The sequence below is a fragment of the Lemur catta genome, chromosome 15 (assembly GCF_020740605.2).
Source record: "Lemur catta isolate mLemCat1 chromosome 15, mLemCat1.pri, whole genome shotgun sequence".
Lineage (NCBI taxonomy): Eukaryota > Metazoa > Chordata > Mammalia > Primates > Lemuridae > Lemur > Lemur catta.
The window spans coordinates 43,419,286-43,954,708 of NC_059142.1; the positions used below are offsets into that span (position 1 = coordinate 43,419,286).

Sequence of the window (535,423 nt, forward strand, 5' to 3'; positions counted from 1 at the left end):
AGCAGAAGTGTCGGAGTCTTTTTGTTATTAGGGGAGGACATAACCCAGTCTGGAGGGGTCAGGTGAGGTTTTCCTTAGGAAATGACTCTAGGTTTGAAAAGGAGTGAGCTAGGCAGAGAGGACAGCATCAGGGCATGAGGGGGCAAGTGCAGATGAGGAATGGGGCTGGGGAGCAGAGATGAGGAGGGAACAGCACCGGAAGGGTTGGAAGGGAGGCCAGCTCCTGCAGTTGCCTTGAAGGTCATGGTTCCAAGAGCCACGGAAAGCTTCCAATCTGGGGAGCAAATGATTAGATCTGTGTTTTTAAAAAGCTGTTCCAGTTGTAGGATGGAGAATGGATGGTGGGGGTGGAGTAAAAAATGGAAGTGGGAAGACCTTTGGGAATATATTATAGTCATCCAGATGCGATGAGATGGTGACCAGACTTGGGTAGCAACAGTGGAGGGAAAGAGAAGTGGGGGGAGGAGGGGAACGGGGAGGGAGTGGGGATCATAGCTACTTCACGGAGCCTCTGGAAGTGCTAGGCACTCTTCTACGCATTTACACATCTTAACTCATTCAATCTTCACGACAATGCTATGGGGCAGGCACTGGATCTCTATTTTGCAGGTGAGAAACTGAGGCACAAAGGTATTAAGTAACTTGCCTAAAGTTACAGAGCAAGTAAGTGAAAGAGTTGAGATTTGAACCCAGGGGGTCTCACGCTGGTGCCCACACTCTTAACCATGATGGATTCAAGGGAGAAAACCATTAGGACGTGGTGATCACCCAGATGGGGCGAGAGAGGAAGTCTGGAGGAAGCTGCCCAGGTTTCTGGCTTGAGCAACTAGCTGGTTGGTGCCAACATTCCCTTCAGAAGACACAGGAGGAAGAGCAGGTTTGAGGAAAGAGCACGGAGTTCGAAGTGTCTGGAGTATAGCAAATGGAGATGGCAAGGAAGCATCAGGCGCAGGGCTCTGGAGCGGATTAGAGAGGTAGCAATTTGAGCACTGGTGGGATTCTGGTGACAACTGAAGTTGAAGGAAGAATGGGTATTGAAAACAGAAAGAGGACATGGCACAAAACCGTGAGGAACGCTAAAATTTAAGGAACAGGTAACTGAAGAGAAACCCTGCAAAGAAGCCAGAGAGGCAGGAGGACAGCCAGGTGGGCACCATTGCAGAGATGCCGAGAAGAGAGCGTTTCAAGAAGGAGGTTATTAATTACCGTGGTGAGAGCATTCAGGAGGGTGACAGGGCTGAAGATGGATTGCAGTAGGTTGCGTAAATGGGAGGCAAAGGACTAGAGGTGACACTTTCAAGAAGTTTGGCTCTAACTGCTGTGGCCTAAATTTATGACCGAAATATTTAAGCTCACAAAGTTATAAAATGGCACTGTTAATAATGAGACTGACTGCTAGACCTCATCCACAGGGCCATCAAAGTCCCCACACGATTCCTGCCTATTGCCTAGTGAAGCTGTTTCATTTACTTCTACACATACATTCTGATAACTGCTGTGTGACAAAGGCTGCTCTAGGCTTTGGGGAAACAGGTTAGGACAGGTGATGTCCCTATCTTCAGGTGTATACATTGTGTGGCTTTCCCTCCCTCCTCCAGTTTATTCAGTTGTGTAGATATTGGCAGAGTCAGGGTGTCCCTGACTCATGGTGACCTAGTGTCTGGTCTGGTAGTTATGAAATCTCACAAGGTTTATCATGTAGCCGTGAGCATTGGAAAAACTTGTGCTAGTGTCTCGGGGGTTATTTTCTCTCAAGTATAGAAAGTTGGTCTTTGAGAGTCAGAAGCTGAAATTACAACCCAATATGTAGTTCCACAGTCTACACATAAGCCCTAAATTTTGTCTCTGAGCATATTAGTCATTTATGGGACTATATTTTAAAGGATCACTTTTAGCTTTTCATAGGAATTTGTACCTGCCTAGAATAAAGTTACATTCCCCCCTTTTCAGAAAACGATGGTGGTAAAACAGGCAGGAAGATGAGTCCCTGCTGCTACTGTTGGAAAGAGAAGCCTGTCTGAATATTAATCAGGCAGAGAACATAAGGATTTATAATGAAAATATGTTAATGGTCACGAATGGGGCACATCCCAGAGTCCATTTGGATGATGCATTTGGGTTGCAAAGTTAACATAGAAAAACCAGCTAATCTATCATGGCTTTAGTGCAGTGTTACTTTAAGTAGGCTTCTAAGTCAAGAGGCATGAAATCACTTTGTCTAAATAGGTAGGAAGTAACACTATTTGAATTACTTGCTAGGTTACCTCTGACTTCACAATCGTCTACCAAATAAAGGACTTTAAAATTGCCTCAAAAAGTCTCTTTTCCCTCCCATAAACTCTTCATGATGTTGTATTTTACAATGTTTAGAAGCATCATGGTGCCACATGTAATGTCTTATTTAAATACATCAATACTTTGTGAGACTAAACAAATCCAATGAGCACCAAGGAAACAGGGTATAAGAGGTAGACCAAGAAGGTGGTAGATTACCTCAGTTTAGGCAGACATTCTCTGTGTTCACTTGAACTTCATACTGCACTGCAAGTTTGAAAAACTGACCAGGGTAAACAAGAAACAGAAATAACTGTATGGAAATAAATCCACATGAGATAATGCTTAATTCATGGATCTCGGCTTTGTGGGCCTACTCCACCTGATGGCCATTTGAAGCCAAGAACTTTTCCTCAGCAAATACAGACAGGTGGGGTGGGCGGAGGCTGTGATAATAAAATGTGGGCAAGGCGCATGTTTCTAAAATAGCACTCTGTATTCCACTGCTCACCTTTGAACTGCTTCTCAATTTAAAAATCCACTCAGAGTCATGCACACTTCTGTTCTAAGTCTCTGGCGATAAGGTATTTTGTCACATTTGTGCTTTAGAAATCAACATGAGAAGCCACATCAAGTAGGGAGAGGGGAAGGAGAAGGGAGTAGAAGCCACGTGGGGAAGGAAGAACAGAGTCCTGCTTTGCTGAAGGCAAAAGCAAATGATTCTTCTGGGCCTCAAAATTCTACGTATCTGTGAAATTTCAATGAGGAATATTCTAAGAACTTTGTGACATACACACATCTCTCTAGTGTCAATTTCCAGTGAATTCAAACCAAACCAACTTTTCTTGACTAAGGGCAACAGTATCTGATTGCAGACTATATTTTTCAGTTCTCTAAAAACTCACATATATGTCTTATATACATATATATGCTGTCCTTTTGTTCTATAGCCACCCTTGTCAAAAGAACTGATCTGAGGGGAGCTCTTTTTAATAACAAGCTAGCCATTTTACTATTTTCTTACTATGTTCTTATATTAGAAATACATCAAGAAAATGAATGTTTTATTGGTTCAAAAACAAAGGAAAATGTAAATTTAACCCTTTCTTTAGGCTGAGGATTTCTTTGACATGAAGTCTAAATGGCTGTGTTAATACCTGACAATCAGATTTACAAATCCCCCTTTTCCACAATTGGGTGTTTGGAAGGATTTCAGGAGACCTTATTCAACCTTTTCCTCAATTAATTAATTTGTAATGACGAAGATTAAAGGATTTGTTTAAATCTTAGCTTTTAAAAAAATCTTAGAGTTTTAAAATCTTAGCTTATAAAAATGTCTTTAAGTATAAGCAACAAATGATTTGGGCCAATTTCCCTAACACTCCCTGAATACTGTGACTGCAGAGAAACAGAAGGAATCAGTTGGGGAAGATGGGACGATCTTTCAACTCTTCCAGCAAAATTGGCTTAGCAAATTGAGGCAGGAGGCGGTGGGGAATGGGCTTGATTTTGGCGGCAACTCTTCATTTTATTGTGAAATTACCAGAGATAAGTGGTCACACGTTGACCATCTAGCTCAGAAGAGAGGAGAGAGACTGCATGTGTAACTGGGAAACTCTGGAGATGAAATGTCACAGGTGTGACAAGCAATTCGGTGCTATCGTTAATAACAATATCAACAATTTCACACTAAGAAGCCCAAGGGGCCGGTCTGGGTACACCTCTCCTGGACCTGCAGACCAGTGGAGGCTTCGGGGAAGTTAGGTGCAGGGCAGGTGCCCGTGTGCAAGTGATCACCGTCTCCCAACCCTGTCCCTTTGAGCCAGAAAAAAATTGGGACTGGGGTCAGCCGGAGGGAGAAGCGGCCAGGCCACCAGGCTTCACTCTCATTTCCCTCCAGAATCTTCCAAGTCGGAAGGAAAGCGTGTACCCCTTCCCCCACCCCCTCGGAGGACCGGGACCGAGACCCAGGCGAGGCGGCCGGTTACCTGGCGGGTCTGCCTTTCCTCCCCTGCCAGGGGCTAAAGGGGCCGAGGGACGGGGCGGGCGGGCCGGTCCAGGGCGCAGGAGCCGCCCATCAATAGCACGGGGGCCGTCCCTGAGCTCCTCTTCCTCCTCCTCGCACTTCTTCCCTCCCTCTACCGGCCCCTTTTCCTCCTCCTTCCCCGAGGCAGCTTTCCGCGGCCACGGCCCGCCTTTCTAGGGGCGGAGGCGGTGGGGGCGCCTGCCTGGCGTCCTCTCGTTTCCTTGGCAACAGGGCTCCTCCCCCCCTGGCGCGCGGCGTGGGGGCGGCCCGGGCGGGGCGGAGTCGGGACGTGGGCGCCCGCCGGTTGCCGTGGGAACGAGGCCGGATGCAGTCGGGAAGGCAGCGCGGTGATGGCTGCGGGCAGAGGAGGGATGCTCAGGGGGAGGCGGGTGGGCTTTGTCTTGACGTCGAAGCCCAGACCCAGATACCGAGGCCTTCACTCCTTCCCCGAATGGGCGCTGTGCTTTATAAAGAATGAGATTAGGAAACGAGAGAGGAAATATTTTTAATTGGATAAAATGATATTAAAAGCAGCACACGGAAAGAGGGAAGGATACTGTAGTCCTGGAGTTCGAGCTCTGCAGGAGATATCCGAAATGCTCCGGTCCAACAAGTGAAGGAAAAAATAAGTGATTAAGGGAGGCACCTGTAAGTGGCAGAACAGAGACCAGAACCCAGGCTTCTTAGTTTTCGGCCCTCTTCACTGCCTTTCCAAGGAAAGAGGTGCTTAGGGGCTTAGACCAGCGCTCTCGGCTTTGGAAGGAAGGTACCAGAACCCCTGCTGGCCTCACCTTCTCTCTCCCAGGTTTATTTCTTTCCGTGGTTCTTATAGGCATAATTAGGCACTCAGCTTGCCAACTGATGTCAAGTTAGGGCTTCTTTGATTGGATGGAGAATATGGTAAAAGGAGAACAGAAAGTCTTGGACCTTTCATACTGAGGAAAGAATCCTCTGGTGTGTGTGGTTCGGGTGTCTTCTCAGCAATGCCGGCCACCGTCTAGTTGGTGGCATGTCCTCTGCAGTATCACATCCTTCATTCTACAGAAGTCTCATCAACATCACCCTAGTTTTGGGCTCCGTGACCTCCATGAACCTCTTGGAGCTCCCTGACCTTTTGGGCAGCTCTATGATCTAGTTTGGGGCGCTCCATGGATTATTGTAAGGGCCTTCTAGCCACACCCTGAGCCCCTGTCCTCCACACCCTATCCCCACCATTTCCCGTCTTCTATAAGCAGCACGGGTCTAATGTCATTGGTCCCCTGCTTAAGAAGCTCTCAAAGATTCTTCTCTGCCTGTGGAATGAAGTCCAAACTCTTGACTGAGACTTTCCCTTTGTCCTCCTCCAGGACTTGCTTTCTTGCTTTTTCTCCTTCAGCACTTTTCCACTCATACTTCAGCCAGATGGGACTATGTGTTATACACTGAATATTTTTCCTTGCCTTCACACCAACTTCTAAGACATACCCCAAGCTGGGCAGAGTCTAGACAAAACATACTTAGGTTAAGTGTTTCTTTGGGGCACTTTCTCATCTGATCTTCATTGGTCCTCCATCAGTCCCTAGGACTTTTCCATCCCCAGTATCCCAACCCGCATTCTGATCTCATTCTCAGCTGACTACCAAATATTCCTTATTAAAGCATTAACCGATAATTGAAGCATTAACTGATAAGGATTTAACTAACCTGAGAACTCTCACCATGGTTTTTGCCTTTCAAAAGGAAATGCTTAAAGATGCAAAATCTTTAAGACACGCTGGGTTGACACTATATATAGTAGTGAATTGATAGGTAGAGAGCATGTTCCGTTGGAGCTAGGACTGACCTCAAAGTAATTATAATGATTCATGATAATTATTTATCATTATCAGTTAACACAGGAGGAAGTTGAAGTCCAGTTTCTCACCTGGTTGAAGAGAAGTGACATGACTAAGAACACACGGTAAGTTCCAGAACCAGGGCTTAAAAGTAGGGCTTTCCATCCCCTATTCCTTGATGTTGCCCACTAGTCAGAAAAGCATTTTGGTACATATTGGACCCAGACTTTTCTTCTTCCACTTTAAGATCTATATAAAATAATACTATGTATCTCAAAAGATTGTTGTGAGGATTAAATGAGAAAGGACAAACAAAGCATTTAACATCATGCATGGCACATAGTAAGCACTCAATAATTAGTAGCTTTGCTTTCTAAGGCATGTTTCACCATTTTATTTAATGCATGTAAGTGTTAACCATACATAATTTAAGATTTTTAAATAACAAGGCTTGGAGAAGTCACTTCATATCTCAGTTTTGAACTCTTCTACCTTTCAAGTATTTTTGAAAATTAAGTTCTATAAAAAGAATCATGGTGCCCTTTTGAAAGAGGGTGATGATGCCAAAGGTCAGCCCATGAAAAGCCACAAAGTAACTCCAACTTTAGTGTTTAATGAGTAAACTTAAGCTAGGCATGTAAATTATAAATAAGATGAGTTCTGGCATTGAAAAGCAAAGTGCTTAAGAAGGGAAATATTAAAGTGGAAAAGAAAAAGAATTCCTAGTTGGGGACAGGATCCTACTCTTCATTACTTTCTGCACAATGTCCCTGGTAGAGATGAATAAGTGAAGAAAAAAATTAAGACGTAAATAGATAGTGGATTCTAATGATTGAGATATTTCATGTTTGCAAAGAAGCATTGTCCTAGGCTGTTCCTCCTGTTATAAGAAAATTCCTTGACTGGATGATTTATAAACAACATAAATTTATTGCTTACAGTTCTGGAAGCTAAGAAGTCCAATATCAAGACATTGGTAGATCTGGTGTCTGCTCTGCTTCATATATAACAACTTCTTGTTGCATCCTCATATGGTGGAGGGAGCAAACAAGCTCCCCCAAGTCTTTTTCATAAGGGCACTAATCCCATTCGTGAGGGTGAAGCCCTCATGACCTAATCACTTCCCAAAGGCCCCACCTCTTAATACCCTGCAATGGGGATCAGGTTGCAGCCTGTATTTTGGAGGGACACAAACATTCAGGTTGTAGCAAGCATCAGGAAGTTCTTTAACTCAATCTAAGAGTTCTTCAAAGAGCAACTTCAAGTAGACTGTGTATTAAGTTTTAGAAAGAACATTTTTGAAGGAAATATTTAATCCAGTGCAAAGAGTAAACTGTCCAGAGGGGTAGCCATACACTCTAAGTCTCCCAAGGTTTCTGAGACTGGGATGTCCAACAGTCTCATGGAGACCTGGCCCAGCTATTCAATTGAGCTGGAGCAACCCACCCTCTGTCTACCTAGTATTTCCTCTCCCTAAGGGAGAGTCTAACTAGGTCTCTTTGTCACTATCTAATCGGGAGCTCTCCTACTGGGCATAGAGCTTCATGCTGAGTGACCTCAGAAGCAGATGGTCTCCCTCACATACGATTTAAACATGGTCATTTTGCCTTGGGCTTTGCCATGACTAATGGGTTCCTGTTCTCATCAGTTGAGGCCAATGTGGTGGTGTTGCCTTCATGCAGTGCACGTGCCGTGAACCATGGCAGTTTGCAAACAGAATCTCTAAGAGCAGCTTCCCTGAGAAGGGGACTGTGGGCATGTCAGTCCTTTAGAGCTCCATAGGTTATTCTCCATAGGTGGTGTAGGGCATTCACCTGATTCATTTTAAAAACCAGCTAATGACTTATTGAGTATTCAGGCAGCTGTTGTAACATTGTGCATTTATCCTATGGCTATATTTGGCCAGAATGTGTGTATGCAATGTGACAATCTCTTAATGTCACCCATTAAAAGTGGTCCTATATTGATGTCATTAAGATGGTTAGAGAGCTTGGTAGGCTGTTTTCAAGGTAAGCCTTCTGGACTATATACATGTATACAGTTGACCCTTGAACAACATGTTTTGAACTACAGGAGTCCACCTATACTCAGATTTTCTTCTGCCTCTGCCATCCCTGAGACAGCAAGACCAACCTCACCTCTTCCTTCTCCTCCTCAGCCTACTACTCAACATGAAGATAACAAGGATAAAGACCTTTATAATGATCCTTATGATTTTCTTAATAACATTTTCTCTAGCTTACAAATGAATGTTCTTGAGGACTTTGTTGAAAATCAGTTGGCTATAAATAAGTGGATTTATTTCTGAGTTCTCTATTCTGTTTGATTGATCTATGTGTCAATTTTTATGTTACTACCATGCTGTTTTGGTTACTATAGCTTTGTAGTAGATTTTGAAGTCAGGTAGTGTGATGCCTCCAATTTTGTTCTTTTTGCTCCGGATTGCTTTGGCTATTCAGGGTCTTCTGTGGTCCCACATTAATTTTAGGATTATTTTTTCAATTTCTGTGAAGTATATTATTGTTGTTTTGATAGAGATTGCACTGAATCTATAGATCGCTTTTTTTTTTTTTTTTTTTGAGACAGAGTCTCACTTTGTTGCCCGGGCTAGAGTGAGTGCCGTGGCATCAGCCTAGCTCACAGCAACCTCAAACTCCTGGGCTTAAGCGATCCTACTGCCTCAGCCTCCCGAGTAGCTGGGACTACAGGCATGAGCCACCATGCCCGGCTAATTTTTTTTGTATATATATTTTTAGTTGGCCAGATAATTTCTTTCTATTTTTAGTAGAGACGGGGTCTCACTCTTGCTCAGGCTGGTCTCGAACTCCTGACCTCGAGCGATCCACCCGCCTCGGCCTCCCAGAGCTAGGATTACAGGCGTGAGCCACCGCGCCCGGCCTATAGATCGCTTTTGGTAGTATGGTCATTTTCACAGTATTAATTCTTCCAGTCCTTGAACATGGGATGCCCAAAGAAAACAAATGGAAGAATTAATACACACACACAAAATATGTATATATTTTGATGAAGGTCATTGAAGACCCAGGATTTTGTTCTTGGTTTTGTAGTATCAGAAAATCCATTTTATTTAATTCAGAAGTGATCTTTTTAGGAATTGATTCCTAATTATCCCACTCAGAGGAGACAAATTTGTCCTCTACCTGGCTAAGTTATCATTTTATCTCAGAGAATAAAGCTGGCAGGCTGACCCTGGTTATGTGCACAAGGTACTTCCTCCCAGTGGAAAGGTATCCCCAGGAGATGAAATTAAAGATCAGAAGGTTTGGTGAATATTAAATTACATGTAAGGGATGTTATTATTACCTAAGGGATATAGCTAGCAGATCGAGGAGGCCTTAAGGAATAACCTTCCTTGCCTTCAGGGACACTTCAGTCTGAATAACTGACTTGGATTATTTACCTCAAAGCTTTTGAAGACTTTTACCACATCTTTGTTTCAGTTAACTGCCTTTTTGCTCAACTTCAAGGGACCATTTCTCTTCCATTTATGTCATTAACATCATAGTTTGGAGTTGAGAAGACCTGGATTAAAATCCCAACGGTGCCCCTTGCTATATCATAGTGATCAACTGATGTCACTCTTTGAACCTCAAGATCCTCATAGTTAAAATGAGAATGATCAGAGCCTGCTCAATGGGTTGATATGAGGAGTAATGAGATCGTGACTATAAAGTTTCTGGCATTGTTCCTGACACATAGTAGCTGCTCAACAAATAGTGGCTACCACTATTATTTACATTATATACATAGATGTAATTCTCCTTGCTGAGATTTGAGAACACCCCAAAGTATATCACCAATAAATTTATTAAACATCTCTAAAAGCTTGTTACTTCTTTAAGATGTTAATCTTATGTTATTAATATCATTGTGGGTAATTTTATATTGATTATTTTTTATTCTGAATTTCAGAAAGTGACATTTTATGACCTCATCTCTAATTGTGAGGGTGTATCCAGTTTGGGGCTTGCAGCCATCCATAAACTATATGAAATTTAGTAATGTCTGTTGGGCTTTCATAGGTCAGATATTTGAGATCCAATTCTTCCGTGGAATAAAGTTGATGCTATCAGAGGTTGGCAAACTCTCTACAATTAATAAGAAAAAGCATGTCCCTTGGGAGATCCCTTAGAATTTTCCTCACTTGGAATTGGAGTTGGTCTATTGTGCTGTTTTACAAAGAGGGGGGCAAATTGATTAAAGTTTTTGGATCCTACAGTGCTGAAATATTTCTCAAAAGTTCAGATGGGCTTTGATTTCTTTATCCATTTTGGAAGCTTCAGACTTTTCAAAAACCCTTCATTATGGCAATTGATACAAGATTGGACGTGATTATTGGAACTTTGAGAACATAAAACATATTGCTTTTTGAATTTCTGAAAAAATGATTGCCAAAAGAATCTGACTTCTGTCCAGAAGGAATATCTGATTTGTTTGGACTTTGGATAAACTCAAGCCATACATGTTTGGCCAAGAGTTTAATTTGTGGATTGATCCTCAAGCCCTGAGCAAGACTCAGGTTTCAGAAAGCTATGACAGCCTCAAGAATCCCATGTGAGCATTAAATATGTTTCTGGCCAGTAAATACTCAGGCCAAACAAAAAAAAGTCTTTGTCATCAAGAGGGCAGGGGAACATGAACACTGACCAGTGCACAAGCATGAATAGATGCTACTCCGTGACATTTCGTTTAGATAAAAGCGCAGAACAAGTAAGGGAGAGACGAGAGCAACAGCCAGAAGCAGCAGGCTTGATAGAGGAGCAGGGGCTGCCTCCTCGCTAACCACCCATTTCCTGATCGTTGCATTCACAGGGGTGCAGTGGGGACCCCTCTGATGACCACACCACCGCCACCTGGAGTATTTCTAACACCTGCCCCCTTTCCTCCTCAGAGCTCTCCCTTTTCTCGTTCTCTTTCTGTTTTTCCTAATGACACACAGAAGAAGCATCAGATTAGTTGCTAACTCTAATTTCTTTCTTTAACCCTTTGTGGCTTCTCATGGCCTCTGCCTCACCCATGGGTGGCTGCTTACCTCCCCTCTACCTGGGCTCAGGGAATCCGCAGGTAGCAGGGAAGTCTCCAAGGCCTGGTTGGGAACTAGGCTTGGAGTCACCAGGAGGAGGAGACACACAGCAAAGACATTGCTGGAGCCTGCTGCCAGTGTTCAAAGCTGTGCGTAACAAATCAGTGAATCTGGAATGTTCCTTCCATTCATTTAATCAAAAAATTGAATGGCCAGTAGGTGTCAAGGACAATTTACAGGCAGACAAACCAATAGATACACACTGTCAAATGATAACTAGTGCCAGGACACCAATACGGTGCAGTGCCAGAGAATGTTGCGGGGGGGGGGGGGCAGTGGAGAGGGTGGGCACCTATTTAGACAGGGTGGTCAAAGATGGCCTTTCTGGGCGAGACCTAAAGGGTGAACAGAAGCCCTTTCAGTGGTGGAGAAAATGGGATTGGGAAGGTCTTAAGGTGAGGGAAGGCCCAGGGGATTCAAGGAAACAAAGGAAACCAATGTGGCTGGAAGACTGTTGGAAGTGAAGCCTGGTGAGGTGGTGAGAGTTGGGGTGGGATTTTATTCTAAGTACAGCAGAAAGCCATGGAATGGTTTTAAATTGTATGTGTGTTCCTATGTGTGCATGTGTGTGTACACATGCATCAATGTGTGCATGTATGTGTGTGCGTGTGCATCTGACACATTGTGGAGAGCTGTGAGGAGGTTTCACACCAGAATTGGTAGTTATGACCTCATGATCCCTGTTCCAGCCTTTCAGGAAACTTCAAAACGTCATTCAAGCATGTGCTTGTCCATCGCAACGAGACAAGACGAGCAAAGATGAATTATCAAAGGTATTTTTCCTAGTTCCAGGACATGGACATGACCAGATGTTCCATACTAGGTAGTGTATCCTGACTTTTAACCTCGTCTCTCACTCCAATGCGGTTCCTCATAATGTCCCTTATTGATGGGGGTGTTTATCGCATTCTGAGTCTTGTTCCCCCCCCTTTTCTTCCTTTTTTGCTCTCCACCTGCCTCTCCTCTCCTCTTCCCTCCTCCCTCCATCCCCCTTTCCCCCCTCTTCTCTCTCTGTCTTTCTCATTAAGAGTCAAAGTTACTTGCCAAACCACAGCGCTGAGATTTCTATTTTCCCAAACAGATTTCTTGGCTGGTTTTATAGACTTTTGTAATTGGTTCTCTCTTCTTCTTCCATGTAATCTCTTCTCGTTTCCACTCACCTCTCCTAGACACTGTCCTCCCCCCTCTCCCCTCCCTCAACAAGCCCAACCCCTAGGTTACAAAGTTTAAAAAATGTCAGCAGGAAAAGGTCCTCTTCCTCTAGCCCCGGACAAAGAAGACGTCAAGGAGTTAACCTTGAATGACATCAGTCTGCAGCCATCAGTACAGTGAAGGCGGTTCTCGAAAACCAGACAGAACAGAAGGTATCACTGTGCAACATCCCTGTGTGGCTCGCGGCGCCCTCTGAGTCAGGATAATGAGAGAACATTCTTAAAACATGACTTAACCACGCTCAGTCCTCAAACAAATTCCTGGATGTATGTGGAGTACGCTCTCCCAGCAAGCCCGAGCACAGACGCGCGGGGCGGGCTTGTTAGCACTCTTCTCAGAGCTACCTTTACAAAGCCACCTTCTCAGCCAGTTAGTTGGTATTAAAATACATATTTTAAAAAACAGCCAGTCAGTCTGTCTGGCAGACACACTGCGGGGCCTCTCATATGTATTTTCATAGTTTTAGATTGTGGTAACTGGGTCTCTGCCTTCGAGTATGTGGGGGCCCTTTGACTTCACACTGTAGCAGGAAGAAGTTATGGAAAATTCTTGTCAGATATAGAAAAAAAGAAACAAGATATTGTTCATTTCCGGAATAAAACAGAGGTTGGGACTCGCAGCACGACTGCAGCTTGTCTTTTATTTCACCTACACCTGGAGCAGTGTCTGTGTGTGTGTCTAACATAGGCAGCTTATCTGAGTGATTTTAAGAAATTAATCTAATTGAAAAATGATTAAATTACCACGGGGGAGGGGGATGCATTTGGTTGGTATCACATGGGGTCAGAGGCCACTGCTAATGCAATATTTCATCAATTGACTCATTGCTATTCTTTCATTGATGTGATTTAGTTTCTCAAATGGCTCTTATCGTGGCAGGCTTGCGTTGGATACATTGCACAGAGACCTTGTAATCATTACAATGTGTTTACTTAAAAATTTTAAAAGCAATTAAGCAATTTTAGATTTGTGTGTGTGTGTGTGTGTGTGTGTGTGTGTGTGTACACATCCACAGAGAGATTCTGTAAATGTCTGGACAAGGGCTCTGAGTGAACAGTAGGACAAGTGTTGAATTTATACACTGTAGTGCCCTTCATGCATTTCAAAGAGCTTCATGCAGACTAATGTTAAGCTTTTTTCATGCCCATTGAATATACCATTATCTCCCTTTAATACACTGAAGACACAAGAGGACAAAGAGTCTCCCTGTGTTCCTTATCCAAGGCCACACAACTGTTGCTGGAACCTTGAGCTTTCTGAGTGCCAGGCACTTACTTGCAGGGTATCCCGAATGCCGGGCAATGGTGGTGGGTCCGTTTGCTAAACACTGTGATAACACTATGATTGGGGGAAGAGTTTTGATATATCTTGTTTTTTTTTTTTCCCTAAGTGCAAAACAAGTCACAGTAATGATCTTTGTCCTAGAAACCCACTGAGGTTGGGGTAAAACAGTAACAGAGGCGCATGGGAAAGGTCCAACAACCCTGAGGCCGTATATAAATAGGTCCGCATGCACGCAGGTGGTAAGAGCTGCGTGCCCTGACCTGTCCCACGCTTCTTCCCCTTCGTCTTTGTTTCAGACTGTTGTGTCCAGAGATTAGAAATGCTGGCATAGTTTGATGCAGAGGTTTGCAACCTCCTTCACCCAAGTGCCATGGGCAGGATGATAGACTCTTTTGGTACTCGAATGAGACGGGAAGGCAAATTCATGCATTCATTCATCAAACGCTTATCAAGTGCTTAAGTGCCAAGTTCTGTGCGAGGTTCTGTGGACTCACAGGGGAATACGACACAGTCTTTGTGCTTGTAGGGAAGGAAGGAAATTAAACGAGACCATGGAGTAAGTTCTACAATAGAGGTAGGCGTAGGCCTGGGGGAGGGCGAGGGGGAGAGGAAGAAGAGTGGAAGGAAGGTTCTCACGGTGAGGATGGTGAAGGCCTCCAAGAATTGCTGGTGGCCCCACTCAGCAGTGCTCGCGGGTGTGTCTGTTCCCTTCTGATGGAAGCATTCCTCAGCAACACTGAAAGCTGGCTAGACCGGGAGCCGGATGACGTCTGCTGTCTGCTCTGCCAGCCTTCCCGTCTGCGCCCTCTCCCTCCTGGGCAGGAGGGAGATTCCTAACAGTCTTTGCAAAATCTGCTTAGGGCAGCCACACATGGTATTTATTGAATCGAATTGACCTGAAAAGTATTCACAGTAAGTTATAAATGACTAGTTTGGGGTACACCTGGGTGCACATGCCTCAAAGTCTTAAGCTAAAAAGAGCTTCAGGGGAAGAGCTTCTGCAGCATGCTGGAGGGCTCCTGCACCCCGAATGCACGTTTTCTGAATAGTTGCCTACTCTTTCTGCACTTAAAGCTGGCCCTGCTTCCAACATGCAGTCTTACATGTTTTTCCTTCCCTGCCCTCTATTGTAGTTACGTGATAAGGCAAGGGTGGGAGCCTGATAACGCTTAATCTCAGACCTTTTGGCTGGAAATCCCACAAGACTGCAGGAACGACTGCTGTGATTGGAGAGACCAGTGATGAAAAACAAAGTCGCAGTGATTGGGACGTTTAGATGTCATCCCCTCTAAATGCACTGGTTAATTTAGTTCATTGCTTACAGTTTGTGTGTTTCTCGCTTGAGGTTAGAATCAATGCGTGACTGGGGAAAAAGGTGGGAACAGATAGATATATTGAAATGCTGTTTCTAATGTTAGGTAGAAAGAATGGGGAAATGACCACTAACCTCCACATTATTCCCCTGTGTGCCATTCCACTAGGATTCTCCCAAGGGTCATATTCAGGTGTACAAAAATGTCCCATCTGCATAAGGTACTGCTTTTGTATTCCCACCCAGCCAAGGTTGTATAATTTCAGTAAATCCTCCATGTAGTAAAGATGAGTAATTGAATGTTTTTCAGACTCCCAACTTAGTTCATTATGAGAAGCTGTCTTTTCTTAAAAAAAAGCGTTATAAGCCAGGCATGATGGCTTGCGCCTGTGGTCCCTACTCAGAAGACTGAGGTGAGAGGATCAATTGAGCTCAGGAATTCAAGGCTGCAGTGAGCTATGATTGCACCACGGCCCTCTAGCCTGGGTGACTGATTGTGACTCTGTCTCTAAAAAAGAATTTTAAAAAAAGAACATTGTAAACTTCAATTGAAGTTTCAGAAAGTGGACATCTCTTAGCACTGTCCAATAGAAATATAATGTGAGCCACATACATAAGTTTAAATTTCTTAGGAATCATATTTAGAAAAATAAAAAGAAACAGGTGAAATTCATTTTAATAATATATTTAATTAAACCCACTATATTAAAACATGGTTGTTTCAACATTTAATCAATATAAAACTTACTAGTGACATATTTTACTTTTTTTGTACTAAATATGCAAAGTCCAATGTATATTTTTCACTTCCAGCACATCTCAGTTGGGACTAGTCACATCTCTGGTGTTCCATAGCCACATGTGGCTGGTGGCTGCCTTATTACACTGGAAGCTCTCAATACCTTTTAAATGGCAACAATTTAGATGCCTTCTCCTTATAAAATTATTTACAATGTGGGAATCAGAGCGCCTTGGACAAATGATGCCTAGATATAATTGAAGGGTGTTGGAATTTGGGCTTTTAACCTATGCCTCTCATAGTGACTTACTTTGAAAATGAAAAACTATGACCACACTTCCATTTTTTTCCCCAGTGTGAAATGAATGTTCTTTGCTGGCAATCTGACATACAGGAGAAATTAACAGGCCAAATGGCTATTCTCCTGGCATCTGCTCCCAAGCCACTGAGACCACAGATGCCTCTCCATCTGAGTCAGTCTTATCATCATGGCCATGGAATAGATACCAGTTCTGCTACACACGGCTGTGTACGGAAAAATGTTTTCAGGCGCTGCAAAATGAAATGGAAGTTTACATTGTGCCACCGGGGCAACCTCTTCACCAATGAAATGATACAGCAAATAAAAATCAGAGGTTACTTTTACCCACGTTCTTTATCTTAAGAAGAAAACACCCTTAGTAACATTGAGAGTCCTTGATTTGAACTAATCTAAGGTATTAATAATAACAAGGGAACACTTTTTAGTTAACAATTTAAGAGTTAATGCTAAATTACCCTTTAATCTGAAGTATTTGTAAAGCAAATATAAATGTAAGTTATTTGCAAAGCATATTAGAGATTAATAGTAAATATGTGTGTCATTCGCATCTTAGTTATTCTCTCTACACATCACCTTGAATTTTGCCGCAGTTCTGTTTTTAAATCTAAAAAACCTAAAATTAGAATGTGTGCTTGTAAGAATCTGTTTCAGGTATATTTCGGTGAGAAGTTCCATGATCCCCAAATAACCAGAGGTAGGTAACAGTTTCTGACAAAAGCTGGAGGGGACAGGATTAAATAAGAATTAGAGTGATTATATTTTCTTTATCTAAAACTTCAAGTCTCTGGAAAGCTGCTGGGTTGCTATTTTGAGCCGTGCTGCCCACATATCTTAACAACAGAATTTTTGCATAATTTTGCTCTTCCTCTTTTTGTCACTGTTTGGGTGTATTTATTATTTCATATGTGATGATGCAAAGCTCACTGCAAGGTCCATTTATATCCTTGTTATCTGTATTGGGATCTAGCTGCTTTTCTCTTCCTGTTTCTAGAACCCTCACTGTAATATTCAGATTTGCTGGCAATGGGCCCTTTCCAGCACATATACATTCCACTCCCTCTGTGACTCTATTTATGGTAGCCTATGTGATTTACTCAAGTCTAATAAAGACCTTGTAAAAGGATGGATCGTGGATTTATCCATGCATGGAATTTTAGCACTTTCAGAGGGAGGTTTATCTTATGGGTTTTTCCCCCCAATTTAATTAAAACAACAAAAAAGGCATTAGTCCAAATGAGTGACAGTTGGCAGATCTGCGTTATTCAACTGGAGGGACTCCAGAGTTTGTGATGCTTGGAGATGGACAAGTAATTACCTCCTGTCTGTGACTATTTTCTACCAGGCTAAGCCCAATGTTTATTGTAAACTATCTGCCATTAAAAGCTGTAATAGCAAGCCTTATGTTCCCACACCATAAATTTGACTTGTACTGTTTTTTTATTTACCTTCGTGTTTTATTATATTCTTTGAAATGTTTCATTTTCAGGGAAGATAATGGAAGAATGAAAACTGAACAAATTCCAGATTCATGCTTGAAAAAAAGATATGCTTAGCATACATATTTTTCGCATACGCCCGGACCACTGATGGCCACTTTCTGGATATTGGCAGCTTCCGTGTTACTACTATTAGATGCAGTTGCTATTACTATATCACTTGTTAAATGGTCCAGAAAATAGCCTAAGAATTAAAGTTTAGCCAGACCATGTAGGCTGAGGGCAATGGTCCTCAAACTTTTTGGTCTCAGGACCCCTTTATTTTGAAGACCTCAAAGAGCTTTTTTTGGTGTGCATTGTATGAATATTTATGGTAATTAGAACTGAAACATTTTAAAAATGTTTCTTTATTCATTTAAAAATAATAATAAATCAGGACATGGTAACACAAATAACTTTTTTTTTTTTTTTTTTTTTGAGACAGAATCTCACTCTGTTGCCCAGGCTAGAGTGCTGTGGCATCAGCCTAGGTCACAGCAACCTCAAACACCTGGGCTCAAGCAATCCTCCTGCCTCAGCCTCCTGAGTAGCTGGGACTACAGGCATGCACCACCATGCCTGACTAATTTTTTCTATATATATTTTTAGTTGTCCAGACAATTTCTTTCTATTTTTTTAGTAGAGACCGGGTCTCACTTTTCCTCAGGCTGGTCTTGAACTCCTGAGCTCAAACAATTCATCCGCCTCGGCCTCCCAGAGTGCTAGGATTACAGGCGTGAGCCACCGTGCCTGGCCCCACAAATAACATTTTTAAAGAAACAAATAACTGTATTTTCTATGACAAAAAAAGTTTCGTGAGAAGAGAGCAATTGTGGATTTTGTTTGACTTAATAGAGGATAGCTGGATCCTCATATCTGCTTCTTCATTCAGTCTGTTGTAATATGTTGCTTTGGCTGAAGCATATGAAGAAAATCTGCCCTTACACATATACGTACTTGGAAAAGAGAGTATTTTAGTAGCCTTTTCAAATAATTCTGGATATTCTTCTTTGATCCCAAACCAAAACTTCACAAGTGGTAGTTTCTTAAAGGTTAGTTGCAATGTAGAATCTAAAACCCCATCAGTGCACATTTAAAAAAAAAACTAATAGATTTTTATAGAGCAGTTTTAGATTTACAAAAAATTAAGCAGTCAGTACAGAGACTTCCCATATACAGCCTTTCCACCCTATTCTGCTATTATTAATATCTTAAATTAGTATGGTACCTTTGTTACAAGTGATTAACCAATTTTGATACTGTACATTATTATTAACTAAAGCCTATTGTTTACATTAGGGTAAATTATTTGTGAAGTACAGTTGCATGGGTTTGGACAAATGTATAATAACATGTATTGCAGTATCATATAGAATAGCTTTGCTGTTCTAAAAAATACTCTGTGCTTCACCTATTCATCCCTTCTCTACTTCCCCTGAACCTTTGGTAACCACTGATCTTTTTACTATCTCTATATTGCCTTTTCTAGACTGTTGTATAATTGGAATCGTAATATACAGACTTTTCAGACTGGCTTCTTTCATGAAGCAATATGCATTTAATGTTCCCTTAAGTTTTTTTGTGGCTTGAAAGCTCATTTTTTAAAATCACTGAATGTATTCCATTAAGTGGATGTACTACAGTTTGTTTATTCATTCACCTTTTGAAGGACATCTTGGTTGTTTCCAGTTTGGGGCAATTATGAATAAAGTTGCTATAAATATTTGTGTGCAGATTTTTGTATGAACATAAGTTTTTAACGCTTTTGGATAAATACCTAGGAGCATGATTGCTAGATCACATGATAAGAGTATGTTCAGTTTTGTAAGAAACTGCCAGACTGTTTTCCTAAGTGGCTGTACCATTTTGCATTCCCACTAGCAATGATTGAGAATTTGTATTGCTCCATATCCTCGCCAGCATTTGTTATTACTAGTTTTTGGAGTTTAACCATTCTAATATAAGTATAGTGGTATCTTATTGTTTTAATTTGCAATTCTTCAACAACATATGATATTGAGCATCTTTTCATATGCTTATTTGTCATCTGTGTATCTTCTTTGGTGAAGGATCTATTCAGATCTTTTGTCCATTTTTAAATTGGGTTGTTTGTTATTGCTGAGTTTTAAGAGTTCTTTGTATGATTTGGGTACCAGTCCTTTATCATAAATGTGTTTTGCAAACATCTTCTCCCAGTCTGTGGCTTGTCTTTCCATGCTCTTAAATCAATAGACCTTTCATGCTATTACAGTTTGGTACCACTGTCCTGATTCATGCTAGGGCATCAGCAGTTTTACCCACCATTGTTTGTGTAAGATCAGTACAAATTTTAACATGGAGAAAAAGCAAATAACATCTTAGCATTATGTGAAAATAATTTTAATTTTGCAGACAGATGCCCAAGGCCTATGGACCATACTTTGAGAACTGCTAGCCTAGAGCAAGCAAGGACAGCCCATACAACTCTGTAGTTCAAGCCTTGGTAAGACCAAATAAAATTTAAAATTTGGCCTGGTGCAGTGGCTCAGGTCTGTAATCCTAGCACTTTGGGAAGCCAAGGTAGGAGGATCCCTTGAGGCCAGGAGTTTAAGACCAGCCTAAGCAACACAGTGAGACCCTGTCTCTTAAAAAAAAATTAGCTGGACACGGTGGCATGCACCTCTAGTCCCAGCTGTTTGGGGGGCTGAGGCAGGAGGAGGCTGAATCAGGTGGATCCCAGGAGTTTGAGATTGCAGTGAGATAAGATGATGTTACTGCACCTTAGCCTGGGCAACAGAGTGAGATTCTGTCTCAGAAGAAAAAATTAGAAATTTGAGTTTTCCAGATGTGAAATGTCAATTTAATTTTCTGCCAAAAGAGTTTAGAAGGCACATAAGAAATATTATACACTGAAGTTAGTGTTCTAATGCATTGAGCAGAGTTAATTTTGTTTAGATTATTTTCCCCCAGTGATTCTTGGCAGAATACAATTTTTATTTTTCAAGAAGTACATTGCATGTTTGTGTTTGTGTGTGTGTATGTGTGTGTGTAAATATATCAACTAAAGTTTATGAGTCAATGAATGTCTGTTAATGGCCAAAAATTTGTAGATAATGCCCAGCAATGGGCTTGTGATATATTTGTACATATAAACAAATATATAGAGCCCCCAACTTTTCTCTTTATTTTCCTATAAAAAAGAAACTCTTTTCTTCTGGCAGATGTACTTTTCCCTATTCCTTCTACTAAGTATGACTATAAATACTGGATATTATATATAAATCAAACAAAAGAAGACTATGAAAGGTGGAAAAAAGAAGGCAGAATGTCTAGGGACCTCATTGAGGGACAACTGAAGAACAACACTGCAGCGAGTCTTTGTTTTTCTTTTTGACTCATATACCCTAGACTTGTAGTTGAAAAATCCAGCAAACTGGAAATGCCAATAGGAGTAGTCAAAAAAGGCCCAACAAAAGCCTGCTGTCTCTAGCCAAAGAACCAGGAAAGGGGAAGCCTAGCAAAATGGAAAAATTTTAGACAATGCTATGGACTAAATTGTATCTCCCTGAAACACATATGTTGAAGCCTCAGCCCCCAGTGTGATAGAATTTGGAGATGGGACCTTTGGGAGGTAATTAGGGTTAGATGAGCTTATGAGGGTGGGGCCCTCATAATGAAATTAGTGGCTTTATAAGAAAGGGTGAGAGATCACACTCTCTCTGCCATGTAAGGACATGGTAAGAAGGTGGCCATCTGCAAGTTTTATTCCAGGGATACAGATTCTAAAATCAATCAATAACGTCCACCATATTAACAGACTAAAGAAGAAAAATCACATAATGATATCAATAGATTCAGAAAAAGCATTTGACAAAATTCAACACCCATTCATGATAAAAACTCCCAAAAAAAACAGGATTAGAGGTAGACCACCCTACTTGATAAAGACCATCTATGAATGACTCTAGTTAACATTATACTTAATTGTGAAACACTAAAGCTTTCCCCCAAAGCTGGGAACAAGGGAAGGATGTCTGCTTTCACCACTGTTACTGAATATAGTGCTGGGAAGTAGGTGTGGTTATAAAAGGGTAACATGCGGGATCCTGTATCCTCAGATCAAATGTTCTCTATCCTCAGAGATCCAGATTTCAGCTGGTCTACAGCAAGGACTCCCCTGGCTACAGGGAGGATCACTCAAAAAGGCATGGTTTCAATGCCATGGATGGTGAGGGCCGGCACAGAGGCTCCATCTGAGTCTCCCGTAGCTCCCACATCCAGCCTGGTATGCAATTACGGCTACATTAACAACAACAACAACAACAACAACAACAACAAATCTTATCTTTTAGAGATACATACTGCAGTATTTATAGACAAGACAGCTTATGAGAAGTGTTGAATTCCATGCTAAAGGGTTTGATTTATATTTTGAAGGCAAAGGGATCTATCGTAAGATTTTAAGTACATGTGGTTAGAAGATCAGATTTGTAATTTTTTTTTTTTAAAGAGTCAGGGGTCTTGCTTTGTTGCTCAGGCTGGTCTCAAACTCCTGGGCTCAAGCGATCCTCCTGCCTTGGCCTCCCAAAGTGCCAGGATTATAGGCATGAGCCACCACACCCAGCCCCCAGATTTGTAACTTTGAAAGATCACTGGGATTTATCCCAATAATGTCCACGATAGCAAATAAGGTCCTGAATCACAAGTTGTACTCTGTGGTCACATCTCTTTAACCTGAACTGCTTCCTTGGTGTTTCCTTTGTCCTTCATGAACTTGACATTTTTAAGAGTCTGGCTGGTTATTTTGAAGAATGTCTCTCAATTTGTGTTTGTCTAATGTTTCTTCATAATTAGATTCAGTTTATGCATTTTGACAGAAATGTTCCAGAAGTAATGCTGTGTCCTCCTCAGTGCATCATATCAGGTGACGTGAGTAGGGTCCATTATTGTGGTAGTCATTTACACCACTTGGTTAAGGTGGTGGCTGTCAAATATCTTTATTGCACAGTTGTTATTTTTCTCTTTGTAACTTATAAATTCATTATCTTTCGTGTGGGAGATATTTTGAGGCAATGGCAAATAGCCTATTACTCCTCATTTTTACCTTCTACTTTTAGTAAAACTTAATGATTCTTGCCTGAATTATTTAATACTATGATGGTTGCCAAGTGGCAATTTTCAACTTCTATCATTCCTTCTGGATTTATCAGTTGGCTTTCTTCAGTACGGCAGAACTTTCCCTTCTCCCTCACTTATTTATTTACATATGCACACACACACACACACACACACACATACACTCTCATGTTTTCTTATTTTATTCAATGAATCTCTTGACTTTTAATCATTCTGCATCATATTATCATGTTTTTAGGTGTTTCTCTTACAAAGAGCATATAGCTAGATTTTTTTTCCAGACTGACTTTCTAATTTTGAATCAGTAAGCTTTATTCATTTATATGAGTTGTGAAAATAATATACATGGATTTTTTCTACAAAAATGAAGTAGATTTACATGTACTGATATAGAAAAATGTCTAAAATGTAGTCTTAAGGGGAAAAAATTGTAGAAAAGTGTATATAACATGAGCCCATCTGTGGGGGGAAAAGGCTATATGCACATTTATTTCCATAGCCATAAAAATTTCTGGAAGGTTACACAAGAGGTGCGTTAGCATTGGTTACCTGTAAAAAGCTGAATTGGGAGTGGGAGTCTCCTTATAGCTTTATGTATTACCTGAACTTTAGCATCTATGAACAGGTATTACTTAGATAATTAACAAGGCCAATGGCTGCCCCCTAGAAGCTCTAGCCTATGACAGAGACAGACAGACACGTACACTGCATATTGTACCTGAGGCTGTTGGAGGAAAGTGCAGGCTGGATGCTACGAGAGCAGGAAAGATGAGGGGTCTGGGGAAGTCCCCTAGAGAAGATGACATCTGAGTGCAGTTCTGAAGTGAGGCATCTCGTCTTCCTGGAAAGAATGTTGGCAAGCCTGGATTGGAGCCTCTAGCTACTCACTAACTGTGTGAACTTGGGCAAACTTACGACCTTCTGCAAGTCCCACAGGATTACTGGGAGGATTAGAAATGCTGATGTATGTGTAGAACGTGAAAGCAGTGCTGGTGGAAACATTCAATATGTTTTGAAGGATGAGGAGGTGGTAACGAGGGAAGTAGGGTGGCTAAGAGAGGACAGCCATCATTCAGAGGAATGACACATGGTTTGCTGGGCCCAGCTTTGCATGTTGGCCTAGGGCAAGTGGAGAGAGACACAGGTCAGCTTATGAAGAGCATTGAATTCCATGCTCAGAGGTTTGGTTGTATTCTGAAGGCAAAGGGCATCTGCTGAAGGATTTCAAGTAGAATCATTTACAAGGTCAGATCTGTAATTTGGAAAAGTCGTTGGCAGCAAATTGAGGGCAGAGTGGAGAATTAAGGGTGAAATTAGGAAGGCCAATTAGAAACTTGTTGCAGAAACCTAGAAGGCAGGTGAAGAAGACCTGAACCAAAGCACTTAGCTGTAAAGGAAGTGGAATCATGGAAACCTTAACACCTGTTGGGTGTGGCCGTCAAGAAGAAAGAAGGAAAAAGCTCAGAGATCTTTGTCGTAAGCAGCCGTGTGTGTGGTGGTGGGTGCAGGTACACAGGTGGAGGACTAGAATGGAAGGAAAAGAAGAGCCCAGCTTTAGGCGTGTTGAGTTTAAGGTGTCTTTGGGACCTGTGACTGGTGAGTTAGTAAGCTGTTAGATCTGGGAGGCTGGAATTCACAAGGAAAAGTCCATGCTGGAAGGCAATCCTATTTTGTTGGTGCATGAGAGGACAGATGGCCAGAAAGGCAATGACTATTTTGGGTCATGGCCAAGCGTGACAGAGTTATAAGACTTGGTAGATGACTTGGTCTTAAGGTTCTAAACAGAAGGCTTATGACAAGTGTCAGTGTCAACAACAATTGGGACCTAAAGGGGTGTCAGAAGCCTCAGCAAGCCTTTGCTCAGGGTTAGGAACAGAAAAATTTCCAAATGATTTTGGATGTCTCCAGCAAAAGCCTCATTGTTTGTGCTTTCAAGGGGAATTATTAATATGGCAACTGCTGAAACCATGTGGCAAGTGGTAGACTTCATCTATGACTGACAATGACGTTGTTTGTTCTGATTACAGAGCTCACAATATGGATTGGAGAGTAGTCCATAGATGCTATTAATCATATTAATGCAAATCCTGAGTGAAATATTTGAAAGCCCATGGTCAAAACTTTGGATATAGTTCATTATAGCTCACAGCAGCATCCTTACAAGGAGAATGAGGTAAAATGATCAGAGCAGCATTAAAGAAAAATTAGGAATACAGACTTTTGCCTTCCCAACAGGCACCCTATGTCACTGACAAGATAAACTGAGGTAGTTGCTGTGGTCTGATGGATGCCTTCGCATGGCTTCCAACCTGGGCCCATAGCTGGGGCCTTTGTTGTCCCTGGGCTTCCTCAGACTGCAAAGTAGTAGATGCAGGTGTATGCATGCATTTTCTGGGAAAAAAAGGCCCCCAAATCACTACTTCAGCCACTGATCTTTTTCTTGTTCTCTTTCTTCTTTCTTTTTCCCTTTCCCTGTTTCACAATTTTCCTTCTTTCTCATTTATGCCTGTGCTCAGCAAGCCGTGGAAGGAATTTCCCTCCCTACTCTCTGTGCCTGTTCATTCCGCCTATGGCTAAAATGATTGGGACTCTTGGTTTAGAACAGTGATTTCTAGCCTTTTTTGAAAAAAGTAAATAAATATAACAGAACTTCCTCCAACCTTTTTGTTTTATGAAACAAAATTTTACATGGAGACTAGCATAGGAAATCGATTTTAAAAAAATTAAAGAAAGAGCAGCTAGGTATGGATCCAGGTGGGGGAGTCTGGGCCCCACCTACCAGGCCATTCTACGGACCCTGAGGTCCCCCCAGAGTTCTGTGGAATCCCAGGTTTGAAAAGCACCGATCTACAGGGAGGTGTTGGGGCAGAGATCCAGAGAGCAACTTACGAGGATCTGCCAGGGAGTAGCATTACCCAGGGTGCTGAGGAGCACAAGGTCTTCTCGGGACAAAGAAAGGGACAGCCAGACAGTATATCATCTAAATTTTAAAGATTTTAAAGTAGTAATTGTGGCTACTCTTATCAAAAGTAGAAGTGCCAGACACTTGGCATCGTGCAAACATGCTGCCTGGCCCCTTCCTTCCCTGACCAGGGAGAGGCTGGATCCCCTGTCCAGCTCCTAACAGTCAGGTTCTTTGGGGTAGCCAGGATATTTCTATTCCTCTGGGGTTTGGTGTCCAGATTGCAGGCCTAGTTCCTGCTCTTCTCCATTTAGTTTTTGGATGGATTCTCTTACACAGCTTGGCCTAGATTTTCCAACCTTCTGGACTAACTCTTCTAAAGCTACTCTCGTTTGATGTCTCTCTCCCCTGCAAGAGTGCTGCTCCCTCCTCCAGCCAGGGCTTTCATCACCTGTCTGGGCTTGGATTGGACTTGTTCCACCTAGTTCCCTGCCACCTGGCTGCAGTCCCTGGGCGGGATGTCCTTATTCCCTGGCAGGAGCATCGACTCCATAGTCACTCACAGAGGCCGTGCCTTTATTCCAGCGATGATGTCATTGCCCAATAATTGTTTGTAACTCTTAGAGCCTGTATCACATTATTTTTAGTATCTTCAGTAACTATATTTCAGGGTTGACTTTTTTTCAAACAGCAAGACATTATTCAGGGGCAGGCTGTGTGGTGAAGGCTGTGATCAAACATACCATTATTTGTGTCACTAAAGTAATAAAACTGAATTTCTTTTGTATTATAATTTGTCAACTGGCCGCCAAAAGAAATTCCAGCAGACTTTAAGCGTGAGGGCAGGGGCTGTGTTTGTTCTGCACATCACTTTACGCTCAGCACCAAAAAGAGAGCTTGGAAAACTATAGGTACTTAACCAATATTTGCTGAGTGAATGAGTCAGAGGACTTCCAAGAATGCCTGGAGCGGAAGTGGTGTCGCTGGACAAGCAGGTGACCTCTCAAGGTGACATCCACCATCTCAAGTTTCCCCAGCCCACTAGCTCAGCACAGATAGCTTGATATTCTTGTTCGTCTTGCCATATTCCTTTTACTCACATGGAAATATACTGCCAACAAGTTGCAAGCCCAGGGAGTTCATAACAGTTCGATCAGGAATGCAAACCTCGGATCATCTGCATGGCGGGGCCATGTATGCAGATGTCGTACTGCAGGGAACCTCTGCCCAGGCTGACGGTCATTCCAAGCATCTGAGTCTTTCCAGTATAAGTCATTATTACCAAAAATTAAAAAAAAAATGTTTTCAAGTACAGTTCAGTGCTTTAGATAGTTGTGTTTTTCTCTTCATGTGGTAGAATCACATCATCACATCTGGACGTTAGTTAGATATAGTTCATCTAAAAATAGCATTTATCCAATTTACTGTCACTTGAGGGAAACTTGTTTTTTTTTGAGGCAGACTCTGCTTATAATTCTCTGTAGTCTTTCATGGCTCACTGCTATTTTATATAAAAAAAAAATAAAGGCATCAGGTTGTGTGTACGTGCGAGCGTGTGTATGGAAGTGCAACAAAATAGTTATTTTTATAGACTGAAAAAATAAGATATTGCCTTATCTTTCCCCTTTTATTCATTTAGTTTTTAAAATCGTGACTGATTTTGCGGGTTATGTTGTTAAACCCTGAGCTCAGCATCAGTGTGAACTCCATCAAACTCTCCTCAGTAATCACTTCAGGGCCATAAAACGTGAATTCGGGGACTTTTTTTTTTTTTTGTCTGTCTTCTTTTGGACTGGATCATTTTTGCTGTTACTGACTGTGTCCTCGAAACTTTTAGGGTTTAGAAAGAAAGGAGAAGAGAAATAAAAAGGAATCAAGAACAAGAGATGAAGGAAAAAAGAGTAGAGGGTTCGAGCAGCGGGCTCGTGGAACCCTTTGGAGCAGCTGATACGCATTTAGAGGCAGAAACTGGAATTAAATCCCACTAAAGAAAAATCATCATGCTGCCTCTGCTACCTAAGGCACTGACATAAATTTAAGTAAATCAGAATTGGCTCTGGAAGGGACTGAATATAAATAAGGAAGCATTTAATAGTCAATCCCAAGTGCATGTTTATCAAGGTCCTCAGTAATTCTGGAGATATTTATCCTCGGGGACAGGACACTGACCTTCCTTGCCTTGTGGCACTTGGTCTGTCTCCCTAAAGAGAACTCTGTCTTCTGAGCTGTGGCTTTTGCCCTTGTTCTCTGAGGGCACAGCCTCCTCCACACTCCCCCACGTGATGGGAATGATTTCTGTTTCGTACCTTCCGAGCAGAATCAGTGGGTTCGACCTATCATTATTATAATGTACTGCCATCACATGGCAAAGTGGCTTCCCTTGCCCTCAGTGCAGCCTGTGCTTGGAGTCCCTTTCCATGCTTTGGGGGGATTCACCTGACTCCATGCACATCCTCTACCCTCCTCTTTTGTGACCTCCCACAAGGGTGTATAATATGGCAGAAAGGTGTTAGGGCTGTAACTTGGCTATTGCATGGAGCAACAATGGCTGAGTTGTCCAGTGATTCAATCAGAACCTTGGTATCATCAGTCCTAGGCTTTAAACAAACATGCTAATACCTGATCTGCCCATTGGGATGAGCTTAAACACACCCACTCAGAAAATTCTCTTCAAATCCATTAACACAGGGGCCTTTCAATTCCTAAGCATATCCACCCCATAAAAACTTTTGCAATATCAACCCTGAGATTGGACCTATTGAACCATTTCCATTTTGTGAACTATTTTTATAGACTTTTTTCCTGATACATCTTGGAATACATGAAACAACAGACCATGTTTTAAGAGGAGACTCTCATTTGACTTATTTGTAGCCTTCATTTCTCAACTATAAAAATTTGACAGATATGTTGAGTATCATGGGTGGAATAAAATTAATTTTTACCACCCACAATAGTTCATTAGTGAAATAAGGAAAGTATTTAGTGGATGTGTGCGTGGTGTGCCTAAAATTATTTCACCATAACAAAAGGTCTTGAAAGACGAAGAAAAAGTATGATGACAATTAAATTGCCTATCTGAACAGTATTACTGTACAGCAGGAAAACAGAATCTTAAGATAGCTCATTGTAGAGCTGAAAAAGAGAGGCAGAAATACATAAAGGAAGCACAAAGGTGTCGCATATGGAATGAAAATCTTTTTTAAAATACCAACACAGTACTTGTTCTTTGCTTGTACCGAGTCCCAGATTTTCACGATCTTTCATGCTTCCATTTCGTTTTTGTGGGGGTGTGACTTGCTTCAGTTAGAATCCTAAGCAAGTTCTATTTCTCTGCTTTAAAAGGCAAAACTTCATTCTTCCCAAATGTACAGTAAAGCTTTGTGTGCTTCACGTTTTGAAACCTACTAATTAAGAATTTGACGCTCCCTATGGAAAAAGCCCAATAGGACAGAGAGACAGCAGGAAGGGATATTTAACAAATACTCTCCCAGTCGCTTTCACAGGGCCTTTCCTCTGTGACATCAGAGGTAAAAGGGATCGTGGTGGCCATCTAGTCCAACACCCTGTTTCCCAGATGAAGATGAAGCACAGGGAGGGTAAGTGATGTGTCTGAGGGCATACAACCGGTTAGTGGCCAAACAAGGAGAGAATCCTGTCCGGTCTCGCTTATTCACTTAATAAAACCTTGCCAGGGAGGGCTTCGGCACGGATCCATTTTAAAGCTATCAGTCTTTATTAATGCACTCAATTGAAAGCAATAAAATCCCTTTGTAATAGCCTCTAAGTCAGACTTATCACACATAATGTTTCAATCCTCCTTCCTTTGCCCTTCATCCCAAGCCCGGGTTAGTGCTGTTCGAAGGTGTCCTGCAGACCCTGATGCAAAGCGGGTCCCTGCAGGCTTTGATTTGTTAGGTCAAAGAATGGGTGGGTCCAGCGCGTGACCCTCCTCGGGGTGAGGAAGTTCTGGAATCCTCTTAGTCCCATGAGGCTTGTCTGTCTAAATCTTACCTCCTGCCTCTCTTGACTTTGAGAGGAAAAAAAATCAAGGAATAAAACTCAAATTTCTTTTTCACTATCTGGTAACATGGTGCCAAAATCATTGTTTTTACTTTTCTAGTTTTCCAGCTGTTTGTGTTTTTATTGTCTGAACTTTAAAAAACAATGTTTTAACTCAGCAGTCCCCAATCCTTTTGGCACCAGGAACTGGTTTCATGAAAGATAATTTTTCATGAAAAATTGACCGGTTGGTGGTGAGGAATGGTTTGGGGATGATTCCAGCACATTACATTTATTGTGCAATTCATTTCTATTATTATTACATTGTAATATATAATGAAATAATTATGCAACTCACCGTAACACAGAATCTAATGCCGCCGCTGATCTGACAAGAGGCAGAGCTCAGGCGGTGATGCGGGTGATGGGGAGCGGCTGTAAATACAGATGAAGCTTCACTCGCTTGCCTGCTACTCACCTCCTGCGGTGCAGCCCGGTTCCTAACAGGCCATGGACTGGTACCAGTCAGCAGCCTGGGCGTTGGGGATCACCGTTTTAAATGATAAATAGTTGTCTTCTGGAAGGTCAAGAGAAAGGTTGGTGTGAGATCAAGAATTCGAATTCATCCTAATAATTCTATGCCCAACTCTGTGTTGCACAATTGGTGTATGGAGAGGGAGATAGAAAAAGAAAACAAAAACCCCAGACATGAGGGTTCCCATACCCAAAGAGTTTTTAGTCTGGGGGAAACAAAACAAACACAACAGAAACAACTGGAAATTACAGGTGGGTTACTGTTAATAAAATACCCATTACTGCTGGCCCTGGGTAATTTTATAAAGTAGGTAGCATTTAGTCTCTTCCTTCTGCCTGTCTGTGACATTCCCTTGTTCCCTCATCAAGCAACTCGCCTAGATGTAGAGAAGGGTTAACAGGGCTGGAACTAGGGTGAGGCCACTTGCCTTGGGCACACAGTTTAAGGGGCACCAAAAATTCAGTATTTGGGGATCTAAAATGTTCAGAAAAAAATAATACAGCAATAAAAAAATAATATAAATTAAAAAATAATATAGTATAACAATTATTTACATAGCATTCACATTGAATTAGGTGTTATAAGTAATCTAGGGATGATTTAAAGTATACGAGAGGATATACGTAGGTTACATGCAAATGCTCCGCCATGTTATGTAAGGGACTTGAGTATCTTCGGATTTTGATGTCCAAGGGGAGGTCTTGGAACCAATCCCCCAAGGATACCAAGGGACGAGGGATGACTGTATAGACAGGTAGAGGGAGTTGCACTTCAGGCAGAGGAAGCAGCATGAATAAATTGATGGAGGCCTAATAATGCATTTCCTCTTTGAAAATCATCAAGTAGTTTTTGGTACTGCCAGAGTGTAAGGGAGTTTCTTATATAGGATGTTTATGGTTGCAAGTAACAGAAAATTTGACTCAGAATTGTTTGGTATAAAGGGTTAGCAAACTTTTTCAGTATAGTGCCAGCTAGTAAATATTTTACACTTTGCGGCCACATAGTGGCCAGAGATAGAGTGATTTCCTCAGTAATTTAGTGTCAACCTTGTTGTCTTCTATCTTTCCACACTATCTTTCACAGTTAACTTATATCCTACGGTTTATTCCCTCTTGTGTTTACAAGATAGCAGCCAGCATATCCAGGGGCTCCGTGGGTCTTTTTCCATGTCTAGAGATTAACTAAGATTAACATTTGAATGCCATATTTAAAAAATCTGAATTAATATAAAAATCCATAATGAACAAAATGTCATATTTTAAATAAAGATAGGATCAGTATTATTAATTTTTACTTTTGCCTCAAGCTCCAGTATGGCTTGGCTTGGCCCTGAGAGTTCATAGCCAGAAATCCAGTGGAATAAGTTGTGGGGTGTGTGTGTGTGTGTGTGTGTGTGTGTGTGTGTGTGTGTGTGTGTGTATGGGTGGGTAGGTGTGTAAGAGGAGACAGAAAGAAAGAGAGAGATGAGTCACAAAGCTAAAAGAAACCTTAATCCCAAAAGGTTAGTTCAATCAATGTTACAGGTGAGGAAAGAAGAAATTAAATGCTTTGCCCTGAGCGGATCCCAGAGATCCTTAGGGAGACAAAAGCTTGGGTCTCTCGACCACCAGTCCTGTGGGCACTTACACAGTAGTGGCTTCCAAGACAAGAGAAACTCACATCCTCTAAAAGGAGGCACAATGAGTCAAAAGCTCAATGGATTGGTCCAAATCAGGGGGTATTATTGGACCACACCACATAGAGATAGAGCTTTTAAAATAGTTAAAGGTCCCAGAGCACAGGCATAACTTGGATACTGCACCAAATTAAGGATTCCACAAAAGAAAGTATGGCCTGGAGATGCGGCCACCACCTCTTTTTGGATGCCGGTGCTTCCAGGAGATTGAAGGCTGAGGAGGGGTCTGTGGTATCAGGCCCAGTTACCACCCCTAATGCCCTCGCTAGGACGAGCCTGGCTCTGGACATTGGGGCAATTCACTCTTGCTCAGTCCCTGCTGTCTTTCCTCGGTTTGGCTTTTTCTCCGACTGGAGTGGTCTGCCCTGAGGTTTGGATCTGAGTTTCGTTCTGATTCAGTCAGAGGGAGTCCTTTCACTGACCCAGGCCAGGTCCCCCTGAGTTTGACAATAGGGTTTGGGGGCAAAGCACCAGCTGGGAATCAGTGTCCCTTTGCCTCACTTCATCCTCAGTGAGTATAGAGTCCCCCACTGACCTTGTGGGAAAAGGTAGATAATAGAGGAAAGGTTTGGTTGTTCCAGGTCCCTGGCCCAATTCTGGACCAGTCATATATTTTATTATCTACAAATAACTATCAACGTCCCATTTTGACAAGAATACAGTCCAGGCATGTAGTGACAATGAAAGTCCCTGTTCCTCCTCGCTCTTTCCCCATCCAAGTCTAGGGAATCAAAGACCATCCTGTGTACACACAGTATTCTGAAAACGGCACAAGTTCTGAATAAGGCAAAGCAGCTATGTCCTCTGGTTTTCCAGATCCAGCCATTTCTTTGTCCTCTTATGGATTTTTGCTAAGCTCTGGGTCCCATGGATGCTGAGTAGCTGGTCTAAGAGGTCAAGGGTCAGTTCTAGTTAGGATGATCAACTCATCCCAGTTTGCTGGGGACTTTCCTGTTTTAGCACGGAGAGTTCCAAGTCCCAGGAGACCCTTCAGCCTACCTCTAGTGACCAGGATCTGTGCTGGGACCTCAGGGCATCTCTAGAGTCATTATGGAGGTGGGGCACATGACCTTTTCACAAGAAGAGGATGGAACCCCAGTGTGTGGAGTAAAGGAGTAGATGAACTCGTTTTTCAAGTTGGGGGACAGGGACTCCAGTAAAACCTGTCCTTCTGCCTCTGATAAGAATCAGATGCTTTTGGCCAGGGCCTGTAGTGTGCAAGCAGTAAGAGTAAGAGTTTACTACTACCCCGACAGCACCTGGGCTGCAGGCCAGAGGTGCTGATGAGGACCCCTGGGTTAGGCAAGCATTGACACTGGCAACTGGCAGATTAGAAAATGCTGGGCATTTGACCCCTACCACATCGGAATCAGGGCCGAGGGAATGGAGGCAGGAGCTGCCGTACCCAAATCTACCTCCAGGGACAGGGTTTCCAGGATGACATACCCTCCTGTCGGGCCAACCGTGGAGTGTCTTCACAGCTACCAGACTCAGCCTTTTTCCCAGGACAGGGCTGATGGAGAAAGTGCTAGAGACATGTGATCCTGTCAACACCCGCATGGTGTGTAGCAGTCTCCCACCTGGATTTTGAGAGGCAGCTGTGGACAGGAAGAGAAGAGAGGGAATGAGGGTTGGTAAGGCCATCAGAGTTAACTTTTCCCCTCTGGTACACACACACACACACACACACACACACACACACACACACGCACATTCCAGCCTGATCAAAGCATGGAGAACTCTTAAGGGAGGAGACAGAAATGTGAACTCCTGAATGAAGCCACACATGAGGGCACAGTGGGTAAGCGTCTGAGCAGGAAAAGGGACCCAGGTACCCAGCAACTCAGGCAAATGCTCACAGTTCATGATCTCCCTGAGCAATTCCCACTGGGCAGTGGACTCAGGGTGTTGTAAAGGTACCACTTAGCCTCTAGTAATAACTTCCGTCATACTGGAATGAGCAAAGATGAAAGAAGTTCCAAAGAGATCATGCTTATAAAAGGATCTGACGAGACTGTAAGGTTATGGAATGGGTAGGATGAAAGAACTGTAGGATTTAGATAGAAAGAGATTAGGGGGAGGTAGAAAAAGGCTCCAATCAGAGAGCTGGGAGAGGTTCAAAGAACAGCTTACATTGACATAGATAATAGTGTTTACTGCCTTATAGTTACTGATGTCAATATCTACTCATGTCCAACTTCCCTTCCACCCACCCCCTCCACTTTCAAATCACAAGCTACAGAAGGACAGGGATGTGTCTTATACAACTCCATATCCATGTAAGTGCTTAGCACAGTGCCTTTCACATCTTGGGTATTGAGGAAATGTTTCTGACAAAAATTGAAGTGAATTTAAGAACCAATTTATTGACCTTTAGGGCCTATATCTTAGGACAAAGAATGGCTACCATGTATGTAAAAATAAACCTGATGAGGCCCACTGAAGTCCCCATCAAAGTGCCCAAAACACCATTATGCATTATTTCTATCATACATATAAGCCATGTTATTAAATCTTTAAAACTTAGGTATAAAAACTATCCAGACTTTTTCATCAAGATCTTCATTGAGATCATGCACATCCTTTCAATTAATACAACTTTATTTCTTTAAAAATAGTCCACAACTCTATATAAATCAGAATGACCCATTCAGGAAAATTAGAAGGGCCTGGTATTTGCAACCTCTGCGTATTACACAGGCTGGTTCCACAACAGGGACAGCCAATCCTGGCTGTCCAAGTCACTCTGGCACCAGTGACTTGCTGGCTGCTGGCTGGAGCCATTGTTGATGGCTGATTGTCGGTCACTCCACAACCTGTGCCTCTCTTCGTTTCTCTTTGGTGCCTATTATCTTACTTCTTTCCCCACCTTCTATACCTTTTCTCTGTTTTCCTTTTTGTCTTCTTATATTAAAGAGACTAATCACTGCCCACACTCCCACTCCCTTCTAGGTGTTTCTGTCCCTGCAGCTCTGCCTCCCCTTTCTCTAGCACATCATTCCCCTGCAGCAACAGCTGGTGGTTCCCACTCTTCCTGAGGCCTGATCGCTCAGCTTTGCCTCGGAGTCCATGGAGGTTCTTACAACCATCCCTCTCTTACTAGAGCTTGTCTAGGCAGACTTCTATTCTTGCAACCAAAGGTGTCCCCAGCCCCTCCTCCTTGTCTCTGTTGTAGGTGGGGCATCCAGTGGCACCCAGAGGAAGAGCTCAGCGGGGACATCAAAGGGCTAACACCCAGCCTGCATGCTTTGATGCACCAGAATATTTGGAAATGGACTGTCGCTGAATTTTCCACTTTTTAGGGGAATGTTTCAGTATCTTTTGGACAAGGCTCTTGGGCTACATTTGAGCACCTTGTTAAGTCCATTAAATGAATTTTGTGGTGCAAAATAAGGAGGCTTCACATTGATGTTGCCTCTAAGCCCCTACCTAGACGGCAGGCTTAGCTGGATATAGGTGATCAGGGATTTCTTTCTTTCTTACCTTTTTTTTTTTTTTTTAAAAGAATGACAAACGTTTAAAATTGGGAAATAAAGTGGACTTTATCTCCCTAAAAGGAATGGCTATAGAACAGCAAAACCTTTTCTATCTCCAGAAGGGAATTGGGGCAAGAGAATAGAAGCTTTAAGGGGAACTATTGGCATTACCAAAGGCTTTTCAAAATAGACTTGAAATGAATAGTTGTGTGCTGGTTTTATTACTGCTTTGCGAGTTTACATTTGTTTTTGTATAGTATTTGTCTCCCCTCTATGAGATGGTTGCTAGGGCATGAGAGCAAATAACCTTTATTGTGTTGAATTTGGGACTGAACACAATTATCTTATAATTTGGGTTCGTAGTGTCATTTTTGACAGTTATATTAATACTATGAGCCTTTGGGGGAAAATTGAGCCCACATGCTGTACGCTGCTTCCTCATCAGTTGACCTTCAAGTTGTGGTGTCCCTGCTCCCCTCCCCCATTCCTCTGCACCTGGGCAGCCTTGGGACTGCTCCAGATGCTTCTGGAGGCAAACCAGGTGATCCAGTGTGGGCGCCACCAAGCTACGGCATCATCTGCCCTGGGAAGATCCTTGTCCCCACTTGGTGTGTTATTTCCAGGTGACTACCTTGTCATGCATCTCAAGGGATGCTACAATTGCTTATCTCTACAGGTGTGTTGTGTTGCTCACAACAGAGGTCAGTCACAAATTAATAGAATTTTTGTGAATCAAGTCACCATTCCAAGTAAGCTTCGTGACCGTTTCAGAGATGTTTTATCTTCATTTCTGACTGGTATTTAGTTAGCAGCATTTTTTTTACCTAATCTATCCTATAGCATTTTTGTAAAGGAAGGTAATGAGCTATAAATAAACCCTTAAATGCACCATGGGAACAGAATGCACTGCTGACAGAAATCCTTCTTTTAAATAACAATCATTTTCTCTGTTCCTTCCTATTGCCCTAGTAGAAGTTTGGGTTTCCCTGAAACAGACCTGGAGATAAGGGTTTAAGTGAAAATAGTTTATTGGGAGGTAATGTCAGGAAACACCAGTAGGGCTGTGGGGAAGTGATGTAGGGAAGGGAAGGAATTCAATAAAAGGTATGACTGTGGGCAACTGGGGCTGAATCCTGCTGGGGTCTCTGGAGGACAGCGTGGAAGACACACCTCAGAGTCACGCCCCCTGAGGGCGAGGGAGCTGGGGTGCTTACACACCAACTCCCTCGGACATTGGTCTAGGGCTGCTTCAGGGGTGGGGGCGGGTGTTAATTTCCCAGAACTTCTGCCTCTACATGAGCAGGAGCTACCGCAGCCCAAGAAAACTCTCCGGCAAAGAGATGTAAATGCTGGTAGTTGGCAGCCGAGCCAGTGAGTGTGTGCTGAAACGTAAGGACTGAGAGGCTGTGGGCAGGACATCTGCTACACTCAGCTTCTTGGAACACGCGTGAGGAAGTAGACTCCCCGTTGCTCCTGGGAGGCACCGACAGCTTTTATTGGGAAGTGTCTTCTAGATGCATTTTCTGCAAACCGAAAAGATTTTTACAGGCTTATGATTAGGAAAGTGAAGTATTTTCCCTTAAAATATTTTTTGTATGTAGAAATACTAGGAAATGGAGCCAGTGGCCACAACAAATAGATGACCATCGAGCCTTTTTCAATATGCTCCTGTAGGTCATTTTCCGTGGACGGAGGACGTGGAAGCAAACGTGTACAGCCTTTAGTCTCGAGATGGTCTTTAATCTGCCAGCAGTGGGTTTCCATGTTTAGCACAGGCTTGTCCCTTAGATGCTTTCTGAAAGTGTCTACGTATCCCTGGGCACACTGTGGACCATGAGTGTGGCAGGGAGACCATCTGTAACTTGCCCAAGTAGCCAGGGCCAAACAGAAGTATGTGACATTGCCATTTTTGATGGAAAATTCTTCACTTCCCGAATGATAAGTCTCTAAAAACTTTTTTTGGCTTGCAGGAAATGCACATAGAAGACACTTCCCAATAAAAGCTGTCGGTGCCTCTTGGGAGCAACGGGGAGTCTACTTCCTCACGCGTGTTCCAAGAAGCTGAGTGTAGCAGATGTCCTGCCCACAGCCTCTCAGTCCTTACGTTTCAGCACACACTCACTGGCTCGGCTGCCAACTACCAGCACTTACATCTCTTTGCCGGAGAGTTTTCTTGGGTTTCGGTAGCCCCTGTCCATGTATTATAGGAGACGGAAATGCTGTGAAATTAACAGCCACCCCAACCCCAAAAGCAGCCCCCGGCCAATGGCTGAGGGAGTTGGTATATAAATACTCCAGCTCCCTCGCCCTCAGGTGGTACAACTCCGAGATGTGTCTTTTATCCTAGGTATCAGCTCCAAACATGGGGACAACTAAAAAGTGCAATTGAATCCAGGCATCTTAATTCCATTGACCTCTCTTGGAAGTCCTGGATCTTCTTGTCCCCACTGAGTCCTGCTGCTCTCTGTCCCTAATGGCACTCTGGCAGCTAAACAAGCCATGCCCTAGTTGGTCTCCTAGTGTTTTGAGGGTTGATAAACCTCTCTAGGTTCCTAACATTGCATCAGGGAGGGATCTTAGCGACAAAGAAAATTAAGCTCATGGAGTCTCAAAAGAGTTGAGCTGAACTTCCCTTGAGATGCGTATGGATAAATCGGCATCTTGGCAAAACAGTCCAGAAGGGTTCTGTGTCAGGTCTGCTTAAGTGGCAGCCTGTATCCATATCAGATCCATTGACCATTTCTACTTTCACTCCTAGTTCTTGTCCTCAATATATAATCTGTGACATTTCAGAGCTAGAAAAACTTTAAAGATCATCAAGCCAATCTGTTTCACTGATAAGGACACTGCATTCTAGTGTGGTTAAGTAATTTGCCCAGTGTTGCACAGCTAGTGAAGAGCTGGCCTAGGAGAGAGCACCGGTCTTTTCCCACTACCTACACTGCAGCAGAATTGCCCACTGGATTCAGTAAAGGCAGACGTTTGGCTCCACAAAGTTTTTTGAATACCTGCTTAAGGCACAGTGGGGGGTTTGAAGAACAAGACACAGTGCCCTTGTGGCTCTTTGCAATGCAGGTATGGAGATATAACCACATGGTATAGCAGAAGGGCTTCATTTTAATATGTGGACCCATGTGATAAACCGAGGCACTCACTCTGAACCTCATGTTCTGATGAGCCTACAGCCGATGGCAAGGAAACCACCCTTCTGTGCTGGGACTTGGGGGGCCCATGGGGTGGCAGAAGAGACAGGAGCTGACATCCATGTACAGTCAGGATAAGGGAATAAAACCACCACCCTGCAGCCCACTTCTACCTTGGCCGCAACGACTTTGAGGGTTAGGGCTGGTTTGCTGGAAACAAGATGCCCAGCCCAGCTTCCAGGCACCTGCAGCCACTTTCTGGCTGTACCGCCTTGGGCAGGTACACAGTCCTTTTAAAATTCAATTTCTTCATCTCTGAAATACTATAAATAACAGCATCTACAGTGTTGGCTGGCGACGAAGACTAAATGAGGTAACACGTGAAATTCTTAGCATGCAATAAATCCTTCTTCTTCCTGTCATTGTTATTTTCCCCAGTTGCTACCTTCAGCCCCCGCCTGAAAATAGCTCCCATTTCTCCATGTCTTCCGTAGCGTTTCCCTATCACCACTCTTCCCCGCAACTCGCCTCCTACTAAGGGTTTTCTCCCTCTGTTCTCTCGCGCAGTGAGCCCCGTGCCCCCTGCTTCCGGCCCTCTTCCCCCTCCATTCCCACGCCCCCTCTTCCCACTCCTCTTTTGCTGCTCTTTATTCCTTCTTAGGCTTCCTGTCCACTCCCCATCCCCCTTCCTATTTTCTCTATTTTCTTACCAGATATGCCCTTCATCCCAACGACCAGTTCCCTCTTCCCACCATTTCCCTGTCCCCGCTTGACCAGGTTCTCTTTCTTCTCTGCTACTGTTCACTTCTCCTCACACTTATCTTTCCTCCTCGCCTCTCCCTGTGGCTTTCCCTAGCTGCCCCTTCCAGGCCCCATACTCTGCCCTCTCCCGTCTTCCCTGCCCACCCCTACTCTCTCCCTGCGTGGGCTTTCTCTGGGAAGCGTGCTTGGCTATTGTGGTAGGCAGCCTCCGAGGTGGCCACCAAGGGTCCCACCTCCTGGCATTCAGGCCCTCATGGAATCCACTCCCCTTCAGTGTGGGCTGCACCTGGTGACTTGATTGTATCAAATAAAAGATAACAAAAATGATGGGGTTCCACTTGTGAGCTTAGATTGAAAAAGACTATGGCTTCTGTCTTAGGCGCTTTTTGGTGATGACAGAAGCCAGTTATGAGAGAAGCCAGCTGCCACGCTGTAAACTGCCCAACTGACAGAACAACAGAGCAAGGAACAGAAGTTTCCAGGTCACAGCCAGGGAGGACCCAGAGGCTCACCCACGGGCACCCACGGGCACAAGCCTGGCAGCAGACCCTCCCCCAGCAGAGCCTTGAGATGCTGCAGCCTTCTGAGACATCGCAAGTCAGCACCCAGCTAAGATGCTCCTGACCGACAGAAACTCTAAGATAATAAATGTTTGTTGTTTTAAGCTGCTAAGTTTGGGGGCAACGTGTTATGCAACAATATTAGAAATGCAGAGTTGTCCTTTACAGGCTGCCATTCGGAACTGTTTATCTTCTGTGGCCTCAAGCAAATCACTGCTGCTCTTTGGGCCTCAGTCTCCTCATGACACTTGAGGGTCAGCGTCTACTGTCCCAAGTGTCCTGTCCACGAGGATATCTTTGGTGATGTTACAACAAGGTGTGTCTGTTCTGCTGTTTCCCGGAGGAAGCCCCGTGAAACCTGCACCTCTTTGTATTTTGAGCTCCACATCTTTGTCTTTGCCTCACATTTTTCACTCCTATTATCTGAAGTCTGTTTCTAATTTCTGACAGAATTGCAGTGGCCTATTGTGTGCCTTGCTCTGCACGACATGCCAATTTCATTTTGGAGTCACGGCTATTGTCTTTTTCTCCGTTAATCTCTTGCTTTGCAAAATTCCAATAGAACGTGTGAACACAGAGAGTTGCCCTTGCGCCTGATCTTGGCTCTGGGTGGCCCCCGAACAGGGATGGATGACAGACAGATAGACAGCCTGTCTGCCACCGAAGCATCTTTTCTTGCTTAAAAATTTGCTTTCCAGATTGCAGACTCCTTTCCAGCTCCAGCTAAGACTGGAACATATTAAATAAAAGCAGAGCTGAAATTGGATGGAATGTCTCAGCCACTTAGACTCAGACCTTTCGTTCAGGGGCAGCCCTTGGGGAAGGGGCCGGGACATGCCCGCATGGATAACACAGGGGAAGAAGCCTTCCATACCTTTCTCATACCATTCAAGCCTTAAGTGGAGGCAACATATTTTTCTTAAGCAGGGCCTGTAACCCAGGATCCATCACTTATGTATGGTGTCCATGGCAACCGGGCAATGGTATGGGATCCCTTCTCACTGGGGAATTCCATTTATGGCTCATTTCCGAAACCAGCATGGCCAGTACAAGAGTCTGCAGTTTCCCAGTTGCTTAGCAACCAGCTCCTATGCTCTAGTCACTAGGAAAAGCAGACAGTTTTTTTTTTTTTTTTAAAAAAGCATTTGTCGTCAGAATCATATGTTACATTCTCTCTACTTTGTCTCTTCAGAATAAAATAATTAGTGTGTGATAAGGATGCGGGAAAGGGCAACTGCTCCCCGTTGTTAATGCCTCCACTGCTCCTGGCGGGCTGTTGCAGGCAGGGAGAGGAAGGAAAATGTTAGCATGCTTTCTGCTGGTAATTAAGCAGCTCGAGCCATCTGCACGTTGAAAGCTCTACATTTCTAACATCTCGTGGGGGCATCAAGTAAGTACGGGGCCAGCAATCTGTGTGCTCCGTGGTCTCCCCCAAACCAGAAGGTCCAGACTCCACCCACAGGTGTCACCTGACTACCTCTCCTGCCTTGCATTCCTGGGTGGGGGCAGTTGGCTTGTTGAGTTTAAGGCAAGGAGACCACGTTGCCCCCCTTGAGTTACAGCAGTGGTTTTCAACCAGAGGTGGTTTTGCCCCCTAGCCCTCACCAGGCCACATTTGGCAAGGTCAGCAGACATTTTCGTTGTCACAACTGGTGGGGTTGAGGGATGTTACTGATGTCTAGTGGGTAGAGACCAGGGATGTTGCTTAACACCCTACAATGCAAAGGGCAGCCCCCAACAACAAAGAAGTATCCTGCCCACAATGTCCGTAGGCCAAGGTTGAGAAGTCTTGAGTTACAGGAATCAGAGGATCTATCTGTCTTGTTAAAAAGCTAGCACTAGAGCTGACTATGAAAAAAATCTTGACAAGGTGAAGGGCAGGACAAATCAAAATCCATTCAACAGATATAATTCCAACCTAAATTTCTATATAGCAAGGAAATCCTCAGCCTCTACCAGCTATCGATTTAGCAAAAGTGTTGGGCAGAGAGCCCTCTGGAGTTTGTGACAATGGACGTAACCTACAATGTCACCTTCCTATAAGGAAGGAGAGCAGAGTTGGAATGGTCTTCTCTCCTTCCAGGGAGATGGCTTTGGCCTTACGTTTTGGGTCTATTGCTATGTACTATGGGTTCTTAGAGGTATTTTACATAATCTCTGAGACTCAGTCTTCTTAACTCTAAAATGGGAATTTAAATAGGTGCTATGAGACTTACAATACACGACAGAACACGTGAAATGGCTGACCCCTATTAGGCCCTCGATACTATTTTCTCTCACTTCCCTTCTTGTCTCAGCACCAGGAACCCTGTTGCCCCTTCTCTCCTGCTGGGTACTTCGGATTTTTGAGGAATATGAACAAATGCCCTGGTCCTCCAATGACTAAGGTCAGTTTATTCAGCAACGAGCAAAGGATAAAAGTACCATTTTGGGAATTTTGGCTGGTGGTGTTAAACTAAATTTAGGCATGAGAGACAGAAGAACAGAAGAAATGGGCAGTACAGCATTGATCAAGAGTATGCACAGGCTTCGAGTCCCAGCTCCCCCACTTATTTGCTGCATGTGACCTTGAGCTAGTTACTTATCTAAGCTCTGCTTTCTTGTCTATGAAATGGGATAATTATTATATCTTGTACTATTGTAAGGATCAAAGATAATGTATATAAAAGTGCCTAGCCAGGTCACTAATATAAGGTGGGCCCCTGATAATTGACAACACACACACACACTCATATAGGTGATCTTCCCTTATTTTTTAAAGTAAGATTGTCTTGTGTGGCCCAACCCTGAATCTTCTCCACTGAAAGAGTGAAGAACTGCGTGCTGGGAAGAACTGCTGTCCCTGTCATCTCACCTACAACAATCAGATTTCCCTCAGTATAAGACAGTGCCAGCCATCACAATGTTATGTAAGTCATTTTTGAAGCTATTTCTATTTTTAGCCTATGCTACCTCTTGGGGGGTAATGACTTCCATACATTTAGTAACCATTTTTTACTTGTTTGAAATCTTGAGAAAATCTCAGGATACCTCTTAGTTCTAATAAGCTGGGGTTTGGTCTCTGCTCAGACTGTCTGTACCTTTCATAATTTCCTAAACGGTAGCATACATGCCCTGTCAACCTCCAGCCTCCATCCGGGCCTCATACAGGAGCCCCTCCAGCCCCTTGATCTCTTGAAATGCCTTGTGAATATCATTCATTCTTTCCTGAAATGTATCAACCAGGACTGCACATTCCAGACTGTTTGAAACAAAAGTAAGGTAATGTCTTCTTTGCCTGTCACCCTTATTCTTCCTAACAGTTTCCAAAAATTGGTTAGCCATTTGGGGCCAGAGTCTTTGCTGCACACTCTGCAATGAATCCCAAGTCCCTTTCCTGGGTCACAACAGTTGGTCCATAGTGGCAGCACCTCATCCTATAGTTGGCATGTTTTCTCCCTGTCACTCTTATTTCCCATCAGAGTTTATCTGCCACAGTTTTGCCCACGCACCCAGCCTCATTTAATCTCACCATAGTCAGCTTCTTGTTGAACAACTTAACAGCCCTCTAAAGCTTGGAGATTCACTCCTAGACTGTCGTGTGATCCCATCCAATTTTGCCCAATTGACTAAAGCTCCTTGGAAATGCAGCTCAAAACATGTTTTCACTGAGACTTTTCCCTTCCACAGAGGATAATTAAATGATGTTAAATATAGAAGCTACTTGCTCATCCATTCCAAGCAGATTTATGGAATCTCACCTGGAAGCCACCCCAACCGGGAAAGGTGACAGAAGGCTGTTTATCAGGCGTGTATGAGCCCAGCTCCTCAGAAAATCGTACACAAGTGCCTTTGTCTCTGAACAGGTGGCAGGAGCTGAGCCACAGTCACACCAGAGTCGTGAGTGGCTTGAGACGGGACATTGTGAGGTTTACCAGGAGGACCAGAAGCACCCAAAGCATGTGGAGGTCAGAGCAGTGGCAAAGGAGCCCAGGCAGGGGGCATCGGGCAGCACGTCTGGGACCCAGGATGACAGATGGGAGATTGAAAAGGGCACCATTAGAGACCTGAAAGGAAGGCAAGGTTTTATCAGGGTGGGAACCAGCTCTGGAATGAAAGCAGGACCACTGGGCCTGGCTAAAGAGGGGATGAAAGGTCTGCAGCTGCAGGCCGATCCTTATTATGATAAAATGGGGGGACAATGGGGAAGGGTTGGGGGAAAGGGACAGGGAAATCTTGTTTGATGCTTTCTTTAGGGCAAATAATTAATTTTCTCCCTATCCCTGCAACAATAGTACAGGTTTCTAGATCAGTCCTTGGGTCAATTAGCGGCTAATGCTGAATGTGTACCCGTGGGTATCATGCCACTAGATGGCCACTACGTCCATAAAGCCCCTGTGTGATGCTCATCTCACGAGGCACTCCAAGAAAAACATTGCTGTGATCACCAAGTCTGGGATGTTTGCAAACGAGGGTCCTTCTTGGGGATGCACAGTGTGCGTTAGCTCTGAATATGTGCAGTGTACATTTTGAACGCTCTGAAAACTTCTATGGTATAGAAAGCTGTTTGTTTTTAATTTAATGTTTCTCAAACGTAATTGACAACAGGGTCCAACAGGATCCTTTTGTTATGTAACAACTATGAACATCCTGTGGACATACCTTGAGAAACATTGTTCTAGAACTTTCGTAATCTGGTGTTCCCAGGCCCTTCATAACCTGGGCCTGCCCTTGTTTCCCAGCCTTTCCTTCCTTTATTTTCCAACATTCCAGCCACATTAAACTCTTCCCTTATACATGCTCCTGTTTCACATTTCCTTCTTGCTACAGCAGGTATGATTCATCATTTGCCCAAAAATGGGGAAAAAAAGCTGAGCCCTCCTCACCCCGCTCACTGCCACCCCCATTCCTATCTGTCCTTTGAGACCCACACAAAAGGAACACTGGATTCACTCTGCCCCATTTCTGCACCTGCCTTCCTGTGACTATAAATAATCCCTCTTCTCCTCTGATCCCTTCTGTCCCACTCCCTATTAGTCTTAGGGCACTTCACATTTTTTACTTGGTATAAGGCCATTTGTGCCTTTCTTGGTAGGACAGAATCCACATCTGACTCATTTTCCTACCCACGCCCCACAGAACATAGCACATTTGCGGGACTGACAGAGGAAGCAGAAAGTATGATGCTCCGACCTCCGAGGTGGAGGTCAGATCTCCTCTCAACTCTCAGGCCAGGGAAGGCAAATGTCTGGCTCACAGGCTGCCAACCCCAAGTCTCACTGGTGGCAAACAGACCCACCGGGGAAGGCCCCAGAATGCTTCTCAACACAGCGCTCCCAACCGTCCTAATCAATGGGTTAGGGTTGGCATGAGAGAGGGAATCTATTTGTTATCTCTAATTTGGACTTTTCCACAAAGTGCAAGTTAGGAGAATTTAGCAAGCTGAACATGGGAGCCGTTACTACTACAGACCAATGACTGTCCATACAGAAAAGAGCAATTAGCAAAACTATTCATTATACTTTCATGTTCATGTCTAGTCTCAAGGCTAATTATTTGTATAATTAAGATGTTACCAAATGCAAATAATTGATGAGCCTGATTTCTTGGAATGAAATATGAGACTTGTGAAATGTAAATAGCTGTGAATTACTAACAGCTTTTTCTTACTTAGGCTTTCTAACAGGGCAGAGCCTGTACATTAAAGAAACAATGTAAGTAGAAGCCCATTTATATTAAAAGACCGACAAAACAAAACCACCTGATGTATGCATTTAAATGCATAGAAAAAGTACAGGTTTTAATATTCACTCCCCCACTTTCTAGCTGGGTGCTCTTGAGCATGTTATTTAATCTCAATTTACTCGTGTTACTTATAGATGTCAATTTACGCATTCATAAAATGGATGTAATAGCAACCCCTAGTTCAGAGGGTTGTTGTGACAATTAAACGAGTTAAAATGTGTAAAGAGTACACAATAAATGTGAGTAGTTTTTTCATTATTGTTCTCATGATTCCATTTATATGCACATATTATACTTTTATACTGATTGCTTGGATTTTTTTATACTAAATATGTGAGAACATTAGAGGGAAAGGGAACGTAGACAGATGTCTCTGCTATCACACCATCTATGTGTTCCTGAAAAGTTTCCATGGTCTACCAATGGCCACAGGCCCCCCAAAAATGGGGTTGGTGGGGAAAAACGTAGGTTTGGTACAGACTACTAAAAACCTATGCAACTTTGTAATCAGAGCACTCACAAAAACAATGTCAAAACTAATAAAATATTAGCCCCACTAAACCTCAACTCCCATAAGCATCTGCATGCCGTGTCCCAGCCTTGAACCCTGGCTAGGGCTCCTGCTGCTGCTTTCGAGACAGAGGTCCTGGAGGGCATTCACCTCTAATAAGGACAAGTTGCATCAAAATTAAATGTTCATTTTAAAGAGCAGCATTCTTCATAAATCCATCCTTCCAATACAAAGGAAAATGTTTTCACAGGTTCTTCAACAGCACCCTCAGAAAGCTCGACAAAAGAACAACATAGTGGTTCTCAAAGTTGCTAGATCAGTCAGTTAAAGAAGGCAGCTCTGTCTAGTCTCAGCCTTTTCCTTAAGGCCTTTGTAGAGTGCTAAGGTTTCCTCTTATTAAAGAGGTAGTTATTGCGAGCTAGCTTGCCCCTGGTTGTTTCAGAACATTAACGTGCTGGAAAAAAATATTGCATAGGAACCAACATAACTTCTATGTTATCCCAGTCCCCCCATTTACCTGTGGCATGTGAGGTCGATAACATTTAAGAAACATATGTTGTAGCAAAACAGTTTGTATTGAATACCTCCTATCTGCCAGTTGCTGTGGCAGGAACTAAATATAAACTGCGTGCTTTACTCTGCATTGCAACCTAACATGGTAGGTGTCCTTACCTCTGAGGCTCAGTCAGGAAATAACTTGCCTGAGATCACAATTTTTTAAATGGCAAAATCAAGATTCGTATCTGAAGATCAGTTAACTCCCAAACTCATGCTCTGCTATCCCTCTAAGAATGGATGGAGACAGGAAAGAAGATAGATGTCCCTGGCTGTGGTAAGGAGTGAAAGCCTAATTCCTAACCACAAATCACTGACATTTAATTTCATGTCATCCTCCCAACAACACTGCTGCAGAGCTATTATTACCACCAATTTTCAGATGAGGAAACTGAAGCTCAGAGGAATTACAATTGGCTGGTGGTGGAGCCAGGATTCAAACCCAGGCCTGCCTTGTTCTTAAACAAGGGTATTTCTCCATACAGCCTATTTGTGTGCATTTGTCTTCATATTTAAGGACACCATTCCCTTAACATCTTGGGGAGTCTGCCTACTAGTTTTCAAAAAAGCTGAGTGAGCCAACATGCCCATTCTCCCATGTGGTGAATTTCACTGCATGCACACATATACACATGCACATACATGGGCAAACACGTATGCCTGAGCAAACACATATGTCTGTGCACGCGCACACACACACACACAAACACACAATGCTACTGGGAATCCTCACAGGTGCAGTTTATTGAGCACATCTCTCAGCACAGCCATAAAGCAAAAGCCTCTCCTTTACTTCAGTGTTTTTGTATTTTTTTCCATTTGCTATTTAAATTTGCCTTTTAAAGATCTCAGAAGAGAATTTGTAACTCAAAAATATAACCTACTTAGAGCTCAAGAAAAGGAATTTTTTAGGTAGAATTTCATTTATTGATTTTGTTAATGTCAGTTCTTCGTGTCTGTCATAAAAATTAACCAAAATGAAGATATTAGTTTATTTTTAAAGAAGTGACAATGTATCTGGTCATTACCAAATTTTATTTATAAAATTTCTTTGACATGATAATGCTGTTCTTCCTAAGGAAATGTGGTATCTATCTAATGATTGGTTCATGTTCACCAATACTGTACTTTCTGGACCAGAAAAACTGTTCTTGTTTATACTTTTTCCCATACTGATGGACCCATTAATTTTAAAACCATTGTGGTTAAGATTTCCTAATGAGGAAGGTGGTAAAAAAAATTGAAAACAACAACAACAAAATACATGTTGAGAATGGAGAGTCCAGAGTAGACCACTATCTTATGGTCAATTAATTTTTGACAAATAACGCCGAAAAAATTCAATGAGCAAAGGAAAGGTTTCAACAAGTTGTGCTAGAACAACTGGATATCCATATGGAAACAAATAAACCCCTACATCATACACGGAAATTAATTTGAGATGGATCAGAGATCTAAAGGAAAAAGCTAAACATGCAAAGATTCTAGAAGGAAGCATAGGAGAATAACTTCAAGACCTGAAAGTAGGCAAAAATTTCTTCGGCAGAACACAAAAGGAAATGTATGTGAAAGAAAAAAAATTGACAAATTGGATTTCACCAAAATTAAAAACATTGATCATCAAAAGGCATCATTGACCAAATTATTAGGTAAGTTATAGACTGAAAGAAATATTTACAAAACATATATCTGATAAAAGACTTGTATCCAGAATAAAGAACTCTTATAACTCATTAATCACAAGATGAGCAACCCAATTTAAAAAATAGGCTAAAGATTTGCAGAGACATGCATCAGGAAAATGCAAATCAAAACCACAGTAAGATGCCACTCCATACACACTGGGATGGTGATGGTTATAATAAAAAAGACTGATAATAACAAGTGTTGGTGATGATGTGGAGAAATTGGAACCCTCATACACTGCTAGTGGGAATGTAAAATGGTGCAGCCACTTTGGAAAACAATCTTGAAGTTCCTCAAACAATTTAACATAGAGTTACCATATGATCTAGCAATTCCATCCTAGATATACACTCAAGAGAAATGATAACATGTCTACACAAAAATGTGTACATGAACATTCGGAGCAGCATTATTCATGTAACCAAAAAGTAGAACCCAAAATTTCCATCAACAGATGAATGGATAAATAACAAGTGGTACATCCATACAATAGAATAGTATTTGGCAATAAAAAGAAATGAAGTACTGATACATACTACAAAGTGAATGAACCTTGGAAACATTATGCTGAGTGAAAGAAGCCAGTCACCACATAGGACCACATAATATATGATTTTATTTTTTGAAATGTCCAGAATAGGCAAGTCTGTAGAGACAGAAAGTAGATTAGTGGCTGCTCAGAGGTGGGGGAAATGAAGAGATTGGGGGATGATGGCTAAGCGGTACAGTTTCTTTTCTTTTTTGGGGTGATGAAAATCTTCCAAAGTTGACTGTGATGATGGATGCATAACTCTGTGAATATACTAAAAGCCATTGAATTGAGGATTTCAAATGGGTGAATTATACAGTACATGATTTATATCTCAATAAAGCTGTTTTTTAAAAAAAGATTTGAACAGACACTTCCCAAAAGAAGCTATCCAGATGGCCAATAAACATATTTTAAAAAAGTGTTCAACATCATCAGTTATCAGGGAAATACAAATTAAAACCACAGTGAGATATTTCTACACACCTACTAGGATGGTTAAAATTAGGAAGACTGACAACAAAATTTTGGCAAGGATATAGAGTGAAAGAGTTAAAAACATATCATTCTGACTGTTAACTATTTAAGTGCCTTTAGGCACTTGAAAAACTGTATGTGTAAGAAGATCGATTTGACTTTCATGCTGTTTCTTAGAAGCAGAAGATGAAATTCCTGTGTGAAAGACACCTCCCTTATGCTGGAAGGAAAGCCAACATCCTTATCTTCAAGGACAAGAAGTTGAGACCATGAGAATTCTGTACAGACCTTGTTGAAATAACTCTTATCTTTTAACGATTCTTCACAACGATTCTTTGTCCAATCCAGCATGTAAGTAACCAACTCTAACTACTTCTTGGCATCCTCATTTCTTTGTGAGGCCTCCAGTGCCATGCAAAACTTGCATTATACCTTTCTCCTCTTAATCTATCTTAAGTCAGTTTAATTCTCAGACCCAGCTAGGACCCTAAGAGAATGGAGGTAGAGTTTTTCCACCTCTACAGAAGCAACTGGAACTCTCATACATTATTGATAGAAGTATGAAATGGTACAACCACATTGGAAAGCAGTCATAGTTTTTCATAAATTTGAACTTACACCTACCCTATGGCCTTAGTTTTCAATTCCACTCCTGGGTATTTTCCCAAGAGAGGTGAAGGTATATGTTCACAGAAAGTCTTGCACAAGAATATTCATAGCAGCTTTATCCATAATAGCCAAAAGCTGGAACCTTAATGTCTTAGTCCATTTTGTGCTTCTATAACAGAATACCTCACACTGGGTAATTCATAATGAAAAGAAGTCTATTTGGCTCACATTTCTGGAGGCTGGGAAGTCCAAGAGAATGGTGCCAGCATCTGGCAGGGCCATCATGCTGCATCATCCCGCAGCAGAGGGCAGAAAGACAAGACTGCATGAGACAGTGTGTGAGCAGGAGAAGGCTTAACTCATGTTTACAACAACCCACTCTCGTGAAAATGAACCCACTCCTAAGATAATGACATTGCTCCATCCATGAGGGCAGAGCCCTTATGGCCTAATCACCTCTTAACAGTCCCACTTCTTTTTTGTTTGTTTGATTATTTTAGAGACAGGGTCTCACTCTGTCACCCAGGCTGGAGTGCGGTGGGTGATCATAGCTCACTGTAATTCCCAACTTCTGGGCTGAAGCATTCTCCCACCTTGGCCTCCTGAGTCCTCCCAAACACTTTGGGAGGCCGAGTTGGGAGGACTGCTTGAGACCAGGAGTTTGAAGCCAGCCTGAGCAACATAGGGAGATTCCTGTCTCTACAAAAAGAGTTTAAAAATTAGCCGGTGTGGTGGTGCATGTCATGGAAGAGAAAGCATTTCCTTATAGTAGCAAGTCAACTGATGAATGTGGAAGGAATGATGGAGTTAGGTGATCACTGATGCATGCTAAAACTAGTGGGTAAATTTTTGATGGGGGAACAGCACATTTACATAGTCTCAAAGCATATCCTAATAAATTACTTATTCATTACAAAGGGGAAAATAGTAACTTCACAGTGGAGAAACTGGGCAGACACCATGGGTGTGATTACTGGATGAAGTCATTGTCAAATAGCTTTCTAGAATAGTTCTAACACTTTGCTATTCCATATAGAAGCATACCAGTATGCATATATTGCCTGGTAAACTCTTAACCAAACTTAAACTATCAAATTTAAGTTAAAAACATGTTTTTAACTTAATTATCATTAATGAAGTTTATATTTTAAAATGTGATTATTAACATTTATATTATTCTTTTATGACTTGTCTGTTCATGTCCTTTAACCACATTTTTATTGAGACATTAATGATTTTGTCATTGATTTGTAAGAATGCTTTAAATATTAAGGTTGTTAACCTTTTCTCTGTAATTGTCACACTTTTTTTTGTAGTCTATTATTACCTTTTAAATGTTGTTTGTCATCTTTTTGAAATATAGAAGTTTACATTTTGATGTAGCTAAATATATCTTTTCTGTTGCATGCTTTTAAACTACTTTAAAACCTTCTGGAATATATGTGGTACAAATTCTGATGGGAAACGCTAATTTAATTTTTTCCCAAAATAGTTAATCATTTCCCTCAGTATGAAATTATTAAACATTCTATACTTTAATTAATTTTGGATATACTTTTAATCATACGTTAAATTTTTATATATTGTGGGGAAGAGGTTCTTACCATTTTCTTTTTTTATCTCCACAGAATACGAAGTCAAAAGGTGCAATGATTTGCAGCTGGAGGGTTTGATCGCAAAGGGAAGCATGGCAGCATTGCCAGGGGGTGGCAGGCATTGTTTGAAAAAGCTCCTCTTTTTGAAAATCACTACATTAGGAGCCACATAGTCTGTTTCATTATTCTAGTTAAAATTCTCATGTTTTGTTTGTTGTAGCTTTAGAGTATGCTTTAATTTCTGGTAGAGTTAGACTCCCTCATTTATATTCTTTTTAAAAAAATAATTATTGGTTATTTTTGCTTGTTTATTCTTTTGTATGAATTTTAAAATGTCTCCTCACTAGGGTAGTAATTCAAATTATATTAAATAGGTATGTTAATTTGTAAGGCATTGGCATTCCCTCCATATTTAGATTCACCATGTTTTTATGTCTCAATAAAATTGTGTGCTTTTCTTCACAGATGTTATGACTTAAAACTACTAAGTTTATTTTTGTCAAAATCCAACTTTCCCTTACTCCCCCTTGACTCACTCTCCCTTCTAGCCAGGTTCATTTACTTTCAGTAAATTAATGTGAGGCAGCAGGGTATACTCAGTGGTTCTCAACTCATAGCATGCATCATAATCACCTGAGGAGCTTGTTAAAACACAGAATTTTCTGATTCAGTAGTTCTGGGATTGGGCCCAAGAACCTTCATTCCTAACAAGTCCCCAGGCGGGAGGATTGCTCGATAGCAAGGAGTTCGAGACCAGCCTCTGCAAAAGCAAGAACCGCCCTCCCCCACCCCATCTCTACTAAAAATAGAAAGAAATTAGCTGGACAACTTAAAATAGAAAAAAATTGGCTGGGCATGGTGCTCTTCTGTAGTCCCAGCTACTCGGGAGGCTGAGGCAGGAGGATCATTTGAGCTCAGGAGTTTGAGGTTGCTGTGAGCTAGGCTGACGCCATGGCACTCTAGTCCAGGGCTTGAGCAATCCTCCCACCTCTGCCTCCCAGAGCGCTAGGATTACAGGTGTGAGTCACCACACCCAGCCTCACGTTTGTATTTCACAGAACCCATTGTGGGAAGTGCTAGTCTCAGATTTTTATCCTGGAGACTTAGAAAATGGTGATAAAATTAACAGAGATGAGATAGTTATGAAGCAAAATAGATTTTGAAGGAAAGATGATGGAAATAAATTTGAGAAATGCATTAAAAATATAATCTTCCTCTTAATACTCTCCAAATAACTTTCTGTGGGGAAGAGTGGTGGTTTTCAATGGCATTGCTCTCAGAAATTCGGGATATACTCCCAAATTCCTTAATTCCTCTGAATCAATTAGGCAGTCAAGATCCATAAATTTATCTCAATCTTTCTTGAACCTGTTTATATTGTCTAGTATTACCTAATATTATAGTGAAATAGAAAACAAAAATTTGTTTAGGAGAATTAAGGCCTATAATTATGTTTTGCTGAAGTCCTAAAGTCCAAAGGCTGGGCACAGGCTATACAAAGAGGTAAGTAATACCAGATACTATACAGAATCCATGCAACTAAAAGGCTCAAATAACCACCATTTTTTTCTACCCTCTCATTTTATTAGAAAAGTGATTAATTAAATAATTTGATATTAGACTATGACATAGGCTCAATATAGATTCAGCCTAACCTAAAAACCTGGCTTACTTTTAACTACAATGAATGTAAAAGTCATAAAACTAAGCCAAGATAGTTGCCATTTAGAAAAATAAAACGAGGTAAAGTGCCTTTTGGATTGCAACAGATTAAATCATTTTTATTATGATTTTACTGTCAAGTAAATTTTATTGTATTCTATTTCTCTGAAAATTGGCAAAACCATGTGCCGTAATGGCATAGAGAAGAAGGATTTCAAGCTTAGGAGCCAGACATCCTGGGGTTTAATAATTCCTCAGTATTGTGACAATTAAATTAGATAACAGTTATGAAATATATGCTGTATATAGAGTACCTAACATAATGTCTGACACTCAGTAAATGTAGATCCACTTCTTCTATGTGGTTTTCTGGTATTGCAAAAAGGAAATTCTTTGACAGCAAACATGGACAGGAACATTTTATTTATTTATTTTAACTTTGGGCAGACAAAGGCATGAAAGAAATGTGCCCCTCTGTTGACTGATTGACAGCCCAGATCCCAAACTGACCCAGAATTTCCAAAAGGTGAACCTAACCTTATAACATTTTTAATCCAATTTTCTATGTACTTCATGAGAATTGCTTTCCCATTGCTTATACCTTTATTGTCAAACTGTCAAAATAGCAACTTCCTACTTAAGTTGTATTTATGCAAGCATATAAAGTGCTTTTTATTAAATTTACTTTTGGTTGAATTAGATGGAATCTTTTAGAGGAAATAAATCATTCTTATAACAGTGAGGAAGTTGACCTTACGGGCACCTTCCTGAGAGTGATGTTTCATTAGTGCTGGATCAGCTTTTGGAAACCGCAAGACAATCTGAGGCCCGGAGACTAAGGGCAGTATCTCTCACTTACGTACTCCATCAGGGTCCTAACTGACTTCCACAGCGGGCTCACTTTTGTCTTCATTCTTTGCTCCTGCTATATAGGCCAGTGCATTTGAGATAAACCAATACAAAGGCAGGAGCCAAGAGCTGCCTCCAATCTGAGTATCCCACATAGGTCAAACCTTTAAAGATGGAAATGATAATGAAGCCATCTACTCTGTCAAAGAGGTCATTTGGCACTCATCTCACAAATGGGGCAGAATAAAAGAGGGGAGGAGTGTCGAGAGATGGGGGAGGGGGAACTGATATGCAGAAATTACCAAGCAGAAGGTTGGGCCCTTGCTTTCTCAGTCCACAAATCCCGGCTCTGATTAGATTTGGGGCCACAAACTTTCCAATGATCGCTGGAGAAGAAATCGCCTGCCGGCCGGCTGTATCCTACTCATTAGATTTGCTACTAATGGAGAAGGCATAGGCTTTACCCAAGACCTCATTTTTTTTTACTGCAGTTACTCACATGTGCCAGCACCAGAGGAAATTGATGGTAACCAATTGTCTATGTGCTTTTGTTAGCGCCTCTTTTCTGCTGTGCTGGGCTACACAATTACCAGAGCCCTTGAGAATGCTTATTGTCAATAGGAGTAATTTCACATCCCATCCATTTAGTGAAAAGATGTGAAAATTGATCTTGGTTCTGCTGTGAGACTGGAAACAGAGCACGGGCTACAAATGCCTTGGAAATAAATATGTGCCCATCGTTGTTTTCATTAGGTATTGTGTAGTCCCGCCTCCAGGGAAATAAGCTCAAGTCCAGCTGTCTTTCAGTGGAAGTTCAGATGTGTTCCCAATCTGGTGAAGTAGGCTGTCAGTTCCATTTATTGTTAAATTTTTATAGTGGTTGTCAAGTAAGGCAGCGGTCCCCAACCTTTTTGGCACCAGGGACCGGTTTCATGGAAGACAATTTTTCCACAGGCTGGAGGGGCAGAGAGGAAGGTTTTGGGATGATTGAAGTGCATTACATTTACTGTGCAGTCAAACCTCTCTGCTAATGATAATCCGTATTTGCAGCCGCTCCCCAGAGCTAGCATTACCACCTCAGCTCCACCTCAGAGCATCAGGCATTAGATTCTCATAAGGAGTGTGCAACCTAGACCCCTCGCGTGCACAGTTTCAGTAGGGTTCATGCTCCTATGAGAATCTAATGCCGCTGCTGATCTGACAGGAGGCGGAGCTCAGGCTGTGATGCCGATGATGGTGAGCGGCTGTAAATACAGATGAAGCTTCACTTGCTCTCCCACAGCTCACCTCCTGCTGTGCACCCCGTTCCTACCAGGCCACGACCAGGTACTGGTCTGTGTACCAGGGGCTTAGGGACCGTAGAAGTAAGGGTTTGGCAGCCCTGAAGAGCACACTTCTCTGCTTTATCCACAGACAGGGGACAATGTAATTTGACACTGACTGCCAAGAAAGAACTCATCCTTCCAATTCAGCTTATTGTCTGGGCTCTTTTTTTATGGTTTCAAAAGTCTCTTCAAAAGGGCAGCAAAATTAGCCTTAAATAGTACTTCTTGGATTGCTTTCAACAATGGCGATAAGGCCAAAGCTTCTCGTCTTGACAGAAGTGGTTTCATTACCACTTGTTTCTATTTTGCCAAAATAAGCAAGGAACTTAAAAATGTGTTTTCATTATGGCTAAAAACCATGTTTTAGTTGATATCTCTTGCAAGGAAAGAATAATCTGCAAACTCCCTTATTATGTCTCTCTCTAGCTTTTTGCTCCTAAGGCAAAAAGTAGGTTTTTTGTTGTTGTTGTTTGTTTTTCTTAAAGAGGACTTCTGTTTCACTTAGCACAATTAACATATCAATGAGAATTTGTGTTTCCATAAATTCTGTCTTTCACTCCAAGGAATCAGACTTATTATAAAATGACCTTCATTTACAAAGAGCTGTAATCAAGACAAAAATCTTTATCCTAAAAATTAACTTTGGAAACAGAAGGCTAAATAAAAGCAAAATGCATAAAACTATATTTTCTAAGTGTTCTTCCCTTGCAGGTGACATTAGCTCAACTTTGATCCACAGGCATGACATCATCTTTAAGGTGCACCCAGTCCCAAACATACTGCATTCTTTTGACCAAAACGGTGGTTTTGTGCAGACTTACAGATACAGGCTAAATAGCTTCAAAGTTGGCCTGAGTTTTCACAGACAAACAGGTCAGAGCATATTTGAGTTATGCAACTCCTGCAGACGGCCCAGCCCCTTCCCCTGTGGCCAGCTGGAGAGTTTACATTTGTCAATTACTTCCTTCAGGGCCTGGCTCAGGTCTCATTTCGTCCAAGAGCCTCTCTTGCACTAACTCACCTCACTCAGTCCTTCTACTCCATCTGCTTATTACTCATCTCATACTCTTTGTTCTGCGCTGCCATGTGCTCAGTTATATTTTACCTCGACATTGTTCTCTAAATTTTTACTTTATCCTTCAGCTAAATTGAAATTGCCTGAAAAGTAGGGCCTGCCTGCTACTTCTTTTGTATATTTCTGTAGCACTTAAGTATAGCGCTCCTCGTACAATGGTTTCTTAGTAAGAGGAATGTTCTGTGGTTGTTGCGTTGGGGTTGGGATCTTGCCTTTGCCTTCTGTTCCTGAAAACCAAACTCACTGCTTCAGCATCACGGGGTTTTCCCTGTCTGCTCTGGCAATGGCATGCTACCCTGGCATATTCCTCTCTGTTTTGACCCCAGAAATCTGTCCCAAGTTTCTCTCCTCAGTGGCTAACATCTCATGGATTTTATTTTTCAAAGGTTAAACTGTCCACAATCACGAAGGCAGGGGTGGGGAGGCAGGGAAGAGTGACATCTGTGCACAAATTCATGTCTAGTGGGCAGCAGAGGAACCAAGAAGGTATAGGAGCAGAGCTTTAGGTGCTAGAGAGAATAGTGAGGGGAGTAGATCGTTGGGGAGGCTCCGGTAGGGGAGGAGCCAGGGAAATTTAGAGCCAAAGTGTTCAGAATCAATGCTGATTTGAAAAATAGTTATAGGTGCAATTAAAGTATCTCCGAAATAAAGATGTAAGGCCATGATTCTAAACCCAGCCTCTCACATTCCCAGAGGATACATGCTGGGGAAATAGGAAGCCATAGAATAAATAAGACACTTTTTCTGGAATGTCTACTTAACTGAACAATTTATAAGCAAATGAACTAGCTTAGGCAATATCCCATCCCTTTTTTGGAGGCATTCACTTGACTGGAAAGCCCATGAAGCTTTGGGTATGGCTGGAGACAGGTGCTCCAATGACGTTGTCAGAGCTGCAGGTCTTTCCCATCTTTCTGCTCGGCTTGGCCTCATTCTGTGTGTGAGCTTTCTCCAACTTCCAGTTAAACTGGCTGCTGGCAACACCAGACCCTTATTCTCCTTGCTTAGCAATCCAAAGAAGAAAAATAACTTCTTTCTCCTCCTATTCATCCACCAATTTTAAAGAGACTTCAGTTAGCCCTGCTTATGTGCCAGTGGGGTACCATGAGTGGCCCAGCCTGTGTCTGCAGCCAAGCCTTGTGACCAGGGATCCAAAGCCATTGTGAATGACAACCCCACGGCAATGATGTGGTTTCCTCCAAGGAGAGGATACCAGTAGACAAAAACACCATGTTCATGACACTCAATGCTAAGTAATCTAAATCATTTTTATATTCAAATAAACGCACTTTGGGTTACCAACAGGGTAGGGGTATGTGGTCTGCCTTCTGCTGCTGATACCATTATCACACTTTGATGAAAAACTGTGAGGAGTGCTGATCAGTACACACAGCTTGTTAAACCCACACCTACTGTGTGGAGTCAGGTGTGGTTATACTTATCACACTGGATAGTTGTGCCTTTCAGAGGGAAGGCTGACACTGTTTGTGGATGTTGTAAATTTTCAGAGCCTGGGTTTCCAATTTCGTGGAGAGCATCATTGGCTTTACAGACCAGATGGACCTGAATTGTCAGGCCCGCAAGAGCCGTCATGGGTGTTGTCACTCATTTTCACTCTGGTGGGGTAGACACCCCAAAAAGTGATATAAGGATATGAGAAAGGATGGGAGAACCTACAGGGAAAGGTGCAGAGGTATAAAAGGAAATTGGCATGGAGGAGGAGCATAGTGCTCCGGTGAGCACTCACAGATCCTACAATCTGACCTGCACACGCCTGACTGCCTGGTTTCCAACCAGCCAGGATTTCACGGTCCCCAGGTTGAGGCAACACCAGAACAAGGGTGTCGCAGGTGCTGTCTGTTCTCTGCCCTGCATCTCTCTGCTGTACCATTCTGGTGCAGAACTATCTGGCTTTCAGTCACTGGCAGCTGCGTTTCCTTGCCTGAGGGTGCTCTCTGGCCACTGCTGTGTGGCAGGCTGGAAGTCCCCCCGCCACACACACACATCTCAGAGCAACCCTTAGCCAATCCCTGGCAGGAGTGAGAAATACCTCAGCTCCCCAGCCCCGGATGAGCTTACTCTGATGTGTGTTGCATACCGGCTCTCAGACCTACCATGTGGGATTAAGCTCCAGTTGCCCACAGTAGTAGCCAGCTTGGTAACATCCTTTTGCTATCTATTTTCCCTTCCTTATATTACTGCCATACTTACACTACTTAAACTTCTTGCACTTGAACCCTTATCCCAGAGTTAACATCTGCAAGAGCTCAAACCAAGATGGGAGCTTTCAGATAAAGTCTCAGAATCTTTCCTTAGAACAGGGAAGGCTTTCCATGGTTTTGGACAGGAATAATGGACCTGTGATGCAAATATCCACTAATGTTTCTATAGATTGATGTGCTCATTAACCCTTATTAAAGTCATTCCAAGGCTATTGAATGACCTGGGAAGCCCACATGATCCCCTAACACTGCTACTGGTTAAGTATTATTGTATAACAATAGTAATCCACCATAACATTATATCCCTTATTATTACAGTCCATGCATCTAGGGATTGGTTGGGGTTTGACTGATCTAGGCTGGGCTCACTCATGCATCTGTAGTCAGCTGAGACGTTCTTCTAGACTGAGTGTAGCCAGGCAGCTCTGTTGTGTGTGTTTCTCCTCCCCTCCTGGGACCTGTAAGCCATCCAGGGCACATTCTTCTCTTTGCAGTGGCAGAGCGGGAAGAGTACATGTCCAGTTGAGCACATGTTTTTTAAGCCTTGATTTACATTGCATGTGGGAATGTTCCTTTGGCCCAAGTAAATTGGATGGCCAAACTCAAAGTCAAAGGTAGGAAAAAACACTTTTCCCCTTTTGGAGATGATCTGCAAAGTCACATGACAAGAGGCATGGAAAGGGGGAAGGATGAAAAATTGAGGCCAAATCTACCCAACACCTATATGTTTGCTCTCCTAAGTCTAACTTTCTACTCCTTTGTCCCTGAGAGAATTCTGCAGAAAACACTTGGCCGTCCTCAAATTTTATAACTAGATTCTCAAGTAAATTAAGTTCTGGCTTGCCTCTTTTTCTTTTATTATTTTGTTCTCTTATGCAATAAACAACCTGTTTTTATAATTTAAGATAAATCCAATAAAAGTGGCCATCTGAGCTTGTCTTAGCCCTGAACTAATGAATTTGAAGTGAAATGTATGTTTCTGTAGCTGAAGCATTACCGCAATAGCCAAACAGCAATCAGGAACTGCTTCCAGACAACACACATGTTTCCAGAAGTGTTTAATTTAAGGATTCCTTACTTCTTAAACTTGACACTGACCATCCTCAGGACTTCCCCAGACATGCTGAAACAGCAGCGTAATGGAAATACCTATCATCAGTCTTCTTGATAATCCTTTTTGTATTCTCCTTCCATCAGAAAAGAAAAAAAAAAAGATTTATGACTCATTGTTTTTCAAGGATGCTGCTTCCTTTGCAGTTTTTCAGGTTGTTTTTGGATAAGATTTTCTCCTTGTTTATACGCTGCCCACTGAAGTGCTTTTTATAGCCCAGGTTTGTATGTTTACAGACCCATCAGTCAAGTTCATGATATTATTTTCTGTCCTATAGTTGTCTTTGGTGCTTTGAAACTGACTTGATACACAAAAAAGATACACAAAAAATAAAGAAAACATACCTAGATTCAGTCTCGCCATTAAAAACAATCATATTGTTTGACCCGTCCCTCTGATGATAACCTTTTACGGTAGCTCTGTTTTCTTAGATCTGTCTTTTGGGACTACCTTAGGGCCATTTCTGAAATGGTATGTTTCTGGAGTTCTCTAGGGAATTGTCCTAGGTTCTGTGGAGCCTGAGTTTCCATTATCTGTGGGAGCACAGGAAGGAATTTTACAGTAATTCTGCTACAGTGAAACATTTGCCTTGAGGCCGGAATCAAAAATAGCAGCTGGAAGGACATTTGGAAAGGGGGGTTTGTGGGAGCGCAAGAGAGGTGGAGACAGAGCTGTTCACATTTGGATAAAAACACCAGCTACAAGGCAAAACGGAGACGGGGCTGGCATCTTCTACCCTTGAAACTATCCCAAATTCAATTCTCCTCGGGCTTGGCTCTCAGAGCCAGTGATTTCAGTGCCGCGAGTGGCGGCCAGGGTCAGCGCCTGCTCTCGGTAACGAACAGCGAGCGCCACGACTCCTGGCCGCCGACCAACAACAGCACCGCTGTTTCCCCGCTGCTCCTCCCACAGTAAGTCAGCATCTGAAATGTAGACCGCTTCCCTGGAGCCACTGGTCACGGAACAACTCATTTTAGCCCTCTGAAGACCTGGGGAAGAGATGCTCCACCTTTCCTAATCAGTGTCATTGCAATAAAGGACACACATTATACAAGATTTGGGCAAGCGCCTAAGAGAAATAAACAAAGGAATGTCAACTAGAAATAGAAACATCTACAAAACCATGATACAAGAGATGGTAGTAGCTAGTCTCCAAAGATAGGCCCCTGGAGAACCCTGCCTCCTAGTATTAATATTTATGCTCTTGTGAGATGTCCTCCCTTTGAATCTGGGCTGCCTTGTGCGTACTTGTGATTAATAGAATCGGGCTCAAATGACACTGTGTGATTTCTGAGGCTGGGTCCTAAGAAGTCTTGCAGCCTCTGCCTGGATCTCCTAGGTACAACTTCTTGCTCTTGGAACAGTCCCAATAGAACCCAATGATGAGGCTGTGAACAGCCCAAGGCACATGGAGAGTCCATGTGTGGGTGCACTAGGGGACAGCTCAGCCGTGCTCCCCCCTGACAGCCAGCATCAACTGTCACTTCAGATGCCTCCAGCCCCAGCAGCCATTGGTCCACAACCACATGAGATAGTCCAAGAAAACTGCCCAGCTGAGAACATTAAACACACAGAACCATGAGAAATAATAATAAATTGTTATTTTAAGCTACTAGGTAACTGGAACAGAAATTATATATTTATACCCAAAGATATATATACTTATGAATGGATCCCTCAACTGATGGATCAGCTGAATGACTTTTTAGTCACTTACTCATTTATTCAACAAACAGCCATTGAACTTACATGTGCCAGGCATAGTGCTGGTTTCTGGGAATACAGTGGTAAATAATTTAATTGCAGTCCTGACTCTAAGGAACTTACAGTCTAGTGGGGGAGATGACAATAATCAAGCAAACACATAAATCATTATAAAATTATAAATTATGTCATTTTATGATAAAAAGGAAAAGAACATGGTGCTATGCCAGAATAAGAGGGAAATCCAACCTAGCCTGGGTAATCAGTAAAGATCCCTCTGAGGAGGTGATTTTTAAGTGGATATCTGAAATGTGAGGAGCCAGCCATGCTAGGGGTGAAGGGCACAAAGAACTTTTTAGAATAAGGAAATTATAAAGCCCCTAAAGTGAGGAGCTCGGGATATTGAAAGGGCTGAGAGAAAGCCACCATGGTTGGGCTAGAGGGACCTAGGGGAGAAGGGCTGGAGAGGAAGAACTGGACCAGAGCAGTCAGGCTTGTGGGCCCTGGTAAGGGGTTTGGATTTTCTCCTAAATGCAATGGGAAACCATTAAAGGCATTTAAACAGAGGAGTGACATGATCCAATTTACATTTTAAAAAGGTCACTCGGGCAGCCTGGTGGATAACAGATTGGAAGGGGCGAGAGGCGATCAGGGAGGCATCCATCCACGCAGGGTGCTGGAAGGTTCCAACTCTGCAGGTAGAGCCCTGAGAGGCACCACCCGGCACCTGCTTCCTGCTGTGTCAGGGGCCCGTTGCTCCTCAGAGACCCCAGCAGCATTTGTTCTAAGGCAGGTCCTCTACAGACTGCACTTCTGCTTGATGGCAAATGCTGTAGGCCCACAAATTCACATCCAGAGAATTTCTCCATTGTTTCTGCGATGCACACGCTATCCTAGTTTTGGCGTGATAGGTGAGCCGTGCGTACAGCTAAGCCACCCCAGTGAGGCGGGTGTCAAGGGGTGCTCACGAGCCTGCTGCCCTCAGTGGCTCACTCCACTGCACCCTCGTCTTACACCAGATGCCGCTCCAGGGGTGGCTGCGGGTGAGGGGCTGTAGGAACACCGCACCCCCATCCCCACCCTGAGCCAGCAGCAAATCCTGTGTACTGGGACACGTGATGTCTGAAGTGCCAGTCCATCTGGTTGACCAGATTTGCCGCCTTGATGAAGCTGTCTTTCCTGACCAAGTTGGCTACTGTTACCAGCAGATCCTGGGTCCTTGCACTGTTGTTAAATTAGTTGTGAATAAAACGGAAGCAGAGTATCTAAGGCCCGCAATCCCCATAGGCTAGAGAAAATCTGTCAATAGCAATTATTCCCCAGGATTGTCATTACAAAGGTATTTAGCTCTGCATGTTCAGCTGCCCTCTGACTTTCACAGGATTTATAGATTGTACCTTCATAGAAACTGCCAGGCACATTTCTGACAAAAATATCTGCATGTACACAGCCAAGTGTGTGTGGCAAGCACTGAACTGAGCATGCTGGGGAGGAGACCCCATCACCCTTCCCTCCCTCACCTGAAAGCTGTTTCCTGCAGGCCTCCCACCTCCCCCAGCACCATCCAGCCACCACCCGCCATGAATCTGGGAGGCAGCCTTGACCTCTGTCTTCCTCTTCCTCCGCACTGCCTCTCACTTTATCTCCCCAAACCATTCACTTTTTTCCCTCTTCCCACTGCTCCCTTAGTCCAGGATGCCCCCAGCAGCACCCTCCCAGGTCTCTGCATCCAGACTCCTCAGGGCCACTCTCCCCAGACTCATCACTCCCCGCGTCCACCTCCTCAGCCGTGTTTATTGACTGTCAGCCCCTCAAGGGCGCTTCCGCCCAACTCTGGGCCTTCCCGTACACCAAGGAGTCCGCAAACCACGATCCATGATCCGTGGGCCTACTGTCTGTTTTGTAAACTGTTTTACTAGAACATCCATCCCCATTCATTTATGGATTGTCTATAGCAGCGTTTGCGCTATAACACAAAAGTAGTTGAGAAGTTAAGGCAGAGACTGTATGGCCTACAAAGCCTCAACTATTTACTACCTATCCCTTTATAGAAAAACCTGGCCAACCTTGCCATACACTGCTCCTTCTACCTCAAACTTTCCTCTTCTTACATCTTTTCTCCATGTCCACCCCTTCCTTCTCTTCACCTGGCAAACTCCTACTTACCCTTCAGCTCTTAGTCTAGAAATCACTTCCTCCAGAAAGCCCTCCCTGACCACCCCCCTGTATATTTCCCATAGCACTCTATTTTTATATCACAGCAATAATTACAATGGCCTATTTACTTCTCTGTGTCCCCACCAGACACTAAGGTCCTTTGAGGCCAAAGACTGGGCCTATCTTGTAGGCCTGCTTCTTCATTTAGTGAGTCCTGGAGCAAGTATCATTAGTCTCATCTGCCATTTGGCTACATATTTAAACATTATAAATCAAGCTAACAAATGGTTAAATAAAATACCTTTATACTCTTACCCTGACAAGTATTCCTTTGTGTATGTTAAAAAATACATGTAAACTTATGATTTGTATGTGATTAGAAGTTGGTAAAATATTAAACAATTTATTATTGTGACTGTCTGGGTGTTCTAATATTTTATATTTATTTATTTATTTTATAAAATTTATTTTTCTTCTCTTCATTTTTCTAGAATCACTAATTGTATTATTGTAACCTAGATTTTCACATAATGTGTGTTCAATTGCTGGTAATAATCTAAAGAATTAAAGATAAAATTAAGTGCATTAAAAGTATAAGTACTCAAACAAAATTTGAGTATATTTTCAAAGAAGCAAGTTAAAAATAAGAAAGCAGAACATATTATTTTATATATGTTATTTTTCTCCTGAATTATTGAAAACTATATTAACATGAAAAGGCAAAATAAAAAGTGTAATTAATAATGTCAAAATTTTAAATTAAAATGATTCAAAGCTAAATTTTTAATTTTGTGAAAACTTAATGATATCTCATTAAATATATACACAAATAAAAGGATTCCAATTCTAGTGTATAACATCTGTTAGTTGACAATGTAAAGAATTGGTATCACTTCATATGCTATAAGTAGACCTATCTATGCACAAATACAACATGAATTGTTTAACACAGTTACTATCATGCTGTTTCATAAGTACCATCAGAACTACAAATTGGAAGAATACTAAGAGAAGTGAGAAAATGGACCCCCCCCCCCTTCCCAATGGGGAATCGTACTTCGTTTTGCAACAATCTATTGCATTCATGACAAGAGGAGGGACTGGACAACTAATTTGTCTTTTGTCTTACCTAAGCCCTTCTGCTGCTCAAATCCTCCCCACATGCCAAAGAAGTGTCTTCCTCCAACATCAGCAGTGGCACAACCCAGAGACCTTTGTCATATTCTGACACGGCCATCTTTAGTTTTGAGAACATACTGCAAGGGATGTGGGGAAGCATTTTCTTGGGGCTGAATGGAGGTAGCCACAGTTACACTGTGCTGATGCTGAGCAACAGGCCCAAGTGACAGGGACACCATGTATTCTTTAATACATTCATTATTGTGTGTATTTGTTATTCGCACCATCCACTAGAGTGAGGGGCCCACACTAGGAACCCCTTTTGCTTGGGTGTAAGGGCATTACTGCCCTCTTGCCTACTGTGTACCCCTACTTCTGACCATAGAGTCTGGTACATAGTAGGCACTCAGTAAATACTGACAGGCACATTGTGAAGAATTTTTATTCTTTTGCACCAGTGAGATGCTGATATGTAAATGCCTGCTCTCTGGCCTAACCACCATTAGAGTATAGCCATCTGGTAGAGCAGGGGTCAGCAAACTCTTTCCGTAAAGGGCTAGATAGCAGGAAGTAGTTTAAGTTTGGTGTTTATGCTGCAAATACTCAACTCTGCTACTGTAGTGCAAAAGCAGCCATAGACAATACGTTAACAAACAAGTATAACTGTGTTCCAATAAAACTTTATTTAAAAAACAGGTAGCAGGACAGATTTGGCCCATGGACCATAGTTTGCCAACCCCTGTACTAACCCATAGGAGGACAAGGGACAATGCTGATGAAGAAGAGGAGGCAGAGTTGAGAAATATTTAGGAGGTGGGATTCTTAGGAATTGATGCCTGCTAAGGGCATGGCTACCCTACTCTGATCTCTTCATTTATTCCAGCGTAACTAGTGAAAGTCTGAGCTCAAACTGCCAAGAGTTGCCAAAGGCATCCATGAGGCTTGCTCCCCTTCATCTGGGCAGCTACTCCTACTTCTTGGTTTCCCTGGTTTGTCACCCCAACTGTATTTGTCTTACTATATATATGTGTGTCTTCAATTTTCTGTCTATCTCAGTGCTTCTCCAACCTGGCTGTGCATTAGAATCACCCAGGGAGTTTACAAAAATATTCCTGTCTGAACCCCTGCGTTAGTCTGCTAGGGCTGCTATAACAAAATATTAATACCACGGACCGGGTGGCTTAAACAACAGAGATTTATTTTCCTACTCTTCTAGAGGTTAGAAGTCCAAGCTCAAGGTGCTGTCAAGATTGGTTTCTTGAGCAGTCTATCTCCTTGGTTTGCAAATGGCCCCTTTATCTCTGTGTCTTCATAAGGCCTTTTCTCTGCATGTGGAGAAAGAGAGAGGGAGAGAGCGGGAGGGAGACAGAGAGAGAGAGAGAGAACGTGCGCAAACGTGAGCGCTCTGGTGTCACCTTCCTCTTTTGATAAAAATACCAGCCCTATTGGATTAGGATCCTACTCTTATGACCTCACTTAACCATAATTATCCCCTTACGGGCCCTATCTCCAAAGACAGCCACATTGGAAGTTAGGGTTTCAACATATGAATTTTGGGGAAACACAATTCAGTCCAAAGCACCAGGTTTGGGGATTGACTGGTTTTGGTTTCAGGTGAGGTCTAGGTACTGATTTTTTTTTTTTTAAGCTCCCCAAGAAAATTCAGATGCTCAGCATATTTCAGAAGCACTGGTAGCCAGTTACATTTGATATCCTGGCTCTGGTCTCAATATCCCAGCTCTGTTGCCCTTCCAGGACCCAATTTCAGCTAATAGCTCACCATTTCCATGCTTGGTCAATCTCTCTTTGACCAGCCCTCACTTCAAGGGAAGAACTGAACAATATGTGGAAAGGAAGAACAGCAGGAGGAAGGAGATTTCCAGGTTTCTCCTTGCTGATGGGAGGGCCATTCATTCCATAAGAAGGAGGAGCAGGTCTGCAGGTGAAGGTGATGCATGTGGCTGTGCTGTGCTGACTTTGAGATGCCTGTGAGACTGTCACATGTTGTTATCAGTAAGTCTGGAATTCAGATGAGAGGTCTTGGCTAGAAATAAAGATTTTAGTCTTTATCAGCACACTGTTGGGAGTTAAATGCATGGAAGTGAATGACTGGAAAAAGAGAGTGAGAAATGGAAACCTGGAGAATTCTATCACTGAAGAGAGGGGTGGAGCAAGAGTTTCCAACGAGTAAGACTAGAAGGCGGGATTTCAGTGAGTTGGAAACTTGAGGAGGGGGTACAAAGGAGGAAGAGGTCAATTATAAAATGTAACCAAGAAGCTAAACTTTAAAACTCTGAAGCATCTCCTGGATTTGACAATTAGAGGGAACTGGCAAAGTTGGTGACAGGGCCTGTGCTGGGTCACCTCGATCTGTCCTCTCTCTGAGCCTGGGCAGGCTGACCTGTATGGGCAGCGTCAGCACATTTCCTGGCCCTCTGGATTCTGGCTGTGCTTGGCCAATGGGGAATATCGGCAGGGAATGAGTGGGCAGGAGGAGAGAGGGGCTGAGCTGTCTATTCTCCCCCCTTCCTTGAGAGGAGGGTTCCCGTCCACTGCTTGCACTCCTGCAGGGTGGCCCTCTTCACACAGCATCTCCCAGGCTCCTGCAAAGCCTCTTTGCCCTTTTCCTGTAGGCCTGGGGTAGTGACAGCTTCCTGCTGTTACCAGCCCCTGCAGTGTCACACTGTTCTCCCAACTTCCCTGTGTCCTCTCAGCATCTCTGTAAATAGTCCTTATATTAAACTCTCCTCAAATGACCCACTTTGAGTGTGCTCTTGGTTTCCTGCTGGGATCCTGACTGAGGCAGGGCTCACTCCAGGCTGCAGTGGGCTGGGAAATGAGTGGCAGAGTAGGGAGTGTACAATATTATTTTGAAGAGTAACATAGAGATGTACAGATAATAATAGAAAACGATTCCAGATTTCCAATGGAAGCTTGTGGACTAAGTCCTGTTGTCTGTCATGGTGTGGTCAGGAAAACACATACCCCTCTAGGTATCTCAAACAGAAAGGGGTTTATTCGAGGAAATAGAGGCTTAAACAACTCTGAGAAAGCTGCAGGAGTGAAGGTGGTCAGCATACCTCTTTCAGGAAATCTAGAAGTGCAGGAATCACAAGGAAGTCATTGACATTGATCTGAGCTGCCTGTAGAACCAATGAGGGGATTCTCAGGAGAACACCCAAAAGATTTAGGCAAAATTCCACCTCAGCCATCTGCCACTGCCTCCAGAAAACAATGGTTTCTCCTCTTCCCCTACCAAATTTCATGCAAGTGTCTCTCATTGGTGGAGCGTAAGCTGAATACTGTTGGCAAGATCAGGAAAATGTAGTTTCCAAGTATATTCTCCTGTGGAAAAAGACAAGAGCCCAGAAAGGCAGACAAGGTACTGAGTATCCACAAGTGGCAACTGGCAGGGTTCCCAACAACAATCTCTCTCCTGCCACTTACATAGACAATTTTATTACTCAACATCGTAATATTACATTCTGTCCCTATTAGGGTTATACACCATAAGAATTGGTGGGATAACTATATTTTATGTTATAGGTTTCAAAAAGATCAACAACATTAAGTACAAACTGCCTATGTATGTGGAAGATTTTGGGAAGAGTAACAAAAAAGGAAAAATATCCAGTTCCTGTTCTTAAGAAAGCAAATGTCACTCATTCAAAAAACTTTGAGAATCTACTATGTGCTCACATTGGAAATCCAGGAAAGCAGAATTTTTTGTGGACTCATACCTATACAGCCAAGGGATTAAAAACCTGCATGGGAATAATAAATACCAAATTCAGGATAGAGATTACCAACAGGGAAGGAGGGGATCTAGGCAGCTATAATTGTGTAAGTAATATTTTAAAGTGGGTGGAGTATACACACGTATACTTTCTTTTTATTTCTATTTTTGTTATGGCTGAAACATCTCATAATAAGCTTTTCTTTTTAAAAAAGAACTAGGCTAGATCTCTGTCTTTAGGGAGTTTATATTAATATTTTCATATGAGAACTCCCATCCCCCAAGACATACACACACAGGTGAAATGGACTAAGATATGGTGCTGAGGTGCTATCTTAGGGAGAGCTTCCTGGGAACCAGTCTTTGTGAAGTTAATCAATTAGATCAAGAAGAAAGATTATACAGGAACTCTGCTACAAAAGGCAAATTTAATATTGGTATAGACTTTTATCATAATCAAGGTGTTTGCTATGGTTCAGGTGTTGGGAACTTAATCCTCAATGCAACAGTGTTGGGTGGTAGGTCCTAATGGAAAGTGTTTAGGTCATGAAGCCTCCGCTCTCATGAATGAATTAATGTCATTATCTCAGGAGTGGATTTGTTATAAAAGTGAGTTTGGTGCTTGCTCTCTCTCTTTCGCATGCTCCTGCCCTTCTGCCTTCTGCCATAGGATGACTCAACAAGAAGGCCCTCACCAGATGCAGCTGCTTGATCTTGGACCTCCCAACCTCCAGAATCATGAGCCAAATAAATTTCTCTTCTTTATAAATTACCCACTCTCTGGCATTGTGTTATAGCAGCACAAAATTGAGTAAGACAGTGATCATGCTTGATATCTTTCTTGCTTTGTCAGGGAAGACAGAATAAAGATAATGCCCCACCTCATACTGACTTTCAATGATTCTACCTCCAACAGACTCTAGACTGAAGATGCAAATATGAAGGGATAGGAGGCAAGGTGGTGAGCAGCATGAGGTGGACGACAGGTGGGTTTTGAGGCTGGCTTTGGTGGGCAGGAAGTGGGAAATGAGATGTAGGGTTTAGAAAAGCAAAAAGAAAGGAAAAGAAAAGGGGGAAAAGAAAACAAGCATTCAAAATTTGCTTCAGACTAAGACTATATACAAAATGTCATGGAAAGTTCAAAACCAACAGAACATGTTCCCTGACTTCAAGGAACTTAGAGAAGCATTTGCCCAAAGGTGCAGAATGCTTAGAATGATACTCAATATGCCACGTGCTTTACAAGGGTGGTCATACTTAATTTATACACTAACCCCATGAGCTCAGCACTCCTAAGCCCAGATTTCAGGCAAGGAAACTGAGCACAAAGCGGTTTTGTAAGTCACTTGTCTGCAGCAGGGGGCAGAACCATTCTTAACTGTTGCCCTCCTCAGTGTCCCATTGAGACTTCAGTCGATGATAGAACTGATGATGTCTCCTGGAAAAATTTGTCTCTAGAAGGTGGGGGCATTACTTGTTCATTCCTCATTAACCCCCCCCCCCCCCGCCCCAGGTGCCATAGGTATATTTTCTGACTCTACTATTTTTTAAATCACATTTTCTTCCTCTCCTGTCCTCTCTAATCCCTTTCTCCATGCCCATCTTTTCTTTCTCCTCTCACAAAGCCTGCAATAAAATGTATTCAAATAGTAAGCTATGCTTTTAGTTTTCCAAATTGTCTTCTCTCTTTGCATCTATGTTTGGAGGAAATAGAATATATAACTCCTAAAGACCCTTCTCAGACTGTAATTTCCCCCTCAATTCTGTATCATTCCCATCAGCTCAGAAACATACTTTAGTACTCCCATCTTTAGAAAAAAATAGTAACTATTTTTTTAAAAACCTTCCTTGATCCCACATGCTCCTGCAACCCTATTTCTCTATTCTGCATTTACAGCAAGTCATCTTATAAAAAGTTGTCTTCATTTCTCACCTCCCATTCTCTCTTCAACCCACATCAACTGGCTCCTGTCCCACTCTGTGCTGATATCTCCCAAATTTATATTTCCAGTCCCAGCCTTCCTTCTTAACCAGCTGCCTCCTTCACATCTAATTTGGATGTTTTACATGCATTTGCAAGCTAACATGCCCGGGGCAAATCTTTATTTTCCCAGCCTGACCTACTCCTCTCCCAACTTTCCTGACCTGGCAAATAGCTTCATCAGGAGCCTAAGCCAAGGGTCTGGAGACCGTCCATTCCCTTGGCCCCCAATGTTGAATCTGCCAAGTGCTATCCTCCCTACCTCCAGAATATCCCAAATCTGTCTGCTTCTCTCCATCTCTATCCTCATCCAAGCCACCATCACTCTTACTGGAATTACAGTTACAGCCACTTTATATAATCCATTATCCACACAGTAGCCAGAGTAATATTTTAAAATGCAAATTAGATAAAATTACTCTTCTATGTAAAACCTTCCATGTCTTTCCTTTGGATTTAGCATAAAATCTGGCCTTCAAGGCTCTACATGATCAGGTTTCTGGCCCTCTCTCTGACCAGAGGACGCTCTCCCCTGCTCACCAAGCTGCAGTTGCACTTCTGATCTTTCTGTGCCTTGAGCATGTTAAACTTTGAAGCTTCTGGTCTGACTGTTCACTCCCTCTGCTTGGTTTACAAATTCCCTTGGTCCTCCACAGCTGGCTTTTCCCCAGTATTTGGATCTCGAATGTCACCTTCCTGGCCTTTCCTCACCATCCAGTTTAACTTATCTACTCGCTATCACCCTTCCTGTTTTATTTTCATATAAAAACTTATTACTATCTGATGTCCCATTGTCCTGTGTGAGTCTATCCACTCTAGAATGCAAGTTCCGTGAGAACTAGAACCTTACCTTTCTTGTGTTTTACCATACGCTCAGTAGCTTGAATGGTGCCTAGCACATAGCAGGCACTCAATAAATATTTGCTTAATCATTGAAAAATAAGCTCCTTGAAATCTGGGACCATTATGACTCATAAACTATTATACAACTTTTCCCAACTACCTAATCACATTACCATGTTATGAGCTCTCAAGATACGATTCATGGTGATGAAAACATATACAACAAATTTACCTTAAAAATTCTGGGGAGACAAAGGGAAAGAGAAGAACGTAATGTATGCTTTCATTTTAACAAAAGTTTATTGTGATAAATCTAACAGTTATATGAACTGCAATCCCCCCAATATGGGAATCTTTTCTGGGTTTGGGGTCCAAACCTTTGAACTAACTAATAGTGGTCGACAAGTCCCAGAGGCAAAGCATTCCCCAACCCTCTTAGGCTATCATCCTGGTCTTCCATTCCCCTTTTACCTTGTGGACTAGAGGACCAATGAGTATTTGTTTTGAGAATTCTTCTCTTCCATCAAGAAACAATGTCAATAATCCATGCCCTGAAGAATTTTCCAGGGTTTCAGGATGTATATTATGAAACACTTTTAAGAAGTGGGTTATGGGTACTTTTCTATCCACTCTGTCTAACTCTAATAGATTGTGTAATGCCTCATGAAGGTCCTGGACGCTCACCACCCACATCTCCAGTCTAAAACTAGGTTATGAGTAAAATGAAAACTCTGCAAAAAAAAAAAAATTCTTCAACTTCTCATAAAGTCCTCAGCTCAATTCATTTCTCACAGGCATGGAAATCTAGATTGTGCAAAGAGGTCAAGAACCTAAATAATTATTCAGCTAGCATTTTGAAATTGTGGAAATTCTCATTTCCACACGAAAGCCAAGAGAATGCAGCCATGGTGTGACATCAGCAGGCAAAAGACTGAAAAGATATTTTCCTTAATTACCTGAGAGCTCCTGCCCTGTTTTAACTTGAGTGGAGCAAGCCTGCCACACACACCAGGTTCAGGGAACGTTAGGGTGGAGGAGGGGTGGGATGGAGTGGAGAGGCTTTATCTGGTCTGAACCGTGCATAGCTTGGGCAAGTGCCCAAGTGAAAACAATTGAATACCAAATCATTTTCCCACAAGGCTGGCAGAGTTCTCCATAGACTGTTAAGCTCCAACTACTTTGTAAACTCTATGAAGACATCTTTAAGGCCCTACTATTTTTCCCCTCTCTGGGGAAATGTCTTCACTCCAAGAGGTTATCCTGGGAAGATATCATTATCTTCAAACCCCAACAACAAAGCCCTAGGTTCCTCATCCTGAAATTCTTGAACCCTGTGCTCCACCCTAATTCAGTTTAGGAAACTGATAAGCAGCTGTAAAAATAAAGTGTAAAACATTCTCTCCCATTCAAATTGGTGGCACAGTTTGCACTTTTAAAAAATGGGGCCAGGAGGTTGTTCTTTTCCATTTTTTAAAAAGGTTACAGACCAAAACACCACTAAGCAACCATACATATTGCAAAGTGAATTTGTGTACCCATTAGCTTGTACATAGCTCGTATGTTTGTATGTACGTATTTATTTAAAACTTTATCAATATTTTAACACATTCACAAAAGTAGAGAAACTACTACAATGAACCCCATATGTACTCAACACCCAGCTTCAATGATTATCAACATAAATTCATTCCATTTTAGTGTTCCTACAATAAAACCCAAAATCTAGCTGTGAGACTATGCCCATGTATAACATTTAATTTGTTATAATACATAATAATTTCTTTGGAGTTTTTGGTCAAAAAGAGTAAAACTTCACAAATTCTGACTAATTGGCTACAACCCTATCCAAACTACTGGAAAAGCTGCATTATACAACTTTTTAAAAGGCAGTTTTATCATTTGCAAGATAAAGAGTATCATAAAAGCATTGCCAAGGAGAGGTCCTGTCAGATTTGCCTTAATAAACACATACACAAATGGTAACTGTAAAATTAATTATCTTTGCACTCAAATAGGTGCTTCCAGAGTAATTAAAGATGTATTAATCAGCTTGGGCTGCCATAACAAAATACCATAGACTGCATGGCTTAAACAACAGTAATTTATTTTCTCACAGTTGTGGAAGCTGGAAGTCTGAGATCAGGGTGCCCGCATAGTCAGATTCTGGTGAGGGCTTTGTCCCTGGTTTGCAGACAGCCACCTTCTCTCTATGTCCTCACGTGGCAAAGAGAGACCAAGTCCTCTGATGTCTCTTAAACAGACACTAATGCCATCACGAGGGCCATTACACAGAGGGTTAAAGCTACAACATGTGAATTTCGGGGGGATACAATGCAGTTCATAGCAAAAGACAAATTTTTTCCTTCATGTTTAAAAATCCTTATTTTTTCATAAAATGTAATTATGTAGACATTATTTACTTGCCTGGCAAACCATTTTTCTTCATGATGTAAATACAAACTTGAGACAAGTTCGTAACAAACATTACAAATTCCATATTAGATAAATGTTTTGAATAGGTCTCACAGCATATGAAATAACTAGTCAGTACCTGCCACTGTTTCTCTTCTCTTTGGGGATAGATTTTCCCTGAAATAAACTGATAATGGGTTTGAAGTGTGCAGGTCCACTTATACATGGATTTTCTTCCGTCTCTGCCACCCCTGAGACAGCAAGACCACCCCATCCTCTCCCTCCTCCTCCTCAGCCTACTCAATGTGAAGACAAAAAGGATAAAGACCTTTATGGTGATCCACTTCCACTCAATAAATAGTAAATATATTTTCTCTTCCTTGTGATTTTCTTAATAACATTTTTTCTCTAGCTTACTTTATTATAAGAATACAGTATATAATTAATGTAACATAAAATATGTGTTAATCAACTATTTATGTTAGTGATAAGGCTTCCTATCAACAGTAGGCTATTTGTAGTTTAGTTTGGGATGAGTCAAAAGCTACATGTGAATGTTCAACTGCAGGGGGTTGGCACCTTTAACCCCACATTGTTCAAGGGTCAACTGTAATAATGGGTAGGTAGGCTTTCTGCGTCTGCCCGTGGGCCTAAAGTTGCAACAGGTTGAGAGGGGATACCTGCTTTCACTACAAACAGTATAGTTTGGAATTTATACATAATTATCATATCTTATTTAATAATGCCCAATACTAAGACTAAGATCTTCTAAAAGTAACCTGGGATGAAACCTTGCTTGTGTTTTTCTAAAGATCAGTAATTTGTGCTCGCTTCAGCAGAACATATTCTAAAATTGGAACAACATGGAGAAGATTAGCATGGTGCCTGCACAAAGATGACATGCAAATTTGTGAAGCATTCCATATTTTTAAAAAAAAATCAGTATTTTTTTGTTGAGAGAAATTAGGATGCTTACCAAGAGACCTGGAAAAAAATCAGGCTCTCAAAACTCTGCTTGAATTTTCAAGGGAGTAATTCATTATTCCACTCCTGGCCTAAGTCGTGGTTCCTGTGGATGGCCAGCTGTTGGTGGCTGAACTCTCCCACAAAGGTGACCCCACTGGAGAAGTGAAGTCATCATTGCAGAGCACTGTTGAGAATCACCTTGGGATACCAAGAGGCATCAGTGCTCTTTTTAAGGACTCTCTAGAGATGAAAGTGCTTTAGGACACAGGGCCAAACCTTGTGAACTAAGAACAAAAAGAAAGGTACTTTGTGAGGGGTACTTGAGTTGCCAGCACCTTGAGATGTAACCTAAGAATGATCTGTAACTGACCATATGAAATCTTGTCTTGACATTTTCCTGGAAGTTGGAAGCAGATATTGAAAATAAGAATGCTTAGGTTGAGGAGTAGCACAAATTAACTGGAATATAGCCCATTATTATACATGTCCGTATTACACTTACTATACTGTATTATTGCATGAGAGCTAAGATTATGGGATTAGGAATTCAGGGAGTTCTGAGTCCAAATTCTGACTCCAACGTTGGTAGCTGTTTGACCTTAGGCTAATTTCTAAACCTCCCCATCTTTTAAAAATCTGTAAAATGCAGATAATATAACCTACCTTCATTAAGTGGTTATAGGAATAAATAAGACTATATATATAAATAGCTTGACATTGTGTTTGGTATAGAGTAAGAGCCAAATAAATGGTACTATTATTAGCTTAGCATAATTGAACTTCAGCAATTATAATTAACTACACTTACAAAATCTGAGTAAAAGATTGCTTTACTTACTTATCTCAACAACCAGAAACACCTTCTCCAGGGGAGGGAGATATTTTTTAGAACTTTTCTCAGTGTTAGTTTGCATATCTTTGGGGTATTTTAAAAGGTGCTAAGCAATTTTTCTTAGAACTTTATAGTATCCTTCTGGTTCATGGGATTTTTGTAGCTTATTTGCCACTTACATAAGAAGCTCTGTCTTCTTTAAGTCTCACTTTGCAGGAAATAGTGGGAATATTTACCAAGTACTTTTCAGAAGTAAGATGAGTGGTAAGAAATTCAGGCATGGTTCTGGGGATACATACACAATGCAACAACATAAATAAGGGGTCTCAGTGTAATATACAATACCACTAAAAATACTAATTTACTTCCCCAGTGGCATATATTAATAGAAGTTTCCTGAATGGGCTCCTCTAACTATTGCAATCACAGTGATAAGACCAGCTTGAACTGTCAGTAGCTGTGGGGTGTGCCAAATGAGACAGCCCAGCCTAGATTGGCCTCTATTTCTCATTTATGGTGAAGAAAGCAGTGTTTGCTTTAGCGAGTGTAAAATTCACCTGCAGATTTCAAGGGGAAAACTAGAGGCCAAAGATTAAGTGAGAAGATAATAAATCTTTCAGTAAAACAATCAACAGAGCAAATAGACAACCTACAGAATGGGAGAAAATATTCACAAGTTACACATTCAATAAAGGGCTAATAACCAGAATTTAGAAAGAACTCAAGCAAATCAGCAAGAAAAAAACAAACAACTCTATTAACAAATGGGCAAAAGACATGAACAGAAGCTTCTCAAAAGAAGAAATGCGAAAAAATGCTCAACATCACTAATCATCAGGGAAATGCAAATTAAAACCACAATGAGATATCACTTTACCCCAGTTAAAATGGCATTTATCAAAAAGTCCAAAAACAATAGATGCTGGCGTAGATGCAGAGAGAAAGGAACACTTATGTACTGTTGGTGGGACTGCAAATTAGCGCAACCTTTATGGAAAACAGTATGCAGATTCTTCAAAGAACCGAAAGTAGACCTACCATTCAATCCAGCAATCCCACTATTGGGTATTTACTCAAAGAAAAAAAAGACTTTTCCTCAAAAAGACACTTGTACTTGAATGTTTATTGTAGCACAATTCACAATTGCAAAGATGTGGAATCAACCCAAGGGCCCATCAATTCATGAGTGGGTTAATAAAATGTGGTATATGTACACCATGGAATACTACTCAGCCATAAAAAAGATGAATTAATAACTTTTGCAACAATTTGGATGGAACTGTAGACCCTTCTCCTAAGTGAAGTGTCTCAAGAATGGAAAACACCACATGTACTCACTATTAAATTAGAACTAACAATGAGCACACGTGTGCACAGAGGGAAGTAAAACTCAGTGGAAATCAACCATGGAGGAGGGGGGAGGAGGGGAGGAGCAAAAGCCTACCTAACAGGTACTATGAACACTATTTGGGTGATGGACACACCTTTAGCAGGGACTCAAGCATTACAAAAGTGATCTATGTAATCTAAAACATTTGTACCCCCTTAATATTTTGAAATTAAGAAAAAAACATTGTGAAGTGGTGATAACAAAAATGACACTTTTGAGTCCTATTTCCCACCAGTGAGATGCTTGGGAATAGTGGGTCAGATTAAGACAGAGGAAAAATGTGCCAGAAAACAAAAGTGTAAGTCTTGCTTCGTGGTCTCCTTGCTTACTGCAAAAATTCTCTGAGTATTAAGAGCTATGAAGGGGTGTTAGAAAATTCTGTATTTATGAATAGTGTAAATCAAATTTTACTAATTGAATTCTAAAACAGAGGGGTGATTAGAAAATTATGGAGTAAACTGCTTTGTCAGGGTGAAGCCTTGTGCCAGCTGCAGCAGTTGGTGTCATAATATGTCCCTGGATAGAATTATGGTGTACTGGTGCCAGCAGTGTCCCAGTTAATCAGATTTAGTAGGATACTGGACAACCATGCAAGCTTCCTGGTCCTGTGACGGTGTGTTACAGGAGATGTGTTGAGGCTTCTTCATCCTAAAGGTTTTCATATAGTGTTTCTCAATCCTGAGGACTAGAATAACCCCTTCTAAAGGTAAATAAAAATCCTCCACTGATGCTTACATTTACTTACATTATTTAAATTATTTTTAGTGTAATGTTCTCTTAAAGTACACAAAAATAAAACCAAGTACCAACTCCTAATATTTATAGTTCTTATAAACCAAAGGCTTTTATTTTTTTTCAGATTAAATTTAAACAGAATTATGGAGCCAGTGATGTTTAAATTGACAATACTAATTTAATGAGATGGATGATGTTATTTTACTGAACTGAATAACTGATTACAATGTATAAAGATGATATGGGTTGTCTCAGGGCAAATATTTTTGATTTTGGTATATTTATAAAACTACCTCTCTCAACCTTTTTAAATTAATACCATTGTATTAATGAAGGTAATCTAATAGTTCAAATAAAGAACTATAGATTAGCATCATTCACATAATATGGCCAACTCTTCTTTTCTCATCTGCCAGGGATCATTGGGGAATGCTATGCCATGCCAATTTGATCACAAACGCAATGCAAACATGAGCAAAATCATGAAGCAGCACTCATTTATAAAGTTATCACCTTGTTCTTTATGAAAATGTTCTATGGTAGCCCTTAGCCACACAGAGCTATTGAGCACTTAAAGCAGACTGGTGCAACTGGGGACAGAATTTTTAATAAATTTTGATTTAAATAGCCAACTGTGGCTAGTGGCCACTGTGTTGGATAGGGCAGAATCCTAGTTCATACATTTATTATTATTTTTATATTATCATGGAAATAAAATCACTAGCTGTGTGAGTAGGGCAATGTATTTAACCTCCATGCCTTTATCTGTAAAGTCGGGATAATGAGATATAACGTATTTAAATCACTTAGCATAGTGCTCAGACAGGAACAATACTCAATCTCTAGGCTTGCCTATGGGTGATGGGCCAGAGGGAGGGTTTGCCCCCTTTCAAAATTTCTGTCACTGTTCCCTCAGGACACCCCTAGGTGTGATTATTCTTTGCAATACACAATTGACATTTTCTCTATCTTATGTGAAGTGTTACTAAAGGCATCATTAGGCAATGTTGCTATTTTTGTTAATCTATAACAGGCAAACTAAGTAAAAACAGTGTGTTTACCATGCAAATGTAGCTGCGATTAGTCACCCACCACCACCCAGCCTCTGCCTTCCAATTAGACTGCCTACCCCATCCCCCACAGCGAGCTGCCAATGATCTCAAAGAACTGTCCTAGGTGCATCAAACAGCCAAGGTGTTTAGGACCTCATTTTAATTTCTCTGGAAAATGGGAAGCCCAAACCCCTTTCGGGTTGTAGAGGACTGTTATGAAATAGGCTATGTCATGCTAATTACTGCCTCTGCTTCTGCTCCTGTGGGGGAAGCTCTTCCATCCCCCAGGCCCAATTGACAACCCCATTTCCTGCCCAGCAAACACTCTGCATGATTTGCCAGAATCTGCTCAAGCTTCACCTCATCTATAGAACATTTCCTGACCCTCCCAGATAAAACGTATCTCCTATGTGCTTGCCCTCACCCTGTACCTTACACGGACTTCCATCCCAGCAACCATAATTTTCACATTTGTTTTTACCTTATTTTATGGATTGAATTGTGTCCCGTCTACCTGCAAAGATATGGTGAAGTCCTACCTCCCAGCACCTCAGAATGTGCCTTTATTTAGAAATAGAGTCTTTGCAGAGGTAATTATATAGTTAAGATGAGGTCATACTGCAGTACGGTAGGCCTTTAATCCAATATGACTGGTGTCCTTCTAAGAAGAGAAGAGGCAGGGACACAGACATACAAGAGGAGAATGCCCTGTGACAATGGAGGCAGAAATTGAAGAGCTGCAGCTGTAAGCCAAAGAATGCCAAGAATTGCAGAGAAAACAGCAGAAGCTAAGAAGAGGCAAGGAAGGATTCTCACCTACATCTTTCGGAGGGAGCATGGCCCTGCCGACACCTTGATTTCAGAATTCTAGTGTTCAGAACTTTGAGACAGTAAGTTCTTTAAGCCACTCAGTTTGTGGAACTTTGTTAAGGCAGCCCTGGGACACTAATACGCCTGACTAGACCATAAGCTCCTTGAGGACAAAGACCTTGTTTGATTTATTTTTTTGGTAGTTGTTGCAGTGTCTGAACCAATAAGAGGGGTAAAAAACCTTGTTGGGTGGATAAATAAATGAATATAGTACCTATCCCTTTGCCTTAATCTTGTCTCAAATTGGAACTGCAGAAAAATCACTTTAACTATATTTAAGGCTGCTGCATATGGCCACACAGGTTAGGTGCATGATTCCAGAGTGGTGTAATGTGGTGACCTTCAATTATTTATCACTGGATAATTTCATCTCCATAAAGAAAGTCAATAGAACAGTGAAACTCCACGCCATCTGTTAGAAAAATCACTATCATTGTGAAATTCAGCTCTTACTCTGCCAAATAGCAGAAGCTATAAATAATTATCCTCTAGATCAGGGATGGGTAAACTACAGACCTCTAGCCAAGTCCAGCCTGCTGCCTGTTTTTGTACTAATCAATAAAGTTTTACTAAAACACAACCATGCTCATTCATTTACATATTGTCAATGGCTGCTTTAGTGCTACAGTGAGTGTTGAGTGGTTGTGGTTGATAGTGGTTGTGATGCAGCCCATAAAGCCCACAATACTTATTAATACTCTCTAGCCCCTTACAGAAAAAGTTTGCTGAGCCCTGCTCCAGATGATATAAATCGGTAGATGTTGCCAGAATGTTTCATATTAAGTGATAAAAATCCCACCTTGAAACTGAAACCACTCATTTTATCACACTTCGGAAGATTCTACACTACTAGTGCTAATGTAGGCATGCCAGAAAGAAAATTATATGTAGAAAATAATTTATTTCTTCCTCAAAATAAGAGCCGGGGTTAAAAAAAAGAGTGTGTGAGTTTATTTATGTGTGTATGTGAATAGGGAGATGTAGGTGGAGTAAACTCCAAGCAAACATAGCATATGCAATTTACACAGTTAGGTGCTCTATACAGGGAATTTTTGAACTGTGTCCAGCTACTCAAATTGGAGAGAAGTGAGAAATCAAGAAATGGATAGAGACCTATTATGAAGTCCAGGAGGAGACATGTGATTCAAATGTTTATGAGAAAAGTGCTGCCTGAAGTTTTATTCCTTCTGGAAGGCATTGTGGAAAGTCTTAGGCCTTTCTGGAGAGGTCCCTTACGCATGAAGTACACACCTGCCATTTAATCCCATCACCCAGGCCTCAACTGATTGGGCCAAGACTGGACACCTGATCCAAAGGTCAAGGGCCTATGGAATGGCCTGGTACAGGGCTCTGCCCAGTAGGGATGGATACTGGCCATACCAACCACATGCTCTGTCTCAGGAAGTTTAAACTGGAGACACATGGGGACAGTCAGCAAATCTATGTATCAAGATTAGCCAAAGCAGAAACAGCGTGGCATCGTAGTGTCACCACAATCCAGGACAATTGTTATCTAAGAGATAAGTAGAAAACCTGGTCACAAAAGTAACACTGTGTCCTGCATGATGTTGCTATTTCCAGAGGTCTGATTGTGCCATGGGGGCTGTGTCATTAACCAGGGAGCAGTTCGTTCCATTTTTATGTTACTGTTCAAGGATGGATTTAATTCATGGTCAGCTCAGTTTCCCTATTTCATCACTTCAACCACGCTCTTCCCATCCTCTGTTCCCATATACTTCTTTGTCCCTCATCTACAGCTGCCTTGCAAACTCTTGCAACCAACCCAGCCATGCACTTCTCTCTGTTCCTATGTGGGGGCAGTTTAGAGCTGTGGAAAAATATATTATCCAGCCACTGTGTTGGTGGCATTATAAATGCATGGTTTCCAACGTTGGCAGGACCTACTTGTCTATTTGGAAGTTCCTTATGTGTCCATATGTGACTCCCTCTCCTGTTCCTCACAGCTGATACTGTAAAGCTTCGACATTTCCCAGGCTTCCATTTCCATGGGTTACCTCGAATCCTACCTCAGAGAAAACAGAAGTATCAGGACTCAGTGTCCAGACTCCCCGCATGAACTTATATAAACCTACACTCTTTCCTTCCTGCTTTCATGTTCCTAAGGAAGGGTAAAACTTCTGGTCACAACCAATCCCTCTACCAGTGCTCCAAATTCCAAGATCTTCTATTCTTGATTCCAATCTTGTCCCTGTGCAATATTCCCTCTCATTCCCAGATCTGCCATTTCTCCCATGTCCATGGTTTCTTTCCTAAAGCATACCTATAAATTCATATCTCCTCTGTCTAAAAACCCTTTTTTGACCCTTCTTAATCAACTGGCTGTCATCTGATTGAACCCATTCATTTTAAGGCTGCTCACCTTAAAAGGTATAGGCAAGTCTGGTCAACATGGAGAACTGAGGTGATTTGATTCTATATGATCAAGTCTGAGCATATAGAAATGCTACTTAAAATATAATAAACTTTTAAATTTTAAAGAAATAACTGAGTTCAAATTGAGTAAGATGTGTCTCCAGGTCCTAGAAATGAAAGAAATTCTGAAAATCAGAATGCGAGGGAACAAAAAGTGAATGGCTGCTGGGATGTTGGAGCCTGGAATAGGCCTTCATGGATGGGAGCTGGTGTTCCCATGGCAGTGTGAGGAGCACAGTGCAGGTTTAGGATCTGTGTTGAGGGGAGTGGGCCTCAGCAACCTACATCCAGCCTTGAATCTCAAAGGTCTGCACCATTTGTGAAATGGGAGCTACAAAATTCCTCCAACCAGCCCCTGGAAGTGTTAGCAAAGCTGGTTATCTGCCCAAGGCAATGTGTGGAAAAAGATTTAGCAATGAGAAAGTAGAACCAAAGGCCACCCTAACCACAAATGGAGTATCAGGCCTGAACTCATACCTCCCACGTGGTTCCATGATCCTAGCTGAGGCATTAACATGAGAATTTGTCCAGATCCAGTGACACTCATGGAACTTATGCAGAAGCAAATGCAAAACTGACCCGTAGGGACATTCCTGTAACCCAGGACATGTGGGACTATCCTCAATGAAGATGAGTTCATAATAGAAACTTATAAACTAGGCAAGAAAACAAATCATCTCAAGAGCACATACAATTCATGAGGATTTGTACTCCTTGAACCAGAAATAGTAGCCCAATTTGAAAGAAACTTCAAAATGTTTAGAAATATAAAGGAAATAAAGAATATTTCCTTGTTAAAAAGGAAAGATGGAGAAAAATAGAAGCCATTAGGCAACAAAGGGCCAGTATAAAAGAAGAGCAAGGGAGTTTAAAATAAATTTTAGAAATGAAAAATGTAGTTTTTGAAGATTAAAACTCAGTGGTTGGGTTTAATAGTAGTCTAGACATAGCTGAAGAGAGAATTCACGAATTATCTAAGAAATGCAGCTCAGAAAGAGATAAAGGGATAATGTAAAAAAGGAGTTGAGAGGCATGGAGGATAGAATGAAAGAGTCCAAGATGCATCTAACAGAGTACCAGAAGGAGAGTGTGATAGTCATTATTGGCGACTTCCGAATATTTTCTGCTCTCCTCCTATACACATAGATATTTATACTTCCCCACCACTTGGAAGTTAGGTGTGGCCATGTGACTTACTTTAGCCAATGTGAGTGGAAGTGATATGCATAATTCATCACACTCTTTTTCTTTTTAACTTCTACACATTCCAGGTTGTGGTTTTTCTATTGACTGGATCTCAGAGTAAGCACAACACAGAGCAGAGACCACCAGTCAACCCTTAATGGAAATATATAACAGCATGTGTGAGGAATAAACCTTGTTGTTTTAAACTATAGTGATATTGGGATTATTTGTCCTATAGCATAACATAGCCCTCCTTGACTGTTATAAGGAAAATGGCAAGCAGAGAAAGAGATGTCATTTCAAGAGCTGATGAATAAGAATTTTCCAGAATTGAAAAAAGATATGAGTTTTTGGATTAAATGAGAATATTGAGCCCCAAGTAAAACAAATAAAAACAAATCCACAATCAGACACATAATAATGAAACTGCTAAACATAAAAGCATTCTTCATCTCGTTAAATCCTCATAACAATTCTATTATGTAATATTATTCCCATTTTATATATGAAGAAGCTAAATCTCAGTTTTATGGCTTCAGAGAGAGTAAGGTATAAAAGAATTCAAACCCAAATCTATCTTCCAAAACCGATCCCTTTTCAAACCTCATTTATTAATAAAATCTCATTTTCACTTTACAATATCCTCATAAAACAAATCTTATTTTCCCACTTTATAGATAAGAAAACAGGGGGTTATAAATGTTAGTTGACTTGTCCTAGCACATAAAACTAGTAAATGGCAGGGCTTGGGTTTGAACTCAAGTCTTGTTGGCTTTAAAGCCCAGACACTTTTCCCTATGTCATATTGCTTTCTACGATTTTTCTGGAATTTAGCTTACGTATTTTTATCATTAATTTTTTCCACATTTAATCTCCAACCACAGTGGTATTCTTGCCACTTCCAGAATACACCACGTATGCTTCAGTCTCAAAGCCTTTGCATTTACCATTCTTACTGTCTAGAACGCTTATTCCCCAGACACCACAAGGACACGCAATTCATGCAGGTTTCAATTCAAGTTCTGTTTTGAGAGGCCTTCCCAGTTTTGAGAGGCCTCATCACTACTGTTCTATCCCCTTACCCTGCTTTATTTTCTTTGTGGTATGTATAGTTATCTGGCATTATAAATTATACTTTTATTGTCTGTCTCTCCCTCTAGTGAAAGCTCCATGAAAGCAGATTCTTTACTTTGTTCTATTTCCTCAGTTGCTCAATAAGTATTTGTTGAATGAATGAATGAACAGATGAACCACAGAGTATCTATGCTTAGCCCTACTCAACCTCCTAAGAATCACAAGAAGCAAATACCCTGGGAACACATGAGGAAGCACATCTCATCACAAAGCAGGACTAGGTATGAGGCAGCCTAGTGGCAAATTCAAGACATTAACTACACCCCTGCCTTTTAATTCAGAGAACATCAAATGCTTTTTACTTTAAATAGACACACACAGGGTCATGTGAAGAGATTGCTTACCCAACTTTGATCATGCAGCCTGATCCCTTAACGCTAATACCTTAGTACTCACTCATGGGGTCAGAAGTACTTCTTTCTACGAACGAGCAAGTCCACAAAAAGCTGCTCTTCACTCTCCACCATGCATACACCTATCTTTTCTCCTTTTCTTTCCTTTTCTACTCTTTCACATGGCAATGACCCTATGAGGTATTATGACCTCCCCTTGATCTCATTTCATAGATAAGAATACCTCAGCTCAGAGAGGCTAAGAGACTTACCCAGGATCACAGAGCCAGTTAGTGCCTGAGTTTGGGTTTGATCTCAGATAAGGACGGATGGTGTTATGGGTTGAATTGTGTCTCCTAACAAAAGACATGTTGAAATTCTAACCATTCAGTATCTCAGAATGTGGCCTTATTTGGAAATAGGACAGTTGCAGATGTAATTAGTTAAGATGAGGACATACTGGAGTAGGATGGGCCCCTAATCCAATATGACTGGTGTCCTTATAAAAAGAAAACCATGTGAAGAGACAGGGACACAAGGAGAGCACCATATAATAGTGGAAGATTAGAAGCCAAAAAACACCAAAGATGGCAGGCAAAGGCAAGGAAAGATTCACCAACAGGTGTCAGAGGGAGTATGATTTTGGACTTCCAGCTTCCAGAACAGACAACACATTTGTGCTATTCAAATGCACCCAGTTTGTGGCACTTTGTTATGGCAGCCCTAGGAAACTAATGCAGGTGGCAGAGCCATCTTTCCTCTATGCCACACTGTCTTAGATATTTAGGACAGAGTTGGCTTATATGGCCTGAGCAGAGAAAGAATGTGTGCGGAAAGGGTCTGGAGACTTCATCTGAAATCACAAAAATAGAACCAGAAAGTACCTAAACCATTTTATTTACATCATGATATCCATAAATACAAAGAAGTAAGCTCCTCAGTTGTTCTAAGTATAAGTTAGTTCACCAGGAAGAGACCACAGGAAAAATTTAAGTATTCCCCTTGGGTGCCTCCTCATCACGTGTTTGTTTTTGCCTAGCTCCCAGCTCCCAAATTCAGGGTGATACCTAGGGACCTCCCTAATTATATCCAAGACACTTCCCTCTTCTGTTCTTTTTTCTTCTCCCCACCCCCTTCCCCCAACAACCACTATTGTTTTACCTGGTTTACCCTGGTTTTCCTTTAAATCAGGCAGTGGCATTCAAAAGTATTTCTTTAATCCCACTAGAAAAAAACAGAGCACCAAAATATCTAATCCCTGCTCTACCACTTCAATCCACATGTATTCCCTTGATGATATAACTCTCCCTGGTGCCGCTGTCAAGGCAGAAAGTTGGGGGTGGGGAAGGCAGAGAGAGCCAGGATCTGTGTCACAAGGAGAGGAATCCAGAGGGTAAAAGGGAACAGGAGAGTAGACATGGAGGGTCACCAGCCTTTCCTCCTCGAGTAGATGTTCTGAAGCTTCTTGACCCTTGGGAAATATAAATGTTTTCTAATGTTTCCTCGCCTTCTGCTCTGAATCTCTGGTATTCTGGTTTTTAGAAGTGAAAAAAATATTTTGATTTAAGCCATATGGCCTTTTCCTCCTTACACTGGAGCTGTAAAAAACTCATAGGGGCAGGTGTGGAAAGCAGTGGCAGAAGGGTGGGTGGGTACATAGGGTCTGTGTGTCTATAGCTTGTGCAGTTCTGTAGCTATGGCAACCACACGCAATGCCACTTGCATAGCATCATAACATGGCCCTAGAGTTACCCCGGCTCCTCAACTATTCCTCTTCAATGCACTATCTGTGCTGCTGTTTCCTAGCTACCATAGCTCTGTTATTTTTTTTTTTTTTTTTTGAGGACGTGCTTAAGTATTGTTTCTGCCTGCTGTGCTTGTTGTCACTACACCTTAGTTCATCTGATAGCAAAACTAGATAGCAAATCAAAAACTCATTTTTACAGATTTTGTTCATTGTTAACAATTGTCTGTACTTAAACACATTAAGTTAGAAAGATTCTTGAGGCTGTGGTCTGGAGGAGATGACCACCTGAGACTTTTTCTAGTTCTAAAGGTCCATGCTGGGCTCTGTCAGAGCTAATGATACTGTCAGTTGACTGCCTGCCTACTGAAGATTTTTTTTTTTTTTTTGCGAGTTGTTACAATTTCCCGACAACAGTAGTAGTAAAATTAAAGTAAAATTTATTATTGCAATATATGCAAATATATATCCTATGAAGCTTGTACACCAGTAATTTATGCATCTGTACCCCATAAAAGAAAGATGCATTGTGTTAATTCTGAGAATATATACACAAATGGTTTCCTTTATTTATTGTTAAAAACAATCCCCAAATCCTCAGAAATATTTCTGCTGTAATTAAATTTAAATGTTTTTTTAAAAAATTCATGGGACCTGGTAATTTACTATGTTCATATTTTAGTTTCCTTATGTTTAGTCATTAATTGTGGTATCACAAACAGCTAAGATTTAAAGCCCTTCACCGTCCTGGGCCCAAATAGAAGCAAGACATCAACACCCATAAGTTATGAGCAGTCTCCCAAAGGGACTGTAATACAAAATACACTTATAATTGAATTAACTTGGGAGAGGATTCTGGGAAGATGACAGCTTCAGCAGCATAGTTTTTCATTCCCTCTGAATCCTTACATCAAAACAGAGAGAACAGCTGGATAGCAAAACCAAAAATCCATGAACGACATTTAGCACAAAACTAGGTGACAAGTTATCACCACAAAATACAAGTGGGTAGAGACAAACCACCAATAGCCACAGACTAGTATGGTACCAGTGCCTATGTGGGAGAAAGGATAAGGAAGCTGCATCTGATGGGCCTAAGAACAGGAGGACCAAAAAGTAGCCAATAGGTATTCACCGGAGAGAGGGCAAGCCTGTCTGAAAACAGCAGCTGAAACTGGTAGGGGTTTTGACCAATACTAATGTGAAGCCCATGGGAAAAAGGTCTCGAGACTGTAGCAGTCTTGCTCCTATGAATCTCAAAACAGACCTGCCAGGGCTCCTTTGCAGGGCAGAGACTAACACTAAGGAGAAGCTGCTTGCAGTGGGAAAAAAATTGAATAGGACATGGACAAAAGATGAGGGAAAGAAAACCTCTACATCAAAATGGTGAAATATCATGAAGCAAGCTGCCTTATTTTTTAACACTCCTCCAAATCAACACAGGGAGTTTTGTGAAGTAAGAAAAGCTTTCCTCAATACCACTTTATAACAAATATTCAGAAAAATGAAGTTCACATTGAAAGAAGCAACAGAAAAATACCAAGATCACATAATTTTTACAAGGAAAAAAAAAAGAAACAAGGAGCTGAATAACATTCCTACAGGCTGGGTGCAGTGGCTCACGCCTGTAATCCTAGCTCTCTGGGAGGCTGAGGTGGGTGGATCATTTGAGCTCAGGAGTTCGAGACCAGCCTGAGCAAGAGTGAGACCCCTGTCTCTACTAAAAAATACAAAGAAATTATATGGACAACTAAAAATATACATATATAAAAAAAATTAGCTGGGCATGGTGGTGCATGTCTGTAGTCCCAGCTACTCAGGAGGCTGAGGCAGGAGGATTGCTTGAGCCCAGGAGTTTGAGGTTCCTGTGAGCTAGGCTAACGCCATAGCACTCTAGCCTGGGCAACAGAGTGAGACTCTGTCTCAAAAAAATAAATAAATAAATAAAATAAAACATTCCTACAGGCAATGAGAACATCCCAGAAAGAAATACCCACAAAATAGACAAAAACTGTAACCTACTATTTCTAAATGAGATAAAAAAATTAAAATAATAATACAAGATATGAAATAACAGAAATGAGAATGAGAAACTCTGAAATGAAAAGATAGAACTCAGGAAATAATTAGAAATGAAGCAAAAATAATTTAAGAATGAAGAGTAAGCTAGAAAGAGAATAAGAGCAAATAAATTCAACAGTAATGCCTAAAAAGAGACAGATGAAAAAGAAGAAAATCTTTAATATTTATATTTCAATTCAGAAAGAGACAAAGATTTAAGAGGAAATGACAAATATTGAAGTGACAAGACTGAAAAATATAGATAATAGAAGTCCCTAAAGAAGAAAAAAAAAAGGGAACAGAAGAAATACTAAAACTAGATTCAAGAAAACCTTTCAAGGCCAGGTGTGGCAGCTCATGCCTGTAATCCTAACACTCCAGGAGGCCAAGTCGGGAGGATCTTTTGAGGCCAGTAGTTTGAGACCAGCCTGTACAAGAGCAAGACTCATCTCTACTAAAAATAGAAAAAAAAATAGCCAGGCATGGTGGTGTGTGCCTGTAGTCCCAGCTACCCAGAAGGGTGAAGCAGGAGGATTGTTTGAGCCCAGGAGTTTGAGGTTGCAGTGAGCAATAATGATGCCATTGTACTCTACCCGAGGGCGACAGAGCAAGACTCTGTCTCAAAACAAATAAATGAAAATAAAAACAAACAAACAAACAAAAAAAAAAAACAGAAAGAAAAGAAAACTTTTCAGAAAAAAAGATTTAAAATGACACACAAAATACCCAGAATGATCGATTCTAGTAAAATTACTGGATTTAAAGAAAAATAAAAAAATTATTTGGGCCTCTAGAGAAAAGAATGTATGACTTATAAGTGAAAGAAAATTAGATTATCTTCAGAATTAATTTTTTTAGATTGTCATCAGGAAATAGAGTAATATCATACTATAACTAAGGAAAGGAAATATGAGCCAAGTATAGGCGATACAGGCAAACTGTTATAAAATATGTAAGATCTCAAGGAATATTGTTCCCATGAGCTCTTCTTGATGAATCTACTAGAGAATGAACATCAGACAACCAAAATGACCAGAGAGATCAACACAAGGACTAGTGGTGAGCATTAAATACAGTTACTGGTACAACTAAGACTAAATGCGGGCTGAAAGGGAGAGCATGATATATAATGGCTGTGTGTTCTGACAATGTAGGTACAGCACAACTATAAAAAATGAAGGAGAGCACATACAAAATAAAAATTGTAAATTACAATTATTACTCATATTGGAGGTAGTATTAGTATTGTTATTCTGAGACTGTTGTACGTATAGTGGGAAATGAAACAAATGAGTACTTGTGGGATATTCTCATTCTGTAATTTCCCAACTTCTTGAGATAGAGCTTCTTGGTAAGGAAGAAAGGGAATATGGATGGAATACAGAAGAGGTTAAAAGAAAGCTCTAGAGTCTTGAATTTGAATTGGCAGTATCAATATAAACTCATGAGGTATTTCATTTTTAAATTTATTTGTGTGTGTGTGTGTGTGCATTTCCTTTTTCTGTCCATTGAAAATACCATCCATTCCATCTGTCAAAAACAATGACCAGCCATTGAAAACAACGCCCAACCCAGCAGCAATGAGCATCCCTAACCCCTAGAATGTGACTTTGAAATACCATTTCTCATTAAAAGAAATCAGGGTATTTTGGGGAGATCGCTGATTCCAGGACTAGTAGGAAATGTACAAAATGAACCATTTGTCAAACTAGATAGCAAGGAAGTTATCAAAGATTACCAGGGTTGCACCAAAAGTACAAAGGATCCAAGTTTAAGAAGAAGCCTCCACTGGCCAAAGATGGGGCAATTTGAGTTTAAATAATAATAATTTCAATAAATTAAAAGCTATTAAATATGTTTAAACCCATGAGTTCAGAATGAGATTTCCAATAGAGAAAATGCTTTCCTACGAAGGATAATAGAGAACTAATTTGTTATTTTAAAATATGGTAAATAAAGGGAAAGAATCACAGATTTATCCTGCCTTTTCTCTATCAACTATACCACTGGGTAACCAAATAATAAATGAGAAGTGTCTTTTATAACAGTTTTTCAACTAAGAAATGAAAAAGAAAAGACAGAATTATAATATCACCATTTTACAATCCAATGAATTTAAAGATATAAATATTAAGCATCAACAGCTGCTAATACCATGAAAAGATAAATAACCTGACATTATGTGTTTTTTGTTGTCTTGCCAGACACCAATCTCTTGGCAACATCCCCCAAAAAGAAACACCAAATACCACATAACTCCTATAGTTTTGCCAGACACTTTGGAAAGGAATGAAACCTGAGTCTGATCCAGTCTCTGGATCTAGCAGCCAAATTTCAGGAAATACAGAGAACAGAGGAACATGCTATATCTCACCACAAGTGTGCAATCAGCAACTTTCAGACCATGGGAAGCTCCCCAGTTCAAAGAGCCTGATAAACTGTAAGAAAAAAAAAGAAAAAAAGGAAAGAGGAGAACCTATAATTTAAAAGGGAGTTTAAAAGCATATAACATTTTTTAAATGGACAAGAATAAACTGTAGTATCTAGGGATGCACATTAGAGTGATAACAATTATGAAAGTGCAAGAAGGTGATCACTATAAAAGTCAGGACAATGGTTACTTATGGGAGGGGAGAGGCTTGTGACTCAAATTCAACACATGAAAGAGGATTCTAGACTGGTGGGTAAAGTTCCATTTCCTGATCTTAATGAGGTTTCCAGGACGTTTGCCTCATAAAAGTTCATTTAACTATACATTTTATGTAATTTTATGTATCTTTGTTTTATTTTACATTAGAAAGATTTTTTTGAGGAGAAAATATCAAACTTTTTATTTTTTATTTACATTTGCAAAATCTACATTCTTTTGATATACAATTCTGATAAATATTAACCAACACATATAGTCATGTAATCATAGTCAACCCCTCCCCCCATTCCAAATCCTGGCAACCATTAAACACACCTATACTTTGCTTCCTAGAACGTCATATAAATTGAATCATACAGTATGTAATATTTTGAGTCTGGTTTCCTTCACTTAGTATAATGCTTTGAGATCTATCCAAAGTTAGCAAACTTAGCAAATTTCCTTTTTATTGCTAAACAGTATTCTATCGTGTGGATGCAGTTCAGTTTGTTTATCCATTTACCAGAAGGACATTGTGTTGTATTAAATTTGGGCTAATTATGAATAAAGGTTCTATAAATATTTATGTACAGATTTTTGTCTGAATATAAGATTTTGTTTCTCTTGGATAAATACCTAGAAGTGAAATTGCTGGCTCATAGGTTAAGTGTATGCTCAACTTTATAAAAAACTGTCAAACCATTTTCCAAAGTGGCCATACTATTTTGCATCCTTAAAGGCAATGTATGAGAGTTCCAGTTGCTCTGCATTTTTGCTGGCACTTGGTATTGTCATTTTTTAAGCCATTCTAATAGATGTATAGTGGTATGTTATTGCAGTTTTAATTTGCACTTCCTTAATGACTTTCATGTGTTAAACACATGAAAAGTATGCTCATTTGCCATCTGTATATCTTCTTTGGTAAAGTGTCTACTCAAACTTTTGTTCATTTTTTAAGCACATTATTGGTTTTCTCACTGTTGAGTTTTTGAGAGTTTTTTTGCTATCCCGTTCTCCATTGAATTGCTTTTGTACCTTTGTCAAAAGTCAATTGGCCATATATTGGTGGTTCTATTCTGGACTTTCTGTTTTTGTTTCATTGATCTATGTGTCTATCCTTTCACCAGTACCATAGTATCTTGAATACTGTACCTTTATATTAAATCTGAGAATCAGGTAGTATTAATACTCCAGTTTTGTTCTTTTTCAAAATTATTTTGGGTATTCTAGTTCCTTTGTCTTCTCATTTAAATTTTGGAAACAGATTGTCAACATATACCAAAATAATAATAATAACAAAGATTTTTAAAAATTAACTAAAGGAACTAAGTTTTATTTTTACTATTTCTAAGTTAGTAGCTTTACTTCCATTTCTGGTTATGACTAATCTTTTTGTTGAGAACAATGATAAAATTTGGTTAAATCACAAAACCACAGTTTTTTAAGGACATCAGAGAGCAATCTGGGTAGTCAGAACTTTAGGATCATAAAATTCTCAAGAAAAGGGAATAGCAGAGGAGTGAGTCCACTTTCTAATTGCAAATGCCTGCATTGGATGACACCTAAGCTGCACATGTGTAGGGAAAGACACCAAGAAAATTAAAAACAGTTACTAAGAGGCTAAAAAGCTGAGCAGAGATGTAAGTAGTTTAATGGTTCTTAGCAGTCCTGGGAAGACAGAAGTTGGAGTTCAGAGTCCATCAGGTAGAAAGGACTTTGGTGAACAAATAAGATTTTAAGTGGAAACCTCTGAAAGGATTATGCCCTAGAATTAAGAGCAACCCTGGCTTGCCTGGATAAAGGTGATGTGCCCAAAGTCTCACTGCCAAAAAAAACCAAACTTTTCTGTGGAGGATAATACCATTAACCAGAGTCTTATAATTTTTCATAGACAAGATTTGGCATTTAATGTGTAAAAATCAGTAATGTCAAGAAACAGAACCAAATGACTGAAAATCAAGAGACAAAAGAGATGACAGAAGTAAACCTATAGGTAGCAAACATCTTGAGGTTTTAGCCACAGATTTTTTAAAGTAACTGTGGCTAGTATGTTTAAGGAATTAGATGAAGAGATGAGGAATTTCACAGAGAATTGGGATCGATAAAAAAGAATTAACTGTAGCCGGGCGCGGTGGCTCACGCCTGTAATCCTAGCACTCTGGGAGGCCGAGGTGGGTGGATTGCTCGAGGTCAGGAGTTCAAGACCAGCCTCAGCAAGAGCAAGACCCCGTCTCTACTAAAAATAGAAACAAATTATCTGGCCAACTAAAATATATATATAGAAAAAATTAGCCGGGCATGGTGGCACATGCCTGTAGTCCCAGCTACTCGGGAGGCTGAGGCAGTAGGATCGCTTAAGCCCAGGAGTTTGAGGTTGCTGTGAGCAAGGCTGACGCCACGGCACTCACTCTAGCCCGGGCAACAAAGCGACACACTGTCTCAAAAAAAAAAAAAAAAAAAGAATTAACTGTAAATCATAGAATGGAAAAATATAATAACTGAAATGAAGAATTCAAAAGATAAAGATTGGTTTAACAGTATTAGACCCAGTGGAAGTGATTAGTGAACTAGAAGATAGGTCAAATATCCAGATTGAAGCACAAAGAAAAAAGTGTGGAATATAGAGAAAAGAATATAAGAAACATATGGGACATGATGAAAGATCTTATGTGATTCCCAATGAGGTCCTATGAGGAGTGGAGGCAATGAATGTGGCAGGAGCCATATTTGAAGATACACGAGCCAAGAATTTCCCCCAAACTAACAGAAAACATCAAGCTGCAAATTCATGAATCTCTTTGAATTCAATGCAAGATAAATACAAAGAAAACTACACTTAGTCAAACCAATGAAAACTGAATGCAAATATAAAAATGTTAAAATTCACCAGAGTTTAAAAACAAAAGGTATATTACCTTCAAATGAGCAGTAAGAGTGACAGCTAACTTTTCCAACAGAATGATGGAAACCAGAAGAGCATAGCATCTTTAAAGAGTAGGAAAAATTACCACAAACTTAGAACACTATACCCAGCAAAATGAAGGTGTAATGGAGGGGAACTTTATACCTTTAAAAATGAATATGAAATAGAGACATTTTCATAAAAATAAAAACTAGAGTGCTCATTATCAGCAAACATGTGCTAAAAGAAATAATAGAGGAAATTCTTTAGATAAAAGTAAAAAGAATCCCAGCTAGAAGCCCAGAAATGCTGGCAGAAATAAAGAGCCCCATAAAAGGGATGTCTAAATTAATACTGATTGTTTAAAACAACAATAATAATGATATCTTATGGTGTTTAAAAAGCTCTTCACATGCAGTTTTATACAGCTAGATGAGCAGCCATTGCCACTTAAACACAGCATGTACATTCTTGCCTCTGTGCCTTTGGTCTCTACCTTGCCCATCATTTGAGGCCAAGTTTATGTCATAATACCTTCAGGAAGAGTTCACTAGCCACTCCTTCATTTATGTCTCCTCTCCCACCCCTGTAACTCAGCACCATGTTTTCTAGGTCACTTATTTCGAACTTAAACTAAGACAAGTTTTGTTCTCTTTTTCTTTTTTATTTCACTTTGTGTGCCTTGGGTTCTCAAAGTACAAATTTAAGGACCTTTCAGTGTCTACTATAGGTTATATTATGTATTATAGTATATGCTCAATAAATGTTTGTTGAATAATAAAATTTGTTGGAGTATAAATTAGTAATGAGTGACTGACCTTGTTGTTTTCTAGGACAGAATCTTCTATCCATTCATTAATAGTTATCCTGAGATTTGATAAAGGCAACTACTATAAATATAAACAAGAAAAGCTTTAACAGGGTCTTGGATGAAAGAGTCATTAGGATTGGATGTTCACATTTCATTTTTAACCTTTAAAATTGATTTGATGTCTGTTGAATAAAATCTTTCTTGATACCTCTGTCAAATGTATAAGACTAGTCAGAGTATATCGCAGGTATGGCATTTATTTCATTCTTATGTGAGTCATTGTACTATTTGTGGATGCTAAAGAAATAAAAGGGACAGCCCTTGAACTCTTCAGAGAATATAAAATCTAACTGGAGGCTAAAACATACATATGCAAATCCAAAGAAACATTTTAGTAATTTCAAGAAAATATCATATAGTGTAGACTAAAGCTGCAATAGATAAGAAATTAAAAATAAAAAATGAATGCACTTGGGGCCAGGCACAGTGGCTCACACCTATAATCCCAGCGCTTTGGGATGCTGAGGTGGGAGGATTGCTTGAGGTCAGGAGTTCGAGACCAGCCTGGGCAACAAATAAGACCTTGTCTCTACAAAAAATTTTAAAAATCAGCGGAGTATATTGGCATGTGCCTGTAGTCCTAGCTACTTGAGAGGCTGAGGCAGGAGGATTGCTTGAGCCCAGGAGTTGGAGGCTGCAGTGAGCTATGATCATGCCACTGCACTCCAGCCTTGGTGACAGAGATCCTGTCTCCAAACAAAAAACATAAAACAAAAGTGATCACACTTGGTGGGATGTGTTTAGGGAAGGCATCTGAAAAGAGGTAAATTCTGGTTTTGAGGGTTAGATGGAAATATATGGAAGAAAAGAGGCATAGATTTAAGCAGGGAGAAGTACAGGCAAAACACAGAGGCAAAATATTGAGTCCCGTTCAGGCAACTATAAACAGATAGGCTTAAGGAATCGAGGGAAAGTATGAAGCTAGAGAGAGAGAGAGGGACAGTTGATAGAAGACATCCAATATGTTTATCTTTGAAATAGTGTGGAATTCTTTTTCTTTTCAGTAGAAATAACCTTTACTGTCAACAGCCCAGTCAGACCCCTTAGCTGATATAATGACGATCGCAGCTTCCTAGGCTATCATTTGCAATAATTTCTGCCATATGAGTGTAATGGGAAAAACACATTGCAAAGTGAATTACTTTTGAAATGTATTGCATGCTGACATTTGGGAAATTAGATCCTGAACACAATGCATCCTGATTATTGAGGTGCCTTCCCATTATGAAAAGATAAATACAGACCAACAATTCAAAAAAAAAGCTGCATGTTAAATTAATTTAAAGTTCTGTCCTCTGGCAAGGTTCTTCTCAAAACTTTTGGTCACTATTCAGACAAATAACCATGAGCAGGGACTATTCCTTGCCTAGGCAGTCTATGTGGGTCTGAGGTGTCAAGAAGTGCCGTCTTTCAAACCCAGCACCGTGTTGTGAAGAATCCTGTTGTGCCCACTCTCTTATGTACCCAATGCTTCAGTGCTAGAGATGCCGCTGCTCAGCTGGGTTCCTTTCCATTTTCTGGAAAAAGCACAGCCACGCTCTCTTATGAAAAACAAACAACTCTTCACTTCTCCATTCCCACTCAGCAAATTCCTCTGGCACCACCGACCCAGCTCATCATGAATGTGCACTTGGTTTCCTCCATAAGCTTTCTGTGTTGCTGGGCTGCTGGGTTCAGCAGTCTTGACTCCAGAAGCACAAGTTTGTAATGCATTTGAGGAAAGGCCTTCTGGAGATACCACAGATGTTCCTGTTTCAAGCCAAGGCCTTCCGTGTTTACTGAACATATCCAATTTGTGTGTTGAATAGAATAAAATAATAAGAGGAAGGGAAGATGGGCAGGGAGACAATGGAATCTCACATGACGATTAGAGATAGAATCTGGAAATTAACTGAGAATGAATGCTAAAGAGGTATAAAGAATGAAAGTGACAATGAAGTGTCAATAATTTTCACATAAATCAAACCAGATTATTATTTTGGTCATTAAATTGATCTAGCCATGGCTTTATATATAACAATAGCTCTTGGTCATGAACCTGTCCTTTGGAGTCAGAGAGATCTCAGTTTGAGCCCTGGCTTTATTACTTAGCAATCTTTGCTATATTACTTAATCCCTCTCAGCCTCTGTTTCTTTATGTTACAAATAAATGAGAATGCTAATTGTATCTACCACAATAGGATTGTTGTGAGGATAAAAAAGATAATACTTGTAAAGAGTCTGGTGTTATGCCCAGCATGCAGCAACCATGACATAAAAGTTAGCTTTTGCTGTTTTTGAAATTTACGTAAGTCTAATTTCTCTAAAGCAAATTTGTTTATATTCACCAGGAGAAAGACCTAATTAAAATAATCTTATACTGAGTCTTTTGGGTAGCATATTATCACCCTCTATCTGATCTTTCTGGTACATCTGTATTTTCATTGAGTTGGATTAAATCAAGTTGCACCTGTAAATTTAAATATGCCTCCAATGCCACTGAGCAAGTTTTCTATTATATTAGAGAGCGAGGCACGTATTTAATAAAGAGTTAGTACAGTTTGCAATTTCCCCAAAGCTGACTAGGTGAGTACCCCTAATACCTGAATTCTGGGAAAAATTTATATATATGGATATGAATATATTTATTATCATTAGTCCTCATTACAATGCTGCCATTTTATAGATCAGGAAACTGGCAGACAGAGATTAAGTAGCTTGACCAAAGTTATATTGCTTTCTGGTCACATCCTCTCCATCATTTTCCAGGTACCCATATCTAAATATTGTCCAAAACTGAACTCATTGTTTCAGGCTGAAAATGTCTTCTTCTTATATTCCTTTTCTCAGTTAATGGCACCATCATCTACCCAGTGACGCAAGCCAGAAATCCGAGTCATCATAGACTTCTCCCTCTCCCTCACTCCTCATCACACCAGGTCCTACAGTTTTCCCTATCAAATCTTTATTGACTCTGTACACCTCTTCTCCATTCTTAGCACCACTGCTTTTCATTCAAGCTTCTATCATTTCTGACCCCAACTACCACAATTGTCTCCTAACTGATCTCTCTGATACCAGCCATGCTGCCTTCACATCAGTCTTCTACACAGCTGCCAGGATGATATGTCTAAAACACAAACTGATCATGTCAATCCCAGTTTGAAAACCTCCCGTGGTTCCCTACTGCCTCTAGAATAAAGCCCAGCTTTCCTAACAGCCCTTGTGATCCCAAAGCACACCTCTACCTTAGTCCTGACAAGGTTAATTGAAATATGTTCATGTGATTGTCTTCTCTTTTAGACTTTGGGCTCTTGAAAGGTAAAGACAAAGTATTTTCATCTTTGTCTCAGTATTTAGTAATGTCAATAAAAAATTGTTTGTTTGTTTATTTCTTTATGTATTTAGAGGCGGTCTCTGCCTTGCCCGGGCTGGAGTGAAATGACACAATCACGGCTCACTGCAGCCTCAAACTCCTGGGCTCAAGCGATGCCACCACGCCCGGCGAATTTTTTTTTTTTTTTCATTTTTTTAGAGACAGGGTCTTGCTATGTTCCCCCAGCTGAAATTGTTGAACTCAAATGAAATAGTGACAATCAGGTTTGAACTCAGGTGGATCAGCTTTTACTTTTACAAATGGTTTTTATGCTTGCTAAAAATTGAGATATAATTCACATACCATAAAATCCACCATTTTAGTATATTCAGCGGTTTTTAGTATATTCACAGTTGTAGAACCATCACCATTAATTCCAAAATTATTGTACAAAAAAGAAATTCCTTACCTTTTAACAGTCACTCTGCATTTTCCCCTCTTCCCTTGCCTGGATTATCTGCATGGGTCCAGTACAAACACGTGAGTCCTTTCCCGGCTGTGACAACAGAAGAAGGGTAAGAGAGACGGCAGTGTGAAAAGGATTTGGAACCTGGTTTCTTATTTTGAAATATAGGGGACTATATGCAAGGACCGGAGAGAGATCTCAAGGAGCTAAGGGAGACCCGACCCCCACAGCTGAAAGCCTGCAAGGAATTGTATACCTCAATCCTACAACCACGTGGAACTGAATCATGCCAACACCTGCGTGAGCAAGGAAGCCTCCAGAAAGGAACACAGTCCTCCTGATACGTAGATTTTAGCCCAGTGAGACCCATATAGGATTCTGACCTACAGAATTATAAGGTAATAAGTTAGTGTTGTTTTAAGCCATTGAGTTTGTGTTAATTTGTTATAGTAGCAATAGAAAACTAAAGTAACCTAGACTTCTATAATTTGCTTTTTCACAAAATAGTGTATCTTAGAGATTGTTTTACATAATGCCTTCCCGTATTTTTGTTTTGATGGCTGTATCATACTTTGTTTAGTTGGTAAATAGTTTAAAGTACTATTTTTTTGTAGTAGCAATTACTACAGAATTAATCTTTGGCTTAGTGGAGGGCAGCTTGGTGCTATATTCCCAGACTACCACTAGTTCACTTTCTTCTGCCAGTCTAGAATATTTGCAGCTGTGGTTACCCCATGGTCTAAAATGGTGGAATTTTCTTTGAGATCTTCCCTCCTTGATGCTTGCTATAGTCTGAATATTGTGTTCCCTCAAAATTCATATATTGAAATCCTAACCCCCAAGGTGATGGTATTGGGGGGGGGCTTTGGAAGGTGATTAGGTCATAAGGGCAGAGCCCTCCTGAATGAGATCAGTGCTCTTATAAAAGACCCCAGAGAGATCCTCACTGCTTCCACCATGTGAAGACACTGCAAGAAGGTGCCATTTTTGAACCAGAAAGTGGGCCCTCACCAGACAAGTGTGCATCTTGATCCTGGACTTCCCAGTCTCTAGAACTGTGAGAAATAAATTTCTGTTGTTTACAAACTACTGAATTTATGGTATTATGTTATAGGAGCCTGAATGGAGTAAAATAGTACTTGTTGACAATAATAATAAAAATCATATTGGTACAGTGACACCAACACCAGGCCACACAAAACCTAGGTTTTATAGGTAGAAATTGCAGTAAATTAACAGGTGCATGAAATCAGATTTATGAAGATGTGGCAGATGAGGAATTTATTGCAGTCATTGTTCCCTAGAAAACTCCATACTAGCAGTTCATGTGGTAAGTGGTGGCTGGGACTTTAGTGATGTAGGATTAGTAGCCAAAGAGATACCTGCCACAGATCAGAAAAAAAGCAGACCAGGGGCAGCCAAACTTTTAGAAGGAATGTGCTAAGTCTTTACTCCTGGAGATAATGGAAAGTGGGTAATTAGGAAGGAAGAAAGGATCGGTAGGACAGGCACAGCTGAGAACCTGGACTAGCTGAGCAAACTTTCTCACATTCATCAAGATGACCAGCCTCAAAAACAAAACAAAAACAACTATTAAGCTAATAAATAAGTTCAGCAAGGTTGGAAGATACGAGATCAATATACAAAAGCAAATGTATTTCTATGTACTAGCAATGGACAATGTGAAAACAAAATTAAGAAAACAGTTTCACTTATAGCATCAAAAAGAATAAAATATACAAATGGCCAATAAGCACATGAAAATATGTTGAACATCATTAGTCATTTGGGAAATGCAAATCAAAATCACAGTGAAATGTCCCTTTATACCCAACAGGATAGCTATAATAAAAAGGACAGATCAAATGTTGGCTTGAGGATATGGAGAAATTAGAACTGGCATACATTGCTGGTGAAAATGAAAAATTGTACAGCTGCTTTGGAAAACAGCTTGGCAGTTCCTTAAAAAGTTACACAGTTACCATATGACCCAGCAATTCTAGGTATATAATCAAGAGAATCAAAAATGTATGTCCACACAAAAACTTGAACACAAATGTTCACAGCAGCATTATTCATAGTAGCCCCAAAGTGGAAACAACTCAAATGTTCATCAGCTGATGAATGGATAAATACAATGTGATATAGCCATGTAATGAAATATTACACAGTCATAAAAAGAAATGGTGTACTGACACAGGCTACAACATGCATGAACCTTAGAAACATTATACTAAGTGAAAGAAGCCACACACAAAAGACCGCATACTGAATGATTTCATTTATATTAAATGTCTCTATAGAGACAAATTAGATTAGTGGTTGCCTAGGGCTGGCAGGATTGATGAGAAATGGAGAGTGACTGCTAATAGGTAAACGGTTTCTTTTTGGGGTGATGAAAAATGCTCTAAAATCTGTTGTGGTTGTGGTTACACAACTCTGTGAATACACAAAAAATCCACTGAATTATATACTTTATGAATTTTATGATATGTGAATTATAATTCAATAAAATATTGTATGAGAGAAAAGACCAAAAAACAAAACAAAAAAAAGCATCTTAAATACAAAACTATCCAGTTACACTTAAAATGGGGGTTGGGGGATTAAAATAAAAATATGGCTAGTCTTCCTTTCCTGTCTTGAGTAAGGCTAAACTGAGGACCTGATTGGGTTGGCAGGAATTATTTCTTCAGATAAGAGATAGTAGAGGTCAAGGAGGTAAAGGAGGCATTTTCCATTTTCAGGTTTACCCCAAAAACTCTGGCTTGGATAAGTTTTTCCAGTTTGGGCTGCTAAGCTGCTCTTGGGAATAGCTATCTAGTCCTGCCTATTCTGATCAAGGTCTTGAAAGCATAACTGAAAAGTGCTGGCACAGTTTATCCCAGTCCAGGGCCTGACTTCAGTGCCAAATTTAGCCTTTGGCAACTTCTTTCTCTTGAGAGTCCCTGAGGGCTTGTTTGACCTCCTTTTGGAAAGCTGCAAGGGAATTCACTTCTGGACTGTGGCCCAGTAAGCAGGGAGTGGCTCAGCAGGCTGCCTAATCCTCTATTAAGTTAATGATAAAGTGTACCTGGGCACAGACCATGAGAAGGCCAATTCTCTATATGTGGGGTTTGGGAGTAGGAATTTTCCAGATAAATAAAGATAATTGTCAACATTAAATATTGTAATCAACCTGAGATGAAATCTTTCAAAAATGTATTGTATTTATTCCTGCCTTTTTGTAACTCTTCTCAGTGTTATCTGCATGCCTGCTGTGACAGTTTCTCCACTTTCTTCTAGTTTGTTGCTTTTACTTTTCTATGGGTTTGGAAACCAGATTGCCAGGTCTTTTAAAATCAAATCCAAGTAAAAATTAATAGCCTCTGAGAAAGGGCTTCGAGGAATGTTTAGGAGTAATGGGCATAATCTTTAGGGTATGGACTTGATCTCTATTTTGTTTCTGTAGAGACCTTTTTCTATCTCCTTTATTCCCTCGGTTCTTTGCTGTACTCCACACAGATGAGATTTTCAGATAGCTGAGTTCCATGCAAATGAAGTTTCAGTACAATTATTAGGTTGGTAACATAATGTTAAAATGCCCCTTCCCTTTTCCTCTATTGAATTCTAATTCTTTACCTTCCTTTGTTCCTTTCATGTTGTGTGTCAGGCTGGGTTGACTAACCCTACAGAAATTGCTCACCAGGCTTCAGCTGAGTGGGGTGAGGTCCAAACTATATATTCCTCCTGCCCCTTCTACACATTTTTTTTTTTTTTTTGAGACAAGGTCTCGCTGTGTCTCCTTGGCTAGAGTGCAGTGGCATCATCACAGCTCACTACAACCTCAAACTCCTGGGCTCAAGCAATCCTCCTGCCTTGGCCTCTCAAAGTGCTGCCATCGTGCCTGGTAGACAACTCTACTGTATTCTTATCTTTACTTTTACTCACGGCTAATTGATAAAGGCTGTGGTACTAAACCGTGACTGTGTAGTCATTGTCTGTCCACACCACCCCTCTAATAGTTATGAACTACCTACCTTGTAACTACTTATGTACTCTGAGTGAGGAGATGTGTCAGGTTCATTAAAAACCATCCAACTATTAGAATCAACTCAAAGTTTGGGTCTTGTTAGTGGTGGGTCAGTGGCATAATTTTTGTATTTGGGCATAAAAAATATCCTTCATGATAACAGTGTTGTAATCTCATTAGCATGTTGCCCTTGAAAAATAAAAGTGTCAACTGTGAGTGCAAAATGGGTGATCATTAATGCTTATGGTTTAAACTTTAGATCAACTAAAACTTCCTTACATTATACAATGTCATTCCTTGGTCATTTTTTATACATTGAATTGTGACATTTATGCATCTGCTGATGGATGAACATTTTAAGCTCTTACACAGTGGCACAGCCTAGCAAGAGTTTATTTTCAGTAGCATCACCATTTTTGGTATAAGTTTACACAATTATTTGAATACTTTATTACATTTTCCCCACTATTTATAAATATGAGTAGAAAATGAAAAAATGAAAATGCTGATGCTAGTAATAAGTATAGGTTTTCTAAACTTAATACAATTGAGCAAAGACAGAGTCAGTTACATATAAACCAGTGACTCTTTAGCCTCAGTCAGGTAGATATTAATTAGGACAAAACTAGAACATATAACACATGGTAGAAATACATTATCAAAGCTTGTATCTTAAAGGTGAGTTGCAAGCAGGAATTGAATACTATTTTTCAGCTGTCTAGGAAAAATAAGCATTGCTCCTATAATAATCAATGCATTTAACTTCTGCATAACCAACTTTTGTATACGTTACCAGGAATGTATTAAGTAAGAAACTGCCAAGGAGTGGGTAGGAAATAAACTAGGGGTTCTACCTCCAAATTCAATAAAGGCCTGGGATATCTCGTGGAATTCAAGGATAAGAGTGTGATGGATCAATGGACTCAATTGCCATTAGGATATGTTCTCTGTCTCATTTCTGACCTCTTATTTTTTTCTGTTAGGCTCTCTCTGTCCCCAACCCCCTTTTTCTGTCTCTCTCCTCTCATTCTGCATTTGAGCATTCTGTTTCTCAGGCTCACATGTTAGGAAATACATCAGCTAACAGCATTCACAGATTTAGCTACCACGGAGAGACTGACTTGATCCTTTGCATACAAAGTACAAAAATTCCAGGAAGGGCTCTGATTGGCTCAGCTTGGGTCAAGAACTCTCTGTCAGTCAATTTCAGGGGTGTACCTTACAAATATACATAAATATGAATGCCTTTTTTTTCTGCAGAGAGGATCAATTGGTTCCATAAGATTCTCAAAGGAAGGGTTTTATAACTCAAAAGCAGTGCAGAACTACTGCAAACACAAAGTATGCCCAAACCATTTCTCACTCTTCTCTCTCAAACCAGCCTTTCTGACACTCAGTGTATCAAAGGTACACCAGTCTTGTAGGCAGCTAGACTTGTTGTTACCTTATTGTATTTTGATTCCCCCTGCATTTATTCAGTGGATTCTGTTAATTTTTTCCACACAGTGGATGTTGGAACTATTCGTTTCTATTTCCACTCCCACAATCCTTGACTATCAGCTATCTTCTTCAGCTCCTTAAATAGTAATATCTTCTTTTTTTTTTTTGAGACAGAGTCTCACTCTGTTGCCCGGGCTAGAGTGAGTGCCGTGGCATCAGCCTAGCTCACAGCAACCTCAAACTCCTGGGCTTAAGCGATCCTACTGCCTCAGCCTCCCGAGTAGCTGGAACTACAGGCATGTGCCACCATGCCCAGCTAATTTTTTTTCCTATATATGTTTTAGTTGGCCATATAATTTCTTTCTATTTTTAGTAGAGACGGGGGTCTCGCTCTTGCTCAGGCTGGTCTCGAACTCCTGACCTTGAGCGATCCACCCGCCTCAGCCTCCCAGAGTGCTAGGGTTACAGGCATGAGCCACCGCACCCGGCCTAGTAATATCTTCTTAACCAGACCCTTAACACTTGCTCAAATCCACCCTATTAGATGAATGTTTTAAACACTGACCTCTTAACATTCTTCTGCTCGAAGAATCCACAGTGTCTCCTTTCCTAGACAATAAGAAAAACTCTGTGCAGTCTGGCCCCGGCCGGTCTTTCCAACCTTTTACCAACTGGTGTCTTATCTCCTTATTACTAAGTACTCTTCTATTCAGCCACACTTGTTGCTCAATGTTTTTTTATTTAGACTTGCAATGTGTCTATTTGTAGTTCACACCAATGCTTATCTTTATTAAGAAAGTAACTAAATAAAAAAAAGAAAGAAAGAAAAAGAAAGAAGAGAAAAAGAAAAAAGAAAAGAAAGTATCTCCAAAAGAGGTCCATCCTTTGACCTAAGGGGTTGTTATGTTCATTCTCTCTTCTGAACTTCTGTTGAGTTCCCAGGGCCCTCCCTTGCTTCCCTTCTCCACCTACTTATTTTTCCTATCTACTTTGCTAAAGAAGTAGTCTCATACCATCCCAGTCAAACTTATCTCCCCCCTTGTGTATTATTACAGAACTGTTTTACTCATGTTGACACTTACTTCTGTAATATGCTATATTAATATTTAAATGTTTTAAGCATTTTGTTTCCAAAAAAGATTACAAGGGTCAAGTAGCAAGACTTCTTTCAAATTAATTATATATGCCCTATACACAAACAGTATCACAGCTATACACAAACAGTAGGCACAAATATTTGTCAAACATTTATAAATGTCATTGTAACATACATGAGAATTTATTTATTCACATTACACATAAACTTTTCACTTTACAAAAAAGGGATTTACTAGAAACTTATTTTAAGTAGTAGCTCCTCTATGTGGAAATGTTTTAAAGTGTTAGTCTAGAAATTATTAACTATTCATCAAAAGGCTGAGGTAGAAGTTGGTGGGAAAAATGTTGAAATTATTGGGTTAGAAGTCTTCAATTACAGATCAATAAAAAATGAAATTATGAAAAACAATCAATGAGAAAAATCTCATTTACATCAACTTTTTGGAAATACTTTCATTGTGTGAATCGGCTCACATTTTTTCCTTTTGTTCCTGGAGATAGGGTCTCACTCTGTCACCCAGGCTAGAGTGCAGTGGCATGATCATAGCTCATTGCAGCCTTGAACTCCTGGGCTCACATGATCCTCTTGCCTCAGCCTCTCAAGTAGCTGGGACTATTTGTGTGTGCCCAGCTAATTTTTCCATTTTTTTGCAGAACTGGGGGTCTTTCCATGTTATCCAGGCTGGTCTTAAACTCCTGGGCTCAAGTGATCCTCCTGCCTTGGCCTCCCAAAGTGCTGGGCTTATAGGAGTGAGCCACTGTGCCTGGCCTGGCTCACATTTTTAAAAAGATGTATTCTGTGTTCTCATTTACATTTTATATGGCATTTTCTTGAGGGTAACTGATAGAGGATAAAGTTTAGGTCCAGTTTCAGATTGTGGCTCTACCCATCGTCCATTGTGAACTCGGGCTGGTTATTTAACCTCTCAGGGCCCCCCTTATCTATAAACATAAGATAATAATACTGGCCTGGTACCATGGCACATGCCTGTAGTCCCAGCTACTCAGGAGGCTGAGGCAGGAGGATCGCTTGAGCCTAGGAGTTCAAGGTCACAGTGAGTGTGATCACATCACTGCACTCTAGACTGGGTGACAGAGCGAGACCCTGTCTCTAAAAATAAATAAATAAACAAATAAATAAAATACTCAATAGGATGTTGTGAGGATTAAATGAGGTAGTATATAAAGCAATTAGTTAAGTATTTTTAGCCTGTAGGTGATCAATCAATGGTGGATGGTATTCCTCTTTATTCAATAGGGAGAGTTGAGGGATAAGGGTAGAAAAAGGTGGGCCTGATGGTTTAATTGAGAGACTTAGAGTTATCAGGGGAAGAAATAAGCAGAGGTGAGTGATTGTGCATAGCTGATAAACCAAGAAAGGGCATTTTGAATGATATAGATGGCACTGAAAAGTTGGGAGCTGTAGAGTAAGGTTGGGCTACTTTATGGACAATTATTTGAAGGTTCTTCTTAGATGGCATATATTATGTTTCCAAGTTTAATTTATAGACTAAATTATCACCTTGACTAGAATGGACTTTCAGTAGGTAACAAAATTAGTATTCTCAGGGTTTCAGGTGTTAGTGATAGAAAAGGAAATCGGGGAGAGGAGTTGAGCACATAGGTGGCTTCTCTTTACAATGATGCTCTCTGTCCCTACTGTACTCCACCCTCACCTCTGTCAGAGACATATTGTTTCCTCCACAATGTTAGAGTGTGGCAGCAAGTTGTATGGCTTGACAGTAGAACTATCTGGAAGAGAATTGGCTGAATAGAAGCACATTGGATGATGAAAACAGTGAAGCAGCAAGTTCGCTGCAGTGGGCACTGCAATGCCCTGTGTGAAAATGGGATTTGGGAAAGGTCAGCCAAAAGAAGTGGGGACTGATCTTTGGAAGTAGGATAAGTGTAGTGAGTCAGAGTTACTCACTTTATCAGAGCAAGAGACCATGTGGGTTGCAGCTATGAGAGCTTACTGTGGGAAAATTCGACAAAGAGCTCTGCTGCTAAAATTGAACAATTATAGTGTGTTTCTAATTTCTAGGAAAAATGGGTTCAAAGGTTTTCATTTCGTGGATTATTATTAAACTTTTGGTATTTCCTACCTTGTAAAAAGGTTGCAAACAAATTTAGAATAAAAACACAGGCATATTATTTCTTAAAAATACAATTTTTTTAAATATGTGGAGATCTGTATAAGCATAATACAGCCATATTTAGTGCCAGTAAAACTGTCAATTTCACATAGCAGTTAAATCTATCAATATTTGATGATGCTCCACAATTTGCAGCATAATTTCTAGGTGTTGGCACCTGAACTAGTTTGAAAATCAACATATTACACCCCTGACTGACTTTTGTTATTTCTCGTGGGAAGGAATGTTATTAGCCTCAGTGAAATCCACAGGGAAAGGATTAGATACAAAGTAATCTTAAAAATAAATTAAAAAGACCAAAGGAGAATTAAATAGTGTATATTTAAGTGTAAGAAGGATAACAGAATAGCTACTGTTTCCTGAGCACATACTGTACACCAGGCTCTGTGCCAAGTATTTTCCAGAATTTCATTTAATCTTTACAATCATCCTGTGAGGTATCATCAACCACATTAGACAGGTGAAGAAAACAAGGTTCAGAGACTTGCTCAAGGTCACATAGTCGTAAGTGGTGGATGATACTGACATTCAAACCTAGGTTTCCTGACTCCAATGATGATGCACTGCAATGCTTCTTTCGGTGTATGCAATTTTTAAAAACTGAGATAAAGCACACAGATCATTTTGCAATATATACACCCTTGTAACTATTAACTGTATTAGTATACTGAACATTTTTAGCAACCCAGAAGGCTCTCTCCTGTTCCTTCTCAGTCAATTCCCCCATAAGTAATGACTACCTTGCTTCTATCACCATAGGTAGATGGGTTTTAGTTAGACTAATCTAACTTTTTGGACTTAACACCAAAAGATTCCATATGGCAGTCTTTCACCTTGCCATTTTAGCTGTAGTATTTAAGACTGCTCTAGCTTTGACTTTTCAAGAAATCACTGTTGAGACGAGCTTGAAGACATGGCTTCATATCCAATTTCTTGTGTGTTCTGAAATTAATACTGATTTTCAAAAAATCAAACAAACTCCTAAAGTGCTAATAGAGTCAAAGCGCTGTTATCAAACAAACAAACCTCTCCACCTCAGAAGCTCCACAGACCACAGTTTCCTTGATTGATGTAATTTGGTGCATCTATTTCCAATCATGGCATCTCGTTAGGAAGTGGATGACCAGGAAAGGTCATCTCAGTTTATGGGAAGGAAGAGAAGCGAGGCAGAGTATGTAGTAGTGATTGCCTTGCGTCATCTTGCAGCATGCGAAAATGTTTATGTCCCAGATATGTCCCAAAGTTGACTTGCTGTTTTATGATAGGAGGGAAAGGAAGAGCAAAGAGGAAGAAGATCTAGGTGGTGGGGGAAATATGACTTAATATTCTTCAATGAGGCTTTAATGTGGTGGCTTTCCGTGCCTTGCCAACTAGCTCTGAAAACCACATTATTTCTTGTCCAACCTGGCAGTGTCAGAAGCAGCGTTATGACTTTACCTCAGGCTCGCAAGCTGTGGTTGGTGAGTTTTCAGCAATTATTCTAAATAACAGTCTCCCTTCTCCCGCTCCCCCCCCCGCCCTTTTTTATTCCCTCATCCTGAGTCCACCACAGCCAGCTGTGGCCTCTTGAAGCCGTCTACAAATTACAACTGAGAATCGGGGAGAGACTGACACTTGTAGGCTTCGATGACTCTAGGCGTGATACGTGCCTAAGGTGGCCGAAGTGGTGGAAATCTGGAGGAACGTTCTCGCCATCAAAGCAGGAGGACAGGCCCCGAAGTGGGCGCACGTGACAGCAGCAGCCACCTCGAGAGTGACATCACCCCCGGGGGCGGAGCCTAACTATGTAGGGCCTGGTTAGCTACTGAGCTTCCTCCTGGCTTCCCCACCAAATGCCATCGACCCCACCAGTCCAAGCCCCCTGAGGAGACGAGAAATGCCAAGACACCTCAGCAAGCCAGAGCCAGAGCCCTGTCTGCCAGCGCACAGAAGGGTTTCGTCTCCACTCTCGCGCCCAGCATCTCCCCGCCCCCAAACCGAGGAGGAGGCGGGGGCGCGCGCGCTCCACCACGCACGCGCCCCCACGCACGCGCTCTCCCTCCGCGCTCGCGCCCCTCCCCACCCCAGCCCGGAGGGGGCGGGGCTGCGGGCGGCCTCCGAGGGTGCGACGCCCCCAGCGCGGCTGCGGCGCTAGCGAGCCGCCGGCCGGCTGCTGGTTGCTGGGTTCGCTGCTCCGGCAGGGCCCGCTGGCACAGCCGCCTCGCGCAAGCCGCCCGCCCGGCGGGGGAAGCTGCAGGCGCTCCGAGCACCCGGCCCCGGACTGCCAGCGCTGCCCACCCGCCGCCGCCCTCCGCGCCTCCTCGGGGCGGCCCCGCCCCCGTTCCCATCCCCCTCGCGCTCACCTCCCGGCTGTGCCGCGCGAGGCGGAGCAAGGCGCCCGCCACCGCCGACGCCGCTGCCGCCGAGCTGAGGGGCGAGAGCCGGCCCCCGCGCCGCCGCTGACAGGAGGACCGCCGCGGGCTGAGCTCGCGGGCTGCGAGGCCCCGCCGCGCCGTACCGGGGCGCTGACCCACCGCGGGGCGTCGGAGCGCAGCGAGGCGCTCTGGGAATCGCGGGCGGCGCCGGCGGGCGGCGCGGTCCTCACGGGAGACCCCGGGGACTGGGGCTTGACCCCGAGGTGCAGCGAGCCCCTCAGAGCGGCAGGTAAGAGACCGGGGGCGCGGGGAAAGGAAAGGTCGCTTCAGTGACAGGGGCGTTCGCCTCCAACGCCTCGGCTCCAGGGAGAGGGGCGGGGGCGAGCGAGGAGGCAGCGAAATGGGCAGCGAAGTGCAGCCCGTGTCAAAGGCGTGGGGAAGGCTGGCTCCGAATGTGGCACTAAGGCTGGCTTCAGATGGGTCCGGCGCCGCCACTTCGCTGTCACCGAGGGTGTCATGGAATTTGGTACCTAGAGAGTCTCCAGATGACGGGGACCCAGGATAAGATGCGAGGCAGACTGCTAAAAGTGGCAGGGAATGTGGTGCAGAACGAGTTGCAAATGTGCCCCCAGAATGCAGCATAAAAGTAGTTGTGAAATGTGCCAGGTAAGGCGCAGGATGGGCTGGCCTGTGTGGCGTTGAAATTCATGGTAGAAGTGTTATTAGTGATAGTGATAATTCCTCTGGGAAAGGAGGTGGAGTATAATAAAAGATTAATAAGGCTGATTGCTAGATATTTTACCACAAGAAGTGGAGAGGAGCTATGATAAGCTATTTTTTTGTGACAGAGAAAGTAACCACGTGAAAGAAAAAAGCAAATTATGCCTGGTTGTGAGATGGGAAAGATAAAAATAGGGCTAAAATAATTCCAGGTTTTGCTGTCAGCGTATAGAGCACTGATAAAATTGTGTCTTGTCTTCCATTGCAGGTGTGAATGTTTAAAATGGTTTTCGTAAAACATAAACAAAGATAATTAACATTAGGAAGATCTGGTGTTTTGGGTGTCTTTCACTCTCTTCTCTGCTTCTCTCCAGGAAAAGAAAAGGGGGGAAAAATCTTGACCATAATTGTGCATTCAAGATCATTAGGCAAAGGGAAATATTTTTTTGTATGTGACCCTTTCCTGAGTTTTACACAGGTGAAAATATCTGGAATGAGGAAAACAAAACAATATGGTGAACAAAAGGGATAAATTTTCAGGCATTTTGAGGGGTTGGAGCCAAGAGCTATCGCAATGGTTAATTACAGAGAATGGCAGTAGTGAAATATTCTTGTATGCTGTTGGTGTTGGGATGGTGAAATAAGGAAAAAATTGAATACAGTAAATTGGCATAAAAAGCAACAACATGGATACTGTCAAGTGGAGTGCTTCTTGCAGCAATTCTCAGGTAGATCATCTTAGGAATGTGAGCACAAAATGAAACATTAAATATTCTCTTTCTCCCTTTTCCCTCTCTATATGGATATCTATATCTATATATAGATATATATGTATACATACATATGAAATTACCCACATGCTGCAAAACATTATGATTTCCATTTAAGAAGAACACCTGTGTTTTGAGAGTATTGTCAGAACATAGCTGGAATTTCAGAAGTAACAAAAGACACCTTGATGAGCTGTTTAATGTAACTTATATGTATACATACAATGAGTGTCAATATACTATGAAACAAAAGCAGAAATATCTGGATGTGTTCATTAGGATATATTTAATGATATTTTAGTGTTTTATGTCATAATTCTTGTAGAAGAATTGAAGTACTTATTTGAGTGTTGTTATCATAATAATTTGCCAGATAATCCGAAAATACATAACCGATTGGCTTCTCCCTGGGTCCAGATTAGTCATTGAGGGATCATATGCTTCAAAGACAAAACTGGATTTTCCTTGGTGGTTAATTTTGGGTTTTAGTCTTTTCTGTAGATATGTCCCTCACCTAGAGGCTCTGTTGGAGCTAGAGAGAGGAGATGGCCAGAGGAAAATAAAGAGAAATTCTGTTGGGTCTTCCTGTTTTGTTCTGACTGTAAGCCATATGTACTGCCACCCCCTACTGTCTGTAGGAAGAGGTGTTGCAGAGCCCCATTCTTTTCTTGTTATCACTGCCCCCTTGTGTAAGGGAAGAAATTGATAGTTGCACTTTTGGGAACCGATGTTCTCAGATTGTTCTTGTTAGAATGATTATGTAGATTTATTTATTAATCATCTATTCTCTTCAGGGCTTTAAACTGCTGTTAATCAGGCTTCAGATTTGATGTCTGTGTTTGATACAGGTAGTATCTGATTTCAGTTAATAATTAAGATCCCTAAGAATGTTTGCAGTATGTTCATGAAGATGGGACAGTGCTGTTATACTACTGGCTAGGTGGGTGGCTTATGCCTGTAACCCCAGCATTTTGTGAGGCCGAGGGGGGAGGATCACTTGAGCCCAGGTGTTTGAGACCAGACCGAGCAACATATCCTGACCTGTCTCTACAAAAAAAAAGAAAAGAAAGAAAAATTAGCTGGGTGTGGTGGTGTGCACCTGTAGTCCCAGCTACTTGGGAGGCTGAGGCAGGAGGATCGCTTTAGCTCAGGATTGTGAGGTTGCAGTGAGCTGTGATCACGCCACTGCACAGTCATGCCTGGGTGACAGAGCAAGACCGCACCGCAAAAAAATGTTATTACTACTACAGTCATCCGTCAGTATACATGGGGTATCGGTTTCAGGTCCTGCATATAGGAAAAGTCAGCCCTCGGTGTAAGTGAGTTTCGCATCTCACTTACTGTATTGGTCAAAAAAAGTCCATGTATGCTGGACCTGCTTAGTTCAAACCTGTATTGTTGAAGGGTGAGCTGTACTGGTAGAGCTCTCACTTATATGGCACCTATTCTGTGTCAGCCCTGTTGTACATTGTTTTAATAAGTTGTAATACCCTATGAGGTATATACTGTTATTTCCATTTGACAGATCAGAAACTAAATGAGAGGTTAAATAACTTTTCCAATATTATATAGCTAAGAAGTGGAAGAGCTAAGTTTCAATTTGCGAACTTGCTCCAGACTTTGTGTTCTTCATCAGTATTGCCCTCTCACTCAAATTATTTAATAGTTATTGATAAGTCCTAATTAAAATGCATTTGCCCATCATAAAGCAGATACTATAGATGAGGATGTACCTGATACGACTTACATAAATATTAAGCATATATATACACAAAAAATATAATTATTTATAGTATGAACATTTCTCCTTGGGAATTTGTCTTTTCATTTATTCCTGGGATTATGAGTAGAGAAGTATCAGTACAGCTTATGTGCTCAAGGAGATATTTGTGATGTTGGTTGGTTTTGGAGGAACTTTGGAGGTAAAAAGTTACTGTCAAGTAGTTTGATATGGTGTATGTATGTATACATAGTGTGTATATAAACATACATTATACGCACACATATTGTATCTCTTTAAAAGTACCGCTAATTTTCTCTAGGAAAATTAAGGAGAAATTATCAGATATTTTCCCTATCTACTCAACATTTTTTATAATCTTTCTTTCTTTCTTTCTTTTTTTTTTTTTTTTAAGGGACAGAGTCTTGCTTTGTCACCCAGGCTGGCGTGCAGTGGTGCAATCATAGCTCACTGCAGCCTCGACTGCCAGAGCTCAAGCAATTCTCTTACCTGGACCTCCTCAGTAGCTGGGACTACAGGTGTGAGCTACCACACCTGGCTAATTTTTAGATTTTTTTGTAGAGATGGAGTCTCATTACGTTGCCCAGGCTGGTCTCAAACTCTGGGGCTCAAGTGGTCTTCCCAAAGTGCTGGGATTATAGGTGTGAGCCACCACGCCTAGCCTCACTATTCATTTATGTTAAAAGTATTGTAATGAGCAAAAATGGATTGAATATATATGTACATTTTACCTCTTTCATCAACAAATGTTTGCTCAGGTTTTTCTCACACTTAAACATTGTTTTATAGATATTGACTTTATATGATGAAATATTTACAAAAATGTGTAAAGTATAAAGAATAACAATGCACCCAACACTCATATGTCTTCCACCCAGTTTAAGAAATGGAACATTACCTCTCACAATTGCGATAGTTATTTTCTTCACTTAACCAGTTTCTGCCGTTTTTTTCAACAGAAACCTTATTCCATGAATCACGTCATGTAAGCACTTCCTTCATTTTTATTTTATATACATTTATTGATGTAGGAATTCAGTATCATCTGATTATGGCTAAAACTTATTTATGATATATGTTTATGAAACTATATTTAATAAATTGTCATAGACTCAGAGACCATGCTTTGTATTGGTACTGGTTGGTAGTTCATTTTAGCTTACTTCAGTTATAAAACCTAATTTGCTTTGTGAATAGAGATTTGCTAACATTGTTAAACATTAATAGATTATTTTCTTCTTCTATCATTGATTCTTGACTGTCCCATGCTAGCTTTTTTTTTTTACCCTCATCCATAAGTGTGTTTGCTCTTTTAGTATTTTCTAAATGACTCTGTATGAATTATTTTGAATGGAGAGGAAGTAGACCCTAGGAAGAATACCAATTCAGTGGTTCCAAAAGGGGAATATTGGATTAGTTGATTCTGATTGGATACAAGTTAGAACAAGTGTGCATAAAAGAAAAGCATCAAAATTCGTTCCTTGTCATATTTCTTAATCTTAAAATAGAATTAAAATAGGATCTGAGACATATTGATTGGGCACCCTAGTTGAATTACATTGGATTGAATTTACCCAGAATCACCAATGTTAACTAGAGGATTTTTACTGACAGTATAGTACTTAGATTTTATTTCAAGGAGCTAGAACAAGCTGTTGTAGATGGCTATTTACTTTTGTGGCAATAGTCTGATTAAGGTGTCAAATATTATAAAATGGTTTGGAAGGGAGCTTAATTATTTGGGCATTTCTTTTTTCTCTGTGAATGAAGTGAGATTCAGCATTGTCACATTTGCTAATGTACCTGTAGTCATCAAATACTGTTACTTAGAGAGTACGCGTTATATAAATATACAATATAGTTTGTTAAAATGCCATGACAACTATCACTAGGGGTATTTGAATAGCATCTTTTGTATTAATAGTAACCTTTATTAGATAAAGATTGTTTAAGATTTTAAAAAATGAGTTGTGTATATGGTGATGGAGAGTATTCTTAAAGAGTCTTGAAAAGGCTTTGGAGAAAAACAGAATTTAAAAAAAAAGAGCTTAAAGACGTAAAGCTATATTTTCCTACTTAATGGTCCTTGTTTTTCTTTTAGAGGATATTTTACTTTGAGTATTTAAGATTCAAGGTAATATTAGATGGAGAACAAGAAATTTGTGTCTGAGTTTTAGAAGGCTAAAGCAAGTTGAGGATGCAGTGAGTGAAAAAATTTGTGGTAGGAACCTTTCTTATTCCAGAAAGCTCTAATTCAGTAATTATAATACCATAATTATTTCTGGAAATAAATTTCTTTTGTTAGGTCAGTTTATTTTTTGAAAATCTTTATAAATCATGTGAAAGCTGTGTTTATGGATAAATGTCAGATAAGTTGCTTTTTTATGGGCCACATATGACAAAAGCATCTTGTTACATTCAGCTTCTGTTTGCCCTTGAATAGTTGAAGGTAAATATGAAGTTTAAGGGCCAAAACAATTATGTTGGTGTTAGTCTTAATCATGACTTTTCTTTACCCTTTTCTTTCCCATAATATCAGTTTTTGCTTTTATTCACTGCATGGTATATACCAATTCTAAAACACCTTTCTTTTTATTAGAACTTGAGAGAGTCTGATGTCAGTCATTTAAACTGAGTTGTTGTGTTATAGTGAATGATCTTGTCAGTGTGTTTTTTAAAAATCCAATTGCCCAGTAGACATCTTTACTGTTTATGTCAAATTTATGTACCTTTCTTTCATAGGTGCCTCCACATTGCTGCCAGAGTCATCTTTCTAAATGGCCATATGATCGTGTCACTTTTTCTTCAGAATCTTTCAGTGGTTCCTCATCACTGAATGGATAAAATGGAAGCTCCTTCGCAAACCATTTAAGGTCCTTCATGATCTGGTCCCTGTTTTCTCATTAGCCTCATTGCTTGACTCTTTCTTCTTTATAGTTATGCTTCAGCAATACTGAACTGTGGTTCCTTCTGTATGTGTTCTCTTACCTTTTCATGCTTTTCTGTGTGAAGTTCTTTTTCATGGACTCCTCCTCCTCTCTCTGTGCCCTCTCTGGGCAAACTGTTCCTCAGTGGTTGCGTCTTCACCCAAACAGTGTATTTGGAGTGAAAAAGGTCTTGCTTACTCCTCCAGGTGGGCTTGGGCATGGGCATGGGCATGGGCATGGGCATTTTCTATTCTCCCCTCACACCTGGTAAATATGCAATTTATAGTAGTTGTCACAACATATTTTAAGTATTTATATGACTGTCTCATCACTAGTCTGTGAGCTCCTTTTAAGCAGACACTATGACTTTTCCATCTTTTATTTTCAGCATCTGCATAGTTAGTACACAGTAGGTGCTCATTATCTACTTATTGAGTAAAGATTGTTGACAGTTATCTCAGTCATGCTCTTGAAACCTCATTTCTTATTGTAGCATTAAAGGAAATTTTAGGCATCAGGACCATATATATACATACACACACTATCTAAAATATTATTCAGAGTAATTCCTGGGCTGTAATTAAAACTAACTCTAAAGATAAACCAGATTTTATTCTTACGTTTCCTGGTGTCGGGAGAAAGATTTGAAGGTTCTGTATGTGAACTTTAGCCAAATTATTTTCTTAGTATATTACAAGGGTTAGTAAACTACAGCCCATGGGGCAAATCCAGCCCATTAGATCTGTTTTTGTATAGCCTGCGAGCTAAAAATGGTTTTTACATTTTTAGATGGTTGAAAAAATATCAAAAGGTGTATAATAGTTTGTAACATCTGAAAATTAAAGGAAATTTAAATTTCATTGTCCATAAAGACAGTTTTATTGAAACATAGCCATGCTCATTTGTTTACATATTGGCTATGGCTTTTTCAGGTACAACAGCAGAGTGACTACTAGTTGCCATAGAGACCATATGGCATGCAAAGCCTAAATATTTACTGTCTAGCTCTTTACAGAAAAAGTTTGCCAATCCTTGGTCTATTACATAGTTTGTGCCCGTTAAGTGTTCACTGAATGTCATGAGTTGGAGATATACCAATTATGTGTGTTGCTGGTCTTTGCAGGGCATAATTGCTTCAATTGACTAAGAAAAGATTGGCCACTTTGCCTTAGTACTGATTTATCTGACAGGCCCCTATTGTATCTCCTTATGATACCCTTATTATGTCTAACTCTGAGGAAGTTTTCAACAAAGTGTATTATAAGATTCTATTCCCTTTTAAAAAGAAGTATCCCAAGTGGATAGGGGCTTGGAGCATAGCATGTAAGAAAGAGAACATTTTTCTTTGCTTAGATCTTAGTCTCTCACATATGTTTTTTGCATTAAAAAACATTGTTGTATTAAAAAAACTTTGATTTTATATATTAACTTGTTATGCAGATACATTATGTGTAAGGTATAGGAGTTGAGTTGGATTAGTTATGTTGGAAAAATGGGATTTTTATGGAATGTATTAACACATTCATTTAAGTATTTACTGACTACTTAGTATGTATAAGTAGTTACTTTTACTAAAGTCTTTCAGGTGAGGATGGAAATTTCATATTCTTCCTTAAATAAAAATAAAAATTATTATTCAGAATCATGTGTCCTAGATATTTTTTCTACCTCTGGGAAAGATATATTTAAAAAAAAAAAAGTAGCATGTTATATTGGCCACTTCCCTAAAGATTCATTAGCCAATGTTGGTAAGTTTTACTGTTTTCTTTATGTGGCAAAGTATTATGAAAAGGAAGGCAGTGATTTATATATTCCTTTTTCTAAATATCAGCAAGCATTGCAAACATAAAATTCATGAAGGAAAGTATATAAACAAGCAATAATAATGGAGAACTTTTGTTATTCCAATTGGATATCTTTAGATGAGGTAGCCATGCTTACTTATTTCCTTGTTTGTAATACCATGCCAGCAATACGTATGATGACATAACTGATTATAAAGATCGACAATATGGCACAGTTTTTTATTGCCATAGAAACCCCCTTTTCCCACCTATGGATTCAGCCTTATAAGTAGATTACAGTTATTAAACTTGGAAATGGGAGTATGTAGGTATTGTGATTTAGTTATTTTAGGTTTGGAAAATGTGCTTCAGATGTCAGTAAATTCCCTCTGCCTAAATGAAGGCAGTCTTTTCTTAGCCCAGTGTTCCTAATCTTGCTTTGGGGGAGGGTCCCACAATATATAGTTCTAGTTGCTGAAATTTGATAAGGCCCAGCTAGTCTGGGTGTGGAAGCTTGATAGATATTTGTTGTACTCTAGAATTCTATTTCTGTTCAAATTCCATGGAATCCTGTAGGGCTCCCTGGGTTGTGAATTAGGGTAAATGAAGGTAATTAGCTTTAGTAGACCTGTGGAATGAAGACTTGTTAAAGCACATAAATAAATAACCAACCAACCACGTATACCCAATCCAGCTTCATCATCAGAGAATCGTAGCTCTTCCCTTTTAGAGCTATAAAGAGGCAAAGAGACTTCCTTTGGAAGTTGTTATTCAGACATCGCTGTATTGTAGGATGACAATTCTGTTCAGTTGTAAGAAGCTTTGAAATTCCACAGTGATGAGACCAATTATATAGTGGAAAGAACATGAATTTATGAGTTTTGAATCATGAAAACAGGTTTGAATTACTGCTATGTCACTTACTAATTGTATGAAGGGCTAAAAACCTATCAGGCAGGGTTTTTATGATGAAATGAAATAATCTCAGTGAAAATTCTTAGGACAATGTCTAGTACTTAATAAATTGTAGTTTTCATTAGGCTGTGGAAAGTGTCTTGGAGTTTTCTTTTTTTTATGTGTGCTTTACCCAGCTCTTCCCCCCAATTTTTTTATTGGCATTGTCAGTCCAGCTTTTCTTTGTCATCTTGTCTTGATCTTCTTAGCCATGCAGGTCATTTAAAAAACTCATGGTAGTTTAGCTACCGATTTATTTGTATCCTCAAATTTTCTTTTATGAAGGATTTGATGAGAGAAAGTTTTTGATTGTACACTGGAAAACTCAGAAACTGCTGGGCAAACTCCTATTATGCATTTCTGTTTGGACTATTCCCTTTAAGCACCACAAACTTGACATAAAATTAATCTTTAATCCCTTCTATAAAATATCAAACCACAACTTTTCTTGAGACAAAGAGCCCTTTGACAATTTATTTTTCATTTTGATCATGTAAACATTTTCAGATTTTACAAATATCTCTCATTTTTGTGAATGATAACTGAAACTTGGTTCCTAATACCCTCATTCCTACCTCTGGCCAATGCTCCATGTTGACAGCTTTTTGTAATTTTTCTTTTTTTAAACATTTGTATGTGACAGTCAAGGTGGACTGCTTGGAGGGTTTGTCTGTTTTTTGTGATCTCTACATGCTTAATAAAAAAAGGACTTGTTTATTTACAGTGTAAAATAATACACTGGAAAAAATTTGCCCCTTTCTGTAGTATAGATAACAAGCTAACTATTCAGAGTCTCATTTTTCCCTAATATTCAGTTATTTCTGTAACACTTTGTCAGTTTCTGCAAATCTGTGTGTCATTAGTATAATTATTTACTGAATATTTTTCTTTAAATGAAATTGACTCATTTTCTCTTAGTTTCATCTTTGGTTGTCATAATCTCTATGAACTGATAACTTTGTGCTAGTTGTAAAATAAAAAGTAGTTCATTCTGAAGACATTTTGCTTAATCCACTTGGAAAAGACCACTTATATGCAACTTTGGTTCCAGATTGGATTGTTTTGTATTTTTCAATAAATGAACTTCATATAATGATCCCTCTCTTTACTTTAAATAATTTAATTCTGTTTTTGTCTTTGATTGTGTTAAAGGTAGGCATTTATTGGTTGTCAACAAATGTTAATTGTCATTGCTTGTAATGGGCAGCTGCTCTTCCTCTCCCTCTCTCCCTTTTTTTTTTAATTACAAAATTAATATATTTGCTTGTAACCACAAAAATAACTCTAAGCGTGAATAAAGAAAAAGTTAATATTTTCCTCTCCCCTTGGTTGTTTCTCTTCTCCAGTTATACTCATTGGGGTAGCCAGCATTAACCAAAACTTTGACGATAAGTATTTTTCAGTGTTTCTCTCTTTACTCAAAATATATATAAGCATATATATGTTAGAAACACTGAGGGAGGAACACATGAGGCCAGGATAGGTGAAAAGAAATTTATCTTAACGTTTGCTTACAGACGGGCTGAATCAAAGATGGCATCATCCCCAGCCCCAAAATGGCGGGCATCTAGGGCTTTTATAGTCGGGTTTGGGTGGGCCCTCAAAGGGGGTGGGGTTAGTTTAAAGGGAAAATTCCCATGGGACCTCCCACCAGCCTCTGGGTTCAGCCTAACAATAGGCTGATTTTAAAAAATTAAGTAGGGATCATATTATTTACATTGCTTAGTAACTTGCATTATTCATTTGATAATATGTCTATCACTCCACTGAAGTAAATGGAGCTCAAATTAATTTTAAAAACCTGAATAATATTTTATGACACACTGTACCATAATTTATTCTGTTATTCCTCAACTGATGGACATTAAGTTTGTTTCCATTTTTTTGGCTATTATAAACATTAATTCACTCTTATGACTAGAGAAGCAAACATTCTAAATAAAATATTATCAAAATAAATCCAGCAGTATATTTTAAAAGACAGTGCATCATGATCAAGCAGGGTTTATTCTAGGAAGGTAAGGACATTAAAATATGAACATATTATTAATAGCAAATTAAAAAGTTGAAAACTTTATGCTTGTCTCTATTTTCTGGGGAAAATTGGGGGACTTTGAATTGTATTTATACAAAATGGCATAGGGATATGCTTGCCCATGTGAACAGCAGTCCAAGTTTTGTATAATTCTTCAGTCTTCAAAGTTGGTAGATAAAAGTCTTTGTTTTGAAGTCTTTGAAAGGACTTTGTGGGTCCTTTGTCTTGGCCTTGACCTCACTATTGGCCTTAGGTTGCCAAAGCTTGGTACGTTGACAGTGTGGACATCAGCAAACTCCTAGAGACCAGGTGGATGATATGGGTGATACCATCTAATTTAGGGATGGCACCTTTTAAGGGATTGTGTTTGATAGCTTTGGCCTTAATGAGTACTTTTTTGGCGTCTATACAGGTACTCATTGCCTTGGAAATGTTGGCCTGAGTTTTTTTGAGGACTTTTTTTTTTTTTTCTAATCCTGCCCCTTGGATTGAAATTTGAGGACTTTCTTGTTATGCTTCTTGGCAAAATTACACATTCCTTAGGATCTGAGTGTCTTGAAGCCATTTCTGTGCCATTTTCAGGACTGGTTGTATATGATATTTCCTGGATCTGGCCACATCTTTACTGCCAGCTGCAACTCTGGGAGTGGTGGAGAGTGGAAAAAAGAGCCCTCTATGTCTGTTTCAATAAGTATAAAAAAAATTGATAAAACTTTGGGATAATTTCCTCAGAGTGTATGTGGCATAATTTCCAACTCCTTAACTTGAATGAAGATGCCTATTATCTTGATCATTGAATGCTATCCTGACCAGATATAGTGGTCATGGATCCTAGTCTATAGCATATTCATGTTATTCCACTGTGTTTACGCTTCTTGTGCAGTAAATGAAAAGTCTGATACCAGTATGATTTTTCTTTGTTTATAAGTAACTGGTTTTTCTCTCTCTTCTACACATACAGTTTTACGACCCTTATATGCCCTGAGATTTTCAGGTTTAATCTCATTGTTCACTTTATCCTTTTTATGTCATAAGAAACTCAGTACTGCCAGTTCCTCTCTCATTTCTTGGACTCTATTTCCTGTCTGTATAGTTCTGTGTTTCCCCCTCTCTGACCTCTGTCTTCACTTTTTTTTTCTTGTTCGTTAAAGTTTAATAATTTTACTGGAATATGTCATTCCAGTGATTGGTCATTTTGAGTTGATATTCTCAGGTACACATTGTACTCTTCCAAAATGTAGTTTCAGATTTTTTTTTTTTAATTTCAGGGAAGTTGTTTTGAATTATTGTTTTTACTATTCTGTTCCTTTAATTTTCTTCTTCAAGGGCCCCTATTATTTGTATGTTCAGTCTTCTTTTGCCTGTCTTCACTGTTTGTTATTTTCTCTCAAATCCTTTTTATCTTTTTGAGTTTTAAGATTTTCTCCTTTTTTACCTTCTATTTTTCTTAAGGGATTATCTGTTTTTATTTACTCTTGTCTTCATTTCTGGAATGGGTTTTCCTTTTATTTTTAATTCTTTCCTGAGTTATATCATCTTATTTTGAGTTTCTATAATTCTTATTTCTGTTCTTTCATGTCTGTATCATTGTCTTAAGATTTTTTAGCTTATTTTGAAATAGAATGTTACAAGTTTTGATTTCTTATGTGGGCATGCCTTTCTGGCATGTTTTCACTGTAGGGGTGTTATTGTGCTCCTTATTCTCTCTTTTCTTATAATAACTTTGTATGGCATTGATCTTGATACTTTCTGTGACTCATTTTTATTTGAAATTAATTTTTCAAAATTCTTCTAGAATATGGCTGGGTTCAGGAAAGCTTTTCCTAACTTCACAAAGCTTTTTCTTCTCTCGTTTTTCTGTAGTGTTAAAAAATATGGCAGCTTGCATTCTGAGATTTCCTGGCTTTTTTCTTCCCCACTAGTTTGATCTGAACCCTCTGTTTTCTTCATCTCGTCTAACCCCAATTTTCATCTTCCTTTGTGCCTTCTGGAGCTCACTGTCAGTCATCTGCAAAATTCCCTCCATTTTTAACCTCTTCTCCAAACAATACCTTTATCTCCTTGCCCTAACTGAAGCCTACCTCTCCTCTTGAGGGCACTCATTTCCCTGAAGAGTTCTTTAGTGATGGCTCCTCCTATTGAGAACAAAAACATTCTATTCTCTTTGCTTCTCATTTCTGCATCTACACTTCTTCTGGGCTCACTGTCACTCTCCTACTACTCTAGTTGTAATTATTGGTGATTTCAGTATCCATACAGATGATTCTTCCTTAGGTTGAGTATCTCTTGTCCGAATATCCAAAATCTTAAATGCTCCAAAATCCGTAACTTCTTGAGCGCCCACATGACACTCCAAGGAAATGCTCGTTGGAGCATTTCAGCTTTTGGATTTTCAGATTAGGGGTGCTCGGCTGGTAAGTATATAATTGCAAATATTCCAAAATCTGAAAAAAAGTCTGAAATCTCTAACACTTTTGGCCCAAAACATTTTGGATAAATGATACTCATCCTGCCTCTTGACTTCCTCTCTTTCAGTGATCTTGTTTTCTATCTTAGCTATTCACTTCTATGTTATATCCTATGCAGATGTTTTTAAACCCTCAGTGCATCTGTATTAACTGGAGATCTTTGAAAAACTATAGATGCTCAGGGGTCTTCCCAGAGATTCTGATTTGGTTAGTCTGAGATTTGCCTGGGATGTTATTTTTAATAATTTTCCAAGGTGACGTGAATGTGCAGCCAGAATTGAGTCACTGCCGTTGAACTTATTATTACCTATTACCCGTAACTACAACTTTCTATAATATCACTTTCTGACATTTTACTCTCCAACTACTACCTGCTGTTTTTCTGGCTCACTTTGAGTACCGAACAACATTAGTTCTTTGACCTCACTGGACCTTTTCATTTACTACTTTTTCTATTCCACAATACTCTCATATCCTCACTTCCTTTTCTAACTGGCTGAATTCCCATAGTTCATCATTACAGTTGCTCTCCTGAATCTACTTTCAAGCCTCTTGGCCTCTCTCCCTGGGTTGTTCTTCCTTGGCAAAACCCTGATTAAAACCAACTCTACCTATTTTATACCTGTATACTTACAAGTGAATATGGCTGGAGCAAAACAGATATTTAAATTCTTAACAAGTGAATGACTTTACATTCATTGTTTAGTGCTACTCAGCTGTCCAAGTATATTAGCCTAGTTCTTTCACATTCTCATTTGCTTAGATACTTATTTCTTTCCCTTGCACTCAAAAAAAAATTTTTTTTTAAGACAGAGTCTCTCTGTGTCACCTGGGTAGAGTGCCATGGCATCAGCCTAGCTCACAGCAACCTCAAACTCCTGGGCTCAAGCAATTCTCCTGCCTCAGCCTCCCAAGTAGCTGGGATTACAGGTACTCACCACCACGCCCAGCTAATTCTTTCTATCTTTAGTAGAGACAGGGTCTCACTCTTGCTCAGGCTGGTCTCGAACTCCTGACCTCAAAGGATCCTTCTGCCTTGGCCTCTCAGAGTGCTAGGATTACAGGCGTGAGCCACCACACCTGGCCTCAAATTTTCAATATTTCCTTTTCTATACTCTTTCTCAGCTGAAGGCCTTGTGTTCTGTTTCATTAAGAAAATAATAATAAAAATAATCTTCCCACCAGCTGCATCTTTACTAATGTTATTATGAATTAACTGTCTTTTCCTCTGTTGAAGACCTTTCCCTCCAGTGTTCCCTCCACTTGTCCGTTAGAGCCCACTCCACCTCAAGGACATTGTTGCTGTAATTCTTCCTCTTTTCTCCCTTTCTGGATTACTGTCAGCAACATAAAAACATATCGCAATTTCTTTCATGTGAAAGAAACCCTCTCCTTGTCCTTACTTCTTCCAGCTACAGTCCCATTTCTTTTCTCTCATAGCAGACTCTGCAAAAACAGTTATCTTTGTTCACTTGTCCAATTCGTTCTCAAGCTGGAAGCAGTGCTGTGCACCGATAGTCCCAATACCTGGGTGGTTGAGGTAGATGGATCACTTGAGCCCAGGAGTTCGAGTCCAGCCTGGGCAACATAGCGAGACTCCATCTCTTAAAAAAAAAAAGAAGGAAGGAAAGGAAAGAAAAAGATAAGGAGTGTGCAAGCGGTGGAAAAGAGGGGCCCCTTCTGCACACTCCTGAGCAGGAGGCCCTCATTTTGGCTTCTCAGCTGGTTGTGGCTGGAATAATCACATGGTAAGGTCAGCAGCCAACAGCTATGCGTACATGGGGAGAGGCCCAGGCAGTGGCTTCTCTCTGGTTGTGGTGAAGCCTGCCAGCCACTAGCATGGATCAGAGACCTAAAGGGCAAGGAGATAAAGATAGAGCGATGGGGAGGTGGCACTTTGCAAGGCTATTTGCAATGCTAAGTGTTTTGAGTTACCTGCTTTAAGTTTCAATACAAAATGATTTGATTCATCAAAAAGATGCTGTAAGTGATGATGATTTTGAGCCATACTTAAGTAGCCAGACAAATAAGAGTAACAGCTATCCACCAATGTCTGATCCATACATGCCTAGTTACTGTGCTCCATCCATTGGATTTCCATATTCTTTTGGGAAAGCAACATGGTTCATGGCTGGAGACCAGTATCTGACAACCTATGGTGAAATGGAGAACATTTGGAAATGCCTCATGAGTCAGAGAAGACGTTGTTAAAGCTTTTTTTCTGCTTAAGGTGACATCTTTGAATACTTTAATACAAAATTGACTATTCATGTCCTATAGAGAACATCATTATATACTAGATGGTATATTTTAGTCAACTTAGGGCATTAGGAAATACACCTCCATTTCTTGGTCAGCATAGATTTAACTTTTTTTCTGGTAATGCTGTTTTCTCTACATGAGGGACAAGTGGATCCCAGAGACAATCAACACAATTTTCTGCTTATAGTAGCAGTTGTGGTTATCCATCTAGTTCTCTTGGCAGAGCTATTACTTATGGACGGCTGGGTTTGGCAATGATACTTTGAGTAAGGTGCCTGGCATTATCAGTACTGAGTAAGGCATGATTGTACTGAAAATTGGTGGTGACCTGATAGCTGCAGTGACAAAAACAGCCTTGAGCAGCAAAGGTATGACTAGTGTTGCAACCAGTGGTGTGCTCCAGTTAGCAGTACAGCACCTAAACCAACCTCCTGGGCTGCCATTGCTAGAGAGCCTGCCAAACCTCTGCCAAAAGTTAAACCCAAGGCCAACGTGGGAACTGAGGGTTTCTGCTGCACTTCCTATAAAACACAACATGAATGCTGGAACTTCAGTTGAAAAGGGGTCAGTGGTAAAGGCTCCACCAACCTAACCAATTCGGTCTCCTCAAACTACAATCCAGCAGCCTCAGCCATTAATTCAACCACCACCATTGGTACAAAACCAACTGCCCCAGCAGCAGCCTCAGCCACCACAGCCACAGCAGAAACAAGGACCCCAACTTCAACAGCAGCAGCTGTGGAATCGCTAGATAGCTCCTCCGAACAGGGAAGTGGGCTTCAACCAGAACAGTGGAGTGGGCAGTGAACAGTTTGGTTTAGGTGTTGTACCTCTCAGTGCTTCACCTTCTAGTGTAGAAGTGCATCCAGTGCTGGAAAAGCTAAAGGCCATAAACAACTATAATTCCAACCACTTTTGATTGGAACCTGAAGAATGGACGTGTATTTACAATTAAAAGCTACTCTGAGGATGACAGACATCGTTCCGTTAGGTACTCTATCTGGTGTAATACTGAGCATGGTAATAAGCGTTTGTGTGCAGCTTACCATTCCCTGAATGGGAAAGGCCCACTCTCTTTACTCTTCAGTGTGAATGGCAGTGGACATTTTTGTGGAGTGGCTGAAATGAACACTGTTGTGGACTATAATGCATATGCTGGTGTCTGTTCTCAGGATACGTGAAGGGCAAATAGGAAGTTAAGTGGATCTTTGTCAAAGATGTACCCAATAACCAACTATGGCATATTCACTTAGAAATAATGACAACAAACCAGTTACCAATTCAGGGAATGCTCAAGAGATACCCCTAGAAAAGAGCTAAGCAAGTGCTTAAAATAATTGCTACTTTCAGGCATACCACCTCAATCTTTGATGACTTTGCATGTTATGAAAAGCATCAAGAAGAGGAGGAAGCCACACATAGGGAGAGAAATAGAAACAAACAATAACTATATGGAGATGTCCTGTTAAAATTGTAACATTAATGATGTAAACTCTGGAAGTGCCTAATAAGTCAAAGAAGATGTTTTTAAAGCTTTTTTTTCCTGCTTAAGGTGACATCTTTGAACACTTTAACACAAAATTGACTCTTCTTGTAATGGTTTTCAGTAGTGTTTCTGCCCTTATACTTTCACCAAACACACTTGAGAACTGTAACTTCATCAAGCACTTTCTGTCCTGAAGCTTTTACCAGTATCTATTGTCTTTTGTAATTATGCATCCTAACTAAGGCACAGAAGACTGAATGAATGTAAGTATGCATTAACTCCTTGAATTTGTTAAATACTAACAGTTAACCATTAGAAGTGGTTCAGCCATGTAAGAGTCACTGCTTCAACTTCTCTTTGTTACAGTTTTTACATTGTCATTTTTTAGCTGTTTGACAGGTTAAAAACAAAATAATCATGCCATGTGTAATACTGGAGTTCAAGTCTAAATGTTTAAATGAAAAATTATTGTAGTGAACTTTTAATATGGCAAAGCAACCTTAAGCTCTATTTTAGCTGAATGAGACATAAGCTGAAATTATATTAGGAATATTTCCCTGTTCTTCAAACTGTTTGGTGTAACAGATTATTGATATGCAGTTTGGTGGATTTCACCAGTTAATGCACATTCTTCTCCTCTCTTTCCCCCAATAATATGTATGCTGAAAAATGTGCATTTGTCTGAGGAATTATTTTGTTTGCTACCACTTCATGAATTTCAAAATTTTGAGTAAATGTATGTCAGTGTGATCAGACTTTTTATGACCTTTATAACTACATTTAAAACCCTTAATTCCTATTTCTGGGTGTTTGCGAGCCTGATTGCTATCATAAAGTAAAAATTTATTACTCTTGGTATTCACTAGCTGAATAAACGTAGTTCTTTTGCAGTGTCCTGGCATCCTTAAAATACTTTGAAAATATGGCCTTGATTCATAGATTAAATCAATATGTAAGAGAATGTATTGATGTTTTTATTCATCAGATCTATATAAGTGGGAATACAGCATATATCTGGGTATTCTTTTAATTACCTTTTTAACATCTTATTTTTTTAATTATATATCAACATTAATTTTCTATCTTGAAGCAAGTTGATTTTGTATAATTAAATGTGTCAAGCATCTGTATTAACTGATTTGATGGCATAAGGTTAAGAAAATAATATACTGCCCCTTGTATTACTGTTGCAAAAGGAGAAAGCTATGCAGAAAGATATGTTAAGAGTGAAATAGCAACGCAATAGACTTGAGTACCTTGATGTTTGGCATTATTCCATTTATGTTTACATCATGATTAGAAATGTTTTCATTTACTGTGGTCTTTGGTCACTTTAACTCATAAACCTAGTGACAGATATTTCTTTGAGGCCTTCATTTATAAAATTTTTTTTGGTACAGTGTTTTCTTAAAATGTACAGATACTGTATTCAAGTGAAAAAAATTTGTTGATAACCATAGCTACTACACAGTTCTTTGGGTAGTCCCAAGTGTAGTTATATCAGTGTTTACTGAAGAGAATATCAAAATTTGAATGGTACACTGTGTCTGGCATAAAATAAAGACTTTCTTAAAGGAAAGCTGCACCTATTTTACCTTTTTAAGAATAAGCCTTGAAATCTTATAACATGTCTCATAACTATTTATAATGAAAAGTGGCATTTGGGTATAGTCACCACAGCAATGTGCTACATTCCTAAGATTATATAGGTTACAGTTCAAAGATGACTGTCATTCTGGAGGTAGAGGAAACTATAGAAGGGTGACCTTGTAGGAAGGATCTGAGTCCTCTCCCTGAGGTTCTCTTTTTTCTTGGTACTTTATTAACAACTCTGGATATTTTTATAAAACTAATTACAATATAAATGGATTCAAACTTGTTTAATTTATATTATGTTTCTATGTAAGAGTGTCATGGAAGCACCCAGCAAGCAGGTTGTTTGCAGTGGACTCACACTGCTCAATAAATGTAGTTGAGAGTCTGTTCTTAGTGAGGAGTACATCCTAGTGCCTTTAACTTGGATTTCTAATCTTAAGTGAAATGGATGCTGCATTCCTTTGGGGGGAAAAAACTTTTTATTTTCAATTGGTAATTTTATGTTTTTCTCATTTAAATTTTCTCCAGACCACCCACCTTCTTTTCCTTCTTGGTCTATCATTGTATTGCAAAATGTTTCTCCTTTAAATGAAATTATTACAGGTTGTCTCAAAAGCACAATCAGCTGAATGTTTCTTAACTGTGGGGACCAAAAAGAGAGATCCTGGAGTCTACAAAAGGAGACACATAATCAAATGTTTGAATAATCAAAAATTAAGACTTTATTGGCCCAGTAAATTTCTTGCTTTATGTTTTTACAAGTTCTGGTTTGAATATTTCTTATTAAAGTTATCCTATGTGGGTATTTTATTTTGAAAGGTCTTACAGGTTGTATATTTAACAGTAAGGGGGAAAATGTAATCAAAATTAGTATTCCTTCTCTGTACATACTGCTACTTGATGATTCTTTTCAAAAGAAACTCAGCCTTTTCCTAATTTTAGTACTTCTTCTTTTTATTAATAACATAAGTGATCTGATTCAAAAGCTGTGTTCTTTTTGAATACCATACATGGGGGTTAAGCTGATGATAAAATAGTTTGCAATAAAAAAGAAAGAATCGGCTTAAGTCATTTAATCATTTCAAGTGCATTTTGCATCTTTTAAAAATAAGTTCGAGAAATTTAAGAGAATTGTGTTTTCATTAAGTTTTGTGTATCTTTTGTTCTGCCATGTAAATTCCCTTTTATGTGCGATTAAAGGATAAAATGATTAGTTCATTTACATTCACTGTAGCAATTACATGAGAATTTGAATTTTGTTGTGTTTGGGTTTGTTCATTCCTGTGAATGAGAGTACGGTTAGGTAAGATTTTCTGTCATGGTATCCACACTCACCATTTGGTCCTCTTTAATCTTTGAGGATTAAAGATTAAAAAATTGTTCACTTAAAAAACATAAAACACTCAATTCATTCTCTCTTTCTCTCTCTCCCTCTCCCTCAGCTTTATTGAGGTAAAATTTACCTATCACAAAATTCACCTATTGTAAGTGTACAAGTCAATTATTATCACTATAATCCAATTTTAGAACATTTACATCACCCAAAAAAATTCCCTTGAGCCTATTTGCAGCCTCCATTCCCAACCTGAGCCCTAGGCAAATACTGATCTGCTTTCTGTTTCTATAAATTGGCTTTTGGACATTCATATAAATGCAATCATACAATATACAGTTTTATTTTGTTTTACAACATGTAGTCTTTTGCTTCTGGCTTCTTTACCTTAGCATAATGTTTGTGAGGATAATCTGTGTTGACCATATATAAGTATTTCATTCTTTTTTATTGCTGAGTATTCCATTGTATGGATATATCACATTTTGTTTATTCACTAAATGGACATTTGGATTGTTTCTAGTATTTGGATTTTATGAATGATGCTGCTATGAACATTTATATACAAGTCATGGTGTGGACATATGTTTTAATTTCTGTTGGTTTGATTCTTGGGGTGGAATTACTGGATTTGTGATGATTTTGAGTTAATTTTTTTGTATGGTGTGAAGTAAGGATCTAAGTTTATTTTTTCTACTTATACAGATATTCAATTGCTCCAATACCATTTGTTGAAAAGATTATCCTTTCTTCTATTGAATTGTCTTGGCAGCTTTGTGGAAAATCAGTGCCTGGAGTATATGGAGGTATTATCAACCTCCTGTGGTTGTCTCATCACCTGGAACTTCCTGTAAAGTCCTCAGATCCAATTAGTCCATTGCTTGCTCCGAACAGGACTACAACCTCAGGAGATGCTGGCCCTCCCTGTTGCCACTGAGATGGCTACTTAAACTGATAGTGCTCCAAACCAAGTTAAGTCCTTTTTGGCAGTGGCAGCAAAGCTGCTGGTTTATATGACCTGTACCACCCTGGTAAACTGCTTTTTGGGGATGGAATTGGGGAGAATGAGAGTAGCCCCAGGTAAAAATGCCACAGGCTGGCATTGTTCTTAACTAAAGTTAAGTAGTTTTCATGAATAAATGGTACTTTGTTGCATGCCGTTGGTTGATTTCCAGAGTGCTGAAAAGTCGTATCTCTTTTGAGCCCATTCTGCTCAGGCTCTCTTTTCCAGCATTTCACTGAAACTGCTTGTTACGTTCAATCCAGTAGTCATTTCTCACTCTCTGTCTTACTTCACCTATTAGCATTGTTTGATACAATTGATTATTTTTTCCTTCTTGAAGTCTTGGCTTCCAGGATACCACTTTATCTTGGTTGGTCTGTGTCATTGTGTGCTCCATTTTAGTGACTTTTTTTCACTCATTCCTCCTCATCTTCACAACCTATAAAACTTGGAGTGCTCTGGGGATTTTATCTTTTCTGAGGACATTGTTTCCCCTGCTGCCCTCTCAAATGATACTGCCATCGTTGTCCAGCTTTTTTTTTTTCCTTCCCATAACTCTCAGACCTCTGGGCTTATAGATAGAGCAGATGTCTTCTTTACTCTCCATTTGCAGCTTTCAGATTATGTAGCTCTGTTCCCTAAAATTCTCTACCTTTCAATCTCGTGTTATCAGATTATATTATTTACGACCCCTTATTATTACTGTTGACTGTATCTCCTGGTTCATTCTCTGCAATGATTTCTGGTGCTGACTACCTGAAGTTAGGCTACACTTCACAAGTTAAGGGCACAGTCCTCCACAAGACTACTCTCACTTCAAACAACAGCTGTACGCTTGAGCGATCACAGAACCACCCTCATTTTTGACCAAATGGCTGCAAATTTGAGGATTCTCACTAATTTCTCCATTTTGATAATTCATTAAAACAACTCATAGAACTCAGGAAAGCGCTATATGTTTGGTTATAGTTTTATTGTGACATAAAGGATATAAATCAGAATCAGCCAAAAGAAGACACACAAAGGGCTGGGAGACTCCCAGACGCGAAGCTTCTGGTGTCTTCTCCCTGTGGAGTCAGGATGCATCACCCTCCTGGCACAATGATGTATAACAATGATGTGTAAACACAGTTTTTATTGATGTTTCATATGTGGGCATGATTGATTGAATCATTGGCCACTAATTGAACTCAGTCTTCAGCTCTTCTCCCCATCCTGGTCAGGCTGGTATCCCATGGCTCAAAGCCCCAACTCTTTAATCACATGGCTGGTCTTTCTGGCATAGCCAGCCCCCTTCCTGAGTCATTTCATTTTCATAGACTAAAGACCTACTGGGGCTCATCCTTTTAATATAAATAATCAGAGCCCACCATTAATAACAAAGATACTTTTATCACTCAGGAAATTCCCAGGATTTAGAGACTACCTTTCAGGAACAGGGGAGAAAGGTCAGCCAAATTCTTTATTATACAGGATTCCCCCTTACTACCCTTTTTTTTTTTTTGGTTCATTAAAGCCCACTCTTCTCTTACCAATACTATTTTTGATCTTAATTCTAGATAATTTTGGTCATGTAGATATTTTTTTCAACATTTTGATATTTGAGTTGTTTGAATTTGTCTCCTTCAGTGGTCTTGTCTTCCGGTTTACCTCAATCATTCACTTCTGTGTTCATACCCTAAATCTTGACTAATAACTGCAACCCCTCCATAATTTCAGTTTCATGTATCCCACTGTCTGGCCACCACTTGCTGTATCTTTCCATCTTTCTCCCTCTAGTACCCTGAGTCCAATAATCCTTTAACCCCACTAGGACCTCTAATCCATTGATTATACCACCATTTCACACTGTGTCACCCCCTTCATATCCTTGTTCCCTTCCTTACTCAGCTTAAATCAATCATGATTATCCCTAAACATACCTAGCCTTGACACCATTTTCTCTTTCTTGATTCATTGTCCTTGCTGAACCAAAACCACATTTTTGGTTAAATTCAACCTGCCATTTTTTCCTTGCCTGTACCTGTGAAGCTGAATGTGGTTAATGGAAAGCATACAACCTTACTGATTGGTTTCATTTTAAATTCATGATCACAAACCTCAAGTGGGACCCTAATGCTGCCATGTAATCATGCTGTATGTCCTTAGTCTAGGAGGTGGGAGAATGGGTAGATGATTATTTCATACTTCTTCCTCTCATCTCACACTTCTAATACTTCTTTCCATTCTTATTCTCAGCTAATGACTTTTCTTCCTACTTTATTAAAAAAGTTGAAGAGAACTTGTAGTGATTCTTCATTTAATCCCCTTGATAGAATTCTATAAATTGCAAGTTTTGCCAGAGGAACATCTGGAACAATTACTTTTAATGTTGTGAATGCATGTGAAGATTTCCAGAAAAATTGGTAGAGAAAATAAGGTTCTAATAGATCTTGCAGGACTTACAAGGAGAAGAAAAGGGAGAATGTTAAAGAGGAGAACTGGGATAATTTGTAAAGGAAAATATTTAAAGGTGATAATAATAAGTTTCCTTAGGTTTTAGGAGGGAGCTGGCAAAGTATAGATGAGTGGGGTTTAAAGTTGTACATGGGTTAACTGAAACTTTGTCCTTAAAGCTTTATCCCTCTTTTTTTTTTTTTTTTAATCTCTGATTTTATTTTCTGTTTCTGTCTTGGTCTATCCTCACACTTTCTCTGATGATTCTTTTACCCACTTCATGTCACTCTTTTTTTTCTATGTCCTGCTCCAGAAAATTGTCTTGGTAGTATTCTCTTTTGACTGTCATTTTGTAATCTATTATTTCAAGGTCACAGTTCTGTTATTTAAAAAAAACCCAACTATTTCTTGATCTGATCCTTCCTTAACTCTTCATTTAAAATTTTACTTTATTCGAAATAGAATCCTTAGTTCTACTTTTGTTTATTCCCTTCCAGTCCCCCTTATTTTGACCTTTATTTTCCGTCTCAACAGCTGTCTCAAATTCATATTGTTCATTCCATAGCATTTAGGACAGTAGCTTGCGTATTGTAGTGTGGATATTCTGTAAATACTACTGTGTGAACATATAAGCTATAATAATAACAATGTTCACTTAATTACATTTTTTACTTCTTTCTACCTCATCAAGGACACCTTTCTTGATTAAAACTATTCATTCTTTGATCCTCTACTGATAAAATTTTTATCTTAATGAATATAATACTTATTTTTTAACAACTGGGTTTTGTGTGTATATTAGTTGACATCCCACTGTTTCATTGCTCTACTGATGAATAATTTAACACATTCTGTTAAGTGAAAAGTTTTGTGGAATAGTTGTCTTTACTGATCAGTTGTTGGATCTTTCTCCTAGGTCGTTTTACATACATACTATGTTAGTTAGGATTGGGTTCAGCTACATGTAACAGAAACCCAAGTGCAGTGGCTTAATAAAATAGGATTTTTTGTCTTTAGGTAACAGAAAATCTGGATATAGGCATTTCAGGGTTTATGGTAGTTCCATGATGCCATCAGGGACACAGGCCCTTCTGTACTTCTCTGCTATCCTTGAGGGTGGCTTTTGCCCTGTGATTGCAAGATGGCTGTTTGCTCTCCACACAGCTTTTTGTCAGCCAGAAAGTAGTTTTCCTTGAAGCCAAATATGTTATTTTTACAGTTCTGAAAGTCACAAGTTTGAAATGGGTCTCATATGGGGCTAACACCAAGTTTTTGGCATACCTATGTTCCTTTTGGAGGCTCTAGGAGAGAGTCTGTTTCTTGCCTTTTCCAGCTCCTGGAGGCCATCCACATTCCTTGGCTTGTGGCCACATTACTTGATGTCCACTTTGATGTCTACTTTCTTCATCATGTTTCTTCCTCTGACTCTTCTGACCTTTTTTATCTTTTAAGGACCTTGGTGATTACATTGGGCCCACCTAAATAAAAGCCAGAATAATCTTCATATTTTAAGGTTCTTAATTTATTACTTAATCACATCTGCAAAGTCTTGTTGCCATGTAAGGTAACACATTCACAAAATCTGGAGATTAGGATGTGGACACCTTTGGGGAACCTTTATTAACTTTATTTGATTTTGTTCAACTTTGTTCATGTTTTTCAAGTTTTGGCTATTTTAGGTCCCTTGCATTTCCATGAGTTTTAGGGTCAGTTTCTCAATTTCTAGCTAGGATTTTGGTATTATGTTGAATATGTAGATCAATTTGGGGAATATTGCCATCTTGACAATATTGTCTTCCAGTCCCTGAACATGGATGTCTTTCCATTTAATTAGGTCTTCTTTAATGTCTATCAATGTTTTATAGTTTTCAGTGAACAAGTTTTGCTAATTTTGTTAAATTCGTTCCTAAGTTTTTTATTCTTTTTGATGCTATTGTAAATGGAATTTTTTTAAATTTCATTTTTGGATTGTTTATTGCTAATGTACAGAAATAAAATTTTTTAAAAAAATGTATATCTTGTGTCCTGCATATTTTCTGAATTCATTTATTGGCTCTAATAGTTTTTTGGTGCATTCTTTAGGATTTTCTATATATAAGATCATGTCATTTGTGAATACAGACAGATTTACTTCTTCCTTTCCAACTTTGATGCCTTTTATTTCTTTTTCTTGCCTAATTAACTGCCATGGCTAGAACTTTCAGTACAGTGTTGAAGTGGTAAGAGTGGACATCCTGTCTTGTCCATCTTAGGAGGAAAATGTTCAATCTTTCAGCATTAGGTCTGATGCTAGCTGCAGGTTTGCAGGTTCTTAAGTAGATGCTCTTTATCAGACTGAGGAAGGTTTCTTTCTGTTTCTAAGGTGTTGAGTGTTCTTCTTTTTTTTAATCATGAAAGGGTGTTGACTTTTGTCAAATGATTTTTCTGTGTCTATTGAGGTTATTGTTATGGTTTTTGTCTTTCATTAATATGGGATGTTGCATTGATTCTTCATATGTTGAATCAACCTTGCATTCCTAGGATTCACTCATCGATTCTTGAGTTTGAGAAAATTCATCAAGGATGTGGTCATCTGAAGACTCATAGTCTGAGATTTCCCTTATATGATCAATTTCACCTTTATCATTAGAGTCTGGAGTACTGCCATCTGTCTTTTTGCATTCATCTTCTGATAGATTAATAATTGTGATTCATCTTCTTCTGGCAGTATTCTTCTCTTTGACATCTTGGGTGGAAAATAAAAATTCCTGTATCCTCAGTTGTGTCCCTTGAGAGCTTAAAAACAAAACAAAACAAAACAAAACAAAAACAAAAAAAGCACAAAGCTGGTGTGTCCAAACTTCTTTTATATCTTCTTGAAAGATGATGCAGTACTTTGGGCAAAGCAATAAGAAAGCTGAAAGAAGATGAAATAATGATCACTTATTTCAATATTGCATCATTCTTTTAGATTAATCTAGCATTTCCATTTTCTTCTGATTTTTTCATATTTTTTCACAGTGAACATTGTAGAACAGTAATGCCATTTTTTCAAGATTTTTATAAATCCTGTTATCTTGTCTGACAAGCTCACATTGCTTCCTGGGAAGGGCAGCCTGCAGGGCCTCAGAAAATGTTGGCAACTGTAGTAGACAAAATAGGGACATACTGATGCTTAGCCCATAGTATAAGGATCCAGAATCTGAGATGGATTGAGAACTCACTGAATTATAAATCTATGTGGACAGACTATCTGTTATGAAATATTTGATTTCATTGAAATTCAGAAGTTAGACAACTTAGTCTAATGGGGAGGAAGGTTCGGGGAGGGTGTTGAGGTAAAGAGACATACTGGGTCAGCCAGCTCCCAATACTGGCCACCAGGTGGCCCAGGGCAGTTTAGGTGCTGTCTGAAAGAGCTTCGAAGGAGAGGAAAGGGGAAGGCAGTACATAACCTGCTTAAAAATTTTGTATAGGTGAGGATTTATAATTTAAGCAGTACTTGTACTACATACAAGGCTGGGTCTGGAGCCTACCATCAGTTACTTCCCTAACTCAAGATAAGACTCAGTTATTAATTGTCCCACATTCCTTCCTGTGCCCTCCAGTCTGGAATGAGGTTGCATGATTTGAAGCTCTTCAATGCTGTTCAAAATTTATCTGTTAGGGAAACTATCAGAGATTATTTCTGGTCTCGACTCAGATAATTTTGTTTAATCCAAAGACTTTTCTAGATGTAACTTGTTGAGAGAAGTTCTGATATGAGTAGATATTTTGTGGTGGCTTTATATTTTAGCAGATACACTAGACTTCTTTTGGTCCTTCCCATATGTATTAGGCCATTAAATATGAAATGTCCAATTTTGAATCAAAAGTTTAGTTTATCATATCTCAAACAAGAAACGGTACAATTAATCAAAGTATGTGCCTAAACTGTCGATGAAGTTTTGCCATTTTAATGGTAGCTTGCTTATGCCAGCAGCAAAGAAACCTAGAGAGTGAGTGGCCATGAAATCACCAAAGATGTTTTCCACAGCTTGTTGAGAATTGAATATTTTTCCTTGGAAGAAGTGGTCCAAAGCCTGGAAGAAGTGGTAGTCAGTTGGTAGCAAGGTCTGGTGAATACAGTGGATGACAGAGAGTTTCCAAGTCCAGCTCCTGTAGTTTGAGCAGTGTTTTTTGTTGTTGTTATTTGTTTGTTTTTGCAACATGTGGTCTTGCAGGAGGATTGGCCTGTCTCTATTGACCAGTCTTGGATGCTTAATCACAAGGATCCTCATCATTTCGTCCAATTGGTTGCAGTAGATGTCCACTGAAATTGATCAGGTTTCATGAAGCCATAGTGGCTAATACGAGTGCTGGACCACCAAACAGACACCAGCAGCTTTTTTTGATGAATGTTCAGTTTTGGACTGTGTTTTGGCACTTCATCTTTATCCAACCATGGTGTTGAATGCTTGCGATTGTCAAAAATAATGCATTTTTCATCACACGTAAAAATATGGTGTAGAAATGGTTCGCCTTTATGTTGTGACAGCAAAGAAAGGCAAGCTTCAAGACAATTTTCTCTTCTGATGCTTGTTAATTCATGTGTTACCCATCTATCCAGCTTCTTTACCTTGCCCATTTGTTTCAAATGGTCCAATATTGTTGGAATGGTACCATCAAACCTTGCTGCTAATTCACCCACAGGTTGAGATGGATTTGCTTCAGCTACCACCTTCAGCTCATCATTATCCACCTTGGTTTCAGGTCACCCACATGGCTCATTTTCAAGATTAATATCACCAGAGTGGAACTTCTCAAACCATTGATGTACTGTGCATTCATTAGCCACACCCTTCCCAAACACTTTGTTGATATTTTGAGCTTTCTGCACTATATTGGTTCTACGATGGAACTCATATTAAATAATACAAATTTTTGACTTATCCATGGTTTCACAAAAATTGCTCTTAAAAAAATTTGAAAGATAATCACAAGCCAAAACGTCTATTTGAAAGAATGAGGATGTACCTTCACAATATAAACAAAACAAATAAACAAAACCCCAAAATAACTAGTGTCAAAGTGAAATGTCAGAGATACCAACTGTCACACTTAGTATTTAAGGAAATCAGACATTCCATACTTAATATATTTTTACCTTCTGCTATCTTTAATTATAAGTACTTCCAAACTTACTTCATGGAATATATTTAAGGCATTTAGCAATTTGTCTCAGTCAACATTTAAAGAAAGCCAGTCTTGATAATATACTGGTCCATCAATATGCCTTTCACAGGTGGGAAAACATGCAATTTCCAGGTAGTGGACAAATGATTTGTCTTTCTTGTATTGGCCTGATCCCATTATTGTTTATAATTTTTTTCCTGAACATAGAGTGTTTACTTTTTAAAGCCTCAGTTCATGTTAGATTTATCTTTCTGTGTGATGTACTCACAATTCACACTATTGCATCTGTCATTGGTTATTTACCTCTCCCAGTACGGTTATATATAACACACACTCTTTTAAATTCTTTCATTCTTCCCCATTTCTCTCTTTATTTATTCTTTTGAGAATATTTATGATTCCACTTTTTAGAGTCTCTCATGCTTTCAACAAATATTTACTAAATTCCTTTTATGTTCTAGCTACTGTGCTAGTTGTTATGTCTTCAGTGGTGACCTAGCTTTTGCAGTTTAATGGGATAAACATATGCTAAACGTTAAATAAGTATAGTCGTTAATGATGTACTTCTGCCATGTTTTCTTTAGGTTTTCTATATAAGGAGTTATGCTATCTTTTAGATATTTTACAAACATGCATTTAAAAAATCAGACGTACATTTAACTGTTTAGCATCTCTTCCTTTGTAACTATGTATTATAAAATGATATTACTACTTTATTCCAACATTTCCATTATGTCTGCATCATTAACAATTGCGTCCTTATCTGTAGTGTTTAAAAATTTATTTGACATGTTTATTAAATGTGTTAGTGTGTGTTTGTATTGTTCCCCTACAAAAGTTTCCCTGAAAAGAAACTCTAAGTTGAAAAATGATAGAAAATGGGTAGCATTTACTTTAAATATATATAGCTTACTTTTTGTAATTATACCAACAGTTTTGTATTCAAGAGTTCTCTGAAGGTAATATCCAAATTAATATTGTGGAGAGAATCATAAAAGATTTTGTGGGTTGACTATAGAGATACTAAATTCATCATTTGGATCAGTTTGCATTCTTATTTTTGTAATTAGGTCTATAGGCAATATCTTAGTATGTTACTTTTCCTTATCTTTTAATTTTCTTAGTATTTGAAACATTTTCTTCAGTCTTTATAGAACTTTAAAAGCATTTTAATGGTATAATTTATTTATTAGGCATAGTTCTAATGTCAAGAAACTTATTTCTCAAATTGGAAACCAGGCTAAAAATAAGAGTAAGTTAATCCACTACAAAACCAAAAATGAAAATAAAAAATAATATCAACCCATTTAAACAGGAAAAGGATATAGAAAAAGAGATTTTTAAAAAGCTGCCTAATGGAATGGAAAAGTGAATGGCAATACCGTAAATATCAAAATAGTACAGAAGTACTTAATAGTTAATTTGATTACATAATTAATTACATAAACAGTTGTATGAAGGCGATATTGCACTTTTTAAAAAATAACAGAGTAAGAAAAGTGCTTTAAATATGCAGGTGGGATGAACATTGAAAATTATTATTGATTGTCCACTAACAAGATAGTAGAAGATGACATTGAAATAAGATATTGAGTCTCTAGCCTTGGTGAGTCATTAAGAAGTCAATACTTCTCTTGAATGGTTTAGAACAGGTGTCACAAACAAAAGCTTAGAGGCAATGCAGATAACATAATGTTAAAATCAGTTAATTATAAGACAATTAAAAATGATTGGGGGCCTGTGAATGGTTTTTATTTTCCTGTCCAGAGATTTCACTTGCCAGAAATTTATCCAGTGATTTCTCCTGAGAGAGTTAACATTTTAAATTTTGGATATAAAGTTTGAAAAAGTAGGATGAAATTTAGACATGTATTATTGCCAGTTAGATCAAACTACCTTTTCCCACTTAGCTTCACTTTGTGGAGTGTCTATATTAACATATTATTATAAGTAATTTTCTATCAACATGTTAACTTGAATAAGAAAGTCATTTTATCAAAATGTAACTATGAGATGAGTAGCATTAAATAAGTATGTTTTATTTCATTCTTTATACATTTAATAATTTATAAAATGTAGGACTAGCAAAGAAAAAATCTCTATACTCTTCAAAAAGTGATCATTATAAATTAATTTATTCCACTCCTCAAAGTTTTTTACTTAAATTACCTGTAGGATATTATCTTGGGTTTACATGTGAGATTTTTATTCTTTTTGACTCCTAGTCTTAGTAAATTTTAAATAATCAATAGCTATTCTAATAATAATAATCTATGCTCATACATTTTTCCCTTTTGAAACTTTGATGAACTGTGCATAAATAATATGAGGGTCTGAGTTAGGCAGTAGTTCAAATCATGCCTAGAATTTTCTTGGTTTTCCCTCAGATAAAATTTTTAACTATGCCTATAATTTTCGTGCCCTTCTCTCACTACCCCTAGTGTACATTCACACTAGGCATTTCCTATTATTGTAGTTGATTCAAGACCTTTTCTCTCATTCTCAAATGACTCACGGAAAAAAAAAAACAAAACCTTTTCTCATCCATTGAAACTTACTTTTATTGTACCCCTTTACTTCTTTACTAGGTTAATAATCTGATGAATTAAGTCTTTGCTCAATTATCGACTCATTCATTTACTCACTCAAGAAGTGTTGAAAACTAGGCGATGAGGATAAAGACCAGGTTTCTCTACAAGGGATTTGATGTGGACAGTGGTATACAAATAAAAGAAATACAGTTGATAAATTTAAGAAATATTTATTTAGCACCTCCAGCGTATCAGATATTATTTTCCAGTTCTAGGATTGTAGCAATGAATTAAACAAGCAACTTCCATTTCCTCCTGGAGCTTATATTCTAGTGGGTGAACTGACAGTAAAACAAACAGGTATATAATATATCACTTAGAGGTAAGTATTTGGAGAAAAATGAAACATAAGAAGATATGGGTGAGGATTTTGGAGCATAAATCATGCCACAAAGTTATCTTCCCCTTGAGTTAAGAATCTGGTCTTTTGTATCCCGTTATTAATCAGTCATTGGCTGAGAATCTCTGCAGGGTTGAGGTAGGGAGACATGAGACTTTCTGGGCAAGATGGTTCCAGTCAGCCAAGGGTAATTCTCTGGAGAATGGGGGAGTGACTCTGAGCTATTAGCACCTCAATTATTTAAATTTTAAATAATTTTAGTTAACACATGTATATCTGCTACTTAGAGTTTACTGTTAACATTTTATTTTGCTATAATTACCTTATCACATATCTGCCTTCCATAGCTCTGTCCATCAACTCATCAATCCACCTTATTTTTTGGTGCATTTCAAAGTAAATTGCAGACATCTGTATGCTTTCCCATAAATATTTAAACATGAATATCGCAGAGCATAATATCTTATTATTTTGAGGTAAAATTTATATACAACATGATGAGAAAATCTTATGTGAATATTTGCTGAGTTTTGACAAATGCATGCACCTTTGTATCCCAAATTCCATCAAGACACAGAATATTACTATCATCCTGGGCTATTTCCTCATGCCATTTCTCAGTTAATCTCTATATCTACTCCCAAGAGACAACCATATTCTGATTTTTTTCTGCCATAGATTACTTTATTATTGAACTTGTTATAAATGGATTAATTCAGTGTATACACGTCTATTTAAGGTTCTTTAGGATATTATATTTTGAGATTTATCTATGTTGAATATATAAGTAGTTCATACCTTTTTATTGCTGAGTGGTATTCCATTGTATGAATATCCCATAGTTTGTTTATCCAGTCTCCTGTTGATAGACCCCTGAGCTAGTTATTGGCTATTATAAATAAGGCTGTTGTGAAAATTGTTGTATTGGTCTTTTTATTATGCACATATGTTTTAATTTCTCTTGAGAAATATGTAGGGGTGGAATCATACATTAAGTATAAGCATGTGCTTATTTTCACTGTAAAATTGCTAGAATTTTCTCCATGATTTCTGAAACCACAGAAAGCAAAACTGTAGATAAGGCGGGGAGGCTACTATATCTTGGATATGAAGTCTTATGTTATATATATGTTTCGTGAATAATTTTTTCCAGGATCACTTAAGGCCAAGGGTTCAAGACCAGCTTGGGCAACACAGTGAGACCCTGTCTCTAAAAAAATAAAATAAAATAAGAAAAATTATCTGGGTGTAGTGGCATGTGCCTGTAGTTCTAGTTACTCAGAAGGCTGAGACAGTAGGATCAATTGAGCCCAGGAGTTCTAGGAGGCAGTGAGCTATGACTGTGCCATTGCACTCCAGCCTAGGTGACATAGCGAGACCCTGTCTCTTAAAAAAATATGTATATTATGCTGTGTTTGTTGTTGGTTCCAATCCAGTTATCACCAGGTCTGTGTGGGTAAATACTTTTAAATGCTGTCTCATCTTTCTCTTTACCCCTCTCCCTGCTCTTGTGTATGTGTGGTGCTAATCTCTTGTCTTTAAGTTTCTTTCTGCTCCTTTTTATCTTCCTTGTCTCTCCTCCTGCCTTTTGTCCTTGGGTTTTTTGGGGTACTTTTTTTATACCTTTTGTACAAAGATTAGTTTCAACGTAGTCTGTAGCCCTCTTGTAAACCAATTAAATAAGTTTTTAATAAAAAATTATTTACTTCTAGCTTAATTGCATTGTATTCAGAGAATATACCCTGAAAGACGTTAGTCCTTTCAAATTTGTTTGTACTGTATGACCCAGTATGTGGTCCATTTTGGTGTTTTGTGTGTAGTTTTTATTTGAAAGAGCATAAAATAAGTATATATGCATATATATCAATGTGATGTCAAAAAATGTCTGTAGTTATTGTGTAGTTTAGATATTCTATATTTTAGTAATATTTTGTCTGCTTGATCTGGTAGCTGTTGACAAAGATGTATTAGTCTTCCATATGATTGTGGATTTGTCACCTTTTAGTTTTGTATACCTTTGCTTTATATATTTTGAAGCATTGTTATTGGGTCCATTCAGATTTGGAATTATATCTTCTTGTTGGTATGACTTTTTAATTACTAAGAAATGCCTTTATTTTTTAGTAATGCTTATTGCTTAAGTTTACTTTGCCTAATATTGGCATAGTTATGCCAACTTCCTTTTAGTTAGTCTTTGAATGGTATCTTTTCGCATCATTTTAGATTCAGTCTTTCTGTGTCTATATTATATATAGACTTTTTCTAGAGTATTTAACATAATAATGGATATATATTAAGTTTAAATCTACCATCTTAGTACATGTTTTACATTTTATCCGCATGTTTATGCTACATTTTCTCTCATGCCTTACCTTTCTTTGGTTTAGTCAAATATTTTTAATTATTCTTTTTATCTCCTCAATTAGCTTTTTTTTTTCTTTTTTGAGTCAGGGTCTCATTCTGTTGCCCTGGCTACAGTGCAGTGGCATCATCATAGCTCAGTATAACATCAAACTCCTGGGCTCAAGTGATCCTCCTGCCTCAGCCTCTCAAGTAGCTGGGAGTATAGGCGCAGGCCACCATGCCTGGCTAATTTTTCTATTTTTAGTAGAGATGGGGTCTTGCTCTTGCTTGGGCTGGTCCTGAACTTGAGTTAGCTCTTAATGGATATCCTAGAGATCACTACATGAGTTTTTGAGTTATTGAAGTCTAATATAAATTATTACTTCTGTTATTGCTAGATAATACAGATATCTTAGAGACTTTAATTCCATTTACTCTACTCCTGCCTTTTTTAATTGTTGTTGCATTATAAATCTACATATATTTTAAAATTAACAAGCTATGAATGTTGTTATTTTTATACTCATTGTTCATTCGTGCTTACCAACATATTTAGACTTCCTATGGCTCTTCCTTTTTGTGTTTCTATGCTTTTTATTTGAGTATCATTTTCTTTCTGTTGGAAGAAATCTTTTAGTATTTCTTTTAGTGATGAATTCTTAGTTTTTTCTTTTCTGAAATTACTTATTTCATTTTCATTTTTCAAGGATATTTTTAACTGAAAATAGATAGCTTGATTGACACCTGTTTTCTTTCAGAAATTTAAAGTATCACTCCATTGTCTTTTGCCATTTACCATTTCCATTTAAAAAAGATTATCTGTCCGTCTGTTTATTGTTGCTACTTTAAATGTGTTTATTTTGTTGTCTAGCTGTTCTAAATATTGTCTTTGATTTTTAGCCTTTTGGCTATGATTTGCTTAGTGTTTAGCTTTGTATTTATTCTGCTCACGCTCAACAGGCTTTAAGATGTGGCTTCATGTCTTTCGTTAATGTTAGAAAACTTTTGGCTGTATGACTTCAAATATTGCTTCTTCCTAATATTCACATTCTTTTCCTTTGACATACCAATAATATGTATGTTAGAACTTTTCAGTGGGTTCCATATGCATCTAATATGCTTTTCTGTATTTTTCAACTTTTATCTCTCTGTTTCTTGGTTTGGATATTTTCTGTTGACCTGTATTCTGCTTCATATTCACCCTCTTCAATGTGATGCATACACCAAGTACTAACAGCATTTTGGGGCAATTTTGCTTTGAAGAAGAGCAAGGATATAGGAGCAATAATTGAACTATGGGGGACGTAAGGAAGAGGGCTTTGTTACTGGGTAGAACATACTGAAATACGTTCATGTTATGATTGAAATGATTCAGTAGAGAGAAAAATTAAAGTTTTGAAGAGAGAAAACAAAGATGACTTTTTGATAAAAGTCCTTGAGAAGGTGGGAGAGGATCTAATCCAAAGCACGGCCAGAAGAGTTTTTGTTTGATAGGAGTGGGACATAGAGAGGATAGGCACTGCTTCATGTTTATCAGTAGTCTTGTGAGATGGCTTGACCAGTGGAAAATCTGCAGGTGCTATAAGTTTCTAGAATCTTTGTGTATGTGTGAGGAATATGGGAAAATTATCTAAGTAATGGAGAGTCAAGTGAGAGGTAGACTGTATTTATAGCTACCTAATTATGTTTTCTATTTATGTGTATCCTCAGTAATATCTACCTTTATTTCTTAGCATAGTCAAAGTAGTATACTTTTAAGGAACTATTTGAATGTTTAATGGTCTTTTTTATCATATAGGTATAATTTTGTACTACATATTTAAACAGTTAATTCTTTATGGTGGATTTTAATTTCTTAGTAGTATTTTGGATAGAAAGTCAAGTTTTCTTAAACATACTTTCCTGTATTTTCTTTTAGAGTTGTGTGCTAGAATAGCATAACCATGTTTCGGAATAGTCTCAAGATGCTTCTTACTGGTGGGAAATCAAGTCGTAAAAACAGATCAAGTGGTAAGTGACTATGCTACATTTATTGTGTGTAATGTTTGAGAAATAGAAATGGGATTTGAATTAATGCTGTAACACTTCATATATTTATTAAATGGTTTAACTTAGACAAAAAGAAAATTTATATTTTTATAAGCTGTCATACTCTTTTTTTAAGAGATAGGAGCACTTGAATATTTAGCAGGAACATTCAGGTAAAGGGAAAGTTTGTGAAGGAAAAATATTTATTTCTAATATATGGGAGAGTAGTGTGCCTGTGCATATACTTATTAAAAACCTTCCACATCTAAACTTATTTTTTGAATTACTGTGAAATTATTGAGGTCCTAGGTACTCTTTGGGGAGGAAAACTGTAAAAATAGGAATGATACCCAAAGATTTATACAGAAAGTGAAATATAAGTTGAATATTTTGATAGCCATTGAAATAAAGTTTCTAAAGTGTGTGTGTTTTTTTAATTAAAAAACAAAGTTGTGAGTCTTAGGCTTTTAAAGTAAATAAAACAAAACTATATGTACTTTATTTGGTAGAAAATATCGGAGAGAAATGTACTAGAATGTTTTTTTAGTTAACAGGTGGTAGACTTTCATTGTATTCTTCAGAATCTCTTCAATTTACTAAGTTTTCTGCAATTTATAAATTTACATTGGTAGTGTTACCAAAAGTTTGGTACTTGTCCCCGAGGCTGAATGAAGAATGAGGACAAGTGGTTTGAGGAAAAGGAAAGCGAAGTTTATTAATTTGCCACCAAATGAGGAGGATGGTAGAATCTTGTCTTAAAGAACCATGGTCCCCACCTTTAAGCAGAAATAAAGGGTTTTTAAAGGGAGTTTTCAGCTTCAGGCTATTGCTGTTTAACTAGGGTTGGTGGTCCTGGTTGGCCTTATCTCCAGTGAAGTGATCTCATGACCTTTGCCCTGGACAATTCCTGTTGAACCATCTCCTGTGGTTTAAGATACTAGTAAACAAAGAACACGCCTCTGCCCCTCTGATTACTGGCCTCCAGCAGGAATGCAGGTTTTAATTCCCAAAAAGAGTGGGGGGAGATTTAAAAAGACAACTTGTAATACATTTGCCCTGTTTCAGGCCTTTACCTCTGTTACAGTAGTATATTCATTATCATTCATTTCAAAATATTTTTATAATTCTCATTATGATTTCTTCTTGATCCATAGGTATTTAAAAGTGTACTTATTAATTTCCAAACAGTTGATGATTTCCTGGTTATCTTATTGCAACGGAAAAAAACTCCTCTACATCAGTTAAAGGAAAATTGTTTTTTCTTCTACTACTCTCACTAACACTTCTAGCCACCAAATATGGGGGCTTTTTTCTTACAATAATTCAGTTCAGTTCTCTGGCAGACACTGACTGGATATCTTACAATTCAATTCAATTCTGACCCTGTTTACTGGGAGTTAGCACAGACTTGACAGGTTGTGGACTCAGAAAAGACTAAAGACTGCCCTCCACTTCAGTGCCAATTACAAGTGATGGGTCTTCAGGTTACCCACAAATTCTGTTGGACTCGGCTACAAATCAGGTTCCCTGGACCCCCTCCTCAGGTTTGATCATTTCCTAGGATGGCTTACAGAACTCAGGGAAACACTTAACTTACAAGATTACTGGTGTATTATAAAAGAATACAGCTCAGAAACAGTCTGATGGAAGAGATGGGGAAAACAAGGTATGGGGTAAGGGGAACTGAGTTTCCAGCCCCTTTTGGGTGTGCCACCTTCCCAACATCTGGGCGTGTTCACCAATCCAGAAGCTCTCTGAACCCCATCCTTTTGGGGTTTCATGGAGGCATTATTATGTAGATATGATTGATTAAGTCATTTGCCCTGCAAACTTCAACCCCTCTTTCCTCAGCAGAGGTCAGAGGGTGAGGCTGAAAGTTCGGCTGTACTCACAGGGTTGGATTGGCAACCAGCCCCCATTCCAAGGCTATATACTGGAGCCTCCAGCTAGCAATCATCTCATTAGCATACAAAAAAACCACTTATCACTTCAGAAATTCTAAAGGCTTTAGAGGTTTGTGCTAGGAAATGGGGCAGAAACAAAATATATATTTCTTACTTACTGTGTCTCACTTATTATTAGTGAATTCTAGCTTAATTGTACGGTTATCAGAGAATCTATTTTGTATTCTTTTGATATTTATTGAGATCTGCTTTTACAATTCATCATTAGTCAGTTTTAGTGAATTTTCTAGATGTGCCTGAAAATAATGTGAATCCTGTAGTTACTGGATGCAGTGTATGTCAATTTTGTTAATGATGGTCCTCAAATATTTCATATCTTTATTTTTTAAAAATTATTTGCTGAGAAAGGTGTAACAAAATAATACACTATGATTGTGGATTTATCTATTTCTCCTGGTGGTTCCCAACAGTTTTTACTTTATGTATTTGGAAGCTGTCTTATTTAGGTACATTCAGATTTAGAATTGTTATATCTTCCTGGTGAATTGACTTTTACCATTATGAAATGTCCCTCTGTATTTCTAATAATACCTTTTGTTTGAAAGTTGACTTTGTCTCACATTACTATAGCTACTCCAGCTTTCTTTTAATTTCTGTTGGAAAAGTATGATTTGTTTCATTCTTTTACTTTCAACATTTTTATATGCTTATGCTGTGAATAGCATATAGTTAGGTTTTATTTTTATTCATTCAAACAAATTTTTTTCTGTGAAGGAAGACTTTGGTCTGTGTTAATTCAGTCATTGATATATTTACGTTTAAATATAACGCATTGCTGTCTGGTTTCTATTTGTCCTACCAGTTCTATGCTTCTTTCTCTCTATTTTGCATTGATCAAAGCATTTTTTATTATTCTTTATTTCCCGCAATAACTTAGAAATTATATGTTCTTTTGTAAATTTTTAAGTGGTTACCCAAAAGATTAAAACATCAATCCTTAGCTTATCAAAGTTTAATCTTAATTATATTTTTACCTCTTCTTGGACAACGGAAGAGCTTTAGATTCTTTTCACCTATATTTTAAACTTCACAAGGCATTACTATTACTAATTTGCTCTTAACTATATTTAGGTCTTAATTTTAGTTTTTGTATGTTTTTTTCTAGTTCTAGAACTTCCATTTGCTTTATTTTTTTTTAATTTGGAAATAATGTTAGACTTACTGAAAGGTTGCAACAGCAGTACAGAGAACTCCATATAACCTTACACAGCTACTGAGTTTTACTGCATTTGCTTTATCATCCCCTTTCTGTACATACATACTTGTTGTCTCCCTCCCTCACTAACTACCTCTCACTTTCTAAAAAATCATTTAAGAGTAAGTTAAATATATCATGCCCCTTTACTCTTAAATTCTTCTATGTATATTTTTTAACGATAAGCAAATTCTTTTCCATAACCACACAGTATAGTTATCAACTTTAGGCAATGTAACACTGATATTGTTATCCAATCTAGCATCTGTTTTCCAATTTTGTTAGTTAATCCAATAATGTCCTTTATAGAATTGTCCTCCTTCCTTTCCAGGATCTAGTCCAGGATAAGGTACTACATTAATTGTTGTGTCTTTTTAATCTCATTTAATTTGAAACAGTTTTTCAGCCTTTCTAGGTATTTTTGAGGAATAAAATTATCTCTCTTTTCTTAAAAAATAAAATGTTCCTAATTTTGGGTTTGTTTAATGTTTTCCATAATTAAATTTCCAGTCTGAATGTTACGTAAATGTATATTGTTTTCTTCTTGAGGGCCCACAGTGTTCTTCTGTCATTCGTTAGTTACTTTCATTTTGATGGCCAAATCAAGGTGCTGTCTGGTTTTGCTGCTATATGGATATTAATTTTCCCCTTTCAGCTTAAAAACAATCTGCAGTTAGATGCCATTTGGTTCTTTTAGTTGTTTCCGGTTCTTTCCCAAAATTTTCAATCTTGTTTCTTATCTCTTTGAACATAGTAAGTCTATATTTATATATATCTGTCTGCATTTGATAAAGTCTACATTTGATAATTCTGTGTTTCTATTGTCTGTTTCTTTTGTTTTTTACTCATTTTATTTCCTCTTATGCTTATTTTTTAAATTTAAGCTTTTAGGCAAATTTTAGACTTAGAGAAAAATTACAAGATAGTACACAGAGAATTCCTGTATACTTCTAGCTTAATTTACCCCATTGTTAACATCTTATATGATCATGGTGCATTAGTCAAAACTGAGAGACCAGCATTGGTACATTTCTATTAATGAAACTCCAGAGACTTTTATTTGGAATTCACAGTTTTTCCATTAATGTCCTCATTCTGTTGCAGAATTCAACCCAGAGTACTACATTGCATTTAGTTATTATGTCTCCCTAATCATTAATTTGGTTTAGCAGGAGACATCATTAGGTCAAGTCTGAGAAACTCTAATTAATGTATCTGCAAAAGTCAGACAAGGAGTCTCTTACCAGTTCTTTTATGTTTAACAGTCTAGATTTTTGAATAACACATTGAAATACAAGGTTTTTTTTTTTTTTTTTTTGAAACAGAGTCTGCTGTGTTGCCCGGGCTAGAGTGAGTGCCATGGCGTCAGCCTAGCTCACAGACTCCTGGGCTTAAGCGATCCTACTGCCTCAGCCTCCCCAGTAGCTGGGACTACAGGCATACGCCACCATGCCCGGCTAATTTTTTCTATATATATATTTTAGTTGGCCAGATAGTTTCTTTCTATTTTTAGTAGAGACGGGGTCTCGCTCTTGCTCAGGCTGGTCTTGAACTCCTGACCTTGAGCAATCCACCCGCCTTGGCCTCCCAGAGTCCTAGGATTGCAGGTGTGAGCCACCATGCCCAGCCTCAAGGTTTTTTTTTTTTTTAAAAGGAACTCACATCATACATCATTGATTGCTTAACTTTTTACATCTATAGGATCACAGCAATAAGTGGCACTGTAAATACTTGAACATTTCCCTAAATTATCAAGAAAAAACTAGATTTATCATCAGAATAGTATACAGTGGAACTTTCAACTATTTATGAATGAAACATGCTATAAGATATTTTTGGTAATGGCATAACACTAACCTCCTAAGATTACTTCAGTGAGATATAATGTACATAAAGTGCCTGGCATGTATTAAAATGCACTTGCTGGGAGGTTAGTGAGTAGGAGCAGGTTACTTAACTAGTTAGTGAACCTAGCCAACCACTTTTGTACAAGATGGGTTTCTTAGTCCATTTGTGTTGCTATAAAGGAGTACTTGCTTGGCTCATGATTCTGCAACCTATACAAGAAACATGGCACCAACATCTGCTTGTGTTGAGGGCCTCTGGAAGCTTCTACTCATGATGGAATGTGAGAGGGAGCCCATGTGCAGATCATATGACAAGAGAGGAAGCACGAGCATGGAGGAAGTGCCAGGCTCTTTTCAATAACCAGTTCTCATGGGAACCAAGAGTGAGAACTCACTCATTCCTATGAGAATAGCACCAAGCCATTCATGATGGATCCAACTCCACTGTGCAAACACTTCCCTCCAGGCTCCATCTCTAACACTGGGGATCAAATTTCAACATGAGACTTGACAGGGCCACACAAACCATATATAAATAATATTAATGGCGTATTCTCCAACTTGTGTATTCATGTAGTTTTTCTAGATATACTCTTATATATGCCATGATTCTTTGTTGACTGAGTAGCTCTATTTAATGGCACTGTCAATCATATTTCTTCCCCTCACTTGCCTTATAGTAGAATAAAATTCCTAATAATAATTTACCAGGCATTATTCAGGTTTTTGTTTTTCTAGTGGGTTCATGGCATCCATTGAAGGCCTTTATTAATCAGGACATTTGGTCTGAGGTGAGAGAAAATTCAGCAAAAAGAGTCTGTAATAAAGATAGAAGCTTTTGTTTATAATGTTTAGCCATATACAATAATGGAAGTTTCTGTGGTCCCCAAAGGAGGAGAAAAATATGTTGATAAAATGAAAGAAGCAGTTTTTCTTTCACTGTCATGCCCTTTTGTTTAAGGTACTCTTTAACTTTCCTACTTTCTTAAGTGATTTAGGTATAGGGAAGAATGGGAGGAATATGACAACAGGAACTCTAACCCCATCTTAAACTGTAGTGTTTACTTTACAGCTTGGGATTAGATGGTTCAGCATTATTTTTTCAAATATTCTTTCTTCCCCTTTCTCTCTCCTTTTGGGACTCTCATTACGCATGTGTTGCTATGCCTGATGTATCCCACAGGTATCTGAGACTTTGTTCATCTTTCTTCGTTCTTTTTTTTCCTGTTCCTCTGATTATATAATCCTAATTGATCTATCTTTAAGTTCACTGATTTTTTTTATCAAGACTCTCTACTGAATTTTTAATTTCAATTATTATATTTTTCAACTCCAGAATTTGATTCTTTAAAAAATTTTAATTTCTTTGTTGATATTTTTTATTTGAGGCAGTATTCTCATATTTACCTTTAGTTCTACTGATATCGTATCCTTTAGTTTTGTACATGTATTTAAAATAGCTGACTTAAAGTTGCTTAGTATATCCAGCATCAGAGCTTCCTCAGAGACATTGTTCATTCCTTGTATATAGTTCCTACTTTCCCCCTGTATATAGGCCATTCTTTCTTGTTTCTTTGTATGTCTTATAATTTCTTGTTGAATACTGGACATTTTAGACTGTGTAAGTGACATCTTTAGAAATCAGATTCACCTCATCCATGAGGATTTATGTTGTTGTTATTTTTTTAGTGACTTCTGTGAACTAATTCTCCAGAGTATGTATTGTTTATTGTGCATGGCCACTAAAGTCTCTGCTTGGTTTGCTCAGTGGTCAACTCATTATTAGACAGAGATTTTTTTTAAGAGCCTTCTAGTCTTTGCCGAGGGACTTTTCCCACTGAGAGGGCTCTGAGTGAGATCAAATAAAAACAACCTTGTGAGTGGAATCTTTCTGGGAAGTACCATACAGGTCAAATAATGACAATTCTTTGGGAATAAAGCTTTTCCGGAGCTATAGCCCTCTTCTGCCCCTTCCTGTGGCTACCAGGCTGATGGTTTTCACCATGATAGTAGATTGTTGGTTATTGGGGCTACTGCAGAGCTGGAGAGAGAGGGATGGGCATGGAGCAAGTTAAAATGCCACAAAGCTTGCTGCTATTCCCAAGATTCAGCCATTATTCTTAAATATATATTGTCTGATTGCTACATGTTAAAGATCCAGGCAGTTTCCAAATTTGACATTTAAAAAAACAGTTGATCCAGAATTTGTTTTCTGTCCTGGAACCACCATTTTCTTAGACACCTTCAGTTGTTCACTTTTGACAGCAGCACTATCATTTTCTATTACTTTACAGGATTCTACTTGACCTTATACTGGATTAGCTGCATACTTGTTTAGGATTGTTATGTTTTCTCAATAAGTTGACCATTATATCTCCATGAAATGCCCTCATTTATCTCTGGTTATATTTCTTAATGTATGTGGTCTGATGATAATATAACCATACCAGTTTTATTATGATTAGTGTTCGCTTGATGTGTCCTTTGCAATATGCTAGACTTAAATCTATCTGATTTTTGTATTTAAGGTGTTTGATAATGCCTCTGTTCCAGTTGTTGATGCCTTCTCCATTTTTACTGGCTTGAGGTGGAATATTTGGGGATGGGTGGATGGGGAGAAAGAGTTGGTAGGTAGAATGGAATGTCAAGTAGTGAAGGCTATCATGAAGAATTTCATCAATAAGGTGCCAAATGTAGCCTTTAAATAAGAGATCAGCATAAGTTGATTAGAATTCTGTGTCCTTCCATGGTTCTATAAGGTCTGTTCCTGATTCTGACTTCATTTCCTGTAACTCTACCTTTTGTTTTTGTTCATTCCCTTCAGCCACATTAACCTTCTCCTGCTTTAGGACTCTTATGCTTGCTGTTCCTTATGCCTAGAATATTATTAATAGTTAGCTCTCTTACTTTATTGGTGTCTTTGTTTAGAGTCACCTTCTCAGTGAGGTATTTCCTGGCCACCAGATCTAAGATTTGGACCCCTTTTTATGTCCCCTTTTAATTTTGTCCCCCACTCCCCTGCTTTTGTCTCTGTAGCAATTATCATTATTTATCTTATATATTGTTTTTCTGTTTTGTTATCTGTTTTTCCTAGTGGAATACAAGTTTACACTGCTATATCCTTAGCACCTGCCTGGCACATAGCAAGCACTCAATAAAATTTGTTTTATGAATGAATAACATTTTAAGGAAGATAACTCTGGCATCAGTATATAAGATGGTCTGCGAGAGGAGGAACTGGTTAAGAGATGATGAAAAGACTAAAGAAGTGATAGTAGAAATAAAGAGACAGGATACATAAGGAAGACATTTTTGAGGTAGAATAGATAGGATTTGGTTACTAGGGTGGCTGGGAAGTGAAAAGAATGGGAGGAAATAATTTGGTCTGAAATTTCTGGCTAGAGAGACTGGCTGATTGGTGTATTACATTGTTCCAGGCCCATATTGGAAACTCAATGATCACATATTCAATGAATAACTATCCAGAGCTAAACTATTACCTTTTGCATTAAATTTTGCTTTCAAATGTAATTTGAAACTCAGTCCTCCTGACCCCAGATTTATTAAACTTGAAATTTTTAGAGGAAGTAAGAACTTGATGTTTAAATTTGATTAGATCCTAATGATCTCTTCCCTGGTCAGTTTTATTTGCTATTATAGGAGTTGGAACGGTTATAATTACCAAAGATCCAACTTAAGGTGACTGAGACATTAAGGGGATTTATTTATATAACTAAGAATTCTGGAAGTAGGAAGATTGCAGATAACTTAATTCTAAAGCTCAATAGCATCATCAAGGACTCAGTTTCTTTCCCTCTTTCTGCTCTGCCATTTTCTTTCTACTCTGCATATTGGTTATTGTTCACAGGTTTGTCCTTACATAACTGCAAGAGGACTGCAGTACCTTAAGCTTTTATATACGCACACGACATTGTTTAAAGACTAGTAGAACAACTACCCTTTCTTGGGTCTCCTTTTAAGATGAACGAAAACGTCCCTGAAAGCCACTTCTTCCCCTCACCCATTTACTTCACATCCCATTGGCAAATGTGTATCACATGACCTTTCTTTCACCAGTTAATGAATTGCAAATGTTGTTATTAAGATTCATTTGCTGCTGGGTGCGGTGGCTCACACCTGTAATCCTAGCACTCTGGGAGGCCGAGGCGAGTGGATCGTTTGAGCTCAGGAGTTCGAGACCAGCCTGAGCAAGAGCGAGACCCTGTCTCTACTAAAAATAGAAAGAAATTATCTGGCCAACTAAAAATATATATAGAAAAAATTAGCTGGGCGTGGTGGCACATGCCTGTAGTCCCAGCTACTTGGGAGGCTGAGGCAGAAGGATCGCTTGAGCTCAGGTGTTTGAGGTTGCTGTGAGCTAGGCTGATGCCATGGCACTCTAGCCTGGGCAACAGAGTAAGAGTCTGTCTCGGAAAGAAAAAAAAAAGATAAACAAAAAGAAGAAAAAAAAAGATTCATTTGCTAATCAGGATTCACCCCGTGAGGTAAGAGAGAGAACCAGCCTCCCTTTGAAACAAATACGTAAAATAAAATCCAGGTTCTGCTAGTATGAAAGAAGAGATTGGCTAGGTAACCAGTGGAGTCTGTCACTTTGTTTTTCTAACCTAGTTATGGGTTTTGTTTATTTTTAAAATTAACAATCTTTTCCATATGAAGAGTTAGAAGGGCAAGCCCAAATGTAGGAAAAACAGGACCTCCTTAAGTTTGTTAATAATGCTAATATTTTGATATGAAGTTTGTAGGAATGTAGAGTTGTTGGGATGTAAATTAATCTCTCTGAGGCTTACCGCTTTGTTGAAGACTTGGTTTCTGACCTGCAAAGCAAGACTTGGCCCCAAACCATAGGATTTTAGTATGAGAGGCCCTGCCTAGGAAACCTACCACCTGATCATCCCAGAAGATAGATTTCTATGATTGTTCTTGACCAGGGGAATTCTTTTCTATTCTGGAATAGGAGTGGATAGGAGATTTGCTCTTACTAAATTTTTCTCCTGAATATTTTTTTTAATAGCATGAATCTTTTTTGTGCCTTTTCAAACTCAAATATTAGGAACAGATTTGTCTCCTTTTTTGCTGTCACTGTCCATCCTAACCACAAAAGACTTGGCTGGGGAATGTTCAATAGAAGAAAGATAATATTGAAGAAAAAACGAAATTTTTCAAAGTAATAATGCCCTGCTGTACTTTTTTGCTTCCAAAATTTATATCACATCTCATTCTCTTAGCTGTGGTATTATTCATATACTAGTCAGTGAGTGCAGTCATTTACTTACTCAGAATATTGTATCACTTTGCCATTCTATTTTGTCTTGAAAACTGATACCAGACTAATAAATCTCCTTTCTGTTAACCTTCCAATTGACATGCTCTAAGGCTAAGGTGCTGTTACATACTATTTAGATACGTCTTTCTATCCCTGATTATATGGTGAGCACTTACTATGGGCCAGTTAAAGTACTCAGGGGTGTAGTTTACTTAGAAATGAAAGACATAGCCTTTACCAGATTATACAGCATGGCGTAAGTAAACCAGTACTATTAAAATATGTGAGAAGTATTATGAGAAAGTTCTACAGAAGGTAGTAGTATTGGAGTGCTAAAGAAGGACTCGATCTCATACTGGAGGGAAATGGAAGAATTCTTGCAGGAGGTAGTGACTATCATCGAACCGATATAGTAGTTAGCCAGTTTGAGAAATGGAGAAAAGGAAGTTTGAGACAAAGGGTACAGCAAGTAAAAAGACATGAGGCTGTGAGAAAGCTTGACATTTAGTTAACTGTATACAGGTAGTTTGGTACTCGGGTTGGCTCCTATTTCTTGTATCTAAATCTTTTTATACGTCTGTTTTCTTTTCTGACCCTGCACGTTAGTTTCTTATGCTATTTAGTTCAAATAGCAGTACATAGCTACCAACATTTGAGTTTTATATCTTGCAGTCCAGGCACCCAGAGGAGGATACTGAATCAATTCTTTTGTTTTCAAATCTGTAAGGTAGGTTGACTCTGGCCTAACTTAAGTCTGGTATCTACCCTTGGACAAGTCAGTTATACTTTGAATTAGGATGTGGGTGAGATTTGTGATCATCTCAGCTCAGGTTAGGTGCCTATCCCACTGGAAATCAACTACGTCTAGTAAAGGAAGGGAGTAAATCAGTGGAGGGAGTGAGGGCAGTTCCCAGAAAGGAGTGTGTGTGATGCTGAGTAGGCAAAGTGACACATGTCATCTTTGGGGGCTATTGCAGCAGCATCCAGGTGAAAGACAATGAGAGTCTGAACTAAGAGGGTGGCAGTGGGAATGGAGAGATATCAAGAAAGAATAAACTAAACTTGATGATTGATTGGTTGTAGGTCAAATGAAGGAGGAACCATAGTCTTATTTTTTATTCACTATTTTGTTGAGTGCTTGCTATGTGCTAGATACAGTTAGAGCTACTGGGGATACAACATGTGATAGATCAAATTACTAAAGGAAAACCTTTTTCTATACTCACATTTCTGACACCAAATGTGTGGGTTTTTCTTTCCCATAAACAATTCTCCAGGTCTTTGGACACCAACTCTTTGTGTCTCCTACAATTCAGTTTTGACACTACCTACCTACAATTTGTCAGACTGCAGAGGTTAAGGGCTGGTCTCACAGACTACTGTTGACTTTAGACAGCAGTCACAAGTCCAGGCCTCCTATACTTCTGACCTCTAGCTATAATTTGGGGGCGTCCGTGGCCCCCTCCTTGAGTTCAGTGGTTTGTCAGAAGGGCTCATGGAACTCAGAAGACATACTTACTGGTTTATCATAAAGGATATTACAAAGAAGACAGATGAAGAGGTACATAGGACAAGGTCTGAGCACAGGAGCTCTGTCCTTGTGGAACTGGAGTGTACCACCCTTCTGGCATGTGGCTCACCAACCTGGCAGCTCTCTGAACCCTGTCGTTTAGGGTTTTTGTGGAGGTTCCATTGTATAGGCATGATTGATTTAATCATTGACTATTGGTGATTGAACTCAATCTGCAGTCCTTTTCCCCTTCCTGGGGATTGGGGAGGTGGAGCTGAAAGTTCCTTCTAATCACATGGTTGATTTCTCTGACAATCAGTCCCATCCTGAAGCTACCCTGGGGCTTTCAGCCACCAGTCATCTTATTATAATAGCGTATAAAAAGTCACTCTTATCACTTCTGGTTTTAAGGCTGTAAGAGTCTAAGGGTCTTAGAAGCTCTTGTGTCTATAACTGAGGGACTAAGAACAAATACATTACTGGATTTTTTATTTTTTGTTAATATTGAGAATTTTTGTTGCTATGTTCATAAAAGGATATTGGTCTGTAGTTTTCTTTCTTTTTTGGTAATGTCTTTATCTGGTTTGATATCTGAGTAATTCTGTCTTCATAAAATGAATTGGGAGTGTTTCTTCCTCTTCTGATTTCTGGAAGAAATTGTGTAGAATTGATATTATTTCTTTAAACGTTTGGTAGAATTCACCTGTGAAAACATTTAGGTCTGGAGATTTACTGTTTATAAAAGTTTTTTAACCAAAAACTTTATTTAATAATTATAGGAATGTTCAGGTTACTGTTTAATCTTTGGTGAGTTTCATTAGTTATCAGGTATTTATTAAAAGGTGTATTTAAAAAACCAGTTGCTGCTACCCAATAGCAATATGACCTTGGGAAAGGTACTTTAGCCTTAATCTCTCTGGTCCTTAATTTGTTCATCTGTAAAATCAAAGGGTTAGATATATTTCTCTTTTTTAAGGTTTCTCCCAGTTTTTAATTTTTATATTCTTGTAGGGTAATTCAAGTTTATGCAAAAGCATTGTGAGCCTCTGTTTCTGGTTTCATCTGTCATTTATTGGTTTAGCATTGGTTTATTTAGATTCACTTTGCCTTTTAATAGATAGTTTTTATATTTTTTTATAATGTATTATTTGTTGATGAAAGGTATAGGTAGAGGCAAGCCTATTTATGCATTTATACAATATACTTATGTATGTAAAAAGTTACTTTTATAAGGTATTTATGTAAGAAAATGTAGGACATATCATGTGTTACTTTTTAGTGTTATATTTTCTTTAAAAAATTAAATAGTTTTACAATTTTAGAAATGTTAGGAATGCAGTTCTCTTGGTGATTGTACTTCTGAATCTTCATGATAAAAAAAGTCATTCATTTTTGGCTACTTAATAGAGACAGTGTCTATGTAAGTATTTTTTGTAAAATCATTTTTAAAAGGTGGCACACTGTTATGCGTTCTGTCCATTTGTTGGGTTAAGGCAAAGTGAGAGTGGCATACAGATTTACTGCTGAAGGAAACATTAAGTTGCAGGCTGCAGCTGGAGGATTTTACGTAGGCACCTGTGGGTTTGAGTGCGTTCAATATACAGACTGCAGTAGGAGGCTGGCACTGACTCTGCTGACTCCAGTACACTCCTTCACTGCTGTTCTGCCGATTTCTCCACTGTCCAGAAGACAAACAAAATGGTGCAGCACATACAGGGCTTGGGAAAAAAATAACCATCAATATGACCCAGAGGTGGGTTTGCTACACTGAAGAGGAGAGAAAATTGTTAACAAGATTAAAGGCTTGGACATAGTTCAGTATGTCAGGTGTCTTTAGTTGTTTTAATATTTGATTATGGCCATTTAAAAATGAAACTGTTATAGTTCTAAAATCTGCATGCCTTCTGTATCAAGGTTCAGGTATATTGCATGTGTAACATTAGCAAATGCATGCATGGTAGTTTATAAACAGATTTATATTTGTACTAAATGTGTGTAATATGTTTATAGATATGGATGTGTTCATGAAGGTTTTTTTCTATTAACACTAGATTTTTTTTAAAAAGTAAGCCCTTACAGGTTTTATATTTTCTCTGTTGCATATTTGTTGCAGCTCCTGTCAATGTCTCTTTCCTTATATTGTTCATTTTATAATAGCAGAAAGCATTAGTAGAGCATTCTGTAGTGAGATATGGAAAATCAGTAGAATGAACACTGGAGTTGGCACTTCATATTTTATTGATGGCTGTAATGCAGTGTGAGTTCGCATTGCACAGTCATGATTTAAATGATTATCTCTTTTATGAAAGCAAAATGTTTGTAAGAACGGCCATGTTGTAGACAGTGAGTATAAAATAAAGGAGAGGAAGTAGGGCAAGTACAATTTCTCTGTCCTTGATTTCCTGAACAGTGTTCAGCATTGACTGAAGGCACTATCATTTTAGAAGTACAGTATAGAAACATTGAACATCAAACATAGAAAAAACATGGAGGTTTATTTTCCCACCCCCTGCTGGAAGCACTTTGCATATGTACTCATATATTTTGGGTTTCAATGGCTGTATGTTAGTGGGGAGCTGTCCAGTTGAGACAAGATATGTTTACTTAAGCCACACCCAACAGATTCAGCTTTTTTATGCGTTGGGGCACTATTTTAATCCTGTGCTGATTTGTAACCATCATCTGTGGGATGCCTTTGGGTTGTAAAAAGAAAGAAAATACTAGATTCACAGGTCTCAGCTTAATGTTTTTGAATATCTGAGTTGCTGTATTAATAGTGCAGAAGAGGAGTATTTAAGTTATGCAGCATTATCTCTGGCAGAGAGAGAGAGTATATTTGTATGGTTCCAATACAAGTATAATGCAAGTAGTCTCATCATATAGGTAACAATGCTGCTGGCATATTATTTTGGTTAGCATTATGGGTATAAATTGGGATATGATATTCAGAGTTCAGATTTTCTTATTTAAGAAAATATTGTCCAAACATTTAAATACTTAATTTTTCTATGCTTTTAAAAAAATTGGAAAGGATTCAGCCTGAGTTTTAAAAATCTGTTTATAATGTTTTATTCCATACTAAAGATATTTTGTATGTGTTAAGAATTAACAACTGTATGCTGTCTGCCACCGTGTTGGATTACCTTACCCACTTTACTGTAGACAAAAATAATAAGGAATCAGCATTAATCTTAGTAGTCTGCACAGTGCTCATATTGTGTATTTTCAAAAAAAATTTTTTTAGGTAAAACAAATTCTGTCTTCTCCACAGAAAGAAAAAAACCCTCTCATCTGTATTTCTCTGATTTTATTGAATAACGTAGAATAATATGGGATTTTTATGTGCCAAATTTAGTGGCAATAAATAGCTAACTATAGATTGAAATATACTGTATTATTAGAATGTTTCATGTATCTCAAATGTTATATAACCCTGATGGAATGTTGCAGATGAAACAAAGAACTCTGATTGGTTCTTTGCAAGATACAGCAGCCTTGAAATCCATTCTAACTAGAGGCTTTCACAGTAGCCTAGGTGGACAGTTAGCATCATGGTAAAAACAAAAATACCTTGGAGATGGGGAGGGCTTTGGAAGAGAAAATGAAGTTGCTGAAGCACTTCAGTAATTCCTATCATTGAATATTTTATTTCCTTGCAGGCTTCCCCCCCCCCCTTCAGCCTTTTTTTTTTTTCTTTTTGACTTTGCTGATTGTTGTTATACTTAAAGGGAGTGTTCTATTAAGTTAACGAACTTTCTAAATAGTATTATGTAATGAACTAGAAGAGCCTCTCTAAAAAGAGTTTTAGGGTAAGTGATAGAATGGGTTAATGAATAACATAATTTAAAAGCATTTATTAAATATGGATGAGTGGGACTTGATGGGGGAAGGAGAAGTATGTGATGGAAAGAAGTTCTGAAGAACAGGACACTAATAGTAACTCTTTGGCCTCCCCCTTCCCCATCATATTAAAATTGCATTAGATAATTTTTCATGTAAGACTTCAGCTGTGCTTGGTGAGGGCACATTGTTATTGACATTCAAACAGCAGGATGTTGCAAGTCAAAACAGGTGGAGAATTGTTTGCTTTCTACTGGCTATTAGAAATACCCTTGAGATGTGAGAATAATGTATGTTAGCTTTTATGTATTTATTATTGGCTAGATGGTCTGCTGGAATATAGTTGTAAATTACAGTACCAAATATGCAGCCCTTCTATGCTTTTACTGAAAATATTTAAAATAGGCCTATAGTATATTCTATTAAAATTTGAAAATTCTTACATTTGAACAGTAGCAGGTCAACTTCATTTGTAGGATCTGGGGAAGGGAAAATTACTGTGAGCAGGAATGAGCATTTAAATTGAGAAAATGAATAACATTGAAAGGAAATAGAGAAGTATCATAAAATAAAGCATATTTAAAGAGAGATATCTAATGTATAGATATAATCTGATAAAATCAATTGTATTTGGTAGGTTCCATTTCTGTGCTTATTTTCTAAATTATCCAATATGCTAATAGATTCAGGCTGAAGGCAGCTGGCTGCAAGTGTTACAAGCTGAAAACAAAATGGCTGGCAAGGATTAGTACTGTAAATTTGCGATGGAAAGCTGGATGCAATTAAGATATCTTTTGTTGAAGGAGAGTGTTACGAAGTAAGATGATGAGGGAATGACTATTGTATGAGATGTTTTTGACAATAAAGAAACATTTTATTAAAGAAAATGTGCAGATTATTACAGCATAAAAACAAAAGGTTTTACACTATAGAGTAATTCGTTTTCAGCTAAGCAATAAAATTTCTTCTTAGTAATCATTTAGCCATTATTGTCTTTGTAATTCTAAAACCTAGGTAGTTTCTAAGGGTATTATTTATGAACCTTTCAGGTTAACAGTGTGGTTAAGGGCAAAGGAATTAAAAAGTGAAGAATTTGTTATACTCTTGGAATGAGGGAAAATTGAGAAATAGGTTTCTGGGAGTTTTTTTTATTTTTGAATCTTTTAGATAATCCTACATTAAGGATGGAATTGTAGAGATAAGAATGAAAATATAGTTAATAAAATGACAACATTCTTAGACTTGTAGAAAAGATTTTTCTCTGTATAACCATAGCTTTTTCAACTTATTTTTAGCAATTGTTGAAAGATTACATGACATTAAAATTGTTGATAGGCTTGGATAAATTGAAAAATAGCTTTAGGAATTAATTACTTAAAAAGGTTGAAGATAGCACGTTAGCTCACATGTCTATTTCTCATAGTGTAATGGTTATATACTTTAAGAAGGCAAAAATGTAAATTTGTTATCTCCACTTCTCTAGTACATTGTACAATGCCCCAGCACTTAGTAGGTTCCCAGTAACTGATGCATGAATAATAACAAATATGTGTACACACTCACATAATTATACTAATTTAATTTTTGCAATCTTGTGATATAAAGTCTCTGATTTTTACTCATTTAACAGATGAAAAAAATGAGGCAGAGAGAAAGAGGTTAAGTGACTTAGGGCCAAAGTCATACAGTAAATGGTGGAGCCAATATTTGTTCTATTATAGTTCCAGATTCTTTCATTGTCTATTCCTCTAGTAATTGAAGATTAAGATGTATTAGCATTCAACAGTATCTTTAGCCCTGAGAAGCATACATTGTGTACATATTCTGGCAAAAACTGCAGAGCAGAGAAAACCTTTCTGCCACATCTTTCAAAATTGCTTTAACTGATATTTTGTTTTCTAAAATCCTTTTTCAATCATTTAGTTATAGCTGATGGCCGTTATCATCAGCTAATGCAGATGTACAGTTCTAAAAGGTACTTAAAAACCCATAGCAAGTATATTCAGAGAGCAGTGGGAAAGTGCATAAACCTTTCTGTACTCCTCAAAATGGCTGCCAACATCTAATCAGTCATCGAGTCCGGTCCATTAAGACTTCTGAATATTTCTGAACTCTGTCTTCTCTTTACCTCTTCATTCTCCCTTCAAGATTCATTTCATCTTATCTCACTTAAATTATTGTATCTCCAATCTCAGTACCCTTTAATCCATTCTCTATTTTGCTGTAAGAATGACTTTTCTTAAATGTGAATGTGATTTTTCTAAAATATAAATTCCAGTAGCTTTCAAAATAAAACATGACATGACTTTTCACTAGTTCTCATTGCTATTACCATATCCTAACACAGATGCACACAGACATGGATAATATACAGACTCAGATTTAGAATTTGGTAAAAAAAGAAAAATTGATCTTTAAATCTCCATCAGAGATTAAAAATCCCCAGTATAAATGTATCCATGAACAATTTTTAGTTTAGTATTATGTGTTTTAAAATTTACTAAATGGTATCATTTTCTCTATATCATTCTGCAGCTTTTTTTTTTTTTTAGTTTTTGCTCTTATTGGTGTATATGGACCTAGTTTGTTTCTTTTATGTATTGTGTAGTATTTAATTTTATGAACACATTTCCTTCATCCATTTCCCTCCTTATGTAAATTTGAGTTTATTTCAATTTTTGTGGTGTGTGTGTGTGTGATTACAAATAATGCTACAGTGACTATCCTTATACACATATTTAAGTTTTTCTAGCGGCTATATCCAGAAATGGAATTGCTAGGATGTAGATTATTTGCATTTTCACTTTTACTAAATGATTTCTCTACTATGTCATTGTACCTATTTGTATTCTTCTCAAAAGTATTTGTTTCTGTTCTGCCATATACTTGCCAACATTCATTTGGTTAGACTTCTTAATTTTTCCAAATTTGGTAGGTGAAAGGCAATGTCCTACTGATTTAATTTGTTTCCCTAATTTCTAGTGAGATTGAACATCCTTTCATATGCTTTTTGACCTTTTAGAGTTCTTCTTTTGTTAATAGCCTCCATATATCCTTTGTGTATTTTCTGTTGGATTGTCTTTTTCTTATTGTTTTATGGGAATTCTTTGTATATTCCTGTATATAAAGCAAAAATCATTTGGCCCATGGGCCAAATCCAGCCTGCTTCCTGTTTTTGTGTGGCCTGTTAGCTAAGGATGGTTTTAACATTTATAATATTTTCAACTATTCAGGAAAAAAAATAAAGGAGAATAAAATGTTGCATGTGAACATTATATGAAATTCAAATCTCAGTGTCCGTGAATAGTTTTATTGGGATACAGGCATATTCATTTACTTACTTATTGCCTATGCCTGCTTTTGTGCTACAATGGTCAAGTAGTGTATCGTGACAGAGAACATACAAGGTTTACAAAGTGTAAAATATTTACTGTCTTTACAGAAAAAGTTTCCAGACCCTTTTTCCACATTGATCCTTAGTCTGTGACATTTATTGCAGATACCTTCTCTTAGTCTGTTTTTGGTTTTGGGACCAAAACTTTTAAATAGAAGTTTAAAATTTTAATTTATTCAAATTTATCATTCTTTTTTTTTTGTCTTGCATGTTATTTCAAGAACCTTTCTGTAGTCAGAGACCACAAATATATTCTCCTGTATTTTCTTGAAATATTTTTGAAGTTTTGTTTTTCACTTCCAGATTGTTAATACATTTTGATATTTTTCTTTTCTCTTAATGTTTTGGTAAGGAGATTATGGTGTGAGAGAGGGAGCTAATTATTTTTTCTCATATGGAGAAAGCCAATTTCCCACTTTATTTGTTGTTGAAGAGCCATTTCTCTCTCCAGTGATATATAATGCCAACTTTCTCATGTACTGAGGATCTGTTTTATTTGCATATGAGCCTTTCCTGGGTTCTTTTTCAGTTCTTACTCTTTGATTAAATATTTCTATATTCTACATGGTTCTAATGATTTCTATTATCCAACTCATTGATCGTTGTTGTCCTTACTTTTCCTAGTTCCTTGGGAGAAAAATACAAAATGTAATACTCAAGTAAGAACATTACTAATAACAAGTTTAGGGAAAGGAATACTGTTTTTGAATTTTGTATATTGCATATACCAATATCATGTTGTTAGCTTTAATAACTTAAGAGAGTTTGATCTCAAATTTGTTTTCATTGAGATTATTATCATAATCAAATAATACAGTACAGGTTGGGTACCCTCAAGTACATGGTATTATGCTAACTACTTTAAAAAACATATTTATGTATAACCAGTAAAGACAAAGTACTATTTATCCATAATATGATAAATAAAGTATAATTCATTTGAAAAAACAAATTTGAAGCCTGTTTAGATAATGTATGATCCGTTGGCTTTTTGTTACCTGGGTTTTTCCATGATATTAATATGTTTAAACATACTTATTCAAAACAGAAAGAAGTTATATCTTTTATGGTGGGGTGAAGTGGAGGGGAGAGATTTGATTTTTGGTCTATCAGTAACTCTCATTTTATATTTATAGGGAGTAAGCAATATAAAGGTTTATTTTATTGTGAACCATATTACATAATAAAATAAAAATTCTCAATTATTAGTGTCTTTGAAACTTCTGCGTCGTCGTATATGAAGGCAGGAATTTTGAATGAAAAACATTTTATCCTGACTCCTCAGGTATATGGTAGTTCTTTCTCAGGTGTTTGCTTTAGACATCTGAAAGGATCAGAAACTGAAAGAGAGCCATTATTATGAAAACAAAGGTAGATCTGATTAGAAATGAAACTGAAAAAGTAGAACCTTATAGAAAAATGTTAATTTTTTTCTCCTCTAATGGGAGGTCATTTAAAATTCTGAGTATTAAATGAGGTAACCATTAGATTTGCATTTCTAAATGATTATTTAGCTGTTTTGTGGATATACGTTGAGAGAAGAATGGATATAGGAATGAATGCAGGTTGAAGATGGGACAGGTGGATGGATTGAAGTGATATTTAGGAGGGAAAAATCAACAATATTTGGTGATGAACTCATTGAGATGGGGAGCTCTGATGGAAAAGATGAGGCTTGAAGGAGTGAAAGGAAGTTTAGAATTTCATGTTTGGATATTTTGAGTTTGAGGTATATTTAAGGCATCCAAGTGGAGATTTCAAAAAGGCAGTTATTATAGAGACAATCCTTTCCAACTTATGTATGGATAGATAAGTAGGGGCTCCCTAGTAGAATAATGGATTTAAGAGTATATAGGAGAGGAAAAATATCTTTCTTGACCCATCACTAGGTTCATGACTGAGACCCCTATAAAAAAAGACAATTTGTTAACAAGAGAAAAACATACAAATTTGTTGAATAAATTTTATGTGACACTGGAGCCTTCATAAGGAAATGAAGACCTGAAGAAATAGGTAAACCTGTGTATTTTTAATGCTAGATTTGTTGAAGAAGTGGATAGCTGTGAAGTATGATTGGATAAAAAAGTATGATCTAATGGTAATAAACTGGGGGGAACTTAGCAAGGCCTGTTTATTCAGATTCTTCTCTATGTCCTTGTGTCTTTAGAGAATAAACTTTTTATAGTTTCCTTACTATTGGGTATGTCAAGATGTTCTAGGTTCACCTAGTACATTTCCTTTCCTAGACCAGCTGGTTCTTTAAGAAGTCCTGTTTTCTTTTAACAGAGAATGGCATTTCAAGATTACTACCTGGGTACTAGGGATGGTCATTGCTGCTGGATCAGTCACTGTGACTAGGCATTTTCAGTGGACAAAGCCTGGATAAACCTGTAACTTACAAGATTGCACTAATGTTTCCAATATAGATTCAATGCTACATAGTTTTTACTTCTTCTGTATCACATTCATAATTCTTTTCTTCCATACTGAGAATTCTGGTTCTCCAAGGTTATAATAGAATTAGTGTGTCCCATAATTATTTATTTGCTTTATCCCTCCTTGTGAATGTGGTAGTCTCTGTGTTATCACCACCAGTTTCTGAAATCAGTTAATTTTTTTTGTTATTTATACTGTCTCCATTCTTCCCCCATTTGTTTATGGTGGTACTATATCTACATTGTCAAATGATGTAGTGATTACATACAATTTCTCTTTAAAAGTGTGCATTTAGTTTTAATTTTGCAAGCGATCGTGTATTTAGTGCTCACCACTAGTTCTTGTTTTGATGTCTCTGTAGTTACTTTTGTGGCTTAAAGTTCTTTTATTAGTAGAGCTAGGAAGAGCTAATGCGAACAATATTCCCTGAGTTTTTGCATGTTGTTAGCAGTTTTGTCTTTACCCTTTATACTTAAAGGTAAGTTTTACTAGTTGTAAAATCCTTAGCTTAAATTTTCTCTCTTTGTGTATTTTAAATATATTATTTCATTTTCTTGTATTATTTTTCCTTTATAAATCATGTGATGTTTTGCCTAATGCCCAAAGGATTTTTTTTTTTTCCTTTTTCTTTAAAGGCCAGTAATTTTAGTAGAATATGTCTTGGTGCATTGATCTAAGTTGATAATCTTAAGTACACAGGGTTCTCTTGAAATATGTAGTTTCATATATATGTGTATGTGTGTGTATGTATTTATACATCCATGTATAAATGTGTATGTATATACATATACACACATAAAACTGTATATACACATATACATAAAACACATACATACACTTTTTGTTTTTTCTGGAAAAAATAGTTTTTCTGTTCTTACTTTGATTTTCTTCTTTAGGGACTCCTATGTGTCCTTATGCTGGATCATCTTTGCCTATCTTCAGTATTTGTCAGTTTCTTACAAATCCTTTTTAATTCTTTTCTTCTTATTTTTTTTTATTTGTTAAAAATTTTCCTCTTTTTACCTTCTGTTTCTCTTAGTCATTTTGTTACATTCATTTGCTTTTGTGTTTCTTCCAGTTTAAAACGTCTTCATTGCTGACATGATTTTTTTCATATTTCTAATTCTTACCTGATTTCTGTTTCCTCATTTCTAAGTTTTTCTAATTCTGATTTATGTTGCTCTTTGATGTGTTATATAATTTTCTTAACATTTTTAGCTCTTTTTGAAATTTTACATTATAGTCTTGAATTGTACATTACAGTTTTTGTTTTGAGTAAGACTTTCTGGCATACTTTCATTGAATTAAGAGCATTATGATACTTTTTGTTCTTTTCTTTCTTCCCTCTCTTTGGAATTTGACCCTGATACTTGCCTGTTGATCATTTTTATTTGAAATTAGTTTTCACAAGTATTTGTAAGGAGGTATGTCATGATAGCTTTTCTAACTCCATATGGCTTCCTCTTCTGTTGTTTTTTGTAAAGTGTTAAAAAATATCTGAGCTTGCTTTCTGGCTCTGTTCCCTTCTTTTACTTTGATTTAGACCTTCTCTTTTCTTTATCCCTTTTGTCCTTGTTCTGCTGAATTTTGATTCCATTTCTAGCACTTTCTTTTTAGCATGGAGCCCCAGCATGGCAGGTCAGTTTCAAGAGTACATGTTGGCTAGACTATTGCAGCCTTTTCTGAACTTCCTCCTGCAGGCCCCCGTGTAATCATTTGTTATCAGAATGGGCAAACCCCTTCCATTGTCAGCTACTGTTATCAAATTAACCCTTTGTATTTTCTTGTGAGTTGCATTCTGGTGGGTGCCATTTTTGTGGTCTGGCCACACACCCTGTTCCTTCCCCCTATTTTGTCTCACACAGATACTTATAACTCTCTGATCTATGGCTGTTTTGTTTTTTCTTAGCTCTACCCATTTATATTTTAAGGTTATAAAGATACTTTGTGTACAGAGGAAAAATCAACCGTCATCTTCTACTATACTCTCCATATAGAATATGTCTGTGACCAGATGTATGGGGGCATTTTTACCCACCAAGCAATTCTCCATTTCTCTGAAGACACCAGCTGAGTGTGTCCTATAATTCACTTCAGTTCTGACACTACCTCGAGTTAGAGTCAGATCCCATTGGTTAAGTGCTCAGTTCCACAAGACTGACACCTACTTCAGATGCCAGTTGCAAGTCTGAGCTTCCAGTACTTCTGACCAACAGGCCCTTAACCCCTCTTCAAGTTTGATCATTTGCTAGAATGGATCATAGAACTCTGGGAAACACTTTACTCATGCTTACCTGTTTATTATAAAAGAATATGACTCAGGAATAGCAGGCAAGGTATTAGAGAAAGAGCGTGGAGCTTCCATGCCCTTTCTGGGCACACTCCTCTCCACATATTCAGAGACCCAGAAGCTCTCCAAACCCTGTAGTTCAGGAATTTTTATGGAGGTGTCATCATGTAGGCATGTTGAATTATTAACTCAGTCTCATCCTGGAGGATAGAGGGTGGTGGGGCTGAAAATTCTAAGCTTCTAATCATGGCATGGTCATTCTGGTAGCCAACCCACATACAGTAGCCCACTAAGAATTGACTCATTAGAACAAAATACACCCAGGAAATTCCAAAGTCTTAGGAGCTCTGTGCCAGGAACTAGGGGCAAAGACCAAACTATATATATTTCTTATTATAAATCATACCTTGTTACCCAGTATTATTGTAATTCTTGTCCATGGGTAGTTGTTTTGCCATCTAATTGCTCTTATGCTACTTACATGGGAATTTTGAAAGATGCAAAAAGCTATTCTACTAGCAAACCAAATTCAACAACACATCAAAGAAATAATCCACTAGGACCAAGTGGGCTTCATTCCAGGGATGCAAGGATGGTTCAACGCACGTAAATCAATAAATGTGGTTCACTACATAAACAAAAGCAAAAACAAAGACCATATGATCCTCTCAATATATTCAGAGAAAACATTCGACAAAATCCAGCACCTTGTCATGATAAAAAATCCTCAACAAACTAGTGATAGAAGGAACATACCTCAGAAGTATAAAAGCCATATGTGACAAAACCACAGCCAGTATCATACTGAATAGGGAAAAGTTGAAAGCATTCCCCGTAAGAGCTAGAACAAAACAAGGATGCCCACTGTCACTACTCCTATTCAACATAGTGCTGGAATTCCTAGCCAGGGCAGTCAGGCAAGAGAAGAATATTAAGGATATCTAAATTGGGAAAGAGGAAGTCAAACTATCGCTCTTCACTGACGATATGATCTTGTATCTAGAAAACCCCAAAGATTTCACCAAGAGTCTCCTAGAATTCATAAATAAATTCAGCAGAGTCTCAGGATACAAAATCAATGTACATACATCAGTAGCATTTCTATATTATATACTAATAACAGTCAAGCCAAGAGTCAAATCAAAGACTCAATGCAACCCACGATAGCTACAAAGAAAGTAAAATACCTAGGAATATACTTAACCAAGGGGGTGAAAGATGTCTACAGGGAGAACTGTGAAACTCTGAGGAAAGAAATTGCAGAGGATACAAACAAATGGAAAAACATATTATGCTCATGGATAGGTAGAATCAACATTGTTAAAATGTCCATGCTACTCAAAGTAATTTACAAATTCAGCACCATCCCCTTCAAGTTACCAAAGTCGTACTTCACAGATCTAGAAAAAAATAATTCTATGCTTTGTTTGGAATCAGAAAAGAGCCCAAATAGCCAAAATAATCTTAAGGAAAAAGAACAAATCTGGAAGCATCACATTACCAGACTTCAAACTATACCATGAAGCTATAGTAACCAAAACAGCATGATGTTGGTACAAAAATAAAGACATTAGACCAGTGGAATAGAACAGAGAACCCAGATATAAAACCATCTACCTATACCCAACTGATTTTTGACAAAGCAGACAACAATATACACTGGGGAAAAGAAGCCCTATTCAGTAAGTGGTGCTGGAAAACTGGATAACCACATGTAGAAGAATGAAGCAGGACTCCTACTTCTTACCACTTATAAAAATTAATTCAAGATGGATAAAACACTTAGATGGAAGACATGAAGCCATAAGAATTCTAGAGGAAGATATAGGAAAAACTCTTCTAGATATTGGCCTAGGCAAAGAATTTATAAAAAAGACCCCGAAGGTAATCATGGCAGCAGCAAAAATTAAAATGGGATTTGATTAAATTAAAAAGCTTTTGCACAGCTTTGCACAATTGCAAAGATATGGAATCAACTCAAGTGCCCATCTATTCATGAGTGGTATATGTGTACCATGGAGTACTACTCAGCCATAAAAAAGATGAATTAATACCTTTTGCAACAATCTGGATGGAACTGGAGACCATTCTCCTAAGTGAACTATCTCACAAATGGACAAACACACACCACATGTACTCACTATTAAATTGGAATTCACAGAAGGAAGTAAAACTCAGTGGAAAGCAACCATGGGGTAGAGGAGAGAAAAGGAGGGGAATAAACCAACCTAATGGGTACTGTGAACACTATTTGGGTGATGAGCACACCTATAGCCAGGACTCAAGCATTACAAAAACGATTCATGTAACCTAAAACATTGGTACTCCCTTAACATTTTGAAATTTAAAAAAAAGGATTAAAAAAGACTTGGAGTCTCATAATTTAAAACATTAAAAATGCCCCAATATAATTACATACAATATTGATATACAATAAACTAGGAAAATATCAATTTGCAAGGAAAAAGACAATGATGCCAACTCCAAGATGACTCAGATGTTGGAGTTATCTGACAAAAATTTTAATGAAGCTGTTATAAAAATATTCCAATAAGCTATTATGTGAGTCCTATTGAAATGAATGGAAAAATAAAAAATCTTAATAAAGAAATAGGATATGTAAAGAAGAACCAAGTAGAAAGTTTAGAACTAATATAATAATCCAAACAAAAAGCAAACTTGATGGGTTCAGGAGCATACAGCAGAGTCAATCAACTGAAAGACAGATCTATAGAAGTTTTCCAAATGTAAATAACAGAAAAAGACTGGTGGGTAAATAGAGTCCCAGGGATCTATAGGACAATAACAAAAGGTCTAGATTTATGCCACTGGAGTTCCAGAAGAAGAAAAGGAAGAGTGTGTTGCTAAAGTAATTTTTGAAGAAATAATAGCTGAAAATTTGTCAAATCTGGCAAACAATACAAACTTGTAGATTCAAGAAGCTCTCTTAATCTTAAACAAGATAGATGTAAAGAAATTCACACCTAATCACTATTTGATCAATCTTCTGAAAACTAAAGATCAAGAAAAAAATCTTGAAAACAATCTGCCACATAATTCAAATGCATATAGATTTCTCATCATAAAACATGGAGATCAAGAGTATGGCAAAAACAGGCGAAGGTATAAACAAGAATACACAAGCACCAAATAGACAATAAATGTACGCTCAGCTTCATTATTAATGAGGGAAATGCAAATTAAACAAAAATCAGATAGCAATTTACATTCTTTAGATTAGCAAAAATGAAGAGGCCTGATAAGTATTTGTGAGGTTGTGAGGAAATGGAAATGTTCACTTTTTGTGGAATTCAAAATTAGTGTAACTATCTTTGACAGAATTTGATTGCTTTTATAAAGCTTTTATAGTGTATAATATAATAATTTCACTTGTAGATCTTGAATATATGCATAAGGAGCTTATGTACAACAAAGTGATTGAACATGCGCTAAAGGAAATGGTTCCCTGCAGGCCTCCTTGAAGTACTATAAAGTTGAAAACTACCTAAATCTCCATTAGTAAGAGAAGAGATGAATTGTGATGTATTCACTGAGTAGAATACCATTCCATAGTTACAATGAGTTATATAGAACTACATGTTTACACACAGATAAATTTCAAAACAAATATTAAGTGAAAATGGCAAATTGCTGGATGATATGAATAGTATTATGTAATATAAACCTTTGTGAAAGCATATACGTTTTATAACAGTGTAAAAACATGGATCTGATGTTATGTATTAACTTAGGGTAGTGGTTACTGTGGGGAGGGATGAAGGAAGGGAAAGTTGTATTGGAGAATTACTTAAAGAAAATATCGTCTGTATAACCAATAATGTTTTAGTTTTTTAAAACAAATTGATAAAAATATGGGAAATTTAAACATTTATTAAAGTTTGATAGTTGCTACATGAGTGTGCATTGTTTTTCACTGTCTTTATATTTAAAATTTTTTCATGATAAATTTAATGTTTAGTAACAATAATTATAATTATTATGAACATTAATATTATGAACACGTAGAGCAGATTTTTTCAGCTATTGGCGCTATTGAAATTTTGCGTCCGATAATTCTTTGTGGCGGTAGGCTCTCCTGTGAATTCTTGGATATTTAACAGCATCCCTAGCCTTTGCCCGTTAGATGTGAGTAGTACTCTCCCAATTATAACAACAAAAAATATCTCCAGACATTTCCAGAAGTCCCTGGTTTGCCGCTGGTTCAAAATTACCAATTTAGAGATTACAAAGTGCTGTCACGTATATTTGTTAATTTGAACCTCACAACAGCCTTCCAAGTAAGATGCTACTTTGCTCTCAGTTTTAGAGATAAAGACACAGAGGCTCAGAGAAACTCAGCTAAGAGGTGACAGGTATGGAACAAAAACTCAGGTTTTGTTATGCCCACATATTGTTTTTTTGTGTGTGAGTATGTACATAAGTATATAGTCCCACACATACCCTAGTAACCTTAAAATCTAAAAGCAGAATACAAATTAGACATTCTAATAAGTTTCTTATTTTTGTATTTTTTTCCCATAGGAATATTTATTGTTTCATGTCACCTCTAGCAATGTTGTGATGTCTCTCTGATTCCATTGTGCTTTATTCATGAAAACTTATAAATGATTAAAAATTGAGTAAAAAGTGTAGGTCATCTACAGAGGATTATTGTATTTTATTCTGCCTGCATCTTTATTTTTTGACATGCCATATTGTTTTCATTCTGCATTTGGAGAAAATGGGTTACCAGTAGAAATTTTTGGTGGGCTGCTAATATTTCCTTACTAACCCTCATGAAATATTCATATAAAATAGTTGCTTACAGAAATTTTTATAAATGGATTTCAATATTCAAAATACAAGTTTGGTTTCAAATTCAAACTGTAGAAATGGTGTACAGACACATTAGTTTTTCATGAAAATAGGAAATGATATTACACTGTAATTTATATTGTGGTTTTCAATAATGTTTTATTTAGTGTAGGAAGTAGAGTATCAAAACTAAATTATATCCTTAGTTGTATTTACTGTGGAAATGTATATATGTATTATATAGTATACTTTATTGTACATGGAGCTAATGAGCCTAAGATTGCAGCTTTGATCCCTTTGAGAACCATAAGCTTTACTTATGGGGAAGAAAAGACTTTTCATGATGCAGTGTGCACTTTTAGTTACCTTTCATGTGCTTTTCTGGGCTACAGAGAAGACTGAGATTTAACATGTAATTAAGCAGTAAGGTCTTCTATTTCTTTGGGCTGGTTTTTGGTAATTCTTACATTTTACTCCCAAAAAGATTACCTACAGAGAGCCAAGAAAAGGGTCCTTGAACCCTTGCTGCCATTAAATTTTCAGTGGCCCTCGATTAGATTAGACATCATTTGCAAATCCTTCTTCTCATCCTCATTGCCCTTACTTGCAAGTCATTTAAGTCTTTCCTTTTCACAGAGATTGCTTTAAGTAGCCTTCTAACTAATCTCCCAGCCTTTAGATCAGGTTTCAGCAAACTATTTCCAACTGACCAAATCCAGGCCACTTTTATATGGCCCATAATCTAAGAATGATTTTTACATTTCTACATAGTTGAAAAAAATTAAAAGAAGAATAATATTTTATGACACATGTAAATTATATGAAATTCAAATTTTCATGTCCATAGATAAAGTTTATGGGCTTTATGGAACAGAACCACATGTGTTCACACAGCCAGGATTGAAAATCACCACTGTAGTCTCTCTGTATCTCAGTATACCTCTACACTACTACAAGAGCTGTGTTTTTAAAATGCAAATCATTTTAGGTAAATATATTTAAATATTTTTAAAAATACATTAAACAGGTGGATCAGGGTTCTCATTTGCTTTACACAGTGTAATTTCTGTGACAGCATATGCTGGTTAACATTGTTCCAGACCATAGATGAATTAAAAATGTTTCCATTTCAAGTGGTTGATTTGACTAGAGTAACTCATATGTCAATGTAATGAGCATTGACCTTTTCACTAAAAAATAGAAAATGTATGATATTTTCACACTGTAAACATTTAGAAAGAGCTAGCTTTTCTTTTTTCTTTTCTTGTTAGGGGAGAATTTTTTCTTGAATTCCCTGTAAATCATATATACCTAAGTTTATACGAGAGATAGATTTCACAGAGAAGTAAGGAACAGATGCGTGATGGGAACTTCAGTTACCCAAGCATAGTTAATACAGATTGTCAGTTTCTAAATTTTCTTAATAGTATATGTAATTTCTTAAATAATGATATCTATCAGTAGGGAGCAATGTATAGACAGACCTGGGGAGAGAGGGTTATAGTGTTGGCAAAGGGTACCAAAATTTATAATGAGGTACTTTATTTTGGTTGTAGCCAGTAGATTGCCAAAAGAAGTTCTTGGTAACTTGTCTTTTTTTTAATTTTTATTTTTACTTGTTTAATTTTTCTTTCAGAATATTTACGGGGTACAAATGTTTTGGTTACATGAATTACTTTTGTACAGTTTGAGTCAAAGTTATAAGTGTATCCATCACCCAGTTTTGATTTCCTTCTCTTGCTTGATTGCTCTGGCTAGGACTTCCAGCACTATGTTGACCAGAAGCGGTGACAGTGGGCAACTTTGTCTAGTTCCAGTTATAAGCGGGAATGCTTTCAGTTTTTCCCTGTTCAGTATGATGTTGGCTGTGGGTTTGTCATATATGGCTTTTTATAATATTGAGGTATGTTCTGCTTATGCCTACTTTGTTAAGAGTTCCTATCATAAAAGGGTGCTGAATTTTGTCAAGTGCTTTTTCTGCATCTGTTGCAAGGATCATACGGTCTTTGTCTTTTCTTCTGTTTATGTGGTGAATCACATTTATAGACTTTTGTATGTTGAACCATCCTTGCATCTCTGGGATGAAGCCCACTTGCTTGTGGTTGATTAATTTTTTGATGTGCAGTTGAATTTCATTTGGTAGGATTTTATTGAGAATTTTTGTCTCTATATTCATAAGGGATATTGGTCTGTAGTTTTCTTTTTTTGTTGTGTCTTTTCCTGGTTTTGGTATCAAGGTGATATTGGCTTTGTAGAATGAGTTGGGGGGGATTCTTTCTTATCTTGTGAAATAACTTCTGCAGTATAGGTACCAGTTCTTTGTAGGTCTGGCAAAATTTGGCTGTGACACAATCTGCACTATCTGGTCTCAGGGTCTTGGACCTTTTTTTTTGGAGATTTTAAATTGTTGCTTCAATTTCATTACTTGATATTGGTCTGTTTAGGTGTTCTATTTCTTCCTGATTGAGCCTAGGGAGGGTGTGTGTTCCTAAGAATTCATTCATTTCCTTAGCATTTTCAAGTTTATGGGCATAGAGATTTTTATTGTATTCACAGATGATATTTTGTATTTCTGTGGTATCAGTTGTAATATCTTCTTTTTCGTTTCTGATCAAGCTTATTAGCATCCTTTCTTTTCTGTTCCTGGTTAATCTAGCGAGAGGCCTGTCAACTTTGCTTAGCTTTTCAAAGAGTGAACTTTTTGTTTCATTAATCTTCTGTATAATTCTTTTATTATCTATTTTAATTAGTTCTGCTCTGACCTTAGTTATTTCTTTTCTTCTGCTGGATTTGGAATTGGTTGCTCTTCCTTTTCCAATTCCTTGAGACAATTCATTAGATTATGGATTTGTGATCTTTCTATCTTTTCGATGCAGGCATTTATGGCTATGAATTTTCCTCTTATTACCATTTTGCTGAATCCTACAGATTGTGATAACTTGTGTCCCCTGTCCCGTTTGTTATTTAGTTTGAAGGAACTTTTGATTTCCATCTTAATTTCCTCCTTGACCTAATAACTGTTCAGCAGTAGATTGTTTAATTTCCATGACTTTATGTAGAGTTGTGTGTTTCTGTTGCAATTGATTTCTAATTGTATTCCACTGTGGTCTGAGGAAGTACATGGTATAATTTCTATTTTGTTAAATTTGTGGAGACATGTTTTGTGGCCTAGAATGTGATCAATCTTAGAGAATGTTCCATGAGGTGATGAGAAGATTGTATATTCAGTGGTTTTTGGATAGAATGTTCTGTAAATGTCTATTAGGCCCATTTGTTCTAGAGTTCCATTTAAGTTCATTGTTTCTTTGCTTATTTTCTACCTGGAAGATCTGTCAGGTCTGTCAGTGGGGTGTTGAAATCCCTGGCTTTTATCATGCTGCTGTTTATCATTTTGTTTAGATCAAGTAGGGTTTGCTCTGTGTTAGGTGCATAAGTATTTAGGATTGTTATGACTTCTTGTTGAATTGTTCCCTTTACCATTATATAATGATCATCTATCTCTTTCCTTACTTTTGCTGATTTGAAGTTTATGTTGTCTGGTATGAGAATGGCTACACTAGCTTTCTTTTGGTTTCCATTTGCATGGAATATTATTTTCCATCCATTCACCTTGAGTCTGAATGAGTCCTTGTGGGTTAGATGCATTTCCTGGAGACAGCAGATACTTGGCTTGTGGTTTTTTAATTCATTCAGCCAGCCTGTGTCTCTTGAGTGGAGAGTTCAAGCCATTCACATTTATTGAAGGAATTGATACATGGAGTGGATTTCTGTTCACCCTGTTAAGTAGAACTTTATTGCTTTGTTTTACCTCTTGAGCCATTGTGGTATTCGGGCTCTGACCTTTAGCTTCTGGGTGATTTTACACTGGCGATTGTGCTAATTCATTTATAATGCAGTTCTGAGTACTTTCTGCAGGGAAAGTCTGGTCTTGATAAATTCCCTCAGTGTTTGCTTGTCTCAGAATGTCTTTATTTCTCCCTCATATAAGAAACTTAGTTTTGTAGGGTACAAAATTCTAGGCTGGCCATTATTCTGTTTGAGAAGACTGAGAATGAGGCCCAAGTCCCATCTGACTTGTAAGGTCTCAGTTGAAAAGTCTGCAGTTAGGCTAATGGGTTTTCCTTTGTATGTTACCTGCTACTTTTGCCTTATGGCTTGTAGGAGTGCCTCTTTTATGTTTATTTTGGCCTGTCTGATGACTGTATTGTGATGATTGCCTCTTTGCAATGAATCTCACAGGAGTCTTTGAGCTTCTTGTACCTGGATATCTAGATTTCTAGCAAGGCCAGGGAAATTTTCCTCATTTATTCCCTCAAATAAATTTTCCAACCCCTGTGTATTTTCTTCTTCACCCTCAGGGATGCCTATGATTCTTAAGTTAGGCCTCTTTACATAATCCCATATTTCTGGTAGGTTTTGTTCTTTCCTCTTGTTTCTCAGATCTTTTTGACTTGACTTGTTTAACTCAAAGGTGTTGTCGTCAAGCTCTGAGATTCTTTCTTCTGCGTGATCTAGCCTATTCTTAAGGCTTTCCACTGTGTTTTATATTTCCTTGAATGAATCTCTCATTTTCATAAGTTTGTTTGATATTTATTAAATTATTTGATTTCTTGCGTAAATTTTTCATTAATTTCCTGCATTGTTTTTGTGGTTTCTTTGTGTTGGGTTTCTATTTTCTCCTGTATTTCACTGAGTTTCCTTATAAACCATATTTGGAATTCTTCATCTGTCATTTTAATCTTTTTCGTTTTGGTTGGTATCCATTGGTAATGAGTTACTGTTTTCTTTTGGGTAGGGTGTCCTTTCACTCTGATTTTTCCATGTTTCCAGAGTTCTTTCACTGATTCCTTCTCATCTGGCCTCTTGGTCAAGACCTGGGTGTGCTAGCCCTGGCTTATGGGCCTGTCTTCGGGTCCCCAAAGATCAATCCTTGAACATTCTAGGAAGAGTAGTGTGCTGGTCCTGAGTTCCTGTGGGTTGTTCTAGTAGGTTTTTTGTACCTCTCAGGTTACCTCTGGCTGCTGTCTTCATGTCTTCCCAACAGTGTGTAGTGAGTTAGGTCCCCCAGCTTATTCTTAGTGATGATAGGTGGTACTTGTGAGTGTGAATCAGTCACACCCTGTTTGCTTGAGTTGGAAGATGCTATCATGCACTATATTGTCATTCTCTCTGTTGTTGGTTGATGTGTGTGTGATAGTGCCAGCTGCTGAGATGTTATTTTGTGTCTGTGGTAGACTCTGGTCCCCCAGGTGGAGTACTTGAGTGCCCCAAGCTTTAGGAGGGACCCTGTAGCTCCCAGGGGCCTTCTTGATCTCTACCGCCACTGAGGTGGGGGGAGGAGCAAGGCAGTTTATGGCTAGGTTGTGGGAGCCTGAAAGGCTTTGCAAAGACTTGACAGGGCTCAGAAGTTGCTTTTCTGGCCACTACAGAGAGTCATTAGTAGGAGGGTTAGGACAAGCTCTCCAAACTGGGAGAGCTGTTCCCAGGGGAGGGGGCTATACGCTTGTATGCTAAGGTCCCAGGCTTGGTTCTTTCTGCCCTTACCTAGTAGTACCATTTTTCTGTGGGGAGGGGTAGGTACTCCCCCGAATGGCCACTCCTTGAACCCCCATACACCCTGTAAAATTGAGTTAGTAAATTCTGTAAAGGACATGCAAATTGACCTCCCTGTCAGTAGGAGGCACTCACTGGAAGGAACAAGCTGCAGGATTGTTTCTGGGTGCCGTGACCAGCTCTAGTCCCTCAGGAGAAGTACTTGCATGCTCCAGGTGATAGGTGAGGCCCTGGAACTTCCAGGTGAGTCCTTATTCTCTGCCACAGCAGAGACAGGTATGGGGGACTGTGGCTGGGTAGAGCTGGGTTGGGTGAGCTTGCCCTCAGGCTCCACAAAAGCTGGCAAGGTAGCTGTTTTGGCAGGGGTCAAAGATCTGCTCCCAGTTTCTGGGCAGAGCCACTAGGAAGGGGCTGAAGCGGCCCCACCCAACCAGCAAGTCTGCTTATGGAAGCAGGTCCGTCTGAGATTCACATACTGGCAGTGAGCAGTGAGCCTCACTCCTCTGGCCCCTCCTCTGCTCCACAGTCTTTCCTCCGCATCTGCCAGCCAGATGAGCTTACCCACAACTGTGCTTTGGGCTGAGAGGTTCCCCACCCAGGATCCCAGCCTGAGCTCATAGTGTGGCCCTCCTATGGGGGAAGGGGTGCCCCACAAGCACACCACAGCTAGGACCCACACTGCATTCTTCCCCCAGATCTGCCTATGTGGGCTCCCTCACCTCCTGAGACCGAGAAGATCAATCCCTGACCATGCCAGGGAGAAGCATGCTGGTCCTGAGACGTCCACAGGCTGCCTGAGCAGGATCAATATCCTTCCACCTTGGGCATACCCTGATCTGATGGAGCCACCAGGCAAGCAGCACCAGGGAGGGCCAGAGAGCAGGGACCTCACTGTCTGAACACCCCTCAATCTGCTGCAGGACCCCAAGAGGAAAGGCCTGAGTCCCACTCTCTGTGAAAGCCTTGGTGTAGTGGCTTAGTACTCTCTCTGAGCAGCCATGGGTCAGCAGGGGAAGGGGATAGTCTGTATGGAGGAATGCCAGCACTCTGGTCATCTCTGACCCTCTCTCCAGGAGACAGTCTGCCCAGAATATCCAGACTCTGGAGTCACACAGATCACCTGGGACCCACTGGACCCTTGTGGCTCCTGCAGTCTGGGCTAGAGTTGGCAAATGTCTGTGTAGGGATGAACAGGAAGAAACCTGGGGAGTTGAAGCCCCCAGGGGGAAGGGCAGAGGCACATGAATGTAGATAAGCAATATGGCATCTACTGTCCTGGCTTGGGTCTGTGGGTGCAAGAAGTGCCCCAAGGAGACTGGCAGCCTAGTGCCCTCTCCACAAGAAATTCCTTGCTTACTGGTGGCAACAGTCTCTGGGCTCGTGTGGGCAGAAAGTCTCATCAACAGCTTGGGAACCCACCAACTGTCAGAGATGGGAGGGAGGCAGAAACAAACCACTCCACTTACCCTTCTTGCTGGACTCCAAACCTCTTAGGGGTTGATCTTTGCCGATACCTTGTTCCTTCTTGTTATGCACCCCAACTTCTTCTCGGAGAGTCTCCCGAAGCCTCTGACACCCTTCCTTCAGACCCACATTCAATCTGTGTTTGTCTGTCCATTTTTTCTCTTTCCTCTAAAACTTCTCCTCCTTACTGAGATGCTCTGGCAGCTGGTGTCTCTGGTCAGCCCCTAATAATGTTCTTTTTATAGCATTTTTTCTCTCCATACTAGTCTAGGATCAGGTGTTGTATTTGTTGACATTGTCTTCAGACTCCTTAAATCTGGAACATTTCTACACCTTTTTTTTTTTTTTGCATTTTTACAACATTTACATTTTAAAATAATACATGTTTTCCCTTTATACATAAAATATCCTCTTTTGAGGTCTTAACAAAATGCAGAAAAGCTGGAAAAGTCACCTCAAGCTCAGGTGCAGATGTTAATGAGAGGTGTAGTCCTGAATTACCTAACTTTTTTTTTCATTAGAATGAATAGACCAAACTTGGCTTTTGGGAAAAGTATTTGTTTCTCTAGCAAATGAATCTTTTGAAGAGAATAAATCTTTTGACTTTATATGGGAAATGAATAGAAAGATTGGATTAATATATATTTAATATATAAAAATTGGGGTGTGGGGAGGACATTCTTGCTTTATCACCCAGGCTGGAGTACAGTGGACTCATCACAGGTCAAAGTCCTGGGCTCAAGCAATCCTCCTGCCTCCCCAAGTAGTTGGGTCTACAGGTGTGCACCACCACACTCAGCTAATTTTTCTGTTTTTTGTAGACAGGGTCTCACTCTTGCTCAGGCTGGTCTTGAACTGCTGACCTCAAGTGATCCTCTGCCTCCTAGTGCTAGAATTACAGGCATGAGCCACAGCACCCAGCTTGGACTTACATTATAAGACGAAATCTTTGTAACCCACTTTGTTAGAAAGCCTCTATTCTATAAAGAAAATTGCTGTAATTACTGAACAGTGCTTTTTAACACAGTTTTGATGAGAGGAGAATGAAATGGAAACATAATGGCAAATTAAACTCAACAAATATTTAATAAATTTGCATAGAAGTTAGTATTAGAGAGAGAGATTGAGTGAAACAGACTTGGATTAAAATCCAGTTTCACCTTTACTGGTTTTGTGGTCACTTGATTCCAGTTAGTCACCATGAGTTTCAGTGTCCTCATCTGTGAAATTGGTCTTTACTTCATAGGGCTTTAATGAACTGTATAAAATACCTGGCAGATAATACATAGTAATTGTTGGCTGTCTTTCTCTCTGTTGCGAAATATATATTGGAAAGAAGAGAACACTTTAAGATTTTTGGACATACTGAATATTAATTCTTTAGACAATGAGGAGGAAGAACTAAATTTGAGTTGGTCCAGTTCTTATAAAAATAATCCATATAATTTATAGAATTTTTAGTTATAATTTGAAGTACAGTTAAGAAGGATTATAAACATGCACATTTCCTTTAAAGAAAGGGAGATAAATTAAATAATTTAAATCTTAATTTCAAGAGAGACAAATTACCCATTGTATGATAATCCATGGGTAGATTTTCGCTTTAATTTTTTCCCAATAATGTCAAAGGAAAATTTCTTACATTTGTATTTCAGATAGTATCTTATTTTGTCAACATGTCTAAGTATATTTTTATTCAAATGTAATAACATGTAGTGTAACTGCAGAACCAAAATAATACTTAAACTAAGTTTGTGTTTTTAAGGTATTTGCACACTGGGAAAATATGGTTGCCTGTCACTTTGAGTATCTTTCTGTATAGTAAGTTATTTTATAAATCTAATTACATTAGTGGACTGTTTACGAAATTTCTGTGGTCACAGTAGACTCAGAGATATGAATATTTTCTGCCAATGCATTTACTGTTTTATATTGTCACAATATATTTGGAATAGATTGACTAAATGCTGCTGTACTTGCTAGCTTAACAGCCCTCTGCAAAATAAAGAATCCTTGATATATATACCTGGGTTTAGTTATTGCTAGGCCTTATATATAGTAAGTGTAAGTGTACTTAAAAAGAAACTATGTCGATAATGAATTTAAAAACAGGTCACGTGTTTAAAAAGCAGTAAGTGTTTACATGAGCTCTATGACAAAGAATAAACAGTAGCATAAGTGGATGACACAGCAAGAATAGTTTTTGTTAAATCTGCTTGCAGCTACTACTCCTTTTCCCTACCAAGTTAAAAATGAAACAAATGGTTGTATTAAAAAAAGAACAAAGGAAATTGTTGATGCTTTAATATATTTTTAATCCAACTAAAGTGATAAATTTATAAGTGTATATACCACTATGTTAAAGCTTTAGCTTGGTTTAGTCTCATTTTCTGTCTTATGCTTTACCTTCTCAATCTATTGATTTCTGTTTTACTGTGCCTATTTTGATAAATTCATTTGTGAGTAGTAATTTTTCTGTTTCCATATAGTAAAATTGAGGGAGTTATTTATATAAACTCAGATTTGTAGCTTTTCTTAAATTGTGTGAAAGAATATACTCTATTGCTTATTTCTTAACAAGTGAAGATGTAGATAATGAAATGTCTTTGTTTCCATATAATTTTAAAAATCATGGTAAAATTAACTCAGAAGACTTGTTTGATTTTTATCTTTTTGTTTGATTTTATCTTTTATTGATACCTCTTACAGGTTTATTTTTATTGATTGTAAAACATAAATGCAATTTTTTAAATAAAACATACAGTCCTGGGGATTATTTGATGGTGTACTATAGACAAATAAGCAACTGTAATTCATTTAGACAGTGCTAAGTCAGGTCTTCTAAACTGGAATTCTGTGAATGAACTTCAGAGTTGCTAACATTCCTTCATTATATGCAAAGTAGAGTATATATGTGTGGGGGAGGGGAAAACATCTTCACTTTATTTAAACTTTAAGAGGGGGTGTAAACCATTCCCACAAGAATAAGGGTAAGAACCATTGATTTATATAGGAAACCAATATAAAAAAATCCTCAAATATTTTAATGATCCAAAACATAAGAAATGAATACAGATTATAACTATAGTAGTTTTACGATATAGATGATGCCAGAGAAGATGTTATATAAATGTCATTATCTATTTGCTTATGTTCTTTTTAATTTTATGCAGATGGAGGGAGCGAGGAACCACCGGATCGAAGACAGTCAAGTGTAGACTCTCGCCAAAGCCGCTCTGGGCAAGGTAAATTTTCATCAAATTGATTATAAAATTTTGTCAATAAAAAATAGATGTTAGATATTCCTTTCTAGTACTTAATTTGGGGGCTGGGGTTTTTGTGGGGTCTAATTTAGATATTCTAGTTTTTTATCTAGGGTTTAAATCATATACTAAAAGTTCTACATGATATTTATTCAAGATACAAGAAAATTACAAATGATCTGTTATTTTTAAAATGATATCAAGGAATAAATAATTTTGGAGCATTATAGTATATGTCTAGATATCACTTTCAGAATATAACTCAAAGATAATTTTAGACAATAACATTTGTCAGAGCATTATTGCACACTGACTTTTTAAATTTCATCGGTTTGATATTTGTGTCTTAACTATCTCAGAAGAAATTATTTTTGTTCATAATTGCTGTATTATTTTAGGATCTTCCTACTTATTTTCCTTTTCTATTTGAAACTTATGATAGGCTTTTAATTAATATTTGTAGTGACAACTTTAAAACTAGGTAAAAACATTCTGAGTCAGTGAAATCTTCAGATAGGCCTTTTCTAACTGGCTTATTTAAAATTGCATGACCATTACTTCCGCATTCCTTTTTCTTCATGGTACTAATTACCTTAATATTTATTCTGTTTATTTTCTTTGTTCAAAACTAGATTGAATGTTCCATAATAGCAGAGATTTTTGGTCTGTTTTTTCGCTGCTGTATTACACTTAGTGCCAAGAATAAGTACTTGGTATATAGTAGCCACTAAGTAAAGGTTGTTGAATGAATGAATTGACTTCTAAGATAATGAAAATTGAGAACCCAAACTGATGAATATATTACAGAATTTCAGGTAGTTATTTACTGATTTTGGTTTTCAGAGAATCTTTAATAGCAACCAAAATAAAGATTAGATTTACAAATTTGCAGTTTTTAATTCTGTAAAAGCTCCATATTCATTTACTCTATAATCTTGTCCTCTTTTTTCTCCATCTTTGCTCTTCCTAAGTTTTAGAGATGTACTATTTTAATAAAATTGTTTGTTGCAGAATAAAAAGAGGAATAATATATTTAAGTTTAGAAATTTGAACTTATACTAGTACTTAATCATTCTTAAATAATAAGCACGTGTTATGAATATGTCAGGAATTTATTTGCTTTTCCCCTCTTTTTCCTGTAAATGTATTTTAATATAAAAAATTAAGAAAATGCAATCACATATGTAAAACCTTAAAAATAAAATTCGTATAAAATTATAGTAATTATTAAATGTCATTTTTATTAAATGTTACAGATATAGATATGTCAAATTGTTAATTTATTTTTCAAATCAATGAGAATAATTGAATTTTATTAACAAAAGCTGAACTTCAAACAACAAAAACAGTGATTTTCATAATCCAGAGCACAATTACCTGATCTCAATTTGAAGTCACCAGGAATTGGATCATTATTAGAGTTCATTGATAACAAAAGCGTGTTTCTTATCTTCTTAGAGGTTTTGTTTGTAATATCTCCATGTTGAAAGAAATAAAAAGTAAAAATCCATCTGTAATCAGTTGAAATTAATGAGAAACAGTATTATCAGGAGTAAAAGGTAGGAAAAATATATACTTCTACTTTTACTCCTTCTCCCAGAAACCCACTGAAAGATCAGAGAAGGGGGATTGGAGAAGAGACAACATCAGCACAATTTTAGAAACTAGATAGTATATCAGTAATTGAAAACTAAACTCTAAACTCAGTGGCAATCAACAGAACAACCTCCAGAGGCCTCAAAAAGCTCAAGAATGACAGCATGTGGAAATGGAGATGAAATGAGGATTCATTGAAAGTCAGATGAAGCAGCGTTGTGTTCCCAGGACTTATTCCTCAAAACTAGCTAACCAGTCAGCTGGGCAAGTGCCCACCTCCCCACTCATGAGCTTAGCCAATGCCCGAAATTTATTCTGTATTTTACTCTAGACTGGAAGATACTAGGCATAGTTGAGGGCAGGAGTCCTATGCTAAAAATAGGAGATTGGACCCCAGCTTTCTTGTATCTTTATCTTACTAGGCTCCCAGAATACTGGCAGTTAGGCCTTATATTCCAGGCAGGCGGTTGAAAAGTCTTTTCTGGGGAATCTGACAGAAAAGTGAAATGAAAGAAGAAGAAAAAAATGTAGTCATGAGAGATTCCTTAAATAAACAGCCCAGCTAGATCAGTCCATGTATTAAAGCTCCCAATCAACTTTTTAGTCTTCTGCCCTTAAATATGAGCAGCTAACCAAGGATTACTAGATATTTGAAGAAACCCTCTAATGTATGAAAGATAGAAATTAAAATAAACAGAATAAAACAACTTGGAGAGAACATAAATTTTTCTGAGGAAAATAATAGAACTATTATCCTCACAGAAATGAGAGAATATAATATAGCCATGAAACAAGAAGCAGGTACTATAAAGAGTGACATTATAACTTTTTTTAAAAAGCTCCTAGACATTGAAATTCTGATAGCAGAAATCAAAAGCTTCATAGAATTATTAGAGATTCATGTTGAAGGAATCTTTGAAAAAGTGGAGCAAAAGGATAAAAATTATAGAAAAGAAGTAAGGAGTGTTAAGAAACTTAACAGGATCATTCTAGGAATTCAGTGTTCAAATAATAGTAGTTCTCAAAAGAAAGAACAGAGAAAATGGGGAAGAAATAATCAACAAAATGACTCAAGAGAATTTTCTTAACTAAAGAACATGAGGTTTCCTGATTGAAAGCTCATTGAGTGCTCAGTACAGTGGATGAAAATAGACACAAACTAAAACACATTGTCAAATCACTGGCGCCAAACAGATCTTTCATGCTTCTAAAGATATACAATGTAACGGGAATCAGTTGCCTTGGACTTCTCAGTGGTAACATTGGAAATTGAATGAAAAATCATCATCTTCAAAATTCTGAAGGAAAATGATTTCAGTCTTTGAATTCCATATGCATTGGAACTATTAATTATAAGAATGGAATTGAGATGTTTAAAGACAAGTTCTCAAAAATAATCTGCCTATCATATACACTTCCTTAGGAATCTGGTGGAGGATGTGATCCATGAAAGTGTGAAAGTCAGCAAAATACAAGAAAGAAATGGGCTATATATCGAAATTGGAAATTCAATAAAACAGAAAGGTTCTTCAGGATGACAATGAAAAGATAGGGATAGAGGGCTACTAGTCCAGATTTGGAATACGTTAGAAGCCTCCAGAAGAGTCTTCATCAGGAAAATGAGATTGATAGAAACCTGATACAATTAATTATCTTTAGAAAAGTTTTAGACAATTGACAAATAGCTCAGGGCTGAATTGATGATAAATATATATTATAAAATAACAAGCGAAAGAAAGTTCCGAACTCCAGGGAGAACAAATATTGTGTAGGAAAGGAGATGTTAGGATAAGAAGTCCTCAGTCTTTTATCAGAGCCCAGAGTAGCTGATGTCCAAGCCAGTCACCTCCAGTAGAAAACCTTATCAGATTACTTCTGTGTGTCATACAAGTATTTTCATTATCTATTTGATTTGGACCATTATAGTAGAGAAGCAATGCTCTGCAGGAAGGCAGGCAAATCTGGCCTGTGGCTTGTTTTTGTATAGTTAATGTATTTGATTTACTAAGAATTTAAATTTTTTTTGCATCTATGTTCACATAGAATGTTGACCTTTAGTTTTCTTGTCTTAGAATGTCTTTCACTGGTTTTAGTATCAGGGTAATTCTGGCCTCATAGAATAAGTTGGGAATTGTGGGGCATTTCCTTCTTTTCAATTTCCTAGAATTTTTTTGTGTGGAATTGATATTATTTCATCCTTTACTATTTGATACAATTTCTTAGAAGCTATCTGGGCCTGGAATTTTCTTTGCTAGAAGATTTTTAAATACAAATGCAATTTATTTAATAAATATAGGGCTGGGTGCGGTGGCTCACTCCTGTAATCCTAGCACTCTGCGAGGCTGAGATGGGAGGATCGCTCAAGGTCAAGAGTTCGAAACCAGCCTGAGCAAGAACGAGACCCTGTCTCTACTAAAAATAGAAAGAAATTATCTGGACAACTAAAAATATATAGAAAAAATTATCCAGGCATGGTGGCGCATGCCTGTAGTCCCAGCTACTTGGGAGGCTGAGGCAGGAGGATTGCTTGAGCCCAGGAGTTTGAGGTTGCTGTAAGCTAGGCTGACGCCACGGCACTCTAGCCCGGGCAACAGAGTGAGACTCTGTCTCAAAAAAATAATAAATATAGGACTATTTGGTTTGTGTTTCTTTTTAAGAAGTGTTTTAATATCTATCTATAGAAACTAGAGTGATGTCAGGTGTCTTGTTCCTGATGTTGGTAATTTAGGTATTCTTTCTCTTGTCCTGATCATTCTGGACAGAGATTTATCAATTTTACAGATCTCAAAGAATTAGTTTCAGTTTTTATCCATTTTCTGTATTGCTTTCCTGTCTTCTGTTTCATTGATTTCTACTTTGTTCTTTGTTATTACCTTTCTCCTGCCTGCTGTGGGTTTAATTTTCTCTTCTTTTTCTGGTTTCTTCAGGTAAAAGCTGAGGCCATTGCTATGGCAACTTTCTTATAGGAATTTAGTGCTACAGATTTCCCTCTGTGTACTACTTTAGCTATCTTTCATAGATTTTAATAAGTAGTATTTTCATTTAGTTCAAAATACCCTTTTCATTTCTTCTTTGACCCACGTGTTATTTAGAAGTGTGTTGATATAGTTTCCAAACATTTGAAAATTTTCCGGATATGTTTCTCTTATTTATTCATAATTTAATTTCATTGTGGTCAGAGAATGTATTTTCTATGAGTTGAATCATATTAAATTTATTGAGACTTGTTTTATAGCCCAGGAAATGGTCTGTCTTAATAAATGTTTTGAATGCCCTTAAAAAGAATGTGTATTATGTTGCTTCTGTCTTCTTGGTCTGTCAGTTATTAGGAGAGGAATCTTGAAATCTCAGGCCATAAGTGGGGATTTGTCTATTTCTCCTTGCAGTTTTATCACATTCCTCATACCACGGCTTCTCTGGTTAGAAAGAAGGATTCCCCTCCCTCGGAGATTTATGTGTCTCCTCAGCTACAGCTGCCAGTTTTAAGATGGGCTTTTCTAGGGCTAGGGCTAGAAGAAAAGGACAAAAGAAGAAACAGCCAGGGGATTACCGTCATTCTCAGTCTCATTTAGAGGCCCCTCATTCCCACTCTTTAACTAGAAAGAGAAGACTTCTCTTGTATGTCTTTCTGTTTGTTCCTGTTGTAAAGTCCCAAGATTTAGATTCAGGCTGGATGATTTCAGGACATAAAAAACAACAGGAAACTCATTGCTGAATTGGTTGTATTTCACTTTCTGGTTTTCTTCCACAGTTTGCCTACTACTGTTTTGTTTTCAGAGTCCTCAGGTTGCTAGTTCATCATTGTTTCCAGAGTTTCACTTACATTCAGGGGTTTTAGTTACATTCAATTAAGGCAGAGTGTGTTTACTCCATCTTAACCCAGAACCAGAGCTTTTCCATTTTATTATAATATTTTGTGTTTGCCTGTCTTGAGGGATAGTACTCAAAATGTTTAAAAATTAGTATACCATAAATATCAACCAACTGGAACAGATGATAGTCTGTTCAGAACAAACACTGTCTGTAGACATCTGATCCCCACATAGGTGCATACTGCCGATAAACCATCCCACCTGATTGTGGATACAGTTTCTATTAATATTTAATGTTTCTTCTCCAATAATAGAAATGTTACAAGCAGAAATGTAAGATGTCTGTTGGGGTATGCCAGTGCCTTATCCTCTGTGCATGAGGGTCCTTTTTTCTTCTACCAGCTGCCTTGGCCTCTAATCTGTCTCTTAAGTACAGTAGATTCTGACTGAAACATACCCAGACTCACTCACTGCTCCAGTTTAGGGGCAAAGACCTCTGATGTCTTGTGCTTACCACATGTAGGAGATGGGTGATGGGCATACATGCTCTGGGCTATAATTTCCTGAATCCTATTTCATCTAGTTTCAGTCTCTATGGATTTCTTAACATTTCTACTGGCATTTTGTTTTGTTTTACAGTGCTTTAAAGATTTCTTCTTTTTAAAATACATTTTTTTGTCATTTCTATACTACCTGTATTGTTTTTACTTTAACCTGAACTACCATGATTTCTTTCCTTTACTATTATAAGTGTCCTGATTTACCTTATTATATCCATTCTTACTGACAAGTAGTCTATTGTCCATTTGATATAGTGCTCTTATTAAAATAAATCAAATCATACATTTCCCTAAACTTGAAAAAAAAAATTTCCAGTGGCTTCTTATCACATTGAGAATAAATTCCAAAAGTCTTTATCATTTTCTACATGATCCTACCTGATTTTGCCCTTTTTCTAATAGTCTAACTCTATGTCCTTCTACTCCTTCCCTCACCCGTTTCGTTTCATCTCTGCTGCCCTTTTTGCTCAAACATGTTGAGTGTTCGCAAGGCTTTTTCTTGCATAAAGGACCATATTTAGGTCAAAGAGTCCTGTGATTATCCTACCTAAATACATAGTCCTGACCTTCGTTTCCTACCACTACTTGAAATTAAGTTATTTATTTATTTATTTTATTTACTTGTTTATTGTCACCTCAACTACTGGAAAATAGATTTCATGTGAGCAGGAATTTGCCTTGTTCACCACTGTAGTCCTAGGATACTGGCATATAAAAATTTGTCAATATTTGTTGAATGAAAGAATGAACAAATATCTATAACTTAGCTTAGAAAAGTATGTGGATGTGCTCAGGCAAAATATAGGTTGATTATCCCTTATCCAAAATATCTGGGGCCAGAAGTGTTGGATTTCAGGGTTTGAAATATTTACATTATACTTACTCCTTGAACATACTAAATTTGAAAATCCGAAATCCAAAATACTCCAGTGAGCATTCCTTCGAGCATCGTGTTGGCACTAAAAAAGTCTTGTATTTTGTATTTTCAGATTTGGATTACTCAACCAGTAATGATCCAGTATTCACTTATATTACTGTTGTAACTGAAAAAGTAGTGTCAGAAATTTGTTGAATGTAGGTACTTCGACTATCAACCATCTATTGATTTGTGAAATGAGTTCTTGAAATGTGACTGTAAAACTGATTGTGTCAGTTTAACCCAGGTGGCCTCCTCAGGTTAGGTGATTATTTTCTACTTTCCAATAGCATATTATATATAATTGGATTATATTATTGTATATTATTATATAATATTATTCTCTCTTTCTTGTTGGGTCTCTTTTTCCTAGTAATCTGTGAGTTCATTAACAGTAGGGTCTTTGCATCTGGCACAGTGCTGCTGCCTTGCATTTAGGCCATCAAGTTTGATGAAGGAAGTTCTACAATTCTAGAAATTGTTCTGTATTTTAGGAATCTTGGATTACTTTATTGGAGTTAGGTTTTTTTTGTATTGGCTCCATTTTATGCATTAAACAATTTTTTCATTAGAGGTCATAAATTATCTTTTATGAAAAGGATTTGTCTGTAAAATTTGGATTCAGTTAAAATGCCACATTTAAGGATCAGGAAGGCCACATGTGGCTCCAAGGCCGCAGGTATATGTAAACTGAATTTATTTGGTCTAGATATTAAATAGGTATGTAAGCCATATCAATGTGGCTATTTAATATCTAGAACACAATTCTTATTTACTTTTGCAAAGATAGCATTAATCAGGCATTAGGTTCTGATGTGTACACCATATGTACTGGTATAATAATGCTCATGAAACCAGCTCATGGTGGAAGACTGGAAAAATGTGTACAGTGTTTGGCTTTGCATGATTCTCATTATTTGTAGCCAACTTTATTTGATTAATACATGCTGGTTTGTCTGTAGTAATAGTGTACTAAATTGTCAAATATATGGTGTTCTGATTCTTTCCTTTCCTTGCAAATTTGTAAAATATTTGGTAGAAATGAAATGTTCATGCTCTTGAAACACACACAAATTATTCTTCAGTCTGGAAAGGTATAAAGATTTCTTTCTTGAACCAACTGTGGTTAATATATAGAGTGATAAGGAAAATTCTTTCAATATTCTGTGTTATTTTTTTATCTCAGTGTAAGAATATATCTAGTATAATAGCTTCACTAATGTATAAGACTGTTTTGTTAATGTATGTACTAGGTTGTAGAATAGATGCTTTCACATAATCGTCATTTAATTCTCAAAATAATGCTGTGAAGTCAGCATTACTTTCCATAGGAAAATACTTCTGACTTTATGGTAATCTACATTAAAAGTTTCAAATCAGCAATGTTGGTAGCATGTATTTAGAACTTTTTCATTCTGATATTTGAAGTACAGATGTGCTTGTTGGTGGTTGGATAATACTTGGAAGATCTGAACTTAAATGATAAATCCGTCTGAAATATCTTTATTTCTAGTCATATTTCTTCTGAAATTTAACTTTGCATTGATTTTTTTTATTATAACACTCTATTTTCATAAAATTAAACTTGGTATTATCCCTCTAGCCAACAATTCCTTATTATCTTAGGATGTTAGGGTTGTGTCAGAATGTGTTTATATATTTTAGTCATACTTTCTATTTTTTAATGTGAGTTATAATTACATTAATTAAAAAAATTACTTTTTACCAAACAATGTAGACATTTAAAAAGGATATGTTAAGGCTCCTTCCTCTTCTACTCTCTTAAAGTAAAAAATATTATCTACATTCAGTCTGTATCTTTCCATGTTTTTCTCTTGAGCTCATACGGACATAGGCAAGGATGTATATACATATATAAACTAGTTTGAAGATTTTTAAAAATAAAAAGCAGTTTTAGTTTTCCCCGTTCTCTCTCAATTAACAGTGGAGCGTGGCCATGCCTCCAGGAATATACTTAAACTCTAATTTCTTAAAATCTATATAATGATCTATGGCATCAGTAACCCATACTTTATTCTACCATTTCCTAATCTATGAGTGTTCACATTTTCAAAGTGATTCATGATAATTTATTTAGAATCATCTTAAGCTCTTGGAATATGCAGGCCCAAGAACATTTTGTATCAGAGCATATTAACTATTCTACTTAGCATTATGATAATTGGCCTAATTAACACTGGAAGGCTTATAGAAACCACTCCTTTCTTATCCATATTCATGAGAGAAAAAGGATAAAAGCATGACAACTAAGAAAGATTGGAAAAGGAATGTTGAACCTCTAGAAAGATTCTAATTTAAAATATTCTTATGTGAATTTTTCTGGAAAGAGATAAAAGTCATAAAAACCTCTTTGAAAAACTTTATAAATCTTAACAAAGGGCCATAAATAGTTGGATCAAAGGACGAGGAAGGAAACTATTAGTAAAGCTTGGGGTAAAATTATTATAGAGCTAATAAATTTTTTGTTGTGTTTTGTTTCATTTGAGGAGCATGTTGGATTTAATGTTTTATTCCTGGTGAAAGATTGAAGAGCTAGTTCCCACAAGGGGGCAGACTAAAACAACCTGAAAACCTTTAGTTTATAAACATGGAAATGGTAGATAAATAATGTAACAAAATTTATTATAAATTCATAGTTGATTTATTAAGAAGGAAGGGAAACCACTAAGGCCCCGAAATGAACAGAGAGGTAACTATCTGATCATCCAACAAGTGATACCGTATATTGAGAGTGTTTACCTACCTGTTCCCGAGTACGCATGGAGACTGTTTACATGTTGGACACTCAGCTGTGGCTTTAGCCAGATTAGTGTTGATGAGTGGAAGTCCACTTTGCTGAGCTCATGTATAAACTCCACCCCTTTGTTAAGGAGCCCATTGGGGAAGGATAGAGTGGCTCTCTGAGAAGGTCACGTTTGAGCTAAGACCTCTTAAAGACAAAAAAGAAGCAGCTTTGCAAAAAGATACGAGGACTGAGCTTTTAGGCAGAAGAAATAAGCACAATGCTTTAGTTCAGAATAAGTTTGGCCAGATCAAGAAAGAAAAAGGCCAGTTGACTGAAGCATTGTGTGTGAACTGAGGGGGAAGGTAGGAAGTGATAAAGTCAGAGAAGTTGGAAGGAGATAAGATCAGAGAATTAAGAAGATGGGGGCCAGATCCTGTAGAGCCTTGTAGACCATGGTAACAATTTCAGGTTCTAATTGTCTTCTGCTGCTAATTGTCTGTGTGATCCTATATTAATTATTAAACTTTCTCTGCTTAATTTTTTATTAATATGTAAACTTGTAAGAACATTGTAGTGGTATAAATCTTTCCATAAATCTGTCCATGAAAAGGACATTAGGAATGATAATAGGCCAAACTCCATTTTTTCAGAAATACATGAAAGCCGTTTGAGAAATTATGCATTTTTATTATATATATTACGTTTGGCATGCCTACACTTGTTTTAGGGGCCAGTTCCCCCCCATGCTTTTATTTTTTTTTCCTGTATACTTTTTAAAAATAGACTTTTATTGAAATAAAACAATCAGAAAAGTTCACAAATCTTAAGTGTACGGTCAGTATATTATCATAAATTACTATAGGTGTAGGGTTTTTTAAAAGTCAGGTTTATTGAAATTTAATAAAATTTGCTCCTTTTAAGTATACAGTACCATGAATTTTTACAAACAAATCTAGTCATGTTAACTACCAATAAATCAAATGTAGCTGATTTACATTATCATGCAACGTTCCCTCATGCCCCTTTGTGGTCAGTCCTCTTCCACCACCGCAATCCCTGGCAACCATTTGTTTTTAATACTATAGCATTTTCCAGAATATTCTATAAATGAAACCATATAGTATATAGTCTTTTGAGTCTGACTTCTTATAATTTAATGCTTTTAAGACTCATCATTTTTTGTTTTCTTGTATATATCAGAAATTCATTCCTTTTTATTGCTGTATATATTGTGTGTATATGCCACAATGTGTATATCCCTTTACCAGTTGATGAATATTTGGGAACTTTCCAGTTTTGAGAGATTAAGAATGAGTTTGTATGTGGGAGGGAGGGACATGTATCTTCATTTCTTTTGGGTAAATTCCTAGCAGTTGGATTGCTGAGTAAGTTTATTCGGTAAGTTTATTTTTAAACTGCCTATTTCCCAAAACTATATTAATATATACCATTTGTATTCTCACCAGCAGTATATGAGAGTTCTAGTTCATCCTTGTTAGCACTTGGTTTTGTCAACGTTTTGTTTTTTAATTTTAACCATTTCACTAGATGTGTAATGGTATCTCCTTATTAATTTCCCTAATGATAATGATTTTGAGCATCTTTTCATGTGCTTCTCTGACATCCATGTCTCTTGCTTAGTGAAGTGTCTTCTCAAATATTTTGCCCATTTGCAAAATTGGGTAGTTTTCATTCTTGTTATTGAGTTGAGTTCTTACAGTCTATTTCTTTATTTTTATTTTTATTTTTTTAACCAATCCCTGATTGTTTCTTATAGTCTAAATACCAGTCCTTTATTAGATATGTGTTGTGCAAATATTTCCTCTGAATTGGTACTGGTCTTTTTTTTGTAATAGTGTCTTTTGAACAGTGGAAAATTTTAATGTTTATGAATTTTAACTTTTCAGTTTTTCTTAAATGGTTCATATTTTTTGAGTCCTTTGTAAGAAATATGTGCCTGACTCAAGATCACACAGCTTTTCTCCTATATTTTCTTCTAAAAGTTTTATAGTTTTAGGTTTAACGATTTAGTCTGTGATCAATTTCTCTTTGATTTTTTAATGAGTGGAAGTATGGCTCAAGGTCCATGTTTTTGCATATGGATGTTCCAAAAATTATTTGTTGGAAAGATTATCTTTTCTACATTGAATTACCCTTGCACCTTTGCCAAAATTAGTTGGCTATATTTTTGGGTCTTTTCCTGGACTCTTTAGTCTGTTCCATTGACCTTCTGTTCACTCTTTTTCTAATACCACATACTCTCTGGATTACTGTAACTTTATAGTAAGTCTTGAAATTAGGTACTGTGAGGACCCCAAGTTTCTTCTTCTTTGTTTAGAATCGTTTTGGCTATCTTAGTTCTTTTGTTTTTCCATGTAAATTTTAAAATCAACTTGTTGATTACTTACAAAAAACTGCTACATTTTCTTTTGGATTGCTTCAAACTATAGATCACTTTTAGGAGAATTGACATAATCATATGGAGTCTTCAGATCCCTGAACATGATATATCGCTCCATTTAGGTTTTTTATTTCTCTCATCAATATTTTGTAGCTTTTAGAATATGAACATTGTACACCATATTTTGTCAGATTTATTCCTAAGTGTTTTATGTTTTTTGTGGTGCTATTTTAATGGTGCTGGTTTAATTTTTTTTTTAATTTTCTAAGTGTTCATTACCAATATATAGAAAGACACTGTATTCTTATTAACTTTGTAACCTGTGAATTTGCCTAACTCACTTATTTTTTCTAATAACTTTTTTGTGGATACCTTAGAATTTTCTATATAAGCAGTCATATTGTCTGACTATATGATCCTGTGCTAGTTGTTAAACTTCTCCAGGCCTGTTTCTCACCTGATTTATGGACTTGTGAGAAAGTTACAGAGTCACAGAGTAGTAATATAAGCCCTGGGTTAAAAGGATGCTTGGAATAATTTAGGCAAAACTTCTTTGTTTCTGAAATATGTAAAAGCCCTTTGTCTTTAGGGGCCAATTTATCACAATGCTTTATGTTTTTTCTGTGTATTTTTAAAAAATAAACTTTCATTGAAACATAACATATAAGCTGAAAAATTAAGTCATGTGTGCAATTCACTGAGTTATCATCAAATAAACATATCATACTGGAGGTTTTTGATTTATAAATTTGTGGTTTATGCAACTTGAAAAATTAGAAGGCAGTTCTCTAGAATATAAGTATTGCCTTCAGCTGAAGAATTTATTAACTTTAATGTCCAATAATTATGTGTTAAATATAAGACTTTTCTTAGTGATGACTGAAATTTTAATTGAATAATGATTACTTCGAACATTTCTGTAGCGTCCGTGTACTTGATATCCCTGTGCTTTCTTAGGTCAACTTTTGAATCACCAGGTGTCCAATAAAACTGAATTTTCTCTGTCAAGTTAGCAATTTATTTTGTTCTGCCATCTCTCCATCACATTATCTCAGTAACTTTTAATTTGGTTGATCGAAGAAGGAAAAGTGGTAAGTAAAAGAAAGGTAGAAAATAAAGATTGATTAATGTGGGATACCAGTAAATGTTATCTTATATGCTTGGTAAATTGGATTCCAAATTTTTCACTTCCTTCGTGTTATACAATTATACATTTGTTACCTTTGCTATGCAACTTTGTAGTAGCACCCACTAATATAGGCCAAGTATGTTTCCCTGGCCCATTGATAATGCTCTTGGCTCTATGATATGCTTGGGCCAGTGGAATGTTAGTGAGCAGAGGTCTTAAATATGCTCCTCAGATTTCACTTTGCCTCCTGTACTCCTGTGAACCACCAAGAAGAACATGCTCCATGTATTCACTTGCCCCTTTAGTTACTAGACCCAATATTAATGACACATAGGAGTTGTTCTGAAACTGACCATAAATCTGGTATGTAGCCTAACCCTTTCATGTCCAACCTAGATCAGTTTTGACCCACAGTTAATCTGCAGACTCATGAGCGTAAAGTAAATGTAAACCACTGAGATTTTGAGGTTGCTAGCTACCCAAGAAAAACTAGTATATAGTCAAATTATGTGAATGCTCACCAGTACTTTTCTTTACTGGAAGCATATATTTTTAGTTTTACTCCATAGCTACGAAGAGTTCAAGCACAATTTATAGGACAGAGAAGATGGAAGAAAATGTTTTTAAGCAAAAAAGTAAATTAGGACAGCCAAACTGGACTAATTGCAATATTATTCCTTAAGGAGTATTATTAGATTCTAAAATTATCAGCTAATTTTTAACATTGGAACATTTCAAGTGAAAAGAGGTACTTCACTGAATCAAATGCATCTTCTAGATATATACTTTAAAAATTCTGGTTTTTTTCATAAGGATTCCTCAGTGAAGGAATTACACTAATGGTGTGCCTCTTTGTTTATAAACCTGTAAAATACTATAATTCCATATAAATGAATCTCAAGTCTATTCTTGAAAGTCCAAAGATTAGAAATCTATTATGAAAGAAAGAGACTTGAAAAATAGGTCTAGGAGATACGATATCCATCTGAGCAGAGTTCCAAAGAAAGAGAAAAGAAAAGTTGAAAGAGAAGAATTAGTCAGCATAGTAAATGAAAGGGCCCAAAGACATATGATAAGGAAAGAGTTAATATATCCTGGTAAAATTTCTGAAATCCAAGGGTACAGAATAAATCCTAGATTTCTCCCATCAGAAGCTGGGGGAAAGATAATAGCAGCCTGGACTAAGGTAGTGATTGGAGAAATGGAGAGAACATGGCAGATTTGAAATATATTTTGCACTGGTGATCTGCAGAACTGCTAATCCATTGTTGCAAGGGGATGGGAAGGGAAGAAATTAACTGATGATTTCTAGGCTTCTTGATTGAATAAATATATGGATGGTGGTAAAGACATAATTTTTTTACTGAGGCAAAATTCACATACCATTAAATTCACCATTTTAAAAGCATACAATCCAGTGGCTCTCAGTACATTTACAGTGTTATGCAACCATCACTGCTATCTAATCCATCACCCCAAAAGGAAGCCATGTACCTGTTAAGCAGTCATTCCTCAATTCTCTGTCCTCCTAGTCCCTGGAAACTACTAGTCTGTTTTCTGTCTCTCTGGATTTGCCTATTCTGAACATTTCGTATAAATGGAATTATACAACATGTGACTGTGTCTGGCTTCTTTCGCTTAGCATAATGTTTTCAAGGCCTTTAGTGTTGTAGCATGAATCAGGCCTTCATTCTTTTTATAGATAAATAATATTCCATTGTATAAATGTACCATGTTTTTTTTTTATCTGTTCACCAGTTAATGATATTTGGGTTGTTTCCACTTTTCAGCTATTACGAATAATGTTGCTATGAACATTGATGTTCAAGTTTTTGCTTGAAAAACCTGTTTCCACATCTTTTGGGTATATACAAATGAGTGAAATGGCTGGGTCATATGGTGTTTCTGTTTGAGCAGAAGGGCTGCGTCATATGGTAATTCTGTTTTTAACTTTTTGAGGAACCATCAAACTGTTTTACCTAGCAGCTGCACAATCTTACATTTCCACCAGCAGTGTATTAGGGTTCTAATTTCTTCACATCCACACCAACATTTTTTTTATTGTCCTTTTTCTAGAAAGTATATTATACCTATCCTTAGTGGGTACAAAGTAGTATTTCATTTTGGCTTTGATTTGCTTTTCTATAATTGTTGAGCAACTTTTCATGTGCTTATTGGCCATTTATATATCTTCTTTGGAGAAATGTTTATTCAAGTGCTTTACCCATTTTTAAAATTTATCTTTTTGTTGTTGAGTTTTAAGTCTTCATTATGTATTCTGAATGCTAGACCTTTATGAGATATGGGATTTACAAATATTTTCTCCCATTCTGTGAATTGTGATGTACAAAAGTTTTTAATTTTGATGAAATCCAGTTTATATATTTTTTTCTTTTGATACTTGTTCTTTTGGCGTCTAAGAAGCCGTTTCCATTCTTTTGACTCTCATTCCAATGTTTTCTTCTGACATATCTTCTAGTTTACTAATTTTCTCTTCATTGGTGTCTAATCTGCCTTTAAACCCATCTGTTGCATTTTTAATTTTATAATTCCAATTCTATGCTAAAATTCTAAATTTTTATTTTCTTAAACATGTTAAGCATACTGCTTTAAATTCTGTGCCTCATTGTTTCATACTCTGTATTCCTTGTGAGACTACATGGCTTTTCTGATTTACTTTGTTCATGTTATCTTATCTGTTATTGTTCATTAAGGGCCAGATATTGTATATGATAAAATGTATAAATAATTTCAGACCTATAATGATATTATCTCTCTTTAAGAAAATTTATGTTTGTTTTTTGGGAGGCACTAGCAAGCCAGGATTACCTTAATTTAATTTTGTGGGAGATCTGTGGAGCTGAGCTTTAGTCCCTCTGAGGGCCAGTCTAGTTTTCCTACTTCTAACATGTAGCTATTTGGGCTTTCAACAAAAGTGTTGGAGTTTTACCAGATCCCCTTTAGCCCGTTAGTGGGCCATAGGCTCCCAATACTTTTCCTTCTAGCTCTGTAAAACTGTCAATAGCTTCTTAGCCTCTTGGATCCACTAAGTAAAAAGCAGTTCCAAATGCCAGGCTTCAGTCTTTTCCTTACAACTTTTCATCATGCTGTTAATGCTCTATTGCCTTTGGAAGATTTAAAAATATATATATATGGTTCTGTTTTTTCTTAGGGAAAAGTTGTTCTTAAGTACATACTCTGCCATTACCAGGAGTGGAAGTCAACAGCATTTAAGTGGAAGTAAACAGCATGTAATTACTCTTTTTAAAAAGTTAGAGCAGATCCAAAGATTACCATATAATAATATCAGTCTTACCCACTTGAATTTTTATATACTTTCTTGGGGGAGGGGAGAAAAATAGAGTTATAATAATCCTACTAGCAGTTGTACATGATGGATTGTCAAGTAGGTGAATACCTTCTTTCCTATTTGTCGTATCAGGAGAAAAATTAAGACTATTGCTCTAATTCTAACACTTACTGCATTGTACTGTAATTATTTACTTATATGACTACATCTCTCATGAGACATGAGCCCCTCAGGAGAAGGAACCCTGTTTTACTCATCTTCAGTTTCCTAGTGCTAAACCTGGAATTGGGTGCACATAAATGTAGAAATGAATGTATGTGGCAGAAATACTTTATTTGGCTTTTTAAAGTGAAAAATCAATGCCTGCATATGCTGTTCTGAATCATCCTAAAGTATATATTTTAATAGGGAAGGAAGAATCTTTTCTCAACAGCTCTTTTGTTCCATCCTCTTCTAACAGGTGGTATCTCCACAGAAAGCGACTGTGCTTTTGAGCCAGACTACGCTGTTCCACCACTTCCAGTGAGTGAAGGTATGCAGCACATTCGGATTATGGAGGGCATGTCTCGCTCTCTTCCATCCTCCCCCTTACTCACACATCAATCTATCAGTGTTCGGCTCCAACCTGTGAAGAAGTTAACTGGTAAGGACTTTACCTAAATTTAGTATGTTTAACAGGAAACCTAACAATATGACACTTTAGGTCATATCAGATATGTTTATATGCATCTTTAGGTTTTTCCTCTTTGGCCTTCCTAATGTCACAGACTCTTGGAAAGTGAAACCCCTGCTGCTTTTAATTTAGAGAATTAGAACAGTACTCAGTTTGACAGATTGATGTATTTATTTTCTAAATGACCCATCTGTTGTGGACATATTTTTCTTCGTTTTCAGGAAGTTTCTAGTTTTGCCAGAATACACTGTTGTTCTGGTTTCATTTATCAGCTTGTTCATGTCAGATTAACAGATGGAAACATTGTAATTTTAGGATAATAAGAGCTCGATAGTTCAGCAAAGGTACATTAGTCATATTTTTGTTTTAAATCATGATTTGTATATTCCATGTCTATTTTTTAAAAACTAATTTAGATATTTTCCTTTATATTGGACATTACTACAACTTCTTTGGATATGTACTATAATTCATAAGTTATGGATTGTATTAACTTTAGTATGATCTCACAATATGTATTGACCATTCATATCAAACTGTTAGGCATGAGACTGTGTCTTTATTAAATGGACTTTTGTCCTTTTAAGTTTTTTCAGGGAAGAAATTTTAATATATAGAAGAATATTTATATGTAAAAATGTGTAAGCCTGGATCACTTTGTTAGATTTCTCCTAACGTTATCAGTATATCCCTGATGTCAGTAAACTGACTGGTATTGATGGGTTATGAGTACATGGAGGCATGAAATGAAGTTAATCACAAAGGATATTTTGACTGTTTCCTATGTGCCTGGCATTGAGCTAGACAATAGGGAGGTGTTTGTCATTATGAAGATTTAAAAGAAAATAAAAGAAGGAGGGAAAGTGGAATTTTTAGACTCTTTAGTCTATATACAGTGAAATTTTTTCATTGTTTCTAATTTTCATCAAAATAATAGTATTTGTTTATTCCATAGTTACACAAAGCATAAGTTATGTCTCTTTACAGTGTTTATTGTCTTTTAGGCATTTTCAAATAACTGAGTCAAATTCTACTTTGACACATGGGTCATTAGATAAAAATGAGTATAAAATAGCCTAATAACATAATAGCCTAAAATATTGGCCCCCTTCTAATGTCTAAAAATATGGTAAATCTTAAGTTTACCATAAATTAAGTGCTTAAATTCTAAGCACTTGAATAAAATTTTAGTGCTTAGAAATCCTCCTCTCTTTTTTATAAAGATATTATTGATTACTAAAAATACAAAAACCGCAAATCTGATAGTTGTCATGTGGTGTGTTCATTTTACTACACATATTGGAAAAAGTAGCAAGAAAAATTTAGTTCCCATGTTGAAGTGAGCTTAGATTGCCTGAGGTTTTGGAGATAACACTTTCCTATCCCATTTGCCTATCCCAGTTTGAACTTCAACTTAAATAGGCAATCTTTATTAAAAGATAAATACATTTAATAACAAAGTCAATAACATACCTTCATATTACAGAGGTGTTATTGTAAAGCAGTAATAAGGGTATAGTTGATTAATGACATGTATGAACTATTGAGTTTCAATTTTATAATATTTGAAGTATGTGTAACCTCTCAAATAGTTTTGTTTGCTGGTGACTGTCAAAGACTTAAAAATTTGCAGATTAAGAATGCATTTTAAAATCTAAATGTGATAGGAAACCATGTATGTTTTAAAATGATACACACACATACATGCATACATTTGGTGGTAGTCTAGAGATACAATAACTCTTAGAAGATGGAGAGGGAAGACTTAAGTTGTGTCCATGTACCCTTCTATAATGTTTGTAATTTTTACTGTGTGTAAAATCCAAAATCTCATGAGACAATATCACAAAATGGACCCTGTCATTTCCTAACTGTGTAATCTTGCTCAAATTTGCTTAAAGTCTCTGCACTTCACTTCCCTTATTTCTAAAATAAGGATAATTATAGTATCTATCTCATAGGACTAATGCGAGAATTAGATGAATTAGTACATGTGAAGCTCATAAGAGTGTCTGACATAGAGTAAGTAATCAAAATGTTAGCTGCAATTAATATTGTAGTTTTTAAAGAGCTTTGGGTATTGAGTTTCTATCACCTTGTCAAATATGTGTTCTGAGCTTTTGGAAAGTGGCCTCCAAGTAACTTAATTACCTTAAGTAAGTCCCTCTACTTTTCTGAAGAGTAAACTTCAAATATTAACATCAAATTGACTATATTTACTCTCTGCGGGAAAACTTTTTTGGCCTCATTTTAAAAGTATTTGCTGCCAATAGATTGTAATGAACATGTGACTATCCAATTAGATGGTAAATAAGTCACAATAACTGTTGCTGAAACTAGGTATTTTAGATGCTAGTTATGGCCAAAATATTATTTTTGTCATAAATAAAATGGAAACATTTACTTGTTTCAGAGACATCTGGGGAAATCATTGACACTTTGACACTAAAAAAGACCTATGCATAGTGTTGTTCTACATAGTCTGATATATTTTAGGGTACTTATGATATGTTCTTTGCATAAGAATAATTATCTTGCAATTTTTGGAAACACACTGGAATTCAGGATGTACTATGGTGAATTTTATTATTAGGAAAAAAATTCAGGATTGCTGTGAAGACTAAATAAGATTTCCTAAACATACAACCTAGCATATATTATAATAAACATTAACTAAGTGCTACTCTTTTTTCTCATTTTATTCTTGGGTAAAATGGAAACATAATCTCATTTTATAGACATCCTGAGAAAATTATTGAAAAGCTAATTTGAAAATATAAAGGGGCCCACAGATAGTGTTAATCTGTTTTATTTATTTATTTATTTATGTTAGTATACTCATGATACCATATGAGTAAATATCTTGCAATTTTAGGAAAAAATTTGGAATTCAAGATGTATTATAGTAAACTTTATTAGATTAAAAAATATAGTAGACATACATGGTAGTCTAAGCTGCATCATTGCTAACTGTTAGATACCATATATTTTTTATGGTTAAATGAGGAAATGTATAGGAAGACTTTTAAGCTCTTTGGAATAATAGCACTAATTAAACTATTAGGTCTGGTCCTCATTCAGGTACTATTTCTATTAATAATTCAGTTTCTAACTATTTCTAATTCAGCCAGGGGTGGAGAACCTATGGCCCTGGGGCCACATGTGGCCTTCTGGATCCTTGAATGCAGCCTTTTGACTGAATCCACATTTTACAGTACAAATCCCTTTTATTTTGATTCTTCCAATCAAAGCAGGGAGTGCTTTTCCGTTAATTTGTGTCATCTATGATTTCTTTAATCAGTGTTTTGTAGTTCTCCTTGTAGAGGTCTTTCACCTCCTTGATTAAGTGTATTCCAAGGCATTTTTTTTTTTGCATCTATTGTAAATGGGATTGAGTTTTTGATTTGATTCTCAGCTTGGTTGTGGTTGTTATTGGTGTGTAGAATTTGTGTATGTAGATTTTGTAACCTGAGACTTTACTGAACTTATTTATCAATTCTAGGAGTCTTTTGGAGAAGTCTTTAGGGTTTTCTAAGTATAAAATCATATCGTTGGCAAACAGGGATAGTTTGGCTTCCTCTTTTCCAATTTGAATGCCCTTTATTTCTTTCTCTTACCTGACTGCTCTGGCTAGAACTTCCAGCACTATGTTGAATAGAAGTGGGTAAAAGTGGGCATCCTTGTCTGCTCTTTTTAGATTTTATGGGAGTTTAACCTATGAGTTGTTAACAAGAAAATAATTTTCTATTATACTAATTTTTTTCGTATTTGAATGGAAGTCACTCATACAGAGTAGAAGTATTATTTATAGTATTGCAGTGTTAGTTTATAGCAGGATTATTTATAGCAGCTATAGTATTGCTGTGTACGTTCCATTGAAATATAGTAGCCCTGTCTTCCTGCCTCTATTCAGCTACCCCTAGGGAAAGTTTGCAAAAATGCCAAAATGACCCTTAATAAAGAAAGAGCCAAAATAACAAGTCATTTACACTTTTTTAAATGAAATAGTTTCATTTCTGTGAGGTTAGATGACTCATAAGGTTATGATGAAAATTGAAATAGAAGAAAAAGAAACAATAAGAAAGAAAAACAGATAATACAAGAAGGTCAAGTAAGATGAAGTCAGTTCTTATGAGAAATATGAATGATATCAATTTCACTAATAAAGACAAAGTATCAAAGTGTAAAAAGCATTTCTAGTGATATATTATTTCTAAGGGGTACTCCTAAAATAATATGAGAGGAAACTTTCAAATAAAGGGATGAAAAATATATACCAGACAAATGTTAAGAAAAGTATATAATTTGCAATAATACTAAACAAAATTAAATTAAGAAATTAACAATTCAGGCAAAAAATATTGATATTTCATGCAAGTAGAATTCACAAAGTAGATATTAACAATTATTGGTCTTTTATGCATGAGACGTGACATCAAAATATGTAATGCAACAAAAGAGAAATGAAAACATATTCACACTAAAATGTGTGCACATATGTTCATAGCAGCATAATTCGTAATAGCCAAAAAGCGAAAACAGCTTGAATATTCATCAGCTGAATATCTGTGTTATTCAGCAATAAAAATAAATTATGTACTGGTCCATGCTACAACATGGGTAAACCTTGAAAACATTATGCTAAGTGAAAGAAACCAGTCATAAAAGACCATAGGTTGTATAATTCCAATTATGTGAAATGTCCAGAACAGTCAAATCTACAGAGACAGAAAGTTAATTAGTGGTTACTTAGGGCAAGGGAAACAGGTATGGGGAGTGACTGCTAAAGGGTATAGAGTTTTGCTTTGGGGATATGAAGATGTTCTAAACTTAGATTATGATAATGGTTGTACAACTCTGTGAATGTACCAAACCCACTGAATTGTACAGTTTAAATGGGTGAATTTTATGATATGTGAATTATATCTCAATGAAATGTTTTTAAAAAAGAAAAACTATAGCAAACATTGTTAGAAATGAAAGAGAAAGTTGATGAATTCACATTTAAGGCAGATTTCATGCATCACAAAATATAAAGGATATATGGAGAATTTGAATAATATAATTAGTAAGTTTAATTCATTATCGTATATTTCCAAATAAGTAGAAGAGAAAATTTGGAATGTTCTATACATGAAGAAATGATAAATGTTTGAGGTGATGGATATTCCAGTTACCCTGATTTGATCATTATATATTTTATGCATGTACAAAAATATCACATGTACCCCATGAATATATATAATTATTATTAATAAAAAAATCTTAATTCAGCTAAGTGTAGAAACCTGTGTTGAAACAAAAACTATTCTTTTCTAATACCTAAGAGCTTTTTGTAAAAATTGATTATATATTTGGCCATAAAGATATCTCTATACGGTACACATTATTTTTCATTGAAAATAAAAATAGACACAACAAAAAGGCAAAAATTCCTTTCCCACTTCTAAAATTTTAAAGAGTTTTAAAATAACTTTTGGGTTAAAGTAGAAATTGAATTGATAAAAAAGTGGAAATTTACATGTATTATGTATTAATATTAAAACTTAGGAAATGTACACAAAATGATGATCTATGGAAAAATCATTACCTTGGATACTTTTATTAGAACACAAGAAGTATCAAAAGTAAATTAACTAATTATATGACTCAAGGAGATAGAAAAAGAAAGAGTAAACATGCAAGAAATAATCAATAAAATTAAAAGTGGAGATGAATAAGCTAAACAGAAAACTAATAACATAATCAGTGAAGCCACAGTTTATTTGAAAAGCCTACAAGAACAGAAGAATCTTTGCTAGGAATAGTCAAGGTGAAAAAGAGAAGAGAGTAAAAAGATAAATAACATATGGAACATATTGAATAAGAAATGATAATTTTTATAAGAAAATACAGTATACAGCTTTATAGCAAAACAACACAAAAAAAACTTGGATGAAATGGAAGAAAACAAACTAGTTGACTCAAGAAAACTGAAAATTGTGACTAGCCTAATAACCATAGAAATCAAAGATCCCCAAGAGTATGCAGACCCAGATAATTTTACAGACAAGTTTTAACTAAACTTTTAAGTAATGATGATAATTATAATAGTAGTAATAGTAATTATAGATGTTTATTGAACTGTTACTGTGTCCTAGGAGTATTAAGTACTTTATATACATAGACAAATTTAATCTGCATAGCAATCTAAGTGCATAGTCAGTAGTCTTTGTGTGAACACTTTCAATAATGGTGAGCTTTTTACTTTGTAACATAGCCTAGCACTTTTGTTCAATAGTTTTAACCATCAGTTTTCCATTTCACATCCACAGAAATATGCCCCTTTGTTGCTTCTATCCGTTAGTCCTAGTTCTGCTTGTTAGAACCATATGACATAAATTTAACCTCTTCTTTCATATGGCAGTTATTTATATCCTGGAAAGCAGCCACCATGTCTGCTCTTCTCTAGCTTAGGAGACTTCATTTACAGCCTATCTTATATCAAGATAGTACTACAACTATGTTATTTTCATTATTTCTACCCTAGTAACCATGTCAAAATGGACATGAGATTACTTTGGAATTACTCTTCTTGTGACCCCTTATTGACTTTTAGTGAGAATTTTTCCTTTTGTAAAAATTTGATATATACTATTAATATCCATATTTTGCCATCCTTTAGTTCTGTAGCTCTCTGAAGTTCCTGTGTGGTTTCACTACTACTGTTAGTAGTTTCACGTTTAAATCTTCATGTTCTTGTACAACTCTGAATAGTAAATTGCGTGGGCCTGGATTTTGATTATGTGTTTTTTAGCTCATTTTCTTCAAAACCCTTTTATTTATGTTTATTCTATCCTTTTTAGTTTGAATATGATTTTCCTTAATGGGGAATATTAAAGCAAAATGAGGGCTGTCTCAGTCTGTTTGTGTTGCTATAACATAATACATGAGACTGGGTAATTTATGAAGAACAGAAATTTTTTTTTTCTTTCTTTCTTTTTTTTTTTTTTTTTTTTCCTTTTTTTTGAGACAGGGTCTTACTCTGTAGCCCAGGCAGTGCAATGGCATCAGCATAGTGCACTGCAACTTCACACTTCTGAGCTCAAGTGAGTCTCCTGCCTCAGCCTCCTGGGTAGCTGGAACTACAGGCACATGCCACCATGCCTGGCTAATTTTCTTTTATTTTTTGTAGAAACAGAGTTTCGCTCTTGCTGATCTCCGAAAACCTGGCCTTAAGCAATCCTCCCACCTCCGCCTCCCAAAGTGTGAGGATTATAGGCTTGAGCCACTGCACCCAGCCCAGAAATTTTTTCCCCACAGTTCTATAGCCTGGGAAGTCTGAGATCAAGGCACCAGCAGGTTTGGTTGTCTGTTGAGAGCTGCTCTTCACTTCCAACATGGCACCTATTGCTACATCCTCCAGAAGAGAGGAACTCGTGTCCTCACAGGATGTCTCACAGGACAGAAGATGGAAGGCAAGAGAGCCTAACTCTGTGTGAAGCCTCTTTTGTAAAGCCTTAATCTCATCCATGAAGGGAGGAGCCCTTATTATGACCTAATCACGTCTTAAAGGCCCTTACCTCTTAGTACCCTTACGTTGGCCATTAAGTTTCAAAACCTGAATTTTGGAAGGGACACGTTGAAACCACCACAGCAAGGGTTGGTTAATTGTTCTATTTCTCTTGCTTAGATCAGGATGTTGTTCAGCATGGCAAACTTTGAAGTCAGATATACTTGGGTTCAAACCTGACTCTGCCACTTATTAGCTATATGATCTTGGTCAAGTCAGTTGACTATTCTGAGTATGTTTTTGTTTTGTTTTGTTTTGTTTAATTTCAGCATGACGCAGAAGAACAAATGTTTAGGTTATTGCCTTTGCCCCACCTGAGTCAGAGCTTGAAGCGTGTCCATCCCCCAGATGTTGTGCTCCGCACCCATTAGGTGTGAATATACCCATCTCCTCCTCCCCCCTCCCACCTGCCTGACAACCGATGAATGTTACTATTATATGTAACTGATCAACTGAAGTGTTGATCAGTTAAGTCAGTTAATACCAATTTGATGGTGAGTACATATCGTGATTGTTTTTTCCATCCTTGTGATACTTCACTTAGTAGAATGGGCTCTAGCTCTATCCAGGATAATACAAGAGGTGCTAGATGACCATTGGTTTTTGTGGCTGAGTAGAACTCCATGGTATACATATACCACATTTTATTAATACACTCATGTATTGATGGGCACTTGTGTTGTTTCTACATCTTTTCAATTGTGAATTGTGCTGCTATAAACATTCGAGCGCAGATGTCTTTTTTATAGAATGTCTTTTGTTCCTTTGGGTAGATGCCCACTAATGGGGTAGCTGGATCAAATAGTAGTTCTACGTGTAGTTTTTTGAGGTATCTCCATATTACTTTCCACAGAGGTTGTACTAGTTTGCAGTCCCACCAACAGTGTATGAGTGTTCCTATCTCTCCACATCCATGCCAACATTTATTGTTTTGGGCCTCTGATAAAGGCCATTCTCACTGAAGATAAGTGATATCTCATTCTGGTTTTTATTTGCATTTCCCTGATGATTAGAGATACTGAGCATTTTTTCATATGTTTGTTGGCCCTTAGTCTATCTTGTTTTGAAAAGTTTCTGTTCATGTCCTTTGCCCACGTTTTAATGGGGTTGCTTGATTTTTCTTGCTGATTTTCCTGAGTTCTATATAGATTCTAGTTATTGGCCCTTTATCAGATGTGTAGCATGCTAATATTTTCTCCCATTCTCTGGGTTGTCTCTTTGCTCTCGTGATAGTTTCCTTGGCTGTGCAGAAGCTTTTTAATTTGATCAGGTCCCATTTATTTCTTTTTGTTGTTTCTGTGATTGCCTTTGGGATCTTCTTCATAAATTCTTTCCCTAGGCCAATGTCTATAAGAGTTTTTCCAACATTGTCTTCTAGAATTCTTATAGTTTCATGCCTTAGGTTTAAGTTTGTTATCCACCGTGAGTTGATTTTTGTGAGAGGTGAAAGGTATGGGTCCTGTTTCAGTCTTCTACATGTAGCTATCCAGTTTTCCCAACCATTTATTGAATAAGGATTCTTTTCCCCAGTGTATGTTTTTGTCTGCTTTGTCAAAGATTAGATGGATATATGAGAATGGTTTTATATCTGGGTTCTCAATTCTGTTCCATTGGTCTATGTCTCTGTTCTTGTGCCACTACCATGCTATTTAAGTTACTATAGCCTTGTAGTATAGCTTGAAATCTGGTTAATTGATGCTTCCCAATTTGTTCTTTTTGCTTAAGATTGCTTTTGATATATGGGATCTTCTCTGGTTCCATATGAATTATACCAGAGTTGGTTGAATATCTATGTTTCCCCCTTATTTCTGGTTAAAGTTTGTTTCTTGTTTCTGAAAGTGATTATTTTTTTAAAAAAAGTTAAATATATATATCATTTTGTAAATTTTATCAGATTAGTTTAAGTAAAAAGTGAGAGAAAGGAGATTCAATGTGTATATTTTGTAGCTAAATAAGCCCTTTTATGCTCTACTTACCAGTAAACCCATCCCAAAAGGGCTACCTGTCAGCTCATAATCTTTTTCAAATGTTATAATTCTAATTTAGAGGTAGCATCACATTTTATTTTTTGAGACAGAGTCTTGCTTTGTTACCCAGACTAGAATGCAGTGATATCATTATAGCTCACTGCAACTTCCAACTCCTGGGTTCATGCCATCCTCCTGCCTCAGCCTCCCTAGTAGCTGGGACTATAGGCCTGCACTACTGCACCTGGCCAATTTTTTATATTTTTTTGTAGAGATGGGATCTTGCTCTTGCTCAGGCTGGTCTCAAACTCCTGAGTTCAAGCAGTCCTCCTGCCTTGGCCTTACACAGTGTTAGGATTGCAGGTGTGAGCCACCGCGCCTGGCAGCATCACTGTTCTGAGAAAATTTTTCAGAAGTTAGGTAGTAAAGTCAAAATGTAAAGTAAAAACTGAGTATAATAAAGATTATCCTCAGAAATCCCTTAAATATCATTCATGACATTCATTAAACAGAAATACTGCTTCTTAACATGTCTAACCCTGCCTGTTTATCCTTTAGAGTTGTAACAATTTTACTCTTTTATTGACCATCAGATGAAATAGTTGGCTAATTTTTAAGGGCCACATTATATGAATTTTAAGAATATATTTCTTTCTCTTGTCTATCAGTCATCATTCTACTGTTGTCCTGATCTGCACCAGTAGCCATTGCTAAGAAAGGCATAACCCTATGTGGAAATTTTGCCAAAACTTGAATTGCTCTAACAAGTAGGATGGATACTTTATTATTTCTGTGGGAATAGAGATTTCATATATTCATCTCTTTGTAAGTATTACCCTACCTTTAAACACTTTAGAGTTAGCACTAATGCTTACCTCTTGGGTAAAGCTTATAATGGAGAAGACTGGAAAAAGGATAAAAATAAAAAGAATGTAAAACTCTGTGTAAGTTTTAGCATGGTTTACTTAAATTAATCAGAAGGGAGTAAAAAATTAATAGCCAGGAGAATAGCTTAGCTCCTTAAATTTCTCTCTACCCTTAAGTTAAATCCAATTTTTTGCCTATGTACTTTGTTTTTTTTTTTTGTTGTTTGTTTGTTTTTTTATATATATTTTTTTTATTTCAGCTCATCATGGGGGTACATAAGTTTAGGTTATATACATTTTCCATGTCCCACCCATCCCCCCGAGTCAGAGTCCCAAGCGCGTCCGTTCTCATTCTCCAGACAGTGCACCTGGCACTCATCATGTAGTCATACCTCCATCCCCTCCCCCCCCCACCTCCCCGGGTCTGCACCTTCAAGCATGACCATTCCCCAGAGGGTGTGCAACGCACTCATCATGTAGGCATACACCCATCCCCTCCCCCCACCCCCCATCCCAGTCTGATATCCAATTGGTATCCTTCCCTGATGTACATTTAGGTGATGATCAGGTAAACCAGTTTTCTGGTGAGTACATGTGATGCTTGTTTTTCCATTCTTTGGATACTTCACTTAGAATAATGGGTTCCAGCTCTCTCCAGGAGAACCAAAGAGATGTCGTATCATTGTTATTTCTTATAGCTGAGTAGTACTCCATGGTATACATATACCACAGTTTACTAATCCATTCGTGGATTGATGGGCACTTGGGTTGTTTCCACATCCTTGCGATTGTAAATTGTGCTGCTATAAACATTCGGGTACAGGTGTCTTTGTTGAAGAATGACTTTTGTTCTTCTGGGTATATGCCCAATAATGGGATTGCTGGATCAAATGGTAGGTCTACTTGAATCTGTTGAAGGTATCTCCATATTGCTTTCCATAGGGGTTGCACTAGTTTGCATTCCCACCAGCAGTGTATGAGTGTTCCTGTCTCTCCGCATCCACGCCAACATGTGTTGTTTTGGGATTTTTTGATAAAGGCCATTCTCACCGGAGTTAAGTGGTATCTCATTGTGGTTTTGATTTGCATTTCCCTGATGATTAGGGATGTTGAGCATTTTTTGATATGTTTTTTGGCCATTCTTATGTCTTCTTTTGAAAAATTTCTATTCATGTCCTTTGCCCATTTTTTGATAGGATTGTTTGATTTTTTCCTGCTGATTTTCCTGAGTTCTAAATAGATTCTTGTTATCAGTCTTTTATCTGATGTGTAGTATGCGAAAATTTTTTCCCATTCTGTAGGCTGTCTGTTTATTTTCATGACTGTTTCTTTGGCTGTGCAGAAGCTTTTTAATTTAATCAGGTCCCAGTCGTTTATTTTTGTTGTTGCTGCGATTGCCTTAGGGGTTTTCTTCATAAATTCTTTGCCTAGACCAATGTCTGTAAGAGTCTTTCCTACATTTTCTTCTAGAATTCTAATTGTTTCCCATTTAAGGTTTAAATCTGTTATCCACCGTGATTTGATTTTTGTGAGAGGTGAAATCTGTGGGTCCTGTTTCAGTCTTCTACATGTGGCTATCCAGTTTTCCCAGCACCATTTATTGAATAGGGACTCTTGTCCCCAGAGTATGTTTTTGTCTATTTTGTCAAAGATTAGATAGTTATATGAGGATGGTTTTATATTTGGGTTTTCTGTTCTGTTCCACTGGTCTGTGTCCCTGCCCTTGTGCCAATACCAAGCAGTTTTAAGAACCACAGCTTTGTAGTATAGTTTGAAGTCTGGCAAATCAATACCTCCCATTTTGTTTTTATTGCTTAAGATTGCTTTTGCTATACGGGGTCTTCTCTGATTCCATACAAAGTGTATAATTATTTTTTCTAAATCTGTGAAAAATGATGTTGGTATTTTAATAGGAATTGCATTGAATCTATAGATTACTTTGGGTAGTATAGACATTTTAACGATGTTAATTCTTCCAATCCATGAGCATGGTATGGATTTCCACTTATTTACGTGTTCTGCAATTTCCTTCCTTAGCGTTTCATAGTTCTCTTTATAGAGGTCCTTTACCTCTTTAGTTAAATGTATTCCTAGATATTTTATTTTCTTTGTTGCTATTTTGAAAGGTATTGAGTCCTTAATTTGGTTCTCCGATTGAATGGTATTGGCATATATGAATGCCTCTGATTTGTGTGTATTGACTTTGTAACCTGAGACATTACTGAATTCGTTAATTAATTCCAGGAGTCTCTTGGTTGAGTCCTTGGGGTTTTCCAGATACAACATCATGTCATCAGCAAAGAGTGAGAGTTTGATCTCTTCTGTCCCTATTTGGACACCTTTGATTCTGCTCTCTTGTCTGATAGCTCTCGCAAAACCTTCCCAAAAAGAAAAGCCCTGGTCCAGATGGGTTCACACCTGAATTTTACCATACATACAAAGATGAACTGGTGCCCATCCTACATAAACTATTCTTCAATATTGAGAAGGATGGAATTCTCCCCAACACATTCTACCAAGCCAATATAACATTAATACCAAAACCAGGAAAGGATGCAACAAAAAAAGAAAACTACAGACCAATTTCTCTCATGAACGTAGACGCAAAAATTCTCAATAAAATCCTAGCAAATCGTATCCAAGTGCTGATTAAAAAAATAATTCATCATGACCAAGTAGGCTTCATCCCAGAGATGCAGGGGTGGTTTAACATATGAAAATCTATAAATGTAATTAACCACGTAAATAGAAGCAAAAATAAAGACCATATGATCCTCTCAATAGATGCAGAAAAAGCATTTGACAAAATTCAACACCCTTTTATGATAAAAACACTTAACAACATAGGCATAAATGGGACCTACCTAAAAATAATACAAGCCATATATGACAAACCCACAGCCAACATCATACTGAATGGGGAAAAACTGAAAGCATTCCCACTCAGAACTGGAACCAGACAAGGCTGCCCACTGTCCCCATTACTTTTCAACATAGTATTGTACTTTGTTTTTTAAAGTATTTTAACGATGTCCTCATCCCAGTCAGCTCTGTAGAGCATAAGCAACATTAAAATGAAAGTCAATGGAAAAATGATTTGTTGTCCAAGTTTACATTTTTTACAGAACTATTCTGGAATCCATCTAATGCCTGGGTCAACTCAACTTAATTTAGTGGGTTGGGAGGTGGGAGAGAAACTTACTTTTTTTTCTTAAGGTGTTGAGTTATTGGTATTCTAAAAGTACCAACTATAGAGAGTTTCCCTCAAAAACAATCAATGGGACAAGACAATATTTGATTTTAAAAGCTTACTAGTTGGAAGTGAGTAGGCTATCAAGGAAACAGAACTTAAGGTATGCCGTCCATGGAATTGTCAAATCAAACATAAATGCTCATTTTTAAGTTTACGCTACAGTTTTGTAGGTAGGTGAGATAAAAATTAATTGAAGATTATTTGAAAGAAGTTTATCTCTTTGCATGTTCTTTAGTATTACCATTCTGTACAAACTGCTTATACTTCTTTATCACCAACTTACCATTTTCTAAAGACATAACTCATGTTGCGGCAGTAGAATTACTTTTACATGATTATCTTAGATAATCCTTTAACACTAGTCCACAGCATCTCTGTTTACTGTAATTCTAAAAGGAAATAGCTATTTGTGACAAGTATATGTAATGTGATGAGACCAAATATCCAATCCAAACATAAAAATTAGCCTAGAAAAATATTTACCCTTTCAGGAAAATTTCTATTCTATTGAGTTCTATTGAAGTCCATTTTTCCTTTTTATCTTTGTTCTTTTGCTTAATTAAGTTATTTTAAAATAAGATAACATAGATTTTTAGAATTTTGAGGCTTTGCATTACATTATTTTATTCTATTCTCAAAATAGCTTTAGGAAGAAGGTAGAAATATGTTATTAACCATACTTTACTAGTGATGAATCTGAGGGTCAGAGTGGTTAAGTGACTACCTCAAGGTTATGTCTGGTAAGTAGCTAAGCTATTAGTACAACTACAGTCAGCAGACTAGTCAAATGCATGTTCTTACACTACACTGTAATCCTTTTAGTAACGTTTTACTGAGATTATTTATGGAGATAAATGTCATAAATCTATGACCAACAGATGCATAGCTGTACCAGAATTATAATGGCAGTGCTGTCCATGTAAGAGAATAATGTAATAAAAAAATTACCTAATATTGTGCCTTATATTGTATCTGAACATTTCATTAAATAGGTGGTGATAGAAATGTAATAACACACATTGATATGATATAGAATAATTTCTTTATGGAATTTCCCTATCTAAATAGATGAAATAGCATTGCAACCATGGACCATGCTTTATAAGTCTAATGAAAGATTTTTTTTCTGCACAAGTCGATTCAGGGCCATGTCCAGTATACCACAGAGAGCACCATTATAACAATTCATGCATTGGTGCTTTCCCTAGCTCCCCCTTCTCCCATTATTCCTTTTGGAAGATATCCTGCTCTCCACTACAAGAGGAAGAACTCTTCCTTATTCTTGGGAGGTGAGGAGAAACTGTGACAAGAAAAAGGTTCTCCAGGCCCAGTAGGGAGAGGCTTTCAGAAGTGTGGAATGGAACAGTAAGTCTGTCTTACCAGTGATTGATGTAGAACCTTCCTTGACCATGAAGGAAGGCTATGAGCATTTGCATTGAAGTTAGTATCTTTTGGACCTTTCTGCATCTAAAAGGAATGCAAGATATAGTATGCCTCTCTTTGAAATTGGTGTCATTGCTACTTTATTAGTCAATCAGTTGATGGTGCTGCAGTTTTGGTGTGTCTGATGCATACCTTCTGAATAAAAGGCATGTAGGTTTTTAATGTCTCTAAGTATTTAAAAGTGAGTTTTCTGCTATCTCAAATTCTAGATAGTTCCTTACATTTCAACAAAATATCACACTAACATTTAATCCAATAAATTTTGAAGGTACTGCAGACACATATTAGCTTGCAGAAGTATTATTGTTGTTTTAAATTACCTCAATATGCAGTTTTTTGTTGGTATCTAGCTAGTTACTATAGTTTGCAATGTATATTCACACAGCTCTGATTCAGAAATTCAGAAGAGAAACATGAAAAGGAATCAGTAAGACAGGAGTTTACAGCTTTAAGGCATAAGGAGCTTACAGCTTTTTAATATAAATTCTTCCCAGAATCCATGTCGCAGCTCCTTATATGGTGCTGCTTCCCCCCCCCTTGGTTGCTATGACAACAGCAGCACTGCACCATTCATCAGCTCTGGACCTGGGCTGCACTGCTAGCCTTCCGTGTTACTCCTGAATGTTAAGAAGAACATCCGTGAATCATTCACTGTGTTAACACTGCGCCATTAGAAACCTAAGAACCAGTTCTTCCAGCAATTTGCTCTAACAGAAGGGTGAACTAAACTGCGCCACAGAGAAAAATTGTGTAAAAATATTTCTTTTATCCTAACGGAAATCATACAGTCTATATTTGCTGCAGTATGCTGAAAGAATAAGCTTATGTAAAGCAATCTAATGAAAAGAACTCATCTGTATAATCTTTCTTGAAATCATTAGTTGTTCAAAACAAGTAGCACATTGCTTCTCTGGATACAAAAAGAAGCAGGTGATGTTAGGGGTTCTAAGCCCCTTTGGGAGCATCTCTTGTGCTTTGGGACCATAATCAACATCTACTATAAGAAGTATCACCTGTAACGCACAGTAAGTTCTGGACAGCATAAAGAGCTGGCTGGAGGTGAAAGTGTGGGTCATTACTGATGTGCCAGGTCTGGTAATAACAGGACCAATGAATAAGAAGCCTTTCAGATTTTCTGGGGAAAAGACTATAGTTTTGACTAATGAGGAAGAAAAACTAAAGCCTGTGAGTATGATGAATAGAGTATTTGTGTGTTACATGGATTTCTAAGCTATAGGGCCTACTTTGAGCTTTGTGGAAAAAGAAATGCAGCCTAAGAGAATTTGACACTTAGTTTTCAGGGAAGCCATTAAGAAACTGTCATTTGGCACATTTATTTAATTTTTAATTTTGTCTTCTTTTACTTTATATATTTATATGTGTATATAAATCTAAAATAGTTTCATATTTAAAAAAGAATATTCATTACAAAGCTGTTAAAAACTCAATTTTTTAGTGTAAATGTGAAGGTTAGATTGCTTTTCTTGTTAGATTGTGATTCCAGAATATGTCTCTACTTCCTATTGCAATATCCTTGTAAGTAAAATACCTTTTTAAAAAATAACCTAGAATTTTGTAAACAAATTTCCTTAATACATCAAATTTATCTTACTATTTCATTAACTAGAGTGTTTACAAATGGATGTTCTTGCATAATTTAAGAATCTTTTAAAATTTTGATATAATTTTCAAATTATATGATGTTTATTGTCTATTTTCCCCGTTGAATTCAGGCTAAACTGGAAATTTACCTTTTGTGCTTATTTGCTAGACCATTTGGTAATTGTAAAATTAAGATAAATTGAATTTACAGATTGAATTTTCTCAAAAGACTGTTTTTTGGCTTTTAATTATTCTTTCTTTTTAGTTCTTCAGCTAACCATGGTAACTTAGAAATGTTCTAAAAGTAGGAACTTGGCTTTTCAAAATTAGAATATTTGGAGTGGTATTTAGCCACCTCAGAAAAGAAAAAGGCATTTCATCTAGACTTGTTCTTTCAGTTATATTTCTTCCTGAGTTGTTCTTAAATGCACGTTATTGAGAGAGTATATCACTTTTCGTGACATGACTGGGGTCCTTTAATTTACACAATTAGAAAAATAAGATTTTGTTATTTTGTCATTATACCTTTTGATTTCTATTCCTTCTTCCATTTTTGAGACTTTTGCCTATAGAATCTATATAGATGACTTTACCCAATGTATAGGAAGCCTTGAAATAGGGAGAATTAATATATCAAAGGATAATGAAAGTATTAATCACTTCTACTCACAGTTATATATGTCATTAATAAAAAGATTTTGCTTCTGTCATCTGTAACAGATTCAATAAATTGAATATTCACATTTTAGCTTGCTAGGCAAGTTAAGAAAAATATGAATTTTAAAATTTATGTGGATTTAATAGCTATGTACATTATAAGTCAATGCTCTTTTATGACTATCCTCACAAATGTATATATACAAAACAATGGATTTTATATTCCATTATCTTTGAAACTATTATTCTTATTAATAGTAACAAGAACTGTTTTAGGCCCGTATTAATAAAGTTAGTATCTTTATTAACAGATTTATTCATTTTCAAGTAATCTTCCTTGGCACATCTTTTGATTTTTTTTTTCCCCCCATTTAGGACTTTGCCCAATGTATATATTTCTGAAAGGTTTTATATAAACCTATTTATTTGTTTGTAAATTGGCTAATTTAAAATTCACTAGTAAAGCCCCTTATTTTAAGAGATTCTGCTGTAAGTTCTCTTGTAATAATCAATCTCTTATCAAGTTGATTTGGTGAATCTGTATATTATATGTTAGGTTTTCTTAAAGTAAGAGCCATCAAGTTTATTTCACTATATAAAAATACAAGTTGCAGATTTAACTGGCCATGTTCTATGAAAAAATTAAGCCTTGTGCTATTATAGTTTAGCCTCCCAATTTCAAAAGAGTTTGACATCTTTAGGTTTACTTTCTGAAATCCTTTAAAAAGTCTTTTCAGTATTATTCATATAAAACTGGGTAAAATCTTAGTTGATAGTATGCATTGCTTTTATTTGGGAGGAATTGTGCTAGTGAATAATATATAAAAATTATAGATATAAAGACTTAAGTTTTTTTCCCTAGTTTTCATTAATTAAAACTTAATCCTGTTATCCTAATAACACTTCTGAATATCTGAGAATTTGTTAATACCACTAATTAGCTTTTGCTAGGAAATATGTATCTCATTTCTGTCAGAATCTACATTAAGACTGAAAGACTCACATTGGTGATAAATTATTTTTAAAGAGTGGTTCCTGGTTATCCTAGCTATTTTTTCCCATAGAAGTTAATCATAATATTTCAATGATAAATGTATGTTCTTTATCACTCCAACATGTAATAAAACGTTTTCATCACTGTAAGCTTTGCAGCTTAGATTAACTTTACTAAAGTTTCTCTTCTATAAAGTTAATGAAATAATGCCTTTTTGTAATGTCATTGTAGGCATTTAAAAAGATGTAAAGCATCTAATATAGTACTTGGTACAGAGGAAGCATTCTCTTAGTGATACTTTGATACTTTCTCCACCCTCCTTCTCCAATGGCCTGTATCAGTGCTTCTTGGGCTTTTCTTTAGGAGTACCTTTAGGGCAGAGGAATTTGAATGCTCACCAAAGGAGTCTGGGATGTAGTCTGAAGGGACATCCAGAAGCAAAGCTGGAAATTCCTTGAAGTCTCATATTTTTTTCTTTAAAATAATCTACATTCCACATTTATCATAAAAATGTTTCTAAAAAAAAAAAAAACCTTTAAAGAAAACTAACTCTTCAGGAAAATATACATTTTCTCCTATAAATTCGCATACATACTACTGTCCACCTATATGTATTCCCAGTTTAACATATTAACTGCCATGTGAATTGTATTTAACTCACGCTAGTTTTGAGCCTGGGGCCTCATGAAGCATATATAACATCCACAAAATGGCACCATTGTTTCGTCAATACATATTTCCTTATCTAGAATTATAGCATCCTGAAACCTTTCAAGAAGAAAAGAAGTGGCTTGATCTTGAAGAGATGATCACCAGGAGGACATTCTTCATTGTTAGAGAAATGTCACATTCTCAGAAGCATTTTGAAGCAGTTACGTGATATAAACTTTTTCACCGAATTGTCGTACGAAATGTTTTTCCACCAATAGTACAGAAGTCTTGGCTTCTTGTTAAGGCCCATCCAAAATCATGCTCCCCAAAATCGTTCCATTTCTTGAGAAGTAACATCATACCACTTTTATAGTTGCGAGTGGGGTTTAATATTACCTTTTGTAAAGTCTGACTTGCATAGATACTGGTTTCCTTCACCATGTAGTCAATAACATCATCTGTTATGAAGAAAAATTGTAAGGTATATTTTCATGGAGATTTACCACGATTTCAGTTGGAACACCAGGGTTACTTTCAACAAAGTCAAAAGTCTTCATGTTACTTCCTGAAACTGGACCCCAGGTCAGAGAACTTTTATACTAGTCACTACAGGTTCTTCAGAAACAGCTGACAAAGAAATCACTCTCACTGAAATTGGCTACAGCTGCTTCTGTTTAGTAGTAGATTTTAAACAACCTTCCCCACTGGAAAGATCTGCATGTAATGCTCTTCCAGTTTTTCTTGGTGGGCTGCAACTGCTCTCAGGACTGTCCCCCCTATCTCCACTAGGATAGTACTCCTCTGAATCATCACTAAATAGAGCAACATCTTCATCACTCGTGTCCAAACTTCATTCACCATTTCTTCCAACAATCTTATGCTCATTTTTTCTAGAGAATGAAAAATCAAAATAAATTCATGTGCTGATTGCAGCTTTGGTAACAGAAGCTATACTAAAGAAGAACTGGTAGCTAGGCAGGAAGGTCCACAGCATACCTGTGCGCTGTGAAACCTCTGCTCATTGTTTTCTCACGTCTCCCCCACCTCCTGTCGCCCTGCTGCAAATAGCCAACCCAGCCATGCCACATGTGCTGGACTGTGTTCGCCGATTACCTTAAGTTGCGATTGCTCATTTCCTCTTGAGTGTTTGCCTGGTGGCTCCTTGAACAAAATCGATAGGATAGTATGTGGCACGTGACATTGTTGCACATACTTAGGAGGTATGATTCAGAGGTCATCATCCAGGACCATCCAAGGTCCACTCCAGACACAGCTAAATACCTGTGGACTAACAAAAGACTCAGTTCTCAGAAACAAATAAGTATGTTGTGAATCACGTACAATTCACGTGGCATGCAGTGTAAAAATTGATTCTAGCACTGCATGAGTTACATATAACTCACGCACAAAACACAATAAAAAATAACAATTTTTTCATTAAATTAGAAAGGATCATTTTGTTTTCAAAGCTTTTATTCTATTTTCCTAATAAGACACCGTGGCCCCAAGGGGAAAAAAAAATTTCTAGTGTGGCAGTCAGTGTGTTCAGACATACTGCTTAGATCACCTGGTCTGAGTATCATTTTAAAAATAGAGATCCTGAAATAAAAGAAGCATGTATTTCTCTGGAGAATGACTGAAAATCAAGAGGCAGGGGTGAAGAGTGAATCTGGTTGAACCTGAAAGACTTACTCAGTTCAGAAGAGTGAGTAGTGGTGAAGTTGGGTGAAGCTGTAGTAGGATGTGAAAGGAATATCTTCATGGATAGAAACAGAGAAGACTGATGATGGCGAAAATAACAGTTTAGCATTTTTAAAACTCTGAGAAGTCCTGCAATAAAGGAATCTTTTAAAATGTTTAGCATCTCTAAAACTTATTTGATAGCAAATAAATTTTTATTTATTTTTCTTTCTTATTTTTTTTTCTTTTTCTTTTTTTATATGACCCCTACAATATTGTATGGAACAAGTAAGTATTTCAAAGAGCACATTTTAGGAAATAACTAAAGAAAGTTATGTCATTTTGAAGGAAAGAAGAGTGGATAACTGCAAAACAAAGTATAACAGAAATCTTCTTGGCACTCTAGAAGTTTTAGAAACATTATAATTTACACAAATTCCCCAGATAAATTGTACTTTACTATTTTGAAGACTAGTGTGTTTTTTTATTGGAAGAAAAGATTGGATTTATTATGTGGATTAAAAAGTGAAGTGATAAAGTGACTTAAGTAAAAACTTAGGAGCAAGAGTGTACAGGAAGGATACAAATAATAATACATCCATTTGTCTGGAACAGAGGTTTCATAAAAAAAGGATGCTGTGGAAGAAAACACTGGGACCAGATTGAGGGGGCCTTTGAGGCAATGGTAAACTAAGACAGTAGAGTAGAAAAGGAAGAAAGAGAAAAAGATTTGGGAGGAATAAGCAAATTGTTTACAGAATCCATGAATATGGAAGATCTGCTAGATTACAAGGAAGTGGGTGGTGCAAAAGGAAAGACAATTACCAGATTTTAAGGATGATAATTGATGGCCTCATTAATAGGAGCAGAGAGATTCAAAGGACAGCTGATTTTGAGAGAATAAGTAAAGTTTTAGGCTGTGAATGTGTAAGTTATACCCATAGAGAGGATATTTAAAACTGTAAGAGTAGGTAAAATCTTTTAAGAATGAGAATTGAACAAACAGAAAAGGTAGGAAGTAAATATTTCATGAGCATTTACCAGGAATTTTCACATTTACTCATTTTATTTTTTATCAGCACTTTGAATTACTATGACTCTAACCTTATTTATGAAGAAAACAAGACCTAATCAGGTTAACCATTAACCTTATTTAGGCATAAGAGATCAGGATTCCAACTTAGGTCTGTCTCTAATTTTAGTACCTACACTGAGGGGGTAAAGAAGTAAACTTTAGGAAATAGCCATTTAAGGGACCAAAAGAGAAAAACCCATGTTAAAAGACAGATGAGATGAGATGAATAAAGAATGGTATGAAAGAAATTGGGGGAACCAAGGTGGTTATAACTTTCATGGAAGCTAAGGTTTGGAACAGTTTTAGAGGCTGTAACAGACTATGAATCTCTTGTTATGTGATTGTGCTTTTTGCTTTCCTGAACTGTAGTCTAAACCCTTAGCTGCAGTGGTCTGCATTTGGCAAATATTTGTATTCTGTTTCATTAAAGAAGAGAAAGAGAGGCTACATGAAACTGGTGGGAGGGAGGTAGGAAAAGGAAGCATCTAATGAGAAGTTTACAGCCAAATACACTTTTTAGAATTCTGGTTTGTTGTTTTTTTTTGTTTTTGTTTTTGTTTTGGTGTCTATGATATTATAGTCATATATTAGACTCTTCAAGACTTTTGAAGATAACATAAGTTTCTCTTTCTCCATTTAATATCATCACCCCAGTAAATTTCCCTTTTTTACCTTAAGATAGCTGAAGCTATCCTTACAGCAGATAACTTTTACCTTTAACTCCTGTGGTACATTGTGGTAGTTCAGAACCTGCCACTTATTAGCTGTATGTCATTGGGCAAGTAATATAATCTCTCTGTGCTTCAGTTTCCTCATCTGTGAAATGGGTATAACAACTCCCATAGAGTTTGTGAAGATTAAATGAATTTTTACAGGTAAAATGCTTGCAACAGCCTCTGTATGTAGTAAGTACCTAATAACAATAATTGTTGATGATGATGTCACATAACGGTAATTGCAAAATACTTTATATCTTTCTGTAACTTTCTCTGCTTTTCTGCCCTCTATACTTTTCACTTTTTTCCTTGTTGAAAAGGGAAGCCGTTTTTTCTTTTACTGGGCAGGGTAAGTTTTAAAAGTGAGCAGAGAATAGTTAAAACTCTAATCTGAAGGTTTAAATTTAAATGACAATAAACAAAGCATGCCTGGCTTTAGAACACATCTTACTTTCAAGTGGATACCGGTGCTCATCTCCTTATAGCAGTAATACAATAATCACTAATGTTTAAATATTTCAATGTGAATTTATATTACTTCCACTGGGAACTGGTTTCATATTCAAACCAAGTCAATTGGTAAGTGTGTAATTTCCTCTTCCTTGTTTTATTTAAAAGGACCTTCTGCCAAAAAAGTATGAACAAATAACTATATTGTCACATTATTATGATATAATGAAGAGCTTAGTTAGGATTGTGATAAAATTATATATTCAGTGGGCTTTTTCATCTTAGCATTTATTACAAATTTGAAGTTTTAAATTATTTAGCAATGTAGTGTAGCATAAGCCTATCTAACATAGTTTGTGTCCTCTAGAGCCACACTACCTGGCTTTGCATCCTGTCTGACACTAGTTTTGTATCCTTGGGCAAGTAACTTAACCTTTTGTGCCTTAGTTTCCTCATCTTTAAAAAGTACATAATAATAGTACCTACTTCATGGGGCTATTATGAGGATTAAATAAGTAAATTACTTTGAACAGTTTAAGTGTTCATTGTTAACTTTTAGTATTTTTATTATGTGCATAGTTATGTCTTGTCTCCCTATAAGGCAGAGACAATATTAATCCTCTTTATTTTTATGTCCTCAGCCTTTAGCACAATGCCTGGCATATAGTATATAGTCATACTAGATATTCAATAAACATTTATTGAATAAATCAATAAAACATTCTGAGCTTACATAGAGCTTCAATAATATTCTTAGGTTGAATGCCTTCAGCTAAGCAGGCCAAAGCAGGTAACTCTATTATGCTGTTAAGAGCCTGTACTCACTAAGATTTTATTAAAGTGAGATCTTGGAAATCCATGACTCACCATTGTATTTATTGATCAAACTTGTGATGGTAAACACTTTTAAACTGAGGCCAGAAGTAGGTAGGACAGATGAGTCATGCTCCTCCTGCCCTCCCTAGTTCTTAGGACTCTCTGACAATACTGTAGGGAGAAATAGCTTTCTTCATGCCAATTTTGACTTGTTTTGAAAACTTACTATTGGAAAGTTGCTCTGATATATGAGGTGCAACTTTACCTAAGCTTGAGGCTGAGGACATACTGCAGTTATGACTAAATTTCTCTCTCTTATGGGGGGCAGTTGGGGGAAGACAGAGTCTCCCTCTGTTGTCCAGGCTGGAATGTAGTGGCACAACCATAGCTCAATGTAGCCTTGAACTCCTGGGTTCAAGGGATCCTCCTGCCTCAGCTTCCCCAGTGGCTGGGACATCAGATGTGAGCCACTACGCCTGGCTAATTCTTGAGATGAAGTCTCACTGTGTTTGTTGCTCAAGCTGGTCTTGAACTTTTGGCCTCAAGCTATCCTCCTGCCTCAGCTTTCCAAAATGCTAGGATTACAAGTGTGAGCCGCTGTGCCCAGCCATAAGTTTCTCATTTTTAAGTACCAAAAAAGGACAGATTTAGATTGCCAACACTGAGATTAAAATTTGCTGTTATTTTCTTGTTATCATCACTAGGTATTCTCTGTTGTGTTGTAGAATTCTCTTTATTGTACCAAATGTCTAGTATTTTCTACTCTTCCCCATTCTGGTGATAAATCATTGCCTTAATGAGCCATTTTTATAGATGTGTTAATATCTAGTCTATTTAGCTTAGATTTATTTTAAACAATATTTCATTTGTTTATACAATGTGACATTGAACTATGAGCTACCTCTTCTGTTTCTAACTTAATTTGACTTGAATTCTGATTATGTAATTTTTCCTTGATTATGCCTTGGAGTTTGAAAAGACTTTCTTAATCAAGGTTCATTTGTCTAAAATAGTTTTGTTTTATGTTTCTGTTATTAGTTTTGACACTTTACTCCTCAAATAGTTTATTATTGAGAAAATAGCTGGTAGAATGTCATAAAAATTATATAATTTTAAAGACTGAAATATAACAAAGTATAAATGATTTCTTTATGTAAATATATTCATGCTTTAATTTCCTAGCCCATCACTGTCCTTTCGATTATGGGCACTGGTTCTCATCAGGCATCATAGGAGATTGGCAAGAGTTTATGCTCTGGGCTTTATTTCCAAATCTAAACCTGTCAAGTGACTTATAAGCTTGGTGACATCTGAAGATATTCAATTAGGCTTCAGAGTCCTGTCTCATTTTCTCATCTGCATTTTGCCTATTACCATGCCCTACATATTGTGGGTTAGCTCAACCAGTTACAGAAGAAGCTTTCTTAACTGACCTTCACCTAACCACTTGCAGGATTAATTAATGTTTTCCATTCCTTTTGTGACATCTACTGACTGTTGTCAGGACAAGATGTATATTAGAGACTAGTAGTCTACCTTCTAATACACCTAGGTACTTGTGTTGTCCCTGTGATGGCCTGTGCTTACTGAGAGGCAGTTAAATAATGCTCACTGTACTTGTTATTGTGATAATATATTTACATATGCATTAACTAATAAAATATGAATGCAAAAGACAGATGTCTATAAAAAGAGTTATTGTTTCTAGGAAAGTTATGTTAAAAGCTTGGAAAAGCTCAGTTAAAATATCAGAAAAGGTAAATTGCTTTAAAAAGTGCCATAATGCGTTAGGGTGAAGATATTTTTAAGATCCATCTACACTTAGGTTGTCTAAGTTTTTGTTTTATTTTAAAGAAATTGACCAGACTATACATTTTTAGTGCATTTTATGCAGGAAAGAAAAATTGGAACTCATATTCAAACAAAAGGGCCTTGGCCCCACATCAAAAGTTTGGTTAATAAATGTATATTTATGTTTTAAGGAAAACTGTTTAATACATGTATCAATTTTGTCCTTCCTCACTTCTGACATTTTAGAAAAACCAATCAGCTACTAGCCTCTATCAATGTAGGGTAAGAGGGCTTCTTGTATATATTACCTCCATATTTTTCAGTATCACTGACCAAGTTTGTGAGAATTCTGAGAAGAACCACATATTAGTGTGCAATATAATTATAAATTGTGGTCTTGTCTCTATATTACGTAGATGCAAGTTTAATTGTGAGCGGATATTTGTGTTTAGTGACATATGACTCCTATCCATTGAGCACTCTCAAACTAGAGAGCTCTGTATAAAGAGTCTTATGTTCCTCTGGGTTGAAATGCATACTTAATGGCAGTTTATAGAAGAAAAATATCTGGACTTTATAGTCTGACATATAAGGTGCAGCACTTACTAGCTGTGTGACTTTTTACAAGGTATTCACACTGTCCAGGTTTCAATTTCCTGTTTTATAAAATGTTTACAGTAAGAGTAGCTGCCTCATAAGAATGTTATGAGAATGAACAATGTATGTCAAATGCTTAGAAGTGTGTGCCATATGATGAGCACAGAATATTACCTATGCTTATGTCATTAGTATATATAAAAACATATAAAACTTCTAAGTGGTCTTTATTACTAACAGTGCAAATAATTTGGAAAACTTAGAAGTATGTGATAGATTTACTAAATCTAAAATACACCTATGCATTTAAAAACATAGGAACAACTAACAGCAAGAGAGTTTGTGTCATATCTACAGTATCCTATCTGTTATAAGTCTAATTAGATTGGAAAAATAAATTATAATCACCATTTTCTATTTTCTTTATAGTAATATTCTGTTACATGTCTATACAATTATAAAATAAGAAATAAAGTTGGAAAAGCTATTTATATTTCCCCTTCATTATCTAAGTTAGTTGTTTCGCTCAACCATTTTTTTTGTTTGTTTAGGTAGCACAATAAAAATTTTACTATCCTTTATTTGCTATTTTGTTAATTCCTTTCTTAAAAGGAATTAGTGTTGATAATCACTTTACAAATCTGTTAATTTTTTGTATCTTTACATTTCAAGAGACATTGTCCAATCTAACCTTTATAATAATTGAATCTATATAATAAAGTATATTATGGTTATTATCAAATAATTCTATATATTCTTTATTAAGAGCAAAATAAGTTTTTTCTGCCTTGAGGCAGAAATTAAATGAATTTCTGAGAATTAATTTTAAATTCCTGAGAATATAAATCTCTAATTTAGCATAGTTAAAATTATATATAAAACAATAAATTTAGAATTGCTTGTGGTGGTATACATACCTCATTGCATCTTACCTGGATATGCAAAAACACCACTAAAATCTCTGGATGATTAATAAATTTTGTTTTTCAGAAATCTAAAATCAAAACATGTTAACTTTTTATTCCTTCAGAGTTGTAGGAAAATGAATTTAGCAGAGTCAGTCAGACAGCATCAATGAAGAGAAAAATTCAGGGAGCTGAAACTAAGAAACATGAGACCAATTAGATGACCCAAAATGCTGCATAAAATTTAAAAATACAGGAAAGATCTTTCAAGAATTGTGTCTAAATAGAGTTTACCTAAAGGAAAATAGCTTTAAGCAAGTTGCTGTTGAATATGTTGTAATATAGCAATAGGAATATAGGACTGATTCTCCACCATGTTTTTTAAGTACACAGCACAGTTCGATAAAGTAAAATCTTTAACAGCAAGAAAAATACAATTACAGCTATATCAGTGTGCAAACTAAAATAAACCTAATCATAATAGAAATTTAGACTAAAAAAATTGCCATGTAGAAAGCCTATGGCTGTAATGTTGCAGATATAAAATAAAAGCTCTTCTGGGTAAAGGAAGAGTCAGGATCGTGTATTGATTGATTGTGTGTTTTGGTTTTTCTTTCTGAACAATTCTTTCCCCATCCCATGAAAAAAGGGAAGGGGAGGATTAAATATGTGTCTCTTACTAAACATCCCTTTCTTATTACTGTTTCAAACAATTACTTTCTTTTTTTATCTACATTGTACCAATTGCTTGGGTTTGGATGCGAATTCACTTTCATCACAGGACGGATACAAATATCTAGTATTAATGGATGTTTAAGTCAAATGTAAATAACTTACTTTCAAGACTTTTTTTATAATATTATTTCATAGAATCATGTAAAGGGATTTTTAAAACACAGATTGATGTGCTCCACCTCCAGAGTTTCTGGTAGTCAACTCTCTGCTGCAGCACAGGTTTCCAGGTGATGCTGGGCCACAGACCACACTTTAAGCCTCACCAATCTAGATGATCTCCAGAGTTCCTTTAAAATTTGAAAGCTATTGAATACAGAAACAGAACCTCCTCAATAGGATTTTGAGAGTTTTGTCTTTCATAAATACTGAAACTTTTTTATTTGTTTCTAGCCATAGACATATATGTGCATTGGGAAGCTAACATTTAGCTTTAGTGCAAAATTTTATAAAAACTCTGATTTTATTGTTCTCTTCCTTACCATTTATTGTTCCATGTTTTTATGTAATTCTGTTTTCTCTTTTCCATATAGCCAGTGAGGTACATTAGTAAAACGACAAAAATCATAAGGAAAAGGTATACATTTTTTCATTCAGGATTTACTTTTTAGCTTTCATTCCTCTTTACTGTATTATGCAATATTGCTTCGATCTCCGTTCTACTACTAATATGGTGAATAGAACAATATGTTTTACTTAGTTTAAGAGAACCAGAGGTGGGAACCGGGTGTGGTGGTGCACACTCTAACTCAGCTACTTGAGTGGCTGAAGTGGGAAAATTTCTTGAACTAGGAGTTCAAGACCAGCCTGGACAACATAAGGAGACCCTCCCTGTCTTGGAAAAACAAACACCACAACGTACCCTCTAATAATTTGAAACTGATCGTGGGGCACATATGGGCAGAGAGAGAAGTAAAAGTCACTGGAAATCAAGAAAGGGGAGAAGTAAAGGGGTAAAAACCTACCTAACAGGTACAATGAACACTATTGCGGTGATGGGCACACTGATAGCCCTGATTTAAGCATTATAAAAGCTATCCATGTAACAAAAACATTTGTACCCCCCTAATATTTTGAAATAAAAAAAAAATACCCAACCAGGAGATTTATGAAAACCCTAAGAAACCTGTAATTCTAGCACTTTGGGAGGCTAAGGTGGGAGGATTGCTTGAGGCCAGGAGTTCAAGACTAGCCTTGGCAATAGTGAGACCCCATCTCTACAAAAAATTAAAAAAAAAAAAATTAGCCAGGGTTAGTGGTGTGTACCTGTAGTGCCAGCTACTCGAGAGGCTGAGCCAAGAGGACTGCATGAGCCCAGGAGTTCCAGGCTATAAAGAGGTCTGATGACGCTGCTGCATTCTAACCTGGGTGACAGAGTGAGACCCTGTCTGAAAAAAAGATAAGAAGACAGCTAAGCCTAATCACTGTCTACTTTTTACATATTTATATACCACACTCTTACTACCATATAACCAAGAAGAGTAAGGCAAGCAGTATTTCATGTGTTTGCATATTTAAGGAAAGCCAGAATAAAAATCCCTGCTTCTACCTCTAAATCAAAACCTTTCCTGGCAGAATGCTAATTCTCTTCCTCCAGCTAGCCCTCTTTTTTCATAGTTTACTTTCCACCAGACCTTTCCATACCTTGTTCTTCTCAAGAATTAATCATCACCTTATCTACCCTCCTCTCTCCCAGCCAGATGATACCAAGGTTCTAAGGAGATTGAAAAGCAACTTATCTTTTTACAAAGACTGGAAATTTCTGACAAATATTCTAAGGTCAGAGAAATGTGATTCTTTACTCACGGTTGGAATTACTAAGTGTTCTTTGTTGTGATTAATGGCAACTGCATGCACATTCAAAAACAAGCAAGAAAGTTATTGGCCTTCACACTTAATCTTGGAAAATGTCTCAATAGTCATTTTTTTCCATGGGACAAAGACTTACTTGTTCTTAATCATTATAGAATTTTATTATAGTACTGGCACAATATTCATGTTAATGCAGATTGTAGCAGTTTTTTACCTCCCACATTGATTGGCTAGCATCTTCTTCACTTTCCTAAAGTTTCGAAAAAGAAGAAAAAGATTTTTAAAGATCTTCCATAATTCTTTTTGATTTTTTTGTTAATCCTTTGAGTCCGCCTTGGAGAAATCAATTTGGAATTGTCACTAAATGATGACTGAGTATTATATACATGCTTACTATCTAACTCTGTTTCTCTCTCAGTTCTTTTTTTTGACAGGGTCTTGCTCTGTTGCCCAGGATAGAGTGTGGTGGCATAATTGTAGCTCACAGCAACCTCAAACTCCTGAGGTCAAGCCATCCTCTTGCCTCAGCCTCCTACGTAACTGAGACTGTAAGCACACACCACAATGCGCAGCCAATTTTTCTTTTGGTAGAAACAGGGTCTCACTTTATTGCTCAGGCTGATCTCTAACTCCTGGCCTCAAGCCATCCTCCCGCCTCGGCCTCCCAAAGTGCTAGAATTATAGGCATTCACCACCACACCCAGCCTCAGTTCTTTACTAGATGTAAAACTATTTTTCCAAGGAATTTTATTAATTCTACCCAGTCAGCATATTTTCGGCCATTGTTGGTAGCTAATACAAAATGGAAACAGCAGTGTGAATGCATTATTTACCATTCTCAAAACACTTTTCTGAGGTGATTATCCTATAGTCTCTGCCTTCAGAGAGTTTATAATCTAGAGTTTGCATACATATAATAGAATGGGTAGAATTTATTCAAATTTATAATACTGGAATCCTAGATCCAATATAACTTAGTATACTCTTAAGTCATCGTAAAACATTCAAAAAGAACTTTTTCTAGCTTTCTCATATTATAAATACCTCTTCTCCAACATGCTATACCTTTCCTTGTTGTACATACAAGAGGACTTGTACTAGTTCTCATTATAATATGTATTCCACTAAAGAGAATGTTTCATCCATCAAATAACCATTATCCTTTTAGGAGTGGGGAGAGAGGCAGACAGAACTAAGGCAAGAAGTGTGAGTAAATTACTTCTTGCACTTTGATGTCATAAGTCATCCCATCTAGATGCCAGATGTTGCTGATCAGCATCTTAAAATTTACTTTGTACATCTCCATGTCCTCCCATTGCCTATCACATCATCACCATCATCATAATATGCTAATAATGTAATCTAACATTGAGCACATTTTATGTGCAAGACACTATGCTAATTTTACAAAGTTGAGTTTACTTAAATCTTTATAATACCCTTGAGAGGTAAGTGGCATATTATTATTATAATTACGTAGGCCACTTAGTTTAGAGATGTACACAGCATCTGTTGTGTGTACTATGACTAAACCATGAGTTCAGTCCAAGATCCATATTTTAGTTTCTGTTCCAGGGGTAGCTCAGTCTGTGGCCTTGAGTAACACATTATACTTCAGCTATTTCCAAAGGATAATAAATATGGGTATCTTTTTTGAGCCATATCTACCTTTTACTCTTTAAATTTAAACCTCATAACAACTCAGATTATGGTTCACATTTTAAAGATGAGGGGTCCAAGCTTGAAAAATAATTTATTGAAGACTAACACAAGGCCATGTACACAGCTCACTTTAAACCTCCTCCTTTCAAATACTGTTCTTTTCTTTATCCTACTGTTTCTTTCACCATACTTTGTCATAGATATAAGTTGAGAGATAAGGTGGGTGCTAGAAAAGATTTGTTTTCCTCTAGTTTGTGAAAAATGGGGACATATTAACAATTTTCATAATATTTATATCTTGCTTTATGCCTGTTAGTCACACCACACATCTGTTATGCATTATTGCATAGGTTACATATAGAATATGTTATAAAGTTAAATATGTGAAATTTGTTTTGAGGTATTTTATATTTCGAGGTGAGAGTTATTTAACAAAGAACAACTGTGCTAATATTTAGCTTCATATTAGTGATGCAGCTCATAAAATGTTGATCAGTGGATTTATTTGCCATTTTTGAGATCTGAATATTCCCTTCAAAAGTCATACATTTCAAAAGAGCAGTCATCAGTCACTTTATCTGCTTTTGTCAACATTAATATTCTATATAATATAAAACAATAGGCAATATATGCTCCAAAACTTTAACAGAGGTAAAATTTCTGTAATTTTTAGTTACATTATTCTTGATTCTTGTGTTTTCCGATTTTTCTATGATGAAACATGTTTATATATTTTAAATTTTAATAGAGTTATATATCATAACTACTTTAAAACTGAGAAGTTGGTCTGACAGATAGAATTGCTTGTATCAATAAACAATCACACATAAACCAATATATGCAAAATTTGAAATTTAGAACTATTTTTTGATATTATCAAAAATCTAGCACTTATTTAGAGGTATGGAAATGAAACTTAATACCATTAAACTAATTGGCCTTTGAATATTGCCACACTCAGGTTAGCACCTTCAAAAGGCTTTTGTAAGCTCAAAGATTATTGATTTATATATGCAAAGATACTTAGAATAAGTAATTAAAATCTATACTGCCTTATTTTATCTCATACAATTTGAGTTTTGCCATTCTCTGCTGTAAAGACATGGCATTTACAACAGTGATTTATAGGCTATAATAATTTGCCTTTTTCCTTGTAATAGCGTGTACAGATAAAGATTTAAATCCCAATTTCTTCTTGAAATGAGAATTTCTGTTTAATTTATTCAAAATCCCATTGAATTAATGTCTGTGGGAACGTCCTAAAAGTTATTGTGTTCATCCTTTGAGTAACTGTTTCTCTGGATCACCATGTTGTCTCCATATTTATTGCTTCTATGTTCTATCTATATGTCAGTGTATCTAGTACATCCTTTTGTGTGGCAGAACATAATTGCATGAAAATAGAACTTATGTGGGAGGAATATGCTTACTCTTGAGTTACCTTGGATACAGCTTAAAATCACCAATTTTCTTAGGCCTTAATCTCTAAATGGATGAAGGACATGAACAGAACATTTATACCTCTAAAAATATATAAATAAATATAAACCAGTTAATTCATTCAACAAATAATAGTACTTGCTCTATGCCTGGTGCTATTATAGGCATTACTAAGGATACAGCAGTATATAAAACAAACAAAGGCTCTGTCTTTTGTCAGCCACATTATGAATAATAAACATATGGAAAATGCAAATTAAAACACCATGGGAGGCTTCTTCCTACTATGATGAAGTAACCAGTACTGGTCTTGCCCTTACCGTGGAAACAACTGTTTTCAGACATTGGACAGTTGACAGCATGGTAATGTGATCCCTGAGAGAAAGGGTAAGAGTTGAGGGGCCAGGAACTAGGTTAACCCTGGCTTTCTGCCAGCAGGTATTTTGACTATGGAGAACTCTCGGTCTTGCTGAACTGAGGAAACAGAAATCAGATGTTGAGGACGCCAAGGCAATTGGAAATTACAGAGTACTTAATAGGGAGTTAAGCAGAGACTACAAAATTCTGCATAGGGGTCTTTTTGAGTCTTTACTGAGGTGCAGAGATGTGTAGTGAGACCCCACAAGCCTAGAGAACAAATAATTCCAGAATAAATACCAGGGAGTGATAACTGAACAGTTTCTAGAGTCCCCACAAGACTAGGAGACATTTTTTATTCTGACCAGCTAGACCTTGTTAAAAATCGGGAGCATTCAGTAGGGGTCCAAGAAAGGACACACCTTACTAGTCAGTATTACTAGCCCTGCCTAAATAAAACTTAAAAACAAGGCTCAAAAGGATCAGACTGATCCACAAGTGACTTACCTGCGTTGGAGCATCAGGAACAAGCTACTTAGCCTCTGTGTTAAAAGTCATGTTGACATGTAAAAAGGATGTTGACACTTTTGTTAATGCAACCTGCAAATACCCCTCAATGTGGAAGAACCAACACACAAACAAAGTGTTTGTGTTTATGTGTTTCCCTTTTAACTTGGTATATTTTGTTGGATTTTTTTAATAGAAAATAATCGTCATTAAAGCTAGAAATTAAATGATTATAGTCTGATTATAATGAAGATAGTTTATACAATCGGTTTGTTTCATGAAAGTCTTAAGTCTTTCAGTGAAATGATGCTTTGTTCTATCCATGAGTACTTTTTAAAACTTATTATTTGTAATGCCTATTTTTGCTCTGATTTTCTACTGTGTGCTATTTATTTAGCAAATTACTGTTAATATTAACCAGCCAACATATTCTAGATACTATTCTAGGCACTGTAACATAAAGCATTGTGTTTGAATGAAAATAAAAGGCTAGAAATATATAAATTTTGGCTGATCTTAAGTTCTGATGGTATATATTCAGCCCATTTAAAAGAAACAGGACCAAATTTAATACAGGATCTGCTGCTTTATTTATTAGCTCTGCATCTCAATTTTATGAATTTCCAAGGTATTGTATAGAGTATGGCAAAGAATAGTATGTTTTCATCAAAACCTATTCCCCTTTCTTCCTGAGCACACAGATAAACTGCATATTCCGGCCTTTCTTGTAGTTAAGTGTGTCATATGACTGAATTTGATGGAAATATGAGTGGAAATAATTCCAGACAGGGATATAGAAATTTCACATGTCGAGAATCCAGCAAAGAACTCTGAGTCTCTAAGATAATGGTGGAACTACATTACAGAAAGAAGCAGCATCCTAGGGCTGAGGCTGAGCACAGTGGCTCATGCCTACAGAATAATTAGCCAGGCACACCTAGATACTTGGGAGGCTGAGGCAGGAGGATGACTTGACCCCAGGACTCTGAGACTGAAGTAAGCTTTGATCACACCACTACACTCCAACCTGGGTGACAGAATGAGACACTGTCTCTTAAAAAGAAAAATGCAGCTTCCTACTGAACACCTATATTTATTGAGTGAGAAATTTATTCCATTGTATTAAGTCATGGAGATGATAAGATTGTTTGTGTCAGCTCTTGGCCTACACTGATTGATTCAAGAAGAAAACATGATTGTACTTTAATTGTGGTGATATGTCTAGAGGAGAGGATGATAATTTTTATAAATACGTAGGCTAAAAGTGAGCTTGAGAGACTTCAGTCTTTCTCAAACAGTTCATTAAGATGAAAACACTGCTAGCTCTTGTGCTATCTAAGGAGATAGAAGGAAGAATACAGGGCTCTTTCAATCTGTGTACTTGCATATCCTGTCCCCATTTGCTTGTGTGTATTCTTCCTTCCATCTCCTCAAATGAAATACTTCATCTTATCTGTCTTTCCTTTTCTCTTTCTTCATGGTCAGAGGCAAATTTCTTAAAGGTTTTTCTTTCTGTGCCAAGTTTGACCATGATGAAACCCTTCAGGTATTTTGAAGTGTGGTAATACAGTTTGGAATTTATGAGTGTGAGAACCCACTAATCACTGTAAATCTTTCAAGAACTACCTCATGATTTACTCTCAGTTTAACAGAGTATAGCTTTTCTGTATTGGCATACCACATTTGTCTAACTTAGGATGCTGCGTTGTAACATAGGTTATAGGTCCTTCAGAGATTATGTGCTGTATGTAAAACATACAGATTCAGTCGTTGCTTCCTCTTTCTTCACTTTTGACCTCTGACTATGCCATCAGTGGAACTGAAGGCTATTAAAAGTATGGAGAACTGGATTGCCCCTCCTGAAAAGATGGCAAAAAAATTTTAAGAGGATACTGCTCTGATTACTTAATCAAATGACTAAATTGCTGAAATGATTTTAAGCCCATTCATGAGAAGTCTTTTTTTAAACTTATTAATTTATTTTATCTGTTTATACCTGTTATCTCCTGATTCTCTTATTATATAACCCAGTATTTTAGTCATGACTCTAACAGATCTTGTTATCCAAAAATATTTTATTACTTCTATCCTTCATAGTAGATACCAACTTAAATGCAGTTGCCTGATGTTTTGCTCACAACTTGACACAGAATGGAAAGAAAATAGATCAAGAATTTACCCATACAGTTTGGTACAGTGCACTCTTTCTCAATTTCATTCATTTGACATAGGATCTTTACCATATTTGCTTATGACCATACTTTTCTAATGTAATATTTTCTTGAAATTTCATGCTTTTGTTTAAATAATTTTATTTTAAAAGAAACTTCGGTTATTAGTCAAAGTAGAAAATCAGCATCATGTGCCATAACTAGGAAGACTAACTAGAACATTAATTCTAGCTAGATAATGTAAACCTTCAAATGGCTCTGAAGCTGAGTTCTTCTCCCTCTTTGTTAAGAAGGAATATTCACTGATATTAGCACCTCATTAAAATTTTCTTCTTGACATAGAAAGATTGACAGATAATTGAAAACGAGAATAACTTTGTACCTATTTTATTCGTCAGAATAGGCTATGCTGTGTAACCTTAAAAATCTCCATAGATTCACACAACAAATGTCTATTTCTAGTTCATCCAGCAAATCTGGGCAACTCTCCAGGGCAGCTGTCCTTTATGTGATAATGCAGTAGTCTAGGTTGCTTAAATCTTTTAGCTCCACCATCTCAACATGAGTCTTTGTCATGATTTTTCTGCCATCAGAAGAGACAGACTGTAGAATCATGCAGGTGCTGTGTCACTTCTGCTCTCATTTCGTTGGCCAGAACTAGTCATACAGTCCTTTCTAAACTGCACAACACCTGGTGATTGTAGTCACTCCTAGAAAAGAATGGGAACAGGTTACTAGTAGGCACTAGTAATGTCTGTCACACTATGTAATTCAATGCTATTAACTGCCATTTTTATGGATCATTTAAAATCATCTCTTATGTCCTAAAATCAGTCCCATACTTTGAGGAACAATATTGTATATGAAACAATGTAATATTGGAAATAAAAATACCTGGATATGAATCTGTAATCTACCACTTAGTTACTATGATCTTGGACAAGAGGTCTTGTGATTCTGATGTCCCACCTGTAAAAAAGGTTAATGTGTTCTTCACAGAAAAATTATGAAGGTTGAATGAAGAATTATGAAGGTTCTTTTCAAAGATTAAATTCTGGTTTTATTGTTTTCCTCTATTATTTTTATTTGCTATTGATTTCTACTTTAATCTTATTTCATTTTTCTGCTTGATTTGAGATTTAGTTTGCTCCAGCTATAAGCATATTTTTCTTCAGTTACTTTTCAGAGCTTAGGTAAAAATGTCAATAAAAGTGTAAAATAAAAATATACAAATGTTAGTTGTTACTTTATTTGTTGTTGCATAGCTTTTTTAAAAGTGAGGTAGTTCTGGCTGGGCACGGTGGCTCACGCCTGTAATCCTAGCACTCTGGGAGGCCGAGGCGGGAGGATCGCTCGAGGTCAGGAGTTCGAGACCAGCCTGAGCAAGAGAGAGACCCTGTCTCTACTAACAACAACAAAAAAAAAAAAATAGAAAGAAGTTATCTGGACAACTAAAAATACATTTAAAAATTAGCTGGGCATGGTGGCGCATGCCTGTAGTCCCAGCTACTCGGGAGGCTGAGGCAGAAGGATTGCTTAAGCCCGAGAGTTTGAGGTTGCTGTGAGCTAGGCTGAGGCCACGGCACTCTAGCCAAGGCAAAAGAGTGAGACTCTGTCTCCAAAAACAAACCAAAAAAAAAAAAGTGAGGTAGTTGTTTTTAGATCTGTGTACCTAGTAGTAGAATTGGACTCTTGCAAGAAGTTTAACATCATTAACTAAAAAAAACAGTCCATGTATAGTCCCAAACAGAATTATTACTTCTCACTGGTCTTTCTAAAACAAAGTTTAAGCATATTTTCTCTACCATTGAAATGTTCTTTTTAAAATAAACTTTTTTGTTACATTCGTCTATTGGGAGTACCAAATAAGATCAGAGGAAAATTAAAATCTTGTATAAAGATCTATAAGAAAACTATCATCAATAGATGCAATATTGGAAAATGTTTAGTTTTTACATTTTTTTATTTGATAAAATGGTAATAACTAATTTTTAAAATAAGGAAAAGTCTGATGATATTTATTTTAATTGATTAAATAAGAATAAACTAAATTCTTAAGTCAAATAAATACCACTACAGATTTCTTATACATAATTGATATAAAATCTAGCCACATGTACCTGAAGTAACTTGTTTTTCTAGGTCACTTGTTCCTCTCCCAACTTCTTCCTTAATTTTCTGATAGAATTTGTGAAGGTGTGCTGTTATTTCTTCTTAAGGTATTTGATAGAATGCACCACTGGTGCCAACTGGGGCTGGGCTTTTTAATGGGAAGATGTTTAATTACTAATTCAATTTCTTTCCTTGTTTTAAATCTGTCCAATTTTTCCCATTTCTTAATGAATCACTTTTGATCATGTGTGTCTTTCTAGAAATTTGTCCATTTCATTTATCTAATTTGTTGGCGTAAAATTGTTCATAATATTTTCTTATAATCCTTTTCATTTCTGTAGAGTCAAAAGTGATGTCCCTCTTTCATTTCTAATTTTGGTAATTCATGTCTTCACTGTTGTTTTTTTGTTAGTCCAGATTATGATTTTTCAATTTTGTTATTTTAAAAGAATTAAATTTTGGTTTCATTGTTTTCCTCTATCATTTTATTTATTTGCAGTTTTATTGATTTCTACTTTAATCTTTATTATTTCATTTTTCCGCAAGATTTGGGATTTAGTTCCAGCTGTAAGCATATTTTTCTTCAGTTACTTTTCAATTGTTGTAACCATAAAACTCCCCATGAAACTTTAAAAGAAGATAAATTAGGGAGATTAGTAATTCTCTCAAAACCAGCTTCTTAAAGTCATCTTGTAATTTTGATTTTTAATAGAAAATTAACATTAATTAAACTCTGCTCAGTTGAGGGGGTATCTGAGTACATTTTTCTCTTTTTTTAAGCCTCATAGCCCCTGTTTTATACCCTTTTCATGGCATTTAGCTTTCCCCCCTTTGTATCATAGCTGTTCTTGTTCTGTCTTATCCCTGTCATTAAGTTTTTTCAGGCTAGAGACTGTCAATTATGTTTGAATTCCTTTGAAGCATCTAGTGCTGTGTTCTGCACATGGTAGAAATTCAACTATGTCGTACTAGACTCTGCACATGGTAGGAAGACAATAACATTTATTGAATTGAATGGAAATGTTCTCATACATTTTGTGGAAATGGTTTACAAATGATTATATGTAGATTTTGAACAAAATAATTGTTCTTTATATGTGAAAATTGCATTTAGTACTAAATTTACATTTTTAGTAAATCTCAATTTTCATGTTAATGAGGTATCCTAATACTGTCAGAGGATTATGATAAGCCTTAAAATGTATCCCGATGCCTCTCTTTTTGTTTATTACATGCTAGCATCTCTAGTAGAGGGTGGGGCCTTTGTTCTAAGACTTTTAAATAAGGAGATAAAGATGGAAATAAAATATCAAAATAGTTCATTTATATCTGTATAGATCTCAGGAAGAAATTAAATTCATAATTATGTTAGAGTTCTCAGGAATATGTAGCTATATATGAAATTTTCGATTTATAACTCACAGCTATACAAGAAAGTACTAGAGACAGAAAGTATTTAGCCCTGATATCGCAACCTCTTTATATTGGTCAGTAGACAACTTTATGAGTGTATTTGTGATAACCTATTTTTATGAAATTGTTACTTGCAAATAAATAAACATGTTAATGCACTGTCTCAAATTCCATTAGTTTTTGCTGTTTCTTGTAGCAATTTGCTATGTCACTGTTAGTGTATAGTTATTCCATCCTTTATTGAATTATTTATGGATTTTAAATTGTAATATTAATGCCATTTCAGTTATTTGGCTTTTGTTACTTTAGAGTTTTTGTTTTGTCTTATTTTCATTGTTAGGAAGTTAGCATTAATACAGAAGTCTTTAGGTGATAGGTACTTTCTTTAAAAGAACTTATTTTTGATATTCATATTGGTAAATTTTCAACAGACTCAAAGTCAGAATATTTGCTCTACACTTGGATGGCTTCTGTATTCTTTGTGTTATATTCAAGTGAGCCCCTCTTTTCATTGGGATCATATACCATAAGTCAATGCTGACTAGCTAGTGTTCAGTATTTTTTTTAATGAATATAAATGCTGTTAGTCTTGGAAATGGTAAAACTATGTAATGTTGCTTTTTTTGCTCAGATAAAATGAATTGCTTTCTCCTTTTAAAACTGTTCACTATGATTAATGGAGATAGGAAGGGCTTCATATGAGACCCCATAGTGGACAACCAGTGGCCACACACTAAGTGATATTTCTATTGGTAAACAAAGTCATCTTTACTTTGCCACACGGCATACATTTTATATTTCATTTATATTTGTATATGTCTCAGAGAAATCAGATCTCTAATAGTCTGTTTTCAAGAATATGTGCATATTGTATCTCTAGCTACAATAATATATCTTTATTCACATGTAAGATAAATGTGTTCCAATTATTTGATACTTCAGCATAAATTAGATGTAAAACAGCTTACAACAATTTTTGTTTGCAGTTTGGAATCAAGAGTGAGGAGACTAAAGGGGATAACACGTGGTATTGGGGAAGCTAGAGGGAGAGGAGAAGTTTATAAAATATATACTTAATTTCTTAAATAGAAGAAATGAGAACTGGACAGATATTTTGCAGCAATATATTAATTTTATAATTGGTTTCAGAGAAGTGTTTTATTTGCATTATGATGCAGTCAGAAACTCTATTTCTACAGACTAGCTTTTATTTGATAAAGATTGTTATGTCAAGTTTTGATTCCTTTTTCTGCATTATAATTTGTGGGGTTTTTTGATAGTTTTTTCTTTTCTTTAGATAGTTACTTTCTCCCTGCAAAAAACAGGAATGTGAATTATCATTCTTTCTCGGCACTGTTTTTCACTTCTGTTTAGCCTTTGCCAGATCGTCAAATTCTGTTGGCTTTTTTTTCTCTCTCACTGTTTTTTTCTTTATTGTTTTTGATCCTCCTATTTTGCAGGAAGTACATAACTAAATGGGAAAAGCTCCTTGGCATTTCCCTTTTCTTCAAGATGTTGCTTATGTCATCATGTGAACACAAGCATGAGAAATAGTTAATGAGCACATAGAATAGGTTGGAAGTATGCTATTCCCATGTTATTTCCAGATTTTAAACCTAACAGAGATTGGGGGTTAAGAAAGAGGAAATAAAGAATGACACAGTTTTTCTCCTTCTATTCTTCTTTCCCATCCCACTCCAAAAAATTTATGGTACCCAAAGGTTGATTTTGTAGTAAATATTTAGGAACTAAAATGTTACAAATATTATAAGATTTTGCATATGAAAGCCCTGTTAAAACTTTTTAAAATATAGTTGTCTATTTTATTTTCAGATAAATTTTTCACTGTTTCTTTCTAATACCTTTACAATTCTATAGTTCAGATATTTTCTTCTCCCTATGTTGCTTCAAAGAGTTTTATAATTTTAGCTCTTATGTTTAGGTCTTTGATCTATTTTGAGTTAATTTTTTAGATGGAGTAAGATAGGGTCCAACTTCATTCTTTTCCATGAGAATATCCAGTTTTCTCAAAAACCGTTTCTTGAAAAAGCTGTCTTTCCCCATGTTAAATGTACTGGTACTGTTTTTGAAAATTATTGATGATAGGGTTTATTACTGGGCTTTGTTTTCTATTCCATTGGTATCTATGTATTTATGCCAGTACCACACTGTTTTATTATGGATTTTTAGTAAGTTTTGAAATGAAGAAATGTGAAAACTCTAATTTTGTTATTTTTCAAGATTGTTTTGACTATTCAGGGTCCATTGAGATTCTGTATGAATTTTAGGATGAGTGTTTCTATTTCTGCAAAAAAAGCCATTGGGATTTTGATAGAGATTGCATTGAATCTATAGATTGCTTTGAGTAGTATCCTGTCTTAACATTAAGCCTTTCAGTCTGTGAACAAGGGATGTCATTCCGTTTATTTCTGCCATCTTTAATTTCTTTCAGCAATGTTTTATAGTTTTCAGTGTACAAATCTTTTTCTTCCTTGGTTAAGTTTATTTCTAAGTATATTATTCTTTTTGTTGCTATTTTAAATTCAATTATTTCCTTAGTTTTTTCTCAGATTGTTCATTGTTAGTGGATAGAAGTGTAACTGGTTTTTGTGAATTGATTTTGTATCCTGCAACTTTGCTGAATTCGTTTATTAGTTCTAGCAGGTTTTTTGTGGAATCTTTAGGGTTTTCTACATGTAAGGTTATGTCCTCTACAAACAGATAATTTTACTTCTTCCTTTCTAATTTATACGTGTTCTATTTCTTTTTCTTGCCTAAGGTAAAATATTTTTATCCTCCTATCACATTTGACAATTAGATTATCTTTATTATCTTTAGGTTAACCTTCCTAAATATACTTTTTATCTCAAATCCAACTTTGTAAAAATACTTTCTTAATTGTTGTTCTGCTTATCTTTATATTCATCCTTCCTTTCTCATTTTCCTGATCTTTTCTTTGATTTGGTCTATCTCTATACCATTCTCTGATGATTAGCTGAGTCTTCTGCCAGTGTCCTTCTAAAAATTCCCTTCTGCTATGAAACCTTTATTAAAGACAAACATCTCAATAGTTATTTAAAATTCTTATTTTAATGCCTTTGTATTTGTTTGGACTAGGTGTACTTCAACATCATCTACAACATTCCAGTTTACAAAGTACCCTCCACAGGTGCATTTTCTCTTTCAGCATTGACATTCCTGTGTGATACATCAGATGGCTCTTATCTACCCCCCCCAACCACCCTCTCCCAAGTGATCATGCAAGAATTACTAGGTATAAATAATATTAGTCTTTCTTCAAAATAGGCCACAAATGACTAATATTTTATAATTTAGGACTCATTTTATAAAAATATAACAAAAGAGTTAAATTTCTCAAAGAATGACCAAAAGTAAATCATAACTTTGATTATCATGATATAACATGATAATACTCTCAGAGATGAGGCTTGATTTATATTTTATTATAATATTTTTCTTAAGAAAGTCCTCTTAATAATCAGCTATGCCTATGATATTTGTAGATTCTTTAATTCAATGTTCACATTAGTGTGCATCAGAATCACCTGCAGAGCTTGCTGAACACAGATTGCTGGGCCCCCATCCTCCAGAGTTTCTGATTTAGCTGATCTGGGTGGGGCCTGATTATGTGCATTTCTAACAAATTCCCAAGTGACAGATACTATACTGATGGTCCAGGCACCACATTTTGAGAACCAGTGGTCTAAACAATACTGTGTAAGTTTAATTCTGTACCTACATATTTGTCATTGTCTAACCTAGACCATTTTGGTTTGGGTATTCTGCTATTTTGTAAGGCATAACATTTTTTTCAACATTATTCCCCTTTCAATTTTTAAAAAATAATTGATGATTTCACTGTTCTTCTCATCCCGCTATGACATCTTAGACATCTTTGTTTTACTACTCCTTGACACACACAGATCAGACTTCCCAATCATGCTGAATCTGTGATGGTAATGATGACAATAGCAATAACAGCATTTATAGAGCATTTATCCTGTGTTAGGCACTATTCTGAGGATTTTATTTGAATTAATATAATCCTCATAAATCTTCCATGATGTAAGTACTGTTATTAACCCAAAATAACTTATGAGAGGAAACTTAGGCACAGAGAGGTTCTTACATCTAAGAAAAAGTGGAGGACATGGGAATCTAAGCTAAACTCTCTTAGTTTCAGAGCCCAGACCCATAATTCCTACTCCTCACTTCTATGCTACCATGTTATACTACCTCTACGTATTATGTCTGAAACCACTTGCTTACTTTGTTTTCTATAGCCCTCACCACTCCATGTCTTAATAAACTTATAGGTGAGCTATATCCCCATATCCAAGCACTAAAATTGGGCTTGGATATTAGCACTTTACGTGCTTGGGATTAGTGAAAGCTTCGTAACAATACTATGATTTTGTAAGAAAACTGAGAATTAGTCTAAATAACTTGCCCAAGTTACTACTTCTAAGTGCTAGAGTCAAGACTAGATCTATCACTATGCCCATCCTCTAAGCCAATATGCATCCTTCCTCTCAACTTCTGCCGATTTCCCAAACTCAAGTCGCTTACAGCATAAGAATCATGTTCCCAGTGTTGGTTCAGACCATTTCTTGGAGCAGTAGTTTCCTATTATCTTTTGTATTACAATAAAATACCGGGTTTTGGTTTTAGATTCTTTCTACCGATCTCATCTCAACCACTATTTTTTGTTTTGTTTTGTTTTGTTTTGTTTTACTATCAGGTAAAGCCTTTTGATGTAGAATTCTCTTCCATCTGAATCATCTTATATACCATTTTTCCGCAGTAAAGCATATTAAAATTCTAGGCTTCCAAGCAAAGTATTGTGCCCCATCTTCCTACTTACCCTTTTATGTTCTCCACCAAGCAATATTATAACTATTGTACAGCCTGCCATATCTGTGATTGTACCTCCTGTGTTTGACTTACAATAATCAGCAGTATTACAAATGACACTAGTTTTTTATAACTTAGATGAGAATACCATTATCATCACCTTATAAAATAATTTAACTTCATTATTAGACATACACAGTACCCCACGGATGAAGGTAGGGGCAAAGGTGGGTGGAAGAAAGAATTAAGTGTCCACTATGATCTATGTAGATAACCTCAGTTGAAATTTCCTGGGAAGGGAAATAAAGATGTCTGTTTGGCATTGAGCTTCACAGATCTAAAATAACTCTCTTTGCTGGAAAATTATACATTTTAGTAAGAGATTTTTTTTTCCCTCTCTGCTAGAATCTATTCAGTGCCTGATTAACACCTTATAGTCCATACTCTCTTCATAGTCTTCAGCTATTTCCTTTTTTCTGTATGATCCCCAGGACCTTGATCTTTCCCCTTGACTCCATCTCATAATTCTTGTACACTCCTCGTACCTCTCTCAAGTCCTCCTATCATCCTTCAGTTTCTTTCTTACATCCTTAACCTAAGTTGCTGGTCTGTCTCCTAGCCCTAAATTTTCTTACAAAAAATTATTAAGATTTTTAGATATATAGAGTCCCTCGAGCAGACACCAGTGCTGTCTTTGTCAGAACTCAACAGGTAAAACATTTATTCTGATGCCATGACAATACTTTAATAAAATTCTAGTAAAGGACTTAAGAGCTTTAAGGATTAAATTACTGTATAATCATTTCTTCTATACTAAGCAATACTGAATAAAGTTTCATTATTTTTGAATTGGTTGGTAAAATTATAATGAAAGAGATTCTAATGTTGGCTGCATATATGCATATTAGTAGCCTACATATATGCATATTCTAATATTGGCTATTAGTACCCTGCATATATGCATTTAAATTACTTGAGATCTTTATTTGTGTAGTGATTTCAAAAACAGGCTCAAATATAACTCTCAGCAGAGGTGAGAGTTCTGCTATTGCAAAGCTTGCTTTTGGCAAAGAACCATATCTTTAGCACTCTTAGCATTAGACCTTTGTTGCCATGGAGACAGTAACAAGCTGTGTTTTTTTAACATACACTTAAAGTATACATACATACCTTAAGGTTTTAAATGTTACTTAATTGTAGGTTTTGAGTATTGGCACATTTAAAAAAAAATGTTCTATATTCTTTTAATACTTTATCATTTTTATCCTCCAAAGAAAATAAAGAATTATGGCCATTGTAATGACAAAGTTTTATATCATTTTTTACAGGGTCTTTTAGGAATAACTTAGAATCTCCTATGGGTTAGTAACAGATGAGGATTTTGAAGAACATGCAGAAACTTTTGAAAAAAGTATTATGATCTTAAACGCTGACGTGTCTTGGCCACCTATAGTTATGACACTAATATGTAATACATACAAATCAATTTCAGATTCAACTGATAAATTTTGTGCCAGTGCTATGCTAAGCACTTTCATCCTATTATTGTTTATTTAATAGAACTCAGAAGACACCAAAGCAATCTTCATAATATTAACTTTTAAAATGTTTAACTGATTATTTGAATGTATTTCAATAGTGTTCCTGGATTTTCCCCAAAAAGTCATTAAATAAAATTTATACATACTTTCAGTAAGTAAAACTTTCAATTCATAAATTATACTTTATTCTTTACAAGAATGAATGGATTCCATGGCATAAAATATTGCTATTCCATAGACCTCATGATTAAATTGGTAACTAAATCACATTACTTTAGCATGGAGTGTCCTACTGGCATGTCCTAGTTAATATTTTAGTCCACTAGCAGTTTTGACTTCTTATGTTAATGGCTGAGCAGTAAGGTGATTGATTTCCTTGTTAAGCTATGTAGATTAGGCCTGATAGTTTATATTTAATTCTACTTATAGTATTCACGACTGAATATTAGTTATTTCTGGATAAAGCAAACCTTTTGATTATAATTATTATAAACAAACCTTAAAACTTAGTCGTGTTCATTCCTTAGTTAATATCTTTATTTAATGGCAAAGGAAGCCAAGATAAAAAAAAAAAGCCCTTTGCTTTATAAAGAGAAAATAGCTAAAGGTAATAGATGACTACAATTTGTGCTAATAGTTTTGAATATTAGATTTTAGCTTCTACAATTTTCAGTGACTTTTTAACAAGACCCATCTCCTATGAAGAATGCAGCTAGTTTTTTTTCTGGCACAAAAAATAGGGTAACCTGATCTGAGTCTGACAGAGTGTGTCGTTCATTTAAGTGCTTCCATCTGTTGCCTGCTGTTCCCCTTACTCATGACCCCTCTATGTTTCTCTCTTTCCCTTTCCCCTTCTCTTTTCCTCTGTATCTTTCCTTTTTCTCTCTTCCTCCCCTCCCCCACCTTTTTGTCCTTAGCCCCTCTGAGGAAAGCAAAGTTTGTTGAGAGCCCACGAATTCCAGAGTCCGAGCTTGGCTCACCAACCCTTACTTCAGCTCAGAAGCTGGACGTGGATGCATACTGCCCTGGTAAGCACGCATGCAAAGTGTCTGCTTTGAAAGAGGGAGGATTGGATCAGGCCCATCCAGCAGAGTAGTATTTTGCATGTATATTCCTCATAAAAACATGTTACCTTTTTTGCAACTGATTGCATATTCTTCTTAATAGAAAATAGTTTTTACTGAACGTCCTTCCTGTTTTGACTATTGATATAATAATAAAAGTATTGAAAACAATTTCAAGGATAATTTTTTAAAGAATTAAAATACTTTTGGTAAATAGTTTTCAGGGTCATCTTTGTAATTTGAGATACTTGAAGAAATTTTGCTGTGGCCATGTGCAAACAAGAATGTTGAAGCCTGTAAGAATGTTCATTCAACACTAGACCTTTTGCATATGACCTGTTGTGCCAAATTCATATTGTATTTCTGGATAGTTGTAGAAAATACTTGTGATGTTGAAAACATTAAACTTGAATTAGAAAAGAAATATTATAGGTTTCTGAGATGGACTCCTTTTGGACACTCACTTTTAGAAACACCTCTTCTTATGAATGGCCTGTAAACACATGTAGGAGTTCACTAAAACCCTTCCTGTGTGGCAGCCAAACAGAGACAGACTCATTATCAATGCTTAGATTCTTTCAAACTTAGATGAGTTGCCTGGCAACATTCTTTACACTCTCTCTACAGTGAGTCTATAGTGCTGTGTCAGAAATGTTCGCAGCTCTAGTTGAGTATACAGACCAGAGCATTAGTAAAGGACCTTGGAAGACTTGGTTTTAGGTCTTTCTTTTGTTTATTCCTGCTCATTAAAATTGATGTTAAACCACAGTGAATGCAACCACTACATATTTATAGTATTAGGGGTCAGCAGAATAAAATGATTCCTAGTTCTAGGGAAGATATCAGTATCTCTGATCTGAAATGTCGGGATAATATACCCCTGAAGCCACATAAGACATGTTAAAACAGAAAACAAACAAAACAGTGGGAGAAAACTTGGGCCAAACCTACTAAAATGAGAGACATTTGACTTTATGAATCAGTTTTGATATTGAAACATCTTAGGGATTTTGATTTCTAAGAGTTGAACCCTGAGCTTCACTGTTCTGGGTGACTATTCCTTTTTAAATCAATCACAATTATGTTTTAAGAAACAACTTTTCTGTTTCCAAAAGGAACAAAGTAACTCTTTAAATGGTACTGTAGCACATGGTTAGAAGAATCTTTTTCATATTTTGAGGTATTATCACACTTCTTGGGCAATGGAATATTGTGCTTAGCATTTCTTTATGCAAATGTTAGTGTTGTAAAAAAAAAAGTACTAATTTTATATCCCTTCCTTGAATTTTGGAAGAAAAACTCTATCAGAGGCCTTTTCCATATTTGCAAGTCAGAATGACTGTCAGGAGAGCCTAATCTTTCACTTCCTGATTACCCATCTGACATCCTTAATATAATCTAGCTATTGCTATTGTCATAAAGCAGAGTAGCTACTATTTGTTCATAGGAATGCCAGTGCCGAATCACTATGAAAATTTTTATTCATGTGATTATTTATGTATTTTTCCACAAACATGAATTCCTTACTGAATTAGAATAGAACCAAGGTAAACTTCAGTTAAGAGTTTTAGAAAGCCAGAGAGAAACTAAAACATGATGCCAAATGCTAATTGCCATTCTTTCTTTTCTTATCTGAAATCGGTTTAAAGCATGGAAACTTCATAGTGATTTACTCTTTTGTAATAAAAGTATTAGACTCTCTGAAAATAAGTTTCTACTGAGGTAAGAGTGGTAACCTGAAGGTTGAAGTTATCATCTCTACATAGTACCAAAAATTAATAATAAACATATGAATTAATGAGTATACACATAAAACAAATATCAATCCATGCTTTTAAAATTTACATAGGATATACTAACAAAACAGTGATCAACGGTGTTCTGGTATCTTCATGTCCACCTGCTTTATTCATTGTCACCTGCAGGTTTAGGAAACTGTCTCACAGAGACAACAATCATAAACTGAAGGTTAGAGCAGTGGTTCTCAAATTTTAACATACTTCACAATAACCTGGAAGATTTGTCCAAATGCAGATTGCTAGGCCCACCCCTAGAATTTCTGATTCAGTAGGTGTGGGGTGGGTTGAGAATTGCATTCTGACATTCCCAGGTGATGCTAAAGCTGCTGTTTGACATTCCACACTTTGAAAACCAGCGGGCTACAGGGCTGCTGCAGGATACTTTCAGTGGTAGAATGAACAATGCCGAAAGACTGTGGGATTTATCCTGCTGTTGACTTCTGAGGAGTAATTGGCAATGTTGTTTCTGTGTTATCTAAACTTAAACCTTTGGCACCTATATTTTAGATTGGAAGAATAAAGCTTTTGTTTCTGAGAAATGGACATAAGTATTTTTCTTCATTTGTCTGTTTGTTCTTGGTATCTGTGTGCCCATTGCCTAACTTTTCTGTGTTATCCTACATATAAAAGAAATTGTGGATCAAACCAAACCAAGTCCTTGATGTTTAGTCTGCAAAGTCTAGGGAAAGCTACTCTGGGATATTGCTGTTGATCCAGAATATTTATCTACTAAATTGAATGATTCACCATAGCATTAGATTCTAGAATATCTGATTAACGTTTTACTGTTCTCACATCAAATTTGCTGTATGTGGGAAAAATACAGGTAAACAGTATGTAGTTGTAGTTGCAGCTACAACCATGGAGGTAATTGATGGTGTTAACTGGAATACCAGAGTAAGGGGATGTTCAGGGAATTATGTTTGATAATTGTCTCACAGTGGGGAAGCTAAGACCTAGGGAATGTAAGTGATTTGTCTGGGGTCACAAGCAGGATTTATTGTTGAATTCTTGAAGTGGGCACAATATAGTCCAAAAATACATTGTCCTCTAATCCTATTACTGTGTAAATTCCATAAGCATCCTTTACTATCCTTAGATTTAAAAGCAGAAAATTCAGTTTTTAAGTATGAGATAGGGCTGTATTCCATTTTTGTGAAAAAGAGTAAGCAACTGTCAGAGATTTTAATAAAACAATTCCTAAAATAAGAGAATAGATTCATCGTACATTCTATAACTTTTCTGCCTGCAGTATTACTTACTAGCTGTGTGATTTTTGGCAAGTTACTTTCGTTTTCTACCTCAGTTTTCTCATCTATAAAAATGGGGATAACAATTTTAAACCAGATTAATACATATAAAGTAGTGGAATGCCTGGCTTACTGTAAATGCTAATGTTAGCTGATTTTATTATTTTTATAGTAATAATTATAAAGATCTTAGCACAAGATCTTAAAATGTCTTCTAAACAATCAGAAAAAATATTTAAAAGTTTAGGGTCATTTTTAGTTAAATGTGTCTTACTGTATTTCAGTTCCAGTTTTTACTCATCTTGTGATCTGGAGCCTGTCATGTCGCTTTTTTGTGTCTCAGTCTCTTGTCACAGCAACATTATGTATACCATAACATTATTTCTGTCATTTAACACATTACGTGTTTATATAGATACATGAATATACATTCATAGGAAAAAAATGTCTAGAAGAACACACTAAACGGTAACATTGATTGCTTAAGGAGGGAGAGATTTGGGGTTGTTGGGAAGTTAGAGTAGGATTGGTGACGATAATGGTAATGATAGCAGAGGTAATAGCTGGTTGGTGGGATTACAGGTAGTATTAATTTTCTTTCTTAGGCAGCATATATTAGTGAATAAGAGCTTATGTTCTGGAATTAAAGCTGGGTTGATGACTCTTCCACATACTAGCTATGTGACTGGGATAAAAATAGACATATCTTTAAAAAAACAAAAAAAGACCTATCTCATAGGATTGTTACTAAGATTAAGTGAAATAATGTATATGCCACATGTTTAGCACATGCAAAATAAGATATACATTAATTTCAAAATATTATAGGGTACAAATAATTTTGGTTACATGAATTGCTTTTATAATGCTTGAGACATGGTTATAAGAGTGCCTATCACCCAGGTATTGTTCATTGTACCCATTAAGTAGGTTTTCACCTGTCCCCTCCTCCCCCTCCCCCCTGGTTGATTTCTGTTGAGTTTTACTTCTCTCTGTGTACATGTATGTTCATCAGCTAGTTCCAATTGAGTACATATGGTGTTTGTTTTTTCATTCTTGAGATACTTCACTTAGGGTAATAGTCTCCAGTTCCATCCAAATTGCTGCAAAAAGCATTAGTTCATCCTTTTTGTGGCTGAGTAGTACTCCCTGGTATAGGTGTACCACATTTTGTTAATCCACTCAGGAATCTATGAGCCCTTCCACGTCTTTGCAATTGTGAATTGTACTGCTATGAACATTCGAGTGCAGGTGTCTTTTTGATAAAATGACTTCTTTTCCTTTGGGTAAATACCCAGTAGTTGGATTGCTGGATCACATGGTAGATCTACTTTTAGTTCTTTGAGAATCTCCATATTGTGTTCCATAGAGGTTGTACTAATTTGCAGTCCCACCAACAGTGTATAAGTGTTCCTTTCTCTCTGCATGCATCCGCACCAGCATCTGTTGTTTTGGGACTTTTTAATAAAGGCCATTCTGACTGGAGTAAGGTGAACAACAAGAGATATTAACATCTTCCCTGTTGTTATTGCTTATCATCATCATCATTGCACTTTTGTGCATTTTCTAAAATTTCCATAATGAACTTCTGTTGAACAATTTCAGTAATCAGATGACACTAAATGATGGTGATACTGTTTTTAGTTTAGTTTTTTTAAGTGTTTATGTTACACATTATGATAATACAAAATTTCAAATGTAAATGTGAACTTTGACACAGACAGTAGGCCAAGTTGATGGTTTTATAGGACTTTTGACTACACGTGCAAGGTTAAGGGCCAAAGTCCAGACCAGTTTTCTGAAAATAGACATTCTTTTATCAACACCAAATCTTTCAGAGAAATGTGAGATGAATTTTTTTATGATTCTAGGAATTTTTTTGATTGATATATTTATGGGATATATGTGGTATTTTGGTACATGCATACAATATGTAATGATCAAATCAGGGTATTTAGGATATCTGTCACCTCAAACATTGATCATTTCTTTGTATTGGGAATATTTCAAATCTTCTAGCTATTTTGAAATATACAACAAATTATTGTTAGTAATCTTTTTATATAGATCCTTTTAAATCTCTTTAAAAATAGCAGTGTCTTTCAAAGGGCAGTGTCATTTAAGGTGACGACAAAATTAGTGTATATTTAAAACTGAAGGGGGGAAGAGAGCTTTATAGTTATTTGGTGCATGTTCATATTATGTATTTTGCCTTTGCAAAAGATTTTTAATTTGGATTTCTTATTAGCATTATACATTCTATAGTACAAGCCACTGTAGACAAATAAAATCTTTTATATAAAGTGAATAGTTCCTTGAATTGTCCTTTCCCAATTCCTGTATAAGCATGGTCATTTCAATTAAAAGAAAAGGACGATTTGTTTTTTCATTTTCTTCCTTCCAGTTTTTAAACTCCTAAGAACATTATCTAATGTTATCTTTATCCTAAATAATTAGGCATACTTCGTTTTGCTAGAAAATTTGTACATACAACCCTCTGTATAATTTTGCATTGGCCTGTGAGTACCACAAGCCTTTTTCTCTAATTCACTTCTGTTACATTGTGTTTATATTCTACTTTGCTGTAAACACAGTAATTGTAAAGCAGAATTTTTAACCTGAGTTAAATTGATGAGCTTTAAGGGAGCTTTGCACTCCTTAAAATTATACATAAAAACTTTCTACATGTACATATGTACTTTCTTCTGTAATAGGTTCTCAAAGCAGTCTGTAACCCACCACAAAAAAGAAAAAAGAAATACTGTTGTAAAGGTTGACATGAAACAAAGACTGTTAGTGGTTAGAACAACAACAATAAAAAGCTAGTAGTTGGATAGTGGATAGAAGTAGAATGAAAAAGGAAATAATTGAACTACAGTGCTGGCCCAATCAGGATATGAAAGTCTGTATAGGAAGTAGAGATTGGAAGACAGAGATAAACAAATAATAGAGATACGAAAATAAGCACACCAAAGAACTGGAATGTGAACAGCTTTTCTTCCCACGCTTCTCTATCCACGTAAGTTCTTAACATGTCTGAAAGTTATTTAAGTGACAGATGCTTTGATGAATAAAACTTTTCACTTTGAACATTTTGAGTTGTTTTCCTGTTTTATAGGTTTTCATTATTTGGTAGGGACCAAGGGTTATCTTCCCTTCCACCCTCAGTTCACTAAGAATGAACTGACAATAGGCAGAATACAGGAGAAAAAGGAATACAAATTTATTTAGTGTGCATAAGCACAGGGGAATGATTACCTAATAATCCAGTGAGGTCCAGATGCTTATATACCCTTCTTCCTAAGGGAGGGGTAGTAGAGGAATATGAAAATTTTAATTCTCTTTGGAAATTGAATGGGACCTGAGAACAGCCAATAGTTTGAAACAGGGTTCACCTAGGCTCTAGGTGTGACGTTTAACTTTCAGTCTCTTCCTCTGTAAGATGAGTTTTACTCTTCTCTCATTAATGAAATTTCAGGGAGGGGATCAAAGGCAATTGTGTTCTTTGGAAGGTCTGGTTACTAGCTTTGGGAGAGGCAGAAGATTGAGAGACAGGAAGTGAGAGGGGAGGTCAGAGAGCCCCTGAATCTGCTTTAGTTCAGCATGTCAGAGCACCATATTTTAGAGGTATCATTTTCTGAGCCCCAATATTTAAAAGGTTAATAATCTCATCACAATAACTTTTAGATTGACTTTTGTCAAGATTTTTTGCATCACAAATTCTAAAGACTTGGCCTATGAATGTGGTGTTTAGATTGATAATTTAGATATCCAAATGGACAGTTTTTTCATTAACTATGAAAACCATTTTAACTTTCAGTTTTTGAGGAACTAAAATGCACTGGTTTGGAGTAAAATGTTAGCGGTTTAGAAGAGCACAGACCTTGGAGCCAGTATGCCTGTGTTCCTATACCAGCTCTGCCACTTACCACTTGTGTGACCTTGGGCAAATTACTTAACCATGACTGATTAATTTCCTTATGTGTAAAATGAGGATAATAATATTACCTAAATCATAGGAATGTTGTGAAGATATAACACATTCAAATGAGTAAAATAAAAAGTTACCTGGTCCATGTGCTATAACTCTTAACTACAATTATTGTAGTGTCTTACTTATGATGATATTGATCTTTTACTGCCTTTTATCTAAGGATGTTGTAGGTAAAGTTGTATCTTTTTTATGAATGTTTCACAAGGGGATAAAATTGCTCCTATAACCTGTAGTCATTGACCTGTTTTACATGCAGCTTATATATAAATAGAATGTTGTATGATATTTTGAGGTTTTTTAAATAGGATCAATTTTTCATAGTGGTGAATAGCTCAGACTCTGGGATCAGGCAAGCGTGGGTTCAATTCTAGCTGTGCCACTTACTAGCTGTGTGACTTTTATTTAATCCCTCTAATCGTCTGGTTCCTTGTCCATAAAATGAAGATATAATATCACTCTATAAGGTGTTTGTGATGATTAAATAAGATAATATATATGATTTACTTAGCACAGTGCCTAGAACATGAATTATTATAATTAATAACTTATCTGTCACATATATATACTAATATAAATTTATTTCTGGAAAAAAATGTGGGTTTTTTTCTTTTCCTAAGCAGAATATATGTTCTTGCAGTTCAGTGTTAAGAAAAAATTCTGTGGGAACAATAAGGGATAGAAAGGTATTCTTATGTTTTGACACACAGGAAGCTGGAGATTTGTGAATTCTGTATCTTATGTCCCCACTGCCATCCTTTACCTCTGAGTCACTTAAAATCCTTTGTCTTTTTGTTTTTTCTTGTCTAGAAGTTATTCATTATAGCATTTACATTTATAAGACTTGTGGAAAGTGTCCATTAAATTCTGCTTATTATTATTGAGTGCCCTCAGAGTAGGTGCTTGTATTAGTTATCTATTGCTACCTAATAAATCACCATAAAACTTAGTAGCTTAAAACTACGTTTGTTATCTCACAGTTTCTGTTGTTCAGGAATGCACATGTAGCTTAGCTGAGTTCTGTGGCTCTTACAGGTTGTAATCAAAGTGACAGCTAGACTGTCAAGGCTCAACTAGGGAAGGATCTTCTTTCAAGTTTATACACAGAGTTGGTGAAAGTATTCAGCTCCTCATGGGCTTTTGAACTGAGGGCCTCAGTTTCTCACTGTTTTTCTGCCAAAGGCCCCCCTCAGGTCCTTGTTATATGGACCTCTCTACAGGGCAGCTCACAACATGGCAGCTTGCTTCATGAGAGCAAACAAGCAAGAGGCAGAGAGAAAATGAGTAAGACGCAGTGATAGTTTTTATAACCTAATCGTGGAAGTGACAGTCTATCACTTTTTGCTATATTTTGTTGGTTAGAAGCAAGTCACTAGGTCCTATTCACTCTCAAGGGGAGGGGATTACAGAACAGCATGAATACTGGGGGGTGGGGATCATTGCTGGGAGCCACTGAAGAAGTTGCTATCTCAGTTCTCTTTGTTTAAAAATGAAATAAGTGTCTAGAGTCTATTGGAAGCGTAAGTACTGTCAAAAGCATTCTCAAGAATGTTTTCACTGTATTCTTTTGAAAATAATTTTTAGTTTTTTCTTATTTTAAAAGTTATTTATCTATGTTAATTATATAAAATATCAATTAAACTAAAAGAAGAAAATATACATCACCTATAGTCCCACTAATCAGAAAGGCATTATTAGTATTTTGCGATATAGCCTCGCAATCTTTTTAATGTATATGTACAGTCCGCCCTCCATGCGTTCTGCGTCCACAGATGCAACCAACCACAGATCAAAAATGTTCAGGGGAAAAAAATAACAATACAGCAATAAAAAACAATACACTGTTTACACAGCAGTTGCATTGTATTAGGTATTATAAATAATCTAGAGATGGTTTAAAGTGTATGAGAGGATATATGTAGGTTATATGTAAATACTACTCTGTTTTATATCAGGGACTCACAGATTTTGGTATTGGGGGGGATTCTGAAACTAATCTCTTATGGATACCAAGGAACAGCTATACTATATTGATTTGCTCAAACTACCATAACAAAATAACATAGACTGGGTGGCTTAAACAACAAATTAATTTTCATATAGTTCTGGAAGCTAGAAGTTCAAGATCGGGGTTCTGGCTGATTTGGTTTCTGGTGAAGGTAGTCTTCCTGGCTTGCAGCTGGCTGCCTTCTTGGTATGTCCTCACATGGCCTTTCCTCTGCATGCATGTGGGAAGAGAGGGAGATTGAGAAGAAGAGAGGTTTTACGTTTTATAAGGACACTAATCCTATTTAATCAGGGCCCCACAATGAAGACCTCATTTAACATTAATTACTACCTTACTGCAAATACAGCCGCACTAGGAATTAGAGCTTCAACGTTTATTATACATATAGAGGAGACGCAAACATTCAGTCTATATAATGTGTACTTTTAAAATTAAGATGATACTGTGTATATTGTGTTTTGAAATTGACTTTAAAATGTTATACTGTAGCCAGGTGCAGTAGCTCACACCTGTAATCCCAGTGCTTTGCAAGGTGAAGACAGGAGGATTGCTTGAGCCCAGGAGTATGAGATTCTAGCCTGGATGATAGAGTGAGACCGTCTCAGGAAAAAAAAAAAAAATTATTGTAAGCATTGCTATCTTAAGAACCGTTCCTCTAAAACATTTTTTGTATGGCATTACATTATATAGGTGTAATATTTTTTAAACCAATATACTGTTGTTGAACATTTAGATTGTTCCAGTTTTTTGTGGTGGCTATTGCTATAAACAGTGCTTCAGAGAATGTACTAATTGCTAAATATTTGTTCATATCTACCATTATTTCCTTGGAATAAATTCTGTGAAATGAAATTGATAAAAATCCCAGATTATTCAAAAATTTAAAGCTTTTTATTTATATTACTGAATTTCCTTCTGATATATTCCTTCCAGCAGTGTATCAAAATATCTTCCTCAAAACCTTCACCAATACTGCATAATTTTGATGAGTGAAAAACCTGCATCCCATTATATGATTTTTTGAGGGTTTTTTATTAAGGAGATTGAAAATTTGTTATTATGTTTATTCACCATATTCTTTGTCCATATTTTACTGATCTGGTCATCTTACTGACATCTAAAAGAACTCTTAATATATTGAGGATTATAATCCTTTATCACATATTCCCTATTTTCCATTTAACTTTGCCCGGGCTAGAGTGAGTTCCGTGGCATCAGCCTAGCTCACAGCAACCTCAAACTCCTGGGCTTAAGCGATCCTACTGCCTCAGCCTCCCGAGTAGCTGGGGCTACAGGCATGCGCCACCATGCCTGGCTAATTTTTTCTATATATATTTTTAGTTGGCCAGATAATTTCTTTCTATTTTTAGTAGAGATGGGGTCTCGCTCTTGCTCAGGCTGGTCTCGAACTCCTGAGCTCCAGCGATCCGCCCGCCTCGGCCTCCCAGAGTGCTAGGATTACAGGCATGAGCCACCGCGCCCGGCCCCATTTAACTTTTAATTTTGCTTTTGGTGTTTTTTGATATGTTTGTATATGTCTCTTTGCATCTCCTTCAGAAGCCTTTTCCATTACTTCACAGCCCTCTGGTCATCTCCAAATATTTTGGGTCTTTACATTCTGTCTTATACAGAAAAGCATTATGTATTTGATTTTTTTCATGTGTTACTATGTCTCCTCATATAGGTGAATTATGACTAAAAATTATGTGTAGGAGTGGTAAGGCTTGCCTGCTACATGACAATACAGTTGAATCTCACCCCTCATTAAGATTTCTCAAAACAAAAAATTTGTCTTTTTACCCATTGTGAAATAAAATGTCTGTATCATAAATTACAAAGTGGATTCCATATACTCTGAACAGTTCTGTGGTTTTCCATTTGTTGTAGTCATTTTCTTCCCTCCATCTTGCTAAATCCAATGCTTAATTTTCAGTTCTCATTCTTTTTTTAAAAAAAAATTTATTTTTAATTATTATGGGTACATAATAGTTGTATCAGTTCTCATTCTTATTTAACTTTACCTGCAACACTTAACATAGTTTGTTCACTCCCTGTTCCCAAAAACACTTTATTCTTCAAATTATCACATTCTTCTTGTTTTCCTCCTAATTCTCAGGCATCTTCATCTCAGTCTACTTTGCCACTTCTTTTCTTTTCCCACTTCTAAAAGTTGGAATACTCTAGAACCTGGACTTTAGATATTTTTTGTATCTATGCTCACTTTCTTGGTATTCTCATTCAGGGCCACATCTTTTAATGCCATTTATATGTTGATATTCTAGTGTCATCATCAGATTTACTTAAACCTCTTATGGTCTCTGGAACCCTGTTTGAGTTTTATGTCCACTGATTAGTGGATGCCTATTCTGTCCCTGTTGTTAAATATTTTCAGTATTCACCCAGGCTTGAGTCCTTAATTTTTTTAGATCTTTGCTAAAATATCATCTTTTTATTAAGGCTTTCCATCAACACCCTATTTAGAATTGCAACCTAGAGGTCATTGACAATATTGATGAACCATTTTGGTAGAATCATGATGGCAAAAATTTGATTGCAGAGGATTTAAAAGTAAATGGGAGAGAGGAATTATAATCAATGAGTGTAAAGTGCTCTTACAGAGAATCTTGCTATGAAAAGGAACAGAGCAGTGGGGAATTAGCTGTAGGAGGCTGTGAGGCAAACAAGAATTTTCTAAACTAAAATAATTTTCAGTCTGGTTCTATGATGTGCTCTGGTAGAGAGGGGAAATTGATAACAGAAGAGAGGAGAGAAGTGTTAAAATAATGTACTTGAGTAAATGACAAATGAGATAAAAAGTAAAAGCATTGGCTGTAGAAAGGAGCAAAGTAGCTAAGGAGAAGGTTATTTTATGGGCACAGAGACATGAACGTAGGTAGATCTGGTTATGTGAGCTTGTAGCAAGCCTCTTCTGATTGTTTTTATTTTCTAAATTAAATGGAGAGTGATATAACTAGCCTAAAGTGAGGATGGGGGAAGAGATCTTGATGCTTGAAAAGAGAGGAGATAAAAAATTGTGTTCGAAGAGAGTGAATGGATTAGGGAAATGTAGGATTGCTGGTCAGTACTAATATACCACTTAATGTTAGTGGTCATTAATCTAAAGAGGGATTTTTTAGCATGATTGTGTCAGCCACATTTAACTATACTGGAGGGATAGATTAGGTAGAGAATTGGACCTTAACCAGAGTTGGAGTTTTGCCAGATTAGAGTAATAAGATGAGAGAAGATCAAGGGAGTTGAGGATGTTTGCAAAGGAGTGATTATGTTGATGGACTGTGAAATGTAAGCTGAGCAAGAGAGGACATGAGAATATGAGGGGCGAGGGTCAGTAAACTTGTGGTAAATTCAATGAGTTATAGGTAACGAAGTGAGCTTAAAAATACCAGAGGTGGTGGTCAGAGGCATTTGAAATTAAGTTTACAGACATTTTTTAGTCATTAGTAATGACAATGTTAAGGGTATAACCTTGGGAGTCGATGACTGAGAAAGGGTTGTGAAACAAGATCACTAGAGGTGAGGAAGTACACAAACTCAGAGGCTAAGCTATGAAAAGATCATGTGTCTGAATATTGAACAATTATGATTAGAATAGTGTTTAAGAGTATGAGAGTGTACCAGCAGCTAAAATCTTCAAAGAATGAGGGGTACGACCTCAAAGTCCAGAGGAACTACAACAAGGAAAGGTTGTAATTGGTACAGTTTGATGTGAGATTTAAAGCTGGAGTGTTAGGGAGAAAGTAGCTTAATATATACTATTATACGTATCTAGTATTTACCCCTACTGATATTTTTAAATGGTCCAATTTTTAATAGCTGCTATTATTTCGTAGTTCAGAACATTTATCCATTTAATATTTCTTAAGTGCTATATAGCAAAAATTGGTCTAAGCAGTAGGGATACAGTAATGAAAAAACTGAATAGAGTACTACGTTCATAGATCTTACAGTTTTGCACGGCTCGTTTAGCATGAACTAACATCTCAGTTCCCTGGATCACAGTTTAGGAAATCCTGTTCTAACGATGTCTTTTCTAATACAGTAAATATAGCCTAAGATAATAACTGGATATAGTAATTTTCTATAATGTATATGGTTCATGTGTGTTTTTAGCATAAATATATTCAACTGTTTAAAGACTGACCATATACTCATATACTGGTAAGTGGAATAATGTTATACTTTGAAAAAAATTTTTGACTAGTAATAGGAGAGAAAGGTATAGTACAAAAGGGTACTTGTTCTCTTTTTATTCTCTATTTTTCCTTTCTGTGTTGATCAAGAAAAACAAACCAGTACTGGAAGATAAATCAGCAAATCTTAGCTGCAGCATCATAATGAGAGACTTTTCCAAACCCAAACCTCGTGAAAGTGGCATGAATTACATTATTATATAGTTATTTTCAGGGAATATATATATATATAAGCCAAAACGCATTACACTAAATTAAAAGGAACTTACAATACATTGATTGTAAGTTTTAAATGAAGCACTGAAGGTATTAGCATTCTCCAGAGAAACAGAACCAATAAGACATATATAGATATATAGAAAGAAATGTATTATAAGGGATTTATTAATGCAATTATGGAGAATGAAAAATGCCATGATCTGCCATCTGCAACCTGGAGGCCCAAGAAAGCCAGTGGTATAGTTTTAGTCCAAACTCAAAGGCTTGAAAACAATGGTGTAAGTCTCAGTCTGAATCCACAGGCCCAAGAACAAGGAGCTCCAATGTCCAAGGGCAGGAGAAGGTGGATATCCCAGATCAAACAGAGAGAGCAAATTCACTCTTCCGCCTTTTTCTCTTCAGGCCCTCAACGGATGACATTGGACAATGCCCACCCACATTGGTGAGGGCAAACTTTTTAAATCAGTTTACCAATTTAAATGCTAATCTCTTGTAAAAACACCCTCACAGACACACCCAGAAATAATGTATTACCAGATATCTGGGCATCCCTTAGCCTAGTGAAGTTGGCAAACAAATTAACCATTGCAATGCACTTTGTTCAAAATTCTAGTTTATACCTACATTGTAGCTTTCAAATTGGAAATATCTGGTTTAGTATGTCTTCTACATATTTCTGCATATTTGTTATACCATTCCATGATCTAGAAGTATGAATCCTTCACCCTTATCTTCCAATAGATCAGTTCCATAATATTCCTGATATCCCCCCCTTTTATATTAAAAACTCCCTGCTGCCCTTCTTATAACTGTATATATAGGTCTTTCACATTGCCTAATCTATACTACTGCAGTACAGTGGAATACTTCTAGAATGGTGCTTTTCTCTTTATGCCTAGGTAATTACATCATGTTATTTTATAATAGTGTGCAGCTTCTAGAATAAATCCCAGATTTGGAAGCCAACAGAGAATAAATTTGCCATTTAGATCAATCTGACTTTTGAGAATATTGTGCTACTTTTCTTACTGTAACTGGTATATAAATGCCTTTCTTTCCACATTAGAATAAACTGTGCTATGGATGAGGAAATCCAGGTCAGTAAGGGAATAATACAGAAATACAACATTGCAGAAGCAGTAAACCTTTACCATATTTTGCATCTGAAACATATGTCTATTCAAAGCAGACGTTAGAAACCTCAGTTTAAAATCCAAGGAACATTTCTGTGAGAATTACCAGTCTTAGAGATTTCAGTGAAGCATTTAAATTCCTTGACCTGGTCAAAAATTGCTTTCCGTTTGAACCAGATAGTCATAATAATACATTAATGTGCATATAGTGCCTCTTGTATGTTGGGGGCAATTATGTAGGCTAGAAAACACTAGTTTAAGTGTTGCTAAGCAATGAATACTTTCTATCTCCATATATCGTGTCTCTACAGCGATTCCAATTTCCAATGGGAGAGAATCAGAATAGTGGGAAGTTGTGATAGAAGATTATAGTATAAGCTTTAAAAGCCTGTTCCCCTACCCAAGTGTCAAACTAATGATTTTTTTAATGCAAAAGGAAGAGTCCCTAATCTCATAAAAATTTTATTCCTAGATAGCAAGAGGGAGAACTGGGTGTGTGTGTGTGTGAATGTGAACGGAGGATTTTTTTCCCCTATTTATTTGTGTATGTCTTAAGTTGTTAGTAAAAATACTGTAGGATTATTAAATATTGAATAGATAAATTTATTGGTTTTAGGGAGTATATATACCTTAAGGGACAAGAGCAAATACTTAGAAAGTCACTTAATCATAGAAACATAGGTTGCTGCAAAACTTATTTACTTTATTAGCCTCTGCTAGAAGTTCTGAGCCCTAAAAGAAATATCAGAGTATTTAAGATTCTAACTGCAAAAGGAAATAATTAAAACTCACTGTTTTAAGTTTCAACGTGGAGCTCAAAAAGAGAATGTTAAGAATATTAACTTCTCATATTTAGTTGAATTTCTTATTGATGAAGAGGGACCACTTTTTACCCATAGCAATGTCAGATCTTCACAGCCCCCATGCAGATGACTACAGAAGCTGCTGCTGCCTTTTTTTTTTTTTTTTTTTTAAGACTGGGTCTTACTCTGTTGTCATCCAGGCTGGAGTGCAGTGGCACGATCATAGCTCACTGTAGCCTCAAACTCCTGGGCTCAAGCCCTACTGCTGCCTCAGCCTCCTGAGTAGCAGGGACTACAGGCCTGCACTACCACACCTGGCTAATTTTTAAATTTTTTTGTAGAGATGGGGTCTCGCTGTGTTGCCCAGGCTGGTCTCAAACTCCTGGCCTCAAGTGATCTCTCACCTCACCTTCCCAAAGTGCTGAGATTATAGGTGTGAGCACCAAGCGTGGCCCAGAAGCTTCTTTCCTCATCAAATACATAAATATAGGGAATATGTTTCAGATGTAAGGATTCAGATGAAACAGAATTTAGTAGCCTTTTAAACTCATTTTTTCCATTAGAGCTAAGAATAGTGCCCATAAGCACTACTGGTAGGTCTACAGTGCAGTAAGGGGATAGGAATAAGAAAGGGAGGAAAAAGGGGGAGCAGAAACTTAGGTGAGTGATGAGAATACAAGAAGGAAGGGAAGGAGAGAGAAAAGAATTATGAATGGAAAAAGAAAGTATTTTGGTGATGGGAATTACAGTGCCATTCATTGACAGCTATGCCATATTATGTAATTTGTATGTATAACAAAGTTCGAGAACCACTGAGTAATGTTTAGAAACTAACTTTGACCTACATTTGAACTTTGTATAAGTTTATACAAGCTACCTAACCTCTCTGAGCCTCAGGTTCCTCATCTGGAAATAGAGGTAATAATATTAACCTCATAGCATTGTCATGAGAAATAAAAATGAGCTAAGTATGTAAAGGCTTTGGTACATAGTAAATACTCAAAAATGACAACTTATATAAAATTAATATATTGTATATTCTACAAGTGTAAAATTTCAGAGAATAAGATTGAGTTGGTGCCATTTCCATGACAATATGTGCATTAATGGGTACAGTATATTGAATTTTGTTTGTTTTCTTTTGTTTTCTAACTTGGTTTATTTCATTTTTAAACTGGTTTACTTAGTTTTCACTATCTTTAGACCAGTGGTTCTTTATTTATATGGTCACATATCCCTCTAAGAATTGATGAAATTCATGGACTACCACTACAGAAAATTGTATTTACTTTGCATACTGTCTGGGTTTAAAAAAAACTAATAAGACATTTAGGTTTGTTTGCCCTGTATAATAGTTTTATGTGAAAACTAGTCTGAACAAACCAAAATTAATAAGAATCAAAGATTAGAGTGTTCTAACTGGGGTGCATTATTACTAACTCCCATTCCCTACCCAAAGCTAGGCATATCCCCTGTGCAAGTAGAAAAAGTCCCTAAAAGTTGATTCTTTAACTTTTACCCTATATGGGTTAATTTAAAGAAGGCAGCACCTTCGAAGAGTAGGTAGGGTTGGGGGGGAAACAGGGTAAGTGGGAGAAACAGTCATATTTTTTAAGAGATGGGGTCCTATGATATAATTTTGTGCAGCTGCCCCAATTAGGCATTCTTTTTCCTCAGTTGGGGTTAACAATGACCTGTGTCATTGGTAGTTTAACATGGATCTAGTTTTTCCACAGAGACCATTCTTCTCTACTTTTCTTTCTCTGGCCCTCCATAGTGAGAGATGGTTCTTATTTAGAACTATGAAAAACATCTCAGATCCCATCTAAACCTCCAATTTATATTTAACTTTAAAAGCAGTAAACAAATTACTAGAGAAGGTTTACTGTTTCAAAATATAGGCAAGTACATATTTAAAAATTAAAATCAGAATGCCTTCAAGCTAGATGTATGCTCTGCAACTCAATATATACTTTATCATTTCCTATTACCATTACCCCTAGCCATGCCAGATATATGAAAACTGCTTGTATCCTGAAAATATTTGAGTTTGTAACTTCTGCTGTGGCTTAGTAGGAGTCTTTACCTTTTTCAGGAGGTGGCAAGGAAGGACTAGAGAATGAGAGAATGAAAATTTCCTGGCCAGGCACAGTGGCTCAGATCTGTAATCCTAGCACTCTGGGAGGCCAAGGTGGGAGGATCACTTAAGCTCAGGAGTTTGAGACCAGCTTGAGCAAGAGCAAGACCCCAGCTCTACTTATAAAAGAAAAAAGAAAGAAAAAATTAGCCAGGTTTGGTGGCATGTACCTGTAGTCCCAGCTACTTGGGAGGCTGAGGCAGGAGGATCCATAGAGCCCAGGAGTTTGAGGTTGCAATGAGCTATGATGACGCCACTGCATTCTAGTCCAGGAGACAGCTGTCTCCAAAAAAAAAAATTTTTCTTTCCTTTGCTCTCTCCCTGTTAAAACATATAATTTCAAGGGATTTTCAAACTTCCAGAACAGCATTTATCAAAGGGTCTCAGATTAACAGTTTGTGATTTAGATCCTTTATTAGCTTATATATATATGCTATTGTTCGGAATATCATTTGTTCTTAGCTATTAATACTATGATTTAGCTATACCTGAAGGAAGCATTATACATGATTGAAGAATTAAAATGTGAAGTTACTTTGAAGAAGAAAGAACTAAGGGAGAATGTCCTCAACCAGTTATCTTCTGGTGATATTGGGGAAAAAGGTCATTAAATGGATCACGTTCTATAACTCTTCCATTGTTCTCTCCTTCCTTCATCTCCACTACTAATCCTCCCATAGACTCTAGCCCTATTACACCTTATTTTTACAGTAACATATTAAAGATTATCTTATGAGATTAATTATAGTCCTCTAACCCTCACCTTTACCCATCTTTACTATTTTTGTTGCCTATTACTTATGTTATTTTCCTTGTCTTTTTGTTCCCCTAATTATTTTTGTGTACAGAATTTAATATTTGAAAATATTTGTAGAAATAATCTGAACCTAGGATAATGATTTTTTTTTCCTCCAGAAAGTTTTTTCATTTGCTTCTCTCACTACCTGCATCTAAATTCAGGGTTTGAGGTTTTGCAGGATGTTGAGATGACACAAATTAGGAATGCAATACCTGGTTTACTTCTGGTTCATCTTAATTCTTAGCATGTAGCTCCTAAAGGTCTCAACCCAAAGTGTGGGGTGTTCTATTAGAGTTCCCACTCCTTTAGCAGATCCTAGATTCCAACTTTTGTCTCTCTGACCTTGTACAATAGCCAAAAGCACAGTTCAGCTGGTCGATTGTTTCTTCCTGGTTAACAGATGCCCTTTGTGCTAAAGTGGCTCTGTGTAGGGAATATCTTCATTCTTAGTTTCTCTCTTCTCCCTGATCTTGTCATGATGATTCATCACCATCATGTTAGTTCTTTAAAGCTTTTAAAAATATTTTAAAAATGTATTTTGTTCAGTTCTTATTAGTTGTCCTCAGCTAGAAGGTTTTCAATTATGAAAAGTCCCTGCCATCATTATTTCCTTTTGGGGGAAAAATTCTAGCACTTGTATTTTTAGATTGTATATACATCCTAAAGTATATAAAAGGAGCATTTTTATTTTTCCATTTTGTTCTGTTAATGAAGCTAGATGGGAGAAGACTGTACTTTAAAACAATCTTAGAACACTACCTATTTGGACACAGCATTCCCCTTAAATTCTGGAAACCATATATTAAGAAATGTAAATGGTATTATCAACAAGTTGATTACTTGCAATGTAAAAAAGTTCTCTTTTCAGTCAGGCTTTATGGATTGGTTGGACCATGAGGTCTATCTCTTTGATCAAGGGTAAGAGATCTTTCATCTCTTACTTAGACTTGGAACTAAATCTCAAAGGAATTAGTATTTCACATCAGAATTTTGACAAGTTTTGCCTAGTGTGGTTATGGTACTACATATAATACCAAATTGTTGAAAAACTTGACTTTCTGCATCTGAACTCTATCTGGTTTTACTCAATCTGTTGCCATTAGATTGGTGGGACGAGACGGGGGGGGGGGAGCAGGTAACTTCATTCAGCCACATATCTCAAATATATTTCATAGATCATTGAGGTGAGTTCAGCATTATTATGTTTTTTGCTTTTGTCTTACTTTCTACAGTAGCCATAATGGTTAAATTATGAGTAAGTAAGCTGATGTTTATATTGCTGCCTGAAAAAAATATTAAAATAGGGAATAAGAGTTACCATGCAAAACAATTGGAGAATTTCCTTAAGTGTTTAAGAGGATTATGAGCTACAAGCTTAATACAGTCTGGATTTCTATTGCTTGGCTATGTTGCAAACAAATTTTAAAAGGAATGTTCTTATCTGATGGTCATTGTTTTATTAAAACATTGAGTATCAAAAGGTGCATAATACATTTTTGTATTCTACCACAAAATGCCTACTATATATATTAAAGACTTACTCTTCCATTGATCCATGTAAGTAATTTTTGGTACTGTGGAACAGAAGGCTACCCTTAAAATCTAAAGGTATTATTTGTTTTATATAGATAATTTTTCTATTTACAAGTCTTAAAGTGAAAAAATGCTGATTGGAATTCATTTGTGTGCAGGTGAAACTTCCATTACAGTGAAGGGCATAAAATATGGATGCTGTTTTCTCATACCTTATGAGAGCAATGAAATTTTATTTTCTTGGTTAAAATTTATTCTATACAATGAATTCTATAGTACAACAAACGCCTTATCTGGTCCCTAACCAAGTAACATTTTTTATAATGACACTGATGATACGCTGTTTGCCCTGGAGAGAAGAAAGAAAAAATTAAACTATAGCTGAATCATAACAGCATTTTTCTAATGAAAGCTTTTGAATAACAATTATCCCTCAGTCATTTCTTCTCAAACATCCAAATAAGGAAAAATAAACACTAAAATTACCAAAATCACCCATCTGGACAGTTTGGTACATCTTCTCCCCTATGCTTACCACTGTATCCACAGTGGTGTAGTGCCAGAAACATAATGAATGTTCACTAAATCTGTGCTAAATGAGCAAAATGAACACAGTAAGTCAAAGGAAGGGAAAATGAAAAAATGTAATATGCTGTAAATATATGTAAATGGCATAGGTTTCTCCCTACTAAGAATTTCTCTTTTCACTTTCTAATTTACTACAAAGGGGCTCATAAGTCTGAACAACTGGAACTATGATTTCTCAATCTGTGTTTTTAACCTAATTTCACTCTCTTGGGGGTAGAGGGTAGGGAGTAGTGCATCTTTCAGTAGTTTTTCATTTGTCATATTTATTTTAAATTTCTGCTAAATTTTCCTCTTCATAGAAGGGAGGCTACATACAAGGTCAGTGTGAATGGCATATGGGAAGGTGCGTAAAGCTTTCCTGGATCAGAATTATGCCACATCAGCCATCTGAGATCAACCGGCTGTGAGTGAAATGGAATAAATATAATTAAAGAACATAATCAGTGAATGTAAAAGAAAGAATGAGAACTTCAGGAAAATATCTTCTAGCCAAATATAACACATTTATCCTTAAAAATCAAGAAAAGGCCAGCCACAGTGGCTCACGCCTGTTTTAGCATCCCTTTACTCCATCTTGTCATGTGCTTTTTTCTTTTGTGTGCCATTCTGCACTGCACATGTGTAATGGTATCTCATTATGGTTTTGATTTCCATCTCCCAGTAATGTTGAACACCTTTTCATATGTTTATTGGCCATTTGGATATCCTCTTTTGTAAATTCTGTATAGAGATTTTGTCCATTTTAAAAACTGGATTGTCTTTTTCTTATTGATTTATAGGGGTTCTCCTACTCTGTGCCTTGACTTTTTATTCTTTAATGGTGTCTTTGGTGAACAGAAGTTCTTATTAATGAACTTCACTTTTCTAATCTTTTCTTTTATGGTTATTGCCTTTTGTGTCCTGTCTAAGAAATATTTGCCTAGTTCTAGGTCATAAAGATATTCTATTAGGTTATTTTCCAGAAGGCTTATTGCTTTACTTTTGGGGTCTGTCATCTATCTGGAATTGATATTTGTGTAGAGATGGGATTTATTTTTCCATATGGATATCACATTGATTTATCACTAATTTTTGAAAATACTATCATGTTACTGAAACACTGCAGTGGCACTTTTGTCCTAAATAAGGTGATTGTGTATATATAGATCTGTTTCTGGATTTTTTATTCTGTTCCATTGATCATTTTATCTATGCTTGTGTCAATCTTACTGTGTCTTAATTACTTTAGCTTTATATTAAATCTTGATGTTAAGTAATATGTAATTTTTCTTCAAATTTTCTTTACTACTCCTGGACCTTTCCAGTTCCATGTAAAACCTAGAATCCCTTAGTCTTGATGGTGCTGTATTCCTCAAACAAACAGCCAAAGCAAAACCAAGAGCTGAAAATTTAAATAGTTTTAATCAGCATTCATATATTTTGCCAATGAGTGGACCTGGAGAATAGTGATACCCTAATAACAATGAGTATATGTAATGCTCAGCTCTCAGTATTCTAAATACCTTTCTCCTCTAAGAACCAGGAAAACCATTGGAAAAATGCCTGATTCCAGGCTGGAGTAGGGAGAGGAGCCTGGAAAATCGCGTGCCAGAAAGCAAAGAAGTGCTCAGAAAATGACAATTATGTCAAAAGCTCATAGGAGCCAAATTAAAGGGGCTTACTCTGGCCAAATCTAGAACAATTTGAGCAAAAGAATAATAATCATCATAACAGATTATAACCCGTTGAAAAAGATAGGAATCAGTGAGTTCATACTGACATAGATAAATGAGGTAAAAAAAAAAAATGAATTTAGAAAAATCCCTATTTGACAAGCATGATAGTAATAAATTCAACCAAGAAACATGAATGGATAGTGAGAATACTGGACAAAAGTTTATTGAAGAGGAATTCAAACATATTTTTATACCAGTGTTCATAGTATCATTCACAAAATCTTGAAACAACCACCCAAGTGTCCAACAACAGATAAATGGATAAATTAAGTAGTGGTGTATACATGCTGTAGAATTTTATTCAGCCATAAAAAGGAATGAAATTCTTATATGTAACATGGGTGAACTTGGAAAGCGTTATGCTAAGTGAGACAAGCCAGACACAAAGGAATAAGCATTGTATGATTCCACTTACTTGACGTACCTAGAATAGGCAAATTCATAAAGACAGAAAATAGAATAGAGGTTACTAGGGACTGATGAGAGGAGGAAATGGGAAGTTATTGTTTTAGCAGGTACAGGGTTTTTTGGGATGATGAAAAAGTTCTGGAAATGGATGGTGACAATGGTTTTATGACATTGTGAATGTACTTAATGCCAATGAATCATATGCCTAAAAATGGTTAAAGTGACAAATTTTGTTATGTATATTTTACCACAATTTTTTTTTTTTTCATTTCAAAGTTTGTTGAGGGATCACCGGAGGTCAGGAGTTCAAGACCAGCCTGAGCAAGAGACCCTGTCTCTACAAAAAACAGAAAAATTAGCCAGGCGTGATAGCATGTGCCTGTAGTCTAAGGTACTGGGGAGGCTGAGGCAGGAGGATTGCTTGACCCCAAGAGTGTGAGGTTGTAGTAAGCTATGATGACCCCACTATGCCCTATCCCCAGGACAGAGTAAAACCCTATCTCAAAAAAAAAAAAAAAAAAAAAAAAGTTTGTTGAGGAATGGGATATTTACATAATCTCAAGATATTCCCCTACAAAATGTTAGGTTGATGCAAAAGTAATTACGGCATTAGCATTGTTGAAATTTGCCATTTGATATTGGAATACATTCTTAAGTAAATGTTATATTATACATCATTTTAATGAGCATTTCTCGCTTTATTTTTTTGCTAATGACTTATTACTTGCTGTTTATATTTATTTTAGACTATGGAAATGATGTTAGACAAAAAGCAAATTCCAGCAATTTTCTTATTTGAGTTCAAAATGGGTCGTAAAACAGCAAAGACAACTCACAGCATCAACAACGCATTTGGCCCAGGAACTGCTAATGAACGTACAGTGCAGTGGTGGTTCAAAAAGTTTTGCAAAGGAGAGGAGAGCCTTGAAGATGAGGAGCTCAGTGGCCAGCCATCGGAAATTGATAATGACCAATTGAGAGCAATCATCGAAGCCGATCCTCTTACAACAACATGAGAAGTTGCCGAAGAACTCAACATCAGCCAAGCAAATTGGAAAGGTGAAAAAGCTGGATAAGTGGGTGCCTCACTAGCTGACTGAAAATCAAAAAAAATCGTTGTTTTGAAGTGTCCTCTTCTCTTATTGTACGCAACAACAGTGAACCATTTCTCGTTTGGTTTGTGACATGCAACAAAAAGTAGATTTTATACGACAATTGATGACAACCAGCTCAGTGGTTGGACCAAGTAGAAGACACTCCACTCCAAAGCACTTCCCAGAGCCATACTTGTACCAAAAAAAGGTTATGGTCACTATTCGGTGGTCTGCTTTCAGTCTGATCCACTACAGCTTCCTGGCAAAACTATTACATCTGACAAGTATGTTTAGCAAATCAATGAGATGCATGGAAAACTGCAGTGCCTGCAGCCGGCATTGTCAACAGAAAGGGCCCAATTCTTCATCACAACGCCCAACCGCAGGTCGCACAACCAACACTTCAAAGATTGAATGAATTGGATTACGAAGTTTTGTCTCATCCGCCATATTCACCTGGCCTCTCGGCAACTGACTACCACTTCTTCAAGCATCTCGACAACTTTTTGCAGGGAGAATGTTTTCACAACCAGCAGGATGCAGAAAATGCTTTCTAAGAGTTCTTTGAATCCCGAAGCACAGATTTTTATGCTACAGGAATAAACAAACTTATTTCTCATTGGCAAAAATGTGTTGATTGTAATGGTTCCTATTTGGATTAATAAAGATGTGTTTGAGCCTAGTTATAATGATTTAAAAATTCACAGTCTGAAACCGCAATTACTTTTGCACCAACCTAATGTGTATTAATTACAAAGGGAAAAAGTATAGGTTTATAGTGGAAAAATCTGGCAGACACTACCATAACCAAGTGATCAAAGTTAACACATTACTTATGTGATATTGCTGCCAAAAATGTATAACCTGAATCAAATCGAGAGGTAACATCAGATAAATTCAAATTGAGGGACATTGTACAAAACAACTGGTTTTTAAAAGTCCTTAAAAGTGTTAAGGTCATGAAAGTTAAGACTAAAGAACTATTCCAGATTTAAAAGAGATAAAATTGATAGCTAATGCATTGGATAATCCTGAATTTTACATCCTTTTAGTAAAAAGGGCATTATTGAGACAAGTGTTAAAATTTTAACAGGGTCTGTGGATGAGATCACAGTAATACAAAATGTTAGTTTCCTGATTTCTATGTTGGTACTGTGATTATGTAACAGAATGTCCTTGTTTCTAGGAAGTAATACTGTCAGGGGATGGTGAGATATGGCTGCAGCTTTCAAATGGTTAAAGAAAATAATGTGTGTACTATTCTTGAAACTTTTTTAAAAGTTTGAAATTATTTCAAAATAAAAAATATTTACACAAACAATTAAAAAAAAAGATAAAAGAACATGAATAGAGTGGTGATTGTGGCTGACAACTAGATCCCAAGACTAGGACTGTACTGGAAGGCTAACTGCCAAAGAAATGGGAGCCTTTTTCTATTCAGCAAGTTACAAAAACATTCTATCAAACAAAGTGTTTCAAGTGGATAAACTGAGTCGACTCTGTATCAGCTATAATCTTTAAAAGTGGGAAAATTAGCTTATAGACAGGGACCTTGTAATTTTGGATTTAAAATATGAAAAGTAAAGAAATGACCAAACTGAATGTAAGAATAGTCGCAGAACTAGACAGTTTTATTTTGTAAGACTCATGTTTTTCAATGTCGCCTTGTTATAGGTGATGCTGAACAGGAACTTGGCCCCCCTCCGTCTGTAGATGAGGCAGCGAACACACTCATGACTCGTCTGGGTTTCCTCCTGGGAGAGAAAGTCACAGAAGTTCAGCCAGGGGACCAATACAGCATGGAAGTACAGGATGAAAATCAGGTAAACAGCTTGCTATCAATTTTGTGAAACTTGGCATGAATCAGCTTATTATACCAGGAAAAGTCACTTGTGCTTGGTTGAGTCGAATGTACCTTTTATGACCTGGTGTATTCAACACAGATGATTAATGATAAGGGATTTTACCTGGAAATTGTCTTAGGATGAATTGAAGAGCCTTAATATTCTCATAACTAGTGATCAATACATTCCCCAGTTATCAAATGTTAGCAGAAAAAAAAATTAGCAGAGAGAATATAAATAGACTCTGTGTAAAGAAATTAAAAGGATTCTTTTAAGTTTAACATTTAAAGATATTAAATTAATCATTAGTGTTACTTCATGTAATTTTGTCACTGATTACTTACCATTTTAAAAAGGATAACTTTTTAGTGTTTGAAAAATATACACGTTTATTCATTGTTTCGGTAATTTATTTGGGTAGAAAACTGAAGAAAAAATGAATCATCATTTAAGTAGGTAAACCAGAATATATTACCACCAACCTTTTTGATAAATTATTCATTTCTTCATACCAAAACTTACAAAGGAGGTAAGTGATCTCAGACTGTTCAGCTTCTATAGAGAAATTATATAGTTTTGTATTACATTAATATTGTTCAATCTATTTTATTAGACAAACTTTTAGAATAAGGCATTTTTCTTTGCTTTCATTTATTGTCTCTGGGCAGCTGCCTATGTATCAAAAAGACACTTCTTTGCAGTAAGAACTTTATTTTTATTTAACCTCAGCTGCAGAGATTTTTCTTCGTCTGTCTAAAGAAAATTATTAACAAGACAAACTTCAAGCCTTCTGAAAAGTTTTATTGATTGCAAGGAAAATGTGTGCTAAATAAAAAAATTTCTCTATTCTATTAATGAGTGGCAATGATAGAATACTTGTTACTAGAAATTCCCTAGGCAGAAAAATGGGCATAGCCTCTGCTCATGTTACATTCATCGAGTTTCACCTTAATTGTAGAATTCAAAATCCCTTATTCTGGAAAGCAAAAATGAATAGAGCCTAATAAATGTAAAAGCTGTGCATGTAGATTATTTCTTCTTTTTTCATCAAGGCATTTGTTTTACCTTAAGATATACTTTACTTTAACAGCTGGTCAGTTTATATTATTCATGATTCCAATTTTTCAGACCTCAGCAATCACCCAGCGGATAAGTCCCTGTTCCACCCTGACTAGCAGCACTGCTTCTCCACCAGCCAGTAGCCCTTGCTCTACCCTCCCACCAGTCAGTACAAACGCAACTGCCAAGGATTGCAGCTATGGGCCTGTTACTAGTCCAACATCCACGCTTGAGAGCAGAGATAGTGGCATCATTGGTGAGTTGGTTTTTATATTAATCATATTGTGAACTTTTTTTTCCTTTTTAAGATAATTACACAGTTTAAGGTTTTAAAAATTCTGCTTTTGCGTTGTTAAGATATATCTATAAAACTTATTCTGGTCTTTTTAATGATGCTGGCAAGAGAAACTTAAATGTAAAAATGAAAGGTATCCCTCCCTGCCTAACCACTCCTTCTCAGGCCATTACTTGATAAGGAGTAGATAAAAAAAATTGTCTACTTCTTCCTGAAAATTCACGTACACCATCTATCTAACAACAAAAGTGGTTCAGAAGAGTTCATTCCTCACTGGTATCGTAGAGAGTTTTATGAAAACAGAGGAGATTAAGATTAAATGGCTAAATACTTACAATTAAGTTGTTCTGGGATCTATTTGGGAAAACAAATACCAGTTCTTTAATTAGTTTTCGGAGCCCTTTCAGACTTTGTTTTTCTTCTTGTCAATAAGACATCCTTGTGTTTTTTACCTTCCTCCACAAAGCAGAAAAATGATATTTCTTTGCTTATGATTCAGGAATCTTAGACCAGTATGTTCTTATGGCAAACTTGGGCAAAAGGGAATTTAAAACTTGGAAGGATCAAAGCAAAGAAATTTGCTATCTCATTCCTCTTGTGAATTTTCTAATACCTTTCTTTACAGAAGTTCCTAGTCAACTAGGATTCAGCACCCTTTTATGATAAGAACTCTCAATAAAATAGGCGTACACGGGACATACCTCAAAATTATTAAAGCCATATATGACAGACTCATAGCCAACATCATACTGAGCAAGGAAAAATTGAAAGCATTCCTGCTCAGAACTGGAATAGACAAGGTTGCCCACTATCACTTCTGTCCAACATAGTGTTAGAAGTCCTAGCTAGAGCAGTCAGACAAGAGAAGGAAATCAAGGGTATCCAAATGGGAAAAGAGGTTAAACTATCACTCTTTGCTGATGATACAATCTTATATCTGGAAAACCCCAAAGATTCAACCAAGAGACTCCTGGAATTGATAAATAAAATCAGCAAAGTCTCAGTCTACAAAATCAGTGTACACAAATCAGGAGCTTTCATATACATATGCCAATAACAGTCAACCTGAGAATCAAATCAAAGATGCAATACCTTTCACACTAGCAACAAAAAAAATAAAATACCTAGGAATATATTTAAGGAGGTGAAAGATCTCTGTGGGGAGAATTATGAAACACTGAGGAAGGAAAGGGCAGAGGATGTAAACAAATGGAAAAACATGTCATACTCATGCTACTCAAATCAGAAGCTTGCATATACGCTAATAATAGTCAAGCTGAGAATCAAATCAAAGACACAATACCTTTCACTCTAGCAACAAAGAAAATAAAATACCTAGGAATATGTTTTGAGCCTGAGGCCTTGTGAAGCATATGTAACTCTCACATCTCTTCATCTTGGGAGCTGCAAGAACTATTTAATATTTTTCAAGTTGCACATAACTCATGCACAGAAAACAAAAATAACAAATTTTTCATTAAATTAGAAGGGAAAGTTTTGTTTTCAAAGTTTTTATTCTATTTTCCTAATAAAAAAACGTGGCCCCAAGGTATAAAAATTTTTTTTCTAGTGTGGTAGTCAATGTGTTAAAAACACTTTGCTCTAATTTATTCTACTCACTGAAACCAGAGTAATCCTTTTAAAATGCAAGTTTAATCATGTCCCTCAAAACCCTTTAATCATTTCCTCAATTGCTCTTAGGATGAGCAAGATAAAATCCAATCCCTTTAATATGGTTTATAAGTTTCAGTCTAATTTGGACTGTGTCTCCTCCCCATTGCTTCACCTGGTAGTGTGCTGTGGCTAGCTAGCACCAGTGATAACCAATTGTTAAGGTTTCAGTAAGTTTGTAAGCCAGTTGTTAAATCATAGGTAGCTAGAAATCAGCCACCAAGCAAGCATTTATGCCATGGAGATCACCAAATACTACGAATCAGAATTTTGTTTTGTTTCTTGTTTTATTTTTCAGAGAGCCAGTTATTAAACTTTTATCAACAAACCACTGTCCCCAACTCACTCCCAAGTTCTAGCTTATTGAACTTTTATTTAATTCTCTTAAAGAACTTTACTGTCTCTTGCCTCTACACCCTTAGAGGTTTTTTTCTGTTTAGATTATACATTCTTTTCCCATCTTCACCTGACGGACTCAGACAACATGAGTGTTCCCTAACCTCAAGTTTGGATTATATTTTTCTCTCCTTTCTCATAAAGCAGGCCTCTCTCTTTTTCCAATGGGTAAAATAAAATAAAGATAAAAGTACAAATTTAGGTGACTATGAAATTATTATCTGGAATGACTGGAAGTTGGGTAAGTATTGCAAGGATTTTTATTGAAGTCCTTGATCATTGTTGAAAATGCAGCCTTGGTGCTGCAGAGGAACGGCTGTTGGTCTGCATTGGTTCAAGGCCTCCGCTGGTCTGGTGCTCTGGTGTCGTGGTTCTCCCCGCTGAGTTGCTGTCTGGTGAAGAGGAAGCCGTGGTGCTCCGAGTCACCAGGAACATGAAAACTAATGCTGAAAATAAGCCAAAGATCAGTATGGCAGGCGCTAAGCGTGTGCCTGTGGCTACTGCTGCAGCCTCCAAGCCCGAGCTGAGGCCAAGGACAGCTCTTGGAGACATTGGTAACAAAGTCAGTGAACAGCTGCAGGCCAAAATGCCTCTGAAAAGGAAGCAAAAACTTTAGCTACTGGAAAAGTTATTGCTAAAAAACTACCAAAACCTCTGGAAAAGGTGCCTGAGCCTCAGCCAGACCGAGCCAGAACGTGAGCCTGTTAAAGAAGAAAAACTTTCACCTGAGCCTATTTTGGTTGATACTCTCTCTCCAGTGGAAACATCTGGATGTGCCCCTGCAGAAGAATATCTGTGTCAGGCTTTCTCTGATATAATTCTTGCAGTGAGTGATGTGGATGCAGAAGATGGAGCTGATCCAAACCTATGTAGTGAATATGTGAAGGATATTTATGCTTATCTGAGACAACTTGAGGAAGAGCAAGCAGTTAGACCAAAATACCTCCTGGGTCAGGAAGTCACTGGAAACATGAGAGCCATCCCGATGGACTGGCTAGTACAGGTTCAAATAAGATTCAGGTTGCTGCAGGAGACTGTGTACATGACTGTTTCCATTATTGATCGGTTCGTGCAGAATAATTGTGTGCCCAAGAAGATGCTGTAGCTGGTTGGTGTCACTGCCATGTTTATTGCAAGCAAATATGAAGAAATGTACCCTCCAGAAATTGGTGACTTTGCTTTTGTGACTGACAGCACTTACACTAAGCGCCAAATCAGACAGATGGAAATGAAGATTCTAAGAGCTTTAAATTTCGGTCTGGGTTGGCTTCTACCCCTGCACTTCCTTCGGAGAGCATCTAAGATTGGAGAGGTTGATGTTGAACAACATACTTTGGCCAAATACCTGATGGAACTATGTTGGACTATTATATGGTGCACTTTCCTCCTTCTCAAATTGCAACAGGAGCTTTTTGCTTACCATTGAAAATTCTGGATGATGGTGAATGGACACCAACTCTACAGCATTACCTATCATACACTGAAGATTCCCTTCTTCCTGTTATGCAGCACCTGGCTAAGAATATAGTCATGGTAAATCAAGGACTTACAAAGCACATGACTATCAAGAATAAGTATGCCACATCTAAGCATGCTAAGATCAGCACTCTAGCACAGCTGAATTCTACATTAGTACAAGACTTAGCCAAGGCTGTGGCAAAGGTGTAACTTGTACACTTGGAATACTTTATCTGCAAATAAAATTGGCACCATGTGCCATCTGTACATAATAATGTTGCATTTCTTTTTAATAAAGCTTGTGGCCCTTTTTACATTTTATACCTTAACTCATTTGAATGTGGTTACTTCTCACTCCAGGGTAACCTAAAATTGTCTTAAAAGGTATAGCAGGGAATATTTTTAAAAACTGCTTTCAGTTTACCTGAGGACCCAATTTATGTATATAGTTGTTTCTTATGTTTATACCCTTGGTTCTGGCTTTATGTACCTGGCTTTTACTTTATTATATATGAGGTACTAAGGTGTGGTGAAGGTATTTAAAACCTTTTACTTTCATAGGGTATACTGCATGTAAGCCAACTAACTCATCTTGGAGAATATGCTGCCTAGTTCTATTTTAAAGTAAAAGTTTACCACCTCACCCCAAGTCCCTGTTTTGTTTCTTCTGGTGGTTGCTGCCATAATTCTAAGTGATTTACTTTTACCACTATTTCTTGAGTTAACAGCTTTATCCTAGTATCTTTTCAAATTTTTCACTTTGAAAAATGAGAACTTTAATTTATATTCTATCCCCAGTTTTGTTTTATATTTTTGTGTATTGGTTAAGAAAATAAAACAGGATGCTCAAAAAAAAAAATGCAGCCTTCTCAAGAGCTGATAGTTCAGTGTCTATTTAATTGTTTGGCAGTATCCTAAAATAGAAAGCCTGATTGGTCTTTCCACCTCTTTCCCTAACACAAACACAAACCACATCCTAAAATACTGAGAGTATAGTTCTGTATTCCTAGCAGCCGTACAGACTCTTCACCAGTACTGGATTCATTCTTCAGAGCTTAGCTTAAGTATCTCTAAAATACTGTGTCCTCTCATTATACGTTTCTCCCAAAAGTAGGGAGTTTCTTTGCTTAAGTAATTTCTCAGGTAACATATATACTCATATTCTTGATAGAAATATTTTTAGCATAAGTGCTAGAAAAAAAATGCACTGAAGAATGAGGCCATTTATTTTGCTCCTCTTGTATTTCATTGTTAATGTTTGCAGTGTCCTCTCAAATTGCCAGATCACCTAAGTGTTCACTACTCACTATTTTTCTGTGATTTTTATAGGTGACAGTAGGGCTTTATTTAGCCTGTGTGCTCTCCCTTGTTATCCCTTTTTTTATCATGTGGGTATTACAGAGCTGGGTGCTGAAAGTTTTAAAAAATTGTAAATATGAAAAAAATTTAAGGTACAATTTCTACTCTCCAGAAATGTACAATCTAGTGAAGGGGCCAAGGTAACATCTACAAAAAAAATTACATAACAATATAAGGTAGTTAATGATTAAGACCCCAAATAATTAGTTGCCTGGGAGACTACTTGCTAGCTATGTAACAGTGGGCAATATGCCTAATGTCTCCAAGTATTGGTTTCCTCATCTACGTAATGAAGATAGTAATACCAGTCTTGCTTAGAGTGTTATATTGATGATCAAATGAGATAATGTATATTTATGCAATTAAAAATTAGAGTGATAAATTTGAATTTACTGTGATTACTTGTATTAAAGTTTATGATGTAATAGGGAAGGAGGAACATCATGCTTAATACATAGCTGAGCTTTTTCTTGGGTGTTGCTTCTTTATTAGTTATCAAAAAAATCACTTTGCCCTTCAGGTTGTTAGGCCCTGGAGTGACTTTTCAGTTCCTGATTTGTTCTCTGTGTTCTTCCTTTTGAAAGGTTTTCTGAGTTTCAGAAACTGGTTTCCTTTCTTTTTCAGGTTTGCTACCACCTACTATAGTTTCTTGTCTCCAAAGACTGGACCAAAATGTGGAAATGTAATTTTCTCTGCTTTCTTTTTGTTAGCTGTCTCCCCAGAATGAGGATAGATTGCCTATTCCTTAAGGGTTTTACAAATAATCACTAAGAGGGAAACAGAGCAGCTGTCCCCAACCTTTCTGGCACCAGGGACTGATTTCATAGAAGACAATTTTCCCACACGAGGGTGGGGTCCTCAGGTGGTGATTGGGGCCAGCAGTCGGGAGCAGCTCTAATACAGATGAAGCTTCCAAGTTTTGCTCGCTCACCAGCACTCGCTTCATGCTGTGCAGCCAGTTCCTAAGTTTCACGGAGGACAATTTTTCCACAGGCAGGGAGGGGAGATCAGGCAGCAGTGCGGCCCAGTTCCTAACCGGTCGGCGGCCTGGGGGTTGGGGACCGCAGAAATAGAAGATGTTAATATGGAAACTTAGCTTTCAGAATCTTGTAAGCGTTCCAGAAGTATTCTGTGATAGTTCTGATTTCCTTTCAGAGGAGGCCCCCAAAGCACATGCCCTTTTCTCTCTTTTAATTCTGAGGATTGAGTTTAGAAAATTTTCCTTTTCCTAGTTCTCTACCTTTTTGTAGTTCACTTAGGTGTCTTTTTCATAGCCTTTTATTTTTTGTGACAACAGAGTCAGATTTTGTCTTAAAGAAAAATTTATAATTCGTCTTAATAATTCATCTTTTCGTCTTGTTACAAAAAAATCTAGAATTCCGTTTAAATTTGCACAGAAAGAACCTCATTGAAAAGGACTGTGGAAATAACCTCATGAGGTTAGGTCTTTTCTTTTGGCAAAAGGGACATTTGAAGTATAAGAAGAGAAAATCAACTAACATATAAAAACTCTCCTGAACTGAAACTTCTTGTATTATCCTTGATGGAGCTGGAGCCCATTCTTCGAAGTGAAGTATCACAAGAATGGAAAAACAAGCACCACATGTACTCACCATTAAATTGGCACTAATTGATCAACACTTATGTGCACATATAGGAAGTAACATGCATTGGGTGTCGGGGAGGGGGGAGGAGAAGATGGATATATTCACACCTAATGGGTGCAGTGCACACTGTTTGGGGTGGTCATGCTTATAGCTCTGACTTGGGCAGTGCAAAGGCAATATGTGTAATCAAAGTGTTTGTACCCCCATAATATTCTGAAATTTAAAAAAAAAATTTTAAACCATTCAAATATGCAAAAATTTGTAAAATCACAAATATGTAAATCACAAAACTTCCCTTCACTTGAAGGGAAAACCCATTTTCATTAAATGTAAAAAGGGGTTGATATCTATATTTAAGTGTGTAATAAAATAACCCCAATAGTTTAGTGGCCGAATGATATAAACAGTGACTTCACACAAAAGAGATAAAAATTATAAGTAAACACAAAACAACCAAAAAATCAAAATATTTGTTTAAACCTACAAATAATAGTACAAATACTAACAAGGATGTGCCGTCAGATAGTCACACAATACTTTGTGATATTATAACTTGGAGCAACCAGTTTGGAAAGTTATGTTGAAATACTTTTTTTTAAAGTTTATGTTTTATCTTTAGCAATTCTGTTTCATAAGCAAAAAATCAATAGAGTGAATACAAATGTAAAAAAAAATAAAAACTCTCCTCCTGGGATGACATCTTATGTTCTTATTTTATGACTTTTTTTTCTTTTGAGACAAGAGTCTTGCTCTGTCTCCCAGGCTGGGGTACAGTGATGTGATCATAGCTCACTGCAGCCTCCAACTCTGGGGCTTAAGTGATGTACCGCCTCAGCCTCCAGCACCCACGACCACACCCAGCTAACGTTTTTTTATTTTTCATGGAGATGGAGTCTCACTATGTTACCCAGGCTGGTCTCAAACTCCTGACTTCTCAAGCGATCCTCCCACCTCAGCCCCTCAAAGTGCTGGGATTACAGGCATGAGACACCACACCCAGCCTTATTCTTGTTTTATAATTATTGCTAAAAAATTTTTATAATCTAGACTTTAATATTTTTAATCCTTTCTGGAGTTGATGAAAATTTTTCTTTTCATGTATAATTAGTTGTAAGACTAGAAAAAATTCCAGAAGACCTTTTAGTTTTTTATTTTATTAAGGGACTTAACATATTTAGGGTTAGAGCTACAGTGAAGATCTATACAAGAAGGGCCTGTATTGCCTCCTTATTTGGGAAAGTTCTTTCTCCTATATTTGTTTCTACTTAGGGACTGTTTATTTTATTCTAATTCTTTGTTACATATACAGGGCCAGGAAATAAATTTAAGTAGGAGAAAGAATAGGATAAAAAAAAATATAGACAACTTTTGGGGAATTTTGAGGCTCCCCAGCAATCCATGAAAATTATATAAATTCCTTTTTGATGAAATGCTGAAAATTTTAATATTGATAGGTCTAGCTCTAGGTCCTTTAGTACTGATATATGAATTTGTTTAATTTATTTAAATAGAGTTGTTAAATATATGTGAGAGTTGGTTATATTTTGGTTACAGTTATTTACACTTCATTATAGAGGTGAAATGCTTATCAGTAATGTTTTTAAATGATATTACTAATATTCTCATTATCTAGTCATGGATTTAGATAGCCATAAACAGATTAATCTCTCCTTTATATTTTCTTTTAAATTCGTTTTACTTTTTTTTTTTTTTCAGCTACATTGACAAGCTATTCTGAAAACATGGAACGCACAAAATATGCTGGGGAAAGCAGTAAAGAATTAGGATCTGGAGGAAACCTAAAACCGTGGCAGTCTCAAAAATCCAGCATGGACTCCTGTTTGTATCGAGTAGATGAAAACATGACTGCTTCTACCTATAGTCTGAATAAGATCCCAGAGAGGAATTTGGAAACTGTTCTATCTCAGTCAGTACAGTCTATTCCTTTATATCTCATGCCGCGGCCAAATTCAGTAGCAGGTAAGGTTTTTTAAAAAAATAATCATTTTATTGGGATATATATTGAAATGAAAACAAATCCTGCTCTAACAGTATTTAAATTTTCCATTCATCTTGTTTGACTAAGCTGTTCATTTGTGTTTGGGTAATATACATGTGTGTATTTTTTGAACCCGAGGCAAAGTTCATCTTCCTCAAGTGATTGCTTAGTTCTCCTAAAATACACAAAAACACATATGAAATCAGAAATAGCCTATAAAATATATCATCAACTATTAAAAATCTTTTCCCTTACATCATAAGTCTTTGAAAGAATTCTAGTTTGAGGTTTTAGTTTTTGAAAAATAGAGTTTTAAAAAACATTATCAAATTGAAGTATATTCAGTATAATTTATATTATCGGAAATCATTATCCATAGTTTGTGGGAGTGATAGGCAGGCAAGAATTCAGCTTCCTCTTCCATGAGTTCAGTATTTTCACAATACCCTTGCTCTCATTTCATAGAAGAATCACCAAGTACCTACATTTCTAAAGAATAACTCAAACACCACTGGCAAAGTCAGTTATACAGAAATGATACAGAAGGTTAAGTCTCTGAAACATGAAGTCATTATTCTTTAGGAGCTACTCAGAATTGATGTTAAGGGATATTTTTAATACAGCTAAGTTGCTGTTTAATAATTCAAACTAGGAGCTTTTGCAGAATAGTTGAACATTCTGACATTTTCAAAATGTATCATCATCTGGCCTTTGTCCAGACTACCAAATCAAAGTTATGTTTGTCTTTCCTTCTTTCCTGATGAATGCCTGGATAGATTTATCTCACTGATGATAGTGTAATGCTTCTTGCCATTCCCATTTCCCTTTCCTACCTGTTCTAAACCATTACTCTTTGTTCTTACCTCTGGAAGACATCTGTCTCAGTATCTGTCATCAGGTATGATTATGGGAGGGAATGGCTTATCTGAAAGGTCAGTAACTGCAGAAGATTTTAATACTAATTTTTTAAGATTATTCACTTTTATATAGTGACAGCAAATTTTCTCTCCTAGGTCCTTCTAAATAGGTTGATCCCCAACTACCATGTCATGTTAGAATCCTAGAATGCTATAACTTATGAAAAGTTCCAGGCAAATTGAGTCTTTCCAGAAGAGAAGCATATAAATCCTTGCTTATATATAAATAGGGAAACATAGCTACTAACCTTAATAATACCTCCCAATTTACTTCCTAACTAAGCTATAATCATTTCTAAGAAAATTCTGGCTCTGTTATTTGGAAAGGCACTGAGCATTCAGGAGACAGAGAAGTTTTTTTTAATGAGTTGAACTATATAGTCAATTGCAATGAACAATGTTAATTCAGGGCTGTGAGTCTCAGGTACTACTTAACATTCTGTACTACCTCGTTCTTCCTTATTGCTCCCCATTACATTTTATGAATTTCCTTAGATCTTTTTTTTATTGTATTAATAATCAAAGATCTCATTTGGTTAAACCCTGTTCAGCCCTTCCTCAGGCTTCTCTTAGCCCCAAACATACCCCTAAACTATTCTGCCTCTGTATTAGCCAAGCACTCCCTCCCTGCTCATATCCTGTACCTTCAGACCAGTGCCAGAACTGAATGGACTATAGGAAGAAAGAATGAAACAACCAAGCCTTGGTTAATTTAATATTTTGCTATTAGTCTCCAAAAGTCATCAGGACTGCATTTAACTAACCACCAGTCAGTAAAAAATCCTGTGGCAACTACCAAACCATCTCCATCTAATTCCTAGGCACTTTTCCAGGCTGAGCTCAAATACCTCCTCCTTCATGAAGTTTTCCCCAATCATCATCCCCTTACTCTCCCAGCCACAAGTAATTGCTTCTTTCTCTAAACTCTCCTCGTGCTTTATATGTATTCTCTGTTTGTGTTGGCAGCAGTCTATTTTGTATTGTGTACAGCTATTATGTATATATGTTGGTCTGACTACTAGAATATAAACTTTGAGATTAAGAGCTGAGAAGACTCCAGTGGATGCTCCATAGTTGTTGGTTGAGTGAACTCATAAAGAATGTATGCATGAACCAACAAATTTATGAAATCAGCTTTAAACAAAAACAAACAATTTAGTAAATCTAATAATAATTTTTTTCATTCTGTTATAGGGTATATAGACTGTGTAAACAACCTTTATCATCATTTGCTAACAACTGACAATATGTATTTTTCAGTGATAGACCAGAAACCTTTTATTCAACTAGAAGTGTAATTGTGTTGAAAAGGGGAAAAAAAAAAAGGCATCCAGAATCATTTGGCCCAAGCCACCCCTCAGCTATACATATCGTAGATAGTGTTAGCTGTGCGTAGGAAGAGAAACTGTTTTAGACTTTGTGGAAAAGTTTCATGATGTATTTCATATGACTTCATAAATTGCATGGAGAGTCAAAAATTTGTAAAAATTCCATGAGGGGAACATTGCTAATTAGCTGTACTGATCTTAGATAACAAGGAGTCTAGAAGGATTTGAAAGAGACAAAAAAACTGAAATTTGCTCTTCCATTTTTGTTTTGTTTATTCTTAAGTTTTTATAATATGCATTTAGCCAGACTGTCATCATCAGTGTGGTACATAGACAGTGCCCAGTAATAAATTGGTTATCTGCATGAGATCCCTCATTTCCAGAACTTAATTTTTGTTGTGGTGGTGAAGTTTCTTTTTTTTTTTTTTTTTTGAAACAGAGTCTCACTTTGTTGCCCTGGCTAGAGTGAGTGCCGTGGCGTCAGCCTAGCTCACAGCAACCTCAAACTCCTGGGCTTAAGCGATCCTACTGCCTCAGCCTCCCGAGTAGCTGGGACTACAGGCATGTGCCACCATGCCCGGCTAATTTTTTTTCTATATATATTTTTTTAGTTGTCCAGATAATTTATTTCTATTTTTTAGTAGAGACGGGGTCTCGCTCAGGCTGGTCTCGAACTCCTGACCTCAAGCGATCCACCCGCCTCGGCCTCCCAGAGTGCTAGGATTACAGGCATGAGCCACTGCGCCCGGCCTGAAGTTTCTTAATGTGTTTGTTCTAATCTTATCTTGTCCTCCTTTTAGTTTACTGAAAAGATTATAAAATACTTTGCCCTTCTTGGGCAGAAATAGCTGGAGATTCATTATTTCACCCTATAAAAATGCTAACCATGTGGCTTACAAAATGATGTCTAAGACTCTTATACTAATTAGCCAGATATGCTTTTCCTCTCCCTGACTCTAAAGCTTTCTAACACTATTGCTTTCAAAAAATTAGCATAAGACAACAGGCAGAAGTATCAACAAATCACCAATTATTTCTCTAACTTTACTAGATATTGAAGAAGTTCTGCAACTTTATTGCAGAGAATGGAACTCAGGTTTCTATGCCAGATATTTTAATCACCAGGTAACATATCATTTGAAATATGGTTTTTTTCCCAAAAGGCTTTACAAAGCAAGCAACATTTTATCAGATAAAGAGCACTTTCTTCCATTAACATTGGTTATAAGACTGTTGTTTAGAATTTCATCCTGTAAAAGCTGGTATTCTAGTTAGTAAAATCTTTTAAATTGCAGTCAACTTTTAGGGAACTGCCATCCAGTTTGTGAATTTTTCAGGCATCTAAACTTCTACCTCTCATAATGTAATTTTTTACTAACTGCCATTTAGCAACTTGACTACTTATAGGCGTCAACATAATTATGGCTACAGTTGTACTTTAGTAAGTTTCTACATATCCATTAGAACAGTGATTAAAACAGATAATAGCAAATGTTAAGATAATGACTTGTAGAGAAAACTACAGGAGGAAATTCTAATTGATATGCATTGTTGTTATTTGTAACATGCTCAGCTACAATGTGGTAAATGCAGTAATTTATAAAGCACTGTAGGAACACAGAGGAGGAAGCATCTAAGTGCAAAGGGAGACAGTGGAGTAGAGAGGAATAGAAAACATCATAGAAAAGAACAAGTAAGAATTCACCAAGACTAATGGGAAAGAGGAAGGAAGCACCAAGAAGTTCATGAACTTGGCACATTATTAGTATTATTTCTGCATGACTAGAACCTGAGGTACATGGAACGCATGGTAGAAGATGACATATTGAAAGGTAATACCAAGAACCAAGAGTAGCCTGAGAGATTTTCCTCTTTTCTACTTAAAAAAAATTATTAGTTTTAAATACAGAGAGATACAAAAAAGAAAGCAAAACAAAATATAAGCCTTCATTTCCTTCCACAGTGGTCCCTGCTGACATATCCTAGAAATTAAAGATTCACATATATTACATAATATATATAAATCAGATAAAAGTTCAAATTCCAACAAAAAATACAAAAGGAAAAGTAAAAGCCACTCTCTTTGCTTTACATAGTACCTCTCTCCAAAGGTTAATACATTTTATGATTCTCTAAAATACATAAATATGTAATATCTGTATGATATGTATAATACATGATATATAATCATATATGCCTATACAGTTGCCCTCTGTGCCCATGGTTGAGGAACCGCAGATACAGAGGGGCCTACTAAAAGGGACTTGAGCATCTGCAGATTGGTATCTGAGCAGGGGTTCTAGAACCAATCCCCCACATATACCAAGGGATGACTAAATATAATTATAATGTATGTAAGAGACATGCGAGTCAAAAAATCAATAGGATTTATACAAGAGAAATGAAAGCGTATATTCTTACAGATAAATCTGCTTTGATCATTTGTATACATCTTTGTAACAGCCAAAACTGCAAATATCCCAAGTGTTCATCAGTAGGTGAATAGATAAATTATAGTATATTCATACGATGGAGTACTACTCAGCAATAAAAAGATACGAATTATTGATATCACAACAACACGTATGAATCTGTCTAAAAGAAGCCAGATAAAAAATGCATACTATATGATTACATTTATATAAAATCCTAGAAAATGCAAACTAATCTATAGGCACAGACTGCCTCTCTTGTAATACATCCATCTGTATGTACAGGTATCACTTCTTTGTGTTTCCGTATGGGAATTGGGGCTTAGGGAACTGGCACTAATATTGATCCTCTGGCTACTGCTACTGCTCGGAGTAATAAACTGTTTTTCATCTCTGATCCAGAAGTTTCATGACAATGAGATACCTACCACCATACCCTTGCCCACAAAATTAGAAGGACTGACAATGCCAAGTGCTGGCAAGGAGGTGAAGCAATTGAAATATCATACATTGATGGTGGGAGTATGTTAATAAATTAAACTACCACTCTGGAAAGCTGTTTGGCAAGGTCTATTAAAGGTATATAAAGCTATATATGCATGTTATATAACACCTAGCAATTTCACTCCTAGGTGGAATGCCCATGAAAAATAAGTGCTTATGTTCATCAGAAGACAAGTATAAAAATGTTTATATGTTTTTTCATAATACCTAAAATTTGGAAGCCACTCAAATGTCCAACAGAAGACTTGATAAATAAGTTGTATATAGCAGTTCAAAAGAATGTACTGTTATAGGCAACATTGTGGATACATTTCACAGTAATGATTGAATATAAGTTAGACCCAAAAGAGTGCATACTATTAATATGAAGTATGTACATTTATATAAAGTTCAGAAAAGCAAACAAAGCTATCACACTTCTATGATGATAGAACTAAAGTAGTGGTTACCTTTGATGGGACTATTGGCTAAGGGCCTTTCTATATCTTGATCTGAATGGTGGTTACATGGATGTATACATACAAGAGACTTCCGAAAGTCTATGGAAAATAGAATGAAAAGATAGCAATAAAATATATAAACTTAGACTGTGCACAGTGGCTCACACCTGTACTCCCAGCTTTTTGGGGGGCTGAGGTGGGAGGAGGGCTTGAGCCCAGGAGTTCAAGACCAGCCTAAGCAACATAATGATACCCTGTCTCTATAAAAAATTTATAATGTTGCTTAAAAATAGCTTAACAACTGCAACAAATGTATAATTTATTTAAAGTGCTCCATTTTATTGAGAGTATAAGCCTAAATTTACCAAGTTGTTTAACCTTCACCATAAATCAGTTTTGGAACATTTTCATCACTTCATTAAGATTCCTATCTCTGTTTAATGTTAATCCCATTCCCTCTCCCAGTCCCAGGCAACTAATCTACTTTCTGACTCCATAGATTTATATTTTCTGGACATTTCATATAAATGGAGTCATACAACATGTCATCTCTTGTGTCTGGCTTCTTTTACTTAGCATAATATTTTTGAGGTTTATATATGACATAGCATGTATCAGTAGTTTTTTCCTTTTTATTGCAAGTAGCATTCCATTGTATGCCTATGCCACATTTTATCTGTTCATTCACCCATTGATGGTCATTTAGGTTGTTTCCAATTTGGGGCTATTGTGAATAGTGCTCCTGTGAACATTTATGTGCAAGTGTTTGGAGAGACATACGTTTTCATTTCTCTTAGATAGATACATAGGAGTAGAATTGCTGGATCATTTGGTAACTTTATCTTGAACTTTTTAAGAAACTACCAAACTGTTTTCCAAAGTGGCTGTACCATTTTATAATCCCACTAGCAATGTATGAGAGTTCTTGTTTCTCCACATCCCCTCCACCATGTTATTATCTTATTTTTTTTATTATAGTCATTCTAGCAGTTGTGAAGTGCTATCTTATTGTGGTTTTAATTTGCATCTTCCTAATGACTAATAATTTTAAGTTTATTTTGTGTACTTATTAGTTATTCATATATGTTTTTAGTGAAATATCTATTCAGACTTTTGCACATTTTTTTATTGGGTTGTTTTCTTCTTGAGTTTCAAGAATTTGTTCTGTATTCTGGATGTAAGTTGTATCAGACATGTGTTTGCAAATATTTTCTTCCAGTCTGTTGTTTGTCTCTTCATTTTCTTATTGGTGTATTGTGAAGCACAAAAATTTTGTATTTTGATGATGTCAGTTTATCAAATTTTTTGGTGTCATTTTTTCTTTATCTTTTTAATATAAAATATACTATTTATATCAAGTATTATAAACAGTAATTTCTCCATGTTTTTGGAGTATATTTAACTCAGATATCAGAAAATACTTCCTGTACACACTTAAATGTTTTCTCCCTCTTTTCCCTCTCCTTCCCCTCCCTCACATTAAAAAAAAAATTATTACCCTAAATTGTTGTTACTATAGACCTTAGTTGTTGATAGTTTTTTACCTACCATGGTTGTCATCCCATAATGTCAGCAGAACTCTTTAGATTCTTAAGCAGCAATGATCATGTTTCTTTAAAGAAAGGGTAAAAGGTAAATGTACTACCAGAGGTCAGTTAGCTCTGTCCTGGAGAGGAGGATTTTATACTGTTGGAGTAGTACATGTTAACTGTATTGAACAAAATACATCATCAGAAAATTATTTCTTGTCAGTGTTGAACATGATACAAACAGACCTACCGTTCCCTACAGGGCAAGTTATAGGTCATAGAATGGTTTACATTAGGTTGTTCTCTGTATCTGGAAACCACAGTTTCATTGTGCTTACGAAGAAGCCGGAAAGTAAGCTATAAACCAATGACTCAGTAATTTTCAAAATTTAGTAGGTTGTAAGTTGAAAATGTTTTCAGAATTCAGAGAAATAAAATTACTTTCACAGGGAATTACACTGGTGAATGTATAATGTATGTAAATATTTGATAAAACCACAACCTCTGGTAGCTTAAATGATGAGATATGTAAATAACTTTTAAATTAAATTTTCTTAGTTGAGAATGGTCTCTTCTTTTTAACTCTAGATATATATGTTTTCCTCTACTTTCTAATACATACAAAGAAGTGGTTCCCCAAGCTGAGGAAAATCAAATATTCAAATCTCTTTGGTGAACAGGAATAATTGAGGTTTTCAAATATGAAATGAATTTGAAATAGGAAAAAAATCCAGTATATTTGTGCTTATCAAGTCGTTCTAAGCATCTGAACATCGGGGGCAGAGTAGGGGTGGGGATGATGAATGCCAGTAATAAAAGGCTTTGTTCAAATCTAACTTTTAAATTTCCCTTCGTTTTTAAACTTAGTCTCCATCTGAGTAATATAATTATTTGTTTTAGAGACCAGATAATGTTGTGAAAAATACCAATTTGCATCGCTTTTAAAAACCTGGGGGAATAGTTGCTTAAATGTTGCTTGACATGTTACGCTTTTCCCCACTTTGGGAAGAGAATCACCTTCTTTTGCCTGAACTCCTTGGCATCTTTACAGGATCACATCTTCTGACATGACAGGAAATTGTCAAGGGATTACTTAAAATTCTTGAGGCTGCCACTAGACTGAACTCTAAAGAATAAAACTGTTGATATTGTTCTATAAGACCAAGACCCTTGATTTTACAAAGAATGGAAAGGACTTGCGGCTTTTATGACACTTTTATTGCAGGAAGAATGGAGTCAGCACATATGCAAATGTTTATCGTGAATTATTTTTAAAAATATATTTTCTGAGTTTTTAACTCACTTGTGACAAATAGAAGAAATGCATATAATGAAAAATTTTAAATAATCATGTATTAATATATTTTATTAATTATTAAAATAGGGTTCTGATTAATATAAGTATAAATATATTGGTCAAATAAACTCAGCTGTATACTTTTTAAAATATAAAGACTTAAACAAGTGAAGTCTATAGTTAGATGTACCAATTAAAAGCTCCGTGTTCTACATATGAAGATACTACATTTGGTGAAAACAAAACCTTTTTAACTCAAATGACAAAGTGATTAAGGTTGAGTTTTGGCAGTCTGCAGCATTAAGGCTTGGGTTTTTCTGAAGTAGCTCAGCTTTCTGAGTATAAACTTAGATGTTTATGTACCTTTAAATTAAAATTCTAAAATATGATAAAAATTATGTATTTTCTTGTTTTCAAAATGTAAATTGCTATTGCATATTTGTTTTTAAGCCTTTGTGTTGGAAGGAAGCAGAAGATCCTTGTGGACTTGTGGTTTCATGGCAGAAATTATCAGAGAGTAGGCTGTTTATGGTCATTCTTGATGCCTTAAAGTGAGATTGGCAAGGAACTGGAGGGATGTGGGAAGCAGGAAATGTTTGCTTGCAACAGCTGTCGTCAGTGCTTTGTGTGAGAATGAAGGGTCTATCAGGGAAGTATACAAACAACAGAGGTCAGTTAAAATATAAACTTCTCACCATCTACTTATTAATGCTTGGAGCTGCACATTTTCCTAAGAAAAGGATCTTAAGATTCAGGTAAATGCAGAATGGGAATCTAGGGGAATTTAAATGAATCCAATCAGAAACTGTAATGCAGAGTTTACCAAAAAATCAAAAATGGACTTTTTAACAGTCAGAATGTTGGCTTTATATATCAAGGGTATAAGGACAGCAGAGTGGCTTCTTGCCCAGGCAGTAGCAAAGATAAAATGTCATTCCAGGCTCCCTGCTCAGGTCAGCCAGAATGACAATTATGCTGCTATAATCTGTTTGCATTACTGGTAATTGATACAAGAAGAAACAATTCAAACTGGCTTCTAAACTCAATATAGAGTTGTCTCTGAAATGCTTTATGCCAAATGTTGTCTGTTGGATTTTTTTCTTCCCATTTGTAGTGTATCTAAATTATTTTAACTTTAAAAAAGCATGTCATTTAAATGCTCTATATGTCAGTGATCCTCAGCTGTTATAATCTGATAAAAATCTCCAAAAATAATATGCTCCTTTTTCCTCTTCTCTCTTCCTTCTCTAAAAACAAATCTTTTTAACAACAAATTTTGTGGATTTACTTTTTAAAGCTTTTTCTTTTTACATAAAAATTTTCACTGTAGATTTGTTTTTCTTTTTTCTCAATTCACTTGAACTCACCTAATTATTATGTGGAAAGTGTTCACTAAATATTATAGTATTAGTTTAATCTGACAGAATTATCTCAAAAACTTTTGCCGGTACAATTTCACAGTAACAGTAGTATTAATACTATAAGATAGGAATATGTGTGTCCCTATAGAGCTGTCATTGTTGTTTGCAGGGGATGATGACATACAAGGCCTTGTTGCTATAGCTACCACCTTCAAAATAACCCAGTAAGACAAAAGTTAATTTGTTATTTGTTCATTGTTTAAATGTATCTAAAACATGAACTGTACATATAGTACAATCATTCATTCATTAGACAAGTATTTATTGAGCATATACCATATGCCAGGCACTGTTCAAAGTGCTTAAGCATCGTCAATAAACAAATATTCTCACCCTCATGAAGCTTACATTCTAGTTGAGAAAAGTAAAATAAACATAATCAATAAATAATTTGTATAGTATGCTAGAAGATGGCATGTGCTATGGAAAAAAGTAAAAGAGGGATCAGCAGTATCTGAAGGAAGATAATGTGAACATCATTGAAGCCAAGCAATTATTGTAGTTATGTCTATTAAGCATTAAGCAAGCAAGGCAATGAGGAAGATGAGGATAGGGCCAGATAGATTAAATCTAAGTAGGACTAGTCTGGAATTCAGTTCTACGCTGAGCATTATATGCGGGGCATTCTGATTTACGTGGAAGGGATAAGAGTGATCAAAGATGAATCAGGTATTCCCTCTTGCCCTCAAAAACCTACCACAATCAATGAGGGAAGACATATAAACAACTAGTTGAAAAAACAAGTTCTAAATAGCAGTATATGAAAGGGAGAAGCAATTAATTCTGACTAGGAAATTGATCAGAGAAGCAAAGAGAGTGTAGCCTAAGCAGAGTTTTGACAAAGGGAAAGATAAGTTTGACACAGTATGACAAAGACTTTTTCTCTGAAAATTACTTGCAAATGGAAAGATTCAAGTGACTATGAGGAAGAATACAACTAGGTACAACTAGTAGAACAAAGGGCAGTGGCCAACAGAATTTTGGGTCTCCTGGCTGATTTTTCCAATATTTGTCTCATATACCTTTAAATATTAATATATTAGAAGGGACAAAAATTTAGAAAATGATAAATCAGAGAGAAACTGAAAATAGAATTAATGAGAATAGTTCTTTAATAAGAAAAAAAAGTCGTAGAAAAATGATTTTGTATTATTTGATAAAGAAAATAGTGGTAGGGTGGAACTGCAAATTAGTACAACCTCTACGGAGAACATGTGGAGATTCCTCAAAGAAGTAAATGTAGACCTACCATCAAATCCAGCAATTCCACTGCTGGGTATCTACCCAAAGGATAAGAAGTCATTTTATAAAAAAGACTCCTATACTCAAATGTTTATCACAGCACAATTCACAGTTGCAAAGATGTGGAACCAACCTAAGTGTCCATCAATTCATGAGGGGATAAAGAAAATGTGGGGTGTGTGTGTGTGTGTGTGTGTGTGGATACACACACACACACACACACACACACACACACACACCATGGAGTACTACTCAGCCATAAAAAGGAATGAAATAATGTCATTTGCAGCAACCTGGATGGGACTAGAGATCATTTTCCTAAATGAAGTATATCAAGAATGGAAAACCAAACACCGTATATTCTCACTAATAAATGGGAACTAAATGATGGGTACACAGGGGCAAAAAGAGATATAAAGGACATTGGAAACCTGGGAGGGGAAGTGTGGGAAGGAAAACTTATCTATTGGGTACAGGAACACTATTCTAGCAGCGGACACACCAAAAGCCCTGACTTCCATATAACAAAAACATTTGTTACCCCTTTAATATTTTGAAATAAAAAATTAAAAAAGAAAATAGTGATAGATTCAGAGACCAAAAAAAGAAGATATTAATTGCTAAAACAAGAAAAAGAATGAATGTTTTAACAAATTCAGATAACACCAACCATAATTTTATTGCAGTCACTGATTAAAGCCATAGTTCCCCATTTACTGAATCAGGGCTCCAGAATGTTTGTGCTTTATATTGAATATCACTGCTTTTCCTTAGTTTAGTTTACCTGTGAATATTTGGATTTGTGAAAGAATGAACTATTCATGCAGCTTAATAATGGCAATATTTTCTTTTTCTTCTAATGTCATCTGGCTGAAATTTTAAAATATATTTACCATATTTCTTGGTTTTGTGAAGTAAAGTGATAAAAAGCTGCTGTAGAATACATATAGATTAGAACCTCTATTTTTAAGAAAACTGGGATATACTAATACAGAGGATTCATATAATGACTAATGTTTTGTAACTATTTGGTAAAATTTAGAGAATATTTGTGTTCAGAATATCAAGGAAGGGAAGGGAGATGATACAAAGTTAAGGAAACATTTGTGCTCAGAATATCCTAATATTGCACTAATATGGGAGGGGCTGAAAATTACCCATAGGAATTTTTACCAAGGAAATAGGGATCTTCCAAGCATCTTTCCAGGCAAGAAGCCTATGAATTTCTCTTTATTTGTAGAATGTCTTCATTGTTACACTTTCTGATTTTTTTGTTTCCCCCAGGAAAAATCGGGTCCCTATGGCAGGGGATAAGAAAATCCCTTTGGCAAGGGATAAGAAAATATAGGAAATAGAAAATAATAGAATATAGAAATAAAAGGATACATAGAGACAAAAGTACAATTTTATAAAGTATAGATTGTATAAAGTTGGGGGAATCAGGAGATCTCCAGCATTCCCGTGAGCTGTGAGGCCACAAGTAAAGTTCCACATCAGTATTTATCAGTACAGTGATCAGTTGCCCCAGGGGTAACGGATTTACATAACAGGTAGTTCATTTTAGGTTAAAAGTCTCCCAAAAAGTTTCTACAGATCCCTTAATTAACTCTATCTTAATGAGTAAATGGTTACAAAATCTTTCGAAGACAAACTTCTAAGTTCTAAGATAAAACTATCACTTAGCAGAAAGGCTAAACAGATATAATGGCTCTATATTTCTTTATCTGGTTTTTTGTTGATTGAGACAGGTAGTCAGGAGTGAAGCAGGAACTGTCCCTTAGGCTAATTGCTTTTAGCTGCAGGTGTCTCTCTGTCGGGTGGGCACTCTTTGATCAGTTCTCATCCCATGGCCTCATACCAAGCTTTGTCGTACAGAAGCAGGCACAAGCCGACAGGTTTGAGACACAGTGTTGCCTTGGAAAGCTACTACTGACCAGTGAGATGCCCTCCTGAGGCGAGGCAGCTTTTGATATGTGAACTAACACGTTCACATATTCCTTCAGGGAAAAGCCCTGCAAAACTCCTGAAATCATTTCTGTCTCTATAGGGCAACAATTCTATAGAGCAACATCTCTATAGGGCAGCAGTTTCCCTTTAAAATAAAAAACATTATTCAAGAAAAGCATGTTGCACATTACCTGGCACATTTTGAGTGTTTAATAAATAAATGTTCATTTCTTTTAGTTCCTTTCTTTTTACTGTATTAGTACATTTTTTAAAGGGTTATTTTTGGCCAGGTATAGTGGCTTATCCCTGTTATCCCAGCACTGTGGGAGGCCAAGGTGGGAGGATCACTTGAGGACAGGAGTTCGAGACCAGCCTGGGCAACATAGAGAGACCCCCCCCCACCTCTACAAAAATTTTTTTTAAATTAGTCAGGCGTCATGGCACATGCTTGTAGTCCCAGCTACTCAGGAGGCTGGGGCAGAAGGATTGCTTGAGCCCAGGAGTTTGAGGCTGCAGTGAGCAATGATCAGATTGCTGCACTGCAGCCTGATTGACAGAGCAAGACCCCATCTCTTAAAAAAAAAAAAACAAAAAAACAGTGGAGGTGGGGCTTTTTAAATTTTGGGGGGGTATAAACAGAAGATGCATCTGTACCATTAAGAGAAAGAATGGGTAGCAGGTAGGGAAGTAGAGAAAACTGTATTACTTTTTTTTTTTTTTTTGGAGACAGTCTTGCTCTTTTGCTCTGGCTAGAGTGCTGTGGTGTCAGCCTAGCTCACAGCAACCTCGAATTCCTGGGCTTAAGCAATCCTTCTGCCTCAGCCTGCCGAGTAGCTGGGACTACAGGCATGTGCCACTATGCCTGGCTCATTTTTTCTATATATTTTTAGTTGTCCAGATAATTTCTTTCTATTTTTAGTAGAGACGGGGTCTCAGTCTTGCTCAGGCTGGTCTCAAACTCCTGAACTCAAAAACAATCCAACCATCTCGGCTTCCCAAGGGCTAGGATTAGAGGCGTGAGCCACCGCGCCCGGCCAAAACTGTATTACTAATAACAGAATTGACCAAAGATGAAATAGCATGTCTCAGGAGATACTGTGTTCCCACCATTAGGCATGTTCAAGCATAAGCTATGCAGCTACCTCTAAAGAGAGAAAAGAGTTGAGCATTAGGCAGGTATCAGATGGAATAACTTTTAAGTCCTAATTTCATTCTTATAATTTTAATAAAACGTTCTCTTGAATGCTGTCTGCTACATTCTTTAGTAAAATGTTTGCTCACTCATCTTTTCTGTAGTCTGATTAGAAACCATGATAAAATTATTGTTATGATACTGTGCTGACATTCTTATTAACAATTGTGTTATATTTGTTGAATGAATAAATGAACAACTTAACAAATGAATATCACTACTCAAGGTCAATCACCATAATCAACTTATATATAAGGTTGGAAACAAGTTTATTTACTGTTAGCATGCTTGCTTCTTTATGCTGAGAGAATTCTAGCCTGTCTCCTCTTCCTGTTTTGTCTCTTAGTTTCTATTAAAAAAACTCACTTATAATCAACTATTAGGCAAAGTAGCACATATCCATGATGGCCAAATTGGATTATAAAGTCTTCGAGGCAGATGACTATGTAATCTCAACACATTATATAATTTCTCACATACAGGAATACACCCCAGGTACTTGGTAGCAAATCATCTGAGGCCCAGCAGCCACAAAAAAATAATCTTAGGGGCTGGGCATGGTGGCTTACACCTATAATCCCAGCAATTTGGGAGGATGAGGCAGGAGAATCACTTGAGGCCAAGGATTAGAGACTAGCCTGAGTAACATAGCAAGATTCCATCTCTAAAAAAAAAAAAAAATTTTTTTTAATTAGCCAGGCGTGGTGGCACTTGCCTGTAGCTACTCAGGAGACTGAGATGGGAGAATGGCTTGAACCCGGGAGTTTGAGGCTGCAATGAGCTATGATCACACCACTGCACTCTGGCCTGAGCAACAGAGCAAGACCTTGTCTCTCAAAAAAAAAAAAAAAAGAAAGAAAGAAAAAAAGAAACTTCTCTTTTGTTATTGTTGCTGTCGTTGCAGCTTTCATGATTCAGGCATTCAGAAGCAAAATGGCATTTTAAGCTGTTGGACTGGCAGTTTATTTGTTTTTCATTTTTAATCTCAAATAATCTTTAACATTGTCTGTCACTTTTATGAAGTGAGGTTTTACATTTGTTAAGTTTGCTTGTTTCTGTGTTTGAATAGGAAATATTGTATTTCTCTGTTTAAGGTTATAGAACCTCTTAGCAAATACAAATTTATAATGTGCTGTCTTAAAGTAGCAGGTGAACTGAAGGCTTAATATTTTTTTAAAAGCCATTTATTTGATTTTTTAAAGACATAAAATATATTACATACATTATATATTATACATTGCATTTTGTGCTGGAGTAAGTTTCCAAAGTTTGAGAGATACAGACTCCCTGAAGTTTTCTAAACTAAGATATTCTAACTAAACTTTTCTTTCTTGTCAGCTACCAGCTCTGCCCACTTGGAGGACCTTGCTTACCTGGATGAGCAGAGACATACACCTTTGAGAACTTCTCTTCGAATGCCAAGACAGAGTATGGGCGGTGCTCGCACACAGCAGGATTTAAGAGGTTAGAATCACAGGAGAGCTTTAGGGATGCCCAGGAACAGATGGAAATGGGAAAAAGCCAGAAAGTTCCTTTGTTTCCTATTTCCAAACTTACTTAAGCCTCCCTTAAGAAGTGAGATGATCCATTTCAGCAAGGAACACATTCGTTTCTGCTATGTCTAGAAGAGAAAAATAAACACAAATACATTGTACTCCTCATTGAAAGGCATTATAATTACCAACAGTTGTGGAAGCATTGATTCCCTGAAATTCTGAAAGAAATGTAAAGGGCTGGTGGTGATGGGGGAAATAACCTTTTTTAAGATCCTGGGTTTCAGAAGTGACTGTTGACCAACTTCAGCCCTAGCCATATTGTAGGCAAACTGTGCTGATGGTAAAGTACAGGTTGAGCATCCCTAATAGGGAAATCTGAAATGCTCCAAAATCCAAAAGTTTTCGAGCACCAACATGACACCACAAATGAGGGGTCACACCTGACAGTCAAAACACAATCAAAACTTTGCTTCATGCACGAAAGTATTAAAAGTATTATATAAAATTACATTCAGGCTATGAAACATAAGTGAATTTCGTGTTTAGACTTGGGTTCCATCCCCAAGATATCTTATTATTTATATGAAATATTCACAAATCCAAAACAATCTGAAATTCAAAACACTTCTGGTCCAAAGCATTATGATAAGGGATACTCAAACTGTATTTTGCTAGGTAATTTCTCTCATTTCCATTCTAGTGGCTCTTTCTAGTAACATGCAGTACTTTTATTTTCTTGGAGTTTCAGAAAACGCCTATGGTCCTATCCTGGCAAAATCCATACAACTTATCCTTTATCCACTCAGGCACCTGTTTCTTTGTGGCATGCTACATGCTTCTATGAGCTGGCACCTGATCTTTTCAAAGATTTTCATTTTGTTTTAAAGATATTCTAGTTGAAGGGCCTGTTACTGGTATCTCTGTGCCTCTTGTTTGCTCAAAATGAACCAAACTATCTCTGATAGCTTTAACAGATAGTCTGCTTTCTCTAATATCTAGCAATCCATATTTCTACTCATCAAGTACTTTTTTTTTATTTTATAGGTTCTATCCTTCTTTCTTTTGCTGTCCTCCTCCCCCCTTGTCCTATGCTCTACCCTAAGCGGTATAGTACCACATGCATAATTCCCACAGGAAGGAATTTATACATGTCTACTGTCCATTATAGACATCATTATGCTCACAGTTTTTCAATGATAGCTAAGCAAATAGGAGCATAAAAAGATTGATTGTATTGTAACAATTACCATACCTCCCATCAACAATAGTTGATATCCTCAGTCATACTTTTAGTCCTCAATCCTTTTGTCCATCCTGCTTGTCATTTCTTTAGTTTGCCATATATCAGTTGCTTGGTATATGCAACTGTGTATTTACAGTCCAGAAAATGGAATTATGTCAAACACTAGTTTAGATTGATTATATTCAAAGACTGGATAAATTTAATCAAAAGACCAAATAATTGATTTGTGCCAGGACCAGAATGCACAGCCAAAATAAAGAAGAATGATGCTGAGCACAGTGGCTCACCTGTATTCCCAGCACCTTGGGAGGCCAAGGCAGGAAGATCGGTTGAGGCCAGGGGGTTAGGGCCAGCCTGGGCAATATAGTGACACTGTCTCAAAAAAAAAAAGAGCAGCTAGGCATGATGGTGTGTGCCTATGGTCCCATCTACTCAGGAGACTGAGGTGGAAGGATTACTTGAGCCCAGGAGTTTGAGGCTGCAATGAGCTGTGGTTGTGTCACTGCACTCCAGCCTGGGTGACAGTGCAAGACCCTGTCTCAAAAAAAAAAAAAGATTGACCAGAACTACAGATCTATATGGACCTTTAGATTTGATTGAAAATCTGCCACATTGGCATCATCTTTCATCTCATCACTGAAAAACATGCTGACATTATTGATTTTATTTTTGCTTTGTTCATCATTGAACTATAGATATTATACCATATAGAAAACAAAATTAATTGACAGATTTCAGCTGTGTAATTTTAGGGGCTACTTCATGTTTAGTTCTAGTGCTATGTGATAGCCCTTACCTGCTTCTAGTATCTAAAGATTTAGTGAGGTGTTTGACAGATACATCCTGGTGAGCTTGGTGATTACACACAGACACCAGTTCTATCTAGAATACAATAAAGATCTTTTCCATTGTCTTACACTTAAGCCTAAACATTCAGTAAGACAACAAAGGTACATCTAAAGATTTTTCCAAAGAATACCTAAGTCTTTAGGAAGCCCTCTGCCTGAATAATGCATTTCTATCAATACTAAATTATTATCCCTTGTAAATAGTGTCTCAACTGTTTACATTAATACTTAAAGCTGGAGTTTGTCCAGTGATGAAGGTGCTATGACATTAGTGTTTTAGTTCCTTGAAGTTATTATTTTTCATAACTTTGCTTTTAGCAGTCTAAATGGTTAGAAAATGCCATCCAGGTGGATGCATTGATTCATAGAAACAGAGTGTTTACTTAGCAGTATTTTGTACTTCTAATATTAGCATACTTTAATTTAGAACTTAGAGGCCCTGGACGATAATTTTGCCTCAAAATGTAACATATTATCTTGATCCCTGTTTATAGATGAATTGTATGGCTTGTGATATGACGTAAAACACATTGTCAAGAAAAGAAAGCAAACTTGGACAAATAGACTTTCCTTATGTTTCTATAGACCTGCTTGGCAAGCCTTTATAATTTGTGATTATTATATCCAAAACATTGTAGATTCCTTAGAAAAAGAATCAGATGTGTTTTCCTGGCATAATTTTAAAAAAACATGTCACATCTTACTTTCTAATTTTATTTAAAGGAATATACAAATTGTGATCATCTTTCATTTTTACATATTTTTCTTCTGAAATTATGATTGAAGTAAAACTACTTTACCCCCCAAAAAGTGATAAAGTGATTGAAAACTTTTTTTAGTGTGGATTAAGGCATATTTTTTCACTTTAGAGTAGAGGTATATCTTTCTACATTTTAAAGTATTACTCCAACAGATTCTATGAAATAGCTCTTTAATCACAATGCTAGTTTTAAATGAGCCTGGGTCTTTTATGGTAGTTAATGGTCATGTACGCTATAGTGTATGGGTACTAAGTTTATTGACTATGTCCAAGTATAGGGACTGTCTTAAATAATATACGGATGTACATCTAAAGAGCATTTGAGGTGGTAAGCATTTATTGGGAGTTCCATATAGGCAGAGTCTTGTACTATTCTGTTAAGAGCAGTGTTTCTCAAACTTTTTGGTCGTAGGACCCCTTTATACTCTTAAAAAATTATTGAGGACCCTAAAAGGCTTTTATTTATATAAGTTGAATTGATACTTACCATATTAGAAATTAAAATTAGTATGTTAAATTTATGTTAAAAGGCAAATAACCATTTAGTATTATAAAAATAGTTTTGACTTTGCAAATCCCCAGAACATATCATGAGAAACCCCCAGGAATCCCCAAATCACACATTAAAAACCACTGGTTTAGAGGATACTGTTGTTAATTTAAGTTTTATGCCTCAAGGACCATATAGTCTGTTTATAGAAATGCAAAACAATTATAGTTCAAGAGCTGGTTAGAACCATGAACATGGTTAACAAGCATAATTCATTTAACAATTGCCTTAATAGTAACTGCAATTGTTTGATCATAATAGCAGTCTTTTAACTGCTGAAGCAGAAGTTTGGGGGGTAACATATGAGCTAGAATTTAGATCTTCAAGTGAGATATTAACATTTGCTTCATTAGCAAAAAGTCCTTTTTTTGACTTTTCATGACAGCTGCTTTGAACAACTGCTCTACCAAAATTGATGTTTCCAGAAACCCAGCCCAACAATGGGGAGAAGGTCACATAAGTGCATTGTCCAAGATCCCATTGCAGCAAGTTAGTAGATTCCTAGCTGTTAGCCATCCAAGAGCTTGAGCTTTAATGTTAGAATAGTTACAAAAGGGTTGTGTGCTAGTGCAGAATATATAGCTGGCTATATACTCTTACCCACAAATACCTTTTCTGGTCCCAAAGCTTAATGTCTTTGATGGATATTAATTTGAATTAATTTAACCTTATTAAAGTTCTTAAGGTTTTAAAATTATTTAAGAGTTCATATTTTTTAAATTTAGTCACTAGTATGTTAATGTGGAGTTAGGCTAGAAATTATCTGCCTGAAACCTTTCCTTCTTTCTAGCCATCTTAATGAAATTTCTCATTCCACAGAGAAAGACAGAAACTAGTTTGCTGCCTCTTAAAAGGAAGGAAGAGTTAGTTATTTTTTATGGATAAATGTAATAAATCATATGGCAGAACAAAGGGTACCAGTGGGAGTTAAAATACACAAAGCAAATTCTAGTATGGTAACTTTGAATAGTAGCTACTTGGGGTAAATTAACAACAACTTATTAATGATAAGACCCTAACCTGTTTGATGTTAAATTATAATCACACTGTTCTGCTTGAAGAGATTACACGTTACTAATTAAAACTTCATTTCTTAATATATGTTGGTTTTCTTAGGACTTTTACTAAATCCCATTACATAAAAGGCCATTCAGAGATTTCATGTTTAGTTATTAGCTCCTTTAATAGACACTAGGTTGGAGGGCATATGTGCAAATGATAGTCTGATTCGTTGGAAGAATTTATGTGAAATTGGCCCTGCTACAGTTAACTTGGCTTTGTCAAAACAGTGAATTTAATTTTTATCAAATAAAATCAATGCCTCACACCATTTATGAGTCCCTTACTTTTCTGAAACAAAGAATCCTTTATGAAGATGACTAAGAGGCATGTCATGAAGCTAAATGCTCTTGCATTAGCCCACTGAGTCACACATCCTTGAGGCTGCTTAGTCATCTTGATCATTGCCTGGCTGGCTCTCACATTTACAAGGGAATATTTCCATCAGTCTTTTCCATGTCATTGTTCATTATTTTATTTTTACAAGTTAAGATTAAATTTCTTCTAAAGTAAATTCAAAATCCAGAGATAAGGTTGTATGCACATAACTGCCTATACATAAATATTAGATGGGTAGGTTGGAAGCTTTAGTTGTATGAGGTTGTTCCCTTCACCCCCAGCTAGCTCTTCCACAAAGTACCTGAAAATTTGAAAATGCTATACTCAAACTGGAAGTCTTTGAATGTCTGCTAGAAATTACTCTATGCTTTTTGGAGCCGTCTGCCTATAATTTTTTAAAGCAAATCACTACTTGTTACAGTAGCTCCCGATAGGTACACAGATCTGATTTTTACACAAACCAGTCTTAACTATAAATTATATCTTAAAAGTCTGAAAACCCAAACAGTAACTAATACACAAGTTCTTCCACAAGACCTGCAAGAAAGAAATAACCTTTGAGAAAGAGAAGAGTCTGTAATCCATGTAATCTTCTCCATAGGCACATACTGACCTTGTGCACTAAATAATACATCATTTAAAGAAAGACTGTGGAATAACATGAAAGAAATTAATCATGACATCTAACTCTGCAAGATATATCACTGAAAATATTTTTAAATGCCTAACTGCTGTTAAGGAAAACAACATACCATAAAGGCATTTTTATGTTTTGATCTAAATTAGACTTAAAGAATCAGCTTCCCAATTAATCTTTTTTATTATTATTTTTCCCAAAAGTCATTAAATCTATTAAAGTAACCATAATGCTAACAAATTTACTTAGATAATACTTTGCAAAACATTTTTTTAATTCAGTAAAATGATGTAAGTTTTCCAGTCTTGTAGTATATGAAAGATTTTTTTGTGGAATATCTTCCCAAGATACTCGTAAAATTTCAGAACTGGAGAATTTCATTTGTAGAACCATAGGTATTTTAAGTGAATGAGAGTTCACTTAAAAATGTTTTATCTTAGGCCGGGTACAGTGGCTCACACCTGTAATCCTAGCACTGTGGGAGGCTGAGGCAGGAGGATAGCTGAGCTTTAGGAGTTAGAAACCAGCCTGAGCAAGAGCGAGACCCCATCTCTACTAAAAATAGAAAAATTAGCCAGATGTGGTGGCACATGCCCATGGTCCCAGCTATTCAGGAGGCTAATGCAAGAGGATCGCTTGAGCCCAGGAGTTTGAGTTTGCAGTGAGCTATGATGACACCATGGCACTCTACCCAGAGGAACAGAGCAAGACTGTGTCTCAAAAAAAAAAAAATTTATCTTAGATTTCAAGTAATTAAAATAGCCAGTTTTGATATTCCCCAAAAGAAATGTTGCAGCTCACCTTCAAGACCAGTAATCTAGAACTGTGGTCCCCAACCCCCTGGGTCACAGACCAGTACCAGTCCGTGGCCTGTTAGGAACCGGAGTGCACAGCAGAAGGTTGAGTGGCGGGCTAGCGAGGGAAGCTTCATCTGTATTTACAGCCACTCCCCATTGCTCACATCACTGCCTGAGTTCCACCTCCTGTCAAATCAGCACCGGCATCAGATTCTCATAGAAGCTCAAACCCCACTGTAAACTGCACAAGCAAGGGATTCAAGTTGCGCACTCCTTATGAGAATGTAATGCCTGATGATCTGTGGTGGAGCTGAGGCGGTTATGCTAGCACTGGGGAGTGGCTGCAGATACACATTATCATTAGCAGATGTTTGACTGCACAATAAATGTAATACGCTTGAATCATCCCAAAACATTGCCCCATCTCCCCCAGTCCGTAGAAAAATTGTCTTCCACGAAACCAGCCCCTGGTGCCAAAAAGGTTGAGGACCGCTGATCTATAACACAAAATTCAAAAAACTATGTTGACATAGTTATAAATGTTTTGTCAAATGTTTCATATTTTAAAAGCGTTGTTGTTGAACATGTTTTTATTGTGACAGTGTCTCGCTCTGTCACCTTGGCTAGAGTGCAGTGACATCATCATAGCTCACTGTAACCTCAAACTCCAGGGCTCGAGCAATCCTCCTCCCTCAGCCTCCTGAGTAGCTGGGACTGCCCACATGCACCACCATGCCCAGCTAATTTTTTTTTTTAGAGACAGTCTCACTATGTTGTCCAGGCTGGTCTTGAACTCCTGGCCTCAAACAGTCCTCCTACCTCAGCCTCCCAAAGTGCTAGGATTACAGGCATGAGCCTCCATGCCTGGCAAACATACTGTTTTTAAAAGGAAACTCATATACTGTTTCCAAGGAAAGCTCCCTCTTTTTTAACCTGTTTTTTTTCCCCTATGTCTTATGAGTAATATAAAGGTTTTAGGTTGAGTTCCAGAAAGGTTTTAGACTGAGAATCTTCAATTTTAGAGATTTCTTTTCAGAGACCCTGTTTTTGCAAAAGATTATGAGGAAGCGGGGGGAAATAAATTGGCAAGGGGGTTCTGTGAGGAAGCAAGGGAAATAACATTTGAGTCATCTTTAGTTCATGTTCAGTATAGCTCAATTCCCACTTGTTCAAAATCTGATTCACAGAAAACTTTTTTTAAGTGCTAAGAAAGAATCTTAAAGATTTCATCCAGTTCCTTTGTTTTACCTTTGATGAAACTGCCTCCAAAAGCAGTTAATTCACTTGCCCAGAGTAGCACAAAAATAAACCCTGAACTAGAATCCAGATCTTTTCTTTCTTTTACCTATCTCCACAATTCTCTGTTACACTCTCAGATTCCACAGATTTGCCAAATCTCAGGATGAAATGTACTTTTCAGTCTAGATAGCTAAAATAAAAACTGAACCCCAGATATATATTTTTTCAATTGTTGGGCAAAAAAGTAAAACGTACTCTTGTTTTAGAATTCTATTTAAGTATAGATCTAGTCTCTATATACACTGTTAAATAAATATATTATCTTATTAATTATTGAAAAAATCTGCTAATAGTGAAGGTTGATCCTTTGCCTTCTCTTTTTTAAAGAATTGCTTCTTTTAAGAGGCCTTCCCGTTATCTAAGATATGATGAATATCTTTCCATGCTTATTCACTTTTATTTATGTTTTCTTCCTTTTTTCTTTTCACTAAAAATGACTTGTTTAAATACCTTTGTCACTGCTTTGTCTGTTTCTAATTATTAGCAGAAAATCTGATAGGGTTAAAAGAATTGCTGGATAGAGTTTATTTAATACAGATGTACAAGGACATGTGGCTGTGCCGAATGCAGATTCTGGGACTTCACTAGGTGTTTTTACCTTAACTAACATGTATAGGTATTTGTACTGGTTGTACTATAAGAAATCTTTGCTGAGAATTAAAAAAATAAATTCAGCTGAAAATCTTCCTATCAGAGTTAATGAGGTAAAATCATCATCTGGCACCTTTGCCCTGACAAATAAATGAGCACTTTACAAAAGCATTTTAAAGCCATAATAAAAACAACATGCCTGAATCCCAAATTTGTTAATGGTGGAGTTGCTTGGTTGGACTAAGTCTTCCATGGGTAACAATTATAAATATGAACAAAATACAAAAAATAACTATTGAAGACACTAGAGAGGGGCAAAAAGCAGATGAAGTGGGAAGCGAGTTTACATTTGAAATACAGGGACCAAAACCAGTGTATTTTCAAATTTGTGGCTTTTTGCTTGAGAGTTCTTTCCAGTCTGTGGATAGCTTCAGGTGACAGAGTGCCACAGCTTTGCTTGCTTGGAATATCAAAGGACAGAATCCCAAGGCTGGCAAAACACTGGAAAGTTAGCAAGGAGATTCTAGAAAAAACGGAGCTGCAGAGGAGGTGGATCCCAAAATGTACATGTAAACTCTGCCCAAGATCCTTGGGCGACTACTGAACCATATATGTGTGTGAGAAATCTCTGTGAGCTTGGCAAAAAAAAGAAGCATCCAGAGCTAAGAGATTTCAGCCGCTGCTTATCCCAGAGGAGAATTTGAGTTAACTTGAACAAAAATTAGCATACTTGAGAGTAACATAACAGAATTCAGAGCCTCTATAATGTATCTAATAAACCCAGTGTAGTGGGTTGAATAATGTCCCCCAAAAATTCATGTCTACCCAGAACCTAAGAACGTGATCTTATTTGGAAACAAGCCCTTTGGAGACATAATTAAATTAAAATGAGGTCATAATGGATTAGGGTGGGCCCTAAATCCAATGACTGATATCCTTTTAAAAGGACAAAAAGCCACACAGAAATATATAAGGAAGAAGCCCATGTGAAGATGGAGGCTGATATGTTCTATCAAAAGAGAAAAAAAAAAGAAAGATGGAGGCAGAGATTGGAGTGATGCAGCCACAAGCCAACGAACACCATAGATTTCTGGGAGCCACCAGAAGCTAGGAAGAGGCAAGACTCTCTGAGCCTCAGAGGGAGAGTGGCCCTGGAAACATTTTGATTTGGGGTTTCTAGCCTCCAGAACTGTGAGAGAATAAATTTCGATTGTTTTAAGCCATGAAGCTTGTCGTAATTTGTTATGGCACCCATAAGAAACTAATATACCTAGGAATGTAAGTGAAAGGAAGAAAATAATAAAGGTAAGAGTAGAAATCAGTGGAGTAGGAGATAGACAAACATTAGCAATAATTAACAAAGCCAAAAATTAGTTATTTGAAAAGACAAAATTTGTAAACCCTAAGACTGCTTAAGAAAAATAGGAGAAAACACAAATTACTAATATCAGGAATGAAAGAGGGAATATCACTACACGTTCTACAGACATAAAAAGCATAATAAAAATATATAAAGAAATATCCCAATAACCCCAACAACTGATTTTTCTGTAGGTCAAAAATGATATGTCTAAGTATAGTTTTGAGGGCATTAATCCTGCTTGGTATTCTCCAACCTTCTGGTGATTTGATGTCTGACATTAATTTGGGGAAAATTCTCAGTCATTATTGTTCCAAATATTTTTCTGTCCTTTCCCTTCTTCTTCTCCTTCTGGTATTCCCCATTGTGCTTACTTACACTTTTTGTAATGGTTCCACAGTCTCCAGATATTTCATTCTATTTTTTTCAGTCTTTGTTCTCTTCACTTTTCAGTTTTGGAGGTTTCTATTAAGGTATCCTCAAAATCAGAGATTCTTTACTCAGTCATATCCAGTTATTAATAGTCACATCAAAGGTGTTCTTCATTTCTATTACAGTGCTTTTGAGCTCTAGCATTTCTTTTTGGTTCTTTCTTAGAATTTCCAACTCTCTGCTTACATTGCCTTTCTGTTCTTGCATACTGCCTACTTTATCCAGAGCCCTTAACATGTTAATCATAGTTGTTTTAAATTCCCAGTTTGTTAATTACAACATCTCTGCCATGTCTGATTCTGATGCTTGCTCTGTCTCTTCACATGGTGTTCTTTGCCTTTTGGTATACCTTGTAATTTTTTCTTGATAGCTGGACATGATATACTGGGTAAAAGGAAGTGCTTTAAATAGGCCTTTAGTAATGTGACAGTGAGCTGGGGGTGGAGGAAGCATTCTATAGTTCTATGAATAGTTCTCAGTTTTTTAGTGAGCTTGTGCCTCTGTACTGTAGAGTTCATAAGGGTTTCTCAGGATGCCCCCACCCCTTAGGTAGAAGAGGAGGGCTAGAGTGGGCTAGAGCTGGGTATTCCCCTTTCCCACGTGGAATGCTAGGTCTGACTGGAATTGGATATTTCCCTTCCTCTAGGGAAGGGAAATATCAGTTAGGCACTGATAGTATTCCAGCAGGTTAGGCCCTGGTTAACTAGTTTCTCCTGAGGGCAGGCCTTGTTAAGAACAGTGTGCTTTGGCATATTTCAAGATGCTTACTTTTCCCATTCCCCTACCAGAAGCCTGAGGAGATTTTTTCTTTGATGTTTATTGTGAGGACCTAGTTGGGCTCCTGGAGGTAAATCGCACAAAACTGTAGGGGCCCCCATCCCTGGGTCCCCCTGGAGTTGTTAACTCTCAGACTTGTGCATGAGGAGCCTCCAGCAATTCATCAACTGCAATTCAGGTTTTCCTGCCCTAGCACTGGTTCCTGCTGTATCGTTCACTCATAGTAAGTCTCTGCTCCAGTTAACCGTGACTCCCTGTATTCACCTCTCTGTCTCTTCAGTCTTGGGACAGTGGTTTGCCTTGTGTCCTTACCTCTTACAGATCCTGGAAGAGTTGTTGATTTTTCAGTCTGTTCAGCTTTTTACTTGTTAGTATGAAGGGATGACTTCCAAGCTCTTTATATGTAGAACTAGAAACTGGAAGTCTCCCTCCTTACATTGTGGCCTGGAAATTCTCTCAAAGCAGTAAGCAGGCAGTCATAGGGTTTGCCTAATTTGTTTTCCATCTCTCAGGAATTGCTATTTTTCTTGGCCTTATGTCTAGTGTCTTAAAACCCAGTGTTTTATATATTTTGTCTGGGGGTTTATTTGTTTATTATTTTAGGTGGAAGGGTTAATCTAGTCCTGGTTACTCCATCTTGACCAGAGTGGAAATTCTTGTCAAATTTTTAGAAAGAGTATTATAGATGAAGTGGAGCAGAGGGTAAACCCATGTCTCATTAGAAACTAACTGCCTTGGTTATTAAAATTGGGTTCTCCATAAGCTAAAATGCAGATTGTACCTATAATAGCGAAGAATTAAATAGAGACATTGTTTGCTTAACAATAAACCACCCATGTAACATTAGCAAGACATTAGTTACTAAATGGATGAATGTAGATCCAGCCTTCTCAATTACTTTTCTAGATGAAAGACAATAGTCAAAAAAATTCATACCATCCTCTCTGAATACTAATTCTGAGGCACATTTTCCCCCTTCCCTCAGTTTCCTGTAGGAAATGCTATTCGCCAATTATTAGCATCTTGGCTAGCATCGAGGCCTTGCCTTGTGATATTCAGAGAGCTTGGAAAATTACAGTTTTTCTTCCCTGTTTTGTTATTTAATGGCCGCCTTGTTTATGACACTGGCGTTTAAACAGGAACGTATTCCTGAAAGGTAGCAAACAAATGATTTTTTTCCTTTTATTATTATAGTACAGAGCAGGGATTTTTAAAGTCCTGGGTTTATATCCTGTAACTGTCTTCCTGTAGCCTTCCTGTTCTACCAAAACCAAAAATTCATGTTAATTTTTCTATGCATAAATTCATTTATTAAACATTATTGAATATACATACCTTATGACAAGAACTGTAATGACAGATTACTAGGTTGGGTGAGTGTGGTAGGGTGAGTTGATGAGATACGAGAGTAGAAGTGTAGGAGTTGACATCGTCATACATATATTTGGCAGCTGTATACAGAAGGGACATGAGAGATGAAATGTTATTCATTAAAAGTCTGTTTAAATACATGGTAAAAGCAACAGATGTTGAGAACCCAAATTATATGAATATCATTCATTGAGAGTTTACTACGTTCTGAGCTAAGGTATAACAACATACTCATTTAACCTTATCAGGTAGATACTCTTATTATCCTCATTTTACAGATGACAAAAATGAAGTTTAGAGTGATCCAGCAACTCCTCCAGGGTTACAGCACTATAAGTAGCAATGGAGAGGGAAGAGAGAAAAGGGATTGTATCTGAGAGATATTCCTCAAAAATAATTGATGGGACCTGTGATAAATTAGTGGTAATGACTAAGGAAGAATAAATTCTAGGTAAATCCCAAGTTTCTATCTTGGAAGACCAGAAAGTTGGTGATATTTCATTAACTATGAAAACAAATGGAAGAAAACGAATAGATTAAGGTGAGATAACTTTAGTTTTAAACATTTTGTGTTTGATAGTTCTATTGGCTATCCAAGTAGATAACTTTTATAAGTTGTTGGAAATGCTGTGCAGGAGTTTAGCAATGAGATCAGGAATAGGCCCTGACAGTACTCCATCGCTGGCACCCTCGCCACATACATAGTTGTGAAATCTCAATCTGTTCCTAGATTGAGATTAAGAAGAAAAAACAATAGAATGTAGAATTTAGGATTGGCAGTATTTTAGGGATGGGCGGAAAAGAAGAATCATTAAAGATATCTCAGGAAGAGAGAACAAGAAAAGTGCTAGAAGAAAGTGTTGTCATGTTAAGCCCAGTAAGGGAAAGTATTTCAGAAAGTGGGGATTGGTTAATAGTGTGAAATACAAAAGAGTGATTAGGAAGCATAAAGACCGAAAATAAATAGTTTGATTTAACAGTTACAAAGTCTTTGGTGACTTTAACCAAAACAATTTTAGCAGAGTAATATGGGTAGAAGCCATGCTTTGAATTACTGCTGGGAAAGTAAAGATTGTAAGCATGGCTGTTTCAAAAAGTTGGGCAGTAAAAGGAAGAATGGAGATAAGGCATAAGCCTCAAAGGGAAGAGAGTTCAAAAAGAGTTAATATGTTTTCAGTAACCTTTTTGTTTAGTTCCGTTTTAAATAAGTGTGTGTGAGAGGGGAGTGATTATGATTACCCTGGGTGTCTCTTTTGGCTTAATGATATAGATACTGATAGCAGTTAACTGCCAGACACTATCCTAAGCTTTAAAGATAAGGAAACTGAGATATCAGTAACATAAGTAACTAACTAGCCCAAAGTCGCACAGCTAATAAATGACAGAGACAGGATACGAACTGAGGCAGCCTGGCACTGAGTCCATAGTTTTGCCCACTCTGCTAATATGTTGCTCTGCTCACCCCAGAAGTGATTCTGCTTTATTTATTTTTCTTTTATTTTTTTTTAAACAGAATTTGTCTAGACTGAACATTTTTCAGACTATTATCTTCAGACTATTTTTTAGGACCTGATTCAAATTGTTTTGCGTTCTTCAAAAGCTCATTTCCAGGGATAGGAATAGCTGCCTACTCTAGTCCTATTCCTAAGCACCAGGAATAAACAACAGACGTGACTCTTGTAGATGGAAGAATGAGCCCTTCTAGAAACTCAGTAAACAAAGGAGCCCCCTACCTTGGTTTGAATCATTCTAAGAAAAAATAAGTGTGTTTTTTGCCTTGTGTTTGGTGCTAATGTGATACCAGGTTTTATCTGAAGCACATGTGTTTTCCCTATGTTTTGTGTAGAGAATAGTATGTATGACATAAACCCTAAGAATGAGCGTGAAATTATCTTTTGCTCTGAGGAACAGAGGTGCTTCCAGGCTAGACTGTATAGTCATTATGGAAGAATGTAAGGAAATAGGGCTCTGCTTTTGTTTGTACCAGGCCTTGGCTGTGTTACACTCACCCCTTCTGCCAGTACTGTGACTAACTTCTTTTTAAATGATTCATGGCTGTTTTCCACAAATAAATATGCTTTTGTCAAAATCTAGTTAGAGTCTCCACTTTTGTCCCTACTTCCCCTTCTCCTCTTCCCCCATGCTATAGCATTTAGGCAAACAGATCTGTTAGCCTTAATGCATTTTTATTTGAAGACTTACTCTTTGCCTTCCTTAAAGAAAGGTAAATTTTCTCTATAAGCTTAGATATATAATTATAATTATTGATGCTATCACAGAGACTATTTCCTAGAAAGAATTCATTTGTCTACCACAAGCCTAATATACACTGAAGAGATACACACACTGATTGGAGTCTGGAGTGGTTCTTAAATCCCTTAAAGAAACTGCTTTCCAAAGTTTGTCTTATTTGTGTGCCCTATTAGAATGCTTTTCCTTTTTGTGTTTTTCCACCCAACATTTTATTAGGAAAATTTTCATATATACAAAAAAGTTGAAAGAATTTTACAGCAAACCCTCATAGACCCACCACCTTGATTTTATCATTATTTTAACATCTCATTTTATCACATATCTATTTATCTACCTATCTCTTTATCTACCCATCATTTTTTAGTCCTTTCAAAGTATATTGTACATATCAATATACTTAACTGGAATGTTTTGAGAAGGGTGGGATGGTCGTCCTGCCTTGTTGCTGCCCTGAGACTACCACCAAGAAAGTCACATTCTCTTACTAAATGGTATGGACTAGGTCATCTTTTTCCATTAGCTCAGCTATAGTTGCAGTGGTGACTTCTCACTGGATTATTTTAGTGGTTTCTGCCTTAGAAAATCTCCTGGAAACCAGCTTATATTAAAAATAAAGAAACATTTAGGAATGTGAACCCCACAGAGAATAATCATTACTTCCATTTCCCACAATGCAGGCCAATGGTGCTTTCTTGTTCACATACCCTAAATTTACAATTGGTTCCGTAGAAAGTATGGCTTGCTTTTATCATACTGATCTGACAAAAGCCCTAGGTTCTGAGGTACAGAAACTATTTCTGGGCTGTTCTTGGTGTCTGCATTTGTTTTACCATATGGTACTGGGCTAATTTTGTCTGTGTTCTTCTCTTGAGGCTTTTGTGAGTTAATTACATTTTTAGAAAAATTTTAAAATAACTTTTTAAAATGTCAAACCTTTCTCAGTAGAATAAAATATGATGAGGCATTATGTCAGCCTAAGAACAAGTTATCTTAATAGAATTTTTCTCAAAAACTGAAGCTTGTAAGTTAAGTCTGTACTTGTTCCACATTATAAATTGGTATCAGTCATATTTGTGAAAGCCTCCTTTGAAACAAAGTGTAAAATAATCTTGGACCTGAAGAGATAGGTCTGTTTAGAAAGCACCTAAGTAGCAGTAGCTCTTTGCTCTGGAAAGGTCATCTCTGGCCAAGCATGCAGTTCCTACAGGGAAGTACAAGGAGAGGTGAGGGGGAAAAATGCTGGTTTAGCCCATCATATGAGCCTAATTAATTCTGGTTATCAGTGGGATAACCCAAGTCACATTCAGATTTAATAATCATATTCCATAGAGCAGATGTAACATAATATTAATATAATAGAAAAGGCTTGGTTTTTAGAGTTAAAACTTGGTTTTGATTCTAGCTCTGAAATTATTTATGTGATTTTAGGTCTCTCTAGGCCTAATTAGACTTATCTATAAAAATACTATAAGAATTTTGTGAGGGGTCATGGTTCCTCCTCTGGTCAAGAGAGCGCACATCTAAGGCAGAGTTTACTTTTCCTTCTTTTTTACCTCCCCAAAGTATGGGGATCTGGCTCATGCCAGCTGACATTTCTATTTCCTCCTTCCTCTCTGAGAGTCCTGAGACTGCTCAGCCAGAGCTCAGCACATCTGAGCGTCTGCTCCTCTATCAAGGGCTCTCAAGTGCCCAAGAACCCACTGAGTGGTTAGCCACCACCTACTATCAAGTGATATCACAGAAAAACAGAGTAAGGAACTCCAAGAATTGATCGCTCCACTAAAAAAACCATTAAGCTAGCAAAAACTAACAGAATCAACTTTTTCAGAATTCTGGAATCTAATGAATACTTAAAGCAACCAGAGGAATGCTTAATGAAGAAAGAGGCTACTAAATTTCAGCTTTTAATGAAATCTCTGTAGATCACTGGCCGGCCACCAAAAGAATAGAGACTTCAGTGACCACACACAACAAAGAATAGAGTCATTGCAAAAATAGTTTGGAAAAGTCATTAACTAAAGGAGCAACCACAGGGGCAAAGTAAGCAACAGCAAACTCTGGGAAAGAGGCAGAATCTGATATCCAGAGTTACCACATGGTAATATTCAAAATGCTCAGTTTTCAACAAAAAATTACAAGGCATACAAAGAAACAGGAAGGAATGGTCTATTCACCGGAAAAAAATAAATTGACAAATGATCCTGGAAGAAGATGAAACATTGGACTTAACCAGACAACGACTTTAAATCACCTGTGTTAAGTATGCTCAAAGAGCTAAAGGAAACCATGGACAAGAGGATACTAGGAAAACAATGTAGGAACAAGTAGAGCATATCAGCAAAGACATAGAAATTACAAAAAGGAAACAAATAGAAATTCAGGAGCTGAAAAGTTCAATAGCTAAAATGAAAAATTCACCAGAGGAGTTCAACAACAGATTTGAGTAGGAAAAAGAAATAGTGAACTTGAAGACAGACAATTGAAACATCAAATCTGGGGAAAGAAAAAAGGATATAGGAAAATGAACAGAACCTAAAAGATCTGTGCAACATTGTCAAGTTTACAAAACATGCATATGGAAGTCCCAGAAGGAGAAAATGAAAGAGTCAGAAAGGATCTACACACACACACACAAAAAAAAACCCGCTAGAGCTAATAAAATGAATTCAGCGAAGTTGCAGGGTATAATATCAGTCTACAAAAAGTAGTTACGTTTCTGTACACTATCTGTATTAAGGCTTAATGTTGTTAAGATGTCAGTATACCCAAAGCAATCTATAAATTCAGTGCAGTGCCTATCAAAATCCAAACAGCCTTTTTGGCAGAAGTGGAAAAGCCAAGTTTCAAATTCATATAGAATCACAAAGGACCCTGAATAACCAAAACAATCTTGAAAAAGAAGAACAAAGTTGGAAGACTTACTTCCATATTTCAAAACTTATCATAAAGCTACAGTAATGAAAACACTGTGGTACTGGAATAGGAGTGCATGTATAGACCAATATAATATACAGTTGAAAGTCCAGAAATAAATCCACACATCTATAGCCACTTGCTTTTCAACAAGGATGCCAAGTCCATTCAAGAGGGAAAGAATCGTCTCTTCAACAAATGGTGCTAAGACAACTGGATATCTATTTGCAAAAGAATGAAATTGGACCCTGCCTCACATGATATACAAAAATTAACTCAAAAAGAATCAACAACCTAACCTACATATAAGAACTACATCTATAAGTCTCTTAGGAAAAAAGCATAATGGTTAAATCCTTATAACTTTAGATTGGGCAATAGATTCTTAGCTGTACACCAAAAGCATGACCAAAAACAGCAAAAACAAACAAAAAAAAGATAAAGTGAATTTCATCAAAATTTAAAAATTTTGGCTGGCGCAGTTGCTCACACTTGTAATCTCAGTACTTGGAGAGGCCAAGGTAGAAGGATCACTAGCCTGGGCAACATAGCAAGACCCCTTCTCTACCAAAAATTTAAAAAATTAGCTGAGCATGGTGATGTACACCTGTAGGCCCATCAGCTTGGCAGACTGAAGCAGGAGGATCACTTGAGCCCAGCAGTTGGAGGTTACAGTGAGCTATGCTCACACCACTGCACTTGTGACAGAACAAGACTCTGTCTTGGCCTGGCACAGTGACTTGCACCTGTAATCCCAGCACTTTAGGAAGCCAAGGATGGAGAATCACTTGAGGCCAGGAGTTTGAGACCAGCCTGAGCAAGAGTGAGACCCCATCTCTACAAAAGATAGAAAAATTAGCTGGGCATGGTTAGTGCATCTATAGCCCCAACTACTCGGGAGGCTGAGGCAGAAGGATCTCTTGAGCCCAGGAGTTTGAGGTTGCAGTGAGATATGATGCACTCTGGCCAGAACTCAGTCTCAAAAAAACAAAACCACACAAAACAAAAAAATTTTTTTGTGCATCAAAGGACACTATCAAGAAAGTAAAGAGACAACCTACAAAATGGGAGAAAATATTTGCAAATCACACTGATAAAGGTCTAGTATCCAGAATATACAATGAACTCCTACAATCAACAACAAAAAGACAACCCAATTTAAAAATGAGTAAAAGACTTGCAAAGGCATTTCTCCAAAGAAGATATACAAATGGACAAGTAGCTCATAGAAAGATATTCGGTATCATCAGTTCTTATACACAGTGAAATAGCATTTTATAGCCACTGTTATGGCTATAATAAAAACAAAAAAACTAACAAGTGTTGGCAAGAATGTAGAGAGATAGGAACTCTTGTACCTTGCTGGTGGGAATATAAAATAGTGCAGTCACTCCTCAAAAAGTTAAACATGGAATGCAGTAATTTTACTGCTAAGTATCTACCCAAAAGAATTGAAAACATGCGGGGCATGGTGGCTCATGCCTATAATCCCAATGCTTTGAGAGGCCAAGGAGGGAGGATCACTTGAGGCAAGGAGTATAAGACTAGCCTGGGCAACATAGTGAGACCAGCAAAATCCTAAATAGGCAATTCACAAAAGATTGCAATAGCCAACAAACATGTAAAGAAAAATTATCTTCCATAATCACAAAAATACATATTAAAAACAAGATGCCGTTCTCACTAGATTAACAAAAATTAAGAATAATAATACTGCCCAGTGATGGTGAGATTGCAAGGAGTGTGGTCATTCTCACATAACCAATATAACCTTTCTGGAGAGCGATTTTGCAAAATGTGTCAAAAGCACAACCCATCAACTCAGAAATTTTACTTCTAGCATTTTGTTTAAAGAAAATAAGGCATGTGTGGCAAGGTGAATATACAATGGAGTTTATTGTACCACTGCTTATAATGCTGCTTCTCATGGGAGGAACCAGAGCCTAGTGAATAAGATTCAGACTAGGGAGAGACCTTAGGCAAATAATGTAATCTCTTTGTGCCTTAGTTTTTTCATCTATAAAATGGAAATAGCAATATTATCCACTTCATAGGACTGTTGTGCAGGTTGACATGCTTATAAACAGTTCCTAGCACATAGGAAAGGCTATTGCATTGTTAACTGTTTCCACTGTGATAACAGTGGAAAACCAAAATAATCTAAATATCCAATAACGAAATATTAGCTACATAAATTATGATTTAGCCATATAATGGTATATTCTACACATTAAAAATGATAATATAGGTTTATGTTTTGTGATGTAGAAAAATGTTCTCATTATATTGCTAAGTGAAAATAGCAGATTATGAAACAGTATGTATTGTATGATCCTATCTTTTGTTTTTAAAATAGGTGTATATGGTACAGACCAAACTCAGAATATGTGTTAATAATGTTTCTCTCTGGCTAATGGGAGTGCAGTTATTATTTTGTTTATCTAATATTCCTAAGTTTTCTACAGTGAATATATATTACTTGTATGAAAAAATAGTAAAAGTAAAATAGAGAAAATAGTTTGGCAGTTTCTCAAAAAGTTAAACATAAGAGTTTCCATATGAACCAGAAATTCCACTCCTAGATACATAGTCAAGAGAATTGAAAACGTATGTTCACAGAAAAACTTGTACATGAATGTTTGTAGCACCATTATTCATAATAGCCAAAAAGTAGAAACAACCCAAATGTTTATCAGCTGATAAATAGATAACCAAACGTGGTATATATTCATACAGTGGAATATTACTGAGTAATAAAAAGAATGAAGTCCTAGTACATTCTGCAACATGGATGAACCTGAAAAACATTATACTAAGTGAAAGAGACCAAACACAAAAGGCCACATACCATATAATTCCATTTACATGAAATGTCTAAAATAGACAAGTCTGTAGAGACAGAAAGTAGATTTCTGGTTTCTTCCTCCTCTGAGAGGAGGAAGGAATAAGGAGCGACAGCTCACAGGTATGGGGTTGCTTTGAGGGATAATGAAAATGTTCAGGGATTAGATAAGGGTGATGGTTGCACAATTTTGTGAATATGCTAAAACTGCTGAATTGTGTACTTTAAAATAGTGAACTTTATGGTATGTGAATTATATCTCGATAAAATAATATTTAAGAAAAGTAGAATAGAATCTATTAGCTATAAGACACTAGAATTAAAAAGAATATTCATAAGAAAATTAAAGTCTGACTTTTTACTGAATTTTTTTTTTTTTTTTTTTTTTTTTTTTTTTTTTTTTTTTTTTTGAGACAGAGTCTCACTTTGTTACCCGGGCTAGAGTGAGTGCCGTGGCATCAGCCTAGCTCACAGCAACCTCAAACTCCTGGGCTTAAGCGATCCTACTGCCTCAGCCTCCCGAGTAGCTGGGACTACAGGCATGAGCCACCATGCCCGGCTAATTTTTTTGTATATATATTTTTAGTTGGCCAGATAATTTCTTTCTATTTTTAGTAGAGACGGGGTCTCACTCTTGCTCAGGCTGGTCTCGAACTCCTGACCTCGAGCGATCCACCCGCCTCGGCCTCCCAGAGCTAGGATTACAGGCGTGAGCCACCGCACCCGGCCTACTGAATTCTTTAATTTATGGGTTTTGAGAGTAGACTTTGCTAAAGGGATGTGAAATCAGGAAATTGTAAGTGACCATGTAGCTATATTTGCACAGCCTCCCCCCTCCTTTTTTAATGACAAATGTGGACATTTTAAAACTGATATAGGAAACTTTGCTTCTGTTGTCAGATTTTGGTTTTATATTTTTAATTAATTGTACTACTTTTAGAATTTTTATCCTTTTTAAAATTCTCAGTTGTAATTCTAATGGCTTTCTGGCAGTTTTAAATGAGAGTGTATACATGTATGCATGCATGTGTGGGTATGTGTGTTTTCTCAAGGAAGTGTCCATCGCTAGATCCCATTTTACGATGTGTAAGCACTTTAAGTATGTTCTAGAGTAATGTAAGCAGCATAAATGATCTCATTTTCCCCCTTTATGATTTCCCTTTCCCTTGTCCCATCCTCTTCCCACTCCTGGCCTTTTTTGTGCCCCAAAATATAAATGGGGTTAGAGCATAATATCTTTTTTTAATTAATTCTTTTTGTAAACATTTATTGCACCTACTATATGTCAAGGCACTATGCTAAGATTAAAGATACAGAAATTAAATACCTGGTTCCAGACAGATAAAATAATACATCTTAGAGCTATTCTGGGAACAGTTAAGAGGGCACTTAACCTAGATAAGGATGGCAGGACTTCCTTTTACTGTCAGTATACTTAGAAGGTTGATCTTCTTTGAAACCAAGTCACATCAGTTCTGCATTTTTAAAGAACTGTTGAAAGTATAGCTCAGGCTTGGCCTTTAGCACATCCCATAATTATATAAGCACAGGAAAAAAAAAATCTTGAGAAAATCAATAAGGATCTATTCCCAAGACATGTATATAAGCCAAAACTCATTTTTTTAATTGGCATGAATACAAGCAGTACAGGTACAAAGGTGTTGAAGGAAAGCTTGGTTTCTGCTTCCTTGACTGCTTAACATATTTAAAATCAAACCATCAGAGCTTTTAAGGGCTTTGCTTCCCCTAATAATACACCTGCTAGATTTTTTTAAATACTATTATGAATGTAAAGGAATCCTATACCCATTGGTGTTTTTAAAGAAACAAGCCTCCTTACTTTGTGTTGCTTTCTTCAGGACTGTACTGGTATAGCTGTATTGATTATTAAATATTGAAATATATCCTTACTGCTTTGTAAAGGGCTGCTGTTGAAAGCTATACCCCTCCACAGCCTGGCCTCTCCCCCAGGAACTCCACCCCTGCAGCTGCCCACAGCACAACCATTAAAAGCTTATCCCCAGGCATAGCAGAAGACTTTTAGGTTAATCATTTGTTATTCACTACTCTTGCGTCCATACTGATGGCTGGTGCTTGGGCTATCATTATTGTTAAATAAGTTTGAATATTACCCAGACTTTCTGACTGTTAGTGTAAATAAATCATTACCGGTTATCAATGTTTATGTTCTGCCATCTAGAGTGTCAGATAGCTCTAGCTCACCTGTGTTGCTTATCTGTATAGGATCAACATTCAGAGTTTTATCATTTCCTGAATAAGCCCAGAGTACCATCTCCTAAGCCACACTGCATTTTTTCTCTATTTCTTTCCATGTTTGACAGTTTGACCTAAGTTTTATATTCTCTTATTGTTCTTTTCAGTTCGTTTTGCACCTTATAGGCCTCCAGATATCTCCCTGAAGCCTCTGCTCTTTGAAGTGCCCAGCATCACAACAGAGTCCGTGTTTGTTGGCCGGGATTGGGTTTTCCATGAAATAGATGCTCAACTTCAAAGTTCTAATGCCAGCGTGAACCAAGGAGTAGTGATTGTGGGAAACATTGGGTTCGGCAAAACTGCCATCATCTCCCGACTGGTGGCCCTCAGCTGTCATGGTACAAGGATGAGACAGATCGCCTCAGATAGCCCACATGCCTCGCCCAAACGTATGTATTCCCCTTTAAAGAACTCTCTGCTTTATTGGCTCTGAAATTTTTTCTGACATATTCATATTAGGTCACATATCCTGTTATTTTCTAATCTGCAAAACCCGACCTGCACGTGAGGACTATTAATTCAGAGTTGAGAAAAAGAATGTATATTTTGTTTACATCTAACCCACATATCCAGCAGGGACCTACGCATGATTGAAAAAACCTTTCTTGTCAAATAAAGTCAAATAAATTTTTGACTCCTCCCTGTTGCTGTGTGGCTGCTGGTCTATCCTTTGTTTAATGACTACAGCAATTGCCCATAGAGCCATTTGCATCCATCACTGTTGAATTTTGCTCAGCCCATGCCTGATTCTTCTTGTTACTTGCCAACACAGTCTGTTTGTGTCCTTCATTTCTTTGTTGTTGACGTCAGTGTTGCCCTGCTTGGACTTGAACTCCATTGTGTCCTTGAAAGATTTCTCCTGGCCGGGCGCGGTGGCTCACGCCTGTAATCCTAGCACTCTGGGAGGCCGAGGCGGGTGGATCGCTTGAGGTCAGGAGTTCGAGACCAGCCTGAGCAAGAGCGAGACCCCGTCTTTACTAAAAATAGAAAGAAATTATCTGGCCAACTAAAATATATATAGAAAAAATGAGCCGGGCATGGTGGCGCATGCCTGTAGTCCCAGCTACTCAGGAGGCTGAGGCAGTAGGATCGCTTAAGCCCAGGAGTTTGAGGTTGCTGTGAGCTAGGCTGACGCCATGGCACTCACTCTAGCCCGGGCAACACAGTGAGACTCTGTCTCAAAAAAAAAAAAAGAAAGATTTCTCCTGATTCTTTATGAAAAAATGCTGAGCTCTCATATGTATTCAGGCTTCTTTCATCACAAGCAGGGTGCTGCTTAATGATCACCACCAGGATCTTATTATTTTTAAAACTCATATGGTGCTGTGTGCCAGACGCTCTCTATGCTCTTTACAAATATTAATCATCCAGTCCTCTTATCAGCTCAGTGAAATTGTCTTCATTTCACAGGTAAGTAATCTGAGGCTCAGAGAGGTTAAATAGGTTCTCCCAGGTTTGACCGCCAGTAAATGTTAAAACTGAGCTGTCTGGCTTCAGAGGCCATTCTCTTATTCATTTTGCTGTGCTGCCTCTCCTTATTGGTGAAACTCACTCAAGTAAAGAAAATAAATGGAAATGGATACATGTTCTTCCTCAACATATTATATGTATAGAACCAGTCTAGCTGGTTTCTGTTAGTTATAAGAGAACAAAAAAGAGAAACTATTGCTCTGCTAGTCAAAATCAACTATCCCACCACAAACTTTCAAACAGTAGCCACCAGAAATGGTTTATTTGAGATCAAGGTCTAGCACAGTGCTATAAACTTAACAGGAACTCACTGAATAGCCTCCAAATATCTTGGCTTCTTATTGAAACTGGTTAGCAGCCCTATATCATTAAGGAGGCAGATTGCCTCTGGTAACCCTATGGATATTTAACATGTGGAGAAAAACTAGTGTCTAGGAAGAAAATTGGTTGAATCAAAATACTCTCTTTACTGGGATATGGTAAGAATTGGTAGAGGTATAGGAGAATTATTTGCTTAAGAGGAATACCATGCTTAGTTCTTAAACGAAGCTCTTAGGAGGTTGATTGGCATAGTATTGTGGAAATCAAGAGCCCAAGGATTGTGCCCCAACACTCAAATTGACTATACTTTGTGAACTTGAGAATTCTATTTAATTCTTTACACCTCATTTTTCTCATCTCTAAAATGAAGTAATATGATATTTAACTAGTTGATCTTTAAGAATTATTTGTGTACTAAAATTTTGATTGTAAGAACACATCTTCATGGTTGAAAGTAACTTTCCACACCTATTCCAGTATTTTCCTTTGAGTACCTATCACACCAAACTACTTCTTATCTGAGTAGTCCAAAAGGCTAGCTATTTGAGTGTGTCAGCAAGAAAACCAGATAGCTAATAGTCCCTTCTGACTCCTCTGTGTATCACTGTTGCAGATAACAGAGTGGTAGAATCATGCATGACAGAAGATAAATCCCAAGGGCAAGAAGAGCTGCTTTCTCAGAAAGCAAAGGTATCTGGTCATCTCCCCATAAGCCTGGGAGAGCAAGAATTAATAGAAAACAGCCCATGTGCTCCCCAAAACAGAGATTCTTTAAAGGTAGTTCATTAAGTTATTTTTTAACGTCCATTGCCTTCTGTCTCCCAAGAGTCTCTAAAAACACTGGGACACTTCCCATTCATGAGATAAATGTCCATTGTTAAGACTGTAGATTTGGCCTGATAGTTAATTTTCAAAACTTGAAAAGGTATTGGGGGTCGAGAGCTGGAGTATGTGGTTATGTATCTATCAGCATTACTCAGAATCATTGTTGCCTTCTACAAAATAATTTTCGCTGTAATCTGTTGATGTCCAAACTACATTCTACCTCTACCATCTTAAAAGAACCAATAGTCCTTAAAAAGGGTCAAGAATAAGTGACTGATATAATGTAAGCTATTTTTTGGCGTAAATCTGTTATTATATGAGCTGACACTGAATATGTTACTGGCAGCAACAGAATTTTTTTTCATTAATAAATAAGAATGATATCTGTTTATAAAGGGTTGGCTTAATTTTTTTATAGAGTTTAACTTATATTAAGCTTGGATAAATTTATTTGGAATCTCACTGGTGTTCTTAATCCTTAGTGATACCAATAACATAGTTGTAGTAATAATGAAAATAAATGGAAAATTATTAGAGTTCCCAACTTCTATCTCTACGTCATCTGCTGTTCTTTCTTCTATCCCTGCCTCCTCCATGCTGAGCAGTACTGCTGTGGAAGATGTGAGCAGTTTAGCCTCAGTATCACATTGCTTGGCTCTCCTTCTCCCACAGACACTTAACACCCCCCTCAGCCCGCCCCCTCCTTGTCATTTCCCTGGGAAGGTACAGAAAAGCTGTCAAGGCAGGCACTAGCCTGTCATCCTGCTTTCCGCCTACTTTCCCAAACCTGACTCCCCCATCGGTCTCCACCATCACCCACCCCCCACAACACACACATCCTAAGAACAAAAATATTTTGTGAAAATAGACCTGTTGTGTAATCCATGTATTGTTACATTAACTACAGTATACTCAGTACAATAGTTAGGAAAGCCCTGTCTAATACAAAACTTTATATTCCTATCACTAAAAGTTTCAATGTACTTATTATTTGGATTTGACATCTGCCAATAACTGCCGAGCCCCCAAACAGCTGTTAAGTAACCCCTACCCTCCCTACTCTGCTCATTTCAGAAGTCCATTTTGCCAGTTTGCTGTGCACATTGATTACTGCCTACCTATCAACTGATTTCTACTATTCTCTTTTCAAACAGAAAGTAAGACATTCGGACAAAAAGGAGGGCATCTTCAAAAGGGAAAAGCTTATTTAAACAGTAATTACCCACAAAATCAAATACCAGATAAAGGGAAATGGAGTGGGGAGAGGGAGTGAACAGCAGAAATAATACAGTGGCAATCACTGAACTTTACCTCAACTCAAAATGTCATACATTTCTGTAGGCTTTTTTCACTGCCGTCTCCCATGCTCACCCCCCTGCAATTATTCAGAACTCAAGGAATTTATTCCACCAGTTGGATGGAAGAAGTCTAAATTCACTCGTTCTGGTAGAGAATTAAATGAGGTCTACCTTCCCCTATTCTGCTTTCTTTTCAATAGCTATTGGCCATCAAATAGCAACATCAAATATTTTGGTACCCATTTTTAAAGTATAATCTTATTCATAAATGTAGTCTATAATTTCTAGTCCTAGGTAAGAAATAGAATGTTATTTATTTTAAATAACAGGAACAAATGGATTTTTTAAACAAATTTTAAATAGCTTTATTGAGCTATAATTCAAATACTATACAATTCACCCATTTAAAGCGTTCAGTATCTTTAGTATAATTCACAGGATTGTACAACAATCACCATAATCTAATTTTAGATCCTTTTTGTCCCTGTAAAAGAAACCCATGCCTATTACCAGTTAATCCCCATTCTCTCCCTTACCCCTCTCTTCAGCCCTAGGTAACCATTAATTACTTCCCGTTTCTATGGATTTCCCTATTCTGGGAATTTTATATAAATAGAATCTTATACTATGTGATCTTTTTTTGACTGACTTCTTTGACTTAGCTGCAACAATTACATGTTGTAACATGTATCAGTGTCTGATTTCTTTTTATTGTTGAGTATAAACAATGGATCCTTTATGTGGATCCATACCACATTTATCCATTCATCAGCTAATGGACTTCGGGTTGTTTCCACTTTTTGGCTATGATGAATCATGCTTCTGTGAACACTTATGTACAAGTTTTTGTGTGGACATGTGTTTTTATTTCTTTTGGATATATACGTAAGACTAGAATTGTTGGGTATAAAACAAATGGAATTTAATCTTCCTTTAATTCAGAGTTTTATGATTATCTGATGCAAACATCTCATCTTTTTAATCCAGATGTGGATGCCAACAGAGAGCTGCCACTCACACAGCCACCGTCAGCCCACTCATCTATCACCAGTGGAAGCTGCCCAGGAACACCAGAAATGCGCAGGCGGCAGGAGGAGGCTATGCGAAGACTAGCTTCACAGGTACAATAGGATTCCCAAGTTGTGAACATGCTAGTTCCATTTTAACGTTAAGGAGACAAAGGTAGGGAGACCCTTGGCTAAGTGAACAGAAATATGTAAAGATATACCAGGAGCACACATAGAAAAGTTTCTCTTTCTTTGCTATTCCTAGAAGAATATTATGATTGGATCAGAGCCTTAGAGCTGGAGAGACCCTTAGAAGTAAAGTCTTATAGTGAATAGACAAGGAAGTTGAAACTCAAAGAAGTGATATGATTTACCCAATGTCACAGTATAAGTAATCAATAGTTTTACATTTTCATTCCTAAATCAAAACTCTACCTGCTGTACTATACTGTCTGTAATATTCTTTATATGTTTGGGTTTGAAATTTCTATTTTTCTCAAAGTAATGTATGCACATAGAAAAATCAGATAATGCTTAAATCCAGCAATTTGGGACTTTAAAAAATGGCGGACTAGAAGCAGCCTTGCAAGCATGCCACCTCCAAGGAAAGAAGTGAAAAATGCAGGCAGCTGCCTACATACGGATCACTCTTCTCTGAACCAACATTGTGAAATCACAGAGAAGCAACATGTGACACAGTGGGGGGGGGGAAAAAGGTGTCAGGGCAATATGTATATAACAAGATCAGAGAACACGTGGGGAAGAATAGGAGGATAAAGCGCTGGGGCACCATGCTCATCCTACTGGCACTGTGTGAGTTGTGAGACAGCTCCCTCTACCACCACAGACCTCTATCTGGTCAGACTGGAGACCTGCCTGGAGTCTGTGCAGAGTCGTTGCACCAGGCAATAGGATTGGGGGGATCAGGCAGCAGCTAAAGCCATCCTGAGCTCAGTCAGGAAGAAATAGAACTCCTGAACAGACCAATAATAAATGGTAAGATTGAAGCAGTAATAAAAAGTCTTCCAACAAAAAATACCCTGGGAGTTCCTGTGTTAGGTGCAGACAGATTCACAGCCAAATTCTACCAGACCTACAAAGAAGAACTGGTACCCATACTGCAGAAATTATTCCATAACACCGAGGAGGGAATCCTCCCCAACTCATTCTATGAAGCCAGTATCACCTTAATACCAAAGCCAGGTAAGGACACAACAAAAAATGAAATGATCCTCTCAATATATTCAGGGAAAACATTCAACAAAATCCAGCACCCGCTCATGATAAAACCCCTCAACAAACTAGGCATAGAAGGAACATATCTCAGAATTATAAAAGCCACATATGACAGACCCACAGCCAATGTCATACTGAATGTGGAAAAGTTGAAAGCATTCCCCTTAAGAACCGGAACAAGACAAGGATGCCCATTGTCACCACTCCTATTCAACATAGTGCTGGAAGTCCTAGCCAGGGCAATCAGGCAAGAGAAGAATATTAAGGTATCCAAACTGGGAAAGAGGAGGTCACACTATCACTCTTTGCTGATGATATGATCTTGTATCTAGAAAACCCCGAAGATTCCACCAAGAGTCTCCTGGAATTGATAACTATTAATAAATTCAGCAAAGTCTCAGGATACAAAATCAACAACATAAATGTACATAAATCAGCATTTCTATATACTAATATTAATAATCAAGCTGAGAGTCAAGTCAAAGTCTCAATATCATTCACAGTGGCTATAAAAAACTAAAATATCTAGGAATATACTTAGCCAAGGAGGTCATAGATCTCTACAAGGAGAACTACAAAACTCTGAGGAAAGAAATCGTAGAGGATACAAACAAATGGAAAAACATATCATGCTCATGGATAGGTAGAATCAGCATTGTTAAAATGTCCATACTACCCAGAGTGATTTACAGGTTCAACACCATCCCCATCAAGTTACCAAAGTCATACTTCACAAATTTAGAAAAAATAATTCTACGCTTTGTTTGTGACCAGAAGAGAGCTCAAATAGCCAAAGCAATCTTAAGCAAAAAGAACAAATCTGGAGGCATCACATTACCAAACTTCAAACTATACTACAAGGCCATAGTAACCAAAACAGCATGCTATTGGTACAAAAATAGAGACATAGACCAATGGAACAGAACAGAGAACCCAGATATAAAACCATCTCCCTACACCCAACTGATCTTTGACAAAGCAGACAACAATGTACACTGGGGAAAAGAAGCCCTATTCAAGAAATGGTGCTGGGAAATCAGATAGCCACATGCAGAAGAATGAAACAGGACCCCTGCTTCTCAGCACTCACAAAAATTAATTCAAAATGGACAAAAGACTTAGATCTAAGGCATGAAATCATAAGAATTCTGCAGGAAAATGTAGGGAAAACTCTTGGCATAGGCAAAGAATTTATGAAAAACACCCCACTGGCAATCATGGCAACAACAAAAACTAATAAATGGGATTTGATTAAACTAAAAAGCTTAGTAAAAAGCAAACTTAAGAGTTGGAAGGGTTGTGCTGATTAGGAAATCGATCAGGTGATGTGAGGAATAAGACGTTCTCAGAAGCGTTAAAAAGGAGGCAAGGAATAAGAGTGTAAGGGCAGACCTGAGGGAAGGACAGTTGTAACATTGTAGTTTGTTTAAATGATGTAAATACCAGTCAGTATGTGAATTAGATTTTTATGTCCAAAGGAATTTCAGATATTCAAAACTGCCTTTTATTTATGTGAGACTGGCTTAATACTGTCACAGATTATTCATTTGAAGTAGAAAATGGTCTGTGGAAAGTGAAGGCCCATGACTTTTAACAGAAGCTTGACAGATTTGCTGCCACTTAATCCCTTTGATGAGATTTATGATGAGTTTTGTCATTCCTTGGATACAACATTAAATCAAAAGATTTTATATATAAGGCTAGACTGACCTCCAGTCTTTTCTTTGTCTATATAGCCTACAGGTCTGCCCTTTTCCTTCTTCCCTCATAAGGCTAACCTAAAATTTACTTGCTATCTTCTTCTGAAGAATTAATGCAATTCTGGTCATACCAGATATACTCTGGATAAAATTGTTTTAACAAAAAGTTCAGAGATTTAACATAAGGAAGACCTGAGATGAAAAATTAATAATGTAAGAAAGATATTACTAAAAATAAAATTTAGACAGGTCATTTTGAGAGACAAGAATTCACCAAAGAAAAAGGTTTACTTGCTGAATTATTGGGAGTAGACTAATCCTGAACCATTTCCAAGAAGTTGTAATAATAGTGACTATGAGTGGACATGATGACTTCTTCAACAATGAGGGGAATGATGCAGTATTTGTCACTGAGCGTTAGTACAATAAGAGAGTGAAGAAAAAAAAACCTACATCTCCAGACTTTTTGTTGTAGGTAATATTAATAGAAAATTTGGGGGAAGTACCAAAAGTTGTTGACAGATTGTATGTATATATACATACTACATATCTACTTTGAAATGTCTAGTAAATAACCTATTTTGAGCCACAGAACAAATCTAGTGAAGTTGTTGAATGGTTTTTCTACCTGAATTCTGCAAAGGAATCAAGACTTTATATTTGGAATGCCAAAGAAGAATTTTAAATGAAAAGTAAGAAAGGCAGCCACAGAAGGTACAACTGGAGCATTGACCTTTGTTAGAAGAAACTTTATTCAGCCAAGAGCACAGATGATTTTTAATGAAATGAGTAAAAGAACCCTTTTTCTAAATTTCAGAATTTTTGTCATTAAAATGTTACCCTGTTACTTTAAGTAAAAGGTAAGTTATAGTTGATTTGTTCAGCTCTTCTTAGCCTCAACATGTGGAATCAGTTGAAGGGAAATATAATGAAAATTCATACTGATTCAGAGGTTTATTGTTTGCTTTTTATCAAGTGGAGATTTGTAGCCATGTAGACATAACCATTGACATTCACTGTTCATGGAGAGGACAGATCAGTTGTTGACTAGTTTTCTCTTTGGATTCCTTACATTATGTTTAAGGTAAATAATAAAGCAATGACTGATTTATCTAAAGAAAAGAGTGGAGATTTTAAAAATTCAACCTCTGATTTTCAGTTTCCATATTGTACTCAGATTTCATTGCTTCACTCACAAGCAGTTCCTATCTTCAACTTTATGTGGTGATATTTCCTGTGTAGTTTGATTTTTCTTTTTATGTTTACTGAGAATGGTTTTAGGTGTTTTAAAAAAAAATTGACATTTTCAGCATGTGTTACAAGAGCTAGGATGACCATACCCATAGATTAAGTGGAACTCTTTAGCGGATGACTGTTCTCTAGAGATGACTGAAGAGCTCAAATCCCAGTTGTATATCCATCAATGCCCCTAAGACAAATTTGAGATGCCCATAGGCACAAAGCTAGTAGCTAAAAAAAGATAGAGTAACAGATCCTTAAGGACCGTAATGATGATGGTGAGGATATGGAAGATAAAGATGATGATGATGGTAATGGCACTGTCAGCTGATGTTACTGGGTACTTACTATGTGCTGAGGACCGGGCCAGGTGCTTTCCATACATTCAAGCTGAATGTCCCCTGACATTTTCATACTTTCTACACAATTCCATCACTTTTCTGGGTAGTAATGAGCCAGTACAGTGTTCTAGATTAAAATTACCCTCTGTACTTGCCCTTGAGGCAAAGAAAACAATGAGAAGATATATGAAGTGAGCACTATGCAGAAACAAAAAAAACAGCCTAAAACTTCAAGTTCTAGCCAGACAGCCCAGTCCCTAGACAGTATTTAAGACTCATAAATTTTCTAAGTTCTTTGAATTTAAGACCTCTATCTAACAAAATCTCACCCCTTTCCTTCTTCCTTTTGTGTAATTCTGATTCTGATATTCTGTCTCTGGGTGCTCAGAAAACATTTTATGCTGATTTTAAAATCTGAATTATTTTATTTTTATAAGGCTTAGTTTATAATACAACTGTAATCAAGAATATGATGAAAGCATATGTATTTGTTGAGACTAACTTGATTTTTCTCTGAATATTTTATTCCTAATGTTTTGTTACAAGTTTAGACTCTCTCCTATACTGCTCCAAGCTAAATAAATCTTAGCAGTGTTAATGTAAATCTTCATTGTCAGGCTTGCTTCATATTTTTTATAATCCAGAGGGAAAACTCAATTTTTACTTACAAATTTTAATTCTGGGTTGTAATATCATACGTATACAATAGAAATAGTATTTCAAATTTCTGATCTTACATAAATCAGGCAATTTCTCAGTTAGCAACTTTTATATTTACTTGAAAAGCTGAGGAATGGAGAGATAAAAGACCATATTGGTGAGGCGCAGTGGCTCACGCCTGTAATCCTAGCACTTTGGAAGGCTGAGGAAGGAGTATTGCTTGAGGCCAGGAGTTCGCTATCAGCCTGCGCAAGAGTAAGACTCCACCTCTACAAAAATTAGCCGGGTGTGGTGGTGCATGCCTGTGGTCCCCACTACTTGGGAGGCTAAGGCAGGAGGATCACTTGAGCCCAGATATCTGAGGTTGCAGTGAGCTATGATGATGTCACTGCACTCTAGCCCAGGTAACAGAGCAAGACCCTGTCTCAAAAAAAAAGAAAAAAGACAGTATTAAGAATGATCATATAATAACCATAGCTATTGCTCTTGCTGCTGATAAGCCTGTTTGTATTCTCACCTTTCTTTTGTAGGTGGTTGCCTATCACTATTGCCAAGCAGATAATGCCTACACCTGCCTGGTACCAGAATTTGTCCACAATGTTGCTGCCCTGCTCTGCCGCTCACCTCAGCTGACAGCTTATCGGGAGCAACTTCTTCGAGAGCCTCATCTGCAGAGCATGCTGAGCCTGCGGTCCTGTGTTCAAGACCCGATGGCCTCCTTCAGGAGGGGAGTCCTGGAGCCCCTGGAGAATCTCCACAAAGGTACAGATAAGGTTCAAAGGAGGTGAAAGATGGAGGCCTTGGAGCTCAATGTCATCTCGGTCATGCTAAAGAAATGATTGTTTTTATCACATTGCCAAAACTAAATGTCCTGTAGGATACAGTTAACAGATAAAAGATTTTGCTTAGGGGGAAAAAAAACCAAATTCCTGCATTAACTGCCACTTCCTCCTTTCTTTATATAAATTCTCATTCTCATTTCTAGATATAATACATTTTTTTTTTTGGACTAAAGGTAGCAGAGCTTTCAGTCCTTTCTGTGGAGTTCAAATAAGTCAGTAAAGTTATGGCTCCAACTCAGTGTTGTGGAGTTTCTATGCTTAGAAATCTCCCCAGTCTTTACATAATATGTATTACCACATCAGTTCAGGTAAAGTGGAATGGCATCCAGGATTGCACAAGCCTGTGTATGTACTAGAAATCACTTAATTCTATACTCTAGAAGATATTTCCAAGGTATAAGGATATTTTATGGTACATAAATTATATCTTAGGAAAGCTATTATTTTTAAAAAGTGGAAAAATTAAATGGAATCCATCTCCCACTCTCATTCATGGCTTTCCTCCCTTTTTCTTCTGCAATTCCAGTGTCGGCTGTGGCCTAAGTGCAACCATTTCCCTAAAGATGGTGCATACCTTCATAAGTCTTTCTGCCCCATACCCTTAACAATGTTTCTCAGTGCTGGAATCCAAAAAGGGTTTGAATACGCATGAGTTTCCTGAGCAATCATGCTTATTCCTGAGAGACTTATATACCTTTCTCAAGGGTTTTAGAAGTACTTATAAGATAAAGGTCATTGTAATTTCTCAGGACCATCCTCTGCAGTTATTTCAGCTTCCATGCTGGTTATTTGGATATCAAAATTTCTCTTTTTTCTCTGATGACCTCTTTCTCTATCTCTACTACCTGTTACCTTGACTATACCCTAAACCTGTTTAAACCTTGGAGTTTCTCCACAAGTATTGCTAAGCACATTTCCCGTACAGTCAGTCAATCTCTAAAACCTGTTAATTCTTCCTTCATGATGTTTCTCACATCCATCTCATTTATTTCTACCATTATTATCCCAAGAGCTATTCAACTGCCCATGATGTCATATCTATATTATGACCCCTTCCTGGTCTTATGTGGTTCTCTGGTTTAGTGTTTCTTTCACATCATAACACACTTAGAAAATTATAAAAATTTGTATAGCATACTAGGATAAAAATGTATGACTCTTCATGGCTGAACATGACTAGCCCTGTGGCTACAGCTGTATGAGGCCTCAGATGCCCTGAGGGCTGAATTTTAAGCACACCTCTAACCCATTCATGGCATGCCTGGTCAGGGAGCTCTCTCCAGTCTCTCCAGTCTTCCAGATAAAGTTTCATAAAGCATTTCTCTGATCACATAATTTCCCAGTTCAGAATCCAATGATTCCTTATTGCCTACTGAATTAACTTCTAGCTCCTTAACCTAATAGTTAAGATACTTGATGGCCAGGATTTAAGCTACTTTTCAACCTTATTATTCATTTTTATCCTTATGTACCCTGTGTTTAAAACATGGCTGCAAATTCTTTGGCATTACTTCCATTGAGAGTTAAGGTCTGTGTCTCCTCCCCTTATGTCTGGGAAGGCTTGTGCCTGCTTTAACCAGTAGACTACAAAGTGATGCTATGGGACATCTGAGGCTAGATCATAAATAGCTATGCAGTTTCCATCTTGTCCACTAAAACACTTGCATTTGGAGGCATGTGTTGCCATGTGAGAAGTCTGACTGTCCTAAGTACACCATGCTGTGGAGAAGTACAAACTATATGGAGAGTCCAAGCAACTGCCCCAGTCTTCTTCAAGTCGTTCCAGATGATGCCAAACATATCATTGAGGAAGCTTCCAAGTGATTCCAACTTCTAGCCCCCAACCTCAGCCATTCAAGTAACACCTGGCTGTTTTCAGTAGCATCAAAAAAACATATTTATATTACTTAAGAATAAATTTTTTAAAAGATGTGTAAGAGCTCCATAGTGAAAGCACAGTGAAAACATTGCAAAGTGAAATTAAAGAATTTAGTAAATGGGCTTGGGTAAATCCTAGTTAGTTCCAAGCAGCTCCTCTCTCTTCCTTAACTCTTCCTTAATACTTTCATTCATTTGTTTGTTGGTTGGTTGGTTTTGGTTTTGTTTTTAGAGACAAGATCTCACTGTGTTGCTTAGGCTGGTCTTGAACTCCTGGGCTCAAAGAATTGTCCCACCTCAGCTTCCCAAGTATCTGGGGTTGCAGGTGCCTACCACCACACCTGGCTATTCTTAATACTTTGGACTCCCTAGAGCAATATTGTATTTTCTTAGTGCTGTATCATCTAGAATGCCATTTCATTAATAATCATTGTTAACAGTTTTAGCTGGAATCCATAGTTCATTTCTCTGCCTAAAAAGTTGCCAAATGAAAGTAATAGTTAAAACTCTTCATAATTCGAGAACTGACTTGTAGTATTCAGGATATTGAAATTAAATTCCTTTATATAAACCTTGTGTTTAGGGAGAAAATATAAAGGCTTATTAATCATTGCAAAAGATCTGTATATTTTTGATTGTGAAACCAAAATAATATGTACAGTTTCAGTTGATCTTGTCTTTTATAGGCACGAACAGCCAATCTTGTACAGAAGTCCACAGACTTTTTCTTGTGTCCCCAGCTCCATCTTCTTTTTCCTCCTCAGATAAAACCTATTTCTCACTTCAAGTATCCAGTGATTTTTATGCTCTTCCCTCTGCTTTCTTCCCTTTAGAACTGCAGTCCCCACCTCTAGGCATGGGGGTCCATGGCCTGTTAGGAACCTGGGCCACACAGCAGGAGGTGAGCAGCGGGAGCGAAACTTCATCTGTATTTACGCTGCTCCCCAGCACTAGCATCACCGCCTTAGCTCCACCTCAGATCATCTGGCCTTAGATTCTCATATGGAGCATGCAACCTAGGTCCCTCACATGCACAGTTTACAGTAGGGTTCACACTCCTATGAGAATCTAATGCTGCCGCTGATCTGACAGGACGTGGAGCTTTTGCGGTGATATGAGCAATGGGGAGCAGCTGTAAATACAGATGAAGCTTCCCTTGCTAGCCCACCACTCACTTTGTGCTGCACGGCCCAGTTCCTGATAGGCCATAGACTAGTATCGGTCTATGGCCTGAGGGTTGGGGACCTCAGGTCTAGGAAGCTACTAAGACCTTGGGATCTAGCCTGCCTTGTTCAGGTCTATCTGTTTGGCTGGGATTCCTTTTCTCTGTTCCTCCATCCCTTCCTTCCCACTACACATTCACATGTAGTCCTAAATACTACTTTAGACTTTAAATTAGACCTTTTTTTGGAAATTCCCATAAGAATATATACTATTCTCTTTAATGCTATGAGATAAAAAAAAAAAAAAACCCAGAACACATTCTATTCACTTTTCCATGTGTAACAGAAAAATGAATTTCCATGTGCAAATTTTCATAACTCCAGTGTTCAGGCTGTCTCACAACTGTTAATGTGGGGATTTCTGAAAATGATGATATATATACTCATACGTGACAAAAGCTTTCACATCTGATGAAAAGCAAAATGAATATACTAAATGAATTATTCCATGGCTTTATAATATTAATTATATACCCTGAGCATTCGATAAACACATGAGAGGGCTTTTCTAATTTTTTTTTCCAAACAGATATGTGATCAGAGACCCAATAAGAACTTATCCACTTGGTAATTATTAAGTAATTTGTTTCTTTCTATCTCAGAGAGAAAAATCCCAGATGAAGATTTCATCATTTTAATTGATGGATTAAATGAAGCAGAATTTCACAAACCGGATTATGGGGATACAATTGTATCATTTCTGAGTAAAATGATTGGAAAATTTCCTTCTTGGCTCAAACTAATTGTAACAGTTAGGACCAGTTTACAGGTATGTGTTTGTTTGCTTTTAACCCATAAATTATTTCCCTTAGAAAGGACGTAAACTGAAAAAGTTCGAGGTCACAATTCCCGTGTGACAATGCTTTCTAAACCTCTGCCATATCTTAGAGCATTAGCAATAATAATTCTCAAAGAATTGTTGTATTTTGAGAGTAGGAGATATAATCTAGAAAGAACATTCTCTGTGACTCCCAGATCCCCATTCCCATTGCCTTGGATGAGGTTTGATAAAATGTCCCTCAAAATAACATGAAAAGAAAGTCCATTTTTCTAGACTCCCCTGAGGACAACAGTGCAAAGAAAGTCTCTAACACTTTGACTTTTGTTTCACTTTTATCATTTAATGCCATGCAAAATTCAGTTCAGTCTACAGTCTAGAGTCACATTTTATCATTCCTCCATCTGCTTCTACTTGAACAACTTCCTGTAGCATGAAGGTGGACTTTTCTTCTGTATATACCCTCCTCTAACAAATGTGGGCAATACTAGGGCCTTAGATTAAATTTACTACAACTGGGAAATAAGTGGGTTTTTTTCTAATTACCTTCCCTGCTCACTCACAGGTCACTTAATGGCCTAGAAGGAGGACCAGGAATGTGGGATGAGCCTGTAAAAATATATGGACTAAAAATAAATAACTCCACCTTCTCCACGATTCTCTTTGTAGCTGAATTGGTATCTCCCATTCTTTTACATATTCACACTTGGTTTGGAACAGTGTTTTTCACCCTTTTTTCTGTTTTACATCATATACCCATCCCACTATTTTCATGCAACCCCCTTATAATAAGTACTACTGCACAGAAAATAGTCTGTGCATTTAAGTCCCTTCTTTTCCCTTCTCCTGAGCATTTAGTGTTATTCCTATATATTGACCAATTAGCTTTACTGCTTTCCATGATCAGAAACTATATTTCTAATCCTATCCACCACCTCACATATGTTTATTACCAATCTCAAGGTAGTTTGAGTTAAAGAATGCGGATGAATCACCATCAATGTATCTTTACAACTAAAAAATTATATAACCTATCATTATTGGTGAGTAGCTTGGTTGTTAAAGATGAAGGATGGGTAAAAGAAACCTCCAGGAACACCATCTCTGACTACTTTTACCAAATGTATGCGTAGGAGATGTTATCCTCATACATGTTTTCACATAATGTCATGTGCAATCTCAAAAGAAATTTTAAGTATATCTGGGTAGAGCAGATGACTTTAATTTTTCAGCTATGCCAAAAAAACAGAAAAAGTTCCATACACATTAGTCTACAAAGTCCAAATTTCAGTGTCTTCATGGATAGGACCTGCAGTAACTTGCCACATACTCCCTTCACTTCAACTAAGAATTTTTAAAAATTATTTTCTCTCAGTTCTGACAGTGAAATAATTCATAAGTTTTAAAAAAGGAACTGTCACATTTGATCATTCATTATTTCCACATTTTTTAAGTACTTAAGAGTATTTCAAGCACTGTTCTAGGACCTGGGAACTCAACAATGAACAAGACAGACAATATTCCTGCCCTCATAAAGTTTATAGTCTAGTAAGGAACACAAGCAATAAATAAGTAAAAAGTTAAACATATACTAAAATTATAGGTAGTGTTAAGTGCTATGAAGGAAAATAAAATAGGTAAAGGGATAAATGGAGATAGTAGTTGTTTTAGATAGAGTAGGTAGGAAAGGTCCCTCCAGGGAGCCTTATTAAGTGATGAGATCTGATATACCTTTTAAAAAAATCTCTGCTGGTTGTCTAGATAATAAATTATAGGGTATCAAGAATGGAAGCAGAGTACAAGTGAAAGATGATGGTGACTTAGACTAGAGTGGTAATGGCAGAGACCATGTGAAGTGGTCATATTTGAACTATATTTTGAAGGCAAGTAAAAGGACGTGGTGATAGGCTGAATGTGAGTGTGAGCAAAAGAGAAGATTCAGGAATGAATCCCTGGTTTTTGGTGAGCAAATGGGTGAATGATGATTTGAGGAAAAGAGAAAGATCACAGATAGTTCCTAGGATTTGGTCATAGAGTCAATGGAAGTGCCATTTATTGACACAGGGAAAGTTTTGTGGTTGGGGACAGAATTTAGTAGTTCTGATTTGGTCACATTAGGTTTGTCTATGAAACATCCTAGTGTAAATGTTCAGTAGACAGAGATGTAAGATGGGAACTCAGGGGAGATAACTAAGCTGGAAACAAAGTTAGGCATCATCCACATATAGGTGATATCCACATATAGATGGGACTAAATAAACTGTTTTAGGGAAGAAGAATGGCTGGAGAAGAGAAAAGATTAGAGACCTGAGCCCTGGATAGGTTGGGAAATGAAAGAGGAGCCAGCATAAAAGTCTAGATAGGAGTGGCAAATGTGCTCAGACGGAAATGAGGGGGACATGCTATGGAAGCAAACTACAGAAAGTGACTCCCTCAAAAAAAAAAAAGTACAGAAAGGTATGATCAGCTGTGTCAAACACTGCTGAGAGGTTCAGGAAGATTAGAACTAAAACTTGATTATTGGATTTGGCAAGATGAAGATTACTGATAACCTTCACAAGAAACCATTTCAGTAAAGTGTTGTGGGTGAACCCTGATTGGAACAAATGGAGGCGAGAATGGGAAGAGAGGAGTTAGAAATAGCAAGTAGAGAAAATTCATCTGTGAAGTTTTGCTAAAAATAGGAACAGAGATATAGAGTAGTAGCTGGAGGGAGGAATATGGGGTTCATGTCTATGTGATCTGAGAAGAAATTGATGCCAGAAAGAGAATGGGTACTTACAGGAGGAAAGTCCATAAGTAAATAAGAAAGGATGGAATCTAGTATATGAGTCATCACAAAGCCCTATCACCTTCCCCCAATGTAATTTCCAAGCAGATCATCAAGGTGCCAAGCTTCCTACTATTAGAAGCCTCCCTTTCAGCTAAGACATCTCCAGAACTACATTTAAAATGTAGTCATTTTATTCGGAGAGGTAGTAAGCCATGTTTTTCTATGGCATTCTTTAAATCCTTATACATTTTTCTTACAGAATTGTACTTTGGTGTCATGCCTTTGTTTACACTGAGAAAAATTACAACAAAAGAGTTATATAGCACTCCATTTTCTTTTTATTTTAGAAAAGAATATTGACCATGAAATCACTCCTAAAGTACCCATTACAAAGCCCCATAAAAAATTACCTTAGTCTCAATATTAGGAAAAGTTGTGTCCCTCCCATGCAACTGATTTGTTTTAATTTATGGATACTAATACTTGATCATGTTTTCCTCTTTTCTTTGGCCATTCAGAAGTTCAGAATAAATTGGTGGACATCATAGTTTATCACGAGAGTTAGGGAAAACTGAAGGTCTATCTGTCTGTCTCTCTCTCTCCATCTGTTTTAGGAAATTACCAAGCTGCTGCCTTTCCATAGGATTTTTTTGGATCGACTAGAAGAGAATGAAGCCATAGACCAGGACCTGCAGGCTTACATCCTGCACCGGATACACAGCAGCTCAGAGATCCAGAATAACATTTCACTAAATGGCAAAATGGATAATACTACCTTTGGCAAACTCAGTTCTCATCTCAAGACCCTCAGTCAAGGGTCCTATCTATACCTGAAACTCACATTTGACCTCATAGAAAAAGGCTATCTAGTGTTAAAGAGCTCTAGCTACAAAGTAGTTCCTGTTTCGCTCTCAGAGGTTTATTTACTCCAGTGCAATATGAGGTTCCCAACCCAGTCTTCCTTTGACCGGGTAATGCCTCTCCTGAATGTGGCAGTGGCCTCTCTCCACCCACTGACTGATGAGCATATCTTCCAGGCCATCAATGCTGGTAGCATTGAAGGCACACTAGAATGGGAGGATTTTCAGCAGAGAATGGAGAACCTATCCATGTTCCTAATCAAGCGCAGAGACATGACTCGTATGTTTGTACATCCTTCTTTCCGAGAATGGCTTATCTGGAGAGAAGAAGGAGAGAAAACCAAATTTCTGTGTGATCCCAGGTAAGACAAAGATCTATGATATGCAATTCTGAACCTATTTTGTATTTATTGCATGGAGCATGGGTATTGAAATTAGTGAGAAGTGTTCTTCATTGAACATTTCACATAGAGGAGACATCTCTGTTTTTTCTCAAGGCAAGGCTATAATAAGGTTAACTAATTCATTTTCTCACAATGTTATTTCTTTAAGACTCAGTTATCTGCATAGGTATTTAGAATGCTACCCTCCATTCCTATGCTTTCCTAAACAATTTTCACTGACCCCAGTAGGGATCAAAGGCTATAATTAATTTAGCTATTTAACAGATGCCTCAGTATTCTTCAGATATGAAAAAAGAATTAATATATTGTTCGTCTCTTTGACTTAGAGCAGAATCATTTAAAAGCCTTATCATCATTAAAGTCACCAATGGCTAACCCCAGTAAAGTCCAGCCACTGCTAAGATTGATAGTGGAAAATAGTATCTTAAACCTCATAGCTGAAAAAGGTTTCAAGAAATCAGCTGGTCTATCCACTCTGCCTTTAGATAAATAAGGTGGCATTATCACCATTTTTTCTATAAAGGTGTTAAGATACTGAATCAGCTTGCACAAAGTCATGAAGTTAATAGTGGGAGAAGAAAGGAGGGACTAGAATAGGGATGGCAAATACATGGTATAAACCACCAATTCCCCATCCCATACACACAGAAGATGTCACTGATTTACCCCCAGCCCTCTTTCCCAGTGAGCTTGACCCTGACTCAAAAGTCTTTCTTAACTCGACAAACTAGACTAGATATGAAACCATTTCCCATTCTATTGGATAGAACCTAGTTCTCTGGCATCCTAGTGGGGTATGCTTTCTACTCTTCCACACTAATATTTTAAAAGACTTATGCCTTTAATTAAGTAGATGTTTTCAAATGCCAGGTATATTACTGATTTCCTGGAAACAAAACACACCAATGACAATAGTTGGCAGATACAGACCTTATTTTGGCTCAAAAAGAAGATAAGCCAGATTTGACTATGCCTCATGCTGTGACTCATCAGAGAGACTAAAACTCTCTGATCCTGCTGGGGTTTACCCTTGTGACCATGCCCTGCACCAAGCCTTATTAGAGACCACTGTGCTTGTGGGCATGCTGCTCAGCCTACTTCATGCTGATTCATCAGAAACTTAGTTCCAGATTCTGATGAAGATAATAAACCAAGCAGTAGATTTTGTGGTATTTTCTCTGAGAGGGAAACTTTTTAAACAAACATGCTGTTTGTTTAAACAGCAAAGTGGAAGGGACATAAACTTTTGAGTCATATTACCTGCATATAAATCCTTCCTCTTCTAGGAACTGTGACCTTTGAAAAAGTAATATAATGTTTCTAAAACTTAGTTTTCTTATCTACATATGACCAATAATAATGCCTTCTTCCTAGAGCTGGTGAGAATTAAGTGAAGTCATATAGTACATAGTACAAAGAATGTGTTCAGGGCATGTTCTTTTTCCTCCCCTCCCTTTGCAGTAATAGACTCTTTAGGTATACCTTAACTAAATCCTGTGGCTAATTGGACAGCAGCTGTCCAATTATCTGCTATTAGCATTTTTAGCACCAGATTTAAAAGAGAAACAAAAAAAACATAGTCTGAGTCTTTTCTATGAATTGTATGGCATCCCCAAAAGGATTTTACTATAAATCCTACTAGTATTGCTGCTGATGCTTATATAGAGAGTTGGCAACTATATATTTAAGAAAAAGAGACTAATCTAGAATTGCCTAATAAACACTTTAAGATCAGTAACCAGAGACACTTTGCTAGCTGGTCTGGGACCTCAGATCCTGGGACATCTCAGAGGCTTGAAAAAAAACTAAGGTCCAAGGTAGCCGACTACCACTGAATTAACAGTATCCCTAAAACAGATGAAATTCTCAGTGGCCCTCAAAGAAGAAAATACAGTTTTTATGCAGCTATATCATGGCTATACAGGCTTACCTTCTTGACATTGTTTATTAACTAGGAGTCTTGCAACAATAGGCTGACTCACTGTGACAAGAAGAGCAAACATTTCTAACTTCAAATGCTATAGAGTCTGTTCCCTGGTAGTTGAATATCACAGCTGCTAAGAAATCATCATATTTCACTTAATGACAGAACAAAATTATGAACAGCATGAGGGGTTATCAAAAAAGCTTCCTTAGATTTCATTTCAGTTGGAATTCAGCCTTCTCCCCAGAACTGGCTGGCACCAGCCTTGTTACTAAAGTATTGAAGTATTGATCCCAGAGCTTGAGTCTCCCTGGGTCAATGAGATGGAAATTCACTAAGAATTTAATGCTATTGGCAAAGTCTAAGCTGGCCTTTCAAAGAAACTGGCTGCAACTGCTTTCCATTTCAGGCAAGTCTGATCAGCAAGACTCTCACCAGGCAGGGTTTGTCCTTGTGGCCTTCAGCCTCTACTTCTTGCACACTGTTTCCCCTTCTGTTCTCCACTTTCTCTCCAACTTCTCTGTAGAGCTCTGATGTATTTCAGTAGACCAGGGGAGACCAACTCAACGCCTCTGAAATTGCACCAGGTAAACCAGTGCCTGACATGTAAATCTCTGTGGTATAAGGAGAGCTCCCAGATGGAACACAACATTCTTATCTCTTCTAGTCCATTTTCCTGGGCTTTCAACACTCCGTTGTTCACCCTGAACTTGTTGACCTTATTAGGGAATTAGACACAGATGATAATATTTTACTGATGCCAAAAAGTAGATCTTCTTCAAAAATAGGCCACCCAAGGAGGTAGCTTTTGCCTGAGCTGAAAAAATAATCTGAGGATGGTGCTAGAAAAGGGAAATAGCAGAGCCAGAGGTCAGTGCTACAGCTGAGGTTGAGTTTTATTTTAAATATCAGACTGCCTGTTGTCCCAGAATCTGGGCAGAGAATTGCCATATCAGAGACAATGACCTAATATTGCATAGGCATATATTTATCATAGGAAGAAATGAGTTATAATGTCTTTTCTTGGGTTGGTAACAGGGTGGGGTGTGTGTGTGCGTGTGTGTGTGCGCGCATGTTCATCAAACTCTAAGCAAAGTATCACTGAAGAATCTTTTATGATACCAAAACATCTAAGATTTTGGATTTGCATTCTAGATAAAAGAATGCCCCTTGAAGCACTCACAAACCGTAGACCACACCAGCCTATTCTACTTTCTATTTTCCACTGTTCATCACTGTCATCCTTCATACCCTGAACTTAATCTGTCCTATGTTTTATTCCTTTAGGCACTGAGATATCAGGTTAACTCACTAATCCAATAAACTAATCCCTGCTATCATGCTAATAGTAGGGAGATGGAAAACCGATTTGTACATTTTCAATAAAGCATTTGAGAGAAGTAGTCACCAGCCCTTGTTATTATCCAACCTATTAATGACTTCAATCATTGAAATTTAAGGCTGGTAGACTAGACAATTGGGGGCCACCATCCCTGTGGTACTGTCCAATTACTGCTTAGTATTTCTACATAGGTTTAAACTAGCTCTGAATAAATCTCCACTCTTTTTTCTGCTTCCTTTCCTCATTATCTCAATTTGTGTGATATCTAGCTTACCCTTCCATAGAAACAGCTCTCAGATTAACATTTTGATTTAAAAGTATGTATGTGTAAGATTTTAACATGGAGGTTAGAAGATTTAGCTGCCTTATTTTTAAATGTTTGAATAAAACACAGGAAGCTTGTTCTGAACTTTATATAATAAGTATTGAGCTGATATAACCGAATAATGTGTCTTCCTAATATGGAAGCCTAATTTTGTTTGACATGATTTTCTCAAACTAAGAGTAGCAAATCATATGGTGAGTGGAAAGGGGAAAAGGCTATACAAATCCTACCTATACCTATAGGGATAGCTGAGTACTTGAGTCTTTATGATCAGAGTTGATTGCTCGTAATAAATGGTTGGTTGAGATTTTTTCCTGATTTATTTGACCATGTTAGTGAACTATACATTGGAAACCTGATGCTCCAAAATTCATGCCACAAAGCAAGGTGTCAGGAAAGAAGCAGTGTGTCTAAGGGAAAAATAGAGAGCATCCTCCCCAAAATGAAAATTAGCTATTCCAGGGGCCTGTACAACCTGACTTCTTGTAGAATACATGGGTCTGAAATGACCACAAAATGGTGAGTTACAGTTTGCAGTCATTTTGGTTTTTTAATCCAAACATGAGCCTCCAGGAAGGATGACATATGAGTTTACCCTCACTGAATCACAAACTCAAAGTCAGTGCTCCTGATAGCCATTGCAGTCTCCCACAACAAACCCTTAAGTTGGAGGATGGGTTCTGCTTTCTAAAAGCATTAGGAGAGAATTCAGCAAAGTGATGGTGCATGGGAAGAAAAAAGAGGCTCTTGGAACTAAATCAGCCCTTAGGAGGTTTGGAAGAGCAAAGAGGAGGGAAGTGTAACAAACATTTTTACTAACACTTGACTATTAGTGGATGACCTTATCTCCCTGGAAATATTATCTCTTTAATCTCTTTTTGAGGACTAGATCTGCTTCACTTGTAATTCTTGTCTGTCTACCACTAAGGGGTCATCAGTCCTCTGATGTCATGGTTTAGATGTGTGATTTCCAGGGAGAGATTTCATTGACTGTAATATTATTGGGGATTTATCTAACTTGCCAATGAACATTTTTTTCCTTATTATCTAAACCAGTTTCTAACCCTTTATTGGTTGGCATCAAGAATAAATTTGAGGCTCAAATCTGAAGTATTACTCTAATGATCCATGGTCATGTTTTTGTGATATGATGCAAAAGACAAATGAAATTTCCTGTAATGAAATCTAATGCATATTTTGGAATATGTCCAGTTTACCAATGCATGAATGTCCTTCAACTTTACAAATTTGTTTTCTCTCAACATAAATCATGGGATCTATACCTACTAGTCAAATAGGCAAACTGGTCCCATCTTTAAAACTGTCAGACTATCAGAAGATGGACTGCAACAATATAATTTTTCTTTTCCAAATCCAAAGTGAAGTTTAGAAAAAGCTGGTAATCAGAATTCTTCCCCAAACCCAGTTAAAACTGAGAACTACTTGTTTTTACGGTCATAAAAACTCACAAGAAGGCTGGGCACAGTGACTCAGGCCTGTAATCCTAGCACTTGGGGAGGCCAAAGCAGGGGAGGATTCCTTGAGGCCAAGAGTTTGAGACCAGGCTGAGCAACATACAAAACCCCATCTCTGCAAAATATACAAACAAACTTAGCCAAGCATGGTAGTGTACACCTGTAGTCCCAGCTACTTGGGAGGCTGAGGCACGAGGATCACTTGAGCCCATGAGTTTGAGGTTGCAGTGAGCTGTGATGATGCCACAGGACTCTAGCCTGGACAACAGAGTCAAACCCTGTCTCAAAAAAAAAAAAAAAACTACAACAACAAAAAACTTGTGAGAAGTTTGTTGAGTCATATACATACAGAGAAATAGTTCTGTCAATGATAAAATGGAGAGAGAGCATCATTTTATAACTTGTCAAGCATAAATGCTTAAAGGCATTTACTCATTCATAAAACATTTACAGAAGAGCCAACTAAGGAAAACACAGACTTGTATTCTTCCATATTTTTTGTGCTACAAGAAGTTAATACTGCTTTTTTATGTTTAAATATACATATATAGCATTTTTAAAGATTAGTATGTTCCGTATAGCAAATACTGGTTAAAATAACTTCATCTAAAAATCTAAAATGAGGAGAAAGTGGGGCAAGTGACTAAGGGAAGTTTTTGATACTAAAAGTAGCATAGGAAATAGAGGCTAATTTGTCCTCTTAATGAGTCTCTGAAGCAACACTGGCTGAATCAAAAAATAAGAATCCCACGGGTTTTCCTAGGTTCTCAAACCAAGATTAACAGCATAACAATCAGGAGTTATCGCTGGCTTAGTGGGACATGACAGCATATATTCTTTTTTGTAAGTAGAGCAATTCACTCTAGAGATATCTCTAGAGACTTTCAAAAGCAGATCTCTACATTTAGTAATATCAACACTAATAGGCTTCTGTCCTCTCAACCATAAGAACCCACAGCTGTGAGACATGTATTTACTGTGGCCATCAGCATATCCAGTTGGTTCTACCGTCCAAATTTTACTTGTAAGTATCCATTTATTTCCATCTCTACTGACCACATCCTAGGCTCTCATGTGGGTTACTTTACCCTCCAAACTGGTCTCCCTTTTGCCCTCCTCCAATCCATTCTCCATCAGCAGCCAGAGTGATTTTTTAAAAACACAAATCAGACCATGTTACCTCCTCCTGAAAATCCTTCATTGGCTTGTTATGGTTAGAATAAAATCAAAGCCAGATTGTTCAAAGCCCTACATTTATGGAGATAGCTTCTGCCTGCCTATCTGAATTAAGCTTATTCACTCTCCCTGTTAGTCACAATTTCCTGCCAGCTCCTAGAACTTGCACTTTCCCACCTCTGGGCCTTTGCACCTAATCCCCTCCATCTGGAGCTCACTTTCCCTGGCTCATCACACAGCAAGATCTCTCACTCCTCCTCCAGATCTCAGCTTAAAGGCCACCTCCTTAGAGAGACTTGTGCTCGTCACCTTATCTAAGTAGGTCCCACCTGGCTTTCATCTTAATCATAACAACCTCTTTATTTCCTTGTTAACACTTATTGCAATTTATTATTAATTTATTTTGTGCAAATGCTTATTGTCCACTTTCCCCTCTAGAATACGAGAGAGCTCAGTGAGGACAAGTACTTTCCTATCTTGCTCACCTTTGTTTTCGTAATGATTAGTAGAATGTCCAGCACATAGTTAGCACACAGTAAATATTTTCTTTAATAACAATGAGTGAACAAAGGAATTATAAATGGTACTGATTTTAAACTTGCAACTTAAAATAGTTGAGAAACTCTCTCACAACTCAACAGATAGTGTCTTTTGTCACTTTGTTACCTCCTACCATGCCGCGAGGAGTAAGTGAAGACTTGTATTTCAGCAGGCATTCAATGAACATTTATTAAGCAATATATTTAAGACTCTTTGTTAAGGACTGCTTGGGATACAAATGTAAGTAAGATAGATCTGTCTGCCAGGACTTACAGGTTAGTGGTTTTAACAAACACATTTATAACTAGCTATAATTCAACGCAGGGTACTGGGCTGGGGGTATAAACAAAGAGTTGAGGGGCATGGAGGAGGGAGAGAGAAGTGATTAATCTTTGTGTGCTTCCTGGTGGTGTTTCAAACAACTGCAACAATTCAGTGAAGTCATAGCTCTTCTGCCTCATGAAGCCCTGCCAACTGCCTAATGACTTCATTGTCAGGGCAGAGAGGAGATGTCCCTTTTCCTAGGACTGACAATATATTAACAAAAGAGAAAGGAAGTAAGTGAGGCAGAGTGAGAGAAAGCAGTAAATTCCTATCTTCATTCTTTGTTTACAAAGAAATAATACTATTCCACCCATTTCTACAAAGGGCATACTTATAGTTTACTTTTATTGGGCTCTTACATTTCCATACTGAATATGAAACAGTAGCACAAGGTAACTATAAATATATTTTGGACTCAGAATCCATGAGAAAGCCACGAAAGGAATATGCCAAAGCAGTTACTAACTGATAAGCTAAAGATGGAAGAAAGAATATTTGCAAAGACATATGGATACCATTTGCTGAGAGTGGATAGCAGCAAGCAGACTGTAAGGTACCAACCACCAAAGTTTAAGTATAGGCAGAATTTGTAAGATGAGAGGTGAAAAAGATCAGGACTGTCAGACTGTTCTCGATATTTCAGTCATATTCACACTCATTTCACAGGCTAACAGTGACAACAGAAATACCTGCGAATTCGAGGTCGAATTGAATAGTGAATTGGAAAGTACATGTGGAAGTCCTTGCATTACTCTTTCTCATACCCATCTTCTTGGCTTTATTCATTCCTAAAACATTTATTGAGCTTCTCTTCTACACCAATGACTGTGTTAACCACTAGAGAAAGTTAAGTGAATAAGACACCCCCTAACATGAAAGCCTTTACACACTGTAAAGGGAAGTCAGACATACAGCAACCAACAATAGTGCTAAAGTACAAAATACCATAGGAATGTAGACAAAAAGGAAATACTTTGCAGAAGAGATGACATTCACATTCAGTCTTGAAGCATGGGTTAAATTCCATGAAACAGCATAGGAATGGGAGAGCACTGTAGGCAGAGAAGCAAAGGTAATGACAGGAGCAAAAACAAGGAGGAATGTGAAAGTAGGAAGCGCCTTTGGGGAATGTGAGTAGCTAGGGTAGAATAAGATGCATGATCAGAATGAGAGAATGATAGGAGGTGTCACTAGGAAAAAGCCTTAACGTGCTGTGTTTAAGGCTTTACGATTTAGGCTGTAGATATGCTGTGTTTAAGGCTTTACAATTTAGGCTGTAGATAACAAGGAGACTCTATGACTTGAGGCAGGGAAAATAATGATCAGATAACTCTGGTGTGAAAGATAACTGTGACAAGTAGTATATGGGAGATGAGTTGATGAAGAGGAGTGACTAGGTTGGGATACTAGTTATGAGGTTTATAGCAATAGTCTAGGTGAGAAGTGCTAAGACCTATAATGTGAGAATAGAGAGCAAGGTACATGTGGGAGAGACATTTTGGAGATACTCAAAAGCACTTGGTCTTTTTTTGTGTATGGAAGGTAAGGACAGAGGGATCAAAAATGACTTCAGAATTTATCTTGAATTATGGATGATAGTGATGCTATACCCCACATAGAACTTTCTGAATGGAGGAGAGGTTCTAGCATGAGCAAAGGCAGGTGGAGGAACAGGCTTATGGGGAGAAGGTGAGTCCGATTTTGGACATGTTCATAATGAATTGCTTCCAAGGAAGGATGCACATATGTAGAAATGTGACATTAGAAAACAAAGAGAAGGCTCAAGGCAAGATGTTATGGATTTGTGAGTTTTCAGCAAATACCTTACAGTGGAAGCCATAGGATCAAACAAGATCACCCAAGTTAAGAATGTAAAACAGAAAATTTAGAACCATGAAAACATAATAGTTAAATGCTAGAAAAAGATGATGAGCCAAATATAATTTAAAAGGGTAGAGTTAGAAGGAGAAACAAGAGAAAGCAAGGTCATGGAAGTCAAAGGAGAAGGCATGTTTCAAGGAGGGGATGCTTGCCAGTATCTTGTACTGCAAAAATGTAAAGGTTCAGAGGCCATTTGTGGCTTTTGCTAGAATACTCTGAGTAGAATGATTGATAACAGAAGTCAAATTTCCATAAGTTAAAAACTAAATGGGAAATGAAAAAGTGACAACCACTGATACAGACTGTGTTTATTTTCCAAAATTTTAGCACTGAAGGAAGGGAAAGACTTGACCATGTTTGTAAATGTTTGGGAATGGGCAAATAAAGAGATAGAGGCAAAGGATGAAGAGGTGTAGAAACCTGGCTATCACAAGGGCAACTTAAAGTCCCTTCCTGCCCAGAGATGTAAAATGGTATAGCTAACCAAAACAAACCTTTCTGAACTTTTAGGAACCCACATCTTTTCAGTTCCCACACTAGTATTTCTACTAGGGCTTAGGAGCTACAGAAAATACTAAGAACCTGGCTAGGAGATGCCTTTGTCCGTTTACAACTGGCAGAAAGTGAGGTAAAACAAGGGGGTCCTTGGCAAAAGCACTAACTTCTCCATGTACTAAACAATGATTACCTGATGGTATTATCTGAATTTCTCAGAGGAGCTAATCTTATTTAAAATATCACTTTATCAGATCATCCTGAGAGTGCAGATGTAAAGACCCCTAGTAGCATAAGAGAAACATCCATTCAAAGCAGCTTCCTTCTTTCACCTTTAGTTCATGGTGGGCTCTGGTAGGGAATCTATCAATGATACCACAGTTTGAATCCTTTCAATTAACTGTCTTGTGAATTTTAAAAAATGATATCATATCGGCTGGGGAAAAGTGGCAGTTGTTAAGAACAGGGAGGCTTTTATACTGGCTGGCTAGTGGGGATAGAAAATGACTTATTACTGTCACAATGCCCTGGTACTCCTCTTCCTCTTCTTAGGGAGCGTACTCAACTATCTTGTGGTAAGGTATAATAATTTCAGCTTGTTTCCAAATATCTAATTTATGAGAATAATGTTTTAGTTTTTGCTTTTTTTCACTGACATTAATTGCTTCTTTAGTCTTCCTTCCTACTCTTTCTTCATCCTCCTATCCATCCCTCTGTTATCAGCCCCTCAAAAACTGATTTTTTTTGTTTTACTTATGATAATGCTAACTACTGAAACAAACCCTAAAACTTCAGTGGTTTATCACAGTAAAAATTTATTTTTCACTCACAAGAAGTCCAAAGGCACCATGTGGTTTGAAAGAGGTCTTTTAGGGACCCAGGTTAAGGTGGAGGCTCTGCCGTCTTTAACACACTGCTTCCAAGGTTGTCTGCTGTCATCAGCTGGCAGATGGGGGAAGACATGTATAATATAAAGACACATTCCACAGCAGCACATATTATTTCTGCCCAAATTATAAGATAGAAAAGATAGGCTTTAGATTATAAGCAATTCCTTGCCTGCCAGCTGGCTGTAACTATACCACTTTGTCACATCTGAGTATCACACAGAATGTCAAAGCACCTAAGTGTTGTTCCTCTTAAACACTGAAGTGTTGTATATCGAGTTTGTCTTCACAAGTGTTAATGAAACCTATGTGACTACACATTAGTGACTATGACTAGAACGATGAGAAAACATCCATGCTAGAAATATTCAAGTTTAGTTGTTAGCATGTTTCAGTGCTACAAATAGAAACTTTAAGACTGGTTATCTCCCTGGGGTGCCAAGTGAAAATCTATTAAAAAAAACAAACATATGGCTGGGCGCGGTGACTCACGCCTGTAATCCTAGCGCACTGGGAGGCCGAGGTGGATGGATAACTCGAGGTCAGGAGTTCGAGACCAGCCTGAGCAAGGCCCCCTCTCTACTAAAAATAGAAATAAATTATCTGGACAACTAAAAGTATATATAGAAAAAATTAGCTGGGCATGGTGGCGCATGCCTGTAGTCCCAGCTACTTGGGAGGCTGAGGCAGTAGGATTGCTTAAGCCCAGGAGTTTGAGGTTGCTGTGAGCTAGGCTGACGCCATGGCACTCACTCTAGCCCGAGCAACAAAGTGAGACTCTGTCTCAAAAAAAAAACAAAACATAATGTCATTGTATATTTTGTGTAAAACTGTCATCCAGCTTACCAAGTGTTAAATGGCAAGTGGGAGGAGTGATTCTTGCTTTAGAAAAGGATTTCTCTAAAAGATTCCGTAGCTCTGACCTCTTGAGGTACAGGAAACAGGATCGTCAAGTGACAGTAGCTCCTCACTGCCTTGTAACCCATAGTTGTCCAAGGGTGAGTATCATTTGTTTCCAGTAATTCATATCAAAGGGCCACTGGTTGATTGCTGCAAATGAGAATGGAAGTAGGATCTGCTCACTACTATTCCGGATACCACTTTCTCTGACTTTTGTCAAAGTATATATTAATATATCCAGGAGACGGAAGGTTCCTCAACTCTGACCTGTAATTGGTTCCCTCCTAACATATCTAAAATCAAATATACCTTGAATGTAAGACTTTGTATCCTCCCTCTGAAGGCCTCTGGTCTACATGAGAAATTTGTATTCTTCCTGTTAGCTTATCTAATTTCTTAGGGACAGATAACTCTGTCCTTATCCTTCTCCAGCCTCCTCACCTGAAGTCATACTTCCAAGTTTTCCTGCATTAACTAACACTGAATGGCATCCATACCTAGTAATTTTCCCCTGATCTGGGGATTTCTCTTTTGGCTGCAAAGGGGTAGGATATGCAGAGGTAAGGATCAAGGTTCAGGATAGAGTATTACAATGCACCCTGCTACAGACATTAAAGATTAAAGTTCTATTTGAGCACACAGTCATCTCCCTCTATATTTAAAGTCATTTAGAGTTACTGTCACTCCTTTAATATGACATTGTGCTAGTTACTATAGAGGGTACAAAGGAAATATAAAATATACTTCACTAAATATGTCTCACTTAAGTCTTACCAAAGTTCTGAGAGATAGGTATTACTATCCTTATCTTACAAAGAGGTTAAATAGCTTGTCCTGGGTTATAAAGCTTGTTAAGTGGCAGAACTATGATTTGAACTTAGGTCCATTTGACTTTGAGAGATGAAGAGGCAGCACTGTGAGTACAGACAGGGAAATTTACAGGGTAACTGAATCATAAGGTGATCTCATTGTATTAGCTATGTCAAAATAATTCTTCTGTCCTTACCACTCCCCCTAAAGACCTAAATGTGGTCTTTATAACCACATTTGAACCCATATTAAAGTCGATTTTTATTACCATTATGTTTAATTATAAGAGAAAGCATAGTGTGTTCAGTCATGTCTAAAATCATGTCATACTTATACTAGGGCTAGCTCTACCTTATTTCTTACTTACTGTCTCCCAAAGTGTCATCAAAATATGTCAAAATTACTGGTTCCTGATTTTAATTATGTTAAGAATTCAGAGTTTATACTATACTATTGAATATATTATTCTCTGTAGTGGTAGATTTTTTTCACAAAGATGTGCCCAGAAACAAAAACCGAGTAGCTGATCTTATCAATACGGGTAAATGGAACTAGGTTTCAAAAGAACTTGGCTTCTGATCTGAACTCTTACTTCCAAGCCATGTGAGCCGGGATCTGTTCATCAATCTTGCTGAGTCTCAGTCAATTGTCCACCCTAATATTAGGAGTAATATTTACTGGTATGCCTACAGTGTAGTATTTTTGTGAGAATCTAAAAATTGGTAAAGTATTTTGAAAACCATAAAATAGCATGCAGTTGTAAGATATTATTACTTATTCATTCATTCTGCAGATATGTACTCCTATTACCTAGGCATACATACGTGAAAAGGCCTGGCTTTTGTCCTCAGTGGAGTCTAGAGGCAAAACTGACACGAAAACTGAGTGTCCTGCAGTGGGTGCCATAATGGAGATGTGTGCCAGGTACCACAGTAACCTAAGAAGAGAACCCCAGAGTCTATGAGGGGGCACCAAGAAAGGCCTCACAGCAGAGATGGTGTGAACAAAGACTTGAAGAATGAGAAATAGTTTTCCTGATGAACTAAACAGGAAAGAGAATTCTAGAAAGAGGGAAAACATGTTTGAACCCCTACAAATAATTTTCTCCATCTGAAATGGAAAGTACAAGGTGGGGAGGTAAAGACAAATAGACAAGGGAAAAAGTCAAGAATGCCTTTGGATACCATGCTAAGGAGTTTAAATTATGTATAAGAAGAAATATAAAGCCTGAAGAATTTTGATCAGGTTTCTGCAATGTAGATTATTCAGGTGGGGTAGGGAACAGGCAGTGGAGAACAGAATAATGGAAAGAATTGAGATTCTTGCAATTATTCAGGTGAGAAAGCATAGAGAGAAAAAAAAAAACTACTAGGTTTTATGCCTAAGGGACTGGCAATATTTAAAAAATAAAAAAGTCTTAAGGAGGTTTAGTTTTTAAGGAAAGCACCAACTTCAAAAAGTGAGTTTCATTGATAGTGGTGGAGGTAGAGAGATCCAGCAGGCAGAGAAGCAAAACTAAATCTCAGTGCTCAAGATATCACCGTGAGAGTCAGTATGTAATGTAAATTGCTGCTTCTCTTTGTGTCCTACACACCACAAGCTTTGAGTCCAATGGATTGATCAGAACCGTTCTTTCATGAATAAGGTAGCGTGATTGCATTAAAAAAGAAAGGAACTACACTTGTCACCTTCATCTTATCCTTGACCTTTATTGCTTGCCGCTTCTGCTCAGTGCCTGATCAACAACAAAAGCAAGCACTATCATCTCTACCTAGCTGAAATGAAGACTAGAAAAATGTAAACATCTTACCAGGATTTCTTAATTATGGTAGTAAAATGAAAAACTAGTGCAAAGTCAATTCTGTATGTAACTGAAAATTCATTTCCTTGTCAGGCACAAGCTTTTTACCTTAATCCTAATAGGCATGGATTCTCATTAGTGGCCTACAGCACAGGTAGGCCTCGATCAGAGGGCTATATTTAGGAGTTCTAGTCACTATTGTACAGCCATGGATGATGAGTCATTTAAAGTAGTAATTCTTACAGCAGAGAGGCTACAATAATTTCACTGTTAATAGCTGGATAGAATTTTGAGACCTTGAGAATAAGGCACTTAATAAATACTTCTCATTATTGTCTAACTTCCCTATGCTCTATTATAATAGCCTCTCAACCAAACTGAGCTTTCATGGGATAAATAAAAGTTCAGTGGCAATTTCCAGATTTCCACAGTTGTACGAAACAGCCCTGGGCTCAGAAAATGATACTGATGATTCCATGCAGACTACACTTGTCTGAGACATCCTTCCAATTAAATAACTTCTTTTCTATTACGGGTAAGTTTATCCAGTCAAACAAGGTGACTTGGTATCCACTACAATTTAGAATTTCCGTGAAGCCAAAGGTTAGAATTTCTTTTTAAAATCTTATTGGAATGAAATCTCTGTGAGATGATTCCTATGTAAAATGGGAGCTATCCCACCCCCTATTCTCCAGGTTCTTTACTGAAGCTTAAAAAAAAAAAAAAAAAAAAATCAAAGAAGAAATAAAGAATGTGTTTGTTTTTCAGACTTCACTGTGAGATGTCTTCAGATTAAACTTGGCTGAGTAGTTAGTATTTCAATATGAGAGAAAATCATCCAGTAGACATTTGGACCTCCTTTGAGGAAAGCATCACCATCAAAAATTCACTTGCTGCTTTTCCTTCTATTTGATTAATTCATTAGACTTGAAACTCAGATATTGGTTACATTTCCCTTTTATATGGCACCCCAAGTGAAAAGAGTAGAAGAGTTGTGTTACCAGTGGCATTAAGAAGTCTGCTGACTACTAACCTGGGCAGCAGTAGAGAGACAGTTCAAAGTATCCTCAATTCTTACAGGCTATTGTATCCTTTCTTTGATGTCAAATTTTCTCATCTAAAAAATTTTTACTGAGCATTTTTATATGAAAGTGGCTGTGTTAGACACTATGGAGAATATAAATAATTCTGGTTTCTTTTCATAAATAGAAATACAACCCTGTATATCTATATATCATACATACATACACAGACATATATACATATACACTTAAAGAAGTATATCATTAGGATGCTTTGAGCTGAAAGAAACAAAATTCCAACTCAAATGGATTAAATAATAAAGAAATGTATTACTTTATATAATAAGAAGTGCAAAATTAGGGCAACTAATAGGGTTCAAGCTCTATTTTTCTGCAATTCTTTTAGCCTAGCCCTCCTGTTGGCTTTGTCCTCAGGCCAGCTAACCACATGGTTTATGAAAGGGCCAAGGCAGTTCTCGGCGTCATGGCCAGATAGGACAATATCCAGAGGCTGAAAAAAGAGTTTTCTCTTTCATGAACAGGTTGGGGATCTGTTAGCAGATCAAGGGGAATGGATGCCATCAGGAAACTCAGCGTCATGGAGGAGAGAGCATGTGACAGTATAAATACAGTACTAGAGGTATACACAGTCTATACTGGTGGCACCAGAAAGAAAGTACTCCACTCTCCTCAGCTGGTGGGAAAAGGTAGAGGCTTGGTACAGGCTTGGGGAAGAGCTTGTTAATCCAGTTTGAGACATGTTGAGTTTGAGGTACTATGAGACCTCCAAATAGGGAAATCCAATAGACATTTGGATATATATTCATCTAAAGCTGAGAAGAGAAGTCTAGATAGAGAAAAAGATATAGGATATAGGTGGCAGTAAAGGCTTTGAGGATAGATGAGCTAATCCAGAGAGAGGACAGACTAGGGCCAAAAATGAGATCCTGAGGAACATTGACATTTAAGTATGGGTGAAATAAGAGTTGCTGGCAGAGACAGAAAATGAAAATCTTTTAATGTCATCTGTGTGTGGGATGGGTATAAGCCAACTTGAAATGACATTTTGTGATATTCATGCGTATGATTTGGGTAAAGAGCTGCCCAAGAACCTTTTTTTTTTTTTTAAGAGGTGGGGTCTCACTCTGTTATGCAGGCTGGAGTGCAATGACGTGATCATAGCTCACTGCAGCTTCTAATTCCTGGGCTTAAGTGATCGTCCTACCTCAGCCTCCCAAGTAGCTGGGCCTACAGGCATGCACCACTATACCTGGCTAATTTTTTTTATCGTTTTGTAGAAACAGGGTCTCACTGTGTTGCTCAGACTGGTCTCAAACTCCTGGCCTCAAGCAATCCTCCTGCCTTGGCCTCCCAAAGTGCTGGGATTACAGGCATGCACCATGGCTCCTGGCTCTAGGAAACTTTTAATACCCATTATTTGTCCAGTAGCAGGTCCCCTTCGCCAAGAAACTTGTTGAATGAGAACTTTGTTTGAAGTTGGCTGGATCTGAACACTCCCCCACCCAAAGCAGAATTAGGGCATTAAAATTTCTAAAATGAGTCTCTCTTTCTTTGCAGGAGTGGTCACACATTACTTGCCTTCTGGTTTTCCCGCCAAGAGGGAAAACTAAACCGACAGCAGACTATTGAACTGGGACATCACATCCTCAAAGCACACATTTTTAAGGTAACTAGGGAAGATGGAGCCTTTTTTTTTTTCCATCTCTAGCAGACTTTCCTTAACACCATGTGTATGAAACTGCTGTTATTTCAGTGTAGTCCCTGCTTTCTGAAATTATTTTGCTAGAAAGTTTGTCCATCTCCTAAAATGTATGGCCTGTTCTTTCCTAGACCTTTAGAAAGAGAACTTCATTAGCCATCTCCCAATTTAATGGAGATAGGCTTTCCAGGAAATGTATGCATATAATCATTTAGGTAAGGAACATAATATACACATATATGTGTGTGCTCCATATATGACCTATCATCTCCTGAGGACAGTCATGTTGTAGCAATTAGTTGCATGTTTTCACTGTGTCTTAAAAAATCGCTGAGAGCAGTTACTCTTTCAATTTATTCTGTAATTGTTTTAGTGAAGACTTTAATATTCCTATTGCTATGATTTTCAAACTATTTATCTGTAACCAACAATAACCTTCATTGGAGCTACTTCCCCTAATCTCTTCAAATTGTAATCCCAGTTTTTCTCCCAGTACTTTCAAAACTTTTAAGAACTTTATAGCATCAGCTTCCCTCTCTCAGCAATCATAAGGCTGAAGTAGGGGACCAAAAGGAGGGCATGTAATTAATCTGTGCATGTATGCATTCGTTCATTTATTTCAGCAGGTATTGAGGCATTGGCATTGTACTAGATACTGGGGATACAAAAAGAAAAAAGTTATAATTCCTAATCTCAAGGAATTTATAGTCCAGATAGCAGTTTGGGGTTAACACACAAAACTAGAGGAGGAAATTTGTTGTTCTGATTTTTCTAGCCCATAGTTTGCTATTGTTTCTGATAGTTCCAATCCCTACAATCTCTTCAGAGTTCTTTTCCTGCCTCAGAATTGAGAGATACAGGTATCTTAAACAGTTTTCTCTGGGTCAGACTTCCATCAAGGGATACTGTTAAACATAAAACAATTCTCTTCAGAGAGAAAGAAGGCATTAAGGGGTAACTCCAAGAACCTAGCCCTAGGAAATTCTTCCCCATATATAAGCACACAGCCAGCAAAGCCTGTTCATCAGATGTATAGAAGTGAAACTCATAGTGACAAGTCTTTTATTTGAGTCATATTTGTCTTGTCTAACAAAACACTATACCAAAAATGACCTTAGTGGGAGCGGAGTGGAGCTAAAATAACAGGCAAGGTATGTCATTCTGGTTTCAAGCAGACTGAAAAGTATCTACTACTTCCATAAATTCTTTAAGATCATTATCCTTCAGTTAGTAGGTAACTGAAGGATAGTTAGCAACTTAAGTACTAATCTTTTAACATCATCATCTGCCTGAGATCAGATGCAAAGACGAAGCCTTCAATGCCTGCCTTTGCTGCACCATAAAATGAATACCACATTCACAGAGAAAGGACATGAAGTTTCATTTGACCAAGTGGGACTGTATCCCGTACATGAAGACCTACACTTAAACCATGCACTCCTGTCTTAGCACACTTTATCTTATGCAGATAACTTAGTTGCCTGAGATAAGACTGGCTCCATATGGGATTCAGTCCATAAATACTCTGTTGTATAGATTATGGCGATGACCTGCCTGCAGGCTGAAGAATGAAGACTTGGTCTCTGGTTTTCTTCGTGCAGCAGTTTATAGGGTCCTTTAAATGCAGAGTGCTTGCTCTGATAGGCTTTGGCTTCTCCCAGACTGCCAGAATTCTCAGTCCCCATCAGCTGAGGGTCATAAAAAGGCAAAGACAGCCTATGTGGTTATAACCAGTTCCATTTAGAGCTTCTGATCAGCAGTAACATGTACTCCAATTTATACTTCTTTCCAATTAATTTTAAATTGCCCTTGTTTTATCTTTGTTCATGAAAAATTGCATATGGTATCATTAATGACTTTTAAAATACTAATTAAGATTGGGGGTCTGTAACTCTGGATATTTGGCGGGCTATGGAGCCCTTTTTGTTTTTAACAGTTTTATGGAGATAGAATATATACCATAAAATTCACCCATTTTAGGTGTACATGTCAATGATTTTTACTATATTTATAGAATTGTACAACTATCACCACTACCAGTATGTTTCTATCACTCTAACAAATAAACTTTATGTCCATTTAAAGTCACTCCTCTTCTTTGTTTCAATAGATTTGACTTTTTAGACATTTCATATAAACGGAATCATATAATACGTGGTCATCTGTATCTGGCTTATTTCATTTAACATAATGTTTTTAGGTTTATTAGTGTTTCAGCATATAGCAGTACTTTATTTCTTTTTATTGCTGATTTTCCATTTTTGGATATATCACATTTTGTTTATTCACAGGGACATTTGGGTTGTTTCCATTTTTTGGCTAATAATACTGCTATAAACAGTAGCTTACACATTTTTCCTTTTTAAATTTTTTAATAAAATTAGCCACTTTAAAGTGAAAAACTCATTGATATTTGGTACATTCACAGTGTTAGTATATAGATTTGTAGATGGATGTATGCCTTCAGTTCTCTTGAATATATATACCTAAGAGTAGAATTACTAGGTCATATAATAACTTTATGTGTAACATTTTGAAGAATTGCCAATCTATTTTCCAAAGTGACGGTATCATTTTACAATCCCACCAGCAATTATGAGGGTTCCGGTTTCTCCAATTTCTTCATACCTTCACCAACACTTGTTAGACATTGTCTGTCTTTTTTTATTTTAGCCATTTTAATGGATGTGAAGTGATACCTCATTGTAATTTTGATTTGCATTTTCCTAATGTCCCATGTTGTAGAATACTTACAATTCTTTTATAATCTTCTAATTACCATTTAGATTTTTTGTTTTTTAAATCTAGGAAAAGCAAACAGGATGTTTGTGAATTGTGGCCTTAAGATATTTCAATCTAGTTTGGAATGCAGGGTGTTTTCATTGGGTTGAGTCTAGTTCCTGGAAGGATTTTGGAGTGCTCTTACAATTAGCTTCCTAAATACTACCCTCTAAAATGTTTCTGTAACATTTCTTACCAGAACAGAACTATCGGCCATAGGAAAACTACTATAAGTAGAAGAAAAATCCTATGACATCAGTCAAAAGGCATGGGTTTAAACGCAAGCTCTGCCACTTAGGCAGTCTCAGTTCTCTGTTTTCTCGTCTGTAAAATTTAATAATAATTCAAGTTTGTTGTGAGGAGCATAGATGCAAGATATGGAAAAAAGGTACATTATAAAATACAAAGTATTAATACTAGACCTATAATATAAGGTTTTATGATTAAAATTATTACTAATACTCTCTTTCCTAAAAATAAAACTTAATAACAAGCATAAGTTCCAGATAGTAATATCACCCTACCACTTCAGAGGTTACCTAGCATCTTCTACAGCAGTGATCCCAAACCTTATCAGCACCAGGGACTGATTTCATGGAAGACAGTCTTTCCACAGACTGCGGAGGTGGGTGGTGCCGCCGGAGGAGCTCAGGCGGTGATGCCAGCAATGGGGAGCAGGTAACAGATGAAGCTTTGCTTACTTGCCCACTTTCACCTCCTGCTGTGTGGCCCAGTACACAGTCTCCAGCCCAGGGGTTGGGGACCGCAGCTCTACAGCAATGGTTGGCAAACTTTTAACATAAAGGGCCACTTAACTCTGCCATTGTACCTGGAAAGCAGCCAGAGACAATACAGAAATGAATCAGTATGGCTGTATTCCAATAAAACTTCATTTACAAAAACAAGTAGAAGGCTGGATTTGGCTGCAGGCCATAGTTTGCCAACCCCTTCTCAATAAAAGGTACCATTCCCTTTGTTTACCAATATCCTTTTACTATAACCAAATATGGCCATATGGAATGCTCAGATGAGAACAGTGATAATCCATTTGAGACAATTGGATATCTGCAAGTAGATAGCTGGTGATGGGTTTATAAATAACCTGCTTTAAAGAAGCTCATTGGATAAACCCCCAAGGTTAGTTTTTGCCGTGATCTTAAGATACCTGAGCCATAGCTAAAAATCCCTAAGATGAAATTGCTCTGGTTTCTTCATGCTTTCCCTATTTTCTTGAAGTATTCAAAAATAGTGAGCAAGCTTATTAAACAGGCTGGGAAACAGTATTGCAAATTTAGATTCTAAAGAAGGGACTCTATTACCATTTATCACTGACAGAAAGAGATCCCTTATTACCTTAGCAATGGTTACATACACTGAAGAGGCAGTTACTCAAGCTGTTTGAACATAAAGTTCTCTTTAAGAAACCATCAGCTTAGAATTAATTATGGTTTATTTTTGGCTACATCCTGGCTGGTGATGGGATCACATTTATCTGCCTGTCACCTTTGTTGAGTTTAACTAAACTGAAACTCTTTCCTCTCATACTTCACAAGAACAAAGGGTCAACCCCACCAACCAGAAGAAACCAAAAGTCCATAGTACAGATAAAGCTAATATTCCACATCCTAGCCTCTGGCTCTGTGTCTCAGGCTTATTTCTTGTGTGTTTACTCCACCATCAGTGGAGCTCTCAGTGCTGCTTTGTAGTCCATTTACTCGATCATTTAATTGAAGTTCATTTACTACGGTCTATTCTTACTCAGCTCCTTTTCCCATTTCTTTTTCCTCTAGATCTTAACCAAGTCGACTAATTCAACAAACAGCCTAACTTACGAGTCTCTAAAAAAGATCAAAGCTATCAAATGTGACTTCCTTTAACTACTTTCCTCCCCTTATCAATAAGTCAGTCTATGTCACTATTAATTCTTACCTCCTTTTTTCTTTTTCCGTGGAAATGATGTTCCTATTCCTCTTTTTAAAATTTCTATTACAAAATAATTCAAACATATGGGAAAGCACAGATAATTAAATATAATCAAATATTATCTATCAGATTTAACAAATATTAAGACTTTTTTGTGTTTGATTCAAATATTTTTCTTTATTTTTAAGAAATGAACCATAACAAATACAATAGGAACCCCTCTTGTGTTCCTCTTTTACCCCATTTCTCTCCCTCCCAGAGAGATGACTCCTATCCTAAATGTGTTACGATTTAGCACATGCTAACACTCCTAACATGTGTTCTTCTGATCCATATTTTGTACTTTTCAAACATAGTTATGTATTCATAAGCAGTATGTAGAATTATTTTATGTTTTTTCACACTGTTCATATAATTTTGTAACTTTTTTTTTCACTCTACATTACGCCTTTGCGATTTCTCTATAGATCTAGGTCAGTGATTTTCAACTCTGGCTATACATTGAATTCTCCTGGAAAGTTTTTTTAAAAATACACACTTTGATGAGCCTTACTCCCAGAAATTATGAGTCATTGTTCTGGAGCAGAACCTAGGCTTTTTTTAAAATAGACTTTATTTCTTAGAGCCATTTTAGATTTATATAAAAATTGAACAGAAAGTACAGAGTTCCCACATCAGTCACCCCCAATCACAGCTTCCCCTATTATTAACATCTTGCACTGATGTTGTACATTTGTTATAATTGATGAACCAATATTGATGCATTATTAACTGAAGTCCATAGGTGACATTAGGATTTACTCTTTGTGTTGTACAGTTCTTTGGATTTTGCCAAATGCATGCTGTCATGTATCTACCATTACAGTATCATACAGAGTAGTTTCATTGCCCTAAAATTCCTTTGTCCTCTACCTATTCACTCCTCTCCTCTTACCCTCCCCAACCAACCCCTGGCAACCACGGTTTCTATAGTTTTGGCTTTCCCATAATGTCATATAGTTGGAATCATATGGTGAGTAGCCTGTTCACAATGGCTTCTTTCACTTAGCAATATGCAATAACATTCATATACAGGTTTTTATGTGGACATAAGTTTTCAACTCATTTGAGTAAACACCTAGAAGTGCCATTACCAGATTGTTTGGTAAGACTATATTTAGCTTTGTAAGACACTGCCAAACTATCTTCCAAAGTGGCTGTGTTATTTTGCATTCCTTCCAGCAACGACTGAGCACTAGTATTTTTTAAAAGCTCCTCAGGTAATTCTGTTAATAATATGCAGCCTAGCAAGTTGAAAATTCACTATTCTGGCCGGGCAAGGTGGCTCATGCCTGTAATCCTAGCACTCTGGGAGGCCGAGGAGGGTGGATCGCTCAAGGTCAGGAGTTCGAGACCAGCCTGAGCAAGAGTGAGACCCCATCTCTACTAAAAATAGAAAGAAATTATATGGACAACTAAAAATACATATACAAAAAATTAGCCGGGCATGGTGGCACATGCCTGTAGTCCCAGCTACTTGGGAGGCTGAGGCAGTAGGATTGCTTAAGCCCAGGAGTTTGAGGTTGCTGTGAGCTAGGCTGATGCCACGGCACTCACTCTAGCCCGGGCAACAAAGCAAGACTCTGTCTCAAAAAAAAAAAAAAGAAAGAAAGAAAATTCACTATTCTACATCATTCATTTAGAGATGGTGGAATATGAAGCATGGTAGTTCAGAGATCAGGCTCCAAAAGCAAACTATTAAGGTTGGTGCAAAAGTAATTGCAGTTTTAGCATTTTTGAAATTTGCTGTTTGATATTGGAATACATTCTTAAATAAGTGCAGTTATGTTATCCGTCATGTTAATGTGCATTTCTTTATGCTTTTTTTGCTAATGACTTGTTAGTTAGCTGTTTCTTTTATATTTATTTTAGACTACGGAAATAATGTTAGACAAAAAGCAAATTCAAGCAATTTTCTTATATATTGAGGTCAAAATGGGTCGTAAAGCAGAGGAGACAACTCGCAACATCAACAACAACTACGCATTTAACCCAGGAACTGCTAACAAATGTACAGTGCAGTGGTGGTTCAAGAAGTTTTGCAAAGGAGACAAGAGCCTTGAAGATGAGGAGCACAGTGGCCGGCCATTAGAAGTTGACAACGACCAGTTGAGAGCAGTCATCGAAGCTGATCCTCTTACAACTGCAGGAGAAGTTGCCAAAGAACTCAGCGTAGACCATTCTACGGTCATTTGGCATCTGAAGCAAATTGGAAAGGTGAAAAAGCTTGATAAGTGGGTGCCTCCTGAGCTGACTGAAAATCAAAAAAAGTCATCGTTTTGAAGTGTCCTCTTCTCTTACTATACACAACAGCAACGAACTATTTCTCAATCGGATTGTGACGTGCAATGAAAAGTGGATTTTATACAACCACCAGCAACAACCGGTTCAGTGGTTGGACCCAGAAGCAGCTCTGAAGTACTTCCCAAAGCCAAACTTGCACCAAAAAAAGGTCATGGTCACTGTTTGGTGGTCTGCTGCCTGTCTGATCCACTACAACTTTCTGAATCCCGGTGAAACCATTACCTCTGAGTTGTATGCTCAGCAAATTGATGAGATGCACCGAAAACTGCAACACCCGCAGGTGGCATTGGTCAACAGAAAGGGCCCAGTTCTTCTCCATGACAACACCTGACCGCACATCACACAACCAGTCCTTCAAAAGTTGAACAAATTGGGCTACAAAGTTTTGCTTCGTCCACCATATTCACCTGACCTCTCGCCAACCAACCACTACCTCTTCAAGCATTTCGACAACTTTTTGCAGGGAAAATGCTTCCACAACCAACAGGATACAGAAAATGCTTTCCAAGAGTTTGTCGAATCCAGAAGCACAGATTTTTACACTCCAGGAATAAACAAACTGATTTCTCATTGGCAAAAATGTGTTGATTGTAATGGTTCCTATTTTGATTAATAAATAATGATTTAAAATTCACGGTCCAAAACCACAATTACTTTTGCACCAACCTAATGTAAAGGTTCAAATCCTGCCTCTCCTACTTCCTGACTATATGACTGAGCAAGTTATTTAAACTCACTGATGTTTACAGTGGGAATAATATAAGCACTTATCTCATGTGATGGTTGTGAGGATTTAATTCATTATATAATGCTCAGAAGAAGGGCTGGGATCTCTAAGGGCTACAAATATATTATTTATATATAAATGCTAACTTCAGGGTAGAGTTTATCTCTGGGGAGAGAGGAGAATGGAGTAAAGGAGAGATATAAAGGGGGCTTCTGCTATAACTTTTAGATTTTATTTCTTAAAAAATATGAAGTAATTTTAATTAAAATAAATAAAAATAACCTAAATAGTCAATAGGAAGATAGGATTAAATTAAGTATGATGCAGCCACACAGTGAGATACTATCCTGTTAAACCTGTGCGTTGAGGTCTCAGTTTTGGTTATTATATTTTTAAGTACTATAATTTCCCTTGCTATTTTTTCATAGTTTTTCAGTTTTCTGTCAAAATTCTCAATTTTGTCTTTTATCTTCTTGAACATAGTAAACAGAGCATATTTCAAAGTATGTGTCTGATAACTCCAATTTTGGGGGCCTTGTAGGTTGATTTTTGCTGTTATTCGTGTTGGTTTCCGTTGATGATATCTTGTTTCCTTGTGTGCCTGTTTACATTTTATTGTGTGCTGGTCGTTGCATTTGCAAATAATTCAAGGCTAGGGTGATATCTTCCTCCAGATGTAATTTATGTTTGCCTAGCAGTTCAGAATCACCTCATTAAATTTTCAGGGGTTAAGATAATTCAGGCTGGGCGCAGTGGCTCATGCCTGTAATCTTCGCACTCTGTGAGGCCTAGGTGGGCGGATGGTTTGAGCTCAGGAGTTCGAGACCAGCCTGAGCAAGACCAAGACCCCGTCTCTACTAAAAAAAATAGAAAAACATTATCTGGACAACTAAAAATATATAGAAAAAATTAGCCAGGCATGGTGGCACATGCCTGTAGTCCCAGCTACTCGGGAGCCTGAGGCAGAAGGATTGCTTGAGCCCAGGAGTTTGAGGTTGCTGTGAGCTAGGCTCACACCACGGCACTCTAGCCCAGGCAACAGAGCAAGACTCTGTCTCAAAAAAAAAAAAAAAAAAAAGATAATTCAAAACTCTGTTGTAGTCCCTGTGAGAGCCTACCTATTTCTGATTCACTTTTACTCCCGGAGTTAAGTCCTTTGTGGGAGGCAGGGTCCCCTACCAAAACAAGGAAGTTCACTAGGACACTCCCCACTCCTCTGGTGGGCTGGGTCCTATACTCTAACTCCTGTCTCCGTAGCTATCAATACTCCTAGCTAACTCTACAGAATTGACAAACTCACCCAGCAGCTTTAAACTGCTTTCCTGGGCTCCATCCTATCCTAGATCATGGCCCAGTAATTCTTTTCTAACTTGTTAGTCCTCCCATATCTTCAAGGAGGGATGTTTTTAAATTTTTGTATGTCTTTTCTTAGCAGGAATGTTTGTTCAAATTCCTTTGACCTGGAACTAGGTACAGTGGCACGTGCCTATAGTCCCAGCTGCTCAGGAGGCCATGGCGGGAGGATCACTTGAGCCTAGGAGTTCAAGGCCAGCCTGAGCAACATGGCAAAACCCCATCTCTTATAAAACAAACAAAAAAATTACATAGATCTACCACTAGCAGAAGTGGAAGTCCACCCAAGTCCTCTTGAGCAAAATTATGACTCAGCATTCTGGGAACATCCAACTTTTCTCTAAACATCTTAGGCATTCTTATTTGAAATTCTTTTGTTACACCTAAGTGACTGACAGTGTCCTGGGCATCACACAGAAAACAGAGGCAATTTACATTCAAGAAAACTAAATTCAAATTTGTAGGCCCTGAGCACAGGGGATGAGTTGCTGAAACTTTCAGAGAAACTAAATACAACATTTTCTGAGCTCTCTCTGATGCCAGAGACCTTGAGCAAAAGGAGAATTGCCATGTGACTTTAATAAACACTGGTCTAGCATTATTCTTTTATAAGATAATATTCCTGGCCGGGCATGATGGCTCAGGGCTGTGATCCTAGCACTCTGGGAGGCCAAGGCAGGATGATCATTTGAGCTCAGGAGTTCGAGACCAGCCTGAGCAAAAAAAGCAAGACCCCATCTCTACAAAAAAAAAATAGAAAAAAATCAGCCAGACTTGGTGGTGCTCACCTGTAGTCCCAGCTACCCGGGAGGCTGAGGCAGGAGAATTGCTTGAGCACAAGAGTTAGAGATTGGAGTGAGCTATGATGACACCACTGCACTCAAGCTGGGGCAACGGAGACACTGTCTCAAAAAAAAAAAAAAAAAAAAAAGATAATATTCCTAATAATTCTATTAAGTTAAAATACTGATGAATCCCACTTAAGTCAGTGTTCAGTACAAAGTTGACTATTACAGATAATATATATAATTTTACTTTAAATTTCATAGTTGAAAAAGAAGCATATAATGCTTAGTTAAAATTGTAAGAGTAAAGCCTTGGAAGTAGGTGAGGTTTTCTGAGATAAAGAAAGACAATCTTGAAAAAGAGGACCAAGGATGGAGAATGGTTTGGAAGTAAAGGTAAAAGGAGAAGCCAGCAATCAGCTGTTTTGTTTATTCTAGTTGCTACTCATTCAGCTGAGAATTCTGAATTCCTAGTTCAGGATTCAGAAGTGAAGTCTTGCATCAGGTACAAATTAGTTTTTTTAACTTGGTATAATGGAAGAAACATGTACTAAAGCTGGAATTAGTAAAAACAGACTTGGCTTCTAATTCCAGGTCTAGTTGTTGTATGAATTGGGGCAAATTACATAATCTTCTCTAGGTTGTTTCCTCCTGTATAAAAGTAGCGATAAATTTCACCTTATAGGGCTGTTGTGGAGATTAGATTAAATTAAAGGAGCTAACATGAAAAGGCCCTGACACGTAGTAGATATCAATAAATATTAGATTCCCTTCCTATTTTTCCTTCAACCATCATAGGTAAGACGTGTCTTCCATTGCTAAAAATTTCCTCTATTGGACTATGGATGTTTCTTTCTACTGATTTTTCTATCTAATTGGTTAACATAATGTATTTTTCCTCAAAAAGTCTTGGTGAGGCCCACACATATTGTAAATTAGGAGACTGAGGCCTATATGGGGACTCAGAACTAAGTTTCCTTGTCTTCTAGGATCTACAGTAGAGATAAGCTCAAGGACCTAACTTGTCTGGACTCTAGCTCTGACTGAGTAGCATTTGGAATTCTTCCAAAAAGAACTGGAAATATTCAATCTTGTATGTGGTAATAAACAATCATAACTACTTAGTGATGTATTTATTTCAGTTTTTTTAATTTGTTTGCCTATAAACTGATTAGCCAAATGAGAGAGTATATTATCAATGTCCCTCTTACTAGCACAAATTAAAAGAGGTTCTGAAGTGACAATGAGCAATCAGAAGTTGCTGTTGTCCGCCCTTCTTCTTTTCAGTTCACCCAGCTCTTGGTGCCTGGGTGGGTACTCTAGTAGAGAGATTCAGAACAGAGCTCAACCTTCTCAAGGCCAGAGAGAATATGAATAATGTAGAAATTAAGTAGCCATTTTTAAAGCTTTGAGGAGGATGAAAGGAGAAATAATGTCCTTGTGGTGTGAGGGGTTAAAACTAGATTCTGTTTAGCTTCCCAGCATGGGCTCGTGTTTCTGGGAACCTGGAGGTCTGCTCTGTCAGGAATTGGCCCAGCCTTTTTGGCTCACCCTCTTGTCTGTCATTTATAATTAGGATAGAATGAAATGACAAGATGAGTGGAAATAAGCAGCACCATCCTTCTTCGTTTTGTCAAGCTGTGGATTTTATGTTGGGAATGTGTAGATGCAGGCAGCCACTTTGATAAAGCCATGTCGAAATGACACCAAATATAAATACATCAACTTCTTGAGGCATATCCTACAGATATATTTGTACAAGCTTATAAAGACATATGCACAAGGATGATTATTGAAACAAAGTTGTAATGGAAGAAAAGCCCAGAACTACCTAAATATCTATCACTAGGGAGCTGACTTAAATAAATTATGACACATCCATATAATGGACTACTATTTCTCCCTTGAAATAGAATGAAGAAAAAATAGGTATAGGAGTGGAATATGTCCACGATGTTTTGTTTAAAAAATGTATCTAATTGTTTCTTTAAAATTTTAAAGTGTTTTTAAGCCAGTTATAGTATATGAATCTTATGTGGATCCCAATTCAAACCAAAAAAAAATTTTAGCTCCTTTTTTGAGATAATTAAGGAAATTTGAACACTGTTGGGATATTTAATATCATAGAATCCTTAATTTTAGGTATGATAATGGTGTTGGACTATGTTTTAAAAGAGTCCTTACCTGTTTAGAGACACTTGCTGAAATAGTTAAATATTAACTGATAAGATGTTGGGATTTGCTTGAAAATAATCCAGTCATGGGGGAAGGGGAATGTGGACAGGAGTATAGATAATAAAAGGTTGGCCGTGAGTTGAAAATTATTACAGTAAGGCGATGGGTACATGGGAGATTTATTATACTATTCCTTTTTTTTTTTTTTTTTTGAGACAGAGTCTCGCTCTGTTGCCCGGGCTAGAGTGCCATGGTGTGAGCCTAGCTCACAGCAACGTCAAACTCCTGGGCTCAAGCAATCCTTCTGCCTCAGCCTCCCGAGTAGCTGAGACTACAGGCATGTGCCACCATGCCCGGCTAATTTTTCTATATATATATTTTTAGCTGTCCATATAATTTCTATTTTTAGTAGAGACAGGGTCTTGGTCTTGCTCAGGCTGGTCTCGAACTCCTGACCTCGAGCAATCCTCCCACTTCAGCCTCCCAGAGGGCTAGGATTACAGGAGTGAGCCATACTATTCCTTTCTACTTTTGAAAATAGGCTTGAAATTTTCCATAATAAAACATGTTTAATAAAATTAATTTTACATTGTTTATATATACTTGTGCCTGTATATTTGTCTATGCATAGAAAATATCTTAAATGATAAACACTAATGTGTTAATAGGAGCCACCTCTTAGGGTTGAGATGGGAACTACTTTTATTTGTAATACCATACTATTTTATTTTATTTTTTATAACAAATTTGTATTGTTTTCATAATTGCAAGAAGTCTTTTTTTTAAATACTAAGTTAGAAATAGGTATATAACATTAGGTATCTTTGACCCACACTGCCCTAATACCTGCGCCAATCTTCAGGTGTAGAAATCAGGGGTAGGGAAAGGGTCTGCCTTGAACATTTCTTGGAAATAAAATTTTTAATATGAAAGTTTAATGATTTAATTTTTGGCTGCATAAAAATATCCCCCTAGGAGAACAAAAATACCTGTGTCAGAAAAGCCTTTTCAAAATGTTCCTGTATCCAGCCTTCCCATAGCGTTATTCATCTTTTAGCCATTCTTCCGGTGTGAGAAATCCCTAAGAGCTAGGGAAGTTTTTTCTTAATTTTCTTTAGAGAGCCTGTGCCTTCTTCTATAGGAAGACCTGAACCACCATGACTTGAGGTTTTGTTAGAGAAATTTATAACTCATAAATAACTTAAGTATTTCTACTTTGAAGATGCCCTTTCCCTAGTATGCCAAATAAACACACCTTGCTGATTTTGGATGTGCATAGATATTCTAGGCAAGAACAACCTGCATTTCAAGGAGAAAGCAAGCAGAAGTAGCATAAGTTTTTGAAAGAAATACCTTCCCAGATCCATTTACTAGGTCCCAAATGTTATTTTTAATATCTCCCTGCCCTCAGGATTTCTTGGTTTAACTCACTTGACCCAGATATTGGCAGAAGAGTAAGATGATTATCAGAGAGTGTCTAATCATCAGGAAACTTAGAGAACAAATTATTCCAACTTCCTTCTGGAGAAGCCCATGTGTAAGGAGTAAACATTAGTATGTATTGTGGGACCTATGGCAACTATGCTAAGAGAAAATTTGTTGCTGATGGCAATCAAGGCTGTATTGGTTCCCCACCCCCCCAACCAAGGAAAAACAGATGTGATCATTTTGGGGTATATTAGTCAGGGTGAAGAATGCTAGCTGCTGTAACAAACATTCAGAATCTCAGTGACTTAACAACAAAGATTTATCTCTCCTTCCATCACAGTGCAGTGCAGATCTTTGGGCAGGTTCCTTCTATATAGTAGTTACAAAATCACCTTGGACCTCAGAATCCTCCATTAGTTCCTCTGCATCTGGCCTTCCATCAAAAAGAACAGCAGAAAATGTGGAGAAACATGCAGAAGGTTTTGGGGCCAAGATTGGACATATTATTTCTGCCTCAATTTTATTAACCAGAATTTAGTCACATGGCCCAGCTAATGGAGGCTAGGAAACAGTTTTCGCAAGTGCTTAAGAAGAAAATGCAGTGGTAATCAATGATCATATTGCATTATTTTGCCACCGTGTGTACTTTAGTAACTTGAAGTCTAGGACTTATTCAAGAAGGTTAATAGAAAAGATATGGAAAATCAAATTACATCCAGATATAGCAGGAAAGAAAGATACTAAGTAGATTTGTTGCTAAAGACTGCTGAGATAGAGACAATATAAGTTAGCTTATTACTCCTACAGAACTAGTCTTTGTCCCAATGAGTGGCTAGGCTCTGCTGGGCATAGACATTGTTAGGGTGAGACTCCACGGTCATTCATTAGTACCAAAAACCTAGATGCCACTAACTTAACCACTCATGGTACTTTTTTAGCTGGGCTAATAATTTAATCCTCTCTATATTTCTTTTTCAGGGTTTGAGTAAAAAAGTTGGTGTATCATCTTCCATCCTCCAAGGTCTCTGGATTTCGTATAGCACAGAAGGTCTTTCCATGGCATTGGCATCTTTACGAAATCTTTACACACCAAATATAAAGGTAAATGCAAAGAAATTATAAACAGAATAAAGAATGAACTGAAAAAAATAAAGTTAGAAGGACATTAAGTAGCTATGTAGTTGATCTTTGATTTGCCTTCAGCTGTCTCCTCTTTATTAGCCTTTTATTGATAATCCATTATGTTTTAAATTGTTACATTTTATTCTGTGAATTGAAGACTAACTTTGTTGGCCTCCTACCTCCTATAAGCTGACTTTGACATATGGGATCAGGTCCTGCTGATTCTAGAGAGTAAATTGATCTCAGGTGGCCTTTGTTTGGGTAAGAGCTTTTCTGACCAAGGGTTCATTTAGTAGAAACTGTATTCAGCTCGACAGTGTGAGTGGCATTTGCTCTAGCTCATCAGCAGTTTATGTAAAGGAAACATTCCTTTCTAAAGGCAAAGTATTGAAAAAGGAACAAATATGCCCATCAACTGATGAGTGTATAAAGAAAATGTGTGTATATAGACACACACACACACAAACACACACCTTGCAGTACTATTCAGCCATAAAAAGGAATGAAATATTGTCTTTTGCAGCAACTTGGATGGAAGACCATTATCCTAAGTGAAGTATCTCAGGAATGGAAAAACAAATACTAAATGTTCTCACTTATAAGTGGGACCTAAACAATGGGTATATGTGGTCATAAAGTGGACAGTGGAAACTAAGAAGGGGGAAGGGAAAGAAGGATAAACAATGACCTATCGGGTACAATGTACACTATTCTGGTGACTGGTACACTAAAAGCCCTGACTTCAGCATTATATAAATCATCTAAGTAACAAAAAAACCCAAACAAAAAAAACCACTTGTATACCCCCTAAATCTATTGAAATACATAAACACATACATAAATGGAGGGAAAAGGAAGCAATGAAGATTATAAAATAAAGCAGTTACTAAATGGTACTAGATACTGTGGTAGGGTAAGGAGGTGACGTTTGATTATTATTTCTATATATTTACTTATTTCTAGGTCAGCCGACTGCTGATTTTGGGAGGTGCCAATATTAATTACCGGACTGAGGTTTTAAATAATGCTCCAATTCTATGCGTCCAGTCTCATCTTGGTTACACAGAAATGGTGGCCCTGCTTCTGGAGTTTGGGGCCAACGTGGACGCCTCTTCTGAAAGTGGCCTGACTCCTCTGGGCTATGCCGCGGCGGCAGGGTATCTGAGCATTGTGGTGCTGCTGTGCAAGAAACGGGCCAAGGTAACGGCTGCCCAACTCTGTTACTTTTCCTTTCTTCCCTTTTTCTTTCTCGTCAATGCAGAGTCTTTCTTATCTCCCATGTTACCTCATGAGTCTAGACAGATCACATCATACCCTGATGGGGAGCAGATCAAAGGAAGTGCTGGCTCTGCATACATGGCAGTGTGTGCCCACTTGCCACTGCCAGTCCCTGCTGCATCAGGACACAGTTCTGAAACCTTTGAGAGGTACTTAGGAAATTGTATTTATCAGGAACCACAAAAAATCCCTACCAAACAGCCCAGAATTTTTCTGCTGAGCTGAGAAGAAGCCCCTTTCTAACAAAGAGAGGAAGGAGAAGTGGGGAGGGGGAGCAAGGAGACTGCGGTGGTAGGTCTGAACTGAATGGCCCCTCAGACCACGCCTTTCATATGTAAGGAAGAAAAGTTTGCCTGGAGCTGAGAACAAGACCAGAGCCTTTCATCCTATGCTCGAAGACCACCGCCCTAGAGATACAGGGAGAAGATGATTCTCCCTATTTATACTCAAATTGACCAAAGGCACCTTGAAGTGTTTCTGTTAGTACATTTCAGTTCTCCAAAAACATTTCCAAAATATGTTTGCTTTATGCTGCCTCAAGAGCCACTGGTATAAAAGAACTTTATTTCGAAATATTGGTGAAAAGAAAAATGCTAGTTTCACAAATGTAGGCCTCTAGAGAAAATCGTGGCCTCATGGTATTTTGTTTCAGTCCTGAAAACAAACTGAGGATTTTGGTGGTTTCACAGTGAAACATAAGTAATACATATGACCTCATTCTGAGGTGTCCCGTACTCTTACCAGGGGAGACAGGGAGACTCCTGCTACTCCTCTGGAAACTGAGACCTGGAACTCTCAGTGAAGTCCCAGAGCCTTAGATGTCTATGTGACACAGTGAGTGTCCGCCTGTAACATTTCATTCATTGGAATGGGCACCTCTAGAGACAGAAAGATAACGGCCTCATTACTATTGCTGTCAAATCATATTCTGATCTCAGCTGGGTCTTTCCTGCTGCTCAGTCCTTATACTGCCAAGCCATCATTTTATGCATCTGTTATTCTTTTCCCTGGAGCAGATATGTAAATCATTTGTTCTCTTCTAAAGTCCTATCACACCTTTTCTGCCCTGTGTTACTATGATTGAGTTCATCTCAGTGTGCCTCTGTCTCGAAACTCTGTAAGTTCTTACCTGTACTCACCTGACTTGCACCTCAGAGAAGGAAGTATTTACCTTTTCAAAGCAGCTGCCTCCACTCCACCTATAGTCTTGACCCCAGTATGTTGCCCATTCTCTCACATATTATTTCATTCTTTTTCTAAATTCACACTATGTTTTTTTCTCAGTTTCTACAAACCCGAATGTTTCCCCTAACCTAAAAAAGACATTTCCCTCTCTCTTGATAATCAGAAGCTATGTCCTATCTCTTCCCTTCCATGTCCACCAAACGTGACCTAAGAGTCATCTCTATTTGCTACCTCTTGCTTCCTTACTACTCCTTAACCACTTGCAGTCCGGCTTCCATGAGTGGGAAAGGAGGCAAGTTATTAAAATCATAAGCTTTGGCATCAAAAAAGACAACTGTATCCACACTTACTTTATATGAGGGCTTGGATAAATCATTTAACCTCTCTCAATCTCACTTTTTTCGCCTGTAGAAAGGATTTAGAGAGTCAGTGTGAGGATTAAAAGAGGTAACGCCTTTTTGAAAAGAGATAAAGTCTATTTTAATCTCATACAGTACCTAATAAATAACCTTAAAAACAGAAAATACCCCAACCTCCCAGCATTCTAGTGAGCTACTCTCTCAAAAGTCACTAACAACTGCCAATCACCAAATAAAGCAGCTTTTTCTCATTCCTCACCCCTCTAAACCTCTCCATAGTATTGGCAATAGTGAACTTTTAATATTGTCCTAGTCCCTTCCCTCTTCTCTGGTGGCTCTTCTCTCTTCCCTCTCCTAATGTAACTAACTATTCACTAAAATTTTGTCCTCTTGTCTTCTCCTCCTTCCCCATACTCTTTCCCATGCTTCAGTTTTACAACCATATGCTTTGGAATCAAACCCTGCTAGGTTCTAGTTCTCTTACCTACTTTTGGGTGACTTTTAAGTCCAAACTGCTTATTCCTGAAAGTGTTTTTGAGCCCTAGTTTCATATTCCTAACCACCTCCTTGACAGCTATGCCCAGATACCTCACTAACACCTCACATTTAATACACTAATGTACCTTCCATTTTTCTCAGAACTAGGGAATCTTTAACACCTTTCTCTCCTTTGCCCTGCTTATTTAGGAGCCAGTTCTTTTCAATTTTATCCTCAAGATAGCTTGAGCAGCCATTCCTTCATCTCTATCCCAACTGCCACCATCCTTCTCTTACTCTTGGTATCTTGTTGTGTAATAAACTCTCTTTTCAGATTCTAATCTTATCTATTACACACCATCCCCTTAGCTTTCTTAAACCTTTTGTTTTGAAATAATTTTAGACTTTCAGAAATAGTACAGAGACCCAACACAAAGAAATGGGGTGATAGATATGCTAATTACCCTGATTTGATCATTACACATTGTATACATGTGTCAAAATATCACACTGAACACCATAAATATGTACAATTATTGTGCCAATTAAAAATAATAAAATCAAATAAATTTAAATGAGTCTCTTGTAGGCAAAAAAATATATATATGCAGAGAGTTCCGTACGTCCTCTAACCAGCCTCCCCTCATGTTAACAGTTAAAGTAACCATAGTCTAATTATCAAAACCAGGGTATTAGTATTGATAACATTCTATTAACTAATCTACAAACCTTGTTGAAATTTTTCCAGTTGTCCCACTAATATCTTTTTTCCATTACAAGAGCCAATTCAGGATCCCGCATTACATTTAATGTGTCTCCTTAGTCTTCTCCAATCTGTGAGAGTTCCTCAGTCTTTCTTTGTCTTTTATGATCTTGACAATTTTGAAGAATCCTGGCAGTTGTTATGTAGAATTTTTTCCACTGAATTTGTCTTATATTTTCTCATGATTAAATTCAGTTTATATATTTTTGGCAAGAATACCACATAAGCATTACTGTGCCCTTAATTAAAATGCAGCATTTGAGGTACATGATGTTGATACGTCTTATTACAAGTGATGTTAACGTCAATAATTTGGTCAAGGTAGTGTCTTCCACATTTCTCAACTCTGCAGTTACTGTTTCCCCTTTGTGATTAAGAAAGATCTCTTAGGGAGGTGATTTGAGACTAGACAGATAGATATCCTGCTTCTCATCATAACTTTTAGGCACTAATTTTAGGATCTATGAATGATTCTTGCTGCAATAACTATTGCTTTGGTGTTTGCCTAACAGTGATTTTCTGTTTTCATTATTCCTTCAACATTTATTAATTGGAATTTTACTATAAAGAAAAGTTATCCCTTCATCTCCATGTATTTATTTATATCATCATGGAGTCATGGATATTAATTTATTCTATAAATAACTTTACCATTATTATTAATTTTGTTGCTCAGATTGCCCCAGATCTGACCATTGGGAACTCCTCCAAGTTGGTTCCTGTGTCCTTTCAATTTCCTCCTATTATTTTTTGAGCACTTCCTTACTTTCTGGCACTACAAGATGTTCTGTCTAGACTCACGTTTTGCTATTATTGCCCCAGCCCTAGAATCAACCATTTCTTCATGGAGCCATGGTTGCCTTTATCCATCCCATTAGTTTTTGAAAATAAAGTTCTGATCATGAACACTCTCAAAGACTCTACTACCTATTGATTAAAATTCAAAACATATAGCCTCGCATTCAAAAATATCCATGCTCTTGTCCCAAAAGACCCTCTCAACCTCAGAATTTAAACTTCCTTTTCATGTACCCCTACCCTTACAAAAAGTAAAATAAATCAGTCATATCCTATCTCAGCCGGTTGAGATAGACCTTTCCCTCTGAATCTGTTCCTGATTCTCCCTGGGAATTAATTTTTCCTTCCTTTGAAATTTTGTTGCATGTCTACTTTCCTTATGACATTTATTATATACACATTGTTTTTGTCCCATTGGTCACATCTCCCCATCTTATTCTAAAGTACTTCAGAGCAGAATCTGTGTTTTAGTACTTTATTCACCTTTTTATCCTAAATGGTAATGCACATAGTAGGCATTCCATAAGCATTCGTTATGTGGATGGCTGGGTGGAACTGCAGTCAATGGGAAAGCCAGAAACAGAACTTCTGTTTCAATGTTCTACCTACCACAGGACAGGTAACCACCTACATGCCAGAAACAGCTGCTCATCTATTGGAACTTGTGGCTAAGGTCCTTCTGGTAGATTGATCTTAATAAGGCTCCTCTTTCAGCCTAAACTTGTAACCAACACTGAAATTATAAAAACTTGTTGGTGCTTAGTCTAGCATTAAGCTTCAAGTGCCTCTAGCCATTTTAGCCAGAGTTTTGAGATTCTGTCCTCCCATTGGAAGAGAAGTAGCCTTTGCCAAAGCTTGGTGGTCAAATGAGTAATTCATGGTATGAGATATTGGCTTCTTTGGAAAACCAAAACACTATAGCTTCAAAATATTTTTCTTCCATTTCATGATTTCAAAGAACTTTTTTTGCCAGCAGAGCTACAAGTCTCTCAAATATTGGTCTGAAAAGAACTATTTGAGGACAAAGGAGAATGTACGTCAGGAAAACAAAGTTCGAGCTGAGAGTTTTGTTTTTTATTTTTCTTTTAATGTGAAAACAAAAGCCTGACCTTTTCTGGGGAAAAGAAGTTCTCTCCAAAGGGACATCTTAGCAGAACCATAGCTCAGTAATGATCCAGTCTGAGTAGAGTACCTTTTATTTTTTATTTTTATTTTTTTTGAGATAGAGTCTCACTCTGTTGCCCAGGCTAGAGTCCCGTGGCATCAGCCTAGCTCACAGCAACCTCAAACTCCTGGACTTAAGCGATCCTCCTGCCTCAGCCTCCTGAGTAGCTGGGACTACAGGCATGTGCTGCCATGCCCGGCTAATTTTTTCTGTATATATTTTTAGTTGTCCATATAATTTCTTTCTATTTTTTAGTAAAGACGGGGTCTCGCTCTTGCTCACGCTGGTCTCGAACTCCTGAGCTCAAACGATCCACCCGCCTCGGCCTCCCAGAGTGCTAGGATTACAGGCATGAGCCACTGTGCCCGGCCTAGAGTACCTTTTAAATTTGCTCAGAGATTGGTTCAAGGAGTGGAAAGGATGAGTTTTAGTAGTCTAGACATGTGCAATGGGCTGATGTGACTAGATTGAGAGTATAGCCACATGTCTTTGTTCACAAAGATTTTTCTGTCTTCTCCCCTAGGTGGATCACTTGGATAAGAATGGGCAGTGTGCTTTGGTTCATGCTGCACTCCGAGGTCATCTGGAGGTTGTCAAGTTTTTGATTCAGTGTGACTGGACAATGGCTGGCCAGCAGCAGGGAGTATTTAAGAAGAGCCATGCTATTCAACAGGCCCTCATTGCTGCAGCCAGCATGGGTTATACTGAGGTAAGAAGTAGGTGATAGAATTATTTTTCCAAGGCATATATTGAAGAATCTGGGGACCTAAGACAAAAGGATTGTATTAAGACAAAATTGGCAGCCAAATTAATATGAATTTTTGATTATTGCTCTGAAGAATAAGGAGATTAAACTCCATGAAGCTCTTGACTCCTCAAATGCTGATGTCCCTAGAATTATGGGCATAGGAACGTAAGAGTTGGAAAGGACTGTGGAAATTATCTAATCTCGTTCTTCCCCATGTTTCCACCCCTGTTTAACAGACAATGACATGAAGGCTCATAGGGATTAATTACTGACCTGCAGTCACATGGTTAGACAAGGTGGCATGGGAAGAGCATAGCATTCAGAATTTCAGAAGGACTAGGTTTGAATCCCAGGTTTGCTACTCATTAGCTCTAGACCTTGGGCAATTTCCCTAATCCCTTAGAATCTTAGTTTCCCATGAGTAAAATGAAGCTAATAAATTCTTTTATATAAGGCTATTATGAAGGGTGCTTTGTAAACTGTTAAACACTCTACAGTTTATTTATATGTTGCTAATTTATTTATTAATGATATGATAATAATCATAGCAAATATATGGAATGGATGGTGTGTTAACCTACCCTGAGGAGGGGAATAGGGAGGATAGCCATTTGTGTAATTTGTGTGTGTATGTATACATACTTAAGGTTTTTATAAATCGTAGTGATATAAGGAATGTAATGCACACAATTTACAAATAATAGTGAAATGCACAGTACTCTTAATTGAATGCTGTTATTGATTTCTGCCACATTTGTATCTGTAGCTAATCTGTGATTGCAACATAGAACCATGATTTAACAAATGGAGTTGCATCCCAATTTGTTCTTTTCCCAGTAATTTTATTGCCATTAAATCTGATATGTGATCTACTGTTAAACTACTTCTTATCCTCATACAAATTATATTCATTAAACTGAAACCTCATTCAGTGTTAACAGTATATCAAACACTGATTTCTAATGTTTGCCAATTTCCAAAGTGTAAATACTCCCACCATGGCAAATTTCAAGCTACCAGTGTGACATCACTGAACACAAAGGTGGGAAGAAGTACAAGGCAGCACACCATTAATTTTTTAAATCACATGCTATATAAATGAGCTGTGTTCTAGAGAAACATGTACCTGATAGGACAAATGCTCACCATGGCAACTCTGAGTTTCTTTATTAGGAGAGTCAGTTCTGATTCCTTTTGTATGCACGAGATTTAGTAATACTTGGATCATCCAAACATCTTCCAAACCTCACAGACTGGTGTCCATAGCATAGTTTTCCACCTGAAGTTTGAGCTGACACAACTTCTTGTTTCAGATTGTCTCCTACCTACTTGATCTTCCAGAAAAAGATGAAGAGGAAGTGGAGCGAGCACAGATCAACAGCTTTGACAGTCTCTGGGGAGAGACAGGTACTGCTCATGGATATTGCTCTCTTCTCTCATGAAGGTGTTGTATTTGTGTGGACTCTGTGTGTCTCACATCTCACACCACCCTTATTTCTTCCCTGTCGTACCTTTGGCAGTCATCTGTCTTATGACTTTTGTATTGAGACCAATTCAGCCAAAGTAAAAAGTCAAGCAATTTCCCTTTTTCAGTCATTTTCCCCTTTGGATTCTCCATACTATTAGTACCAGAGTCTTCTTTCAAGCAAAACTTTTCCCCTCTGTTGTTTCTAAATATTCTTAAAAGACTTAAAATTAACTTACAATGTGCCAAACCAGAGCAGAAAATAATTGTGCCCTCTCTCTTTTTTTATGTGATCCTTATAGTAATTAGGAATAAATATTTCTCCCATCAAAATAACTCTTTCCACCTGCATTTTTAAACCAGGATGTTGAGTTTTTATTGACACCTCTGGCTTAACCAACTGTTACCGTTGTAGAGTGGTATCTGATGCAATTAAGCTTATACATTATGAGTACAGTTGCTATCTGGATGCACAATGAAGGTATTAATACTACCCTATAAGGCCCAACCTCATGTAATTCCTCTTGGTCTGTAGCAAAGCAATTTCTGTATCATTTGGTACTTCTGTACCAGCAGAAGCCTCTTCCTTGTGTTGTGGCCTTTGCAAGAGCTTATTATTGTCTGCCTTCCAAGTCTAAACTGGAGCATCTGGAGAAACATTAGTAACCTTTGATGTGTTTTTATGAAACCAGGGCAGTAAAAACTGTAGAGTAACCACAGATATGTGTCATATTTTCCAGGAGAAATAGACCATTATTGAGATGGCCAGTTTAGGGAGAATATTTTACTAAACAAGAAGAGTATGCATTTTTGGTTAGGGCAACATGTTACTAAAAATAAGTAAAGACTCTTGAATTCTTTTAAAATTTATAATGATAAATTGTGATATTTCTTCTCATGACAAAATCTTACATAGGTTTCATGACTTCTTTAACATCACATGGAATGATCCAAAACTCAGGAATTTACTTCTCAAACTATTCCTCCCTCTGTAAGAGCCAAAGGGAGCAGATGCCAGGCAGCTGCAGCTTAAGAGTCCATGACAGATTAAAGAAAAGTATCCAGCTGGAAACAGCTGCTGTCTCTGGAACCCCACCCTGAGGGAAGCCAGGGGACAGGCTGAGGGGAAGAGACTGGCTAGGACATCAGAAATTCTGGGAGTATGCATATGTGACCTAGAGCAGCAGAAAGAACATGTTGGTTTAGTTCTCCTATCAGCACAACCTTCCCCAGCACAGTGTTGGTTTATCTCCCAACAGACCCCTTGTTGCCAAGGGCATGAGCATATAACCACGGAGGTCAGCAAAAAGAGTCGTGGCCCAGGGGTGATAATGGATAGAAATTATAAGACTAATAGTCTTACATCAAACACATTCTAGTGCTATACTTGAAAGAAATCCTAAATATATTCAAGTAGGATGTGAACTAAATTGAGGACTTGTTTTATTGATATGAATTTCTTACTGGAATAAAACTTTATGGCCTCGAGATTTTAAAAATATTTCATGTTTTAAAGTGTACAATAAATTTTTACAGTAATTTTTATACATATGTACCATATCTCAAAATTTTAAAAAGCAAGATTTCATGTCAATTTGCTTGTAATCAGGATTGTGTTGCATTTAACTTAATTTATATATGTAATATATATGCAATAATTATAGTATTATAAACATAAAATGCTATTTAAATATGAGTTAAATGAAATGTATCTGTAATACAATTTCTAGATCTATGAAAAAATATTTAATTTCAGAAAAATTTCTGGAAAATAATGTTGTCTCTGCTATATCAACATGACCCTACAATTCAGCACTAATATCGAATGGACTTTGATTTGCTTTTCTTTCTACAATGATGTTTATTAAATATACATGATACTTCTAACTTACAGCACGTCATCATTTAAAATTTATAATGACCCATTGAATTGTGATGTTTCCTCCCATGGCAAAATCATACGTATTTTTGCATATAAAACTGGTCTGTGACCTGCTTCTAGTTGACAGGCCTCTCATATCTGCAGCCCAGACCACCCTGACCTGAATAACACAATTTTTACCTAAGAAAAATACAGTGGTCACGATGTTTCCATAATCTGTATCACTTACTCCATCAAATCTAAGTCACTATTAACTTTAAAAAACTATATGTCCATTATTTTATGTGCCACTACAAAAACAAAAACACATCTGCCGGTTAAACTGACACAATTCTTTATTATCACATCAATTGTAAGATGCCTCCCAATTTAAGAGATGTTAAAATTGGGGGGGAGTGAATCTTAGAATCAATGACATACATCTTAGCATATAATGAAATGTTAATTGAGATATAGTTTTTACATATCAGATTTTCTAAAAGCAGATCATTAGAATATCCTGGTTGCTTTTGTCCTCCTTTTGCAACCTCTTTATCCTTCCAGATATCATCTTCTACATCCAGCTTTCACCATTTGGATGACCTCCTCCATCTCACAGGGTTTTCGCAGACTTCTTATGGAACAACACAAAAGAAAAGCCAATAAGGTGGCAAGAGTGTTTGCCATTCCCTCTTCTCCTTTGTGTTGGAGCCGTAGACCAGGACTAGCTTTAAGATCTTGTAGCCACTCTGGAGGCCAACCCTGGAGATACGTGGGCCAGAAGAAGCCAGAGTTCACAAAATAAGCCAGATCCCCTTAATTCCTGCCCTCATGATCAGTTGCCTAGATTGTTGCAGCTACCTTCTAACTGATCTTCTGCCTCTACCATTTTGTGATTCATCTCCCAGACTTCAACCAAAGTGATTGTTTCAAGCCATAATCTGTTCATGTTCCTTTCCTGCTTACTGACCTTCATTTACTACTTGTAGAATTAAGTCCTTTAACGTAGCATGAAAAGACCAGCCATGATCTCCAGCCTCATACATTGCCTCTCTTCTTCAACCATCCCAATAACAAATATGTTGTTTCCCACCTCAGTGCCTTTATTCATGCTCTCCCTTTGCCTATCATGCCCCCCGCCCCATCTTTACATGCCTATAAGTCTCCTATCTATCTTTCAGCATCCAGCTCACATTATCACCTCTTCCTGGAGGCCTTCTCAGACACTTATTCTGTGCTACCTCTGTGCCAAGGACATATCCCTGTTGTACTTATCACACTGTATATTAATGTATTTATATGTCTGTTTTCCTTACTCAACCATGAGTTCCTTGAGAGCAGAGATAATGTCTGACAAATAGCTCAATAAATGTTTAATGAATGTTGTTTTGGATAGCAGTGATCAGTTTATGTCTCCCCAACCACCTCCCTCCCCTTTCTCCCCTTCATTGATCTTACATGACCTGTCTGTACTGTACTCTTTCAAGGTTGAAAAATAGATAAAAGAGTCATTTGCTTCTCTACATTCTCTTTAGTGTCAGCATACCATCCAAGCAGACTTTGGCTGTTTCCCCAACTCTGAGCTGCATCCTGTCTGCCTCTTCAAACTCCTTAGATGTTTTCCTTTGAAAAAAGACCATTTATGTCACATAATCTCATCAAATGCTGACAAGCTAGGGAACAAATTCTGTTACTGGTCTCTTAGGAAGAGATTTGGCTCCTAAGTGCTATCTTTGGTCTAAGAATTAGTTTGGTGTTTTATAGAACTGGCTTTACCTTAATCTCCTTTCTTTCAAAAAGTTTTAACAGTTTTTGATAAGATTCATATAAAATCTAGCCAAAGCAACTCCGTCCTCTTGGATTTTGAAAAGTCCAGATTCCATTTTACATAGTTGTGTTGTTCTGAGATGAAATTGGCCAGCTGTGTTAATAACCATGTCCAGCTATCAGCTGAAGGTTGCTGCCAAATGACATCATAACCTAAACAACAGAGATGATACAACAAAGAAAGAGGCCAAATGGAACATTCCCTCTTATATAAATGGTGGTATCCAGTGGGAAAAAATGGGCCATCCAGGGCAATAGAATTGTTAGAGTAGACTTTGTAGCTTTCCAGATGAGCACTGATTGAGAATATTCAAGTGTGTTCTGTGAACTAGCATCATTAGTGAAAGGCTTAATTCTGAAATACTGTCTATATTTTCTCAGGATGCTGTAAGTTCTTTTTGTGAAAAAGAATGTATTTGGCTCCCACACATGGGGAGGTTTGCTGTAACCCTATCACCTAATAGCTACTTTAAATTGGATCAGAATATGGGAGTTAGAAATTTTCCAAATGTTGTTTATGCACCAACAAGATGGTTCTTATGGTTCCTAACAAATGTCTATTCCAGTCAAATTCTTAAACTACTCTTATGTTGTGACCCATCTACAGAACTAACGATTTTTTTTCTGAACTATTAGAAATATGAACTTGGGAAAGAGGAAAGATCGCTTGTGTTTAAAGAACAGGAGGCAAAACTTCTTTTTCAAGTAAATAATTACAGTCATCAACACCTGAGCTCGTCCATTCAGGGTTTGGAAATGACCCTTACTTCAGATAGGACCAAGCCTCTGCCCTCCTGTGAGGAACTGAACAGACATGTCAATGTCAAGAGTTCCAAAATAAAGCTGAAAATACACATAAGACAAGCCATAGATCAGTCTGGGTTAAGAGTGCATGTATCTTCTAAGATTGTCACATTTTCCTTTATAAGCCCTTCCTGTCCTTTTGGAAGGAAAAAATTACATGAAGGTTTATCTTTGTGGAAATTACAGGTAGATTTTGCATATGACTCAGTTATGGATCAATTTGGCCAACCCCAAAGACAAAATGAATGCCATAATTTGCAAGTGACCATTTGATTTGAATTTCAGTTGCTTCTTTGTTTAGATTCCAACATTTTCAAACTGCAGTATCTGCACCTGCCAAATATTATCATTTTCTGATTTCTTGTTGGAGCAGGTGGCCATAACAAAGGAAGGACCTGCTGACTGCCGCATCAATTTTCCAAGTCCGTTTGGGAAAAAAATTCTCTGCTTTCTTTAAAATAAAATGTAACTCCTACCATGTTCTAACATTGTTTTCCACCCTCCCTACCCTTCATCCATTCTTTAAAACAATAAATCTATGCATTTAAGATCTCTTGGTTAAATGAAACAAGTACATATTTGTTAAAAAATGGACTTAGTAGCTCCAAAGTCTTCCTTCTATTGAATTGGTACTCTGAGAAAAAAAATAGGCATTCATAGAATCTCCAGTGTATCAAAGACTTGTAAACAATGGACAGTAGCACAAGAAGATGTTTAAGTTTCTTCCTGCTGTGTCCTTTATACTTACTACAGCTATTTTTTTTTTACCTGTGAAACCACGATCTTATATTCAGAAGAAAATAGCCTTTGTCATACCTCTTTTCTCATCTTTAAGACTATTGCCTTGAACAATTCTGATTCTCATATTAAAAATGGTTGCAAATATACTAGAAACTTCTATCTCAACTAATGAAGAAAAAGAATGAAACCTAGCCCAAGGCCCTTAGACTGTAGTTCCTAACTTTGGTTCTCTAAGAGGGTTTGAGAGCCCAGTAGAGGTTGGCCAAAGGTCGTTCCCAGCTAATTCTAAAAAAAGACCTTATCTTTGTAAAGGCCCTTCTCTTTAGATTCCATCCATGCATAGACTAGTAGAAGGTTTGTAGTTAGAAAGAAGTACCAAGAAAGAAGTAGACCAAAGCAGAGAAAATAGTCTGGTTAGGAAAAATGAAACCAAGTAAGTTTGATCAAAAGTGATTTTTAAATAGATTTTTTATTATAATTGTCCCCAAATATTATGTGCCCATTTAAATGTGGTTTTATTTATTATTTTTCTTTAAAATTTTCCTGCATGGAAAAGTCAGCTAAAGTCATCATTCTTGGAGTTAAAGTAGCAATTACATTAATCAAATACAAATATACTGCCATTCTTTATTGAGGACTGGAGGACAAGAACCACCTATCCTCAGTCTTTGTTCTCTGCCCTTAGCCCTCACAGCTGCGGCAGGAAGGGGCAAACTGGAGGTGTGTCGCCTGCTCTTGGAACAAGGGGCAGCAGTGGCCCAACCGAACCGCCGAGGCGCAGTGCCCCTATTCAGCACTGTTCGTCAGGGCCACTGGCAGGTAAGCAGGGTAGCAACTACCAGTCCCTCAGGCGGGAGTGAGTTCTAGGTGGGAACTTCTGATACAGAGAACAAAATAGGTCACAAGCAAAGTTTGGATTACCCAGCAGTGATCAGGTTTGAGGAATATTCTGGTTAATTGGGAATATGACAAAAAGTTAACATTCAAAACCATTGCTTTTATATATACTACTTTTGTTCTGGTCATGGAGTGACCTCCTTACATTTCACAGTATCCAGAGGTTCCTTGGAAGTTTCATTTATCAACAACTTCCCACTAACCACTTACTTGGGGATGTCTGAGACTTGCTAAAAGAAAATGCAGTGTATGCAAATAGTAGTTATACAGTCTTTCCACATGTTTGGATTTTGGATAAATGTTAATTTATATACTTGGGAGGGAAAAGAAAGCATATTGATAATAATCTTTGGAAGTATTTAAGTAGAAAAACGGCTGTGGAAGGCAAACAATGCCAAAGAGTTATAAGAGGCACTTTATTGTATTCAGTTCCGTCATAAATACTAACTGCAGGCAAATTTGCAACTGCTAGTGGGTAATAAAATGGCATTGATATAGGTAGTGACTTATGTTGGAACTTCCATTATGGAATTGTTTAGTCTACATCTTGGCTATTGTTATCTTAAATTATTTTTTACGTATTAGCTGAGTCAGATATTCAGAGTTGAATCCCTCTCATTTGGCTGTCCCTAAGAGAGCTAGAGAATAAATCACATGGTACTAGGACTGTACAGGTACTTATAGTGGATTCTTACAGTGGAAAGCTACAACAGAGGTGACTCATCTACACAGCAATAGGAGTTCACACAGTATAAGGGATGATATGCGTGTGTCTTCTTCATAGCTCTTCTTGGGTTAATTAGTCCCTGTTTCTCTGTCCTTGCAGATTGTTGATCTTTTACTCACCCATGGAGCTGATGTCAACATGGCAGACAAGCAGGGCCGTACTCCCCTGATGATGGCTGCTTCTGAAGGCCACCTAGGAACTGTGGACTTTCTGCTTGCACAGGGTGAGTCCTGGATGCCAGAGCTGGCTGGCCAGTTCCCGTAATAGCCCAGTGAACCCATGATTTCCAGCAGTGGAGTCCAGGAGATGTTAAGAACGGATATTATTACTCTAGATGGTTAGAAAATGACAGGCCATCTCTCCTTATATACAGTGGAACCCTCTAACTCTGGCATTCTCTATTTCCTTATGACTTGAGGGATTATAGTCAAATTAACATATTCTAAATATTCAAATCGGTAATCTGCAAACTTTGATTTTTTTTTAATATACACTCAATAACTGTTCATCTTCCAAGGATTGTATTTTGACTTTATCAATTCTTTTGTAAGCCTGCACAAGTAATATTTTTCTTGAATCCAAAGGAGGCCAATGGCAGTTAAGACACCTGCTGAGAGTGGGACCCTGTGTGGAAAATTGGTATATTATTATCCTGTTGTTGTAATAAATTTCTTTTGACACTTACCAACATCCACAAATTCCTGGCAAATGGGAAATAAGTTTAAAGGAAGTTGTGACACCCCCCCCCCATCGTAAAGCATCTCAGACTCCTTTGAATTGCTATGACCTCAGTTACCTGTGGTTGAAAAAGCTCAAGTCGCTGGTGACTCCGCAGTGCCATCTGGTGGAGCTTGAGCATTTGCATGAAGCAGGAGGCTTGTGACTGAAGTTTGTGACTAAAGCCATGACTCCATTCCAGTTAGCCTCCACTATGAGTCAACTCAACCTAAACATCTGCAATTATATCCATAAGCACATGCATTTTCCTTGAAAGAAGCCAGCCTCCTGAAGAGTTATGCCCAGGCCTGAGCAGCTGAGGGTAGTTGAATTAGGAAGAAGATTAGGTTTCTTCTAAGATTTCATACAATAGTTCGGTCAGAGACTTGTTGGATCTTTAGCTGTATTGTATCCTTCAAGTTTAATTTGTTTCCACAATCTCAGACTCAAGGTTGAGTCAGAACTAGAAGAAAGATTTGCACAAAATGGCTCTTGCTTCCCCCATACGAGCTACAAACAAATCTGGCCTCATGATATCTGCCCTCAGTTCTGCTGGGTCAGGGGAGGGGGAAGGATGTGCCTAGATAATATGTGGCAGGAATAAATATTCCAAAACAAGCTGAGTCCACTGGAAAAGGACCTCTTCAGCCACTGATATAACTGAATAAATTGTGGAAGACCTTGAATACCCAGTACAACCACCAGACTCTGTTTCATTGCCAGCTTATGGGATCAATTTTTTCACAGTTTTATTGAGATATAACTGACATACCAGGATCATTCTTAAAATGGAAATAGTCCAGAAACAAAAGGTGTTCTTTGGCAAAGTGTATACCTTTAGTACTGGCTTTCACTCCTGCTATCAATGTTCATGTTTCCTAAGTCCTGTGTTATCACTTGCTTTTGTAGGTGCCTCCATTGCTCTTATGGACAAAGAAGGCTTAACAGCCCTCAGCTGGGCTTGTTTGAAGGGCCATCTCTCAGTAGTACGTTCTCTGGTGGATAATGGAGCTGCCACAGACCATGCTGACAAGAATGGCCGCACCCCACTGGACCTGGCAGCTTTCTACGGTGATGCCGAGGTGGTAAGTGCCTTTAAACAAGCTGCAGGAGAGTAGGGATGGAGACTGTTCTCCATCCATAATACTCTCTGGGGTCAAAGGAGAGTAATGTTTTGATGATTCCTGATACAAAGTTCTCAGACCTATACTTGTTAGAGGGCAGTAATATTCAAAATGGGATTAAAAACCAAGAGTATAGCTAAAGCCTAAAATACCATGGCTACATAGCCCGGTTCAGACCAGCAGTTGAAAAGGGACAGGCAGAAGCTAGAGCCCTCAGTGCAGCAGTGCTGAGCCATTACACCTGTGGTAACTGCTCTGCTTGATCCTTGTCCTAGGTCCAGTTCCTGGTAGATCATGGGGCCATGATCGAGCATGTTGACTACAGCGGAATGCGCCCTTTGGATAGGGCAGTGGGGTGCCGGAACACTTCTGTTGTTGTCACTCTTCTGAAGAAAGGAGCCAAAATAGGTAGGAGAAAGGAAGAAGGTGTTGGCCATCTGTGCCCAGGGGCCAGACTGGTCCAGTGGTCTGGCTGCCCTGGGTATTTGGTGTGAGTGTATATAGCTCCCCCTCTGCCCTGGCCCAATTATTGTCCAAGTGAACGGAGAGGCCCTTGGCGCAGAGAAAGCACCAGCTGAGCCATGGTCTACAGTACCCTGTATCCAGAATCATGTGGTTTTCCGCCATGCCCCTTGTAGTCTTAGCCAGGAGGCTGCTCTGGCCTTAGGCGCATCTCAGTGCCGCCTCTATACCAGCCCCACCCTGTAAGCATCCTGGATCTCTGCACCGCTGTGAGCCTTTGCTTTCCCTCGCTCTGTATGTGCTTCAGACTCTCGAGTCCCTGCTACATTGCCCCAGCTGCTGCCCCATCCCACAGACCTGTAGACAAGGGTTGGCTGATATGCTGGCTTTTTTGTTGCCTGCCTCTCACTGCTGCTTTTTCCTTCTTTTTTTTTTTTCACCTTCATCCATTTTTTTTTCCTTTCCTACAACTTTTTGTTTTCTCCTTTCTTTGAAGGTTGTCAGACGTTACCGAGTCGCCCACGAGGTATATTTCACCGCTGTCAGCATCAGGCGTGGTCTGATGGCTTGGTCAGCTTTGCCTTCTCCTCTTTGGTTTAGCCTGCATGAGTTCCCTACACCTCTAATCTTTTAATTTACTTCACCTTAAAAGAAGATTTTTTTTAATGACTGTTGTAGAGAATAACTTGAACTTTTGATAACTAACCCTGAAAAGCCTAGTTGGTAAATAATTCAGGCATCTGTAAACTAATCAATTTAACCTTTCCTTTCTTTTTGTGGGTGAAGTCATCCTCAATAATGTTGGTTTGTTTCACGTCTGTTTGACATTTAAACTACGCTCCTGATTCAAAGCGAATCCCAGGGAGTCCTGTTTGGTATTTATAATTTAAGGGAGCCTTTAGAGTTTTTAATGGTTTCCCTTCTGCAAAGTACATATTTTAATATTAAGAGACTAAACATCTGAGGGTTTTGAGTCCCAGATCCAAAATAAATTCCCCTTCTTGGATTTTTCAAATCCTGTGGTTGATGTTTAATGTTTAAACCCTTTCTTCCAATTTCCTTATTTAAAATAATTTCAGACTAAGCCATTGCCTGCCCCCATGCAACACATAGGCTTTGCTGCCCTCCTGTAGTGCAGGCTCAGATAGTTCGGATATTCTTATTTTAAGGTGAATACAAATCCAACGCAGCTCCTTGGCAGTGGGAGTCACTAAAATACTCCCAAGTCTAAAAGATGAGGTAATTATTGTGGAGCAAGTTGTTCTCTCAGCAGAAATTCCCCCAGGGTGTTTTTTTCACCCAGCTTCCCACCACCCTTACATTGTATGAGTTTTTTACCCATCATGCATCCTGTACACTACAGGTCCAGCCACATGGGCGATGGCCACCTCCAAACCAGACATCATGATCATCCTGTTGAGCAAGCTGATGGAAGAGGGGGACATGTTTTATAAGGTGAGGGGAGGGAGAAACAAAGTTTCCTCAGAACAGCCACTGACTGTTTTCTACATGTAGAGTCTTCCAAAGTCTTCACAAGTCCCATCATTTGTTCTAAAGTCAAAGGGAGAATGCCATTCCTCAGCGATGGTCTGATAAGTTGGGGATCCTGGGTATTTGCCTTACCAAAAAGAGAGCAGTGGTAGCCAACACATTCCTACAGCTGATCGGCAGAAAGCCCTAGTTTGACCTGGCCATGAACAAGTGGTTACATAGATTTTACATGGAATCTGCTAAGTAGGATCTGGAAACTCATAGGACAAGTAAAAATAAAATTATGTAGTATAGCTATTTCCAGTCTATTGATCTTAGCTTTCACATTTAATATAAACATAAATTTAAAAGTCTATAGTAATAATATTACCATCCTTGAATCAGATAAAGAAACCAAGACAAGTAGCAATTGGAAGATTTGTTTGAAGTTATTCACTGAATGACAACAAAAAAAAGTGTGGAGTCTTTTTGTACCCACAATTCAAGCTAAAAGTTCCATACCCTAACATAAACTCCCATGACCTATAGTTTCTTAAGAATATTCCGTGTCAAACTCATGTCTTTGTGTTAAGATTAGCTGGATTATCTTCTGAAGATGAATACAAATCCAACCCAGTTTTTGGCAGCTTGCATCACTGACATATCCTTAGGCCTAAAGGATGAGGAAATGATTGTGAAGCATATTGTTCCCCCTTGTGTCAGGAGTATACCAGTTCCTGGAAGCAGAGTTCTATCTTCTAAGTACCTTTTGAGTGAGAGTCGTGGTAATCTAGGACTCTCAGGCTTTCAGGAAGCTTGAACCCTGGCCCAATCTTGATTTCATATGTATTCAAAGGAGGTCCTCATTACTTTAGATATCATATTTATGGACTTCAGAATGGTATTGCTCTCACAAATCTAAGTCCTGGATATAGAATAACTTCTGGTATCCTAAGGCAAGGAGTCCTATCTCCTAAGGAAAATAGGCAGAGCTATTATAGTTCCTCCCAGAAGTCTACCTTGGAAGATTCCAAATCTCTCCTTAGTGAAAGGTGCTAACAGAAAAATAAAAGCTTGGGATCTCTGTGGAGTTGCAACAGAAGGAATAGGGTAGATAAAGATAAGGTAAGGGGTGAGAGATGCCTCTTGGATCTTTCTGGGCTCAGCTTATAGATTTTTCACATACAAAATGTAAGAAAAGTTCAAGGCCACTGTGATCAGATCCCTAAGTTGATCATAGATTTACTTCATCCTGGAAAATCCCTCCTACAAAGTCAGATAGAATGACAAAATTCTAAGCTTTATTTCTCTACTGCCATCCTACTTCGTGCCTTTTCCAAACCAGGGAAAACTGATTGGTTTATTTTATGCCATGATATTAGAAAAGCAACAGCTAGACTGTTTGAGCTCCCACACCCTTTGCAAGGGAGAGGATGACTTCTTCTAGAGGGCTGGCAAGGTGGAGCATCAGACAAGAAAAGAGTTCTCCAGATAAGCCAGAAATTAAGAAGTAATAACTGTTGAGTACTTGGGACCAGGAAATTATACATGTCCCAGCGAGATCAGTTCAAGAATAATGAACTTGCAGGGTCAGCCCCTTTGGGAACCAGTTGAAAAGCTGGGGTCCAAGGCCTTCCACTTGCCAAGGCTTTGTTTCTCTGGCTTCTATCTTGGGTATTCCCTTCAGTCTTACCTTTCCTACAAGGTGAATTTCTTATAGAAAAGACTAGACCCTTCTGTTCTGACCATCAGGGCCAGACGTACTCCCCAGGCTGGTGTGTGGGAGGGTTAACCCTTAGTAACAACTGCTGAGAGGAGGAAGGGAGTAGGGACCAAACTTCCTCATCTGCTCAGCAGACCAACGGTGTGTTTTGCCATCTTGTACTCCCATTAGAAAGGTAAAGTAAAGGAAGCTGCCCAGCGCTACCAGTACGCTCTGAAGAAGTTCCCTAGAGAAGGGTTTGGTGAGGACTTGAAAACCTTCCGGGAACTAAAAGTGTCTCTCCTCCTCAACCTCTCTCGATGTCGCAGGAAAATGAACGTAAGTCCCTCTCATCCCGACTTCTTTCTGCAGTCCTGGAAGTTGATCGTCCATGTCACTAGTTTTTACCAGGCCCCTGAAATCCTTCTCTGCCCCATTTGGAACTTGGTTGTCCTTCACAGAGCACTGACATTTGCAATTTGAAAGAAATCAAATCTAAGTATAATCTGTATCTCACACTGTAAAAAAGTTAATGCTGTGAGTACTTTGTAGCTTTCTGAATTTTCATAATTCCCACTGAAGGTGATTACAATACTATCATCCCCACCCCTATACCCCCAAGTTAATTTTCTGGTCTTTGGGAAAATGTGAGAGCAGAGGTCACTAGAATTCCAGCAGCAATTAGATAGGAATTTTGGTCATTCCCTTCCTTTCTAGTATATTCCCTACTCTTTTAAGGAAAGGCTGAAAAGAGGGCTCAGGACGATGGACTTCAGGGTTTAATTTCTAAGGCTATCCTTGAACTTCTCACTTCTTTCCTCATCTTTTTATTCCAGCATGCCGTGTCCCTCCTTGTCCTAGAGGGAATCTTAGAACTTTCTGGCCCTTTATTTTCTCCCTAGTAGTCCTTGGTCCTTCTCGCCTGCCTTGCAGATACAGTCTTGGACGTCCTCAGCCAATGCTCCCTCAGCCACTGCTCCCTTGACATGCAGACACTCCCAAGCCAAGAAACCTCTCTCAGATCCTGGGAATAGCAAGATCGTGTCAGGAATCTCTGACATCCAACAGTGTGAGGTCTCACAGTTCCTCAGGAGTTAGAAATAATCCAAGCCAAACAGGAATGTTGATCAGTAAAGAGCTCAGCTGTACACAGCAAGATTTAACCCTCAATGGCAAGGCACCTGCTGTCAATTCCAGAGAGATTATTTGTATATATGACCTTTATAGCATCTATTTCAGGCTCTAAAACCTAACAATGAAGAGAGCCTCGAGGCCAGTCATGGTAGCTCACACCTATAATCCTAGCACTTTGGGAGGCCAAGGTGGGAGGATTACTTGAGGCCAGGAGTTTGAGACCAGCCTGAACAACATAGGAGACCCCATCCCTACAGGAAAAAAAAAAAAAATAGCTGTGTATGGTGGCGTGCACCTGTAGTAGCAGCTACTCGGGAGGCTGAGGTGGGACAATTGCTTAAGCCCAGGAGTTTGAGGTTGCAGTGAGCTATATGATCTCACTGTACTCTAGCCCAGGCATTAGAGCAAGACTGTTTCCCAAAAAAAAGAGAAAAAAAAGAGCCCTGGGATAAACTTGGCTGTCTCAGAGGACACAGTCATGGCCCTAACAGGCAGAGTTGCCCCAGGCTCTGGGGAGAATAGGGACATGGAAGAGATTCCACTGGGGAGGGAAGAGGAAAGGGACAATCCCGAGGAAAGGCAGTGAGGTTCTTATGCCTGTAGTTTCTGCTGCAAAACAGAAGAAACAGAACCAAGAGTCTCCCATGGCACCAGCCAGTGAGAATGAGGCAAAGCTCAGAAGTCACTGCCCACCTGCTGACCTCTTTTTTCCTTAACAAATAATCTACTTCTTAAACTCTAATATTTCCAGAAATAATGATTGTCCCAAAATAAAAAAGTAAATGGTAAGGTTGGAAACAGAGTAACTCCACATTTGTTCAGAAACAGTTAATAATCACTTCCCATAGACCAACACTGTGCTAAGCACCAGAAATCTGTCTTCCTTGGTAGAAAATTTCCCATTAATTTTTTCTAAATTTTTACCTATGCCCCAGGGCCTTTTTCTGCCTAAGGCCTTGTTTTCTGCCTTAGGAATCATGAGTGTAACTAGAGGCCACCGTGCTATACTATGGCTTTGATATTAAAAGAAGGGAAAAACTTTTCTTTTTAGCTTAACATTTAAGGGTATCTTAAAAACCATGGACTCTGCCTTGTCAGCATCGTCCTGTTCCCAGGGGTTCTCGGAATGCGGACAAACAGCTCTGAGACCACGTTCCTCCAGGGAGCCCCCAGTGATAGCATGGACCCAAGTCACAGCCAGGATCTTCTCCTGCTTTGATTTTTTATTATTTTAAATATTTCCTAAGTAAAGAATCAGTTAAGAGAAGAAACAGGCCAGAGAAACCACTGTGAAATAAGAAACTATAATGTATCGAGCACCTCCTGTGTGCTAGGAACTGTGTGGTACTTTTAAAGGCCTTATGCTTAGTTCTCCCTGAAGTAGACACAGATGAGAAACTACATGAATGAGAAACTACATTCCGCGGGGGGATAAAGCAGACCAGAGACTTGAACCCAGGTCTGTCCGACATCCCTGTTCCGTCTAGTCTCCAGACAGTGCAGTTCTCCTTTACTCAGATGCCGTCCTCCTGGATGTCACAGGACACTTACTTGTCCCTTAGAAAGCCAAGGTCTAGTGGGTGCAGTAGGAAGTTGCGGGGGTAGGACAGGGGTCCACTTGAGGTGTCTGTGTGTGCATTTGCCTCACACATGCGTGAGTAACGAGTTCAGGTTTCCAACTTCAGGAGCTTCATGGTAAAGGGTCAGCATTTGGCTTCTGGGCTGAAAAGAACTTTATTAGAAAGGCAGAAAGAGGGTGAATTAACAGTATTTTAATACTCTGGGCAGATAAAGTCCAGTGAGCAGTTGCAGGGCCACACAGGACAGAGGCAGAAGGAACTTTCAGTCTGTGAGCCACATGGCCAGGGCCATGTCAGGCATGTCCAGAGTCCCAGGTGTTCCATCCATAAGTGTCAAAGAAATGTACAAATAATTTGTTTTATTCCCAAGTTGTCTATTCTTTATATCTCTTCAATGACTCATTTGCACACCTATTATAATGACAGGATTTTGGAATGGCGGAGGAATTTGCTACTAAGGCCCTGGAGCTGAAACCGAAATCTTATGAAGCTTACTATGCAAGAGCAAGGGCAAAACGCAGCAGCAGGTGAGGAGAGAGAGAGAGGGTGAAAGGCAAGCGGTCTCTTCGACAATTTGGCCAAGGCAATGTAGGCCACCCTGGGGCATATGTACCGGAATATGTCTCTGTCCTGGAGGACTCTTAAGGCCAAGGTTTGGGGATGGCTCCAATAGCAGTGCTCAGTCAAAGATCAGCAAATCCTCTGGGCTATGGAGACCAAGAACATTTTACTTTGGGAGAAAAATACTTTTTCATTGGAGAATGTCACCTTCTTCTAAGAATCCTCTGCCCTATCTCAATCACTTTTCAACCCCCAAAGGAGATAGCATAAAGAGACAACAGTGACTTAAAGAAGAGGTCACTTAAACAAAACATCCTGCCAACCCTTTTAGAGGGAAAAGTAGGATGTGTCACTGACTTCACAGGCCTCTTTCTTTTCTTACAAGTGTTTGGGGAATCCCTGGATTTTTTAGGCTTCCTTCTGGGGCTCTCCTCAAGTCTGGTAGCATCAAACCTCCTTCTCACCTAAACCATCACCACACCACGCATGCACACACACACACACGGAGTCAGGAGGTCCTTGCTGCCAGGTTTGAGAGGGCCCACAAGAAACACCATTCCCCCACTCCTCATGCCCGTCTGCTGCAGTTTGGCCACTGGGCAGGAAAGCCTCCAGAAGGACCTAGAATCTGCCATCAGTGATCTTTGGATAACTTCTCAGTGTCCCTGATGCCTCCTGCCCAGCACCCTACCTTCTCCCAGACTGCATGGGAAAGAACTGCTTTGGGTTTATTGCTGTGACCAGGGCGGGTATGTCCTAAAAATCAAACCCAGGTGGAAACTAGTGACGATGGTGGCAGTGATATTATTCTTAACTAGCTGGGGTATCAAAGGTTTTACAGAAGCTCAACTATCAAATTCTCTTTCTTTCTGGTTTGGTCCTTTCCCACAAGGCCAATTTCCCCTTTTCAGGCAATATTAATAGAGAAGATGGGAATATCTCTGACAGTTCATTTCTTCATTTGTGAATCAGAATCTCCTTGGGGTCAGCTCAGCTGCAGACCTGTGCTGCCTAATAACCTGCCCCACTTTGCCAGAGTGGGTGGAGACGCAGCAGTGCTGCGGGGTGAGGGGTAGAAAGGGCAGAGGACAGGTTCTTGCCTAGGATAGAACAGGCCTGAAATTCAGAGCCAAAATATTGAGAATGTAAAGAAAATTTTCTGCTGCGTCAGCAAGATTCTTAAATATCGTAGTTACTATTTTGTTCCTAAGCTACTTGACAGTGACCCTGTAAATGACAACCCCACCCAACCCTCATACTGCCTGGTGTGCGTTTGGGCACTGAGAGAATCTTCCTGATGGGCCTGGCTGGACTGACACAATGGGGACATTTCTCCACTCATCCCAGACAGGCCAGAAGGAAGATGGAGGCTGAATGGGCTAGGGAATCATCCTGGACTCTTCTAGAATGACAGCTTACTTGTTTTCTTCCTTATAAATCAAACTAAACCAAAACACCCCAGACTCCCACAGATGCCACCACAGTTCTCTGAAATAGTGACCATGTTCTCAATTCTTGGTGATTCCCATTGATTCAGAATAACTACACATCCTGTGTTTACATTTTGTTAAGCAGACAGTTTGCAGCAGCCTTAGAGGACCTGAACGAGGCCATCAAGCTATGTCCAAACAACCGTGAGATCCAGAGGCTTCTGATGAGAGTGGAGGAAGAGTGTAGACAGATGCAGCAGCAGCAGCAGCAGCAGCCACCGCAGCTGCCACAACAGCCACAGCAGCAGCCTCAGCAGGAGCTCCCAGAAGAAACGGAACCTGAACCGCAGCATGAAGATATATACTCTGTACAGGATATATTGGAGGAGGAGTACCTGGAACAGGATGTTGAAAATGTTTCCATCGGCCTCCAGACAGAGACTCGGCCCAGTCAGGGGCTCCCAATAATCCAGAGCCCACCCTCCTCTCCAGCCCATCGGGACTCGGCCTACATCTCTGGCTCACCTCTTGGCTCTCATCAGGTTTTTGACTTCCGTTCCAGTAGTTCTGTAGGTTCGCCCACTAGGCAGAGCTACCAGTCCACCTCACCTGCTCTTTCTCCAACTCATCAGAACTCTCATTACAGGCCTAGTCCACCACATACTTCCCCAGCTCATCAGAGTGGATCTTACCGTTTTAGCCCACCTCCCATGGGAGGGCAGGGCAAAGAATACCCAAGCCCTCCCCCATCCCCTCTCCGTAGAGGCCCTCAGTATCGGGCCAGCCCTCCAGCTGAAAGCATGAGTGTCTATAGATCCCAGTCTGGTTCACCTGTACGCTATCAGCAAGAAACGAATGTCAGTCAGCTTCCTGGCAGACCCAAATCTCCGTTATCCAAAATGGCCCAGCGGCCCTATCAGATGCCTCAGCTCCCTGTGGCAGTTCCCCAGCAGGGGCTCAGGCTACAGCCTGCCAAGGCCCAGATCGTGAGAAGTAACCAGCCCAGCTCAGCAGTTCATTCAAGCACTGTAATCCCCACAGGAGCCTACGGCCAGGTCGCCCATTCAATGGCTGGTAAATACCAGTCTTCACAAGGAGACATAGGAGTAGGTCAGAGCCGTTTGGTTTATCAAGGGTCAATTGGGGGAATTGTAGGGGATGGGAGACCAGTGCAGCATGTCCAAGCCAGCCTGAGTGCAGGGGCCATCTGTCAACATGGAGGGTTGACCAAAGAAGATCTTCCACAGCGACCTTCCTCAGCATATCGAGGTGGAATGAGATACAGCCAGACGCCACAGATCGGGCGTAGCCAGTCAGCGTCCTATTACCCAGTCTGTCATTCAAAACTAGATCTGGAGCGGTCCTCCAGCCAACTAGGTTCCCCTGATGTCTCACATTTAATCAGGAGACCTATCAGTGTCAACCCTAGTGAAATCAAACCCCACCCACCAACTCCCAGGCCACTGCTGCACTCCCAGAGTGTAGGCCTTCGCTTCTCTCCGTCTAGCAATAGTATCTCATCCACTTCCAACCTTGCTCCTTCCTTCCGGCCATCTTCGTCGATTCAACAAATGGAGATCCCACTGAAACCGGCATATGATAGGTCATGTGACGAGCTGTCACCAGTATCTCCCACTCAAGGAGGTTACCCCAGTGAGCCCACCCGATCCAGGACCACACCATTCATGGGGATCATAGATAAAACAGCCCGGACTCAGCAGTACCCCCACCTTCACCAGCAGAATCGGACCTGGGCAGTGTCATCAGTGGATACCGTTCTCAGTCCCACGTCTCCAGGCAACCTGCCTCAGCCTGAGTCCTTCAGTCCGCCATCATCCATCAGCAACATTGCCTTTTATAACAAAACCAACAATGCCCAGAATGGCCATTTGCTGGAGGACGATTATTACAGCCCCCATGGGATGCTGGCTAACGGGTCTCGTGGAGACCTCTTGGAGAGAGTCAGCCAGGCTTCCTCCTATCCCGATGTAAAGGTGGCTCGGACCCTACCTGTGGCTCAGGCGTACCAGGACAACCTGTACCGGCAGTTGTCCCGAGACTCTCGACAAGGGCAGACATCCCCTATCAAACCAAAGAGACCATTTGTGGAGTCTAATGTTTAGAAGACGTTTGTTGGAGTGAGACCCATATGTTTTCACTGCACATTTTCAGGCTTGGTTTCCACATTGGAGGTAGTTCTCTGGCTTAATTTCTCATGTAGTTTCTGTGGTGTTCAGAGGTGGCAGCCCACATGCTGAAATTCTTTGCATGCAGCCGACTGGGAAGCTGGCCTCCAGGGAGCCAGGACTTCAGTTTCTCTTGTCTGTGCCCCGGCCACATGCTCTCTCCCTCTCTTCAGATGCCAACGAGGAGATTTTTGCTGTGTGCTTTAACCCAGGGAGATCAGACACACTGGTCAGCTTTTTCCAGGAGACAATCGCTTTCACTGATGTTCTTGTTGTGTAAATGTCTTTTTCCTTTTTTAAAAAAAAAAAATAGGATGTTCTTGTTCGTTTTCTTCTAGGAACTTTAGAAAGAGTGTGATGCCCCTTTGCCTTCTTAGCCAGTGTCATCCACATAGGCAGCCCTGGTGCATTCTTGTACCATGAGCCCAACCCCCATACTGCCAGCTCCCTGCAGTCTGGTCCAGAATGTTCATTAGGATTCCTGCTGGTCTTCCCATGGGGTAAAAGGATCAAGGAGGAAGAGAGAAGAAATAAGTATGCTAAATTGGAAAACAAACAATATAATTAAAATCACTACATTGATTTTCCAAGAAGCATTTTAGGAACATTTAAAAAACAACTAGTCCTTTAAATATTTCAGTCAGCCAGGGAAATCAGATGAGAATTATGGATATTTTAAAAGAATTCACTGAGAGTTATTCTCTAGGTTTTTAGCTAACAACTACTAAAAGCTACTGATTTTCCACAAGTGGGGGAGGGAATAAATAAAGAGAGAGAAAAAGAAAGATTATTTTGGATTCTCAATGAAAAGTTGTAGAAAAGCTGTCTTGGAGAAGTATGCTTTTTAGATCCTGATACATCACTGAGCATAATATTCCATAAAAAGCAAACTTCCTGAAGGGTTGATCTGTACAATAATCCTGTTAGTTGGATCTTCACCTAGAGCCAGATTTTGTTCTACTGGCCTTTCTTTTTTTAAACCCAGATGGCATAGTAAAGAAATTGGTTCTTTCAGAAGCAAATTGGATTCTCTTGGGACTATAAGACTGATCCCTAGAGTTTGCACCCAGGGCCATTGCATTCCATGCCAGTTGTCTAATTCCATTTTGAGATCTATAATTTCATTATCTATTATTACAGGAATTGTTTCTTTTCTTTTTTTAGGAATAGTTGGGGTATGGGATATTTTAAAATTAGACACAGCAAAAAGTGTTTCAGGGTGAAGAAAGACCCCTTTCTGCCCTGTTTTCTAGCCATGGGAGGGGCACAAGATAGACCACAGGTTTCTGATTTGGGCACTGTCTACACATCTTCTAGGTCTCATGGTCATTTGCTAACCTGATTTTTGAGGGACTGAGGCCACTATTAAATGGACAAGAACATTGAAACCACAGCCTTAGCACAGGCCTGGGACTGGCTGTTCATCAGCTGTTAAAATTAAACAACCCCACCAACTAAACAAAAGAGCATTAGTTCTCTGTTATTAGGAATCATTCCCCTCTTGTTAGTAAAGGGCTACAGGAAGGGCAATTCCCTGAATAAAATCCAGCTGTGACCAGACCCATTCATAATAGTAAATGTCCTCTGAAGGGAACATGAAGCTGAGATCAGAAACATTTCTTTACTAATTTAGATTCTGCCAAATAGATGGACCCTGCCCCCCGAGCCCCCCAGCCCCACCCTCAAGCCTAAAACAGGCCAAGACTTGTCTCTCTGTGCTGGAAGCAAACAGCTGGGCTAACTCAAGACCCAAACTCTTTCCACTCTCTCTGATGCTTACGGACTGCCTCATCCTGACCAGGGCAGGCACACGCACACGCTCCCAGGAAGATGAAATCTGTAGCTGTAGCATCAGCCTACAGTGGGGAGTCCAGCAGCCTCTCAGCTCCTTTTTTGGCCAGGTCTCAGCCCTGCTGGTTTCTTCGCATCTTAGTCCTTTTTAACCACCTGTCACTGAGGAGCTGCTACATTTCAAAGAATTCCTCAGTGTCTATTAGAAAAGTGCCCCTGCTTATTTGGAATGCCACACATGCCACCTGCACTCAACGTGACCAGGTGGGCGAGCAGGTCCTGTAGCTATACAGATCTCCCACCGATGCCACTTCTCCCCAGGGTCTCTGGGTTCTCCAGGACAAAGAGGAGATTTAGGGTCTATAACATATTGGGCAAACACCTAAAATGTCAACAGTCAAAATGGAATTCTTTTTTTTTTTTTTTTTTGCCATTGTAAAAGGGAGGGAATATCACTACTGGGTGCCAGTTGTTTTTGACTAGAAGATGCCAACCGAAGCTTATTGGAGCAAAATTTTTCTTTATGAGCAGACTGCCCGTGCCCTGTTTGCTACTTCACTGCCATGGGATGATCTTAGTACTGTATTTTTGAGATGCCCCTTCCCCAGCAGCAAACACTTGCTGAGTCAGTGTCTGGCTTAGGGTGAGGGGAAGTTTCTCATATGAAGCTGGTAGGTTCCACTCACCCAGTTCACATCACCCTGAAATGGAGGACAGAGGTGACAAACTTCAGCTTATAAGTTTCTCACCAAATTGTATGTTCCGTTTGCCCAAAATTCTTGCACTAATGAGTTTCTATCACATCATGTCTATAAATGGGTGCACTTTACTGTTTGAATTTGTAACTCTGATAAATACTGGATATTTAAGTGTGAGTAATGTCTTCATTAGAAAATAGCAGAACCGCTCTTGTCTTTTAGTGTATTTTTCAAGAAAAAACAAGGGAAAGAAAGACATCAAGCAGTGGATCACAACATTTATAGCACAAGAAATAACTGTTGTATATAAGCATCAAAAAGATTAAGAATTTTTTTAATACAAAAAAATATTTGCAGTGATTTTAAAGTGCTTTTCCAGCAATTTTCTTAGGGACTCCTGAGACATGGTTACTTTATTTACTGGATCAGTAAGGCACACAATTAACAATTAAAAATTAATGTTTATTTACAAAGTAAAGGGAAAACCTGTGTAACATGAGAATTTGGCATGGACAAAATGGAGGCCATTTTGTATCTGCTGTTGTATCTTGTCCGGGTTGCAGATGTGCACTATTAAAGTCCCAAGTTAATAGAGCACAAACCATTCTTGTTCCTCTCCCATATGCCCCTCTTTTTAGATGTGTTTAACTTAAACTTGATGGCTCAGGAAAATTCCATTAATTAGAATCATGTACAGTACCCCAGGTCGTTGTCCAGATAAACGATTTTACTAATTTAGTTAAGCCTGGATTATTAAACACTTTTCCTAAATTATTGTAAACAGAACAGCTTAGAGAAAGGTATTCTCAGTCCTTATATTGTATAGTAGTTTATGATCCCCTCTCTAAATATTGGTATTTTTATATTCCAGAGATGTACCCAATAGAAAAATTTAAAATCAGTATCTAATATCCGTAAGTATTTTTCCTTAGATTTTAGTCATACACGGTGGGATATGTGGACGTCAACTGTGCTTCACCATACTTGACCACTAGGTGTCAATGTGGCTCTGCACCACGCTTGTCTTGTAGCAAAGAATGGCAGCCTCTCCTAGGGCAGCACGCAGGCTCAGAGGTTCAGGAAGAAGGGAACAAAGGCCTGGAAGGGGTCTTCGTGCATCTGTGCCACAGGGCAAGACAAACTCTTAGAACACTACATGCCATGGACCTGAGGCCCGGCAGAGGCTGGGAGAAGGTTGACTAGAACTCCCTTGTTCTGGTGGATGGATGGGTATGTAGAGAGCCCCTTCCTTCCCACAAGCCTCCTTCCTCTCAGTTCCTCTCAGCCTCCAACTTCTATTACTCTAGAGGTGTCTCAGTTGGGTGGTTCGATTCAAAGATAGCTATTTTTCTACTGCAGAAATGCCTTGGACAAAACCAGTTGCTTACTGAATCTTTGCCACAAAATGGAACAGGCTCCCCCAGGGGGCAGAATGTGCCCATCCCTGTGCCCAGTCTCCTATCGATGCTCCCAGTGCCCAGCAGCCTCATCCACCCTGCCTGTCTGTCCCTGGGCTGCCCGCTTCTCAAGAAGCCAACCTGCAAAGGCAGCCCGCTGATGCTTCCACGCCGAGGGCTGAGCTGTCCTGTTGCATGCTCATTGGGAGGTGTGGCTTTTTCTCCTTTTCCTCTAGGAATTCCAGACCGACCATCTACCATGACTAACAATGAACAAAGGGCTTAGGGGTAAGAGCTACCTACAAAGACGTGTCATGGAAACCTTCACCATGCAATGCCTTGAACTCAGCTCTGGCTGCTCCCAAGAAAAGGTGGCTGGCTGAGGGCCTGGACACAAGCACAATGGGGCTGGAGGAGCCACTGTGCAGAGCTACTTGAATAATCACTGGGTCTTCATCAACTCCTTTTATAATACAGACCACTCAAGGGCTGAAGTGTTGGTAACCTTCATTTCGGTGTCCAATGCCTCACAGCAGCTGAGCCACCCTGAGATGCTAGTGGCCAAATGATGGCCAGTCAGAGCTTTGAAAGTCAGTACCAAATGAACGCGTAATTGGACACCAAAAATCAAGTGTTACTTTCATGTTTCCTCACCCACATCATCTCATTTCTTCCTGCTGACTCTGTGATACCTACACTAAGCTGAGCTGCCAGGCTGTAGCTGGATGCATGTAGATGCAGGCCAGCGTCACTCTCATCTTTTCAGATAGACCTACTCTGTGGAAAGGAAGTGCCCTAGCTGCTTTGTTTTGGTAGCACTTGCTGGCTGAATTTTTTTTTTTTTCTAATCACTTGCCAGAAAATCTGGTTAGGGGGCCTCAGCTTATTCCCTTTGGTTCCCAGGACCAGACAAGAGTTAATTTGGGAAAATTCAGTACTTGAATGTACCTGCCTTATTGTGTACCAATTTACTGGGAAAAAAAAAAAAAAGAGATGCTGGCTCTAGATCTCCGCTTCACTCACAGGTTATTTTGGAAATCCTGTAAGTTACACTTGCTATCCTGTTTTGTTTTGTTGTTCCCTTTGGCTGATTCCTGCTGAGTGGGGCCAGTTCCTTGTCGGGCTCAGGGCAGGTGCCATTCTCAGGCATGGCCTCCTTTCCATCTAGCACAGCGTCTCTGTCTCTGTTCTGTCTCCTCCAAATCCAAGATGATTTTAATTAGTACAGACATGTACAGTCTACAATTAAAGAGTGATTTGTACTAATATGATTTTGATTCTTCCTCCTCTTTGCTGTCCTTTCAAGACACTTGCTGGAAAAAGCTTTAATGCACTTAGTTTTCCTTTAGGTTTTCTATAATTCAGATGTAAAGGACTTTCTCTGTACAGTATATTATCCAATGCATGTTTGTTCTCTATCCTGATATATTGAACACCACACAGTTGTGAACTCGTGCAGTGGGGATGTCCCACACCCAACAGAGGCATCTCGCCCCCTGTGTATAAGGAAAGACATTTTCCTTTGCTGTACTTGCTTGAGCAATTTTATTGTCTGTACATGTGAGCTGTGTGAGATAGATGTGAAAAGTTCAAACGAATGCATTTTCCTGCCCCATGTATACAGATCGTCATCTGTACAATGAACTGTATGTATGAAAGCAAATGTACTTATTTATAAATGGCTAACACTTGGAAAAACATGGCGTTGTGGTGATTTTCTCCTTCCATTACAATCTTTCTCCAGGGAGCTGGCCCTTAAGCTCACCCTCATTGAAGCATACAATGTGAGGATGCCTCCCCCCAGGAAGAATTTGGCAGGTTTTTGGCTAAGGCCAAATTCCCGGTGATTTGGTTGGTCACTGTGGAACATTCGGAGTCACCCCTTCGTGCACGTACTCAGTCAATTACTGAGCACTTCCTTGGCGTCTGACACTGCAGCAGGCCCTTGAGATGGCTGTAGGCAAGAAAGGATGCAGTTCTCAGGACCTATCAGCAAAGGCTTGCTGCATTTGTTGAGAAAAAGAGGCTTTTTCTTCAGTGGAAGAGGTTTTTCTCCAGCTCTACCAAGGGAGCACTGAGCTCTTCTCATTTCATTTTGATAGCTGAAGCTACACCCCCAGTCCAGCCACCTTACAAAAGTCCAAGGCTGTGAGTGGATTAGAGACCACGTGTCCCAGATTGTGGGGAGGACAGCCCTCACCGTAGCTCCAAAGGCTAACTTAGTCAAAGCTGGAGGCCCACTGCTTCCAGTGGCTTTATTTTTTCTTCTTCAGAAATCCTGACTTCCAGTCCTCACCATATAGAGAGCTGGGCAGTTGCATTGTGAAGAGGGAGATTGCAGATTTCCTGAAAAGAGCTGGAGACTCAATACCTTTGAAAAAAAAAAAAAAAAAAAGAACTGAGCCCTGGAACGTTTCTGCCTAGCTGCTACCTCTGTCTACTTCAGGGACAAGCAAGGAAGTAGACTGCTTCCTCTAGACATCAGATTTCTACTAAATAAACATTCCTGCTGTGTTTGTTTAGCACATCCATTTCCCAAAACAACCAAAGCCTGGGGTAGCAGGAAAACTCCAGACCATGCACAGTCATCCCAGCCTGGATGTCACAATTGCCTTCAAAGAGAAGAGAGGACCCTGGAAGGACACCACCTGCCAGATCTGGAAGCCATTCCCTAGGCTGCCCCAGTTACGTCATTAAAAATCAAAAATGGATAAATGGTTGGCAAACCCCAGGTTTTTAAGGATGTCTGGGGCATTGGAAGAAAGGAGAAAGGTAGTGATTCATAGAAAACTAATTGTTAAAAAGAATTTGCCCTGAACCTGAATTAAAAGCCACTCAGAGTAGAAAGCAAACAGCGAACTCAGCAAAAGTCCTTGTAGATTCTCAGAAGTACTGAATCAGACTTTGTTCCCCTTGTTATTTTCATTCCCAAATAGGCGCCTTTTGGTAACTTAGGTAGATGCGGTGCCCGTATGCATATGGCAGACCAGACTCCCTCACAGGGGGCTGGGCATGGGTACGCAGAACCCGACTGTGGGACTGGAGTATCATCCTCATTCATCTTTCAGAACAGAAGCTGGGGGAGCTTGGAGAAGCTTGGCAACTGAGTCATTCCATTCCCAGGAATGAGAAGGAATTGATGATAATGGTATCATGTCAGAAGTCCTATGATAAAAGGGGACGTCCCTCATAGAGGAGAAATGCTCAGAGTCCATCCCCATGGGTCATTCTCTTGAGATGCCCATGTCCCAGACACCATGGTAGAGACTTTGCACATGTCCCCTAATGTATTCCCCACACAAACCTCTGACAGACGGCATTGCTGTCTCCAAAACAAATATGGAAGCAGATCCTGAGGGATTAAGTTGTTCCAGGTCACAGAGGCAAAGGTGAGACTCTGAATCTGCCCTGAAAGCTTTGCACTGTCTTCCATGCTGCCTCCTTTCTCTGAAGAGGGAATCTAAGAAAAGCAAATGTTGGAATGACCCCAAAAGGCGCTGGGTCAAGGAGAGCTTGGGAGATGCTGCTTTATGCTCCTTGGGAGAAATAATGCTACGCCACGGTCAAGAGGAATAGCTTTGGGCTCTCTCAGGGTTCCAATACCAGTAAGGTGAGGTTCCTGCTGTCATCTAAGTTGAGATTCAGAGAGGAGGAGGGGAAGAAGTAGCCCTGTGGAGAGGGCTGCATCATCCTCCAGTGTCTGGGATCATTGGAATATTCATAAACACAGAGACCCATGCGTCAGAGGCTAGCCCCAAATCCCAGCAGCAAGATGGTGTGTTAGCAGCAAGATCCCTCTGCCCCTCACACTTACAGCCAGCCTTGCTCTCGACTGGGGAGTCAGCTTGTGACAGGTACCAAGCCAAGTGCGTTGCCTGTTCTTAAGCAAATGAAGGTCCACTCAGCAGCCTTGGAAGACTCTACAGATGCACTAAGGAAAGACCCCTCAACTCTGGCTCCTACACATTAGAAACAAGCCACAACACAGACAGTTTAAACAAATGCAAGTATTCTTGCTGCCTTATGAGAGGATTTGCTGTAGGATCCCTTTAAGTAGTGAGCTCTGGTGAGTTTTTAAGTAGCTTTAAGTGACAAGGCACACAGTGCTTACAGTGCACAGTGAGATCCCACCCAAACACTCGCCTGCCTGAGCCATAGCAACAGATCTGAAGTGGAATCTCAGCGTGTTCCAAAGGCTTTGCTCCTCTTCTTAAGGACCAAAAAGACATTTAAAAAGGAAAAAAGGTCAACTGAACACTGGAGGAAACTTCTTGCGGAGGCCCTTATCAATCTCCTGCAGCTCCACCCTTCGGACAGTCTTCTCTGGCCTGAGCAAAGGGTTTATCCGACCACACGAAGAGCTGCCTCCACTGGGTCCAGAGACTGGACAGCCACTGGCCCATTTCAGCCTCTGTGCTGTGATAAATACCATTAATCACTTTACCTTCTGTGCCCAGCCAGGGGAGATTTAATTTCTTTCAACCCTAGTGGAACTAACTTCAGTCTCTGACTAATAGCTCTGGCTCCCTTTATTGCCACGGTAAATAAAGACAGCAGGCGCGAGGTCTGCTGTAGACATTTATTGAATCATCTGTTGCACCAACAGTACATTGCACTTCACAGAAGATTGGCCACAAGCAAAATAAAATAAACCACCACAGATCTGCTTTTGGGGGCCTTCTTTGGCTTCTTAGCAATACACTTTGGCAAACAGACCAGTTTACAAACTTTTATTGCGAAACTAAGGTTCCATTTCTCTATGCAGCACTCTGGCAAGAGAGATACACAATGGTACTTTGGTAGTTTGTCTAAGGTGGAGTTTTCCCACATGTAAACATTTGACTATACAAGTATGCGCCAGGTGATGAAAGAGGTGATAGCGCCCCTGCCCTCAAAGAGTGCACAATCTAAATGGGAGGTGAACACCATCATCCGGGCAAGCTGGGAGGAGGTGGGAAGGACTGGGGGGAGGTGCCTGGGCAGCCCCCGCTGGGGAAGGGACAGGACCACAGCCACCTGCTCCCAGAAGTGACACTGTCATCATCACCAAGATAGAACCCATGGCAAAAGCCAATTATTAGAAATCTGACCATTAAAGGAGACTAGCCTGTTTCCCTAAGGCAGCATTTAGGAAAGACAAAGGCAACCATTAAAAGAACAGTACTCAGGTTTGGAAATTTATTAATTTCTTCACTTAAGTAAACTGTGTCTGTCTCAAACTGTGTCATGCTCTTCAAAGCCCGGAAAACAAGGAGAAAGCATTTGCCAAATCTAAGAAGCACAAGATCAATGCTCTAATCACATTATTTCTAAACTGAAGTCACATGACTCAGCTAACAACACACTTCATGGAGTTGGAGTGATGTCCAGACACCACAGGGGATGGGTCTGATTCTGACTCAGTCCTGACTTCCTGCACGGAGGGGCCCCAGGTAAGAGAGGAGACTTGTGCTCGGGAACAGAGCAGACAGCGCCAGCAGGAGGGGCTCAGCCGCAAGCAGCCCCTGTGGCTCTATCAAAAGGAGGCAGCAGTGGCAGCTTCTCATTTCAAAAATAATAAAAAGGTTTGTGCCTTCCACCTCCCAGCCTGAGCGGCGCCCAAGGCAGCTTGGAGAGGAGACCAGGCTGAGAAGTGGGGCAGCAGGGCCCCTGCAGGAGGGAGATGCAAGACCCCCCACCGTCCAGAGCACCCTCCTGTTCAGGCTGCCGTCCTCTGCCAAGGGGAAGTGCGTCTGAGTCACCAGCCTCTATCCCCTCCCCGAGCAGGGCTGTCCTGGGGCTCGGGGGTTAAAGGCTGCAGCAGGCCAAAGCCACATCTCCAGTGCTTCCCAGGGGCCGGTCCCTCCCCTCTCCTGGGGAACCTTGCTCTGAACCAACATACTTTACACATAGTATCACTTGCGCTGCTGCCAAGGACGGGGCCCATCTGCACCACGTGTCACTCAGCTAGGACGCCCAGCTTGAATGCAGCGGTGCACAGAGCGGCGGCCTCCGCTCTCCCAGCCTGTCCCTGAGGCCCCACAGCTGTCCTGGCCTGGCCTCAGGCCTCTGCTGCCTGAGGGTGGGGCCCCTCACCAACTCCTTTTTTTATTTTTCTTCTTCTTTTTTTTTCTTTTATTCAGTCCCCCCATAGGGACCGTCAAAGACCGCCAGTGCCGACTGTACTGCCAGTCGCCGTGGCGGGGCACCGGGAGAGTGTCCCATTGGCAATGACCGCGCCTCGGATAAACCTCATTGGCTACGACGCCGCCGCTGCGCAGAGCCGTCTCCAGCGCCTTCACCGGGGTCTGCGCTTCTGTGACCAGGACTGACACCGAAGCCTTCTGCATCAGAGGGACAACAGGGACACGGGGCCTACACACGACCCGCGGGGCTGTCCACAGCAGCAGCGACAAAGGGAAAGCAGAGGATAAGCCCTACCCGGAAATCACTAAAACAGACGCAGCTGCACCGCACTCCCCACCCACCCTGCCTGCGCCCCCCCCCAGGGAGCCACCAATCCTGAGGACAAGGACAGCCAGCCTCAGCAGGGGGTGGGCAAACAGACACCTTCAGAGCCCCCACAGAACCGAGGGGGCCCCCACCGCCAGGCCCCTCCAAGGGACCAGAGCAGGCCGTCACTGGGAGCTGGGGCTGTCCCCCTCGGTCAGCGTCTTGAAGTCCATGGAGAGAGCCTGTTCCTCAGCCTGGGAAGGCCGCTTCCACTCGGCCCGCGTCAGGATGTAGGGCACGACCCCGCCGAAGCAGACCAGCAGCAAGCCCAGCGTGTTGGCCAAGACGCCCTCGGGCTCGAACTTGCTGTAGTCGGCCCTGCAGGGGCAGGATGGAAGGGAGAAGCCACCCACGGGGTCAGCTGCGCCACATGCCCCTTGGATCCTGGGCCTTACAGATGCTGCGGGAATCCCAACACTGGCCCCTCTGTCCCCGTCCCACCCAGAACAACCACGGCTGTCTGAGTCCTCAGAAAGCAAAGGACCGGGAAGCGGAGGGCAGGGCCAATCCGCGGGGCCTGGGGCCCGTCCGACGTCGCACGACACTCACCCGAGCTTAAACAGCAGCGCCTCCTTCAGGCCCAGCAGGGCGGTGCCCACGGAAAGCAGGAAGATGGTGGCGCCAAAGAAGACGTGCTGCGGGCGGGTAGCGACTCCGCAGAGAAAAGGAGGCTCCAGGGAACAGGAAGAAGCTGAAGCCCACAATCCACTGGAAGAAAAGCAGAGGCAGTTCTGGCAACTGAGGCAGCCATCAGCCCGCCCGGCAGGACGTTCAGAGCAGGCTGCCCCCACGCGAGCTCTGCAGACCCCTTCACCCGCTGGTTTCCTCCCCGAGGGAGCAGCGGTGGGAGAAGCACAAGCACCCCGAGCACCCACGGGGGACGCTTGAGGCCGCGGCTCAGTGCGTCGTGCGCGTATCCTGGGAGAGCTAGGTCAGCCAGAAGGGCGCCTGGGACCAAGACACCCTCACCTGCGAAACCCTAACTTTGCAGCCCCAGCAGCATCTGAAGGCAGCGTCCAACTGTACCAGCCCAACTCTCATCTCCCCGCACACACCCTGGAAAATGGGCCCCTCTATCGCCGTTTTAGCCCCACTCTCCTTCCCGCCCCCGTCCCTCCCTTGCCAGTGGCCCGGGGACCTGTGGTGCTGGCAGGACTCACCTGCACAAAGTAAAGGACAAAGACGAGGATCCCACACCAGCTGTGCAGGCTGTACAGGTCAGCGTAGCCGTTCTTCTTGTGGTAGTCGAACACTGCCACCAAGCCTGCACGGGAGACGGCCGTGAGGGCGGAGTTGGACGTGGAAGAGGGAGGGGTGAGACGACCAGAGGGAACCGGCCAGCGGGGGCTTCTGTGCCTTAGCCCCAGCTCGAAGGCTGCCAGCACCCAGTGTCCCTGCCTGGGACGTTGGTGGGGTGTGGCGGGTGGGAACGGGACCAGAGCAGCCACGTCCCAAGCCCGAAGCGGCAGGTGGGGGAGAGGGAAGGCAGGAACTCACCGACCAGCGCGATGATGAGGGCAAAGACGTGCAGCACCCCGTGCAGCACCTTGGTTGTGCGTTTGGCCTCCTTCCTGAAGACGCGGTAAACCAGCAGGGCTTGGGGGGGTGAAAAGGGACTGTCAGTGCGTTCGCCTGTGCTTGAGGCCTTCCTGCTGAGCAGCGGGCAGGCACGCTTGGCCGGAGGGGTGTCTGGGCCTGGCGTGTCCAGGCAACCCCCCTCGGGCGCTGGAGGAGAAAGCAGGGCCCCCCTGGCCTTTGCAGAGGGCACATCAGGCTGTGTGTGCCTGGACACGCTCCCCGGCCCTGTCCAACCCCTCCACTGGGCACACCCAGAGAGGCCAGGTAGGAGGCTGTGCCACCACCCCTGCCCCCGGAGAGGTAGCAAAGGTGGGGCCTCTGCCCTCAGTCCCCACCTAAAGGAACTGCCCACCCCGGCAGACACCACCCCACCCCACCTTCCTGTCTGGCACCCTGTGAGTTCCAGGCTGTCTGGGGTTCATCGTGCAGTCACCCCGAGGTCACAACCAGCTTCTGAGTGCACCTTCCAGCTCTGTTGCTCCTCAGACCACCCAGTGTTAGAGCCTGATCACATCGTCACTACATCACTACATTCAGCAAGTAGGACCTTGCCATCCCAACCTAATCCCGTGTCCTGCTGTGGCAGGGCCGGGCCGCGTGGGGAAGGCCTCCCGGGTTCTGCTGCTGAGGGGGTGGCTGTCACCAGGACCGGCCTAGGAAGAGTGGGTCAACCAGATGCAGGTGCAGCTTCCTGGATTCCTGGCCTGGAGGCCCCTGGAGGCCAAGTGCCCCTTGCTCCTGCCACAGAGGGAGGCGTGCTGGCTCTGCCAAGTCCAAGTGCAACAACACACACGTGCTCACATACGCTGATTTCCCCCACTTTCACACCGGCCCTGGCACTCTCCTTGTCGGAGCAGGAGGCGAAAGTGCTGGGATGAGCTGGAGAGGGGTTGCCACCACCTGCCTCAGGGCCCAGATTTGGATCCTATTTCCCCAGGCCCTAAGCCAGCCTCCTTCTGTCTTTTCTAGAATCTTAGATTTGTTTAACTGGGCGAGACTGCATGGGTGACAGTACTCCTGCAAACTGCCTCTCTTGGGGACACCCGCAGGCCGGGCACAGAGGGGCAGCCCTCGGACTCACCGTCCCCCTGCAGGAAGACCAGGCCTATGACCATGCACAGCGGGTGCACGTTGAACTGCAGGGTGCTCTCCCAGGCGATGCCGCCCCGGTACAGGCCGAGCCAGGCGCCAGTCATGGCCACCACGGTCAGGCCCAGCAGCTGGGAGAAGGCCACGAAGTAAGGCAGCGTTCCGGGGGTGGACGCCGCACCGCCACCGCTCTCCATGCTGAGACGGCCACTGCAGGAAAGAGCAGAGCTCAGAGGAGCGGCCGCAGCCTCCGGAGGACGCACCCTGAGCTCCCAGTGCCACCCTGCCACTCTCCCTGGGCTGTGCCACAGCGCCCCAGCCTCCCCACAGGGACAAACGTGACCTGGGGACATGACACCAGGCGCTCCCCATGCAATGCAGGTGTGAGAACGATGCCAGGTTCCGTGAGCGCCAGAGGGCCCAGGGCCTGTGCGTTATTTTCTGGTTCATGAGGCCCTGGGTTTTCTCAGGTGGGGTTGATGGGTAAGTTACAGAGAAGGGAACAAATTCCTTGAAGGTACAGGGTTGGCCAGGTCTTTTCTCCAGATGCATCATCAGGTACACCCGGGGTGAGGAGCGGAGCGCCTCCCTGCCTTTGCCGGGTTCTAGGCTCCACGCTGGAGAGGAGGAGGAGGAGGAGGGCCCGCCCAGCATGACCCCCAGGCCCTGCCAAACCCGCCAACACACAGGGACAGCAGAGTCTCCTTCCCTTCCTGCCCCTGTCCCCTCCAAACCCAAGCCAGGCCGACCCCACATGGCTCCCCAAGGTGAGGTTTCCAAAAGTGCAGGCGCTGGGAAATGAGGCCTCCACTGCTGCTCAGAATAGCGCTGCGTGTCCCCACGGTCTCCAGCCCGCACAGTCCCACGGGAGGAAGGTAAAGCAGGGGCGACACTACGGAAGGAGCTCTGACAGCCCCGTGCCGGCCTCCACCTGCCCAGCCTGGGCAGCCCGCAGGGAGGAGAGGAGTGGGAGGGGGAACAAGCACAGCCTCCTCCTGTCCCTCCACCTCGGGTGCTGGCGGCAGCCTGTGCACCACGGAGAGGCACTGCCATGGCCAGCAGATGTCAGAGCACTGCTGCTGCACGTCTTCCAGTGGCTGCCCACTCGCCTCTCCCCACTGTCCGGCTCGCCCAGTGCCAATGGGGGACAGCAGTGAGCACAGGCACTGACCAGCAGGCCTGTGGTGACCCTCACACCTGGCACATACTTCTGCCCTGCAGTGCTCGGGAGCTAATTTTCAGTCCCTCCTGGTGACCAGGACCAATTCCCTCTGCCACATCTGACAACTGCTGGCAATTCCACCATTAAAAAGGGGGAGTGCGGTGGCTCACGCCCATAATCCTAGCACTCTGGGAGGCCGAGGTGGTAGGATGGCTTGAGGTTAGGAGTTCAAGACCAGCCTGAGCAAGAGTGAGACCCCGTCTCTACCAAAAAGAAAGGGAAAAAAACCAGCTGGGCGTGGTGGTGCGCTCCTGTAGACCCAGCTACTCAGGAGGCTGAGGCAGGAGGATCGCTTGAGCCCAAGAGTTGGAGGTCGTTGTGAGCTGTGATGACGCCACTGCACGCTAGCCAGGGTGACAGAGTGAGACTCTGTCTCAACAAAAAAAAAGCAAGGCAACTGAACACCCCTCTTCACAACTCCCCACCCCTTCATTAAAAATAAATAAATAAAAATTAAAATAATAAAAAAATTAAAAAGTGGGGCGGAGAGTGTTAATACACACGCCTTGTAGTAGAATACAGATAAAAGGGAAAAACTGACAAGTCATCAGCATTTGATTTACATCCTTACATACTGTTTTCCTAGAAATATATACATAATACACATTCTTTCATAGAAACAAGATCGTACCATTTTCTAACTGCTTTTTTTAACTTAACGGTGTATCTTTTCATGGCAATGAACGTCACCTACATCATCATTTTACTAGCTTCGCACGATTGCCCTGGATGCTGTTACATCTCTCAGCCATCCCTGAGTCCCTCCCTCCCGCCAGCCCCGCCGCTCAGCCAGCTCCGGGCTTTTCACTAAATACACGCCCTGCGGTTCTCACTGCACTGCCCGCACTGCCCGACTGACTGATCCTGAGGCTGGGGCGGGGTTCTTCTTTAGGTTTTTGATACATTCTTGAAACACAGCCCCAATCCCTGTTCCCAAACACTAGTTTCCAAAAGCTCTGGCTACAGTGAATCCCATTTCTGGAACTCTTGCCTCTGTCCTTATCTGTCACCCACCCAGATGACTCCGAACTCCAGTGCCGGCTCTGTCCTCCTCCCAAATTCCAACCCCATTTCTAACTACATGTCTCTACCCGGACATCCCATGGACACTTCCAGCTCAGCCCATCCAAAGCTAAACTCTCCATTGAAACAAAGTCCTCTTGTGACCTCCCCACCAGCTAGCGGGGCTGCCCACCCAGGCCCAGGCCACCGAGGGGCCTCGTCCTAGGGCTCTCGTCATCACCTCCCTCCCAGCCATCCTCACCACCACACCCGAGGCAGGGCCTGCAGCTTCTCCCTCTTCAATCTGACCCAGCTCCCTAAGTCATGTTGTCCCCTGCACAAATGGCCCACTGCCTGCCAGTGAGATGCCAACTCTGCAACACGATCCTGCCTCAGTTTCCCTCTGCAACCTCCACTGTGCTTACCAGATCCACTCAGAGGAGCCTCTCCAGCTCCCTGAATATCACACCCAGCCCCACGCCTTGCTCCCTGCCGCCACCACTCCCCTACCCGCCAGTGCCTCCAGGCCCTATGGCCTGTAGCTCACCACCTTGTCCCCAACGCCAGCACTCGCCCTTCCTTTTTGTCCCCAGGCCCTCCTGGAGCTTCCTTACCCTTTTCAGTTCTGTCCTGTGTTAATCTCTTGGTGCTTCTCTGCCAAAGTGCCCTGCACACTCCTAGAAGGCAGGGAAGGCACCTCGCTCTTCCCCGGGCTCCTCGGGGATCTGACACCTTGCCCCGACTCTAACGGGAAAAAGGTACTGAAAGGAGAAATGCTGTCCTCCTCCAGTCACTTGTCATCTGTCCTCCTCTCCAGGTCACTGCCTCCTTTATTAGATTCGTGCCCAGAGAGCCCAGAGCACAGTCAGAATCTGATTAGCTCCGAATTAGGAAGACCAGAAGGAACATCACCCCGCCACTGGTCAACCTGTGACAACTCCTCCATGCCTGGCGGGACACAAAACACAGATCCATGAGCTCAGGGCAGCAAAGGAATCGTCACGCCCACCACAGCCTGGCTCTTCCCTCCCGGCCCATCTCCTCGTGAGACAGGGCAGAAACCAGAGCCAGGTTCTCTCCACAGCGCGACAACTAAATGTGTGGCTTTAATGTCCTACACTGAAATTCCTGTCCTGGATTCCCAGGAAGTCTGAACCCTAATGTTGTCTGCACCCTGCCAAGGTGGGTGAGACACCGGCCTGTGTGTGCCGGGAGACTGAGCCCCACCCCTGGCGAGCCCTGCCCTGTACTGGGCACTTCACTGGCTCTCTCGTGCAAGCCTCAAGTGACACTAGGCAGATCATATGAGTATTACCCCAATTTGACAGATGAGGACATTGGGGCTCAAAGAGGATAAATTTCATGCCCCAAATTACCATCAGCAAATAGCTGTTCAGCTCAATCGCTTATTGAGCCCCTACTCTGTGCCCACACATGGCGCGGGGCCGGAGCTGTACCCTCAGCTGTCCCCTGCCCTCAAGGGGCTTGCGGACACGCTGCAGTGCAGACACAGACGCAGATGCAGATTTTAATGTCAAGGGCGGTAAGAATTCAAGCCAGGAGCTAAACCCGGCCTCCAGTGCCCTTCCCAGGACACGCACTAAAGATCGTAGCCCTGACTTCAATACCTGTACGTGGCACACTCCTCTGGCTGTCCTGCCGAGGGGTCGGTCGCTGTGGCTTTGCCCTCTCTAACGCCCAGGAACTAGGGTAGTGCTGTCCCACTTTGCAAAGACTGAGGCCAGTCTAGGATCTCCAAGGGCGCTTGTTGAAGAGGTTGCTTTGCCACAGGGTTCCCAGGCTGTCCCCTTCCCGTGCCCGTCCTCCACTTCCCCCTCACCCTCAGTGCCACCGCGCCACCACACACTGACGTGTGCCCCGTGAGCTCTCCTAGGAGAAAGGCAGCAGGACATGAATGATGGGCAAGAGAGAAGGGTTGACACGAGTGCAAGATCTTCATTTCAATTCACTCCAAAGGCAGATCCGGTCCGCACAGCCCGGGTGTCCATGCCAACTGGGCATCCAGGAGAAACCCAGAGACAAAGAATGTTCTTTGGAATGACATAGGCCCCTTTCTGATTTGAAGGTAACACCGGAGAGTCCAAGTGTGAGGGATGACAGGGGAATTAGCCACTAACACCTAGCAAGACCGTCATACCTCAGCAGGCCTGTGGTTTGCCTGCAGATGACTTCACAGTCAGTAAGTTCTAAGTGAAAAGCCCAAATTCACAAAAAAGACGAAGTAGTGAGTGGTGCTGTGCTTTACAGAAGATACACTGAAAGGTTCCTTTAGTGACAGGACTCCCACTGCTGTTCAGTTCAACGTAATTGAAACCCCATCTGTGTGCACGGAGAGGCTGTGTCCCATGCCGGGACACAGAGACAGACATTCTGGTGGCTCTGGACAGACTCCGACCCACCCACAAACATGTCTGCACTTGCAAACCTTGAAATGGGTTGAGATTCACTCTCTAGCAAGCAAGTGCTTTTGAATCATGGTTCCTCATTTCCCAATCTTGATGGCAAGAACACTTTCTCACGCTTCCTTCCTAACTGGGTGGCCCCCAGAACAGCGGCTGCTTTTGGGCCATCTCTGTTCCCAGAGCAGAACCGTGGACAGCAGTTTCAAGGGCCTGGAAGCAGCTATACGCCACCCTTAAGGTTTTCTCTGCCCCACAGACCAGAGAGGGCTCATATGGGCCTTACACAGCCACTCTCCTTCCTCTATGACAGCATAGGACAGGGTGACAGATCTCTGGCAGCTGCTGGAGACTTGGGCTGTGACAGTGCCCCCCAACCCCCATGCACCACCACTCCACTTAATGCACTCAAACAGGGGCAGAAGCTACCCGCAGGGCTTAACTGAGCTCAACATCACTCTCCCTCCCCAAGCCCACCGAGTTTTATTAAAAGGAGACCAGGCCTAATCTCATTATGGGGACCAGACATGGCACATGCTGTACAGCCTGGAGGGCAGGGGGCGGAGCCGGGGAAACGGGAAGCCAGGCTGAGTTAGAAAAGACTGTGATGGGGGAGGAGACTAGATCTTGTCTTGATGGATGAAGGGGAAAATGGCTCCATGTCCCAGAATATCCTAGAATGTGACGAAAGAGAAGGCAAAGCACAGGCTGAGCTGTTCGACAAGGCACTTTCCTGCCACCCCACGCCTACGCGGCCCCCAGGAAGAAGGCGGAGCTGGAAGTCAGACACCGAGCCCCGTTTCCCCCTCAAGCACAGGGGACTCCCAAAATTTAGAACAAAAATGTTTTCATTTCTGTTAAAATCAGAAGAAAAAAATGAACTTTTTAGGGTCAAGGAAAATATTTTAATGTCTAATCCAGTGGATTATATTTATCTTTATACCAATGTAGTTGGCAAATATATATATATATATTTTTTTTTTTTTATGGAGGAAGGGCCCATGAAAGATGTGGTGAGGTCCAGGTCAGGTAGATTTCACAGCCAGCTCCACTGTTTGTGACTGTGACTCCCGGACAGGCCAAGTGCCCGCTCTGGGCCTAATCTATAAGGGGGAGGATATTGGGAACTACCTCCTGGGCTACAGAACAAGTGGGACAAATACGTACAGGTCCCGAGCCCAGCACCTGCCACACGGTAGGCATTCAATCAAATAGCAATCTGACAAAAACTAAATAGTGCCTTAGGAAGAGTCACACGTCAGCAGCTGTTGACATTTGAGGTTTGGGGCCACAGAGAGCCAGATGGCAGCCGACCCTAATAAATCCACACTTCTCTGTCCACCATCGGTCCCCCACACAGAGCAGAAACTCGTGGAGCTGGAAGAATACAGGGTGATCTGCTTTTAGTCTGTGGTATTTCATATTCCCAAAATTCATTTATGAGTTGCGTAGGCAGTAGAGTGCTTTTTCCCAGGGAAGCTGCACTTTTGGAGGTGGTTAATTTCTCATGCTCGTCCACCAACGCCGCCTAATGCTGCCGAACAACCCGGTACTTGCAGAAGCCCACACTCTGCCAGCCAGGGAAGGTGACAGGGCAGGGAAGCTGGCACAGCAGACGGTTCCACCCCCAGCTCCAGGAGGCCCCACCTGCACAGGGGTGGGGCGGCAGCAGTCTTATATTTTCCTGCTTCGATCCAGTTTCACCAGAGAAATCAAGGCATTTAGAGGAGGTGGCAAAGCTTTGTTTTTAGATTGGCTGCGAAAACAAAGAGACAGAGTCCAGGTGCCCTAGATGGAACTCCATCTAACAAGCCTTAGAAAATCCCCAAAGACTGCCAAAGAGGAATGAATGCAAGGACCCGGCGACCACGAGGGAGAAACCTGGGGCGAGGAGCCAGAATGACGTGTCTGGAACCCCAAATCCCATGGGCGTATCCTGCGTTCTGTGAAGCAGTGGGGGAAGGGCGGGGGGGGGAGGCGACGTGGCCCTGCCACCACGCAGGTGTCAAGGCAGCCGCAGACCCCACCCTCAGCGCAGTTGGCACCGCAGTACCCCCCGTTCAGGGCCCACCACGGCCAATTCAAGGAGTCAGGCTTCCCACTCGGGAAACTCCTGCCCTCCCGCGAAGCAGCTAGGGGTGTGGCAGAAAAAGGAGGCGACCCACGCTAGACTTTTCAGCCCAAGACCCTGCTTCAGGGGAAATAGGCGGAGACTCCGGTTTCCGGTTTCAAGAGAACAGTCGTGGCAAACGTTGGTTGATCCACTTCCACCCCACCTTGCTCTACCTCGTTCCAGAATGTGGCCGTAGACCCAGGCACTTAAACTCGGTCTCCAGCAGGGACTGGCAGGGCCAGGCCAGGGTCCGCCCGGAGCGGGAAAGCGGCCGACAGCTCCAGAGGGAGCAGGACAAGCTCTGCGGCCTCGCGGCCTCGGAGGAGCCTGGGGACCCGGGGGTGGGGGGGGTGGACGGGGGCTGCACCTGAGTCACCCGCGGCCGGAGGGGGAAGGAGAGAGGAGGCTCCTGCTCGGCCAGGCAGGCCTGGCGGGCGCACCTGGGCCCCTCCCCGCCCGCACCTGGGCGCCCCCCGCCCGCACCTGGGCGCCACCCCGCCCCCGGCCGCCTGTCCTGCTCCCCGCGGGGCTCCGCTCCCACCCGGCGGCCCGGCCACCTACCTCGTCCCGCCGCGGCGCCGCCGACCGTCCCGCGCGCTCCCTGTAAGCGTCGCCCGCTCTGCCGGTTCCACGGGCCGCGCGGGCCTCGGCGCGACGGCGTCGCTATGGCGACCGGGAGGCAGCAGCGGGTTGGCAGCGGGACCCGCGACGCAGCGAAGGTCACCCGGCCGGAAGTGCCGCGGGGCGCCGGGCACCCGCGGTGAAGGCGCGGCCCCGGGCTGACCCGCACGTGCCAGCCCCCGCGGTCCCTGTGGGGCCGGCGACGGGGCCCCGCCAGATTCGGGGCTCGAACCGGTCGCCCGGTGTCGCGCTGCGGCCAGCGCCGAGAAGCGAACCGTGGCCACCGTGGCCCCGGCCTGTGGGGTTCGGGTAACCCTCCGAATGGCCTGGCGACCTCCCTCCCGGGCCCCCACGGTCGGGGGGCGCGTAGGAGGGCGGGCGGTTTCGGGGAGCCCGCGGGGCTGCGGGCCAAGCCGGGGACGGGCTGCCGGGTTCCCCCAGGCTAGGGCGGGGCGGGCCCGGGGGCAGCAGGGGACCCCCAGGCCTAGAGGGAGGGGGTGCCAGGCACCAAGAACTGCCTGGCCTCGTCCTGCGCTTCCTGATTCCCACGCTCCACGCCCTCCGCTTCTGCCCTCCAACCCTCCTCCCCGCCCCACCTGGATCCCAGGGGGACACTAGGTGACAGACCCGCCCAGAGTGCACGCCAGCTGCTCCTGGAACTCTGGAGCCACCCTCCTTCCCCAGCCCCCTCGGGGAGATGTCACTCACCCCCCCCCACACTCCCCGCAGACCCGCTTGAGGTTAAGCACCGGTTCTCACCGGCCTCTCACAAAGGCCTAGACCTTGCCAGAGGGTGCCAAGGCCAAAACTCGGAGCCAGGCCCTTCAGCAACCTGGTCCAAGCCCCCAGTCCAGGAAATTCTGTGAGTAGTAACGGACCCAGAACAAAGAGTTCTTTCCTGTTGGGTGCTTGGCCAGACTCACCCGGCCTTGGGTGAAGCGGGGTTTCCTCCGCTGTGGACTGTGGACGTCAACCAGTCTCAGCTAAGGGACACACCTCCCCAACTGCCCTCCCAGCTCCAAGGTTCTGGGCGGCAGAGGAGGCAGGGAGAGCAGCTTGCTTGGGTCCACTTAGACTGGGGGCTCCTGCAGGCAATGGCCAAGGCTGGCCCTGAGGACCCGGTTTCCCATACACAGAGAACACACTCTCAAGCGCATGGCAAGACACACAAGGGTGTCCACTGCGCTGGGCACACTGCCTCAGAGTGACCAAGCTTGAACCCTCCAAGAACAAAAATTTTGTTAGGATATCTTTCCAGTTAGAGGAAGCCAATGGATATTTTAAAGTAACAAACAGCTTCCTTAGTGTGCTAACAAACAAAGTGCCTAATTGAAGGTGGCACCCAGCCACTTCCCATTGTTTGGTCTGTATGTTTGGGCTTGGAGGCGGGGAGGAGATGAGTGCTGAGCTCCCTGGTTGCAATGCGGGGCTTTCAGTGCCTTCCAAAGCCAGGAGAGACTCCTGCTGTCCAGGGAAGGGGCCCTTTGGTTCCTCTTCCCTTAGGGAGGGAAGCACACTCCACCCCCGCAGTGTTCTCAGGGGTCTGCTTAAAGTGGGCAGGGGGTGGCGGTGCTCTGAGTGAGGGAGACACCTGCGTGCCGACTGCACGGGGACTTAGCTCCAATTTTAACGACCAGGTGGTCCCAACAAACAGTGCTGTCCAGCACCGGGGCCCAGAGGACTTGCCCCAGCTGCCAGAATCCCCAGCCCAGGAAAGGGACACTCAGACTCCCTTCCTGCCCCTTCCCTGCCATTGAAACTCCTCCAGCCTTGGAAGCCTGAGAAGTGTGCACTCCCAAAGCTTGGGGGACGGCGGGAAAGGAACACACCCTTACTACCCCTTCTTGGGTGACTCAAGATGTGGTCCGGGGCTTCATTTCAGTTGAAATGCTGAATGCGTTTTCCTGCGGAAACCCCTCCATGCCCACACTCACAGAGATACACTAGCTTTTCTGTTTTCACCCCCGCCTCTCCTGGGAATGTTCTTTCCTGGGCCGTCACTGGGCTCATTCTTTAAAATCTCACTCACCTCAAACATCACCTCCTGAGAAGGCCTTCCCTGACCGTCCAGCACAGTTGCTGGGGCAGGAGTAGGAGCTCTCCTGGACTCCGCAAGCTAGTAACAGCCCTGGGAAACCACACCTGGAGAGCTCCCTGGGCTCTGGGCAAAAGCATTTAAGGAGCAGGAAGTACGGAGGCAGTGAGTAGGACATATCTTGCAAACAGAGACCTGGAGACCAGATCTCAGGTCCACCTAGCACCTGGCTAGTCACTTCTCCCCTTGCTAGGGCTACCAGATTCAGAGAGAAGAGGAAAAAACCAAAGTAGGACTCCCAGTTAAATTCAAATTGTTGTTTTTTTAGCATGAGCATGTCCCAAATATTGCATGCAACATACTAAAGATTTATCGCTCAAATGTAACTGTGTGTCCGTGTTTTATCTGGCACTCCTGCCCTTGCTCCTGTGTGGGAAGGACAGGAGGGGCCTCCGGGCAGTTCTGGCCCCCGCCAGCAATAGCTTCCCCTCCTCAGCCACCCCTGCAGGCTGAAACAGTCACTGAATCAGGTGGTCAGGTAGTTAACTCTTCTTCAGCACGTACTTCAGGCCAAGGCCTTCACGGTGGGCTGCAGAGGGTACAAAAGCCATAGGAGAGGAAGTCCGCAGTCCTAAGGCACTGCGCTGTAAGATTCACACGCACACGATTCATGCATTCTTACAGAAGATTTGGAGCGTGTACCTTCTCCGTGCCAGGCAGTGGGTGAGACGCTGGGGCTATAATGATGAACCAGACCAGCACAGCCCCGCTGTCTCAGGCCTTCAGTCTGCTGGAGCCACACAGGAGACTCGAGGAAGAGCTATTTATTTATTTATGTATGTCATCTTGCTCTGTCACCCAGGCTGGAGTGCAGTGCAACCTTGAACTCCTGGGCTCAAGCAATCCTACCTTGGCCTCCTGAGTAACTAGGACTATAGGCCTGTGCTACTGCACCTGGCTAATTAAAAAAAAAAATTTTTTTTTTTGTAGAGATGAGGTCTCCCTATGTTGCCCAGGCTGGTCTTAAACTCCTGGCCTCAAGCAGTCCTCCTGCCTTGTCCTCCCAGTGCTGGGGTTACAGGTGTGAGCCACCACTGCCGGCCAGGAGAGCCCTTTAAATCGTTCCATCCAAGCCATCTCTGACCACCCCTACAGAGGGGTCCCTTCTAGAACAGGACAAGCCAGGATGCGGTAACTGCACATAGAAGAGCCCTTAACCCAGACATGAGGTCAGGGAAGGCTTCTTGGGCCATGTGACCAAGAATTACAGAGCTGGAAGAGGCACAGGTTAGGCACGGAGAGAGCAGGGATGTCTCTGGCTAAAGGAGCAAGAACGACAAAAGGGAAGGCTGGGTGGAGTCCGAACCTGTCCACTCTCGGGGCTCCTGGGCTTATTTTCAAAGGTTCACTGGAGCACAGAGGAATGTACAGGGCACATGGGCCACAGGCCGCTGGGGTCCATGTGCTGGACCCAGATCCTGGGCCGGCTCCAGGAGGGGCCCTGCCCTGAGATGCAGGATGGTTGAAAGACACAAGCCCTGACCAGTGCCCTGGCGGGAGCAGCCTTCAGCCTGGGGCGGCGTCCTCAGGCCCGCTCCCAGAGGACTAGAAAGTATCCGGCTACTCTGATGAGCTTAAAATAGACCTCTCTGTCCCTGTCTTCCAGCTCCAGGGGAGGTAGAGGTGACCCAGGAAGCAGCAGCCCTGGAGGACTCCCCAGAGCGTCCAGGGGCACAGCAGCCACGGTGGCTGGAGTGGCAACGAGGCAGGGCACAGCCACAAAGCTTCCAGAGGAGGAAGCAGCAGGCTGGGGCCAGGGGACGGCCGAGGTGGGTAATTCCAGTGGAGGGTGAGGAAGGGCAAAGGCCCTGAGGCAGGAATGTGAGGGACATCTCCACTCTGCCCTGCCCTCTTCCACCCTCTTCCCCGCAGAGGAGGAATTGGCTGAGTGCGCAGAGATAGGCCAGCAGGAATGTAAACAGGTCATCAGAGGGCAAAGGTTGAAGAAGTAAGGTGTGCAGCAGGGACCCCATCAGCAATTCTTGGGACGTCTAAGAGTGTCCCTAGGCCCACAGTTGTAGTTGTGCCTGACCATGTCCACCGTGCGCTGGAGAATGTGACATAGGGCCACAGTTGGAGGGCACAGCCCAGAAAGTCTGCCCTGCAGCTGGTCGTCACACTGCCCCCGTCACACTACCCTGCCCAGCCCTCCCCTCTAGGGGGAGATCACAAAGAGGCTTATGTCCCAGGCATGTCCTCAATCCCCCACCTCCCCACTTTTCTTGTGAGTGGGTCGGTCAGTCAGTCAACAAACATCAAAGACCTGCTATGTGAGTGCTAGGGCCAGTGTGGAAAGCAAGAAAAATCCAGGCTTTCTAAGACAGGGGAGCAAGGGTGTGAGGGTGACCATAGCCTTGGAGGGCTAAGGGGAGGAGCTGCTGATAATGACAGCCATCTGATCACCTCCACCAACTGGCCATAAACTGCCAGGCTGGGACACTTTGTTCAAAGCCATGGAGGGCTCTGCATTTTCATCTTGGCCCCTGAAGCTGCCCCAGCTCTGGCTGCACACCCCCTGGCTCTCAGCCCAGCTCCTCCTCCCAGGAGTGCGGTGAGGATGTGGTGGCTGCTCTGAGTCTTAAGTGCGGGGTGACTGAGCCATGGCCCAGAAGATGCCGTGACTGGGGCCATTGAGCCTGGTGACTCTCCCAAAGTCACAAGTCAGCAGCACAGTTGTCCTGAGTCAGAGGCTTCACCTAAGCCTGCTCTGCCCCCTCCCCAACTGCATCCTGTATGGGCCTCTTGACCTTGGCCCTGGCCGTGGCCTCCTGCCTTGAGTGCTGCTATCAGGTCAGATAATCCTCGATGAGAGCAGATTAGATTCAAAGGGCCCCTTGACCTTAGCTCAGAGGCTCCCTCACCCAAGAAGCCATAGTCTGCCAATCCCTCCCAGCCAGGGGAAGACCCAAAGAGGTGCCTTGCCAGGGACCTTGCCAGGGAACCGGGGACAATCACGTCCTCCGCAGGTCCCCCAGTTCAGGCTAACCTCAGTTTCAGCCCTGTCACCCTCTGTGGAGCAGCCATTGCTTCCTGCTCTTCCAGGGATCCAGGGGCCATTCCCAGAGCGGAAGCCAGGCCCTCCTACTCTTACAGCAACAGGCAGCTCAGGTCTTCCGGGTGGGACGGGCGCAAAGCCTGGACTCAGAGCTCAGGGCCCAAAAATGTTTCCAAAGGGCAGGTCCTTAGGTTCCAGGGCCTAAGGCTGTCGGAAGGCAAGGATGATACTCAGAGGGTTTAATAAGTCATTATCCATCCCAACTCTGTGCGTGCCCTTCACAGCTTGGGGCACAATGTCAGGTCCAAACAGATAGGACTTTGAGTGCCCTCATCGGTTTTGAGGATTTTTTTCTCCACTTCCATAGGTCCCTCCTCCTCTGACCAGTCCAAGCACCCTAGGGCTCATTTTGGCCCAGGGCTTGGTCCTGACTGAGTCGTGTCATCATGGGGTCCAAGCGCAGCCACGTGTCCTTGCCTGCTCGGCTGCACAGCAGCAAATGCAATTGCCCCGTGCCAGTCAGCACAGGCTCCGAGCCCTCAGTGCCTGGCACTCTGCTACTGTCCCCCACGGCACCCCCGCGCTGCCCAGGCAGCCAGGTCAGCACCAGCCACAGGCGGCACAGACTCTTCCTTGGAAGGCGCCTCAGAAGCCCGGGTGCCATCGGACAGAAGGACTCTGCCCCCGACACTTCCTCCTCCCGTGCACATCTGTCAACACACCCTCCCTTCTCCCAAGGGAGCTGGCATGCAGTGGCCTCAGCCTAGCCACAGAAGTCTGCTGCCACCTTCCCCTGCCACGGGACTTTTTGCCTGACATCTACATAAAAGGCCCTCTTAAGAGATGCTTCTTAAAACAGAGCAAACGACTCCAGAGCAAATGAACTAAAACACAGAATGTCATTTTCTCCCCTAGGAACATGTCCTCTGACCCATCACTGATGCCATCCAGTGAATGTGTTTATGCAAGGGCGCTGGGGAAGGGTTGGGGGGCCAGGCAGGGGACAGGGTGCTGCCTGGGGCTGGCAGCAGGGCTAAAGGCCCCTCTGGGTCCTGGGTCTTCAGAGGACTTGCCAGGCCCTGGACTTCTAGAACCAAGGGGTGGACCCCCAAGATGAATTTGCCTCCTATGCCCTGCGTCCCCTCGTGGAGACTATATCTGAAGCCAACAGGAGGGTGTCTCTCCCCAGGCGGGGGCGGGGTGAGGTTGGCCTTTCCCCCACTCCAGGCTCCACTGGCTCTCGGTGGTGGCTGTCCCTCCCTCCCTTCCCTTCTCTGTGGGTCCCCATGTTTCTGTCCCTGCTATCCCTGCAGGCTTTGTTTTGTTCCTGTCTCTTTCTTTCTCAGTTTCTCTCTCAGTCTCTCTCCTTTCCCTCCATCTCTGCCCTCCTATCTGACTCGAGGTTCCCTGGGCTTCCAGGAGGCAGATGACAGTCTCCAGCTCTTCACCGCGAGGGTGGCTGCATTCACTTTCCTGGCCCCTCTCTGGGAACCGTGGGAAGCTACACACAGCAGAGCACGCCACAGGCAGGCACCGGGCCAGTGTGGTGGGGCTCTAGGGCCACTCCCAGCTGGGGCCCCGGGAGTGGGAGAGAGCTGGCAGTGCCCAGCCTGAGGAACTGAGCCTGGCGAGCCCAGTTCAGCCGCGCTGGCTTGGACAGCTGAGGCCAGTGGGGGCCTGAGTGCTGCACTGCCACCCACCTGCTGCGAAGGAGGGGGCTGGACTCAGGGGTTCTCGGTCAGGCTTCTGCAACCTGCTCTGTACACGGTCGGTCAGGACTGGGCCAGCCTCCGGAACAGCGACTATGAGGGTGCCCAGTTTGTGCCCACTGGAGCTCGATGGGAGGGCGGGTGTGCAAATGTGCTAATGCGAGGCCCGGCTTTGGGGAAAGAAAGGTCAGGAGACCCACCTCGAGGGACGGTGGGTGATGAGCGAGCAGTCAGGGTGGGGGGCATTCCAGGCACAAGGATGAATGGCCCAGAGACGGGGTCCGTGTGCCCACCTGTGGGCGAGCTCCCCTAGGTCCCTGAATAGTCAGGGAAAAAGTGGAATCTGACTAGAGTTGCAAACATTTTTTAGTTTGCCAAGTGAAGACATTTAAAAAAAAAATACATCATTTATTCTCACTACTATTTTATGAAAAGAGTGATATTTTAACTACCAAAAAAAAAAAATTAAAGAATATTTGGAATAAAAGATATTGTGACCAGGAGAGGACCACTGGCACCGTGGCTGATACATGCTGATTGGCTTCATGCATGTAAATCAGTATTCTTGTTTTTCTCTCGTAACTGCTGACTACTCAACACGGTATCAGGGGCCAGCCCCGCCGGCAGCTGGCCTTCAGGAAGTGGTGACACAGGTGCCCGTGGCATGAGGGCAAGACCTGGGGGATGGAGGAGGCAGGGTCCATGCCAGGAAGGACTTTGGACCTCACGCTCGGGAGCGTGGATCTTATCTCCACAGGGAAGAGGAGCCGGCGCTGGGTTTGAAGTGGACAGATGCTGTGGTCAGACTGGGGCTCTGGAACCAGCATCCTCACAGCTGTGTTCAAGATGGACCGGGGGGTGCGGGGGTGCAGAGGAGGGTGGTGGGAAATGACGGGGTCGTCACTTAGGTGGGTCTTCGGCCCAGCGCTGGAGAAGAGCGTGCGGAGACCAGCTCAGAGGGGCCGAGGGCAGGGCAGAGGGGGCAGAGGAGCCACCAGGGCGGGTGAGAGGCGTGGTCTCTGTCCAAGTTCACGTAGCTGCAGCGGCAGAGGGAACTTGGACCTCACTAGAGGCAAAACCAGGAGGAAAGGGTTTAAGATTTAGGATTAAACAGTAAGAAGAGCATCCTGCCTCTCCCCATTGTGACACGTGACACTGACCAGTCAGGGTAGACAGAGGCCTCAAGCAGGAGTGGACAGCGGGTGGCTCACAGTGGAGTAGGGCACTTGTCCCTGTTTGCATTTGGACTCCACCTCTTGTGATCTTAGTCAACTTATAACCTGCCTGTGCCTCAGGTTCCTTATCTATGAGATAGGAACCAAATGGCATCCAACTCATGGGATTGCAAGGAGGTTTAACGCAGTTAAAATATGTAAAGCACTGAGACGCCCGGCTCAGCAGACATGGCCAATATCATTATACACTGTAGCCTCCCCAGCGCCACACAGCGCCAATTGACCGAGGGGCAGTTAATGCTGGCAAAATGGCGGAAGGAGGCAGGATGGCGGCAAATGCCAGGCCTGGGCGTGGAGCCGCCTTCCCGGCTCCTGGGCAGCATTTTGAATCTTCTTTGGGCCCCTGTGGGCAGCTCTCACCCGTAGCTCTGGTGTTCACACTCACCCAGCGGTGATTGAGATGGAAAACTTGCTGAGCCTGGGGGGCAGGGAGGCTCGGGCCTCCTGGAAGCTTCTCCGGGAGGGATGCCTGCTCCAGCAGCAACCTGAGAGGCAGGGGCAGGCAGAGGAAAGGGTCACAGGGCGGAGTGAGAAGAGTTGCTGGCGGGCACAGCCCTCCTTCCCCACAGCAGAGAAACTGCACCATCCAGGCTGAACCCTCAGCATCTCCAAAACCGAATCCTTCATCTCCTCACTGCCCCCCTCCACCCCGACCCCACCCACCACCCCCAGACCTGCTTCTAGCGTGTTCCCCTCCAGGTGAGAGGCGTCATCACACCCTGGACTCCTCCTCCGGCCAGTCCCTGAATCTGCTGTAGCCCTCAGTCCTGGGCCCTCCCGCTCCCCACTGGCTCTGGGCCTTCTGAGTTTTCCGATCCCTCTTCTTCTGTGGTCAGAGCGACCAGGGAGGCCGCTGCGAGAGGCAGGGGGTTGTGGCCCTCCCCAGCTGCAGACCCGCTGTGCTCAGGAGGAAGGCTGGACGCCCCACCTCAGCTGGGCAGCCCCAGCCTGACTTCCCAGCCTCTTCCCATCACTCTCAGCTCACATCCCAGGGCTGACGGGTCATCACGTCTTTCTGCTCCCTCTGCTTGAAATGTGAGTCTTTGAACAACTGGCCTGCTTAACTCCAAGCCCTCCTTTCAGGGCTCAGCCTAAGCGACAACCCCCCAGCTGGCTGGGCCTGCCCTGCCCTGCACCTCCCCAACACGGCTTTGGGAATTGAGTGTTTAAATATCTGGGTGGGGGGTTCTGTGGAGGTGAGACCAGGCCACGCCTACCCACCCCAGTGTCTCTGGGCACAGGGTCGGCGCCTGCTCTTCCCAGGTCTCAGAGGAAACACTTGGAGGAACGAGGGAATGAAAGAGAGGGAGAGGGTGTTCTTAATGAAGACCAGGCAAGATTAGGCAATAGGAGAAAGGACAGATGTGAGTCAAAGATTACTCACATGTTCCTGGCCTGCGAGGCAGAGAGGGGTCGTCCCTGTCCACAGCCACGGCAAAGCTGGGCTGCGTCCTGGGCCTGGAATGAAAAAATATGCCCCGTCCCCTGCTTCCTGGGAGCCCGGGCCTGACATCCCTCAGGCAGAGTGCGCTGGAGCTGGGCTCCAACAACGCTCAATTGCCACTCGTCATTGTCCTCGGCATGTCAGCATTTTTATTTATTTTTTAATTGTGGTAAAATATAATCATCTTAACCATTATTAAGTGTACGGTGCAGTGGTATTAAGTCCATTCATCATGTGCAGCCGTCACCACCCTCCATCTCCAGAACTCTTCAGAAAAAGGACGCTGTGCCCATTAAAACAGTAAGTCCCCATCCCCCTCCCCTAGGCATGTCAAGAATTTTTTTTTTTTGCTTGTTTAGGGCTTCTGACGAGCATGTCAGCAATTTTTAAAAACAACATCTTGCTCAGTAAGCCCGTGCTTGACCTAAAGCAGGGGGACGAGCTAACAGGAGACATGAGCGCGAAGATGGCATGGCTCAAAAAGATGAGATTGCTGAGCGGGTCAAAGCAAAGATTGAACTTGACAGATAGTCAGCATTTAGAGGGAGAAGTCACATTCGTATAAACAAACTGTTAGTTTTTCACATAAAAAAAGAACTGAGGGTTTTTATCAACTCCCAGTTTCGATATGAGCCACAGGGGTGAGGAGGCTGCCAGAAAACCGTGGCTCTCTTCTCTCCTCACTGCACCGACAGAAAGAATCCCGTGATCAGGGCTCCCTCTGGCCTTGCTAGACCCATCCCGGGGCTTTCCTCAAATGTGGACAGCACAGTTTAAGAGGCATGTGGAAAATCCGCAGTCCATTCACAAGAGGATGACAGGGGATCCAGAGAACTCTCCCCAGCAGTTGCTGCAGGTGATGCTTCTCCTGAAGAAAAAGAAACACGCTTAGACATGATTGCATCCTCTCGTGTTGGAGGGTGGTCCTGTCAAAGAGAGAAAGGATTCATGTTTCTCTAGAGAGCACAGTGGAGAACAATAGGCATAAATGATGAGGCAGGAGACACAATCTAGTACAAGAAAGCAGTTTCTAGCAACTGCAATAGCTCAGCCCACAGAGGTAGTGAGCTTCCTGCCCTTGAAAATGTTCAAATGGAGGCAGGGTGATGCCAAGGGTATCATAGGCATCACTGGCAAGAGAGCAGTGGTTCCCAATGTTTTTCTCCTTCTAAGCATCCCATTGTTAAGAAATCTCACCTTTTGAAATGTTATACCTATTAAATAAATTGCACTTATTCAAAGTAATAATTATCCCATTTTAGTAATCAAAAACCTATATACTATCAATTTTCTGGTGCTTAGCCAGGCTTGAGGTCCATTGAAACAGGAATATCACAGAAGAGGAAGCATAAACATATGGAACGATACTTAACCTCATTAGCAAGAGGGGAATGAAAATATGTCACACCCCTAAAATTGGCAAAAATTTAAAAATTGGACAATAGTAAGTGAAAGGACAACCTTGTTAATAAACTAGCTAACAGAATGATAAACTAGCAAACAGAAAGTGAGAGAAATAAACTCACAGCACATAATTGCCCCTCTGAAGAGAAAACTCACAGCACAACTGCCCTTTGTTTAGTTTGATCAAACACCTGGGCCTCAACTTGTTGTCTTTAAGATTAACCACCTGCAGTATCTCTAAGAGGTCATTTTCACAGCTTTGAACAGCCCTAAGCAGACAACAGGGGTGCGAGTTCCCTGCTCTAGCTCTGGCCAGCCCACAGTTTTCCAAGAACTCTGATAACTCAGCCTCGAAGAGAAAAGGAAAAACCAAACCCAGCTGCTTGAGACGTCTCCTGTTACCGGCTTACAACATTAACTGATTCTTTACCCTTTTTCCCTATAAAAACTCCAAGCCTCTTCTGCTCAGAGCCTGGCCCATTCCTCTCTTCCATGTGCTGTGCCCCATTCCTTTCTCTCTCTCTTTCCCTTCTCTCCCTCTCTCTCTCTCTCTCTCTCTCTAAAAAAAAAGAAAACTAAACTTTTTTTTCCTTAAAACTATCCTGATCTTTATGTGAGAAATCTTTCTCTACCTGCACTGGGAGCTCCTGGTGAGTCTTCACTTCACCCTAACAGTAAGTGTTGGTGAAGGTGTGGAGCAATGGGGGAACTCTCACTGCTGCTGGCGGGAGTACAAATCAGTGCAACTATTTTAGAAAGCAATTGGACGTTTGAATACCCTTGAACTTTCGTACACCTTCGAATATCTGCATGCCCTTGACCCAGCAATTTTACTCCCAGTATATTCCCTAGATCAGTACTTCTCAAAGCTGTGGTGAAGGACCAGTGTTGTTTTTGTTTTAATTTCTAATGTGTGGATGAATAATGCTTTTGTAAAATACTATAAAAATGGTTACTAAAAAGTAGAATTTAAAAAGATGCGCAATATAAAAGTCCTGATATCTTATTATTAGATTCAACAGGCAAAATTACTTTCGTATACCAAGGAGACATGTAGACAATGTTCCTGGCATATTTTGTAGCAGTGAAAAACAAGAAATAACTCAGATGTCCAGTGACAGGAGACTGGAGATACAAATTGTGGTATAATTGCATGCTGAACTATCACAGAGTTGTGAAAATAAATAAACCACCGCTCTATTTTCAACAACACCAGTGAAGTCTCAGAAACATAATTGTGAGAGAAAAAAAACAAGCTTCAGAAGATGCTAATATACTATTTTTTTAAAAAAGCTTTACTTAAGGATAATTTACATAAAAGTCACCCATTTTAAGTGTACAACTCAATGATTACTAGATTATGTAGATAGCTGTGCAGCCATCGCTGTCATCTAATTCAGTCGACGGCTGTCCTCACACCTCCTTCCCACCCCCAGCCCCAGGCAGCCACTAATCTACTGTCTCTACAGATTTTACTTTTCTGGACATTTCGTAGAAATGGAATCTTACGATACATAGTCTTTTGTGTCTGGCTTCTTTCACGTGGCGCCATGTTTTGGGGGTTCACCCATGTTGTAGGATATATCAGAACTTCGTTCCTTTTTATTTTCAAATAATCCGCTGTGCAGAAAGACCACATTTTGTCTATCCATTTACCGCCAGTGAACTTTCGGGTGGTTTCCACTTTTCCGCTACTTTGAGGGATGCTGCCTGGTGCGCAAGTCTTTGCGTTGACGCGTTTTCATTTCTCTTGGGTTCATATCTAGGTGATACCATTTTTATAAAGCTCTAAAACGAAGAAAATTAAACAGTGTGATATTTAGAGATACATACAAAGTACTGAAACTATTTTTTTTGCAGAGGAGAGAATAATACAGCAGGGCAGTCAAGGGGGTGCATGTGGGGGTGGGGGTGGGAAAGGGAAGGACACAGCTGGACATGTGGGTAGTGTTGGGTAGTGGGTTTAGGGGTGTCCACTTTTTATTGTGCTTTGTAACTTACATATTAGATATCATATGTGTGAGATACATAATAAGACATTTTTTAAAATGGAAGTCTGTCTCCAACGCTCTTACAATTCTGCTGGCTTCTGATAACAAGGTCCCCACGGACCCGGCTCTGCACTCCGGCAGCCGCTCTGCGCAGTGGCTCTGGCTCCTCGCGGGGCCTCAAAGCGGGGTGCGCCCACAGGTGCCCCCGAAAGCCACACCCCAGGTGTCTGCATAGCTCCTGGGGGCTTCGCTCAGGGCCTGGCTTCCCTGGCAGCCCTGGGTGGAACAGCCCCTCTGCACACTCTCCTCCCTTCGCTCCCTAATCCCCCGTCCTCGTGCACTTTTCCACGTAGCAGCTGCCTCCCCGGCACTCATCTCATTTGATCGCTTTGTCTGTTGCCACCCCCAGACCGTGAGCGGAAGGTCGGCTCCTGTGGGGGCGGGATTCTGGCAAGCACAGGGCCTCATCCCCAGGGTGTGGAGGTGCCTGGCAGTAACCCGGGCTCAGTAAACACTTAGCAATTAATTAAAGTAGCCCAGCTGTGACTAGATGGAGCGTCCTGGTGCTGTCAGCCTGAGCTGCTCTCTTCTCAGCTGAAAGCACAGAATATATATGAGGCTGGGTTCCCCGTTCAGACGCACCTCCGGGATAGATGGTTTAAGTTAGAAAAATTCTGAGGTATGGGCCGGGTGCGGTGGCTCACGCCTGTAATCCTAGCACTCTGGGAGGCCGAGGCGGGCGGATCACTCGAGGTCAGGAGTTGGAGACCAGCCTGAGCAAGAGCGAGAACCCGTCTCTACTAAAAATACAAAGAAATGATCTGGACAGCTAAAATTATATATACAGAAAAAAATTAGCCGGGCCTGGTGGCGCATGCCTGTAGTCCCAGCTACTCGGGAGGCTGAGGCAGGAGGATTGCTTGAGCCCAGGAGTTAGAGGTTGCTGTGAGCTAGGCTGACACCAGGGCACTCTAGCCCGGGCGACAGAGTGAGACTCTGTCTCAAAAAAAAAAAAAAGAAAAGAAAAGAAAAAAGATTTTGAGGTATGGAAAATAGTTACCAGACCCTCATGAGCACCTTCAAGGACCCCTCAAGGTCCAGGATCCCAGTTAGCGGCAACGGGGCTAGGTGAGCCTTAAAGTATTTTGCAAAGCTAGGCCTCCACATATCCATGGCAGGGTGACCTCCTGGAGTCTGGGGATCTGTGTCACCAGGGTCATAGTCCAGACCCCAGACAGATATGTGCAAAGGCAGCTGGGTGTGAACCTAGAGCCCAGGGCAGCCTGGTCTGGAGGTGTGGGTTGGGACACTGTCCCCAGCCTCAGTCCCACAGTCGAGCACAGTCTTAACTCTAGGGCCACACTGAGCAACTAGCACTGTGGCTACTGAATGTCTGAAATGTGGCTGCTGGGACTGAGGAACTAAATTTTAATTTTACTTAATTTTATTTAATATAAATTTAAAAACAAAAACAATGTAAAATATTTTTTTCCATTAAACACAACTTTATGGCTTTAGTAGGACTACATTTCACTCTGTTGAAAATTTAGTGTCCAAATTGAGATGTGTAAAACACACACCAGAGTTTTAAGACAGCACACCAAAAAATGTAAAATATCTCATCAATAACTTTGATGTTGATTACATGTTGAAACGATACTATTTTGGATATATTGGGTTAAATGAAATGCATTACTATTAAAATGAATGTTAGCTGTGTCTTTTTACTTTTTTAATATGGCTATTAGAAATTATGAAATTGTATATGTTGTTCTCATTAGATTTCTGTTGGACAGACATTTCCTTCATCACAGAAAGGTCCACTGAACAGCCCTGGTCTGGGGTCTGACAAACCGTATTTACCTGGGGCTCCAAGCACCGTGGTCATCCTCACGTCCACACTTGACTCAAGCCCTCTGCCCAGGGCCCTCATCCTCCCAGATTCTCTGAGGCTAAACTCTGCCTTCCTCTGAATGAAGCTGTCATGCCTGTCCCTTCCAGCTGGCATCTTTTCATGTGTTCATTGGCCATTTGTATGTCTCTTTGAGGAATATCTATTCAAATCCTTTGCCCATTGTTCAACTGAGTTGTCTTTTTCTTATCAAGCTGTAAAAGTTCTTTATATATTTTGAGGACAAGTCCCTTATAAGCAGTAGTCTCCCTTTATCTGTGGTTTTGCTGTCCACGGTTTCAGTTCCCCACAGTCAATTGCAGTCTAAAAATATTAAATGGAAAATTCTAGAAATAAACAATTCACAGGTCTTCGATTGCACACCATTCTAAGCAGTGTGATGAAATAGCAGACTCTTCTGCCTCATCTTGCCCAGGACGTGAATCCTCCCTATGTCCGGCGTATCTACTCTGTCTACACTGCCCACCTGTTAGTCACTTAGGAGCCAGCTTGGTTAATAAATTGGCTGTTGTATCGTAGTGCTTGTGTTCAAGGCATCCTTATTTTACTTAATGATGGCCCCAAAGCACAAGAATAATGACACTGGCAACTTGGATATGCCAAAGAGAAGCTATCAAGTACTTCCTTTAAGCGAAAAAGTGAAAGTTCTTGACTTAATAAGGAAAGAAAAAAAATCATATGCTGAGGTTGCCAAGATCTATGGTAAGCATGAATCTTCTGTCCATGAAATTGCAAAAGGGGAAAAAAATTCATGCTAGTTTTGCTGTTGCATCTCAAACTGCAAAAATTACAGCCACAGTGTGTGATGATAAGTGCTTAGTTAAGATGGAAAAGGCATTAAATTATTGAAGACATGAAGAGAAATGTATTCAAATTGACAGCAACGTGTTGCACCAGAAAGCATTGAGCCTATAAGAGGATCAATAGGATGCCCTGAAATGAACAACACCAAGCTATTTACTGCACGCAAGGGATGGTTATGCAGATTTGGGAATATAGAACGTGGGTAGTAGGTTAATGCTATGTCACAGTGCCTGTCATTCACATCACTTCATCTCTTCATCTCACATCACCACAAGAATAATGGTGAATACAGTACAGTAAGTTTTTTGTTTGTTTTTGAGACAGCATCTTGCTATGTTGCCCAGGCTGGTCTCAAGTACCAGTGCCCAAGTGATCCTCCTGCCTCAGCCTCCAGAGTAGCTGGGCCTACTGGCATGCACCACCGTGTCTGGCTACAATAAGATATTTTGAGAGAGAGAGAGCTCACACTCACATTCACATAGCTTTTATTACAGCATATTGTTACAATTGTTCTACTTTATTATTAATTACTGTTATTCATCTCTTACTGTGCCAACTTTATAAATTAAACTTTATTATACATTTATATGAACAGGGAAACACCCTATATACAGGGTTCGGTACTATCCTCAGTTCCAGGCATCCTCTGGGGTCTTGGAACGTATCCCCTGAGGATAAGGGGGAAACTATTGTATGTGCTTTGCAAATATTTTCTCCCATTCCATGAGTTTTCTTGTTATTTTCTTCATGGTGTCTATTAAAGCACAAAAGTTTTTAATTTTGATGGAGACCAACTTATCTATTTTTTCTTTCATCACTTGTGCTTTTGGTGTGATACTTACAAAACCATTGACTAATCCAAGGTCACAAAGATTTATATCTATATTTTTTCTAAAAGTTTTATGGTCTTAGCTCATATTAAGTAAGATCCATTTTGGGTCAAATTTTGTATATGGTACGATGCAGCGGTCCAACTTCATTCTTTTGCATGTGGAAATCCAGTTGTCCCAGCAACTCTTGTTTAAAAAGATTTCCTTCCCCCATTTAATTGTCCCAGTACCCTTGGCAAAAATCAATTCAACACAAATGTAAGGGTTCATTTTGTGGACTTTCAATTCTATCCCATTGGTGCACATATTTTTAAGGGCTGTTTTTCTTAAACTGTGGTAACTGGTGACTCATCCTTCCCTGGAGGAGAGATGGAGAGATGCCCCCAGAAGACTGCATTTCCCCTGGGCTCAGATCTCCAGGCCTCTGCCCTGGACTCATCGTAACTACAACCTCCTGCAGGACTGGGGACCCCTCCCTTGTGATGGCGGCTGGAAAGGTGGCTAATCGACCCGGGACATTTACCTTTTTCCTCCCTCTCAAGGTGAGTATAAATATCAAGTTAGGTAATTTACACACAAGAATTTAGAAAGGTCTGCAGTTCTATGCAGATGTCAGGTATATTTTTCTTTCTATTTGTCCCTTCTCTCACGACTAAGACCCTAAAAACAAAAGTTATTTGTAACTTTTACTCATTGGGCTCAAGGCTGCAGTTCTATTGCAAATTACATATTAGTGAGGTTTGGCTCTTCATAAGTTATTCCTGCAGGAAGCTGTCGCCTACCACCGGGAGTGTGAATATGAATGTTTTCTTTCCACATTTCCCCTTCCTTGAATGAGGGTGTACTTTGTGCCGGACACTGTGCTAAACAAACTCTGGGAAAACCAGAAAACAAGGCAGACTCGGTCTCTGCCCCCTGCCCCACCGGGAAGATGGTTTCATGGGGAAGCTGTACCGTGTAACAAGCCATTCTAATAAAATGTGACCACGAGGAAGGTGCCAGGTGAGGCCTCCACCTGCCCTGGTATCAGTTTGCTCCACGTCCCGGAGGGGGATTAGATTATTTCTCAACCCCATTGGAAACAGTGGTGGAGGCTGTTCATTGCTGACTCCAGTCCTGCATACGTTGTCACAGTGCCGCCCAGTTAGTCCTGAGCATGAACCAGCAGAAGCAACGCCTGCTTTGCCACCCTCCTGGACAGGGTTCTCAAGAGCTCTTCGGAGCTGAAGCCAACCTCCGCCTGAAACCTGCCTTCACCTGCCTTCCCGGCCTCTGGTTACAGGCTAAGCCTTGCCTCCCTCTCTACCTGCCCAGTCCTGTTCGTTGGACCCCACTTCCCACTCTCACCAACACCCCCCCCAACCCAGCCTTCACCAGCAGAGAGACTGCTTCCTCCCAGAAGACAGCAGCTCACTGGCACACAGGCACACGGCCCATGTCCCTCAAGTCCTGGAAAGCGAAGCCTCCAGGTGGCTCCCAGGAGAGCCCAGGCCACTGTATCACCCTTGGTAGGGCTGCTCTGACCACGAGGGTCCATTTGCTTAGCCAACCCTTAACTGCACCCATGTCCCCTGGTGTCCACTGGCTCTCTAAGCCAAGTTGGGGGCTTGAGGGGCAAAGTTGTGAAGGAAACCACAGAGCAGGAAGGCTGGAAAAGCAGCCAGGCCCAGGCCCCCCCTTCACTGCTCACCCCCCACCGAGTGTTTAATGACAAGCCCTGCCTCCTCCCCCTTGGGCTGGGGGTGGCCACCTTCCTCTTCTCCCCTCTACCCACTCCTGCACACACTCCTCCCCTGGCACCGTATCATCTGACAACTCAGCATGATCTCACTGGGGTATGCCTCACAGGGGTACCCGGGGTCACAGCCTCCTGCACACACTCCATGATGCAGGGCGAGCCACATGGGTCCCTTAGAGCCCGTGACACCACCCCTGCCCACGCACCCAGAAGCCCAAATGATGCCCAGTGGTCCCCAAGCAGCCAAAAGGGCTGGGATCTCCCAAGCCACTGTCCCTGGCTCCTTCCCTGCTCCCTCTGTCCCACCTCCCATGCCCACCCAGCAGGGATCTGCTTGGGTCAGGGTCCCCCCCACCCTGGGGGACACACGCTATGATGCTGAGAAGTTGGCCTCTCCACCCTGTGCATGGAGAGGACAACACTATCCTCCCTCCCCCGTGCTTGTCACTTTGAGGGACACGTGGGTGAGACAGGAAAAGACTGCCAGGGAGTGTGGAGACCCGAGGTGAACCAGCAAGCCACTCAACCTGAGTTGTAATTTTTTCATCTATAAAATGAGGGGGTTGTTCTAATCTCTAAAGCTTTTTTTTTTTTTTCGTAGCTCTCAAAGCCTGCCAGTCGGTGGTTCTAGGACTCTATTGGGATGATGTGCGATTGTTTCTGCCAAGCGACTGACAGCTCGTGTCCTCAATGGGAAGAGGGCAGGCGTGCCAGAGCTCCCGCGCCTCTATGGCCTCCCTCCCGGAACAGCCCCTCCATCCTTTCCTCCTTTTCTGGGAGTCCCCCGCCCCACGCCTCAGGTGAGTCGCCTGCTCTGAGCATCTGCAGCACCTCTGCAAGGCGCCTAAGCTCTCGCCCGACCTGCGCAGGCGACATCGCCCTCCCCCCTCCTGTGGCCTGGAGAAGAAGCTGGACCGGGCACCATTAACCCCATCCCGGCCGCACCGGCGGCGCCTGCGGACAGCTCCCCCAACCCGGCCTTGTCACTCTGGAGCCCAGAAAGGCCTGGAGAGGTTAGGCCGGGGCCGAGGCTGCACGACCGCACAGTGGGCAGGCTTGGGTGTCGCGGCAAACTGCTGCGTCCTTCATCTTCAGAGGAGAGGGAATCCCCTTCCTAGTTCCCTCTGGGGAGCCTGACCCAGCCCCACCCCGCCACCCCCGGGCTGCACCTCGGCCCCTCCCCAGCTGGCGCCCCTGCCCGGGGCGGGCCAGGAACCTCGGCCTCCGCCCCGCTCCAGCGGCCCGCGCCGCGGGGGACTTTGGAGCCGAGGAGGAAGCGCGGCGGGGCGGGGAGGTGGGGGTGTGTCGGGAGGCGGCGGTGGCTGGGTTTTATAATCCGCAGGGCGGCCGCGGCGCGGGAGAAGGGGCAGCGCCAAGCCGCTCACCGCGCCATGGGGGCCGCGCCGGGCCGCCGGGGACCCGGGCCAACTCCGGTGCTGTCGCTGCTGCCGCTGCTGCTGCTGCCGCCGCCCGCTGCCCCGGCGCTGCACCCCGAGCTGCTGCCCGGCAACTTTTCCGCCGACGAGGCCGGGGCGCAGCTCTTCGCGCAGAGCTACAACTCCAGCGCCGAGCAGGTGCTGTTCCAGAGCACCGCCGCCAGCTGGGCGCACGACACCAACATCACCGCCGAGAATGCGGAGCGCCAGGTGGGCGCCCGGGCCCGGGGGGCGGGGCGGGCCGCGGCGGCCAATCACGGGCCGGCGGCCGGGTGCTGGAGCGGGGGGGGGGGGGCCCGGCACACGCCCGGGCCCCGGCCCGGATCCGGGGCGCGCGGGCCTCCCCTCCCCCACCCCGCATCAGACCGGCGGGGGTGCCCAGCACCCAGCTGGGCGCACGCTCCGCGCCGAAGACAGGAATTGAGTGGATGAGGCTGGCTCGTCCGAGACCGAGTCCCCCAGGAGGCAGCGCCCTGGGATGCGGCTGGGGCCGCCGCGCTCACCGCGGAGGATGCCTCGTTCTGCTCTGGGGCCTCGCCCTCTCTGGCCGCTGCCTACCCAACCTCACCGCCCCTCACTGTCTGTTCACCCTGCCTCTGCTCAGGCCCCAGTGTCTGCTCCACTGCTCCCCTGAGGCGGATTTCTCCAGGTGCTGCCCGGAGGGCCCAGGAGGAGGGGCACCGTTTGCGCAAACTCCAGTCTCCGGGACAGGGATCTCCGTAGACAGAGCCAGGGGTCTGGAAGCCCCCGGCCTTTCTCCCCTCCCCCAGCACCGCTGCCTCCCCTGTATGGCGCCTGACTAAGCTGGGTCCTCCCTACACCCTCTGTGCCCTCCCGGTGCCCGCAGGAGGAAGCAGCCCTGCTCAGCCAGGAGTTCGCGGAGGCCTGGGGCCAGAAAGCCAAGGAGCTGTACGACCCCATCTGGCAGAACTTCACTGACCCAAAGCTGCGCAAAATCATCAGAGCTGTGTGCATCCTGGGCCCTGCCAACCTGCCCCTGGCCAAGCGGCAGCAGGTGGGCCTGAGGGTGGAGGCAGAACTGGAGGTGGTGGCCTGACAGGGAGGGAGGGATCCCGGGATCTGTGTGCGCCTGGCTGTAGGGGAAGCCCGGGGAAGCGCAGAGTGGCCTCCTGAGCGTGGATTGTCCTCGGAGACGGGGCAGGAAGTTACTTTACATTAAAGCAAGTATTATGGACTAGAAAGCCAAATGCAAGCAATTTCTCCCTAGGCTGGTTTGGTTTATGAGCTTCCTTAGAAAGGTTGAGAAGGACTGAGAAAGCATCAAGGCCAGAGAGTAAGAGAGACTTGCCCTCCCGGCAGGGTGGTGGCCGAGCTGGGACCTGACCCCTGACCCTCAGCACTCTGGCCTCCACCTCCACAGGTGCCTCCACTGGAAGGAGAATCAGTGTGTTAGTGATCAGAAGTGACCTGGGTGCCACTGCGTGGCCTTGTCCAGGCCACGTCCCCTCTCTGGGCTTCCTTTTCCTCCAAGCAAAGAGAGGAGGGGGTGGCCAGACTATCTCTGGGGGCTGTTCATCGCTAACATTTCCTCACCTGTAACTCCCCAGTACCTCTCCCTGCTAAGCAACATGAGCAGGATCTACTCCACCACCAAGGTCTGCTTCCCCAACAAGACTGCCACCTGCTGGTCCCTGGACCCAGGTACAACCCCACCACTCCCTCCTAGCCTTTCCCCAACCGCCCCGCTACACCCAGGGGACCGTTATCCGCAGGGCCTGTGGAGCAGGCAGGTAAACTCAAAGGCATTGACCTGCACTTGGGGCTGGGCTGTGCAGACGCACCCTACTTCTGGCACACTGACTTCCGGAACCTGCAGCCCCCAGCCCCACTGCCTTGCATGCCGCGGTCACCACTAGGCCTTCTTCCCGGCTGCCTGGCCTTCCCTTACACGGGTCCTCTCACTTTCCCCAAGAGCCCTCCACAGGCCTTGGGCCCCTCGTGGCTTTCCCTGCACCCCACCCCAACCTACACCCCACCCCGACTCATTTACAAGGCAGCCTTGAGGTCAGCCGCTCCAAGAAGCCATGAAGCATCTGTCTGGTTTTCAGCCTTTGGATGTCCTCTTGGTGGCAACCACCTTAGATCCTTTCTCTGGGGACAGGCCCCTGCCTAGGTGTTTGCGTAGCTCCCAGCCCCATCCTGCCCAGCCTGTAGGTGGCCCTTGGCTTTGGGGCGCTGTGATGTTGAGGAAGCTGTGGGCGTGGGGAGGCCCAGCGTGGGTGCTCCGGTGAAGGCCGCTGCAGGCTTCGACACGGAGGCCTCCTAACTGACCCTGCTTGCCTGCGTCCCAGAGCTCACCAACGTCCTGGCTTCCTCAAGAAGCTACGCCAGGCTGCTGTTCGCCTGGGAGGGCTGGCACGACACTGTGGGCATCCCGCTGAAAGCCCTGTACCAGGACTTCTCCACCCTCAGCAATGAGGCCTACAGGCAGGATGGTGAGCTGCCCCCCCCCAGGTGCAGCAGTCCTTCCCAGCTGCCAGGTGCCCTCTTGCCATCTGTCCCCACTGGGCCTCAGCCCTGGAGGCAGGCTGAGCAGCTGGTCTGACGATTCCACAGCCTACCCCTCCTACCCCTGGTCTGACGGCTCGTGGACGTGGGACCCAGCCTGCGCCCACCACACCCCCACCATGCTGCTGGCTGCCCCTCGTGGCCCTCCTGCTGCCGCTCCTGGGTCTGGTTCCCCTCTTTGCCTCTGGCACTCTCCAGGGTCTGTTTAGCTGGAGTGTGGAGCAGCCCTAGTTAGAAATTATAGAGCAGCAACCCCCAAGCCACCCTTCCCAGGTAGCTGGCAGACACCTGGCCTCAAGCAGGGCCAACAGCCACGCTGCAGCTGGGTCGGGGAGGTGTCGAGCCTGGGGCCTGAGCCGCATGCCCCACCCTCCTATCCCCCCACCCAGGGTTCTCGGACACAGGGGCCTACTGGCGCTCCTGGTACAACTCAGCCACCTTTGAGGAGGACCTGGAGCACCTCTACCATCAGTTAGAGCCCCTCTACCTGAACCTCCACGCCTATGTCCGCCGTGCGCTGCACCGCCGATATGGGGATAAATACATCAACCTTAGGGGACCCATCCCTGCTCATCTGCTGGGTAAAGACCTGGCCTTGCCTCCACACAAGTCCCAGGGAAGGTGGGCCTGGGGGTGGGCGTGGGCAGACGTCCAGGGTAAGGGAAGGTGGGTGGTCATCATCACGTCTCACATTGCGGAGCTTAGCCCTGCTCGCTTTCCCACGCAGAGGCCATGCAGCTGGCTCAGTACCACCATGGAGCAGGCGGTCCTCACCCTTATTCCTGTTCCTGCTCACAGATGGGGACCCCGAGGCTTAGGGTTGTGAGTGACGCAGCTGGCAGTGCCAGTAGAAGGCAGAGCTAGGAGTCACACCGAAGCCTCTGGCCCTGGGTCTGGTGGAGGAGGAATCAGTCCTAGTTCATGCTTGGGGAAGCAAGCCCTGTGGGGACCAGGAGGCCAGGACCCCAGCACGGTCAGAAAGGACAGCAGCAGCATTGCCTGGGCATTGCCAGCTCTGGGAACATGGGATGCTCAGAGGAGTGTGGGTGGGACCAACATATGAGATTCCTGGCCCCGAGCTAGGCTGCTGCCCTTGAGCGCCCCAGGGTCCCCATGTCAGGTACCCAGGGTGCCGCTCACTGACATGCATGGGGAAGCAGGCACAGACACGTTCGGAGCCAAGCAGTCCTGCTCCCTTCCTCCATCCAGGAGACATGTGGGCCCAGAGCTGGGACAACATCTATGACATGGTGGTGCCTTACCCAGACAAGCCCAACCTCGACGTCACCAGCACTATGGTGCAGCAGGTAAGCTCTGGGGTCCACAGGGGAGGGGAAACGAGGAATCAGAGAGATGGGGGAGGGGTAGGAGGGGCTGCATGAGGGGAACAGGGTCGGGCAAGGCCCTCCCTTTCTACAGAGCATCAGTGGAGTATCTGTGCCAGCCGTGAGCTGGGGTCTGCGTCCTTGGGGTGTGGCCAGCCCCTCCCTGCAGGCCCCGTGGTGGCAGGTGGAGCAGCAGGGGTCAGCCAGGGCCCCGCCTCTGGGAAGGGAGGCCACAGTGCAGAAGCAGCTGGCCTATGTGGGGGATCCCAGGCCTGTCTCTACAACCTGTTCCCACACCCACCACCAGGGCTGGAACGCCACGCACATGTTCCGGGTGGCGGAGGAATTCTTCACCTCCCTGGGGCTGTCACCCATGCCTCCTGAGTTTTGGGCCGAGTCGATGCTGGAGAAGCCGGCCGACGGGCGGGAGGTGGTGTGCCACGCCTCAGCCTGGGACTTCTACAACCGAAAAGACTTCAGGTCTGCACCCAGGAAGAGCAGGACTCTGGGGCCCCAGACACAGGAAAGCTGTTCCCAGGCCTGCCTCTACCCTGCCCTGGCACTGGCAGGGCTGGGTCTATTCCAGGCCTGTTGGGCATACGAGGCCCATTAGGCCACCTTCCCTGGCAGCTGTGATAATCAGTCAACCCTGTACCTTGGGATGGAGGAAGAAGGCCCGAGTGGTGGTGGGCAGGGCAGGATAAAGGGTCTGCTTGTTTCCACTGCTTTTTCAGGCCCCGGGGCAGCACCCTCCTCATTCCTATCCGTCAGCCACCAGCCTCCCCTGTGCTCTGGCCCCTGCCCTGTCCCATCCTACATGCTCACTTGTGCCCTCTCCGCGCCCCAGGATCAAGCAGTGCACGCGGGTGACGATGGACCAGCTGTCCACGGTGCACCACGAGATGGGCCACGTGCAGTACTACCTGCAGTACAAGGACCAGCCCGTCTCCCTGCGCGAGGGTGCCAACCCTGGTTTTCACGAGGCCATCGGGGACGTGCTAGCGCTCTCGGTCTCCACTCCTGCACATCTGCACAAAATTGGCCTGCTGGACCGTGTCACCAATGACACAGGTACAGAGGAGCAGAGAGGACCCAGCCCAGCCCCTGCTCTAAACCCCACTGCGTCCCCCAGAAGGACGTCACTTACCCGACGAAGCTCTGCCCTTCTCGTCTCTGCCTCCTAGCCCCAGGTCGGGCAAGGTTTGAGATCCACCCAGCACCGCACAGCCCACCCTGAGCCCAACTCAGCACTCCCTGAGGGTCCTCTTCCGAGCAAGGACCCGGCCTCCAGGGCCGGCCTCGCCCTGTGTGCATCTGGCCAGCCTCACCTCCCGCTGGCTCCCAGGCCCACCCTCTCCCGCCTGGGCCCTTCTCCCTCTGACCTCTCCCCACATCTGGTCCGACAGAAAGCGACATCAATTACTTGCTAAAGATGGCTCTGGAAAAGATTGCCTTCCTGCCCTTTGGCTACTTGGTGGACCAGTGGCGCTGGGGAGTCTTTAGTGGGCGCACGCCTCCTTCCCGCTACAACTTTGACTGGTGGTATCTCCGGTGAGAAGAGGGGCAGAAGGGACTTGGCCCCCAGTGGCGCCTCCTGCCTCAGGCAGCCCTAGCACCTCCTCTGAGTGATGACCCTGTGACAACCCCACCTTCTCCTCTCCTTGCTAAAGCTCCCCGCTCCAGGAAGTCTTCCCCAGTTCCCCAGGGTGGGGAAGGTTGCCCGGTGGGAATGCCTTTTCTGCAAAAGCTAAATCAGTCTATGTGCAACCCCTGGGCCCTAAGACACTTAACCATCCTCTTCTAGGACCAAGTATCAGGGGATCTGTCCTCCAGTTGTCCGAAACGAAACCCACTTTGATGCTGGAGCTAAGTTTCATGTCCCAAATGTGACACCGTACATCAGGTACTGTTGCCTCTGTCCCGCCCCCCAGTTCTGTCACACCTGCAGCCCTGTCCCACTCCTTCTGGGATCCCCAGGGCTTGTCCTCATGCTCTTCCAGACCCCCAAGGGCCCGGAGTCAGAGTGGCCCCCTCTCCTGAGCCAGGCTTTGTCCTCCCTTCTCCCCAAAGACAGCCCCTGCTCCAGCCTCCGCCTGGCGGGAAGCTGGGTGGTGCCTGGGCGAGAGACCCGGTTCCTGGGCCACTCTATGTGTCCTAACACCTGTGTTGTGCCTGCAGGTACTTTGTGAGTTTCGTCCTGCAGTTCCAGTTCCATCAAGCCCTGTGCAAGGAGGCAGGCCACCAGGGCCCCCTGTACCAGTGTGACATCTACCAGTCCACCCAGGCGGGGGCTAAGCTCCAGTGAGTGGTGGGAAGGTGGGACAGTGGGGGCTGCGGGGGAGGCTGGCAAAGGGTGTGCCAGGAGGTGACTGGCCCCCCCGGGTGGGGCACCACTCGGCTGGGCTGATGGGGGCAACTTTCTTCTCTCTCTCTCCTCAAGTATTTATTGAGTGGGGCCTTCTGGCTGGCATGTGGCAAGACAAATGTCCCCTGCCACCTCACATAGATGAGGCCCTGGAGTCTTACTGCTTCTGTTCTTGCAGTCTAGTGGGGGCAGAAGTGGCTGGAGGTGGGGCACGTGGGCTGGGGTCCAGTAGCGGACCCCGGCCTGACGCCCTGTGCCCAAGGCTCCCGCTCTGCCTGACAGGCAGGTACTGCGGGCGGGCTCGTCCCAGCCCTGGCAGGACGTGCTGAAGAATATGACCGGCTCCAGCGCCCTGGACGCTCAGCCGCTGCTCGACTACTTCGAGCTGGTCAGCCAGTGGCTGCAGGAGCAGAATCAGCAGAACAACGAGGTCCTGGGCTGGCCGGAATACCAGTGGCGCCCGCCGTTGCCCGACAACTACCCGGAGGGCATTGGTAAAGCCCCGTGTGGGGTGGGACAGGGCTAAGGCAAGTCCTCAACTCCAGGCTCTGGGCCTGGGCTCCTCCCTGGTCAACTCCTCCGGCTGAGCCCCGGCACCCAGCCGGCCCCCGAGGTCATCTGCAGGGCCCTGGAGTGGGGCCAGGCATGTCTTTTTCCTGGCATCCTAGAAAGGGCATGCCCAGACCTGAGGGCCCCCCGGGGGCAGGCTGGCGGCTCACTGCTTTGTGAGGTCACGCTGCAGGCTGCACTCTTATTGGCCAGGGGGTGGTGGCTGCAGGGCTCTGCTCTCCTGCGGCCATGGGCCATGGTTGGGCTGCTCCAGGACTGCCCAGCCTCCTCTTCCTGCTGCTCTGCTATGGGCACCCCCTGCTGGTCCCCAGCCAGGTGACAAACCACCAGGTGACAGTCAACCAGGGGATGACCAGCCAGGCAACAACCAGCAGTCAGACAACAACCTACCAGACAGCCCAGAGCCAAAGTGGGATCATTAAGGACAGGGGTACAAGGGGGTGGCTGAGGCGGGGGTGGCAAGCGGGGTTGGGGGTGTCCAGGTGAAACCACACCTGGAGAGGGCAAGGGAGGCTTGTCTGTTTCCCTCCATTCTCACCCACAGACCTGGTGACCGATGAGGCTGAGGCCAACAAGTTCGTGGAGGAATATGACCAGACGTCCCAGGTGGTGTGGAACCAGTACGCTGAGGCCAACTGGAACTACAACACCAACATCACCACTGAGACCAGCCAGATTCTGGTGGGGGCCACCGCCACCCCCGGCTGCATGTGCCCAGACACATAGACACACACACAGCACAGGGTTTTAAGTGGAATATTTAAAACAACACTCAGTTTCAGATTTGGGTGGGCATATACTCATGCCTGAACAATGTTTCCTTCGTTGACAACCAGTCTCTGGTAACAGAATAATTTGTACATAAATAAGTGATGCTCCAGTCGCTTTTTAAAAGACTGAAAACCCCTGCTTGTCCCATGGCAAGGGCTGCACTCCCCCTTCCCCTGCCTTCCCCGCGTGTCAGTTGAGCACACATTATGCCACCGCGGCGAGCCACAGTTGTCACTGTCCTAGCCACAGAGAACTAACTTTCCTGAGGACCTGCCATGTGCTGGCCCTGCTCCTTGGCACATTCCATCTGTTGCCTCATCTATTCCTCAATAGCCTTGCAAAATCGGTGCTCTTATTCCCATTTTACAGATGGGACTCTGAGGCTCAGAGAGGCCACAAAGCTAACACCAAGCTGCCTCCATCCTAAGGGCACACGTGGTGGGCTTACCCTTCCCTACCCTGCCCAGGTGTGTCTTATGGGACTGCAGGCACCTGTTGGGTGGCACATACTGCACCCAGGACATGACGAGACAGTCCAGCTTGAAGAGGGTCTTTATAGGCAAAGGCTGCAACTTGATCAAACTGCCCCCTCCCTGCTACTCCCAGTCCTCCCCCACTGTGTGTCCTGCTCAGAGGCTGCTCCAAAGCTCCTGGGCCCCATGACACCATCCTCTGTGCCCTCAGATGCAGCAGAACATGCAGATAGCCAACCACACCCTGAAGTGGGGTGTCCGGGCCAGGCAGTTTGATGTGAACAACTTCCAGAACGCCACCACCAAGCGGATCATAAAGAAGGTTCAGGACCTGGAGCGGGCGGCGCTGCCAGCCGCCGAGCTGGAGGAGGTGTGTGGCGTCGGGGGAGCAGGGACTCGACGCTCCCGCAGGAGAGAGCCCAGTGCAGAGTCTGGCCTTCCTGCCGCTTCCTCTTCCTTGGTTTATCAAGTGACATCTACACACACCCACAGAATTACAGAAGCAGCTCCTTTGGGGAACGTGCTCCCCAACTCCCCACCCCATGGGGCTGGGGGCAGTGTGGGCCACAGAGGGATGGCTCACCGCCTCTCTTCCTCCTCCTCCAGTACAACCAGATCCTATTGGACATGGAAAACAAGTACAGCGTAGCCACTGTGTGCCACACCAATGGCACTTGTCTGCCCCTGGAGCCAGGTGAGAGCACACACAGGAGGATGAGCGAGGCGGGGGCTGGGGTGGCGTGGGGTCAGGATGCTGCCAGGTGTGGGGTCAGGGGCACTGCCAGGTCAGGGGGGGAATTGGGCTCCCTGGCTCGTGGGCTCAGCGTGCCCAGGAATCTCCCTTCCTTGTTTTCCTTTTGAGGGGGCGTTCTCTGCCCTCTGACAGCCAGCACCTACTTCATGCCGCGCCCTGGCTCACTGCACCTCCCTGGGAACCGCCCTCCACTCTTGGGCTCTCTGTTCCCTCCTGTCCTCTCTGCTCTCTGTCCCTCAGCAGGACCTCAAATTCATGTTTCAAGGGCTTGGGCTCCCAAATGGGGGGAGCCACAGGACTCTCTTGCTCCTCTGCCTCCTTTCATGATCTGGTATCTTCTCTGCATGCACACACGGAGGCACATGCACGCACATACACAGAGGCACATGCACTTACACACACAGAAGCATGTGCATGTACACACAGAAGCATGTGCATGTACACACAGAGGCACATGCACTCGCACACACAGAGCACACTCACACAGCGCACACACACACACACACACACACACACACACACCCCTCCAACCTCCTCTGGCTTTCTTGGGCCCCTCCCCAGCACATGACTGTTAAGGAAACTGAGTCACACAGAGTCACACAGCCCCTAGGAGCACCAGACTAGAGCCTGGGCCTCCCTCCCTCCACCGCCACGTCCCATCCGGCTGCACAGAGACGATGGCCCCACCTTCTCTCCAGGCTGGCCCCTCTTACCCTCACCCCTTGGGAGGAGCTCACCCCAGCACAGGAGTTTCCGTACACAGATACCTCTCTGCCCCCTCCCCACCCGCCCTCTCCAAGGCTGGGGAGCTAGAGGCATAAACGTTTTTCCGTGAGGAATCTCTGCCCAGCAACGGAACTTCCTGGCCTCCAGCCCAGCTCCCGTGTTAGAACAATGACAAGTAGCGAGGGAAATGGAAAGTAAACAGGAGAGAGAACCCTTTCCCAGAACAGAGTTTGGCCTACAGGTTGTGGACGTGGCTACACACGCAAAGTAGGGGGAGGCGTGTGCCTCTGTGTGTGCCTGCGTATGTACCTGTGTGCACATGTGCCTGTGTGCGCGCATGCGTGTGTTGATGGGGAAGAGCATTAATGGGAGTGTGGCATTCAGCACTGCCTTCGCATGCAGCCCCGTCATCTAGACTGGGCCACCAGGTCACTGACCCATAGTAAAAATGACTCACGTCACCAGAGAGCAGATGTGAAATTCTCAAAATACATTTCTTTCCAAACAAAATTAATTGAACTTACCTTCTCTATGAAAAGTAGGTATCAGGTAGCATGTTCGGAAATAGGGGGCGAGAGCTTGAGCCCAGCATGGAGGGTCTGGGGAGCCCCGACTGCCTGGCGCTTTCTCCAGGGGCAGGAACTTTCCAGTGGTCTCTGCATTTGACTCCCGCTCTGAGAGCCTGTGAGTCCCCCTGACAAGCAGGTGGTGGCTGAGCCAAGGGCTGGGGCTCACGCTGTTCGACCCCACCCCCCACCTCCAGATCTGACAAGCGTGATGGCCACATCCCGGAAGTACGAAGAACTGTTATGGGCCTGGAAGGGCTGGCGAGACCAGGTGGGAAGAGCCATCCTCCCTTTTTTCCCAAAATACGTGGAACTCACCAACAAGGCTGCCTGGCTCAACGGTGAGTCCCAGTAGCCCTGGCTCTCTGGTCCCTGACCCCTCGGGTTCCTCAAAGAGGTCCTCTGAGACCGTAAGTCTGGGGAAAGGAGGGCCCTGGAGCGGGCAGGGAGGTGAGGGGATGGTCAGGTGTTCGAAGAGACTGGCTGTGTCCCCCCTGCAGGCTACGCAGACGGAGGGGATTCGTGGAGGTCTATGTACGAGACACCATCCCTGGAGCAAGACCTGGAGCAGCTCTACCAGGAGCTGCAGCCGCTTTACCTGAACCTGCACGCCTACGTGCGCCGGGCCCTGCACCGCCACTACGGGGCCCAGCACATCAACCTGGAGGGGCCCATCCCTGCTCATCTGCTGGGTGAGGGCACAGGCTGGGCCTGGAGGAGGGTGAAGACGGCCACAGTAGGCGTGAGGGCCGGGACAGGGCTGGCCAGAGGGTGGCAAGCAGGCCGCGTGGTGGGAAGACTCGAGCCCTGGGGGGAAGGTGGCCAAGGCTGCAGAGGGGTGGGCGTGGGCGGGGGGCTGCTTGCATTTGATGCCACATTTGCTACAGTCCCACATGGTGCAAGTCACCATGGAAGATGCCCCCATGGTGGGGCGAGAGGTTCATAATCTTGTCAGGGAGAGACCACATCACCTGTCATAACTTGAGGTGCTTTGGTCCAGGAGAGCGGGGGAGGGCCCTCCCAAGGGGCGGCCTGTGAGTGCCCTTGGAAGGCGGCAGGTTTTGTCAGAGGGGAAATGAGGGAGGAGAGGACAGGCACAGCATTCAGGCCGAGGGAACTGGGGCAAAGAAGAATCTCGAGAATGTAGATCCACCTCAACTTGCGGACCCTCACGTCCCAGGAGTTGCCAACTCCAATGCCCCGAATAAGGTGATGTAGGCAGCCGAGGACAATAAGGGACATACAGCAGTGTGGAGGGTACCAGGCCTCTGCCCCTATGGGCTGAGGGAAGCAGAGAGGCCAGACAGGGCCACAGACCATTTACAAATCACAAGGGATTTCTAAGAAGATGGCTCTGGTGGGGCCAGAGTGAGCATCAGCTCAACGGCTGAGAAACATGGACCCCAGGAGGGGAAGCAGCGTGCCCAGGGTGACTGGGAGCTGGGCTAGAGCCGGGACTTAGCACTCAGCCCCTGCGGGTCGACAAAGGAGGAGTGACCAGGCACACCTCTCTCTCTCTCTCTCTCTCTCTCTCTCTCTCTCTCTCTCTCTCCCTCTCTCCCCGCCCCCCACCTCCATCACCCTGACGTGCTCTCGCTGGTTTGTGCTTTAGACTTCATCCGACGTCAGCACAAGCTTCACCTCCCTTGACCACGAAAGAATCTTCACTCCAAATCTGTTTCCAAGCCTCTCACCCATTCCGAATATCTTCCTTCTCTTCAGTCCTAGAGAACTGGGCTCTTTTCTTACCCTAAACTCAGACGCGTCAGCCTCTCCTGAAGGAGATGGTTGGTCCTTGCCAGAGTTTCTGACAGGTGGCTGCATAAATCAACCTCAGGCGGTGAGGAGGGGACACAGCAGAGTGGCTGATCAAGTGGGTGGCCTGCCAGCCTTTATATCCCAGCCCATTGCCTAGGCGCTGTGGGCCCCTGGGCAGGTCACATAACACTCCAGCCTCAGTTTCCTCTGCCGTCCAGCCCCCTCTTGTGTAAATAGCTGCTGGTCACATTGGCCTTCACTGCTCACGGACAATGATGATGACCAGCAAGGGCCTCACCTGTAGCCAGGGCAGTAATGACCTCGTGGGTGGGATGTGCGGATCAAAGACAGTTAAATGCGTAGCACAGTTTGCAAACAGTAGGTGCTCAAGAGACGCTGGCTTGGTTGGCAGCACTGGGATCTGGATCCCTCTTCCAGCAGGGTGGCACCCAGCCTAAGACGTCTCTCCTCTCTCTGCCGTCTCTCCAGGGAACATGTGGGCACAGACCTGGTCCAACATCTATGACTTAGTGATGCCCTTCCCGTCGGCCCCCTCCTTGGACGCCACGGAGGCCATGATAAAGCAGGTCTGCGCTGGCCTGGGGAGGGGAAGGCCCTGCCGATGTGGGAGGGGCCCTCTCATTCGGGAGTCCTTTCCAGCTTGGCCCTCCCCCACCCCTGTGGCACAAAATCTGTCCCCAGAGTCCCCAGTTTGGCAGAATTCCCTCTGTTTGCAGGGTTGGACACCCAGAAGGATGTTTAAGGAAGCCGACAACTTCTTCACCTCCCTGGGGCTGCTCCCTGTGCCCCCTGAGTTCTGGAACAAGTCGATGCTGGAGAAGCCCACCGACGGGCGAGAGGTGGTGTGCCACGCCTCGGCCTGGGACTTCTACAATGGCAAGGACTTCCGGTATGTCCCGCTGGAGCTGGGGCCTCATTCCTGAGCCCAGTGAGCAAGGAGATGAGCAGATACAGGCTCCACAGCCACTCCCTCAGCCAGAGGGGACAGAGTGGGACTGAGGGTCTGGCTTCTGGCAGGGAAACCCCACCTGCCAAATGAGGGCCTCCTGGAGCACTGAGCAGCTCTGTCCCCTGGTCAGTGGCTAAGTGCTCAAGGTCCCTGTCCTGGATTTGAGCACCGTGAGCTGCCCAGCCTGCCTCCCTCCGGGGCGGTCCTTGCACATAGCTGGCCGATCTAAGGAAGTGTCTCGTAGGAGAAGAGTAGACACTGAGGGTCCAGACAGGAGCCTAACCAGACAGGGTGCACTGGTCTCTCTGGCCTCAGGCCTTCAAAGGCGCCAGGGCTGAGGCTGGAGAGCCGAGTGAAGACAGGAGCAGGAGACACTCCCTTTCATGGGGAGTCACAGGAGCAGCTAGACAGGGCCAGACCCCGCTGTAGCCAGGATGCCAGGCAGCTCTTCCCCTGCCCTGATGAGCACGACAGAAACACAAGATCCACCCGAACTGAAAGGCTTCTGGTTAGATCCAAGAGCGAATTTCCTGCAATTGATCTCCACTTGCAAAAGAGAGCAAGGAGGGATCAGCGGGAGGAGGTGGGCCTTCCGGCGGGGACAGCTCTGCAGCTGCGGCTCCGGCAAGAATGTTGGAGGCAGAGGGGCAGCCTGCGTGACCTGACACAGGGGCTTTGGGCCCCCACATTCTCTTCCTCGGACTCCCTCGACACGTCCTTTTCACCTTCCTTCCCGTGGCGCTGTGTGGTGTCCCTGCATACAGCAATGGCGGGCCTGCTCTGGGCGCAGCAAGGACCATGGGTCCCTTTGCCCAGGGCTTCTCACTGTTCTCTTTTGGTACCCTCTCCCTCACCCCCATGTCCCCAGGATCAAGCAGTGCACCACCGTGAACATGGAGGACCTGGTGGTGGCCCACCATGAAATGGGCCACATACAGTACTTCATGCAGTACAAGGACTTGCCTGTGGCCTTGCGGGAGGGTGCCAACCCCGGCTTTCACGAGGCCATTGGGGACGTACTGGCCCTCTCAGTGTCTACCCCCAAGCACCTACACAGCCTCAACCTGCTGAGTAGCGAAGGTGGCGGCTACGGTGAGAGGGGAGCAGGAGGCCGTGGGGGGCTGTGGGCCAAGAAGGGGCAGCGAGCTTGGGGCTTGGGGGAGGGGCCCTTAGTGGGGCAGAGGTTTGGGACAGAGCACAGGGGAGGAGGAGGCCACCAGCAGGGTAAGCCTGGAACGATGGAGCACCCAGACCATCCCAAGAGGCAGGTGGCAGGGCCCCTCCCCTCCAGCCACGCAGCACATCGGGCCAAGCGCTAGGACCTGGCAGGGCACAGGCATCGGCCTGACACCTGGGCTTCCTCCCCTTGGCAGAGCATGACATCAACTTTCTGATGAAGATGGCACTCGACAAGGTCGCCTTTATCCCCTTCAGCTACCTCGTGGACCAGTGGCGCTGGAGGGTATTTGACGGGAGCATCACCAAGGAGAACTACAACCAGGAGTGGTGGAGCCTCAGGTGCTAGGTCTCCCCGTCGGGAGAGGGCTGGGGATGTCTCTGGGTGTCTGCATGTGCCTGTGTGGTGTGTCTGAAGAGGGGCCAGTGTGGAGTGTGTGTGCATGTGATGTGCATGGGTGTGCAAGTGACGGGGACGAGCCGGTGGCTGTGTACAGAGGCACAGCTCGCAAGACAGTGAGGCGCCCAGTGTAGCCCCAGGTACAGGGACTATCCTTCCAAATGCCAACCCCCACCCTCTCTGCTTGGTTCTCCCCAAACTCGCTGTCCAACATATGTTCCCCCTTGACAGGCTGAAGTACCAGGGTCTCTGTCCGCCGGTGCCCAGGTCTCAAGATGACTTTGACCCAGGGGCCAAGTTCCACATTCCTTCAAGTGTGCCTTACATCAGGTAACGGGGAGGAGAGGTGGGTGCGCCACAAGGAGCAGTGCCGCAGCTCCTTGTCTAAACGCGGTCGCTGCCCCGTCTGGGGACTTCGCCAGCCCAGGGAGCTGGCCACATGGCACACTGTGCCCGGGCCACTCCCCTGCTCCCAAGGCTCAGGGTTGTTTCTTTGAACAGTCTTTTACAACAGTTAAAAACAGAAACTCAACCTAATAGTTGGCCAATGGTTCCAAGACCTTGGTTGAGTAATTAACGTTAACCATGACACATGGCTGGATCCTGCCCCAAGCACTGTCGTTTTGTTTTGTTTTTAAAACAAGATTGTGATTCTTTTACTATTATTGAACATGTCGCCTGTGATACAGTTTGAGCTATACCTGCAAGCCCCTTCTGCACACTAAAACTCACAGAGAGTTAAATTGGGAGGCAGGGTCACTGGGGCATGGTTACAGTCACAGGCTTGGAGTCAGACAGAACTGGGTTCAGACCTCATCTCCACCACTTTGTTTCCTTGAGAAAATTGCTCAGTCTCTGTGAGCTCCCACTTCCCCACCTGTGAATCCCATTGCGCAGCATGGTCACCAGGGCTCGCGTCTCAGAGTGTCTGATGCGTCGCCTGCTCTGGAAACGGCGGCCAGAACCCACCATTGTTTCCACCCCCTCTAGTGGAACAGCGCAGCGCACTAGGTCTTTGGGACGGGCAGCCACTGACGAGTGTGCCCAGTGCGGCGCCTCCTCCCCTGTGCTGAGGGCTGGCAAGGCTGGTTGTAGGGGCTGGAGCCCTGTTGGGAGGTTGGGGGCTGGGCAGACCTCAGGGCACAGTTCCAGGTGCCCCCGGGCCTCAGGCAGCCCAGGCCACCCGGGACTCAAGGTGCAGAGGGCAGTGAGGGCCTCCCCAGGGGGGCTGTGGCCGCCTCTGCAAACCCAGTGAGGGCAGAGCTCCTGCTCTCCACACCCCCCTGGCCAGCAGAGCACCTGGCACGGTGCCGGCACAGCAAGACCTGATGACTATCTGCATGTTACCACATTAAACAAAACAAAATGACAAAAAAGACCTGGTGACTAATTGTGGGATGGATGAAGTCTGTCCCCAGAGTCCGGGGAGGGAGAGAACACCCGCTCAGATGCTCCCGGGGGCATCCCTGGAGCACCTTGCACAGGCCTGACCTGGACGGTGCTCCAGGGATGACCTTTATGGCCGGGCCCCCACCTGCCTGCGGGGGTGGTTTCTGGGGCTCCAAGCTGGTCCTCGCTCTGGCCCAGAAGCAGGGCCCGTGTGAGGGTTAGTCCTGAGCTTAATGCAGACAATTTTCCAAACAGGGGTAGACAAAGGAGATGTGGTTGCTCTAGAAAAATGCACGCACATTCTGGCCAGCAGCCTTAGCAAAGCATTTGAGGGAAGCCCAGGGCCATCAGCGGCACGTGGTTTGGGCCCCGGCATTCAAAGTGAGGCCTGCACTACAGGTCAAGGACATTTAAAACCTCTCCAGACTTGAAGAGGTTGCTCCAGGCTTGACTGGCAGATTTCTATCAGGGAACTCCTGCTGCTTTGGATAAGATCATTTGGAGGCTGGCTTCCCTGCTCAGACTACCCTGCCAGATCCGTGTGACCCATTTAGCAACACTCAGCCTCTACTTGCATATACCCCAGGGATGGAGAACTCACTGCCTCAAAAGCAGTGAGGCAAATCCTTAAAGGGCTCTGCCCTGACCCCTCACTGTAGTTCCTCGCTGGAGTCCCCCAAAGCAGCCCTCCCGAGATGTGGAGGCAGCCCGGCGGGTGGGAGGTGTCCATATACACAGCTGGGCAGGGGCTCCGCCAACTCTAAAAGCCAGGGTCACTCACCCTGACACCCTGACTGTAGCGGGAAGGGGTGGCCCAGCTCTGCTGTGCCCCGTGTGACTGTCACAGGCAAGAGGGCTGGGGGTCAGTGGCACAAGCTCCTCAACTAGCCCCACCCAGGCCACGCCCTCCCTCCACTGCAGGTACTTTGTCAGCTTCATAATCCAGTTCCAGTTCCACGAGGCGCTGTGCCAGGCAGCTGGCCACCAGGGCCCCCTGCACAAGTGTGACATCTACCAGTCCAAGGCGGCAGGCCAGCTCCTGGCGTGAGTCCCCTGTGGCCCTCTCTGGCTGTTTCCACACTCTAGCCTGCTCCCCTTGGCCTTGAGGAGCTCTCTGGGCCTCTTCTGGGAACACCTGCCATTTGGGGCACCCCCAGCTGGAGCCTGTGCCAGGCGAGCGGTGCCATCTCCGCAGGGAACCGGAGCCCTCGGGCCCAGTCTCTCCCCCCAACCCCTGCACCCAGGCTCGCTGGGGCCTCCCAATCTCAAGGGGAAGATTAGGCTGGGAGAGGGGTGTGGAGGATGGGGATTAGGCTGGGGTAAGAGGGGCCATGTCCTTCTGACTCTGTTTCCCTTTCTCTGTTGCTTTCCCCAGGGACACCATGAGGCTGGGCTTCAGTAAGCCCTGGCCAGAAGCCATGAAGCTGATCACGGGCCAGCCCAACATGTCTGCCTCCGCCATGATGAACTACTTCAAGCCGCTGCTGGACTGGCTCGTCACCGAGAACGGGCGGCATGGGGAAAAGCTGGGCTGGCCACAGTACAACTGGACACCAGACTCCGGTACCTCCACCCTCCCCACCTTCAGCCCCAGGCCCAGTCCCCAGGGCTTGCACAAGGCCGAGCCCCGTCCCCAGCCCAGGCAGACTCGAGTGTGACCTCACAGCCGGCGCAGGGAAGCCAGGCCACAGGACCCGTCCGCTCCCGCCCTGCCCACTGCCCTGTCTCCTTGCTTCCCCGCCCAGCTCGCGCGGAAGGCTCTCTGCCAAACACCGGCCGCGTCAACTTCCTGGGCCTGAACCTGGACGAGCAGCAGGCCCGTGTGGGCCAGTGGGTGCTGCTCTTCCTGAGCGTCACCCTGCTGGTGGCCACCTTGGGCCTCACCCAGCGGCTCTTCAGCATCCGCCACCACAGCCTCCGCCGGCCCCACCACAGGCCCCAGTTCGGCTCCGAGGTGGAGCTGAGACACTCCTGAGACAGCCGGACCGGGCCAGCCAGGGAGCCTCCAACCAAAGACTGGGACGGGGACATGGGCAGTGGGCCGAGGACGTACCCAGCCCACCCTCCTGCCCCGTCCTCCTCCCCACTCTGTCCTCCAGACCACTAGCCCCCCCAGCCCCCACCGCCCCCCTTTCTCCAGGCACACACAGGGGTGTCTCAGCACCACCCCCAGGTCTCTCTGTGAATACAATTAAAGGTCCTGCCCTACCCATCTGAGTCTGTGTCCCTCAAGGGGAAGCCAGGGACAGGGACAGGGACAGGCTGTTCTCCTGCTTTCTGGCAGTCAAGCTAGTTCCTTTACTGGGTTTCTTTTCCCATCCTCCTCCAAGAAGAGTCTTGGAGACCCCAGAGCTCTGGCCCAGCTCCCCCCAGCCCCACACCTGCCTTCTCTGCAGCCCAGGCAGCCGCCCGGTGTCCTGCCACAGTGGGCAGCCCCTGCCCGGCCTGGGCACAGACCCGGGAGGACTCTGGGAAGCCAAGGGGAGCAGACATCCCAGGTGGCTGGCCTCCCATGTCACGTGGTGCAGAGCCTTGCCCTGCCCCAGGCCCTGCCCGACGCTGGCTTCCTGCCCCAGCTGTCCCCACAAATGGCCAGGTCCCCCCAGGGAAAGCTCCTGGTTGTCGTTTGGCTGCCTGGGGAGAGTACCTGGATGGGCCTGCTTCACGGATGGGTGCAGACCTGGCCCAGTGGTCAGGTGGCTCCTGCCAGCACCCACTCCACGCCCACGGGGCCAGGTCTGAACCCCCCACTCACCTGAGTGGACGGCCTTGGTTCTCAGACAGAGCCGTGTGAGCACTGCCCAGTGGAGAGGATCCCCAAATGCAAGAGCGTGGCGGTAGCCAGAGCCTGCATGGAGATTAACTGCCAGAGGCCACCCTGCCCACCCCTCCAGCACACACGGCCTCACTCCCCCTAGTTTGGGGGAGTATCATTTTGAGAGACATTTTTATAAGTGTTATGTGCATGTTTATGTAGAAAATTTGGAAAATACAAAAAACTATAAAGAAAATAAAAGCCCTTTATATCAACATCAAGAGATAAGCACTGTTGACATTTTGCTGTGTCTCCAGCCTTTTTTTCTCAGCACGTGTGTATTTTAAATGGGATCACGTATTTACAGTTGTATATTCTTTTTTCAGTTAACACGGCTAGATCTATCTTCCAGATATTTAAATGCCAAACCTAGAACCTGGCCAAGTGGAAGTTGGTCAGCTTTTCTGGGGCCAGAGGCTCCCCTGCCAGCCCCACCTGTCTGTCAGTACCTCAGCCCTGAGCCTGGCTGATGCCTTCACCCTACCCGGGTCCATGCCCTGGTATCTGCTCCCCAGTAGCTTTAGTCCGTGGTTTGCCCCCCAGTCTCCAGCTGCCACGCATGTCTGTGTGTGTTGCACACAGGCTTGGTTGTTCAGGTCTGTTCAGCATTCCTGGACAGGATGTGGAATTGAGGTATTTGGGGTATGCAAGAGGGTGGATGTTTATGCTTATATAGGACGATGGAATTTATAAACATATCCTCTAAATAGTTCCAGCCTTCCACCACCAAAGATTTCTTTAATTACCAGCCCCCAGCCTATTTGGAAAGCTCTTTGTCTGCCAGACAAAGATCGTTGTCACATAACCCCCTTTCCTATTTTTTATGAACCTCAGAGGCTCATGCTGCCTGTCAGGGCTTGTGGGCAGCGTGAGGTCACCAGCATTTAGCACCCAAGGGACCGGGCTGCAGACTGAGGGCAAAGAAGCTCCACATTGCAGCCAGCCCGGCCAGCCTCACCCACCAGACTTCGTGAAATGTTATCGTTCAGACTCCTGTGTCTGCCTCCTTGGGTGACTGGGGAGAGGTTGGGCCTACCTGGCTGGTGGCAGAGGAAGACAAAGTGGTGACAGCAGGAAGAGGGGCCAGCCTGGCATTTTCTGCCTGTGGTCCTGAAGTCTGAGCCCTTCCCCGGGCTGCACCTGCCAATGCCGCTGTTTGGTGGTCAGCTCTTACCTACATTGGCCATAGGTGGTATAGTCGCTGGAGAGTTTCTCCGCTCTCCCCACCCCCTCCCCAGCCTCCACCTTCCTCCATCCACCCGCCCTGGCTTTAACACAGGTGAATCAAGTGGCTTTGCACGAGGCCTGAGGCCAGTCCCGCCTCTGCACTTACCACCTGTGTGACTTTGAGCAATTTACTTCCATTTCAGAGCCCGCATTTTCACACCTGTGAAATGGTTCTGATAAACCATGCAGGATTGCTGCGAAGATTAAATGAGATGATGTAGAAAATCCTAATACACAGCTTCCTCTCTTTACATTGGCTGTATCGTCTCCCGGGAAAGTTTCGATCTGCCTCACGCTTCAAACATCCCCAAGTCGCAGAAGACAGAGATGATCGTCAAGCCGAGATTGGCGTCAGCACTGGAGAGAGGGAGAGAGAAGACCAGGGTGACAGGATTGAAAACGCCATGTCTCCCACCTGCCTTCCGGGAACTTTCTCAAGATCCCTGCCTGCACCATCCGCTGTTTTCTTTCCGGGAGCACCAGGAGCTTTCTGGCTTCAGTTCTAGAAACACTCAGCCATCGCCTCTTCCAGTGTGGCGGCTCCCTGCTCCTCCCTGGTCTCTCTTTGCGGGCCTCCCATGAGACTCTGCTCCGAGCTTTCCGTCTGGTCCTCAGCATCTCCTAATTCTTCCTCTCAGCTCTCGCCTCGTTCTCCGTCCTGGCGCCTGACCGTTTCCCCAGCTGCGCCCCCTCGTGCCCAGTTCTGCTCTTCGGCGACGACGCAGCCCGGCCGGTGGAGAGTTTCCTTGTTCCAATCTAATCACTCACTGTATGTTTCATTTTAGCATCTCTGTTTCTTTCAAACTTCCTGTGTTTGCACAAAAGCCTATTTTTACGTCACAGAGTCTGTTCTTTCTCTTAATCACTTTAAAGACCTGTTTTTTTAATTGTTATCTAAAATACACATAACACAAATTTACCATTTTAATCATTTTTAAGTGTACAGTTCGGTGGCATTAAGTATCTTCATATTGCTGTGCAACGATCACCTCCATCCGTCTCCAGAGCTTTGTCATCTTCGCAAACTGAAAATCCGCGTCCATTGAGCGGTGACTCCCCATTCTCTTCCTGCCCAGCCCCCGGCATCCACTGTCCCACTGTCTCTACGAATGTGGCCATTCCAGGAACCTCTTGTAGGTGGGATCATACAGTGTTTGTCCTTTTGTGTCTGGATTATGTCACTTAGCATCATGTTTTCAAGGTTCATCCACACTGTAGCGTGTGTCAGAATTTCCTTCCTTTTTAAGACAGAGTAATAATCCATTATATGTATATACCACATGTTTTCATCCATGAACATTTAGGATTTCATCTTTCAGCCATTGTGAATAATGCTACTGTGAACTGTGAAAATAAGTGATTCAAAAATCAGAGCTCTTATGGTTCACACCTGTAATCCCAGCACTTTGGGAGGCCCAGGTGGGAAGATTGCTTGAGGCCAGGAGTTTGAGACCAGCCTGGAAAACATATTGAGAACCTGTCTCTACAAAAAAAAAAAAAAAATTAAAAATTTGGCTGAATGCGGTGGCGTGCACCTAAAGTCCCAGCTACTTGAGAGGCTAAGGTGGGAGCATTCCTGAAAGTTTGAGGTTACAGTGAGCTATGATGACAACACTGAGCTACAGCCTGCGTAACAGAGCAAGACCCTATTTCTAAAAAAAAAAAAAAAAAAAAACCTAAGTTGTTACATTATTTTAAGCTTTAAAGGAATGTGATCATGGGACCTGAGTCACTAACAAGCAGTTGTAACCTGGGCAGCTGTAACCTTTGTTTCCCTAATTATAGATTAGCCTTTTTTTCCTTTACCTACATTGTTCTGTAAAATGTTGTAAAAGACTAACGGGCACCGGAGAAGACCCCTTCTGTCTTTACTGCTGATCTTCATTATAGATTAACTTCCCCTTTCTTCTCTTACACACAGACCTCGAGACTGTCATATTGTCTAAGATGGAACGTTAAATATACTCTTTTAAATTGGAAAAAGAAAACAAACAAGCTGTAACTAATCAAAGTGCTGTAACTCGTAAACCAACTTTGTATGGGAAATGTAATTCTGCTGATTTCTTTGTTTTCTACCCACATTAAAGTAAGACCTTCACTTTCCAGCTTCAGAGCAGTGACCCCATTTCTTTGGAGTCTGTGTTTCCCAGATGGCATCTGAGCTTTGCACTTGCTTGAACTCTCCCAAACTGGATTCACATGCAGAAAGCCCCCCAACTGGTCCCGAGCTCAGGAAAGCGCTCAGAGAGGGTTGGTTATTATTATTGTCCCTCCTGGCACTGGATTTGCTCTTATATTTGGTAAACTGAACCTATAAGCCACCTTCAGTTGGAACAGCCTTCTGCAGGGCCCCATGCACACACCTGATTCTGGGGCTCTCAGCTTGGTGGAAGTGTCACTTCCACCATGATAAGCTGTCCCCACCGCAGGCACCAAGGCTGCAGTTCTTTGCACGGATGCACTCTGACCTCCCACGTGGCCACAGGGCTTCAGCCAGCACTCACTGCCACAGGAGCCCTTGTCATCTCCAGCATCTGAAGGGTCTCTTTTCTTGCTTTGCAGCTCAGCTCTGCATTTTGAATTTTTTTAAATACTATGTCTCATCAAGCATGTCTATATGCTTGAAGCAGGAGGAGGGACTTCCCAGTGAGCTCAGTTGATCAGCTTAACCACAAGTGTCACCAAGTTTTTCTTTCTTCATATTTTAAATATATTTTGGCCATGATAGATCACATTTTGAGGGTTATTTAGTTTCTCTAGTTGTGGTGTGAGCCCATGTGCAGGAGCAGGGCCTGTGTGAAGATGTGAGTAGGCCTGGGCTGAGGGTGACCAAAAGGGACACAGGGCAGAGGGAGTCTGGGTGTGGAGGGAAGTGAGTCTGAGGAGGAAGCCCAGGGTGGGGCAGATGGGGCCTCCCCAGATACAGTGTCAGCCACCACTGGCTGGCAGAGAGCTGGAGCCCTGCCAGCCTGTGCTCCGACCAGGCTCAGGTACACACGGATATGCACCCTGGACAGAAGGTGCCAGCCACACTACTGCACACCCCACCCGGCCCTGCCTTGTGTGTCCTCCTGACTGCAAATTCATTGTACCAGGCTCTTCCTGGAGAAACAAGTGGTGTCGGTGGTCAGTGGGGGGGGGGGGGTGGTTGGGGGAGGGCCCTGCACAGTCCTGGGGATGATTGAGAGAAAGAAAGGCCACAAATGTGAACATAAGAGGTCAAGTCAGAAGAACCTAGAAAGACAACTGTGCTCCCAGAGTCTGGAGGCCCAGAGATATCATGTCCATCTCTGTGCTCATCTGTCCATCCATCCATCATCCCATCACTTGCTCAGAGGTGGTCCCAGCCTGCGGAAGGAGGGGTCCCATCAATTCCTGGTCAAGGCCCAAGGGCAGCTCCAACCCTGGGGAGAAGTGACCAAGTAGAGTAGAACAAGTTCTGGCCAAAAACTCAAGAGCCCTGGGTCCTCCTCATGTCTCTGCTGTGAGCTAGCTGTGCGAACAGGTCGAGTGGCTCGACCATTCTGGACCTCAGTCTCCTCACCTGTAAAACGGGGATAGCTAGACCAGAAGGTGGGTGGGGGCCCTTCAGTCCTAACATTCCACAGCTGACCCTATGGCCCCTGATGTCACAACATGGAGCTGGCTTGTGATTGGCCCATAGTCTCACCCTGTTCTGCTGTTCTCTTGGTCATGCGAACAAGATGGACACCCTGCTTGTGCTCCTCTGTTACAGGCAGCTCTTGCCATGGCTCAGGGTCAAGAGTGATGACAGCAAAGGTTGGCTGGGACCCAAAGAAACATGGGAGCAGACAAGGGGCTGGGCAGGGCAGGCCCCTCCCCGGACAACTCGGTGCCCATCTCCTTCCCTGCAGGTGACTTCTACAATGAGACCGAAGCAAGGATATTCCTGCAGTTTTATGACAAAACAGCCCAGGTTGTGTTGAACCAGTTCATGGAGGCTACTTGGAACTATGTCACCAACATCACCAAGAAAAATCAAGAGGAGATGGTGTGGTACCACCTCCACCTCAGCCCCTTCCTCCTTGCTCTTCTCAGGGGTCTTAGGAGTATGGGGGACCACACCTCCTGCCCTCATCCAGAGCTCCAGGAAAGAGGGAAGCCCCAAAGTACACGTCAAGGCAGGCTGCAGGCTCCAGACCTCTTGCTGGCCCTAAACTTTCTCTGGGCAAGAATCTCTTGCTTCTTTTCTCTTGTGAATTTCACCTCCTTGCTTTTAAGGACCAGGCTTCCTCCCTCTCGCTCTTAGCAAATCTTCAATGATTCTGGACCCTTGATGTGGGCTTGGGGAGCGTGTTGGAGCACCACGGCCCTGGAGTTCAATGTGGAAAACTTGCCCTTCCCCCAACCTCCATGACAAACACGGTGACCCTCTTTCCAGCTGCGCAAGGACGCGGAGAGATCCAAGTTCATGGTGTACTTTGGCACCCGGGCGCGCCTATTTAAGATTGCTCAGTTCCAGGACCTGGCCGTGAAGTGCATGCTGAGTAAGCTGCAGGACATAGGCAAGGCGGCCTTGCCCAAGGACGAGCTCCAGGAGGTGATGGACGGAGCCCCCTGGCCTCCAGGCACAAGCTCCCCTGCCCCAGGGGTGGGTGGGTCGGGCCTGGTTGGGGAGCCAGTCTGGGGCAGGAGGGAGGCTGGAGGAGGGGGCAGGACCAGAACTTTCTCTGAGGGAGGAGGTCGGGGAGTTGCTTCGGCCAAGCCCACCTCTCCTGGCTGGTGTGGCTAGCGCTGAGGGTGGGCCAAGGGCATGGGCCTGCCCTGGGTGACACCTGGCCCCCCCAGTACAACAAGCTTCTGGCCTACATGGAGACAACGTACAGTATGGCCCAGGTGTGCCTGAATGAGGGCCTCTGCCTGCCTCTGGAGCCTGGTGAGCACCCAAGCCCTGCCCCCCCAGCTGCAAAGTGTCCAGCACCGGGCCCTCCCACGGGCCTCCTAACCTCCAACAGCGCTCTCTTGCCGGGGGGCACCCAGGGCGGGTGAGGGCAGAGGCAGGTGGGAGTAGGTCCTACACGGCTCCTTTCTGGGGACAGACCTCAAAGAAATCATGGCCACCTCCAGGGACCAGAAGGAGCTGCTGTGGGCCTGGCAGGGCTGGCGGGATGCCGTGGGACTCGAGATCAAAAAAATCTTTGAGTAATACGTGGAGCTCAGCAACAAGGCCACGCAGCTCAATGCCACGCAGGTCTTGGGGCGATGCCAAGCAAGGGGCTTTTCCATTCTGATCTGATTCAACTCGGACAGTGGCCTTGGGAGGTACTCTCCCCATTTTGCAGATGCAGGGCCAGGGAGGCTGAGTGGCTTCCCTGGAAGGTGCCTGGGTCTCCTGCCTGCCAGGCCAGGGCTAAGGGTGAGGTGGTGAGCACCTAGGGAGTCTCTGTCCTGGCCTAGGTTACAGAGACATGGGGGCCTTGTGGCACTACCAGTACGAGTCTGACACCCTGGAGCAAGACCTGGAGCCGCTCTACCTGAACCTGCACGCCTACGTGCGCCGGGCCCTGCACTGCCACTACGGGCCCAAAGTCATCGACCTGAGGGGGCCCATCCCTGCCCATCTCCTGGGTGAGAGCCCTGCGTCGGCAAAGGTGGGCGCCCAGTGAGGGGAGAGACTGGCTCTTGCCTCCTCTTAGCCCCTGACCTCCCCTTCCAGGGAACATGTGGGCCCAGTCCTGGGTCAACATCTTAGACCTGGTCCTTCCCTTCCCGGAGAAGACCCCTGAGGACATCACAAAGATCATGAAAGGCCAGGTCGGTGCTTGGCCTTTGTCTGCCCTGCCCCTCGGCACGTCTGGGCAAGCCGGGCAGCACCCCACCGCCCCCTCCCCCACAGCACTTGGAGGCCAGAGAAAATGTTTCAAGAGGCTGCAAAATTCTTCTCCTTGGGGCTGCCGCCCACCCCACCCAACTTCTGGGGGAGTCCATGCTGCAGAGGCCAACAGATGGGCAGGAAGTGGATTGCCAAGCCTCTGCCTGGAACTTCTACAAAGACGACGACTTCAGGTGCTCAGACGGCACCACACTCCCAGCCCTCTCCCGCTCTCCCCTGTCTGCCTGTCTTAGGAGGTGGGGGCAAGGAGCAGGCAGGGGCAGCTGGGCAGGGGAGGCGGAGTGGGTCCGGAACCCGGAAGGAGAGGCAGGTGTGAGGGCAAAGCCTTGGTCCCTGGCTGGATATGGGGCCCGCAGTGAGAAAAGACAACAGCCCAGGCCCCTTTGATCTCCGGCCAGACCACCCCAATCCCTTCATGGAGTCTGCATAGGGAAGCCTCCCGCCCTCCCTGGGGCACCCCTATGCTCCTTGACTCCTGCCCTTTGCCCCCAGGATAAAGAAGTGCACCGAGGTGACCATAGAAGACCTGCTCTCCATCTCCCACCAGATGGGCCACACCCAGGACTTCCTGCAGTATAAGAACCTCTCTGTCATCTTCCTCGCAGGAGCCAACCCAGCCTTTGAAGAGGCCGTGGGGTCGGTGATCACCCTCTCGGCCTCCTCCCACAAGCACCTGCTCAACAGAGGCCTGCTCAGCCTCCAGCACCAGGACCCAGGTGACGGGGACCGAGAGCCCAGTGGGAAGACAGCCTGAGCTGAGGCTGCAGCTGGGGGTGAGGGTGCGGACTGGGGCGGCGCAGCTCTTGGGCAAGGCTGCGGGGAGGAGAGCCCAGGAGCCGCCTCCTGACTGCCCCGCCCTCCCCAGAGGAGGAGGTCAACTTCCTGATGAGCATGGCCCTGGAGAAGATTGCCTTCATCCCCTTCAGCTACATCATGGATCTCTTTCGCTGGAAGGTCTTTGATGGCACCGTCAAGACGGACATCTACAACCAGGAGTGGTGGAACCTCAGGTGGGCTGGCCAGCTGCTCTGGGCTCTGGTTCCCATCACACACGCTGAGAGCAGAGTGGGGCGGGCAGTACTGGTGACCTGGGGGCCTGGGGAAGCCCCAGGGCAGTGTTGGCTGTTTGCTGCCACCAGACAAAAGCAACCGTGGCGTAGAGCATAGAGCCGGCACAGGCAACCGCGAGGCCGCATGAGTCCGGCACCAGCACTGAGCAGGTCTCTTAACCTCTCTAGGCTGCAGTCTCCTCATCTGTGACAAACAGACTCTGGCACTGGCCCCACCTGCTCCCTGGCTGGCTGGGGAGCTCCCATGATGGTTGCAACAGGGCTTCTGTACGCACAGAACCCTGAGGCCCTCCTGCACCTCCCTCCCGCCCAACCCCTGGCCACTGATTAGATAATAAATGCCTGTGACCAGGGCTTCTCCACATCCACCAGACACCAGACAGACCAGCTCAAGTCTGCTGGTCGCAGTGTGGCCTGCTGGCTCGCACCAGGCCCTTATGTTTATTTGACCTTTTACAAGCACCTTGTGTCATGGTCATTCAAGATGCTCCTCTCACGGAAGAAGCCAAAGCCCAGAGAGGTTCCAAAACCAGCCGAAGGTCACACAGCAGCCCAATGGGTGGCAGAGCTGAGCACTCCTCCTTTTGTCCTCTCACCTTCCACCCCCTGACTTCAGGACGGGTCTCACTGGTGGGGTCGGCATAGTCTTGACCTTGTGCCCCTCCAAAGGCCTCCCTTTCCCCACTGGCCATCTGAGGCACCTGCAGGGACCTCTGTCAGCCATGGCCACCCCCCAGCTGACGGCCCCCGGGGCTGAGTGAGAGGGATGGCGACTCCCTGGGCCTTGAACAGGCCCTGTCGACCAAGAGGGGAAGCTCCTGACACTGTAGAGCCCAGAGGATGGTTTGGAGGCTCCAGTGAGCCGACGATAAAACCACGAACCTTTCCATAGACTTTGTCTTACCCTGAAGATTTTACAGACAACACTTTACAACGAGGCTCAGCAACGATCAGCTTCCCCATCGCACAGCTCAGAAGGGCAAAACCAGACCTTCAGTTATCAGGGTCTGCCAGTGACTAGCTCTGTGTACTGCAGCCAGTGCCCTGATCCCCAGACCTTGGTTTCCTCATCTGCAAAACGGGAGTAATAGGAGTCCTACCCCACAGGGATGTCACTGTGTTTTCTTTTCAGCTTGTTTTTATTTTTGTTTTTTTGGAGACAGAGTCTCTCTCTATCATCAAGGCTAGAGAACAGTAGTGTCATCCTAGCTCACTGCAACCTCAAACTCCTGGGCTCAAGTGATGCTCCTGCCTCAGTCTCCTAAGTGGCTGGGACTACAGGCATGTGCCACCATGTCTGGCTAGTTTTTTTTTTTTTTCTATTTTTAGTAGAAATGGGGTCTGACTCTTGCTCAGGCTGGTCCTGAACCCCCGAGCTTAAGTGATCCTCCCACCTCGGCCTCCCAGAGTGCTAGGATTACAGGTGTGAGCCACTGCACCCGGCAAGCACTTCTTACTTGATGAAATGACCTTGTTTATTGGTCTACAATCCATCCCCCACTGTTAGGATGCAAGCAAGGACCTTTCCTGTTCCCTCCAGATCCCTCCCCAGAGGCCAGGGTGGTGCTGAGCGTGTGAGTCTATGTGAGGGGCTCAGTGAGGTTCCTAGCACTGAGGATGTGCTCGGTCGGTGTTAACTGCTATCGTTTTAGTCTGATTCCCAGCCCCATGTGTTTTCATTTATGTAATCAATACAAACGCTTTAAGCGTCCTCCGCATGGCAGGTCTGGCTCTGATAGACATGCAAGTGCTCCGGAAAGGAAAAGGCTCTGAGAGCCCGCCAGGCGCACTGTCACGCCCCATCTGTCCCCTGCCAGGTTGAGGTACCAGGGCCTCTGTGTCCCCCCCCCCGCCCCTCCCCGTTCCTCACTCAGAGGAGGACTTTGATCCAGGTGCCAAGTTCCACATTTCTGCCAGTGTGACCTACATACGGTAAAGGTCTGGGCCCTGTCGGCAGAGCCAGTTCTGGGTGTTGGGAGTTGGGTGATACGGGAGCTGGGCCGAGAATTCCCAGGAAGGCCCTGGGTTCACAAGTCACCTGCATGCCTGCCCACCTTCTGCTGTCCAGCTGCATAGCCTTGGAGGGCCATGCCCTGGAATCCTCTGAGCTTTTACATTAGATCCTGTGCAGGGGACAAGAGCTGGTGGGACTGTTCTAGACGCAGTATTCTAGGAGCAGCTCAAGGCGGGGCCTTGCCCAGGGAGCCTCCTCCACCCAGGCTGTGACTACTGACATGGGCCCTCATGGCCACTGCATGTCACAGCTGCCAGGTCCTATGTGGCTCTGGGCTTCCCGCTCCCGGTCTCCGCCTTCCAGCCTGCCCCTCATGCTTCTCCACCAGGTACTTCCTCAGCCTAGTGCTCCAGTTCCAGTTCCACGAAGCGCTGTGCAAGGCCTCAGGCCACACGGGCCCATTGCACCAGTGTGACATCTATAACTCCAAGATAGCTGGGAAACTCCTGAGGTGACTGCCCTCCTCCCTCATTTGTCCTCAGTCCCACCCCGCCCCCGCCATCCCCCTTTTGGGAAGACCTGCTCCAGGCTCTCTCTCCTCACCTGGCCACCCTGGGTACCCTGAGCAGGTCTTCACTGCGCTTATATTCCTGTGGAAGTTCTTCCTCACGTCAGACTGCAGTCTCTTCTATGTTACTTGAAGCCCATTTCCTCTTCTGTAGTCAGAGACACTGTTTAGCCCCTCCTGCTAACACACACCTGTGCACACGCACACACTCACATATCCCAGTAAAGCAAACTGTCCCAGAGGGGAAGCCAGCACTGGAGTTCTGCCTCAGCCTTCAGTCCTCCATCTGAACCCTTTCATTCTTCCCTTACTAGGTGCTTTCCTATCCTCTCAGCTGTGTTTGATGCACACTTGGTTGCACTCTGCTTCCCCCACCGCTTCTTGGAGGCACTGTGACCCGGTTCCCAGGCTGCTTTCACACCAGCCTCATGGCGTGCTTCTGGTCTGACTGTGGTCCACTTTGACCCCTCAGTCTTTTTTTCCCACACGTGGTATTCAGCCCATCCTTTCCATGCCTACCTCTGTAGTGGCGGTTTTTGGTCCTTAAGCAAATCTGGAGGAGATGGGAGGCCTGAGCTGAAAATACGAAGCATTTACTGTTAATACTACAGGCTGGGATCTCTGATGAGCACCCTCACTGTGTTTCATGTTAGTGGCGCTTAACTTTGCCAAATGGATATTATCATTCACCTTTTACAAATGATGAAACTGAAGCTAAGAGAGTTGACGTGATGGTGCGTCATTTACCTACGAAGAAGCACAGTCATGCTTTGAACCCAGAACTGACTCCAGAACACATTATCTTTCACTCTGCTGCCTCCGTCAAAGAATTAGAGACCCTGGTGAGATTAGATCCAGGTCTACTGGTTCCAAGATCGGTGCTCCAACCACGGAGATGTGGAACCCACCTACTGACTTGATCTTTTCCCTGTCGAATTTCAACTGATTTCAATAGGTCCATTTCCCTAATTGGTCAAGGTCATTTTGAGTTTTATTCCTGTCCCCCAGAGGATTAACACTGCCACATCATTTAGTATCCTTTGCAAATTTCATGAGCATATTTGTGATTGCACCATGCAGCTTGTCTGTGACCATCAGGCCAGATGGGATTGCAGGACTGATCCCCCAGGCTTTGCTGGTGGGGCGGGCTGCACCTTGCCTGACTATCGTCTCCTGAGTATATTTGCTCTTCCCTCCTTTCCCATCACAGGGCTTTATTCTAGTTGACTGCCTAGGTTGGAGCTTTTCTGAATGTGCTGAACATAAGGGCACCTCTCTGCTCTCTGCGTTCATGTCTCTGGCTGCCTGTCATTTATTCATTCAGCAAACATTTACTTGTGCCCATGTGGACCAGCTGCCCTGTGTCCAGCAGGGGGAAATGGACCATGGGATAAATAATTCCATAATACAAGAAAAGAGCCAGAGCAGTAGGAAACGGCTTTGGTGAATGCAGAGAGGGTTAGGAGGTGGTGCCAGGGGACATGGAGGGTCTCTGTCTCCAAACGTAGGCATGAAAGAAATAGCAGATGTCTGTTTTCATTATATCAACTCAATTGTAACTCCCGCTTCATCCCACCTGACTGGTGGGACATTTGACTTCAGTTATTCTCATCACTTCCTGCCCCCACCCCACCCAGGGTGCACAAGGCTCCCACAGTCTGATTTGACACCAAAGCATGAGGTCAGTCAGTCATCTCTCATCATGCATCACTGTCCAGACCCTTGGTCAGGCAGGACCCTGAATTCCAGGCTTAGGACCTTGAACACCATTTTTGGGGCAGTGGACAGAGGAGAGGTTTCTGAGAAAGGGACATCCCATGAGCTTTGGGAAGGATGAAATGGCAGCAGAGTGGAAGATGGTCTGTGCAGGAGAGAGTCGAGGTGAGTGCTTGCAGGGGAAAAAGAAAAGGAGAAGATTCTTGGCTGTTCTTTTGCCTAATATATCTTAAAAGTTGATTTTGCTACTTTTGACTCATCCTTCTAAATGTGATGGCTCTGGGCCAGGCTCTGGGCTGGTTCTTCTGGGAATGGAAGGATGAACTGCAAAGTCCCCCAGCCTCACTCAGCCAGCCATGGAGCCATGGTGGGCCTGACCTTGTCCCTGGGCACGTTGTTGTCACTCTGGGGTTGAAGGCTCCAAGCAGTACCCAGTTGCCACCTTTGCAGCTCTCCGGTCTCACGTGCTGCCCACATGAGCTGTTGGCTGGGCTTTGGTCAAACATCTTGTCCTGCCCCACCAGAAGGACTATTTCTAAATCAGCAGATTTTCAGTGGTGGAAGCTTTTCCCCCACTAGGTTCTTCCTGTTACCCAGGAGCCAGTGTCTGATAAAATCCTCTTACCTAAAGTTAGTTGTGGTTTTTCTTCCCCTGTGGTTTCGGCCAAGGATCCTCTGATCTTTAGCTTCCCCACCTCATTCTTTCCCAGTTGCTTATTGACTGATGTATATAAGTCTTTGCAAGCCACGAAGCCCTCTTTCGTCATTATGTGACTTTATCCTCACCAAAATGAAGGGCAGGTATCATGGCGCCCATTTTACTGATGAGGAAACTGAGGCTGAGAGAGGTTAAATTGTTTGCCTGAGGCTATGCAGTCCATAAGCAGGACTGCTGAGTCGGTCTTAAACCTGGGCCCTGTTGGTCTAGACCCCACACCATGACCTCTGGGCCTCTAGACCCGGCCTTTCTCCTAATCAGACCAGGGAACAACAGGTTGAGAAGGATCAACATCTGCCCACTGCTGCCTCCGCAGGGGGCCCTGGGGTGGGTGAGGAGGCCTGGAGCCCTGGCTTCAGTGCACCCCTTACTCCCACCGTGTATGCAAGGGTCCAAACCTAAGGCTCAACCACGTGCCCCCAAGTTCTGTGTGTGCCTTGAGACAGAGTGACATCTGTGCAGCACGGCAGGTGCAGGTGGTGCAGGGCAGCTCCCACGATCACGGTCTCTTTAACCCTCCCACACCCTCCCTGTGAGACCAGAAAGGGCTGAAGAGCTGCCTCTGCCTGCTGACTAGGGCACCTCACAGGAAACAGTGTCTCAAGACTTTATGCCTGTTGAGTCCAGGAGAATAATAGTAATTGCAGTAGTACCAGTACTAGCAATAATAATAATCACAGTAGGCCAGGTGTGGTGGCTCATGCAATCCCAGCACTTTGGGAGGCCAAGGCAGGAGGATTGCTTGAGCCTGTGAGTTTGACGTTGCAGTGAGCTATGATGCTGCTGCTGCACACTAGCCAGGGCAACAGAGCGAGACCCTATCTCAAAAATAATAATAATAATCACAGTAGTACCAGTACTAGGAATAATAGTAATCATAGTAGTACCAGTACTGGGACCAATAATAACCAGCAGCAGCAGTTAACACTTACTACCTGGGTACAGTGCTCTGAGTACTATGCTAATTTCATCATCACAGTGACCCTATGAGGTAGGTACCATTATTATCTCCATTTTATGGATATGGAAACTGAGACTCAGAAAGGTTAAGTTACTTGTCCAAGGTCCCACAGCTACTAGGTGGCAGAGCTGAGATTTGAACACAGATTAGTCTCATTTCAAAGCCTGTGGTTGTATGCACTATAGTGAGCACTATGGGAAGATTCTGACCAGCCAAGCCCTGGGGCCGGGTTGGGCATGCTGAGGGTCCCGGTAGCACTGGCTGATGCCCCCACACAGCCTCACAGATGCACCCACACCCCCAGGGATGCTCTAAAACTGGGCTCAAGCAAGCCCTGGCCAGAGGTCCTGTAGAAGCTGACCGGGCAGTCCAGCGTGTCTACAAGAGCCCTCGTGGCCTACTTCAGACCCCTGCTGAACTGGCTGGTGACTGAGAACGTGCAGCAAGGGGAGATCCTGGGCTGGCCAGACTTCAGCTATTCCTTTGAAGGTCTGATAATCCCACCCTGGTCCCAGGTCTAGGCCAGCCCCAGCCCCACCCTACCCCACCCTGGGCCAGTCCCTACCCCAACCCAGCCTTAACCCCAGCTCATCGATGACCTGGCTTGACCCGCACAGCACTGCTGCTGCATGCCCCTGTCTGAAGTAGGCCTGGTGTAGCTCCAACAAAGACCACAGCCCATGCCCTAGCCCCTGGCTCAGCTGCTTCCTTGCACACTAACCAGCGAGGCTGCCAGGCTGGCATCTGAGCAGAGGGTCAGCATCATGCCTCCTGACCCTTGCCTGGAGGTGTACATAGCCCTGTCTGTGCCCATGTCCTCTTCCTCCTACTCCTCTTTCTCACCCTCCTTCCAGGGCCATGCCCTCACCTATGGCTTGGCAGGTAGATGCCTGAGGCTGAGGGAGAAGGCCAGTGGCAGTCAGATCCTCGCTGACAACCACAGGGGACCCCAGGGCTCCCTCTCTACTTTCACCTGCTCTATGAGACTCCCATGTCTTCCACAGAAAAAGACACAAACAAAGTGACATTCCTGAATCTGCGGCTGAACCCTGACCAGGCCAAGTTTGGTCAGTGGCTGCTGCTGATCCTGAGCTGTGCCCTGTTGGTGGTGACCCTGAGGCTGGCCTACAGGCTGTACTTAGTGGAAAAACAGTCACTGGCCCAAGAAGGCATGCTATTCAGCTCACTGTTCACTGCCTACTTCCTGGGAATGACCATGGAGCCCCAGCAGGTTGCCAGAAGACAGCGGCTACTGCTTGGCCTCTGCCTTGTCCTGATGCTGTGCTCAATCAGCCTGACCATTTGGATTTTCACACATCATGGTGGGAAGGCTCCACGGATGAAGGCTGAACAGTGGAGCTGGCACTAAACACCATTGAGACCGGTGAGGCTGGAGGGCAGAAAGGGGGCAGCCAAGCCAGAGAGGGTTGGGGGACAGAGGAGGGGACAGCCTGCCTGCACAGTGCCCAGCTGCGATTGGGTGCAGCTGTGACAGATCTGGGTACATGTGACATTGTAATTGTGCGTTTGCAAACTTATGTACATGAGGCCATGTGTATGGGCGACTGACTCTGTGTGATTCCGTATGTGCCCTGGGTTCCAAGCCAACCTCCTTCCCCCAGAGGTTCAGGAACTATGGCTCTAGTGACCCAGTGGCTGTGTCCCTCCAACCCAGCCCCTACCCCAAGTCTTGCCCAGAACTGGTTCTTCACATAGCTTTGTTTTCTTCAAGAGCCCAGCTTTGGGGTTTGGCTGGGGTTGCAGTACCCAAGGAATCTCCACTATGGTGAGAAAAAAGGGCCTGCTTCAGTCCCCTTATAAAATGTACCCAAGTAGAACTAGACATTCCTTTATGAATCATTGGTGCTCAGTGCATGAGCACTGTGCTGTGTACCAGCTAGCACACCTCTCTGCTGATCCTCTGGCTTGCCCTGTGGCAGGCTGCATAATTCAGCCCCAAAAAGCTCTTTGCTGGCTGACTGAGATGCAAGTAACCCCACAAACTGCCCCATGGCTCTCCCTGCTCCAGCCCAGGCCCTCCCAAATGGAGACAGTGGGTAACTGGGCACTGAGCCAGGCTTGATTAATGATTGACTTCTTTAATATTTAAACACAGCTCATCTCCAGCCACTCTGCTCCGGAGATGGCCTTGTTCAACACACACACCTGCTGCCTGGCCCGTTGCCCTGGGGAGCGAGCACAGGGCAAACAGCACCTTTTCAGGCTCCGTGGGGGAGGGGAAGACAGGAAGGAGAGCACTGCAGGAGGATATTTGGGAAAATAGTGCTCTGGGAATAAGCCTGGGAAAAGAAGGCGAAGACCTCTGCCCCAAGCCCTCCTAGCCCTTTCTCTCCAGTGTGGGTCTGCCTACCACAAGGATGCCATACCCAATATTTGGTGACTCACGGGGTCTGGATTGAAGTCCCAGGGGCTCCTGGAGAGCCTGGAAGTCACTGGCTGTCAGAGGATAGGGGAGACTTGAGGGGAAGTGGTATTACAGCCAGTAAGCACAGAGAAGAGGCACTGAGGCTACAGTGGAGCTGGTGAGAGAGTAGCCAAAAGAGAGGACCAGCTCTCTCTAGATTCAGAATCTGAGCCCACACTCAGCAGTTCAGGTGACAGAGGTACCAGACTGAGATCTCTGTGCACCCTACCTCTGCCTAGGTTTCTAGTGCTCTTCCTGAGTTCCGGCTAAACCAAGCACTTTCCACTATAGCCCCAGGCTCTACAGCACCCTGTTTTGATGTCTCTGTCATGCTTTTACTGCTGCAAGGTCCTTATCTGCCCCCATAAACTAGCTGTCAGCTCTATAAGAGTTGGACACACATCAGGAGTGTGCTCCTGTGTAACACCCATAGTCAGCACAGGCCATAGCACACAGTGGGGACTTGGAAAATGCTTGAATGAGGAAGTGAGTGAATGAGTGTATCACTGCCCAAGTCCCTTCTCAGAGCTCAGCATGCCACGCACTGAGCCCCTGAGAAACAGCTCCGCCTTTCCTCCACAGCCAGCCTGCCTCCTGACATACAGGGGCAGCCAGGACACCTCTGTCCCCCAGGAGGCCACACTCACAGCCCTCCCATTCCCCAGCCACAGTGGCCAATGAGGACCCCTCCAGCATTGTGGCTCTGTGTGGCAAAGGCACACCAAACCCAGGACTCCAAGCCTCTCACCAGGACTCCAGGCAAAACCTCACTGAGCCTCCTTGTCCATCCTCCCTCCCTCACCCACTAGTGTAAAGTTTATTTCACCAGAATATTTCCTTTATGTCTAACTGCTAAAGAACTTGGTTGTTCATCAATTAAATCTAGATGTCCAAAATGACATCTGAGGGTCTTTATCCCTTTTCTCCAAACTCACCTCTCCCACCCCCCAGCTCAGTCCCTCTGTGCTGACATCACCCTCAGCCCTTGCCTAAGTGCATGAATGCCCCATTTGAATGCTTGCCCTCCAAGGCCTGGCTCAACATTGGTCACTGAGCAAAAACTCCAAGCCCACGGAGATGTTCAGTGAATGGTGGTCTCCTTCTCCTCCTCCTTTCCAAGAAGGCTCTTTCAATAAACCTCACCCCACTTCCATCTGCTTCTTCTAGTATGTTCATTTTCAAGCAGTACTCAGACACTTTTATCAGTGGTCACTTGCTAATAGGTGGTTTTAAATCTGTTCTCCTTCCAAGCTGTGCCTGTAAGCTAAGAGCTCCGAAGAAGGCACCTTATTGCATATTTCTTGTGCTTCGTGTGTACTCCTGCCCATCCTACCAGGACCAGGCCCTGGCTGGGCTTGCCAGCAGCAGCTCTGCATGGGCACTGGGTCTCAGCTGGAAGGCAATTGTTAAGGGCAGGCAAGAGGCCTAACGGTACCATTGCCAGGGCCAGGCGCAGTGGTCAGACCCAGGAGAGAGCCTGCAGCAAAGAGCACCTGAGGCCCCTAACAACCCCTTCTGCCGCCCCCTCCCCTGCCTGGGACACTTCCCTGCTCTGGGAGGGGGGACTGCCCTTCAGGATCTGGAGGGGGTCCAATAGGTGCTGAGGCCGCTGGTCACTGGGACAGAAGCAAAAGGTCCTCTGAGAAGCCCTCCCCTATTCCCGGCCCGACACCCCGCCCCGCCCCCTGGGATTCAGAGCCCCGCCCCCTGGGACTCAGGGCCCCGCCCAGGCCCTGCTCGTCCCGGACAAGTTGCCCCGCCCGGCCGACCCCGCCCCGCCGCCGGCGCGCGGCTCCTTTCAGCACCGCGGCGCGGACAGCTCCGGGCGGGCGGCGAGGGGCGGAGGCGCGGCGAGCGGCGGTCCGGGAGGGAAGACGCAGAAGGGCGGGCGGGGCGCGGAGCCCGGCGGCCCTCCCCGGGGGCGGTGCCCACCCGGAGCCCGACGCCGCGGAGCCCGAGGACAGGCGGAGACGCGGGGAGCCCGGGGCGCCTGTGGCTCCGGGCAGGGGCCGCGGCGGAAGATGCCGGTTCGCAGGGGCCACGTCGCTCCCCAAAACACTTACCTGGACACCATCATTCGCAAATTCGAGGGCCAGAGTGAGTGTGTGTGTTGGGTGGGGGGACGACCTGAAGTCCTGCTTCGGTGGAAGGAGGAACCAGATCCCTTTACTAACTTCCAATGGGGCAAGGTGGTGGGTGCCCCATGCTGAATGCAAAATCCTTCCTCTGATGTCCCGAACACCTCTCCTCCAGCGGGACCCACTTACTTCAAACGCTGTCTTCTCTTCTGGAACAGGAGGGGCAGAGTGCAGCCCTCCCCCTTCCCACAGAGCTGTTTTCTTGCGCCCCAAGCCCTGACCTCCCCTTCCAGTCCCTGCCCCATTCCTCACCCCTGTCTGTTTCTCCCACCCCTTCTTCTAGAGGTTTCCCTGAGTCCTTCCTTTTCATCTCCTAACCCTGGTCTTCCCAGGAGCTCTCCCCAGGCCTGACCCCCATCTGGTCACATCCCTGCTCCCCTGTCATGGCCCCCCTTCCCTACACCCAGGAGGCCTTGAGCCTTCTTCCCTCTTCAGACCCTTCCTGCCCTGGCCTTTCCGCAATTCCCAGGCCTATTCCCCCTTGCCCACCTCTCTGGCCACCATCCTGTACCCTGTCCCGATCACCCTCCTCATTACTGCCAGGAGTGCTGATGACTGTGGCCTCCTTGGTCTTCCCACCCTCTCTAGACCTGACCCCTCCCATTCTGGTCATTGTCCTGCTGCCACATCTAAATCCCCCTCCCTGCCGCCAAGAGTCCTATCATCTTTCCCTCTCTGCTGCCCAGTCCCAGCTGCCCTGGTCTTTTCACCTCCCACCTCCCACCGCAGGTCGTAAGTTCCTGATCGCCAACGCTCAGATGGAGAACTGCGCCATCATTTACTGCAACGACGGCTTCTGCGAACTCTTCGGCTACTCCCGCGTGGAGGTGATGCAGCAACCATGCACCTGCGACTTCCTCACGGGCCCCAACACCCCCAGCAGTGCCGTTTCCCGCCTGGCGCAGGCCCTGCTGGGGGCCGAGGAGTGCAAGGTGGACATCCTCTACTACCGCAAGGATGGTGAGGCACACTGGGGCCAGAGGTTCTGCAGGGCACTGACCCAGGGACCAGACAGCCTGGACAAATCCTGTTTCCTCTAGGGGCCTCAGTTTCCTCATCTGTAGGGGAAAGCAATGGGCATTGAATGTGATCTCTTCTGAGGTCCTTTTCTGGGACTAGACTCCAGGCTGAGCCACCGACTGCTCCTGGCCTGGGGCAGGGCCTCCTGCTCCACCATCCCTCCCCCATGTCCCTGGTCTCCTGGCCTTCCACTCTGTCACTGTCAGCCCCAGCTGTCAGGCAGCTGGGACGGAAATTAACCTTCCCTCATCTCCGTCTGCTTAGGGATTAGGGGAGGAGTCACCCCCTCAAGGCCTCTGTGGCCACGCAAGGGATGGGGGCTGCTGGCTGGGAAAGAGGGGTGGGCCCAGCTCATCCAGCCCCAGTTCTTTGGAGAGATGAGGTCTGGAGCTTGCCCCAACTAGGAGGCTCGCCCAGATGGAGTTCTGGTTGTTACTGCCAGCCTGAGCTTACTGCAAGCAGAACAGGAACTGAGGACAGAGTTCAGCAGCCCTTTGTGATCCTCCCTCCAGGACCACAGGGTCCCCATTGGACCTGGGGGGATGGGTGGGAACTCAGATCAGAGGCTGAAAATCCCTTGGAAATCTCCTGGATCAATGGCTCCCAACCTGGCTCTGCATCAGAATTACCTGGGGCATGTTTTCCAAAACATGCCTTCCCTGGAGAGAGGCTGACTCAGAAAGTGTAAGATGAGGCCAAGCAGGTGTATTTGGAAAAATCTCCCTGGTGGTTCTGATGTTCTGCCAAGTTTAGGAACCACTGGCTTAGATAAATCCCTCTGTATCATGGGAGTGGAAGGGCCTTGCCTGAGATCCCACTCCTAGAGTCCAACCTGGAGCTGGAACCCAAATCTTTGAATTCCTCCTTCAGAGATGTCTGTTCTGAGAGATCCCAAGAGGGCAGAAAGGGCCCCAATGGTCTCTGTGCTTGGAAGCAGGACCTTTGGGGAAAGAAGCCCCTAGACAAGGGAAGCCCCTGGGGAAGGCAGGCAGGAGGCCACCTGGGTACAGATAAAGGGCAGGTGCCTTTGGATGGGGACTGAGGGGTGCTGGGTGCTGAGAGCCTGGGTTCCAGGGGCCTGGTGTGTGTGTGGAACATGAGTGTGAGTGTGAACATGGGCATGTGTGTGCTTGCATTTGTGTGTGTGTGTGTGTTTATGGGCTTCTGGGGACCCCTGGGGCAGGTCCTGGCTGTCCCATGGCTATACCTGCTGCTGCCACCCAAGTGAGTAGCAGGTGGGAAGTACAGAAGGCATTCAGGGCACTGGGAAGAATCTGGCTTAGTTTGGCAGCACTCACAGGGTTAATGAAGTCAGAATATTTTTAAAAGCTGCAACCTCACCTCCTTACATCACTGTAGGGAGGAGGTGACAGTCAGGGGAGTGAGAAGGGTCCTGGAGGAACAAGATGGGATGGCAAGAAATGAGCAAGGGTAGCAGGTCCTTTCTGTCCCTCTCCTTGACTCCAGAGCTCTACCTGGGCCCCAGAAGGTTGAGGGCTAATCCTAGATTCCTAGGGATGTCAGATCAGGGATCTTGGTGTCCCCTCAGCACTCTGCAGGTTCCTGGGCAGAGACAGAGGTCACGGCCAGTCTTTGGCCCCCTGAGATCAGGACTCAGGTCTTCAGAACCCTGCTGGGGTCCTCCATCCATCAGAAGGGAACTAGGAACCTAGTCCTGGAGGCCCTGGTGAAAGTGGGAAATTGCCTACATACTTACATACTTATGGTGCACCCTGAGTCCCCACCTACTCGCACCCCACCCTCAGCCCTTCCCTATCCTGTTGCCCAAGTCTTTGATCACCTGAGCCTTCCTGAAATTGGACTGAAATCCAGAAAAAGGAGTTTCCTGGCCCACATTACCCTAAGGGAAGGATATAGTGCTCAGATAAGTTCACCTTAAGGTCCACTCTGACCATGTGATCCCTTTTTTTTTTTTATCACATTCACATACATCTTACAGTCCTGTGGAGGGGCATCCTAATGGCTCCTCAGGTCAATACCTTCCCTTCCCCCCACCCCCAACTCCAGGGAGGTGGGAAGGGGTCCTGAATGGATCTCTAGCTGATTTATGTATAATCCTCTTTTACTCTAAAGGGGTAATCCACTGAAAATTCTCAAAGTCAGAGTGGAGGGTCTGTGTTTTATGCAGCTGCATAAAGTTGGGCTCAAAGAAGCCAGGAAACTTGGCAAAAACACCCCAAGGACAGAGCACAGAGACCCCAGGAAACTGGCTCTTCTCCTATCTGCCTTTACTAGGAAAAGTAAGAACCTACCGATAAGGAGGATGGGGATTGTTGGAGGACTAGAACCAGTGACAGTCTGGAGGGAGAGATGGAGAGTTCTCAGATCTCCCCACTCTCATCCCCACTTGTCCCTGGTAGGCACCTGCCAGAGGGCCCAGTCCTCCCTGCCTTTGCTGGGTGGTCTTCTCTGACGATCCCAAACCAGAGGGTGCCCTAATCCCCACGCCAGACTAGAGGAAGGTTAGGGCTTCTCCAGTCCTCAGCTCTGGGTGAGGACAGGGCACTCTCTGCCCCCACCCTCCCCTGCTGTTTTCCACACGCTCACCCGTGAATGCCAGGAGGGCCAAGCTGGAGGCAGCATGTAGCAGCCACCCTCTTAGTGGCAGCCTGCTGTAGCACCAGCCCCTCCCTGAGGGCTCCCACAGTGCTGGATGGGGTGTGCGTAAAGACAACAAGGAGGCTGAGAGGAGAGAGCGAGGGCCAGGGTGGGGAGCGGGTGTGATGGATGAGAGACCTAAAGAAGGAGCACATTTGACCGGAAGAGAAGAGCAGAGAGGAGTGAGGTGTCCAAGGGGGCAGACAAACCCGCCACCCTTGGTCAGAGAGTCGGTGCTAGGAGGAGCCTGGGAAGGGAGAAGACTGTGGCTTTTCCTCCAGGGACTGGGCAAGGGCACAGGGACACTGCCACTCCTGGGTACAACCTAAGACAATACACTCACCTACTTCCAGTCACCCAGACACAGTTACTTGTGGGCTCTGAGCCATGGGTAAGCAAGGACAGCCTGGGGCGGGGGTAGAGAGAATGCTCTGGACTCTTCCAAATTCTCATAGCCTCCTGTCTGCCTACCCCAGAGGCAGCAAGCATGGGGGTGGGGCATGGGGTCCCAGGCACCAACCCCCACCCCTCCCCAGCCCTCACTGCTGTGATGGGCTGGTGTTTGGTCCATTCCCAGCCGCAGTTTTCCAACTGCATCCCTTTCCTGACAGCATCAGTTGTTGGGTGCAGCCACTCTAAGACTGCGCAGCCCCCGGCAGCATAGACAGGCTGGAGGCCCTGCCCCTCTGCCCAGCTCTTCCTTCCCCTCCCCCACCAGGCCAGATCTCTGTAGTGCCAGGGAGATTGAGGATACAGTCTGGCCTTTGGGAGAAGTGTCCCAGGCCACTGGCCAAGGAGGTTTCCTGGCTAGATCCCAATGTCCAAGCCTCGCCATGTCCCTGGCTGATGAGAGTGACAGGCTCTGGCCTGGGACTCAGGGCCTGTAGCACTCTGAGCCCAGGAGTGCGTCAGGCCAGGCAGGCAGCCTCTCCCCGGTGTGGATGTCTCCCCTGGGCCCAGACAGCAGCTGGCAGATGGCTGCCTAGTGCCTGGGAGGCCAGGAATCTGATCTAGGAGATTCCTGCTCCATGGGAGGAACGTGAGAAGGAGGATGGGGGTGGCTCAGCTACACCCCAGCTCTGATGCCTGGGAGGAGGGGCTGAGGGAAGTGACCACTAAATAGGGTGTCTAGTGAAGAGTGATTCTAAAGGTCCCCAAAATAGCAATACTCCTGCCAGCCAGGCTGGGTCCCGCATGTTTACACACACACGCTTGCATTCACTCAGTCAACACACAATACCTGGGACAGGTAAGACAGAACCAAACCCGCCCCCAGGGAGGGCAGCTATGCCCTCTGATTTGCATGGTCACCTGAGGCCCCTGCTACCTGCCAGCAGTTTGAGTTGAGGGATGTAGGACCCCCATAGAGGGAGACTCACAGGGCACCGTCCACAGGCTGGGGCTCTGGGGCAGATGGCATTTTAGCTGGTGTTCTACCCACCAGTGGGAGCTGTGGCGAAACCCTGGAGCAGAGATAGGGGCAGAGACTGTGGCCTGAGAGGCACGTGGCGCCAGCAGCTGGGGCTGGGCTGCCCAGAGGGGTGGAGCAGGTGGCTGGAGAGGCCTCCTGCCCTTACATGGCCATCTCCCTCCCTCTCTGGCCTTCAGGCCACTGCTCTGCCTGCTCCCTGGGCCCAGCCTCTGCCTTGGGACCACACACTCCTCCCAGGCTGGAAGCAGCAGCCTGGCCCTGGCCTCAGCGCCCTCCTCCCAGACAAGCGCCTTCCCTTTTCTGAGGTGTTATGGCTGACAACCCCAGCAAGTCAGTTTCTCAGAGCCCCAGGCTGTCATCTGCAGAACAGGGGTCTATGCCTGCCCCCAAGGACCACCTCAGTGTGATGCAACAACTGGCCCTGTGCCCAGCACTTAGTGTGTTTCAACAAGTTCCTTCTGGCGTCAGGGGAGCAGAGCATCTTTGTGGGATGGGGATGAGGTTGCTGAGCCCAGGGGTCAGCCCAAGCTACATGGGGTAGAATGCCCAGCCTCACCTCCCTACTTAATCCACCTCCATCTGCTCAGCTTTAATTACAGCAGAAGCAAACCTCGAGGTTAAGCCGTGAGCTGAGGGAGCATGGACTTGGACCTGATGCCGCATCATCTCCTAATGAGCAGCTTAGCACTCTCCCACCTCTGCCCTGTGGGTGGGACACCGGCTGGGCAGCCTCACCCACCCTCTGCCCAATAGCTCTGGTCCCTGTCCAGGCCCCAGTAGCTGCCCTTAACCTGACCTTCACTCAGCCTCCTCCATAGCCAGGTCACTGCAGGAGGGGAGACCTCAGGGACCACCCTCACCTCCACCCCCACACTGGTGTTTGCAGCCTCCAGCTTTCGCTGCCTGGTGGACGTGGTGCCCGTGAAGAACGAGGACGGGGCTGTGATCATGTTCATCCTCAACTTCGAGGACCTGGCCCAGCTCCTGGCCAAGAGCAGCAGCCGCAGCTTGTCCCAGCGCCTGCTGCCCCAGAGCTTCCTGGGCTCCGGTGAGGCTGGTGTGGGCGGTGGTGGTGGTGGGAGGGGCACGTGGGGTCACCTGGTCCCCAGCTCTGGCTGCTCTGACCCTGGCCCTGGTTCCAGAGGGCTCTCACGGCAGGCCGGGCGGGCTGGGGCCTGGCCCGGGCAGGGGCAAGTACAGGACCGTCAGCCAGATCCCGCAGTTCACGCTCAACTTCGTGGAGTTCAACCTGGAGAAGCACCGCTCGGGCTCCACCGCCGAGATCGAGATCATTGCGCCCCACAAGGTGGTGGAGAGGACGCAGAATGTCACCGAGAAGGTCACCCAGGTGCGGACCTGCAGGGCAGGGTGGGCAGGGCTGTGCTAGGCCTCCAGGGTCCCCTCCCAGGTCCCGGGTCCAGGCTATTCTGGGGCCTCAGGCTTGGCCAGCCCCCTAGTGTCTGGTCCGAGCCCCTTGAGACTCCTGCTTGAGTTTGATTCTTTAAACCTACAGGCTGCACTGAGGCCAGGGCCCTGATGCCCGGCTCCTGGAGCCAGGGGAGCTTGGGGTCAGTGTGGCTGCAGAGCAGTGCCACCTCCTAGGCCTGGAGGAGCAGGGGCGGGGTGAGGCTGGACACACAGGCCACCATAGGGACCTGCCTGGGCTCTGCCAGTCACAGGGAAGGAGAGACAGAGAGGGGACGTGTTAGGGCCAAACAGAGGCCCAATGAGCGGAGGGGAGGGAGAAGGGCTGCTCCCCCAGCCCTGCTCCTGCTCCTTGCCTTTGACATGACCGCCACCCAACACACAGCACACAGGGTCCTCTTGCGTGCCAGGCAGAGATGGGGCAGGGCTGTCACCTCCAGCTCTCTCTGATCAGCTTCCTGAGGACCAGGCCCTGAATGCCCCCTCCCCATGCAGCCCCTCCTTGGCCAGCCCAAGCAAACTTCCCTGGGTTCTCTGTGTCAGCTGACCCCACTGTCCCTTGTTCTGGGGCCTGATGGCCTGGCCATTCCTGAGGAGATGCAAAGAGCCATGCCTGAGACTCCAGTGACAGAATCCTGGCACTGACTCACTTGTGACCTTGGGCAAAGAGCCCCACCCTTTGCTGGGCCTTCAGGGGTCTTATCTGCGGGAAGGAGCTGGGCTAAGTGGGCTAAGAGGACCCACTTGACGTGGAGAAGCCCTGGCCCCAGGAGGTAGACGCAGCTCTGAGTCATAGAGGGGCCTGGGCCAGGGCAGAGCATGGGAAGGGCCTGCTCCCGGCTTCCCCTGGGGCTGTCCCTTCACGGGGGCTCTTTCCCTCCCTGTGACTTTTCATCTGAAGCACAGCTGGTGCTGGAACCCGGTGTCGGGGAGACCACTCAGCCCCTCACTGAGTGCAAGGACCCTGGGGAAGGGGGGACACCAGGCTGCAGTGCTGGGCCCTCTGAGGTCAGCAGGGTGGCCCAACAGCATGACCCTGGGAAGCCCACCCTTGCTTCCCTAAGGCCCCTTAGATTTGTGCTGCTAGTGGTGGCTGCTGTGACAGGGGCTGTCACGGAGGGCAGTCATGCTCCTGTCTGGCTCCCAGTCCCAGCCCCCTGGCCCTCCCCTGCCCCACCTCCACCCACTCTAGGAGGATGATTCTGAAGGAGCCTGTAAGCTTCAAACTGGGGGCCCCTGTGGGACAGAGCTGCACCCCTCGTCCCGCCTCCCACGTCCTCCCTCTGCACTTCCTCCCAGCACATCTGCCCCCTAGTCTGTCCCCTCCCCATGCTCCCCCACCCAGCTTTCCCCCATCCCCCACCCCAGCCCTTGTCTCCCACCCTCTCCCACCGCTCCCTGCCTGGGCCTAACCCTCTGTCTCACGAGTGAGCGGTGGCCGCCCCACCTGCAGGTGCTGTCCCTGGGCGCAGACGTGCTGCCCGAGTACAAGCTGCAGGCGCCGCGCATCCACCGCTGGACCATCCTGCACTACAGCCCCTTCAAGGCCGTGTGGGACTGGCTCATCCTGCTGCTCGTCATCTACACGGCCGTGTTCACGCCCTACTCGGCCGCCTTCCTGCTCAGCGACCAGGACGAGTCTCGGCGCGGGGCCTGCGGCTACACCTGCAGTCCGCTCACCGTGGTGGACCTCATCGTGGACATCATGTTTGTCGTGGACATCGTCATCAACTTCCGCACCACCTACGTCAACACGAATGATGAGGTGGTCAGCCACCCGCGCCGAATCGCCGTCCACTACTTCAAGGGCTGGTTCCTCATCGACATGGTGGCCGCTATCCCCTTCGACCTGCTCATCTTCCGCACTGGCTCCGATGAGGTGAGCAGAGCCCATCCAGGCCGGCAGCCGTGGCTGTCCCCTGTGCCCTAGCCCCAAGGCCTCCCTGCCTCACAGTGCTGGGTGCAGAGTCCCTGGCATCCGCTTTTGCCAAAGCAAGTGGAGGTGGCAAGGGGGACATTTGTCACCAGCGGAGCCTGTGCCCCCAGGCCCAGGTGCCAGCCCTCTGCCCCTCCTTCTGAGCAGGCCCTTCTGTGCCCCAGGATTCTGTCCCCTCAGTCCCAGCTGACTTCCCAACCGCGCTCACCCTGGAGTGAGAAAGAGAATCCACACGCTACTCCCTGAGGGCAGCCTGACCCCTTCGCGCCCCAGCCCCTCTGCTGTGCCCACTCTGCTCCTGCACTTGATGTGAGAGCACTGTCATGCCCTTCCCAGAGCGTCTAGTCGCACTTCCTCCCCCTGCCCCATCTCCTCAGGATCAGTTTCCCCTCAAATCAACTCTGCCTTCTGTGTTCCAGTCACCCCAGCATGTCAGCAGGGGGTGCTCCAGAGCCCCCCTTCCAGCACCCCCAGCAATCCATTGCCAAGTCCTCACCCCCAACCCCCACTGCCCCTGCCTGGACGCTGAGTGGCCTTCTCATTCACCCCTGCCCCAGACCCACACCCCAGCCTCCTGCCCCTCCACACTGCAGCCAGAGGGAGCTTCAGATCCCTCACCTGACCCTGTCACTCCCCCTCAGAACCTTCAAGGGCTCCCCAAGGCCTACAGAATAACAGCCACGCTCGCTCGTTATGGGTGCTGAGGCCCACGGAGCAGCCCCTGCCTACCCTCCCTTTCCCAGGCATGTTTCTCACTGCTCTGCCATCTCCCACTCTGCACTCCAGGCTGCGGTGACACACTTGGTTTCCCAGGAGGGCCACACCACTTCACACCTCCACCTCCATGCCTCTGCTCCGGCTGCTCCCTGTGCCGGGAGTGCCCTTTCCCTCTCCCTCCTGTCTGCCTGGAGACCTAGCCTCCTCTCTCAAGACTCAGCTCACGTGTCACCTCCTCTTAGAGGCCTCCCCTGACCTGCCCCTGCATTCCTGCCCTTCCTTTCCCAGGTGCTCACACTGGACTCCTTTCCTAGCAACCAGAACAGTGTTTTGAGCTTTAGGCCGGGATCATTAAGGTCCCACACTATGCCTCCCTGCCAAGTGCCTGGCCCAGAGCAGGTTCTCCATAAGTGTTTGTTGACTGACTATGTGATTGCATGCATGAGAGAACAAAGGTGGGCTTGAGCACACTCTTTCAAGGGCTGACCCCTAGTCCTGTGGCCCTCTCCCTGCCCCTGCAGACCACGACCCTGATTGGGCTACTGAAGACAGCGAGGCTGCTGAGGCTGGTGCGTGTGGCACGGAAACTGGACCGCTACTCTGAGTACGGGGCAGCTGTGCTCTTCCTGCTCATGTGCACCTTTGCGCTCATCGCTCACTGGCTGGCCTGCATCTGGTATGCCATTGGCAACGTGGAACGGCCCTACCTGGAACCCAAGATTGGCTGGCTGGACAGCCTGGGTGTGCAGCTCGGCAAGCGCTACAATGGCAGCGACCCGGCCTCGGGCCCCTCGGTGCAGGACAAGTATGTCACGGCGCTCTACTTCACCTTCAGCAGCCTCACGAGTGTGGGCTTCGGCAACGTCTCACCCAACACCAACTCCGAGAAGGTCTTCTCCATCTGCGTCATGCTCATCGGCTGTGAGTGGGATCTCATGCCATGGTCTTACCCCTGGAATTCTGTTTTTGGTTTTGTAATGAAGTATGACATAACACACAGAAACAATTCACGCAGTACACTGATCCTAAGTGTGCAGCACAATGAATTTTTTGCGTTTGTGTACACCAATTAGTCACAGAATTTAACACCCACACAGCCCTCAACATATGCCAGGCACCAAGACCAGCTACATCATATGCAGGGCCCGGTGCAAAATGAAAACGTAGAGCCCCTTGTTAAAAATTTATTAAGAATTTTGAGATGGTGACAGCAAGGCATTTAATCGAATGCAGAGCTCTTAGCACAGGGCCCCCTGTGACTGCATAGGTTGCAGGTCCATGAAGCCAGCTCTGTCAGGCAGTCCTTTAAACGCATCACAAAATCCTACCTTTCATTCCCCTCTAAGCCCAGTTTGCAGAGTGAGAACCGAAGGTCCCAACTTGCCAGAGGGCACCGGCTAGGAAGTCTCTGCCACCCAGTTCCATCCAGCCCAGGTGGTCCTTGCACTGAGCTGCCTGCCTCCCAAGACACCTGCTTTAGGAACACAAGAGGCAGCGTGGAATTTTACACGTAGATTAAATTGTCATGTTCCAAGTATTTAGAGATGTGAAAGCCCAGAAAAACAAAAACAGGAAAAAAAATGGGTGAAAACAAGACATCAAGAGTTTTCTCTTTATTACATTTTTACAACTTGAAGGATAAAACAAATCTGAACTTTAAAAAATCCACTGCTCTAGTTGTTTTTCTTCTCAGGAGTTTGGCCTCTGGGCCCGGGAAGATGCCAAAGAGGCACAGGGCAGAGGGAAGAGGGCAGGAAGTCCAGAGGCCCTTGTCCCCCAGATAAAGGGGTCCCTCACCAGGGGGCTCCCGGGGAGAGGGAGGAGGCCCTGGTGGTGCGCCTGGCCGGATGCCAGGAGCTCACTCCCGCCCCGCCGCCGCCCCCGCCCCCAGCGCTCATGTACGCCAGCATCTTCGGGAACGTGTCTGCCATTATCCAGCGCCTGTACTCGGGCACCGCGCGCTACCACACGCAGATGCTGCGCGTCAAGGAGTTCATCCGCTTCCACCAGATCCCCAGCCCGCTGCGCCAGCGGCTCGAGGAGTACTTCCAGCACGCCTGGTCCTACACCAACGGCATCGACATGAACGCGGTGAGCCCCCGCCACTCTGGCCGATGCCCCAGGGGAGGCCAAGGTCCCGCGGAGAGCCCTCCCGACCCGCGCCCCCAGCCCCAGCCCCAGCCCCGGCCGCGCCCCGCTGGACTCGGCCGCCCGCCTCGCAGGTGCTGAAGGGCTTCCCCGAGTGCCTGCAGGCCGACATCTGCCTGCACCTGCACCGCGCGCTGCTGCAGCACTGCCCGGCCTTCAGCGGCGCCAGCAAGGGCTGCCTGCGCGCGCTCGCCGTCAAGTTCAAGACCACGCACGCGCCGCCCGGGGACACGCTGGTGCACCTCGGCGACGTGCTCTCCACGCTCTACTTCATCTCCCGCGGCTCCATCGAGATCCTGCGCGACGACATGGTCGTGGCCATCCTAGGTGGGTCAGGTGGGGTGGACCAGGCCCGTGGTGGGGGGCGTTGGCGGGGGTAGGGGGGCTGGAGAAGCCGTGCCTGGGCCACCCTCTTTCTAACGGGGGGTCGTGGCACCTTTTGCTGACCAGCCACGTGCCGAGCGTGTGCCACAGAGAGCTTTATAGCCAGCTCACTGAGTCCCTAAAACAACTCAGTGTTCTGCCATGGGGCCCATTTTCCTGCGAGGGAAGTTGAGGCTCACAAAGGTCATGCAAGTCAGTGGCCAAGTAGGGATTCCAGGGCTGCGAGTCTAGCGCACAAGCCCTGGTAGGCTCCTTCCTTCTTCCACTCTTACTGAGGTCAGGGTGACAGGCCAGGGGTCTGTCTCGGGTGGAGGGGACGTCCTGACTGGGTACCCCAGTCTCATTCAGTGCAGGTGCAGGACAGCTGGACACTTTGAGGGAAGGATATGAGCACTGGGCAGGGGACAGATTTGGATCACAAGTCTGCCACTTACCTGCTGTGTGACCTTGGGCAAGTCAGTTTACCTTTCTGAGCACCACAGCGCCTTCTCCTGGATTCTCATCTTCCTTGCCTATTCTATGATGTCATCTCCACATGAGTCTCCGACTCCAACTTCAGCCTTGCCCTCCGTTGGTGACCCGGCTCTCCTCCAGACCCTGGGACAGGTCCCCCTGGGGCTCCTCTGCCCACTCCTCTCCCTCTGGCCTGCTGGAGCTCTGACCTCTTCTCTTGACCCCACACCGTCCCCTGGGCCAGCTCTGTGCTCCCACTGCCTCAGCCTCCACCCAGAACCCCCAGAGCTCTGTCCTGCCCCACTGTCTCCTTAGACTGGAATATTCCATTCCTTCCTGGCAATGGCCACCCTGATATTCCACAGGCAAACCAAACTCAACATACCCCAACCTGAAATCCTCACCTGTCCTCAAAAGCAGCTCCTTTGGCATCCCCATCACCATGAACCATCCAGCCACTGCCCAGGCCAGAGTCAACCAAGGGAGCATCCTTCTCCCTCCCTGCCCCACTGCCCACGAGCCAGTCAGCCACAGAGCCCGCTCTGTGACCCTCATCAATATGTCCCCGTCCCACACCTGACTCCTTGTCCCTGCCTGGGTCCAGCCCTCTTGTGTCCTTCCTGGGCAGGTGTCAGGAGCTCCTTTCCTGTGGCCCTGTGTCTGATCTACCCCCATGTTTGTCTTCCACCTTTTGCCAGTGACCTGAAATACATATTCTCAAGCCTCTTCTGCTTGAGATCCTTCCATGGATGGTTCCCCATGGTGCGTTCGTGGCATGCACAGTTCTCCCCATCTGGCCACCCTAAATTCTACCACTCTCCCCCTGGCACTTCATGCTCCAGCCATGCAAACTATTTAGGGTTCTCTAAATCTGCCTGTCTCCCTAACACCTCGGTGCCTTTGCACGTGCTGCCACTGTGCTGGGAGTGCCCTAGCCTGCGCTTCTGTCTGGCAGACGCCAGTCATCCTCCAAGGCTGGGCTCAAACGCAGGCTCCTCTATGAGACCTGCCCTCAATCCCAGCTTTCCTTAGAAGTGCCATCCACATGGGAGGGATAATGGGGTAATAATTATTATTAATAATTAAGAAGCTAGTCCAATTTAAGTTTCAGCTAGAGACATGAAATCCTCTCGTTTTGTCCTGAGTAGAAATAGACATTAGACCACATAATCTTTCATCTACTGGAAAACCATCATATTAAAATGTTGCCCAGATTTCAAGCTTCAAAGTTGCATGTGCGATCCTGGTGAGTCCCTTCCTCTGTGAATGACCTTTGATCCTGTTCCCTCAGGTGGGGGGCATGTCCCGGCCTCCCTCCATCCCTCTACTCTGTGCTAAACCATTAGCACCCCTCCCAACCCCCGCACAGTACCACCAGGCTGCGAGGGCTGGACTTTCCTGTCGGGGGTGGGAGTCAATGTGGTCACTGTCCACGGCACCCCTGGTCCTGGGCTCTCTGCCCCTCAGCCCTGGCCATGCTGTGCTGACCACACGCTGTTTCTTCTGCCCAGATCGCCTTTCTCCTGGGGCCAGACACAGCACCCATTTCACTTGCTCTGTAAGCCCCGCCTCCCTGCTGCAGCCACCCCTGATAGGAGGAGCCCCTCCCTCCTCCATGGCCCTGGGCTCTTGGCTCTCCCCTGTTCTAGGGCTCTGTAGATCATTCTGCAAACTTGTTGGCTGCTTCCAGGCCTGTCTTGCAGGGATTTGGGAGGCTACTTGTGAGTGGGACAGCAACTTGTTCATGTTTATATCCTGTGGCCAGCATAGCAGCTGGTGCCAGGAGGGCTCAATACCCTTCCGCATAGCCTGAGCATCACCCTGTGTCCACGCTGTGACATCCCTCCTTCCTAATGTCTTGCATTGACCTTGTCTGGTGCCACTTGCTTTTCAAGGAACTTTCTTGAGCGTCACCTCATGTGCTTCTCTGAACAGCCAGTGAGGTAGGCAAGGCAGAGATAGTCAGACCCATTTTAGAGATGAAAACTCTGGGGTCCAGAGAGGGGGAGTGACTTCCCTGGGCTCCCCTGCCAGGGCCACGCTGCTTGGCTGGCCCCTTGGCTGGCCCCACAACGGGGAGTGAGAAGACAAACAGAAGCCTCGGGCCCTGCGCTGGGGGAGCTGGGTGCTGCTGGCCTTGGGTCCCCTGCACCCTGCTCCACAGCACCGGCAATTTGAGGAGAGCAGTGGGGGAGGCTGGGCAGGGAGACTTTAGTGCCCCTAACTGCTCACTGTCCCCTGGGTGGGAGTGGGGACAGAGCCAAAGAGTGTGGACGTGAGGAGGGGGACACTGATGGCGGCTGGCTCTGGGGGCTTGGAGACAGTGAGAGGACCATGTGCCAGGTCAGAAGTGGCTCTGAATGGACCTCTGTGGCACTCAGAGGACAGGGACCCCTTCCCCCTTCTCCCCAGCCAGCACAGCCAGCACTGTCCCCACAGCTTGATCCTGAGCACCAGCCCCCAGCCTGGCAGCAGCCCTGAGGTGGGAAGAGGCCACAGTCAAGGGACCCTCAGGGAGGCTGCTCATGAGGGAGCATGGAGCCAGACCTGAAGGGCCCACCACCCCTCTGGCTGGCAGGGAAGAACGACGTCTTTGGGGAGCCCGTCAGCCTCCATGCGCGGCCCGGCAAGTCCAGTGCAGACGTGCGGGCCCTGACCTACTGCGACCTGCACAAGATCCAGCGGGCAGACCTGCTGGAGGTCCTGGACATGTACCCTGCCTTTGCGGACAGCTTCTGGAGTAAGCTGGAGGTCACTTTCAACCTGCGGGACGTGAGTCTGGGCCGAGCGGGCCAGGGTGGGTGGCAGTTCTCGGCCAGCTGGTGACAGGTAACACCCGGGCAGCCTGCTGAGGGGCCTGGCCTGCCTGGCCCAAGGGGACCCATCCAACCACTGCCTTCCTTTCAACCCATCCTCCACCTTTGGCCATAATTTCTTCTGTGCCTACCATGGCCAACATCATGCTAAATACAATGACAGCTACCACTGATTGAGCACTGGCTATGTGCTAAGGGTGGGGCTTCTTTTACAGGCTCTCACTGAGCCCTCTCCTTGCAATTGGTGTTATTATCCCCTTTTCCAGATGAGGAAACTGAGGGTCAGAGAGGATAAATAAATTGGCCAAAGCCATACAGCTAGCAAATGGCAGACCCAAAATATGCATTTGAGTTTGTCTAACTCCAGAGCCCAGGCTTCTCCCACACACCGTATGTACCAAGCTGAAAAAGTAGAGTGTCTGCCACCCTGAGGGCTCATAGCGGGAGAGGTGATGAAGCTGTCTCTCCCCTCAAGCTTATCGCTCAGTGGGGAGATTATAACTCCGCAAAAATACGGAGCACATAGTAAAGTAACCAAAGTCACAGGGTGTGCAGGGGAGACCACATATCTGTGGAGCTCAAGCGCCACAGGAGCCAAGGCCTCAAGCCAAGGAGCGGGACAGTCAGGACAGCCCCTGGGAGTGCCCAGAAGGGGCTTCATGGAGGAGGGGCCTGGGAAGGAGGGGGCAGGTGTGCCTGGCAGGCGGCTCCTCCCTCTCCTGTCACCCCCTCCCCTCGGCCTCAGGAGGAGGCTCTGCTGGCCCAGGCTGTGCCCAGCTCTGGAGGGTGGTGCTGAGCGGGTCTTCTTGCTGGGGACAGCCCTCCCTCCACTGTCCCCTCTGCTGCTCGCACCCTCCCCAGTCTTCCCCTTCCCATCTGACCTGCACAGGAGATGTCTGGTAAGAACCCTGCCTGGGGGGTCCCAGCCTCTGGGAGCCATTAGGTGGCCCCTGTGCCCAGTGGCTGGACACCAGGGTAGGAGGGATGTAGTCTCTGTGGCCTAGGTCATCTGCAACCCCCAAGTGACCCCAAGCCTCATGGTTCCAGGAGGGTGGGCTGCCAAGGACACTGCTGAGGGCACCTCCTGGGGTTTCAGAACAGTCTCCCCCCAGGAAACTCAGCATTGGCCCACGCTGGGGAGGGCGCACCGGGGCACTCGGGAAGGCGGCACTGCAGGGCAGCTCTTCTGCCTCCCCGCGGATCTTGCTGCTAAAGGCAGCCTCTCCCAAGACCTCTGCGGGGTCACCACGTGGCCGCACAGGCAATGCTTTCTACCTGCCTGCCCACCCTCCCAGGGGACAACCTGCAGGAAGCTGCCCCTGTCACCACTTTCTCACCTACTTGTGACAGGGCCATGGTGGGGGCAGGGCAGGGAAGAACCAAGAGGCCCCATCCCAGCTTTGGTCCCTGTTACTTGATGCTCTTGTTCCCCACAAGGCAGACGGGGGTCTCCAGTCATCACCCCAACAGGCTCCGGGCAGCCAAGACCAGCAAGGCTTCTTCCTTGGCAACAACCAGTCAGGTGAGCACAGCCAGCCCTGCCCCTGCCAGCATCTGCCCAGCATCCTGCGCTTCTGGTGTCCTTCCCATCCTGCCTCCCCAGCCCTTTGATGCGTGGAGGGGGCTCCCTCCCGGGGCCAGGGCCGGATCCTTTGCCCCCCTCCTCCCCACTCTCCCAACGCTGATGGCCTGTGTCCCCAGAGCTAGAGTGAGGGCTCACTGGTTCATGTGCTGCCCCCTGGGGTTCCACACCAAGGCATCAGGGGACTCACTGGGCTGCAGCTCCCTGGGCAGTGAGACCAGGGCTAGAAGTCCCCATCCTGCCAGCATCCCCCCTAAAGCGGGGGCCCCAGCTCCGTTCCCATGGCTATAGCCTCCTGGGTCCTAGAAGCCAGACCTCCATGGTGGAGGCCCTCGTGCTCCAGGGCACCCAGGTAAGGAGAGCCACTGCCCATGCCCTGTGTTCCCAGGGCAGGTAGGGAGCAGGGCACGGGCTCCGCTGAGGAGGGACAGCCTGTGGAACCAGCTGGATAGAGCTGAGGCTTCCCTTTCCCTCCTGCAGATGCAGCGCCTTCCCTGAGCGTCTCAGATGCATCTGGCCTCTGGCCTGAGTTGCTGCAGCAAATGCCCTCAAGGCACAACCCCCCAAACCCTCAGGGAGACCTAGACTGCTGGCCTCGGGAGCTAGGATCCCGGCTAGAGCAGCTCCAGGCCCAGATGAACAGGTGGGTGCCCAGCGGGCCAGGGCTGGGGCAGCTGCAGAGGGCAAGCCTAGCGGCGGGCTGGGCACAGGTGGCCCCTCCTGGTGGCTCAGAGGCATCACCCAGTGCCAGGTGGGTTTTAGAATGGCAGGCCCATTTAGCTGCAGGTCTCCCATCCCTGTCACTAAGCACAATTTCTTGGATGGCTTCCCCTAGCAAACCCTAGAACGTGTCAAGGAAGCCTTCTGGGGGAGGGGCACAACTATAAGCAGAAACAAATTCCGTGGGCCCTGGGAAAGGGGGTGTGGCCTGTGGGTGGCAGTGCTGTGGTGGTGGAGTTGGGGGCTTAGGGGCAGAACAGTCCTGGTTTCAAATTCTGGCTCTGTAACTTACCAGCAAGAGTGTGGGCAAGTTACTTAACCACTCTAGGCCATGGTTTGCCCCTTTATGAAATGGAGATAATTAGAATACCCATGTCAAAGCATCTTGCAGACTGCATGTTGTGAGCTTGGTGCCTGGTCATTGGTGTTATCAGAGTCAGGGATGTAGTAGGGGGAATTGGGATAGCAGCTATGGATCCTAGTGGGCCAAAAGCTTCAGGTAGGCCCCAGGCTGCCATTCCATTTGGCAGGAACAGTGTGCAGGTTCCAAAATTGAGAACTGCCCTCAGGACCTGAACTGCTCTCGCCAGCCCTGACCCTGACCACGGGGTTCTGTCTGGCAGGCTGGAGTCCCGCGTGTCCTCGGACCTCAGCCGCATCCTGCAGCTCCTTCAGAAGCCCATGCCCCAGGGCTATACCAGCTACATTCTGGAAGCCCCTGCAGCCAATGATCTGGCCTTGTTTCCTATGGCCTCAGCGACTCAGAGTCCAGGGCCCAGGCTGGCCCAGGGCCATCTGCCCCCTGCACAGGTGAGAGGTGAGGGGATCCCCAGGGGCTTGCCTGGAGGCAGCTCCATGCCTTCTCCAACCCCCAACTTGGTCTCATTGTGGCATCAGGCCCAGACCCTCTGTGGCCCCCATAGCAGCCATGGCTTCTGCTGTCTTCTTCTACAATTTGAGTCATGACAGGGCAGCCTAGACAGGGTGGTGGCAGAGCCTGGATTGTGACCACAGGCTCCACAGCTGGGGCAAGAGCAACAGGCCCCCAAGGTGTGGGAGGAGCAGGTACAGCTCTTGCTGTTCCCATCCCTGAAGTCAGGGTACATTAACCCACAGCCTGGCCTGGGGGGCTCCACACACTGGTGCATCCCTCCCTTTTGTCCCTCCCAGACCCCAGGCTTGGACTTGGACAAATATAGGCTGAAGCAGAACTCCTCCGAGATGCCTAACCTGGTCGTGGCAATGGACAAAATTCTGACACCATCCTTGGAACAGGAACAGCCTGAGGGGCTACTGTCACCCCTGGCCTCACCTCTGCATCCCCTGGAGGTACAGGGACTGGTCTGTGGTCCCCGCTTCCCCTCCCTCCCTGAACACCTTGGCTCTGTTCCCAAGCAGCTGGAGTTCCAGAGACATAGCTCAGATCCCGGATTTGCAGGGAGTTAAGGCCACTGAACCCCAAAATAAAAGACACCATGAGGGGATTGAAGGTGGGTGAGGTGACAGTTAAGGGTCATGGGGGAGGCAGACAGCTCCCAAGATGGGCCTCTGAAAACCATTCTCCTAGAGTAGCTATAAACTGCTGACCCAGGTGACCTAGGCTGGCATGGGTAAGAGGCTCAGGGCTTTTCCCAGCCTCCTCAGGGGCTCCGTTTGGACAGCAAGCCTGGAGGAGGGTGACAGAGCCTCTGGTTGGAGGCAGCTTACAGGATGGAGGGGTCAGTGAAGAAAGGAGAAGTCTCTGATCTACGTGAGAGCCTTGCTTTGGGCTGCGTGTGATCACCAAGCTCAGAACATCCACCACCTCGTGACCTGGCACCAAGGCCCAGGGTTGGTCAGACCTCCTTCCAAGAGCCTCCAACCCAGCTGGAGATGGAGGTGACCTCTGTGGTGGACATGTTGGATGTCGGGGCTGAGCTCTAGTCCTCAGCCCCTCTACGCCTGATGGTTCTATGATGACATCTGGGTCCCTTGAGGGGAGTGGAGTGTCATGCAATGAATAAAGTCTGCATATTTCATGTTGGCCCAGGTGTGTAACATATCTCAGGGGCATCAGGTCCTTGACTATGTTGTGGCCTTGTCCAAGCCCTTCTCATAAGGAGCTGGGACTCACCCCCTACCATATCCAGTGTGTTGGGGAATTGAAGGTAGCTTCCCTGGGCTCAGAAGCCCCTGGAGCCTGGGACTGTTGGCCAGGCTGGAGTGAAGGGAAGCAGAGGCTCAGGCTTGGTGGCCACAGGAAATCGTGACAACAGCCAGCATTTTCATAGCATTGTGCTATGGGCACCGTGATGACTGCTCTGCAGATATTAGTTCATCTGATCCTGCAAACAGTCCCTGGGGTCAGCATTATTATCTCCATTTTAGAGATGTGGGATCAGAAGCAGAGAGAGACTAGGAGCATGAGCAGGGCTTCTGGGGTGCTGGCACTGTTCTGTTTCCTGATCTAGGTGCTGGTTACATGAGTGTGTTCAGGTTACGAAAACGTGCACTTCTATGTGTAAATTATACTTCAATTAAGAAGTTGCCTCAGCCCAGGAGTTTGAGGTTGCTGTGAGCTAGGCTGATGCCACAGCACTCTAGCCTGGGCAACAGACTCTGTCTCAAAACAAAACAAACAAAAAAAAGAAAATGTATATCCCTTTCATACATTTTTTTAAGTTGACATCCGAAATATTTCATTGATAAGCTTAAATTGTTGCAAAGGATGTAATGTCAAGTGTGTTGTAAATATTGACACTTTATAAAACTATTTCATCCTTCACTTGAATTAACCCATTTCTGACCCAGTAACAGTGATTTGAGAAGCCACCACCATCCATTTTAAAACCACACAAAGCCCTTTTTTTAACATTGTTCCCTTTTCTCTTCTCATAATTACCATCTATTCCCTCCACAGTTTTAACCTACATATAATTTATTTTTATGCTTCGGAGCCTATTATTGATCACCATATATGTTTGCAATGCAAATATGTAAACTGAAATTTTATTTTTTTAAATTTTTATTGTTTTAGAGACAGAGTGCTGCCCAGGCTGGAGTGCAGTGGCACAATCATAGCTCACTGCAGCCTTGAACTCCTGGGCTGAGGCAATCCTCCTGCCTCAGCCTTCCAAGTAGCTAGGACTACAGGTGTACACCACCATGCCTGGCTAATTTTTAAAATTTTTTGTAGAGATGAGGCCTCATTATGTTGCCCAGGTTGTTCTCAAACTCCTGGCCTCACACGATGCTTGGTCCTTGGCTCCCTAAAATGCTGGGACACAGGCGTGAGCCAGCCTAAATTGAAATTTTAAAAGAAATTTTTTGTAATCTTAATAAGGCTTTAAGCGTTACACTGATTAGTACACTTGTTCAAAACAAGGTAAATATATATTCAAATTTTTACAAAAACTAAAATTTAACTGGAAATGCATCTCATAAAGGAGGGGATTTTCCTTTCAATTAGTTCCTATGTCTGTAGATGAATATTATTATTTTTTATTAGAATAAGATTCAGCAAGTTAGTTCCTATTTTTCTTTCCTTTTTAAAAAATAAGTGCAGAGGAAACTTGTTCACATAAGTAGATAGGACTAATAGGGAGTTGTTATATACATAGCATTGTCCCTCAATTCTTTGAATTCTGAGTTGTCTGTTAAAACCACATTTATCATTAAAAATTATATATGGTGTTATCATCCAACAACTCAATACAAACTTCCTTCAATTTTGATGAAAGCAAAGAATTGGGAACCACTTAAATTATATAAAGATGTTACCTGGACTCAGATCCTTCTCCGTTTCAAACTCACTGGCGCAGATAAAATTTCGGGCTTCGGATCGCAGCGGGGAAAGGACAGGATGGGAACGACAAAAACTTAAAACTAGTGGGTCGCGTCGGAGCCTACTGAAGACCAACTCTGGAATTAGGGAACATTTCTACAGTCTGCAGGGAGGCGCGGGACGGCCTGACCCGAGCTGACCTGGCCCCGAGCACATCCGTGCATCCGAAGCCTGTCCTGGGGGGCACTGGGAGAGCCCCTCTCCCGCGTTACAGGGGCCTTACGATGCGTGGGGCTGAAAGGTGGTTCCCGTTCGGCGCAAGCCAGGAGGCGAGGCCGCGGGGCTCAGTGCCCCGAAATGCAGTAAGTCTTCCATTAAGCCAGAATTTAAATTTTACTCGACAGCGTGGAGAGGTAGCTGGGAAGTCAACGCAGGTGACACAGACGGTTTCACTCTCAGAGACTTGGCCCAGAACTTGGAGGCCTGATGCTGCGCGCACTCCCCTCTCGGCCACCCACGCCCCCATTCACCCATCCTGTGCCGTTATCTGTCTGACTGACATCTTGGCCAGCCAATCACCTTTAGGGCTGCGAAAGCGCCTGCCCCCAGGAGTTGGGCGGGGCAAGTAGTCGGAATGACAAACATCTACACCAATAGCGAGGAGATTTCAGACGCTACGGCCACAAAAACCAATGACGAGAAAGAACCATTTCGAAAGGACGTGCCAGGCAGCCAACGGCCGGTGCCGCTGCGGGGGTCGCGTGCCTTCCGTTCCGAGAGGGCGGGGCGCATCCCAAACGGAAGGTGGTGGTTGTTGGTGCCGAAGCTGGTTTGAAACCGGGGGTCGGGCCCAGCCGTCGTTGTTTGTTGCTGTGGCCCAGCTTCCGGGCTAGGCCGCTCCTGCCCGCCCCCTCCCCGCCTCCCTTCGGACCCTTGAGTCCCAGGCCCGGTTCCCCGCGCGACTCGCGCCCCTCCCGCCTCAGCCCGCTGTGGACCCGGCCCGCTCTGCGGCCCCGCCGCCACCATGTCCCTGCACGGCAAACGGAAGGAGATCTACAAGTATGAAGCGCCCTGGACGGTCTACGCCATGAACTGGAGTGTGCGGCCCGACAAGCGCTTTCGCTTGGCGCTGGGCAGCTTCGTGGAGGAGTACAACAACAAGGTGGGCCGGGCAGGGACTCGGAACCCAACTGGCGGGGAGTGGGCCCCGAGAGGGCCCTGTCTGGGCCGGAGCCCAGACCTCAGAACCCTCCTGCGGACTTGCCTTAGAGCCACGGAGGGGTTCCTCTGTCTGGCCCTGTGCGTAGGGTTTCGCACTTGTCTCATTTATTCTTGGTAGCATTCCTGTGTAGTTGGGAGTGTAATGGGGAAACTGAGCCACGGTTTTGTGACTTGCTTGGGTCAGACAGCTGTTGCGTGGTGGAAACAGGTTTTAAAACCGGATTTACACCGCAAAGCTACGCCGCTTATTCCTCCTGTTCCCTCCACTCCTGCCGCATTGCTTCATTTAGGGGGCGGAGGAGGGAAGAGGGAGTGATGGCTGTGAAGGAAAATGCAGGCGCTTGAATTGGTGATCGTGTACTCCACACTAGTTTTCTGCTAGAGCTATTTATTGCACAGGTTTCCCCGCCCCCTTCTCCCACTCCAAGGTGCTACTCCTGGATCCCCAGCCCTTCTGCCAGGATTGCCATTGCTGTTGGTTGCAGATATACGTCCTCTGCAAATCAATCTCTTTGGAAATCTTGGCTTGTAGCTTGATCCCCCCATTGTTTCCAGAATAGAGAAAGAAGACACTTGGCCTTATCTTCTTCGCTTCTTTCATGCTGTCTTTAACCTTTAGTAGTAAGTCTTCCTGGACATTCATCAGTTTGAGAATTTTTTTTTTTTTTTTGAGAATTCTTCATAGAAGCACTGGTAGTAGGGGGAAGCTTTTAAGCTGGCATTGCAGTGTAAATTTATTTTTGAAAGCTGTTGAATAAGTAAGTCAATGGCAAGAATTTTCTTTCGTTTATCCCTTAATCGCTTCCTTTTATTCATTTGGAGTAAAAGTTGTGAATGATGGTGATCAGAGCACCTGAAAGGTTTGGCTAGTGATATTTAAAGAGAGTACTCCTGCTTGGTGCCATGAGCATCAGATTTAAGAAGAATAAAACTGTTCAGTGACAGGCCAGGTGCAGGGGGAAAAAAGCCAGGTGGTCTAAGGTTGGGTCCTTTCGGGTCTATTGACTAGCTGTGAGGTGTTGCATAGGCCAGTTTTGTTATTTCTGACCAGCGTTTGCTGTAGGAAAGGGGTTGTTTTACGTGTGAAGGTTTAAAAAAAACCCCACAACATTTGAACATTTTAAGTTTGTTTACAGTTTTTCAGGAGCACATCTGTTTCTCTAGAGTAGGTCTTAATTCTTGGGAATCCCCTTTGAGAAACTAATGAAAGCGATAGACTTGCATTGCCCAGGGATTACACATACACAAACAATTTACAAACAAATCCCTGGGAATACGCGCTGATCTTTATGTCCACCCATTGCTGGGCCAAGACATAGCTTTATTTCCTTTTCTCTGATGCCTCTTTCTTCCTTATGGCCCATAGTGGACAGCAGAACTGGCAGTGGAATTCAAGGTCCTGATGTGGACAACGTGTTAGTAAATTAAGACCACTAGAACTATTGTTTAAGGACACGTGAAAAATTAAAAAAAATAAAATATGTCTTTCAAAGGGCTTGAATCTTTTCATGCAAATTGATGTTTTTTTCTTGCAAATTTTTCCAAGGTCTTTGCGTAAACAGTAGTAGTCCCATTTCTCAGAAAGGAGAAACTGCCACAGTTAGGTTGCTGGTAGAATATAATACTCCGTTGCAGGAAATCTATCCCAAAGTTTGTCCTTTCATTTAGCAACTATGTGGAGCTCCTTCTTTGTGCCAGGCACACAGATAGTATGGTCTTAGTAGTGAAATGCAAACTAGTAATCCCAATATTAACAGAATAGCAGTTAACTTTATCTTAACTGACATCATGTAGGCAATGCAGTGTCTTAAAAGTACTTTTGTGCCTCCACCTATCTGTAAGTCAGGGACTTTAAATTCTGTGTGTGTGTGTGCCATGGATGGACACCTTTGGTAATCTGATACCAAGAGACCCCTTATCATAATTATGTTTTCAAATGCATAAAATACATAGGATTATAAAGGAACCAATTACATTGAACTATAGATATCAAAAACTTTTTTTTAGAAAAGTGGTAATATAGGGCAGGCCTTGTTGCCTGTCCTTGTAGTCCCAGCTACTTGGGAGGCTGAGGCAGGAGGATCACTTGAGCCCAGAAGTTGGAGGTTGCAGTGAGCTCTGATGACGCCACTACACTGTAGCTTGGACAACAGAACAAGACTCCTTCTCAAAAAAAATTGATACAGTAATATGTACTTTAAGATTAACTCGTTAAATTACATCATCTGGTGTAAATATTACCATACTTTTGAAGTAGTGATGAGGGTAGGCAGCATTTCAAGATGTTTAACAACTACAATATGATGCGAAAAAAGTTAATGATTTCTATTGGTAACAAAGTCACAGATATCCATGCTGCTGTGGCTAGCTGCCCCTATGTGTAATTGAAAGAAATAGTAAATTTTAGCTAGAGGTTAGTGGAATATGAATGTAATTTGTCAATTCAGGAAAGTTTATGCACCCAAGTTAAGAAACCCTGCTGTAGAGGATGTGCGTGTAGGGGCAGGTGGGCAGTAGTTCTCAGGCTAAGTTTTGGAGAAATCCTGCCATGAGGTGGCAGACTTCATAATTTAGAAGAATTTAAAAATTATTGGTTAGGATTTTCGGACCTCTGGTTCCTGTTTGCTGTGGATAGTGATTGCCAGCAGAGGACAAGATAAATTAATTCAAATTAACATTCATGAAATGGTCATCTTTTTTCAGTGTGGAGACATCGACTAAGAAAACATGATTATAATTTTTTAAACTTTGTATTAATGTAATTATGTTTTCCTGTCATAAAATTGTTCCTAATTGGCTGGTGAAATTAAGTCTGTTAACATTTCAAGACCTTGACTTCCAGTTGTTCCATCCTGTGAATAAATTTGGGACTTGTTGCAAAGAATCAGATTCTATCAACTACACCTGGAATAAAAAGCCCCTTTATTGGTTGTTGTGTTTTACATTATTTTTTTGTGGTCTCTGCAGGGGGGATATAGCAGGATTGGTGCTGAAGCAATGGTTCTCTAAATTTTAGCCTATGAGAATCCCTGTGGGACTTGCACAGTCCTGGGCTCCATCTCTGAAGTTAACAGACACTCTGGTGATTGAGACACAAGTGGTCCAGATGGCACTCTAAAATACATCACCCTGGAGTTACCTTGGCATCCTCTGACCAGAGGCAGGGATGCAATATTTTTGCATTTGCGTGCTCTTAAACATTGGTTCTGCCCTTCCATCAAAGTTTCACCCGTGCAAAAGCTCTATTAACAGATAGCCTCTTTGAGATTGCCTGCGTTGAAATCTTAGTCCTGCCACTTCTCAATTTTGTGTGGCCTTGGACAAGTTATCCCTTGTGCCTCAGTTTCCTCATCTGTAAAATGGGGATAATAAGTAAAAAATGCACTTACCTTATCAGGTTGTTATAGATTAAATGAATTAATGTATGTAATGGACTTAGGAACTCCGCCTGGCATGGAGTAAGTCATATAGAAATGTTAGCTATTATTTAATCATTATCATTATTGTACCTGTAATTAAATATAATCAAGGAGAATTATGGGTGTTGGGTAAATTTGACTTTTGTATTTTCCAGAGAGGAATCAGGACTTTTGGCCAGAAAGGTAACTTAAAAGGCCATTATATTCATTCCCTGCCATTTGAAGCCCCAGCAGGAAAAATGCCCTGATCCCTTTCAACCCAACCCATTTTGCGGTCTAGCAGCTTCTTGTAGTCAGACTCCAGGTAGTACTATGTGCTAGTTTAAACCCATTTTCTCTTGTTCTACCTGGCTTACCCACAGTAACTCAGATATGGGAGGTTGGCATTTCTCCTGAGTTGACAGCGTCTGTGGTTTTAGGTAGGTAGTATTTATTTCCCTTCTTTTATTGGGAGAAGATAGGGAGCAGGTCCTGGGTTTCTATCCCACTTAGGTGCATGTTCTGGGATTGGTTTTGAATAAAATAGGCAGGGTGATTGGAATTTATTTTGTCCTAATATTTAACTAACCGACTCCTTGTGCACTAAGATTTAGCATTTAGAGAGCATTTTTGAGGTTCTAAGGAGAGAGACTGTAGGTATATCTTATCATTTTTGAAGAATCCTAGTAGTGAGTCTGGGTATCTTGTACTTGAAACATACAGGAGATGAATGCTTGCTTTGTCAGCCTGTGTTGATTCCTCTGCTATTTTTAATGCAGTTACTGTATATATTTGGTACATAATTATTTTGACTCTGGCATATAATTTTTCATTTCTCAGTGTTTGTGGTAGCCCTTCAGGATTCTCATTTGTTTGCTCATTAATTCAACAAATATGTATTGAACGGATATATTAACACATGCGTCTTAGGCACAGTGATGACACTTGGAAACCTTCTATAGCCTTTGTTAGCAGTTGTAATATTGGCAGCAATAAAGAAAACATGTTTTAGTACACATCAGTATTTTTTTTTTTTTTTGAGACAGAGTCTCACTGTGTTGCCCAGGCTAGAGTGCCGTGGTGTCAGCCTAGCTCACAGCAGCCTCAAACTCCTGGGCTCAAGCAATCCTCCTGCCTCAGCCTCCCGAGTAGCTGGGAGGGACTACAGACATGCGCCACCATGTCCGGCTAATTTTTCTATATATTTTTATTTGTCCAGCTAATTTCTTTCTATTTTTAGTAGAGACTAGGGTCTCCTTCTTGCTACGGCTGGTCTCGAACTCCTGAGCTCAGAGGATCCTCCCACCTCGGCCTCCCAGAGTGCTAGGATTACAGGCATGAGCCACCGCGCCTGGCCCACATCAGTATTTTTGATATTTAGAATATTGCATTGTTGCACTAGTCTCTGGCAAACCTGTCAGCAGGGGAATTTAAGGCATAACAAGACCTTGTCTCTACAAAAAATGTTTTAAAATTAACCAGGCATGGTGGTGTGTGCCTATCATCCTAGCTACTGGTGAGGCTGAGGTGAGAAGATAGCTTTGAGCTGAGGAGTTGGTGATTGCAGTGAGCAATGTTGATGCCACTGCACTCCAGCCAGAGGGCAACAGAGTGCAGAGTGAGACCCTGTCTCAAAAAAAATAAATAAAAAGTAATGGCAAGAAAGGGAAACAATATACAACACTGGGGGAATCATTGAGCCATGTAATAAGGTACAAAAGAATGAGTTGGATCTATGTATTGACCTGAGGGATGCCCATTATTTTGTTAAGATTCATAGCCTTGGCTATAGTATCCCATTTTTCTAAAAGTTGAGGGAAAACTTCACACTTCTGTATATGTATGTTTGACCATATAGAATAGTGTAGAAGCAACATGTACCAAATTAATAATGTGATATCTTGGGGGTGGCATATAGGGGAGTTATTAACTTTTTTTTGCTGGATGCAGCGGTTCCCGCCTGTTATCCCAGCTATTGGGGAGGCTGTGGCAAGAGGATCACTTGAGCCTAGGAGTTTGAGACCAGCTTGGTCATAGTGAGATCTTGTCTCAAACACAAAGAAACAAAAAAAACACCAACTTTTAAAATATGTCTACCTATGTTTTATTTGATTTTATACAATGGTGGTACACTTTATAATCCTCTTAAATCTAAAAGTATATTTAAAGGATAAAATAAATCTAATTGAAAGATCATCAAAATAAATAGAACTTGTAAGTCTGAGCAAGAAAATGATAGAGGACATAATGGTAAGGGGTTCAGGTAGAACTAAGGTGTGTAAATTCTACCACTAACTCCCTTTTCCATTGGAGTCTTCTTATCAAGGAAATTATATACAAATAATAATAGCCAAAGGAGAAACCTAGCATTGTTCTATTAGTAAGTGAGCAAGCACTTCTAATGTGTGTTGCTCCCTGGTAAACTAAGTGGGAAATATGCAGCTTGGCCTTGAAGCCTCAGTGAGACTTTCTGCTTTTCCTCCTCTAATTCAAGGACAGACCCAACCTGACCTCCCCCACCCAGCTGTAGGTTCAGAGAAGCTGGAGTGGAGGGTGGCCAGACCCATTCTGAGGAGGCCTGTTTGCCTATCCATGTAGGAGCAGAATGAGCCAGAGCAAGAGAGCTATGGGGCATGTCTGACGTGGTTAGGCGCGCATGCCTGTCTCAGGCTTCAGCCAGTCACTTCAGTAGTTATCCCCCCTTGGGTGGAGCTAGTGAAGGGTTAGAGAGAGAGATTTTGGGTTTTGTGCTTGCTGCCGTGTCCCCAGCACTTAGAACAGTGCCTGGCACTTAGTAGCTACCCAGTAAATATTTATTGAATGAATATGTGAATGAAATATCTAGCTTACAATCTGTATCAGAGGCTTATTTATTCTGCCCAATGTGCCCAAGAATTTAGCCCCTCCTCTGTTTTTCTTTCTCCCCCACCAAAGCTGATGCCAAATATCCCGTTTCATCTACAATCTTCCTTCTTTACATATTATTTTCTGCAAAGGTCAGAATGCTAACTGTTTAGTTCCCTGTAAGAACTGTTAATTTGGTCACAGTCCCTCCTGTGGCCATCCCTGGTTATCCCTTCCATTCTCACTATCAGTGACCATAGGCAGTTGGCCTTTCCTCCTGTTCCCCTCTGGGGTCCCTGCCTCCAGCCTCTTCCCTGAACCAGTCTGTCCCGCCCAGCATTATCAGGTGTGTTGTCCTCAAAGGCCTCATAACCATACCACTGTCTTCTCAGACACCTTCATGGGGGAAGCCCACCTCCTTCCTTAGGCTGCTTTCGGGCTCTCCAGTCTTCCTTCAGCACACCTTCTCAGCCACGTCTCCACTGCTCTCTCACGTACTTCTCTCAATCAGATTTGCTTGCCGCCATCAAGTGGGCCGTTTAGTTTGCCACTGTTGTGCCTGTGCTCCTTCTATTCCACCTGCCAGGGGTGCCTTTCCTTTCCTGTTGCCTATCCAGATCCTTCCCATACACCTTTGAAGACTGCTCAGATCCTAATTCCACTTTTCCTCACTCTCCTAGTTTGAATTACTGCTTTTTCCTTTGAACTTTTATCGGTTATTGTCTGTTATATATAAGCAGCTAATCATGTATTATCTTGTGACATCACTTTTACTGCTATCTTAAGTGTTTTATGGCTCTGGGTTTTGTGTTCGTTTACATCTTTATATGCTATCTTCCCTAACAAATGATTTTTGAAAGTCTGTGGGTGCTCCATAGATGAATATCTAGATTTAGCCATCATATGGATTCTTAAAAGTTAGACATGGATAACACGATCTATAAATATACAAGGAAAAATCCTTAAGAGCATGCAAAAAGCTACCAAAACTAATAACTAATGTGGCAAAGTTACAAGATCCAATATCAATGTACAAAAAATATATATATATGTAGTAACAGTGAATAACTGGAAATAGAATTTAAAAACCAATTCCATTTATAATAGCATAAAAATTACTTAGGAATAAAGTTAATGAAAGAATTGCAAGACCTGTACACCGAAAACTTCAAAACATTGATGAAAGATAGTAAAGAAAGACTAAACAAAAGGAGAAATATGCTATGTTTATGGGTTGGAAGACTCAGTATTGTTAAGACGGCAGTTCTTCCCAGACTGATCTATAGATTCAACACAATCTCAATCAGAATCTCAGCAGGGGTTTTGTAGAATTTGACAAGCTGATTGTAAAAGGTACATGAAAAAGCAAAAGTATAGAATAGCAAAACGATTTTGAAAAAGAACAGAGTTGGAGAACTCATGCTACCTGATTTCAGGACTTACTAGAAAGCTACTATAATCAAGACAGTGAGATACTGGCAAACAAATGGGCAGATAGATCAATGGAACAAAATAGAGCCCAGAAATAGATGAACATATATATGGTCAACTGATTTTCAATAAAGGGGTCAAGATAATTCAAAGGAAAAAGGATAGTCTTTTTGGCAAATGATACTGGGACAATCAGACATTCATATGTGAAAAGCAAAACTTAATTTATACCTTGTATCATATAAAAAATTTAACTTGAAATGGCTCATAAGCCTAAATATGAAGCCTAAAACTAGAAAACTTTTAGAAGAAAACAGGAGAAGATATTTGTGACCTGGGGTTAGGCAAAGATTTCTTAGCTGGGAAACAAAACGCATGAGCTTAGAAAGGAAAAGAAATGACAAGATGTTATCAAAATTTAAATTTTTGTTCCTCAAAAAACTCTGAAAGAAAATGGTGGAACAAGCCATATAGCTTCAGAAAAACAAATGCTTATGTGGCTCAACTTTGGTGTGTTACAGGTTCAGCTTGTTGGTTTAGATGAGGAGAGTTCGGAGTTTATTTGCCGAAATACTTTTGACCACCCGTATCCTACCACAAAGCTCATGTGGATCCCTGACACAAAAGGCGTCTATCCAGACCTACTGGCGACAAGTGGTGACTATCTCCGCGTGTGGAGGGTAAGCAGATGCTTGATGAGCAGCCAGGCAAATGGCTTTCTCAGTATCAGCTGTTAGCAGTGTGGAGTCACAGAGAACAGACTGGGTTAGAGGCGATGAGTGTCATTGCAGCGTGGGAGAAGCAAGTGATGCTTCTCTGGACTGACCTCGTTCGGCTCAGCAGATCTTCAGTCTTGCTGCTGGCTGCAGTCAGCCCTGGAAACCTGAGGCTCAGTTAACCTGATGTGACGATGACAGCTGTCGGTGGAGGTGGGGATACTTGGGACCTAATATTCTGTTTACAACCAAGATATTTTTGAGTGAATTAAACAAAATACCAAGCCATTAGATCTAATGAAGTGTGTGAGTGGATCTTAGAGCCTCCCCTCTCCTCTCAGCTGAGCTCTTTGTCAGGGGTGTCGCCTGGGGCCTGGGGGCATGGTGCCCATCAAGGGTGAGAAGACTCTCCTCTAGAAAGATGTGGGATGGAAATTCAGAAAGCAAAGCTGGGCAGAGGAGAAAATTTGGAAAGAAGTACATTCAGGGAATTCCTCTGGGTTTATTATTCTTTATGATAAAAATGTTTTTCCCTTATGTCTTATATTTACTAAGATATTGTCTAAACAGAGCTTTTAAGACTTTTTAGGAGGATAAGACTGGCTGATTTTTAAAATTATTATTCCTTCAGGTTGGTGAAACAGAGACCAGGCTGGAATGTTTGCTAAACAATAACAAGAACTCTGATTTCTGTGCTCCACTGACCTCCTTTGACTGGAATGAGGTGGATCCTTATCTTTTAGGTAAGAGAGCTAGGGAGTGTGTATTCCAGCTTAAAGAAGCATTTTCTCAGCTATAACACTGGGCCAGTTTTTTGACCAGGGGCTTTTGAGGTACATGCATTATCCTAGAACAGGGCCAAGTGGAAAATAGGCTAAGTATGGAATGTTTATTAATTCTTTATATGGAGTTGAGCTTTCCATGTGTCTATATCTTGTCTTTCTGGAGTCTGAATCTCAATCTGGAATCTGTCTGTCCTCTGGAATCTGAGGTCCTAAGGTGAAGATTGAGTACTTGACTCTCTTTGTGGCTTTCCTGGTACCTGCCACCCGTGCTCAGGAAGTGTTTATGGCCACTTGTTCCCTGGGCTGAGCAGATGAGCAGGCACAGGAGGGAAGCTTGCATAGGAACCTCACTCCTCAGCCACTGACTTGCACTGGTTGTTTGCAGGCACCTCAAGCATTGATACAACTTGCACCATCTGGGGGCTGGAGACAGGGCAGGTATTGGGGCGAGTGAATCTTGTGTCTGGCCATGTGAAGACCCAACTGATCGCCCATGACAAAGAGGTAATGATGCTTTTCATTTTCTTCTTTCCTCAGATGCTTGCTGTGCCTTCAGTGTGAGAGGTCAGGCAGTTCTCTCACTGTTCTGCAAATTACATAGAAAAATATAAATCTGACATCTTCTTTTCTGAATTGAAAATAGTAATGTGCCAAAACAGTGGAAAACAACACTGTTGTAAAGTAATGCATTTTTTAACTGATGTAATTGACATTCTGTAATCTATGATTTTTCTTTTCATGCCAGAGGTTGCTTTTTTTTAAAATAATGAAGTCTCTTACAGACAAACTGGGGACTGATTTGAATAAAAAATAATTGTAGCGTAACACTTACCTCGAAACATATTAGCTTTTGGAGGGGGAAGGGAGACAAGAAGAGAGTAAATTTCCTGATGGACAAACCTAATTAACAGTTTTTCTCTAAAAATGTTTTATGAAATTCTAATATGTTCACTTAGTCTTTATACTTTTATTACTATTTGCAGTTGAATATATTTTACTTTCATGGTGATGTTTCTTCTTTATTGGAAAAGCTGAGGAGAGCTATTTGTGACTGTGGTTTAAGCAAAGCATTCTAGGTGATTTTAGAACATGGTCATAAATCTTTTCTTTCTAGAGCCATTGCGTGATGCTGGTACTCTGATTTCCTGTAGGTAGTGTTTCCTTTTCTTTTCTATCTTACCCTGCACAGCTAGGGGTATGAATATCTGTACAGATAAAAAGAATGCCTTGACCATAGGTCAGAAACTTGAGGTTTTTAACAGAATAAGAGGGTGGTGGCTAGGTTATCATTCTTAGTAAGGGGTTGTTCTTTGGCTTTGTATACTCCTAAGGGTGAGATTTGTTACAAGACCCCTGGACTTGACTGTTGCTAAACCAAGGGTCGGATGAAGAGTTTGTCCTGCAGAGAGGACCAGTAAGGAACTTCTGGAAACCCTCTTGGCATCAAGTGGAACAGGTTGCTACATTTTAGTTACGTGACAACTTAGCCTACTATTCTCTGTGAGGTCCAACCCAGAGAGTGGGGACTACTCTTAAGTATTTAAACTGAGGAGGTTTAATCCAGGGATTGCTTCTAGAGATGATGGCAAAGCTGAGAGGCCATGTAGGTAGCAGTGAGGTAATCTAGAGAATAGGAGCAGCAGGAAGCTTCTACTGCCTGTGAGCTGGAGGGGCCAAGGAAGGAGGCAGGGTTACCTGGCAGAGATGCTTCTGGGAACAGAGAGAGGGGAGGAGAAATACCTTAGTTTCTCCCTGCCTCCCACTATCCAGTTTCCTTCCAGGGCCTCCCATGGCTGAACCAGCCGGAAGCAGCCAGCAGACCTGGGACCCTGCCAAATCAGCCTCTGTGAATTAGTTTTCTTGTGATACAGAGAACAGGGAGAAGGGCCAGGAATGGATCTTAGCAGCAGACAGGCCTGGAGCAGTGTCCTGGCCTTGAACGAATGAACCCAAAGATGGTGGCTTTATAGAAATAATCACATCTCCCAGCACCTTTGATTTTTCTCAGTCTGCGTCTCTTTAAGAAAAGAGTTGTGCGAGAGGCTCTCATTGCTACCTGGCAGATCAGAGTAGAGGAGGTTTAGTACACTTGGGAGTTGTCACCTTCCCTTCATTTCTGATGAACCACACTGCTGGAGCACAGGTGAAGGAGCAGTCACTTAAAACTGAGAGAGCTTTATGCACTTGGCCACACTCTCCATGGGCACCTGTAGATTCTCTGTCCCTGAAGGTTACCAAGAGCCAGCATTGTGGGATACACATAACAATAAATATGCCTCTGCCTTAAAGTAGCTGGACAGTCCTAGACAAAGCCTTGATCTATCAGGTCCGGGTGCCTCCTTATTGATGACTGGCCCAGTCCCTTTTGAACTACTTCTAATGCCTGTCATAGAAAGAGAAGCATAACTTATTCATAGTCAGCCAGAGAAAAAGGAATTTATGAGGTTGACTAGAAATGGAAGCTGACTTGGCGGTGTCTCTCAGTAGGCAGAACCTCAGGAAGGCTGGAGCTGTAGTATTTAGGGAGAAGTTCCACTCATGGGTCCCCAGAAGTCAGCTGTCATTATTCTTGACCCCAGAAGATGGGTTTTATTTGGCAGTTGTTTTCTGTTTGTGTCTTTCTTTCCACTTATCTAGCTCTGGCTCTTTGTCCCTCTCTCTCTCTGAAGCTCTCCATTGCTCTCTGCCTCTGTTTTCTCATAGACATTAGTGATGTGGAACGTTTACAGCAAATAATAAATGCAGGAAACAGTGATTCAAACCTAAATTGATTCATTCATTTATGGGTACATACCAACTAGGAGAAGAAACAACATGTCCTAGGATAAAAGAGTGCTACTTAAACCTATTTGTGAATATAGGAACACCCAAGCCTCCTATGAATCATTCTTGGAAGTGAGTCTCAGGTCCCGGTTTCACAGTAGAATCAGCTTGGCTGCTTCTACCTCTCAGATTGATGATCTTGGCCTTAATGTGGTCATGGACCTGCCTCTGTGCACAAGTGACAGCCACCAAGGCTCAGGAAATGTCGTATTCTTGTAGTGTGACAGAAGATAGCCACTCCTCTATTGGTCGGCAGGGTATGTGCCTTTTGTTTTATTACAGGGGTTGGAGGAAGAAGACTTGGAAAGCAGGAATGTGGGAAGAAGCAAGCCAATTTCTATAGCAGAATGATCTTCCCTCTTTGGGAAACCACTGATTTAGAGCTCTCAGGTCCAGTACTCACAGACACTGTTTGGACTTCATTTACCTGCTTCTGTGTCATGAGCTGGAATTTAGATGAACTGGACATGGCAGATTTCCCTGTTTTGGGAAAAGGATGTAATGGATGTGAATCTGACTGAAGCTTCTTTATTCGTCAACAGGTCTATGATATTGCATTTAGCCGGGCTGGAGGTGGCAGGGACATGTTTGCCTCTGTGGGCGCTGATGGCTCGGTGCGGATGTTTGACCTCCGCCATCTAGAACACAGCACCATCATTTACGAAGACCCACAGCATCACCCGCTGCTTCGCCTCTGCTGGAACAAGCAGGACCCTAACTATCTGGCTACCATGGCCATGGATGGAATGGAGGTGAGTACCCTGCTCAAGCTGACATAGGCCCTGCCGCTTAACTCCAGCACTGCTTAGTATATCTAGAAGGGTGGTTCTCAGCTGGTGGCAGTTTTGCCCCCAGGAGATCTTTGGAAATGTCTGGAGATATTTTTGATTGTCATAACTCAAGGGGAGGCAGGTGGTCCAACCAGCATCTAGTGAGTAGAGACCAGGGAGGCTGCTAACCATCCCATAGTGCACAGGACAGCCTCCCAACAGAGTCTTGTCCTACCCAAAATGTCAATAGTGATGAGATTGAGAAAGCCTGATCTAGAACAAGGACTATGTGTTAAGAACTTTTAATACTTGGAGAGTTGGAGCCAAGAAAAGTAGTATCTAAACAGTAAAGCAAATCGTATGTGCTTTTGGTGCTAAGTGAAAAAAACAATCAGTTTTCCGCTTCTGTAATCTGGACAGATTGATGCAGCTTTAGCAAACAGACCATTGAAATGGCAGCTCTCTCTGTAATCTTTTACTTGATAAAAGTGGTGAATTGTGGATAGAAATGATACAGCAGTTAACCTTGGTTTGGTAAAGCTCTAGTACCTCAGATTCTGCCGTGGTGGGGCTCATTCTGTTCAGCTGAGATGCACAGAATTCTTATCACCTGCACCTGCTGGGATTTGGTGGATTATCCAAACTCAAGTTACCCACCCCTATTTCTCCCCTTCCCCATCAGTCTAAAGGCTCGGTGTTGCTCAAGATACAGACCATAAACTACCTGTGTCCTTTGTTTTCTTTTCCCTCAATCTTAAAGACATCCTCTCTTTAATATTTTTTTTAAATCCACAAATTAAAAAGTTATGCTTAAAAATTTTTGTGTGTGTAGTGTTTTTTGTTTGTTTTTTCTGTGAAACTCTGAAGCTCCTGGACCTTTTACTTGTTATTTCTGCAGGTGGTGATTCTGGATGTCCGAGTTCCCTGCACACCTGTTGCCAGGTTAAATAACCACCGAGCATGTGTCAATGGCATTGCTTGGGCCCCACATTCATCTTGCCACATCTGCACTGCAGGTAACCGTGGTGGGGAGAAAGTAATGAGGCCAGGGGTGGGGACTCTGCCACTCCTAGCTCCTTAGAATTGTAATCTTTACTTTTAATATTTTCCAAGGGCAGTTTTGAGAGATTTACATAAAGTAACTAAATGGAGTCTCTCCACACTAAAGCAGTGCAGATTTCCAGATAATCTTGTATCCTTGGTGGATATCAGCGCATCTTCCATATACTACTTACGTCATGTGTCAGTTACAGGCCTGTGCCTCCTACTGTCCCCCTGAAATCTGGGTTGGCACAGAGAGCTCAGATCCAGGAATGTGGGGAAGGAGAGACATCTCTCTTGGATGTAACAGAATCTTTGGGTTGGTCAAGACAGACATCTCCCTGGGGCCTTTCAGGCTTCACTCTAACGAACCTACCTGAGCTTTGGATGCATTGAAGGGCCCCACAGAGCCTTGCCTGGTCAGTGGTATGTGACTTATAGTTCTCATTTCACCGTTTCCCAGACCAGAGTACAAACTGTGTTCATTATGGAGCCAAAGCAATGTAGTTTGGTGATTTTCTGATATTTGAGCATTGATTTGAAAGGCATGAAGCTTTTCCTCTCACTGAGGAGAAGTTGGGGGCTCACTGCTGCCTTCTTTACCTCAGGTTGAGGTCTGCCTTCTTCATTATTTTTTCCAGGAGTGAGGAAAGGCAGGAAAGGAAAAAAAGAAAAGTATCACCCATTGTTCATGGAAAGCAGGACTGGCCCAGTAGGAGGCCCGTTTTCTGCTCCTGGCTGGCTGCCTTTGCCTGGCTTGCTGTTGTTTTGTGTGTTGCACCTGTTTTGAGTCCCTTCCACTGAAAGAGCTGTTGCTGCAGTGTGCTTGGTTGAGCATTGAGGAAGGGAGTTTAGTGCTTTAGAGGTGCTGAGTGTTTAAAACAATCCCCTAGATCTCTTTGACATAGATTGTTCCTAGGGAGGGGACCTTGCACCTTGCCCAGGTTATGTGGCCTATTAGGGTTTAATTTATTCAGATTCCCTGTGCATCTAAGACCAGCTTTCACATCAAGACGCATAGTGGAATCAGGCAACACTGTGGCTCTGAAGGTCATTGCCTTTTGTTTTTTTAAATTAAGAACTTAGCCAGGCATGGTGGCTCAACGCCTGTAATCCCAGTGCTTTGGGAGGCCGGGGCAGGACGATCGCTTGAGTCTAGGAGTTCGAAACCAGCCTGAACAACACATTGAGGCTCTGTCTCTACATAAATTTAAAAACTTAGCTGGGTGTAGTGGTGTGCCTATAGTCCAGCCTATGGTCCCAGCTACTCGGGAGGCTGAGGCACAAGGATAGCTCGAGCCCAGGAGTTTGAGGTTGTAGTGAGCTATAATGACATGACTGCACTCCAGCCTTGGTGACAGAGCAAGACTCTGTCTCAAAAATTAGTTATTTGCTTTGACTGTGAAAGTTACATAGCTAGGCACAGTGGCTTGCGTCTGTAGCCCCAGAGACTCGGGAAACTGAGATGAGAGATCACTTGAGCACAGGAATTTGAGGTTACAGTGAGCGATGATCATACCACTGCACTCCAGCTGACCTGGGTGACAGAACAAGACCTCATCTCTTAAAAAAATAAAAGTAATATGACCACATTATAGATCACTTAGGAACTAGAGAAAAGTGAACATAACACATAACCTTACCATCTTAATACCACCACCTTTCTTGTTTGATTATCTGTCCTTCTAGTCATTTTTCCATGCTTATGTATATATGATTTTTTTTAAGGTGATTACCATCTTTCTGGTGTTTCCCATGGCCTTGTAGTAGCACGTGTCCACACAGTACTTTATGTCAGTCTTCTGTACATCTTATTGAAGAATAAATGTCCCTGAAACAGGAAAAAAGTTCACATTATATTAAATTATCAGAGAAGGATTTCTAACCACTCAAAATATTTTAAGTGGCTGAAAATGACATGTTTGGTATCCCATTTGTCCTCTCCTGATGGCTGACCCAGATGAGAGGTGCCCATCTAAGTCCCCTTCTGACATCCTAACTCTGGTGCAGTGGATGGAGTCCAGGGACATCTGAATGGGACATGGAGTCAAGGCCTAGGTTTGAGTTCTGGCTCTGCCACTCACCAGTGGCAGAGCTGTGTGGTTTGGGGCAGGTGCCTTAATGTTTCTGAATCTCAGTTTCCTCATCTATAAAATTGGGGCTTAAAATAAAACCTCCCTCACAGGGGCTTTGGTGAGCAAATGCTTGTGAACTGTGACTCACTCCCCAAATGCAGGGATCGTCATCTCCATTGGTTGAGTTGTGACCTTGCTTGCTGGTTTTCTTTGTCTCTAGCGGATGACCATCAGGCTCTCATCTGGGACATCCAGCAAATGCCCCGGGCCATCGAGGACCCTATCCTGGCCTACACAGCCGAAGGAGAGATCAACAATGTGCAGTGGGCATCGACTCAGCCCGACTGGATTGCCATCTGCTACAACAACTGCCTGGAGATACTCAGAGTGTAGTGTCAGTGGCACCGTGCCCACGAGGCAGGGGCTTGTGTGCTTCCCGCCTCTGCCCCACCCCCAAAGTAAGAAGAAACATGTTTCCAGTGGCCAGTATGTCTTTCATTGCTTTGCACCCTCTGTTACCAGAAGCTGCTCTAGGAGTTCCTGGCCAGTTCAGTTACCCATCGCTCTCTGTGCCAGACTCAGTGCTGTGTGGCGCCTCCTCAGCCCAGGGCTGAGTTTTAAGATTTTCTCTCCTTTCCTCTTCTCCTTTGGTTTCCTCAATTAAAAATTTCTGTATATTTGTTTGTTAGTTGTCATGTTAATGAGCAGTCAAGCACTGGCTATGTTTGTATTCATCTGCCCCAGATGTCTCCGTCTGTTTGCTGCCCAAGGCAGTAGCCTGTGTCTTGTCCCCTTCCATGTTCGTGTTAGCACTTACGTTTACGTGGGAACAAATACCAATTTGAAGTTGTCTCTCCTCCTAGTATCAAGATCTTTAACAAACTTCAACTTTGTATATTTTTTATCAGGCTAATTTTTTTATGAAAAGAACTTTACTCTTTCTGGTTTCTTCCTTTGTTTTATAGTTCTCCCTCTTTGTACCTTCCTCTCTTCCCTCAGTGCCTGGAGCAGGTACTGGGCCCCTGACCCCATGAGCAGTTTGCCTTCTTGAGTCACTGCCTGAGTAGTACGTACCTAACCGGGAGTCCCAAAACCACCTTGGTGCTCTGAAGTCTGCTGACTCATCACACCTTTTCTCAGCCTGGCTCTTCTTGAGGGCATTCTGGGCTCGCAGTGAGACATAGGAAGCCTTCTGTTACACCCTGAAGTGCCACTGTCCAGCCCCACTGGTGCCCACTGGGAACGTGGTAGAGCTGACATAGATAGGCTACTTGGGGTGCCTGACTTGAGGGGAATAGTTTCAGGAAGCTGAACTTAAGAACATATTTTCAGTACATAGTTTCAGAGTCTGTTTTTCCCTCCAAATATAAGCCCCCGGCTGTTCTATTTCGTGTCTTGAATGATAGGCAAGAATGATCTCTGAGCTGAATTTTGGTATTTCTGTTGGTTGAGTTTACTGTGCCTGGCAGAATATTGGCCGCTTTTTGGATTGGGTGCTCTGTCTGAGGTGAGGGGTCTTCTTGGGAGTCATACAGTCCATGCTTCTGACCCTGAACAAGACCTGCAGAGTGTGGGGACTGACAGCTCTCATGTGGCGACCCCAGGCCATAAGTGACTAGATAGCTAAAAAGAATTATAGACCCCAGGGTCAGCCAGTTAAGAGCTCTACCCATACCTGTCAACCTCTCCCCTCCCCCAAGTTTAGGTTCTGAGCAGTATTGGACTTGTAGGCTGTACCTGTCTGTGTTGACTTACAGGCTGCAGGTGTCTTTCCGTTACATGAATGTGTTCCATGGAGGGGCTTGTGTGTGATTCCAGTGTCAGATGAGTACTTGGGCCAGGCAGAGTTTGGGACATGCTCTGGGGGAGAGTTGGCCAGGTTCCTCATGCTGTGCCTAGTGCCTGAAGGTTTTTAAGAAACTTTGTGTTGCTCATCTGAAATTAGGAGATAGCAGGCCTTATGGCTGATGGTTTTGTCCACTTAGGCTCTCACCTGCTTGAGAAATAAAGCAGCTCATTCTTTGGTGCCCTTAAACTCTTTTTGGTTGAGTCTTCCTTTTCAGAAGTAGACATGGTTGTATGTCAAAAGTCATAGCTCTTTGCTTTTACTACACAGGGGCTTCTCCCAAAGGAAAAGCCTCCTTTTTTAGTCAGGCTATTTCCCTTTGTACCTTTTTACTTTGTGGTTCTGATCTGGGGGCTCTTTGGCTGGCCATGTGCTTGAGGTAGACTCTCTTCGTTCACCACCAGATTTGTACTACATCGTTTGAAAGACATAAAATGAGCAATTCTTGGTCAGAACCCTCCTCCGCTGTTCACTGTGCTTGATAATGGTTACTGGATCCTTCTCTCACGGGCAGCAAGTCTGAGTTGGTGGCTGCTTGCTCTAGGAGGCCATCAGTTCCTCCCTGTGGGGAAGGGTCTGAAATGGAAGTAGGAGAGGTGGAAGGGGTGGTCCTTCTGGGGCAGAGCTGACCTCCACTGAGTTCTGAGTTAAGATTTTTTTCCTGATCTGCACTTAAGCCTGGGCTGAGTGGTAAGATTTGTCAACTAGAACTCAAAAACAACTCAAAAAAAAATTAGTTAATAATAATAGCTAGAATCTGTTTGGAAAAAGTAGGTATTTACTCTGGACATCAACAACTTTTAAGTGTTTTTTTTCCTTGCTCTGTGGACTCCCAGGCCTGTTGTCCTTCCTTAGGCCTGCGGTACAGTCCTCCTCCTGACGTCCCAGGTTAGACTCCTCACCTTCCTAAGCCAACACACACACACCCACTCACAGTGGCTGGTCTTTTGATGTCCTGGCTGTCACCCTCCCTTTACACTGTAGGTCAGATGACCCATGGCTGGGGAGGGGATTTCTGTAGTCTCAGGATTTAGAAAGCCCCTTAGCCAGCTGTGCTCTAGGAAGCACAGATCTGTTGTAGTTTCTAAAGCAAGTCTGTTTAATTTGTTGAGATTCTCAAATTGCAGCCAGTGAGACTGAATGAAAGGTGCTGGATGTGTTCTCCCCGAGTGTGAGAGGAGCAGCTGCTAGCACCTTACCAGAAGGGCCACGTGGGCTCTAGCTCAGTTCGTGATGGCCCCTTTGCTCTTGGCAGGCTGGGCCAAAGCTGTCTGTGCTTCCTTGGTCTGCTCTGAGGAAGGGTGGAGGTGCCGAACAAATGAGGCCTCAGATCTCTGCCACCAGGGAGCTAGAGAATGGGTCAAGTCCATACAGTGATTCAAGCACTTGAGTTTTTACATTCTGGAGATTGAAACCTCTGTTTTCAGGGAGAAGCTAGCCTGCAAGGTTAGAACTTGAAGAGGAAAGATATGTGATAACTAGGTGAGAACTTCTTACCAGAACTTGGATCAGCTCTCAGAGAAATGGCTGAGATTCAGGAAGAAATACAAAGAATTCAGAATCCTACAAAGTTTTGATTATAGTTATGACTGAAATTTTAGGATATTGAAGAGGCAGGAGAAAATCAGTGGTGTTTTCTTTAGATCAAAGTAAGAGATATTAGAGGGCACGAAGGTCTGAGGTGGGGAAGCATTCAGACTGTTGTGTGGCTGTGGAGTGAGACCATGTCCTCAGCCTGGGTCAGCCTTTCTAGACCATTCTGGGGGCACCCATGATGCTGGGTCCCTGTGGGGACAGGATGATAGCTCAGGGCAGAGGGAACCCTTCCCTTCAGCAGGGCAGCCATGGGTGGTTTGGTGGTAAAAGCCTACAGCTGTTGAGAGTCCCATGCTATTCCACACCAGGTTCTTCTTGGTTGTAGGTTTGTACAAAGCAGAAGCAGAGGTTGTAAACAGTCATGCAGACTTTCACCCCTCCTTTTTCTCTTTTCTCTTCCTTTTGCCTTTCCACTGTAGAACCTTCTCCCTACTGCAACCTGGGCCTTGGATTCCTAGGCTGTAAGGACATGTAGGAGCTGCAGGGTTTACCAAGAATAGGAGGGGCAGCCCAGTACTGTTTTCCCTCCACCTTCTCCACTTTGAGAATATGGCAGCCCCTTGGACTGCCTGGCTTGGGGTAGGGGAGACCATTGAAGCAGAAGCCTTTTCCTTTACTATCTGCACTCCAGGACGAGGAAGGAGGGTCATGCTTGGCACTTAGGTTGGGTTTTCCCAGGAAGAGAGCTGAGCTGAACCGTCACTGTGAACCCTGGGCCAGGCCCTGGCTGGGTCAGTTACTGAGAGTGTCTCATGTTGCAGAGCCTTGCCCACCTCACCCCCCTGCACCCTCTCCTCCTCCCACAGTTGTCATTGCTGCTAATGGTCAAAGTCAAATGTGTGGCCAGATGGGATGGACCAGGTCCTCTCAGGCTACTTTCTGGATGTCAGTTTTTAAACATGGAAACATGCAGGTGCCTTCCCAAAGAGGCTTGGACCGGTATATCCAACCAGAAACAAATAAGCTAAAGAAAGTTTGAACTCGAGAAGAAACATGTTGACAGTCTGCGTAGGAAAACTATAGGTACCCACCTCTGGGACAACCCAGTGAATATGAACTTGTGATATCTACTATTTAAAAGAAATGTTCTCACCTTGGGTTGATTGTGGTATACAGTGTGTTACGAAAATGGTTGCACTGCAGCTTTGAATTGGTTTAGTTGAGTATGACTCACTCGCTTTGGTTCCTGTGTATTTTATGACCTCTTTTGCCAGTGACTTTCCCTCCCCTCAGCCCTCAGTGTGAATTTGTAGCATGATTGTATAAACCTCTATGTAGAAAATGGACACTTCTTGCTCTCTGAAATGTTAAGCTCTGATCCATTTCTGTGCCCTTTAGCCTATATGTCTGAATCTACTTTCTTGTTACATATTTAAACTTTTCCTCTATACTGTAGGTTTTGTGGCATCCCATGGTCAGGTGGAGAGGAAGCAGCCCCTTGCAGAACTGTACTGTAACCATTTTTCTTTTATTAATATTTTCACAGGACTTATTGTACACAGGGCTTATAATAAAATTTTAACACTGTGCTGTGAAATGACGATGGGGAATCTCCATTGAAGTCTACTTCAAAGGCACCTGAAAGTGGAGTGTTATATCTATGACTTTATTTCTTGTTTCCTAAGTACATTAAACCTAATTTTCACCCTTTCATTCTGTTTCAGCCTCCTGTATAAGAAGTACCGTATTTTCTGCCCATCATACTTTGTAATAAAACTTGAACATGTATAGATTGACTGAATTTCTTTTTGTGATGAATTCACTTCTTCCCATTTTGTCACTGTGGTCATGTTCCAGATGCTGGCAGGGGGTTCACACTTCTCTGACAGTCCAACTCATCGCCTTTTATCTCCTGTTCGGTCATTCACTTGTTATTCGGTTAACAAAACATGGAATACCTCCTCTATGCCTGGGGACATGGGGGATACAACCCTCAAATTGCTCATTTTAGGATGCCTGAACTGGATTTTAAAGCCTGAGGGACGAGTTAGGGAATGGCATTTAAGGCAGAGAGAACATCCATGTGCAAGCTCTAAAGAAAGAGTATGGTCATGTTCAGAGAATTCCAAGTTGGTGTGGGGTTTTGTATGGTGAATGGTGGGAAATGTAGCTAGAGGGGTAAGCAGGAGCCAGGCCAGGGAGAGTCTTCTGTGGTTTGCAAATATTTTAGACCTTACACTCCTGTAAGGGACTGGAAAATTTATGCAGAGGGAAGTCATGATCAGAATTGCATTTTAGGAGGGTAGGCAATGAAGACAGTGCCTCTTGAGACAGGGGTGAGACAGGAAGTCAAGTCAATGTATGTTTTACGGGAAGTAGATGATTCCTGCTCTCTGGTTTTAAAGGACAAAGGTGGGAGAGTAACACTGACTGTATTTACCTCAACAGGCTATGTGCAGTAACAAATCCCCAAGTCTCAGGAACTGAGCACAACAAACGTTTATTTTACACGAAGTCCTTTGGAGGTTGATCCTCTTCCAACTTGTAGCTACATCATCTAGGTCATGTGACCTCCAGGTTGCTTTGGAGGTGGGTAGATAGGTTTTTCAGGATAGGCCTGGAGATGGCTTACTCACTTCTGCCCCTGTCCACCAAACCCAGTCATATAGTTCCAGTCTAACCACAAGGAAGGTCAAGAAATATAGTCATCCTGTGTACCCTGGAAGAGGAAATGAAGTGGTGAATACATAGTTATGTCTTGGCCACACCAGCAAATTGGCAGAGTATCTGGAATAATAACCAGTGTCATCTCATTCATTGAGAGCTGTTGGACAATATATTCAAACTTAATCTGGTGATACCTTCAGCCTGTCTTTAGCTTCCAAGGCTCGTTAGTTAAGTGATTTCGATGACCCTGAAAACCAGTCCTCTAGAGGTGGTTCAGTCACCTGTGAATTTATCTTGAGAAAGAAATTGTTAGCTCAAGCTGAGAAAGTAAAAATCTGCCCTGCCATTCATCACATATTAGGAGACACAGATAAAACCAGCTACACCATTAATAGGATATAATATTTCTTTCAAGAACACGCTGCAACTTAAAGTGTCATAACAACTCCCTTCTCTGAGTGATTTTTTTTAATTGAGAAACTTTGTTCTCTAAAATCATAGGCTGACAAAGTTTACTGTGTGAAATCGTATCAGTGAGAATGAAGCCTTACAGTTTTGCTTAGAGGAGCTAAGTCACTTTGACATAGAGAAGCAGCCTTGATTTCCAACCCAGTATACAGCTTCAATGCTAGGGTTTCTGAACACAACATTCCACATTTATCTTAACTTTGTACTTCCAGAGAAATTAATCCACTTTGCCATCCAGAGCTGATGTTGATCCTCTTTTCATCTGTGGTCCTTTGAGCCTATCAAACTCTATTTCACTTAAATTTCACCTATGACCATCTTTTCCTTTGTTTGGTGAGACACCTTACCATTCCTGTGGTATGCAGTCTCCCTTGTTGCATTGAGCCAATAAGCCTGACTTTGTTGGACCATAGTTTTGCCCCTGGTGGGTTTAGGCTGATTGGACTAGGGCAATCTCAAACCTCGGTTTGGCCTCTGTACTTATTTATGATTATAAGTCCCATTAACCTGCTTTTTGCTACTCAAAGTAACATTTATAATAAACTATTTTTAAATTACACAAAGTAATACTACATATGAATGGCTAGGAAGCACATGAAAAGATGTTTAACATTATTAGTTATTTAGAGGAAAATACAATCAAAATGATGAGATACCACTTCTCACCCACTAGGATGCCTATAGCTGTAGTCAAAAACATAATAAATTTAAGATGGGTGTGGTGGCACACACCTGCAGTCTCAGCTACTCAGGAGGCTGAGGAGGAAGGATCACTTGAGATGAGGAGTTCATGACCAGCCTGGATGATATGGTGAGACCCACAAAGATTTAGTAAAGATGTGGAGAAATTGAACCTTTATACATTGCTGGTGGGACTGTAAAATGATGCAACCATTTTGGAAGACAGTCTAGCAGTTTCTCAAAAGGTTAAACAGAAGAGTTATGATGTGACCCAGCAATTCCACTTTTAGGTATATACCCAAGGGAAGTGAAAACATGTCCACACAAATACATGTACATGAACGTTCATAATATCATTATTCATAATAGAAGGTGGAAACAACCCAACTGTCCATCAACTGATGAATGGATAAATAAAATGTGGTATATTGATACAATGGACTGTTATTGGTGATAAAAAGGAATGAAATATGGATACATGCTACAACATGGATGAATCCTGAAAACATGCTAAGTGAAAGAAGCCGGTCACAAAGGACCACATAGTGTATGATTCCATTCGTATGAAATGTCCAGAAGAGGCAAACCCATAGAGACAGAAGTAAATTGGTGGTTGCCTTAGGGCTTTGGGAATTGGGAGAAATGGGGAGTGACTGCTAATGGGTACAGGGCTTCTTTTGGGAATGATGAAAATGTAGAATTGATTGTGGCGATGGCTGTACAACTCTGTGAATATTCTAAAAAAACACTGTATACTTTAAATTGGTGACCTGTATGATATATGAAATATGTCAATAAAGCTGTTATTTGGAAAAACACACAAGAACTATGTTGGGCACAGGAAGTACAGCTCTGCTCTGAAAGATTTCAGTACCATGGCAGAGACAGACATAAACATTTTGATATAAAAAAGGTAAGTGCTAAGGTACAAGCATGTAGGAAGGGTTATATGAAGGGCACCTGAGCTCAAATAGAGATTTTTTTTTTGAAACTGTTTCCCTCTTGTGGGAAATGATGCCTGAGTTTAATCTTAAAGGAAAAACAAAAATTAGCCAGATGAAGTAAGATGAAACAGGCCAGCAAAGACATAGTTTTCTGCTTAATACAGGAATTGAGAGAAATACTAGGAGCAATCTGGTGTTTCTAATCTGCAGAGTGCAAGGAGGTGAGTGCTGGGCTCATCGTTAAGTAGCTTGGATAATAATAAAAATTCATAAATGAACTTCTAATTACCGCTAAACATTCAAAAGGGGGACTGTAAGAAGGTTCTACTGAGGGGATGACAGCTGAACTGGGTCTTGAAGCATGATAAAAGGATTTCACCAGTGATACAGTGAAGGACACTCCAAACAGCAAGAAGGAAAAGATGATAAAGAGCTTGTACTCAGGATACAGTGAGTAATTCTCTCCCACAGGAGTGTAGCATCAGTACATGAGACTGGAAAATTAGTAGATCTGAGACTATGGAGATTCTTAAATAACAAAAGACATAAAACCTATGCATGCCTATGTGCTTTGCATCATTATCTCATTTAATCCTCAAAGACCACTCTACAGGTGAGGAAACAAACAGGAAAGTAAAGGCCAAGGTTACACTGATAAATGGAACCACCAGGGTTTGAACCCACCCAGTTAACCCCTGAGGGCACAAGCTTAAACTTCATACCCATTCTACTTCTCTGCCTAACAGACCAAGCCCTTTAGACTTAATCTCACCAGCATGGGAGCCACTACAAAGTTTTTTCACAGCTGCTGCTTGTTTCTTTCTTCTCCATCTTCTCCTAGTGGCCTCGGTTTTCTCTTTCAGGAGAGCAGAAGGAAAACGAAGAGGGGAATTTGGCTTTAAAAAGTTCATCTGATCATTTTTGCTCTCCCAGTGGCCTGTGACTCATCTGAATCTGTCCCAAAGCCATGTCTTGCATTTAGGGGATTTACTATGATCACTTGTGGCTATTTATATTAGACTTTACTGTTTGAAAGCTCCAAGCTTCAAGCTCCAGCTATGCTGGTAAAGCAAGTAGTAACATCCTTGTATACAGATATGGAAGAAGCTCAGAGAGATTAAATGATTGGGCAAATCACTTCTCTGGCAGCTGTTCCCTTTATCTGTGTAGAGTAGGACCAAAACAATATTTTAGTTTGTTTAATGGTGACTTGTTTTTTTGCTCTTAGCTAACAGCCAAATTCCACTTCTATACACAAAACTTGCTTGCTTATTGCTTGGTTACAATAAAGAGCTAAAACCATGCTCAAATGCAGTTAAAAAAAAAAAAAAACCACACCACAGGTGGCTTCCTGATAGGGAGGCCGGCTGTGCAGGGCGAGTGTCCTTGGGGAGAGAATCTCCTGGGAGGGAATCTCTTGGAAAAAAGTCTCTTATCAAAAATAACTAACAACAGACTCCAACAAAAAAAAAATATAAAAACTTTATTTTTAACCCAGGGCGGGGTCCTAGTTCGTACAGAGACCACTGCGTTGGTGCTCTGGGACTTGGACCCTAGCTCAAACTAATAAATAAAACTCCTTTGCCTTTACAGCCTCAGTGACTCTGTCTTTCTGTTCCCGGGGCCAAGGGGAACCGGCTCTAACATTTGTAATATTAGGCCGGGCGCGGTGGCTCACGCCTGTAATCCTAGCACTGTGGGAGGCCGAGGCGGGTGGATTGCTTGAGGTCAGGAGTTCGAGACCAGCCTGAGCAACAGCAAGACCCCGTCTCTACTAAGAATAGAAAGAAATTATCTGGCCAACTAAAAATCTATATAGAAAAAATTAGCCGGGCATAGTGGCGCATGCCTGTAGTCCCAGCTACTCGGGAGGCTGAGGCAGTAGGATCGCGTAAGCCCAGGAGTCTGAGGTTGCTGTGAGCTAGGCTGACGCCATGGCACTCATTCTAGCCTGGGCAACAAAGCGAGACTCTGTCTCAAAAAAAAACATTTGTAATATGAGGCAGTTGAACTACATATTCCTTTACAACAACAAAACGTTTATCATTCTGGACCTGCTCAGATTTAGACGGCAATTTGGAAGTAAAAATCAATTTCATAACTCAGGTGTATCTCTACTATTAATAGCTTATGATGGGAAATAAAGTCCGGCGCTCCCTAGGCAAGCGAGAGGGCTTGTACAGTAGGTCACCCCTCCTCTGTAGCGCTCTGCGCAAGGGCGGGACAGGAGCGAGGCCGGTGTAGCTGCGGAACGGACTTTGCGGGCAGTGGGGACCTGTTTTTGGCAAGAACCCGAGAAAGGAAGTGTGCTACGCCATTGAGGGCCCCTACTTCCTGCTGCCGCGGGGACGATGCGGGGTCATTCGCGGGTGGGCTGCTCCGGGAGGGCCTGCCTGATCCTTTGGGTCTCTGGTGACAGGCAGAGGCGGCCGCGGGGTCCCGACCAGCTTGTTCCGGCGGCGGACCGGACGGGCTGACCTTGGCTGCTGCTGTTTGCAGCTTGTAGCCCAGGGTCGGAGCCAATGGCTGCTTGGGCCGCCGCCAGCCTGAGCAGGGCCGGTGCCCGATGCTTGTGGGCACGAGGCCCCGGTGTCTGGGCGGCTCCTCCACGCGTCCCCCAGCCCTTCCAGCCCGATCCCCAGGTCTGCGGCTCCGCTCCTGGCAGGACGCTTCACCTCACCGCGGTGGCCCCAGCTGGGCACAATAAGTGGTCCAAAGTCAGGCACATCAAGGGGCCCAAAGACACCGAAAGGAGTCGCATCTTCACCAAACTCTGTTTGAACATCCGCCTGGCAGTTAAAGGTGAGAACTTGACGGTCACCCATCGCTGGCCGCCGCTGCCCTCTAAGTACCCAAGGCCTCGATTGCCTCCCAGAACTGGACTGTTTTCTTTCCTTCCCCAATTCCCACCGTTGCCCACCTCATAAACCCTCAAAACATCTACCTACATTGAATGTCCCCACTCACCTTTCCAGATACTGAGCATCTACCAGCTTGTCAGAGAGGGAGCTGCTCTTGAGAAGATAAGATGGTGAAAGTGATTTCGTCCTAGTCTGTAGCTGGGTACTTAATAGAAACAGATCCACAGAGCCAGGTCAGATGTGTGTCTCTCCTGAAAAGACAAACAACCCTCTGAAGTTGCCTCTAGGAACATATAGGCTGCGGCAGGGGTATTGAATAAAGCTATTACCTAGGCCTCAGTTTGCCTCATCAGGGATTCTTGAACACATTTTCTTGTCAGGTGGGTTTGCAACCATGTCTTTTCTCCATTGTGTAACCGCCCTAAAAAGGCTTTTCTTCTATTTAGTACCAGTCATCTGTAGTAGTAGAGAAAAAGTCCTGTAAAAAGCATGGACTTTGGAGTCGGGAAGACTTGGTTTCTGTTACTGACTAACTTACGACCTTGAGCAAGTGGTGTTGAGTTTCTGCTTCCTTTTCTGCAAAACAGGGATAATGCCCACCTTGAGGTAATTTATGGAACATAAGAGGCACTCAATTAATATTAATTTACCTTTGCAACGTATGCCTGGTATTTCTCCTTTCTTCTTTTTCTTCTAAATTCTTGATAATAAGTTCAACACTATCAAGTGTTTATTTTGTGCCAGGCACTGGTAATACAAAGATGATGAGATACAGCCCCTACCCGCAGAGAGAGTGAGCATGATTACAATGTCATGTGAGCATTTCAATAGTTTTGCACAAAATAGCAGAGTAAGAGCAAGCGGTATTAATAAGTCCAGGAGACATTGTTACCATCTAGGTCCCTTACCTCTTCATCTAACAAAGTGTAGTTCCCTGAAACATAGCAGAATAACTATCCCTAAAATCAGAATGAATTAGAAACTTCTTTTCCAAAATATTTCTCCTCCATATCCCATTTAAACACTGAATAAAATGTTCTAAACTAACCAAGGGCTAAGTGGTGACTTGCCACTGTTTCAGTTTAGGGAGGAGGTGCTGGAAATCCCTTTTTTCTCCCATGCTGTAATGAGATGTCTTTACTCACTGTTTTCTCTATCTCAGAGGGAGGCCCCAACCCTGAGCTCAACAGCAACCTGGCCAACATCTTAGAGGTGTGTCGCAGCAAGCACATGCCCAAGTCAACGATTGAGGCAGCACTGAAAATGGAGGTGTGTCCTGTTTGACATGCTTGTTATTGATCACAGCCTCCACGGGTTTCATGTATGGAAGTCCACCAAACAACTCCTTAAATTTTCAGAGAGAAGGGTAGCAGTGTGGTTGATACCCTCAATCCAGAGGCTCCTCGGGGCTCTTTGTCCTTGGCTATTGGTTGTAGGAGCATAATTGGGAATAGGCTGCACAGTGTACAGAACCATACAGCCTGGGACTGTTTAGCCAAGTTGGGAGGAAATGAGGTAGAAAAAAGGGGTACAATGCTGGGGAGGCCCTGATGTTAGGTTGAGGAAGGGTTTGTTTTTCTTTTTCAGATGTTTATGCACTAAGGAAGAAAAGCCAGTAGAAAGGGAGAGGGTGGGGGATAGTGATAGCGGGAGATCAGGGATGTAGGGCCCAGGTGAGGGGACACCTTTTCCTCTGGGACAAGTAGGAAGGATCTGAGGAAGTAATAGTCTTAATAGCTAATAGGTATTGAGTGCATACTGCAGGCCAAGCACTTTGATAAGGACTGCGTATGGGTTATCTCATTAAGTCCTCAAAACAACCTTAAACAACTGAGGCACAGAAAGATTAGGTGACTTGACTCAGGTCACACAGAAAATAACAGACTTGAAACCAGACGTACTCGAGAGCCTGTGCTGTCACCATTATATTACTGCCTTCATGGAGGATGTGGTGCAGATAACGTGGCGGAGAAAGAGGATTTTTTCTACCTAGTGGCCCTTTATTTCCTTTGTGAAAGAGGAAGGGAGAAGTTATTAGTTGAGAGTTCCTGGAGGGATGCAGGACAGGGTGCTTTGAGAGAGTGGTGAAGATCAGATATATGGACAAGGAATGAGAAGGGATGTAGAAGGTCCAGATGAAAGTGGGCACTAGAGTTCTGGATTGTTTGGATTTTGAGACCACACTGTTTTGGGCAGTTCTTATGACAAGGCCCAGGTGTGTGATTTTTCACAGCAGTACTCAGCAACCCAGGTTAGGAGCATTAAAACTTCACAAGAGTTTCCTACAGGATGTGGATGCAGGAGGATGAGTCTTGGTAGGAATGGCTGGGGGGACAGATGTTGGATTCTGTGGGTCAGAGGAGGAAGCAAAGTTGGGAGATGACTGATCGATTGGGAAGGTCTAGGCAGATAGACTCCCTTCCAGTTACTTCAAAAGTTGGTCGCAAGGGTCTCTTCTTAGAGGGCAGGGACAAAAATAAAGACTTAAGAGCTCAGGATCTAGCCTAGAGAGCCCATCCTGCAGAGTCAACTTTGTGGTGCCTGTGGTTCTGGGCTGACATGTGGGAGGGAATTGGGAAACATGAACGTGTACTTGTGTTGTTTATTACAGAAAACTAAGGACATATATTTGCTGTATGAGGGTCGAGGCCCTGGTGGCTCTTCTCTGCTCATTGAGGCATTGTCTAACAGTGGCTCCAAGTGTCAGTCGGACATTAGACAAATCCTGAACAAAAATGGGTAGGTGTGTTCCTAGGGGGATGTGGAAGGGGACAGAGCCTTTAGGCAAGTACTGTTGATCCCTGGTGGTGTTTCAAGTTTTGGGGTTTTTTTTTTTGCATTAAAAAACATTTTTTTAATTATTAGGGGTACATAATAGTTGTATTATTAGTAGTATTTCTTTTTTTTTTTTTAGAGAGAGACTGGGTCTCACTGTGTTGCCCAGGCTGGTCTTGAACTCCTGGCCTTAAGCAATCCTCCTGTCTTGGCCTCCCAAAGTGTTGGGATTGTAGGCATGAGCCACCATGCCTAGCTGTGTTTCAGGCTTTAAGCATACTTCCTCCTTAGCAGAATCCAATTAGTGGATTGATTTCCCCTTAAAGTGTTCTATACTATGCAGGATCCAAAAGACTTGTTCGTCAGGTGTAGGAGAGGATCTTTGTCCCATTATCTGATCTGTAGCCGTAAAATACCCAGGTCTTAAAATGTTCCACCAGGACTGGAGTCTTAATGGCACAGGCAATGATGAGCAAAGTCTTTGCATTCTCCAAACTCCAATCAGGGCAGAAAATAGAGGATGGGGCTGTTCTTGGACTGTTCCCTTACCCAGCGGCAGCTGCATCTTCTCCTTCAGGAAGAGAGCCACTCCGTGTCTGTGTGTGCTCTGTAGGCTGGGTGGGAAAGATATAGCATTAGACTGCTGTGCTTTATGGAGGCTGGGTGTCTAGGGCATTTACTCACTCCAGCCCATTTCCTTCCCTGTTAGGGGAATGATGACTGAGGGAGCTCGTCACTCCTTTGACAAAAAGGGGGTGATCGTGGTTGGAGTTGAAGACAAAGAGAAGAAAACAGTGAACCTAGAGCGTGCCCTAGAGCTGGCAATTGAAGCGGGAGCTGAGGATGTCAAGGAAACTGAAGATGAAGAAGAAAATAACATTTTCAAAGTAAGTGTGAAGGCTTTGTGTTTGGTGAGCTTTCAAGAGGGCCCTACTAGGTGTCTTCAGGCATGCCTCTCTTAATTTCTTTCCCCTGCACCCCAGGGTAGAGGTGAGACAGAGAGTTCATATATTGCACAAACATTTATTAAGTGAATACTGGATAGGGCCTACTCTACTGAGGACTATGAGAAAGATTCAGAACACTGAAAACATGTGCCTGCCAGTGAAGAGCTCAAACCCAGTGATACATTACAGTAGTTTTTATATTTAGGACTTTGCAAGTTCTGTCTGCTTTTGTCTTATTACATTCTGGCTCCTCAGCACCTGACTTTCCTTTATTCTCAGTTTATTTGTGATGTTTCTTCACTGCATCAAGTGAGGAAGAAGCTGGACTCCCTGGGCCTGTGTTCTGTGTCGTGTGCACTAGAGTTCATCCCCAACTCAAAGGTGCGGCTAGCTGACCCCGACCTGGAGCAGGCTGCTCATCTCATCCGGGTTCTCAGCAACCACGAGGATGTGATCCACGTCTATGACAACATTGAGTAACCAGGTTGTACGTGCCCCCGGATTCCTTCCTAGGCATGTGGCAGCCCATTCTGGAACACAGGCCTCTGCAGTGATCTCTGAGAGTAAAGCAGGAGGCGGGTACCTAGCAGGTCAGGAGGACTATGGCTCGGACTTGTGGCCTTGAGACCAAGGGAACCCCACACTTCCATGGGACCTCTTTGTCAGTACCTAGCAGGTCAGGAGGACTATGGCTCGGACTTGTGGCCTTGAGACCAAGGGAACCCCACACTTCCATGGGACCTCTTTGTCAGCTCTGCTGGTGTCTCAGAGCCCTTCTGGATGAGTCTCCTGACACCCTCCTGGATGCAAGGTGGGGCCACCTAGCTGGTCAGACTCTGATCTCAGGTAGTTGGCCCTTGTGGGGATTGTAAGTGACCCGAGGCCCTATGTACTAGAAACTGCTCTTAAATAATAACAGTGATTGATCTTGGTTGCTGCATTGCTATTGTATGGCTCTTGAGTCTTCCTGAGTTGTGTCCAATGGTTGGGATCCTCTGGGTTAACTTTCAAGTCCCTAGACTTAGTTCTACTACTTCAGTTGCACTGTTGTTTTTTTGATTGGCTATAAAAATGTAGCTGTGTCCCAGTACTGTGTAGTCTAATGCTGGTTTTATGGCCTAAACCTGTCGTTCATTCATATAACAAGTATTTCTGGAACACCTACTATGTACTAGGAACTGTACTTATCTAGAGCACAAGCTACTCAACTGGTGCCCTCTGTTAGATCCTGCACTAAGATGTAGGACCTCAGAGGGAAGACCTAAGACTGCTCTCTACTGGAGCTTCCCCAGGGCAGTGTGAGCTACTGTGCATGCATCTTTTATTCTCTTTGTGTGACCTCTGTGCCCTTCCGCCAGAGATCTTAAGGCTCTAGCCCAGCAGGAAATCAAGTGCCAATGATAAGGAACTCCCCAGACCCTGCTTTGCCTGGGCCCCTGTGTGTTCTGAGATTGGTCAGAGTGGACTTGTGAGCAGGTTGAGCTGTCCTCAGAAGGCTACACCAAGCTGGTTCTCAGAACGTCCAACCCTAGCTCCTTTTTATCCCTGATGCCAAGTGATGGGGCACTGGGAACTAGAGAAGAAACAGAACAGAAGGAAGATGGAAGGGCTGTGTCAGAAGCCTGGCCATGTAGGAGATAGGGGCCTTGGAGTCTTTTGTTCCTAATAGTTACTTTTGGGTTTAGAGAGGCCAGGAGTGCCAACACCCTGTGCCAGAGCTTGTCAAGCCTGTCAGGCCTGGAGTGGCTTTTGATGCCTGTCATCTACCTCCTTGTAAGTAGTTTAACCCAGATCTGAGTTCAGAGTAATTCTCCTGAAGGAGCCTCAGGTGAATAAGGATGGAAAAGAACTAAACCAAATTGACTATAAATGATAACTTCAGCTTCTAGGAAAAACAGATTACTAGTTCCACAATGACTTCAGCACTGGAGAGCAAGAGCTACAGGGAAGAAAACCAATGAAATAATCCATGATCACGCCACTGCATATACCCTTACACCTCATTTCATAATCATAGTACTACCTGGGACTCTTTAGTGTTTATAGGAGATAACTCATCCAAATATCTGAATAGCTCATTGTTAAAAAAAGACAACTAAAAAAAAAGGCAACTTAAAGTTTATATGCTGTTTCATAATGAATAAGATACTTTCGTATGTAATTTGATTTTCCCAAGAAACCTATAAAATAGGCAAAGTATTTAATGCATAAATGATCTCGTACAAAGCAGCTGAGAACAGGTCTAATACCAAATTTTTTACTGATAGACTTTGGTTTATAAAATAGTTCTATTTTGGAAACGTTGAATATAAGTTAATTTAGAGGAATCTGTACTAAGGGAGCCTACTCTTGAAGGGAACTTGGCCACTCACGTGAATAGGCCTCCTCTAATCTAAGAGGTAGAATTTATTAATATGGGTTGTTTCGTAACCAATTTTGTCATATCAAGGCATGTTGCAGAAACGCATAGTAACAGCTCCTGTGAAGATGGCTCTGCACTGACCCCTGGCGGTGCCCTGCAGACTCTCCTGCAGTTAATAGGTAAAGGCGGAAATGAACCTTTACTTGAACTTGTTCTGCTGTCTCTAGATCTTGTAAAGAGACCGGGAGCTAATTTTAAAAAATGATGAAAAAAAGATGGTCACATCCATATGATGAGGTATTATTCTGTCACTAAAAATTACTTTTCCAAGAATATTTTGTCAGAGAAAATGTTTGACAATATAATGTTAAGTGGGGGGAAAAAAAGATACAAACTTAAATAGTATGGCCCACATTTTGAAATGTATATGTGTATATTTACATAACATTGTATATACTTATTTCTTAAAGACTAGAAGGAAATGTGCCAAAATATCAAAACTATTATATTAATAGTTATCTCAGAGTGGTGATGTTATTACCGAGTTTTACTTTCTGTAATCATGTATTACTTTCATCAGGGGAAATATTTTAAAAAATAAAAATAAAAACTAGTTATATTATTGGTTCACTAGGGAAATAACATCCAAGAGTCTCGGAGACAGGCACACCTCACCTTAAAGTCAAAGGAGTGGGATCTGGTACTGGCTTGATTTGCCTTATCTTTGGTCATTGTCTTATCAACACAAAATCATTCAAGGCTTCGAAGCCAACCTGGGCTTACTTTCAAGTGTCCTTTTGGTGGGATGGAAGTATCTGTGATAGGCTCTGTCCACAGCCTTGACTGTTTTTTTTTTTATTCCCCCCACCCCCACCCTACAGCCTTGACTCTTATAAGAAGCACTCGTATGTAGCCACTTCCCCTCTGTCAGAGGCCCTAGCTGAATCAAAGAGGAACAGTGAAGCCTCTGCCTCCAGTCAACTGTGGAAATTCAACCATGGGGTTGAGTTACTGTTTTTTCTCTGAAACTTATAGCACAGCAGTCAGTAAAGCTTCAAACTCTAAGAGCCCCTGATTCCCTAACTGTTAATTGAATCCCTACAGACTCCTCTGGAGACGTGCTATGAAGAGAAAATAAAATAGTCAGTAGGTGTGGCAAAAAGAGAATGCTATGATAGATACCACACTACTCTTGACTGAAATCACTTTCTTTCTTTATTCCATGCCCAGCCAGTAAACAGGATAGCAGTTTTTACTTTTTTCCTCTTTTTATCTTTTGTGTATGCCAAAAAGGTAACATATTATTTTGATAAAGTCAAACCTCACAGAGATATTAAAAAAAAATAAAAGTCCCATCTAATGCTACTTCCTAAGGTACAACCACCGTTAACAATCTATATTATTCCACTCTTTGGAGCTCGTCTGCTGAGAAACAAATTATGGCTCTGCCACTTGGTAGCAACCTTGAACAAGAACTTAACCTCTTTGCACCTGTTTCTTCACCTGTAAAGTGAGGGTAATTATAATACCTACTTCATAGGGCTGTTTTGAGAGTTAAATGAGTTAATATATGTTAAGCACTTAAAACAGTGCCTGGCAATAGTAAATGTTCAATGAATGTTGGCCTTTTTCTCACTAAATATAAATGAACATTTTAAAAAACTGAAATGTGGGCCAGGCACGGTGGCTCACGCCTGTAATCCCACCATTCTGGGAGGCCAAGGCAGGTGGATCGCTCGAGGTCAGGAGTTCGAGACCAGCCTGAGCAAGAGTGAGACCCCCGTCTCTTCTAAAAAAAAAAAAAAAAGAAATTATCTGGCCAACTAAAAATATATATAGAAAAAATTAGCTGGGCATGGTGGTGCATGCCTGTAGTCCCAGCTACTCGGGAGGCTGAGGCAGTAGGATCGCTTAAGCCCAGGAGTTTGAGGTTGCTGTGAGCTAGGCTGACGCCACGGCACTCACTCTAGCCCAGGCAACAGAGCGAGACTCTGTCTCAAAAAACAAACAAACAAACAAACAAAAGACTGAAATGTGATCACTCCATACACTTTACTTTATAATCTGTTCTTGTTTTGTTTCCCACTTCACCTTATGTCCTAGATACCTTTTGGCATTAAGCCAGAGCAGTCTCTTCATTCTTTTTAGTAGCTACATAATATTTTATTGTATTAATGTGCCATAATTTAATTAGCCAGTCTCCTATCAATGGACATTTGGATTGTCTATCTTAAAAAAGATGCTGCAATGAACATTCTTTACCTTTGTTCACTTGGAAAGTATTCTTTAGGACAAATTTATAGAACTTGGAAAATAAAAGAAAATTAAAGATGTTTCTAGGACTGGAATTTCAAAATGAAAAATAATTTTTATTTAGAAGTAAATGTCAATAATTTATAAAATATCATGGCTGTAGAAATCTGAGTTATACATTATTCCTTGATAATGCAGATAAACTAATTGAATTGATAATCCCAATATATTCAACTTTACCTCTGAATTAAAGCAATTTTCATCAAATCAGGTGGTAGGTTTCTTGGATTTTTTTTCTTTTTACACCAATCCATTGAGCTATCCCCTAAGAGAATTCATTTATTCATATTTATGGTTCCCTATCACATATTCAAGTGTCCCTGTGTTCCTGAAAGAAAAAAAGGAAAGTGTGCAGCTGCGGTGGGATTGGGCTGCCCAGTGGGACCAGCACTTTCTGAGGCCCTGAGCACAGAGGGGTAGGCATGGCTCAGGTGCTTACCCCGGGGTATCCACTCAGTGTAAAACCAGGAGGGACACCCTTGAGAAGGCATGGGAAGCTTCACAGGGAAAATGAATATTGAGAGAAAGCAACATGGAGAAGCTAAAATACTGTACATAACTAAATGGGAGCATTCGTGGAAATTACATTCAATTACTAACACCCCCATTTGAGGTTCACTTATTCATTTGACAAATATTTATGTTTTTTTGAATGTGCTATGAAAGATGATAAGCATACTGATTTGAATGAAAGCTTCTGTTTTTATGCTTACTTTGTTAAAGGCAGTTACAATAGAGAGGGACAAATGCTTTGATGAAGAAAGTACTGAGTGCTCTGGGAGCATGTCAGAGGGCCTTAACCCAGACTTGGAGGTGTCAGTCTAAAAAGGCTTCCTGGGGGAGTGATGTTTAGGTCAAGTTCTTCCCTGAAAGAATGAAGGCAGGAGCAAGCAGAAATGGAGAAGAGCACTTGGTACAGAGAACATAGCACATAAAGAGGTATAGAGGCAAAAGACAGTCATATTTGAGGAACTGCCAGGGGTTCGTGTGGCTGGAGCATAGAATTTGAATGATAAAGTTGGAGGAGGTGAGAAATGGAAGGAGAAGAAGAAATGGGTTGGGTCCTGAAGGATCTTCTTAACTATATTCTCAGATTTGACTTATCCTAAGGATGATGGGAAACCATTAAGTTTTTAAACAGGGTATGAGAGGATCAGGTGTCCATTGTAGAAAGATCACCTGTGATGTGAATATGCATTTAGAGGCTCTTACACAAAGTAATGCAAGTAAGAGCTTTTGGTGATTTGAACTAGGATGGTGAAGCCGGGGATGGGAGAGGAATGGACAGATTGGTGGCATGGTCAGGACTGGCTGTGTGGGAAGGCAGATGGAGAGGAAGAGCTCTCTGATAATTCAAATGTATCTAACTTGCAGAACTGAAGATGGAT

At 41.3% G+C, this 535,423-nt stretch overlaps 7 protein-coding genes, 2 long non-coding RNA genes, 2 other non-coding genes and 2 pseudogenes across 18 annotated transcripts; 9 read left to right on the forward strand and 4 right to left on the reverse strand.

Moving 5' to 3' along the window:
* Positions 1–74,437: 74,437 nt before the first annotated feature.
* Positions 74,438–74,544, forward strand: LOC123621340. The gene has a single exon (XR_006729076.1). It is a non-coding gene; the product is annotated as a U6 spliceosomal RNA (small nuclear RNA).
* A 35,282-nt stretch (positions 74,545–109,826) lies between these two features.
* TANC2 (tetratricopeptide repeat, ankyrin repeat and coiled-coil containing 2) lies at positions 109,827–399,611 on the forward strand. Its single transcript, XM_045525947.1, has 28 exons — positions 109,827–109,860; positions 145,433–145,524; positions 184,308–184,379; positions 201,328–201,510; positions 248,095–248,205; positions 273,604–273,752; positions 274,902–275,088; positions 283,335–283,598; positions 299,205–299,330; positions 321,815–322,096; positions 326,609–326,742; positions 332,335–332,566; positions 336,350–336,516; positions 339,913–340,520; positions 357,043–357,151; positions 371,678–371,800; positions 372,785–373,021; positions 378,370–378,555; positions 379,908–380,001; positions 385,978–386,111; positions 387,016–387,139; positions 388,543–388,718; positions 389,033–389,165; positions 389,716–389,745; positions 390,583–390,674; positions 392,584–392,730; positions 395,532–395,632; positions 397,242–399,611. Exons 2-28 carry the CDS (start codon positions 145,458–145,460, stop codon positions 399,217–399,219), a joined length of 6,246 nt encoding a protein of 2,081 aa, XP_045381903.1. The 5' UTR covers positions 109,827–109,860; positions 145,433–145,457; the 3' UTR covers positions 399,220–399,611.
* LOC123620579 lies at positions 124,999–126,698 on the forward strand (annotated as a pseudogene).
* On the forward strand, positions 275,254–278,868 carry LOC123620173 (annotated as a pseudogene). The gene is made up of 2 exons (XR_006728780.1): positions 275,254–275,260; positions 277,503–278,868. The product of XR_006728780.1 is annotated as a G2/mitotic-specific cyclin-B1-like (transcript).
* Positions 399,612–402,034: 2,423 nt separating the features above from the next.
* Positions 402,035–407,484, reverse strand: LOC123620583. The gene is made up of 3 exons (XR_006728907.1): positions 406,983–407,484; positions 406,473–406,628; positions 402,035–405,539 (listed from the first exon to the last, which is right to left on the reverse strand). It is a non-coding gene; the product is annotated as an uncharacterized LOC123620583 (long non-coding RNA).
* Positions 407,485–407,733: 249 nt separating this feature from the next.
* Positions 407,734–419,793, reverse strand: LOC123620581 (transmembrane ascorbate-dependent reductase CYB561). Its single transcript, XM_045525948.1, is given in 7 exon segments — positions 407,734–409,978; positions 410,210–410,304; positions 410,306–410,368; positions 410,821–410,924; positions 411,158–411,256; positions 412,320–412,537; positions 419,646–419,793. Coding segments are annotated over 6 exon segments (759 nt in total). The 5' UTR covers positions 412,525–412,537; positions 419,646–419,793; the 3' UTR covers positions 407,734–409,785.
* On the reverse strand, positions 409,293–409,432 carry LOC123621310. The gene has a single exon (XR_006729048.1). It is a non-coding gene; the product is annotated as a U4 spliceosomal RNA (small nuclear RNA).
* Positions 419,794–439,226: 19,433 nt separating the features above from the next.
* Positions 439,227–458,106, forward strand: ACE (angiotensin I converting enzyme). The gene is made up of 25 exons (XM_045525950.1): positions 439,227–439,508; positions 440,146–440,313; positions 440,867–440,960; positions 441,611–441,754; positions 442,217–442,408; positions 443,037–443,134; positions 443,460–443,632; positions 444,000–444,223; positions 444,559–444,703; positions 444,957–445,055; positions 445,331–445,453; positions 445,800–446,011; positions 446,632–446,768; positions 447,543–447,701; positions 447,938–448,025; positions 449,575–449,718; positions 449,878–450,069; positions 451,625–451,722; positions 451,873–452,045; positions 452,974–453,197; positions 453,479–453,623; positions 453,913–454,011; positions 455,992–456,114; positions 456,446–456,633; positions 456,816–458,106. Exons 1-25 carry the CDS (start codon positions 439,254–439,256, stop codon positions 457,043–457,045), a joined length of 3,927 nt encoding a protein of 1,308 aa, XP_045381906.1. The 5' UTR covers positions 439,227–439,253; the 3' UTR covers positions 457,046–458,106.
* Positions 458,107–462,816: 4,710 nt separating this feature from the next.
* Positions 462,817–473,669, forward strand: LOC123621200 (angiotensin-converting enzyme-like protein Ace3). The gene is given in 17 exon segments (XM_045527034.1): positions 462,817–462,892; positions 462,988–463,124; positions 463,515–463,673; positions 463,922–464,009; positions 464,173–464,315; positions 464,530–464,701; positions 464,790–464,882; positions 464,945–465,049; positions 465,052–465,139; positions 465,459–465,682; positions 465,832–465,976; positions 467,854–467,878; positions 467,880–467,968; positions 468,379–468,501; positions 472,258–472,442; positions 472,958–473,234; positions 473,576–473,669. Coding segments are annotated over 17 exon segments (2,223 nt in total).
* A 2,730-nt stretch (positions 473,670–476,399) lies between these two features.
* Positions 476,400–495,214, forward strand: KCNH6 (potassium voltage-gated channel subfamily H member 6). 2 transcript variants are annotated; one of them, XM_045525952.1, is made up of 14 exons: positions 476,400–476,475; positions 477,246–477,476; positions 482,474–482,635; positions 482,730–482,935; positions 484,466–484,891; positions 486,187–486,341; positions 486,501–486,586; positions 487,557–487,756; positions 487,888–488,140; positions 491,229–491,422; positions 492,904–492,988; positions 493,529–493,691; positions 494,392–494,578; positions 494,939–495,214. In XM_045525952.1, the coding sequence occupies exons 1-14, from the start codon at positions 476,400–476,402 to the stop codon at positions 495,212–495,214; spliced, it is 2,700 nt and encodes an 899-aa protein (XP_045381908.1). The 2 variants fall into 2 exon arrangements, with proteins under 2 accessions (XP_045381908.1, XP_045381907.1); XM_045525951.1 differs by having other exon boundaries at positions 486,187–486,586.
* Positions 495,215–498,301: 3,087 nt separating this feature from the next.
* DCAF7 (DDB1 and CUL4 associated factor 7) lies at positions 498,302–519,805 on the forward strand. 2 transcript variants are annotated; one of them, XR_006728908.1, is made up of 8 exons: positions 498,302–498,693; positions 506,947–507,105; positions 507,773–507,884; positions 508,312–508,430; positions 511,292–511,501; positions 512,418–512,535; positions 514,856–515,093; positions 519,742–519,805. XR_006728908.1 is itself a non-coding variant. In XM_045525953.1 (7 exons), exons 1-7 carry the CDS (start codon positions 498,556–498,558, stop codon positions 515,026–515,028), a joined length of 1,029 nt encoding a protein of 342 aa, XP_045381909.1. In that variant the 5' UTR covers positions 498,344–498,555; the 3' UTR covers positions 515,029–519,805. The 2 variants fall into 2 exon arrangements, 1 of the variants encoding a protein (XP_045381909.1); XM_045525953.1 differs by having other exon boundaries at positions 498,344–498,693; positions 514,856–519,805.
* A 696-nt stretch (positions 519,806–520,501) lies between these two features.
* On the reverse strand, positions 520,502–526,117 carry LOC123620589. Its single transcript, XR_006728909.1, has 3 exons — positions 525,968–526,117; positions 525,745–525,889; positions 520,502–520,736 (listed from the first exon to the last, which is right to left on the reverse strand). It is a non-coding gene; the product is annotated as an uncharacterized LOC123620589 (long non-coding RNA).
* Positions 525,084–530,292, forward strand: LOC123620587 (translational activator of cytochrome c oxidase 1). Of its 5 annotated transcripts, XM_045525955.1 has the most exons (7): positions 525,091–525,579; positions 526,801–526,907; positions 528,250–528,377; positions 529,123–529,300; positions 529,640–529,741; positions 529,874–529,950; positions 530,037–530,292. In XM_045525955.1, exons 1-6 carry the CDS (start codon positions 525,300–525,302, stop codon positions 529,919–529,921), a joined length of 843 nt encoding a protein of 280 aa, XP_045381911.1. In that variant the 5' UTR covers positions 525,091–525,299; the 3' UTR covers positions 529,922–529,950; positions 530,037–530,292. The 5 variants fall into 5 exon arrangements, with proteins under 5 accessions (XP_045381910.1, XP_045381911.1, XP_045381913.1 ...); XM_045525957.1 differs by lacking the exon at positions 529,640–529,741; XM_045525956.1 differs by lacking the exon at positions 530,037–530,292 and having other exon boundaries at positions 529,874–530,019.
* Positions 530,293–535,423: the final 5,131 nt, after the last annotated feature.

Bases quoted from the DNA above. Each gene is read 5' to 3' on its own strand.
- LOC123620587 (XM_045525954.1), top strand. From the start codon at position 525,300: ATGGCTGCTTGGGCCGCCGCCAGCCTGAGCAGGGCCGGTGCCCGATGC. The intron at 528,378-529,122 runs GTAGGTGTGTTC...CTTCCCTGTTAG, and splicing joins CAAATCCTGAACAAAAATGG to GGGAATGATGACTGAGGGAG. The intron at 529,301-529,639 runs GTAAGTGTGAAG...CTTTATTCTCAG, and splicing joins AAGAAAATAACATTTTCAAA to TTTATTTGTGATGTTTCTTC.
- TANC2 (XM_045525947.1), top strand. From the start codon at position 145,458: ATGTTTCGGAATAGTCTCAAGATGCTTCTTACTGGTGGGAAATCAAGT. The intron at 145,525-184,307 runs GTAAGTGACTAT...AATTTTATGCAG, and splicing joins TCGTAAAAACAGATCAAGTG to ATGGAGGGAGCGAGGAACCA. The intron at 392,731-395,531 runs GTAAGTCCCTCT...TTATAATGACAG, and splicing joins GATGTCGCAGGAAAATGAAC to GATTTTGGAATGGCGGAGGA.
- DCAF7 (XM_045525953.1), top strand. From the start codon at position 498,556: ATGTCCCTGCACGGCAAACGGAAGGAGATCTACAAGTATGAAGCGCCC. The intron at 507,885-508,311 runs GTAAGAGAGCTA...GGTTGTTTGCAG, and splicing joins GGTGGATCCTTATCTTTTAG to GCACCTCAAGCATTGATACA. The intron at 511,502-512,417 runs GTGAGTACCCTG...TTATTTCTGCAG, and splicing joins TGGCCATGGATGGAATGGAG to GTGGTGATTCTGGATGTCCG.
- KCNH6 (XM_045525951.1), top strand. From the start codon at position 476,400: ATGCCGGTTCGCAGGGGCCACGTCGCTCCCCAAAACACTTACCTGGAC. The intron at 477,477-482,473 runs GTGAGGCACACT...TGGTGTTTGCAG, and splicing joins CCTCTACTACCGCAAGGATG to CCTCCAGCTTTCGCTGCCTG. The intron at 493,692-494,391 runs GTGGGTGCCCAG...TCTGTCTGGCAG, and splicing joins CTCCAGGCCCAGATGAACAG to GCTGGAGTCCCGCGTGTCCT.
- ACE (XM_045525950.1), top strand. From the start codon at position 439,254: ATGGGGGCCGCGCCGGGCCGCCGGGGACCCGGGCCAACTCCGGTGCTG. The intron at 439,509-440,145 runs GTGGGCGCCCGG...CGGTGCCCGCAG, and splicing joins CCGAGAATGCGGAGCGCCAG to GAGGAAGCAGCCCTGCTCAG. The intron at 443,633-443,999 runs GTCTGCACCCAG...TCCGCGCCCCAG, and splicing joins TACAACCGAAAAGACTTCAG to GATCAAGCAGTGCACGCGGG.